The sequence below is a fragment of the Carettochelys insculpta genome, chromosome 4, assembly GCF_033958435.1.
Source record: "Carettochelys insculpta isolate YL-2023 chromosome 4, ASM3395843v1, whole genome shotgun sequence".
Taxonomy (NCBI): domain Eukaryota; kingdom Metazoa; phylum Chordata; order Testudines; family Carettochelyidae; genus Carettochelys; species Carettochelys insculpta.
Genome location: NC_134140.1, coordinates 71,320,965 through 71,897,680, shown reverse-complemented (window position 1 = coordinate 71,897,680; position 576,716 = coordinate 71,320,965). Strand labels below are relative to the sequence as shown.

At 43.9% G+C, this 576,716-nt stretch overlaps 1 protein-coding gene across 1 annotated transcript; it reads right to left on the bottom strand.

Annotated features, from left to right (window-relative positions):
• Nucleotides 1–153,446: 153,446 nt before the first annotated feature.
• On the bottom strand, nt 153,447–567,581 carry SPOCK3 (SPARC (osteonectin), cwcv and kazal like domains proteoglycan 3). The gene is made up of 11 exons (XM_074993065.1): nt 567,464–567,581; nt 567,151–567,330; nt 437,885–437,930; nt 368,478–368,592; nt 312,212–312,338; nt 272,365–272,479; nt 207,360–207,479; nt 175,712–175,933; nt 162,036–162,098; nt 159,139–159,276; nt 153,447–155,598 (listed from the first exon to the last, which is right to left on the bottom strand). The coding sequence occupies exons 2-11, from the start codon at nt 567,328–567,330 to the stop codon at nt 155,429–155,431; spliced, it is 1,296 nt and encodes a 431-aa protein (XP_074849166.1). The 5' UTR covers nt 567,464–567,581; the 3' UTR covers nt 153,447–155,428.
• Nucleotides 567,582–576,716: the final 9,135 nt, after the last annotated feature.

The window sequence follows — 576,716 nt, the reverse complement described above, 5'->3', positions numbered from 1 at the left end:
GAAATTTCACGGAAATGCCACTCCATGCAGCTTAGAGGGTTGAGTGGGAGGGCCCAGTGGCATTTTCTGACTGTCTTCAGCATTGCCCTTTCCACCCAAGGATCCACCCCTTCTGAGGGGCACAGAGCTTGGTCACCCGGTCTTTGCCACCAGGCCCATGGTAGCTGTCAGCCCTGATGTTTGCTTTCATCCAGTTTCCCAGGCAAACTAGATATCTCTGACTCAACAATTAGTCCCCTTTAGACTTCAAAACTCCCCCAAATGTTGTGTCACCTGCAAATTTTATCTGTGATGATTTCATTGATAAAAATGTTAAATAGCATAAGAGCAAGAGCCAGTCCTTCATGCCTCCACGGGGAATACACACACATAGTATTTATGTTATACTTAAGGTGACCACGTTGCTCTAAGCCAAATATGTGACACCAGCCTCCGGGGATCGGGGAGCTGCTGTCCTATGTCAGGGCTCCTTGGTGATGGGGGCAGCTACAGTCTCCCAGTGATGGGGAGCAGAGGATGGGGGTTCCACAACCTCCTTACAGCAGGCAGGAGTTCCTGGCAGCAAGTGCTGAAGTGCTAACAGCTACCCCACGGAGGAGCTTCCACGTAGCAGGAGCTGCCTCTTTGAGTCGTGGGATGCTGGGGAATGAAACATCTGCCCCTTGGAGGGGCTCCCTGGCAGTGGGAACTCTCTCCCCTAGGTGTGGGATGCCAGGGAATGAGGTAGGTGCCCCAAGGCAGAGCTTGCCAGAAGCGAGGGCTGCTGTTGTGGACTGCTGGGGACTGGGGTAACTGCCCCACAGAGAAGCTCCCCTGCAGCAGAAACTGCTGCCCCAAGGCTCAGGGCATCAGGGAACAGGGCAGCTGCCCCATGGAGGAGCTCTCTGGCAGTGGGGACTGCAGCCACAAGACACCAGGTGCCAAGGAACAGGAACCCTACAAAATACAGGACAATTTGCCCAATTGCCAGAAGTCAGGATGCCTGTCAGACAGCTTAAATAAGAGATTGTCCTGGTAAAAATGGGACAGATGGTGACCCTTGCTATGTTGGGGCTGGGAAGAGAATGTTGAGGCTTTGATTTGAGCCCCTCAGTAGGGGTATTAGGGAATCACTAGATGGTGATTCCACATTTACAATTACCTGTTGAAACCTATCAATTAGCCAGTTTTTAATTCATTTAGTGTGTGCTTTGATAATTTTATATTATTTAAATATTTGATAAAAATCTGTAAATGGCTTCCAGAAGTCTGTTGTATTAATATTATTACCTTTATCAAACAAATTTGTAATCTCATAAAAAGATATCAAGTTTGTTTGACAGGATTTATTTTTCCATAAACTCGTGTGTGTTTGCTTTAGTGGCCTTACCCTCCTTTAATTCCTTATTAATCAAGTCCCATATCGGTCACTCCACTATCTTGCCTGAGATTACTGTCAGGCTGTTGGAGCTATTCAGATCAGTCTGCTTAGTTTTTCTTAAAAAACAAAAATAGTACATTAGCTTTCTTCCAATGTTCTGAAACTTCTCCAGTGTTTCAAAGCATTTTGAAAAATCAATAGTCTAGCAAAACCCTTAGCCATCTCTTTTAAAAACCCTTGGATGTATTTATTTGGCCCTGCTGGTTTTATTCATTAGCCTCACTTTAACATTCTCCAGAGATATTAGCAGGATAAAATAATTGTTATATATTCAGACTCTCTCATCCTTTTTCCCTCAAATGCAGAAACAGAAATATTTGTTTTCTGCCTTTTGTGCTTTATTATTGATAATTCTACCACTTCCATTTACTGATGAACCAGTACGATTGTCAGGATTCTTTTTGGTCCTGCTATGTTTAACAATAACTCCTTATTGCCCTTAACTCTATGGGTGATAGATTTCTCCATGGCTTTGTTTACACAAGTGCCTTTTCCCAGCAAAACTGGGTTTTTGTCTGGAAAAACTGCAAAGCATCTACATGCAAAATGCTCTTTGTCAACACTTTGTCAACAGATAATGTTTATCCACAGATAACATCATTCCTCTACCCATTCAGATATAACGCCTCTCTCAGCAGTTTCCTGTTGGCAAAACAGTCACGTAGATGCTCCAGGGCCCTCTTGTTGACAGACTGGGTTTCCAATTCACTGGGCAGCCCTGTTTGCAGAGCTTGAGGTCAACCGTTCTGTTGAGAGAGGGCCGGGCAGTCTGGCTGCTCTCTGTCAACAATGCAGATTGCTCTTTCAATCTGCTTTTATATGTAGATGCAATCTCTCAACACAAGATTACCGGGAAATCCCTTCCGACAGTAGCTTCTGTTGACAGAGGCTTCAGCATGTAGATGTAGCCCATGTGTCCATTTGTTTCCCATATCAAAAAGTTCCACAATTCCCAGCTTCTGAGTTATATAAATAACTAACAGCTTTTCCTTTCTTTGATTATTATATACTATTTTTTAAAGTATATCACTACCTTCACTTTCACTGTAAACCAGTTCAGGTTTTTTAGCCACCACAACTATTTTCTTCAGTTTTGGGATTTGGACTGTTGGAGTATTTAGTAAGGTGTTCCTAAATGATTCCTCAGCACAATTCATTCAATTTTTCATTTTTGTACTTAATTATTCCTCCCAGATTTATGAAGTTGGCCTTATTAAATCACATCTATCTATCTATCTATGTGGTCCTATTGTGGACTTCATTTTGTGTATATTATCAAGTTCTTTCATGTGTACTTATCAATTGACCACATCATATCTAAACTACTATCATTTTTTAATTATTGTTCTCCTTTACTCTAACTATTAGGACAATATCAGTTAAAGAATTTCCCTGTGTTCACTGCAGCACTTTTAAGCTAGGAAATTGCCATATATAATGGCAAGGATGTTTTATTACTGAAAGCATGAGATGTCCATCATATGTCATTCAAATTGAAGTCCTCCAGGATTATGAAGTGTTTTTTTCTTGTACACATTATAGCTAGTTGCATGCAAAGGGTTCATCCTTCTCCTGGGTACGATTTATAGTCTGTAGTAAACCCCAACTAATTCCCCATCTTCTGATTTATCTATTAGGATCATTTCCCAGTGACTGAGAAATAGGTGAGGCCATTTTTGACATCATGAGTATCACTCTCCCTCCCCTTTCATCTCCTCAGTCCTTCCAAAATGGTTATCATCATGGATTTTAACATTCTAGTCATGTAGCTCATCCCACCAGGTTTTGGTAATACCAACAACATTGAACTGATGCTCATTCATGAGCAATTCCAATTCTCCTTGTTTGTTATCCAAGACCATAGCACTGGTGTGTAGGCAATTCTTCTCTTCATATCCGTTGGGTCCATGATTCATTTTGTTCTGAATGACTCAGTTTTGTGCTCAGTGTTCATAGCTTCCCTGTTTTTACCCTTACATTTTGTTATTAGTCCCCTCCCCACTCTGATACTATTTTAAGCAGGGTGCCCCTCAGGGCATTGTTCCCCCAGGTACTAAGGTGGAAGCTATCCAAACACAGCCAGGGCTGGTAGCAGTTGGGCCAGGACTGAGGCTGGGACTGCAGCCAACAGCCCAGCTGGACTATTGATAGGGGTGCTGGGAAGGGTAGAAGGACAGCCAATGTGGGGGAAAGGGTGACAGTCTTGGGGGAAGGTAGAAGGAGACCTCCCCTGGTCCAGCAAATGTCCTAACTTGGGAGGGTCAGGTCCCAAGGGTGCTGGACCAGGGAGATCCAACCTGTACATTACTGCAGTGATGGCCACCTTAGAGGACAAAGGAGTTTATAAGAGTATGACTACGAAAATAAAAAGAGGTAAAAAAATCAAGATCAAAGACCAATATTTACTACTTGACATGCTGAAGCAAAGTATTCCTTTACCTTTGCTTCAAGCTTGGAAAGAAGAATTAAAATTCAGGATTAACACTACCTACTTTTCTTTATTGAATTACAAGGTGAGGACTACGCAACGGGCCAAAAGCCAGGTTTGATTTTGTTTTCTAATCTGGTTAGTCTGTTTCTTCTCTTTCCTTAGGACATGAGAAAACTGCCATTATCACATGGCCTATTATCATGTAAAGTGATCTTTTTGTATTAACAAGGCTTTGATTCCTCTTCCATTTGCTCAGGGAAGGATTAAGATGCAATGTTACAGCTTGGTGCTTAATTAAAGGTCCCAAATAGGAAGGCAGAAAAAGGTGTAAGAATGGCTTGAGATGGGAGAAGAGGGATTCCATGCCTAGTAATCTCAGGGCTAAGGTGATGGCTCACAGTGTATTTCTTCTGTTTTCTTTTACAGGAAGGCAAGACCTATGTGTTTTCTCAGTTGTAAATATTGCCATCACAATACCCTGAGCAATGAAAGTTTTACGGGTGAACATAAACTGTCTTGAAGTGTTTGATATTTTCATTTGAACATTCTATCTTATGAAACGCCCTAACTGCTTACACAGCTATAATTGCCAGTCAGAAAATTCCAAACGGAATAAAGGAAATGCTGGGGATTTTACTTTTTTGTGATCTAAATTGCATGTACTCAAGGCATCCAAATCAATTAAAAGAATCCAATATTTAACATATTTATTTAGCAAATTAAACATTGGTGTAACAACCTTTACTTTAATTTTCATCCCTTTTCATTTTGGTGTTTTGCTGGTACAAACTCTATTCTTTTAGTTTCTTTTTATGTGAATTGAGTTTTCCCAGGGATTAATTTAATCCAGTGTTTTATATACACATACCTAATCAATGAAATTGTCATTTAATTTATGTAAAATGTATGCATGCTTTTGTTTCCAGGGCTTTCACATTTCAATATTCTACTTTCTGTAAACTAAATTTGTCAAGAAAGGGCCACCGATGGCACCTGAAGCCAAAGAGATTCCCTGTGTGATGGGGACTGCAGCACCGTTAACAGGATATTCAGAGCTCGTGTGCTACATCATCTATGAAGGAAGAAGCACTTTATTCCTTGATATGTGGTATTGCCAAGAGGTCCCAACAATATTGTATCCCATTCCGTGTGGTACTGTGCCAGGAGTAGGAGGTTAAATAAACAATCCAGACTATTTTATGGATGCACAGAGAGATTATGACCCTTGCCCTAGGAAACACTTGTGGCAGAGTGATAAAATAAACAGAGGTCTACTGAATCCCTAGCCTGTGCCTTATCTACAAGGCCATCCTTCCTGCTCACATCGGTGTTTGATGATAACATGAGCCCTCTGAGGGACCAAAACCTCTTTTCCATCAGGGAAGAAGAGGGATAGCAATAGTTCACTGGTTTCACATTGGCCTGTTAAACCCAGGGTACTGAGCTCTTGCCCTGAGGGGGCCATTTAGCTTCATCTACACTAGCAAGATTTTTTCAAAAGAAGAGGGCTCTTTCAAAAGATCCCATGGAGCGTCTACCCACAAAAAGCGTTCTTTCGAAAGTAAATTGAAAGAATGTGGTGCTCCTTTTGAAAGTTCTATGCCTTTCCCATTTCAGGAAGAGCACCCCCTTTTAAAAGAAAATGTGTGTAGAAGCTGTATAGGCCCTTTTTTTTCAACAGAGAAGTCCTCCTGGGGCCTGAATTTTCGATCCCTGGGATGTGCTTTAGAAAGAACATGGGCTGTGTGGACACTCTCTTTCGAAAGAGCAGATCACTCTTTTGATCTGCTTTTTTGCGTGTGCGGACACACTGTTTCGAAAGACATTTCGGAGGAGCTTCTTTAGAAAAATCTCTGTAGTATAGACATAGCCTTAGGAATCTGGGGCAAATAGGTTTAAAAAAAATCTGTTAGGTATAGTGAAAAGTCCTGCTGTGTGGGCCAGGGACTGGACTCAATGACCGCTGAAGGTCCCTTCCAGCTCTATGAGATAGGTATATCTCCATAAGTTCCCTCATGTCCATAAGAATCCATATTTAATCTTTGTGCATTGCTTATTCTTCTCACTTCAATCACCATGGAGCTAAATATGCCCACATTCCCAGCTCTCACATGGGTAATGTGGGCCATGTAGAAGGAAATATCACATACCAAATCTTAGCCCTTAGATATGGGCTGCCCCTAACATAGGTCACTTAACCACAAGCTCCTGATTTCATGGCACTGTAGTAGAACTTCCCCATTACAAACCCCTTGGGAATGGTGGTTGTTCATAACTCTGACCAAAATATGGTTGCGCTTTCAAAAGTTTATAACTTAATACAGCTTTAATATTTTACTACGCAAAGAAAAGTACTTAACCAGCTTAATTCAAATGAAACAAGTATAGAAACAGCTTCCTTACTTTGTCAAATTCTTCTTTTAAATTTTCGCTTTATTTTTAGTACTTTATAGCTACGTCTACACATGAAGCCTACATCGAAGTAGCTTATTTCGATGTAGCGACATTGAAATAGGCTATTTCGATGAATAACGTCTACACGTCGTCCAGGGCTGGCAACGTTGACGTTCAACATCGATGTTGCGCAGCACCACATCGAAATAGGTGCTGCGAGAGAACGTCTACACGCCAAAGTAGCACACATCGAAATAAGGGTGCCAGGCACAGCTGCAGACAGGGTCACAGGGCGGACTAGCGCTTCCGGGGCAACAGCTAGCAGCTCCCTTAAAGGGCCCCTCCCAGACACACTCAGCCTGCACAGCACGCGGTCTGCAGAGCCATAGGCACGCACACCTCAAGCAACGCAGTCATAATGGACCCCCAGCAGCAGCAGCAGCAGCCGCCAGAGGTCCACCCAGCCGCCCCTGCAGGAGCAGTGCTTGCCCTGCTCCATGTCATGCAGGAGGCAGCTGAGAACCTCCTTGCCACAGAGGAGGAGCTGCCCGCAGGGGAGGAGGACGCAACCCCCAACCCTGCAGCACCCCGCCCCCCCTCCGCCGCCTCATATGCCACCGGCTGTGGAGCTACCCCACCAGCACCGACTGGTGGGAGCGGCTGGTGCTTGGGGAGTGGGACAACGACCGCTGGCTCAGGAACTTTCGCATGAGCCGGCAGACATTTCTGGAGCTATGCCAGTGGCTCACCCCCGCACTGAGGCACCAGGACACCGCCATGCGGCATGCCCTCCCTGTGGAGAAATGGGTCGGCATCGCTGTCTGGAAGCTGGCCACTCCAGGCAGCTACCAATCCGTGGGGCAGCAGTTTGGCGTTGGCAAGGCCACCATCGGGGCTGTCCTCATGGAGGTAAGAGGACTCAAGGGGTGGGGGGAGGCAGCCCTGGCAGGGGAGGGGGACCCTGGCAGGGAAGGGCAGGGGAGAGGGGCCCTGGCAGGGGAGGGCCACACACACCCTGCTCACCCATGTGCTTCCCCTGCAGGTCGTCCGCGCCATCAACGCCCTGCTCCTCCACAGGCTCGTGAGGCTGGGGGACCCAGATGCCACCATCACAGGCTTTGCCACCCCAGTTGCTTCGGGGCTCTAGATGGGACTCACATCCCCATCCGCACCCCGCAACACAGTGGAGGACGCTACGTAAACCGGAAAGGCTACCACTCAGTGGTCCTCCAGGCCTTGATGGACAGCCGGGGCCATTTCCAGGCCATTTATGTGGGCTGGCCTGGCAGCACCCACGACGCCCGGGTATTCCGGAACTCGGGACTGTGCCGCCAGCTGGAGGCGGGGACCTACATCCCCCAGCGGGAGATCCCTGTGGGGGACACCACCTTGCCCCTCTGCATCATCGCAGATGCGGCATACCCCCTCCGGCCCTGGCTCATGCACGCGGACACGGGCCATCTGTTTGCCAGCCAGGAGCGCTTCAACCAGCGCCTGAACCACGCGCTCCAGGTGGTGGAGCGCACATTTGGGCGCCTCAAAGGGCGCTGGAGGTGTCTCCTCACCCGCCTGGATGCGGGCCCCACCAACATCCCCCAGATTGTGGGTGCGTGCAGCGCCCTACACAATCTGGTGGAGAGCGAGGGGGAGGCCTTCTTTCACAGCTGGGCTGTGGAGGCCGGCAGGGCCGCTGTGCAGCCACCCGCTGCCCCCAGTCGCCAGGTGGACCCCGAAGGGACCCGGGTCCGGGAGGCCCTGCGGGCCCACTTCAATGAGGCTGCGGGATGAATGCTGGTGGGCCCACCACTGCCCCCCGTATCCTCCACAACACTCCCTGCCCCTACGCCCACACCACGGAGCACCCAACAGCACCCCCCCACACTTTTCTTGTACAAATAAAAGCAGACACTTGTTTGTGAAATCAAACATGTTTACTTGAACTCTTCTTAATAACTATAGAACTTCTAACTAACTTATATATTATATGTATGTATATTAATATAAAAACAGGGATAACAAGGAAGGGGAGAACTATTTACATGCGGGGGAGGATCAGACAGTGAAAACGGGGGTCACAAATAAATAAATACAAACTATGTACAGGGCAAAAAAAAACATGGGGGGAATATCTACAAAGGGAGGGGGCCATGTCCTGGGTCCCACACCCCTACAGTCCAGCACTGGGGGTGGGCGGCCGGGATCCCCGCCTTGGCCGCAGCCCTGGCCGGGGCTGGCTGGGGGGCTGGGTGGACCGGAAGATATGGCTGGCAAGTGTCAGCTGGCCCCAGGTCCCCCTCGGTGGAATGGCCCTCGGTGGCGGGTGGCGGGGCGACAGCGGACGGCGCGGCAACTGGAGCAGCGGGTGGAGCACGCAGGGCAGGTGCAGCGGCAGCCAGCGTGGCATGGGGGGCCAGGTAATCCGCTATGCGGTTGAATGTCTGCATGTAGGCCCCCCATGCCTCCTGGCGCCAGGCCAGCACCTGCTCCTGCAGGTGGAGGCGGCGTTGCTCCACCCACAGCCACTGCTCCGCGAACTCCACCTGCCGGCAGTGGAGGGCCAGCAGCTGGGGGTCCATCGCCGGCTGCTGCTGCTGCTGGGTCCCCCGTCTTGCCCGGCATGGGGCCAGTTGTTGCTCCACCGAGGGGCTGGCCTGGAGCGATGGCCCCGGAGGGGATTCCAGGACCACTGACACCTCGCCGGCGCTCTCTGGTCCTTCCAATGGTGCAGCTGCGGAACACAGGAGGGGGGGAAGAAGAGTGGAGACAGGCGTTAGTGTTGGCCCCGAGCCGTGGCCCTTGTCCCCCCACCCCTCTGCTGCAGGTTCCCCATCCCCGTCCCCGGGAGATGCTGCTGTGATGGGGTTCAAGGGTCCCCCTGCACTGCACCCCGTCCCCTGGTGGGAGTGACTCTCACTTCACTCAGCAGGTGTGACAGGAGAGGTTTCTTAGGCAACAGATGCCCGGTTTCTCTCGGGAGTGACAGTACAGCAGTCAGAGACAGTCCTTCCAACCCGTCCTGGGGAGAAGACCCCGAGGGGTGCCCCTCTGGGGTGTAGCTTTCCCCCTCCTCAGGCTGGCTGCCTTCCAGCTCTCCCTTCCCCTAGCCTCTAACTGCGGCCCCCGATTCAAACCCAGCTCGGCTCCTCCCTCCTCTTTGTTCAGGGCAGAGGTGTAACCTGCCAGTTGTAGCCCCAGGATCATCCTTAGCCACTGGGAGCTATTCAGCTTGTTGCTCATATCTAGCCTGAGTCTCGCATTTCCACTCCCCCCACCTCCATCACATGCTGCTGCTGCTGCTGCTGCAGGGTGTCCCACCCCCTCCCCCCGGGGGCCCCTAGAGGTTCCGCTTCCCACTGCCCCGGGGATGGGGCATGGCACTGTCGTGCTGCGGGGGGCAGGGGCTGATGCACTCTTCTGAGGGACATGCCACTGCTGTCCTTGGGGCCATGGTCATCTGGGCATGTGGAGGGCCCTGGCCATATCTATTACCCCCGTCCCTCAACCCCGGGGGGGTACATACCTGAAGGTCCACTCCCACGGTCAGGGGACACCCGGGGGGCAGAAGCCCGGCTGCTGCTCCTCGATGGCAGGAGGAGGATCTGGAGGCCGGTGTCAGTGGAGGAGGAGTCCCCCTCCTCCTCCTCCTCCTCCGGTGCCCCAGTGGTGGGCTCTTGGGGGGGCCCCCGGGGTGCGGGGCTTGCCTCCGGGTCAGACTGCACCTCCGGGGCCTGCTGGGGCTCCTCAGCCGAGATGTCAAGTGTGGCCGGAGGGGAGGAGGTGTGCCGGGGGCCCAGGATGTCCCTGAGCTCCCTGTAAAAGGGGCAAGTGACAGGGGCGGCCCCAGACTGGCCGGCCACATCCCGGGCCTGGGCATAACCCTGCCGCAGCTCCTTCACTTTACTCCGGACATGGTCCGGAGTGCGGGCAGGGTGACCCCTGGCAGCCAGGCCCTTGGCCATCCGAGCAAACGCATCTGCGTTCCACCTCTTGCTCCCCATTACCTGGAGCACCTCCTCCTCGCTCCAGAGCCCCAGCAGGTCCCGAAGCTCGGCCTCCATCCAGGAGGGGTCCCTCTGCTGCTTTCCGGCATGGCTCCTGCTCTGGGAACCCTGGCTCCCCTTCGGGGGGGTTCCCTGAGGGAGCTGGGGGGGCTGCCGGGCAGCCATCGGGTCGGTTGGGGGGTGTGCATGGCTGAAGAAGAGCGTACAGGCAAGCCGCGTGTTATTGCTGCTGCCTGCACGCTCTCTCAGCTTCCTGCACAGAAAGGGAGGTGGTGGGGACCTTTAAGGGGCCGCTCCACGCGGCCACCATTGAGCTGAGGGGCTGGAGAGAGCGTCTCTCAACCCTTCAGCTAATGGCCGCCATGGAGGACCCCGCAATTTTGAAGTTGCTGGACACGCAACGACTACACGTTCCCTACTTCGACGTTGAACATCGAAGTAGGGTGCTATTCCCATCCCCTCATGGGGTTAGCGGTTTCAACGTCTCGCCGCCTAACATCGATGTTAACATCGAAATAGCGCCTAACGCGTATAGCCATGACGGGCGCTATTTCGAAGTTAGTGCCGCTACTTCGAAGTAGCGTGCACGTGTAGACACGGCTTATATCTAACACAGTACAGCCTTCACTTTTCTGTTTCTAATGCTGCCTGAATGGTTCCAAATGTGGCGTGTGGTTGACTGGTCAGTTTGTATCTCTGACATTGCTAACTCTTGAGTTTCTACAGTTCCTGTGTGATCACTGTATATATATATGTATATATCCTCCCAGTGCCACCCCTCCACGCACTCATTGTCAGCACCACACTCCTTCCAAAGGAAGATATAGGAATGGATGGAACAGGGGTCGGGAGGAGCAGGGCCAGGAGCGGAGGGGGCAGAAAGGGGTATGCGGCCAATGCTCCCCCGGAGCCCTCCTCACTTGTCACCACTGCTGCTGCTGCTGATAAAATTTTCTATCAGGAGCTGAAGCAAATTTTGGCAAAAGATGCTAAATAAAAGAAAAAAGGAGAGAGTCTCAAATGCCAAAACTCTCTAGTATCTTTGTAGATCACTACAGCTACCAATCACTCACCTTTGGGCAGGGAGCTGTCAGGTGAATGCCTTCCTGTTCACATCATGTACAGTCTGCCTTGATTCCCACCTCCTGATTGAACAGACAGGTATCTTTCCTAACATCAATGCCAATTAGAAACTGCTTTTGTGGAACTGACAATCCGATGGAACTGAAAATAAACTCCCAAAGTCCTTCAGGTGATGAAAAATGACCTAAATGAAAAGGAGAAAGCAAACAAGAAGGGATTTCAAGCAACTATTCATTATCCCTACAATTGTAGAAAGAGGATTATTTTCTCAGTGTGTAACTAATTCTCTTCTTTTCCTCCCATTAAATATGCTCTGACTAATTATGTCCCCTGTTCTCAACTTATCAAACTGAATTATATCAGCTATTTTTAGAGAAAAACATACTTAATTTACTTATGGAATTTAGAATATTAAAATGGTGAATTATGTCAGATCTTTAATTAAATCAAAAGCTTAGAAACCCGCTTTGAAGCAGATATAAGTTACCCAATGATGGCTGTTAAGTGCATTCATCCTCAGGGAAAAGGGCTGCAAACTTATGTACCCTTTGGATGGGAAATATTCAGACACATCGCTGATGTAAAATAGGTCATGATGCATCTGCATAGAGTTTTCTGTGCATGGTAATCTTATTTATGTGTCGATGCCTCTTTTGATGGTGGTTGTCCATCGCTGAAGAGGATGTTATTGTCACGGTTCTCCACTATGGCTACAAATATGATTTGAAGTCCAATCCCTGGTGCACTGGGTTGGCCACATTAAAGGCCTGTAACTATGATGTCTGACAAAGCAGCTCTGTGGCACTTTTTATGTGTGGCCTGGAGACCTTTTCATCAATCCTGCTCAAACCCATTGGCTGTTTTTTTATTTTTTTATCTATTTTTTTCTTGTTTTTCAAGAGCGATAGGATGATTTGCTATTCATGGCAGTTGAGCCACATGTTATAGTGCAGACAAGATTTAGGACACCTTTTCTAAACCCTCTCCTGAAAAGGAGTGGGAACTTGTTGAGTGAGAAAGCTGTTGCACAATGGCACTCCCACCTCTGGAATTTCATTATCTCATGCTCCTTTGTGGGATAGAGTCCATCTCAGGACCCTATCTCCCATAAAGCACTGTGGAAATAGAACTCCCATGATGCATAGAAGAAGCTCAGGAAGAGTGGTGATTCTGTATTTTGAAATTATCTCTCTCACTATAGCAATAGCACACGGCAAGCAGAATGCTTGCACCAGATACTTCCATTTACGAATTTGTGAAGGCAACTGAGCACTACATGTGTCCAATATAACTGCTCATAACAATAACAATTCATCACTGATTATTGCTTTTATGTTATCTTCTAAACTTGGAGGACATAGAAGGAAAACTGCTCCTACTATAGACACTGAAGATCTTTTCCTATCACCTTATGCAATGCTACTATCTGTATCATGTATAGGGATATACATTTACAATTTAAAGTCAAGTTGGATAGCATCAGGGTGTACAGATTCCAAGGGAGATTGCATGCTAATAATTCAGAACATATGATCTATGGTATGAAAGGAGAGTTAGCAGCTAATGAAAGTCTTATTATTTTCTTGACTGCTGATGCACCAACATATGTCTTCCTTTTCCTGTGTCATTTACAATGAAGAAACATAAAGCAAAGTGAGAAAGGGAATCTCTATAAAACAACAATCAATCACAGTCAAACAATTGTCATTTCTGGCCTATCTACTTTAGAGGGTCACTCCACATAGATGATATTTTTAGGAGTATTTTCCATTCATTAGTCATTCCTATAAGGCTCCCTGTGTTGGGAGTCAAGCAAAGGCTACCTGTCATATTCCTTCCACATCTGATTCACTGCAAGTCTAAATGGGTTTAAGGATAATGTTCTCGGGCAAAATCTGCTTCATCGCTCTCTGGCTGTAGACACACTAGCACTGAATTTTGAAAGGGGAAACCTCAAATAACAATTTTGAAATGCCACATTTTGATACTGAGTGACTACATGCACGCAATGTAGAAAGGTAACCCCGTCCTTTCAAAAGGGAGCGACTACACAGCGCAGAGCTTCCTTTTGACATAAAAGGGCAGGAAATGGTGTGGGAAGGGTAGACTGGCCAACAAGCCCTTCCTGGAGCATGGGCCAGCCACTCACTTAAGAGACCCCTCCCAAACACACTCCCCATACACATGCTGAGGGCTCAGGCTGCAGGCAGAACCCTGCAGAACCCTGCTCAGCCCAGACACCACACTGCAGCATGGACCTGCAGCAGCTCCAGGACAAGGATGTCCTGCAGGTCATGGCCAGCCTGATGGCCATACTTGCAGCTGTCCAGCTGCAGCTCTGTATGGCCCACCCCATGTCCAGCTTCCTGTGCTGGGCTGTTGGGAGGTCATCTACTCCAGTCCCCTGCCCCCAAGGCAGGACCAAGCACTGTCCCTAACATCTATTTGCCTCAGTCCCTAAATGGCCTCCTCAAGGATTGAACTCACAACCCTGGGTTTAGGAGGCCAATTCTCAAACCATTAAAACTATCCCTCCCCCACAGGCATCAGGGTGTGCATGAGGCAGGTGAAAGCAGCTGTGTTCCAGTTCTGGCCTTCCATGTCCATTGGGACTTCTTGATCCCCTAGATGGCCAGGAGGTCATGGACCTCAGGCTCCAGTCACAGGCTCCAGTGGCTGACTGGAGTCCTGGGAGCCCTGCTGCCCAGTACCCTGGGATCCCTGAGCTCCCAGGGGTCTTGGCTGCTGGCCATGGCTCCAACTTGGGGCTTTCAGGATGTTCAGAGGGATGCTGGAGGGTGTGCTGCTGCAGGCAAGTGGGCTTGGGGCTGCCAGCATACTCTCAGCTTCCTGCACAGGGTTTCTAGGTCCCTGCAGCATTAAGGCAGCTGGAGCAGGCAACCATAGAGTCCTGCTGGCACTGACTCTGTGCTCCAGGGGCCGGCCCCATGGAGGACTTGTTTTTTCAAAATAGAAGCTGGGGGAATGACTCTATGTTTCCTTTCAATATTAACATGGAAATGAGGCACTGTTCACAATATGAGAATGGAACAATGCTTTCAAAACGTCTGCCTTCTTATTTCAAAATTAATTCAAAAGGAGCAATTTGTGTGTCGTTTCTCTGTTTGCACATTTCAAAATCTCTCCTTTTGAAGTTAATTTTGAAAATAAGTCCTAGTGTGGCCACTGCCTTTGTGATTCTGTGTCCACTGTGCTTTACAGGAAATAAACCGTTGTATGTTTTCCACTTTTATAACCCGTTTTAGAAGTGTTCAGTTTTGTGTAATTATGGTTCTTTTTGGTTCCTTTGTCAATTATGGTTCATTTTAAAGTTCTATCTGAAACAGTCTTGTACCTCACAGCATTTCTTTCTTTCTTTCTCAATGTGACTTTATCTTCCCTCTTTATAGTTTTCCCTCCCAGAGATCTTCAAAATTAATCATGAGGTGAACGGGGTGACATGAAGGCTAAATAGTTCTGTAATGCTTACTGTTTCCAAGAGGAGTAATGTGTACAATGATTCACTTAAATCTATATTCCAAGTATTGTGATGTTCATCAACAGAGATTTAGACAGAACTTTGGAGGGTTTTGTTTATTCCCTCTCTATGATTAGATTTAGAATAATAGGTACTTGTGATTTGCTTCAGAAACACTGAAACACAGGCTTTGAATTTTTCCAACCTTTGAAGACCCTCAAGGAACTCAAGTGTCTCACCCTTGTGCTGAGGAAAAAACAAAGAGTGTTTACTTAGAAGCAGCTCATTGTATCTTTATCAGCAGATAGGAAGACATTATTAGTTAAGGAGCAGAGAAAAAAAGAACTATAACAAAGAAATCTAAAAGATGGGTCATATATAGTTTACAAACAGCAATTTTAACTTATGTTATTATGTAATATACTTTACAGGCCTGCATTCTCCTGTATTCATCTGAGCTCTCAGTTGCGGTTCAGTGTTCATTAAGCAGTAACACATAAAGGCTACATCTATATTAGCACAAAACTTCGAAATGGCCATTTGACTAATGGAAATGGAAGTTTACTAATGAAGCACTGAAATACATATTCAGCTCCTCATTAGAATGCCAGCAGCTGGCAGAATAAGGGGATTTCGAAGTTGCCATGGTCCTTTTGAAAAGGACCCCCGTCTGGATGAGCTCCGCAGCAGTGAGCTGTGTCAATTTCGAAGTGCCGCGGCTCCTGGCATTCTAATGAGCACTGAATATGTATGGCCATTTTGAAGTTTTGGGCTAGTGTAGATATGGCCATACTGTAACATATCTGCTGAAACAGGTAAATAAATATATGGTGAATGTTTGTATTTATCTATAGGCCTATTTTAGCACTTTGCAGTGCTGCATATATCTGTAGCATCTGAGCACCTTCCCTGTAAAAACAGTAACAATATTGAAGACACTAATGGTTTTCATGAAGATTCTGCTTCTCTTTGTTGGATGGTCATTTGAGGTATATGCTGAGAGGCGTTTGGGAATAAAATTGCTATTTGTATTGCGAACCTCACTTATTGTTGGAAGGCGTTCTCTAAGAGGAGGGTTTTGCAGCATTTTCTAAGGATGGTCCAAACTGTTCCATAGCAGATCCCATCAACAAGGAATTCTTTGTCCTCAACTCTCATAGGCTGTGTCTAGACTAGCCCTCAAGTTTGAAGGGGGCATGGTAATTAGGGTGTTGGGGGATTACTAATGAAGTGTTGCGGTGCATATACACCACTTCCTTAGGCTAAATCTCCCCCACGGGAACTTCACAGTGTGAAACTTTGTGCGCTTGTGTGCAGGCATGGGCCAGCCACAGGTACTTTGAAGTGCCTGCACTCCTTCGAAGTCCCTTTGCTCCTCAAAAACAATGGTGCTCTCTTATTTTCCTTGTGGGGCCTGTCTTGTAGCTGGTGGCTTCTGAGTATATGTCTGTCTCTGTCAATCTGTTTGTTCACTTCCTTAGATGGTTATTGTAGTTTGAGGAAACCTTGGTAAAGGTCTCGTAGGTGTTTGTCTCTGTCTGATGGATCGGAGCAAATGCAGTCGTACATTCGTGCCTGGCTGTATACAACGGATCGTGTAGTGTGCCTGGATGGAAGCTGGAGGCGTGTAGATAAGCATAGCGGTCCGTGGGTTTCTGGTATAGGATAGTGTTTATGTGACCATCACTTACTTTAGCTGTAGTGTCCAAGAAGTGGATTTTTTGTGTGGACTGGTCCAGGCTGAGGTTGATGGTGAGGTGAAAACTGTTGAAATCACGATGGGACTCTTCACGAGCCTCCTTCCCATGGGTCCAGATGATGAAGATGTCATCAGTGTAGTGCAGGTAAAGGACGGGCGATATGGGACAAGAGCTGAGGAAGCGTTGTTCCAGGTCAGCCAGAAAAATGTTGGCATATTGTGGGGCCATGCGGGTGCCCACAGCAGTGCCACTGATATGAAGGTATAAATTGTCCTCAAATCTGAAATAGTTTTGAATGAGGACAAAGTCACATCAGCAGGGGATACTCTTCCTAACAGCCTGAAGTCCATTTTCATGTGGGGTATTGATGTAAAAGGCCTCTAGGTCCATGGTGGCAGGATGGTGTTTTCAGGAAGGTCATCAATGGATTGTAGTTTCCTCAGGAAGTCAGTGGTGTTTCAAAGATAGCTGATAGTGCTGGTAGCGAGGATCTGAGTAAAGTGTCCACATATGCAGACAATCCTGTATTGAGAGTGCCAATGCCTGAGATGTTGTTTCAAAAAGAAGGGTTCTTTCAAAGATGGGGTTTATTTTCAAAAGAGCCACGTCCATACTGCTTTTTTTTCTTTTAAAAGAATCTCTTCCAAAAAGAGATTATGCAAATACAGTATGAGATATGTAAATCAGTGCTTCATTTGCATTTTAGATTTGCGTTCCTCTTTTGAAAGAGGAATCCAAGTGCAGATGCAGCTGCAATGGGGTTTACCAATTTCGAAATAGCACAGCCACTATTTCAAATGTATTGAAGTGTAGACAATAGCAAAGTCATTTTGAAATAGCTGTTTTCTCGAAACAATTTGGCTGTGTGACTGTAGCCAAGATGAGCAGAAAACGAGAATGAATTCAAATATATTCCCACTAATCTTGTGAGTAAACAACAGAAAATAGATTTAAAGAGAAATGCCAGATGAAAGCAGCTGCTTTAAGAGAAAGTCTGAAGGAAATTTTACAACAAAAAAGAGTTCATGTTTTTTGAAGAATGTGACAGTAATGCTCACGTAAGAACAGCACTGAAAACCAATGTTTTCTATTTATGAACACAGCAGGCACTGACACCAATAGCAAAACAACTTGCTTTATGCTGCCCAGTTATTACACCTCTCCCACAACATTGGAGTGGATGAATTGTTTCTGAGCTGATTTGGAGGCTGTATGGTTTTCATGCCATGTCTGCACTGAGGCTGCTGAAAAGCAACAAACTGTGAAAGCGGCTTTGTGTTATGGACACTTTTTAGTGAACGAGGTTAGGGTTTATGATGCTCATTTACTCATTGGCTGTGTCTACACATGCCCCTTCCTTTCGGAAGGGGCATGTTAATGAGGCACTTTGGAACAGGTTAACTAGGCACTAGTATGCATATTCAGCAGCTCATTAGCATAATGGTGGCCAGTCATGCTTTGAAAGTGCTGCTTTCGAAACGCAGACTGGCTGCATAGATGCGGGCACTTCGAAATAAACTCCACACTTCGAAAATCCCTTATTCCCAACTTGTTTTGGCTATGATTACGCTGGTGAGTTTTGTAGACAGAAATCATGGTGCATCTACATACAAAATGTATTTGTGTAGACACTCCACGGAGGCCTTTTTGTCAGAGTGGATCAAAAGATCAATCCGCTTTTATGTGTAGACACAAACTGTCAACAGAAGTTTTGTTGGAACATCTCTTCCAACAGTAACTTCTGTAGACTGATCATTGTTCTGTAAGCGCAGCCTTTGGGAATAAGGGAATTTCAAAGTGTGGTGCTTATTTCGAAGCACCCTCATCTATTCAGCCAGTCTGCACTTTGAAAGCAGCACTTTCAAAGCATGACTGGCTACAATTATGTGAATGAGGCGCTGAATATACTCGTTAACTTGTTCCAAAGTGCCTCATTAACATGCCCCTTCTGAAAGGGAGGGGCATGTGTAGATGCAGCCATTGTAAACTTAAAGGAAGAGACAAAGTATCAAATCCAGACCAGGTATAAACATGTACAACTGCCTCAGAAATAATCTTTAGCCAGCCTCCTGCATCTCAGTAGTACTTACCCATCTAGCTAAAAGAGGGTCAGTAATACTAATCTTTAGCTCACAAGTTTAACATTTCAGTAAAATAAATTTAAAAAACACCATGTGTTTGGGGAGGACTTTTTAACTTATTTTTTGCTAGTTTTGTTCTTCGTTATATATAAAATAATTCAGTTTGGATGGTTTCTTTCCTGGTCTTATTCAAACACAATAGTGTTATATGTGGGTTTTTGCCAGAGCAAAAAGGAATAGCTATTCATTTGTAAAATTAAGTTTGTAATGGATTAACAGAAAACATTTCTGTTACATATGACTATCGTACAATAGTTTTATTTTTTTAAACTAAAATCCTAAATTTTTTGAGTATGCATTGGAAGGAATGTGTTGATGCTGTGTCGTGGTGTGATGGAGTATCCATGCCAACATCTTACCTGAGGGACCAAGATGGCTTGAGATGGGGCTAATTAATTTAGTAGTTAATAAGCCTGGGGGAGAATTAGACTGGATAGTCCATCCCAATGGAAGATAAAGCTCAGATAAGCAGGTGTAGGCTGGCATGGTACAAAGTTAGGAAGCTGAGAACAGAGCTAGGAGAAATACTCCCTGTCAGCTTGAACCAGACCACGTGGATAGGCTAGAACACTGAGAACGGGAGAGGGAGTACAAAGGAGCACAGGGAAACCACAGTGGGATCTGAGAGTAAGCAGGCTGTGTTTGCTGGATAGTGGGTTTCTGTGATGAGAACTGAAGTAGTGGGTGGACCTGAATTCCCCTACCCACCATTAGGCAAAGTGTCATGGTCTTAAATTAGAGACGATAGACTGAAAGGTACTCAGAGAGTTGTTCTGAAGAGACTTTGCTACCCCAGAAGAGGATGCCTGTGCTGACTGACTTGTAGAAGACTAAGCCATGAAAAGAGTCACTGCACTGAGTCCCAGATAGCTGTGCTGAGTGCAAATTAAGGGAGGGAATGTCACAGAGTTAATCCCCAGAGTAATCAGAAGGAGGTGCCCCAGTCATGAGCAAACCTTTTCACCCTTGGTAGTAACACAGTCAAGGAATTTCCTGTCTGAAATAAAAAGGTTATCAATAGCAAAACGATGAAATGCCAAGTCTTTGTTGAATTTGTAATATCTGAAATATGTGGGGTAGCCCATAACAGGCAGCACACATTGCTGCCTGCTACTGACTAGTCTGTAGAAAAAGGCAGGAGTCTACTATAGCTGCTAACTAACTGAATTAATCTTTTTGTTTGAGAGTTATAGGCATGTGCTGTCATGGGCTCAGAACCCACTGTTGGCCCAAGTGGAGGCAAGGTATCTTCACCTCAGTTCACATTCTTTTTCTTCTGGTTTCTACTGTGACTAATTCTTTTTCTGCTTTAGCAAATGCCCTCTTTTCTTTTCTGACAGCATGTAAAGCTGCCTTTCCCGAGGGCAGTAGACAGAGGTGAAGCATAATGTACTGCTGACAGAGCGTTGAGCAACTGGAGAGCAGAGATGTAACACTGACATCTTGTCTTTAGTTCCGTTGTAATACACTGATGTCCACATTCGAGAGAGAATTTTTTAAAAAAATCTATACGTAAAGAAAAGCAACAACCCTGAAATGATATGTCTTTTTCACACCCAACAGACATTTTTTTCTGTGAGGAATAAGCAAGACGAGACCAGGCAAGCTACATTAAAGCACTTACAGAAACTCTATCAGAAAATTTTGGACATAGGAGTATTTCCTTTCTGTCACAACTAAGCTGGAAACATCGAAAAACAACAAGTTATCTGAAAAAAAAAAGGACTTGCTGGTTCTAAAAGAAATTAGGTTTTAAAAAAGGCTGTAGCTCCACGGGGTGCTGGTAGAACATGTTCTGTGTGAGGGCAGCTTTGTTCTGAACTAGCAGAAAAAGCTCATTGCCCCTAAGACAATTTTATTTGTATCCCAAAGGATCTCCAAGCTGCAAGTGAAGCAGAACTGTAGAAGTAATATGTTCTCTAGGGTTGCCAGTTTTGGTTGGATGCATTCCTGGAGACTAACACATGGAAATACTTCATTTAAATGAATTTTAATTCCTGCAGAGGGTGCCAGGACAAAAAATGGTGTGGCCAAAGCATCTAAGCAGGGCAATCTCTGCCTGGTATAATGGCCCTTTATAGTGAACAGTGTAGCACAGATTTTCCCCAAAATACAACAGACAAGAGTAATTTAAAGCTACATTTGCACCCATTCTTCCTTAGTTGTAGCACAATGGTACATAGACAAATACTCCTGTGGCTCAGGCAATGGAAGAGAATACAGGAAAAAAAAAGTTCTGTATAAAACCTAAAGAGCTAAATAGTCCTGAGACCCTGAGTGGCAACATTAACTATTATTAGGGTGCTAGCTCAAGGCCTCCCTCTGTTTGGGTTAGGATGCTTACTTGTAGCTGCAGTGTAAACATACCATATGTGAAGCAGCCAATACAGAGACAGGAAACAACCTTGTGCTTTTTCAATGGACTTCAGAGTCATTAATTCAGGAATCCTGTGTTCTGCTCCTGGTAGTGGAGGGGAGTATGCATTATGGATTATGATTGCACACTTCCTGCCTCTATCCAACTTTCTCTCTTAACATCTCCTCCTCCAGCCTGATCGCTTCTCTTTCAGTTTTCTTGCATCTCCCTGTTCCTTTTACCCTCAAAGTCTGTCAATGAGCTCCTGCATCTTTCAATTCAAGCTGCATCCTCCTTTTCCTTCCTGCTTTCTCAACACTAACAGGAAGAGCACAGAGGACAAAAGAGCTTCTCTGCTCTTAGTTCCAGTGGCTAGGATCATAGAATGGTCCATCAGCGTTTACTATGATAGTGCCAAGCAACCCGACTCCAAGAAGACTCGGTCCCGGCACTCCGGGGGCCGCTACTGGCCTCACACCGTCCACAGGCACCTCTTAACGGTTTCACGCCCTCTTGAACTGAAGAGGTCATGAAACAGTTAAGAGGTGCCCGTGGATGGTATGAGGCCGGTAGCGGCCCCTGGCGCGCCGGGACCGGGTCTTCTTGGAGTCGGGTTGCTTGGGAATGCAGCCCAAAGCAGGTGGTAAACTCCATCTCAGGCTAAATACTTGCACGAGACCGATAGTCAACAAGTACCGAAAGGGAAAGTTGAAAAGTACTATGATAGTGTAAGGGCCAGCCATTACGTATACTGTGCAAACACACAGAAGTGGAAGGTGTCTGCCCCAAACAGCTTTGCACTCTAAATAGGTAAGATGCACAACACAGCATGTGGGAAAGGGCTATACCACAAGTCAAATGAACAATGTCATGGCAGCAAATATCAAAGTAGTTCCAGAATCTAAGGGATGGTTAGGAGGGGATCAGTCAAATGGAAAGGGAAGGGATGAGGGAGACAGAGTAGGAGAAAAATGGGTGAGATGGGAACATGTGAGTAAAGTGAAAGTGAAGAAACTGGAAGGCAGCAGGAGAATTGGTACTGTTGTGCTTATAGTAAGCACACAGGATCTTTGTTCAGGGAGGAAGGCAACATGCCATGTTAACTGCAAATCAGCATATGAATTCATTCACACACACATCACAGCCGGCATCACAGACCAGTCGTACTGGAGCTTGTGCCAGCCTAGTGGCCAGTTAGGCTGGGCACAAGGCAGGGGTTAGATTCTGGCAGTTGCAATCTGATGCTCTAAAGTTGTCTTCACAGGATCTTCCCAAAACTCCCTGGCTACACACACAGTTTTTATAGTTGTAAGTCCCAGCTGTAGAGTGTGGGTTTTGCAACATCAGGCTGGAGTCTGATTGTTAATCGGCATTTGCCTCAAGGCTGCTTCCTTTTCCATGCTCCATCAGTACTTTGATGAATTACCTGGGAGTGACTGCAGCCAGTGTATCTCATTCACAGGTATATGCCTTTGCTTTAGGCTCATCAAATCTGCCCCTCATTGGCCACCCTGAATTTGACCGATGCCTGAGTTCACATCCCTTTGTTATCCATTCTGACCATCTGGTGCTGGCATCTTCTGTCTCTTATCTTCACACACTCCTCCCTGCACAAAGGACAGTTCATTTCAGAGAAAGCAATTTCTCTTACAAAGGAACAGACAGGATTCCTTGCAGATTTACTAAATTGAAAAACAATTTATTCCATAAACAATTTCTTACTAACTTACAATGCCTAATACAAAATATGTTTTAATACCTAACTACAGCTTTAGCTGCTATGAAAAAGCTTATGAAACAAAATCTATATAGATACATAAAGCAAAGCTATAAAATAAAGCCTGTAAAAGTACTACTATGTGTCAGGCCTGCAGCATAAACAGCCAATCAACACTGGGCAGCAAAACTCCCATGGGAGCTCTCTAAGGCTACGTCTACACGTGCAGCCAACATCGAAATAGCTTATTTCGATGTTGCGACATCGAAATAGTCTATTTCGATGAATAACGTCTACACGTCCTCCAGGGCCGGCAACGTCGATGTTCAACTTCGACGTTGCTCAGCCCAACATCGAAATAGGCGCAGCGAGGGAACGTCTACACGTCAAAGTAGCACACATCGAAATAGGGATGCCAGGCACAGCTGCAGACAGGGTCACAGGGCGGACTCAACAGCAAGCCGCTCCCTTAAAGGGCCCCTCCCAGACACAGTTGCACTAAACAACACAAGATCCACAGAGCTGACAACTGGTTGCAGACCCTGTGCCTGCAGCATAGATCCCCAGCTGCCGCAGAAGCAGCCAGAAGCCCTGGGCTAAGGGCTGCTGCCCACGGTGACCATAGAGCCCCGCAGGGGCTGGAGAGAGAGCATCTCTCAACCCCCCAGCTGATGGCCGCCATGGAGGACCCGGCAATTTCGACGTTGCGGGACGCGGATCGTCTACACGGTCCCTACTTCGACGTTGAACGTCGAAGTAGGGCGCTATTCCTATCTCCTCATGAGGTTAGCGACTTCGACGTCTCGCCGCCTAACGTCGAAGTTAACTTCGAAATAGCGCCCGACGCGTGTAGACGCGACGGGCGCTATTTCGAATTTGGTGCCGCTACTTCGAAGTAGCGTGCACGTGTAGACGCAGCTTAAATGTCCACGGGTTCAAAAGTCCCTACTTTGGCAGCATCTGTTCCTAATGGCTGGAGTCTTGGGCTAATTGCTCTCTGTGGTTTTCTCCCAATCCCACACAGCATTGTGTAGGAGAGGAATCACCTGGGGAGCATCACAATTCTTGGTCCAGGGACTTGCTGAGGAGTGGCAGAGCTCCAGCCGTCCCCTCTTTTACTTTCTCCACACTTCTACAACATTTCCTGCTTTACCTACTAGCTGGACTTTCTACTTAGCACGAGCAAACTCCAATTTTCAGAAGACTTCAACTCAGACAAATTGAAGAAGATTTTTCACTGGTACAAGCAAGAGACATCCCTGAAACCAAGGCAACAATCCCCTCCCACATCTCCTCTACCATATTTCAAATCCATTCCCCACACCACACTGGATCTAGACACTAGAGTTTCTCCCAGTAACAGCAATAAGAATTTTTTGACTGTGGATAAACCACATTTTGCCTTAGTTGTTCCAGTCTTAGTACATTGGAATCTGGTAATTAATTGTCTATTAGTAGAAGTGAAAAAGATAATGTTTCACTAATAGGTGGTAGCTTATGGGATCAATTGTATGAGCTGCTTTTCATCTAGTTAAGTGTGGTGTGTGCCCTCAATGCGTACTGACTTCCAGAGTCAGTCTGCAAGATATGCAGTTCTTAAGTGTGGAACCCTAATAACGTAGAAGCTTCAGCGGCCTATCTATCCCGTGTCTATGCTGCATTTAATGAATCTCTGAAATCTGAAGATCCTTCCGCATTATGTAGGTCACATGCACATCTTGAGAGAGAAATCATTAAACTACTCACATTTTGGTAACCATAGCACTGAGATACTGCACAGAAACAATGTGCACGTGCCATTTGATAATCTAATACATGAGAAGAATAAGTGTAATTCAAACTCTATTTATGACCGTTGCATTTAACAATATAAATATTAATCGTTCAGTATTTGCCTAACAGTTCATTCATGTATCTACCTAACTCAAATGCTTTGATTTCGCAGCAAAGAATTTCTCTCTCAACAGAGATCAGTTGTGTTAAAAATTAATTTAGAAATATAGTTAAAAATTTAAACATGTTTGTGCATTAGGTCTCAAATGATAGAAATGTTGTGCTAAAAACAATAAAAAGCAAAACATTCCACAGAACATGGGAAAAGAAGCCAAGATCCAACCCCAGCTCGGCCCTCACACACATATACCACCCCTACCACTGTCAGCTTAGCATCACCAAAAGTGTTTGAAAATATGGATAACTCAAGCAAATTTCGAACAGTCAAACTTTTATTTTTTCGTCCTGTTCTTGCTGCCTTTATTATGCACCATAACTTCATAGTGCGGCAAGAGAAGTACTGTTCTCCCATCATTTTTTCCTCAATAACGTAATATTATTTCTACAAGTTAAAAAAATAGTTCAGGTGAACAAGCACCCTGTTTCCCTGCGCCCTTTTTCCGTTTTTATACCGGAAACCAAAGTGCTGAATTGAAACCAGTTTCATGGCAGCTTACCCTGAACGACTTCCTGCTCAGTGGCATGCTGCATACCAGATAAAAGATCTGAACAATCTGAAGAAGTGAGTCTTACCCATGAAAGCTCATTACTTAACAAATAATTTCGTAGTCTGTCAGCCGATGGTCAGCTGTGGTTCTTTTGGTAGTGTACGTTCGAGTGTGGTTGCAGGAGGAATCAGGCTTTGCTTAGTGGTTACTTGTTATTTTATTCAAAGGTACTTTACTGAAATCTTATAGGTAACCTAACATGCATAGACATAGATTATTGAAGCGCGCAAATACATAGCAGGTACAATTCTCTTACTCCTGCATCATTCGACTCTGGCGTTGCCAGCATCTGTCACTCAATCCCTTGGGAGGAAGAGTACGAGGAGGGCGTCCCCTAAGCTCAGGAGGCAAAGGCCCATCCTGACCAGCAGGTTAGGCAATTGCAGCTCAGCTTGTGTCTGCTGCCATACCTTACTTTATACCCCACTGGTTACATACACCCTTCCTTATCTTAAGACACTAGCTGTATTCTGTAGCCTTGAAGGTGCCAGTTTCGAAAGGCGATTTATGGCTGAATTTACTTGGCCGAATTTACATATATTTTTTAAGGGATAACCAAATCACTTAGACAGGGCATTCCTTCCCTTATGGGTGTAATGCCTCTCCTGGAACGGTGTGTGGGCATATCAATTAACTGCTACAGCTCAAGAGCAGCCAGAGGCCCCCGTTCCTGGAACAACATGTTTGTCTCCTCTTATCTAGTTCTCTCTCTTTCTGTCTCTTCACAATGACCCAGCACATCTGTGCTGCAAGGTATGCTGGAGAAGAGGGGTGGGGAGGGTTATGCCTGGCTACATAGTCCTCAGAGATGACTTTCTAGATTAGCTCAAAATGGCCTATGGCAGGACAAAATATTTCGTCACGTTTATTTGGTTTGAAATGAGCTAGGACTATAAAGAGTTATGCCCATGGAAAATAATTTTTTACCTTTAATATTTCCTATATATCTGCCTGAATTTGCAGACAGGACCAGGCAAGATGGGAATGGGTAGCAAAAGCTTCCAACAGTCCTGGGCCACAATTCTCTAGCAGTGGAGTTTCCCCCAGAGCCACCCTGTTTTTGCCCAGTCCGTCTCAACCACAGTGTATGTCAGGAGACAACATGCCAAATCCTATCCCATTGTGTCTAGGTGACACTGCACAGTGAGAGGCGAGTTCACGCCAATGTGCCCTGATGGGGAAAAAAAATGTTTTTAGTTTGACTCCCAGCTGACTTTTAGATGAAAGCAGAAAACATTGATCCAGCTTTTTCATTGGCTGCAGAGAACACTGGCTAGCAAAGTGTTCACTTGAATTTTTGTACAGCCTTAAAATCCTTATTCACCATTGTGATGCATGAGACTTTTGAATGGATTTAAATTAATCCTGACATAGAAATTTACATACTTGTGCCCTCACATCTACCTGCTATAACTGAGACAGGAAGGAATACTTAAAAAATATTTATAAAGGCCTAACTTTATGGCTATGTCTACACTACACCTTAATTTTGGAAGAGCTGATTTCAAAGGCCAACTTCAAAATACTGGCCTTGAAATTGCACGTCCACCCATACAAAGTGGATCAAAATCACCATCCGCTATATTAAAATTGTGGCCTTGCACTTTAAAAGGAAGCATCTACACATCCATGGCCCCTATTTTGAAATAAGAGGCCAGGAAATGCCATGGATGGAGGTCACATGGCTGACAAGACAGACTGGGGCCTTCAGCCAGCCGCTCCTTTAAAAGGCCTCCCAACATGCACACCCTGCACATGCTTAGGGCTGCCAGGCTGTACGCAGCCCAGCCCACCCTTTGCACAGATCTGAGCTGCTGCGGATACCCTGATGGAGCCTCAGCAGCTCCCCGAGGGGTATTTCCCCAGGCTGTGGCCAGCCTGTGGCAGTGCTGCTGGTGGCCATCCTCCAGCAGCACTGCATGGCCAGCCACATAGGCCCCCTGCTGCAGGCCCTCTGTCAGGGGCAGTGGCTGTGCCCCACAGTGGTGATTTGGCAATGCTGGGACTTTCCCACTAGCACCTACTGGTGCGACTGCCTCGTGCTGGGGGACTGGGAAAATGACTGATGGCTGCACAACTTCCAGATGACCAGACAGAGCTTTGGGGAGCTCTGCCCCTGGCTCGCCCCAGCCCTCCAGCACCAGGACACCAGGATGAGACCTGCACTCCCCCTGCACAGGAGAGTAGCCGTAGCCCTGTGGAAGGTGGCCACCCTGGAGAGCCACCACTCCTTTAGACATCAGTGGACAAGGCCAGTCCTGATGGAAATAAGCCAAGCCAGGGTCATGTGCTCACTATGCGGGGAGGGAGGGTAACAAATTATAAAGGGAAACCGATGGCTTTTCAAGGGGATTTGTCTTTCTGCTCTTCACCCCTTTAGTAAAGATGATGAGATGCCACGGGTAAGTGAAAAACTGTGTTGAAGATACAAAAACAAACAAAAACAAAAACAAAAACCACAAAACCCCACAAAACACAAAAAACAAAACCGGCAGATGATACAAGGTGCATCATGACGAACAAAGACACACATTGCCAGCCAAACCAAACAAACAAAACTACTGGGGTGATCTTCCTCTTCTTGACAGCAGCTGCTCAATATTGACAGTTCATCTAAATTATGAGAGATAAGACCCTTCAGATTCAACTGGGTGGTCATTTATTAAGAAACATCTAATAAAAGCATATAGAGCAGACTTGTTAAGTACAGTGCAATCACTGAAGGATTTCAGAGGCTCACTCCAGAATGGGGACCAGTTCTCTGAAGCAAAAGTTGACTTTGCTGTGTTAATAGAGTCTCTGCAGATTTGATAAGGGGGCTCTTACATGCGACCCCAGTTGGATGTTGCCATATGGATACAAGAATTGTTAATGAGGAAGAGATCAAGCCTGGAGGAAGGAATCAGCCAAATATTTAGTACATGCAGTGACGACATTACCTGACTCGTTTTCTTATTTAGAGAAGATAATGAAAAGATATAAAATAAGGTGCGTATTTTTTCAGTTTGTCTTTTATTGTTAGCTGCCTATATACTACAGCAAAGATAAGTGTATGCTATTTTCTCATTATTTTAAGATAAGCTACACTTGATGCCCTACCCATTATACTGTGTATAGTATAAAATCATTTTACTTCATTATTTAAAGTTCTGCCTGGTCAATAGGTGATTTTGGAAACAAAGTTAACACAAGTCCACACTGTAGGTTATGTTCAGAATAAAGAAGGGATGACAAAGTAGACATGGTAACAAGATTAGCTTCTTCTGCGGGAATGCACATCAAACTCAGGAAAAAGCACAGCATTGCAACAAATGGGAAATATTGTAGTAAGGCACAGTAATTGAAACTGAAAATGAAATAAGTGGACATGAGCAGTAAATAAAAAAGGTTTATAGAATTTTTTATGAGACTGAAAAAAAATCTCCTGTGTAAAACCTTGGATTCAATGTTATGCTCTGTTGAACTTTGGAACTATGTTTCATTAAAGACAAAAAAAAATTCCAACCCCATATTAAAATAAGTTAAGATTGATTAGGTCAGACAGATACTTAGAAGGCAAGAAAGACTACCACAGCCTGAATTGTTCTCCTTTGTGGTACTGAATTATAATGTAAGCCAAAATTTTCACAAAATGTTGCCTACAGTTACCCTTACATGCATAGTTAACTTCTGAGAGACCTCCCTTAATATATTAGTTAGACATAGTAACTATCTAGTAACACATAACCTTCATGGTCTTTTATCATTTCCATCTATGCACAATGCTCATTAAATGCCACCAAATCAAATTTCTCTGGTGACTTACATTCGACACCCATTTCACAGATTTGTAAGTGACCACACAAGGCTCTTTGGCTCTATATAATCTTGTTGTGCCAGAAATGGAATGCAGTCTTTGGAGAAATAAGACTGTCATTGCAAAACTACGTGGTATGCTTCGTGTTCAGGAAATAACAGAATAAACTCTTTCATATCTAAGCTGCGTCTACACGTGCACGCTACTTCGAAGTAGCGGCAGTAACTTCGAAATAGCGCCCGTCACGTCTACACGTGTTGGGCGCTATTTCGAAGTTGAAATCGACGTTAGGCGGCGAGACGTCGAAGTCGCTAACCCCATGAGGGGATGGGAATAGCGCCCTACTTCGACATTCAACATCGAAGTAGGGACGTGTAGACGATCCGCGTCCCGCAACATCGAAATAGCGGGGTCCTCCATGGCGGCCATCAGCTGTGGGGTTGAGAGATACTCTCTCTCCAGCCCTTGCGGGGCTCTGTGGTCACCGTGGGCAGCAGCCCTTAGCCCAGGGCTTCTGGCTGCTGCTGCTGCAGCTGGGGGTCCGTGCTGCATATACAGGGTCTGCAACTAGTTGTTGGCTCTGTGTATCTTGCACTGTTTAATGAAAGTGTGTCTGGGAGGGGCCCTTTAAGGGAGCGACTTGCTGTTGAGTCCGCCCCGTGACCCTGTCTGCAGCTGTGCCTGGCTCCCTTATTTCGATGTGTGCTACTTTGGCGTGTAGACGTTCCCTCGCTGTGCCTATTTCGATGTTGGGCTGAGCAACGTCGAAGTTGAACATCGACGTTGCCAGCCCTGGAGGATGTGTAGACGTTATTAATCGAAATAGCCTATTTCGATGTCGCAACATCGAAATAAGCTATTTCGAAGTTGGGTGCACGTGTAGACGTAGCCCTAGTGTTCTATAATTCGGAACTCTCACATAATTGTCATTTTAACCATAAGTAAATTTGAGTTATGCTTTCCATAAGTACAGAATAGTGAAAGTAAATGTAAATAAATACAGCAAATACAGTATAAGTTTACAGTGCACAGTACTGCTGTTGTTGGTAAATAAAATACTCTGCATACATTTTTGTTTGTTAACATCTAATCTTGTTTTTCTCTGTGGTGAAAGGTTGGATATGAGTAAACAGTGTGCCCTTGTAGCCAAGAAGGTTAACAGCATACTAGGGTGCAGTAGGACGAGCATTTTGAGCAGATCTAGAGAAGTCGTTATTCCCCTCTATTTGGCACTGGTGAGGACACATCTTGAATATTGTGTCCAGTTTTGGGCCCCCCAGTATAAAAAAGATGTAGATTTGCTGGAGCAGGTTCAGCGGAGGGTAAGAAAAATGATTAAGGGGCTGGAACACAAGACTTATGAGGATAGGCTGAGGGATTTGGGCTTGTTAAGTTTACAGAAGAGAAGACTTAGGGGTGATTTAATAGCAGCCTTCAACTTCCTGAAGGGGAGCTCTAAAGAGGAGGGTGAGAAACTGTTCTCAGTAGTGTCAGATGGCAGAATAAGAGTAATGGTCTGAAGTTGAAGAGGGAGGGGTGTAGGGTAGATATTAGGAAAAACTACTTCACCAGGAGGGTGGTGAAGCACTGGAATGTGTTGCCTAGGGAGGGCGGTGGATTCTCCATCCCTTGAGGTTTTTAAGTCCCGGCTGGACAAGGTCCTGGCTGTGATGACTTAGTCGGGGTTGATCCTGCTTGAAGCAGGGGGCTGGACTAGATAACCTCCTGCGGTCCCTTCCAGCCCTATGATTCTGTGTGATTCTGTGATTCTTTAGTGTTATGCATTGCTAGGTATACCTCTCTATTATCCAGAATATTTGAATGTTCTGCAACCTCCCAGTCCCAGGGCTGCCGGATATGAAAGAGTTTACTGTTGTCCAAATACTGAAATTCATATATTCATCGTACTCAGTCTTGAAGTAGGTTTAGTGAAAAAAATCCAAACCCACACCTCCCTATAATTACAACAAGACCACTGACGAAATAAAGATTGAGGGAAAATTGAGTCAAGACTTCAGATTTATAGCTTACGTCTACATATTCGCTGAGTCTCAACAGCAATTTTTTTCTCCAAAAGAATTGGGAACACTGATTCCGACTCCCTTTTTCACACAAAAGTTCGGCAGCACAATGTGCAATGTCTGCTGACCGCAGTCAGGATTTTGTGGAAGAAAAGGATGGAAATGAAAAACAAGCAGATGATGGCACAATAATTTCTGTCAGGCAGGTGCTCACTTCTCTGTGCTGCTACAGCTGACACCACCATTTAGCATCAAGTGAAAACCAAATGCAGTGGTATGAAATCCTCTGTTTTCTTGGGGTTTCATCTCTTTTGTGAAAAGCACTAACTAAACTAGAGCTGGAAGACCAGATGAGGTACATTCTAAAGCATTGCTTGCGTAGTCAGGCTCACCACTGTGGGGGCAAAAGGGGCAGTTGTCCTGGGACCCAACATTTCAAAGGGGCCTGGAACTCAAGCTGCCATTGCTGCCAAAGCAGCAGCAGTGGTGGCCAGAGCTCTGGGCCCATTTGAAATGCTATGGCAGCACTATGCCACTGCTCTGTGCACGGCTACGAAGGAGCATGGCGGGGGTTCCAGAGCTGACTGCCGTAAGCCCTTGCTCCCAGGCCTGTGGTGGTTGTTAGCTCTGCTGTGCATAGTGTATCTATATGACTCCCATTTATGCTAATGGATTATGTAGCTTTGGAGCCATTGGCCTATAAGCATTCATTCAATATAAATGGGGCCTGAGCATGTGAAATACTATATGAGCATTGCTTGCATTTTAGCGAAGCATCTCCATGCTTTACCACTGAGACATAATGAATTATTCTGAGGATTAAAAAAAGCCTAAGGCTGGAAGATATATTTGCCCAAAGAAAACTAAGTTTTAAAAACGCGTCTGTAGAAAGATTAATAATTAAATTCCTAAATTACACACACACACAACCCTGCTTTAAGAGAACTTCATTCAAGTTGCAAAGTCAAGAATTCAGAAAATAAGACTAGCTAAAATAAAAGTTCTGGCCCAGGGAGCTTTTCTTGCTCTTGACAATTCTGACATGTCAAAGGAATGAATCAAGAATGACAGTCTTCACTGTAGAGCCTTAGATGGTCTTTTTATATACCATGGGCCAAAGCCATGGAGTGTTTTGAAGATAAGGACCTGAAAACTTCAGCTTGTTGGAACTCTATATTATGACGCAGTCTTATTACATGATTTTTTTTTTCACAACACCCTACTTCATTCAATGCATGGAATGGGTGGTGCTTAGAGAGTAGCTATTCAGTATTTTATTCTATTCAGTGGTCAATGCCTGGCTACACACCTTATTACTACATGCTAGTGAGACTCTCCTTTGAAGGCAGAAGTATTACATTTCCTCATAGGTTTCCATATGGGTCTTATCACTGTGGTATTTGAGTGCTTTACAAAACCTCTGGAAAGAGTGGGTGGGGACAGGTATGGAGCTGAGATCGAGAGAGATTAAGGGGAAAAGAATCCACTAGCTTGGGATGCTCCATATGAAATACCTTGTACTTTTTTTTAACATACAAGCCGCGTCTACACGTGGCGAGCGCTATTTCGAAGTTGACATCGACGTAAGGCGGAGAGACGTCGAAGTCGCTATCCTCATGAGGAGATGGGAATAGCACCCTACTTTGACGTTGAACGTCGAAGTAGGGCACATGTAGCCGATCCGCGCCCCGCAACATCGAAATAGCGGGGTCCGCCATGGCGGCCATCAGCTGAGGGGTTGAGAGACACTCTCTCCAGCCCCTGAGCTCGATGGTCACCACGTGCAGCGGCCCCTTAAAGCTCCCCGCCCCCTGCCTTCCTGTGCAGGAAGCTGAGAGAGCGTGCAGGCAGCAGCACAGCCACGCGGCCAGCCTGCACGCCTCCCTGCAGCCCAGAGACACCCCCCCCACTGCAATGGCCGCCCACCAGCCCCCCCAAGCACCCCCAGGGCACCCCCCCAAGGGGAGCCAGGGCTCCCAGCCTGGCAGCCAGCCACGGAAGAGGCAGTGGGGCCCCTCCTGGATGGAGGCTGAGCTCCGGGACCTGCTGGGGCTCTGGAGCGAGGAGGAGGTGCTCCAGGTAATGGGGAGCAAGAGGCGGAACATGGATGCGTTCGCTCGGCTGGCCGAGGGCCTGGCCGCCGGGGTCAACCTGCCCACACTCCTGACCACGTCAGGAGTAAGGTCAAGGAGCTGCGGCAGGGTTATGCCCGGGCCCGGGATGTGGCCATCCGATCTGGGGCCACCCCCGCCAATTGTCCCTTTTACAGGGAACTCAGGGAAATCCTGGGCCCCTGGCACACCTCCTCCCCGCCGGCCACTCTTGACACCTCGGCCGACGAGCCCCAGCAGGCCCCAGAGACGGAGTCCACCCCGGAGGCAAGCCCCGCACCCCAGTGGCCCCCCCAGGAGCCCACCCCTGGGATGCCGGAGAAGGAGGAGGAGGGGGAATCCTTCTGCAGTGACAGGGGACTCCGGCTCGCCATCTCGTCCCAGAGCTCCAGCAGGGCGTCTGCCTACAGGGTGTCCCCCGACCGTGGGAGCGGACCTTCAGGTATGTACCCCCCCCGGTGCACACCCCCAGGGTTGAGGGGCGGGGGCAAAATACATGACCAGGGCCCTCCACATGCCCAGATGACCATGGCCCCAAGGACAGCAGTGGCATGTCCCTCAGAAGAGTGCATCAGCCCCTGCCCCCCCAACATGACAGTGCCATGCCCCATCCCTGGGGATGGGGGGGAGCGGAACCTAGGGTCCCTCGGGGGAGGGGGTGGGACACCCAGCAGCAGCAGCAGCAGCATCTCCCAGGTACGGGGATGGGGAACCAGCAGCAGAGGGGTGTGGGGGACAAGGGCCACGGTTCAGGGCCCACACTAACGGCTGTCTCCACTCTTCTTCCCTCCCTGTGTTCCGCAGCTGTACCATCGGAGGGACCGGCGAGTGCCGGCGAGGTGTCAGTGGTCCCGGAGAGCCCACTGGGGCCATCACTGCAGGCCAGCTCCTCGGCGGAGCACCAACCAGCCCCAGGGCGGGGATGAGGGCGGACCCAGCACCACCCCCAGACGGCGACGGACCCCCAACTGCTGGCGATCCTCTGGCGGCAGCTGGAGGTCTCAGAGCAGCACCTGCGGGTGGACGAGCGGCGCTTCCATCTGCAGGAGCAGGCACTGGCCTGGCTCCAAGAGGCATGGGGGGCCTTTATGCACACATTTGAGTGTATCGTGAACTACCTGGCCCCCCATGCCAAGCCGGCAACCGCTCTGCCCGCCCTGCCTGCTCCACCTGCCGCTCCACCCGCTGCTCCACCCACCGTCCCACCGCTGTCCGCCACCAAGGGGCCTTCCGCTGAGGGGGACCTGGGGCCTGCTGACACCCACCGGCTGTATCTGATGGTCCACCTGGCCCCCAGCCAGCCCCAGCCAGGGCTGAGGCCGAGGCGAGGGTAGCGGCCGCCCACCCTCAGTGCTGGACATTAGGGGGTGTGGGGCCCAGGATGTGGCCCCCCTCCCCCTTTGTACATATCCCCTTTTATTTGTGTTGTAAATAGTTTGTATTAGACCCCTGTTATTTTATGATACCTGCCCCCCATGTAAATAGTTCTCCCCTTCCTTGTGTTCCATTGTTTTTTGGTTATCATATAATATATAATATTTATATTTGTTGTAATAATATAATAATAAGAATTCAGCGTTTTGTGGTTTCATGAACAACAGGTCTATTTTTATTTGCAAGAAAAGTGGTGGGGGGTGCTCTTGGGTGCTCTGTGGTGTGGGCGTAGGGGCAGGGAGTGTTGTGGAGGATGGGGGGGGTGCAGTGGGGGGGCCTGCCAGCGTTCACCCTGTGGCCTGGTTGAAACGGGCCCACAGGGCCTCCGGGACCCGGATCCCCTCGGGGTCCACCTGGCGACTGGGGGCAGCGGGTGGCTGCACGTCGGCCCTGCCAGCCTCCACAGCTCAGCCCTGAAAGAATGCCTCCCCCTTGCTCTCCACCAGGTTGTGGAGGGCGCTGCACGCCCCCACAATCTGGCGGATGTTGGTGGGGCCTGCATCAAGGCGGGTGAGGAGATGGCAGCCAAATGTGTGCTCAACCACCTGGCGTGCAGGGTTCAGGCATGTGTTGAAGCACTCCTGGCTGGCTGTGAGATGGCCCATGTAAGGGTGCATGAGCCAGGGCCGGAGGGGGTACGCCGCGTCTGCGACAACGCAGAGGGGCATGGTGGTGTCCCCCACAGGGATCTCCTGCTGGGGGATGTAGGTCCCCGCCTCCAGCCAGCGCCACAGGCCTGAATTCCAGAAACCCGGGCGTCGTGGGTGCTGCCAGGCCACCCAACATAAATGTCCAGGAAGTGGCCCCAGCTGTCCACCAAGGTCTGGAGGACCACCAAATAGTAGCCCTTCCTGTTCAGGAAGCGTCCTCCGCTGTGCTCCGGAGCTCGTATGGGGTATGGGATATGGGTCTCATCCAGAGCCCCGAAGCAATTTGGGAAGCCCAGGGTGGCAAACCCCATGATGGCGGCATCCGGGTCCACAAGCCGCACGAGCCTGTGGAGGAGCAGGGTGTTGATGGCATGGATGACCTGGAGGGGAAGGACATGGGAGAGCACCAATGAGGGGTGTGCAGGGTGTGTCTGGCCCTCCCCTCCCAGGGTTGCCTCCCCCTCCCCATGGGTCCTCTTACCTCCATGAGGACAGCCCCGACGGTGGCCTTGCTGACACCAAACTGCTGCCCCACGGATCGGTAGCTGTCTGGAGTCGCCAGCTTCCAGACAGCGATGCCGACCCGTTTCTCCATGCTGAGGGCACACCGCATGGCGGTGTCCTGGTGCCTCAGTGCAGAGGTGAGCCACTGGCAGAGCTCCAGAAATGTCTGCCGGCTCATACGAAAGTTCTGGAGCCAGCGGTTGTCATCCCACTCTCTGAGCACCAGCCGCTCCCACCGGTCAGTGCTCGTGGGGTAGCTCCACAGGCGGTGGCATGTGTGGTGGGGGCGGGCAGGGGGCAGCAGGGTCTGGGGTTGCTTCCTCCTCCCCTGGGGGCAGCTCCTCTTCCACGAAGAAAAGGTGATCAGCTGCCTCCTGCATGGCATTGAGCAGGGCGAGCACTGCTCCTGCAGGGGCGGCTGGGTGGACCTCCGTCTGCTGCTGCTGCTGGGGGTCCATAAGTGCTTCGCCGAGGTGTGCGTGCCTATGGCTCTGCAGACCGCGTGCTGTGCAGGCTGCGTGTGTCTGGGAGGGGTCCTTTAAGGGAGCGGCTAGCTGTTGCCCCGGAAGTGCTAGTCCACCCTGTGACCCTGTCTGCAGCTGCTCCTGGTACCCTTATTTCGATGTGTGCCGCTTTGGCATGTAGACACTCCCCCGCAGCACCTATTTCGATGTGGTGCTGCCCAACGTCAACGTTGAACATCAACAGCACCAGCCCTATTTCGATGTAGCATACACATGTAGACGTAGCCACACAGCATTATAGAAACAGATGCTTAGGGTTCAACCTGCATGCTGATTGTGACCAACTGATGCTGGAAGTGACAACAATTAGCATCGTTGTGAAGCACCCAAGATCTCAGAGCAAACAGTGACACAAACCCTCGCTGGTCTGGATTGTGCCTGAAAAGTGACACTTTTCTGTAATAGTGTACCATATTAGTCATTCCATTTTTGCCTGAGAAGAGTTTCAAGCTAATAGAGACATAATTTCTGGGGCTGTCCAGTTAAGACATTTTTAAATATTGGCTCAGTAATTGCTTTCTCCCAATCACTGAGAACTTCCCCAAGTGCTCCAAGACTCATTGAAAATCAATATTAACTATCCTGAGAGCTCACAAGCCAGCTCTGTTAAAACTATTGGAAATAAGTAATAAGTGGTTATTTTTAAAAGTCTAACTTTAAAAGCTGCAGTTCAACATTCTCTTTATATTTACTGTTGGTGTGGAAAGTATTTCATCATCTGGCTTTTTCCATTAAAACACGCCAGAAACATTTATTGAGCACTTTTTTCTCTTCTGCATTATTACTGACAATTCTACCTTTTGTTCCTACTATGTACAGAAGCCAGGCCTCAGAACATCAAGTCCCCAGCTTTAACAGCCAACTTATATAGACTATGGAGAGATCAATGCAGTAGAAAGGCTTTTGTTTTAGTTTTTTTGGGTTTTTTTTAAGTGAGTGCAAAGTCACAGATCAAAAGGCCGAATTTTCACTACTGTCAGACAAATGGTTTATCGTTCTATTACTTTAATTTCAATAAAAAGGAGACTGAAATAAGAGAAATCTACATAGGCCTGTTATAGCAGTGTTTCTTAAACAATGTTCTGTAGAACACCGGCGTTCCATGAACAACTTGCAGGTGTGCCATGAGCACTTGGAAGAAATACACTGATAGCCTATATAATGTTACTTCTTCATTTCTATGATACCTGATTAATTTACTTCATTTTGGTTTTGCCATATATGTTTTTGTTTGTTTGTTTGTTTGCTTGTTCTGAAAACAATGATTTTCAAGAACGTATTCTCAGGTGTTCTGCATAAAAAATATTATTGTTTCATGTTCCATGGTCTCAAATGTTTAAGAAATACTGTGTTAGAGGACCTTTTGCACAGAAAGCTAAAAGGAATGGTACATGTTAGTCAAAAATGACACCCCCTCCCAATCAGAACGCACGCAAGGTGAAAAAGGCAACTTCTATAGCCCATTTGCAACCAGAGATAAAAGGATCTTAGGAGCAAACCCATCAATGTAACTGCCTGGGGAAGCTGCCAAGATATAAATTAATTCATTAGAAAACAAATAGTTTAGATAGCTTCACATCCAGAACTGTCAGTTGAGCAGAATGTCAAAATAAGCTTAATTGAGCCCATCAACAGAATATAACAAATCTCTCTTCTTTGTTACAGTTCCATTTAGGGAACTGTTGTAAGTAGGTTAAAAAAATTGTCAGCTAGGATGATAGCTCTTCCAGATCTACGGCATAGGTATATATCTATTTAGTTATAAAATGTTCTCTCTCTCTCTCTCTAGCTCTGTAAGTTCTGAGTGTGGAAATTCCTGGGAATTTCTTGTTTCTCAACTGATAGATATAGCAGGAAGTAAATGTAAAACTACACACACAAAAACGTGATAATCTCAGGCATCATCCCAGATAGCAGGTGGACTCTATGTTTAAATTTATAGAGGGTGGGGCACTCTGTACAATCCACTACAGACTTTATAAGTAAGAAAGACGAAACAAGCCTCACTATTTATTTACACAAGGTTTTATTCCTAATGATTGATGAAACACAACAACTGGCCTCTGTGAAAACTTCACCAAATCCAGAATTCATGGGAAAGGTGTGTACTGTTCATTAGCTTTGTTTTGGAAACAAATTACAATAACCATAAATGTGGGCTGTGCAAAGTAAGTCCGGATCATTTAGGTGGCATGATGGATTAGCAACTAGAAAGTGATTTGGTCGAATGTTATTTTCCAGCTTCAGACTTTGCAATGACTTTGGCACCCTCCTAGACAGAGGCCGCAGTAGAGGAGAATCAAACTCCTTCACTGGAATTAAACCTGGTGACTGAACTCAAAAGTTCGGTGGGTTAATGCAGTGTCTCACCTAGGCTGTGGCCACACTAGCTCTCCTTTTGGAGGGGCTATGGTAATGTGGCACTTTGGGATATGCTAATGAGACTATCTATGAATATGCAGCACCTCATTAGCATAATGGCTGCCACATGCACTTTAAAACTGCTGGTTACAAAACACAGCCCTCTGGTTTTGGGAATAAGGGGCTTTCGAAACCAGGGGTTTGTTTCGAAAGCCCCCCCCCAGCTACACAGGTGGCTGTGTTTCAAAACGGGCAGTTTCGAAGCACGCACAGCCGACATTATGCTAATGAGAGATTGCATATTCCTGGAAGCACCTCATTAGCATATTCCAAAGTGCCACATTACCATAGACCCTCCAAAAGGAGAGGCTAGGGTGGCCACAGCCCTCATGTTCCTGTTGCTTTCAATATAGATTACGCAGCTCAATCTTCTACCTAGCTCAATCTTTTCATTTATTTAATAAAACCTAAAAAAAGTTTAATTCCCAAAATGCCAGCCACACATTTTCCTGTCCAATCCAGGTTTACGTGAGTAATGAATGACCTTTTAATGATCCTTTCCTGGCGGCACTTACTCTCGAGTCCAACATACCTCATTGTAAGGAATATTTTTCTTGATATTCCTTTACTTGTTCTCATTCTTATTTCAATATAGTCCCATTCGGACACCCATCCCTTAAACATTCCTTTCCCTCCTTATTCTTTATCGTTATGTCTACACTAGCCAAAAACTTCGAAATGGCCATTCAAATGGCCATTTCGAAGTTTACTAATAAAGCGCTGAAATACATATTCAGCACCTCATTAGCTTGTGGGCGGCCACGGCACTTCGAAATTGACGCGGCTCGCCACCGTGCAGCTCGTCCAGACGGGGCTCCTTTTCGAAAGGACCCTGCCTACTTCGAAGTCCCCTTATTCCTATGAGCAGATAGGAATAAGGGGACTTCAAAGTCGGCGGGGTCCTTTTGAAAAGGAGCCCCATCTGTACGAGCCGCGTGACGGTGAACCGTATCAATTTCAAAGTGCTGCGGCCACCCGCATTCTAATGAGGCGCTGAATATGTATTTCAGCGCTTTATTAGTAAACTTCGAAATGGCCATTTGCATGGCCATCTCAAAGTTTTGGCTAGTGTAGACATGGCCTATACTGTTCAATTCTGCAGTCGTCATTTGATCCACCCCACCCTTAATCAGAATCATAATCATGTTTAATTCTTAAAGCATTCCTTGACATGGAAATTAATACATTCCTTTTGGGTTATTTTTTCCTTAGGCACAAACTTGAGCAAGAGGTGGTGTATAAGGACGCAAGATTCAGGAAGCATCCCTGGAAGTGCTTGTCCTCCACTGATAAAATCTCTGAGGCATAAATGACTTCCTCTGATCATCTCTTGCTTAGCCAAGTATGGATACATACTTCTCCCTGCCTATTTACTTTAATGGGGTAAGGCAAGTGGAAACCTCTCCCAGCCTATCTATTTAAGGGTTGAGGCAAGTGGAAACAGCATTCACTTGCTCCCATGTGCCTGAACCCACTGCTTATATGAGGCATTCTAACATGTAAGTGATGGCTCTTGCTCCTGGACAGGCTTGTAGTCCAGTGTTTCCTGTAGGCTGAACACATAGGCGGCCACCCAGGAGAGATTCAGGTGCCACCCAGCTGACTAGCAGAACACCCACAATCACCCACTGCTGGCAGCTTGTATTTCCAGTGGATGTGCACATCTGAACATGCCTTGGTGCACATAACAGAATTTATTCCACCCAAGGATTGAAAAAATTAGAGGGAACACATTTGTAGTCCAAATCACAACCTAGCTCAATCTTCTTATTTAGTTAATAAAACCTTAAAAAAGTCTAATACCCAAAATCAGCAGCATGAATACTTTTTTCTACAAGTAGAAATTCAGTAATTTACATTTAGTAGCTAGTTACTTTTTCCTCTGCATCAGGGGTTCCCAAACTTTTTGGCATCACGCCCCCCCTTTTGATTTTTGAGAAACCCTCATGCCCCCCGCCTCTTCTCTAACATCATCCTACCCCCTTTTAACAAAAAATTCAATTCATAATTTAAAATAAACACAAAAGCTTGATATAAAAATGTTATTTAAAATTAAAACAACCCCAAATAGCTCTTTCTGGGCCCTGTGCAGGCCACCAGAGCTGACCGCTACAGCCATCAGACTGCCCGCCAGCTGCCTGAGCCCCACCCTGCTAGGACCAGATGCCCACCCACCAGCCACCCACCCCAGCTGTGGGCCAGCTGCCTGAGCTGCCCACCCAAGCCCCACACTGCCAGTGCCAGCCATCCGCCTGCAGTCCGAAGCTACCTGAGCCCCACACTGCTGGAGCCAGCCACCTGAGCCCCATGTTGCTGGGGCCAGCCACCTGCCTGCCAGCCTGAACCACCTGAACCCTGTGATGCCGGGGCCAGCTGCCCAAGCACTGCAAGTCCCACAAGGCAGCCAGCCACCCAAGCCCCATGAGCTGCCTGCCCGAGCCCCACCCATCCCACAAAGCCAGGTACCATGAGCCCCCCACCCCCCCGCCCCCCGTTCTTACCCCATGTCCCTCACCTGAGCCAGGCACCCCCAGCCTCTCACCTAATCCCATCCTCCTCCTCCCCCAGCCAACCCACACTCACCTTTGCAGGAGGCATCTAGCTCCACATGGGTCTTCACAGGCTGCCTGCTTTTTATAACAGTTTCACCAGGTCACCCATGTAAAATGGCAGGGGCTGAGAGCTGGAAGCAAAGGCCAGATCTTTCTTCAGATGGAGGGAATGATGGGGAGGGCTGGGTTGCCTTGTGTCCCCAGTTTTGGAAACCATTCTCTACATGTAGCATATCTAAAATGCCTATAGTAAGGCTATGGGATTTAAGTTATTTTATGCAGAACTGCTGTCCACTCTATCCACGTGCTCTCTCTCTCTCTCTCTCTCTCTCTTTTTCTGTCTAGGTTTTCATATTTTCCTTTCAACAACAAAGTCCTTGTTCAGCTCCTCAGGTTACACATTGGGTGCTATTTATATTTGGCTTATGCGAGTGTCAGTTATTGATATGCTGTCCTGTCATAAAACTGTATGCAACATCTGTAACTAAAAAACACTGTGTATGATGGATTCGGTGTTCACCAGCTTTTGGAAACTGGTCAGCTTCTGTATGTTCAAAGAGAGAATAAGGGGAATGAAGAGACCATCTTTCTCTGCACATCTAGAGAGAGAGAAAGAATCTATCTTTTATAAGTAAAATGTTATCTACACATGGATCAGCCTCAGACAGGAACTTAAAGAAAGGTTTCAAGCTGCACCCCAGCAGGAGCTTGATATATTTCACAGCGTTGACTGTATAATTTTTTCCTCACCTGCCACAACAGTATTTGTAAATGACACTGCCTTGTGACGGATGATGCAAAGGATAAACAGTGAACAGAGAATGGGAGATGAGATGAAAAGAAGCTCTGTTGGCATGTGCTGAGAAACAGTCCATCATTGTATCAGGGCTACTGCTTTGTGAGCTATATATCACTGTCATCTACCTCACAGCCAGGGATGAGTACTACACAATAAACTCATTAAAATGCAGTGTTCTGAATGTTCTATGTATTTTTAATCGACAATGGGCTTGTTCTTCTGTCAGCTTTGCTGAAATACTTGTCTCTGGTTTGTTGGATGCAATGTATCTGTGCCAAGGTAACCTATGCTGCAATTATGATGCTCATTATTATGTGAGCAGTAAATAAGAGGGAAATGTATTTGATAGCACAAATCAGCTTCCATACCATTTTGAGCTACACAATGTCTTTCCATTCCCTTTTTACAAAAGACAGGAACACTCTACTGGGTGTCATTTCTTTCTGAATATTCTAAAACAAAAACCTAGGTTCCTAAGACAGCAATCATAAACCAACCAAGGGAGGGTTTTAAGAAGTGTGCCACAACTTTAGTTGTCTCAGTGCCAACATTATAAACCTATTAAAATTCCCAAATTAATCACTCTTATCTCAAATATGTACATTAGAAAGAATTACTCATCGTAGCACTATTGCCCTGTCTGGGAAAACATGTTGTTTTCCTTTAGTATAATAACAGTTACGAGCATATTCCAGGTATAGAATAGAACCCTTTAATAACTATCAGATGCATTTCTTCAGACTGACTGTAGTAGCTTTGATTAAACAGAGCTGCTACCCCTTTCTACTAGAACAACTATTGAAACTTAGTCCTTAGGAGGTGGCATATCATTTCAGCGTACACAACATGAGTTGCATCCTGAAGCCCTTGTCAAAGCAAAATTCCCATGGACTTCAAAATTGTTTAACATTTCATGATCTGGCCTCATGTTAATACCTAGAAAATCATGTTAATACAACCAAGATAGCAGAGTGCTGTTCATTGAAATAGTGTGGAGACCATCTCAGCAGTGGCTAATTAATTTTACCATAATTCTTAGAAAACACCTTTATGCTCATTTTATTGTTAATTAGTCTCCCCCTTTCCATGCTTGTTTTGTTACCTGTTACAATTAAAAACTGTAATCTCTAAGGCAGAGAGTCCTTACTCTTCAGATTTTTATGGTGCTTAGCACTATGGGCTCTGATCAGGTCCTTTAGGCAATATTATAGTACAATTTATACACAGAAAAATACTTTTAATCCAGCAGATTTTCTGGAATTAAATTAAATATTCACCGAAAGTTCCCAACTGATAGGCACTGGACGTACTTGGAATTACATTTTAGAGAAGGCAAAGAATTGTATCTCACAATGCCTTGCTTGCTGGAGAAGGCCTATAAGAGTGGCTGCTTTAAAACTAATGTAAATAAGTGTAATAAAGCCTCAGCTTGTTCTCCAGTAAAGTTTATGCATTCAGTAGCTATCTGCCAGCACATCATCAGGCTGCTCTCCCTGAATCCTTCCAATTGGAAAGCTCAAACTGAATGTGAAGACTGTATCCAAACTTTGAAATGACATATAAGATTTTCTTATCAACCTCATAACTCAGTGTAGAACTGTGCAGTGTTGCAGGGCATCTTTTCATCCTGCTCAGGATTCCTTTGGCCCTGGTTAGCTCTATGGAACACCACATTTATCGTTTGTAACTGTACCCCCATATTAGTGCCATCCCCTCACCTTGCTCCATTGAAGGACTCAGCAAAAATTTCCATTCCTGTTAGTCACTGGAAAGCAAGGAAGTTCTGTCTCTGCTATGCTCATACTACAAAAGGCATTGTTTTCCTATTCACCAGCTGTTTCATAAAATATTAGAAGGAACTTCCAGAGGTTATCAAGCCCATTGAAGCCAATGGTAAAACATCTGTAATCTGTCATAAAGAAACCACTACAAGTCTACTATCTTTACAAATATTTCAAAAGGTAAGTGCGAGTTAGATGAATGGAAGCCAAGGCTGATACTTTTGATCCATTGCAGTCAATGGAAACTAGAGGTCACTGAGGTCACTAGAACCAGGATTTCACCACGGATATCTATTTGTCATCAGCGAATTTTGCTGTGCACCTTGTTGGTATGTTAACTTTTCTCTAACAATGATCTCACATTTTCCAGCAGGATTACTAAAGGATTATTTGGTAATCCATCTCCCACAGTTGTAACATTTGAAAGACCTAGAGTGTGGGTGGAGGGACAGAGTTCCTCAGGAAAAAGTTTCAGTTTCAGTTTTTCACTGAAGACACAAAGAAAGACCAATTTTAGCCAAAATCTTTTCATGTTGGGGTTTTTCAACAAAAGTCAAATTTTCTCTGGAAAGCAGATACAAGCTGTGGAAAAGTTCAGTGTTGAATACTCAATTTTTCTGATGAAAATCTGTTTCAGTGGCAAATTTGACCAGTTCTAATATCTGATTACAAATCACATGCAGTCATAAACAAGCAGACCCACTAAAGGTGACTAAAAATCACCTTGTACCCAACAATTCCTTCAACATCTGCCCCATAATATAATGTGATACAGTAAACCCTTGATTTAACAGACCCCAATTTAACGAACTTCAGAAATATCAGACGCTGTCCGCCAGCCCCACCCACTTAAATAAATGCTGGCAACTCACCAGGGCTGCCGGAGCTGTCACCACCACTGCAGCTGCTGGGGCTGGAAGACCCACTGCCGTGGCTGGGACCACTGGGGCTGAAGGAGCCACTGGGACCACCACAGCAGCTGGGGCCACTGAGACTGCAGGAGCAGCTGGGGCCAATGCCACAACTGGCTCTGCAGGAGATTCTGGGGCCGCCGGGGCTGGAGGGATGTAGTTTTCTTGTTTCAATCTCTGTAGTTGTGAAGATTTCCATTATAACCGGTATGTGTGGAGAACGTCTGGTTATCAGCTCTAGCTCTTTTATGGAGTGTAGGTGTCACATTCACTGTGCTGTTGAACGTTGATGATTTGCAGGTCTGTTGTACGCTGTGGGACAATACGACACCATCACAGCCATAAAGAGAGCACCACAGCCTTTCCCCACCATCCGCTACAGCAGCAGTCCTGCCAGAAGCCACCTTCTCCATGGCAGCAGCCCCAGCTCCCTTGTTGAGGGCCAGGCGCATTGGCTGGAGGGGGAAGTTACTGTTCCCTGCTCCTTCCCTGCTGAAGGTGTGGGAAGGGCTCTGGGCGAGCAGCTGCGCGTGAGTGAGTCAGTAAGCAGGAGACTCTGTTTTGGGTTGTGCTGTGCACGGTTGTGGGGGAGCATGTGGCTGAGGTGCACTGAGTGACCATGGCTGCCTCTGCCATCCTGCCCATCATCTCGGCCACTGCCAGCAGTACCATCAGCGCTAGTGGCAGTGTGGGGGGCCGGGGGGTTTAGTTCTGGGCAGATCCTCCTCTATTCCCCAGTCGCTCCAAATCACTCTGGGCAATGCCAGGTGAGCAGTGAACTTTGTTGTGACTCCTTGAGGACCACCTGCTGGCCAAGAACAAGGGAGAGTGCTCAGCCTCCTCCCAGTAGGATGGGTGCCTGAACCAGATAGCTGGCAGGCGTCCTGCCAGTTGGAGCCTGGGGCAAAGGCACACGTGCTCCAGGGAAATTTAGTTTCCATGGGAGTGCTCAGGCTTGGGTGAGCCGCTCAAGGCAAGCGAGCCCACAGGCTCTGATCTGTAAACAGCACAGAGTGCCCGTTGCTGAGCTCTCTCTCCCGAGCCAGCTGCGCTCCTACCAGGTCTTAAATGGAGAGCTCTCTAGTGCACCTTGTAAGGTAACTCCAGTCCTGCAGATTTAGATTTAATGGACTTATATCATTAACGGACACCTCTTCCCACATTAGTCTGTTAAATGAAGGGTTTCCTGTAATGTTTTATATATATTGCACATATATGGCACCAGTGATATATGGTCTTCAAGAATTTTTATTGAAAAACAAATTAAGGCTTTCTTATTAATACTTGATTTAATTTGAAATTAAAAACAAACTTTTCATAAGAGGTTTCAGCCACACATACTGAGACGCACATAATATGACATAAATGTTGCTTAACAAAATAACTTCCTCATTAAGGATCCACAGTGATACTTTAATTCAGACACAAAGGTTTGAGGACTTAGTTAGCTGGAAGCCTCAGAACTAACGATCACATTTGAGGAACTGGAAGGAGGATGAAATTAAGTTGTAACAGAATCCCTTGCTTTAATCCCAAAACCAATTCAATAAATGTGTTTATCTCATGTTGGTTTGAACTCAAGGTATTTATTTCCATTTCCATTTCTTTTCTCAGGACACATCATAAAGGAATGTTCTTAAAGAGCTCTGCTATTTAGCTTTGACATAGTTAGTAATGCAGGCTTCAACATCCCAGAAAGCATACCTAAAACAAACTCTTATCTCCTTTCAAACAAAATGATAAAACAGGAGTTCACTGGACGGTCAAAAGGCCTGCAGTCAAGAAAGACACCTGCAATCAAAAAAGAGGACAGCTTTGGCAAAAAGCCCATCTCGGTTCAATTGTAAAATGAGGCCACGAACTAGAAATAAAATCTACAACAGATGGGGGATAATGGAGAACTAGATCACTATCAGTATAAAAAAGGGTTCCAACATATGAATGGTGAAGTGAGTAAGTAATGGGGTGAATTAGTGGTTAAAAATTATCTGTTTGATGCTGGAATCACTAGGTGGGATTCTATGACCTGTGTAATACAGGAGGGCAGACTAGATTATCATAACATTTTCTATTCTGCTTTGAAGTCCATAACAATGTTGGGGTCAGTGTAACTTTACTAACAATAATTTAATGTAGTGAAGACAATAACTCTATCATAGCGATCTTCATTAGGAATTATCTCCTGAGACATGGCTCCATAACCATCTGAAGGAGTTTGCTGGGGACAGAAGGACATAGAAGATTGCTATAAGATAGGTCTTTCCCTTCAGAGTGCACTAACTGGACCAGGTAGAGAAGGGGTGGCCAACCTGTGCCTCTCGAACTGCTTGTGGCTCTTTGAGCCATTAAATGTGGCTCCTCCTCAGAGCTGTGTGCCAGCAGTGCTGTTCGCCACTCCATGCTCACACCCCAGCCCTTGGCAGGAGACATGTGTGGCGGCAGCTCTGGGGTGGCAGCAGATGTGGTTCTGGTGAGTCACTGGCATCGTTTGATTGGAGGCTGAGGGTGCCTGGCTCTGGGAGAGGGTTGAGGGATTGGGTTATAGCATGGGGGGGAGGTTGGGGTGCCTGGCTTTGTGGGAGGGCTGAGGGACTGGGTTAGAGTGGGGAGCTGGGGGCTCTGGAGGAGGGGAGAGTGATTGGATTAGAGCAGGAGGCTGGGGGTGCCTGGCTCTTGGGGAGAGAATGGGGCATTGAGCCGCATATTATATATTTATTTTTATCTATCAATGGAGCAATCAATTGATTGATCAATCGATATTATATCAATAGAGCCGGACTGATAAAATAAATATATAACACATGGATCTTTGCATGCTATCCGTTTCTCTTCTTCCCTAACTGGTTGGCCACCCCTGAAGTAGAAGTATGATATATGGTTCCATATATTTGAAGTAAATCCAGCTCTGCACCAAATCTGGAACCCCTATAGCTCATCCTAGCACAAAGATTATCTAGCCAGTTAAGACACAATTCTTTCTACATGGTTGTAGTAAAAATTAGTCACAAGCTAGATGGCCTCTACAATACAATAGACAATGAAGTAAACAAAACAATCCTTTTGTTCTTCAGCAAATAGTCCTCTGATCAGGACTCCTACCATCTCAACTGGATTGGACAGGAATTTGCTCTTCTGAGGGTATTTTCCCTCCACTCAGGAGGGAGGTATGCACGAGAACAATAAAGTCTGATAGTCTGTTCTGTGAAATCTTTGATGCCTTGAATCATGAAAGCGTGTTTCTCCAAGGAAACACCAAGTGACATTTTTCCGAATGAAGAACCTGTATGAAGAAATCTTTTTCTGCTTCTTCACACCATGACTAACTTCAGATGTGTTACAGTTAGTTTCCCTCTTAAAACAGTGTGCTCCCTACTTATATCTCTGGCCCTCCCCATGAGGTGAATTTCATTCTTCCTGACAAACACAAAATCAGTGACAATGTAAATAAAATGAAACAGCTCTTGCCTGTTGATGTCTGGAAAAGTATACTCTCCTTACACAATAGAGAACATTAAATAGTGAAAACCTCTCTTAATATTGCCAATAATCTCTCCTCTCAAGCCTCTCAGCTCCATCAAGTGTTGGCAATAAGCTGAATGTGATGCACCAGGGTTAGCCCTGCTAGGCTGCTGTTGCTTTGTTTACCTGCCTGTCTGCTGGTACAGCCTCTTGCAGCTTCTGTTAGCTGCAGATCATAGCTCCCAGCAATGGGAGCTGTGGGAAGTGGTAAGACTGAGACACCACTTTCCACAGTATCCATTGCCAGGAACAGTAATCTGTGGCCAAGAGGAGCTGTGAATGGCAGAATCTGCAGACCAGCAAGTAAATAAAGTGTCCAAGGTCTGCCAGGGTTAACCCTGGCAAGCCGCTTATTGTCCACCCCACGCTCATATCTTCCTTGAACTAAAACTACCACAATTAATAAACCTGAAATCTATTTAAACAAACATTAAATACATGTGCCTCTTTAGATTTTGAAAATCACATATTAATTCTGAAGGTCAAGTAGAAACCACAAGGATGCTGTGTGACCAAACCAACCAACCCAGCCAGAATAAAAATAAATCAAGAACTTTCATTATTATTTGTTTTACCATAGTGCACTAAAGGTCTAATCATAGATCAAGTCACCATTGTGCAAGACATTGGACTAACTGAAAATGATGACAGCCTCTGCCCCAAAGAGCATATCATCTGAGAGACACAAACATAGACAAACTGATGCAGGTGTACAAGGAAACGATAGTGTAACAATGAGACAGTATAATTCCAGCACACAAACAGCCTGACAGCTGTCAATCTTTTGGTACACAGCATTACAAAGGGAAATTCTGAGAAGGTTTTATTATTGCAAATCATCCCCCCTCTCCTTCAAGTTTTGAAGCTTTTTCTCACCTTGTGGAATATTTTCACCTCATGAACAAGCATTTACCCACAAGATTTTCTTACAAATATTTTTGCCTAGTTCTAATCATTGATTGACTCTTCTCAGTAACAAATACACAACAAAGCAAAAATTAAGGAGACTGAAATGTATTTCTCCCAAAAAACAGTAGCATGCTTTATTTGCTGATCGTTGACAGTGTGGTGAAGAGACATGAGGCTACACAAGCCCTCCTTCCAAGGACCACATCCACACACCAGAAGAGAAACAATTTACATGTTTTTATCTGAAGAAAATTGTGTTTAGAACAAGAGGGCAGATCTTTATCTGGCGTGAATGTTCATAGCTCCATTGAAATCCATGAAGGATCCACCCCACAAAGTGCATGTCCCAAAGAAGAAAATGTCATCAAGTAAAGGTTTAACCCTATTCAAGGCACAGGAATTGTCATATAGTCCAATGGCACCAAGATTTCACACACAGAGCACAAGCATAGCTAGCAAACCTGTACCGATACACAACTTTTAGCTACACCCATCCCCAACCCGTTTCTAGCATGCAGAATAAGTACTCACCTGAATCACTTACTCCAGGGGGCTCAGGGACCAATGTGGAGATGACTGGTATGGAGGGGCCCACTGTGAAGAGGACCAGTTCCAGATTGATGGTGAAGAGCTCTGGGCTGAATGGCACAATTTCCTCTGTCCTCTGCACATTGTCCCCTTCCTCCTCTCCATTGCCCTCTTCCTCTGGGACACCCAGCTTCACCAGGCTCACCCCAAACTCCATACCAGGGCCTCCAGAAGTGTTGTAGTTCAGACCAGGCTCTGTGGTGGGGTTGCACCCAATAAGCATGTGCAGCTGTTGATAACATCAGCAGGTCCATGGAGCCACCCAACCACTGGTTGGCTTCCCAGACTTTTTGACAGGCTTGCCAGAGCTCTTTCTTCTTCACCTGGCATTGCATAGAGTCCTGGGAGTAACCTCGGGCGGTCATCTCATGTGACATCTGCTCATAGATTGCCACATTTGTCCTGGCCACCCGAAATCTCTTCACCACCGATTGGTGTCTCCAAATGGCAATAAGATCCAGAATCTCCTGTGAGCCTGAGAAGTGCGAGGCAGATCACTACCCTGAGTGTTCATGATTGCAGTAGATGGCTACCGCTAAAATTGCTACCTATCAGAAGGGTGCTAAGGTGGCTTAAGTGTGTAACACTTGGTATTTAAGCCAGGTTAGCTCATGCCATGTTCATATTGTTATGCTTATGTTTGACAATTCAAGTGGAGACAGGTCCTCCCCTCTTGGGATTGGTGGATAGTTTAGGCCACCCCTTTCCATGACATTATTGAGAGTGAGCTTTCACACCATAGTACCTTCTGGCTTCTGAAAATCATTACAGGTGTCTAAATTTTCCCATGCATTGTATGGGAAGCCTGGGTGACTAATTCGTGACTGAATTTTACCAGATACCAGGGGTCCTGAAGTTAGACATGGCAGTGCTGAGCACTTCAATGCAAAGCCTGCCCTTGTGAATCTAGCCCATTCTGGCCCCGTGTCAGCTATATTCCTTTGCTACACGAAGATGGGTACAACATAGATCATGCTTATGAAAGAGAGGGGAAAAAGAAGGAAGAAAGTTCAAAAGAAATAATCATCAGGAACAGCAGTTCATTTGCATATGAGCTTTGCATTCTTCAACAAGTCAATTTTCCTTTGCCTTCTGGCAAATATTATTCAGTATCTTCCTCCTTATGTAGAAAACATTTCCATTGACTATTACATCTAGATAACAGCTGAAAATGGAGCATGGGTCCATAAATTAATAGGAAACACAAAATAAATCACTTTAATTCCATACTGCAACAATATGTTCTTTGCTACAAGATCACAAGGAGAGGAAGTAAATGCCACAGAATTGTTTGTCTTGGCTGCATGTGGTTGAAGTCATTTGCTTTCGTAATTTCATTATCTTTCCCTCCATAACAAGCCATTCAGTGGGCCATGCTGTTAATGAAATTGCATGGATAATTTTATTTATGAATGAGACATTAACGAAACATTAACAATTATTAAACTACAAGAAAGGTGTTGGAACATATTTGTCAAGTTTTTTTTTTATAAAAGATAAAAATGTTTTAAAAGACAGACAACTGCTTTTCTGATATCCTGGCCTTATGTTACGAAGAAAATTGTTTTACAACATATAATTTAAAAACACATTATTAATTATGAAAAAGCATGTTCTGAAAGCTAAGTCATTTCCTTGTGTGGTTTCAGTGACAACCCTGAACCTGCTTATGCACATAGACATAAAAATACACTTAGTAGCTATAATTACAGCTTTTATAAAGGTCTAATTAAAGAGCACATCAATCATATATAGTGTCTTCCTGGCTATGAACATTATACACCTGCTTGAAGAAAAGTCAACAGGAATGCCACACCCCTTGGGAGACAGCCTGCTCAGCGCTGCCCTGTGTTGCATGTGAGTGCAGCTGGCAGGCTCCTCTGTCTCTCACTCAGTGTGAGCTCATCTCTGTTATCCAGAATGTTTGATTATCTGGCAACTTCTCAGCCCTATGGATTCTAGATATCAAAGAGTTTACTATACCATCCAGATCAGGTGGGACAAATACCAGTGTTATATTGTTTGGAGTTACCAAGTTTGGAAAGAAATCACTTGAACACAGAGAGCTGCAGCAGTTGCAAGTTTTCCATTTATTCCATCACACGCTACACGCTAGAACCAACCAAAACTACCTGGGCTAACCTCTAATGATCCAACTCAGTTACTATGAAAACCACAAGATCTATCACTTCAACAATCCAATACAAAAGCTCTATTGTTCTAACAACCCAATACACAACATAGCCCCCGCACCACCACCACCACTGCCAAAGGAACATCTCCTTAATCGGACAAAGACTAAGCTAGAGAATGAGGGTAGGCTGCCTCAGTTTCTGGCTAACCCTGTGGATTTTTTTCCCCCATAACCAAGGGTTAGCGGACATTAAAGATCCATTGAGGAGGCCTTCTTTCACTAGGTGGATTAGCATGGCTGTTTGGTGTTCTTGCACCTGAAGGTGTTATGGGTGTAGGCCTGAATGTGGGCTCAGAACTCAAAGCATGAACAGATCAAGCCACTCAAGGAGTGGGGTCTTTGCCACAGGAGTTGATGGAGAAGAATCAAGAACAGGTGACTCAGTATCTCAGCAGCACAGGGGGTCCTCGTTATAAGTCACTTCACTATAAGTCATTGCACATACAAATTTTTAATTAATTCAGGAAAAGAGATTCATTATCAATTGCACTAGGACCAAAAGCCAGGAACATAGCAGAGCCTTGTGGTGGCCAGGTGGCAGGCACTGTAGTGCAGGGGCCCTGGAAGTGAGCTCTGAAGTCAGGGGGACTGGTGGGGAGCTGCGAGAAGCCAGGTGGAGTTGGCGGGGGGGGAGCTGGCAGGTATCTGGGGAATGGGTGGGAAACTGCCAAGAGCTAGTGGGAAGACAAAGGGAAAGGTAGAGAGCTGGGAGGGAACCAACAGGGAGCTGCTGGCGCAGGCAGGGAAGGGGCAGGGAGCCAGGATGGAGCTCACAGGGAGCAGCAGGGAGTAGTAGAGAGCCGAAGGGAGCAGGTAGGTATCTGCAGGGACAGGCAGGGAGCTGGCAGGGAGCTGGCAGGGAGAAGCAGGGAGCCCGCGGGTAGCTGCAGGGACAGGCAAGGAGCTGGCGGGTAGCTGTGGGGACAGGCAGGGAGCTGAGGAGCCGTGGGAAGCCAGTCAGAAGTATTGGGACCAGGCGAGGAGCTGGTGGGGAGCTGCGGTGACAGGCGGGGGGCTGGCAGGAAGGGGACCAGCAGGGAACTGTGGGAAGCTAGCTGGTGAGGAACTGCGGGGAGCTGGTGGAGACTGGCCAAGAACCGGTATGGACCAGCAGAGAGCTGTTGGGGAGCCATTGGAGACTGGTGGAGAGCTGGCTTATCTTTTTCTATTTATTTAATTACTTGTTATTTATTATTATTAATCTATTTATTCTATGTATTTATTTCTACACTATGTCTATTTATTTTTGTGGGTAAAAGTATATTATATGTATCACACGCGTGCACAGTATGTGCTGGGAATGTATCTCCTGCTAATTACATTATTCCTTATGGATATTAATTCCCTTTTATAAGTCAAGTATCGGAGGGGTAGCCATGTTAGTCTGGATCTGTAACAGCAACGAAGGGTCCTGTGGCACCTTATAGACTAACAGAAAAGTTTTGAGCATGAGCTTTCGTGAGCACAGACTCACGGATGAAGCTCATGCTCAAAACTTTTCTGTTAGTCTATAAGGTGCCACAGGACCCTTCGCTGCTTTTATAAGTCGTTTCATTATAAATTGCATTGTTTAGGAACATAACCTGGACTTATAACAAGGACCCCCTGTAGTGGTGAGGTCATCTCAAACAGAAATAGGTCCTGGGGGCAGACACAACTTGGCAACAGCTGGTCTACATGCCGTCACAATATGAGATCCTTGGCAGGCTGGACAGTCTGGGAAACAGGGCCCTTAACACTGTGTCTTTGAGAAGCTGGCAATTTTCCTTAATTGTTTTTCCTCTTAGACTTTCTTCCCATGGGATCTTATCTAACAACTCTCTGAGTTTGCTAAAGTCTGCCTTCTTGAAATCCATTGTCTTTATTTTGCTGTTCTCTCTCCCACCACTCCTTACAGTCATGAAATCTATAATTTCAGGAACACTTCACCTAAACTGCCTTCCACTTTGAAATTCTCAGCTAATCTCCATTTGCCAAAATCAAATCTAGTAGCTTTCTCCACCCTCTGAAATAATTTTTCTCTCTAATATGTTCCAAGAGTTTGCTAAATGATCTGTGCTCTACTGTCTTATTTTCCCAACAGATTGACAAGGTAGTTGAAGTCCTTTATCACCACCAAGTCCTGTGCTTTGGATGATTTTGTTAGTTTTTTGTTTTTATTTTTTTTAAGCCTCATCCACATCTTCTTCCAAGTTAGTGGTCTGTAGCAGACTCTTGCCATGACATCATCATAATCAAAAACAACAACCATACGCTCAGCACCACTTGGTGTCTTTCCCTGTCCAGTGCAGAGAGGCTTAGTTTCTATAGAGTAGCTCCCCATCAATCTACTATATCATCTACCCATTTTCCGTGGGGTCTGCCTCTCCTATTCGAACTGTCTATTATGCTGAATACCAGGGTTTTGAATTTTCAACCATTGTTCATTCTGCAAATATGCCCAAATGGCTGCAGCTTGCATTGTATAACCTTCTGCAGTAAGTTCTCTTTTGGCTGTATATTCCTAAATAATTCCTCATTGGTGACCGTCTGCATCCATTCTATTTGCAGGATCTTTCTATAACAGTTCCTCTCATATGCCCATATTCTTCTGTTTGAATCTTTTGTTATCACCTATGGCTCACATCTGTACAACATGCTACTGAATACACACATTTTCAAGATGTTCAGCTTCGTTCCTAAGCTAATTGCTCTCTTTTCTATATCTTATTCATCGCCTTCAAACTTGCTCTTGCTTTCTCTATTGTAGTTGCTATTTTCTTCTTACAGTTATGTTACTCCCCAGAAACATGAACTTCTCTGTGCTCTCTAGTTCAGTCCCGTCTACACTGATTTTCCTTGCTATTTCCTTATTTCCAAATACCATTTGTTTTTGTTTTGTCAATGTTCATAATCAGTCCATACTGCTTCTCTTCCTTGTTTTGCACCTGCACTGTTTTCACTGGCTTCTTCTCATGTTCCTTAATTGTAACTATATCACCCATAAACCTCAAGTGGTTAATTCTTATACCATGCACAGATATCCCTTCTACCTTTTCCTTGATCTTGTCCCTCTCTCTCTCTAGGTGAGTGATGAAGATACTCAGCAATATTGGATCTCCTTATCTTGCACATCTACTCATTCTAAACCAACTTCTCAACTCTCTGCACATTCTTTCAACTGCCCCTGCATTGTCATCGATATACTTCTACAACAGTATCAGTCTGCTATTCACTCCGTAAGACTCCAACACCGCACGTCACTTGCTGATCTATAGTGTCAAATGCCTTTTGAAAATCAACGAAGCAATTGTAGATGTTCTTGTCGTGCTTTCTCCACTATCAATATTAGTGTTAATCTCTATTGTATGGTACTTCTATCTTTCCTGAACCCTGGTTGCTTGTCCACTATATGTTCTTCGACCTGTGATCTTAGTCTCTCCATCCATGTAATCATCAGCACCTTGCCTAGATGACTAGTTAGGGCAATTGTTCTGTAGCTCTTGCACTACAGTGTACTTCCTTTCTTGTATATTGTCACTAGCTTGGATCTTGTCCATTCCTTAGGTGCCTTTCCTTCTTTTTATGCTATATTACGTTGTTGGTGTATTTCCTGAATCATACTTTCTCCACCATTTTTAATCCTCTCTCCCATAACATCTCCCTTGTTTTTAGACTTTTTTATGCTTTCTCAGAGACTTTCAACAAATCGGTCTCCATCTCATCCTCAGTCCAAGTGTATCTATTTTTAATATCTAAAGCAACCCAAGCAGCCTACTTGATGAAGCCAGTAACTATGGACAGAAAAACTAGGTATCCCCTCCTCCCAATTTCTTTTGCACTCAGTTGCTTCCAGAAGTAACTATTAGGCAGTTATCATCATCATCATCAACATCATCAACTGTGGGCTCAGTGCCCATTAGTGTCTGATGCCTCTCTCACTATTTCCTTCTATATTAGGCGGTTAGCCCTGGTCTTATCCCAAGTACAGAGTCACAAGCTCTGCAGGTGAGAAGAGAGGTCATGAATGGGCTTACTCAACTTTGCCACTTCATATAGTCCACAGGATCAGGTGTTAAGCTAGTATTTTTAAATCAATGTTTTGACATGAAGTTCCTACAACTGGTAAATATGGCAGGTCAATGGAACCAATAACTGTATTAGTTCAAGTCAGAAGTCTTATACTGATAACAGCTTTTCCATCAGTGTAGTAGCTGCATCACAGAGAAACAAATACAGATGTTTAATTATTTCCAATGGGCACCTTCCCATTCCATTCCCAATTGACCACAAACAACTGAGGCCTTAAAGCTAAAAATAAAATGTCTCAAATGTTTAGATCTTTTGAGCCTAAGTATCAATTCAGTCAGTAATTCTTTTTTACACTTTGAAGATTATGACTGTGTTACTTAACTGTACTGAGCCAGCGAGAAGCAGAGACCTCTTAACAAGGAGCCCATTTTAAGCAAATGAAGAAAATAAATGTTCCAGTTTTCACCTTAACATTACGTCAAATGTGTTTGATGATAACCTGTAACTTTCACTACCACAATCTTGTACCGAGGGCTCAAGAAGTGAAATATATTAAGTTCAGCATTGCGTCCTGCCTTCATACCCAGGCAATGAAACTGAGCAGTGTTTTAGTGAAACGTCTTAAGAAAATTTTAAATGGAGGCTAAAAGGTATTATGGGGAGAAGAGATTTTCCAGAAGTAGCACTACAATACTGTACTCTGTTGAGTTCTGGATGGCTTAATTGCTTAGGTTAAACTAGAAACTGAACAAAAACCTCCCAAAATGCAAGATGAATATTGTTAAGTGTTGGACAGAGGGGTGAGGGTTGCAATATAGCCAAACCTCTGAGTTAAAACAGTTTGGGAATGGAGGTGGGTCTTAACTTTGAACAAAACACCCTGGCCGTTGTTTCTAAAGTTTACAACTGAACTGCCTTACTAGAGCTTTGGAACTTTACCTGGAGAAGAAAAATGCTTCATTTAACCATCTCAATTTAAATGAAACAAAAATAGAAATAGTTCCCTTTCTTTGCCATAGTTTTTTTAAAAAAATTCCCTTAAATGTTATAATAGTTTATATTTAACACCATATTGTACGGTATGTTTTTCAGAGGGGTCTCTGCTGCTGTCTGTTTCCATAATTCCTGTTCCAAATGTTGTGTGTGGGTGACCAGTCAGTTTGTGAGATTCTAGTTTAATAAAGTTCACATGTAGTTCACTTTATACCTATGGGTCCCAAACAGCATCACAAATATTAATGAATTCACCCTTTGAGGCACATTAATTAATATTATATCCTAAGGAAACAGGGAGATCGCATGAGTCTCAGAAAAACAAGCCAACCAATATCCACACAGAAAGTCTGGATGACAGCCAGCAAAAGAGCAGAGAATTCCCAGCTCAGTTTTCTAGCCACCACCAGATCTTATTACCTGTTTCAGTTTTATTTTAATTTTTCAGCTGTCTTTCCACTTTGGACAAAGTGGTAATTCTATACAAAAATACTGTGATTGGCTAATCTTGCTTATTTCTGATTTAGGATAGTCTGTTAAAAGTTAGTGCAAAAACTTAAAAGCCGTGGCTGCACTAGCCCATCCTTTCGGAAGGGCAATGGTAATGTGGCACTTGGGAATTAGCTAATGAGGCACTGCCATGAATATGCATTGCCTCATCAGCATAATGACTGCCCCGCACACTTCGAAACTGCCCATTTCAAAACGCAGCCGCCGGTGTAGCTGGGGGCCTTTTGAAAAAATCCCCTGATTTCAAAAGTCCCTTCTTCCCAAAACCAGATGGTAAGAGGGGCTTTTGGAAGCAGGGGTCCTCAGATTGGATTAGATTAGCATCCAAACATATGACCGTTTACCAAACATTTTCATACTTCATTCACCGCTAACAGAGGTGAACAACATTTCACTCTGGGGAGAACTCCTATTATATTTCACTTCCAAACAGGTGGAACATTTTTCTTGAAATGGAACATACTGTACTTCAATTTGAATGATTCTGTACATGATGTCACATGCTGCAGTGTGTCCTTCAATATGTGCTTTATGAAGAAAGCAAAAAAAATTTCTCAGAATTCCTTTGAAAATAAATAAAAGCAGGAAATAACATACATGCAGTAAGATGCACGTGTCGCATACGAAATGTTAGAGATTTGTTGGAAAGGTGTGCATTTTTGTACCATTAATAATTACATGGCCAGGTCCTTCTCTTGATATAGCTTCTCAGGTGACCTCTTTCTTCAACATTAGTACTAAAGAAACCTTATTTCCTCCATATACCCTAAAGTTTTCATAGTTCTTTGACAATGCATTTAAAAACTGTTATTCCATTAAACTGAGTGTGTAGCTGTGATGTATTACTCTAAATCTGCAAACTAGAAACTTCATTTTGTGAACAACATATTGGCTGTTTCTACACATGCCACTTTCTCTGATAGTGGCATGCTAATAAACAGCCCAAATATGCTAATGAGGTTCAGATGTAAATTTCCCGTGCCTCATTAGCATAAGGTCACATGATTTAGAGTCCGGAAGAAGCTCTTCTGGACTCCAAAACAGTGTAGAAGCTCAGCCCTTCCATTCTTCCTGAAAATTGACAGCTTTCAAATCTACATTCAAATGCACATAAATAAGTAAATAATATTTCAGGGTGTGGAGAGAGAAAGCTAAAAATCTTTTAAAAATGTGTTTACTTTTTGAATTGGTAATGCAGTCAGATAGCCAGGTGATGAATGAAGTTTAAAAGCCTAAATAATTAGATTAGATTGATAGATACATGCAGTGAGTGCTTTCTTCTGTGTCATGGACAGCCCGCCAATATTGTTGAAGGTAATTTCTGTGGCATTCTATCTCACAAAACACCTTGCACCAGTGAAAATTGTGCCTTTGAAATCTCTTTCAGTGTCTGTCTGTTGCTGTATTTGAAGCAACTTTTTCTCTCTTTCCACATTTCACATAAGACGTTACTTAGAAACACAAAAGGCAGTAAAGAATTGGTGTATCATGGAAAAGAGTGCATAATGATTTCCCAATTCCAGATTTCAATAATGTAAACAAACTAGATGTTCATAGTAGCAGAGGTACACAATAGTGCAGAGAACCCTCACTTTCTAGTGTCCTTTAAACTTTCCAGCCAATTCCTCTCCAATTCTTTTTACTGATCATTTGAGAGATGTATGTTCTAGTGATAAGAACACTGTATCCAAGCCAAATAGTTCAGGGAGATCTATCATGAGAGTGTTGGTCCCAACTAGACTAGATGGTCCCAACAGTATTAACAAAAAACAAAGAAATGTGGTATCACTAGTGCACAATACATTTTCACATTGCCAGAAAAATTTGGATGAAGATTTTCGAAAGGAGCGCCTAGAGTTAGCCCCCTAAGTCCAGCTGAGAGCCAGAAGATCCAAGAACCTACTCAAGAAGCTTGCTAACTTCAGTGGCAGCTGCTGGCTGCTCTGCACCTTTCGTCAAGTCACTCATTTAGGTATCTAAGTGTGGACTAACTTTAGACTTAGGTTTAAAAATGTCTTCTTGGCCCATATTTCTCTTGCAAGTACCAAGAACCGTCTTCCCCAGTCATGGAGAGAGTGGTAAGGGGGGTTGATGCTCTTCTTGCAACAAAAGTAAGGTCCTAGATTTCTGAGAATGAGAACTTAAAGTCAAAATTCTGATCCCTAAGCAGCTCCTAATAAAGTTAACAGGGGCTGCTGAGTGAGTACTCTCTATACTCTTTTTTGACCTCTATTGAAATCAAATTTGCAGTGTTATACCCATCCGTGGTAGACATTAGGGCCATGTCTACACTGGTACATATTTTCTAAATAATCATGCTAATGGCCATTTTGAAGATTACTAATGAGGTGCTGAATTGAATATTCAGCACCTTATTAGCATTAGCATGCTTCCGGCCTCAGTGCTTTGAAAGCGCCGTTTTCAAACACCCGCAGCTCAGCATGGCTACACAGGGATCCTTTTTGAAAGGACCCCGCACATTTCCAAATCCCCTTATTCTTCTCAGCTGAAGGGAATAAGCAGATTTTGAAATGTGTGGGGTCCTTTCAAAAAGGATCCCCGTGTAGCTGCGCCGCACCATGGACATTCGAAAGCAGAACTGGAAGAAGCAACGCAGCTGGAAGTGTGCTAATGCTAATCAGGTGCTGAATATTCAATTCAGCACCTCATTAGTAGTCTTCAAAATGGCCATTAGCATGATTATTTAGAAGATTTGTACCAGAGTAGACACAGCCTTGGTGTTTGGTCTTGTGCATTACACCTTTTCAAGTGAGTTGTAATAACTGCCACTTTCAGAGGTGCTGAAACAATTTTTAGAGTGAGGGTGCATAGCTACATTCCCCCTCCCCACATTACCCCACCCACACCCTTCACCACCCTGGGCTGGGGCCACAGCTGTAGGCAGCTGCTACCCCTGGGCACAAGGCAAATAGTCGGGGGTCTGGGTCCTGCAGTGGAGCTGTTGGGAACCTAGGCAATAGTGGTGCCCCCAGCAAATGGGACCACAGGGGTGGCTGATGAGACCCCTGGAGGCAGCAGAGCCAGGACCTTCTAGAGCCGGCATCTGGGACCCCTGGTGAAGCAGGGCCCCAAGCATGGGCTGGCAGCCCAGTGTGAACACAAAATCTGGAGTGCTGCAAAACTCCACATCCCTATTTCTCACACGTAGGGCCTGACGGCAGAATAAAAACTTTGGAAGCTTACTACATGCATGGTGAACAACAAGAAGTCTTGTGGCATCTTATAGACAAACAGATATTTTGGAGCATAAGCTTTCGTGGGCAAAGACCCGCTTCATCAGATGCACTTCATCTGATGATGCGGGTCTTTGCCCACGAAAGCTTATGCTCCAAAATATCTGTTAGTCTATAAGGTGCCACAAGCCCTCTCGTTGTTCTTGAAGCTACAGACTAACATGGCTACCTCTCTGATACGTGCTTGGTGTTACTCTTAACTGATACCTACTATTGTGCCTTACTGTTTAAATATTTGCATTCCTATCATTACAGTCTCTTCTCTGCTACAGTTTAAATCTTCAAGAGCCAATTTCAGATTACAGTACATTTTACACTGTCAATGAAGTAGCATAGGATGATGACCTTTATTCATCATTTCCAGTACTCTATTAGTGGAGAATTTAGAATAGGATCAGCCAGTATTCTTTCTTTCCCGTATATGTTAATAATAACATGGACTACTGCACGCAGAATCAGCAGTGCCATTGAGAGTTTTCCTTTCACACTCAGCTAGCAAAACAAGGCTGCCATTTTCATATAGAAAAATACCTATGGGATAGAATATTGTTGGAAACAGATCAAGGGCAACACCAGTACACCTAATGTTTTTATTTGTTGCAGTACTGGATTGGAGACTTAATGGAGACTTAAAAGAATTATATTTGATACACACACACATTCAAACCCTTTCTAAAATAAAAACTTAGCATAAACGAATGCATAAGATACAAACAAATTGAGTGTCATTCAATTTTCTTCTGCTTTAGGGCAATATTGTTCTTGACCTTCAGGGGCTTGAAATTCATCTCAAGAAAAAAAAACTCTTGGTAATTTAAGACTGCATTAATCGGAACAGGAGAAAAGCCATTTTAACACAACTTTTCAGTTGTTGTAATCTATTGCATCTTACACAGAGAAATTTTTGGTGCCACTTACCACTTTTCTTCTCTTAAGCAATGACAGACACCAGTTTGCATTTTAAAATAAAGAGTCTCTTTGTGAAAATACTAGTTATGTGCATGTACAATCCAGAATAAGTGATGGTTTAAAGCACGTTTATCTCTGCAGAAGTTGAAAATCAGATTAGGACTACAGTGGAAAAGCGCCTTACTGCAGGAGTAAAAGGACTTTTTCAGTAGAGAGGCACAACTTAACATGAATACTGGAGAAACAGACAAAGGTGAAAGGAATGAGGGAGCGTCTGGGCTTGGGGAAAAAATGTATTTTGTGGGGTATGATGAACTATGCAGGACAGGGGAGATAAGAGCATCAGAACCACCTCTGCACAGAAGGGAGGGGTTGGAAGAGTATCTCAGGCTGCGCCAACCCTGTGGGTGGCAGGGATGCCTTTTGGGGAAGAGAAACTCACACAAGAGTGCTTGGACCTGACCCTAGGTGGGAAGGAGGATCTTGGACCAGCCTCACATGGGCAGGGAGAGCTCAGGCCGGTTGCACAGTGTGGGGGAATAAGAAGGACCTCTGGTCTGTGGGTGTCCCATTTTCCCTATGTGGAAAATATAGCCATTCTTTTATGAAGAGACCCTAAAATTACTAGGGGAGAAATGAGAGAATGAAAATCAGAGGAAAAGCTGTAAGGGGAAAGGGAGCTAAAACAGAAAGGTGGCAATAAAATGGCAATATGATAGCAAAGTGGTGAATAAAGCTTACAGTAGAGAGGGCAATCATAAGACTCAATTTTTGAAACCTATCTATATATAAAGCCAGTAATTTCTGCTTCATTTTAAGGATGAATCAGGATGCAAATCTGCTACCATCATATCCATAACATATGCAAATGGAGTATAGTAAATAGAGGAAAATTAGGGAGTGCTGGTCTAGTATACTCTGGTGAACGATCCAAAAATATTACCTGAGTTGTTTACAATAACAACCTGGCCCAGCTGTCCTGAGATATCTGAATTCACCAAACTCTAATCCATGGTTATCAGTCAATAGTGATATTGACTAAGAGAATAAATTCAATCTTATTTGTATTTTTCCAAAAGTATTGGATATTCACAACAATAGTGGGAAAGGAGAGATGAGAAAATCTGAAATCTTATCAGCAGGGGGAAAGTTGGGTAGATGGTGTAGCAAGGAGTCTGAATTAGAGGAGTCTTTGTAGGCCTGACTGAGAAAATAAAGTTTGTATCCATTAGACAAGTAGAGATGAATAAAGAGGGTTTTGGATGTTTATAGTTCTGAGCAACACAGAGAAGGTTGGTACCAACAAACTGTTCAAGGGGATAACAGGCTCAAAAATAAGATGTGAACTAAAGCTAAAAAAAGACTAGGCATGAAAAGCGTTTAGAAAAAATGTCTTGGCAGAAACGGTAACTCATGTCTGAAATGGACTGCAAAAGCCAGCAGGAGAAGCTGTAAGTAGAAATACAATTAAAAATAGGCACCTACTTAAAAGGAAAAATCGTTACAAGGTACAAAGGCTAAAGAGAAAGCTGGGTGGATATAGCTGGGGATGTAAGAAAATGTTACTATCAGACTAGGCATTCTTCCTCCAAACATTTACTTAACGCTCTAAGGGAAATATTTTTTCTCTGTTGTACGTAGCTCAGTGCCATTATCCATGGAAACAGCACACTTAACACAGCTCCTGCAAGTAGGTGTCCAATTTAACATTTCCTTGAAGAATGAAAATGATTTGCAATGTATTGCTGAAATAAATTGACCTTTGATCTGATGAAGTGGGTCTGTCCCACGAAAGCTCATCACCGAATAAATAATTTTGTTAGTCTTTAAAGTGCTATATTTTTACTACTTTTCTCCACAGATATTCTTCTCTGTAACACCAATAAGATAACTGATGATAAAGAATGGAGAAATGCCTGTATTTTTATGAACTTATGTGAGTCAGTTTACCCACTTGTATGGCTACTTACTTAAGCTATGTCTGCAGTGCATTTTTGGCATTAAAACTGTTGTTCAAATGTGTGAAGAAACCTACACCCTGAATAACAAAAGTTTTAATGATGAAAGGTGACAATCTCCCAGGAACAAAGCTTTCAGCCTGCATTGATGGTAGTTTTATTTTTGGTTCTGGGAAGTTGTCTCCTAGGGTGCATCTACACTAGCCAGCTACTTCGAAGTAGCTGGCACAACGTCAAAATAGCACATGGCATGTCTACATGCCCTGTGTGCTATTTCGACGTTGACATCAACATTCGGTGGGTAGACATTGAAATTGCTATTCCCATCCGAAGATGGGAATAGTGTCCTACTTCATTGCTGAACGTTGAAGTAGGGCATGTGTGGATGATCTGCATCCCGCTACGTTGAAATAGTGGGGTCCTCCATGGTGGCCATCAGCTGAGGGGTTGAGAGACGTTCTGTCCAGCCCTTTGGGGCTCTTTGGTCACCGTGCACAGCAGCCCTTATCCCAGGGCTTCCGGCTGCTGCTGCTGATGATGCAGCTGGGGGTCCATGCTGCATTCAAAGGGTCTGCAACCGGTTTTCGGCTCTGTGGATCTCGTGCTGTGCAGGCCGAGTGTGTCTGGGAGGGGCCCTTTAAGGGAGCAGCTTGGGGCTTTGCTGGCCCCTTTTTTCAATGGGGAGGACTTGTGTGTGTGGATGCTCTGCATTTCCTTCCAGGGTGGCTCCTTTTGAAGTTCTCTGTCGCTACTTCGACGTTGAACATCAACGGCACCAGCCCTGGAGGATGTGTAGATGATACGCGTTGAAGTAGCCTATTTCGATATTCTTACTTCGAAATAGGCTACTTCGACATAGTGTGCTAGTATAGATGTAGCCCTAGTGACAAACACCAGCTAAACCATGCCATTTACAGCACCATGTCTGCAGCGGCACTCTCATACTTTTGTAAACTGTACAGTGCATCAACTTAGTCTCACGTGCTTAACTCTTCTCCCGGGATGCTCTCTGAGTCAGGAAGTAAATGGTGATCATATATTCCAAGCCCAAAAATGTTCCATGGCCAAATTAGCTGGGGAAACATTGTTCTATTCCATAGGTAATATCAACCCAGAGGCAGTAGCTGGGTGGATGGAAAACTTTTTCTGTCAACCTAGTGCCGTTTACATGTGGACTTAGGTTTTCCAGGTGTGGATGACAGTCACATCTGGGTTGGTATGTATATTCGATCAAGAACTGCCAATATATGAGGTCTAGTCTATGCCAGGTTTGTTTAATTATGTCGTCCTGGGATGTGAAAAATCCACACATCAGAGCAGGGTAGTGAAGGTGACCTAAGTCCTCATGTAAACAGCACTAGGTTGATAGAAAAAGTTTTCCATTGACCCAGTGACTGCCCCTGGGGAGATATTACCTGTGGAATAGAACAGTGTTTCCCAAACTAATTTGGCCATGGAACATTTTTGGGCGTGGAAATATTGATGGAATACATACATGTTGGTCCAGGGGAAAGAGGAGGATCATATCAAAAAATTACCACACGTAACGCTCTAAGCTGTTTTAAGAGTTAGTTGTTTTATTTTTAATGTCCTTTTGATAGGAAGACTGTTGGCAACCCGATAATTAAGTATAAAAATTAAAAATTAAGTATAAACCCAAAATAAAACATAAATAGAACGGCCAAAAGAAGCATGGTTGGTGTCGTTCTCTTGTATAAAGATAGAAAGGACAGCGTTGTTCAAAAAAAGACTGCCTTACCTTAAAGGTTAAAAAACATTTTTATGAAAATGAAACACAAAACAAATTAGGCATGAAAACTGTTTTTAAATGTTGTGTTTTAATAAAGTTGTTGGTTTTACAGAAAACTACTGGAAAATAAAAGTAAGTAACATTTGACTGTTTACTTTAAAATGGGAAGAGTATTTCTGCATCTGTTTCAGCATGAGTCCCACTACAACAGCTATGTTATTATGAATGCTTTATAAATACTAACATACCTACAATCTAAATACTATTCAAATACCTTAGTATTTTTGATACACACATATTTTTGTATTTAATATTTTAGAAGGAAAAATATTACTAGCACCTACTGTTTTTCATGGAACACCTATTGACAGTTTGGGAACCACTGGACTAAAAAATGCCTTCAGTTGGCTTGGCTAGTGTTTATGCTGTAGCACTGTGGTTTTGCAGCATACTGGGGAAGCATTTCAAGTGTAGCTGAGCACTAAATGGAGCTGTCTTGGAAATACAATGGAAACTAACAAACAGTAAGACAATTAACTCTATGACTGCCACCCAAGAGAACTCTTTAGCATATGGATGAGCAACTTGGAGTGGCAGAGTCATGGGGCTCCCCCTTGAACAAAATGAAACCTGAGGGCATATCATTCAAAGGTTGCAAGCAGAGATGTGTGCCAGACTGAGCCATCATGGGGAGCTGGAAGCTTGGATTCCTCACCCAGAAAGGAGATAGGGTCAAGCCAGAGATAAAAGCAGATTACATTCAAGAGAGAACAACAGAGATAGAGGAGTCAGGGGAGGGAACGGCCTCCCACACTTTGGATATTTCAGGGATTTTGAGGATGCTTCTCTGACCTCTGCAGGTTCGTCCCTATTGGTTAGTATCAGTATAAATAATCTCTTTCACATTAACATCAAGAGGCCCCTTTTAGAGGTCACCAGCGCCACTGTGCTAGCATTGCACAAACCCACAGTGAGAGAGAGAACTCCTGTTAGGAGCTTACAATTGAAATAGACAAAAGGCAGCAGGGAAAAGAGGCATCCAGGGGAAAAGAGACTTGCCCAAAATCATTTCACCTCAGGACAATGCTGGAGAGAACAGAATCTAAGCCTCCAGATTCACAGGCCAGTGTCTCAGCAGCTGCCCTTCTGTCACAAATGTTTCTATTGTTCTTTTTTGGATTATGCAGCCTGAAGCTGATCTGGACATGGCTGTGTAGCATGTGTTATTCCTCTCAAGTACTGCTGGTTTTTGTAACGTGTTTAATTTGAAAAAGATTAAATAGTCATTTATGCCTGAATGCTGCTGGGCCTTCAGCACAATACCTGTGAAAGTTCAGCCTGATATTCTATTTACAAGCTTATGAAAACCAGTGGCTGTCAGTGTAATTCATATATAATCAATGTGAAGACTCCATGGGAACTATATTCAAACCAGTTTCAATCTGGTAACTCATTAAAGGCCAGAGAATAGCATGAAAGAAAGACTAAAAACACCTGCAGATATTGTGGCAGCAACAATATGAGCTGCTTATGTAGCTTTTCTAAAAAAAAAAAAAATCTTGAAGGGCAAATGAACCACAGCTATAGTTGCTTCTGCTTATAAAACCAACACATTTTTCCATAGCGTTGACCACCCACCAACTCCGTTTTTCTCATGCCTTCCCCATGCAAAGACGCATGCGTTTATATTACCTATGGAGATACACCTATCTCGTGGAACTGGACTGGACCTTCAGAGGTCAAGTCCAGCCCACTGCCCTCACAGCAGGACCTATCACCATCCATGACACATTTTTTGCAATCTATTTGCCCCAACTCCCTGAATGGTCCCCTCAAGCATGGAGCTCACAATGCTGGGTTTAGGAGGCCAATGCTCAAACCACTGTTATCCACCTTCCACATGGAAATAAATACACATGCAAACAACTATATAATCCATCTATATTCATTGCCTATTATTGTCACTGTCCTGCCTCCTTGGCCTACTTGTCAAACAGCACTTCTCGAGGTCTGGAGATCACCCCTTGAAGCTCAAAAGCTTGTAATTCCCACCAATGGAAGTTGGTCTATTAAAATATGTTACCTCACCCATATTCCCTCTGTCCACATAACGTTTGGCAAATTCTCAGAATCAGGGGTGAGGGAGTACCATAAATAAAAAGAAAATATGAATATTTAAAGTACTAAATGGAACTGAAGATAGTGCTATGGCATTATAAACTCTGCAGGACTCATCCTCAATTTGTCTGGCTACTAAGGGCCAGATCTAAGCCTTACTCATATTATTAGTTCCAGTGATGATTATACACCTTAGAAGAGTTTTGCTGAACTGGGCACCCAGGCTACATCTAGATGTCAGGGATTTGTCAGCAGAAGTTTGCGTCACCAGATATCATGTGGCAAAACTTCTGTCGACAGAACGTGTCCAGACTCCAAGGCGCATCAAAAGAGCGATCTGCTCTCTCAACAGAAAGTGGCCACGGAGCCCAGCAGCTCTCTCAACAGCCTCAGCCAGGGTTGCAGGTCACCTCTTCCTGACAGGAGCCAGTGCCGGAGCCCTGCGGAGATGGGTGCTTAAAGGCACCCCTCAGGACAGCCGGTCCCTGACTCTGCAGTGAGCTTGCCTACCCCTACAAAGCTCTCCAAGTGCCTGCTGTGCTTGCCTTGCCTTTGGGGATGACATAGCTGGTCCCTAGGTGCCAGGCCAGCAGAGCTCCCCCTAGTCTTGAGATGACCCCACACCAACATGCTGCAGCAGCTGCTGAGCTTTCTGCCCACTGTCCGCTTCCTCCCCAAGGGCGAGCCTGAGAGCTCCTGCAGAGACAGCACGTGGGCTGCAGGACTTTCACACCTGCACCCACCCCCTCAGGATGGTAGCGGGGGATATGCAGATGCCACTCAGCATCATGGGGGATGCAGTCTACCCCTTCCTGCCATGGCTGATGAAGCCCTGTGATGTCCAGCTGAACCCCAGCCAGGAACGATTCAGTGCCCGCCCGAACCTCACAAGGATGCTGGCTGAGTGCACCTTTGGACACCCAAGGCACAGGGCAGGTGCCTGCTCACCTGCTTCTACATGGAGAAGCACAATATCCTCCAGGTTGTCATACCCTGCACAACACTGTGGAGGGGAAGAGGGAGGCCTTCCTCCTGGGGTGGGGGGCAGGTGCCACCCACGAGGGGTGTGCCCATGAGCAGCTGGGCACAGACACCATCCGCCAGGCCCATCAGCATGTGCTATGGATCCACAAAGCCCTGAGGGAGAGCTTCTCCCAAGAACCCCAGAAACCTCCCCAAGCCCCACCCCAGCAGGGGCCTCAGGCCCACAGCCCTACCCCATCACCACCATGACCCCTTTCTTCACCTCCCATCCCTCCCCAACCCCAGTACAGTGAAGAAGGATGTGGGTGTGGTGAACAGAAGGATGTGGGTGTGTTTTAATGAACAGAAAAGAATGTGTGCAAAAGAAAAACTGTGCTGCACATAACTAGCTTTCACATGAAAGCGATGTGCAAAGATGGGATGGGCTTGGGAAAGGAGGTAGGGGTCCCAGAATATGAAGGGGGACGGGAGCCATAAACCCAAGGGGGAGCAGGACCCCAAGCAGCATCAGCCTCGGGATCTCTTCCCATCATGAGTTCAGGGTCCCCATCAGGGCTGGGCTGCAGCCAAGACCAGGGGAGATATGGGTGTAGAGAGGCTGTGGTGGGGACTGAGTGGGACGGAGAGGGCCCATGCCCATTGCCATCACCCCAGGGATCAGGTGGTGGTCCAGGACACTGTTTAGGAGGGCTGGTGTGGGTAGTTTGGTGGCAGTGACTACCGGCAGCTGGGACAGCATGTCCTGCTAGATGCTGGTGACAGCATCAAAGCAGGACATGAGCTGGTCCCACGCCTGCAACTGCCACTCTGTGTCAGCCCTGAGCTGGCAGTCCATGGGGCCCTGGATGGCCCACAGGGTGGCATTATGGTCCTGCATCAGCTCTTTGTGCAGTCACCACTGGCTCCTGCAGCTGTGGCCTTGGCCTGGTGGCAAGGTGGGTGTGACCCGGCCCTCAGACAGCACGGGTCCAGCTGTAAGGAAGACGAAGAGGAGAGACAGTGAGTCATTCATGCAATGCAACCCCTAAGACCCTGCCCCCCACCATTAGCATCAACCAACACCCTCCAGGCCAAGGGACAGGCATGTCCCAGGAGCAAAGCTATGTGTGGCCTGCACTGCGGGCCCTGCTCCACGGGGGCTCTACATTGCGTCTGGGACCGTGCTGATCAATGCACCCCCCTTGTTCCACCATGGTGAATGGGACCGAGGGGGAAGTCTGACCACAGAAGGGTCCCTTCATGGGTGGTGTGTGGGCCAGGAGCAACCTAGCTCTCCCTGAGGCCCACCAGTGCTTACAGCACTGCCCACAGGACCAGGTGCTGCTTCTCACCTACGGGTATGCCCATGTGCTGCTGGGTCCAGGTAGCGCACACTACTGTTGCACATGGTTCCATGTTCTGGGACCCTAGCATGGAGTCCTGCTCAAGCCAGCTGGCCGATGCTTTCAGCATGCCACGTCTTCGCACCTCGCATGCCCTGATATGTGTAATGCGTCATAGGAGGGACCCTCACCCAGCTCCAGCAATGCCCAGGAGGTGGTCTGGCTGCTGGGGACCAGGTCCAGGGTGATGACCAGGCTGTTGGCCTCCACCTCCACCTCCAGCTTCAGCTCCAGTTGGGGTTTGGGCTCAGTTGCCTCCTCCTCCTCCTCCTCCTCCTCCTCTCCTCGTCCTCCTCCTGTGTGGGTCTCCTGCTGAGGAGGGAGGGCCTCAAGCTGGTATAAAGGCTCAGATGTAGGGGTGTGATATGTCCCCTTCCCCAGGATGCTGTTCAGCTCCCTGTAGTAGGGGCATGTTGATGGTCCTGCTCTGGAGCATTGGACAGCATCTCAGGCCCACATTTACCCCTAGTGGAGCTCTTTTACCTTCACCGTGACCTACTCCAGGGTGTGGTGGGAGTGGCCCCAGTCAGCCAGAGTGATGGCCATTCTGCTGTATATTTCAACATTTCTGCAGTGGACTTTGTGGCCCTGGAGGGTTTCCTCTTCTACCCACAAGTCCAGGAGGGCCTGGATTTCTGCCTTGTTCCAGGAGGGGGCATGTTTGGTCCTGTGGTGTGCATTCTGGGACCCCTCAGTCTGCTCCCTTGTGGGCCCGGGGCCTCTGCCATTACTGCTGTCAGTGAAGGTATAACTGTGAGGGCGTGGGATATATCTGTGTGTAGCTCTGCTGACCGCATGCTCTCAGCTTCTTACCAGGGGTTTCCCAGAGCTCCCTGCAGCTTTAAGAAGAGCTGGAGGCGGGACCCATAGGGTGCTGATTGCTGTGGACAGGGTGACCTCTGGGGCAGCTGTGCACTACCCCAGAGAAATTTTCTGTCAACAGAAAGCCCCACAGAATGTCCAGACCGGTGTTTTGTTGACAGATCTTTGTCAACAGCAGCGTTCTTCCTCATGATGAGTAGGGTATGGCTGCAGACAAAAGCGCTGCATTCTGTCAACTTACTGTTTGACACAACATGCTTTGCCATCTGGGTGCTCTGTGGGTTTTGATGACAAAATCGGCCATTTTGTCAACAAAACCCTGCATTCTAGACACAACCTTAGAGAGAACAGCACGTATGCCTTCTCCTCCTATCACTCCTGCACAATGAAACAAGAATAATTCTCTGAGCCAAACTCAGTTATGCTAAAACACTCTTCTACATATTGAAGCTGAATTCTCCGAATGAATAGTCCTTCATGCCAAGGAGAAGTCTGGGAGATAAAGAATGACAAATGCAATTTTCCAAAGCTGAAACTCAGTTGAACAGTTTCTTGTTTAATATGAAGAATCCGTCACCCGCCACCACAAGACATTAGAACAGAATTTGTCAGTTGATCTGCACTGCTAAGTAAACTTTTCTTGCTTAAATGCAAACTACATAAAGTTATGAGTTAAAAAGCTTGATTCCAATTCAAATTATATTGGGTTAATGTTCTGCTTAGAACAGATTGTTATAAAGGTGCAGAGAGAAAAACAATCCACTGAAAAACCAGGTAAAATTAATTAAGCAGAATAAAAAATAAAGGAGAGAGAAAACCTAATTAAAATAAGAAGAGAACAAGCAGACTGTAAAACAGTTAAGGGAGAGGTAGGAAATAGGAACACAGGAAGAGAACAAAAAAGAAAAAAACCCAATGAAGTCATGGGAAATGCATCCATTCGTAGATACATCTGTGTATTACTTATTTCACAATGGAGATACATCTCTGTATTATTTTCATATGAGCTTATCTTATATTCATACAACCTATAAATGAAGTCTCTTCATACATAACCTTCATTTACTTATAACTTTATATTAATCTTTTGTTGTATATCTCAGTATTAATAAGTCCTTTTCCATAGAAACTTTTTTTATAGCTTAGTATTAAGTCTTTTGTATAAAGTAAGGTAAAGAAAACTTCTTTATACCAGATTAAATCTCTCCCCTTTTACTTAATCGATTGCACAGGTGTGAATGAGAGGCATGGAAGCAAACACCTTTGAATAGCTGCAAGAGTTGGAGAGGGGAATAGGACTGTAAAGACCTGTCAAGTGGGGAAGATTAGACATACTGATGACCTTGGGAGTCAAAAGCAAGCACCTTCTTTTGAAAGCAGATTCAAAAATCCGTCTTTGAAGATGAATGTGGGGCCATTGAAGCAGCACCTAGAAGAAGGCATCAGGGAGGACTAGCTGACAGAGCCAAGAGTGTCTAGGTTTTTGTATATCAGTGGGATAACTAACTGGCATAGACTGAATGAAGCTGCAGTAATGCAGCACTTTAAAGACTAACAAAATGATTTTTTTGGTGAGGAGCTAGAGTACGAACATGCTCCCTCTCTGTTACTGGTGTAGATTGGCATGACAGGAAGGTGTCTTGCAGGGGATCCCAGATCTCATCATGACTCTGGAACTCAAGATAAATTCACTGGTGTCCAGAAGTACTTCAGTTTCCACACCATAACAGGCAGAAGGATTCAGTACTAACTACATATGCAAGCATTGCCATGATCACCTTGGGCTTGTCCGCACTAGCTCCCTACTTCAAAGGGAGGATGGTAAGTAGGGTGTTGGGAGTTTATTAATGAGGTGCTGCGGTGCATATGCAGCACTTCATTAAATTAATCCCCTCCACCGTGGCAACTTCAAGGTGTTAAACTTCAAAGTGCCAGCTCGTGTCTAGCCGTGGCTCACCCCCCAGTACTTTGAAGTTTTGAGGAGTAAAGGGACTTGGAAGTACCTTGGGCACTTCAAATTACCGACAGGTGAGCCGCAGCTAGACACGAGCCAGTACTTCGAAGTTTAACACTTCGAAGTTGCCCCAGGGAGTAGAGGGGAATTTGCTTAATGAAGTGCTGCATATGCAGTGCAGCACCTCATTAATCAGCTCCCCACACCCTACTTACCATCCTCCGCATGAAGTAGAGAGGTAGTGTAGACACAGCCCTTATGTTTCAACCTAAGGTCCAAAAACACAAACTCCAGAAAAGACAGGAAATTAGTTGTTGCTGGCATGCATATTAGTGTTGGCTCTCACATCTAACATTGCAATTGAAAAAGGAGTTAATGTATTGTTATGCACAGTCTGATACAATAAAACACACACACACACACACACACACACACAAAAATTGTCAACATCGGAGCACTGATTCATTTCCACATAAGCCTGGCTTGCCCTCCCCTATCTAACTCACTTGACCACTGAAGTTAGGGGGGAGCAACTAGTTGGTAACAACAACACAGAGTGAGTGCCTGACTGTAACATTTCAGAGGCTCGTGATAAAGTAGTGATTGATATATGTTACCAATAAATGTGATATTTTGCTTTATCCCCCTGAAAAAGAGCCTGCATAGTGCTTTTAAGTACAACCAACTTACATCAACAAAGAATTTGACTCAAATGGTACATAATAAATCTACAGTGCACTTTTACCAGCCTATCTTCTGAGGATGAATGGAAAGATTCTTTTGTTCCTAAAAAATAGTACAAGGTTCTTGTTCTGTAGAAAGACGCTCTTTAAAAAATGAATTGACCTTGAAAAAACACAAGGTTTTGTGTTAGCAAGGCAAATTCTGGAACTCAAATGGGCCTTGCAGACACTGCAAAATAAATGTGTGGTTTGCAAAACCTTGACCTCCAGAAAATATTTATAACCATGTGTACAATCCATATGTTGTGCAGTGGCAACCCATCACTGTGATCTCTGCAAATGACTAAATTGCCCGTGTCCCTCCTGGAGAAAGCGGTGTCACTGGTTTAATACACTGTTTGAATGTGCTCAGAGATTGCCACCAGCATAGATGTGTGCAACTTTCTCAATGCCAACAGGCAGCATGCTCTTTACTCAACCAGGTTCTTAATGTTAAAATACCTTGACACTCCCTCCTACTCAAAGAGACTGTAAGAAGCAGGGTTTTGGATTTCCATCTCTAAACTACCTCAAGAAGCTACCAGATTCATTGAAAGAAGTGTCCTTTAAGAACTTTTGCCTTCTTATCTTTGCCAATGGAAATATCTCATATTATATTATTTTGATTTATAATAATGGTAGGATAAAAGAGCAGGGCTACTTCTCCCTGGAGAGCCTCCCAGAAGCAAACCATATACTGTGTCTAGGAGGCTGTGTCATAGAGTAAATTTTTAAATTAATAGAAGTACCAAAGGAATGCAATATTGTAGGACCTACCACTGCTAGCTAGCATTTTGGGCTGCAGAGACAATCATCTTCTAAGCAAGGTAAGGAAAGATTTCAAGTTCATGTTCCAAAGTATCCCTGCATAGGCTTCAAGAAATAGTCTGTTTAACAGCACCATGATGGTTTAATATTTCTCAGAAGAAAAAGACAGTATCTCGCCATGGTTTATGGGCTGGATTCTAACATTCTTATCCCTGTTAAAGTATATATTCTCGCTTAATCAGGCAAACAAGTCAATGTGCTTGCAAAGTAAGGTATCAGAATCTGTCCCTGTGTGCATAAAATCTTCTTGTGAATTTTGGATATTTTCCGAGAACCAATTTGAGCAGCATTTTTTTCCCAGTCCATCTGGCAATACCGAAGCAGCAAATTGTTTCCTAGTTATGTTCAACAGTAAAGAGCCTGTCATAGCTTCTTCTTTTGCTCCTTCTTCAAGTTTCTGACAACTGCTGCACATTCATGCTTGAGTTTTTCTTCTTCGACTCCCTCTTCACCTTTTCTGCCCATAACTAACGTAAATAATAACCTGACCAGTAGGCCGTCTACACACGCCACTTTTTCCAAAAGTAGCATGCTAATAAATGGCCTGAAAAATGCTTATGAGGTGCAGAAGTAAATTTATGACCTCTCATTAGCATATGGTCACATGATTTTGCGTCTGGAAGAAGCTCTTCCGGACTCCAAAACAATATGGAGAGTCATAGCCCCTGGGGCATCTCCCAGAAAGAAATTTTCAGGAAGAAGGGGCTTCTGGAAGGAGGATTTATTTCCAGGAGATTCCCCCAGACACCATGCCTCTAAATTCCGTTTTGGAGTCTGGAACAGGTGCCAGAAATTTACATCGGTGCTTCATTAGCAATTTTGGGCTGTTTATTAGCATGCCACTTTCAGAAAAAGTGGCATATGTGGAAACAGCTGTAGAGAGTGAGTCTGAGAGTTTCTTTTCCATTTGCACTAGTCTTAAGGAAGCCTTTAATGCTGAATGAAAAAGCTATTTTGTGTTTTACAAGTCTGATTTGCTTTCCTAAGTTACTGTCTGTCCCTCCATTGTCCTTTTTCGGGGGCTCCTTGGTCCTCCCCACCGCACACACACACACACTTACCTGTAGATGTCCATCAGGATCCCAACCTCAGTTCCCTCCTTTTCTTACTGTATATTTAAAATTGGAGATCTCCTACAGCTGGAAGGGACCTTGGGAGGTCATCTAGTCCAGTCCCCTGCCCTCTTGGCAGGACCAAGCACCATGCCTGACATCTCTAAGTGACCTCCTTAAAGATTGAACTCACAACCCCAGGCTTAGCAGGGGAATGCTCAAGCAACTGAGCTATCCCCCATCCCCCTAGGTTTTTCCTTATACAGCTCCTTGATTTAATCCACAGCTTCAGCTACCATCTCAGATTGTCAGGTCTTTTTATAAAGGACCGATTTTCGGTTTGTGTTTGTACAGCACCTGGCACAAAAGGGTTTTGGTCTGTATAACAGAAACTCCCAGGCAATATATCAGCACAGATAATTAATGTCACACTGATGACTTACATAGCTACCTCTCCATCATTGACTTCTTCAGTTTTCTGCATTTATGCATTTATTTCTTGAATGTTTAAACTTCAAACATGTCAAACTTTAAACTTTTCATTTGTGCTCCAAAACCCATTTTTCCTCCTTTGCCTTCTCACGCACTGCTTCACACTTGATAACGCCACCAATTTGTCTGCCATCTAGGCTGAAAACTACATTGTCACCTTTTGACTCTCTCTGGACATATTCTATCACTTTTCTTTTATCTCTCTAAACTACCTAACACTCTCCCAACTTCTAAATCCCTGATTGTCATTCACATTGACCTTCTTTATGGTATCTGTGCTCCTCTCCTTTCCATCCAACTTAAATACAATGTGTGTGAAAACACTACATATAGTTTTCCCACATTGGCTCATATAGAGCAGCTATCATCACTATCTGCCTTCTTATCAGAAATAAGAAGTTTACAAAAGATTAGCTATATTAGTCGAGAATAGTTGTTATATGTTTGCGAGATGTTCTTAATAACATAGATCCCTTACAAAGATTGAGATAAAAAGAATGGAAAGTGTGAATTTGTACTCCTTAGCAGAAATGATGATATGCCACAGCAGTAGATAATATGAAAATGTGATTGAGATGAAGTAAAAAGTCTGAGTGCAAGAAGAAAAAGCAGATAACATGTCTCTCTGTCTCCACTCCACTGTGATCTTCCTGACATTTCTGTTTTTATTAAATCCACTGCCACTGCAGTGTCAGAGCCAAAGCTATAGTGGAAGAAACAGTTCTTTTATTACTGAAGCACACAATATTAAATGGACGTCACATCTGTTAATGAAGATATGTGGGAATCATATAAAGCTTCACTGGGAATGGTCAAAGAGGTGATGGCTAAGCATTACACACTGTTACTATAGTTGACAAATTACTGAGGCTTCTCTCCCTCCTAATTCTTCAGCAGCTTAGGCAGCTCTCTATAAATAAATATGCTTCTTCTGAATTTTCTGGCAGCAATCCTAAACAGTGGATGGAGTCAAAATAACCTTTATAAAGCTTGTCATCTTAATCTTGCAACTCATATATAAATAAACTATTAAAATAAATATCCAAAAGTTATTGTTCTGCCAGAAAAAATCAGTTTCAGACTCCTTAGTTGGTGTACCTTAATCCAGTTAACTGACTGTACTATACTGTAAATGCATGTCCCTCAAGCAGATGGCACTCCAATTATTCCTATTTGCATAGCCTCTTTTCTAAAAAAGAGAAAGTTAATATGACACAATTTTCAGATATCAAAGCAATTTGTTGTAATACCCTTGAGTTAGAGAGTTAATTGTGGAGGACATTTTAACCCCTTCACCCACATCCCCAATACGGAAATTGTGAGCTATTCCTTAGGTCAGATTTTTATTGCCTTGTATTTCCTCATCATATCATTCAGCTGTGTTTTTATTATACTTACGCAACTTAGTGGCACAAATCCTAGTCACTCTCAACACATTTATGCTTTTGAGATTAGAAGAATGAAGATAGGAGACCCAACACTGAATTTTGTCTTCAGCTGGCACAAACTTTAATAAAAAGTTCCAATTCCGAAATCTCAAAATCAGTGCTGTACTTATTTTCTAGCTATCATAAATCAAAACGTGTTTGAGGAGGAAAATGTAGGCGTTCAGAAAAGCACTAGGCTCAAGGAGAGTTTCTAAGTAAATTTGTGAATGCCCAAAACCAAAATTTACTTTCTTAAAGAACATTTTTCTCGCACAGTCCCTGCAACCTATGGACACCAACACCCTGGTTTTGAGCTCTAAGCATAAAATTCTTTTCTACTCAGAGGCCACATACAGTCCATTAGGGGAAACTGATTGCAAGCATCTAGACATTTTGGTGATGTTGACCATCCATGGGCACTGCCCTCTGCAGGTACTAGTGGCTGCAGTTCTCCATTCCCAGACCTGTGGACATGTGAGAAGCAGCACCTGCACACTTACACCTGTTCAAAACAACTCAGGACTGATAGAAGAATACTCTATAGAGGATCTAGGAAAATACCTGCTGCAAAGGCCATAGTCATATTATCTAAGGCAAAACTGCAAAATGAATATGGATGATTACTGTATGATGCCATTCATTTGAGTGTGATCATGACAGAAGGTGGCAGCAGACTCCCTAACAGATATTACTCCTGCATCTGGGCACGAGCTGGTGCAATATGTATAACTCTTTAATATTAATGACTGGGGTGTGAAAGCCTCTTGATACAAATAACTAAGGATACTGGCCCATCTCCAGTCTCTGCACCAGTTTATATGGTCTACCATCTTCAGTAAAAGCAAGACGACCTACTCAGCTTTGACAAATGTTACTCATAGGGTCACATTTTGGACCACATAGTCATGTATATTATGAATACTGAAAACAGGAGAAAATTCACTCCTGTACTGCAGCCACTTTGCACCACCAGAAAGTGACCACAAAGCAGTGTCACAAACAGTGACACGCCTGTTCTCTCCTACAGACAACCTCCCCACCTCATGAGGATCCTTACTAACAGCCACAGTCTATACCCCAGGAACACCAGTCCTGGAACCTTTCCCTGCAACAAAGCCTGCTGCCAGCTTTGTCCACATATCTTCTCTGGAAATACCATCACTGGACCTAACCAGGTTACTCACAGAATCACAGGCACTTTCTCATGCTGCTCTACTAACGTCATATATGCCATCATGTGCCAACAATGCCCAGATGCTTTGTATATTGGACAGACTTCTAACTCCCTTAGACAAAGGGTCAACGGGCACAAAACAAACATCAAAACACTCCAGATCCACAAACCAGTTAGCCAACATTTTAACGGAATGGGGCATTCTGTCAATGACCTCAAGGTATGTGTGTTACTGAAAAATTATCACTCCGTTTTAGAGACAGGTGTGGACGAGCTGACATTTATATTCAAATTCGGCACACTAACACATGGTTTAAATCATGATGGGAACTTTCTGAGTCACTATAGGGGCTCGTCTGCATACCTGGCTCAATCTCATTCTTGATCTTCCCCCCCACCCCTCCACTCTCTGATTTGCTCACTTTGATTATCTTTTTCTGATTTGTCCTCCTTGCTTACTGTTTTTGGTTCTCAGTGTCTTAAATATTGAGTCTGTTCTGGTCTGGCTATGGTCTGAAGAAGTGGGTCTGTCCCACAAAAGCTCACCTAATATACTATTTTGCTAGTCTTTAAAGTGCTACTTGACTGCTTTTTGTTTTGATTGTGTATAGACTAGCACGGCTTACTCTCTGTTACTATGACAAACTTAGGTATTTTCTTCTGCAATACACATTAAATATAGTGGATTTGTAGTTATGACTGTTTTCCATCCAGCAGCTACTAAATATGAGTTGTTTCTGGGGAGTTTGAGAACCATCTTGTAAAGTTTTCTGGTTTCTTCTATACATTTGGCTTTCTCCCGGTGCAACAGGGAGATAGAAAATTCACATACTTGGTGTAGTTTGAGAAAGTCCAATCAATGGCAGCATTAAGAGATTTTATTGATCAAACTCTCTTAAAAGTTGAAATTGTTGCTAATAAAAAACAATTTTAAAGATGTCAGTTTTTTCCTAGTCTGAGGATCACAGGGGTACTGTGTACTTAGCATTCCCTTGTTGCAGGCAATTTCAAGGGAGAAGACTCTCCATGTGCTCTTGATTACAAGAGCTCTCTCAATAATTTTAGGCTGTCGGGTCTTTTACTAGTAGGATAGTTAAAAAACAAAACTTTTCACCTTTTCCACACTAGTAATTTTAGCAGTTTAGAAAAACACCTACATTGTGAGGACTCATGAAATGAGTAACACTAGCATGACTTACAGTAAACTCTGTCATATCCTACAAAATGTAACCTGTCCCATGCCCTTAGAAGGCTTGAGCTCACAACTCAGGGTTTACAAGGCCTACGTGCTAACCACCGAGCTATCCATCCCACCTAAGATGCAAGAATGAAAGATAGACACAGCGAGGCCGAGGGAGCCTATATTTCATTGAACCTATGGTAGGCAATGATATTAGCACTCAGTAGCCCATGGAGTGGGAAGGCACAATACCTCCCTGATGCATCCTAAAATGGAGCAGGGATGAACTGGGCTTAAAGCCTGATTTCAGTGACTGAGGATCCAATCATGTGATCCATGGAGCACCTTCAACTTCTACTAAATTCAATGGAAGCTGAAGATGAGCAGTAGCATCCTTCATCGCCTTACAGGATCAAGAGAATGGTTCCAAAAATCATAATAGGGAAGGAAACAGGCCAGTACATTAAATGAAACTAGAGGAAAGCATAACATAGAGAAATGTGGCAACTAAAAAATGTCTGGCACTTACCTCTGTGTATTGTTGTACTGCTGTCATATGTACAGATATTGATTGTCTTACTTAACATCCACAGCTGTTTAAATCTGAAGCTTCCTTTGCCAAAGGCTACTTCATGCTCGCTGTCTGACTTTGTAGAACTGCTACTCAACTGCCTCTGAAATGATCTTTCATTGATCAACCTAGCTTTGAAGTTTCCACAGAACCTAAGGAAAAATTTTAAAAGTTTGACTGTAGCGCAGTTCATAATGCTAGTGTTATGGGCACTGAACTGAGTGATGATTAAGTGCAGGAACTATATCTTTTAATGTGTATGCTAGATTTATAAACAGCAAGGTGCTCCACTGTTGATGATATGGAGCAGTGTTACACTACAAAGACTGAGGCAGTAGCTTATTTGACAACTGTTTCATAGGTCTCAAATCACTCTACAAACAGAAATGTCTCTAATTCCATTTGCTAATCATGGAATTCCAAACCTGTATCTACAATTAGATTAATATGTTTTTGCTACACATTGTCCTGTCTTACAATTGTGTGGAGGTGAGCTTTACCAGACTTCATTCTGTTTTGTGATCTCAGAATAAAACATTTCTGAAACATTTTCTCCAAGGACAAATAAGTGTATTGTGGTGTTGGATGACATTCACATCTTCTGCAGTGTGTTAGGTATTGGCACAGTTTATTGTCTCCTGTAAAAGAGATGTAGACCTGGCAAAGTTACACAAAATGTAATGTTAGAAAATAGTTAAACTACAGCTCTGTGTGCAGAAATTAAGGGCATTTTTTCCAATGCAATCAAAGGGAAATTAGCTGAAAAATACTTATTAATATTAAAACAAAAAAGCAGTCAAGTAGCACTTTAAAGACTAACAAAATAATTTATTAGGTGAGTTTTTGTGGGACAGACCCACTTCTTCAGACCATAGGCATACCAGAACAGACTCAATATTTAAAGCACAGAGAACCAAAAACAGTAATCAAGCAGGACAAATCAGAAAAAAATGATCAAAGTGAGCAAATCAGAGAGTAGAGGGACAGTGGTGAGGCTGAAGGTCAAGAATTAGATTAAGCCAAGTATGCAAATGAGCCCCTATAGTGACTCAGAAAATTCCCATCCCGGTTCAAACCACATGTTAATGTGCCGAATTTGAATATAAAAGACAGCTCGGCTGTCTCCCTTTCAATAGTGGTACGTAAATTTTTCTTCAGCAACACGCAAACTCTTAAGTCATTAACAGAATGGCCCACTCCATTAAAATGTTGACTAACCGCTTTGTGGATCTGGAGTGTTTTTATGTCTGTTTTGGTTCTCTGTGCCTTAAATATTGAATCTGTTCTGGTATGGCTATGGTCTGAAGAAGTGGGTCTGTCCCACAAAAGCTCATCACCTAATAAATTATTTTGTTAGTCTTTAAAGTGGTACTTGACTGCTTTTTTGTTTTGGTAGTATAGAGACTAGCACAGCTCCCTCTCTGTTATTAATGTTAAGTGGAAGTTGAGGTGCTAAATTTCTATGCATCACACCAAAGTTTTACCTCTAATGCATGTCCACAGTATAATGTAATCCCAGGATTTGAATTCAGCCTCAAACCTACTCCGCACCTTCCTGTCTACACACAAACTGCACTAGTGCAATGCTCATATCCAGCAGAGATTCTGAGCCTGGGTCAAGCTGGGACCCAGAGTTCAAGCTCTATTGCTTTGCAGGGTACCTGCAGCCCCAGTGGACTCATGCTTTGGTTGTTCACCAAGGCTACAGTTACATTATAGTGATCTGTTAACTGAAGTCACTGGCAGAAGAGATTTTCTGACAAAACTTCTGTTGACAGAGTGAGGCTTCACACAAAGCCAATCGAGAGAGTCGCTGGAGTACTAGGCTGCTCTCTCAACAAAACAGGCACCAGGAGTACAGCAGACAGGGCTGCCAATTGCTCTGGATGCCCCATGTGTCAAGAGAAGCCCTCCCACCCCAGACTGTCCACATGGCTTTTTTTTGTCAACAAAACCTGTCAACAAAAGGCACTCTTCCTCACCTGGGAGAGGCAGAGGGTTGTCGGCGGAAGTGCCAACTTTTGTCAGCATACTGTGGACAAAACACTTCTTGTGTGTGGATGTTCCACCAGTTTTTTGACAAAACTCACTAGTGTAGCTGTAGCCCAAACGAATCTCACAGTCTGTTGACAGGGCAGTTTCCCTCCACTGGCTTAGAAGGGGTTAAAAGCAGCCCTGGAAGAGGGAAGTTCCAAAATCCAACTGAGAGAGTGCTTGTGGCAGCCAATGAGAGCCATGAGGGCTGTGTAAAGAGAGATGGCTGGGAGGGAGAGCGACCTCCCTGTCCTGATTATATCTGAAGTCAAAGAAATCACACCTATTTATATGATTGTTAACTTTGCTGTTACAATACTGGTGTATATTACTATCATTCCCTGTTCCAATGCCCAAGCCAAAACTTTTGAACAGACCCTCATTACCTCTCATCTTTACTACTCTAACATCTTGACACTTGGGTTATACTCTTCTGTTTAAAATGTAGCATCACTGGTTAACTTCCTTTACTATTATTCCTGTCCTCAGCTCTGATGACACAAGTGAACACGGCTAAAAGGCATTTTATTTCTGGAAAGGCCCTCATTTTCATCTATCGCCACATTATAACTAGGAAATATACCATTTTCAATGAATAATTGTTGTAAATTGAAGGCAGATTAAAGTGAAATTCCTAACTCATATAATACCATCACTTAAAAGAACAATTTGCATGTAAAAATCAGTTGTCTAATGTTTGTTTATTTCTTGCTCAGTTTCCAAACAAACATATGCAATATGTAGAGGTATAAATCGATTTGGTGTCTTTCCCATTCTGCCAAATAAAAACTTCCTTGTGTTTAGAAACAGATACAGGACAATATTGAATCAAAACAAAACAATATAGCTTGGACCATAATTCTGTAGGGTTGACAGTTACTTATTTTGATAAATGGGTGAGCTGAAGAAGAACTATAACGTTCATTAAATCAGTAGCATCATCTTAGGTGTCAATAGCATAGTAAATCTTTTAAAAGAGCCCTTTAATACTGGCTTGTCCTAAATATTCTTTCTTGTCTTGAAAGAATGAACTTTTAGTTTTTCTACTTATTAGGCTATGTGATAACAGTGGAATTAACATGAGTCTGCTAACTATTTGCTAAGAGATAATAATGATTTAAGGCTCGTATGTTGAAAACAGCATTTTTTATGTGAAAGATCTTTAATCACTTGACCAAGGTCATTCCAAGGAGAATCAGTGCACACTAGGACCTTTTAAAAGCACTAGACTTAACTTATAAACAAAACAACCTTAAAGCAATTTCAGAAATTAATATCAAAGATTGTTTCAATTAAATGTCTAATGGAAAGGAAGCCTTAGCTAGAAAGAGTAGTTTTCTAGGGACTGACAAAGTATTACCCAGAGTAATACGTCATGTTGGACTTATTTTCCAGATTTATTTTATTTTCTGTCTCCATGATTTATTCTAGAGCTGGTTGAATTTTTTTTGGAAAGTTCAACATTTCAACAATTTTCACAAAAAAAGTCCACTATTTTTCAACCACCACCATTCTTTTTTTCTTTCTTTGCATTTTTAGGTCTTTAGCCAAAGCCTATTGAAGTCAAGGGAAAGGCACCCAGTTTACTTCAACTGGCTTTGAATTTAACCAAAATGTACAAGTCTAAAAATACAAAGCCAATTGAATCACAAGTGATAATGTTTCCCAGGTTTGAGAGTATGACCTCAATGATCCTGGATTTGTACCTTGCCAGGCATCTTGATGTCATCTCTGATTCCACAACTAAAACAAAAGCTTCATTCTCAGCCTAGACCACACCCACACTCCAGCTTTCAAAGCCAATTTTTCTACATGCTGGTGTAAATAAACTAAACTCTGAGTTTAGCCCACATCATGGAATGGATGTAACAACCTCTGTAAATATGAGAAAGATTATAATGGTGCAATAGTGCCACTGCAGTTAAGACTGCATCAAAACTGTTGTCTAAATATGGAGCATTCTAGATCCTCCAAAATTGATATGGTCAGTCAATTGGTTTGGAAGCTGGCACGCCTTTTGAGGGGCAGGGTAGGATTAGACCACTGCATTTGTAGTCATATCGGCCAGGGATTCTTGAGGTATAAGTTCTTAAAATACATTATTTTCATAAGGTTTCGGAGTGGGGGTTCTGAGCATAGAGGTGGAGCTGAAACTACTGGATGTGATTCAAAAATGACTTCAGGAGGTCAATTTTTGCCCAGGGACATGCACTAAATCTTTGAGGGATCCAAACAAGAATGGCGCTTAAGAATATGTCCAGTTCTTTGTTTGCATAGATGTACTGCCTGGAAGGACTATACTGATCATACACCTACACAGAAAAATTGTGAGAGTGTGTCTTTGTAGCCTTTTTAGAGTTGCCTAGATAGTTCAAGAGATTATGCCAATGCTTTGCTTTGGGAAATGCTCCACAATAGACATTGCTAATGTAAAACATCGTACATCTCTTCAGTACAGATTTAACAACATGTTACTCACTATTAGTTGCCTCTGATATAATATAAATATGTTTACTGCAAATACAAAAGAATAATCACCAGCTAGGCAAGCATATGTATCTTTACCAACCTCCCAGTCGCAGAAATGTGCAAGCTCTTCATAGATCTCCTCGTATCTCAAAAGCGAATAATCTCACCTATCAAACATCTCAAAGCAATCTACACGTGTCCTCAGCTCACAAGCACACATTTATCAGGCAGCCTGAACATGTCCTCTATTTCTGAGTATGGGTACAGCTAACCCTTAACACGCTGAATTTGGAGTGCATGCAAATCATTCCCTTTGGCTATTGCCAGCTCCAAAGGAAAATGGCAGGAGTAATTTTGTGTGCATATCCTTTCACAGTGCTAGATGAAATTTTGTAGATGAGAGCAAATGGTGTTTAAAAGGTGAAGAGCTTGTACATTTCTGTGCCTGTGAGGTTGGTAAAGCTACATATGTTAAAGGAGCATATGAGGAGCATACTGAAAACGAGTAGAGTTAAGGATGCATGGGGAACCTTTACGGTGCATGCTCTGTTTATCAGACGTTTGAGTATTGTTCATGCATTCTGCAAGGGGAACATATACTACCAAGAAACATTGTCTATATTAATATACACTCATCCCTCATTAAATGAGTACATGCTTAAACGAGGGACACATTTACTTACCTTAGTTCACTGTATGAGGGAACTCCCCCTGCTAATACAAGGCTAATCCCCTCCCCGCGGCTCCAACCTGCCCTAGTCTGACCCTCCGCCAGCCCCATGGCCACAGTCAATGGCAGCCTGAGCCCCACCCTGCTGGGCTCTCACAAGCTTGATTCTTGCTGCCAGCCCTGTGGCCCCAACCTGCAGCAGCCTTAAACCCCCTGCTGGCCCACAGACTCACCCCATGGCAGCATTAACCTCCACACGAGCCCCGTGGCAACCTTACCCCCACTCTACCAGCCCTGTGGCACCCTGACCTCCCCCCACTGCAGGCCCCCCCGCCGTCTCTGCAGCAGTCTTACCCCCCCAACAACCCTGCAGACTGGCCCCGCAGCAGTCTTATCCGCACCCTCCACCAGCCCTGTGGCAGCAGTCTTACCCACCCCCAGCAGACCACATACCCAGCCTTCAGCAGACTGAACCCCACCCACCCACCCCACAGACCCAACCAGCCACCAGGTTTTAACCCTCCCTCCCACTCATGGCCCCAAAGTGCCCCCAGCCTTTAACCTTTTCCAACTCCCAATCCAAGGTTCACTTACCATTCAAAAGCAGCACCACCTGCTGCCACTCCTTCGCCAAGCTCTAGGAACCAATCAGAGACTTTTACATGTATTTTAATGAGGATTTAGTGCCCCTCTTATGAGTTTTCACCTACAAGCACAAAGTTGGGAACCAATTGTGCTTGTAGAACGAGGGATGAGTGTAGTTTGTTAGCACTATTTTAGTTCCCATTTATACTGATTCATAGTTTACTGAGGCTCATGACACTGTAGTACTTGGACCTTCTCCACGTTGCTGAAGCTTGGACTGCAGATGGAACTAAACAGTATTTTAATAGTGTTTCTGAATTGTACCATAATCTTGTCAACTGATTTTTCAAAATTGTTGACCTTTAAAATCTCTTATGGAAATTGATGATAGTTGCACTTTTTCAGCACCTTTGACAATGACATTGCAGAACCTGTACAGGACTTTTGCACATTTGAAGCACATGATTGAAGCTACATAATGTTTAGATTGATCTTTTATCACGTGACTAGAGAGTTAAAACAAGTTTCAGAGACTACCATTCTTTACCAGGTCTCCCCTTATTCCCCGCCCCGCCCCCAAAAAAATTACAGAACAGATTAAACTACATCAACTGATCTGATTAAGGAGAGCAGAAATCTATCTTTTTTTTCTGAAAAGTGACATTTAACCTTTTGCCTATCGCAAATTAGAAAAAAATACTACAGTGACTTCCTCTGTGTTCCAAGACTAACATATAAACAGTGTTTGTGCCACTGAGTCTTTTTTTGTATAAGGAAATTTAAAATGTGAAGTAAAACACCAATCAGCAGTGTATTTATGCTTTTAGTAATTAGTGCTGCTAACTGAACTTAAGAGAAAGAGCTGTGGATTCAAAACTAAGAGCTTCATTGGCAGCTTATTCCCAAATTGAGATCAGTGGGGCTCACAGCCACCATGGGCCCTGGGGCAAGGTTGGAGGGAGGCCAAGCTTGGTGTCCTCAGAAGGGGCAGGACTAAGGACAGAAAGGGTGGGGCCTAGGACAGTCACCCCTTAGTGCCACCAAGACCGTTAGGCTGGCTCCTCCCCATCCACCAAAAAAGAGCTTCATGGAGTGGCAGAGCAGCACTGCCATGACACTTCAAAGGGACCTCAACCTCAACTGCCCCCTTTGACCCCCTTTGTCCCTATTGGCGATGGAGGCTATTCACTTTTCTCACTTGTTTGTAAACGGGCTTTGGAATAGTTTTAAAATATGAAATGACAAACCATGTTCTCGTTAAAATATACTCTACAGCTAGAGCCATAATGAATGTGAAACTCCTTCTTAGCTTTCTGTAAACATCCAGTATCAACTCTGCAATAACATAAATGACAAATGAACCCAGAGTTAACATATTTGGCTATAATTCCCGCCACTCTGTGCTGAGGATGAACAGCCACAGAGCATCAACAGATCTTGACAAAAGTCTCATTGGTACCAAAGGGGCTTCTATGAGCAGACCAAAGCCAAAAGGCCCACTTGTTCAAAAAAAAAAACAAACCCTGTCTGTATAATAAATAGTAAGAATTTGAGAGTCAAATTATTGCCTCCATTTTCATGGTTAGAGAGGACAAAAGCCCTTTAGATTTTCAACCAGAGGGTGCAAGAAGAGGATATACCACCTTCTGGCCCTGGCTGTCCTGGCCCTAGATTCCATGAGAGGCCCTCCATGAGCTGTTGAGTCAGGGAAAATGTTCACAGCCCAGGGAAATCCATGTTAAAGGTAATTCAGAATATGGGAACATTGACTTCTATTTATTCCTCTAAGCCATGGATTTTACTTCTGAGGAGAAAGGCAGTTCTAGGGTTAGACATCAGCACGAGATCAAGAGAGTTATGGCACTGCTGCTCAAGTTTAATATACACTGCCCTATCGAGGAGGGCAATATTGTGTTAATGTTAATGAACTATATGGGCTCAAAGAGCTAAAGATGTTAACATGACCCCCTCATTCTCCAACATTAAATGTTAAACAAGAGATACTATACAGAGACCTCTGACTGCTTAAGACCATGACAAATGCACAAATAACCATTTTTGTAACCTTTCTATTAAATATACAGAAAAATATAGAAAATATCTAAAGCACTTGAAAAGCAAAGGATTAAGTAAGACTTTTATTTTAACAATATCCCTCATTCCCTTTGCCTTTAGTTATAGAGGACCTGAGGTGGGAATAAACCCCCTTATTTGACAATCTCGTAGCTGGTGCTAAAGATGGTAATAACTGTCCTTTTTAGGGAAAAGAGAAAGAGTTATTTAAGATAGACTGGCACTGTTAAAGTCTGATCAAGTTTCCTAAATGACAAAACACATAAAAAGGAAGGAGAAAGGACAGCAAAGATAAAATGTAGCCTCTGCTTCTGGTGTTTGCTTGCATTTGCAGCCTCACTGCTGACAAAGCATAGTCACAGCACTTGGTCTTATCAGCCACTCAGACCTGGCAAATCTGTGAGGTAGCAAGCAGGTTCTGGCATTGGTTTTAGCTGACTTTCTGGTTACAGACTGGCAGCAGCATTGCAAAATATATATTCATGGCTGGCTAAAACACGCATTTATTAAATAGAAGGTAGAAGATAAGTCTCAAGAGAGAAGGAAGTGGGGAAAAAAACCAACAACAACAACTGCATGGTGCCGGGAGAACCGATAAAATCTCATGTCCCAGGTGGTATCAGGGAATCAGCCAGAGCCAGCAAAGATCAAGATGTCATCTGAGTCCTTCTCTTGACTCAAGCTTCCCAGGACATCTCTTAGGATCAGAATAATAAAGGCCAAACCATTCTACAACACAACAGATGGAGCTGATGGCTGCTGTGAGGATGAAGCTCACTCCTTCTCTTCTTTCAGCCGGCAGTGGTTGCATTTGTGTTCTGCTCCAAAGTGTCTCCTTTTAAGGACCTCAGAGTGGAGTGACTGGCAGAACAGGCCTAATTTCCTGTTACTTTGGCTGTCTACTAGGCCTAATTTCCAGCATACCAATTTTGGTTCTACACTCACACTTCTTTTCTTCACCAAATACTGTCCTTAAGGTAGATCAATGAGGTTTTTATTTAGACTAATGCAGCCTTCTGTTTCCCTTTTGAACCTTCTCCTGGCAGCCTTTGTTGTTATATGTGATTGGAACTTTTCTTAAACTTTTTTTCACTTTCTCACAACTGATCTCACAATTAAGGTAAATTTGTAAGCTCAATTATTGCAACAGGGGACTTGGGCTCCTGATGTGACATGGATTTGGATAGCAGTGGCATGTGGTTCTTGTAAAAGACTTAACAAAGGCAAGCCCACCCTCTATCCCAGGATAGACAACCTCCTTCCTTCTCTTCCTAAAATATTACAAAAGAAATTAATGGAAGTTTTCTCCACATAGACTATGACTTGGACCTGGGTTTTAAAAGTCATAACCTCTGCCAAAATAATAAATATAAAAAATATCAGAGAGGTAGCCATGTTAGTCTGTATTTTCGAGAACAAGAAGAAGTCCTGTGGCACCTTATAGATTAAAAGATATCTTAAGAGCATAAGATTTATTTGCCCATGAAAGCTTGTGCTCCAAAATATCTGTTAGTCCATAAGATGCCACAGGACTTCTTGTTGTTCTCAAATATAAAAAAGTGTTTTTAAAATCATTTATGGAGTGCATATTTGCTATTTTCCATATCTCCCATTGTTCTACCTCTTTGGAACAAGTAAAGAGACACTGGTAAAAAACTAGACATGACAAATGCGGCTGTATTTTACTTGTCACAACAAAGGTATACAATCTCAGCGAAGACCATCTAAAGTCATTTTTGTTTACAAAACAAACTCTTTGAAATACTTGGTTTTCAGAAGAGAGGTTTGTTTGTTTGGTTTTTTTTAAACAAAACCGCATTTTCCAAAATGGCATCTGAAACAAATAAACGAAATAGGCATGGGCAAGTGACAGAAACTGGGACATAAACATAACATGGGCAATTGTCCCTATCATAGCCTGTAGGAACACATAACCTTATAACAAAGCTGCATGCACAGTTTTAAACAGTGTTCATTTTAAATATTGATCCCTTAAGCCTGTGGTACACGCCTTGTATGGAAATCTGCTTTTAATTTACAAAGCATCCGTGTGTGTTAACTTGTAAGCCTACAGAGGTACAAATAGGTAAAGAAATATTGTTAAAGAAAGAAAAAAAAACTAATTCTCCTGAGAAAACTGCTGCATTCTGTCATCAGTTTCTCAGCATAACACCATGTAGTGTGGCTGCTCCATGAGTTTTGTCAACAAAACCCCAGTGCAGTGTAGACACAGCCTGTGATTCAATATATTAAACACTCAGGATGCCTTTACTAAATTATTAACCAACCATAGCAGATAAAATAATAATAGTGGGTTGGTCAGTTTGATGTGAGAATAATTAAATGCACTCACATTAATATGGCTGTTTTGGGTAATGTGATCTTTCATCTGGTTCCTGAGGTCTGAGTAGCTGTACACTAGCTTGTACCGCCAGATCTCAGAATTCATGCGCATAGGTAATACAAACCTCACTGCCTTCATTGATGCATTTGCACAATTCTTAACCAGTATTGCAGTCACCCCCATTTCTCCCATGACTCATTTAATATAAGCTTCATATCAGAATTATAACAGCCTTTTTGCTATAATTTGATTAGTGCTGCTTGTCAACATTTTTTATAGATACACTTTCGTGAGAAATGCAAACATATGGCAAGGGCAGACATGACAATTGGGATTGCCTGTAACTCATCAGTCCTCTGTTATAAACCAGTGAACATTATACCATTAAAACCCCCTATAATAACATAGTGACTCATCACACATTACTCTCAAGGACGCCATTTTTCTTTCTTTGGAAAATAAATAACACTTGTGTGTGTATAATTATTAAGGAGTTAAAAATAATAGTGCATTGTGTATTCTGGTCCTGATTGTCAGGTGGCCTATGGTCAGAAAAAAGGAGCAATGCCAGCTTTGGTCCTTCATATACAAACATGTTTTTAATAGAAGAAAATACAGAATTAGTAAGAGTCTCATGTGCTGATTATCACTGGTGTTTGTTTATTCTAACTGATAATTTACATGGAGAATACACAAAATAGTAACAAATTAGGGTGACCTCACTGCCCTATGGCAAATACAGGACACCGGCCTCTGGGGATGGGGGCAGGGCTGCTGTCCCACATCAGGGTTCCTTGGTGATGGGACTGCCACTCCAGGGTGAGGCACCAGGGATGGGGGCTCTGCAGTCTGCTATGGGGAGGCACCATGTATGAAGGGAAATGGAGGATGGGGGCTCCAGAACTCCCGGTGTGGGGATGTTCCAAAGTCTCCCAGCAGGGGAGGCCATGGAATGAAGCAGGAGCTGCCTCCCTGAGGTGTGGGAAGCCAGAGAACAAGGCAGCCAATTCTCTGGCAGCAGGAGCTGCTTCTCCTCAGTGTAGGGCACCAGGGAATGAGACAGCTGCCCCGCTGTGGAGTTTGCCGGTAGCAGGGGCTACCACCTTGGGGTGCCAGGGAATGGGGCAGCTTCCCCACAGAGGAGCTCCCCTGCCACAGGAGCTGCTGCCGCAAGGTGCAGAGCTCTGGGGAACAGTGGAGGAGTTCTCTGGCAGAAGAGGCTGTCACCCCAAGACACAGGGTGTCAGGGAACAGGAGCCCTGCAAAATACAGGACTATTTGCCTATTTACTTAAAAAGTTGAGACACCCGTGAGACAGCTTAAATAAGGGACTGTCCCAGTAAAAATGGGATGGATGGTCACCCTATAACAAGAGCTTTCCTGTTGGTTTAGCACAATATTCAGCCCTGGTTTCATTTTGTATATACGGCTGAATTTCAGCCTTTGACAGGAGAACGTAAGAATCTTTCTGAAACTCCATCACTATATTTTCTCCTGTTCACAAGATTGTACAAGATCAATACAAGTATCTGTAATACATATTTTGGGAAAGAATTATTCAGGCTGATCAGGGATTTACTGTCTGAAGAATGATTCAAGATTTGTTTCAGAAAGTGGTGAACAATAATTAACCATCAGACACTTTCACACTTTTTAAACGCTGAAGAACTAAAAATGAAAAAAATCTGAGGGTATGTCTAAACTACAAGATAAATTCAAATTTAAGGCAGTTACCTCAATATTACCATGTGACTGTCTTCATGGTAAATATCATTAGCTCGATTTAGGGAGCACTAACATTGATATCATAATATTGTCAGTACCTTCTTAGTGTAGCGTCAAGTTTGCATTTAAAAGTTCAACTAAAGGCCAGTGTGGAAACACCAAGTCTCAAAACAGAATTCATTAGCCTCCAGTACATAACCCACAATTCCCCTCACTGCTCCACTCTGGCTGCTGCTCTCCAGGGCTACGTGTACACGTGCACCCAACTTCGAAATAGCTTATTTCGATGTTGCGACATCGAAATAGGCTATTTCGATGAATAACGTCTACACGTCCTCCAGGGCTGGCAATGTCGATGTTCAACTTCGACGTTGCTCAGCCCAACATCGAAATAGGCACAGCGAGGGAACGTCTACACGGCAAAGTAGCACACATCGAAATAAGGGAGCCAGGCACAGCTGCAGACAGGGTCACGGGGCGGACTCAACAGCAAGTCGCTCCCTTAAAGGGCCCCTCCCAGACACACTTTCATTAAACAGTGCAAGATACACAGAGCCAACAACTAGTTGCAGACCCTGTATATGCAGCACGGACCCCCAGCTGCAGCAGCAGCAGCCAGAAGCCCTGGGCTAAGGGCTGCTGCCCACGGTGACCACAGAGCCCCGCAAGGGCTGGAGAGAGAGTATCTCTCAACCCCCCAGCTGATGGCCGCCATGGAGGACCCCGCTATTTCGATGTTGCGGGACGCGGATCGTCTACACGTCCCTACTTCGATGTTGAACGTCGAAGTAGGGCGCTATTCCCATCCCCTCATGGGGTTAGCGACTTCGACGTCTCGCCGCCTAACGTCGATTTCAACTTCGAAATAGCGCCCAACACGTGTAGACGTGACGGGCGCTATTTCGAAGTTACTGCCGCTACTTCGAAGTAGCGTGCACGTGTAGACGCAGCCCAGGTGCATGGAATGAGGTAAGAGGAAGACTGAATTTCACATTGGCACCAGGAAGCCTATGAGAGGCTGAGAAATGTCTCTCTCTTTGCTATTAGCACTGTGAGTGCATCTACCCATTACAAATATTGTCTGCAGGGAGCTCCTGGTCTATTTCTACAAGTGGGCTGTGTCTACACTACCTCCCTACTTCGAAGGGAGCGCGGTAAGTAGGGTGTCTGGAGACTATTAACGAAGTGCTGGCTGCATATGCAGCACTTCATTAAGCTAATTCTCCCTAGCGGCAACTTTGAAGTGTTAAACATCAAAGTGCCGGCTTATGTGTAACTGCAGCTAACCTGCTGGTATATTGGAGTGCCTAGACAACTTCGAAGTCCCTTTACTTGTGGCTAACCCGTCAGTACTTCAAGGTGCCTGGGCAACTTCGAAGTCCCTTTACTCCTCAAAATTTTGAGGAGTAAAGGGACTTTGAAGATGCCCAGGCACTTGGAAGCACCGGCAGGTTAGCCACGGCTACGCACAAGCTGGCACTTTGAAGATTAACACTTCAAAGTTGCCGCAGGGGAGAATTAGCTTAATGAAGTGCTGCATATGCACCGCAGCACTTCATTAATAATCTCCCAGCACCCTGCTTACCATCCTCCCTTCGAAGTAGGGAGCTAGTGTAGACAAGCCCTTGGTATTTTTTGTGTGCAGCCTGGTGCCAGCCGCTGCCCCACCACACCACGTGACAGCAAGGCTGTTGTGGGGGGGTGTGGGGTGGGGAGGGTTGTGCTTGCATAAGAGGCCAAGAAACTTCTCAGTGGTTTACATTTGTGTGCCTCCTCCCCCACCCGCACACACAGGCACCACACAATTGGGGTCTTTCCTGCACTCAGCCATGTCACGTGTGTAGCCCCCGACCCAATAAAAGGATGTGCCTGCAGTTCATAGCTGACCATGCTGCCATTCAGCACCATGTTCTGGCTTCCATGCAGTTAGGGTTCCAAGGGCACGTAAGAAATTTTGGGGCTTGCAGCCACTGGGGGGAAGTCTCCCCGGTGGCTAAGATTTTTGGGGGCTTGCTGCCACACAGGGGCACTACTTCAACTGGCCCCCCCCAAACCACACACATACTCCCTGCCCCAACAAGGACCCAGCGGGCTAGCTGCCACTGTGGGGAAGGCTCCCTAGGCAGCTAAGATTTTCAGGGAGTTGCTGCTATCCCTGGGGTTAGCAATTTCTGTGCAGTGAAGAAGGCAGACAAAAATCTTTTTTCCTAAACTTTTCTGTCCTCTTTCTTCTCACTAACAATCAGAGGCTATGTCTACATGGAGTCATGCTGCTGGCACAGTGATGCAAAGGAGGGCTTTCAAAAATGAGAATGGCTGCTGATTTGCATAGTCATGTGACTAATTTGCATAATCCCACAGGATTGCCCTGCTGGCAGAGGCTGCTGTCATCAGAAAACACACTGTGTTTAGGGCACTTTTTCTAGCCTGCTGCCCATGTGGGGTGAGTAGAGCAGATCCTGAATAGGGTCTGCTCAGTTGTGGATGCAGTAGCCAGACTGTTCTATCACTTCCATACATCCACCACCTATGTGCTGGTCGATGACAAAGCTTGCGGATTTCACAATCCTGCTCTTGTCGCCCACTGTTTGCCTGCATTAAAAGTTCTATGAGATAATGACATGTTGGCAATTTGCAGCTGCAGTGCCAGAGGAGTAATTTCTACCTTCAGATTTATAGGGCTACATACTCACCTTGTGTAAATGGGAATAACTCCACTAAAACCCTCAATTTCTATATACCACCATGCGTCTGGCTCATAGTAAATCTTGACATTGACAGGAAGATCAGAACATTACAGATAGAAGGCAGACCATTCGTAGGTGTACTGCAGCCCTGAGTGAAGAATATTGTGGTCATCTGTGCTCGTCTCCACTCAAAATCAATAATGTGTCTCTATCATCTTCACGTTCCATACGCTGCTTGCTGCCATGAGCTTCCCTCCCTCTTCCCTCAGCTTCATCATTTATCTTTGTTTTGCCCCATCTTCCACTTCTCTGGGCCTCCTAGTACTCAACCAGGAAACTTGACTTGTGGCCATCAAGCCTTCTCCTGCAGCCTTGTACCTTCAGGGTGGCGTATCTAAATAGAGCAAGAGTCATTTGGAATTCCTCTGCTGCCTTAACTTGTGCAGGGAACAGAGGCAGACTCTAACTGCCCCAGAGACCCAAGGCAACTTAACCACTTCCTAGTCCAGACACCAGGTTCTGCAAAAGGATCTTTTTCACCAGATGACTTCTAACTGCAGTGAAACTCCTTCCCCAGCCGTAACAACCACCTGAAATAAAGCACTGTAAGACACTGTCCCATTTTTTGTGTAAAATCATTTCTGACTAAGAATCACAAATGGCCCATTACGTTTACTCCATGAAAACAGATTTATTTTAATTTTACCTCAGATGTATAATCCATGGAGCTCAGCGTTCAGAACAGCAATCTGATTGGTTATTAGTCACCAGCAACTCTCCTGTACATCTCTATGTCCAAACTAGTTAAGCGCAAGCAATGTGTGGGGTAGAAGTACCCAAGGACTACTACCCAATAAGCAGACAGCAGCTGACATCTAGTTTAGCCCAAGTGAGTGCCCCGTAGGACACAGGCCCCTTATAACTGCATGGAATGACAGCACGTGTAACGTCATGTTTGCCTTCATATATTTATCAGGAATTTCCCAGTACCAATATGAAGGAAGAAGTGGTCAACAGACAGATGAATAAGAGAGGGTTTGAGGAGAGTTGAGGCAGGGTGTTGGGTTGGGTTGGGGAACTGGATATTTGTTTTAAAGGGCTGGGTCTACATGTGCCCCTTCCTTTCGAAAAGGGCATGTTAATGAGCAGGTTCAAAATATGCTAATGAGGTACTGCAATAAATATGCTGCGCCTCATTAGCATAATGGTGTCCGTGGCAATTTGAAAGTGCTGCTTTTCGAATCGCGCGCCGCCTGTGGAGACGGGACCTTCCGAAAGGACCCCCCCCGCCAGTTTTCAAAAGCCCTTCTTCCAATCACAGATAGGAAGAAGGGCTTTTGAAAACTGGGGAGGGGTCCTTTCGGAAGGTCCCGTCTCCACGGGTGGCGCGCGATTCAAAAAGCCGCAGTTTCGAATCACTGCAGCCGCATTATGCTAATGAGGCGCTGCATATTCATTGCAGAGCCTCATTAGCATATTTTGAACCTGCTCATTACCATGCCCCTTTCGAAAGGAAGGGGCACGTGCAGACCCAGCTAAGGTGAGCAAAACATATTCCAAAGAGCAGTACTCTTAATTTTGTTTTAAGAGGGTCACACTGCATTACAGTATGTGACTGGAACATGGAACGGAAGGAAGTACGCACTCTGATCATGTGAGGAGACTTGCCAGTGCTTCCTCTGGTGACAGAATTAAACGTGCCCTAATCCAAATGTTTACAATGGTAAGACTCAGGAAAATATACTGAGCAACATGAACAGCTGGACCTGACTAATACTTAACATGCCTACAGTAGACATTTGTGCTTAGCACAAAAAAGATTTGAATCTGTGCAAATGTCTATGATATCCCTAGCATGAACAGAAGAAAGTAGTATTTTTTTCCCCAGCCGGAAATCTAGCTAAATAGGCAATCACTGTATGAATCACTGTTGCTTTGCAGAAAATTATGTAAGTAGAGCTGGGAGGAATTGTATCTGTTTGCCTTTAAAGCACTCTTTGCTCTACTGTCCTGAAGCTATTAACCATGGCACCAAGTTTGCTCAACTCCTCCCCAGTTTCTAGCAGGCTAATAGAAATTCTTTTCCTTAAAAAAGGGCTTTAAGTAGTTGTTGAAATTATTGCTGTGTGGCTTTCAGTAGTTCTGTCAAAACTGCATAGATAAACAGTAGTTGATTTCTACCCATATGTATTTTCAGCATGTAGCATTTTTGTAGAGCATTAAAAATTATCTGCAGGCATTATCACTTGCTGGAGTCATTTGAACAGTAAGCACTTCCTCATTTTAATGCCATTAAAGGACTGAACTACTGCCTCAAAGTGATTGATGGTGCAATCTGTGCTTAGCACTAATGCAGCTGAGTTGGTTTTCTGACTGATACATAACAAAAGTGAGTTTATTTTAAACTTTTGGTATATAGTAAAGTAACATCTAACTTCTGCAGTAAAGTGAATCAGAGCTCTGGCTGGTAATTCAGTGCAAGCTTTAATTCATCTGTTCACTTTCAATAAGCCAGGCTGCACCAGTGATAAGTCTGTGAAATCTACTGACTTTTTTTGTGCCCACAGGAGGAAACTGTTCAATTAGCGGAAAGAAAGCATTTCTATTCCTTGATTAACTGAGCTCAAAGTTGTTAAGTTTCTGCCAAGACCTACCAATAGCTGTAGTGACATATGTTAAAGTATTATAAAGTGGAAGTCAATATGACATTGTTTCACTTAAATGTTCAACTTCTATTTGAAGGTACCCATGCACTACTTCTTTCTTCTTCAGATAGTGAGGTTTTGCTGTTTTTTAAAATCTTTTTTATGTTGTTACTATGATTTCAAAAGCAATTTTTGTAGGTAGGTTCTGGGGGGTTTTTTCTTGCTTTTTAATGGGGATGTTACGTTATGATTATTAAAGCACACAATATTTTTTCCAGGGACAGAGCTATAAATCATGTTTATTTAAAGTACAAAAAAGATAGCAGAAATCAGCATATGCATATATCCATAGTACACAACACCTCCCCCGTAAAAAAAGGGTTCTGCAGCTGGTGTTTATAGCTACGGATCTTTATTTGTTTCTCTCACCTACCTTTTATAGCAACAAATCTTCATGTAAGTCTATGGGTTGTGCTGTGTCATGCTTGGAGCATTAATTATGAGCTGGTTGTTTTCACAGTTCTCTGTCAGCAGCATTTTGTTTTCACAGCTATCCTCCATAGCCTTATCTCGTATCTTCTACTTGATTTAGGGTGGATGCCTTCTGCCTTTTAGGGTCATCAATTTCCAGTCTTCATCTGACCATCAGGATGACGGAGTGTCCTGTTCTGTCACTGTGTCTTTTGTAATTTGCTAGCTTCTTTTCCTTTATCTACTCATATTCAGCTCATATCTCAGTCCGCTAGAGAAGAGGACAGTGATTTCAAAAACAAACTTCTAACAGGACAGAACAAGTCAACCAAGGCAGAATAGAACAAAGCAATCCCCAACATTAATACATCAGTACTGAAAATTGATTAAGACAAATGTCTCATATAAGGACAAAATAATTTCATTCCCACATTAATTTTACCACACGGAGTAGAAAGGGGCTCATAAATGTTCAGTTCACATTGACAGGAAGTTATGGGTGGGGTTTTCAAAAACACATCTATGGTTGAACTTTGCTCCCATTGAAATCAGTGGTAAAACTCTCATTTGATTTTAATGGGAGCAGGTATAGGCCAATGTGTAACCACTTTGAAAACCTCAAGCTGTAGGTAACAGTGAGCCACAAACCACATCATGAGGAGCAGCTCTCATTTTATTCCATTTTCTGGACTCAACATCTGCCCATTTCTCCCTTCCTTCTCAAATACGGTAGGTTGGTTTTTTTTTGTTTGTTTGTTTTTTTGTGGGGTTTGTTGTTCTTTTTTAAATCAACCTACTGAGTCACTTGATGCATCAAGTTGTTTCTCTTTTTACTAGGATACTAAAATGTGTCCATGACAGAAATGAAACAGAGTGTATCATGAAGATGTACTTTCAGAGATGTACTCATGCTTTAGTTCTGAGCTCTCAAGTACTCAAGGTTCCATCGCTTTTGCTAACTAGAGTATTTATTTTTCCTAATGTTCACTGGTGAGAAAAGGTTAAATATCAGCCTTCACTGTAGCATTGGTCAAAAAGGGAGTTTCCCTTTCATGAAAAAGTTCATGATTTTGTTTTGTTCCAAATCAGGGCAAAAATGTGGGGGGAGACTGGGAGTAAAATTCAAAACTAATTCTGATTTAAACAGTGGGACTTTCCATTTCAATTTGTCCAACACATTTTATGTCCAAAACAATCCCTAATTTTGACCCTGAAGAGGAAACATTTTAATGGCATTTTAAGGAGGATTAAGCTCTGCAGCTGAAAAAACACAAAGCAACCCAAGAATAGGGCTGAAGGAGAAGAGGGTGAGATGACAGTTCTTTGGGGGTAGGGGGAGGAGGAGGAATGCCTAAGGTATTATGGGCACTTCATAATCTGTGGTGTCAAGACAGCTATATGTGGGTACCCATCACCACTGTGCCAGCAATTCTCTCATCAGAGAGTACCACTTCAGAGCAGCCTTGGGGTCTGCATCTGGACCATGGACTGGAGATATTACAGTCCTCCAAGTGAATCTGATTTTTTTCCTGGCCATTGACAACAATGCCTGCTGCTCTAGACTGCTTCCAGATAGAGAATCATAGGGTTGAAAGAGTCCTCAGGAGGTCATTGAGTCCACCCCCCTTCTCCCCCACCCCTCACTGACAGCAGAACCAATCCCAGCTAAATTATCCCAGGCAGGACTTTGTCAACCTGGGACTTAAACACCTCTAGGGAAGGAGATTCTGCCACCTCTCTAGGTAACCCACTCTGGAGCTTCACCACTCTCCTAGTGAAATAGCTTTCCCTACTTCTATTTATACCTCCAAAACTTGAGAACATTGCTCCTTGTTCTCCCACCTGTCACCACTGAGAACCTCTCTCCATCCTCTTTAGAGGGCCCCATCAAATAGCTGAAGGCTGCTATCAAATTGCCCCCTTGCTCTTCTCTTCTGTAGACTAAATAATCCCAAATCCCTCACATTCTCCTCATAAGTCATGTGTTCCAGCCCCCTGATAATTTTTGTTGCCCTCCACTGGACTCTCTCCAGTGCATCTACACACTTTTTTAACAGGTAGACCCAGAATTGGACAAAATATTCCAGATGCAGCCTCACCAGTCCTAAATAAAGGGGAGTAATCACTTCCCTAGATCTGCTGGCAATGCTCCTACTAACACAACCCAGTATGATGTGAGCCTTCTTGGCTACAAGGGCACACTGTTGGCCCCATCCAACTTCTCATCCACTGGAATGCCCAGGTCCTCTTTCGCAGAACTACTGCTTAGCCAGTCTGTTCTCTGTAGCATACTGAAGCACTAAGCAAGGCCAAAGGCATGTGTGAAACTAGTCACACACTGCCTTTTAGATGTTTACACCAGCATGTTATTACAAACCCGGCAGATAGTAACTGTGGTCTTAGACACCCTTCCAGGACATCACTGTTTGCCCCAACTGTTCTGAAAGATATACTGTTTTCCAAAGCCAGATATACAAGGCCTGATTTGTCAGCATTAGTCTTTAGGCTACTTTTTGCCCAGTGAGCTGTAAACCGTAGTTAGTTGCCTGACCACTGGTCCACATGTCAGAGATCAGGTGCATCCCCGCCCCCTCCTCCCACACACTTACTTCAGAGTTGCCTAGTCCACGTCCTAACACAATTTTCATAACAGTCCAGAGCTCTGGTACAGACAGCCTTTTTGTTTGGTCTACAGATTAATGTGAAACACTGCAAGCTGTAGAGGTGTAATTTCTTCACACGATGAGCTCCGGGTCCGTTTGAAATGCCACACATGGCTCTGAGAGATCTTGGGGGGTGTCCTAGGGTTGACTCCCCTAAGCCCTGTCCATTCTGCCCTTGGACCCATCCCTTAGCTGGGCCCCCACTTACCTTGTCCAGGGCCCCCAGTAGTTTTCAGTGTCCCTGATTGTGGCTGACCCCTTGGTCAGGTCACCTTTAGAACAGGTTTCACTCTCCTTTGGTATATTTAGGCAGCCAACCAGGACCATCTTGCAAAGTAAATTGTGACATGTTAGGATGTGATTCCAAAGTTCATTCTCACTCACTCACCTAAGAATAACAGGCTCAAATTTTAAAAGGATGTTAATTATTCTAACTAAATGTTTGAAATGAGCTTTTAAATATAGGTGTGAAACAAAATGGCAAGTGCTAATACTTGCATTCCTTAATTTCTTATTATACTAGCATCTGACGAAGCGGGACTTTGCCCACAAAAGTTTATGCTCCAAATATTCTGTTAGTCTGTAAGATGCCACAGGATTTCTCATTGTTTCCACTGGCAGATGAATAGCAGTGCACAAAATAGGGGCTTTAAGATGTATCTACACTAGAAACACTGTAGCTTCACTGCTTTAAGAACTGTAGTATAGGCATCACAGTGATGGAAGGGGTTTCGTCTCTTGTAGTAAAGCCACCACTCTGAGGCTGCTTCTACACTCTCACTTTCCAGTCACAGGTACCATGCTAATGAAGCAATTTGAAGCAGGCTAATGAGGTGCTAACATGCATATTCATGCAGCTGCCATTATGCGAATGAGGTGCTGTGTTTCAAAGTGCAGAGTTTGAACTGCAGATTGACAGCGTAGGTGGGGGCAGATTTCTAAATAAGTGGCCCACTTCAATATTCCCTGACTCCAATCTAGTTCTGTGGGAGTAAGGAAATGTCAAAGTGGGGCACTTATTTTGAAGCTGCCCACAGCTACACTGTCAATCTGCAATTCGAAGTCTGCACTTTGAAATTTGCACAGCCGCCACTATGCTAAAAAGGTGCTGAATATGCATTTTAGCACCTCAGCCTGCTTCGATTTGCCTCATTACCATACCACCTCCAATGGGAGAGTGACAGTGTAGAAGCAGCCTGAGAGATGGTAGCTAGTGGTGTCTACACAAAGGCGTAGGTGGGCTTAATTACCCTTCACAGGGTATGAAATTTTTCACTAGCTTGTACAATGTAGTTAAGCCAAGCTTGTGACGTAGATTGTCCCCAATCATTAGGTTGGTTGGTTGGTTTGTTTTTTGTGTGGTAAGCAGGAATCCTGGTGGGGATGGGGGTCAGGGGAGCCAGCTGAGTACTGGTTCCTCTTTTTTTACTCCAAAAAAAGTACTGGCCCAAAATAACATACCTATTTTCATGCTAAGATTGCAATTCATAATATTTCATTTCTGTTTTTACCCCTCAAGATTTTTTGAAATAAACAATACACAGGCATAGTGGCCTCAGTACTCTGATCTGGCTTGATGATGAACACCCCCATGAGAAAACGTTAATTCTACCAAATCAAAACATTTCATGAGAAAGGAAAAGGTCATGCCCCCAAAGGGGTCTTAATAAAAGAATTGGTACATGGAATCCTAAAGCCACAAATGTTGCTGGGGCAGGACTTTTAAATACAGACATGGAACCAGAGCTAATTTTTGCATCTCATAGACATTGCTAATCTAAGCCTTTCCAAAAGGTTTAAGTCTGCTTCAGAGGAAAAGTTGATGATCAAAACTGTTGTGTTGGTTTTTTTAAGAACAGATCTGCTCATTCCCACTTTTAACCAACTACAGTGTAAGCAAAGAGGCTAACACAATGCAATAGAACTCACTGCCATCACGTCACCACTGCCATTATGATAGAACCTCTGCTGCTTCCCAGCTGATATAACAGTGAAAGCAAATTTCTTATTTCTAACAGGGAAGCCCCATCAGGGAGCCATCTCTGCCACATGTAGCAAAAGTAATAAAAGGTGCCCAGGTAGAGCTTATAGTAATAAAGGAAGAAAAAGCACAGCTTAGAGTAGTACTATTATAAATAAAATTGTTAGTGGGTTTTGTCACATCAATAATGGGACAGAGAATTCATGAGTACAGAACTTAGCATCCCTGTCTCCCAGGTGGCATTTTTCTTTGGTAATTTTCTCATTGACATTACTTATGTTGTTTTTAAAAAAGGCAGTAATATATATACATTCTGTAAGTGTAACTGTGATTATCCTCAGCTGAGGAAAAAAGCTTCTGAACTCTCTTCCTGCTAATATGGAAATCTTAAGTACCCTATAATTTCTAGCAAATGTGGTACTTTCACATAGTTGTTGTATGCAACATGCAATATTAAAGGGTAATTCTACCCAAATTATTTACATAAGATAAGAATGTGTGAATAAGGTAATAAGCAAATAGTATATCTTGTAAATATGTGGTAATATCCAGAGGCACGAGACCACATACTAGGGTGGGTGGTATCTGCTCTACAGCCTTGGCTAAGAACCAGCTGACCTTTAGCTCATATAGTAGAGCACAGGCCTTGTGGCTGCAGGTTCAATCCATCCTTCTAACAACCTGCATCTGTTGGTGTTACAATGCCATTTCTTAATATCCTTCCAAGACTAGCAGGATAAATCCAATGACAAAACACCAAAGTAAAAATATGTCAACTTCAATGATACTGTATCTTCTCAATAAAGGAATCAATTTTTGTCAGACAGTGGGCTGGTGTTTCACACACAAAGCCATAAAAGGAGCCCTAGGGTTTTCTACATGGCATTTGGTAGCATGCCTCCCAGCATGGGTGTAGATAGATTGTGGTATGTGCAGCTCATGTTATCACTCTAAAAGATTCTATAGTCAACACTTTGAAGTTGTGGACTGGACTGGAGATCAGGTTATGAAATCTAGAGATGGACTTCAGAGTATGAGCCACAACTTCAATGTGTTATCTACACAGCTGTTTTTAAATTGCTAACATGAGTCCCACTAACTCAACCCAGACTAGTCCCTCCGCTCCAAAACTGATGTGTAGATATACTCTAAGGGCATAGATAGATTTGCACTAGCTTTGCCAGTACTGATACACTAAACATAGCAGGGTAGACATTACAGCATGGGATGCCCTAGTCCCCAAACCCACCCAAACCCTAGGTCCAAGCTCTGATAGCAAGCCCCCCATCCAAGCTACAAAACTCATACAGCTATTTTCAGCTCACTAATTTGAGCAGACATAGTGTGAATCTATCTACTCACTCTGGGAGGTACACTGCCAAATACACTGTAGACATTCCCTATGTTAAGTTAAAGCTTCCTAAAACACTAAAGTACATTGAAAAAGTAACTCTCCCAAGTCTTTTAATATCTCGTAGTGTAGAAGAATAAGAATGGTTAAGACCCAGAACACAGACAAGGTTCCAAGAATAGAGTACAGTACAAAAAACTATCAAATGGTGGTACAGGCAGGCCCAAGGAGCAGAGAGGGGCACTTGTGGTTACAAAAGAGAGAAATAGTGTATTGGTTATAGTGTAACGATGCTGTAAGTACCAGTACTGTGGATAAAATACCCAATACTAAGAACTCAATGTCCACAATCCAAAGCCTTACCACTGAGTGTGGTCAGCCTTGATTTGGACCCTAAACGCCTTATAGCAAATATACAATGTCTAAAAGAATCATTTCTTAATTTTTTGAATTCCACACATTCCTAGTTTCATTAAGAACCTTGATTCTTAGTTATGAGTGGTAGAAAGGAACATCTGAAGAAACAAATAAGCCAAATTCCAGATGGCAATGAATCATTAACAAAAATGAATCAGGAAAGCAGTGATATTTCTTCATTTTAATTCTAAAAAGAATTTACAGTTCTATGCACAGACATGACTAGTTGCCTTTTCCTGGTTACTCTGAATTACAGCCTTGGATGTACCCCTAACTCATTCCTGTCAATGCTTAAACCCCAGATACCATTTTTACTTGAAAATATTTTTAAATGTCAAAAGGACTTGCATCTTCAAAGAGTGACATTCACAACTAAGTATGAGAACTTTTGAAGGCCAAAACTGTAGTAATTAAATCTTACCTACAGCAAAAATGCAAATACTTCCATATAATGGTATGTGTTGGAAATTCTTCATAAGTCAGACCCCTATGCAGCATATGATAGCTCAGTGGATTAAACATCTGCCTTGTAAACCTAGGGTTGTATGCTCAGTCCTGGAGGGGGCTGTTTAGGAATTTGGGGCAAATAAGTGGTGCTGTGGGGGGGAATCTGTTGGGGTGTTGCTTGATTCTGCCAAGAGGGTAAGGGACTGGACTTGATGACTTCTCAAGATCTCTCCCAGCTCTATAAGATGTGTAACCATATGCAAAATATGTTCCCAAATGATAAATCCTCTCATCAAGGCTCCAAAACTCCAAGTTAGTCACAACTCATGTTACAAATGTTAACAAAAAGATGAAAAAATTTCACCTATAACCATGAATCAGTGTTTTACTTTAAAACTAATATAAAAAGACTAAATAGTAGAAGTCAGGCAGGATGTGCAGCAGAGACAGTTGCAATCAGATGTATGTGATGGCATTCTTGATATAGACTCTAACAAAAGGTCAACTTTGTGATACCAAATTGCTATTTACTACAACTATTCTTGTGACACCCCAAGGAAAACATACAGGCAAGTCTTCAATGGTGTGCATAAGTTCTCTGATAGAACTGCGACAAAGGATAGTCCAAACAACATCATGTTTTATAGATTTGTCCTAAAGGACAAGTTATCCCCTCAGATATCTCCTGACTCTCAATCATCATCAGACTGGGCACATCTCAGTGAAAAAAGGAAATGCTTCAACAATATGAACTCTCCATTCTTTCCTTATGCCTGCCTCTCTTAGGAGCTGGAACTAACCAGGTCCAGCCAATCAGCCCTGCCTGTCCCACTTGGGGATGAGCTAAGGGTGGTATTAGTAGACCCATCTGGGCAAAGACAAGCACATTCTTCCATTAAGAAGCTTTATCAGGCATAAAGCTTTAACAGGCAGGCTGAGTTTGTGGGAGTGTGTAGGTATTACTAGTATCAGAGACGTAGCCGTGTTAGTCTGTATCTTTGAGAACAGCAAGAAGTCCTGTGGCACCTTACACACTGACCCATGAAAGCTCATGCTCCAAAATATCTGTTAGTCTATAAGGTACCACAGGACTTCTTGTTGTTCTCGTAGGTAATATTAAAGAACCCTGACTCTTCAGGGAGGAATGGCCTGGCAGTATAGATTTGATAGGGTTTTGAGAATTTCATTTTGGGAATGATTGTTGTTATTTTAATAAATCCAGGCCCTAAGAGGGTTATAGCTGAACTAAAGGAGAGCTGGTGTTGCAGCTTTACTGAAAAAGATCAGTCAAGTAGGAAAATTAAGACAAGGCTACTTCTTGAGGGGTCTTTTATAGTCTGATAGCACTGAAGCATCCCTGCCTCAATTTCGCCACTCAGCAGTAGTTACCGCCTGTTCTAACACTTTGAATTCTTTATCATGAGCAATTGTGTGAAGTGATTTTTTCACTTCCCCAGCCTCTTAGCTCCATTTACACTCAGAAACTGCCTCATTTCTTGTCTTCCCCTTGACCTTTTCTGTCTGCTTTGTCCCCGTCTTACAAGAATTATCCTGAGGAAGAGCCTTCCTGGTTCTCTTGTGGAAATTCTTGGCTTTAAGACTAAAGACATGGAGAAGGAGAAGGGAACTGTGTAGCTGAGGTGCAAGAACTCCAGTGGACTTGTGCCTGAGAAGTGGCTGCCTTCATGCAGACTGCCTGCTCCAAGGCTGCTGGCATAGGGAAGTCAAAGAAGCCTTTCAGGAAGCTCATTGCTTTTTCTGATCCCTGGCATCTCTCCACCCTCCTGAGTTCCCATGGGAATGGGTGGTTGTTCACATCTAAAGGGCTGCCCACCAGCCTAAGGGGAGAAGCTACTGAACCTAGGGCTTACGTATATTTGGGGGACGACAAATGAGGGGAAAAAAGGAGAAAGTGAGGGTCACAGAGCCAAAAGCATAGAACCAGAGGGATAACTGCTGGATTCTGGAACAGGTGGATGTCAGCCTGCCTGTATCAGAGGCGAGGAGCCACTAAACCCAGGGTTCAACAAATTAGGAGACATGGGGAGTGAGGGTTACATGGCCACAAGCAGGGAGCTAGAGGGAATCCCTGCCACTGGGGAGGAAGCTTGCTTTAGCAGGGGATGTTTGTCGGGGGTGATCAGTTTGTGAAAAGAACTGTGGCAAGTTTTCTCAGAATGACAAGTTTACTCACCTATGCTTTCTTCCTAATTAGCTCAACACCACAGAATGCAGTAGGGCCCAAAGTGCCTGCCACCAAGAATGTGAAGCCTTCTGAATTGTTGCAACACTAAGTAAGTAAACATCAGTTACTGAAAGATAAACCTAGGGATTTTTTTCTTGAAAACCTAAAGCCCTGAAAAAGCAACACGACTTGATTACTCCAATTGGCAATGTCAATACAATTTCCCTTTAGCCATCCCCTTATTTGGTCTCACTACATATCAGACAACAGTGTAAAGTACAAAGCACTTCAGAACACAGACATGATTTTAAAAGTCACAGGGCTTGAAGCAGCTCCAAAAGTTAATAATAATGCATTTGGTCATACACCACTCTTTTATGCCACATTAATGATGTGCAGAGCTAGTTGGTCAAAATGATTTTTTTTTTTGATAAAGACGCCAGCCACATCAAAATCAAAATATTTAGAAAAATGTTGATTTTCACACCACTTAGTTCTCAAAAAACAAAACAAAGCATTATCAGAATGGAATATTCTGATTTTGCATTTTGAAATGACTTCTAAATGAATTTCATTTTTATATAAAACATTTTTTAAAAAGTTGAAATATGAACAAAGTATTTCAGTTATCAAAAAGAAATATTTACTCTCATCTTAAACATTTTTTTTCAGAATTTTGTTCTGTGGAAAGTTTGGAAATTTTGTTTTTTATTCTGTCTTGAAAGAAATATTCAAAGTTTAAAAGCCCATTAAATGGAAAATCAAATTTGCATACCGCTCTAGTAGTCTAGCTGATGAAGATTTAGACCAAATAATTTGAATCAGGAAGAATGACTATTTAACAATTCATCTTGAGGAGTCAACTGATATGGCTAATGCTGCCCAGCTTCAAGGTTTTTTTAAAGAAAGATTACTCTTGTATAACAGTATGCCAAGACAAATGTTAGGAGAATGCTTATTTAAGGCAATTCCAGGAGCAGTCAAAGGTGTTAATAGTCCGTGGTTGTGCTATAATGTAGTCTGCACAGACAGTGCCAGAGCAATGGAAGGTAACAATAATAATATGGCTTCATAGATCCAAATCACTATGCCAGTTGCTTCATGGTTTTGCTGTTCTACACACCATCACAATCTCGCCATCTAAAAACCATTGCCAGGTTTTCCATCAATTTGCTGCTGGGTAAAATTAAAGTTGTCCAGGGAAGTCTCAATGTTTTGCATTGTTTGCAAGAGGCTTTTCAACCATATTGAAGTGAGGTGGTTCTTGCAAAATAATCTGTTAACACAACTACTTAAATGAAGAGCCAAAATGAGAGATTTCTTGCCGACCTAGCTCCTCTGCCCTTCAATAATTCACCTGTATGGCCTATTTAGCCTACCTTGCTGACATCTGAAGCTAAATGACCCAGATTCTTCTCTCCAGGGATGGACTATTCATAACCAAGTAGAAATATTCAGAGAACTTAGAAATTGGTCTTTAGAACAAATAGAGAAATTGGATACTGAGGAAGATTTTTGCTTGGATCTGTTTGCAAGGAAAGCCCCATCATATACAGGAATGTCTCTGTATTTCAGACTATACATGAGAATGGGCTAGGCCTTCACTTATTCTCACTCACATACTCACTCACAGGCATTCTTCCAGCTCCTGACTCATGTCAAAAAAGTAGTGACTCCTCAGCTGCTCTGTAGGGGGAAGAACAGTGGCTGCCAGAATGACTAAGGGAAGAGAGACAAAAAGGAAAATCATTCAGCCAAACAATCTTCAGAGGGCCCCAAATTGGTTTTTAAGCAGCAACATCCAGGAGCATAGGGGCTACTTCAATCCCCAGAAAATCTTGGATTTGAAGAGAACAAGTAAAGTATGATTACTGTAGTTTCACCATTGTCACTTGATCTATTCCAGCCCACTGCATCTAGTCCAGCTTCAAGCAGGACAAAGTAATAACTAAACCATTCCTGACAGGTGACTGTCTAAACTGTTCTGTTAAAAAGCAAAGGGGTTAGAAAAGTAATGTGATAACATTTCTTGATATATAAAATACTACACAACTTCCACTTGTTCCCGAGTGCTTGGAAATGTTATTTATCTGACATGAGAACTTACGTTGCCCTTTACATAAACTTATGCAAGGGCAACTCTTTTCTAGAGGACCAAAGGAAAAAATAAATGGTTTATAAAACCGAGTCACTCAGTGCACAAGGATAATGATAATGCATTGGACAGTGTGTCAGTGAGTCACATAATACATCTTGGTTAAGTGGGACAATTGGAGAAACAGTTAAAAATGTTAGTGGGTTTTGTAGAGGCCCTGGGTAGCCTATTGAAAAGGAGAATTAAGTGGCAGGATTGAGAGAAAGAGACTGGGAGATTATTATTATTTACCAGTTGCCAAAAATGTACTTGAAGCCCCTTTAGAAAGACAAAGGGAGATAAATTTGTTGGTGTCCCTTGTTTGGCTACAATAAGCTCACTTGAATAAGTTTTATAAAGGCAGAGGGAGGAAAAAAAATCATTCTGTACAAAGCATATGAAAGTACCTGAAAAGACATACCTTTCCATCCAGATCCTTTAAATCTGCTTTGAAAGAATTGCTTCTGAAATATTCTGCTGGTCATAATATGTCTCACATGTTACACACTAATGTTAAACAAGGCTTTCAATATTTGGATATGCTTGAAGGTCATTTCTTCAGAACATTTATTTTAAATTATAAAAAGGGATAACATTCACTTGGTTTTGGTGGCATGAAGCAGTTGCCCAAGACACCAGATCCAAAAATAAATGCGTGCAATATCGCCACAGAGAGCCCTGTAAAGAATACATTTCAACATTATTATGGACATGCTGTCCTGCTCCTGTCAAGTTGAAAGCAGAGATGGGGAACAGTGAACGCATTTAGCAGCACATGAGCTGAGAAACACAGTGATAAGAAAATATACTGGTATCCATAAGAGATTTTAAAACCTTTAACTTCTTATGATTTCTTAAACTGGATCTCTCATTCCTAAAATATTTTGAAACAGTTTCCCCCGCAAAATTAATATGAAGATCTGGGATTTCTCCATTCAGTTGTTTGTTAGCCCCAAGACTGTTGCCTCCTCTCCCTTTTTACCGTGAGTATCATCATTATTTCCAACTGGAAGAGAAGCGGGCAAAAATAAGACATGGGGCTGTGTCTACACTAGCCCAAATCTTCAAAATACCCACGCAAATGGCCATTTCAAAGATTACTAATGAGGTGCTGAAATGCATATTCAGCACCTCATTAGCATGTCGCCAGCTGCGGCTCTTCACAATTGCTGCTTTTCGCTACCGCACAACTTGTCCATATGGGGGTCCTTTTGCTGACAGGAATAACAGGATTTCGAAGTTTCGGGGTCCTTTCGAAAAGGGGCCCTTCTGGATGAGCCACAGAGCAGCAAAAAGTGGCAATTTCGAAGAGCTGTGGCCGGTGGCGTGCTAGTGAGGTGCTGAATATGCATTTCAGTGCCTCATTAGTAATCTTCAAAATGTCCATTTGCATGGGCCACTAGATTTGGGTTAGTGTAGACATAGCCAGGATGACAGTTTTCAGACATGTTCATGAGTGGCCTGTATCTACTGTCTACCTTGGATATACTCCAGGTATACAATAGAGAGTTTATTTCCAATTTATCTGAATATCACTATTTTGCAGGCATAATATTGTTGCAGATATTGTAAAAAGCTAATCTTTAGAATAAGTCTTCTGGGGTGCACTCAGTATTAAAACTCACCCCCCAGCATCCTGGTGTGATGTGGCAGAGATCTTCATCAGACTGATTTGACTGCTTCATTTCCTCTTCCTTCCTCTCTCTTTTTGTAATCTGTTGCTTTCACTTCACTTTGTCATCCTACCCCAAATAATCACAAAGGACGCACTCAGTGTCAAGCTCCTTCCAATTACTCACCCTCAAAACTTCCCTGGCAGATATGCCTCTAACACTAATTTTAAAAAACAGTGCCTACAACTGATAGCAATTCTCCACTATACTCCTGAGCTACCGCAGATTGCTTCAATGGACGGGAAGAAAAGGAGGTTAAAAAATTGGTCATTTTTCAAATGGTAGTTCCAAGTTCACTTACAATGTAGAAAAGCATTTTCCAACATAGAAAATGAAAGACAGCGTGGCTGTGACTGGAATGAGTTAATAGTTAATTTAATTTATTGTGAGCCTTAAACAAATTACAGCTCTTGGTTAGATCAGTGCTTGCTTTTTCCAAAATGTCCTCATTCAACACCATTTATGTAGGCCACTAGAAATCTTCTTTGTGTGGGAGAATATAATGCAAATAACATATGGGAATGAACGTAGAGGTTCCCTAAGTTTGGTCCACAGAGCACTTGATAATACCTCTGCACTTAGTCTGTAGAGTACTAGGTGGCTGACGACATGATGTGGACTCACCTCTGTTTTCAACTGGTAAAGCACATTAAGGGATGTTAAATAATATATTGAATGCTTTTCTAATCTTTCTATGTGAACAAATATAATTGCCACAGGGCTAGTATTTGAATTTGCATGACAGTGGAGCTGGTACAAGAGCCAATTATTTTAGTAAGATGTGGTGCATACTTTGAAAAAGTTTGATTCTGTGCAGACAGGATAGCCTGATAACAACTCCCATCAATACAAAACATTCCTCAGAACTTTCATGATACAAAGTTTTCAAAGCTGTGAAACTCTGCATTACTTACTTGTCAAAACCCCACACAGGAAAAGGTGGTGCCAAGCCTGGACTTACCCCTCACAATTTTAACAGAATGCATTGGCATGGAAGGAATTTAGAAGAAAAGTTAAATTGTACACACATTCCTTTTCAACTTTGTTATTTACTTTTCACTTGCAAATTATTCGTTTTAATGAAATATGGTTACGCTGCAGGGTCTATTCTTTCTAGGACTGGGAGAATGTGCCACCTCCTAAGGGAAATAACAAACAAGTTTGTCTGTTATTAAGCATGGACAATGTAACCAACATTGTTGTCACTTCTACTTACCGCTAAAAACTTATTGGAAATTCTTCTGGAAATACCATCAGTTACCATGCAGAAATCTTTGAACTAAGGTCTTTGTAAGTAAAAAGCTCTCCTGTTCAACTTTGAAAAGAGTGGAAATAATTATGAGAAAAGGAAATCTTGGTAGGGTTGCACACCTTTCACCCTACTCAAACTATTCAGAGCACTGACTAAAATGACTTGTTCTTTTTTCGATGTAGGAAAATGTGTTGTTTTGGCAGAGATAATGGAAGACTAGAGACACTGGTGTATTAGAAGAGGGATTAAAAGAATGACTATGTATTGTTTTAATTTTGTAATGTTTAATGAATGCACTCCTTTTGTAGTGTACAGCTGGTGTCTCAGAAGACTTTTCTGTCTCAATATCTGAAATAAATAGTAAACAACAGAATTATCATTATGCAAAATCAAAATGATGAGACACATTCAGGAACATGAAAGTAGAACAACAAACCACTTTAAAAGCCTTTAATAGTTCAAACCTTCATATATGAAACTGGATACAAAATCAATTCTGTTTAAAAATAACATAAGCGATCTAGTAATTGAAGCAATCTTTACAATACAGCTTGTGCTGTGACAGAAGGAAATGCAAGGCATTTTTTATTTTGCTAGCAAATGGCTTCAAGGCAAAGGGAGCTTAGCCCTCTGAGACCTGCAATAACCTACAATGAGGGCATCAGCCATCATACAGAAAACATAACAGTGGTTTCCTCACTCACTCATAGAGGTTGCTGAACAGATGCCTTTAATATTAGAATTGTTTTATTCTTATAAGTCCATGGGGTAGCTTTGGTACACATGCCATCTATAAAGCAATGTCAAACACCATAGGAAAATGAGTAAAGTTACAAATGTCAACAAAAATTCAGATTAAGGAAGGATAATTACTGAAGTTACTTGTATAGACTGAGATATAACCGTATCTTCTAGCAATGCAATGTATACATCGTGCATTAATTTAAGTTACAATACAATTGTTCTGAAAGCAAACATGAAAAATCTATTCTGCAAACTCCATCTGCTTTGCTAGAAAGGTCAGCCTGCCAGATAAGCCACAAGTCACCATTTTTTGGTTGCCAGCTGTTTGACATGCAAAAAGCAAGAACACCAGTATTGTGAGAAATATCACTGTACGTAGCAAAAAGGAAGATGGTTATAAATATCTTAAAAGGTAAAAACATTTGGAGATGAACTAAGCTGTTCAAAGGCAAATCATGTAGAAACAAATGAGGGTTATTACCGATTTATCAACCCCAACAAAACAGCATTCACACACTTACATTAAAAGAGAAAACTAGTTCACATAGATAGACTATCTGCTTCATGAATACAGCTAAGCTCAACTAGTTAAACCTAATGAGAAACTTAATTTCCACCTCATGGTACATTAGGTACATCTTTAGCACTTCTGGTAAAAAACATATTTCCCATTTTAAGGAATGAGGTTTAGTCCAGGTCCCTCTAAATTCAATGGGAAGACTCCCCTTGATTTCAGTTTGTGCACATGCTTAGGAAAAGTATAGCTTTGTGAGCAAGTTCATCTAGAAATTGAATTAATCTCTCTCTTCTGGCACAGAAGACTTCTCTCTTTAGATGGGCCATCCTAGCAAATATTTTCTAGCTATACTCACATTGATTCTACACAGGTTACTTTCCTTTGTCCAGGAAGGAGCACATTTCATCCAAAACTCTTGTCTCTTTTAAAATCAAAGCTATATTTTGTGCAAGAAAAGGGTGTGACCGGACCCACCCCACCCCCAGCTTTATGAAATATAGGCTATGAATATAAATTTGCATAACTCAGAAATGCTTTGAACAGAAGTTGGCTTGTGACGTATCATTTTTAATGTTATAACCTGCTGGATTTATAAATCATATATTTGTGCATGTATCATTTTTGTAGTGGAAGTTAAACACATTGCCTTCATGTTCGCATTCCAAATGCTGGTCTCTGTGAAGACCTCAATAGGTGGTGGAGCTAGTCTCTCTCAGTAGTATGGCTTGGGAGGTGATAGCAGTACTTAGATTAATGGGTGTCAATCCACATTTGAGAAGCTCATCTGTGAACATGCAATCCAGCAGACAGGCAATGGCTTATTGCCTAATAAGGACTTGGACAGATAACCTTCTCATATGACAGTCTTCATCTCAGAGGATACTATTACACTAAAGCTGTGTCTACACTACAAAGTTTTGTTTACAGAAGAGGCCTTCTGTCAACAAAACTAGGGAGCACCCACACTACAAATGCATTCTGTTAAGAATCTCTTGACAGAACACAAACCTTTTTCACAGCAGAATTACAGCTTGCCCGTTTGAGGCACAGAGCCTCTGTCGACAGATTCTGTAGACAGAAAAGTAGTGTAGATGCTCTGTGGGGGGAGTGCCCTGTTGACAGAGAGGGCTTACAGTTCACCTGCAGAGCTTCCAGTTGGGAGCTCTGTCAGACAGCTGGGCTGTCTGGCCACTCTCTGATGACAGAGGGCGTCAACAAGTGGAGCCCTTATTAGGTGTGGACATGTTCTGTAGACAGAGATTCTGTTGGCAAAACTCTGACAATGATTGCTGTAGACAGAACTTTGTAGTGTAGGGCCAGCTTAAGATAACAGTGGAATTCCATCCACAGGTGAAAGGTATAATGGGAGCTTGGGGTTCCTCCATCTTTTGTCTCCAGACTTCTCCATATTTGTCTTGAGCCTGCCTTGGAGATTGCTTAACACACCCTAAAAAAATAGTAACAGAGAGAATGCTGTGCTAGTCTATATACTATCAAAACAAAAAAAGCAGTCATGTATCATTTTAAAGACTAATAAAATAATTTATTAGGTGATGAGCTTTCGTGGGACAGACTCACTTCTTCAGACCATAGCCATACCAGAACAGACTCAGTATTTAAGACACAGGCTCGGCTGGATGGCCCGGATGGGACGTTCATGATGGGGACCCTCTCGCTTGAGCCCTCGTCACAGCTGGTAGGGTCAAGTCGCCTTGCTGTCCGCAGTTGCCTGGAGCTGGCTGATGGTCCCGGGTGCTCCTCGCCCTCTGTCACCGTCTTTGGCTCAGTGTCAGCCACAGATGTGTTGAGGAGGATGATGGTTGGTCCAGCCACCTTTGGCCCCAGGAGGCAGTGGAGCTTCTTGTAGTAGGGGCAGTTTGTGCAGGCTGCCCCCGACCGCCCGGCTGCGTCCCAGGCCTGCAATACCCCTGCCGCAGTTCTTTGACCTTCGACCGGACCTGGTCCGGTGTGCGGGTGGGGTGGCCGTGGCCGAGCAGCCCCTTTGCCAGCCACTCAAAGGCGACCATATTGCGGTGACGGACCCCTGTTTGTTGGAGGACCTCCTCATCCTCCCAGAAGCAAAGGAGGTCTTGGACCTGAGCCTCTGTCCAGGAAGGGGCTCAATGCTTTGGGGCCTGGCCCGCCTCCTGGGATGACTCTCCGCTGTCTTTGGAAGGCCGCTGGGGTGGGTGGGGGTCCGGATGGCTGGCCATGGGTCCAGGTGGTGTGAGGGACTTGCTGGCCATCATGGTGGCTAGTGAACAGGAGAGCCGCATAGCCTCATTGCTGCCTGCACGCTCTCAGCTTCCTGCCTGAGGGTTTCTGGGAGCCTGCATCCTTAAGCGCAGCCGGACACTGGGGCTGTTTGTGTCGTGAGCGGTGCCACCTCCTGCCAGCTGATTACCGCCATGGAGAACTCCCGTTTTTGAAAGAGCGGGCCGTGGAGCATCTACACTTGATGTCTTTTGAAATTATCTTTTGAAGGAGGGTGCTCTTCCCATCCCAGGAATGGAGGACTGACTTTGAAAGAACATGAGAGTTATTTCAAAGTTACTTTCGAAAGAGCATGGTGTGTGTGTGTGTGGATGCTCAGCAGGTTCTTTTGAAAGAGCTTGGTCTTCCAATCTAGATTTCAAATGTACTTGCTAATGTAGATGCAGCCTTAGAGTGTAAACAGTATTTAACAGAATAGCTAGATTAAACCAAACTGAGAGGTATAAAAACAAGCATGGTCAGAAATAAAGGAAAGATACTCAAGAAATGAAATATTAGCAATACGGCTAATAAAAGGAGATGCAGCCTGGAAAACTCCCTGTTGATCTGCAGAAAAAACAATAGTCAAGTGGAGGAACATACATGCAAAAGCAGTAATGCACAATGACAAAGGGAAGTGGTAAATGGGCAGTTAAACCTGGGTTGCCATTGCATTGTGGTCAGAACTAAAGGTCAATGCAATTTTAGGTGAAGATGGAAAAGCATTATATCATGCAGCAGGGAAGTAATAACCCTATGTGTATGGTTCAAGTGCAACAGCACCCAGATTATTGTGTTCATATCTGGACCTGCTTTTATCAGGGAAACATATTGACAAATTGGAAGGAGTTTAGAGAAAAGTGACTTAAATGATCAATACAGTGTCGGGATGATTTATTTGGAAAGATTAAGAGAGCTAACTATACTAACTTGGCTTAATTAAATACAGGCAGTGAGACACATGATACTACGGTAAATACTTGAAAGGTTTAAACCACAAGGAGAGAGAGGACTAATTCAGACTAAAGCAAGGAGGAACAAATACTTTCCCCTTTATAACTTCATTTCCTTATTCTTAATTTTTTTCTGAAAAGCAGAAGGAAAAGTTATAAGTGTGAGCTGTGGTACGCCATAGAATATTACCCCAAAATAAATGATATTTCCATGAATTGGGACAGATGGACTGACTGAAAACAAAAATGTACAATAGGGAAAAATTCTGTATTCATGAGGGATATAAAGTAGGGCCTGTAGTTCTTAGACACCTCATAATTCCCTAGGAATAGATTTTACCCCCACCTTACTCATATCAGAACAGGTAATGTCCATTGTGACTAGTGATGTCCAAACCTGCTTTTAGGACTCTATCACTCTTTCTGTGGGGTTTGTTGTTATCAGAGCTCATTTGAGCATCAAACAATAGAATATTTTCATCTTTCTTTTTTCAACGTGTAGCACACTTAGTGATATACACTGTTTTGGTCTGCAACTTACAAAGTGTTGAATGAGCTACAAATAACTTTTACCCATTTGCAAGCATTATAACTATGGAATTGCTGTACCAAAACATTATTAAAATGTAATAAAAGAGCCTGTGTATATTACTTCAGTCCTATAGTTACAAAAGTGACACTACAAAGATCTACAGTGTTTACACAGCTGCTTTTCTTCACTATTAATATAAAAAATGCATACAAACTACAACTCCTCCTGCAATGCCTGTTAAACATGGCTAGAGAAAAAGTCTTTATTTCCTTTTCAAAAGGCTCACAACACACAGATGTAGCTCCTTCCAATTCCTTTGATTCAGCATCACCTGGAGACATGTTTATACACCCAAATGAACTTTCAGAAATAAAACAGCAGAATCTGTTTGAACGCTTGGATCCTCAGAAATCATAATAGTAACTTTTAAAATGTAGGTCACTGAATATTCTCTTTTCTATATGTTTCTTCTATACCCAACCAGTTGGATTTTGACAATCAGTACCTGCAAACTAATTTCACACACCCACATGCATTATCATAGTTTTTATCAACAGATAATAAAGGAAAGCAAGGCTGGAAAAAGATATAAAAGGCTATATATTCATTATACCCAGTTTGAAAGCATACAAAATAGCTTTGATAAATATGTATATAGTAGCACAATTACATCAAATCAGGTTCACAACTTTTTCTAAGTAAATACCCTCCCAGCAATTCTCCACTTTCCTCATAGTAGACTGACTTTGTTACACAGAATGACAAGACATTTTTTAGAGAATGTGCAACCTACCCAGATATTACACATCTAAAAACCACTGGACAAAAATGCTGTTAAAGGTCACAGAGAAGTAGCCGTGTCAGTCTGTATCTTCACAATATCAACCAAAAAAAAAACAAAACCAAGAAAAACAGTCCTGTAGCACTTTAAAGACTAACAACATAATTTATTAGGTGATGAGCTTTCATGGGACAGACCCACTTCTTCAGCTCTGCAAATTCCGATGAAAGTAAACTGACAAAATGAGAATTTAACAGAAAGACAGAAAAAAATTAAATGAAAACTGATGAATCAGTTACATAGAACATGGGGGGCAGAGAGGACGAAGAATATCACTTGCTGCAGGTGTCTTAAGTTAGGTGGCTTGCCTGAGATCACTATAAATATCAAAGATGGAGAAACTGTCCTCGTAATCTGTAAGGTAATTGCTATCTCTATTGAGACCTAGTTGCAAAGTGTTGAACTTGAGACTAAACTCCAGTTCAGATGTCTCCCTTTGTAATCTGGTCTGTCTGTTTTAGGATGCAGATTTTCAGGTCTTTAATGCTATGGCCTACCCCACTTAAATGCTCGCTCATAAGGTTATGTGTATTCAGATTCCTAATGTGTGCTTTGTGTCCATTCATTCTTTGGCAAAGTGATTGTCCAGTCTGTCCAACATACGCAGCAGAGGGACATTGCTGGCACATGATGACGTGTATAACGTGGTGGAGGTACAGGAATGTGAACCCCTAGTTGTGTAACAGATGTGGTTAGGTCCAGTGATAGTGTCTGCAGAGTAAATATGTGGACAGAGTTGGTAACAGGGCTTGTTACAGGGAAAAGTAGTATTTCTGGATAAGTATAAGAAGTTTAATAACAGAACATCACTTGTCATGACCCATATTCCCCAACTCAAACCCGTCCAGCACACTAATTACAATCTACCACCTATACTGGAACATGATGCTTCCCTTTCAGTGACCCTGGGTGAGAGGCCTGTGCTTTCCTCCAGACAGCTGCCCAACCCCAGGAAAAGTCTCACTAGCAATCACATGCCACACCATGGAAATACTAATCCTGGAAGCTTTCCTTGCATTAAACCCATTGCCAACACAATCTCTGTTATCCCAACCCTTCCCTTTCCCCACTTGATGCTGTTCAGTTACCAGTTACAGTCCCAAAGGAGTTTAATCACTAGCAAAAGGGAATTCTAAGGGACACTGAATATGAGTGTTGCTTTGGCCAACAGAATATACATGTCAGTTCAAGGTTACAGCCCCAGACAGATTCTGATTTCCTGCTTCTTACACAGGAATTTATTCCTTGGGTGCCAGTGAGGGATATGGCTAAGATAAGGAGAGCAGTAAAGCCACAACATTCCTTATGAGAAAAAACAAAAAAACCAAAAAACTTGCGTCAGATAGTCTCACCATATGACTGTTTATTCTGTTGCTCAGTAAAACTCTTCTCCTGCAGTTCGATCTGTGGAAGTGCACACTTGTGCCTGCGTGGCATAAAGCACTTCGACTAGCAAATCTGATCATGGAGTTGGGGCCCCAAGGAGCAGTTACAATGGCTAGATTCACAAAACGACTTGGGCACCTAAAGTGGCAGGTAAGTGCCTAAGTGCCACACTTAGATGCCACTAAGAGCCTCGAAAGCTCTATACAGCTGCCCATAATCATTTAGGCACCTAGGTTTTCACCAGGATTATGTACCAAAAAAATGCTAAATCCTGATCCTGCCAAGCCAAGCGACCTCCACACTTACACTTAAGCTCCAGCAGGACTCTCACAATAGGCATTCCCCTGCTTCTCTCTCCTGTAGGGCCAGATCTGAAAGACATGTAGAGCACACCTCCACTGCACAAAACTCAGCCAGGGCCACCCAGGTAACAAGAGTGCTCATGTGTCACCCAAACACCCAATAGGTGTGTGACTGCATAGGGCACTCACCTGGGACAGGGCAGACCCAAATTCATAAAAAAAATTTAGTCTGTTATTAAATATCCCCCATGGTGACTGTTGGAATAGAAAGTGTTTTATCATTATCCAAGATGAAAACACTGTCTGAATTTTCCCTCAAGTAGAGAACAGAAATATCGATTGAACACTTCTGTTATTTCCGTATTATTATTGACAATTCAGCCATTTTCATCTAGGGACCATTACTGAGATTCCTTTGGTTCTTTGCTTTAAGTACTTTGTAAACGTCAAATACATATGTATATAATGTAATATTTAATTATATAAATATATTTGTATGTCAACTGATCGTGGCTGTCTGCTGACCAGCAATTTCATCTGTATAATCTTTTTTCAATTCCAGGATTGTGAATTTAGGGGCATGTAATAAAGCGTCCTTAAACTGTTACCAATTACGAGTCACACTTTTCTTCATAAATTCCTTCCCCAAGCTGAGTTGACCCATAACTGTTTTCATATATTATAAGTAAAATAAATGGGTTTGGGCAATGTTCCCTCTAATCTTTTCCATCCAAGAGCAGAATAATTTTTAGTTGTACCAAGGCACATGCGTGAGTTTGCATCACTAATAGAAAATGCAGAACTTAGCTGTGGGTACTCTGCTAATCAGTTGGGTAGCATGTAAATTTCTCCTGAGTGGTTGCACAAGCACATAACTTACAGGGAACACTGATGGGGAGGAGGTGAAGCTGTTTATTGGTCATATCAAATATGTCATATGGGAAACTCAGACACCAAACTCTTTGATGACTTACTCACTGTGTAATCTTATTGGCCAACTCCACTTATTTAGCTGAAGTTGTGTCCCACTTGCTGAGAAAAAAATTAGCCTATTGAGATTTCAAAAGCCAGCTCTCTTCTGGGCAAGGATACCAATGAGACACAGAAGAATTTGGATAATTATCTTCCTTTTTTTAAGGGCGTCATCTTCTGACCTATACAGGAAAATGACGAGAGATATTTCTGATATTACCAATAGATAAAAATCCCAGAATTTCTGTCATTGGTCACAAGTCCTTTCCTGTGCTAAAAAAGAGGGGAGATGCTTTGCACACAACTTTAATGGATTATATCTTAATTCCTCATTGCCTTTAAACACCAAACCTCCAAACAACCCCTATCTACCAACACAATTCAATTTTGCATTCCGCTTTAGGTGTACACTCTAATAGGTTTCACCACAGAAAACTTCGCACAGACTACAGTTCTGCTTGACCTTATTTAAGTAGAATAACTGCTGCTCAACAGAAGCAAAGTATACATTCCATATCACTGACTTCAACAAACATTCCACTGCAGGATTACTGTTGTAGATTTTTGAAGCTAGTGCTATCAAATGTGGAAAACATGCCTCTTTTTCAAATACTCACGTGCACAAATTTCATTTCTTCTGTATTTCTCCCACCCCACCCCCAACCAAGAAGTCATTCATCGCTGATAGAGAAGAGAGGGTATGGCAGTGCAATAACCACATATATATTTCATTTATATTCAGCGGGAAATACAACAAAATCCAACCTCTCATGCAGACGTGCACACACACACACACACACACACACACGATTGTAAAAATTACTTCCCAGCTATCTTTATGTAAACAGGTTGATAAAAAGCGGAAATATGGTCAGTTATATTCGGTGCTTCTTTTCTAGAAAAAAAGATGGTAGAACTCAAGCCCAAAACCACTCTCTCCCCACCCACCCAAGGCACAACACCCCACCCGGCAGCTTAAGTGCCCCCTCAGTGGGGACCAAGCCACCTCCCTGGCTTAGCAACCCCCCTGGTGGGGCCTGAGATGCCCCCGGCAGAGCCTGAGACACTCCCTGGTGGCATAACCGCCCCCCCAGTGCCCACTCTCTGGCAGGGCCTGAGCTAGCTGCCCTGCCCTGCCCTGACTGCCTCCCCCCCAGCAGCTTAATACCCGCCTCCCACACAGCCCCAACACACATTACAGTGGCCTAACCATAAACCCCAACTCAACTTATCCAGGATTAGCACCAGGTGCTGATGCTGCTTGTTTGCTAGCCGCCTGCAGTTCCCCTCAGCCCTACAGCTCACCCAGGTGAAAGGGCAGGGGCAACTCGCAGTGCCCTGCCATGCTGAAGGACTCAGTTTGATTGGCTTAACGGCCAGCCTTTAAACCAATTAAGATGAGTCCTTCCTTCAGCAAGGCAGGGCACTCTGAGCGAGCCAGAAGTGAGTGGAGTGGTGGCAGCAGCAGAAGCCATGTAGTGGCTCCTTGAAGAGCCACAAACAGCTTGGAGTGTTTTAAAAATGCCAGAGCTGGCGCCAGCAAAAAAGGTGGGTGAACGCTGTTCCACTATGTTCTGCCAAAAAAGAAAGAAACAAAAAGCTCTTGATAGAATGTGTGTATCAGAAGCACTCTGCTATCGCTGCAGAAATAGGGCTGGAGGGGCATTCTGCATCCCATTGTAGCCCCAGGCTGGAAGAAGTCCAAGTCCCCTGGTGTGCAGGATCCAGAGACGATGTTCTCTATAGCCCAAGATTTGCTATGGTGAAGGGTGCTATGGAGAAGGTCTATTGGGTAAGTCAAAGGAAAATTAGACTATTTTAATCTAGTGACTGCCAATGGGTTTTCAACTTCAGATTCAATATTTACTTCTAATCTTAAGAGTCTATTTGACACTTTGTGATTCAACAATGTGTCTGGCTCACCTCCTTGTGCCACTCTGTCTTTGCGCAAAACTTTTCAGTGATGCAAAGTCACTCTCTACATCACACTCAATCTGTTACTACCCAACAGATAGCTTTAATGATAAAAAATACAATAAAAATGAGAAACTGACTATCTTCCTTAAACTCCCATGGACTTCAGAGCAAGCAGGAGCAGGCCCTTGATCTGAAATAATACTATAACAGGAGGACAGGCAGAACAAAGAGAATGCTGTACTTATTGCCCATGGACGGATGAGAACTTCTGCAATGTTCATTCTAGATGTTCTAGGTTCTTATGCTATCATTGCCATGTACAAAGAACACCCTTTTTAGCCAATGGATTTTGTACATGGGGTTCAATATACGATGGTCCATCTTTAGTCTGCCTAATATGTTACCTTCACAAAGCAACTAGGAGTTTAGATATATCTGTAACTACAATATTGATAGATTGTACTTGTAGGCACAGCCTGCATTCACTTGTTATTAACTGTCTGACATTTCCAAATTAACAAAGGGAATTGAGAAGAGAAACATTGTTAAAAGTTCTGTTTATACCAATTTCCCTATTTTTACTGCATTACAGTTATAAAAATGTGAGGAGCTATTACGTATATGGTTAAGGGATTAGCTAGACTCCTAATTTCTTATATTTGACAGGCAAATCAGCTTGCCTGCTGTGAAGTGTTAGTGATAAGATTCTCCTGTGTGTTCTGTCATTAATTTGTCATTTTTTTGACTGCAAGGCATCTGTAAGTCCCTTAGACCCAACAGGGGCTTTTCTTAGTACCATAAAAGAATTAAGAAATTAACTCTCCTACTGGTATAATGACAATTCATTGAGCTCCTCTGAAGGAGAGCGCAGGTTTAAGGATGGAATCAAAGCAAACAGGACTCATGGTGCTTAATCCACAGGCAAAAGAGCATGGATACTGCCAGCATCAATTAAGCAATGAGTTAAGATTAGCTTCAGATATGTGGCCAAGTCCTCAGGTACATACTCATTTTTTGTCTTTACTTTAGCTGTTAACAAGACAAAATTCCAACTGACATCAAAGGGAGTTGGCTTCAGCAAGGACTGTTTTATTGATGGAGCAAAAGTGTCAGGGTCTAATCTCCAGATAAAGGTTTGTAAAAGACTGAGTTGCTGGATCAGTTTGGTTACATGAGAATTCTTCCTTTAAAAGGAGAAATACTATAAGAAATCCAAATTATTTCATTTTTCTCATACTGCATGACAGTATGATATTTATGTACAACATGGTAATTGTTTTGCCTATATAGAACTTTCCCAGTTTGTCAGCCTCTCTTTGGTTATCACTTACAAATGTTTCTGTTTCCTCCAGAACTATTAAAGTTATTAATGGTCTGATTTTTTTTTTTTTTTTACCTTTACAGGGTTACTACCTAATAACATCACTTTGTCTGATGATTGACAAACTACAATACTTCCTTATAGTAAAACACTTTAAAAGATAGCAGGAAAAGAATTATGCACACTTTAACTCAAGGTGCATGCAGGAATAAAATTCATATCACAATAACTGAAATAATCTTCTCGTGTTTCTTGAGCTCCTTGGAGCTTTCAGGTGCAAAGCAGCAGGACCGAAGAAAAGGATTATTAGGTCCAGTTATCCAGAATGGGAGAGTGGCCCTCTGGGTGTCTATAGAACCACAAAAGGATAGTCCATAGGTAATATTAAAATTTTGGACACATTTTAGGAGCACTTCTGAATTAAAATACAAAATTTAATTCTATCCTTCCATTCCTAGACATGCTCACCTGTGAGTACAGGTTGAACCTCTCTAAACTGGCACCCTCAGGAACTGACGAGCGCTGACAAAGAATTTGCTGGATTGTGGGAGGTCAATATTGTCCAGCAGCATTACCTACACTTGCACTGCTTACTAGACTCTTAGAAGACACTTAGGGGTAAATTAGAGCTAAATAACAGTACAGAACTCTGACAGCCAGAATCAGTGAATGTCAATAAACTTTATGGTACCACAGGAAACTTAGCCACACCCATGACAGGTGATCATCCATCCGCCTAATTGAAATCATGCCAGATTACGGATACTGCTGGACAAGAGAGTGCCAGACTAGAGAGGTTCAACATGCACTGCACTGGTAAAGAACAAAATGGGAGATCCTGAAACGCTAATTTTTCATTTCAGAATATGATAGGGAGACAACTCTAGGTTGAGTTAATTTAGGATATGTGAGAAAAGTAAGGCAATTGTTAATCACAGTGGCAAGTCAGCATGGAGTAATAATGTACTAAGAAAAATAAATATCATAAGTCTGCTTCCTGGAATAAAAAAGTCCCATTAGCAGAGAATGCCATCATAGTGAATATGAGAAAAGTCCTTCTCTTGAATAAAATTCTATTGGGTAGAAACAACTTTTGATAAAACTATTACAAAGGAAAAGGAAAGCACACCTAAACAGAGAAAGAATGGACTAAACAATAAGGTAGATGTATTCAAGTTTGCAAGGCCAAATGAAATACTACTTAGAGTATGTAAGAAACTAGCTGAAGCAATCCTGGAACCATTCACAAGTATTCTTGAAAATTTCTAAGAAGTTGGCTGAGGTCCCAGAGATACTGGAGAATGGCAGTATCTAAATATAGGACCCACCATTAAAAGTAAGAGAGAGAAAGCCATGCATTAAAACGGGAAGCAAAGAAGATTCATGGAATTATAGACAACTCAGCCCAATGTAGGTAACTGGACAGATACTGGAACAAATTATTAAAATATCACTTAGCAACTAGAAAGAACGGTTTTGCATGGAATAGCCAGCATGAATTTGTCAAGAGTAAATCATGCCATATCAACTTAATTTTCCTTCTTTGAAATGGGTACTGGCCTAGTGGGTGGGAGAAAAGTTTATGTTGATTTTTTCTTGATTTTAATAAGATTTTTAACACAATTCCACATGATCAACAAGAAGTACTGTGGCACCTTATAGACTAACAGATATTTTAGAGCATAGGCTTTCGTGGGCAAAGACACGCTTCATCAGATCCCACGTGATACTCCCATGATAAATTACAGTTCAGAGGTTTCCCTCTCCATCTGATTTTTGAAATTTCTTTGTTTTAGGATTGCTACTTTTAAATCTGTTACTGAGTGCATTTGCAAACTTATTTGCAAATATGACTCGATCAACCAAGGATTATACAGAGACTGGGAGTGGCTCACCCCCTTACAAATGCAGCTTCTCTGCCCTGGGTGTTAAGATTTCCCCATTAGACTCTGACAATGGCTCATATCCCCCTGTTTGATCTGACTTGTTTTTTTCCTCTTTTGATACCTAGTATTGATAATGGGCCATTTCCACCCTGACTGAATAGACCTTGTTAGCTCTGGCCCTCCCTTTTACTGGGACCCCACTCTTTAAATACCCCTCTGGAAACCCTCCCCCCAACACACACTCATGCATCTGATGAAGCAGGTCTTTGCCCATGAAAGCTTATGCTCCAAAATATCTGTTAGTCTATAAGATGCCACAGGACGACTTCTTGTTCTCGAAGATACAGACTAACATGGCTACCTCTCTGCTATTTATCTATAGTGCTAATTAAGCTCTGCAACAGCCTTCTAAGGTAGACTGTGGAATCCCCATGATTGGAGGTTTTTGAAAACAGGTTGTACAAACACCTCTAAGGGATGGTCTATGTTTATTTGTTCCTGCCACAGCAAAGGAGGCTGGTCATGAAGGGACCTTGAGAAGCCATCCAGCTTTGCATTTCTATGCTTACACTTATCTGTTCACATTTGGCAAGTTAAACATCATGAATGATGCAGTGCAGAGTGCCACTTAAAAAAACAGAAAGAGCACCTCTTCCTTGCCCATAAACATTGCAGATTATAATGCTTCCATGATTTAGCCCAGTTCAGAGTAGGGATTATCTTTTTTTCGCTGTGGGAAAAAAATCTATTTTTTCACTCTGAAGATTTCACTTAAAACCCTCTTCTTCTTTTCATATTAGCAATCTTAAAATCACTACCTTATGAAAAAGATCAAGCTTATAAAGTTTAATCCCCAAAGGTGAAAACTATTAGGAGCATATGAAAATAGTGAGCTACGATATAAACTGTTTCACAACCTCAACGTTAGAAGTTGCTGCCTGCACCAACTCTAATATAATTCACCTATGTGCACTGTGAAACCTGAACAATATACAAATGGCATTTGGAGGCACTTGAACGATGTCATCAATACGACCTCAGGAGAATCCTAAAATATCTCTTAGGAGGATAGGCGCATGAACACTAGCATCCTCGAAAAGTTGACTATGACCAGCATTGAAGCCATTATCATTCATCAACAACTTTGTTGAACTGATCATGTTCGGATGTCTGATCAGCACCTCCCAAAACAGATTCTGTTTTCCAAATTGGAGAAGGGACAAACGAGAGTTGGGGGCCAGCGGAAGTGATAGAAGGACATGCTGATGGCACACATGAAAAAGTGCAGCATTGGTGTTGACACTTAGGAGAACCTTGCCCAAGATTGTCCCCAGTGGAGAACGGTAATCCATGAGGGGGTGGTGCAATTTGAGAGGTCCCACCACAGTGCAGACGAGGAGAGGCGGAGAAGAAGAAAAGAGTATCAAAAACTGCCCCATGCCCTTCCAACAGCTACCAACACCTGCCTCTTGTGTGATAAGATCTGTGGCTCCAGAATTGTGCTGATCAGCCATCAACTCACTCACAAATAGGAGGGTGACATGAAAATGTCCTACTCGTTATTGAGTGACTGTCAAGAAGACCACCTTATAAATAAGTCACTTTACTCAGCTGCGCAGTCCAACAGAAGTAACCTTACTCAGGCATGTCTGTACTCAGCCTCACAGTCTAGGTACATAAGTACGAGTAGCAAAGCATCACATTTCTGTAGTCTTTATAATCACCCAGTCTGTCATGTGCAGAGGGCTTTTCAAAATGCTCATTTTGATTTGGCCAGCATGAAGTACATAGATCATGTAGCACTTTAAAGACTAGCAAAATGATTTATTAGGTGATGAGCTTTCTTGGGCAGACCCACTTCTTCAGATGAATGCTTATCACCTACCAAATCATTTTGTTAGTTTTTAAAGTGCTACATGACTGCTGTTTTGTTTTGTTAGACTACAAACTAACACAGCTAGCTCTCTGTTACCATTCTACATAGATCATGTTCATTCTGGCATTATTAATATTCGTGTTGAATATCCATATACAGGATCTTATCGGCTGAATTAGAAGTACTGAGAAAATTCTGTTGTTTAATTCTCTGAGTAATTCTATGTTAAAATGGTGGCACAGACGTCAGCTGCCAGCCACATCACAAACATACCAATATACTCCATCTGTTGCTTCTACCCACACTTTCTGACCTTGTCTTTTTTATTTTTACAAGAAAATTATCTGAAAATAAAAAAAAGTTACTGTTGAAACTTGAAAAGTTTGAGTACAATACCTTGCTAGAACATAAGAATGGCCATACTGGGTCAGACCAAAGGTCCATCTAACTCAGTATTCTGTCTTCTGACAATGGCCAATGCCAGAACAGAATGCGTAATCATTGAGTGTTCCCTCTCCCGTCTTCCATTTCCAGCCTCTGACAAACAGAGGCTAGTGATACATTCCTACCCATCCTGGCTAATAGCCAGTAATGGACCTAACCTCCATGAATTTATCTAGCTCTTTTTTGAACCCTGTTAAAGTCTTGTTGTTCTTAACATCCTCTGGCAAGGAGTTCCACAGGTCTACTATGCACTGCATGAAGAAAAACTTCTTTTTGCTAGCTTTAAACCTGCTACCCATTAATTTTATTTGGTGACTCCTAGTTCTTACATTATAGAAACTTTTCCTTATTCACTTTTTCTATACCTGTCATAGTAGTAGGCATCCTTCGATCCCAAGGGATCATGGGTTTGCACCCCAGTTGGACTGATTTGAGCAGCGTCTTCTGTGGCAGTGCAATCCAATGCGGGAGTGGCAGTCCTTTCTGCATTGTGAGCAGCAGTAAGCAGATGTCGCTCTGGTATCACGGGCATGGATCTTCCTGAGGGCTCTCCTGTCTTCCGCTTCCTTCACCAAGGTAGTTTCATACATAACAAGAGCTTCCTTTACTCCCTGTTCCCAGGCGTGCCTGTCTGAGGCGAGTGAATGCCAGGTGTTCACACTGACAGAGAGAGCGCTGAGGTCACGCTTGCACGTGTCCTTGTAGCGCAATTTAGGTCACCCTTTCAGCCTCTTTCCAGACCCCAGTTCGCCGAAGAGGAGGTCCTTCGGTATTCGGCCATCCGTAATGCGTGACATATGGCCCAGCCAGCGCATACACCTCTTTTTGAGAAGGGTGAACATGGAGGCAGTGCCTGCCTTCTCTGGCACTGCACTGTTGGGGACCATGTCATGCCATGAGATACTGAGTATGCACCTAAGGCAGCGCATGTGGAATGTGTTGAGCCGCTGCTCTTGTTTTGAGCGCAAAGTCCATGTTTCACTGGCATACAGCAGTGTGCTCAAAACACAGGCTGTATTGACCTGCACCTTGGTGTGTACAGTGAGCTTATTGTTAGCCCATACTCTCTTTGTCAGCCTGGAGAACGTTGTGGCGGCTTTTCCAATGCGCTTGTTGATCTCTCTATCGAGTGACAAGTTGTTCGAGATCGTCGAGCCTAGGTACATGAACTCATGGACAACTTCCAGTTCGTAGTCTACCTCTTTGATCGATGGCTTGTTACCCACATTTTGGCCCATCACCTGGGTCTTCTTTAAGCTGATTGTGAGGCCAAATTCCATACATGTATCCGCAAAGCGAGTTATGAGTGACTGCAGGTCCTGCTGAGTGTGAGCAGCAATAGCTGCATCGTCAGCAAAAAGGAACTCCCTTAGACTCTTCGTAAGCACACTGGTCTTCGCTCTAAGCCTCGACAGTTTGAAGAGGTTGCTGTCCGTTCTCGTGCAGAGAGAGATGCTCTCTGTAGCAGTTCCGAAGGCACATTTGAGCAAAACTGCAAAGATGCCAAACAGTGTTGGAGCCAGCAGACACCCCTGCTTCACTCTGCTGAGAATCTCAAAGGGTTTGGATGTGGATCCGTCTTATACGATGGTCCCCTTCATGCCTTCATGGAAGGCCCTAATAATGCTGAGCAGAGTTGGGGGACAGCCGATCTTAGCCAAGCAGATGGAATGCTGGGAGGAACACTACTCACAGTTGTATGCCAGAGAGACCGTAGTTACAGAGAGAGCCCTGAATGCCATCGAGCCTCTGCCCACCATGAGTGAACTTGATGCTGAGCCCACCTTGGAGGAACTCAGCGATGTGCTAAAAGCACTCTCTTTTGGAAAATCCCCAGGGAAAGATGGTATTCCCTCAGAAATCCTCAAATGCGCCAACGATACCCTAGTTTCAGAGCTGCATGGAATACTTAGCCAATGCTGGAGAGAAGGCAGCGTACCGCAAGATATGAGGGATGCTAACATCGTTACTGTCTACAAGAACAAGGGTGACAAAAGCAATTGTAACAACTATTGTGGCATCTCCCTTCTCAATACCGTGGGGAAGCTATTTGCATGTGTTGTTATGAAGAGGCTCAATGTTCTTGCGGAGAGAGTCTACCCTGAGTCTCAGTGTGGGTTCAGAGCTGAACAGTCCACCATAGACATGGTTTTCTCTGTTAGGCAACTACAAGAAAAGTGCAGGGAGCAGAACAAACCTCTGTATATTGCCTTCATCGACCTGACCGAGGCATTTGACCTCGTCAGCAGAAAAGGTCTGTTTGCGATTCTGGCTAAAATCGGCTGTCCCCCAACTCTGCTCAACTATACCTGTCATAATTTTATCATATCTGTCTCACATTCTCCCCTTAGTCTCTTCTAAGATGAAAAGTCCCAGTCTGTTGAATCTCTCTTCACATGGAGCCCATTATTAGGGTTAGTTATTAGTACTTCCTACCTAGGAAGAACCTATTTAATTATAACAGACATAACTCACGAGAAGCACAGATGAGCTGGGTGGAAGTTCACTTTGCTTATCAGCATGTGTCTATTTTCTGAAGTAACTTTTTGCTTATGGGCAGAGTCTCTAATTCTCTTTCATTTGAGTCGGTATGGTAGGGGAAACTCCATATAAATCAGTGGTCTTACACCTTTCTGTGGGGAGAAAAAGCCCCCTCAAATAATATGCCAGATGTAATTGTACAGTAATCCTCAAGACATGCACTTTTTGAATGAATATATCTCATGTTTATATGAGAGGGGTTGTAGCAGGGGTGTCAGTGCCAACAGCCCTGTGGCTGGAAGCCAGCAGACCCAGTCACGGGGTCCCCAGCTGTGGGACAGGGAGCCCACAGCTGGAAGTGCCACAACTTTTCTAGCTTCCATTTTAGCAGTACATATTTCCTAAGATGTTCAATTTGACTAGGGCATTGTCTACTGTTCTTCAAGACAATGTTACCTCCTACCTAGACAGCTACTGAGGCTTTCTTTTCCAGAAGCTGCAGTGAAGGTCAATGTTGGCAAGACAAATGACTTACATATTTGAACTTTTATAACTATTTGACAAACTTCCACTTGACAAGATTCCACTGGAGAGATGACCTCCTAATGAAAACCTGTTTTAAATGCTTAGGAAAAAGCACATTCTACAGTGCTTGTAAGAAGAGTTACTGTTGGCATCAAATATAAGTTCCCAGAGAGTCTGAACTTTGGCCATCTGCTGTTTCTGAAATCATATGTGAATGATCTTGATAAATGGATGCCAAAAACAGATCTGCTGAGCATGAAAAAAAATGTAGGGAGCATTGAACAAAGATTATTCCAGCAAATTACCGATGGGTGTAATGACTTGTAAAATGAATGCAAGTCAAGAGGATCAGTAGTATTCTAGGGTAGAGTAGCTGATAATTGGGGGTGAACACTCACTGGTTCATGGAAACTCCTAACACAAGGAAGAATTACATTGTAAATTCTCGGCAGACAATAATATGAACGAGCAATATTAGAGCAGACAAGGTTTTCACATTGTGAAGTGGGGGAAACTTTTTTCTCTGATGAGACACAAGTGGAAGGTGGAGAACAGGATCATCCCATTTATTCCAACCTCAAAAAAAACTTGAAGCAGAGGAAGGCACTTTCACCACTTGATTTTGTGGTGTTTTTCTTCCACCAAGAAACGCCATGGTCAGGTGATGTAGCCACCTCCCTTAAACCAAGGCAGTTTGGAAAGAAGGAAGTTGCTCACTCTTCTGGTCCTTTGAATACACATATTTTGAGAGCTAGATTTAGATTCTCTAAACCAACTGGAAGGCCCCACATTGATGCCAGAAAGACAGCAAACTCAGAGAGAGCCAAAAAGTTCAGAGAGACCCTTGAGGAGAATCTGTGCAACAGCCCTGGGGGTGCCGATGTGACATCCATATGGCAGCATCTGAGGGATGCAATTTACAACACGGCCTTGTAGGCGTTTGGAAGAAGAGCTAGAAACACAAATGACTGGTTTGAAGCTAACTCCGATGAGATGATTCCAGCCATCGAAAAGAAGAGCGCTGCGCTCGTGGAGTACAAACACTCACCGAGCCCGAGCACCCTGCTAGCACTCAGAGCAGCCAGAAAAACAGTACAGCAGACAGCCAGGCACTAGGCCAACAACCACGGGCTCAAGCGATGCAGTAGCATCCAGACCAGTGCTGACTTTGGTAATCTCAGGGGAATGTATGAGGGCATCAAGAAGGCATTAGGACCCACCCAGAACAAGATGGCACCTCTGAAATCCAAATCTGGTAAAGTCATCACTGACAAAGCCAAACAGATGGAGCGCTGGGTCGAGCACTACTCCGAGCACTCATGCAAGAACATTGTGGTTGATACAGCCCTCAATGCCGTCGAGCTCCTACCAGTAATGAAAGAACTGGATCAGGAACCAGCTGTGGACGAACTGAAGAAAGCCATTGACAGCAGTGCAGTAGGAAAGGCCCCTGACCAGGATGGTAAACCACCAGAGGCAATCAAGTGTACCACGGACACCCTCCTGGAACCCCTACATGAGCTAGTGTGCCTGTGCTGGAGAGAGGGAGAGGTTCCACAGGATATGTACAATGCTAGCATCGTAACCTTTTCTAAGAACAAAGGAGACAGAAGTGACTGCAACAATTACCATGGAATCTCCCTCCTAAGCCTCGCTGGTAAACTGTTTGCTCGAGTCATCCTCAGCAGACTCCAGAAGGTTGCTGAGAAGGTGTATCCCAAATCACAGTGCGGATTCCGCACAGAGAGATCTACCATTAGACATGGTCTTCTCTCTGAGGCAGCTGCAGGAGAAATGCAGGGAGCAGAGGAAGCCACTCTATGTCTCCTTCATCAACCTGACCAAGGCCTTCGACTTGGTTGGCAGGGATGGACTGTTCAAACTGCTCCACAAGATAGGCTGTGCACCATGGTTACTCAAGATGATCCAGTCTTTCCATGAAGACATGAGACGAACCATCCAATATGACGGCACATTATCAGATGTTTTCAGCATCAGGAGCAGCATCAAACAAGGATGTGTCCTTGCTCCGACATTGTTCGGGATCTTCTTCGCACTCCTCCTGAAGCACGCCTTTGGATCTTCAACAGAGGGCATCTTTTCGCACACAAGATCCAATAGGAAACTGTTTAATCTTGCAAGGCTGAAAGCTAAACCTAAGGTGCAGGAAGTCCTCATCGGAGATATGCTGTTTGCAGATGACGATGCTGTAGTGTCATGCACAGAAGACCAGCTTCAGAAACTGCTGGATCAGTTCTCCAAAGCATGCAAGGACTTCAGGCTTTCCATCTGTCTAAAGAAGACTAACGTACTTGGTCAGGACATTGCTGAACCTCCATCAATCAGCACTAACAACCATACATTAGAGGTCGTCCACGAGTTCGTTTACCTCGGGTCCACCGTCACTGACACCCTGTCATTGGAGACTGAGCTAAATAGGAGCATTGGAAAAGCAGCCACAACTCTGTCCAGACACAGCAAGAGAGTGTGGAATAACATCAAGTTGTACACCAATAGCAAAATGCAAGTCTACAGAGCCTACATCCTCAGCACCCTCCTTTATGGCAGCGAGTCTTGGACCCTGTACGCCTGCTAGGGAAAGAGTTTGAACGTCTTTCACTTGCACTGCCTCAGGCGCATCCTTGGAATATCATGGAAGGACAGAGTGTCCAACACCGCTGTCCTTGAGCAAGCTGGAATCCCAACTATGCATACCCTCCTCAGGCAGCAGCGGCTCCACTGGCTTGGCCACATCCACAGGATGAATGATGGAAGGATTCCAAAAGACATCCTGTATGATGAGCTAGCCTCTGGCAAAAGACCTCCCGGACACCCCCAATTGTGCTGCAAAGATGTTTGCAAGAGGGACCTCAGGGAGGTAGACATCGAGCCGGACAGCTGGGAGGAGCTGGCAGACGATCGCAGCAGATGGAAGCAGGAACTACACAAGGGCCTTCAGAAGGGTGAGATGAGGATTAGACAGCTAGCAGAGGAGAAGCGAGCCCACAGAAAGCACAGTAAGGACCTGCCAGACACCCATTACACATGCAACAGAGGTAGCAAGGACTGTCACTCTTGTGTGGGTCTTCACAGTCACAGTCGACGCTGCAAATGATGATCCCAAATGGAACTACGAAGGGTGTGATCCATAGTCTACGTAGACTGAAGGATGCCGACTACTACTACTACGAGCTAGATTATAAGACAGATGAATACCATCCACGTTTGTTACCCCTTTGCTCTGCAGAAGACACAGAAAGAAGCAACAGAAAATCTGCTGTGCTCCTTGGTATAGCTGAGAAGATTGACAGATGTGCTGTGATGAAAAATGACTGAGGGACAGTAAGTGGCCAGAAGCACTCAAACCCATCACTATGCACCAGTCTTGACAGGAGAATCAGATTTCTGTAAACTTGGCTTGTAACGTGTTTTGTTTTGGATTTTTTTATGTTGTTGGCTCTTGAGTTTCAAAAAGACAAAAATGACACAGTATCTGGCCTAAAGATGTTTGAAAAAAATGCTAAAAAGCAGACAGAAAGCCTACACTTTGGCTACTGTGTCACAATTTGATCATGAGCCGTATGCCATGTTGCAGCTCTGAATTACAGAGCTCAAATGTTTGAAATTATTTATATAGTAATCTTATATAATTATCAAATTTTCCTTCCCTTTGATTGTTGCTGGATTTAGCTTCAACAGAACATGTTGATAAAGCATACATCATGTAAAAGATTTGTTGCTATAAACCCTATATATGCAGGGTTTCTGATATTAGACATCTTGGGCCCGATTTTCAGAGGTAACTACTCACCATGCAAACTGCAAATTATCACCCAGTTAGTTTACTGTATGTTGCTTTAAAAATTTATAGTGGATACATTTTGTGCAGACTAAAGGACTGGGTAGGAGAAAGGAAGTTACCACCTTGTGCAATAATGCTGTTTCTTCAAGCTGTGTGTTACCATGGATGCTCCACTCTGGGTGTCAGTGCGTCCTCGCACCAGCGCTTGGAGATTCTTTTAAAGCCATGATTTCCTGTGCTACGCATGCACAGTAGCGCACCTTGTGCTACCTGGCACACAAATGTCATGGGCCCCTCTGTTCTTGAGGAAGGTAGTGGTGGAAGACACAGCCCTGATAAAATGGGTGGTGACGGTACCTGGAAGGGTCTTTCCAGTGAAGAGCATAACAGGTGTGTACACGTGTGGAGATCCACTTGGACAGCCACTGAGATGAAACAGGATGGCTCGTGGACTGCTCCACAAGGGAGAAGCAGAGCCTAAGAGACTTGCGCCAAGGCTTCATGTGATCAGTGTAAAAAGCTAGTGCCTGACAAATGTCCAGGGTATGCCATGCTGCATGTGCAGGAGCAGAGTGTGGCTTTGGGAATAACACAGATAAGCGGACAGATTCGTTGATATGAAATGGAGCGGGAACCTTAGGGAGGAACTTAGATGAGGGTGAAGAGTAACCCTATCCCTTAGTAAACACTTTATAAGGAAGTTCAGTCATGGGAGCAGCAAGCTCCCCAGCTCTCCTGGTGCACAAGATGGCAACTGAAAACGGGACCTTCTTCAACAGATGGAGCCAGGAACATGTCACCAGCGGTTTAAAGGGCAGCTTCATTAGGCAGTTGAGTACATGGTTAAGGTCCCAGATATGGACTGGAAGGCATACTGACAGAAATGTGTTTTGCAGACCTGTCAAAAATAGTAGATGATGGGATGGGCAAGGAAGAAGTTCCCCTCCTCCTCTCACTGAAACACCATCAATGCTGTGGCATGCACCCTGATGGCACAGAGGGCCAGGCCTGAGTCATGCAGGTGCAGCAGGTAGGCCAGGAAGATAGGAAGGGTCACAGCTTGAGGTGGCGTAGGATGATTAGTGGCGAACCACTGAGATAACTGCGTCCACTTGCAGAGTTAGGACTTGGTGGATTCCCTCCTGCTGTTAACAAGAACCCTTCTACTCCCTCATAGCAAGTGAATTTGGCATCCTGAAACCATAAAGGAGCCATATGTGGAGGCACAGATCAGGATGAAGGGTGTGCCTGAAGTCCTGGGACAGAAGGTTGCAGCAAGGAGGAAAGAGATTCATATGGAGTCACCTTTGACCGATGGTTCAGGTAAGGATACCAAATTTCTCTCAACCATGACAGGGCTAGCAGGATGAGGTGAGCTCAATCCAGTCTGACCTTGACCAGAAGCTTGTGAATCAAGGGTAGGGAAGGAAATGAATAGAGAAGGGGCATGTCCCATTTAATGGAAAAAGTGTCCCAGAGGGAGTGCCTCCCAAGACCCACTCTGGAGCCGTACTGATGGTACTTTCTGTTGACTCAGACTGCAGACAGTTCTATGCATGGCTGGCCCCAAAGCTGTAACATATAGTTGAGGGCCACCAGGCTGATCACCCACTCATGGTGATTGCTGAACAAGTGACTGAGGGTATCCATTGTCACATGCAGTATATGTGCAGGGATATATGTAGCCACTGGAGTGATGTGGTGCTGAAGGCACCAGGTCCACAGTTTTATGGCTTCTGCACACAGGAATGGGGACTGAATCCTATCCTGATGGTTGATATAATACATGCATGTGGTGTTGTCTGTCAGGATGTTGACAGTTCCGCATGCATAGTACCCTAAGTGCCAGTAGATTTATGTGGAGCATTTGCTCAGTGAAGGACCATTTGACCTGATTCATAAGGCAATCCACATGGAACACCCCCGCCCCCGACGCATCCACAGTAAGGGTGAAAGATGGGGGACAGCTGGCAGAATGGCACCCCAGTGAGGACATTGTCCGGACATGTCCACCACGGGAGGGAAAAGAGAATGCATAGTGGGACAGCTACTGATTTGGACAGCAGGTCCCTGGCCAGGGCATAGCATGTGGGCAGCCAGGACTGGTGACACCACATGTGCAGTCTGGCCAGCTTGGCCACATCCATGGCAGTGGCCATGTGACCCAGCAGCTTCAGGAACACGTACACCATGACAGTGGAAGACACTCAAACCATGAGGATAAGGTTGCACAGGGCCCTGAATCTTTTTGACAGGAAGAGTGGCACTGGCAGTGGTAGTGTTTATGCGGGCCAATGAACTCTCGAGATTATGTGGGTTGAAGCATGGACTTCTCATAGTTTATGTGGAAGCTGAGGCTGAACAGGAGGCCTGTGGTGCTGACCCACACCATGCAGAGTGCCTCTGGAAATGAGACACTTTCTTATGAGACAATCATACAAACACAGGAAGATAATTAACCTGTGACTTCATAGGTGGGCAGCCAGAGTTTGACTCCCAGAGTTTTGAAGAACACCCTGGGGGCAGCTGAGAGCCCAAATGGAAGGACCCAGTATTGGTAGTGACAGGACCCCACTGTAAAATGAAGAAAATGCTTGTGCGCCAGGTAGATTATTATGTGGAAATAGGCAGTCTGTAGGTTGGGAGCCAAAAGCCAGTCTTCTTTGTCCAGTGCTGGGATAATGGTAGCATGAGTCACCATCTTGAAACATCGATAGCAGATGCATTTGTTGAGCCTCCAGAGGTTAAGGATGGTCCTTCACCTTTTCCTGCCCCCTATTCTTTTTCTGAGTTAGGAGGTATGTAGAGTAGAACCCCCTGAAACAGTGCTGGGACCAGCTCGATGGCACCTAGATGGAGGAGGTGCTGTACCTCTTGCTCAAGCAGATTTTTGTGAGAAGGGTCCCTGAAGAGTGACTTGATAGGGGCATAGGAAGTGGGGGGTAGACGTAAATGGTATGGAATACCCACCCACCCACTAGTTCTAGAACCCACATGTCCAAAGTAATGGTGGCCCCACAATGGAAAAAGAGGCAGAGATGGTGGTGAAACGGGTAGTGACCAGGCTGTGAGACTGCTGGAGTGGGAAGATCTCTCAGGCTCCCTTCCAAGTCCTCAGATTGCAGATAGCTGTATGCATGGCTGGCCCCAAAGCTGTAACGCAGGTTACAGGTCCACAGTTTTATGGCTTCTGCACACAGGGATGGGTCCACCTCAGAACTGCTGCTTAGGCTGTTGGGGGTGGGATGGCGCAGATTGGTGATGCTGCTGATGTTGAGGTTTGTGCTTCTGAGACCTGTGTGGTTGGCAGGGTTTGTAGCACTGTGGCTGCTGTTGGAATGCTCCTGTGGTCTCTGGTAAGGAGAGTATTGAGCCCAGTAATTGTTGAGCCTATTGCTTGGTTCCTTCTGGCCCTCACTGTGAGGCTGTAGAAGTGGGTGCAGGACTGAGTTTGGTTTCCTTCATCCAAGCATGTAATGCAGGCATGGCTTCCCTGCACGCTATGCATTGTTTGAAGCCTGGAGAGCTCAGCATGGCGATGGTGCAGTAACTAAACTCTAACATAAAACTTAACTCAAACTTTTGTTCTTGTTGTTGTTAAACTTTAATGGGAGAGAGAACTGGGGTAAGAATAGCTAAAAGTAGAACAATGACTGACTAACTAGCTCTTCTTTGTCTTTCAGTGAGATAGATAGCAAAACTCCATCTGCTGCCAAGTATGGTAGAGAAGGAAATGAGAGGCCTGTGCTGCACATGCCAGATAGCACAAGGAGGCACTCCTGCACCTGCATGGCACGGGAAACCATGACTATAGAAGAATCTCTGAGTGCTGGTGTATGGACACACTGACACTCAGAGTGGAGCACCAATGGGAACACAACTCAAAGGAGAAGTAATGTATTTATTGTGCAAAATGCTGATTTATGAAATACCTTCTCCACTACAACTGATAGTTTTAGCCATTTTATTAGATCCATAAATACACGGTTCCTAAAGAAGGGAGGGGGAAGAAATAATATGCAGCTTTTCTTGACCTAAAACTCAGCTTGTGATTCTGCTGATAAGGACAGTTCAATCAGGACACTGGAGATTAACAGTTCCCCCATATCTTATTCTTCTAACTGCTCTTCACAGATAGTGGCCCAATTTAGAATAGGCCCAGGTGGGAAATTAATTGATTCTATCCAAATTACAATGGGGGTTTGACAGGACTCCTTTTCTTAATTTGGATACCAGAGATGTTTTACCATTAAAAGAGGTTCAGTATTTTCGTCTTAAAATGATGAATAACTCTGTATTTGTCGGCTTCTCTGCAGACAATATTGTTTTACCGTCACAAATACCTTTGGGATTGAAGTGTGTTTCGTTTATACTGTTTATGGGAGAGCCTCTCAATGAATTATTCCAAAACTGAAGTAATTGTCTTAGAGATAGAAGCCGCATGGGCAAAATATAAAACAAGTTATCTCCCATATCTGAGCACCTAGTTGTTACAGAATGGTTTGTGGGATTAGAATATTCAAGTAACAACAGAAAAGCCTTTAAATTCAACACAAGCTAAGTAATATTTTATTTGGACTCATGGGAGTACTTTAATTGAATCAGTCATTTTAGAGTTTGAGGCCAAGCTATGCACTCGACTTTTGTAGGTTGGAATGATCCCACAGGACCAGCAATGATTTGAAACAAATTTCTGAGGAAGATTGTTAGTTTCCCAGATAATACCTCTCCTTAATGTTGCAACATGTATGAATTCAATTCTATACAAAAATGCAACATCATAGGATTAATTTGTAACTGCAGATCATCATATGAACCCACAGCATTTGCCAAGGTTCTGCTCAGCGAAACAGCTCAGCAGGAGTGTCTCATACACATTTCCTTTGTTTAGAGCAAATTCATAATTCTTTGTATTAACTAGATGGCTCAGATGCATACATTGTTAGATTTAAATTTAAAATATAAAATTCTTAAACAAGTGAATAATATAGAATAGTAAATAAGTCTAAAGTCAATAATATTGACAATATTATTGACTTAAACAAGTCAATACTATAGAATAGTACGTAAGCAACTGGTTAAGACAGCTATTTCTATTCTAAATAACTTACTTTAGTCTTTCCCTATGTTAAAGTGACTCATAAATATGCCAATTATTTACATAGTCTATGTAATAACAGTCTAAGGTTGGACTTTGCGATTCTTTATTTCAAATCCATTCAGACATCTTACTTAGAAAACTGATATACTGGCATTGGGAAATGTAATCGTTTCTGTCCATGCAATTTACAGGAGATGGAAGATAGAATTTTCTCACCACTCAATGTTCAGAAAAAGAAATAAATAGTAAAATAAGAACTGCAAGCTCTGCAAAATGAATAACCACTTGCCTTTCAAAAACTGAAAAAAACGCAAGGAGAAACTTTATCATCTGACACATGGCAAAATCTAAGGTTTTCTTTTTCTTTTTTTGAAAAATACCATGTTGTCTTTCAATAGATGTTTTTTAAACCTACATTTGTCCCAGAGATTACACAGAGGTCCCACGTGGAGAGATATATACTCAGTATATCATTTTACTTCAACTGACTGACATTGTTGCTGATAGCACCAAGCAGGAATCAGTTTTTAAGCTAAGATTGTTCTGCCTACTTGTTTAGAGAACATCAGATGCCTGAAGAGTGTCAGGCATAAGAGTGCCATAGGCCATTTTTCCATCTGACTTTTTCACAGAGAAAATCCAGAAACATCATTTTGATGTACATGTCCAGATAGAAAAATTTTATGCTGTTACAGGTTTTGGTGGATGAAGGTATTTTAGCTTACATAATTCACTGAAATCTTGGTAAAGTTCTTAGTATGTTGCTCTGTGGAAAGCCAATAGAGAAACCGCAAATGTACTATTTTATTAAGACGTAGAGTTTATGCAAACCTCACCTCTTTTCCCTACAAAAAAAATGAAAACAGTAAACATAAACCTCAGCCTAAGCTACCTCATTATCTGGGCTGATGCTGAAGTTTCCCATCAAGCCCATTTTTAAAAGCCTTTTCCTCTTCCACTGTAGCCTGGGTGGAGTGAATGAGCCAACCTACAACAATGACTTAGCACAATTTTACCAGCTTTACAGGTGGTTCTCACACCTTATTACAGGCAAAGATAACCAGAAGAGTTCTGCCATCGTTTTTACTACACTCAGAAAGTTATGAAATGAGCAATTAGGACAAATCCACAGAGTAAGGAATAGTTGGAAACTGCCTCTCAGATTTAGTTCAAATTGGAATTGTGCCTCTAAAGGTACTTCTGCACTTTGGCCATGTCTAAACTTAGAGAAATCTTCGAAATAGCCATGCTAATGACCATTTTGAAGGATACTAATGAGGTGCTGAAATGTATATTTAGCACCTTATTAGCATGCTGCCGGGCACAGCACTTCGAAATTGCTGTGGCTTGTTCAGATGGGGGTCCTTTTAGAAAGGACCCCGCCTACTTTGAAATCCCCTTATTCCTATCAGCAGAAGCATTTGCAGCAGATTTAGAAAAATTATTATTCCCCTCTATTCAGCACTGATGAGGTCTCATCTGGAGTACTGCATTCAGTTTTGGGTCCACCAGTATAGAAAGGATGTGGATGGATTGGTACAGGGCCAGTGGAGAGTAACAAAAATGATTGGGGCTTATTTAGTTTGCAGAAGAGTGAGGGGTGATTTGATAGAACCCTTCAGCTTCTTGAAGGGGAGCTCTAAATAGGGTGGAGAGAGGTTGTTCTCAGTAGTGATGGATGGCAGAACAAGGAGCAATAGTCTCAAGTTACAGAGGGAGTGGTGTAGGTTGGATATTAGGAAAAAAACTATATCACCAGGAGTGTGGTGAACCACTAAAATGCTTTACCTAGAGAGGTGGTAGAATCTCCATCCCTAGAGGTTTTTAAGTGCTGGCTTGACAAAGTCCTAGCTGGGATGATTTTGTTAGAGTTGATCCTGCTTCAGGCAGGGGGGCTTGACGAGATGACCTCCTAAAGTCCCTTCCATCCCTAGGATTCTCTGAGTCTATGATTACTGAGTGATTCACATTACTGAAAAGTCAGTAGAGGTGGTCATTATGGCTCACATCACATATAAGTGTGGCATATTTCTGGCTCTATTTCAACCCAACTTTTAAGAAACAATTAATACAATTTCTACACGCGGTATCTGTGGGAAAATAAAAATGTGTACATAAATGTAGAAAACTCTTATCTTCTAAAACCCCCACAAAGTAATTTCCTAAATATTTTCCATTCCATCTTCATTATCCATTAGGGAACTCTAAAAATTTAGCAAAGAAAAGATTAATCTTCCCTGTTTACTTATCACAAACCAAACATTTAATAATCCAACTATCTTTGCAGTCAGTCTTCCTCAGTCTTTGATAAGTAATCCAATTATTATAGCTAGTGCTAATAATAATGTCATCAGTGTTTTGAACAAAGCATATTGATAAGATTTAACTGAAATATCAGATTAAAAGCTAAAACAATGACTGGAGATAATATTCACTTGTTAGCTAGTGCTACCAGAGAAGAGAATATGCTGTTGTTGCTTCCACACAAGAAATATAGGTTGGCAGCCTCTCAAGATCACAAGTTTCTGCAATTAAAACATTTAATCTGGAACTCATCAAATTGGTGATTAGACAACCCGCAGGCAAAAACACTCTGATGTACAAAGCCACCTAAGCTTTGAGCCATCTGTGCACATACACCGTATGTGCCTAACCTTTGAAGCCTCTGGTTTCTGTACTTCTCATCTTATTCACGAACTTGCAGGAGCGGGGCAAAAAGAATCTTTTTTACCTCTTTTTTTAGTTGTATCACATCCATTTTGGTGGTATTCTGATGCAATACACCAATCAATCTGTGCAACTGTTTGCAGCAATTGTCACAAATCAAATCCATAGCTTTGTTTTCCACTGTGTTTGCCCATTGTCAAGATGATTGCTTGATGGCTCTGAGCTCCCACTGAGGAAAAAAAAAAAAAACCAGCAAAAAAGAGACAGTGCTAAGCAAATTCTAAAGCTGACAGCCCAGCTGCTGAGCTTGCCTTTCTGCCTGCCCTATCAAAATCAGCATTGGGAACATATTTTAGTGCAACTGTTAGGAAGGGAAAGAAAGGCAGAGGTGATCTCTGAGATGGCCAGAATTTGATGTTTTATTGCCAATAACAAATACTTTTGGCTGCACCTGCAAGCATTGGCTTAAAATCAGAAAACTGCATGCACTTTCAGTCTACCAAACAATTTGTTTCTGTCACTGTTACCCTTGACCTTCATCCCTTATTCCTCTGTGCATTCGTTACACCACTTTGTGTCTTGTCTTTAGATAGTAAACTCTGTTGCCCCCTACCCTAGGAGGTGCCAAAGACTATTTTCCACCGATAATAAAATACATTCTGTTGGCTAAAACATGGATTTGCAAACATGGATATTCATTGAGGAACCATTGCTTTTTGTCATGGAGAACAACTAGGCAGTGAAATAATTAGCTAGAAAGGTTTATATTTAGAGAAGCTGAATTGAATATGTTTGTTTATTCTAAGCAGTGTAGAGAAAATAATTATCCTGCGGATGAGATAACCAAGGAGTTTTTCTCTAGCCTGCTTTTCTATAGTCTGAAAAGTCAGGCTTTCTGCCCCAATTTCACTACATAAACTACAACTGAAAATGTGATTTTGTTTTCTTTGGTTTCCAAGTTCCTGATGCCAAAATCACGTTCCCTCTGTCAGTGTTCTCACCATGTAAGGTGAACGGGCTCCTTTTGTTCTTTTACAGCAGCCTTCATCTCTTCCTCTAACTCTGGCATGGATTTACTGGGTCTGTGCTGTATCTCCACCTTTGAAGAGTTGCCTGGGAATAACTCCATTGCTATCCCAAATTCCAAAGGCCCACACTTTCTCACAAGGCTTAGCCATGTGGCCTCAATGACTCCTAGATTAAAGTCTTTGAAGTCTAGCTCCCTCTTTTCTTCACCATGAACTCTTGCAGAATGTCCACTCAGTTCAGCCTCCAGCAGTGATTTCTCAGGGTCTTCAGGAAGCAATGGAAACTATGTATCTGCAGCGAAGCCGGCAGCCTTTCATAACAAGGTAGTACCAATGTCCTTTAATGAGCATGGTAAAGCCAAGCTTAAGTTAGAGTCTATTTTGGAAGAAGCAAAGGCCCCAAGATGTCATGCTCTCCTGAAACTCATCTGGTCTCCAATGGTTCCCTACATAACCCTAAGCCTCTGGCTACACTACACAGCAAACAGTGGTGCAGCTGCAGCACTGATCATGCAGATGCTGTAAGCCAACATGAGACACCTCTCCCATGGATATAATTAGTCCGCCCCTTCCCTCCATGAGTAGCGATAACAGTTCTCCCATCATGATCAGAGCACTGTCCAGATCAGTGCTAAGGCCAGTGTAACCTATGTTGCTTGAGGGGAAGGGGTGGTGGTGACTTACTCACACCCGAGTGACATAACTTATATTGCCTTAAACAGTAATGTGTACATAGCCTTACTTTGTGTTAGGCTAGGAGTATACACATTAATTGTCCATGTGGAACCTGATATGCATTAATGGTTGTTGAAGTGATATGGCATTGTTCCATTCTGGAGGACTAGATCAAAGCATATTACAAACGTTCACTGCAAGCTAGCATGGTAAACACAGTTAATCTGGGCAGGGTAGTACAGAGTATTCACACACCTCTTGCTATGAACTAATTGTTTGTTTACACAAATAGCAGGGTCTGTGAGTCTCCCAGCCACCTACCTACCTTGTCCTTTTGTTCTGCTCCTGTATATATGCTGTGTTCACCTGTATGCCTTCCTGAACTGCCAGTGATGAAGAAAGAGAAGTTACTCACCTGTAGTAACGATGGTTCTTTGAGATGTGTCCCCGTGGGTGCTCCACAATAGGTGTTGGGCTCACCGGGCGCCGCAGATCGGAAATCTTCCAGCAGTTTCTCCTGGATTGCGCATGCGTCAGCGTGCGCCGCCCCCCTGCGCGCCCCCAGTCGTGTGCGCGATCCGGTCCTCGCCAGTTCCTTGACCAACCGCCTCGGATGCTCCTGAAAAACACTAGACAGAGATCCGAAGCGGGGAGGATGGGCGGGTGGTGGAGCACCCACGGGGACACATCTCGAAGAACCATTGTTACTACAGGTGAGTAACTTCTCTTTCTTCTTTGAGTGGCCCCCGTGGGTGCTCCACAATAGGTGACTACCCAGCAGTAACCCAAGTAAGGAGGTGGGTAATCGGTTGATGTGCAGCTTGCCCCCAAGAGGACTCCTGTCAACAGACGGGTATCTTCTTCGAATACCCGAGGCAGGGCATAACGCTCGGCGAAGGTGTCGTAGGAAGACCAGGTCGCCGCTCTGCAGATGTCTTTTAATGTGATGCCCTTGGAGAAGGCTGTTGACACCTCCACCGCCCTGGTGGAGTGAGCCCTGGGTGGGGCCAGCAAAGGAGCAGTTTGAAGCTCGTAACACATTTTTATACAGGACACAATGTGCTTAGAGATTCTGTGTGAAGAGAGACCTTCTCCTTTTGACCTGGGAGAGAGAGAGACTAGGAGCCTGTCCGTTTTCTGGAAGGACTTAGTTCTGTCTATGTAGAAGGCCAACGCCCTCCTCACATCCAGGAGATGCAGGCGTGCCTCCGTGCCGGAGCTGTGAGGCTTTGGGTAAAATGAGGGTAAAACTATTGGCTTGTTAAGATTGGACTCCGAAGAGACTTTTGGAACAAAGGCTGGGTGCAGCCTTAAGGTTACCGCCTCCTTTGAGAATACTGTGCAGTGCAGCATTGCCATCACTGCCGCGAGCTGACTCACCCTGCGGGCTGACGTAGTAGCAAGGAGGAAGGTTGTTTTTTTTTTTGTTTTTTTTTTTTATCATAAGGAGACATATGGGAACTGTGGCTAATGGTTCAAAAGGTGGACCCGATAGCGTGCTGAGCACCAAGTCCAAATTCCACAATGGTGGAAGCGCTTTCCGAGGCGGGTACAGGTTTACCAGCCCCTTCTAGAACCTGGTAACAATAGGATGGGCGAATACCATGGGCCCTCCCTCTGTATGCCGAAAGGCTGATATAGCAGCGAGGTGGACCTTTAGCGAGGATAGAGAAAACCCGCCTCTCTTGAGGTCCAATAAGTATTCTAGTATTACAGGTATAGGAACGTCAAGGGGAGCTAACTGCTTGGCGGAACACCAGGCTGTGAATCAAGTCCGTTTTTGCTTGTAAGTCCTCCTGGTGGAGGTCCTTCGGCTACATTCCAGGACTTGTTGCACTCCCTCCGTACACATGCTCTTTAAAGAGCTGAGCCATGGATTAGCCATGCTTGTAGGTGCAGACCCTGAGGGTACGGGTGCACTAAGGACCCCTGAGCCAGCGTGAGTAAGTCCAGTGCCACCGGTAGAGGGAGCGGTGGGCGGTCCGACATGCACAAAAGCAAGGGAAGCCATTGCTGCCGATCCCAAGCGGGACTACGAGTATCATGCGAGCTCTCTCCCTTCTGGCTTTGTGCAAGACCTTGTGGCAAACAGATCGATCTGGGGAAACCCCCATGTACGAAAAATGTCCCGTAGCAGATCGGAGCAGATCTGCCATTCGTGCGTGATTGCAAAGCGCCTGGTCAGCTGATCTGCTTTCATGGTGTGAGCGCCCGGCAAGTACGAGGCTTTCAACGTTATGTTGTTGGCGATGCACCAATTCTACAATTGAACTGCTTCCACACATAGGGCACGGGATCGTGCTCCTCCTTGTCGATTGATGTAAAACATAGTGGAGGTATTGTCGGTATTGAATCCCGACTACTTTGCCACGTAGATAATCTGGAAAATGTTTGCAGGCGTTGAACACTGCTCTGAGCTCCGGCATGGTTATGTGCAGTGTCTGTTCCGCAGGGGACCATAGCCCTTGCGTTACCTTGTCGCCGATGTGAGCTCCCCATCCTATGTGGGAGGCGTCGGTAGTAAGAAAAAAATAGAAATTTGTGGTTGGTGAAAAAGCACCCCCACTAGCAGATTCTCGGGGTTTTTCCACCATGCCAGGGATCTGCGCACCTCTGTTGTGGGCAACACCACCCTGTGGACAGCGTGGGATGCCAGTTTGTAAAGGCTCACCAGCCAATGCTACAGGCTTGACATGTGCAACCTGGCATTCTGTACCACAAACATCGCTGCCACCGTATGGCCCAGCAGCTGTAGGCACGTTAAGACTGGCACCGTGGGGCTGTATGTAATGACTTGCACCAGCGAACTGATTGCGCGGAAGCGGGCGTTGGGTAGGTACACCCTTGCTGTGATAGAGTTTATGCATGCCCCTATGAACTCTATATGTTGTGTGGGTTCGGACTTTGACTTTGCGAGGTTGATGACTAGGCCCAGCGAAGAAACGTGTCTGCTGTGACGTGTATCATGCGTGAGACCTCTGCCTTCGAGGTCCCTTTTAGCAGGCAGTCACCCAGATATGGGAAAAATAAACACCCATTGTCTGTGCAGGTAGGCTGACACCACTGCCAGGGTTTTGGTAAAGACTCTGGGGGCCGAGGAGAGGCCAAACGGAAGAACCCTGTGCTGGAAGCGCTCCTGGCCGACCGTGAAGCGGAGGAAGCGTCTGTGTGCGGGGTGGATTGTTATATGAAAGTAAGCATCTCGTAAATCGAGTGCTGCAACCCAGTCTCCATCGTCCAGTGCCGTGAGTATCAAGGCAACTCTGATCATCCAAAACCGTTGCTTGCGCAAGTAACGGTTGAGGCCCCGAAGATCTAAGATGGCCTCCAGTGTCCTGTTTTGTTCTCTGGTAGGAAGTAGTGTGAATAAAAACCTTCCCCTGGAATTATTCCGGCACTCTTTCCACCGCCCTTATGAACATAAGGTGAGTCACCTTCTGCTTGAGCGTCGCCTCGTGGCAGCGTCCCTGAAGTGAGGCCTGGTGGGAGGCTTCGTCGGTGGAAGCGACTGGGAGGGGATTGCGTAACCCGTGGCTATGATCTCCAGCACCCATATTTCTGTGGTGATCTTTTGCCATTGGGAGTGGAACGGTCTGAGGCGATGATGGAACATGAGATGAGAGTGGCATTGAGCGAGGGTATTGATAGTGCAGCCCCCGACCTACCCATCAAACTTGTTGCCTTTAGGCCTGACCCGAGGGCGTACGGCTTTGTTAAGAATGTCGCCTAGGAGTTCTGTACTGTTGCCGTTATTGATAGCGCCCTTGGTTGTAGCCCCATTGATATTGAGCACGCTGTGGTTGTAAGCATAGCGTCTTTGCTGAGGGTAAAAGTTTTCCCTCCTGTATGGGGGAGTATAAATGCCCGAGGTTCTAAGTGTAGCTCTCGAGTCCTTACTGGGGTGAGGGACCGAGTCGGTTGAGTCCGCAAACAGCTTTTGTGTATCAAAGGGAAGGTCCATGATCTTCGCCTGTAGGTCCCTTGGGACATCCGACGTCTGGGGCCAGGATTCTCTACGCATGACCACTGCTGTATCCGTTGAACGTGCCGCTGTGTCCGCCACGTCCAGGGCAATCTGGACTCCCGTCCGCGATGCTGCGTAGCCCTCTTGAACCTTTGCCTTTAACACCGGCTTTTTATGTTCCGGAAGTGAATCCATGAGGGGAGTAAGCCCGGAGTAATTATCAAAATTATGGTTTGCTAGGTGTGCCCATAATTTGCCATTCTCAATAGCAGGATAGGAGAGGAATATACCTTCCTGCCAAACAGTGCTAGCTTCTTAGCATCTTTGTCTGATCCCCCGATTTGTACCAAGAAGCCTTTGACCTCTGCTGGGACGACCTGACCACCAAAGAATTTGGTTGTGGGTGACTGAAGAGGAACTCCATGCCCTTTGTCGGGACAAAGTACTTCTTATCCGCTCTCTTGTTCGTAGGCGGAACAGAGGCCGGAGTCTGCCATGTAGTAGTGGCTGACTCCAGAATGGCTTCGTCCAGTGGAATAGCAATTTTGGATGAAGCCGGGGATGTCAAATTTTTCAGGAGTTTGTGATGTTTCTCCTGCACCTCTGCCATTTGAATGTCTTGCCTGAAAGCCACCCTTCTAAACGGCTCCTGAAACTGTTTAAAGTCATCCGGGGGAGAGACATCCCCGGGGACCATGGCCTCATCTGGGGAGGATGAGGAGGAACCACTAAGGTAAACCTCCCTCGAACTCTCGGGTTCCTGCGGTCGATGATACACTTGCTCGCCGGAGGATCGTGAAGAAAAGTCTCAGGGTTGTAAAATTAACTCCCCTTTAGACAACTGTGTTTCCATCCCCGATCGGGAGTGCCCACGGGGGTATTGAGCGGCCGGGGGAGGGGGGGGACCTGCCCCTGGGTGTAGGCCTGTGGTTTGTCTGTGTCCAGCCTCATAAGGACGACCATGGCAGCACGGGCAAGGGTCCAGGGATGGAGACCTAGACCACTCGCAGGGTGTGTACCCCCGATGTCTGGGAGAGCGAGACCTCCGCGACAACACAGATAGAGGTGAAACTGGCTTGTGATAGTATGCCAGGGGATCCAATCCCAGAAATGGTGAAGGTGGCCCAAGCCATGGTGACATTGGTTGGAGAAATGGAGAAGAGTTTTTTCTTTTTTTTTTTCGGATGGGCTGGTGGAGACACAGGACTTTGGTGCGGCGTGTGTATCACAGGGGGAGGGCTTGGTGCTAACAGCAGTGCAGTCCTGTCCAGAGATGGACTGCGGTGCCAGGTTTTTGATGTTGCCTTGCCCCTTCGCTGCGGGGCCAGCACTGCCCGCTTCCGTGCCAGGGATCTCGGTCCCGCTGTCAGCGCTGCGCTCAGCACTGTCAGCTGCGGTGCCGCGCAGGTATCTCCCTCCGGTGCCTGCAGGCTCCGTGCCTGGCAGCCCTGCACCGCTGGTGCCGCGGGGGCTGTGGTGCCTGTGGCGGTGCCGCTGGTTCCGGTGCTTGCCTGGCTCACGTTCTAGGCGCCGCGTGTGCCGGCTGTTGAATAATCGGAGGCTCAGCCTCTGCCACGTGCGCTGCCGCGCTGCCGCTTGCCTGAGTATGCAGCTGGTGGCTGTGTGCTCCACTCGTCCTGCTCGCTGCAAACGCACGGCAAGGATCAAGCCAGGGAGAATTTCCTTTGTTTCTGCGCTGAGGGGGTGAGAGAGAAAAACTGCCCTCCTCTTATGCAACCCAGGGGGCCCTTCTGGGTGAGGCTTCTCCGGCAAGCCCGGCTGGAGAGCCTTATCAACAAGAGCATTTTACGCCTCATTGCTCTGTCCTTCCTGGCCCTGGCTGTGAGCTTAGCACAGTAAGAACGCGTCTGGGTAAGCTGTAATTCCCCCAGGTGTCGGATGCCTTCGCTATGCCCCACGGAGGCCGGCATAGCTTCACAGCATGACTCCCGCTTTTTAAAACCTGAAGAGGCCATTGCGGTAAGTCCTTTATTGTTAATAGGGTACTTAGCACTTAATTTGTGCCTTTCCACCCCAAATTGTGATCACCGGCCTGCGGGGCAGCGGGCAGCCTAAATGGCCTTCACGTCCGCTCTTCTCTTCTCTGCTCCTCTCTTTTTTCTTTTTTTTTTTGTCTTTGCTTTCTCTCTTTTTTTTTCTTTTTTGTTTAATAACCGAAACAACAAATTACACGTGGAAAAAAACCACTAAGTAATCTGACTCTGGACTTAGCCTGAGTGGATTCTGTCTGCAGCCGATGGCGGTTGAGAAGGAACTGGCGAGGACCGGATCACGCACATGGCTGGGGGCGCGCAGGGGGGCGGCGCGCGCTGGCGCATGTGCGATCCAGGAGAAACTGCTGGAAGATTTCCGATCTGCGGTGCCGGGCGAGCCCGACACCTATTGTGGAGCACCCATGGGGACCACTCGAAGAAGAAGTAATGTTTCAGTCATTAGCTGTCAGCACAGGGTCCTCCACACACGTGTTGATTCCATCCAGCATTTCTTATAAAAACACAAGAGGGCTCTGTGAGCCAATCTGCCCCATGTTTAATTCCCTGTTTTTGAGAGACGCAAATTTAACCCCAGCAACACATCAATAGATAGGAATTCAAAAGTCAGTGGGCAAATTGAGGCATCTATACAGCTCATAAAAATGTCAACCAAAAATTCCTGTATTTATCCCTTCTCCTACACTCTTTGTGTTCAGAAGCATTGCTCCTACCTGCTGCCTTCATCAGTTTTGCTTATTTATTATTTCCTGCTTTTTTTCAATGCCACTGGCACCTCTAAAATTCATGTACTCAAATCTTATGAGACCCCATGCTATAAGGAGATCAGCTGGTGCTAGTGAGGATAATATTCCCTCTCAATGCACCACACAGGCTCAATCTGAGTAGAGGAATGTGATCTCGTCTTCTTGGTGCATCCAACCATACATGAAAATTAATGGGCGTTTTGGAAGTATAAGGAATCAGTTTGGCCCCAAACCTTTACGCTACCACTTGTCAATTCTGTAGGTTAATTCTTACCAAATAGAAGCATAATTATACAATGGTACAGAGATAATTTCAGCAACTAGAACATCATTGAGATAAAATACTCTCCTATTTTAAAAAAGGTGCTCCTGAAGGGGTAAAAAAACGTGCGGCATAGCCAAAGAAATGTGTTGCTTATTGAGCATGCTTTACCTTATGATTTTAAAGCTGGGTTGGCCGCTATTGATCCATGCACTAAAAGACAAATTTAAATAATGTACTGCACTGGAATCTGATTATGACCATGGTAGTTTATTTTGAATTGTGTTCCTTCATCCCACCTCAACTTCATCATCTGGCTGTTCTAGAATAAATACAAGAAACAATGGCTGTGGTTTAATTAGGTCCCAACTGTATTTGTAAGTATTTGGAGGTACCTGACAGATGTAAGTGTACCCATGTAATTTCACAATCATTTCCTGACCTGCCCTTGGGGGCCAGGATGCTCCTGGCAGCCCTTGCCCTTCTCATTCCCCATCCTGGTCTCTAGTCTATCTGCAAAGGGGAGAGGGTATAAGAGAGGAGGTGTGTGACTACTAGCCTCAATAGTCCTAAGCCCCTCCTGATTTCCAAGCCTTTAAATACCACCTCTTTTAAATCATGTACTGAGCTATTTTACATGAGCCCTATATGCCTTCCCTTTGGTGTACCTGCCGGAGGTTTTCATAATAAGTTATGACATCATAGCCTAACTCCTGTTTCATATTTGCTTTTCCAGCCATGGGGCAGGTGACTTCCACCAAGATCTGCCTTAGCCAACCTGGTTCTCAGGGGAAAAAATCCTTCCCAGCCCTCCATGAAAGGAGCAATGAATGCAATACTCAGGGTAGACACTAAGCAAATATTTCACCACTTCAGTAGGCAAAAATGAAGTTTCTGCCCTTACTTGTTCAAATAAGAGAGGACTTCTCCTGCACCAACATGGACCCCCCACCCTTTTTCAGTCCCCTGGGGGGATGGGGAGCATCCCTATGCTGACCTGATCCACACCAGAAATTCACCCCCGGCTACCCAGCCCAAACCACCATATATATCTTCTAATAGGCCAGAGAAGGGCCTCCATCACAATGTACAGCAAACCCAAGAAGCAAACCGACTGATTGGCCTACTACCCTATTTTTATAAAATTCCCATGTAATCTTTTCCTTCAAAATATCTTCTATTTCAACTACAGACTTCAACATTTTTGACATTACATCACTGTGCTCAGGTTCCTGGAAGGGCATGACTCAGCCTCCCCATGTCAGCCTGGTCAGTAGCAGCACATCAGCTGCTGGCTCTCTAGCTGCTAAAGGAACACACATCTTTTCCAACAAAACACCCCTGGGGTTTAATGTGCAGTGAAAGTCATTGTATTTCTTTTTGCTGTCTCTTTAGCTAAATTAAGAATGGAAACGTGTATCAGGAGTGAATTGATGTTTGATGATTTGAGGTTTTCGAACATTCATTCAGCTGTTCTTCCTGGGAGCAATTCAGGATTATGTGGGATGTTTTTGGCAGGTTTTGCACCAAGAAAATAACCCTAAATAACCCGAACCTTCATTGTTGCCATCTTTGACTCAAATCATCCCTCTGTATTATCTCGGTAAAACAATGTCTCTCCTGGAAACGATCATTCAGAAGATTAAATTGTGTGCTGATTTCCTTTTCTCCTATTAAGCCCAATGCGGAATCCACAGGAAAGAATGCGTTTAGCCCACAGTGTTCTTTGCATTGCTTTAACTGTAGAATAGTTTTATACTATAATCCCATTAAAGTTAAATGGTTAAGTGCATTATGAATATGATATTATATGCTGAACTCTCCCAGCTATTTGAGCGGGCACACCAGCTACATGAAATGCATCTCTAATTTTTGTCAGATTCATTTGTCACATTAGGAAACAGAACAGTCAGTAGTTGCTGTATCAGACAATAATCACAACTGTTCAGACTTAGTTTCTTTATTCAAAATCACTTATATAGAGAGAAGTTTATTCCACCCACAAGAAGCCAGTTCTTGGTGAATTCAGCCACTACAGATTTGGTCAACTATTAACTATATTTATTGACAAAAATAACATGTCGATGCCTCTCATACTATGAAAAGGTATATAGGAAACAAATGAAACATTAGTTACCATATAATGAAGAGAAACGTAAAATGATTAATTTTAAATCTACAGCAAATGAAAGTACAAAAAAAATCTTTATGCGGTTTGTCTTGATACAAAAATTCTCTACTGAAATGTAATGAAATCCTAATGAACAACTACATAAAATAGCTGAATATTTGCATGATTGAGGGAATGTATCTGAAACTTGACAGCTTCCCATTTTTCAAAAGAAAGCTATACACAACTTCAAATAGGCTATAGTATTAAAAATCATTACAGTATACAGCTAAGGGTTGGTTACAAGAGTCTTTATTTTGCAAACTATACATGAACAGTAAAAAAGAAAATGCATTATACTTCTTAATATTACATAAGATAAACATTAAATTTATTATTTAAGTATGTAGAAAAAAAATGCAAAGAATAAGCTGATCTTCCTATCATCTAACCGCAGATGAAAATTAGGGAAACCAGTGATCAACTGCTGAAGTCGCTAAACCAGTAATGTAAAATTACATAGGTTGTTTCAGTTGTATTGTGGGCAAAAAGCCATAGGTCTGATATGCATGAAAGTATTGGAATTCAAAAATGTCTACATAATTAACATGCTAACCTAAATACAATGATTAAAGTAATTTTCTCTACAGTCAAATCTTAAGTGCTACTCTACACAATAATCATAATCTACTCCACGTGGTAATTATATAACAACAGAAAAAATTAAAATAACCCATTTTCTTCATCCCAGCAGCATTACCTATATTGGTATTAATTTGGTAATTGGGTGTGCTTAGCTATATCCTAACAGCCTATGTTGGTATGCATGCTAAAACCTTTCTATTTCTATGTTTGCAAGGCACCTTACAATACGTTCTCTAAATTTCTGCACTAACAACAAAAAAGGACATGAATTAAGAAGAAAGATGCAAAACTACTTTCTGAAATACAAAAACTAAAATATACGTTAGGGAAGGGTTAAATCTCCATGAGGCAAGATCCAGTAATCTCAAATACAAGTAGGCTGCATTTACACTGAGCTGTGCTTCTGGCAACTTGATGCAAATGAGCAGCCTAAAAAATGCAAACAACTGTCAATTTGCATATTCACATGGCTATTTTGCATATTCACGTCAGATCACCCTGCCAGCAGAGTCTGCTGCTGGCAGAAAACAAGCACTGTAGGTGTGGTTCTACCAGCAAAAACTCAGTTTGTTGGCAGTCCATTATGCCTGGAAAAAAATCAGGTATAAGGGGCTGCTGACAAAGGGTTTATTTGCTGTCAGAACCATGCCTACACTGCTTGTTTTCTGCCATCAGCAAGCCTCTGCTGGCAGGGCAATCTCATGCAAATAAGCTGTGTGAATGTGCAAATGAGTGGCCATTTGCATTTTTGAGAGCCTTCCTTTGCATCACGCTGCTGGCATCAGGGATCTGTGTAGATGTAGCAGTAATGTATAAATGTAATGTTTTATGCAATGTTTTAAATTTTTAAATATTTTAAGCTAATCTGATAAGAGATATAGAAATAAAAGGTGAAGTCATCATGCGTAAATAATAAAGTCTACATGAACTCGACATTAAAAGGAAAATGAAGAAAGAAAAATAAAATTTTAGACTTGTAGAATCAATACCTGTCAATGTTTACTGCTTTTGATAAAGATCCTTTCTAGAACCCAGACACTTTTTAATCAAAAATATAACTAAACGTAAACACAAAGGACGGTTTTACATTATTTTCTTCTGTGTGACAGTCATATAATACTGCTGCTGGTTAAAGGCTTGTGAGATGCTACTTGTGTGTTAAAACTTCTATCTTAGTAAGTTGTTGATTCAGATCATGCACAATTATTAAATCTGCTATATGGCCTAAATCATTGCTAAAGTTAAAACCGCTTTAACACATAACCTTGTTAATCTTTAATGAGGCCACACAAAAGTTCAAAAACAATGGTAAATATAATTTTCATGGAAGTTTTTAAAAGTTTGGTTGTCCTCATTAAGTTTTACACATTTATGTTTGTAGTAGCACACCACATTTCCTTCTTCAGGCTAGACTTCTAATGTGTTTTCTTCTGCTCCAAGGCATATGAAAACTCAAAAGCACATAATGATTTTTATTTAAACAAAGTCTATGACTCCAGCTGCAATATTTGAAATAATCATACAAAATATACATGTCATTTAGAATCCTTTTGATCTTGTAGAACAAAGGAATTTTCTATGTGATGTCACTTTTGAATTTCAGAAAGGTAGAATTCATTGACCTCTCATATTGTCAAATGTATCCATCATGATCGTCATCATCATCATCATCATCACCTTCATCCTCATCATCATCATCATCATCATCAATTTCGTCTTCATCATTCATTATATCATCCTCATCATCTGTCCATTCATGAAAATCACCACTGGCAAAATCACCTGAGATTTCTAAATCAATAGCTTTAAAAAAAATGGTAACAGTTACACTATAAAGATAGGAACACTGGGTTACAGAACTAAGTATCTTCAGGTCAACTGATTTAATTTAAATAATGAGGTAAATTAAAAAGTAATACCACATATATAAATAGTTCCTGAGGTACACAGACAACTACTTTTTCACACATCATAATTAACCAATAGAACTCTCTGCCACAAGGTGATGTTGAGGCCACAAACCCATTAAAATTAAGAAGGACTGGATATTTATCTGGTTATCAAGAATATCCAATATTCCCATTAATAATTATTATACCCTGGATGAACTATTAGGCCTCCAGTGTCATGGTTCAAGCCACTCTCTCAGGCTACATCTACACTATGAGATAAATTTGAATTCATTAATATTGATTTTGTAATTCTGGAATTTATAAATTCAAATTTGACCATCCTCACCTCCCACGTGCTCCTCACAAAGTCAACTCATTGTTGACACACTCATATTGGTAAACATCGACTGTTGCAGTAGTGCATTGCGGGAAGCTATCCCACAGTTCCCTCATCTCTGTAGCATTCTGGGTATGCTAACTGGTCTTTGAAATCATCTTCCCACATTGAATTTTCCTCATTCCCCTACCATCCTAAGCAAGGATCCATTTTTCCCACTGAAAGGAGGGAAAAGTAGGGCATCCATCACAGACAGCAAAAAAGTTTACAGAAATGTCTTCTGTAGCTGAATTCTCAACTGGCCATCCACTGTGTGTCCCCCCTCCCCTGATTGCACCCTATCCCTGAAAATAATACAGGGACCCTGACCGTATTCTAAAGTTAGAAGAAAGAGGATAGAAAAGCCTAGGAAAAAGCATTTTTGACTTTATTGCAAATAACGCAGGGACCCCAAAAAGCATGAAGAAAGAGAAGATACAAAGTTTTTCAGAAAAGAGAGCTGCTGATGGGGAGAGTGTTTGGCTTTCCAGTGCACTATAAGGGGCCCGGACTGTATTCTAAAGTTATAAGAAAGAGGATAGAAAAGTCTAGGGAAAAAAAAAAAGAATTGTGGGCTTCCCCCTTCATTATACAGATATTGCTAACATGGGTGCAATGATTGTGTTCTCAGCTGGCCAGCCACTTCATGTCCCACCTCCCATCATTGCATGTGATCCCTGAAAATAATACAGGGGCCCAGACTGTATTCTGAAGTTAGAAGAAAGAGGATAGAAAAGTCTATGAAAAAAGAATTTTTGACTTTCTCCTTCACTACACAGACATTGCCAACATGACTGCTGGCAGTGAAATATAATACATTGACCTTATAATGCAAACAGGAATCTCAACTAGCCACCCCGCCCCTTGTTTCTGAGGGGGTAAAAGCATGAAGACACACAGCAGATATTAGCAAAAAGATTTTACAACCGAAATATAAAACTAGCAGGTGTCTGCAAGGGACAGCAAGCTCCTGAAAATATTTTTGGCAGCAAGTGGGAGGGTGCTGTGGTCTGCAGCTGCTGAAGTAGCTGAAGAATCCCCCCCAGCTGTCTTAGACACCATGGGAGACTTCCCCCCCAATGGCAGCAAGCCCCACTGGTCCCATGCTATGGGCATGGTTGGGTTCAGTGGGGGACCAATTGAATTGGTCCTCCCCACGGATCTTAGCCTCCGGGGAGACTTCCACCTGGTGGCAGCAAACCCCTCCAGTATCTTGGCCCCCCGGGGAGACTCCCCGTGCCCAGTGGCAGAAAGCCTCAGTGGTCCCATGCTATGGGCATGGAGGGGTTCAGTGGGGGGGGCAGTTGAAGTCGTCATCCCCATGGATCTTAGCAGTCGGGGGAGACTCTTATGCAAGTACAACCCCCACAACAGTCTTGTTGCCATGTGGTGTGGCAGGGCAGCAGCTGGCACCAGGCAGTGCAGAAAAAAAAAAAACAAGCGTAGAGACAGAACCACAAACTCTGTGCAGGGGCTATTTGTAATGGTAGATGCGCTCACAGTGCTAATAGCAAAGACAGACATTTCTCAGGCTCTCACACAAACACAAGCCCACAGCCACAGGCTTCCTGGAACTGATATGAAATTCATAGTCATCCTGTTACCTAATTAACTGGTGAGCAGTGGCCCGAGCAGAGCAGTGAGGGGCATTGTGGGTTACATATGGGACCACTCCGCAGGCTAACAAATTCAATTTTAAGATTTGGCGATTCCACACTGGCCCTTAATCAAACTCCTGAATTCGAGCTTGAGGCTACACCTGTCAGGTAACTGTGATTTTGTAATCTTGATGTTCGTGCTCCCTAAACTGAGCTAAGGGTATTTACAGTGAAGACACTCACATGATAATATTGAGCTAATTGCCTTAAATTTGAATTCATCTTGTGTACATGCAGCCTCACTCTCACACTATTAGAAATTAGAATGGGGCTACAATGTGTGTGGGTGGTGTGGGAGGGAATTAAAATCACCATCTGCCTATGGTGGAGTTCATAGAATGCCTTCTGAAATATCTGGTACTGGTCTCTGTTAGAGGCAGGATACTGAACTAGATGGAAGAAAAGAGTTGCCATACAGGACCATACTCATGTTCCTTTTACTACATATATTGGCTCATTGTTCCAGTTCCAGGCTTTTTCTTAGTCTTAAATTTCAAGTGTAAAATTTCCATTTTGGCTTCAAATTGTGGGATGTCAATCTACATTCTAATCTTTTCCCTCCACATGTGGAATTATTCCATGCATGTACAGAATAAATTGTTACGTGCAATGAGATATGTGAATATGCATCATCAACAGAAACAAAATACTGAGCTGTGCACGCTCTGCTAATCAGCTGGTTGAAATTTGAATCGCTCCAGAGTGGCTGCACAAGCACACATCTTACAGGACACACTCTGACTGGGATTAGGGAGAGGTGATGTTCTTATATACCAATTTGGTAGCTGGAGTGGCTCCTGAGAAGCTTGTCATAAGTGAGTGGGGTCACTTGCTGGAAATTCAGGTCTCTGTTGACTAGGTAGCAAGCAGTAGGTTGGAAGAGGTAGTGGAGTAATTTGAGGGATTGCTGCTAAAAGCAAGACCCCCAATACATTTTTACAGAAAATATATTACTAGAACTCTAAAATTCTGATTACAGGCTTGGGACAAAAGGTCAGGGAGAACTGGGAAGGTGAGAAAGGAGATGTCGAAACACTGCACTTCAAGAATTTCTGCTAAGTCCCTGCCAACCAGACTGTAATCAAAGAATTGTTGAGTTGACTTCCATGGCATGTTGGGTATCCAATTTGATTTTATTGGGTACTCATGGGTCTGACATTGCTTTATTTTAAACTTTCTATCCAGAGCAGAATAAGCACTATCCAAATTACATGGTAGATAGGCTGTTTATAACGAACACCTAGATACATGCTATAGACATTAGTGAAATAAATACACTAGTGAAATACATGGACTTCCTAAATCTGTGTTATTTGGCCTTAATCCTGTTCTCATAGAAGACATTAGGAGTTTGACCACTGACTTCAAAAAGAAAAGAGAGTTCAGTTCAATAATGAGGAAGAATTCTTCCACTTACCACAGTCTGCAGCACCAATTGTTCTGGAGCCTGTCACCTCATTACCATATCTGTCCACACACCAGCACTGCCCTGCATTTCCATGGCATTGACTTGGTTTATAATACCCATCTTCATCACATAATGGGATGTACTGCCCTATGATACATAAAGATTAATTTTCAATATTAGCACTCAGCTGTACAGATTAAACCAATTTCCTACACTGAACCAGAAGTTAAATAAAAAAAGAAACCAGCTTTCTGTGTCTTATCTCCCATTGACTCAGTCTCTCTTACTGAAGTCAGCCAAGACCAATTTTCTACAATGCATTTGCCCTTTGCTCCTTATTTGGAAAAGGAAAGCAGATATCAAGTATATGAATCTCTGATTGATCTCAAGAATGGACATACTCCATCCATCAGTGATGATCCCCGTTCCCCTTTCAATCTCGTCATTAATTCTCCAACATCTGCTCCTTACTACACATCACAATCCCTAAATGTCATAGCCAAAATCTTGAACGCTATATGTAGACACACCTGCTACATAGGGAATAGCTCAGAGGTTTAAGTATTAAGTTCTGCTACCAGTGCTGCCATGCAGGGCTGACTTAACTCTTCTGGGGGCCCAGGATAGCAGATTTTGTGGACCTTCCCTAGGCTCCAGGATGGGGCCAAAACTGAGGCTGTCACTCTGTAGGAGAGGGCTGTGGATGGTGGACTGGGCAGGAGGAAGGTGGCAGAAGCCTGAGAAGGAAGGAGGATGTGGGAGGCACAGCTCCTGTTTAGCAGGGGGGAAAAAGTGGTTCCATGCCACCTTGTGCTTGCAGACACTATCCTGTGCTATTCCTGTTGGCTGTGATTGCTGGCTCAGGGTGATCAGCTTTGTGGCAGAGTTGCCTCCCTCTTCCCCTAAGAGGCAGGGCAACCCAGCTTGCAGGGGCTTTAGTGGCTGCATCCCAGAGCCTTAATCTGGGGAAGAGGGCTCCAGCCTTTCATAAGCCAGCCCTGCTGCTGTGGCTTCAGTGCTATTGTTACTCAAGCTAGGGAGATCAAAACTAGCTTGGGTAGGTCTACACACATTTTTTGGACTGCAGTATAGACAATCATTCAACCATTCTGATGATGCAAAATAAAATATAAATTTATCTCATTCTCCCAAAGACCATGTATCATGCCGTGCTAGGACGAGGGGAAAAAAGTAGTTTTGTGACTAAACTTAAACAGCTGTGACTTGAGATATGCTCACAGAGCAAATCTGTGAAGTGAGAGGATGCATTTTTATGCAGCAATTTTTCAGAGTAGACACACTCTTTAAAGTACAGGCATGGGGATTTCTGGCAGTAAATGAATTCATTTTAACAGACACTTTTTTGCTTTTTCTATATTGGCAGTTATACTATGTCTTACTACACAGTCTTAATTAATAGCAGTCGCAGCTTGCATGACATCTTGTCAGTGGAGCTTTACCATTGACTTCAGTGGGATCAAGCTTTCAACACTGATATCATCACACTGATTTGTATGGTACAATTGTGGTTGCAACTCTTCATATTTTTAATTTCACCCAGAACTGTAGTTTTTTGGTGAACTTGTATATGAACACTAAACAACATTAACATATTGATAAACCATTACATTTATTTGATAATTTAACATCTATTTACAAAATACCTATGCAAGTGAACCATTAAAATGAAAACAAGATATCTAGAGATTCTCAGAGGGGTAGCCGTGTTAGTGTGCAGCTTCACAAAAACCAAGCAGTCCTGTAGCACCTCAAAAACATTTATTTATTAGGTAATGAGCTTTCATGGGTAAGACCCACTTATTCAGATTCCAGATACTTGTAGAGAGCCTGACTGAAATTAAAAGGGTCCACGCAAGCACAATGAGATACAGAATAAGAGTCTTAATTTTTATACAAAAGACAAAAATTTTGGTCTTAAATAATCAGATGTTCTTTGAAGAACTATAAAAATAACAATTAAAATTATTGTAAGCACTACAAAGTCTATGTCTACAACAGCCCCCGCTTCCAAAGTGGGGATGCTAATGAGACACTTTGGGATATGCTAATGAGGCACTAAATGAATATGCAGTGCCTCATTAGCATAATGGAAGCCATGGCACTTAAAAAGTGCCACTTTTGACTGTGCACGGCTCAGCTGCATGGGATCCTTTTTGAAAGGACATCGCACACTTTGAAATCCCCTTATTCATATTTGGTTATAGGAATAAGGGGATTTTGAAGTGTGCGGGGTCCTTTCGAAAAGGACCCATGTAGATGAGCCTTGCGCGATTGAAAGTGGCACTTTTGAAGTGCCGCTGCCACCATTATTCTAATGAGGCACTCCATATTCACTGCAGTGCCTCATTAGCATACCCCAAAATGCCTCATTAGCATCTTCCTTTCAAAAAGAGGGGGTTAGTGAAGACATAGCCAAAATGTATAAGATAGTTTTAAGTTACTCTGAACAAAAACATCACCTCAATTTTGCTCACATACTTACTCCAGTTTTCATAAAAACAGATAATTCTAATTTTTTTATTTTATAGCCAAAGGAAAATATATGGAAATCAAACATTTTTGAGATAGTATGGAATTTTTCATAATGAAGATATCAATTATTTACACACATATCAGCAGAAATGTTAATTTAGAATTGTGTAAGACTTTTTTAGCCTAATTACTGTAAAAATGTACACTCTATCAGGGTAATAAAATAGATGTAATATCTTTCAATAGTTAAGATAATAAAACTAAGTTTAATAGTTTTCAAAAACTTCATAAATTTTGTTGTTGGGATTTAGTGTGGTCTATCTTTGCTGGATTAATATTGATTTTATGTAGCTTTTTCACTACAGTTATTTATGCTACCAATAAAACCTTCAAAAGAATGATCTATTGCTCACCTAGGAGTTTCTTTCCTCCTTGCTGCTTCTGAATATTGCTGAGTTCTGTCTGGCAAGGTGGATCTGAAATGATATAAAAACATTAAATAGATTATATCTGATCAATGGAGGCAAGTTGAATGAGTTTTTTATACTTTAGGTTCCTTTTAATTACCGTCCTTAACATATACATCGTCCCCTTAATAAATTTTGCATTCACATACTTGAACCAGCCAGACCTTTGCAATGCTATGCCTGAGACAGAATGTTTTTAACGCAGGTATCAAAGTCTGACACATAAAACAAGCCAACCTTAAAATAAAAAGATGGGTGCATTTGCTTCCATGATTAGTTAGAAAGTCACATAAGACACTGATAGATGAGGGAGTGTGTATGTGTCTGTGTGCATATGTACTCAGCAAATAGCATGTATATTACAGTGAAATTTTAGATAGTCCAAAACCGCTGTGCTCTTCTGAGATTACAAATATCTGACCCTTGTCAGGAAATCTAAATGTGAACATTTTTAATGAAGCCTTTTCTTAAGGGATTTTCAGATAAAATATATGTGAAATAAATCCAGCTGTATATTCATGGATGTAACATGTATATCATGTTATGACGAACGCTGTAAAAGTTTTTAATAACAAAACAACCAATGATATAGTTTATTGCTTAGATATTTTAACCACAATTAATAGTAATCAAATAAAATGCACCTTCATTAGCTGTGCATAAATATTAATCAGATAAAATACACTTTCATTAGCTGTAACTAAATTCCTTAGAATATCTCTTGAAACCAGTGTTGGGTATTGTGTAAGGCTGTCTCTCTACTGGACACAGCAATTGACCACTGATAAGTTGATTTTAGTTATGCAATTGGCATAGCTAAAATTGCATATCAGCGGTCGACTGCTAAGGCTGTCTACACAGCAGAAGGCTGACAGAAGCATCTCTCCCTTTGACCCTCCTTAATCCTCACCACTTGCAAGGAGTTCCGCAGTTGACTTTGACCACAGAAAGTGCTGTTACCTGCATGCACAAAACAAAACCATGGAAGATCAGCCATGAGTGAGTTAAACTTCAACACTAGTGTGGCTGTACATTGTAACTTCTGTGGAAGATAACAAAAGCTCCCATTAACCTTAACTGGACGTAAGGTTCGACTTTAACAACCACAAGCAGATGAGCAAAAAAGAATGTAAATTTTGGGTGCATATGTGCAGTGAAGGAAGAATTGTTCTAGAGCTAACTACTGGATTCATGTATATGTAATTCTATTAATATGTTCATTTAGAAGTAAAATTGAGTTGGGAGTGACCAACCTTCCTTTAATAAATATATATTTCCCAAGTGTTTTGGTATAGAAAAATGTCATATATATTATGGCAATGACAAAAATAAGCAAACAAACTTATTCTATGAACAGAGTAACAGAGTCACCATATTCTCTGTTACAAATTGTAGGATTTTAGTTCTAATATGGTAATTAAAGCCACTCCCATTTTGAAAACCCCTCTAGTCATATATAAGTTGAAGGACTGGAGCCTAGAGAATAACTGATATCTAAAATATAATTAGAGATGGCTCTGACCTGCAGAAAACATATTCAAAGTCATAAGTTCCCAAATTTCAGGGTTGTAGTTTGCTCAGGTCTTCAAAAATAATACTTTTTTGTGACTGTGAAACTTCTCACTCTAAAAAGTTAAGTTAGAGCACCACAGACACTTCCTTGAAAAAAAAAAGTGAAGGCATGAATGCACATATAGTACTACTCATAAGGAAAGTGAATGACGATTAGTGTGACTCTTTGAACACAACGTGTACCATATAAGAAATTACAGAGTCAGTACTGAGGAGCATTTTCTTTTCTGAATCAGTGTTACTCTTATGTGACACAAAGTCTGAGGAGTTTTTGGGACAGCTGATGCGGAATATGCTTTTAGACTACATAGTCTCCAAGGCAATATCCTACAAAAATCTAAACCACAGTCAATACTAACTTATTTAAATAACAGCGTATCGTGCTCACTTAGTGAGTATGTCATCTCATGTTTGGCATAGAAGATAGAGTTACAAGCAGGCATTTTGTATTATTCATGGGATCTGATTTAGTAGAAAAAATATAAACTGCAATCCAAAAGTGACCTCTTACATAGATCAGGCTGTATTTATCCTTGGACTTTATATTTCAAATTGCATTGTAAGTTGTTGTTTAAGAAGATACCTAAATATGAATTTAGAAGGGTTGTGGGGAAAATTCTAGCCCCACTGAGGTCATGGACTTCAGTGGATTATTTTTAGAATTAAGTCCCTAAAAACTGCATCATCTTCTAGAATGTCATTCACAGGGATCTTGGTAAAAGAATGTCCAAGGAATGTATTTTCTCTGAAATCCAACACTGAAATTCTCTGACTCTGAATGCTGGCTATCTAAACTCTGGACCATTTCTATCTTCACAGTAATACCAATTAACATTATCTTGTATTTTAAACTACAGCCATTTTAATGGTTTCTGGTTGTGATAAGTGTTTCTATGAGCAATGAAAGTGCTCAGCAAATAGGTGCCTTAGGAAAGCTTCTGGTCTGCATCACAATTCCTTGGCACCATCTATAGACACACGTAAGAGCCCTACAATCTGAGGAAGATGATGTAAGAAAGATGGGCATCAGTCTTTGGGCCAAGGCACAGATGGGCCAAAACACAGGGGCAAACAATAGGGCACTGTCAAAATTCAGGCACTGAAGTGCAACAGAAATATGGCAAAATACCCAGTACAAGTACTTCAGAAATAAAAAAGTACCTAGCCTGGAACCAGAGGTGTGACCAAGAAAAGATATGACAAGCGTTGAGAAGTGCTGGCACAGTACGGCATAGCTGCTACAGGGAACTATCTTGCTGCTCAAGAATGAACTGACTGGAATGTTTGGAAGACACCATTTACAACCAAGAAAGGATAGTGTGAAATAGCCAGACACAGCTAGTTCACTCTCCACCTTGTTATTACTTTTCTCCAGGGTAACACACCATCAAACATCCTACAGATTAGGCAATCTCACCAGACATGAATTAAGAAGTTGAGACCAAGCAGTGAGACTCCTGCATAAATGGTAGCTTTCATAGCTGTTTCTAAAATATATATGGGGTTGGAAGCCTTTGTGATAGATTACACAGGTTAAATTCTTGTAGTCACTTTGAACACAATCAACAGCTGTTACTAAGAACTATACAGTGTGTTTTGGAGTTGTAGTATTGCCCAGAAAAGAGCTACAATGGTAGCTGAATACAGAGACCAGGCTACATGACTTATAACTTCTTAGTAACAGAAACTTATTCAATGAACATTAGAAGGACACCATTAATCTTCTCTGCCCAATAATTATATCACCACTAACAATTAAAGATATATATATATATATACAGTTTGTGCAATTCAGCAATACATAAACAAATACCAATACAAGACTTAGCATAAAACTGAAATTGACTAATAGAGAAATCTGTTGCTTCTTCATGTTAACAGCGGACAAGAATTATGCATAATAGGGATAACAGATATCTGACAAAGAGAACAGCACCTTCCCAGTCCTATGTATGGGCTTGTCAAGGAGAAGACAAGACAGGTTTTGATGTTACTATTAATTTTGGGTAAGGTGCTTAGAGTCTTCTAAGTGTTCTTTAATGCTGAAGGCATTATATGCCTCGGACAGCAAAGATGCTGAAAACACTAGCAACCTAATCTTTTAAACTTGCACCTTGTGGCATCACAGGCAAGGGAAGGGGAAGAATGAGGGAGAAGGATGAAACCTTGTGATAGCTGACCTTTGCTGGATTTGCTGCTTGAAAAAAACAAAGCAACAGAAATGTAGCACTTTAAAGATTAACAAAATGATTTATTTGGTGATGAGCTTTCGTGGAACAGACCCATTTCATTGATCTGAATGCTGAAATCATTTTATTAGCCTTTAAAATGCTACATTTCTGCTGCTTTGTTTTGTTGGAGTACAGACTAACACGGCTACTGTTGCTGCTCAACATAATTTTTAACTATCACTTTTTTGTAACATTTACATCATATTTTGATTAGCAGTGTCATGAGCAGCTTTTAGTGTCTACGGATGTAGGTTATGTCTAGATTACATCATAAAGTCAATTTTAAGGCTTGATTTTACAATGTCACTGTGTTCACTGTGAATGCCATTAGGTTGATTTTAGGGAGTGCTAAGGTCAATATTATTACATCCAGAAAGCAAGCTGGCATAGCACCAACTTTGAATTTAAAAGGTCAGATTCACACTAGTGTGGAAACAGCAATTATTTACATTGAATTTATTGGCCTCTGGAGGTGACAACAATGCTCCATGGTTGTCCACCCTGGCTGCTTCCATCTCTGTTGCTCTCCAGGTGCACAGGAAATAGGTAACAGGAAGCTCACAAATTTGAATTCAGCACCAGCAAACTTGAGAAATTGAAGTGGGCACCTGAGCCCATTTTGAATTAATTTTTTTTATTATCAGCACAGCGATCGCATCTATGCATGAAAAAATAGCCCTAATGTGCGATGGTGGCTTCTTCCCTGCACAGGATATAACAGGAGAGTCTGAGATGTTTTCTTCTGTGTTGGCACCAGCCCCTGCCACACCACACCATGTGGCAGCTAGGCTCTGGGGGTTCATGCATGTATGAGAGGCCGAGAAACTTCTGAGGTTCACATTTGTACAGGGTCAACCCCCCAACCTCCACAGGCACCACAAAGTGGGGTCTACCCCCTGCCCAACCACAGCCTGGCCAGCCCCTGACCCAATAAAAGCACATGCCTATGGTGCAGTGCAGACCATGATGCCAGGCAGCACCATGTCCTGGCTTGCGCACAGTGAAGGCTCCAAAGGCAGGACAGATTATTGAGGGCTGCCAGTTACTAGAGGAAAGTCTCCCCCCGACCCGTGGCAAAAATTTTGGGGGCTGCCTATTGCCTGGGGGAAGTCTACCTACCCCACATGGCAAATATTTAGGGGGCTGGCTGTCATTAGCGGGGAAGTGATGCTATCAGGAACAGATTACAGCTTGTAATATCCAGCACCTGGGGGTGGGGGTGGGGCTGCCCCCACAGGTAGTGGTATTTGGGACTGGCCCCTCTACCAGAGAAAGCCCCTGAAGAGACCCTCTCAACTGGCCCTTCAACCACATCCCCTTATAGAAAGTGCTGGAGGTGGATACCACTAGCTGTAAACTGTTCCCATAATATTTTCATCCACAGGGAGAACATAAAAGTCACACTATTCTGGACAAGCAGAGGTGGTTTCAAGATGGGGCAAAGTGGTTGGGGGCCAGTTGTGATGGCACAGTGTCTTTCTGGTATGAAAGTCCCCTGCCTGGTGCTCTAGTTGGCTGATCAGGCAAAAATCGTACCTAAAGGCATTATTTCTACATCAGAAAAGCAGTTAAGCAACCAGTTTACATGGTTCAGTCATGTTCTGAAGCCAGCGTACTCGGTTTTCTTTCACCTGGGATTCCATACTTTTCCTTTTTTCCTTCTGAAAAAATAGCCCTCTGCTTTCTACTGGAGAGGAATGAGGGAAATGCAATGTGGAAAGATGACATCACATACCTACAAGCTCTTGCAGTGCATTTTTTCCCCTTATTGTACCAGCAAAAACCCCAGAATGCTCCCAAGCTGAGGAAACTGTGGGATAGGTGCCCACAATGCACTGCTGCAAAAGTTGATTTTTGGTGATTCAGCGTGGCAGCACTAACTTAATTTTGTGGGGAGGTGAGGATATTCAAAATCAAATTTATAAAACTCAGCATTGTAAAATCCCATTTAATAAAATCAAATTTATATCGTAGTATAGATGAAGCTGTAAAGCTGTAAAACTGGCTGTACCTATCCCCTGGAATAGTCCTGGGTGTATACTGACTGAAAGGTATGCTCCATCCATATTTACACCTGTGGCCCCCAAATCATGCGATATGATGCCCCATGAGAGCATGGAGGAATAGTGGGGCATGGCAGGGCCCAGCGCAGATGTCACAAGGTGGGTGGAGAGGGAGTACCGCCCAGCCTTGTTTTGCCACCAGCTCCACTCTAGCTGGCAGCAATGGTCCTGCTCTAAGTATCCACTCTCAGCCCACCTCCTGGCCCACTCTGTGTGTGTGTGTATGTGTGAGCATGTGTGTGCATGCAAACACATAAAGAGAAGTTACTCACCATAGTAACGATGGTTCTTCGAGATGCGCCCCCGTGGGTGCTCCACAATAGGTGTCGGGCTCGCCTGGCGCCGCAGATCGGAAACTTTCCAGCAATTTCTCCTGGATCGCGCATGCGCCAGCGCGCACCGCTCCCTTGTGTGTCCCTGGCCACGTGTGCAATCCAGTCCCCGCCAGTTCTTTGACCAACCACCTCGGATGCTCCTGAAAAACACTAAACAGAGATCCGAAGCGGGGAGGATGGGCAGGTGGTGGAGCACCCATGGGGACACATCTCGAAGAGTCATCGTTACTACGGTGAGTAACTTCTCTTTCTTCATTGAGTGTCCCCGTGGGTGATCCACAATAGGTGACTACCCAGAAGTAACCCAAGTAAGAAGGTGGGTAATTGGTTTATGTGCAGCTTGCCCCCGAAAGGACCGCTGTCGAGAGGTGGGTATGCTCTTGGAATACCCAATGTAGGGCATAATGCTTGGCGAAGGTGTCATAGGATGACCAGGTTGCCGCTCTACAGATGTCTTTTAACCCGATGCCCTTGAAAAAGGCTGTTGATGCCGCCACCGCCCTGGTGGAGTGAGCCCTAGGCGGGGCCAGCAAAGGAGTCTTTCGAAGTTCGTAGCACATTTTTATACAGGACACAAGGTGCTTCGAGATTCTCTGTGAAGAGAGACCCTCTCCTTTTGACCTGGGAGCGAAAGAGACTAGAAGTCTGTCTGTTTCCCGGAAGGACTTAGTTCTGTCTATGTAGAAGGCCAACGCCCTCCTCACGTCCAGGAGATGTAGGTGTGCCTCCTTGCTGGAGCTGTGAGGCTTTGGGTAAAACGAGGGTAAAACTATGGGTTCGTTAAGGTGGAACTCTGAAGAAACTTTCGGAACAAAGGCTGGGTGCAGCCGTAAAGTTACCGCCTCCTTTGAGAATACTGTGCAGGGCGGCGTTGCCATAACTGCTGCGAGCTCACTCACCCTGCGAGCTGACGTAATTGCAAGGAGGAAGGTTGTTTTTATCGTAAGGAGACGTAGGGGAACTGTGGCTAAGGGTTCAAATGGTGGGCCCGTTAGCACGCTGAGCACCAGGTCCAAGTTCCACGATGGTGGAAGCGGCTTCCGAGGGGGGTACAGGTTCACCAGCCCCTTCAGGAACCTGGTAACAATAGGATGGGCAAATACCGTGTGCCCCTCCTCTTCATGCCGAAAAGCAGATATAGCGGCGAGGTGGACCTTTAGCGAGGATAGGGAAAGCCCGCCCCTCTTGAGGTCCAATAAGTATTCTAGTATTACAGGTATAGGAACGTCAAGGGGAGCTAGCTGCTTGGCAGAACACCATGCAGTGAATCGAGTCCATTTCTGCTTGTAGGTCTTCCTGGTGGAAGTCCTTCGGCTACTCTCCAGGATTTGTTGTACTCCCTCCGTACATGTGCTTTCTAGGGAGCTGAGCCATGGATTAGTCATGCTTGTAGGCGCAGGCCTTGAGGGTGTGGGTGCACAATGGACCCCTGGGCCTGCGTGAGTAGGTCTGGCGCCACCGGAAGGGGGAGCGGTGGGCAGTCCGACATGCGCAGAAGCAAGGGGAACCGTTGCTGTCGATCCCACATTGGGACTACTAGAATCATGCGGGCTCTCTCCCTTCTGGCTTTCTGCAAGACCTTGTGGATGAGCACTGTGGGGGGAAACGCGTAAAGTAGGGGGCCCTTCCATGAAATCGTGAATGCGTCCCCCAGGGACCCCCGCCCCAATCCTGCCCTGGAGCAGTACTGGGGGCACTTCTTGTTGTGCTGAGTGGCAAACAGATCTATCTGAGGAAACCCCCAAGTGTGAAAGATCGGTCGTAGCAGATCGGAGCGGATCTGCCATTCATGCGTGAGTGCAAAGCGCCTGCTCAGCTGGTCTGCTTTCACGTTGTGAGCGCCCGGCAAGTAAGAGGCTTTCAACGTTATATTGTTGGCGATGCACCAGTTCCACAGCTGGACTGCTTTCGCACATAGGGCACGGGACTGAGCTCCTCCTTGTGGATTTATATAAAACATGGTGGAGGTACTGTCTGTATTGATCCCGACTACTTTGCCTTGTATGTGGTCTCGAAAGCATTTGCAGGCATTGAACACTGCTCTGAGCTCCAGTATATTTATGTGCAGTGACTGTTCCATAGGGGACCATAGTCCTTGCGTCATCTTATCGCCGACGTGTGCTCCCCATCCTATGTGGGAAGCGTCGGTAGTAAGAAAAATAGAGATTTGTGGTTGGTGGAAGGGTACCCCTGTTAGCATGTTCTTGGGGTTTACCCACCACTGCAGGGATCTGCGCACCTCTGTCGTGGGCGACACCATCCTGCGGACTGTGTGGGATGCCGGCTTGTAGACGTTCGCCAGCCAATGTTGCAGGCTGCGCATATGCAATCTGGCGTTCTGCACCACAAACGTTGCCGCCGCCATGTAGCCTAGCAGCTGCAAGCACGTTAAGACCGGCACCGTGGGGCTGTATGTAATGACTTGCACCAGCGAACTGATGGCACGAAAGCGGGCGTTGGGTAGATAGACCCTTGCTGTAATAGAGTTTATACGTGCCCCTATAAACTCTATGTCTTGTGTGGGGTCGGTCTTTGACTTCGAGAGGTTGATGACCAGGCCCAGCGAAGAAAACGTGTCTGCTGTTACGCGTATCATGCGTAGTACCTCTGCCTTCGAGGCCCCTTTCAATGGGCAGTCGTCCAGGTATGGGAATATAAATACCCCCTGTCTGTGCAGGTAGGCTGACACCACTGCCAGGGTTTTGGTAAAGACTTTGGGGGCCGAGGAGAGGCCGAATGGAAGAACCTTGTACTGGAAATGCTCCTTGCCGACCATAAAACGGAGGAAGCGTCTGTGTGCCGGGTGGATCATTATATGAAAATACGCATCTTGTAAGTTGAGGGCTGCAAACCAATCTCCATCGTCCAGTGCCGCGAGTATAGAGGCAACTGTGATCATCCGAAAACGCTGTTTGCGCAAGTACCGGTTGAGGCCCCGAAGATCTAAGATGGGCCTCCCTCCAGCCTCCTGTTTTCTTCTCTGTAAGGAAGTAGCGTGAATAAAAACGTTTCCCCTGGAATCGCTCCGGCACTCTTTCCACCACCCCTATGAACATAAGATGGTCCACCTCCTGTTTGAGTCTCGCCTCGTGGGAAGCGTCCCTGAGGTGGGGCCTGGGCGGAGGTTTCGGCAGTGGGAGTGACTGGAAGGGGATCGCGTAACCCGTGGCTATGATCTCTAGTACCCAGTTGTCTGCGGTGATCTTTTGCCATTGGGGGTGAAACGGTCGGAGGCAATGATGGAACATTAGCTGGGGTTGGCATTGCGCAATGGTAGTGATAGTGCAGCCCTCGACCTGCCCGTCAAACTTGTTGCCTTTGGGCCTGCCCCGAGGATGCGCGGCTTTGTTGAGAACATCGCCTGGGAGTTCTATACTGTTGCAGCTGTTGATGTCGCCCTTGGTCGTAGCCCCATTGGTACTGAGCACGCTGTGGTTGGTAGAGGTATTGTCTTTGCTGAGGGTAATACTTTTTCTTCCTATATGGAGGGGTATAAATGCCCAGGGTTCTAAGTGTAGCTCTGGAGTCCTTACTGGAGTGAAGGACTGAATCGGTTGAATCTGCAAACAACTTCTGCATGTCAAAGGGGAGATCAACAATCTTCGCCTGCAGATCCCTCGGGATACCCAATGTCTGAAGCCAGGATTCTCTGTGCATGACCACTGCTGTAGCTGTTGAGCGTGCCGCCGTGTCCGCCACGTCCAGGGCGATCTGGACTCCTGTCCTCGAAGCCGCGTAGCCCTCTTGCACAATCGCCTTCAACACCGGCTTCTTATCTTCCGGAAGCGAATCCATGAGAGAAGTAAGCCTGGAGTAATTGTCAAAATTATGGTTCGCTAGATGTGCTGCATAATTTACCATTCTCGACAGCAGGGTGGAGGAGGAATATACCTTCCTGCCAAACAGCTCTAGCTTCTTGGCATCTTTGTCTGAATCCCCCGATTTGTACTGCGAAGTCTTTGATCTCTGCTGAGACGATTCTACCACCAATGAATTTGGTTGTGGGTGACTAAAGAGGAACTCCACGCCCTTCACTGGGACGAAGTATTTCTTATCCGCTCTCTTGTTTATAGGTGGAGCGGAAGCCGGGGTCTGCCTTATGGTGGTGGCTGACTCCATGATGGCTTTATCGAGCGGGATAGCGATTTTGGATGAGGCCGGGGGTCTCAGATTTTTCAGGAGTTTGTGATGCTTCTCCTGTACCTCTGTTGTTTGGATGTCTTGCGTGAAAGCCACCCTTTTAAACAGCTCCTGAAACTGTTTGAGGTCATCCGGGGGAGCAACGTCCCCGGGGGCTGTAGCCTCGTCGGGGGAGGACAAGGAAGAACCACTAGGGTAAGCCTCCCTCGAACTCTCAGGTTCCTGAGGTCGATGGTACACCCGCTCACTAGAGGCTTGCGAAGGAAAGTCTTGGGGTTCCAAAATTAACTCCCCTTGAGACAGCTGTGTTTCCGTCCCTGGCCGGGAGTGTCCACGGGGGTATTGGACAGCCGGGGGGGGACCTGCCCCTAGGTGTATGCCTGGGGTGTCTTTGTCCAGCATGGTAAGAGCGACCATGGCAGCACAGGCACGGGTCCGGGGATGGAGACCTGGACCACTCTCGGGGTGCGTACCCCCGATGTCTGGGAGAGCGAGATCTCTGCGATAATTCAGACAGTGGTGAAACTGGTTTGTGATAGTACTCCAAGGGATCCAATCCCAGAAAGAGCGAAGGTGGCCCAAGCCATGGTGACGCTGGTTGGAGGAACGGAGAAGACGGCTCTGGATAGGCTGGAAGAGACCCAGATCTTCTGGGTGGCGTGCGCAGCATAAGGGGAGGGCTTGTTGACAGTAGCATTGCAGCCCTGTCCGGAGAGGGGCTGCAGTGCCGGGTTTTTGGCTCTCGCCTTTCCCCTCCCCTGTGGGGCTGGCACCGCCCCCTCCTGTGCTGGGGATCTCGGCCCCGCTGTCGGCGCCGCGCTCGGTACGCTCAGCTGCGGTGCCGCGCAGATAACATCCTCCGGTGCCTGCAGGCTGCGTGCCTGTTGGCCCTGCACCGCTGGTGCTGCAGGGGTCGGTGTCGCCTGTGGCGGTGCCGCTGGTTCCGGCGCTTGCCTGGCTGCCGCTCTGAGTGCTGCGTGTGCTGGCTGTTTAGTAATTGGAGGCTCAGCCTCTGCCACGTGTGCTGCTGTGCTGCCGCTTGTTTGGGTATGCGGCTGGGGGCTGTGCGCTACGCCTGTCCCGCTTGCTGTGACCGCCGGCAGGGATCGGGCTGGAGAGAGCTTCCTCCATTTCTGCACCGAGGGGGTGAGGGAAGCCCCTTCCTTTTATGGAGCCCAGGGGGTCCTTCCGGTTGAGGCCTCTCCGGCACATTGGGCTGGAGAGCCTTATCAAACAACAGCATTTTCAGCCGCATTTCTCTGTCTTTCCTGGCCCTGGCTGTGAGCTTAGCACAATGGGAACACTTCTGGGTAATGTGTGATTCCCCCAGGCACCTAATGCATTGACTCTGCACATCGGAGGCCAGCATAGCTTTGTGGCAGGACTCAGACTTTTTGAATCCTGAAGAGGACATCGCGGTGAGTCTTTTGAGCTGTTAATAGGGTACTTAGCACTAGATTTGTGCCTGTTCCCCTTTCGCGGACCCCAGCCCGCCGCGGCAGGAGGCCTACCGGCCTTCACGTCCCCGCTTCTTCTCCGCTCCTCTCTCTCTTTTTACTATATATATATTTATATATTTTTTTTGTTCTTTCTTCTTTTTCTTTTTTTGTTTTTGCAAGGAAAAAAACCAACAATTTACACGAAAATACTCTAAGCTGACTCTGGCCGTAGCCTGAGTGGATTCCGTCTGCAGCCGATGGCGGTTGAGAAGGAACTGGCGGGGACCGGATCGCGCACGTGGCCGGGGACGCGCAAGGGAGCGGCGTGCGCCGGCGCATGCGCGATCCAGGAGAAACTGCTGGAAAGTTTCCGATCTGCGGCGCCTGGCGAGCCCGACACCTATTGTGGAGCACCTACGGGGACACTCGAAGAACACTCTGTTACTGGTAAAGGAGGGTGTGAGAAGTACCATTTGGGCACCACTAATGTACATTGTACACAACTGACAGGAACAAATTGGTAAACGAGCAAACACTTGTTATAAATTTCACCTTACAGGTTGCAACATGGATGCACTTTTTCAGTCAGCTGAAAAACTAAGCATCTTGAGATTCACAATTAATTGCAAATAATTTGGGATGGAGGATACATCATTTTTTGCTTTCAGCAGCATAACACTACTTCCAAGAATGGAAATGATGTTCCAGTATAAAGCAAGAAAGACTAGGCGATAAAATCTTGACCATTTATGCTGGATAGTTATCATGCTATGAATGTTTTAAATCAGAAGGAAAGAAATTAGCCAAAATATAACCACACAAGTATGGCTGTATTTTTTGCTCAGATTTACAGTTGAGAGCTTAAAAGCCTGACTCTCCAACATGGTGATTCCAATTCCCAGTGAAGGCAGGATTAAGCCTTAATTATGAACATTACTGGGATTAAAGTGGAGGATTTTCATAGGCACAAATGACAATTATGCACATAAGGTTAAATGTTCAGAATTACCTCAGTGAGCAAGGATCAAAGTTCCACTGAAAGGCATTTTCAACTTACTTCGGACAGCAGTGAGGTGTCTTTCTGCCATTCGTTCCTTTGAAAACTTTCCCCAAATCATTTTGCAAACAAGAAACAGACATTTATAATTTCTGTCCCATTTCAGCTCAGAACCAGGGACTAGGCTTTTCATAAAATCTTATTAATTTTTTATTTTCTAACTTATAGAAAATGTCATTAGAGGTTAAATTGCAGTTTGAGGTTGATTTAATTTTCATTAGTGGACAATTCAGAAAGATACCGCTGCTAGATATTTTGAGCTACTGTTTTATTAACCAAAGAATTTCAAGAAGTTCTCAAGAGGTTAAGCTATGTTCTGAAAATCAGTGGATTTATGGGCAAATGAATTCAAAACAACATTATGCATAACACTGAATTTCTTTCAGTTATTTTAACAGGGTCACAAAACAGAACATTAAAATGCAATTGCACAGTAATAAAAACTTAATTTTATAATGTGGGTAAAACAGAGAGAAAATTAATGTTAATAATTTTGTTCTTTTATATTTTGGTCTCCCTCCTTCTTCTCTGAGGATATTGGTAAGAAATATGTTCCTATCAAAGCATTAATTGCTTTTTAGCATTACTTGAATCTCACCTAATTTTGACTTGACTTTTTGCTTTCTTATTCACTATACATTAACAGTAGCTCAAAACCGTGAAACAAATTCCTGGCACAGCACTTAACTTGTAGTTCACTATATGCTTTTTAACATATTCCAAAAACATAAAACAGTACAATAAAGGTCAGTCAAATGCATCTACAGCTTATTCTCATATTTTACCTTGCTGTCTCTGGAAGCAGTAGCACCACTCATTGTTAGATATCAAACTGTCCTTGTACGTGTCACAAGAATTGAAGAATGCCTTGGTGCACTGTTCATTCTTGTCAAGATAAATGCTTCCCAGCTCTGACTGGTCTAACAGCAGGTCATAGTTCGTATCAAGTCTGTTAAACATCCAGCCAAGGGAATCCTTGCAAATTGGCAAAATGCTGGTATCAAATCCTGAGAGGTAAAAATATAAAGTAATCAGGCAACAGTAAAGGATATAGCGGATGCTCAGCTCATCCAAGGAAAGAAAGCACCTTGACAGGTGTATGGCTTCACTGGAATAGACACAGTACATAAATAGTGAATGGTATTGATACTGTGTGTATAAATAATATGCAAACATCAATAACTTTATCCATTAAAAATTAACTCCCATCACACTCAGAGCATTAAATATGACACTTTCCCCAAAAACGTTATATAGGAAACACACGAACACACTACAGAACAATAAATGATCTAAAGTGATATTCAGGAAAGTAATTCTCTTACGGGATTTTAATGACATCATAAATCAGAGGGAATGGAGCTCAGGGTCTTGTGATGTTCACAGAACCGGGAAAAGGGAATAAATTTAGTGGAACTCATTGCAGCCCTCCTCATACACATGAAACCCTTTCAAAAGGTGATTCTCTTCCTTCTCACACTGGTAAAGTCATCATAACTTACTGATTGCATGTACTAACAATATTGCTCAACAACCCCATTGTTTTCACTCCTCCTTCCTGTAGCCCTGAGTGGCATACATCTCCTAACCGTCCCCCTGGCAGACAGTGCTACCTCGACAGAAATTTTTTTTCCATTGACCTAGCTACCGCCTCTTGAGGACGTGGATTTACCTACGCTGATGGGAGAATCCCTCTCACCAGTTTAAGTTATGTCTAGACTGAAATGCTACAGCAGGGCAGCTGCAGTGGCACAGGTGTGTCACTGTAGGTTTTTAAGTGTCGATAAACCCAAGTTGACAGGATCTCACCGAATACATACTGGAGTGCTGCAGGAACTGACTGAAGAGATCTCTGAGCCATTGCAACTATTTCTGAAAACTGATACTGTCTCACATGACCTTCGCATAAACAGACTAGGGAAATATATTCTAGATGAACCAAATGTAAGGTGGGTGCACAACTCAGATTATTTATTAGTGGTTAACACCACAGCTAGAAGAACATATGAAGTGGAGTATCTGTCTTGAGAATGGGTTCTATTCAATAGCTTCATAAATTATTTGGATAATGGCATAGAGAAATCACTTATATAAATCTGAGGATGATACTAGGCTGGGATAGGTTGCAAGTACTTTGGAGGATAGGAGAAATGGGCTGAAATTCAGTAGGGACAAATGCAAAATACTATGCTTTGGAATGAAGAAGCATAAAATGCACAAAATACAAAATGAGAAGATACTGCCAACAAGTAATGCAGAAAAAGATTCTGGTGAAAAGGCATTCAAGTGGATGACAAGCTAAATAAAAAGCAGTAGTGAATCAGTTCAAACTAAAATTTCATACAGAACAAATGAGGAAGTAAGCAGTTTTTCAGGAATAGCGTGCTGTGACACTTTTGTCTTTTTATTTGACTTTGTAAGCAAGTAATTTTAACTGAGGTGAAATTTGGGGGACACAAAACAAATCAGTAAGTGGCATACTTGTCTGGAAAGGTTGAGAAAAATTGATCTAGAAAATCTATGAGGAAGGATTTAAAAATGCATTTATTTAGTTTGGAGAAGAAACGACTGATGGAGGACGTGGTAACACTCTTTAAGTACATAGACTATTGCTATAAAGCCAAGGGTGATAAATTGTTCCTCGTAAGCACAGACAACAGGATAAGAAGAAATGGGCTTAAATTGCACCAAGGGAGGATTAGGCTGGACATTAGGAAAAACTTCCTGTCAGGATGGTTAAGCACTGGAACTTACTTCCTAGGGAGGTTGTGGAATCTCCACTGGACATTTTTAAGAACAGATGAAACAAACAACTACTAGGGACAGTCTAGATCAGGTGACAGCAACCTTTCTGAGGCAGAGTGCCAAAATTTGACCTTTTGACCTCTACATATGGTCCAAATACCAGTGACACTTTTTAAAGTCACTAAGGCTATATATATATACCTCAGTATCCTGAAATAGCTATTCCACGTCCTTGAAATGTGCCCATTATTTTGAAATATTTTGTGAAATAAAGGACCTGCTATTTCAGCATCCTTGAAGCCCTTGTTGCAGAGGAAAGGATGTTTCAAAATAGTACATTGTTCAGACAGCACCAAATGGTGAAATAGCTTATTTCACAATAAACTCAAAGTAAGATATGTAATTTGCATTGCACAAAGTGTGTATCTTATTTCAAGTTTAGGAGGCAGTGTAGAATGTAGCCTAACAGTCGTACTTACAACAGCTCCATTAAGAAAAAAAATAAAGATGCAGAGCTTTGCCATTTAGGTGGTGGTTGGTAGTATGGCAGCATTAGCCGGTCTTTTGTTAATCCACAGGCAGTATGGCTTTGAGCAACTCCTGGCTGCATGGGGGAGAAGAGGTGGGACTGAGCTCCTGCCTTGTGTACCGATGAAAATTTGCTCACATGCCAATCTTGGCACCGTGCCAGTGGTTGCTGACCCCCCCAGGTCTAGATAATATTGAGTCCTATAATTCTCTAAGAGGCGAGCAGAAAACACCAAGATTTTCTTGACTTCATGTAGCCTCTCTACACAAAACCACATCACACATCTTCTTAAAGTACACATAACATGCTTTCAGACGATATGGTACTCTCAAATAGCGCCATTGCTATAAAAACGGGAAAAGATAAACGTATTATGACGATCATTTCAAAATATTTTCTTTTATCATTTTAATTACTATCTACTCTTTAGAGACATAAAATTGGATTTCTTTGTAACCTGAAAGTATCATAAAACATAAACCAAACAAAAAGATAAATTAATTAGTAACAGAGATTAACCTAATTAATAAGAGATTTCTACAGATGTTACCGAAGTGTAATAGTGCGAGTGACGTTTCTTATCATCATCTTGTTACAACTGTGGCCTGTGTCAGACTGCATGGGTTAGCACAGTATTCACTGCCTTGGCATTTACACCATTCTGCACAAGGAAGATTGCACAACAACCTCTCCTGGTACATACAAAAGTAGGATCTTGAAGTTGAGGAACTGTGGCGTCCTTGAAGAATACAGGACATAATTTATCCACACTGTTTCATACATTTTGCAATGGTGACCCAATACTTTGTTTACCTGGGTGTGTGAAAACATCAAAAGCTGTGTCATACATATTTGACGTACTTTTCAAAATGGTCCTCATACAGAGGGAGTCTGATGAGAGACTTGTCCTCTTAGACAGCTTGATTGAGGCACAAGCAATTCAAGCCTCTGTGGGTCTCCTTTTTTTCTCCCCTCTGGTTATACAGACAGATGGCCAACTTTCTTGCTTGTCTGTCAGTGTCTGGCAAGATCTCTGAAGTGATAAGCTCCCTGGCTTTTGGCAGCATTAAACTCAGATTTTTCCCCCCAACACCTAATCAGGATGATACAACGTTAAATCTTGTTAATGAATATACAACAGGAATTAAATTACAAAAGTCAGAAAGGGTAAATCACAAATTGCATGCATAGATAAGAAACGATGTTTGTTTTTTGTTCTTGGAAGTGGTATTTGTTCTAATCCACATGTTATCTCTGTGTTCCATTTTTGGAAAGTATGAACAGCACAGACCAAAGCATTGCTATGGTTCCTTTTATGTGCCAATATGGCTTCTGGTGTCAATACAGAAGCATTCTTGCACCTACTTTCTCCAGAGTACTGTACAAATCTTGGGATTTGTAGCATATTTCTTGGTAATGGACTTTGCTACTTCATCATTGGAAAAGCCTCCAGCAAGAGGATGTGCTTCTGTTCAGGGGCCTTCTACATATTTGCAGAGGAATTTTACAAGTGACTACTCATTTAGAGCTTGTCTACACTTGCCCCCAGCTTCAAACGGGGAGTGTTAATCGGGGTGATGGGAGATTACTAATGACGAACTGTGGTGAACATGCAGCACTTCATCCTCCCCCGCAGCAAGTTCGAGGTGTCAAACTTTGAAACGCCAGCATGCATGTAGCCCCTAGGCACTTCAAAGTGCCTGCGCTGCTTCGACGTGCCTTTACTCCTCAGTTTGATGCTTCGAGGTTGCCACAGGGGAGAATTAGCCAAATTAAGTGCTGCATATTCACTGCACCACTTCATTAGTAATCTCCTGTCGCCCTAATTAACATTCCTGCTTCGAAATGGGGAGCAAGTGTAGACCCAGCCTTAGGGTTTTTTTCCCCTAGAGTCACAGGATGATCATGTGCTATGTCTTTGCATCCAACATTAGTTTCTGTCTGGCTTGGTCTTTCTGCAATTTTCACAGAATTCCTGTTTTCAGTCAAAACATTTTATTACAGAATTAACCTAGTCAAATATTTTTTAGGACCTGCCTCAAATACTCAGCAGCCAATTCATCAAATTTGTGGAATTTGTTCCAAACATAATTTGTCTTACAGCTATGGCATCTCTGATATGCACGTGGTTTCTCTGTTGCATATTGTTAGCTCAAAGCATCTTTCAGCTTAAGTTTCCAGCTGATGTCTTAACTGTGCTGTTTGTTCTTCTCACTATAAGAGGGATTTAGGCTAAATCTATACTAGGGAAATAAGTTGATTTCAGATATGCAATTCTAGCTACAGCATTTGCGTAGCTAGAATCAACGTATCAGAATCAATTTATTTTCCCTAATACAGACCTAGTTTCTAAACTCTCCCGCTGACCTCCCTTACTCCACACTATGTCGACTGCCAACCCCACAGAGATCAGACACGCAATTGAACTCCGAAAGATTGACTCAGTCAGGGTTGATCTTCACAGAAGTATAGACATGCCCCCAGATAACTAGTAACAGAGAGGTAGCCATGTTAGCCTGTATCCTAACAAAACAAACCACAAAAGCCGTCATGTAGCACTTAAAAGACTAACAAAATAATTTATTAGATGACTAAGAACAGATGCCACTGAAATATCTCTGCATCTCTCTAAGGGCTCTAAGAAAAAAAATTCTTCTGGACTGACAGCTGCTGTGATTGTTCCTCTCCATCCAAACTTAAATGGGATCTTTGTCATACCACCAATTATTTTGATACCATATACTTTGACTGAACTGAAAAAGCTACATGTCCCATCAGAATCAGGTGAACCTCTCACAAATTTCTCCATTTGTTCTGTGAAAACTGCAGTTTTCAGTAGAGACTCTTATACATCTGAGGCTGCATGCAGATAATAGATACGCTGATAAGCACCTCTGGATATGACTTAGGATCAAATGGGTTCATTATATTGATAATGACATGTCTGGCAAGAGCTATAATATGCTCTTCATCCCTCCTTACTTCTGGTTGCTTGTGGACCATTTCATGTGAGACCACTTTCTTCTCTCATAGCTTTTGTAAATTCATAATATGAAGTGGTGTGTTGCCATCTCTAACAGTAAAAAATGATCAGTGCATAAGAGTGACTGTATTGAAGAGCTAGTCTTTAGAGTATTATAATGGGTAGTATTACATACATAGTCAGTTACTAACTAAGCCCTTCCAGCAATTAGAATAGAAATATGTACAAAAGCTTACAAATGGAAGCAGCATTACATTAAGACTTCACATACTTTAATAGCTACCTACTGTACGCATGCAATCTACGACTACCTGTGCACAAATTTTGGTGAGAGACTGATCTGGTCAGCACATTTCAAATGAAAACAAGAAAAAACTTTCTCATTTGAGAGATGTGGATGAGATGTGACTGTAGTGGGCAGATGTAAAATAATTAAAATATTGTAGTTTAAGATGACTTATCAAGTGCCAGAAAGATTCTACAAATATTGCTTGATCAAAATTAGTTGTGACCCTGGCCATTTAGTGTAGCTTTCCTATTTTATTAGGTTTTTGAAGACTAATAGTTACTTCATATTTTTCTTGCAGTAAGTATTTCAGTTAAGGATGGACTCCTAGTAACATTAAGATTTTTAACTTATTTAGAACCTTAAAGTACTAATCCCTCAAGGCACACATCCCAAGACATGAATATCTCACCACTACTTGAGATGCCTCATGAGTTCTGAGCCTGAAATCCTTCTTAAACCCTTGAATTTGTTTGTTAAAGATTTTCTGTCCACTGGCATGAATAAGAATGTTTCTAATCCTGGCTTTGTGTCTGTACAAGAGATTTCTTCTGCCCAACATAACTTTTGGAAGTCAGCCTGAGAGCAGCCCCACCAAACCTAAGACAGCGGCTGAGGGAAGAGACTCAGGCTTTCCTAAATAAGGAGGTTAGGAGAGGAGTAATCATGTGGCTCTGTAAAATGTGAGACCAGATGGGAAGGCAACATCAAAGCCAACAGTAATCCACCCCAAAAGTTGTTAAAGAAGAATCTTGAGGTCAGTTGAAATGACAGGGGAGAAGAGTGATTTTAGTGTGAAGGAGGCCTGTGAGACAGTCTGTTGAAGGATGGATCACTTCAATACTTAAGTCTTTCAGATTAGTATTTGAAAAAAATACTAGAAGGGCTCAAATTCAAAGCATCACTAATTTCTAATCTCCATTCAGTGGAATACAGATGTATATAAACTACAAACCTGTTGCACTTTCTTGACAAACCAAGAGGAAATAAATTGCTTAGATGAACTTTACTGGATTTCTGCTATCCTCCTTTCCATTCTCTCCCAAAGATGCAAACACACAAAACATACTGAAAGACACACCGTTACAGGTCTCAAGATTGTATAAATTACTAAATTGCAGATGAATGTGTGCTACACTCCCAGTCTCAAAAGACCTCTTCTCTCCTTCTTTCTTACTTTTCACACCAATTTACCAGCTGATAGCATCAGATTCTTGTTCTTCCCAGTTTTGTCATTTTGTTTTTTAAGTTTGAAGCATTTAAACACAAAAATATGCCTTTCCTGGTGATTTCTCAGTGAATAGATGGCAACAGAGTTTAGAAAGAGACTGTTTTTTATTCATCCTTGAACTGGTCATTGTAAAGTTATAAGAGCAGATATCATTAAAAGTATTTGAATGAGTAATAAAAAAAGTACATAAGGGCTCCAAGAAATATGTTCATTAAATTTCTGTAATTTAAGAGATAATAGACTTACAGTTGAATATTGAAATATGCCATTTGAAACAATACTTTATCATGCAGTGATTTTGGAACTACTAATAGCATTCAGGCTATTTCAAAATTAGGCAATTTTTAATCAGAAAATTGATGTGCCCATTTCCAAACTCAGAGATAAGACTGAGCAGAACTTCAGGTGATATAATGTAACATATATTACAAGAAGACTTGGCAAATGTAATTCTTCCAGTGAGGGCCACTTTCTCCCACCTGTTAATTATACCGAATAGTACCGTATAACACTGTTAGTTAACTGGTTCTGTGGGGTAGCTCTTGTTACTCTGATTCCCTTCTCTAGATAGGTCAGTCCAGGTCCAATGGCAGGCTCCTGGATTATGATGGGTCATTCAGGAGAGGTAATTTCCCTTTTGCTAGGTGTGGGGCTTTTTTGAGAACCTGAATAGGCTTGGCAGGTGGTTTCTGTTCTGTAGTGTTTTTTTTTTAAACGTGAATGATTGGCTTATGATACTGGTGTTTTTTCTTTCTGTAATTATTCTGGATTCAGTATTTAGTCTATGGCAGGACCCAGTCCCTACAGCTTGTAATAGAATAATTTCATGTCGTTAAATTGAAACAAATGAAATAATAAAGTATGAAAATGAAATGTAGTCTATAAGGGAAAAATGATATTCTTAACTTGCATCTGTTATACCCTCTGCATCTAAGAAATGCAGCAACATACTTGAAGGCTAACCTTCCACTAGAATGTTGAGTCCGGGTAAGTCAGGCCAGACAGTCAACAGTAACAAAATACTTTGGGGAGCAACTGAGTGTTGAATGGTGAAAATTGCCTAGATTGGCTATCAATTAGACACCAATTTAAGAAACTAAAAACATAAATACTATACACAAGATAGTGTAGGCATGTATAAAGGGAAAAAATGGGTTTGCAAAAAAAATGAAAAATAATAACAAAAAAACTTACTGAACAAAAACGGATTGATCGTATGACCAAAACTTTTAATTTCTAAAAACTCTTATGTTAAATACCATTTCCTTGAGCCCTTCCACAAGCGGGATTTTCTTCTCTTTATCTCAAACAAAACAAAGGCCATTTATTGCTAAAATTCATTTAATGTATATGAAGCACAAAGTGTGGAGATGATCAGATTATTGGTTTGTGTCTATTTAATGGTTCAAGAATTTTTTACTGGTGCCTACTAGGTCTCTGCTAGGATAAGAGATTGCACATTTATTGTTTTGCAAAATGTGTGTGTGTTTGTTTCTGATATTACAAAATTGCTTTGCCAAACCTGTGTTCCTTGATTTAACTGCCACATTAATTAAATCAGCAAAAGAAGTAATGAGGTAAAAATGTCCTCTTGATATGATAAGGTTCCACTACAATGATGGCATCAGTGAATATGTGACCTCCATTTTATTGTCCAGTGTAGATTGACTTCAATGTTATGAGACTACATGGATCAGTAGACTGTCTGCCCACCTGGGGAGCAGGAGTGACCATTCAGATCTGCCTAAGGAAAAATGAAAACCTAGATGTAGATCAGATGGTATATTTTCCTCTCTAAAACATACTCAGTCCAGATATGAACCAGCAATACTGATGCTGATTTCTCCAATTTTAATTTAAGCAAAGAAGGTTTTCTTTACAACTACTGTCCCGAAACATGTTCTTCCTCTCACCTCTTGCTGTGGCTAGTTGGCACTTCACCAAATTAGCACATGCGCACAGTCATTAAAAAAGTTTATTTATTTGTTCATTCCTTCCCTCTACCTTGTCACCAGGTGGGATATCGTAGAATTCTACAGCTTGCCAAGAACATTTTACAGTTCATGATGACTGGCATTTTCTCATACAGTAAGCTCATCAGTGAAGGTTTTTCTTAAGGTGATATCTCCATATAATATTTCTCTTTTATACAGAACAAGTGTCAGATCTGAGAAGTTCAAAAATGAAGCGAGGATATGCAATGATGATTCTCCAAATATCTGTTTGCTCAGTATAGATCTGTATGACACCGAACAAATAAGGAGGATGGGGTAAAATAATATTTTAATTTGTGTCCACACAATCTCAATTTCATCTCTTCCTACAGAAGGTACTATGGGATTTTCACAGTACTTAAAGGAGAGTGTAAAGGAGAGTAGGACAGTTATATTTATCAAACCTGAAATAGTAGTTCCTGTTTTGGGAGGGTGGCTGTAACACACCAGGGTACAATTCAGATTGTGGCTAGCAGTGTCACTCATGCCCTGACGTGGAACGACTTTCATAATGCTTTACTAATGTAGCCTTCAGCCTGGACTTCTCACAAACATCTACCAGAATGAAAGTCACTCTCAGCTACATCTGTGTTTACTGCATCCAGCGAGCAACACCTGGGCTCTTCACAGCCTTAGTTACACTGCATGGTGACCCCATCACAGTCCCAGTCTCAGGCATTACTCCAGGTCACTGGAAAATGCACGTTCACATTAAGTCTGTTATTTTTTAATACAAATAAAATACACAGTTAAGTTTAAACACCCTAGATCATATAAAACAATTTCATTAAATACAAAGAGATTGTATTTGAGTACAGGTAGTAAGACATGAAAGTCAGAAATGGATACAAATGCCTAATTTAACAAACTGTGTTAAATTCAAAACTATTTTCTCACCACATTCTTTTGTCTTATTTCACTTAACTCTTTAGGTCAGGATTCCATGAATGATTCTTTTGTCACTTCAGGTGCCATGAATGTTATAGGAAAGAGATGTTTTGGGGCCAGGCCGGGCTGGGGCCGGGGCCGGGGCGGGGGGTTATCCCTCTTTTTTATAGTTTGTCACCCTCTTGGCAAAAAAAAAAAAAAAAGCCACCTGAGTACCAGGAAACAAAGTTTAAGGGGAAATGTACCCAGCTTCTTTTTCCTCACCTATTTGATCTTTTGCTTTCCTTCCTGCTTGATGATTCTGTTTACTTCTTAAATTGTAATTGAGCAGAGCACCCATTCTTTGAAACAGACTTAGTACATAAACTTTGTAAAGTGCATGGAACATGGAAAACAACTTGTATGCATCAAATTCCCAATCCAGCTGATCTGCTGTATTCAGTAACCAGATCCTTAATTCAGCTTTCTTCTCTACCTCCTCAACAGTTAATATATCCAAATCGCATAGTTCCAAAGAGAATCTTGCTAAAATGGTAGTTTCCACTATGAGTGTGATTTAATTGCAGTATTAAAAAGCTTTAAACAATAAGCTACCCCACTGCCTTGTGGGTTATCCTGGGAAGGAGAAAGTCTAAGGGAGTAAACCCTGACAGAAAATCTGGAGTGGAGTCCGAAGGCGGTTCAGTGTCAACTTCTGGCACTGTCCCAGCAACTCCTGCAGCTGAGCTGGTACCAGATGTGGAGGTTATCCTCTCCTTTGGACTATATCAGTAAAGCCGAGAGGGGGACACTGGTGTCTGGGCAGCCCAGAGTCTCCATAATAAGTGCCCAGACCCGCGCCCGGAGAGGTACTCCGGCATTGCTGAACAGCATTGCGTCAACACGGGAGGCAACAAATACCGGTTATAAGCTCTTGCTCAATTGGTGTAGAGAACAAGCGCCAGGGGTTGCCTTCGATGGTGGGAGAGATCCTCGCATCTCACTGGACAGTCACCGCCCGCCTCAAGCTGGGCAGCCCCCAGCCAATAGGGTACTGTTCTGCAACAGTTCACCTGCCTCACTGGGTGCGTGAGACTTAAGGTTCCTGAACCTGACAAGTGACTGAAATTTGGGCACCAGGCAAACCAATAAGAAAATCAACAAGAAATGAGAAACATCAACAATTTAAGCTTGCTTGCTGGAATGTGCGGACCATGCTGACTGGCTCGACTGAAGATCTTCAGGCCATCAGTGACACCCGAAAGACCGCTGTCATCAAAGAGGAACTGAAGAGGCTTCGAGTTGATATCGCTGCACTGCAAGAGACGCGGCTCGCAGATTCGGGATCTCTAAAGGAAAAAGACTACACCTTTTTCTGGCAGAGTAAAGCCCAAGAAGAACCCAGAGAACATGGTGTTGGCTTTGCTGTCAGAAACACCCTTCTACAAATGGTGGAATTAGTCATTGGCAGATCAAAAAGACTTCTTCGGATCACGCTTCAAACTTGCGCCGGTCCCGTCCACATGATCAGCGCTTATGCTCCAACCCTGTACGCCACACCAGAAGTAAAAGACAAGTTCTATGACATGCTTAGTGCTGCTGTAGTGCAAATACCTGCTTGTGAACAACTGTACATCTTGGGTGACTTCAATGCAAGAGTTGGAGCTGATTGGGCCTCATGGCCTTCCTGCTTAGGACACTTCGGTGTGGGAGAAATGAATGGTAATGGACAGCGTCTCCTTGAACTGTAAACGTACCACAATCTGTGCATCACAAACACATTCTTCCACACGAAGCCACAGCACAGAGCGTCGTGGAGACACCCACGCTTGAAGCACTGGCATCAACTAGACGTGGTCATCACTAGGCGTAATAACCTCAAAAACGTCCTTCTGACACGCAGCTATCATAGTGCTGACTGTGATACAGATCACTTGCTAGTTTGCTCCAAGCTCAAGCTGAGACCCAAGAAGCTGTACTGCTCTAAACCTGCTGGAAGGCCCCGCACTGACGCCAGAAAGACGGCAAACTTGGAGAAAGCTGAAAAGTTCAGAGAGACTCTCCAGGAAAATCTGCGCAGCGGCCCTTGGGGCGCTGATGTGACATCCAAATGGCAACATCTGAGGGATACAGTTTACAACACGTCCTTGTCGGTGTTTGGAAGAAGAGCTAGAAACATGAACGACTGGTTCGAAGCTAACTCCGTTGAGATGATTCCAGTCATTGAAAAGAAGCACGCTGCACTCCTGGAGTACAAACGTTCACCGAGCCAGACTACCCAGCAAGCACTTAGAGCGGCCAGAAGAACAGTACAGCAGACAGCTAGGCGCTGTGCCAACAACAACTGGCTCCAGCTATGCAGCAGCATCCTGACCTGTACTGACTTTGGTAATCTCAGAGGAATGTACGAGGGTATGAAGAAGGCATTAGGACTCACCCAGAACAAGATGGAACCTCTGAAATCCAAATCTGGTGAAGTCATCGCTGACAAAGCCAAACAGATGGAGCGCTGGGTTGAGCACTACTCCGAGCTGTACTCATGTGAGAACGTTGTGGTTGACGCAGCCCTCGATGCTGTCGAGCTCCTACCAGTAATGGACGAACTGGATCAAGAACCGACTGTGAATGAACTGAAGAGAGCCATTGACAGCACTGCAGCAGGAAAGGCCCCTGGTGAGGATGGTATACCACCAGAGGTAATCAAGTGTGCCGCAGACACACTCCTGGAACCCCTACATGAGCTACTGTGCCTGTGCTGGAAAGAGAGTGAGGTTCCACAGGATATGCGTGACGCTAACATTGTAATGTTGTATAAGAACAAAGGAGACAGAAGCGACTGCAACAACTACCGTTGAATCTCCCTCCTAAGCGTCACTGGTAAACTGTTCGCTCGCGTCATCCTTGGCAGACTCCAGAAGATTGCTGAGAGGGTGTATCCTGAATTGGAGTGCAGATTCTGCGCAGAGAGGTCTACTGTTGCCATGGTCTTCTCTCTAAGGCAGCTGCAGGAGAAGTGCAGGGAGCAGAGGAAGCCACTCTACATAGCCTTCATCGACCTGACCAAGGCCTTTGACTTGGTCAGCAGGGATGGTCTGTTCAAACTGCTCCACAAGATAGGCTGTCCTCCACAGTTACTCAAGATGATCCAGTCATTCCACGAAAACATGAGAGGAACCATCCAATATGATGGCGCATTATAGAGAAGTTACTCACCTGTAGTAACGATGGTTCTTCGAGATGTGTCCCCGTGGGTGCTCCACAATAGGTGTCGGGCTCACCCGGAGCCGCAGATAGGAATTCTTCCAGCAGTTTCCACTGGATTGCACATGCACCGACGTGCGCCGCTCCCTTGCACGCCCCCGGCCATGTGCGCGATCCGGTCCCCGCCAGTTCCTTGACCAACCACCTCGGATGCTCCTGAAAAACACCAGACAGAGATTCCGAAGTGGGGAGGATGGGCCGGTGGTGGAGCACTCACGGAGACACATCTCGAAGATCCATCGTTACTACAGGTGAGTAACTTCTCTTTCTTCTTCGAGTGGTCCCCGTGGGTGCTCCAAAATAGGCGACTACCCAACAGTAACCCAAATAAGGAGGTGGGTAATCGATTCATGTGTAGCTTGCCCCCGAGAGGACTGCTGTCGACAGACGGGTATCCTCCTCGAATACCCGATGTAGGGCATAATGCGTGGCGAAGGTGTCGTAGGATGACCAGGTCGCCGCTCTACAGATGTCTTTTAACGCGATGCCCTTGAAGGGGGCTGTTGACGCCGCCACCGCCCTGGTGGAATGAGCCCTAGGTGGGGCCAGCAAAGGGGTCTTTTGAAGCTCATAACACATTTTTATACAGGACACGATGTGCTTTGAAATTCTCTGTGAAGAGAGGCCTTCCCCTTTTGACTTGGGAGCAAGAGATACTAGAAGCCTGTCCATTTTCCGGAAGGACTTAGTTCTGTCTATGTAGAAGGCCAACGCCCTTCTCACGTCTAGGAGATGTAGGTGCGCCTCCTTACTGGAGCTGTGAGGCTTCGGGTAAAACGATGGTAAAACTATTGGTTCATTAAGATGGAACTCCGAAGAAACTTTTGGAACGAAGGCTGGGTGTAACCGTAGGGTTACCGCCTCCTTTGAGAATACTGTGCAGGGCGGCGTTGCCATCACTGCTGCGAGCTCGCTCACCCTGCAGGCTGATGTAATCGCAAGGAGGAAGGTTGTTTTAATCGTAAGCAGTTGGAGGGGTACCATGGCTAATGGTTCGAAGGGTGGTCCCAATAGCGTGCTGAGTACCAAGTCCAAACTCCACGACGGCGGAAGCGGTTTTCGAGGGGGGTAAAGGTTTACCAGCCCCTTCAAGAACCTTGTGATGATAGGGTGGGCGAATACAGTGGGCCCTTCCTCTGTATGCCGAAAAGCTGATATAGCAGCGAGGTGGACCTTTAGCGAGGATAGAGAAAGCCCGTCCCGTTTGAGGTCCAATAGGTATTCTAGTATTACGGTTATAGGAATGTCAAGGGGAGCTAACTGCTTGGCGGAACACCAGGCTGTAAATTGAGTCCATTTCTGTTTATAAGTCCTCCTGGTGGAGGTCCTTCGGCTACACTCTAGGACTTGTCTTACTCCCTCCGTACACGTGCTCTCTAAGGCGCTGAACCATGGATTAACCATGCTTGTAGGCGCAGACCCTGAGGGTGCGGGTGCACTATGGACCCCTGAGCCTGCGTGACTAAGTCCGGCACCACCGGTAGGGGAAGTGGTGGACAACCCGACATGCACAGAAGCAAGGGAAAACATTGTTGCCGGTCCCAAGTCGGGACTATGGTATCATGCGAGCTCTCTCCCTTCTGGCTTTCTGCAGAACCTTGTGGATAAGTGTTGTGGGGGGAAATGCGTAGAGCAGAGGGCCCTTCCATGAAATCATGAATGTGTCCCCCAGGGACCCCCGCCCTATTCCTGCTCTGGAGCAGTACTGGGGGCACTTCTTGTTGTACTGGGTGGCAAACAAATCGACTTGGGGAAACCCCCATGTACGAAATATGCGCCGTAGCAGGTTGGAGCGGATCTGCCATTCGTGCGTGAGTGCGAAATGCCTGCTCAGCTGATCTGCCTTCACTTTGTGAGCGCCCGGCAAGTACGAGGCTTTCAACGTTATATTGTTGGCGATGCACTAGTTCCACAATCGGACTGCTTCTGCACATAATGCACGGGATCGTGCCCCTCCTTGTCGATTGATGTAGAACATAGTGGAGGTATTGTCGGTATTGATCCCGACTACTTTGCCGTGCAGGTAATCTTGAAAATGTCTGCACGCGTTGAACACTGCTCTGAGCTCCAGTATGTTTATGTGCAGTGTCTGTTCCGCAGGGGACCATAGCCCTTGCGTCACCTTGCTGCCAATGTGCGCTCCCCATCCTATGTGGGAGGCGTCAGTAGTAAGAGAGATAGAAATTTGTGGTTGGTGAAAAGGCACCCCCACTAGCAGATTCTTGGGATTCTCCCACCACGCTAGGTATCTGCGCACCTCTGTCGTGGGCGACACTACCTTGTGGACAGTGTGGGATGCCGGTTTGTAAACACTCGCCAGCCAATGCTGCAGGCTTCACATGTGTAACCTGGCATTCTGTACCACAAAGGTCGCTGCCGCCATGTGCCCCAACAGCTGCAGGCACGTTAGGAACGGCACCGTGGGGCTGTATGTCATGACTTGCACCAGTGAGTTGATGGCGCGGATGCGGGCGTCGGGTAGGTACACCCTTGCTGTGATAGAGTTTATGCATACCCTTATCAACTCTATATCTTGTGTGGGTTCGGTCTTTGACTTTGCGAGGTTGATAACTAGGCCCAGCAAAGTAAACGTGTCTGCAGTGACGTGTATCATGCGTAAGACCTCTGCCTTTGAGGCCCCTTTCAGCAGACAGTCATCCAGATATGGGAAAATAAACACCCCCTGCCTGTGCAGGTAGGCTGATACCACTGCCAGGGTTTTGGTAAAGACTCTGGGAGCCGAGGATAGGCCAAACGGAAGAACCCTGCACTGGAAATGTTCCCTGCTGACCGTGAAACGGAGGAAGCGTCTGTGTGCTGGGTGGATTGTTATATGAAAGTAAGCATCTTGTAAGTCGAGGGCTGCAAACCAGTCTCCATCGTCCAGTGCCGTAAGTATGGAGGCAACTATGATCATCCAAAAGCATTGCTTGCGCAAGTAACGGTTGAGGCCCCGTAGATCCAAGATCTGCCTCCAGCCTCCTGTTTTCTTCTCTGTTAGGAAGTAGCGTGAATAAAAACCTTTCCCCTGGAATTGCTCCGGCACTCTTTCCACCGCCCCTAGGAACATAAGGTGATCCACCTCCTGCTTGATCCTCGCCTCGTGGGCAGCGTCCCTGAGATGAGGCCTGGTGGGAGGCTTCGTCGGTGGAACTGACTGGAAAGGGATCGTGTAACCCGTGGCTATAATCTCTAGCACCCATTTGTCTGTGGTGATCTTTTGCCATTGGGAGTGGAACGGTTTGAGGCGATGGTGTTGATAGTGCAGCCCCCGACATACCTGTCAAACTTGTTGTCTCTGGGCCTGCCCCGAGGGTGTACGGCTTTATTGAGAACGTCGCCTGGGAGTCCTGTACTGCTGCTGCTCTTGATGGCGCCCTTGGTTGTAGCTGTAGCCAGACAAAGTCTCCCCCTTACAAGCCAGCTTGCTTGCTGCCCCACCCCCCACTGAGGAGCACACAGGGCATGGAAACGGCATGACAGCACAGTCTTTGATGCCCTCATTGAGGCCCAGATATGCTAGCTTATCGTGACCCTGAGAAACAGAAGTACAGATAGAAGGCTAACAGGCCAAACTGTCAACAAGGGGGGAGGGACCCTCAAGAAATCACCCCAGCTGGCATTGATGGATTTGATGACCACACAACCATCCCAGAAGGGGAAGTCCCCCGCCCACACAAAAAGAATGTCCTGTACTCTCAAATTGCTTATCTCCTGTCTTACAAGTGCAAATTAAGAAAGAAATACCTTTGTAACAAACTGGCGTCACAAAGACAGACCAGTATGATCTGGCACCTTAGATAAGAAAGAGAATACGTAACCCAAAAAGGGGTATAAAAGATGGGTCCAGCAGAACTCTAACTTTGCATGCATTCCACCAACTACCTGCTGGTCGGGTCAGGTGATTGCCTCTCGAGGTCTGCAACTGTGGACGCCCAACCTCGTATTCGTCTTTCTGTGGAATTGAGTGACCGATCCGACTTGGCTACGCTGGTATCGAGAGACGCAGAGAGGGTAAAATATACCCATGCTAGGTCTCTGATTTTTTTTTGTGCACACCTAAAGAATTAGAGCTCTAACTAGATGTTGTTGTATCAAGATATCATTGTGTTAGATGGTAACAGATATCTTTGTATTGGATTGTAACGTAACTTGTTAACACCTGTACTTTGCTAGCATATAAGAAGTAAACAATAGCCTTTTGTAACCACACGCTTATAACTGTAGCTTAATAAACTTGTAACTAGTTAAGCTCTGAGCCTGACTCGAAGCTCGCGGCGCCTTGCGTGCTGTTAACCCTTTTGTCACTGCAACACAGCTGGCACAACAAAAAGAACTTTAACCGTTTGGTTACTACAGCCTGGCCGTAGGAGTGCTAGCAGCTCCCTGCTCTAACAGTAAAAAAACTGGGTTGTTTAGGACCCAGGGGAGTACCTCACCACACATTACCCAGCCACCAGCTAACAGTAGCCTCGCTGATATTGAGCACGCTGTGGTTGGTAAGCGTAGCGTCTGCTGAGGATAAAATTTCTTCTTCTTGTATGGGGGAGTACAAATACCCGAGGTTCTAAGTGTGGCCCTCGAGTCTTTGCTGGAGTGGAGGACCAAGTCGGTTGAGTCTGCAAACAGCTTTTGTTTATCAAAGGGAAGATCCACGATCTTCGCCTGCAGGTCCCTGGGGATACCAGAAGTCTGGAGCCAGGATTCCCTATGCATTACCACTGCTGTAGCTGTTGAACGTGCCGCTGTGTCTGCTACGTCCAGGGCAATCTGGACTCCCATCCGCGACGCTGCATAGCCCACTTGAACAATCGCCTTTAACACCGGCTTCTTGTCTTCTGGGAGTGAATCCATGAGGGGAGTAAGTCTGGAGTAATTGTCAAAGTTGTGGTTTGATAGATGTGCCGCGTAATTTGCCACTCTCAATAATAGGGTAGAGGAGGAATATACCTTCCTGCCAAACAGCTCTAGCTTCTTAGCATCTTTATCCGACCCCCCCGATTCGTACTGAGATGCCTTTGACCTCTGCTGGGACGATTCGACCACCAAAGAATTGGGTTGCAGGTGACTAAAGAGGAACTCCATGCCCTTGGCTGGGACGAAGTACTTCTTATCCGCTCTCTTGTTCGTAGGCGGAATAGAGGCCAGGGTCTGCCATATGTTAGTGGCTGACTCCATAATGGCTTCATCCAGCGGGATAGCAATTTTAGATGAAGCCGGGGGTCTCAAATTTATCAGGAGTTTATGATGCTTCTCCTGCACCTCTGCTATTTGAATGTCCTGCGTGAAAGCTACTCTTTTGAACAGCTCCTGCAATTGTTTAAGGTCATCCAGGGGGGAGACATCCCTGGGGGCCATGGCCTCATCTGGGGAGGATGAGGAGGAACCACTGGGGTAAACCTCCCTCAAATCCTCTGGCTCCCGAGGTCAATGATATACTTGCTCCCTGGAGGATTGTGAAGGAAAGTCTCGGGATTCTGGACCTAACTCCCCCTGAGACAACTGTGTTCCCATCCCAGAGCAAGAGTGTATACGGTGGTATTGATGAGAAGCAGGGGAGGACCTGCCCCTGGATCTAGACCTGCGGTGTCTGTGTTCAGCATGATGAGGACGACCATAGGAGCATGGGCAAGGGCCCGGTAATGGAGACCTGGACCACAATCGGGGAGTGCACCCATGATGTCTGGGAGAGCGGGACCTCCGCGACGACATAGATAGTGATGAAGCTGATTTGTGATAGTACTCAAGGGGATCCATGCCCAGAAATGGTGAAGGTGGCTCAAGCCACGGCAAAATTGGTTGGAGGAATGGAGAGGGAGGTCCTAGATAAGCTGGTGGAGTTACAACCTGTCGGTGCAGCGTGTGTATCTCGGGGGGGGGGGTGGGGGGGGTGCTAGGTGATAAGGGCAGCGTGGCCCTGCCTGGAGATGGACTGAGGTGCCGAGTTTTTGCTTTTGCCTTGCCCCTCCCCTGCGAGGTGGGCGCCACCCCTTCCCGTGCCGGGGATATTGGCCCCGTTGTCGGCGCCGCGCTCAGCACAGTCAGCTGCGGTGCCACGCGGGTAGCTTCCTCCGGCATCAGTAGGCTCCGTGCTGGGTGCCCCTGCGCCGTCGGCGCCGCGGGGGCCAGTGCTGCCTGCGTCGGCGCTGCCAATTCCGGTGCTTGCCTCGCTGGCGCTCGCAGCACCTTGCGTGCTTTCTGTTGTGTAATTGGAGGCTCAGCCTCTGCCACGTGCGCTGCTGTGCTGCCGCTTTCATGAGCTTGTGGCTGGGGGCTCTGCATTCTGCTCGTCCTGCCCACTGGGCCCACCGGCAAGGATCGAGCTGGGGAGAGTTTCCTCCTCTTCTGCACCGAGGGGGTCAAGGAGGCTGCCTTCCTTTTACGCAACCCAGAGGGCCCTTCTGTGCGAGGCTTCTCCGGCTGTTCCAGCTGGAGAGCCTTATCAAAGAAGATCATTTTGAGCCTCATCTCTCTGTCTTTCCTGGCCCTGGCTGTAAGCTTAGTGCAGTGGGAACACTTCTGGGTAACATGTGACTCTCCCAGGCAGCGAATGCATTCACTATGCCCATCGGAGGCCGGCATAGCTTTGCGGCATGACTCACACTTCTTAAACCCCGAGGAGGCCATCATGGTGAGTCTTTACTGTTAATAGGGTACCTAGACGTTAATCAGTGCTTTCTAACCCAAAATAACAAACACCGGCCTGCAGGGCAGCGGACGGCTTAACTAGCCTTCTTGTCCACCCCTCTCTCCTTCGTTCCTCTTCTTTCTGCTAGTTAATATTCTCTTTCTTTCTCTTTTTTTTTTGATAGTGACAAAACAAACAAACGACACGTAAAAACAACTATCTTATCTGTCTCTGGCTTTAGCCTGAGTTGATTCCATCTGCAGCCGATGGCGGTTGAGAAGGAACTGGCAGGGACCGGATCGCACACATGGCCCGGGCATGCAAGGGAGCGGCGCGTGCCGGCACACGCACGATCCAATAGAAACTGCTGGAAGAATTCCGATCTGTGGCACCGGGCGAGCCCGACACCTATTGTGGAGCACCAATGGGGACCACTCAAAGAAGAACGGATGCTTTCAGAATCAGGAGCGGCGTCAAACAAGGATGTGTGCTTGCTCTGACATTGTTCGGGATCTTCTTTGCACTCCTCCTGAAGCATGCATTTGGATCTTCAACAGAGGGCATCTTGCTGCACACAAGATCTGATGGGAAACTGTTTAACCTTGCAAGGCTGAAAGCTAAGTCTAAGGTGCGGGAAGTCCTCATCAGAGACATGCTGTTCACAGACGATGCTGCTGTAGTGTCTCACACAGAAGACCAGCTTCAAAAACTGCTGGATCAGTTCTCCAAAGCGTGCAAGGACTTTGGGCTTACCATCAGCCTAAAGAAGACAAACGTAATCAGTCAGGATGTTGCTGAATCCCCATCAATCAGCATTGACAACTATACGTTAGAGGTCATCCACGAGTTTGTGTACCTCGGGTCCACCATCACTGACACCCTGTCATTGGACACTGAGCTAAATAGGAGGATTGGAAAAGCGGCCACAACTCTGTCCAGACACAGCAAGAGAGTGTGGAATAACAACAAGCTGTACACTCACACCAAAATGCAAGTCTACAGAGCCTGCATCCTCAGCACCCTCCTTTATGGCAGCGAGACTTGGACCCTGTATGCCCGCCAGGAAAAGAGGCTGAACGTCTTCCACTTGCGCTGCCTCAGGCGCATCCTTGGAATATCATGGAAGGACAGAGTGACCAACACCGCCGTTCTCAAGCAAGCTGGAATCCCAACCATGCACACCCTCCTCAGGCAGCGTTGGCTCCGCTGGCTTGGCCACGTCCACAGGATGAATGATGGAAGGATTCCAAAAGACATCCAGTATGGTGAGCTAGCCTCTGGCAAAAGACCTCCCGGACGCCCCCAGTTGCGCTACAAAGATGTCTGCAAGAGAGACCTCAGAGAGGTAGACATCGAGCTGGACACCTAGGAAGAACTAGCAGACGACCACAGCAGATGGAGGCAGGGGTTACACAAGGGCTTCAGAAGGGCGAGATGAGGATCAGACAGCTAGCAGAGGAGAAGCGAGCCCACAGAAAGCACACTAAGGACTTGCCAGACACCCACCACATCTGCAAGAGATGCAGCAAGGACTGTCACTCTCATGTGGGTCTTCATAGTCACAGTAGATGCTGTAAATGAAGTCCTCAATTGAAACTATAAAGGGCATGATCCATAGTCTATGCAGACTGAAGGATGCCTACTACTACTACTAAAGCAGAGTGTCAAAATAGATCCCTGAAATTGTCATAATTTTATGTAACTTTTTCTTAATTGGTCATTTCTTTTTTTCAAGGCCAGATGGAATCTTCTGAAATTCCAATGCAATATCTATCTACTTTAGTTCTGGTGAAGTGGGCACATGGTTTTTTGTGTGTGTAGCCTAATTTTTTGTGTGTATAGCCTAATTTCTTCAAAATGATGACCAAATTAGCACATATGAATTTAATGTCTTTCATATCACTGAGAGATCCACCATGACTTCTTTAGCTTGCAATCAATCGACGTCTAACACTAAAAGACCTTCAGCAGGACTTCTTCAATCAACTGGAGTATTTTCGGGGTCACATTTCTTTGACTCTGTTTGCTGGACACTAATTTCCATTACTTCCTATCAAAATAAATGACTACATAAAAGAATAAGCAGCCTATAAAACTATTTTAATAAACCAGTAAACTCCTATTTCATCTCATTGTTCCTCCGCTCTCCATCTGTAAACTGTAAAGATACTTCCATCTATGTTCTCTATTACAGACTGTGAACTCCACAACACTTAGCAGAATAGGCCTTTTAACTACAACCTGAATACAAAATAGCTATTGAGACACCCCCTCTTTTCTTTCTGGGCACCAATTCGATTCTGGAGAAGATACAATGTACACAAGTTAAATCCCTTAAATATTAGAAATATTTGGTTTACTCTATTAAGGAGCATCACATTTTAAATGTAAGCTAGAACTAAACAAAACTTCATCAGCACAGATTAAATAGCAATGATCTGGGTTTCTCACACTTCTATAGCTTGACAGCATATTGAACTAATTAGTTCCTGACAGTTTGGCAGCTACGTGTTTCTCAGTTTATTAAATTCCTTTTTGTTTTATGAATATCATTTGATATTATAGCCTTCACTAAAGATTAGAACTTCAATTTTTTACTGAAAAACTATGTCTGAGAAGCTGAAACAGGGCAATCAACCTTGAATAGCTCTACCCTGCTTGGACTGGCAGAGTCACTACTTTTTATGTCTTTGCCCAATAAATGCCCATGCAGGAGGACCTTGCATGGAAAATCTCCAGCAGAAGAGAAGAAACAGAAAAAGAGCCACAGACTGCTCTTAAAAGTGATAGGCACTACAGAAGGTAAAGCCACTGCTAGAAACAGATGACACAGCTGGAACAGTGGGGTGGTGTATATGGGTCAAGGTGAGGAAGAAGGAGCTTTATCTTTCCTCAGAGACACTGACTATCCCAAGAGCGGTGATGTCTCTGCGGGGAGGGGCGGGGGGGGGGACGACTGTGCATTTATCATTTCAAATAAATAAGTATTGTCTGTGCTATCTAATGGTAAAAAGACAGATTAAGAAACTTATTTGCCAAACCTGTGTTCCTGTCACATCATCCCTGAAGGGTTAAATTATAATCTCTCTCTCTCTCTCTCTCTCTCTCTCTCTCTCTCTCTCTCTATATATATATATATATATGAATGGTAGAACTCTGAGGAAGCACAGAAGTGACTGAGAAGGCATAGGAACTCAGCACTGGCCTTGAGGGTCTAAGACATCTGGGTTGCAGAATTCCACTTCCCCATCTTACCATGGAAAGGTTTCACATGGGAGTCTGCAGTACAGGGCATTCTGTAAAGGCTCAGAGCTAAAGACAATGTTTGGACTCTGCCCAGACCTAGATGACTTGGAAACATAGGAGGTCAAAGGGTTAGTCCACTTAATACAATCTGCTCATGGTCTGCTAGGAATACTCAGTCTGGACTGAGACATCTTCAACTCAACCCTGAATTTAACCTTTGAAGAAGCAGAGTAGGTGACAAAGCAAAAGGTTTTCTTAACAGGGCTTATTATGTTCAGTGGATCTTACTCTTCATGTCTCTGTGCACAAGGAGGGGAACGCATAGCACCCAGAGCCAATTTACCGTGCAAATTACAGAAACCTTGCCAATCACTTCAGGAATCGTAATGACTTTCTCTCCCCTCAAATGAACAAGGTTTAAAGGAGCATATCAGAAAAAACTGCAGTCATCTTAATAAAGTTATATTTGAAATATTTCAGTTACATCCAAGCCACAAATAAAAGAACCAACTGGGGGTCAGCCTCACTTACCACGCACTGTCATCAAAATGAAGAAAAAACCCATATTTGAATGTTAAGATACATAAAGTAATTTTAATTCAGTCCCAAAATACCATAAACAAGATGACCCCACTGCAGACATTTCCTGCTTAGCAAGTAAAATAAAGGAGAGCAACACATGTAATAGTGTATGGCTTTCTGAAAAAGACTGTAGAAATAGTCAGTTTTTAGAGACACTATGGCTACGTCTACACATGAAGCCTACATCGAAATAGCTTATTTCGATGTAGCAACATCGAAATAGGCTATTTCGATGAATAACATCTACACGTCCTCCAGGGCTGGCAACGTCGATGTTCAACTTCGACGTTGCGCGGCACCACATCGAAATAGGCGCTGCGAGGGTACGTCTACACGCCAAAGTAGCACACATCGAAATAAGGGTGCCAGGCACAGCTGCAGACAGGGTCACAGGGCGGACTCAACAGCAAGCCGCTCCCTTAAAGGGCCCCTCCCAGACACAGTTGCACTAAACAACACAAAATACACAGAGCTGACAACTGGTTGCAGACCCTGTGCCTGCAGCATGGATCCCCAGCTGCAGCAGCAGCAGCCAGAAGCCCTGGGCTAAGGGCTGCTGCCCACAGTGACCATAGAGCCCCGCAGGGGCTCGAGAGAGAGTGTCTCTCAACCCCTCAGCTGATGATCGCCATGGCGGACCCCGCTATTTCGAAGTTGCAGGACGCGCAACGACTACACGGTCCCTACTTCGACGTTCAACGTTGAAGTAGGGCGCTATTCCTATCCCCTCATGGGGTTAGCGACTTTGAAGTCTCGCCGCCTAACGTCGAAGTTAACTTCGAAATAGTGCCCGGCGCGTGTAGCCGTGACGGGCGTTATTTCGAAGTTAGTGCCGCTACTTCGAAGTAGCGTGCACGTGTAGACACGGCTTATATGAGGTAATTAAGGAATAAAAGGAACACATGTTGCCTCATAAGTTATTTGTGAAGAGAAATTGTGAAAGATTGCATATGTATTGACTGTCTTATTCCTAAATCAAACCTAACAGATGTAAAAGCTTACACCTCATCTACATGGAACTGAACGAACAGGATATCCTTACTTTTAAAACCAATCCAGATTCACAAGTACAAGTTGAGCAGTTGACCATGTTTCTAATCACTTCTGTACGCTACAATTTACTTCAATATAACTTAGGTTGCTCTGGCACACGCATAATCTATGACATAGGTACCAATCTAAGTACAAGTGTAGGCAGAACAAAAGAGCTTCTCTTGCTTACACAGCTATCTTCTCTTGTGGGGACAGGCATTATTAAACCAATGGGACAGCTCTCTCCCACTGGCTGGGAGCATCTTAACTAGAAGCACTACAGCGGGCAGCTGCAGGGGTTTAACTGTGCTGCTGTAAATGACAGTCTTGACACAGCCTAAAGTCACTAAAATCTTAAGACAGCTCAGTCATGATGGCTTCCTGTTTGCTTAAAGGTTCAAGGCATTAATCATGTTATTTATAATGCTGTGTGGTTTGGGACTCAGTTTCTTGAGACACTGCCTTTCGCCTTTTACCTACAACTGCGCTTAACATCTACTGAGTGGCTACTTTTGTCACACCTAGGACCTGTATTCTTGCTTATACTAGTGGTGCTTGAACTAGTTCACGGAGTTTTACTCTCCAGAACCATTAGCAGGTTTGCACAGGCTTCTCAATCTTGGACCCTCACTAACTCAACCAGCTTCCTGCAACAGTGCACCAGAGTCAGTATATGTGCATTTGGTTAAGTATATTTCTTGTTAAATAGAGACCCATATTTTACCATTTTCTTGTTTTAATTAATGCAGTAACTAGATTTCATAACAATGTGCACCAGTTAAACTGAAAAAATGTACAAAACATTTATATTAGTTTTTTATATTATTTAATGTAATAAATTACTTTAAGTGTAACAAAAATACAGAAATAGAGCTTTTCCTTATTTTTAAACAATTCCCTCCAGACCATCCCTGAGAAGCAATTTTTTCCTCACATTGTGAGAATGTTTCCCCAACAAGACAGGCTCATCTTTAAATAATTTTGTTTGTATATTAGTATTGTTATTATTATTATGCTAGCATGAAAATTAACACAGAAATATAGCATGTCAAATTAAATGAAAATAAACAGAATTTCATGGAAGAGAAAAGTGTTTGGAATGTAAGAATGATAATATGATTCCAAGGCCAGAAGGGACCAAATTGATCATCTGGTCTGACCTTTTTCATTCACTTTCCATAAAATATTCTCAAAATAATTCCTAGAGAGTATCTTCTAGAAAAAAGAATACAACCTTGGTTTAAAGATGGTCAGTGATGTAAAATCTGCCACCACAAGGCATGAGTAGTCCAATGCTTAATTATTCTCACTGTTAAAAATGTACATCTTATTTCCAGTATGACTTTGCCAACCTTCAACATCTGATCATTGGATTATGTTATACCAGCGGTCAGCTACCTTTCAAAGACAGAGCTGAAATTTGACCTTTTGACCTCTATGTACAGTCCGAGTGCTGCTGACACTTTTTAAAGTCACTAATAGTCCTCCTTATAATGCCTTCATTAATAAAGATGCAGAGCTTTACCGTTTAGGTGGTGGTTGGCAGCATTAGCTGGTCTTTTTTTTTGTCAATGCCCAGGTGGCATGAGTTGGATCAACTTTCCAGCTGCACGCGTGAGGAGGGGCAGGGCTGCATTCCTGCTTTGAATGCTGATGAAAATTGGCTTGCATGTCTCTTGTGGCAACCATGCCATGGGTTGCTGTTATACCATTTTTGCTACACTGAAGAAACCACTACTTTATATTTTACAACTGAAAGGTGCTTATATGTTGTAATCAAGATACCTCTTCAACCTTTTCTTTGTTAAATTAACTAGACTGAGCTTCTTGGGTCCACCACTATAAGGTATGTTTTCTAATCCTTATTCACTCTTGTGATTGTTCTCTGAACCCTCTCTAATTATTAAACATCCTTCTGGAAAGGTGGGCAGTAGAACTAAACATTGTGTCCCACTGGTAATTGCACACGTGCCAAATATGGAGATTAAATAATCTCTCTTACGTCTAATCAAGATTCCTCATTTATGCATCCAAGGATCGCTTTGGCTACTCTGGCCACAGTGTCACATTGGGAGCTCATGTTGAACTGATTGTTCATCTCAAATCATTTTCATAGTCACCAGTTCCCAAGGTAGGATCTCCTATTGTATAAATAATGCTTATGTAAATGTATACATCCACATTTCACAATATTAAAATGCATAGTTTATCAAGTGATGTGGATTACTGTGTTAGTGACCTGTCCTACTCCGCCCAATTTTTTGTGTCATCTACAAAATTTATCAGTGATTATTTTATATTTTATACTGTTAGGTTATTAAAAAAATGTTAAATAGTGTGGGGTGAAGAACTAACCCTTGGAAGACCACATTAAAAGCATACCCATTTCAATGATGGTACCCTATTTAAATTGTCTGTTGAGCTCGATCAGTTTTTAATCCATTTCAAGTGTTCCATGTTTTAAGGTTATATCTTTTCTTTTTTCAAACAAAATACAACAGTAAATCAAATGTTTTATAGAAGTCTAACCATACTACACCAGCACTATTACTTTCATCAATCACACTTCTAATCTTAACAAATAACAACCAGTCATGTAGCACCTTAGAGACGAACACATTTATTAGATCATGAGCTTTCGTGGGTAGGACCCACTTCTAAGATATCAACTTTATGTGGTAAGATCTATTTTCTATAAGCCCATGTTGATTGGCATTAATCACAGTGTACTACTTCAATTCTTTATTAATCAAGCCCTGTATCAGTCACACCAATCAATCTCAGACTGACAGGCTTGTAATTACCCACGTTATTCCATTTACCCTTTTAAAATAGTGGCGCATTTGTGCTCCTCTAGTCTTCCGGAACATCTGCATTGTTCCAAGACTTATTGAAAAATCAACATTAATGATCTAGTGAGCTTTTCAGTCAGCTTTCTAAATACTGGAAGCAAGTGGAGCATACCTGATATAAAAAGTTGTCCATTTTGACGGCAGCTGTGAACATCTTCCTGAGATACTAGTAGAATATAAAGTGTTGTTCTATATGACATGACTACATCATGAGTTTCTCCATCAAATACAGAACAGAAATGACTGCCTTTTATGTATTACTAGTAATTTTACCATTTCCATCTAATTATGGTCCAAAGACATTGTTAGGATTCTTTGTGTTCCCAATATGCTAAAGAAACATCTTCCTTATTCTCCTTAAATTTACTGGCCAGAGATTTCTCCTTGTGAATCTCTTACCAATCTTTTACATTTTCTTGCTAATTATTTACATTAATCCCTGTCAGCTTCTCATTTCTATAACTTCACTTTCCTTCTAAACAAGGTTGTTTTTTTTTAAACCAGAACAGCTTTTTTTCCTCAGTTGTAGGATTGTGGCTTTACAGTCTTTGAGTGAAGTGCTTTTAAACAATCTCCAACCATCCAAACTACCTAGCTCCCTGTATTCATACAAGATGGATCAACATTCCATAAAGCCCAAACCCTATGCCACTTACCTAGGCAGTAGTTAACTTCCATGATGATCACCTCTCCTTTCATAATATGATGTATCACAGAGGAGATCACATGGACAAGCCATTTACTATCTGCAAGATATTCTGCGAGTCTCCTTAGTGCTAAGAAAAGTCATCACCAATTGATCTCTTTTTTAAGTTGACTGTAAAAACCTGTTCAGTCTTAGAATGGTGTCTTGTGTCTTGGTTCTGGAAATGCAACAGACTGGTCTGTTTTCCATATTTCCCTTGCAGAAGGTTAGCTGTCTTCCTTGAATGTCTGGAAGACTTGTTATGGACAAAATTCATTTTCTTACAGATTAAAACAACCAGACACCTACAGCTATGTCTCATGTATCTTTCTGTTCCCCTGGGCCAACTGTATCTTGAGAAATATTTTGTACAGGTTACACACTGATGACCAGGTGTCAGCTGATATTTCAGTGAAATTTCTCCTGGTCCCTTTTTCTCTGGGGGTTTTAGCCTACCTATTCTTGTCTATCTCCAGCTGCGTAGAATGACATCATGACCTCTTGCCTCTGGCAGTTATGAACTCCTTCTCCACCTCTCTTTTCAGCTCTTTAGTGTCCAGCTCCTTTTCCCTTGAACCCAGAGTAGGCATGCTTCCTGAATCACACACTCTAGGAACTCTGAAGTGTTTCATTGTACTGCTCCAATCCAAGAACCTCCTTCAGCGCACCCATCAACTTGCACTACATGCAGAAAAAGTCACGTCAAGAAGGAAAGAGAACGTGGTGCATTCATTTCAGTTCACCTCCACTGTTTAATCTCTGGCCATCTTGAAGCTACATGTAGAACTGAACTTGAAGGGAAAGCATCTCACACTCCTCTAATCTACTTCCAAATCTCTTCTGTTACTGGATCTAAATTACTCTTACAAGGCGACTTTTTGTATCAAGTATAGGCCCTAATTTGAGGATCCTTTGATCCCTGTCAGAGTTCCTTTCATAAGGCAGATGCCTGTGTACAGTACACTGGCTCTGAAGGACTACAAATCCAGCGGTGAAGTGGTGTGCACCCTCTGGAGCTGGACTTAGCTTCCTGGTTTTGAGGCCATGGAGTCAATGTCAGGGAAAGAAGCTGAAACCAAAAGCTACACATCTTTTTTGGGGGTTGGGTGAGGAATGTATGTGATGGAGCCCTCTGTTGAGTTGTTGAGGTTGAAGATGTGATCAGGGTTAAAACTGCTCTACAGATGACAACTTGGTCGCATTAGGCTAAACTCATTGACTCCTTCTCGCAACCTGGGCACGGAGAGCAGAAGCTGGATACTGTCATTGAGCTGAAGGTTTGAATCTGATTTCAAATATTTGAGGTAAAGAGTGACTAGCCCTGGGCTATGCTTTCTGGTTTGAAGCAAAACTGCTAAGTCTTGGTACAGCTACAGTATGTCTAAGACATAAAGATGAGGAATTTATTGTGTGGTCGGAATTGGTGTTATCGAATAGTAACAGTTGCTTTTACCAACTAGCACTGTGCATTGTATACTGGTTGCCATACAAAACTGTCTCATTTGGAATGCCTTTCACAGACATGCAGATTGCTGTCCTGAACTTCATCTTGCCCATTGCTCCAATGGAAGAGAGGGCCCAAGACTACATGGTTAAGGGAGAATGCACACTCTGAGTTAGGTTACAGGTATATGTTCTTGATTAGGTTTACACTGCTCCTGAAAGCCACGGCCATTGGCTGCTAAACCATTGCAGTGCCACCCGCTGATTTGCTGCAATTATAACAGTTTCACTAATTTCTCTGTTGCATTTTTCAATGTATGTTTTTAGGCAACCTCAGGTAAAATTGTGCTGGATCTATTTTGAATGTTAATTGCCTATATAAGATCCATTAGTTGTATTCTTTGGCCCTGGAGGCAAATGAGATGCAGCCACAAGTGTATATGTGAACACTGATACAAGTAAAAGGACTCTACAGCTTCTCTTTAGCATCTACTGTGACACCAACTAGTGGTGAAGGACTACATACAAGCAGGCTTCTATGAACCACGGCTTTCCAATGATAGAGTAGATTGCTAAATGGCTTTTGCAGCAGAGCAGTTACTCAGAATTCACTGTTAGTCTTCCTCCCACCCCTCACCCTTCTTATAGGGCAACTAATTATCATGGTCTAGTAAAGCATTTCTACCATATTGCTACTATCAATCAAACCTGTGGCTAAGTAATAGGTTTGTGAGTGACAACTTCCATATAATTATCTCATCAGCCCCTGTTCTGCAAAACAATATTTCAATCATAGAACATAGAACAATCATAGAACTATAGAGCTGGAAGAGACCTAAAAAAGCCATCAAGTCCAGCCCCTTGCCCTAGGCAGGACCAAACCCATCAGATCAGCCCAGCCAGGGCTTTGTCGAGGCGAGACAAACACCTCCAGGGATGGAGATTCCACTACTTCCCTGGATAGACCATTCCAATGCTTCACCTCCCTCCTAGTGGAAAAAATTTTTCCTAATATTCAACCTGGACCTTCCCAACCGCAACTTGAGACCATTGTTCCATGTTCTGCCATCCGTGATCACCGTGAACAGCCTCTCTCCAGCCTCTTTGCAACCTCCCTTCAGTAAGTTGAAGGCTGTTATCAAGTCTGCCATCATTCTTCTCTTCTGCAGACTAAACAGTCCCAAATCCCTCAACTTTTCTTCATAGGTCATACGCTCCAGCCCCCTAATTATTTTGGTTGCCCTCCACTGGACCCTCTCCAGTGTATCCACATTCTTCCTATAACTGGGGGCCCAGACCTTGACACAGTACTCCAGATGCGGCCTCACCAAAGCCGAATAAAGAGGAACAATCACTTCTCTGGATCTACTGGCAATGCTCCTCTTGATGCAACCTAATATGCCATTAGCTTTCTTGGCTACAATGGCACACTGTGGACTCATGTCCAGCTTCTCGTCGACTACAACTCCCAGGTCCTTTTCTGCAGAACTACTACTGAGCCAGTCGGACCCCAGGCTGTAACAATGCTTGGGATTCTTCTGGCCCAAGTGCAGGACTCTGCACTTGTCCTTACTGAACCTCATCAGATTTCTTGCAGCACAGTCTTCCAATTTGTCTAAGTCACTCTGGACCCTATCCCTACCCTCCAGTGTATCTACCTCTCCCTCTAGCTTAGTGTCATCCACAAACTTGATGAGGGTGCAATCCAACCCCTCATCCAGGTCATTGATAAATATGTTGAACAGAACAGAACAGGACCCAGAACCGAACCTTGGGGCACTCCACTAGAAACCGACCGCCATGCTGACATTGAGCCGTTGATCACTACCCGCTGGGTAAAAACTTGAAGTGAACTTTGGATATCAATACTCAAGCATGGTTTTGCATCCTGAGAAGAATCTCAATGAGGAACACAACTTTTCAAATCATAGATTACTGTTTCTATACAGGTCGCTATATAAAGTCAATTTTCAGATTTACAAGAATAATGGATGTCGCAATAATGGGAAAATGAAAGTGTGGAAATGTAGCAAAGAAAATATCAAATATCAAAAGAAGAGATCTCTTACTGCTTCTTTCAGGTCTTTGTACAATTCTAGTCTTCTTGTTTTGGATTCCACTTTCATGAAGTGCCTTGAACCAGTCTCTTAGTCTGTTCGCAACCTCCCTGAATTCCAGGTCACTGCACACTGAAATGAAAGATACAAGGCTCATGATTAATTTGTGTTTGGACTGTATGATGAATGCAATCTTTCAACTCATACTAAAATTGAAAACTAAAACAAATACATAATGCAGCATGTGGTCTGTGGTTTCATTTTCTGTCCTAATTTCAATGTTCAATAAATTCAATAAAAGTTTTTTTTTAAAGTATAAATCATTTTAAAAAGTAAATTTCTAATACACTTTGCATTTATCCAGTTCTAGTCATCCAGATAATACCAGAATTAATCCTTTCCAAACTATAATGTAGCCACACATCTCTAAACAAAGGAATCACTCCATTCACTATGTAAACATATTTATTTCTGGGCTAGTATTCACAGCTATTCAACTTTATTCACTTTAGAGCAGGAAGTGAGGAACAACATCAAATTGAACAGACTGCGGGTGAGAAGTGAGGGAGGCATAACATGGAAATAAACCACTTACATCTTGGAGACTAGTGTCATGGGATCCTAGCGACCATAACTGACTAAGAACTTGGCTTTCACATCATATGCCAAAGAAAACACCTCCAATAGCTCAGCTCAGCATTCTCTAAGCAGTTTTATTTAGTACTGATTTAATAAGTAGCAGCTATCAACTAAACAAGCACCATGATCATTTCCCAACTAGGAACCCAAATCTATTTATCTTGGGAGAGTGACAAGCTCATACTGCAAAGTGGTATAAGCCCGAGTCAAAGCAGAAATCACTTGTTAAATATAAGCCCCTACTGTTACCTGTTATATTATGTTGCAGTCGAAGACACTGGCTGGTAAACTCTTGTGCACAGTTTATTTACATGAATGACAGCCTGGAAATTTTATTTTTGACTTAGAGTGAAGCATGTCACTGTTTCCATGAAGACTCTAAACAGGAAAATATCTGCATTTTTTATTCATCTTTGCTCAGACTTCAGTTCTCATGGATGACTTTTGTGTTGTATTTGTGCACATATTTGCATATATTAAAAACCAACAGGCACATCTTATAAAATCACATTTCTTCCCCTCATGTAACCTACACAAAGTCAGAATTCTTCATCTCAAATGATTCAATATGCAAAAAGCAGCAATTCTGGTAATGGCCTATGGCTGAGTAAAACAAGATCAAAATGAGCCTGACCATTCCAAAAGGGTGAAAATGGGCTACTGAAGCAAATTTCCAATTCATAAATGAATCTTTTAGTTAAGATCTGCTTTGGCCAAACCTACACCTGACAACAATTCTATGCAAGTAATTAAACATGTATTTGGAAGACAACACAGAATGTTAATTTATCTTCCACTAGTTGGGAAAGATTGTAATTAGCTTCTGTTCCCCCAATGGCTGGGTGGCAGGTGGTTATCATTTGGAAAAAGAAATTGGGGAGAAGGGGGATGAGTTTAAAACTAAGTATTTTCATGGTGCCTGTCACTAATTTTTGGGGAGACAAATGCTGATGTATAGTGGCTCTGGCTTTGTTAAAGTTTGTGAAAAAACAAAAGCAGTGATGTAGCACTTTAAAGACTAACAAAATAATTTATTATGTGATGAGCTTTCATGGCGCAGACCCACTTCTTCAGATCTGGAGATAGTGCTGTACTGGAAATAGCGTTGAAAGTGAATTGGCATGACGATTATATAACACAGAAGCCGTGTCTACACGTGCACGCTACTTCGAAGTAGCGGCACTAACTTCGAAATAGCGCCCGTCATGGCTACACGTGTTGGGCGCTATTTCAATGTTAACATCGACGTTAGGCAGCGAGACGTCGAAGCCGCTAAACCCATGAGGGGATGGGAATAGCGCCCTACTTCGACATTCAACGTCAAAGTTGGGAACGTGTAGTCGTTGCGCGTCCCGCAACTTCGAAATTGCGGGGTCCTCCATGGCGGCCATCAGCTGAGGGGTTGACAGACGCTCTCTCCAGTCCCTCAGCTCAACGGTGGCCGTGTGGAGCGGCCCCTTAATGGTCCCCACCTCCTCCCTTTCTGCGCAGGAAGCAGCAACAACACACAGCTCGCCTGCACACTCCTCCGCAGCCACCCACACCCCCACCGAACGCGATGCCCACCCGGAAGCCCCCCCAGCGCCCTGAGGGAACCCCCCCGAAGGCGAGCCAGGGTTCCCAGGGCAGGAGCCAGGCCAGGAAGCGGCAGCGGGGCCCCTCCTGGACGGAGGCCAAGCTTCGTGACCTGCTGGGGCTCTGGAGCGAGGAGGAGGTGCTCCAGGTAATGGAGAGCAAGAGGCGGAACGCGGATGCGTTCACTCGGCTGGCCGAGGGCCTGGCCGCCCGGGGTCACCCTGCGCGCACTCCGGACCATGTCCGGAGTAAAGTGAAGGAGCTGCGGCAGGGTTACGCCCAGGCCCGAGATGCGGCCGGCCGATCTGGGGCCGCCCCCGTCACTTGCCCCTTTTACAGGGAGCTCAGGGACATCCTGGGCCCCCGGCACACCTCCTCCCCTCCGGCCACGCTTGACACCTCGGCTGAGGAGCCCCAGCAGGCCCCGGAGCCGGAGTCCGCCCCGGAGGCAAGCCCCACACCTGGGGGCTCCCCCGGAGCACCAGAGCAGGAGAAGGAGAAGGGGGACTCCTCCTCCACCTCCTCCTGCCATCGAGGAGCAGCAGCCGGGCATCCGCCCCCCCGGTGTCCCCAACCGTGGGAGTGGACTAAAGGTATGTACCCCCCCTCGGTGTACACCCCTGGGGTTGAGGGGCGGGGGTAATAGATATGTGGCCAGGGCCCTCCACATGCCCAGATGACCATGGCCCCAAGGACAGCAGTGGCATGTCCCTCACAGGAGTGCATCAGCCCCTGCCCCCCACAGCACGACAGTGCCATGCCCCATCCCCGGGGCAGGGGGGAGCGGAACCTCTAGGGTCCCCCGGGAGGAGGGGGTGGGACACCCAGCAGCAGCAGCAGCAGCAGCAGCAGCAGCAACATGTGATGGAGTGGGGGGAGTGCAAACGCGAGTCTCAGGCTAGATATGAGCAACAAGCTGAATAGCTCCCAGTGGCTAAGGATGATCCTGGGGCTACAACTGGCAGGTTACACCTCTGCCCTGAACAAAGAGGAGGGAGGAGCCGAGCTGGGTTTGAATCGGGGGTGGCAGTTAGAGGCTAGGGGAAGGGAGAGCTGGAAGGCAGCCAGCCTGAGGAGGGGGAAAGCTACACCCCAGAGGGGCACCCCTTGGGGTCTTCTCCCCAGGACAGGTTGGAAGGACCGTCTCTGACTGCTGTACTGTCACTTCTGGGAGAAACTGGGCATCTGTTGCCTAAGAAACCTCTCCTGTCAGACCCTGCTGAGTGAAGTGAGAGTCACTCCCACCGGGGGACGGGGTGCAGTGCAGGGGGACCCTTGAACCCCATCACAGCAGCATCTCCCGGGGACGGGGATGGGGAACCTGCAGCACAGGGGTGGGGGGACAAGGGCCCCGGCTCAGGGCCCACATTAACACCTGTCTCCACTCTTCTTCCCCCCCTCCTGTGTTCCGCAGCTGCACCATCAGAAGGACCGGAGAGTGCCGGTGAGGCGTCAGTGGTCCCGGAATCCCCTCCGGGGCCATCGCTCCAGGCCAGCCCCTCGGCGGAGGACTGACTGGCCCCATGGCGGGCAAAACGGTGGACCCAGCACCAGCCTCCAGCGACGGACCCCCAGCTGCTTGCCCTCCACCGCCGGCAGGTGGAGGTCGCGGAGCAGTGCCTGCGGGTGGAACGCCGCCGCCTCCACCTCCAGGAGCGGGCGCTGGCCTGGCGCCAAGAGGCATGGGGGGCCTACATGGAAACATTCAACCGCATAGCGGACTACCTCGCCCGCCCTGACTGCTCCACCCACCGCGCCACCCGCTGCTCCGCTCGTCGCCGTGCCGTCGCCCCGCCACTCGCCACCGAGGGCCGTTCCACCGAGGGAGACCTGGGGCCAGCTGACACTCGCCGGACGTATCTGCCGGTCCGCCCGGCCCCCAGCCAGCCCCGGCCAGGGCTGCAGCCGAGGCGGGCCTCCCGACCGCCCACCCCCAGTGCTGGACTATAGGGGCGTGGGGCCCAGGATGTGCCCCCCCCTTGTATATAGTTGGTATTTATTTATTTGTGCCCCGTTTGCCCAGTCCCCCGCCCATGTAAATAGTTCTCCCCTTCCTTGTTATCCCTGTTTTTTTTTTTGTTAATATGTACGTACACTTTTCATATTTATGTTAGTTAGAAGTTCCTGTATATAGTTTGTATTAGTTAGTTATAGAACAGAGTTGAAAGTAAACCAGTTTGATTTCACAAACAAGTGTTTACTTTTATTTGTGCAGGAAAACTGTGTGTGTGGGGGGGTGCTGTTGGGTGCTCCGTGGTGTGGGCATAGGGGCAGGGAGTGTTGTGGAGGATGGGGGGGGCGCAGTGGGGGACCTGGCAGTGTTCACCCCACGGCCTCGTTGAAGTGGGCCCACAGGGCCTCCCGGACCCGGGTCCCTTCGGGGTCCACCTGGAGACTGGGGGCAGCGGGTGGCTGCACGTCGGCCCTGCCGGCCTCCACAGCCCAGCCCTGAAAAAAGGCCTCCCCCTTGCTCTCCACCAGATTGTGTAGGGTGCTGCACGCACCCACAATCTGGGGTATGTTGGTGGGGCCTGCATCCAGGCAGGTGAGGAGACATCTCCAGCGCCCTTTGAGGCGGCCAAATAAGCGCTCCACCACCTGGTGCGTGTGGTTGAGGCGCTGGTTGAAGCGCTCCTGGCTGGCAGAGATGGCCCGTGTACGGGTGCATGAGCCAAGGCTGGAGGGGGTATGCCACATCTGCGATGACGCAGAGGGGCATGGTGGTGTCCCCCACAGGAATCTCCCACTGGGGGATGTAGGTCCCCGCCTCCAGCCAGCGGCACAGGCTCGAGTTCCGGAAAACCCGGGCATCGTGGGTGCTGCCAGGCCAGCCCACATAAATGTCCTGGAAACGGCCCCGGCTGTCCATCAAGGCCTGGAGGACCATTGAGTGGTAGCCCTTCCGGTTTATGTAGCGTCCTCCACTGTGCACCGGGGAGCGGATGGGGATGCGAGTCCCATCCAGAGCCCCGAAGCAGTTGGGGAAGCCCAGGGTGGCAAAGCCCGCGATGGTGGCATCCCGGTCCCCCAGCCTCACGAGCCTGTGGAGCAGCATGGTGTTGATGGCGCGCATGACCTGCAGGGGAAGCGCATGGGAGAGCACCAGTGAGGGGTGAGCAGGGTGTGTGTGGCCCTCCCCTGCCCTGCCCGGGCCCCCCTGCCCTGCCAGGGCTGCCCTCCCCCGCCCCCCGTGGGTCCTCTTACCTCCATGAGGACAGCCCCGATGGTGGCCTTGCCGACGCCAAACTGCTGTCCCATGGATTGATAGCTGTCTAGAGTGGCCAGCTTCCAGACAGCGATGCCGACCCATTTCTCCACAGGGAGGGCACGCCGCATGGCAGTGTCCTGGTGCCTGCGTGCGGGGGTGAGCCACTGGCATAGCTCCATAAATGTCTGCCGCCTCATTCTAAAGTTCCTGAGCCAGCGGTCGTCGTCCCACTCCCCAAGCACCAGCCGCTCCCACCAGTCGGTGCTGGTGGGGTAGCTCCACAGCCGCCGGTGTGTGAGGCGGGGGTGGGGCTCGGGGTGCTGCAGGGTTGGGGGTTGAGTCCTCCTCCCCTGCGGGCCGCTCCTCCTCCTGTGTGGCAAGTAGGTGCTCAGCTGCCTCCCACATGGCATCGAGCAGGGCGAGCACTGCTCCTGCAGGGGTGGCTGGGTGGACCTCTGGCTGCTTCTGCTGCTGCTGCTGCTGCTGGGGGTCCATGACTGCGTCGCCTGAGGTCTGCGTGCCTATGGCTCTGCAGACCGCGTGCTGTGCAGGCTGTGTGTGTCTGGGAGGGGCCCTTTAAGGGAGTGGCCAGCTGTTGCCCCGGAAGCGCTAGCCCGCCCTGTGACCCTGTCTGCAGCTGTGCCTGGCACCCCTATTTCGATGTGTGCTACTTTGGCGTCTAGACGATCCCTCGCTGCGCCTATTTCGATGTGGTGCTGCACAACGTCGATGTTGAAGATCGACGTTGCCAGCCCTGGAGGACGTGTAGACGTTATTCATCGAAATAGCCTATTTCGATGTCGCCACATCGAAATAGGCTACTTCAGTGTAGGCTTCACGTGTAGACGTAGCTAGAGATACAAAAAAAAATTAAATGAAAACTGACAAATCAGGTACATAGGTCATAAGGAGGGGGATGATGAAGGATGGGAAGAGCGGGAAGAAAATTACTTACTGTAAGTGTCTATTAAGTCAAGCGACTTGCCTGAAATCACTACAAATACCAAAATAGGTAAGATGTCTTCGTAATGTGTAAGGTAATTGCTATCTCTATTGCAGCCAAGAAGCAAATCACAGAATTTGAGTATAAACTCTAGTTCAGATGTTTCCCTTTGTAATCTGGTGTTAAAGTCTGTTTCAATGGTGCGGGCCATACTGTTAAAAACCTGAGAATATGCATCTTAAAACAATGAGACTTTAAAACCAGATTACATAAGGAAACATATGAACTAGAGTTTATGTTCAAATTCGATACTTTATTTCTTGGCCTCAACAGAAAAAGCAATTACCTTACACATTTACAAAAGACAGCTTCCCCATTTTGATATTTGCAGTGATCTCAGGCAACTAACTTAACAGACACAGAAAGTAATTTCCTTACCCCTTCTGTCCTATGTACCTGATTTGTCTGTTTTCATTTCAATTTTTTTTGTTTGTATCTCTCTGGGTGCATATACACTAGCTGGCTACTTTGAAGTAGCTGGCACAACGTCAAAATAATGTGCGTCGCATCTACACGTGCCGTGTGCTACTTCGACATTGAAATCGACGTTAGGTGGCAAGATGTCAAAATCGCTATTCCTATCTGAAGATGGGACTAGCGTCCTATGTCGACGTTAAACGTTGACGTAGGTCACAGGTAGACAATCCGCATCCCCCTACTTCCAAATTGCGGGACCCTCCATGGCAGCAATCAACAGAGGTTGAGACGTGCTGTCCAGCCCCTGCAGGGCTCTATGATCGCCATGTGCCGCAGCCCTTAAAGCACCATGCAGACGGATTTCCTGTGGCAGGAAGCTGAGAGCGGGCAGGCAGCAGCACATGCACGTGCTAGCCCTGCACACTCTCCAGAGGCCCTGAACCACCCATGCTGCACCCATGCCATCCAGCCAACTCCCCGAGCACCCCCAGGGCTCCCACCTGAGGGGACCGAGGGCCCCCTGGCAGCCAAACAGGGGGATAAAAAGTGGCGGGGCCCCTCCTGGTTGGAGGTCAAGCTCCGAGACCTGCTCGGGCTCTGGGGTGAGGAGGAGGTGCTCCACGTGATGGGGACCAAGCGGTGGAACACGGAAGCATTCGCCTGACTAGCTGAGGGCCTGGCTGCCCGGGGTCACCATGCCCGCACTCTGGATCATGTCCGCAGCAAGGTGAAGGAGTTGTGGCAGGGTTATGCCTGGGTCCAGGACTCAGACAGCTGGTCTGGGGCCACCCCCGCCGCTTGCCCCTATTACAGGGAGCTCAGTGCCATCCTGGACCCCTGGGACACCTCCTCCCCGCAGACCACACTTGACACTGCAGCCGAGGAGTCCCAGCAGGCCTTGGAGCCAGAGTCCAGCCCGGAGGCCAGCCCTGCACCCTGGGGCTCACCTGAGGAGCCAGCCCTCAGGACAGTGGAGGAGGGGTCTCCTAACAGACCTCCCCTCCCAGAGCACCAGCCAGGTGCCCGCACACCGGAGTTCCCCCGACCTCGGCAGTGGACGGTCACATACGTACCTCACAGGGCACACACCTCTAGGCCATGGACACTAGACACAACCAGGGGTCCCCAACCTGCAATTGCCCAGCCACAGCATGGTCCCAGGATGGTATCACGGCCATCAACACCCATCAGCACCCTGCCCATGGACAGCACTGTGCCCTAATGCTGTGGGGTGGGGGGGACCATGCAATGGGGCCACCCAACAGGGACACCACACCCATGGATGGGGGACGGAGCTCTCAAGAGGGAACGGGGGGCATGGGCCACAGGGGCATGGGCCACGGGCCAGGACACAGTACTAACAGCCTTCCCCCTGTCTGTCCCTCTCAGCAGCTGCATCATCTGAGGCCCCAGGCAGCGAGGCATCATCTGTGGTTCCCAAGAGCCCATAGGAGGTCAGGGACCGCCACTGTCCTGGGACACCACCAAGGCCAGGACAGGCACACCACTGCTGGACCCAGGGGATGGCCCCCGTGGACCTTCAGCTCCTGGCAGCTCTCTGGCAGCAGGCGGAGGTGGCCAAGGAGAGGCTGCGATTCAACAGGGAGGAGTCCACCTGGCGCTGGCTGGGGTGGCAGGAGTTCATGGGGGTCTTCCAGGACATCGCAGGGTTGCTCCTGGAGGCCGTTGCCTGGCTCTTGCCACCTCGCTGCCCCACTTGCTTTGCCTGCCGCCCCACCTGCCAGCCCCCCGCAAGACTGGAGACCACTGGGGCTGAAGACTGGCTGGTAGAGGCATCCTGGCCATACCTGCCGGTCCTCTGGGCTCCCAGCCTGCCACGCCAGGGCCCGTGGGCAAGGAGGAAGGTCACAACCCGTACCGACCAGGTATGCGCTCCTCTATCCCCACCCCAGATTGATGGGGTGATGGCTGAGCCATCCGCTGGCCCCCCATTTGTATATTGGTTCCAGTTTTTGTTGTGCACGTACCAGACAGTTTTACCAGATTCAATAATTGACAGTTTTATTTTCCAAAGAACCTGAGACGTGTGCTTGTTGGGGGGATAGTGTGCAGGTGGTGGGGGTGGTGTGTGGGATGCCCACCGGGGATGGCCAGGGAAGTGCTCATGGGTACCCCTGATCAAAATGGGCCTGCAGGGCCCTGCGGACCCGTACTCCCTCGCAGCAGGCCTGGCAACTGGGTGCAGTTGCTAGTTGGGGGAAGCCCACGCTGGCGTTGATGAAGCCTCCCCCTTGCTTTCGACAATGTTGTGGAGCATTCAGCATGCACCCACAACCTGGGGGATGTTCTGGAGGCCAACATCCAGGCAGGCAAGGAGACACTTCCACCGGCCCTTCAGGCAGCCGAAAAACGTCCTCTACACCACCTGGCAGGCATGGTTCAGTTAACCATTGAACTGCTCCTGGCTGGCGGTGAGGTGGCCGGTGTATGGGCACATGAACCAGGGCTGTAGGGGGCAGGCCACATCCGCCATGAGGCAGAGGGGCACGGTGGTGTCCCCCAGATGGACCTCCCTCTGGGGGTCGTAGGTCCCTGCCTCCAGCTGGCGACACAGACCTGAGTTCCAGAAGATGTGGGCATTGTGTGTACAGCCGGGCTAGCCCACATACACATCCTGGAAGTGGCCTCAGCTGTTCGCCATGGCCTGAAAGACCACAGAGTCATAGCCCTTACAGTTTATGTATCTTCCCCCACTGCGGTCCGGGGCACAGATGGGGATGTGGGTCCTGTCTAGGGCCCTGAAGCAGTTCGGGAAACCCATGGCAGCAAATCCAGTGATGGCTGCGTCCAGGTCCCCACCTACGGGGAGGGGACACAAGAGCCCATGAGGGTGTGCAGGGTGCCCCAAGCCCCTCCCGGGTGGCCCTCCACCCCTTCTCTCCCAGGGCACCCCCTCTCTCTTCAGCCACACACCCGACCCCACACCTGGCCTCCTCCCTCCCTGGCACCCCTCCCACCCCAGCCCCACACCTGGGCCCCCTTCTGTGGCCCCCCCCGCCCCCATTGGACACCTGCCCAGGCCTCCTTACCTCCATGACAATGGCCCCAATTGTGGCCTTTCCCACTGCAAACTGGTGTCCCATGGAGCAGTAGCTGTCTGGAGTGGCCAGCTTCCAGACGGCTATTGCGACCCTCTTCTCCACAGGGAGGGTGCGCCACATTCGGGTGTCCTGGTGCCTCAGTGTGGTGGTGAGCCACTGGCAGAGCTCCAGGAAGGTTTGCTGGCGCATGTAGAAATTCTGCAGCCACATGTCCTTGTCCCACTCCCCCATGACCAGCTACTCCCACCACTTGGAGCTGGTGGGGTAGCTCCAGAGGTGGTGGAGCACCCGGTGGGGGCTGAACAGGGAAGCCCGGTGGTTGGGGCATCCCCATCTGCCCCCAGGGAGGGCCCCCCTCCCAGGAGCTGCACAGCAGCCTCCCATGCAGTACCTAGCAGGGCACTTACTCCCCAAGTGACAGCCTGGAAGGCTTCCAGGTGCTGCTGCTGCTGCTGCTGGGGGATCCATGGCTGCTGTGAATCGGTCTGCGAGAGTGTGACTAGTGCTCTGCAGACCTCGTGCTATGCAGGCTGGGTGTGTCTGGGAGGGGCCGTTTAAAGGAGCGGCTTGCCGTTGCCCTGGAAGGTCTAGTCCAGCCTGTGACCCCATCCGCAGGCTTTCCTGGCCCCTTATTTTGAGAGGGAGCGCTTGTGTGTGTGGATGCTCTGCTTTTCTTTCTGGGGCAGCTCCTTTCAATGGTCCCCATTGCTACTTCGACATTGAAAATCAACGGCACCAGCCCCAGAGGATGTGTGGATGATACGTGTCTAAGTAGCCTATTTTGATGTTGTTACTTTGAAATATGCCACTTCGACCTAGTGTAGACATAGCTTCTGTTATATAATCATTGTGCCAATTCACTTTCAGCACTATCTCCAGATCTGCATAAGTGGGTTTGCCCCAAGAAAACTCCTCACCTAATAAATTGTTAGTCTTTAAAGTGCTACAAGACTGCTTTTTTGTTTTGTTAAGACACAGATACCTCTGTTAATGTTTGTGGTGTCTTTTCATCATTTGGTCTCCCACATTCCTTTGAAAGTCCTGATGTTGCATTTTTTCCTGAGTCTAGCACTTCTTTGCACTGTTTTTTCACAAGCTGTTACATTAAGAATAGTGATTAAATCTTGGTGTCCATAGCAAGGTGCACACAGCAACCACGGTGCTTGTCAATCTCCATAGATCCTGAGGGATTCCAGAAAAGCAGCCATGGAGAGCTTCTGTGTTTGATCAGCTCCTATTCCAAAGTTGTAGGGTTTTGTGGACTTACATCTTATTTAGTGCAGAGGAAATAAAAGAATCCAGCATCTCCTTGGCTCTCAGCTCCAAAATGGAACTAAAACTGAGCACCCTCATTCTGTTTTATGTACAGCTGCTCACTGGCAGTGTGCAGAAGTGGAAGTACAACATTCATTTGGGCTCTGTAAATGGCTGTGAACTTATCAGACTGATCTAGTCCTGATCCTCCTCCCCGCACCCCATCTTTTGCCTATGTTATAACTTTAATACTAGTACATTTTGGAAGGGCTACTAAACTTTATTTGAAGTATTAAAATAATTTCACTATCAAATATCTTGGAAAACAAACTAATAAGGAGGGCAGGTTATCCCACAACTTCCTATTGTGGGGTTCTTACACCTTTCTCTGAAACACAGTACTGTATATTTTGAGGGAGAGGAGCACAATTCATATTTTTCTATACCTCAAATTTCTTCCAGCACATACACAGATACAAAAAGATGCCTTTTAAAAAAAAATTATGGGAAGGGTTGAAATACATTCCAGCTGCATCTACACTGCATTCCACTTTGGGAATCAGAATGCAAATGAGGACAATCTAAAATGCAAATTAAGTGCTGATTTGTAAATCTTCATTTGCATAATCTTGTGCAATCACACTTACGGAAGAGGCTTATCCAAAAGCAAAAACAGCCATGTAGACAGGGTTCCTGAACACCTCCACTCTCCCTCCTGTTTTTGAAAGAACCCTTCCTCCTAAAACAGCACAGGAAAGGTTCTTCAAAAACTTTTTTCTTCCCCCAAAAGAAACTCATCTACATCCCAGGTTTTGCTTTCAGATAAGCCGCTTTCAGAAGCGCAATCTTGCAAGATTATGCAAATGAAGCACAAGATTTGTAAATCAATCCTTCATTTTCATTTTCAATCACCCTCATTTGCATTCCACTTCCAAAAATAGAATGCACTGTAGATGCAGCACCATGTATGATCTTACATTAAGCCCATTTTTACTATATTAATTACTGAACTTTTTGAAACTTTGCTGTTCCACACAAACTTTAAATGATGAGTTGAATCCGAAACAGAAAAAGAATTTAAAAAACCATAATTTTTGTTATTGTGAATTTTAATTAGTTAGATTAGTGCAGAATGGAACAGATAATCATCTTCAAAAATCAAGGCAATGCAAAATAACCTGATTACACACTGTCATTTGCCTATTTTATGCCCCAAAGCTACAGTGATGGAATCAGCTCTCAAGCACTGCAGGTAATTACATTTAGTATATTGTCAATTTAAATACACTGTGTATATTTGGTTCAAGATATTTCTAATATATTAAGTAACAGCAGACGTCTGTAACATATGAAAATTATACGATACAGCAGAATCTCACTTCACAAATCTAGGCAATTAAGTTACATAGAAAACTGTGTACTCTTCATTTTTCAGGAAAGAGAGCTGTAACAAGATTTTCTAGTTCAGTACTAAAACAACAGTATTTTAAGTAAATAGCTTAATTATTAGCATATACGCATGCAATTTAATTAAGAGAACTAGATGGAAAAATCAAAATTTTTCCAATGGAAAATTTCGAATGAAGAATTTTGATTGTCCAAAGACACTTTCAAAATTATTCACTCTTTTTTTTTTCCTTTTTAAACTTTCCTTTTGGAAAATTTCAGTTTCAATCAACTCACTATCTCCCGGGTGTGGCACACATGCAAGTTGGTAACAAAGTTATCTGAATATTCAGTTGTTTTAAGCAAGTTACTTTAACAGAATTTAAAGAAAAGAACATCAAAATCCATTACTGAAAATTTAAACAGATATAATGCATTTACTGGAACTTGATGTCCTTCATGGTGGAAAAGTGACAGAATAGCAAATAATGGTATGAAAACACACAGAGGAATATTATAGGTAAAGGAAACTAGTTGATTACAGTTGTGGAAAACACGTATGATTTTACACTCTTCAGACAAACTGACTAGCTTGCAGGAGGAAACACTGTACACCTTGTTCTAGGAACATACAGTTTTTCATATTTAAGTGTGATAAAAAAACATTTTTGTCTACATCCTTATATGGCACCATAAGATCTGATTATCTCTTTACAGATATACATAAAGGCTACATATACACAACAGAATTCTTTCAACAGAAGCTCTTCTGGAAGATCTCTTCTGAAAGAATTTCTTTTGGAAGAGTGAGTCCACACACAAAAAAAGCAGATCAAAAGAGTGATCTGCTCTTTCAAAAGAGAGTGTCCAAACAGCCCTCGTTTTTTCAAAAGAATGGGACAGGGATGGAGAAAAGTCAGGCCCCATGAGGACTGTTCTTTTGGGAAAAAAAAAAAAAAAAAAAAAGGGCCTGTGGAGCGTCTACACACCTTTTCATTCTAAAGAAGCTTTCGAAAGGGAGAGTGCTTCCTGAAACAGAAAAGGAAGACTGAATTTGAAAAGAGTGCCTCATTCTTTCAATTTCTTTTTGAAAGAATACTTTTTGTGTGTAGACGCTCTGTGGGATTTTTCAAAAGAACCCCCTTCTTTCGAAAAATCTTTCAAAAGAACTTGCTAGTATAGACACAGCTGGTGTGTCAAGTTTCAGACCACAAAGGTGGTTGGAATTCCAGAGAGACAGATGCTACAAATGGCTGGGCAAAAGTTAAAGATATTTCAGATCAGATGGTTACTTAGTCACTAACCTAATCACAAGGAGCATGATCTACCAGAAACTAAGGCCAGATCAACACTAGGAGATAAAAAATTAATTTTACATATCTAAAATCCATTTTTGCAACCATCTCCACAGTAGAAGGTCAAAAGGAGAAACTCTCCTGTTGACTTTCCTTACTCCTAGCAACTGCCAGGACTTCTGAGTCAATGGTAGTGCCATGACAGCTGATCTAGTAGGCATGTTAAATTGAACCCTCGAAGACTGACCACCAGTGCATCAACCTTCTGATAAATATAAATGTGCCTGAAATTAGTGTAGGAGCTGATCTGACTGCGGCTTGCTTTCTGACTTATTACATATGGTTTAAATGTCTGAAAAAACGTAGCACAGTCGACCAGTTATCTCAAAGTATGTGCCTTAACTGGGTATAGGTGTCGTAACTACTTTCCCATTCTGTTCCTGCTATTTCATGTTGGTGAAGTTAAAAAAAAAAAAAAAAAAGATTAAGCTACAATCTATTTTTACCAAAAGGGTATTTTTTAAGATATATTCCAAGGGTTAGATCCAAAACGGAGATAAATTGGCACAGGACAATAGTATTATACCACTTTACACCAATTCAGAATCTACAAATAAATATGGGTACAATTCTTTGAACAAGAAACAATACTTGAAACAAATTGCTAAAACACTCTGTTGCATAATGCTAAATACTGAAATTAGATAAACCAAAGCTCTCCTCACTGAGAAGACGGATAACAATCCACTACAAAAATGGCTGGAGTGATGAATTTACTTACTCAGAATCTCATGTTTACTGCACAATGGATGGTTCCAGAAACTGAACCAGGTGTCTACATTGGAGATTTACAGCTACATGACCTGAGCCTATAATCCTGAGTTAGTTGACACAAACCAGATGTGGGAATTTAATTGCATTGTAGACATACCATAGATTTCTGTACACTAATGGCTATGTAAAGGGAACTAATTTTATCCTTGTGAGTCTAAATAAATATAAATAATTAAGGGAAACAAGGTAAATATAAAGGGCAATCTGAAGCAACATACACACCTAAGAAACTAGAAAAAAGGTTATAGAACAGACTCCCTGTAGACTTTCAGATTAACCTGTGATCTGGCTTACAAATCCTAGGTTTTTACTTCCATTGAGGACTGATCTGAGTGCCTCTGATTCTCTAAGAGTAGATCATAAATGAAAGAGAATGTGATTGTTCATGGGATTGGTTGCATGAGAAAAAATAATATGGAGATATGCGTCTCACAGAACTGGAAAGGACCTTGCAGGTCATTGAGTCCAGTCCCCTGCCCTCTTGGCAGGAGCAAGCACCCTCCCACAAGTTTTTTTTTTTTTTTTTTTTATAATCTATTTGCCTCATACTCCTAAATGGCTTCCTCAAGACTGTACTCACAACCCCAGGTTCAGCAGGCCAATCCTCAATGTCTACCACCTGAAGTTTTCTTTTTTTTTTTTTTTAAATCATGTCCAGTCCTCTGCACTCGCAGCGGGACCTATCACCATCCCTGACAGATTTTCTTTAAGTCTATTTGTCCCAGATCCCTAAATGGCCTCCTCAAGGATGGAGCTCTGGGTTTAGTAGACCAATGCTTAAACCACTGAGCTCTCTCTCCCCCATCTCCAATATCTCATATCCCTCATATTCCCATTCTCATCAATGCACTAGGTCTTGAATCACCCATAAACTATCAAAAGTCTCCATGCTTGATGAAGGTAAGCAGTGCATCATGGCAGTCCTGGCTGTGCATATGGGATATCTAGTATGACTTAGCACAGGGCTCACCAACCAAGCTATCAAAAAAAGTCCTCTTTTTTTTTTTTTTTTGAATTTGGGGGGGAAATAAAAATCAATAAATCAAGAGTCACAATGCACATGAATACAAGATGGCCCTTAATAAACATCAGACCTTACTTTTTGTTACCCCTATTTTAAGAACAGCACTGGCAACGATTTGTAATGTGATGCATGTTTAATGCAGGACATTCACAAACATTTTACTTACTCTAGTTCCTCACACTTTACATGTATATGTTTGTACTGCTATCTTTCTGACTGCCACAGCTTCTCTTTCTCGCTCTCTCTCTGGAGGATGCTAGATGTTAAATACCGTAAGCATATATGTTGTGTCTACACTAGAGAGTTTTTGTCAACAGAAAGGGCCTTATGTCGACATAAGTCAGGGAGCAACGACACACACACAAAGCGTTCTGCCAACAGAACTCTGCTTTTGCCTCGACAGCATTACCCCTTGAAAATTTGAGGAATAATGCTTCTGTCAACAGAAGAGCAGTGTGGACACTGCTGGCAACAGAGAGGGCTTCTGGTTCACCAAGCAGCCCTGTTTGCAGAGCTTCTGGTCAGCTGTTCTGTACATGGAGGGCAGGGCAGTCTGGCTGCTCTCTGTTGACAGCGGCCACAAGGAAACAAAACCACAACTCTTATAATGTACTATGGCCACATTTCTGTGTCAGAATATTTGTTTTTGGCCAAAATATTTTCTGTTTTGGGTACATAATTTTTTTTTTTTTTTATGAAAAAATCATTTTAAGCAAGTACATGTAAAAAAATGCTTAGTTGAAAATGCAATTTCCATAGAAAATTTTTGACCTGCACTTCTCTTTTCTAAGTGCCTAATACAAAGAACACTGGAAAATAAGTGAAACAATCCCATGAGTTTTTCCAATGAGTTTCACATCAGGCTCTAAGCCCTTAAGGTGCACACACATATATGCAGCTTCCTTAACTCGGGATAGTAATAGCAGGTGTTACAAAACTGAATGCAAACTACTGCACATGTTCCAAATGTAATTGTCAAACTCTAATACCTTGGTCATATGTTAGCTGGTGGCCGGATAATGTGCGGTGAGGTACCAACTATGCCCTTGTTACCATCCGAGTCTTAAACTGCAAGAGCAGGGAGCTCGTACCTGCAAGCAGCCAGGACAGGCTGACGGATTCCCCTGGGTCCTGAACAACCCAGTTTTTTTTCTGTTAGAGCAGGGAGCTCCTAGCACTCTCACCTACGGCCAGGCTGTGGTAACCAAACGGTTAAAGTTCTTTTTATTGTGCTGGCTGTGTTGCAGTGACAAAAGGGTAACAGCAGTCAGGCTTAGATCTTAACTGGTTACAAGTTTATTAAGCTACAGTTATAAGCGTCTGGTTACAAAAGGCTATTGTCGACTTCTTATATGCTAGCAAAGTACAGGTGTTAACAGGTTACGTTACAATCCAATACAAAGATATCTGTTACCATCTAACACAATGATATCTTGATACGACGACATCTAGTTACAGAGCTCTAATTCTTTAACTGTGCACAAAAAGAAAGGAGACCTTGCATGGGTATATCTTACCCTCTCTGCGTCTCTCGATACCAGCGTAGCCAAGTCGGATCGGTCACTCAATTCCGCGGAAAGACGAATACGAGGTTGGGTGTGTCCCCAATTGCGGACCTCGGGAGGCAATCACCTCACCCGACCAGCAGGTAGTTCGTGGAATGCACTCAAAGTTAGAGTTCTGCTGGGCCCACCTTTTATACCCCTTTTAGGTTACGTATTCTCTTTCTTATCTAAGGTGCCAGATCGTACTGGTCTGTCTTTTGTGACACCAGTTTGTTACAAGGGCAATTCTTACTTAATTTGCACTTGTAAGACAGGAGATAAGCAATTTAGGAGTACAGGACATTCTTTTTGTGTGGGCGGAGACTTCCTCTTCTGGGATGGCTGTGTGGTCATCATATCCATCAATGCCAGCTGGGGTGATTTCCTGAGGTCCCCCCCCCTTTTGTTGACAGTTTGGCCTGTTAGACTTTTATCTGTACTTTCTGTTTCTCAGGGTCACGATGAGCTAGCACATCTGGGCCTCAATGAGAGGCATCAAAGACTGTGCTGTCAGCAGCCATTTCCGTGCCCTGTGTGCTTGTGAGGCTCCTCAGTGGGGGCGGGGGCAGCAAGCAAGCTGGCTTGTAAGGGGGAGACTTTGTCTGGCTACATCATATTAAAACCAATTTTTCTATTTCTCCACTATATTTCAGTTCTATTTCCTGTTATTCAGGGATGCACAAAAACAGTTTCAATGCTATTGTTGAAATAGGATAAGTATTTTTTTTCCAACTGTGCCTCACAAACAGATGAACAAATTCTGCGTAAACTTGCGAAAAATGTCCACATTTAGTCAGAGGTTAGATTTACACAATTTTAACCTAACAGCTGAGTCTGAGACAGTCCAAAGTAACCAACATTAAAATTAGGTAATCTTAAATATACTGTAGACTCTCTTATATCCAGCAGCCCCAGGACTGCAAGGGTTGCTGGATATTCAAATATTCTGAATAATGGAGAGGTAGACCTCGCAATGCATAACACTAAAGCAAACAAGATTAGATATTAAGAAACAAACACAAATGTATGCAGAGTACTTCATTCACCAACAACAGGAGTATTATACACTGTAAGCTTATACTGTATTTATTTGTATTTACTTCCAGTGTACTGTACTTATGGAAAAAGTAACTAAAATTTACTCATGGTTAAAATATTGGTTGTTTGGAAGTTCTGGATAATAGAATTCTGGATACGAAAGAGTTCACCATATATATGTTATGATTGCCACTAAAACCATTTCTACCAAATTAAAAATGCACAAGAAAACCCTGACAGATGCCAATATAAAACCTAAAACACCTCCTGCAGCAAAATTTTGCAATACTTTGAATGTACTTTTTTAGTGTTGGGTTTTCCATGTCTTTCTCCAATGCATCACCTGACACAGATCTCTCCACTTGACAGAACTGTTAGCAAATATCACAAGCAACCACTCTTTTCACATCCTAAACATTAATTAGGCAATGTATAAAGCTGTATATTGTGCTTTGGTGAGTCTATTATTTTTGTGTGCTGAAGCTACATGCTTGATCAAGGGTATGTTATTTGCTGAGTAATCTTGCTAACATGTCTCTGTATTCTGGAATATGCTTGGGTACTTTGCTTACAAAAGAATTTTTTCTGAAGAGACATGTTACTGAAATTACACCAGTCTGCACTGATTTAAAATGGGTCTAGATGAGGTAATTCAGGTCTACCCAGACTATTATTTCACCTGATAGACTGGCAGATGAATCTTTAATGGCAAAAGACAGACAGTGAAGGTTGCAGAAGGTTAGACAGTAATCAAAAAATGCATATTATATCAGCTGAATCCATTCAGGAACCTGCCAAGAAGTGTTTCTACTCTTGTCTAATACCAAATGCAAGGCATTTCTGCTATTACAATCAATTCTAGTAGTCATTAAGAGAATTAGTGAGGGTTGAAATAAAGTCATCAGCTTAAAGGTTATTTTATTCTTCTATCATCTGAAGTAAGAAAAACTGACTGGCTTTGCAAAACCAACATACATAGTTACAGAACTAATGAAGGAGTTTGAAAACTAGACTATATGGTCTATAAATATCTTTACAATGAATGTTATATAAATGTTATGCAAAGCCAACTGCTCAATTTGTTTTTACATACATAAAACGGTACAATTTGTGTTGGCATTTGAATATAATTTACTGATTGGAAGCAGACTATCCAAACATGCCAATCGGTGTATCTTCCTCTGCCACTATTTCAAGTCTGGAGTGTATACTGACAGAGTGGAACAGAAATGGTGATACTGAAAATTATAAAGAGAACAGAGCATACATTTCTGAAACAATGTTATGGATTACATTTTCTTCCCTATTAAAAACAGTTTACTCTTTGTGAAGTAATATGCAGTAAATTGCTTATATGACTATAGACTACAAGAACTATGAATTTACCATACTAAAATATACGAACATTGAAATAATGGTTTTATGTAGTAACTTTTATGAATGAAGGTCTTCAGACTCCAGAAATCCAAGGGAAGTGACTATCATAAAGTAGCCTAATTGGGTAGTAAAGTAATATCTTTACTAGCTCACAAAATGGAATCTGTCCTTGAAGGGAAAAGGCAGCAGAACTCAGGAGGCAGAGGCTGGGTCTCTGCTGTCTTCAAAAATACTGAACACTTAACTTCCATCAGGACACACCAAGAGAAGATGATAAGATGATTCAGTTTAGTGTTTACTTCAAAAAGACAAGATCACTGGCAATTGCAATGAACATCAGAAGGGACAATCCTCAAAAAGTCCATTTTAACTTGATACATAAAATGACATTATATAGAGCACAAGATAACAGAAGAGTGGTGATACAAATACTAATATACAATAAGTACTTTACCCTTAATTGGGTAATTATCCCTACATAAAAGGGCAAGAAGTCAGGTCACACGGAGATTAAAATCCTGTGGTGCTGCTTCTGCTGCTTTTAAACACGATACCTCTGAAGGCCAATGATTGGAATGGGATATAGTGCAGCACCCATGCAATGTAAGGCTGCGATCCTGAAAAGATATGGACATATGGTCAACCTCAAGCTGGTGAGTGACCCCACTGAAATTAAGCATTCCTGTCAGTATTCCAGATGGTAAATGTGGTGACTATTTAGTTCACCATACCTACACTAAGAGAGAAAAATACTTCCATCAATAAACAGCAAAATTTATGAAGAAATAACAGTGATTAAAATGTATAAGAGTTAAAACCCAGTGCTTCTGACTTCTCAAGTATGTTTGTTACAGACTAGTGAATGATGAGTAAAGTAGCACAATTTTTTTATTTAAAAGTATTTACTGTGTATATTGTACTAAATGAGGTTGTCTATTTGTATTTGTAAAGCTTTAACTGTCTGAATCTCAGTCATAAAATAATTGCCTAACCCTCTTATTATTTCAAACACCTGAAAATTTAAAATGATCAAAAATTAGATGTTTCTTACACAATTTTATACAACTGTGGAAACACAAGGACAAAATATAAACTGCTTAAAAATAAACATTATCATCAAAAATAGTCCACATTGGTCTTCAATTAGAAGTTAAAGTAAAATTCAAATGCATTGTAACAGATATTTCCCTTTAAATTAAACCATGGATAAATTAATTCTGCATTACAAAGAATTATTTCTACTTTTGTATTATGTCTGTTCTCAGTTAAGAGGGTAATATCAATCACACAATGAATATGCTGGTTAATGACAAACTTGGCAAAAGTACAAAAACTTTTATACAGGAAAATGAAAAGTAAGGCAATTGTTTCACATTTTGTTCATAGTCACATTTGTTTAATTAGAATAAAAAAAGTTCAAATTTAGAAAAGTTCACACTTACAATATCATTACTGTATTTTTATAATCCTACTAAACATATTGGCCATCTGTTACCTTTAAAATCTAAAGTTTCTGGAGGATACCTTAAAATTAACAGAAAAAGCATTTTGATTTCCTCACTATTTAACTAAATATAATGGATTTGCTACTTCAGTTATTCTGTGTTATGAGATAATTAATATAAATATTGCAGATATCATATCAGGAAACTACAGCTGCTTGTTCTTACCGCTTGAAATTAATGTTCCATACAGGCATTCTGCTCTTGATCAATGTATCATAAAATTTAAAATGATTTAAATTAAATTACATATTCATTAAAATAAATCTGATCTTACTGTGTCCACACAATTGTTAAGACTACTGAGTCATATATCAGGAGGGTGAATGCAGCCATCTCTAGAATAAACTATAATGCACAAATCGTAGCATGCAGAATTTTATGCCAAGATTTCTATTCAATTAACATGCAAGTGTGCTAAATCTATTTGGTATGTGTATTTTTTAAAATAGGACAATGTTAATTTCCTAATTTATCATCTGAAAGATGAAAATACTGTAGTGTATATGCTGTCTTTTACTGCTGAAAGTTTTATTCTCCTCTCTCTCATTTCCTACATGACCACTGAAATTGATTTCAGACATACTGAGGGTCATTATCAGCAAGTTAACAGAAATTTTTCCCACAACAAGCCTATTTTTTTTCCAAACTTTATTTTTTAACAATACAGGTTGCACCTCTCTAATCCAGACTCTCTCACCTGGCAATCTCTGTAATTTGGCATGATTTTAGTTAGCTGGATGACCACCTGTCATGGGTGTGGCCAAGTTTTCCATGCTCCCAAAAGTTTGTTCCAGCCACCAGTCCTGGCTCTCAGTGTTCTGTGCTGTTATTGAGCTGTAATTTACTCCTGCATGGCTTCTAAGGGCGCAGTAAGCTGTGGAAGCTAGGTGAATGGTAATGCTGTTTGACCATATTGACTTCCTGTGGCCCACCAAATTCTCTTGTTCAGCATTCATCAGGTCCTGAGAGTGTAGACGAGAGAGGTTCAACCTATATTACTCTTCAAAGCACGTTAGTGAAATTTCTAGCAAATCACCCAAATTAAACCTAAAGGTTAGGTCTACACAGAGATGTCCTGCTGGCAGCTTCATGCTAATGAGCAGTCTCTCAATTGCAAATGGGTGCTCATTAGCATATTCCCATGGCTCATCAGCATAGGTGCACGAGATCTTGCTGCCGGCATAGGGTGCTACCAGCAGTAAACAGAATGCATAGCTGTGCCTCTGCCACAAAAACCCCCTCTGTCGCCATCCCCTTATACCACCCTCCCCCTGTTTTTCCAGCATGAGTGGTAGGCCTGCAGCATGTAAAAGGATGAGATCATGAGGGGGGCAAAAAGGAGTTACCTGTATTATTGTTGATGACCTTAAAATAGCATTTTTAAGATTTAAGTTGAAGCAACAGAAATAAAGAAAACGCGGTTACGTGGGCACAAAGCACTGTAAATACATGGTTAAAAAGGCTTAGCTTGGTAGCTAGGGAAATTAAAAATTACTAAAATAAGAGAACCTTACGCTTTGAGGAAAACAGTCTTTCAAAGACATATGCTGTGGCTGCTTGTTAAGACCAGGGTGCAGAGCTCTGATAGTAAGGATTCCAGCACTTATCCCCTACATTCACAAGCCTCAGTGAAATATAGATTTTCATTTGAAAAAAAAAAAATCCATGCTCCCTCACAGTCAGCACTTTGAAATGATGTTTTGACTACAGTGTGAAGAATATTCATCTTAATATTATGCCCTGAGGCATAAGGGACTGGCGACAGAGGGGGGTTTAGCCGGCAGAGGCACGTCCACACACCTTCTGTAGTGCTGGCAACCCCTCTGCTGGCACCGAACTCTCACATGGCTGTGGCAATGAGCTTCGGGAGTATGCAGATGGGCAGCCATTTGCAATCCTGAGAAGCTCACTTGGCATAGCCCTGCCAGCAGCAGCGCTGGGCAGAGCTCCACGTAGCCTCAGCCCTTGGCTTTTATGCTGTGCCCACTGGTGTGACGTTGGAGTACTTTGTTATTACACACGAATAATGTAGTAATAGTAATAATAATAATAATAATAATAATTTTTCAACTCAGGTAAAAGATGGCATTCTATCCATAATTTTAAGAAAAGGTGTTTACTTAGTGGAGGCTGAGTATTCTACTTTTAAATATTTTTGTTCTGTGTAACTCAAACCAGCATGCTAAATTTAATATTTAAAACTTAGAATTCTGCTGCAATTCTTGAAAATTAAAAACAAATTATTTTGAGATATGCTACATATATGTTTTTGCATATTGATTATGCTAAACATTTCTATGGATGAAGAGTATTCTAATGAAAGCACAAAAAGCTGACTATTCAGAATCCAAGGAACTTAACTTTTGCTTGTCTGATTTTTGATTTGCAATTTTAATCATGGAGTTTTAAAATCTCCGACTTTAAAATTACTAATTTAATTTCTAAGGAACTTCTAAAAACAACCACATATAAATATTTTCATGAAAATAAAATCCAATGTTCTCCAATAGTCTTTTTGTCCAATAACTGTGATAACTGCATGTGTGCTTTCTAATTTGCATAAATACTCATTCCCATGTGCAGAAATGGTTGAAAATCCAATTATTATATACACACTTCTACAGGGTTCTTGAAAACATTTGGCAAAATATAATCTTTAGAATAAATGATCTACCTCCGTCTGTGTTACTGATGGCAAGCTTAGGGAGACCTCTTATTCATGTGAGTGCACTACTGAAGTAGAACAGACTAGTCACATGAGAAAGTATCAGAGCTCTGCAACCTGGTCCTGACAAGTAGCCACAGCATTTGTCTTGGACAGTCAGACCACATTTTCCATAATTTTGTCATACTACTTAGAACCCAGCCAGTGACTTTAAAGAAAATGGAATGCATCCCTTGTTTCTTGCGGCCTAAACTATCGTGTTGTGTCACTGAAGAGGTGGAAGGGAGTGCTAGACACTGCTTAACACATGGATGATTAAAGAGTTCTACTGACACGCTCCAACAGGAGTTCCAAGTCAGTCTTCCACAATTAGAAAACAAGTTTATTTCCCACTTTCATATTTCTATACAAGCAGACATATTTTATATAGTCAACACAAAGATTACATTTGTCATCCCTATCCCTCATAGCCACTTTTTGATCTTTTAATAAAAATAAGACTATAATTTAGTGGGAAAAGAGATTATGGGACATAGTTTATAAAAACAAAAAGCAGTCAAGTAGCACTTTAAAGACTAGCAAAATAGTTTATTAGGTGAGCTTTCGTGGGACAGACCCACTTCTTCAGACCATAGCCAGACCAGAACAGACTCAATATTTAAGACACAGAGAACCAAAAACAGTAAGCAAGGAGGACAAATCAGAAAAAGATAATCAAGGTGAGCAAATCAGAGAGTGGAGGGTTGGGGGGGAAGGTCAAGAATTAGATTGAGCCAAGTATGCAGACGAGCCCCTATAGTGACTCAGAAAGTTCCCATCACGATTTAAACCATGTGTTAATGTGCCAAATTTGAATATAAAAGTCAGCTCCTTCACTTCTCTTTCCAAAAGGGTGCGATAATTCCTCTTCAGTAACACACATGCCTTGAGGTCATTGACAGAATGCCCCATTCCATTAAAATGTTGATTAACTGGTTTGTGGATCTGGAGTGTTTTGATGTCTGTTTTGTGCCCGTTGACCCTTTGTCTAAGGGAGTTAGAAGTCTGTCCAATATACAAAGCATCTGGGCATTGTTGGCACATGATGGCGTATATGATGTTAGTAGAGGAGCATGAGAAAGTGCTCGTGATTCTGAGAGTAACCTGGTTAGGTCCAGTGATGGTATTAGCAGAGAAGATGTGGACAAAGCTGGCAGCGGGCTTTGTTGCAGGGAAAGGTTCCAGGACTCGTGTTCCTGGGGTATAGACTGTGGCTGTTAGTGAGGATCCTCATGAGGTTGGGAGGTTGTCTGTAGGAGAGAACAGGCATGTCACCCAGGCCCTTCTGGAGTGTAGCATCCTGATTAAGAATAGGCTGTAGGTCTTTAATAATTCGTTGCAGTGGTCTGAGTTGGGGGCTGTAGGTGATGACCAGTGGTGTTCTGTTTGTGGCTTTTTTGGGCCGATCTTGGAGATGCTGGTCTCTGGGTATTCGTCTGGCCCTGTCGATTTGTTTCTTTACTTCTCCTGGTGGGTAATTCAGGTTTATGGGTCCAAATCATAAAGATATCATCAATGTATCTTAAGTAGTGGAGTGGTAATAGGGGACAAGAGCTGAGGAATCATTGTTCCAGGTCAGCCATAAATATATTAGTATATTGTGGGGCCATGTGGGTGCCCATAGCAGTTCCACTAATCTGGAGGTATAAATTGACCTCTTTAACTCAGACACACCATCTGAGCCACAGCCTGGATTATTCTGTTTAATTCCCAAAATCCACAAACCTGGAAACCCTGGACGACCTATCATTTCAGGTATTGGCACCCTTACCACCGGACTATCCAGTTACCCGGACTCCCTCCTCAAACCCTATGCCACCAATGCTCCCAGCTATATCCGAGATACCACCAACTTCCTGAGGAAATTACAAAACATCGGAAAAGTTCCTGATAACGCCATCCTTGCCACAATGGATGTAGAGGCTCTCTACACTAATATTCCACATAAAGACGGATTACAAGCAATCAGGAACACCGTCCCTGATGCCACCACACCCAATCTGGTGTCTGACCTCTGCAACTTTGTTCTCACACACAATCATTTCTGTTTTGGGGACAATTTATACCTCCAGATTAGTGGAACTGCTATGGGCACCCACATGGCCCCACAATATGCTCATCTATTTATGGCTGACCTGGAACAACGATTCCTCAGCTCTTGTCCCCTATTATCACTCCTCCACTTAAGATACATTGATGACATCTTTATGATTTGGACCCATGGTACAGAGGCTCTAGAAGAATTCCACAGAGACTTTAATAATCTACACCCAACCATCAACTTATGCCTCGATTACAACATGCAAGAGATACATTTCCTGGACACTACAGTACTAATCAAGGATGGCCTGATCAGTACCACACTGTACCGAAAAGCTACTGATCGCTATACTTATCTACACCCTTCTAGTTTCCATCCTGCACACATGACTAGATCCATTGTTTACAGTCAAGCTCTTAGGTACAATCGCATTTGCTCTGATCCAACTGACAGAGACCAAAAACTACAAGAACTTTACCAAATATTCATAAACCTGAATTACCCACCAGGAGAAGTAAAGAAACAAATCGACAGGGCCAGACACATACCCAGAAACCAGCTACTCCAAGATTGGCCCAAAAAAGCCAAGAACAGAACACCACTGGTCATCACCTACAGCCCCCAACTCAGACCACTGCAACGAATTATTAAAGACCTACAACCTATTCTTAATCAGGATGCTACACTCCAGAAGGGCCTGGGTGACATGCCTGTTCTCTCCTACAAACAACCTCCCAATCTCATGAGGATCCTCACTAACAGCCACAGTCTATACCCCAGGAACACCAGTCCTGGAACCTTTCCCTGCAACAAAGCCCGCTGCCAGCTTTGTCCACATATCTTCTCTGGAAATACCATCACTGGACTTAACCAGGTTACTCACAGAATCACGGGCACTTTCTCATGCTCCTCTACTAACATCATATATGCCATCATGTGCCAACAATGTCCAGATGCTTTGTATATTGCACAGACTTCTAACTCCCTTAGACAAAGGGTCAACGGGCACAAAACAGACATCAAAACACTCCAGATCCACAAACCAGTTAATCAACATTTTAATGGAATGGGGCATTCTGTCAATGACCTAAAGGTATGTGTGTTACTGAAGAAGAATTATCGCACCGTTCTAGAAAGAGAAGCAGCCAAGCTGGCTTTTATATTCCAATTTGGCACATTAACACATGGTTTAAATCATGATGGGAACTTTCTGAGTCACTATAGGGGCTCGTCTGCATACTTGGCTCAATCTAATTCTTGACCTTCCCCCCCAACCCTCCACTCTCTGATTTGCTCACCTTGATTATCTTTTTCTGATTTGTCCTCCTTGCTTACTGTTTTTGGTTCTCTGTGTCTTAAATATTGAGTCTGTTCTGGTCTGGCTATGGTCTGAAGAAGTGGGTCTGTCCCACGAAAGCTCACCTAATAAACTATTTTGCTACTCTTTAAAGTGCTACTTCACTGCTTTTTGTTTTGATAGTGTATAGACTAGCACGGCTTACTCTCTGTTAGTATTCAACATGCAAGGCACATAGTTTATAAAAGTGTTTCTTAAACTGTGTTCCTTGGAACACTGGCATTCTGTGAACAACTTGCAAGTGTACTGTGAGCGTTTAATAATAAAAAATTTTACAATTCGATACAGTGCACTGTGAGCATTCAGTAATACAAAGTTTTACAATTAATAACTATTTTACAGTGATAACTACTGGAAAATACTGAAACTTTTATACCTGCATCTTGTGATGTCATGCTCTGCCAAATATCTTTGTTTCACTCAGTCCCAGTCTCCCTCTCATACTTCTCTACGGAGTCCACACAGTCTGCCTTTAGATTTAACCCACTTCTCTACTGGGGTACTAACATCTTTGCATTAAAACCTTGCCAATGTCGTTTCCCTAAATGCTAGGTTGAGGTGCTCACACCTCAGGTAGTGCACACAATACCTCCTCGAGTCTAGTGTATCAAGAGAGTCACAGAACCACTATGCTGGCATTCCCTCAAGACCTCTTCCATGCAGTTCGCAGGAACTCAGTTTGACTCCAGGCTTATTACTCAAGTTCTTTATTTGGGATATAGCAGAGCTATACTGAGTTGATCACACTCGAGTGCAGGGATGAGTACAGAGCAAACCACACATTCAAAGTTACACCACAATCTTTTTTCACTATATTTACACACTGGCTGTGTCTACACATTTCAGATCTTCTGGAAGCCCTCTTCAGGAAGATCATCTTCCAGAAGAGAGCGTCTACATGGAAAGCACCATTCAAAAGAGCTGCCCAGTCTTCCAGAAGATCATGTCCACACATGCACAGACACTCTCTTGGAAGAACAGGGCAGAAAATGCCTCAGACGGGGTCACATGGCCAGAGAGCCCTTCCGGGGCACTAGCCACGCTGCCTGTTAAAGGGCCCCTCCTCAAGACCCCCTCTCTGCACAAGCTGCTGAGGCCCATCGTGCTGTCCACAGCACAGCTCGCCATCTCGCTGCTCCTGCAACAGCCCACATGCCGGGCATGGACCCCGAGGTGCGGTAGCAGCACAGGCTCAGCCAGACAAGGTTGCTGGGGAGCCTCTTGGCCACCCTCCTTGGCCTGCTGTGAAAACACAGCACGAGCACCGAGGGCCCTGATCCACTCCTGCCCCTGCTGGGCCCCTGACAGCCCAACCCCCACGTGTGGACTCATGACACCAACAGCAACTGGTGGGTCCAGGTGGCGATGGCCCAGTGGGACGACAAACAATAGAAGCAGAACCTGTGCATGCTTAAGGGCACGTTTCATGAAATCTGTGCCTGGCTGGCTCCCCTGCTTTGCCGCCAGGACACGGGGATGCAGCCAGCCCTCCTGGTAGAGAAACACCTAGTCATTACAATCTGGAAGTTGGCCACCCTGGATAGCTACCACTCTGTGCGGCAGCAATTCAGGTGGGCAAGTCCAGCATCGGGGCTGTGGTACTTGAGGTAAGTAACACGCTGGCCCCAGCCCAGCTTGGGAAGCAGGGAGAGGGGTGTCAGGAAACAGGGACTCCAGGGACCCACAGGGAGCACCCAAACCCAGGGGCCAGGGAAGCCTGCTACAGGGAACTCTGATGACCCACCCATACACAGGCTCACTCCTGGAGGGGCACCCTGCCGGGGTGGGGGGGATCTGTAGGAAGGGAGAGATGGAGGAAGGGTGAGGTGGGCTGAGAACTGGACCAGGGTACCCCTGGGCACACCCATGAGAGTGCTCACTCTCTGTCCCCTGCAGGTCATGAGGGTCATCAACAACATGCTCATGTGGTGGCTCACGCACCGTGGGGACCTCGATGCGGTCATGGCGGGCTTCGCCAAGCTTGGGTAATCCCAGTTCTTTGGGAAAACAGAAGGCAGCAATATCTCCATCGGGTCCCCGGACCACTGCACCGGCCTATACATGAACCGCAAGGGGTACCATTTGATTGTGCTCCAGGTGGTGGTGGACGCTCGGGACTGGTTCACCAACATCTATGTGGGTTGGTCCAGCCAGGCAGACGAACCCCACGTCTTTAGGAACTCCCAGATGGAAGCGGGCACAAACATTGCTCAATGGGAACTCATCGTTGGTGATGTTGTCATCCCACTGTGCCTTGTCGCTGACCTGGAGTATACCCTGCAGCTGTGGCTGCTGCGCCTGTACACAGGACACCTGACCCCATCCCAGGAGCTCTTCAGTGCCCAGCTGGGACATGCCTGGAACCCCATGGAGTGTGCCCTTGAGTGTCTGAAGGGGAGATTCAGATGCCCCCTCACACGCCTTGACGTGGAGGTGGAGAACATCCTGCAGATCGTGGCTGCCTGCTGCACTCTCCACAACCTCATCAAGGTATGTGAAGGGACACAGCACCAGGGCTGGATGGCCCTGCTGCTGCAGAGATATGAGCATGGCCCCCAACCTCACCAGGAAGCCCTCCGGAAGGCCTTCTCCCACAGAGACCTCTGAGCCGGGCCCCCAACACAGCCCTGCCTCCGCCCTTCAATAAACAGGGACACAGGAGTTGCCAGACAAACTGTACGAAACTGCAAAGATACCAATGACTGAATGTAGGGGAGAAACGTTGTCAAACAAACTTTGCCTTACAGAAAGGAACTGGTGCCAATTATTTACAAGGGGGCATCTGGGGAGCCAGGGCATAGCAACCTGGGTGGGGAAGGGGATGGGAGGGGACCCTACTCAAGGGATGGGGGAGAAGGCCATAGGCCCCAGTGTTCACAGCTGCCTCTCCCACCCCAGGTGCCAATGGGGTGGGGAGCACAGGGATAGAGTGGTGGGAAGCCTGTAGCACAATCTTGGCGGGGGATCCACAGTGCTGCTGTGGGAAGCCCCCAAGGAAGGACAGCAGCTAGGGCCTCAGGGGCGGGGATGGCTTGGGCCTCAGAGGCAGCAGAAAGGGAAGGGGGATGCAGCGGGGGCAGCAGAAGGGGCAGTGGGGGTGCACTGGGGCACCCTGAGGGCCCAACACAGCTGGTGGAGCAGCCCCACCACCTCTCCCCGTGTGTCCCAGTGTCACTATAGTTCCTCCACCTCCAGGGCCAGGTGCCACTCCACAACATCGTTTTGGTAGTGGAGGGCAGCAGTGTACACCACTGCCTCCTCCACCAGGCTCTAACAACTCCGTAGCGCAGGCCCATTGCCCTGGTGGCATGGTGGCCTGGACAGCCCCTCACCTTGGGGGTGCTGCCTCCTGTGAAGGGCCACACCCGGGAACGGGCCACTGGGCAAGGGGGGTGCAGTCGGGCACAGAAGGCTCCCTGCCTGGGGAGCAGGTAGGCTGGGCATGGCTATGCACCCTGAGTTCCCCCCAGCGTGGACCTGTGTGTGCTGGGGCTCCCTGGGACAGCGTGCAGGGTGAACTGCAGCTTGCCTGTGGCCCTAAGGTGCACTTTGGTGTGGGGCATCAGGGGGGCATGTTAGGGGGACTTGCGTGTGCCCCCACTGGGGGTGCACCGTGCCATGCACTTACCTGGGGTGACCTTGTATCGGTTCAGTGCTGCCCGGCTGGAGGTTGCCTGACTGCTCAATGCCGAAGGCACAGCGATGACCGGGAACCCCTCAGGGTAGGGTCCCACGAGGATCCGTGAGGTTGGCTGCTGGGCTCACTCTCTTCCCCAGCTTCTGTGGACAAGCCCCCGTCCTCCCCCTCTGATGTTGCAGGGGTCTCTATGGTAGCTGTGTTCATGAGGTGGAGGGGCTGGGAGTTGTCATCCCCCACCAGTATGTCCCAGCACTCCCTGTAGTAGGGACATCTTGCTGTGGTGGTGGCTGCTGTCCCTGGCCCACACATAGTCCTGCCACTGTTCTTTGATTTTGCACCGGACATAGTATGCAGTCCAGGCAGGGTGGTCACGGGCAGCCAGGGCTGTGGTGAGGCAGGTGCAGGGGGGAGCGTTCCTGCAGTGCTGCGAGGTGGCCCTGAGGACCTCTTCCTCACTCCAGAGTGCAAGGAGGTCCTGCGGCTCTTGCTCGGTCCAGGCTGCGGCCTTCCTCTTCCTTAACCACTCCTCTTCTGGGCTTCCCTCACTGGATTCCTCACAGGTGCCCAGGGGGGAGCTGGATGCTTGCCATCAGGGTGCCAGGCTTTGCAGCAGGGGTGGCAGGAGTCTGGGTGCCGCCATGGTGAACGGCTTCTTCCAGAAGAAGTGGTCTGAGAGTGTCCATATGTGCCTTCTTCCAGAAGAAGGCGCTATTCCTGTTACAGAATCAGCATGAGGAATCCAAAAGAAGAAGTGGTGAATTGCATGGGTGGACGGTCCACAGATCTTCCGAAAAGCCAGTGTTCTTCCAGAAGATCTTACATGTGCAGACATGTTTTGCTCTGTCCAGGCACTATAATTGTCTGACATACTCTCTACCTCATGTTTACATTCTAGACTTATTTTTTCCATTGTTACCTTATCTATCCACTGTAAATGGTTCCCTGCCTGTTTTGAGTTTCCAGCCATTCAATCCATATACCTTTTTAAACCTGTCTCCAAAGAAATGAGGCCTTATCCATGTCAAATTACTCACGTCAAGCCAAACATACATGAACAACTTCAGCTATGCAGAAAAATATCAAAGGGATTGCTGTGTTAGTCTGTGTCTCCAAAAACAACAAGAATGCCTGCAGCACCTTATAAACTAAATGGATATTTTGAAGCACAAGCTTTCGTGAGCAAAGACCTGCTGCATCATAAAAAACACTCCTCTGACAGCATAGTTGTATCTATGCTGGTGAAACCCCAGTGTGATTTTTTTCCAACTCCTGTCAAAGTTTAGTTATGCTGTCTAAACTTGGTTGTGAACACTAACCCTACAGCCACACTACTGTGGAAAATTTAGCGGCTCAGGGTTGATCTTCTGGGATATCATTTTGTGCATGTGCGAAACGGTGCTCTCCGGGGTCAAAGTCAACACTGGAACTCCTCTCAAGAGGTGTAGAATAAGGAAGGTCAATCGGCAAAATGCTCCCATCAACTCTCCTCTGTGTGTACAGATAGTAAAGGTGCTAAAATTGCATATTGGCAGCTAACTGCTATGTTTAGTGTAGACATAGCCTAAACCTAAACATTTCCTATGCAGAGTCTATGAAAATTCATTACAGGATATAGCATGCCTGTTTAAGATGTGTCATTAGTTTTCACTACACGCAGTTTTGAGTCACGTAAAGATTAAACAAATTTTTGTGCCTAGTTATTTTACCTTCACATTTATAAAGAGCTTTTCAAGAAAAAACGTGGACAATGAAAGATACCAAGCAGTAATTTTTTCAGTCATAAAATTTGCTTGTTAATCATAAAGCTTGAAAGATATTTGAACTAACAGGATGTGTTGATTATCAGCTTCATTGCATTCAACTGAAAAGAACTGTCAAATGTCATCAAGTATGAGCCTCTATTCTACTGCATTAGTCTTGCAACAACTATTACCCTTAATAACAACATGACTATTCAATGCTGCTTGCAAGATTCATGAAACTGAGACTGATTAAACTATCAATGATGACATCAGCATTTTGTCAGGAAGAATTGGAAAATAATCTGTCAGTAGCCGACGCGTGAGTAAAAAAAATGTTTCATCTTTTTTAATATCTGAGTATATTCTGATGTTGCTTGTGAAGATAGCCCAGAAAGGCCAGCAGAGAATATTCAGTGGGGAATGGTTTCTCCATTTTTCATTTATTTGTAAGGTATAGACTATTTTTTGTTCTCTTTCTTTCAAAATGTTTTAAGTAATTTGCTAGTTATTCAGAAATCTCTATATTTCAGCGAGTTGACATTTCATGAATGTTTCTGCTTCAGTCTTCTGTGGCCTTTGTTTTTAAAAACAGTTTCTAGTCTTGGAGAGATAATATTAAGTATACAGAAATGCAGACATAACATGTGGATAATTTTCGTAATTAAATATAAAAGGTACATTAATCTTAATTCTTTGCCAATTATGTCCTTAAAATAAAAAGATTACAATCATGGTTTCATTGTTACGCAAGCTAGGTTTGTAGCATATTTACTGATTCAATGAAATTAATAAATGTTAGCAAAAATTTTACATAGATTTCTGGGTTTCAAGGTGTGTAAGTTTCTCCATAAGGAGAACAGCTCACTCTTTTTTTTTTTTTGTTAAATATGGAGAAAACCAAGTGCTATTTCAACTGCTAAGAGTTTTGCTATTGAGCTCAATAGGACCAAAGTTTTACTCGACGAGAGAAGGACTTCTTATTACAGGGCCACTCTCCCTCAAAACATATTCCTCCACAAATCTGCAGGATTTGTGATATGCAACTAAAGGCCACATTTTTTAGCTTTACCATTATTTAATATTGGAGGATCTACTATTTACAGATAACTTTGAATTGTATTTTATTTCAACAAACGTTGTGACCTGGCTTTATATCCAGTTGCTATGGCTATATTTTCTCTCTCTATCTTGCAGAGTTGCATCAGCAATATTTATTTGCTAATACAGGTTATAGATTATTATTGTTTAACAGCGTGATTAATCATGCGATTAATTGCATTTAATTTTTTTTAACTGGTATACAGCCCTACTTATTAGTAAAAGGCAGCTAATATGAGGCTCTGTGGCTCCCACTGCAAAACTAGTCAAGCTGGGGGTATGGGGCCTGGCTCTGCTGCTCGCTGCTGTAATTGCTTTGGAAGTGCTGGGGGATGCGTCTGTGAGATACAGGATGCCTGGCTGCACCTTTAGGGCTGTGTGCGATGAATGGGGAGACACCATTTCTGGGCAATCCTGCCATCCTAAGAGCCAGGACTGGTGACCATAAACTAACTGTATAGAACCACACAAAACTTGGCCACACCCACAATAAGTGGTTGTTCAGCTAAGTAAAATCATAATCGATTACAGAGATTGCCAGACAAGATAAATTCAACCTATATGAGAGCAAAGACTGCTATTTTGGATTATGTCTCGCATATATTAATTTGCCATACGATATGTCAAGCTACTGATACAGAAAATGGCTTGTTTAGCCTCAGTGTATATTGCAATATTGTTTTAGTGAAACACAAATTTCCTTGTTAGTCTCTAGTATATACAGTATTGTTGTAATTGTGTTGGTCTATCAGAGAGACAAGGTGGCTGAAGTAATACAGTATGTTGTACGCAGATTAAGTTGCCTCACATAAAATGACATATATATGCATACAGTACTAAAGCAAATAATATATAGCTTGCCTTTTATTTTTAAAACAGTCACTTATCAGTGTCTTCTATCTTTATACTTTCAAAACGTCATGGTCACTATTAAATGCTGTGAAAATAGAATAAATACTTGTACTTTAGAAAAAAGATTATAGATTATTATTAAATTACAATGGCAGAGAAAATAGATACCTTGCTGGAAGCTGCAAATATTTGACTGAATTAAAAACCATCTACTTTTGTTTTTATTTAACATGTTTTTGGCCGTAAAGGAGAATATACTGGTAATCAAAACTGTTTAAGATTGAGGTTTCGTGATTTATAATTAACTTGGTTGTTTTCTGTCGGATTTAAGAATTGAGATATTTTATCAAGCACCTACCATTGTAACTATTGCATAACAGGATGTGCAATACATGTCCAAACGGTAATCTTGCAACAATGAAATCAATGAAAGATTTGTCTGACTTCAAAAGGGGCAGGACCAGAGCCCTAGAAGTGCCCATTTCCAACAGCTAAGCAACCAGATTACAACCAACTGAAAGGTCAATAACACAACCATCCAGAGACTTATCAATACATGGAGAAAAACCACACACATCTCCTATTGATTCTTACGAGAAGACGAGATTTGACAAATGTTAAGGCCAAAATTCATTCACAAAGTTATACATTTTAAGGCCAGAAGGATTATGATGATCTTTTTATCTGACCTTCTGTATAACATACACATAGAATTTGGTAATGTAATAGCCCCAGTAAGTCCTTAATGTTGGTTCAGTAAAACATTGTTTTAAAGAAAGCATACAAGTTTAATATTTCCATGACTTTAAAAATACATAACTCCTCCAAGTTATCTGTGGTGCTCATAACCCAACCTCTCCCCTTAAATTCTGTATCCTGACATTAGGCATGACAATGTGCAAATGAAATAGCCCAGAAACTCATTAAATTCCAAACTAATTATATTGTCCAAGTTAAGAAAAATGCAAAAAAGTAGTATTACATATTGAACATTTAAAATCTTATATATTTCCCCATACTTTAGCATAGGTTATTTTTATACCACCATAACATAGCTAATTTAGGATTACCACCATGCAAAGGTATCAATGCTTAATATATACTAGCTGTAGTAGAGACAGCACAGAGGAAACAGTTGGACGATGAGCAGGCACCTCCGTTATAAAATGGACCATGACATTGGACCTGAGAGGCAAAAGGGTTCTTGACTGAAACCACCAACAACTGAAGCATGTTGGTTAATTTATCTCCTACTCAACAGATCTAAGAGTTTGAAGAGGAAGACACTATTATGGTGTATCTATCCTAGAAGACCAACCAGGTTCCAGCCTTGATCAGGTGAATCCAGTAAGAACTCCACTTCTTCTGCTCTAAATTCCATGGCAGAAGCATTTACATCTATTGCTGGCACATACATGAGACCAATAAGATCAATCTGAGACCTGCGATACTTTCTTAGGCCACTCAGTGGGAGGGGGCGGGGGAAGAGAACCACACACACACATACCTAGTTGTTGAACAATGGGGACATACAGGTGAAGGATTAGAACAAGAAACACAGGTGCCTGGGTCAGTAGCTAAGGGACCCTCAAGGAAATCCTCACCCTCTCTAGTCCAAGCTGAAGTCCTTCCTGCCCTTAAAATGCTCACTCAACAGGCATGACAGTTGTAAGACCAATGGACAGATTAATTTATGATGCACCTGGAGTGGTTAGTGAAGAACCAATACTCTTGGACAACGGTATTGTGCCAGCCACAGCAGGCTTCCTCAGACCCTTGGGAGATGATTATAAACTGAACCTCTCACATCTGGCACCTTTGCGACCTGACCGGTGCTGTCTGGCTAACTAAAATCATGCTGGATTACAGATGTTGCCAGATGAGAAAGTGCTGGACTAGACAGGCTCAAACCCTAGTGAAATCAGCATCATATAGAGCATAATTTGTCCAGACAGCAAATCCTGGGCTGGGGGAAGGTTGTAAGCAGGGTCTGAGTGAGTTCCTCATGCTATCTAGTGACACACAGGGAGAATAGAAGTTCAAACGCGTGTTTGCATGAAGTGGAGATGCCCAGGGGGGTGGGGCATATATGATGCACCCCCCAATGTTGTAGAAGGCACAAGGACTAATAGCTGGCGGGCAGGGCTAGATGACTTGTCTAACTGCCCAGGCCCCCATGTTTAGGGGGCCTTGAAGAGCCCAGGGGACCTGACACTGGCACCGGGTTCCTGCCCCACCTGCACTCACTAGGCTGCAGCAGGAACTGGAGCAACTCCTTCCCAGCCCACTCTGTGCCCCCAGCTGAGTTGTGCTGCTTTCCACTGCCAGGGAGTGTGTGGTGCCATTTCAACATCCTCCTCCAAAGCCCCTTCCAAGTGACACAGCCTGGGAATTAGTGAGCGGGCCTCTCACAGCATGCAGGGATTGCGACCCTCACACCCATCAGCAGTGGGGGCTGGGGAGAAAGGAGAGTGGGAAAATATCAGATGTCAATAAAAACAAAAATTATGTCTCCAAAAAAAGCAGCTCTTTCCTCTCCCTGGCCACACTCCCCCTTCAAAGGCCTAAAAAAATCTTCTCTCTTCTGATGCAAAGGAGATGTGTATGACTTTTCACCCCACCCTCTAATGCCAAACCTGGTCCCCTAAAGAGTAGCTCTAAGCTACCCTCAAGTTCTGCTTTAATGCCCAGGATCACATCTTCCTTCCTGAAAAGGCTCATTGAACAGTGTGTCTGAACTTGCAGAAGAAACTCGAGTATCAGCGGTTTCTCCCTCCTGGATCTTTGGATTTTTTTTTTTTTCCCTGAGACACCTCTAGTTATCGCTCCAGATTCTGTTCCAGATCTGCTCTGGACAGATTCATTAGCAGATCCTATTGTGCTACACAGATGGTCTGGACTTTTCTCCGGTCCATTGCTGGGGAAAATAATGCCATGCACAGCTTCTCAGTGTGCTTCAGGATTAGAGGTTGCATAATGCTTTAGTTTTGGAACAGGACTGTATAAGTCATCTGTCTGCTTCACAAAGACCAACACAGCCTGTGGAGGCTCGTATAGAATGCTGAAGTCCAACCTCTCCCCTTAAATTCTGTAGAAATTTGGAATCAAGCCTGGAATTCATGTGTTTGGCACATCTTTAGTTTTACTTCTTTATGTCACTGTACCTGCTGTTTTTATCTGATGAGTGACATCACAGCAAACCTTCAATTATAAATATTAATTTAAATAAAACAAACTGAAATAATTTGGTAATAACTGACATCCTAACCTAAAAGTTCTATCATCCTAACACTAGTAGGATCATATGGATCTCAATGGGGAATTACAGAGGAAGACGTTACTCAAGGGGCGTGTCTACACCACAGCTCTGTTTCGAAAGAACATCTTTCAAAAGAGAACATCGAAAGATGGCCTTTCGAAACGGAGTGTCCACACATGCCAACAGGGTCTGAAGGTTCAGTCTGTTTTTAGGAAAGGCCCCCTGTGCACTTTTGAGAGAGAGCATCCACACACCCTGGGGTGCTCTTTTGAAAGAACAGGGGCAGGAAGCACCAGGGGCAGGGTCGCATGGTGGACAAGCCCTTCCGGGACTGCCGCCCGCTGTCACTTTAAAGTCCCCCCCGACATGCCCCTGTCAGCACATGGTGAGGGCTAGCAACCTGCCCCCAGGCACGTGGCGAGAGAGAGCAGAGGAGGCATTCTGGGCCCCCATGGACCCCGAGCAGCAACCTCCCTCCATCACAGCCATGGCCAGTGCACTGGCTGCGGTCCTGGGTGCTGTGCTCCAGCAGCTCTGGGTGGCCACCCCAATAGCCACCCTCCTGGAGGCCATCCTCAGGGTGCAACATCCCCAGCCAGTTCTCTGGGTCATCCACCGCCTGTGGAGCTCTCCCAAAAGCAGCGACTGGTGGGAGTGGCTGGTGCTGGAGGAATAGGGAGGGGACAAGGGCAGGGATGGACAGGCAAGCTGCAGCCTACCCTACACTCACAAGTGCACCGCTGACACCCTACAGGTCATCCGTGCCATCAACTAGGTGCTCCTGAGGCAGCTGGTCCACGCTGGCAACCTGGACGACACCATCTAGGGCTTTGAGAAGCTGGGCTTCCCAATCTGCTTCAGGGCCCTGGACGGCACCCACATCACCATCTGGGCCGCGGAGCACAGCCGTGGCACCTATGTGAATTGCAAGGGCTACCACTCGGTGGTCCTGCAGGCACTCACAGACACCAACGGCTGGTTCCAGGACATCTGCGTGGGCTGATCCAGCAGCACCCAGGATGTGAGGGTATTCCGGAACTCGGGACTGGGATGTTGCATGGCTGACCCTTTAAACCTTCATCCCCAGCGGGAGCTCCCTATCGGGGACACTGCAATGCCACCCTGCATCGTGGTGGAAGCAGCCTACCCCCTGCAGGCCTGGCTGATGTGGCCATACACTGGGCACACCCAGACGAGCCAGAACCTTTTTAATGAGCAGCTGAACCGGGCCTGGAACATAGTGGACTGGGCATTCAGTTGCCTCAAGCGGCATTTTAGATGCCTGCACACCAGGCAGGAGGTGGGCCTCCCCAACGTCCCAGCAGTGGTTGGGGCCTGCTGCACCCTGCATAACCTGGCAGAGGCAAAACATGAGCCCTTTATGGAGGGGTGGGCCACTGAAGCGGGGCATGAGTATGAACAGCCCCCCCACTGCCCCATGCTACCAGGCCCCGCAAAAGGGGCTGCAGGTATGGGATGCCCTGCACCAGGCCTTCGAGTGGAGGCCACGGTGACCCCTGCACCACACACACACAGGGGACACAGTGTAAAGCATAACAGACTATTTACTAGATAACAAACATGTGCCCCTCCATTTTGGGGGGAATTATATACGTGGGGGGGACAGCAACCGGGGGGAACTATATACAGGCAGGAGGGCGGGAGTGAGACTGGGAGGCCCTTCAGGGACCACATCCAGAGTTTCCCATCTGGGTTATGGGAGTGCTGGCTCTCCTCCGTCTCCCTCGGTGCCACTGCGGCTTGGCGGCTGATGGTGCTGTCCAGGCCACAAGGTGCTGAGTGCCACACATCAGCTCTGTGAGGCTGGGGCAGCGGGACCATCTGGCCTGCCCATGTCCTGGGCTGACGGCTCTGTGAGTGGGCTGCGGCTACCCTGGGTGGGATTGCGCACCGCCTACCCAGCCCCACGGCCACCAGCAGGCACAGCACATACCTGTTGGTCCCCCCAGGAGCTCAGGCAAGGCGTGGTCGGAGGGGGCCAGGCTGGATGGGCTGGACGGGACTTGAGCGAGGGGGCCCTCAACATCCAAGCCCTTGTCATTGCTGCTGCCCAGGATTCTGGATGGGTGCCTGCGAGTGGTCGGTGGCCACAGGCAGTCATGCCCTTTGGTACCTGTCTCCTCCAGCTCCGTCTCTGTCGGGGGGTCTGCTGTGTCCAGCAGCACAGCCAGGAGTCCTGCCTCCTTGGGCCCAAGGAGGCGGTCCAGTTGTTTAAAGTAGGGGCAAGCTGGTGGGCACTGCCCCTGGCCTCGCAGCTGTGTCCCAGGCCCAGCAGTAGCCTTGTCGGAGCTCCTTCATTTTGGACCTTACCTGGTCCAGGGTCTGGGTGAGGTGACCCCAGCCAGCAAGGCCCTTGGTGAGGTGCTCAAATGCTGCTGCATTCCAGCACTGGACCCCCATCTGGTACAGTGTCTCCTCATCTGCCCAGATGGGGAGGAGGTACTGCAGCTCAACGTCGGTCCAGAGGGGGGCCTAGCACTTGGAGGGGGTGGGTTCCCTCCTGAGAGGGCTCCCCAGTTTCTTTGGGGGGCCCCGCCTGTAGGTGGGGGTCAGCGGCGCTGGCCATGGTGCTGAACAGGGAGATGGGACGACTGGAGTGTCATCACAGGGAATGTATTGCACAGCAGCGTGGGCTCCCTGCTGCCTGCACACACTCAGCTTCCTGCCTTGGGGTTTCTGGGAGCCTACATCCCTAAACATGGCCAGATGCTGGGGCCATAGAGCTCCGCTTGTGTTGGGACTGGAGCCGCCACCTGATTGCAGCCATATAGAACTCTCTTGCGAAAGAGCGAGCCGCGGAGCGTCTGCACTTGCTGTCTTTTGAAATAATCTTTCCAAGGAGGGTGCTCTACCCATCCTGGGAATGGAGGACTGACTTCGAAAGAACAGGGGAGTTCTTTCCAAGTTAATTTTGAAAGAGCACTGTGTGAGTGCAGACGCTCCACGGAATTTTTTGAAAGAACCTGGTCTTCCAATCTGGATTTCGAATGTACCTGCTAGTGTAGACACACCCAAAATGATTAACAAGGTGACAGAAACTGGCCTTAAAATAATAATAAAAAAAAATGCTTCCATTAATATGTGACACAGTTACAGGGAACATCCAAATACTTTTTTTTTTTTTTAAATCACAGCTGCTAAATCAAAGCCAATACAGGTTGAACTCCTCTAGTCCTGCACCCTCAGAAGCTGACTGATGCTGAAAGAGAGAGTTTGTTGGACCACAGGAGGTCACTATTGTTAGCAGCACCACCAACACTTCCACTGCTTACTGGGCTCTTAGAAGACATTGGCTGTGTCTACACGAGCCCCAAACTTCTAAATGGCCACGCAAATGGCCATTTCGAAGTTTACTAATGAAGCGCTGAAATGCCCATTCAGCGCTTCATTAGCATGCGGGCGGCCGCGGCACTTCGAAATTGACGCGGCTTGCCGCCGCGCGTCTCGTCCTGACGGGTCTCCTTTTCGAAAGGACCCTGCCTACTTCGAAGTCCCCTATATGGGAATAAGGGGACTTTGAAGTAGGCAGGGTCTTTTCGAAAAGGAGACCCGTCGGGATGAGACGCGCGGCGGTGAGGCGCGTCAATTTCGAAGTGCCGCGGCCGCCCGCATGCTAATGAAGTGCTGAATGTGCATTTCAGCGCTTCATTAGTAAACTTCAAAATGGCCATTTGCGTGGCCATTTCGAAGTTTGGGGCTCGTGTAGATGTAGCCATTTAGGGGTAAATTACAGCTAAACACCATCATAGAACACAGAGCTAAGACTTGTCCACACCCATAATAAGAGGTTGTCCAGCTAACTAAAATCATGTCAGATTATGGATGTTGCCGGACAACAGAGTGCTGAATGAGAGAGGTTCAATCTGTATTATTATTCAGAAACAGCACATCAAACCAGCCTGTTTCAGCCAATCACAGCAAAACGCTTTTAACTTACTCCACTGATCAGATCAACAAAAACATGATATGGCCAGATGAGACTAACCCAACTAATCCAAAGAAAAGAGCAGAAATCATTCTACCTATCTTTCCACCTTATATGTTCTGCAGGAGGTTCAGCCCCTTGACCTCCACAGTTGGTAAAAAGTAATACAGTACTTTACCAAGCACCAGAAAGAATGAAAACCTACAAAAGCTAACAAATCAATACATGCTACCAATACCCTTGAGAACACCACCCATGTCCAGCCTCATTTTCCTAAATAATTACCAAACTGAAAAAGTTCCTGACTTCAGTTAAAATATACAACATGATCCAATGAAACAGAGAGCTAGACAAATTCAGACTGGCAGACCATGGCGAAACACAGATCATTAGTAGATTTGATGGATGACCTTATGGCCAATGAGAAGCATAAACTTCTAAACCCATATTTTTGGCTGTAATCAACCTTTTGCTTATTTGGAGAAAAAAATGCAAAAATAGCAGACTGTGTGACACTTACAACTGTTTATTGTCCCAAAGGAGCTAAAGGGGCACAATTCTTCCTGCACAGAATGCTAGGTCTGGAAGGGACCTAAGGAAGTCAGCTAGTCCAGGCCCCTGCCTAAACTAGCATCAACCCCAATTAAATCATCCCAGCCAGTACTTTGTCAAGTCGGGACTTAAAAACCTCTAGGGATGGAGATTTCACACCTCTCTAAGTAATGTATTCCAGTGCTTCAACACCTTCCTGGTGACAGTTTTTCCTAATATCCCACCTACACTTCTCCTTCTGTAGAAGTTGTGACAAGCCTCATGCTACAATGCCACTCAACTTTATGGTCTTGATCCAAACTCCCTGGAAGTCAATGGAGACACTCCAGCTGATATGCATGAATTTGGACAGATCTCATATTTTCTTTTCAGAGGATGTAGTCAGGGCAGTAGTGGAAAAATATACATGGTTTATTCTGTTTTTTTGGCAAATCAACTATTATACAGACTCTCATAAGCATGAGCTCTGTTGCTCAAATTTCTCAAAGACAAAAATGTTATTGAAAAAAGGGACCCTGTGCCATTCCTTTGAAGCCTTGTTCCATTGTACATTTCCATTCCTTTATCTGCTTCAAAGGAAAGGAACACAGAGTAATTCTAGTTTATTTGTCTTTCTGAGCTTCTGCAGTTTCTCCTCAATTCAGCATGCATTTTGCTATCTATATGCTGTTTTCTTCCCCTTGGCTGTGAAATATAGTATCTTTAGAAATAAAGCAACTGAATGAAAAAAGAATGATGAGTGACCGCTGGGGTATCCTATAAAATGTAGTCCTCTTAAATTGTTCAAATGGGATGATCAACTTCTTCAAATGTTGACCTTAAAAGAAAATCTGGAAAAATCCTGATTCCTGTGAGACAGCAAACTGGATTATAAAGCTGCCCAAAACTTTCATCTCCTCCTAAATTTAGATAAGGAGATAATCCCGATGAAAAGGCAATATTTGTGCATAAATATTTTTATGAGTTAGCCCCCTGAAAGATGGGTTAACATTTATCTTTGTTTACAGACTTCAAGCTAACCCTGTAATGAGCAGAGTGCCACAAAGGTCTCAAGAACATTAGTGGAATTATTAATTTGACATTATTAACAGAATAAACAACGCAGAAGCTTTTTGACAAGATACATTACTCACGGTAAATCAGTGAAGGATTTCTTTTCTCAGTTGCCTTGCATTTAAGATTATATATCTCTAATCATACATATAGTTTTTTTTCCCCATCCGAAAAATTTTTCAACACTAGCAATCTGAATATAAATCTGAATTCAGAACTATTCATTTTAGGAGATAGTTATGTGTTACAGCTGACTTGTTTTCATGTAGCAGTCAGCCAATAATAAAGGTGCTGCCATGTTAATGAGGCAGAACATATAATTGGATATAACTGAGCAACTGTTGAAGCTTGCCTGCAAAGTGGCTATAGCACTTGATTGTGCAGTATCAGCAGGAACAGCAGTTAAAATGGATGCCATGGATAATTTCATGAACCTAGGTACTTACAGATAGGAAGCTGGAATTTTTGACATGCAGACTTTAACGTTTTATTTACTGGATTTATGTCAAGCTAGGGAAGTCTGTGGCTGGGATATAAAATCCAGATATTATGAAAAAAGAATTACATTAATATTGTGTTCCAAGAAACATACAAATAGCACCACAGATGGCTAGTGATATGGAATCATTTACAACCAAGCCACAAAATATTTATTAAATTATTCCATTCTTGCACATGTACATATCACACATCATCGCAGCAGGGAAAGTAGTGGATGTGCAAAAGAACATTATCTGAAATTTATTTCTCAGCAAAATGTTCTTTAAATGGCACCCAAGGTTCACAGGCAGCAAGACCCACCTTTCAATACCTCACTGGATAAACACTAGCCACATAAGGAGCATCTTAAGGACATCAAAAAAACCCGTCATCATTCACTCATGTAAATGGATGGGGGAACTTAATGCAACCAGTGATAGCGAGAGACATTCATTGCTGGGTAGTTCCTCCCCACCTTGGAGTCTCTGGAATCCATTGGCCAGTTGGGAGAGTTACTGATTATCCAGCATTCTCCAACTCCCATGATGTAAACTGAAGCATGGGCTATGCAGAGCATCTTTCAGCTCCATACCGGCTTTGACCATATTACACACTATTCCAGTGCCAGCCAGGGTGCACAAGGTGACAGCTAAGGATTTTGCAGCTCCTCTCTGTGGAGCATACTGGCTGCCAGTAGGTCACTCACTGCTCTGCTGTGGGGTCAGACCCCTGTCGTGAAATATGGGGGGTCTGCCCACTACTGGAGCAGAACTGCCTTCAGGAATGGATTTAAAGTTGGGTTCCCACCCTTCTCCTCCCGCTACCTGCTGAAGGGGGTGGGGAGGCTAGCAGTGTAGTCCAAAGGGTAAACTGACCAGTTTCCAGAGGTAAAACATCTGAGATTTTGCTGATGCTTCTTGGGCTTGTAAGATAGCTCACAAGGGCCACAAAGTCTCAGCATAAGAGCTCTAATCTTCTGCACCCTCTGTCCTCGAGAGGGCAGGTGGCACAGAGAGCTGTATGATTCAGAAAAGTCAGCTAAGTCCCAAGAAACAGGCTGAGGAGAGCCTACCACAAGTTACTTGTTATCTATTTGGAACCCTGTCCACCTTGTATCACAACTAGCCTGATGTAGGAGAATATGGGTGATGAGTGGGTAGAGCTTGCCCTCAGTGTTTAAATTTAATAAAAGTTGCAGCCCCTTGGTTAAAAAGCCTCACTTGCTTCTGTATCTCAATCAGTGTGACACTACCTAAGACGCAATATGTCCAAAGCAGAGTAACTTGGATTAGGTACAGCTTCCCACAGAAGTTTGAAATCTCCCACTCCCTCCCATCTCAAGGTCTACTGAAAGACAAGTAGTACCCATTTCCATCTTCAAAGGTATCAGAAAAAGAGGTTAACTGAACTTGTTACTTCATAAACAAATACATTATTCCATATATTCCACAGATTTCAATTGGACTAGAAATTTTTTTGCTATAGGGCTGTGAGGGAAAAGAAAAAAAAACCTCACATGCCTCTCTTCTAAAAATGGCCAAAACAGACAGACTGACAATTACATTTTGTGTAACAGTCAAACATGTATTTTGCTCGTGAAGGAAATAAAAATATGTTGCCGTGCTAATGACAACAATGTCATTGGTGTGCGCTAGAAACTTATGTCAACATCATTATGTTCCTCAGAGGTGGGGATTCTCCTTGAGGGATGATGATGGCAATCACTTGTTGCAGAGTGTGATTGTCTTCTATGGGAGTTGTGGATCCTCAGGTGGTTGATAAGGCACAAGTTTATTACAGCGAGGACATATATTTCTAGGTACGGCAGGAGATTGTTGACCATGATTGAAAGCCAGTCTCTCCTTCCACATGCATCTCTTGTCCTTCTTAGCTTTTGGGCCAGAAGCTCAAAATGCACGGGACCATTGTGTATTACTTCCCTCCATTCTGAGTGATCCCGGGTGAGTGTTTCCCAGTTGTCAATGTCCATACTGCACTTCCTTAATAAGTTATCCTTCAGCAAGTCCTTGATGCTTCCCTTGGTTTCCTACATTATGGCACCCTTCTTTCAGCTGAGGTAACAGGACCTGTTTGGGGAGGCAATGGTCTGGAATCTAGGCAACATGACCAGTCCAGCAGAGCTGTTGGCAGATGATCATTGCCTAAATACTGGTGATCTTTTCCTCTTCCAGACTACTAATGTTAGTGCACCCATCATCCCATTTGATCTTCAAGATCATGTGGAGGACATGTTGGTGATGCCTATCAATGACTTTTAAGTGATGTCTGTAGGTTGTCCAGGTTTCAGACCCATACAACAATGTTGGAGAATAATGACTTGATAAAAAAGAACCTTGGTGTTTGTTTAAATGTTGTGATCTTCAAAGCCCTGTGTCACAAACAAGCAAAGGCTGCACTGGCATGGCTTCACATGGTGTTGATTTCTGCATCTATATTTGCCTTGGATGACAGATGACTTCCAAGGCAGAGGACATGGTGGATGTTCTCCAGGACTTCTTCATTGATTTTAATACATGGAGCATGTGGTGCCTCGTTTGGAGAGGCTAATAGAGCATTTTGGTCTTCTTGATTTTGAGTGTGAGGCCAAAAGCTATGTAAGTTCGTTTTGTTTCCCCAAACTTGGAAGATGCCTGTGCATATTTTCTTTTTAAAGAGGGGAGACTAATACACAATCATCACCATATGGTCCTTGATAGATAGAGGGCTTGAAATAAATGGCAAGGACTTCATGACGATTGGAAATCCTCTACCAGCTGAAGCCTTCATCCTCCTTCACAGGTATTACAACATTACACAACAGTTTCAACTCCACTGTACTCTCTTTGTATCTTCTGTCTACTTTGCCACTGAGGACTTCTCGGACCACACACGGAGCCTTGCCCTTGACCATTCTGCCATGGGTGACCCTAAGAAAGTGAACAGGTGATTCCAGGCAGCATCACTGGAACACACAAGCCTCTCCATCACTACACAAGGTCCTCTTGAGGGATTCAGTTATGCCAGGAGTGACACAGCTGCAAACTCCCAAGGAGGCAAAGTATCTATACTGATGGAAGAATTTTCTCCATCTGTGTACAGAGTGTATTCACTAAGCACTATAGTGGCACTGCTGCACCATTAAGTGAGATGGATGAGCCCTATATGTGCATATTTCCTCAAAGAACTAAGGCAATTAAAAAAAAAAAGAGGCAGAGAAAACCAAAGCATAGTAGAGCTGCTCATCAGAAAAAGTAGAAAAGCTGGTATAATGGAGGCAGCATTAGCTTGGAAAAAATTCGATATTGTATATTGAAACCTACAAAGACAGCCAGCAAGAAGGCTGCATATTTATGTACACACTCATACAGGCCCTGATCATACAAACATTTATGAATGTGAAGAGAACCTTTGATTTAATTTATGTGAATAAAGGTAACCATGTGTACACCTTTTAAAACTGGGAGCTTCAAACAAAAAAAGGGAGACTTGGGGGAGGGTAGTGCTGAAGTCTACAAAACCACTTTACCATTTTCTTTGTCTCAAACTTTTAATAGTTTTTATGAAAAAATTGCATTGGTGTACTCAACAGTACACATTTTTTCCCCCACCAGTGATATGGTAAATGAACACCTGTTTTTATTCAGCAATGCTCATAAGCAGTTCTCTAGAATCAGATTTACATTTTGAACTTTGCGTGTCCCTGTCTCCATGAAATTCTACAGATTTTGTCTTCAAGTACTCAAAGAAAGAGCCAGTTGGATGATTAAGCAAGCTGGGAGCCTTTTCCTTGTATAAGGTGGCTTTGGCACACATTGTTAAAAATGGTCAATATACCTTAGCTTGATGGGAAAACTAGCTTTGAATATGGAGGCTTGCTTAATAAGACACATTTTTTAAATTTACAAAAATAAGTCAGAAATGGACAGTATGTCCCCAGCAAATTATTCTGTAAGTGCTGACTTGAAATAATTAGCAATCATTCTTTTTGTGTGATAATTTTAATGTGGTAGTAATAAAAAAAATTAGCAACAACTATTGTATACTCCCGAATGGCTTTAAAAGTATTAAATCTCTGAACTTCCATCACTTTCCCAACCACTGAACCTATATGAAACCAAAAATAGCACTACCACACTGGAAGGCAACAAATGAAGAGCACATGAAAAATTAGTTAGGCAGAATTTAATTTAAACACTACACTGAAATTTAGCCAAATAAGACATGCCACACAATCTTTAACTAGAAGAGGATAAGATTTGGTTTTTTATCTCAACAAAGAAAAAACAGTGACATTCTGTGAACTGGTCCATTATCAACTCAAACTTTACTAAATCACCATTATTACTTTCTGCAAAATAGGGCTGTAGTTAGAGTACTGGTTTGACTCAGGGTGCCCTGCTTACAAGACCTGGCATGATCTCAGCACAAAATGACATGCCTGGAATTCATGGTACATTGAATCTTCATTTGGCCTTGTAAATAGTTTTTAGTTCTGATCAAGTCTTTTTTCATATAGTCATCTTTAAAAAAAATAAAATAAAATAAAACATGCCTATCAGATTCCATACAAGAGATCTGAAATTTCATCCACATAAAGCAATGGTACCCACGCCTATATGTAGGTGCAAGGCAATGGAGGGGAGAACAGATTTGTGGAGGTGAAATCTGTTCATAGGTGGGGTCTGTGGTACAGAAGAGTGCTACAATTTCCCAGTACTCCAGTCCATGGCCACAGCCCCAGCATGTGTTGGATGTGAGGTGCTCTTTGATAACTTAAATCCCATTGGCTTGCCCTCATTTATCAACTTTGCCTTAATGTGCAAGTATGCAAGCTAGTAGAGACCCCTTTCTTCTCATCCACTGGCTGTGAAAGCTTATCAAAAACAGCCACCGCAGTTCTGGAGGCAGGTTGGGAGTGTGTGTGTGGGAAGGGAAGACAGAAGTGTCATGGCCCAGAAGGGGTGGGGCCGTGAGCAGTCAGCCCTTATTGCTGCCCAGAATGTAGTGCTAGGTAGCCCCACCCGCTGAGCCCTCAGAGCCTCCTGGAGTGGTGCTGAGACACTCGTGGCAATTCAAAAGGGGTCCACTGCTGCAGCCAGGAGCTCTGAAATCTTTTGAAGCACCAAGCCTTAGTGCAATTGCCCCTCTTCTTCCCCTTCCCCACTTTCCCTTTGCCATAGGCAGACCTGATTAGAAGCCTTAATATGGAGACTAAGTAGTTTGACAGATCTTTCACTACCATTCTGTTTCTGGTTTAATTTCACCAAAAGGATACGTATGCAAAAATGAATAACCTTACTTCAGTGCTTTTCAAGATATGTTACAGACCCTTTATATTATTATTGTGCTTACAGATCTAAATGAGATTAATAAAGAAAACTTATGAAATTAAGGAAATAAACAATAAAAATGTCTCCATTAAAATTCCACTATTCCACAAATAAAGAAGCAAACATCAATATTTTCCATGCATAAGAGATGGTATTCTTATATAAATATAATAATAAAATCTTACTGCATTAGCATTTTCCCTATATATCACATCACATTCCTACTGTAACAGTAGTAATCAGTTTTAGATTACAAATCAACATTACTGAGATGATTACTTCACTACTCTGGTAAAAATGAATCTTATTATAAAAACACTAAAGCAATACAATTTTATTTTAACAATAGAAGTGTATATTACAGAATTATCATGCAGAAAATGGACTATGAAGCACTTATACCTCAAAGAGATTGTTTTTCCAATATTATGATCCAATATCAATGCATAAGAATTTGAAATGAAGACAAAGACCAGTATTTCAATAGTTCAAAACCATAAATGAGTTAGTAAAGACAAAAAAATGTTTTTGTCTATATGAGAACAATTGAACTAGAAATGTGAAGCTGAACTTTTTACATTTCAAAAGATAATATTTTGCATGAAAATGATGCAAAACAAAAATATGAAAATGGGTATTTACTGCTAACTTAATTTTCACTCAAAACAGAATTAGATTAATAATACTAAATTACACTTCCATAACTCTTCATTTTATCATCTCATAATACTCTATGACTACATCATATCCCGCTGTTGGAGAAGAAATGAGGGTGATCAAAAATGCAAAAGAAGAGCTGATTTACAAATCTGGCACTTCATTTTGAAAGAAGCGTTCCTATTTTGTTTCAGAAAGAAGGGCTCTTTCAAAACTGGGGTTTGTTTTCAAAGGAACCCTGTCTACTCAGCTGTTTTTGCTTTCAAAAAGCCTCTTCTGTAAGTGTGATCATGTGAGTTTATGCAAATGAATAATGAAATTTGTAAATCAGAACTTCGTTTACATTTTTGTTCGCCATCATTTGCATTCTGCTTCCAAAAGCAGAACACAGTGTAGATGTAATCTACCAGTATTAATGGACTAAGTTTCGTCATCTCTGTGCAGACATGGAAACTGAGTCACAGGCAGCACAAGGTCTGATCCTTTTTCCACTGCAAACAGTAGCAAGATTTCCACTGACTTCAGTATATAGGATCAGGTTTCAAGGGAGCTGAGTAAGCCGATGTAGCTAGCCTTATGGCCCATCCAGGAAAAGACATCCTGTTCTGTGACACCCACAAGACCATCTATTTCCATCCATTGCAAAATTAACTACTTTACTGCTTTTAATCAATATCATTTGGTATGAGGCATCTTATGGTAATAAACTAAAAAACTGAAATGCAGATACAAAGAGCAATATGCAAGTACGAACTTTATATTCGGACATCCCCAGGTAATCAAGGATGATGGATAATAAAATGTGCTAGTTATTAGAACTGGGGCTGGCAGTCAGTACTGCTCTATCCCTCCTGCCCATCTGGACAGTGGGGAACTGAACCCATGGCAGCCAGCCCCAGCTGTGACACCAGCCCCATGACAGCCAGCCCAGTGGCAAATAGCCCCCCGCCACAACACTGGTGTCATTGCAGACACCCCAGACAGGCCACTGGCCCATGGCCAGCAGCTCTGGCTGGGCATGCTGGTTAACCAAATGTGCTGGTTATCTGAATGTCAGATAACCAGGCTTTTACTGTAATAAACTGACTAATACAAGATCTGATTCAGCTAATCGTGTTTGGAAGGCTTTCAATAAGCAAACCTGACTTACTATGGGTAATTTTGAAAATGTTCACTCTCATGTATTGAGTCTCTTCCCTTAAGAAGTTGACATCTGAAATGGGAATAGTTTCTCCATTGTGAAAATAAGCATGCCTCTCCCTAATGGTTTTGTTGCTAATTTAATAAAGCCTACTTTTTGAAAAAGCCAGTACCCTTTTCTATTATTATAGGTGTGTCAGTCAGTAATACATCATCAGTTTTGGAATTCCTATTTTGTGAAATATGTTCTGAATTCATGTTAATTCATATGAGTAGATTTATGAACATAAACCAAGACACATTGTAAGGTATGAGCCTGCTTATTTAGGGATTCATTTTTCTGGATTTGAAGCCTTAACCTTGAATATAGAATGAACATCCAAACATTTCAGGTTACAGTCTAGCCCACTTTCTTAAATAAATGGCTTCACTCGGCCACCCCACAGTTAATCACTGATGTTATCAGGTCTGACTGGTCTAGTATATTTCCTCAGGGATATGGAATTCATTCTTTGTGTTAATTTTATAGCAAGAATAAAATGTACTGGTTGTCCTTGAAAGGCAATAATGCAAAGTAACTGTGATTATTGCAAATGTTACTTTTGACCCTTGAATTGTACATTTGTGATTTTAAAGAGTGCAAAAAGGATTCACACCTGTAAGATAGAGCAAGGATTTTACCTCATGTAGTACAAGGACAGTGCTCTGTTCATAAAATTGGAAGAGGATTTCTCAGAATGCTGTTATGCAATTTTTAAGAATACTAATTACCTGTATTTGTTTTTCAAGTAGTGATGTATACAGAACACAAGAAAACCTGGTTGTTAATCTGACTGTATTTGTGTTCACTTGAAGTTGTCCCATCTCTCATTACCTAGGTAACCTAAAATAACGGTGCTCCTGGAACTCATTTGCTAAAACTGTGATAAACAGATAGATAGGCAATATTCAGCACATTATGATGTTCCCCTTGCCAGGCTTCTTACGTTCATATGCAATTAATGCCCTCCAAAAGCTTGCAACAGATGAAGGCATTTTAAATCTGATACTTTGCATTTTGGCTTCACAATTTTTACTCTTTAAAACATGATGACAGTGGTAGCAGTTGTCTAGGCTACACATCCCTTCTTCACAGGTATAAATGAATAAAGCCTTCCTGCACGCGCACACACACTTTTTTCTCTCTTTGGAAAGTCTCTTACAATCCAAACGTGAGTTGATCCCTTGCCAGCAATCTTAACGGGGAGTCCTTCAAAACATTCCCAGAAACAAACAGTGTTTTTTGGTGGATACTGAACATGGAAGCTCTGTTCATTAATTAAAAGAACATGGTTTGTCCATAAAAGGAACAAAAGTAGTCATCCAGTCAGCCAGTTAAATCTTACAACTAGTGGGGATGGCAATATAGTTAATGTGGCAAACCTCCTGAACAAGAATACTCTAGACTCTTTCCGTACCGTCTCCTGACAGAGTAGAACTCAAAGTCTGAGGATCTGGTGTCACTGCCAGTTACAGAAAGGATCTTGTTACACAGGTTGTAATTCTGTGCATACCCCATCTGCATGCCCCTCCCTACTCCACAGCGCAATACATCCACATCTGATATGAAGTCTCTCTGACTTGAATGCTATAATGGAAAACTCTATCCATTCTTGAAATACTTGATCCAAACAGGAAAGGAAATAACATCAGCCTACTGCAGCTTTGCAAAGTAATTGATATTTGGTACATCTAATATAAACGTGTTCAGGAAGTGAGACTGAAGTCACTCATAGATACAAAGGGATCATTAAATTTATGGGTTCATTCCATTTAGAATGGCTCAAATTTCATTATTTCCCCCAAAGGGAGAATGAGCTTCTCCCTACAAGATTTCTCATGCTATCTCCTCTGCCTACTTCTATCTGCCTTCAGAGATTTCTTTGAATGTTTGTTTGCAGAATACTAGATGCTGTTACCTTGCACTTATCTTCTTACCCTCCTGTCACACAGTGCTCTCTTGAAGGTCCGATGACGGAGCTCGGTTGGGGAGGGCACACAATTACCTCGGCGCCTTACGATTCAAAGGGGCCCATGGCTCCTGGCTCCCACCACCACTACTGCTCCAATGGCAGTGGCTGGAGCCCCAGGTAGTGCACTCTGGATGGTGCTGGGCCAAAAGAGAGTGGGGGGGTTGTTCAGGTGACACTCAGGGCCAGCTGACCAGCTCTGTCCCTTCTGCTAGAAGTTCTGTCCCGCTCCTGCACCTTGCCCAGAGGCCTGGAGAGGCAGTTGGCTCACCTGTTCCCCTGCCTCAAGTCTATATTTCTGCAATATCTATCAATCCAGAGGTTTATTTCATGTCAGATTTATAAGCTTTCAGCAATGGTTTTTTCCTGCTCTGGAAGTTGTCAGCTGGTTAGAATCAGAAATACTAAACATCTGCTTGCCTCAGGAAAATGCAGGGAAAAAACCTCCACAGATTTTGCATTTTTAAAGAGAATCTATAGTTTTTACATTTTGGCTGGCTGTCATTTTAAAAATTATAAATATTTCAGCAAAACAGCATATTCAACTGGTACCTGTACACATTGTGGGGTTATGGAAACTAAATTTTAGGGTTCCATCTTAATTACTAATAATGTGGATTTTTGTGTGTTTTTAAATCAGATTATTTAAAAAAAAAATCACAGAAACCTAGAGTCCATCATTATAAATATGGAAGTGTTCTGTAAAGGATATCAAACTAAAACAAAACAAAACAAAATCAAAGTCTGAGTCACATGAACAGGACCAACCTATATTACATAAGCTACGTCTACACTGGGATGCTACATTGAAATAGCTTATTTCGATGTAGCGAAATCAAAATAAGCTATTTCGACAAATAGCATCTACACATCCTCCAGGGCTGGTGCCATCGACGCTGGACAGCACTACATCGAAATAGGCACTGCTAGGGAGTGTCTACACACCAAAACGGCCCAAATCGAAATAAGGGTGCCAGAAACAGCTGCAGACAAGGTCACAGGGCGGACTAGCACTTCCGGAGCAACAGCGAGCCGCTCCCTTAAATGGCCTCTCCCAGACACACACAGCCTGCACAGCACGCGGTCTCCAGAGCCACAGGCACGCACACCCTGTGAAGCACCATGGACCCCCAGCAGCAGCAGCAGCTGTCGCTGCCGCCGCAGGCCCACACGCCCGCCCCTGGAGGAGCAGTGGCTGCCCTGCTCAGTGCCATGCAGGAGGCAGCTGACCATCTTTTATTTGAGGAAGATGAGCTGTCCTCGGGGGATGAGGAAGCAGCCCCAGACCTTGCTGCCCTCCCAGCGCCCCCGCTGCACATGCTGCCGGCTGTGGAGATACCCCATGAGCACGGACTGGTGGGAGCAGCTGGTGCTCGGCGAGTGGGACAACGACCACAGGCTCCGGAACTTCTGAATGAGCTGGCAGACATTCCTGGAGCTCTGCCAGTGGCTCACCCCTGCCTTATGGCACCAGGACACCCCCATGCGACGTGCCCTCACTGTAGAGAAACGGGTTGGCATCGCTGTCTGGAAGCTGGCCACTCCAGACAGCTACTCATCCGTAGAGCAGCAGTTCAGCATGGGCAAGGCCACCGTTGGGGCTGTCCTCATGGAGGTAAGAGGACCCAGGGGGAGGTGGGGGAGCCCTGGGGGGAGCGGGGGAGCCCAGGGGGAGGTCCAGACACACCCTGCACACCCCTCACTGGTGTTCTCTCATGTCCTTCCCCTGCAGGTCGTCCGCGCAATCAATGCCCTGCTCCTCCTCATGTGGCTTGGGGACCCGGATGCTGCCATCGCGGGGTTTGCCAGCCTGGGCTTCCCAAATTGCTTTGGGGCTCTGGATGGGACCCATATCCCATGCCCCGGAGCACAGCGGAGGACGCTTCTTCAATAGGAAGGGATACCATTACGTGGTCCTCCAGGCCTTGGTGGACAGCCGGGGTCGCCTCTTGGACATTTATGTTGGCTGGTCTGGCAGCACCCACGACGCCCGGGTGTTCAGAAATTCGGGCGTGTGCCGCCGGCTGGAGGCGGGGACCTACATCCCCCAGTGGGAGATCCCTGTGGGACACCACCATGCCCCTCTGCGTCGTCGCAGACGCGGCATACCCCCTCCGACCCTGGCTCATGCACCCTTACATGGGCCATGTCAAAGACAGACAGGAGAGGTTCAACACACGTTTGAACCACGCGTGCCAGGTGGTCGAGCGCACTTTCAGCCACCTCAAAGGGCGCTGGAGGTGTCTCCTCACCCGCCTGGATGCAGGCCTCACCAACATCCCCCAGGTGGTGGGTGTGTGCAGCACACTCCACAACTCCACAACCTGGTGGAGAGCAAGGGAGAGGCCTTCTTCCAGGGCTGAGCTGTGGAGGCTGGCAGGGCCGACGTCCAGCCACCCGCTGTCCCCAGTTGCCAGGTCGACCCTGAGGGGATCCGGGTCCGGGAGGCCCTGCGGGCCCATTTTGACCAGGCTGTGGGGTGAATGCTGTCAGGGTCAGCTGCGGGTGAGCCACCCACTGCACCCCCCCATCCTCCACAACACTCCCTGCCCCCAACGCCCACACCACAGAGAACCTGAGAGCACACCGCCCCCCACACACTTCTGTGCAATAAATGGAATTTTTTTTTAAACAAAATCATGCAACCTTGTATTAATTATTAACAGAAGAAGAAGGGGGGAACTATGTACATGGGGGGGCAGGTACAAAACAGGGGTAGAACAAAAAACTATTTACAAAGATGGGGGGAATATGTCCAAAGGAGGCAGCCTTGGGGGGCAACGTCCTCGGCCATGCACCCCTGTTGTCCTGCACCTGGTGTTGGGGGGCACGACCCACGTCTCGGCCGGAGGCCCGGTCGAGGCTGCGTGGGGGCCGGGAGAACTGGCAGATAGGGCTGGGTGGCATCCGGAGGCCCATGGTCCCCCTTGGTGGCAGGCCCCAGGATGGCTGATGGTGGATGGATGGCGGGTGGAGCGGCGGGGGGGCCAAGTGCCGCGCGATGTCCTCGAAGGTGCGCATGAAGGCCCCCCAAGCCTCCTGGCGCCAGGGCAGCGCTCGCTCCCGGAGATGGAGCTGCCACTCTTCCACCTGCAGGCGCCACTCGGACACCTCCAGCTGATGCCGGAGGGTGGCGAGCAGCTGGGGGTCCGTGGACGCCCGCAGATGGCTCCGCCACTGTCAGGCTCGTCCTGGGGCTGGTCCATGCTCCACCGAGGGGCTGGCCTGGTGGGATGGCCACGGTGGGCTCTCCGGGACCACAGACACCGTGCCGATGCTCTCCGGGCCCTCCGATGGTGCAGCTGCGGAACAGAGGGGGGAAGAAGAGTGGAGACAGCCGTTAGTCTGGGCCCTGACCCGTGGCCCTTGTCCCCACCACCCCTCTGCTGCTGGTCCCCCATCTCCGTCCTCCGGAGATGCTGCTGCTGCTGATGATGATGGGTGTCCAACCCCCACCCCCCCAGGAGATCCTAGGTTCTGCTCCCCCCATCCCCAGGGATGGGGCATGGCGCTGTCCTGCTGGGGGGCAGGGGCTGATGGACTCTTCTGACGGACATGCCGCTGCTGTCCTTGGGGCCATGGTCATCTGGGTGTGTGGGGGGCCATGGACATGTCTCTCGTCCCCGCCCCTTAACCCCAGGGGTGTGCACCAGGGAGGTACATACCTGACAGTCCGCTCCCACGGTCAGGGGACACCCATCGGGCGGACGCCCTGCTGGAGCTGCAGGAGGGGAGGGCGATTTGGAGCCCCCTGTCACTGGAGGCCCCCCTCCTCCTCCTCCGGTGTCCCACGGGTGGGCTCCTGGGCAGACTCCGTCTCTGGGGCCTGCTGGGGCTCGTCGGCTGATGTGTCAAGGGTGGCTGGGGGGGAGGTGGTGTACCGGTGGCCCAGGATGACCCTGAGCTCCCTGTAAAAGGGGCAAGCGGCGGGAGCGACCCCAGATTGGCTGGCCGTGTCCTAGGCCTGGGCGTAACCCTGCCACAGCTCCTTTACCTTACTCCTGACGTGGTCAGGAGTGCGGGGAGGGTGACCCCGGGCAGCCAGGCCCTTGGCCAGCCAAGAGAACGCATCCACGTTCTGCCTCTTGCTCCCCATTACCTGGAGCACCTCCTCCTCACCCCAGAGCCCCAGCAGGTCCCCAGTCTCGGCCTCCGTCCAGGAGGGGCCCCGCTGCCTCTTCCCCCACTGGCTGGCAGGCTGGGAGCCCTGGGTCCCCTTGGGGGGGTGCCCTGTGGGCGCTTGGGGGGCTGGCTGGATGCCATGGGGTGCAGGGTGGTGGGTTGGGGCTGCTGAGGGACGTGCAGGCTAGGCACGTGGCTGTGCTGCTGCCTGCATGAGCTCTCAGCTTCCTGCACAGGAAATAAGGGGGCGGGGAGATTTAACAGGCTGCTGCACGCAGCAACCATAGAGCTCAGGGGCTGGAGAGAGCGTCTCTCAACCCCTCTGCTGATGGCCGCCATGGAGGACCCCGCTATTTCGATGTTGTGGGACGCAGCTCGTCTACACGTGCCCTACTTCGACGTTCAACGTCGAAGTAGGGCGCTATTCCCATCTCCTGATCAGGATAGCGACTTTGATGTCTCGCTGCCTTACGTCGATTTCAACTTCGAAATAGCGCTTGGCACGTGTAGACGTGGCGGGCGCTATTTCGAAGTTGGCATGGCTACTTCGAAATAGCCAGCTAGTGTAGACGCGGCGATAGTGAGGTAAAGTCTGCAGAAATCCAATATAGTTATAACCTCAAAGCTCTTTAAAACTCTATTCCAGTCCATTTAATCACTTCTCTTTTTGCATCACCTCCACCCCAGTAAAAATATGTAATTGTCATCAGCAACTTCTCAGGTCTCCATTCGAAGATAGCGCACATTTACTTATTACACGTACAAACACATCCTTAAATTATACATATGTAAAAAGCAACTGTATTTAAAGTTGGACATAATTAATTTTCCCCTCATCATTTAGATATTGTGTGCTTTCATAGACTGTAAGCTTCTGAGGTAGGACAGCAAATAAGAGTCCCAATCTGCAGCATAACTATAAAATAAAGCTATCAGTAAATAAATCATAAGCACAAATTTGTTTTTGCTTGCCCATACCCGCCACTCCCACACACTTGACCTGCATTTCTACTGTTTGTTTATTGCTATTTGCTTAGGGGAAAAGCAGTTGGCTTTCATGTCCCTTTTTAGAAATTAATTCCATGAACCTAATGCCATAGCTCTTCAGTCCTGTGCTTGTCTACAGTGGTATCTGACATATCAGAGATATAGATTGTTGATTTTATACTCTATCCAACTCACAAAAGAAAGTTTAACCTTTTTGGTGCTTTCGAAATGTATTAATTTCTTTATTTTATTCCTGCCTTCCTTCAAAACAGAAGTGGCTTAGTCAGTATGTACCCCAGTACTCAAATCCAATAAGAACATCTCCTGACACTTATATTTTACTTAGGAGCCATGTCTCTGTATAAATACACATTTAGTTTCCTTCTTTAGATTTTATCCAGATAGCAGTAACAGTCAGTTTGGGGATCAAAAATGTATTAAAAATACAGCTCACTTCACTTTATGTTTTCAGTATTCCTTTTCAGTTCTGCATATTATCAACTGTCCACATATGGCAATTTGTAAAAATAAACAAGGAAACCACAACAAATTGTATAGGTTATGTGGCAGAAGGCTAGAGAGTGGGTCAGACATTTTCAGAGGTAATTCCACCATAATTAGACCTGTCACATTAGTTGAATAATCACCTAAATACAAAGCCCTGGTTTCTATACTTTTTAAAACCCCTTTTTATCTTCTTTTCAAATAAGCTAAGTGAAATAACCATAAAATGATACAGTTTGAAAAAATAAGCAAGTGTTAAAAGTGCAAACTTTTCAGCCTCACAGAGGTTCTTGGTCAATCAGGAAGAAAGATATTGATGTTTCTTCAAGTATCACACCCCATTTTGGCTTGTGGGGGCAACATCTTAGCTGTGGGCTGGCTGGAATTGCTAAAGTAAGCCACCAGGCTCCTGCATACCAGGGAATGGCTTTGGATTGTCAGATGGAGTGCTCTCTCACTACCAGACTGCTGTCTGGAGCCCAAGATTGTCTTTGAGTGATTAAGGCCAGCTTTTCAGGTAGTAGTCCACTTGAATCCACCCTTTCTGCAAATAACGGTTTATCCAAGCAATGATACAGGCTTGCTGAATTCACACTCCTGGATTAGTAGGTTAGGAATACCGCCAAAAAATGAAACAGCCCTTACTATATGCAGGTGGAGGTAGATTTCTTTACTCACTATTATTAAAAATGCTTCAGGATTGGAGGGTTGGACTGCCCAAGAAGATTTCTTTTCATTAATTACAAGTATGGCCATCTTCAATTTCATACTCCAGGTGGTGACCCAGGGAAGAATTTGCTATGGTCAGCCCCCATTTATTACTAAGGGAAAATTAAGAGATGGGGGTTTTCTTGAACACCAGACTATTCCCTTATCAGTCCAGTAGCGTTTCCCTGAAGTGGACAAGATTTGATCCTAGAACTGTATTAGCAGCTGAATGTAAAGGATTGCGGGCATCAGGTCTGCGATTTTCACTTGGGCAAGTAGTATTCATTAGATAGACAGAATTCAAGAACAGGCGCTTCGTCAGAGACCATTCAGACATAACTAGACCTCTACAACTGTAGTTCCTGAGTAATTTTATCTTAATGCAAAGCAACAAAAACCTTGAGTATTCAGGTGGATGTTGAGCGTTTGGAGGAATTTACTCAATTCCACCTCAATGTATGGGCGAGCCCTCTCAGCATGTAATACTACAATCTATTGTGACTTGGCTATTGGAGAGGCAGTCCCTACCAGGGCTACTGAGGGATTCAGCAAAGAAGGACATGGACAGAATTTTCAAATACAGGGATCTGCAAAAGACAGAGGAGATTGAACAAAATGTCAGGAATAAGGCCATACAGCTGCATCTGTTCAGTATTCCTGACAAGCTAAAAAGTCAGTGAGGCTACCTGGCAAACTGCTATGCCTGATTGGTTGCGGAATCTAGCAGAGTAGTTCCAAGCCCAGCAGAAACAGCAGCTCATTGGCTGTCAATAAACATGGCCGCATATTCTCTGCATCTCAGTTCCAGTCTCTAGTTTTGCTGCTTCTCTGCTCCAGCCCAGACCTTGTCCTGCCACCAGCTTTGCTAATGCTGCTCCTGACTCCCAGTAATTAAGTTCTGACATTGGGATACAGCACTAGGTATGACAACCTCCCCACCTTGTATCCCCAATACAAGATGAGAACTCGGTATTACAAGAGCGTACGGGAGGGAGGTGGAAATTATCCAGGGAAAGCAACACAGACAAGTCTAGTGTTGAGGTTAGAACCCTATAAACACTTACATACATTTAGAAAAAGCAAGCCAAAAAGTAAATGAATTTTGTAAAAGGCAAAATCTATTTTAACATCCAGTACTTGGAGGACGTAGGAAGCTAAGGGCTTGAAAATTTATCTCTGAAGTAAATGAGAGTTTTGCCACTGACGATAACAGGTTCAGGTTTGGAGCCAAAGTGAGTGTGGCGCAATGAAAGAATATAGTCAAATTCATAAGCATGTATGGGTAAGTCTACACTAAAAATGTAAGTCAGCCTGTATTAAGTCAAATTACCGTGATGGTGGATGTCAATGCTATCCTCTATGGATCAATGGCACTTGCTCTCACCAGAAATGCTTCCCCTGTCCTATTAAAAGCAGCTAAACTAAAAGCCTGGGTCTCTCTGCTCTCCAGCATCTCTCTACCAGGAGTGTGGTTCTCCCATGGGCTCCTGGGTTCTTGGTTGCTGCTATCCACTCCTGTTCCCCATTGCAAGCATGGGAAGTTGTCCAGGGCTCCTCCCCTCCCTGTTCCCTGCTAGAAATCAGGGGGAGCTGTCTTGTCAGTTTTTCTGGTCACCCAGATGAAAAACTGAGAAGGCTGTCCAGTTCCCTCTGGGGAGGTTGGGGCCACCAGCCCCAGTCGGGTATAGGGCCTATTTTCTTCCTGCTGTGAGTAGGGTCCAGCTCTCCAGGGGAGCAGGGTGCAAGGTGGCTTCTGCTGTATAATCAACTGGTAGCTGAGGTAAAAGATGTATTGCCCTAACTAACACAAACATTGTGCATCTAAAGGATGTGAAGATACTGTGTTGATGTAGGAGGAGACTTACTTCAGTAGGAGGAAGGCTGTCATGTAGACTGACATAATTTGGTCAATATAAGCTGTCTCATGTAAACCTAGCTTTGTAATGTAGACCTGTCTGATGAACTCCAGGCAATATAATTAGGCTGCAGCAGATCACATTCTCAGTGGTGAGAAAAACGCACCTAACAGGTTTTCAGCGTGCATTGCCAGGTGACTATTCATAGACTGGAGAGTACAAATGAATTTGTCCTGGACACAGAAAAGAGAACCTATTCAAACAGGCATATACTGTCTTTTAAGACCAATGGAGGAAAAGTAGGGCAGTAACAGCATCAAGAAGTGTTAGAAGGGCACTAAAAGAGAAAAGAATCAGTTAGAGAGACACAGAAGGGCTTTAATACAACAGCATTTTCACCATCATCTCTACTATTCCACTATTAACTTCATTAATTGTACTGTTTATATTTTAATCTCAATTTGGCTGAACAGGAAAATTAATTAAATGAAGTCAAACTAGCTAGTTGCTACAAACTGCACATTACATCACTAAATTATTGTAGAAGCACATGGAGCTTGGTGAACTATGTATTACTACTAAACTTCCAGATGCTTTCTTGAACTTAAAAAACAAAAACAAAATGTTTTTAAGCCCATCAGAAGCAAAATGCCTGTAAAACAGAAAGCCTGCCAGGGCGGGTAATGCATGGTGTCGTTTGCCTCTGTTTGCCAGAGGCTGGAGATGGACAGCAGGAGAGAGATTGCTTGATTGTTACCTGTTCAGTCACTCCCTCTGGGGCACCTGGCACTGGCCACCTCATGTATGGCTGTTCTTATGAACTTATTTTTTTATTCATGCCAAAATTTCTCTGATTCTTTCCCTAAACTATTTTGTAGTCCAGCTATATACAATGTGAACATATTTATGTTCTCGAGTCTCCCTCTTCTAGTTTTTTGAAAACTGCAGAAGCACGACAAAACACTCCCAACTATTTCAACATGATCCCTAGATTACTTTTTGGCGAGCAGAGATGAGCTTTGTTAATCAACCTCCCTCACTCTTTTCATGCACACAGACTGCATCGACACTTGCATTCCTCTTCGAGAGAGGTATGCAAATGAATGAAATTGAAAATGCAAATGAGGTTCAGATTTACAAATATGGCACCTTATTTGTATATTCTTTCAAAAGAAAAGCAGTGTAGACACAGCTCTTTCGAAAGTAAACCCCCATCTTTGAAAGAACCCTTCTTCCCATAAAAAAGAGGGAAGAAGGCTTCTTTCGAAAATGGGGTGTACTGTCGAAAGAGCTGTGTCTACACTGCTTTTCTTCTTTCGAAATAATATGCAAAATGAGGCACCAGATACGTAAATCTGCACCTCATTTGCATTTTTCATTCCCCTCATTTGCATGCCTCTTTCGAAAGAGGCATGCAAGTGTAGATGCAGCCACAGTATACGACTGCTGGAGCATTATAAACTTTAATGTAAATGACAGTTGAAATACTAGTGATGATACTCCACCCACGGTTACATTTCTCATGCCTCCAGGCCCTTGGCACTGAAAAGAAATGACATTCACTTTTTTATGTACTGGTGATCTGCAGCTGTAAGAAAACCTTTTACTCTGTTTGTCCTGCCAATCTGGCAGGACAGGATTAGTTTAAGTTCTCATTGCCATTTCACTCTACTCAACTGATCACAAATTATATTTTTTTAAGAGCAGTTCACTCCTACGAGTACTAATTAAAAAAACAGTTCCAACTTGCTGAAACTTCTAACTTGTACCCAGAATTCATTCTCAGTATTTAGTATTCAGCAATTTCACTATTAATAGTAGGCGCTGATTGAAAAATTCACTCATCCAGGAAAAGTAGGAATTTAGAACAGATGAATGGTTTGAAGGGGAAGTAAGGAGCAGAGGGCTGAGCGCTTGTGTTAATTTATTTTCAGCACACACCCTGGATATCAGAGAGATAGTTGAGTTAGTCCATATCTTCCAAAACAACAAGCAGTCCTGTGGCACCTTATAGACTAACAGATATTTTGGAACATAAGCTTTCATTAAACCTTCCTCTGGACCCGCACTTCATAAGATGCATGGGGGTGGTGGTCCAGAGGATGGTTTAATGAGGGAGTCTCAGTCAAGGGGAGGGCCAGAGTTGACTAGGTCTGTTCAGACACGGAGGATGTGGGCCATTATCAGAATTAACTGATAATGGGTCACATTAACTGCTGATGATGGGCCACATCCTCAGTGACTGAACAAACCTCCTCAACTCTGCCCCCCCCGACTGAGACTCTCTCTGAACCCCTCCACCCCAATGCATCCGATGAAGCAGGTCTTTATCCTTGAAAGCTTCTGCTCTAAAACATCTGTTAGTCTATAAGGCGCCACAGGACTTCTTGCTGGCCTTGGAATTAGGAATGACAGGGCACTGCTGTACTCCCATGGCTTATGATAGCCATCATAAATTTGTTTGCAGTTCAAATAGCTCTTATCACTCCCTCTGTACAAGCTGTTCCAGTACCCTAATTGTAAAAAAGATGGGGGCCAGAAGCAGAGATACCATAGGCTGAAGTGAAAATGGCCTCCCAGGATGAAGACTCTCAGTTGATTCTCTAACTTCATGCTTACAGCTGGGCAAGCGGCAGGTGGGTAGCCAGACAGGATTCTCTCTCTTTCACCCATGGGGGCATCTCTGGTCTGGTTTATACTCAGAAATAGTCCCGATTCAGCAGCTAGTGATTGATAGAGCTGAACCATGCAGGGACTTGAACCACTTAAGCTAACTGAGATTCCCCCACCCCCCACTTTGGCAGCTTTAACCTGAGCTACTTGGGTGAATAGATGTTGCAGATTTTTTTTCAAAGTAGAACTGTAAATTAATATAATTAGAAATCACTGATGCCTTATGGGAGCGCAGCAGTTTACACAACAAACAATATTTACATAACAGTGGGTTTACTGCAGTATTCCTGTATCTCCACTGAGGAAAAATGACATTTATGCACAAAGAAGGTCTTTAAATGCAGAGGAAAGAAAAATGAAGTGCTAGAATCCAGCTGTGCTGCACTGGGCACACTTAGGAGGTGTGCGCACAAAGATGGATTTAAAGCACTTTTATGAGCCCTCTCAATTTTAAAGTCATCTATCTAGCAGCCACTAGAGCAAACTCTTGCTGTTTCAGGATTTACACTGGCTTCCTACAGACACACTGGGCTGTTCTAGCCCCCAGGACACAGTAAAATCTAGAAGTGGTTGGCCAGAAATCTTTTCTATCGAGCGTGCCTAGGGGCTGAGAAGCAGCACAAAGCAGCCAAATTCTCTGCTGACCCAAATTTCACAAAAATGTTATGCACTTGGTTCACAAAGCCATCACTGTCCCCCCATTCATTTCTCAACACACAAGCTTAGCTTTTCCATGATACCCTGCAGTTGTGAGTGCATAATAACAATACAACTGCTACAATTTATAATACTCATGGACACTTTTTTTAAAAAATTAAGTTACTTTGCACCCTGGATCCTTTGGTTTGGAGCAAGGACTGTTTTTCTGTGTGTTTTATACAGTGAAAAGCATGTTGTGTTCAACAATAATACAAATATATATATTTTTTAAAAACACAAAAGTTAGCACTGAAAAACTGTGCTGTCTTCTACTCAATCGGGTATTTCAATTACGGTATTTACCTACTGTAAGAGACAAAAAAGCCACCCCTCAGTTTTCTTTAGAATATTCACCATTTACTCACAGCTGTGCTCTTCCATTAAATAAATCATATTCCTCTCTTAAAATGCTCCATTAAAAATAGAATATGGGTTGCCTTTACTTACCCCTCTGATCATTTCTGCCTATACTTGTGGGGTTATCTGAAGGGCAAGGGCACCGTCCTTCACACTTCACAGAAATCTGCTTTCCTGAGACACATGCTTGATATTCTAGTTTGCACTGCAATAAGAGAATGATGAGCATTAATGTAAATGTTTTATAATGTAAATTCCAGCTCATTAAGTATTTTGAAAGAGGTTTTGTTTAGTCATTCTCCATTTCTTGTTCTTTGTGGATGTAAATGCTAGGGAAATAGCTGTACAGTCTACAATACATTTGCACTTCAGAGTTTGAATTAAAGACAGAACCAAGCTGTAATACTCTAACTTCTAATTTCAAGTGGCAGTGGTCTCAGTCTAATCTCTATTAATAATACCTTTGTTTAATTACTAGATTCAGTGACACGTACACTTTCATGTAGAACACTCATGAAGACACTGCGGGCCAAAGATGTGACTCACTGTATTATAGCTACACAGGGGAGAAGAGAAATAAGCCCCCTGCTCCTTTGTGCAGCCCTATTAGGGCTCACTAAATTCACAGTTCCAGGCATAGGAAACCAAGATTAAGAGTGCTACTAATGGTATAAAATTGTCACTGTCCAGATTGTCTGTTACTTGTCTTACCGCCTAAAACACTCAGGTACAGGTATGCCAAAAATTCTACTTTATGTTAAGGTACTGAATATATAGTGAACTACACACTGAACATCTCTTATCTGGGGCATTCTGATTCCGCAACATCCTCGCTTCAGCAGTGAACTTTTGCTGGACTAGGGAGTCCCAGCCGCAGAGATTCCTAGAGTCTGTAGGCTCAGCCAGTGTGGCAAGTAATGGGAAGGGCGGGAAGTCCCGGTAGCTGGGAGCACAAAGTCACTGCCACAGAAAATGCAGTGGCCAGGAGCATGGAGCCACACTTCTTGGGACAAGGAGCAAGGAGGGTGAGGGCAAGGGCAAGGAGCCCCAGAATGGCCTGATTTCCCCTAGCCTGGCGAACTCCCTCGTATAGAAAGGCTCAGATCCTGAGGCTGCCAGACCAGGGAGGTCTAACCTGTACTGACACCAACTGGCAACAATGTGTTCACTATTTAGAAAATTATTACTAAAAAGCATTTACAGTTCTATAAGAATAGTTGACTTCCATTGTGTTCCTTGCCATACAGAATAATACACGTGGGTACACAGAACATACTGAGTCTACCTGCTTTGTTATTAATGATTAATGTTATTAATGATCAATAAGATAAGAATCTATCTACCGGCAGAGGTAGGAATCTATTTATAGGGTGCGTCTACACTTGCATTCTGCTTTCCAAAGGTATGATAATGAGGTAAATAAAAATGCAAATGAGGTATACATTTGCATATTTGGCACCTCATTTGCATGCTCTAATTTCAAAAGAGCTTCTTTCAAAAGCAGAAAGCCAGCATTGACACTGCTCTTCCGAAAGTAAACCCCATCTTCGAAAGACTCCTTCGCATTTAATAAAGGGAAGAAGGATTCTTTTGAAGGTGGGTTTACTTTCGAAAGAGCAGCATCTGCACCGGCTTTCTTCTTTCAAAAGAAGGTCTTTTGAAATTAGACTATGCAAATGAGGTGTCAAACATGCAAATCTACACCCCATTTGCATACCTCTTTTGAAAGAGGAATGCAAGTGAAGACGCACCCATAGTTTTTAACAACTTATCCATTTTTATTATTAACGTAAGAATAACCTACTCTAAATAAAGTCTCGACCCCCCCCTACCAACAACAAAAGAAGAAGAACTCTATGTGGACTCCCCCTGAGGGTCGTAGTGAAAGTCTGGACTTCTACGTACAGTGCTTCCGCAACCGTGCTCAGTCTGACATTATACACAAACAATGCCAAATGAGACATAATCTCAACTATGCTGAACGTTATGCTGTCCAGAGTCTCAAAAATAACCAAGACATCATAATCAAACCAGCTGACAAAGGGGGTGCTGTTGTCATCCTGAATAGGTCAGACTATGAACAGGAGGCAGCCAGACAACTCTCCAACACCACATTTTACAGACCTCTCTCCGCTGATCCCACTTTGGAATTCCAAGGGAAATTACAACTACTACTGAAGGAACTCCTTGCTGCTACTGGGGACCTCATTAACTCAGACACACCATCTGAGCCGCAGCCTGGATTATTCTATTTACTTCCCAAAATCCACAAACCTGGAAACCCTGGACGCCCTATCATTTCAGGTATTGGCACCCTTACCACCGGACTATCCAGTTACGTGGACTCCCTCCTCAAACCCTATGCCACCAACGTTCCCAGCTATATCCGAGATACCAACTTCCTGAGGAAATTACAGAACATCGGAAAAGTTCCTAATAACACCATCCTTGCCACAATGGATGTAGAGTCTCTCTACACTAATATTCCACATAAAGACGGATTACAAGCAATCAGGAACACCATCCCTGATGCCACCACAGCCAGTCTGGTGTCTGGCCTCTGTAACTTTGTTCTCACACACAATCATTTCCGTTTTGGGGACAATTTATACCTCCAGATTAGTGGAACTGCTATGGGCACCCGCATGGCCCCACAATATGCTAATATATTTATGGCTGACCTGGAACAACGATTCCTCAGCTCTCATCCCCTATTACCACTCCTCTACTTAAGATATACTGATGACATCTTTATGATTTGGACCCATGGTACAGAGGCTCTAGAAGAATTCCACAGAGACTTTAATAATCTACACCCCACCATCAACTTATGCCTCGATTACAACATGCAAGAGATACATTTCCTGGACACTACAGTACTAATCAAGGATGGTCTGATCAGTACCACACTGTACCGAAAACCTACTGATAGCTATACTTATCTACACCCTTCTAGTTTCCATCCTGCACACATGACTAGATCCATTGTTTACAGTCAAGCTCTTAGGTACAATCGCATTTGCTCTGATCCAACTGACAGAGACCAAAAACTACAAGAACTTTACCAAATATTCATAAACCTGAATTACCCACCAGGAGAAGTACAAAAACAAATCGACAGGGCCAGACGCATACCCAGAGACCAGCTACTCCAAGATCAGCCCAAAAAAGCCAAGAACAGAATACCACTGGTCATCACCTACAGACCCCAACTCAGACCACTCCAACGAATTATTAAAGACATACAACCTATTCTTAATCAGGATGCTACACTCCAGAAGGCCCTGGGTGACATGCCTGTTCTCTCCTATAGACAACCTCCCAACCTCATGAGGACCCTTACTAACAGCCACAGTCTATACCCCAGGAACACGAGTCCTGGAACCTTTCCCTGCAACAAAGCCCGCTGCCAGCTTTGTCCACATATCTTCTCTGGAAATACCATCACTGGACCTAACCAGGTTACTCACAGAATCACGGGCACTTTCTCATGCTCCTCTACTAACATCATATATGCCATCATGTGCCAACAATGCCCAGATGCTTTGTATATTGGACAGACTCCTAACTCCCTTACACAAAGGGTCAACGGGCACAAAACAGACATCAAAATACTCCAGATCCACAAACCAGTTAATCAACATTTTAATGGAATGGGGCATTCTGTCAATGACCTAAAGGTATGTGTGTTACTGAAGAGACATTATCGCACCGTTTTAGAGAGAGAAGTGGACGACCTGACTTTTATATTCAAATTTGGCATATTAACACATGGTTTAAATCGTGATGGGAACTTTCTGAGTCACTATAAGGGCTCGTCTGCATACTTGGCTCAATCTAATTCTTGACCTTCCCCCCTACCCCTCCACTCTCTGATTTGCTCACCTTGATTATCTTTTTCTGATTTGTCCTCCTTGCTTACTGTTTTTGGTTCTCTGTGTCTTAAATATTGAGTCTGTTCTGGTCTGGCTATGGTCTGAAGAAGTGGGTCTGTCCCACGAAAGCTCACCTAATAAACTATTTTGCTACTCTTTAAAGTGCTACTTGACTGCTTTTTGTTTAAATAAAGTCAGTATGTCATGTACAATACAATCCTATGTATGCTACATTTCAGTTAGGCTCTAGCTTCTATCACAAAACTATACTGAAAATTGCTTAGTTCTGAATTTGTACGCTATGTGCATAAAAATTGAGAGGAATCATGCACCTTCTGATATTAACAATAATAAAATAAATGCAGTTTTTAAAAATGAAAAAAACATACACACCTTGTATGTGTGTAAAAATAAAATTACAATTATCATTCTAATCGAAATGTTCAACCCTTCCATATAGCTAGAGAAAAATAAGGCCACATCAATCCTATGGACCTATTCAAATAAAGGTCCTTTCTTGATTTTGCCCTACAGGACCATCTATAGGATGGTTTCCAGATTGAGATTAGGAAAAAATATGTAGTCATCTAGTAAGGTGCTTTGGGGGGCTGAGAAAAGAAGGAAAAAAGAACGGGATTCGACTTTCTCTTGAAAGCTACCTTTAACACATGAGGTAAGAACATGACAATTTGGGGGAAGTACTGACATTTGTTGGAACATAAGCTTGCCGGAACACCAGCAGCTCAGTCTTGTTTCCAGACACACCTCATTTAAGGTTAATTTTTTTTAAAGCAATTCAGCATAAACTGTCTTTTCAATTCTGTCACATAATTGCGCCCAGAGCAGCTCTGAATAATTTTGCACAGGTTTTGCCACTATTTCTGGACACATTCTCTCTCAGCTTTCTGAGCCACAGCTTTATCCACTTTAAACGTGAGTGCTTGGTTGATTGTTGAAGTAGACTTAAGAAAATTTGCTTCATCTTTCCTATAAGTGGGAGAATCAGAAGTTCAGATACTGCAAACAAGTCACAATGTTGTTTTTCTTTGTTGTTCCAAAAAGTATCTTTGACAGCAGCCAGTGTCTTATTTCTAAAAAATTCTCATGAGATTTCGGAATCAGGTTGATCACTTTTAAAAACCAAACTAAAGTGCACACCACCCAAAGCCACTGGAGCTTCTCAACGGGAGATAAATTTAATTAAATTGATTAACCAACGTCTGGCATTTGTCATTTCATCATTCTATGTATTTGGTGATAAATCCATGAAAGAGCCATCTGCTACCATTTTAAGGACTGTGGAAGCCATCTTGTATAAAAGCCATTTCACATCCCTTACTTCTGCACACACACAAGAGCCTGTCCTTTCCTTGACCTGTTTGGGAATGGCATGGAGGATGAGCTCTATGGAATGCATTAATGAACTGTTTGGAGTTGGGGATCCAGCTCCCTTGTACCTGTTTTTCCTTGCTGATAATGGTTTCTCTTTGGAAAGTGATTTATGATTCTCTAATTGCCTCTGACACTGGGCTTGTTTGTGTAAGGGTATAAAATACTAGGGTTAACTGCATCAAGTAGCCTTGCTGGACCTGGTTTTACTACTTATTGAATTCAATAAAGCTGAATGTTAGCTGCCTGAACACAGAGAAGTCGTGCTTCAACAGGACCATATTCTTTCTTACATGTGCTTCAACAGGGCCACATTCTCACCCTCTGTAGTCATGGGCAATTAGAGTACAAACTAGTACATAACATTTCCAGTATCCACTCATGAACTAATATTGCAGAGTTGTAAACAACTAGTGAGGCATAGGGTGGAAAATCAAGCCCTACATCTCCAGTAGGCTACAGGAAGTATGGTGTCTTCATAAAGCAAAATAAATAAATAAAAGTCAATGTGCCTCCTGGTGTTCCCTCTACACTGACATTCTGAAGAGGATTTAAATACTTGTCCAACTCTCTCTTTCATGCTTTATAAGTGAGCTACAAACAGAAATGCTGCAAGAACAGCCCATTTAGACCCAAAAAGGTCAGTTCTTCTCTTCAACTGCAAACACTTATCTTTGGACAATACAAAATAGAAGTACAATACTTGAAAAACTCCTATGGGAAGGTTGATATGATGGAAAGTTTGAGGATAGATTGAAATAAGAAGGGACACACTGGAGAGAAAATGGGGATGCCAGAGAAACACTTCCCCTTAGTGGAAAAAAAAAATCAACATTTTGGCTATATTTACTATTGTATGGTTTAATTTGACAGTGTTGTAAGCTTGTTTTGTTTTATCCATGGAAAAACACTGAATTTTCAAAGTACAATTCATAAAACTTTAAGGACCCACTGCTTGACTTCATAACATTCCTTATTTCTTATGCTGGTTTTACAGTTTAACATCACCTGTCCCTCTTCTGTTTCTTATACAATTCTTATTCTCTTCTGCTGTGAAATGAAACTGTTCATTTCATTCTCTTTTTCACCCTTTCATCCTCATTCCATCTAAGCTGAACCACTTGGCAATTACACCACATCCTTAGCTCCATTTTTTTAAAACAGTTTGCATTTTATACATTTGTTTTTGAAATAGAAGGGTAGACATATCTGTCTTCATAGTCATTATACAACACTTGAAATTCCCACTTTCATATAGACTTATGGTTACTGTTGTGTCACTACCTCTTACAGTATATTTCAATGTGAAATGTTGCTAGCTTTCTGTGATGTCATGGTCCTCCTAGACAAATTTCAACTTGTATTCCAACATTTTGCTTATTTAAGTTCCTTGTATAGCTTGAAATAGAAACAACACTCTTTACTTCTCATTCTAAACCGTTGCATAGTGCACTGGGGAGCTACAATTAAAAATCTCTGAGAAAACGGTCCATGAATTCATGCCATATTCAGATATAAATCAGTTTTACTGTTCTTACAGTCTATAGGTATGGGAATAGTCACATTTTTTCCCCACAATTATTACAATAGATATTATTTTGACTGTGGAACTGACAGCCTCTGTGGGCCTAACAGCAAGGTGTGGGAGAACCCCACTCCATGCTCTGGAAGGGAAGGACCCTCAAGTGGAAAGGACAGAGCATTGCTCTAAAATCCTTAGCACAGTGCTGGGCTCTTCCTCCCCATCCCTCAAAGCTGCATGGACTAGCACGTTCACAGCATTTCAAAGTGGCTCAGAGCTTTGGGTCACCACCACCACCACTGCTGCAGTAGTAGCAGTGGCAGCTGGCTGATCCAGGCCCTTTTGAAATGCTGGCATGCTGTGCAATTTTCCCCTTGCTCCCCTTCACCTTCCTCCCACATTTGGCCGACCTCCATTTTTGTACATATGAATTCTGTATTTATCATTCTTGTTATAATGTTAAAAGAACAATAAACTAAAAAAAAACAAAAAAACAGATTTTTTTTTAAAGATTCTGCCGTGCTCTACTCCAGAAGCAAGCTGCTAAAATAATATTGAGGTTGATTGCACAGTCAAGAACTCAAATTTAGGGCATGGTAAAATCACATTGCCTGTTAATTTTGTCCCTGTGTGTATATGCATTATGAAGCAGCCCTATTACAGTATCCCATATTATTTTTCCAAATAACTCCTTTCATACTGTTCACTAAATACAGACTGTGATCTTGATGTGAATTCAGATCTTATAAAAACTTCACTGTATTAAGGCATACAGGGACTCCTACAACATTAATATTAGCACATTAATGAGATTTTTTAGACTACTGATAACTGCGTGTTTCATGTTTGAAAGGTAGCTGTCATCTTGAATTGTAATGTATTTAGGTAATGAAAGTATTTTACAGTCCAGTAAGTTATTATGTGGAAATATATTTTAAAATTCAACAAGACGCTCTGAATAGTCCTAATAAGAAAATGCACTGGTGAGTAATTTAATTCAGCTTCACCTAATAGTTACTAGTGCATATGTTCCAAATGTTAAATTGGATTACATATGTCTGTATAGCAGAATTATTTGCCAAAGTGAATAATCTTTAGTCAGAACTACTGACTACTCATACAGATTATGAATCCAATGCTTGTCAATGACAAAACAGGTGCAGAGGAAAAGACTCTCGTCCCCAGCCCCAGCTCTGATTTTCAGGCACAGCTCCTCAGATGTAATTAAACTTTCTGGTAGCTGGAGCTGGGGAATGGGAGACTCCCTAAATCTGTCCCTCCAAAATGTCTCAGATTACTTTTTCTTGCTCTCTCTCCCCTTCCATTGTCCTCTGGACTACCACCACCTCCAGCTCTCAGCAATATAAGCAATTACATAAAGGGGGCTCTATCAAAACAAAAAAGCAGTCATGTAGCACTTTGAAGACTAAAAGAATAATTTATTAGGTGATGAGCTTTCATAGGACAGACCCACTTCTTCAAGATCAAAGAAGATTCTGTTAGTCTTTGAAGTGCTACATGCCCGCTTTTTTGTTTTCATAGAATACCAACTAATACGGCTATCTCTCTGTCATTATTCAACATAAAGGGGGTTGTGTGAGTAGGGAGGCTCGGGAACTTCCCCCTAGCCACACACAACTACTTTCCCCAGAAGAAAAACCTTATGCCTATCTCTATCATGGCTCCTTTCTCCAAGCTCCTGCGACCCTCATACTGCAGGAAGAAGTCCGATATGAAAGATCTACTAGGATCCGTCATAAAAGGGTGGCTCTCTGGAGAATCATAGGAAGGTCTGTTAGTCTACTTCTTTAGTAGAGTTACAAACTCTTCTTTGCCCCTCATGCCTTTTACCAGTAAAAATCCCCTCCACAGCTCCTGTATTTGCTCAATAGAAGCCTTGTTCTTATCCCCCGTTTTCATCAACAGGTGATTGCAAATAGGGGAGAGTTTTGAGAAGGTTGCTCTCCAGGTGAAGGAGGAGCAGACCACAGGACCTCGGGGTAACTGGCTGTCTGGAGTGTGTGTATTTGTGCTTGGGGGTTACTTGTGACTGTGTACTGAGCTTGTTTGCTGTTTGTGTGTGTTTTGAGAGACATGTGCTGAGCTGTTCGTTTGAAAGACCGTGTGCTGAGGCTGCCAGTTAGGGTTTGAGATCTAGAGCTCTCTGCTCAGTGGTTGAGCTGTAGCCAGGGGAAGGCCAGAGCCTATAAAGCCTGCTAGTAGGTGACCAGGGGAGCTTGTGAACAGGTGATTGCAAACAGGAGGGAGTTCTGAGACAGAAATTTACAGGAGGCATTGAGAAAGGAGATAGTTCCATTTTTGCATTGTCTAGAACTTTTATATAAAAAAAACTATATCCCAAACAACCACGTTGAGTTGGCCTGATTGTTTACATTTTGATTTCTGAGTGCAGGTGATTTCAGTTTCAGGTACAGTGGCAGTTGAGACTGAGTGCCTGGGAGGGTTGGAATCTTTTTGATTCCTTGTTCTCTTGATTGCCTTTGATCAGCCTCAGGATCAGCCTTTCTGTGTGTGACTAATGAGGGGGAGGCCTGATTGAGGTCTGCAGGCTTTAAAAGCCAGAGTCAGAGTGATGAGGGGAGCAAAGCACACAGGGGGCTGCAGACAGGTCAGTTTTAAGAGGGAGTTTGACAGAGGGGTTCCACTATAGTTAGGAAGACCCACAACATGTGTGCCAGCACTGCTTCTGTCTCCTCCACCTACACCTGTATTCAGACCTCCTGACCAGGGATGCCTCCACCTAGACCCTGGTGTGGTTTGGCAGGGACTGTGACTTACATTTCTCGCCTACTAAAGTCCAGGCTGGAGAGACCATCCAATATCTAAGGTATTTTCTGATAAAAGCTCTCAGGAAGCAGGTGGTGGAGCTACAGGAAGAGGTAGCTAGGTTTAGGAGTATTAGACTCCATGAGCAATTTCTGGACAGCATTCACGCGGAGACAGCTGAGGTTAAGATAGCCATCCCACCACAAAAGAGTCCTGACACACTATCAGTGGAGGTGGAGATGGCTCTGTGCTCTATGCCTGCTCCCAATCCTCCCACTGTGGTACTGGGAAACCATTACACTGTTCTGGATATGGGAGACACAGGAGATAAAGAATCACCCCCCTACAGGTGAATCAGAGAAGTCTTGTACCCCCCAAGGCTGTGAGGTCAGCTGCCACCACTATGAGAAAAAAAAAAACGTAGGGTACTGCTGGTTGGAGACTCTCTTCTGAGGGGGACGGAGGCACCCATCTAATGCCCTGACATGTCACCCTACGAGGTATGCTGCCTGTCAGGAGCCTGTATACAAGACGTTATGGAGGCATGGTCGAGGATTATCTGCCCTACTGAATACTACCCCAAGCTACCCATCCATGTGGGTAGGAATTATATTGCAAGGCGTAAACTCGAGCAGATCAAGTGTAACTACAAGCCTCTGAGAGCATGGGTGAAGGAGCTGGGAATGAGGTGGTATTCTCCTCAATCCTTCCTGTCCAGGGTAGGGCTCCAGGCAGAGACAGGTGCATTGTGGAGGTGAATGCCTGTCTGCGAGGATGCTGAATTGGCTTCCTCCATCACGGGATGCTGTTCCACAAAGGACTGCTAAGCAGGGATGGAATTCACATTTTGAAGAATGGGAAGAATGTATTTGGATCAAGACTGGCTAACCTAGTGAGGAGGGCTTTAAACAATGGGGACAGGTGACCAAAGCCCACAGGTAAGTAAAAAAACTGGAGACCTGGGAGTTGGGTTGGAAATGGGAATCATGGGCTATAATAGCAGACAAAAAAGAGGGACCAGGCAGAACTGCGGGGTAAAAAGCAAATCAGTATCTTAGATGACTATATACAAATGCAATAAGCAGGAAGAACTTGAAATCATAATAAATAAACACAACTATGACAATTAGAGAAACTTGGAATAATACACATGATTGGAATACTGGTATTGAAGGGTATAACTTTCTCAGGAAGAATAGCCATGATATACAGGGAGGAGGTGCTGCCTTATATATCAAACATGTGCACACCTGGACTGAGGTGGAGATGGATTCAGGAGACAGACATGTTCAGAGTCTCTGAGTTAAGTTAAAAGGAGTAAAAAGCAAGGGTGATGTTGCGATAAAGGTTCACTACAGACTACCCAGCCAGATAGACGAGGTGGATGAGACTCTCACTATAAACAATTAATAAAATTATCCAAAACACAGGACTTGGTGGTGATGGGGGACTTCAACTATCTAGTCATATGTTAGGAAGCTAACACATTGAGGCACAGAACATCCAGAAAGTTTTTGGACTGCATGGATGACAATTTTTTCTTTCAGAAGGCGGAAAAAGCTACTGGGAGGAAGCAGTTCTACATCTGATTTTAACAAATATGGAGGAACTCATTGACAATTTGAAAGCGGAAGGTAGCTTGAGAGAAAGTGACCATGACATCACAGAGTTCATGATTCCAAGCACTAGTGAAATGGAGAACAGCAAAATAAAGAAATGAATTTCAGGAAGGCAAATTTTGGTAAACTCAGAGAGCTGGTAGGTAAGCTCCCATGGGAAGCAAGATTAAGAGGAAAAAACAACTGAGGAAAGTTTTCACTTTTTCAAAGAGATGTTATTAAAGGCCCAAAAGCAAACTATACCGCTGCATAGGAAAGCTGGAAAGTATGGTAAAAGACCGCCTTGACTTAGCCAGGAGATCTTGCATGATCTCAAAATCAAAAAGGAGTTGTATAAAATGTGGAAAGTATGAGAAATTATAAAAGATGTATATAAGCAAGCAATGTGTGTATGCAGGGGCAAGGTTAGAAAGGCCAAGGTACAGAACGAACTCAAATTAGCTAGAGGCATAAAGGGTAACAAGAAGTCATTCTATAAATATATTAGAAGCAAGATGAAGATCAAGGACAGGGTAGGCTCACTATTCAGTGAGGAGGGAGAAACAATATCAGGAAACTTTGTTTCGGTCCTCAGCAAGAAGGATGAGGCAGAAATGCCTAACATAATGCATGCTAGTGGGAAGGGGTAGGGTTAGAGCAGTGGTTCCCAAGCTTTTCAGCATCAAGCCCCCTTTTTGATTTTTGAGAAACTCTCATGCCCCTACCCATCTTTTTTTACCAGGGGCCAGCCACCCCAGCTGCCTGCCTGAGCCCCTCCCCTCCCCTCCCCCAAAGCCAGGCACCACCAGCCTCTCATCTAACTCCATCCTCCTCCTCCCCACCAACCCACACTCACTCACCTTTGCAGGAGTCACCTAGCTCCATTTGGGCCTTCGCTGGCTGCCTGCTTTTTATAATGGCTGTGCCAGGTCACCCATGTGAAATGGCAGGGGCTGAGAGCCAGAAGCAAGGGCCGGCTTTTTCTTCGGGTGTGAGGAATGACTGGGTGGGGGGCTGGGTTGCCTCACGCTCCGCCTGGAATTTCTTCATGCCCCCCCCAAGGGGGCACACCCCCCAGTTTGGGAAACCATGGTTTAGAGGATAAAATACACTAAGAACAAATTAAAAATTACTTAGAAAAATTAGATGTCTTCAAGTCACCAGGGCCTGATGAATTACACCCTAGAATACTTAAGGAACTCATAGACCAGGTTTCTGAGCCTTTAGCTACTGTTGAAATGTCCTGAAGTCGGAAGAGACTCCACAAGACTGGAAAAGGGCAAACACAGTGCCCATCTACAAAAAGGGAAAAAAGAACAACCCAGGAAACTACAGACCAATCAGTTTAACTTCCGTGCCTGGAAAGACAGAGCAAATAATTAAGGAATTCATCTACAAACATCTGGATGAAAATTAAGTTATAGGTAACAGCCAGCATGGATTTGTAAAGAACAAATCATGCCAGACAAATCTGATAGCTTTTTTTGACAGAATAATAAGTCTTATGGATAAGGGAGAGCTGGTGGATGTGGTATACCTAGACTTTAGCAAGGGATTTAACATGGTCTCACATGAGCTTATCAATAAACTAAGCAAATACAACTTAGATGGGGCCACTATAAGGTGGGTGCATAACTGGCTGGATAACACTTCTGAGAAAGTAGTTATTAAAACTATGTATTAAAATTAAACAACAGCCTCCAAAAGTCTTAAAAAAAGTGTTTTAGATTATGACCAGCATCATCTGATTTTTTTTTTAAATTTTACATGAACCAGTAATGAGTAGATTCCACACTCAATTCAATAAAGCCATGTCTACAATAAGCAGTCGCAGAACTGCAAATGGCTGCTCATTAGCATAGCCACATGAGATTTCACTCTCGCCAGAGGGTGGTGCAGGCAGTCAACATGTCGTGTGGACGTGCCTCTGCTGGCTAATGCGCGCTCTGTCGGGATAAGGGACTGGTGACAGAGGAGGGTTTAGCCGGCAGAGGCATGTCCACATGACATGTTTACTGCCAGCACCGCCCTCTGCCAAGAGTGAAATTTCGGGCACCTATGCCAATTAGCTGTGGAAGTATGCTAATGAGCAGCCATTTTCAATTATGAGACTGAGCATAGAGCTCCTGGGAGAGCAGCTCTGCGTAGGTGTGGCCTAAATGTATAGTCAAACCTATTTCAGATTACCATAGTGTAAAAAACAAAACCAATAACAAAACATCTGAAGGAATACAAGTAATGTTTTGACCCAGAAAGAAAAGGCCATGTGCCTCAGCAACAGACCCTCAGCAATCAAAAACCTTTCGTGCTTGAAAGAACTGATGATACATTGCTTAGAAAAGCTATGAACCAGAGAAAGCAATTTACAAGGCACATTGAAAATCTGTATAAACAATTCTCTTCCTGTTCTTGGGAAAATAATTCTCCCATATAACTCTTGGTCTTGCCAGCTTTTTTCAGCACAGTATAGTGCACTGATTTAAAAAGGGACTGTGAATCAGGTCACCTAGTTTCTAGTCACGTTTATTGTGTCACCTTAAGGAAACCACTTAACTGTTTAGATCAGATTTTCGAAAGTATTTAGGCACCTAAAGATGCAGGTACCTGCCTAGTGGAACTTTTCAAAGTAAATCATTTGTTAAAAGGAGGTTTTTTAATGTTATATTCAGAATGTTTCCCTTTTAAAAATAACTTGCATTAGAAATACTTACTACAAAGCAAGTTGCTTTAAAGTAGCAATAAAGGCATAATAAAAGGCAAAATAATTCAAAGTAAATATTCCCATTTTATGCTTCCTTCCTCCCAAGCATAGCCACATTAATACTTTTATCTTGTAATTGTCTAAATATACTCAAAAGATTGGTGTGCTTAGTGCATGTGTGATTATGTATTTTGCTGTGTGTCACAAAGAAAGAACTATATTAAAGGTTATTATGAAGGTTGAAAGTCAAGTCAATCTGGCCTTTTTCTCCTCTGCACTGAAATGACTGATGGCACAAAAGAGAGAGGTTCTCTGTTATAAGTCTCAGATCCCCAGCCCTGACACAGCACATCACACAGCAGCTCAGAGATGCAATCTCACATCAAGTCTTGCCCAGTTCCAAAGCCGGTAAATACTCAGTCTCACACAGTCTGAGGGAATTCATCTACTAAAATCTAAGTAGTATCTGCACAGAGTGCACACAAATTGAGATTTTCAAATAGATAACTTGACCAAATTTCAGTGAACTGCCACAGGGATTACAAAAAGTACATGCCAGACAAAGACTAACCAAATCCCAGATTTCACAACCCTACTCAAAAGCACAGGGCCACTAAAATGTTCCAAAGAAAAGGCCATTAGAATATTTTAACATGGACAAAACCAAGGTGACTTTCCCTTCTCTCATTCTTGGAAATGCATGGACTGTTTTGGTTGAAATTTTCCAAAAAACAGTCAAGGTAGATGGCATGTATAATTTCTGTCTAAACAAGTGAAATTACAAGCAACTGTCTTATAAGTGGGAAGTGTCAGACATCCTAGATAGTAAGTGGTGCTTCTAAATGCTCTCTTCCCTCTTTTGTCTCCTCACCCCAATAACGGGGGTGGGCAAGGGAGAGGGAGGGAGGGGGGAGAGAGAGTTGTATGTGTGCATTCAGCTTCTCAAAACATTCAGCTTTCATTAAATATTCTATTCAGGACCTATTAAAATGCTTTATACTTCCACTTTTTGGTGTAATATTCTTTTTCACTGATTGCATTACTAATTAATCAAGTTCAATTTACCTAATTATCCCAAGGTTGAAATATTTATAAAGTTATAAGTGAACTAAAATATCACATAAAGGGCATGCTCATTAGCCTTTAATTATGGAAAAGTAATGTAAATAACATATACAGACAAGCCTAGTTAATCCACGCTTAGTTCTCTCAGTGTCTAAGTGTCAAAAGTATTTAACCTATACCATATAGTAATCAAAAAAGGAAATTTGCAAACTGATTCATAGTCAGGTCAAATACTGGTCAACACATGATCTGTTAAATCCAAACACATTCGTTTAGTTTCAGAACCTAGAATTCACCTAGATACATAGAGTGACATAGTATTAGTTCATGGTTCTCTGGTCTTTTTCCTTTGTTCTTTTTCTAATTCTAAAAACCTACAGCAAAGTTTACTTTAATTCAATCTACTATATTATTAGTTTAAATATACATGGTTCTAGATGCATAAGAGTCCCCCAGTTCTGTTGGAAGGGAGCGTTCCTTTGCCGAATATACCATTATTTAATGGTTTTCATCCTGCTGGTGTAGAATCATAGAACACTAAGACCAGAAGGGACCTTGAGAGGCCATCGAGTCCAGCCCTCTGCCCCAATGGCAGGACCAAGTACTGTCTAAACCATCCCTGACAGATATCTATCTAACCTGTTCTTAAATATCTCCAGCAATGGGGATTCCACAACCTCCCTTGGCAATTTATTCCACTGTTTGACCATCCTGACAGTCAAGAAGTTTTTCCTAATGTCCAACCTAAACCTTCCTTGCTGCAGTTTAAGTCCATTGCCTCTTGTTCTATCCTCAGAGGCCAAGAAGAACAAGTTTTCTCCCTCCTCCTTATGACACCCTTTTAGATACCTGAAAACCACTATCATGTCTCCCCTCAATCTTCTCTTTTCCAAACTAACGTCAAGGTAAACCACACTACTCCTTCTCCCCTATCCACAAGGCTCGTTATCCTATCAAAGAAAGCTATCAGATTAGTTGACATGATTTGTTCTTTACAAATCCTTGCTGGCTGTTCCGTATCATCTTACCGCCTTCCAAGTGCTTACGCATGATTTCTTTAATTACTTGCTCCATTATCTTTCCTGGCACAAGTTAAGCTGACTTGCCTGTAGTTTCCTGGGTTATTCTCATTCCCGTTTTTATAGATTGGCATACATTTGCCCTTTTCCAGTCTTCTTCCAGAGTTTTATAATAATATCCTGTAATCTATACATGGGAGAATACATGAATATAGTGTAATGATTAAACAACTGTAATTCTGCTAGCCACCTGGTTAGCAGGAAGGAACTGTCTGGTGTCTCAGTCAGTTGGTAGAGATGCATCAGGCAAACTGTTTGCATCTGTATCTGACGGCAAGGCAGAAAGAGATCAGAAAGATCCCCATGATTCAATATGATCACACTGCAGCTCCAAGAACTAAAAATAGGTTGTGGTGTGAAGGAGAGAGAGAGTACACTAGCCCAAAACTTTGAAATGGCCATTTTGAAGTTTACTAATGAAGCTCTGAAATACACATTCAGCGCCTCATTAGAAGGCTGGCAGCTGCGGCACTTTGAAATTGACACGGCTCCCTGCCACATAGCTTGTCCAGACAGGGCTCCTTTTTGAAAGGACCCCTGCCACTTCAAAATCTACTTTGTCCTACCTGCTGTTTCAAAAAGGAGCCCCGTCTGGATGAGCTGTACAGTGGCGAGCCGCATCATTTTCGAAGTGCCGCAGCTGCCGGCACTCTAAAGAGGCACTGAATATGCATTTCAGTGCTTCATTAGTAAACTTCGAAATGGCCATTTGCATGGCCATTTCGAAGTTTTGGGCTAGTGTAGAAGTAGCTATAATAAATAAAGATTTGCATTAACAAAAGTTGGTGTAAGAATTAGATTGCACACCTTATAAAGGCAATTATATCCCTCTGCCTATGTGATTCAATTATGTAGTCCTATGGGGTGTGAAAGAGTGAATGGGCCAGGAACGTGAGTGTTTAAAAGAGAAAAAAAAAAAACTTACAGGTTGCCTCGTGTCCAGATGGCCAAAGTGGGAGTTAAAGGTTTGAGAGCACCAAGACGCTATCCAGGGAGCCCTGGTAAAAGGGAGACTGGTGCAGGACAGAGAGATGGCCTTGGAGTTAAAGGTCAAGCACCTCTGACTAAAACAGATACCATGACTGGAAACAGCCCCACAGAAGAAGCACCGACATGCTGACAATGAAAAGCAACTTCCAGATAAACAAATGTTACATGAACTGATTCTACCTGATTTAAGAGGTAAGAAAGCACTGAATGGAACTGACTATAACTGAATGGAGGAAAACTTCTGTAACAGATGAGGTACCAGTTCGAACTGGCAGAAACCCTGCTCCTCGTTTCTTCACACTGAATCGCCTGGCCAGTGACCAGATGTGAGTAACAGACTGCTAACTATAACCTCGACAATCATAGAATGCTAGGAATGGAAGGGACCTTGAGAGGTCATTGAGTCCAGCCCCTGCCCTCATGGCAGTACCAAGTACTGTCTAGACCATCCCTGACAGACATTTATCTAACCTGTTCTTAAATATCTCCAGAGATGGAGATTTCATAACCTCCCTTGGCAACTTATTCCAGTGTTTGACCACTCTGACATTTAGGAACTTTTTCCTAATGTCCAACCTAAACCTCCCTTGCTGGAGTTTAAAGTCAAGGCAGTTTTGATGTGTGTGTGAGAGAATGTGTGGATATACTGCTCTATATGCATATGCTAGAATAATGTTACCTTGCCAATAAATGTGGTGTTTTGCCTTATCCCCCGAAGACAATCCCATCTGATTATTTAAGGTATAACACTGGGAATGAAATCCCCTACTAGTGACAAAGTCATGATCACAGCAAAGGTGTGCACCTACGACCATGAACAAGGACATGAGCCTGGAATGCTGCAGATGAAACCTGTGCCCCAGTTGAGTGCACCTGCACTTTCAGTGTTGGGGGACGCCAACCAGGTCATAGCAGGCATGGATACATGAAGTGATCCTGTTTGAAATTCTCTGGGCAAAGACCAGCTGACCTTCATTCACTCAGTCACGGAGATGACAACTGTATAGATTTCTGAAATGGTCTAGGAGCCACTGCATATCCAATGAATGAAGGCACCTCTCATTAGAAGAGTGGAGTCTGGGACAGAGAACAGGTAGGAAAATGTCCTGGCCCAAATGGAAGGCTGACACCTCATTTAGAAGAAATGCTGGATGTGGACAGAGCAGAACCTTGTCTTATGGAAGACTATATAAGGTAGTGCCAAAGTCGAGGCTTAAACTTCAGAAACTCATCTAGGTGATGTTACTGTCATGAGAAAGGCTACCTCCGGGACAAATACAACCAAGAACATTCTACTAATGTTTCAAATGGGGGGTGGGGAAAGGGACTGTAAGTTTAGACAGGACCGAGTTCAAGTCCCATAGAGGTATCAGGGGGAAAGACATATTCCAGACCCTTAAGGAACCCGCCTTCATGTCATGGAAGAAGACCACGTGGCCCTGAATTTGGGGATGGAAGGTGGAAATGGCTTCAAGGTGCATCTGGAGGGAAGACTGCAACAACCGCTGGTCTTTCAAATAAAGGAGGTAATCTGGGATTTATTGGGTTGAGGCTTTTGTCAGGGAGATGCCATGGTCTGTCCCCCATTGTGCATTTAGCTAAGCAGCTTTGTCGGGTTCAGGGTTTCCTGCTCTCAAGGAGGACCTGGCAAATGCCCTCTGAGCAAGCCTGTTCCTCTGAGTTCAGCCATTCAGCATCCATATCATGAGATGCAGAGATGCGAGACTGAGAGGGTGAAGGGGACAGCTGTGGTCCTGGGCCAGGAGGTCTGGGCAGAGTGGCCACAGAGTGGCCACTGCCAGGCTCAACAGGATTCTGAACCAATGTTGCTGAGGCCACACCTGAACTATAATGATGACTGTAACCTTCTCCTTTTTGATTTTCAGTAAAACTTTGATGATGAGCAGAAACGGAGAAAACACAGAGCCCAACTGAGGACAAGGGGAAAGTGACCAAGAAGGAGCTCACACCCTTGCACCCTCTGGAGCAGAATAGGGGACAGTGGTTCTGTCAGGTAGTGAACAAATCCACACAGGGAGTAACTCACCTCTGGAAGACTATGTGGGCAACTTCTACATGCAGTGCCCACTCGTGATCAGAAGAGAAGTCTCAGCTCAAGTGGTCTGCAAGAGAGTTCAGGACACCTGGAAGGTCATAAGCCTCCAAGTTGATATCATGCACAACACAGAAATCCCAGAATGCGAGGCCCTCCTGGCAGAGGATTGTGGAACAGACTCCGCCATGCCTGTTGATACAAAACTTCGAAACCACATTGTCCATGAGGACTCTGACTAGCTTGCCTGTTAGGTGTGGGAAGAAGGCCTTGCATGTGAGACATACTGCACTGAGTTCTGGGAACCATACATCGTCAGTGCTGGCATCCCCCAAGATGGGCTGCCCAAATGAGGTTAGATACGTCCAATATCAGTTAATAGCAGGAAAGGGGATCTGAATGGGACTTCAAGGAGTACATCCCTGGGCATTGTCTACCATTGAAGGGAGGTAAATATGGGTAAGAACCTTGTCTAGATGGTTCCTGGCCTGAGAGAAAACTGACACCAGCCACATCCGCAGAGGGTGCATGTGGAGTTTATGTCATGCCAGAAACCGTAAGTACATCACCACGTGCCCCAAGAGGCGCAGATCTATTCTAACCATTATTACCAGGAACCAGGAGATGTTTCCCATTAGATCTGTCAAAGCCTGGAATGTGTCCTTGGGGAGGGACTTTTCATTACCAGCAGGCCTAGGATGCTGCACACAGACAGAAGGGTGGTATGATTCTGCAACAGGGACCTGGAGCTGCCCTTGACCAGCCAGCCATTAATGTACAAAAAATATTTGGACACCACGACACCTGAGGTAAACTGCTGTCATTGACATGTACTTTTGGAAACCCATAGTGCTGCCAAGAGGCCAAACAGGCAGACCACAAATTCGCAGTGTTCCTGACCTACCATGAAGTGGAGGAAGAACCTGTGTCCCTCATAATGGACATGTGAATGTATGCCCACCGAAGGTCGAGAGTGATGTAAAATTTTCCAGGATCTGGATGGGGGGAGAAGGTGACTGAGGAAAGGGGAAGTTATTTTGCAACTTCAGCCATGGTAGATGCCTGTTGAGGTCTCACAAGTGGAGGATGGGTCTGAGCCCCCCTTTCATTTTGGGGATCAGAATGTATTTTGAGTCCTGGAATTCTACTGGAACCACCTTCACAGCTCCTGAACAATGGAGTTGGTGCTCCTCTTGGTCAAGAATATGTTCAAGAGATGGGTCTATGAAGAGGGACGGGAATGGGGAGGGAAGACAGAAGAGTAATTACATGGTGTAGCCCTGGAAGATGACATTGAGGACTCACCAGTCTGAGGTAATGGACACCCATGCTAGGAAAAAAAAAATCATAGAGGTGGTTGGAGAAGGGAATGGAGCCTGGATCTATCATGCAGGTGGGAAGATTGTCTCTAAGTGTTCCATTAAAATGGGTGTTGGACAACACCTGCTGCAGGGCTGACTGAGGTTGCCAGGGGGAGCACTTCTTATATGGTTTCAATGACTTAGGTAAAGGCTCCTGGCAGAGTTTGACTCCAGTGGGTGGGAACAAAAGCTGAGGATTTTCAATGTTGCTCAAGAGTACTTCAGACCATGGAAGTTTAACATCTGTCTGAGACACAAACAGGGCCCTGTCATCAAAAGAAAACTCTGGTCCTCAGTTGAGAGGCCAGACAGAAGAGCCACAATGCTCTGGAGAACACATAGGCCATAGTCTGAGCAGCCACATTTGCTGCATCTGAGGCCACTTGAAGAGCAGCTCTGGATGCTGCCATACGCTCCCCCAGATGTGCTTTAAAGTCCTTTCTATCTGCCTCTGGGAGGGAGGGTTCCAACTTGGGACATATTCTGACACAGTTTGAAGACACACCTCCCAAAGAGTGCTTAGTAGTTTGCCACACAGCTGGAAATCGGAGGGCAAATTTTTCAACAGAAGAGATCTAGTGTCACGGAGCCTTTATTTTTAGGGATCACCACAGTCTCCTAGAGATGCTCTCTGTGATTTACAGCCTCCAGCACCAAAGAGTTGGGGGCTGAGTGAAAGTAAAGGTACTTGTGACCTTTGGATGGGACAAAATATTTGCATTCTGCCTGCTTAAAGACAGGGGTCAGCAAGAATGGAGTTTGCCACTGGACCTGGGATATGCATGGTGATATGCACTGTAGCTGGTGTTGCAGGTGAAAGTACATTGAACAGGGTATCAGACAGTTTCTCTAGCTCTTCTGCCCTTAAGTTGAGGTTCGAGGCCACCAACTTCGGCAATTTTTGGTGGATGTTGGTGTCCTCCTGCAGGACATGAGGGAGAGGGGCCCGGATTGTTTCATCTGAGGATGAACGCAGAAGAAGGTCCCGAGGAGCTGAAGGAAACCCCAAGGCTCTGCACAGCTTTGAGAGGTGGGCGGCTGTCTGATAGTCTGAGACCTTTGCTACCAACTGGGTCATGTGAAATGGGCGAGCATGGTTTCAAGTGGTACTGTTAAACTGGCCATGGGCCCCAGTGCCATTGCACCAGCTGAGATGTCAACAGTATTGGAAATCCCACCAGGTCTGGCACTGGCAGGGAGTCCCGCACTGAAGATGGGCTAGAGCCCATGTGCTCAACACTCAGCAACCAAGAGACCTGGATAATGAGGACCTGGACTTTCTCCAAGCCCAACTACTGCTGGATCACCTGAAGGAAGATCTGTAGTGGCCTGTGATCTACACATAGAGCTGCTTGAGTGGTGCTGGGAGCTTGACCTGGAACCTGAAGCAGAGTGTGAGTGGTGCCCATATCTTCATGATAGCCAGGAAGAGGGGCACCCTTGGAGGAACCTGCACTGCTCATAGGGGGAGGCATCCGGTGATGATGAGGACTTATAGATCATTATTACTGATCCACTCATTTGGAGTACAGAGTACACATGACTCTGAGGGTCTGTACTCCCATGCTGTTGAGTTATGAACATGCTGTTCTGAACCCTTGCATCGTGGGACTCAGCCCAATACCCTGAGGGAGTTAGTGGGTCCTGCCTCTCTCTGGCAACCTCCATACAATTGTGGGATAGTGAGCAGTGCATGGACCCTTCTCTCTGCAGAGTTCAGTGCCAACACTGAGGGTAGCCTAACACACAGAGTGCAGGTATTCCATAGAACATGGAGTCACAGAGTCTCTTAATGCCAGTACTGGTAAAGACTATCTCCTGCGTAGCCTGCAGTGCCTCCAGTTTGGAGGGCACCTGAATGTGGCTTAGCGATCTGAATTTTGGAGAGAGGGGGGCAGAATAGACTGGGGTGCTCCACTTTGTCTGATTTAGGCCCCTCAAGTTCAATAGAGACTGAGATCCACACAAGGGGAGTCTGCACTTGTCCACCCCCTTGTCCCCATTTTCCCCCCAAGGTGGGGCCAAGTGGCCTCTCGCTGTCCTCCTCAGCTTCATCGGAACCAGGGAGGGGAGTGGTGCCAACTGATACACGGTGCTGCCAGAGCACTACTCACTGAGCCCTTGGAGTGCCTCTGATTGCTGTGCTGATGCTGAAGTTAGGGCTGACTCCATGAGGTGCACACAAAGTTGAATGTTCCAGTCCCTTATAGTCCTAAGCTTAGAGGATTTGCAGATGTTGTACCTGTTACTGATCTGTGCTTCAACGAGGCAACACAGGCATCTCCTCTGAGGGTCACTGACTGGCATGGATTGTTTGCATGAATCATAAGGTTTAAACCCCAATGATTGGGGTGTGCCCCAATCCAGGTGGAAGTCCCTAAGAGTACTGAGCTAGAATTCACATGCCAATTTGACACCATCCAGAATGGGTATGAACAGAAACTGGGAATGGCTCTACTTACTGTAAGTAATTTTCCACTTTAGGTACTCTCATCTTCTTATCCATATTCACTCTGATTGAATTAGCTCCGATGTAACACTCCCAGCTCTGTATCTCTACCACCTGTTGCTTTTCCTTTTACTTCATGAATCTGATGAAGGGAGTTGTAACTTAGGAAAGCTTATGCCATAATACAACTGTTAGTCTTTAAGGTGCCACTGGACTCCTTGGTTTTGCTGAAACAGACTAATATCATTACCTCTGAAACCCTTTCCCTAAAAGAAATCTGCTAAAGTTAGAAAGGATCCTTCTTATAAAAATGAATCAATGTATTACAGGAATCCTATGCCAGCTGGAGGTACGGGGACCTCTGAGGAAGAGAGCTCACAACCACAGTTTTCTTTGAGCTATGTGAGCCTCAGAGTTTTACTTAAACATCTACACAGTCCAGCACTGGGTGTATGATTGTAGTGTAGACATATCTTGTGATAGGTTAACTAGTTCTCAGGAAAAATAGTGTTTTAAATTACTGGCACTGTGTTTGATGTAGACACTTGAAATTTTGCAGTACATGATCTCAAATCCTCGCTAAGTTCTGATGTGACCTACATGAACTGTGCACAAGAATATTTTGCTTAGAAGTTACTTTGTTCTGTTTGATTTCTAAACTAAATGCAAGCTCTAATAAATTTTAATTTGAATAATTACATGTTCTCAAGTCACTTTTACCTTGCTTGCTGTTCTGTAACTTTCCAGATGCTTAATATTACATTGTCACAGAAAAACAAAAACCAGATAGCTGAATAATGTTAAAAATGTCTTCTTTTATGCATGCTATACCTTGTTTCAACACCATTCCTGATGGGAAAAACTGAATTGATCACTGGAGAAATTAAAGATTTATCAAAGAGAGCAGCAAATGAAAACCCACAGAAATTTTAGCTCTCTATAAAGCTATGAAACACAACAGAGACAGACTCAGAGTAACAGAACTTAATTTAGAGGTCTATTCCTTCTTGATGAGCATACATTTAACTCTCATTAATGCTCAGAAGAGTCAAGGAGGAACATCAAAGAAAAAGCTGGGCTCTTTGGTTCAGTACACTTGAAAGTGATGTTTAGTTTAAATCAACACAAAAAATAAATGTTAAACCAGCATTAAGAAAATTGCAGAAAATAGCAGAAGACAGACAATTCAAAAGAGATTGTTCATCTGTTTTAAGGCACATTTTAGGCACAAATTGTAGCCTGCAGGATAAATTCCAGAAAGTGACCCATTTAAATACCCAAGCACAACTGTTGTGCACAGCACACAGGTGAGAGTGAACAAAACACAATCCCCTTAAAGAGCCAAATCACCCAATGGTATGCAGAATCCCATGCAGAATGGCCAGACGTCTACACACCAGCTTAGGAAATGAATGTGCTTTCATTTCTGCATAACAACTTCACCAGACTGGAAAGGCTGGTAATGAGACAGAAGTGCAAAGCCCTCATATGAGGGTGTGGGTATCCAACTGCCTCTGAAATATTAGTGTATGTTCAAGGTAGAAAGAAAATGTGCATCTAAATTTAGCATCCCAATATGAAAGTGAAGGAAGAAAATAATATTTATAACTATATTTCTTCTAATAAACTTTTTTTCTAGGTTAATACCTGCCAGGTCTTACTCTGACCCTGTCACTGAAGCCCTGATTCAGACAAGTCTATGTTTAAATGCTTTGCTAGACCAAAGGCCTAAATAATTTTCTTTACATTGTCACCCATTCTACCCCCATCCTTTCTCCCATAGTCATCAGAATCCCCAATTGCTATTTGCCTCCAAGCATCAGAGGAACTCTCTCTTGACTCCCATCTTGTTCTTTTCTTGTACCTTCTTTCTTTTTGCTTACATGTAAAGACTTGTGTTCCCTTCTTTGGAAAAAAAATCAACCCTACCTGTTTATCCAATTATCTTTATGTCCTTCTTCCTACTTATTCACACTATTGAACTCATGGTCATTAAGGAACGCCTCCCTTTTAAGTCTGAGTCAGACTTCTATTATGACTGATATCCCTGAAGTCCTTGACAGATAATCATTATCACCTCCAATGTTTTCTTCAGCCACTCCTCTATTGCCTTCTTGGGTTCTGCATTCTCTGTTCTCCACATAGCTCACTGATTTGAGAATGCCTTTGCTCTCTCTTTGTCCTCCAACATCCATTTTTCTATTAACTTAGAGTCTGTTCATGTTCCCTTCCATGCCCTTATCTGTTCCCATATAATTGTGCTAATTGAAGCAATTATATTTAGTCATGATTACTGCTTTGCCTGCATCTAGTCAAGAGCTTTCCAGGAGTCTTTTCTCTGTTTTTAAGGTCTGCTGGAAATACCAAGTGTCAAATACTAACATCCTTAAAAAGCAATGATCAAAGTTCATGGACAGGTCATGTTACCAGAATGAGTGATGACAGTGTCCTGAAGGGAGTCTTCAACAGTGAATTGAAACTTAACACACACAGAGACGGTGATCAAAGTAAATACATACTTAAGCAGAACCTCAAATCTTGTGGCATATATAGTTAATGTCAGAGACACCACCAACAGACCTGAGTGCAGAGCAACTACCAGTAAAGACCAAGCAGTTTAAAATGTACTGAAATTAAACTAATTGAAAAGGGGCCAAGCATGATGCAAAGGCTTCAGTGGGATCCTATCCATTCATATGTGACTTCTGTTAGTGACCTTGCTCCTCACCGATAACCCTGTGCAGCCACAAAAGAACATGAGATGTCATGACATCATCATCTGATACCATGGACAGCCACGCAGTTAACAGAAGTTATTACATTTAGCTTTTCCTAGTGCAAGGTTTTTTCCAGGACTCAGTAGTTCTAATGACAATTTTTGATATTAATGAGTATCTGATGAAACCCCATTTCTTTCTACAATCTTCCACTGGTGAGAAATTTGGTGCAATTTGAGAATTTAAGAAATGAACATTATCTGTTAATATCTTTAAGTAACATTTGTTTTATTGTAGTGAAAATCCTCTTTCATAGTTGCCACTCAAATAAAAGTTTCCCTGAGATGACTGTTAAAACAGCTGAGCCCTGTATAAATCAATAAACAATACAGCATCAGTGAACCACTGCTGATCAGTGCTCAGATATGGAAAAGAGTTACAAAAATTTTCCTTTTTTCTGCATATCCTATTTTCTTATTGCTTTCCCAATGCGATTAAAAGTTCTTTTTCTGAAGAAAATCTATTATTATTTCTTTCACAAAGTCACTAACACATATGGCAATACAGCAGGGCCAAGGAGCAGCAAGAGAGTGCTGAAAGAGGAGATATACAGTAATCCCTCAAAATGTGCAATGTGTTAATGTAAGTTGTGCGTAACTCAAAACCCCACTCCCCCCAGCCCTGGCTCCACTCCCCCACTCTGCATGGCCCAGGTTCAACATCCCCCCCACAACGCGTTGTGCAGCCCAGACTAAACTGTGCCCCCGCTGCAGCCGCGACCCAGCCCAGGCTTCAGCCCCCTGTTCCACTCCCACAGCCCCAACCTACCGCCAGTCTTAACTCTCCACAACTGCCCCTCCCCCCCAATCCCAGGACTTTCCTTGCAAAAAGAGATCCAGATGCCCCGGCTGCTTCCTTAGCTGTACAATGTGAGTTCCACCGGGGCAAAATCCGCTCCCTGACTTAACGTGAAATTCAAGTTATGCGAGAGTGTGTGGGAATACAAACCTTGCATAATTCGAGGGACTACTGTACAAGCCCAAGGATAATTAATGTGTGGTCCCCTATAGACTACAGAAGGTTAATTGGCTGTAGGTGTTCCAATTAAGGCCCTATCTGGAACGGAATTAAAAAAAAAAAAAAGTCCTGCTTCAGGCAGGCAGAGTGGAGTGAGGAAGGAGAGAGGACTGGAGTTTGGAGGTGTGTTGTTGACAACTGGAAGACCAGAGAAGTGGAGAAAGACTCCACCCCAGAAGTGCAGAGAGACTATCCTGTTTCTCCCCAAGCGTCCAGGGGGAGAAAAAGTAAGACATATGTAGATGTGAAAGAGGCTGGGGCTCAGATCAAGGAGAAAACCCAGAACCCATCCCCATGTCCCTTCTGTGCCATCTACCTGGGCTATTGGAAGGCCTCCCAGTGTCCCAAGAGCAGAACCAAGAAGTGGCATCCCAGCCCTCTCCCCATCACCCCACACCAACAAAAGTGTGACAAACACCATACCAAGACCAGCCATTTTGTCACGATGAAAACCCTGCTTTTAGATGGTGTAACATTTTCATAGAGAGAAAACATCCATACATTTGAATAAATGAATGAAATTACTGAGCTATTTAGAGTTTTCTCTGGCTGATCAAATATTTTGCCTTAAAGCATTTTTTCCCCAAAAGAAAGAAATCTGGATTCCAGTACCATCCTTACTAGCCTAGCTAAGTTAACGCCTTACTCTAAACTAAACAATGTCTGGCTGCTCTATACAATGGTAAAATTATAACAGAAACTAATGCCAAGAATATCATGGTGTAGTGAGGCAAAGTGGTCACCCCACTCTCTGGAAGGGGAGCAACCCTTCCGGGAGCCATTTTGTACTGAGCCTGACCCCTCCCAATCACTTGGCTGGAAGTCAGGAGGCGCGGCCGGACTCTAAAAGCCCAGGCTGAGGACTCAGTCTGGGCTGACCTTCCAGAGGATGGTTCTGTGCCCCCAGCCTGGAAGGCTGAGGACCGCCTGAGAGAAGCTGAGGCCTGGATTGGGCCTCCTGGTTCCCTGCCAGTCCTGACATCTTGAGGACCCCAGTGGAACCTGCCTGCCACAGACGACCAGCTGGATCATGAGGATCAACCTGCGTACCAGCCTCAGCTTGAGCCCTGAGCCAGCTGAGCCAATATGCTGTGCAGGACAGGATCAGGCCACCCGGACCCGGAACCCTGTGAGCACTGAGAAGCCGGCAAGACATTGGGTACGTGCCAGCAGGGGAGACTGGAAGTGGCCCAGGGGGTAAGAGACCATTAAAGGGAATCAGATCTGCCTGTTGTGATGTGGATTTCCCACGGACCTTCGCAGCCGACCGTGCTGTTGCGACTAGAGAGCCTGGGCTGGGACGCAGTCAAGTGGGTGGGCTCGCATCCTCCCTATCACCCATCTGCTGGTGGCAGTCTCCTCCCCCTCCATCCAGCACAGGTGAAGCATCTGTGCCTTTCCTGAACCGTGAAATGAGTTGGTTGCTCTGCCCTGAGCTAGGTCTGGGACTCTCCTGAGTGAGGAGACAACCTGTGTTTTTTTTACCACCCCCTCTTGCATCAGTGCCAGGGCTCACTTGACTGTTGGTTTGTCACCCCACCCTGAGCTAGGGCCTGGGCTCTTTTGGGCATTTACTGCCCAGCTCTGAGCTGGAGCCTGGGCTTGCTTCTGTCAGACATGAGCTAATTTCCCCAAATTGAGACTGTGTGCCGCCTCACCCTGAACCAGGGCTTGAGACCCTCCCGAGACTGCGTGTTGTGTTGCCCTGCCCTGAGCTTGGGCCAGAGCACATCAAGAGCATGTGGGCACTGCCCTGACCTATGGCTAGGCACTGACTTGGGCTAATTTCCCCAGGGCCTGCCTGAAGTAAGGCCGGGCCCCTGAACTGTCACCTCTCACCCACCTGAGGCAAGGTGGGAATCAAAACCTATTGACTTGAGGGTTGTTGTAGTATCCGTGGCAGTGGGGCAGAGTGGCTGTCTGTTGACCTGGAAGGGGAGGAACCCTTCCAGGAGCCTAAACTGGCCACACGTGGTCACGGAAGCTAAGATTTTGTACCCTACAATAGCTTCAGTTACTTTAGAAAAACTTGACAAGAGCAGCTCAGGGAACAGAAACCACTCACCATAATCAATCCTTTTGCATTGTGGATCCAAATAAAGTAGTTTATCTAGTGACTGAGACCCTACAATGAATAATCAGGGTATGTTATGGCTTGACCTTAGTACCCATCAACCTCCTGTTTGGAAATCTCTTGGACTTCACAACATAGCTAGGATTATCTGGTAAAGAGGTAGAATCTGGCACCAGAAACTACAATGAAACAATCCAAAAAAGCATCTCTAAGGGAGCTTGAGATTTTACAGCCTGCTCCTTTGCCAGTGCAAAGGGCTAGTAAATAAATAATAGAGGAAGATGGTCTCAGAAAAGAAGGAGCTGATCACAAGTAATGAATCCGTAATTATAAATATAATAGACAGATACCATAGAATGAATGTTTGAAAGCCCCAATTGCTTTTCGTCTGCCCATAATGCAAAACCCCACATCCTATCAGTTTCAAATTATTAGGGTATATCCTAGGGATCAGTAGGCAGAATTACATTGATTTTTGGGAAACGTGGACAACTAAAGGCAGAAATGGAGCTCACTATATTTGATTAGAAGACCCAGCAGCTTCAACAACCTCCACAATAGACCCAATGTCAAAAACAAACAAACAAAAAAAGAAAGTGGATGACAGGCAGCAATAGCTTCCCAAATAACAATACTCCCATCTGGCATTGTCCATCTTCCCAGTACTATTTAAAGTGTTGACACCCTGAATGATTTATCTCCCAGACAGAAAGAAAAGGAAAAAAAAGAAGAAGAAGAAGAAGAAGAATCATTAGGAGATGGATGCATGCAGCCCGCAGCACAGTGGGGACAGAGAGCTGCTGGTTTGGAGAGAGAGAGAAATGTGCTGAGACATATGGAATCACTGATGGAGGGGAGCAAGGGGTATCTTCATGGGGAAAAGAGGCAATGAAATGGTACACAGAGAATGGGGGACAATGGTATAGAGGAAGGAGGACATAGTGGACACTACAGAGCTACTACATACAGTAGACAAAATGGGGAACAGGGAAATGATGGGCTACAGAAATCCTCTGATGATGGGAATATGGGCCCAGGAGGTGGGAGAGGCTCTAATGTGGAAAGACGGCTATTCTTCAGGAACTTAAGCTAAGTTCCCTAAGAAAATGGTATTAATATAGTGATAAAAGTAATGGTGTCCAACCTATATTTTGGCCATACTTGTGGCCCTTGAGGGTCTAAAACATGACCCTCAGATGTGACCGTGTTAAGAAGAAAGTTTTAATTTGACTGTCTATGTTTCAAAGCTACAAAAAGACATAAACTTTACAAAAGTCTTTGGCTAAGATTAGTAAGCACATAATGCTGGCCTTTTCTTAGTCCATAATTATAATTTATACTCGCAGGGGCCACCCCTTTGGGGTGGCTACATCCAAAGTTCTTATTTGCACAGGTAGCACTGGTTGTTTCCAATATGTAAGCTAATGCATATCTTGTTGGTTTTCAAATAAAATTTGATTGATTTGTCCCATATACAAACACTACACTAATCTTTCCTACAAGCACTCATATCTGTACCACTTCTGCATACTGGACATTAGGGTAAGCATATTCTTAGACCTAGCCTGTATGTTTCACCTTGGTGTCCTATGGAAACACTGCCAACCTGCGTATATCTTGAAGTTTCCAGGGATGCCTACCCAACTGACAGCCACATATAATTGGCCATGAGTAAAAACTGGTATAGGTAAACATATTCCATGTTTCTCTAGTGCTGGTGTGCATGGGGGAGCTCCACATCTGTGCCTCCTGCTGAGTGTCATGTGTAAATCATCTGTATGGGCATTAGCGCCCCCATGAGTCAGGGACACCATGATTTTGGCAGGAAGGGGCTGTGTGAGAAAAATCCCCTCAGACACATGAAGCTTTAAACTGTCATTGCTTGCCCGTTGGCAGCACTCTAACAGTTCTTTTTAACCGGTAGCTCCCCCGGGAATTTGAATTGTTCCACGTGCTCATCCATATTCATGAATCAGGGGTGTCCAGATTTGCATAGGGGCAATCTGATTGGGTAAGCCTGGATGGTTTCCAGAACTTTCCACCAGAGGGTGGACCTAGTTGAGGACTTGACCTGTATGGTAATGGTCTCATGAGTCATGAAGACCTTCTATGTAAGCAGGGCTCGCAGCCCATTCTACTCAGCCCTGGATGGGAAGGCACGGCTCATAAGAGCGTCCACCAAGTCCCTAGGTCAGCCCTTTGGGCGAAGATTGAAGACTCAAGGGGCAATAGTGTCACCTTCCAGCGAGGCGCAAGACTGTCACCACCCAGCGTCCCTGAGGCAGCGTCTTCAGCAGCAAGGCAGTGTCTCTGTGGGGGAACTTGCCACGGGTTGAACTGGCCTGCGTTCGTGCAGGTACTGCATCCCTGGCGCAGTAAACTCCAGGGCCTGCCAAGAGCAGCCTAATACCGGACCTGACACGTTTTCCAGACAAGTATCCTATCTCACCGGCAGGCCGGCGCTTTGTGCAGAGCCTACAGACAAAGCATCACCGCTTCAGCCAGTAGCTAAGGGACCCCTAGTGGGGGAGCATGGCCGATCCCCCTGCCCGATCCCCCTGCTGCATGCCTGCCTGGCAGGGCAGGTGCAGCACCCCGAGGACCAACCTTAGGCCAGGCCTTGCTGGCCTCTGGCTGAACTTTAGTCCAAAAGAGACATTTACTAAGACTATTTATAATTATAATCTGGAACTGTTATTACTTTAATTGATCTGCTTTCATAGCTAGTGTCTTTTAATGTTAGTTAAATAGTTGAATTGTTAGTAATAGGTAGGATTGTTAGTAACAAGATTGTTAAATTATTTTAGCAGTTAATTATAGATAATAATTGTTAGTCATTAATAATTAGTTTGAGGGGAATTGTTAGTAACCTGTTAGCAACTTGTTGGAGAAATACATACCAAGGTGAAGGTGTGGCCTCCCTTTTTCCTCATTTTCCTACTTGGCTCGACAGAGAGGTAAACCCTCCATCGGCCTTTTTTAAAATTATTTGGATTGGAGTAGCGACCCGATCCTGGTAAGGGTAAGGGGAGTAGCGCCTTCTCCCTCCTTTAATTCAAAATACATACATATATATATACACACATATAGTTATTACTTTCCTTTAAACTAACCTCTGTGCCAAACCTACCTGAGACCTTGTCACAACCTTGTGTTAAATATGATCATCTTTCTCTTAATTCAAGTAAGTGCATATTAGAACAAGAACTTGCAATAATATTCCTGTTCCTTCCCTGAATATTAATAAATTAATTGTTTGTGTTTCATAAAATTCTGCTGCCTACGTCATTGTTCTCCTCAGCCCTAGTCTTCCAAAGGGGGGTGACGGTCTGGGTCCGTATCTCCTGGAGGCTCACCCCGACAAAGGCCGCGGGAGCAGGTTCCAGAACCTAAAAGGTGATGAGGGGTTGCTCTTTAGCATCTTCCCACCACCTGTCGGGGCCCAGCATTGCTGTCAATTTCTCGGTGTTGCTGGAGAGTCCCTGGGCACCGAGGTGCAGAGCCAGGGCAAGGTTTTGTGGGAGCTGCTTCCCTGCCCTCTTCTCTCTGTGTCCTGGGAGGGAGGGGGGAGGTTACCAAGGAAAGGAAGAAAAACTGCAGGGCTGAGGCGGCAGCTCTTGGAAAGGAATCACACTCCCATCCTGCTCCTCCCTCAAGCAGCTCCCATGCTGTGCCAACCCAGAACTACTGGGACCCCCTCTCACAGCCTCCCCGCCCATCCTCCCCTTTATAACCTTGCCCATCCCCCCAACTTCTGCCCTGCAGTTCCTCTCCCTTTCCCCTCTGCTCCCCCCATCCCCTGCCACTCCCATCAGTTGTCCCACCAGAGGCACGCAGCCAGTGAGGAGCTGGGGCAGGCACACCGGGAGCAGCAGCTCTCTCAGGAGAGTTAAGTTGCTCCCGTAGAAAGCATATTAGACGTGGATACATTCTGTCAACAGAAGTTCTGTCAGGATATATGTCCTGACAGTAACTTCTGTCAACAAAATTCTGCAGTGTAGACCCAGCCTCAGTCTGCTTTTAACTCCTTTTCTACCAGTGGAGGGCAGCCACCCAATTAAACCCAGAAAAATGTTGAGAGAGGATCCTCCGAATGAGAAGTTGACTTGACTTACTCTTCCCCACTGTTTTGTCACACATCTCTTTCCAGGCTATTTTGGCGTGTTCCCAAATTTGTTCCACAGTAGCATCTTTTGGGATGAGGTTTGTCAAAAGTGCTTATCTGTTGGACGGCTCCACCTGAAACACAGCTCTTGATTCTATATCCTTTAGCTGCTCCATGCTGAATCTCAATTCTGAGTTGGTCACTTTTGTGGTGTACCTTTTGAGTTTGAACTTTGGTTTTATCGTGACCTACTGCTAGTCTAAACCTACATCTGCTCCACTTCTAGCACTGATGTCCTGCATCGATCTTCTGAAAGAACTGCTGATACAGATGGGATCAATCTAGTTTTCTGACTGATGGTCCGGTGAAACCCCGATGACCTTATGGATCCTTTTGTATGGGAAAAACACCACCACCTATCACTAATCTCTTGAAGGAACCAAAATCACTGAAGCGTTCTTAATTTGCATTCATATTGCATATGCCTTCTTTTCCCATGGTCTCTTCTCTACCTGTATTTATGCTTCCAATTTTTGCATTGAAGTCACTCATCAGAATCAAGACATCTTTCTTTGCTTTCTGATTCACAGCACTTTGTAGTTTCACGTACAAGTCTGTTCTACATTTCTTAGCTGCTTCAATGGTTGATGCATAACATTGCATACCTAGTACCTTCTGCACTTTGGTATAGAATCTGGCTGTGATAATGCATGATGATTCTGCTGTTCACTCCATTAAAGCACCAGATGTCTCTCTAGATAACCTCAAGCCCTCACCTTTGTGTGTGGTGTGCCATCTTCTTCATGTCCTGCGTAGATGAGGGTTTCACCTGTTGCCTGGTGTAGCTGGCCAGATTGCCCACGTTGTCTCACACAAGGCCACAACTGCAAGCTAGTACTGTTTCATCTCCACTGCAATCTGTACATATTCCCTGCTTGATACATGGTCCAAACATTCCACGTACCAAACTGAGTGGTTCTCCTGTGTGAGAGAAGGGTCATCTGTGGTGCAGCTTCCTTTCAACTTTCCCCACCACACTTCACACTCAATCCAAGCAGATTGCCAACTCCTCTCAAGTCTTGCGTAGTTGTATGTTTCCTTGTAGATGTTTCTGTTAAGTTTTATTTTGTTTTTTCAATCGATAGGCTTGTTAACCCTAAGCCATTGCCTTTTACCTTTGGAAGAGGTAATTCAAATTTGTCTAGTCTCCATCCTTTGACCTGTCCAGTTTGGGTAACCCTTCCTGGAGCCGCTGGCTCCTGCTGCCATAGCTCTCTGGGTAATTGAGACACAAGCCACTTCTCCACAACAAGGAATGGACCATGGAGTGGAATGAAAAGCTGAAGGACATATTAAGTTGGCCAACAGGAGAGAACAAATGAAACCAAAAGAGGAAGAGATATTAAGAAGAAAAGGTGGCTGATGGTGTCAAAAGCAGCTGACACACTGAGATGGAATGAGTCCTTACACAGAAATATGAGAGCACCTTTCTCCTTTTAGAACAATGTCTGGACAGATTTAATATAATCTTTTTGGGGTGTCTGACTGAAGATCAGTACTTAAGTTCCAGATACAGCTAAATGTACTGGGGGGAGAAAAATCAACTTCATTTTACACTTTTGAGACCAATGATCAGGGAACAGCACAATGTGAGAAACTGTTAAGAACATTATACTGCTAAAGTTCCTTCATGCTCTCCTAACCATCACGATCTGGACAGACATCTTTCATACTAGGAAGATTGTTTCCTGATAGGACATTATTAATAGCCAGTCAACCAAATTTCCAGAGTGCATATGTGTCACTGTGCAAAATGTAACCTTTATTGCACCATCCAACACATATCACTGTCAGAGTAAAAGTTTGGAAGAGATCAGAAACTATTCACCAGCTTCATACAGAAAAGAGATCTCAGATCCCTATAGGTCTTTAAAAATGGAATAGAGGAGCAGGAACTGAGGCAGCTAGGGAAGGGGAAAAAAAGGTAAAAATGTGAAAGATCAGTACTGAGACAATTTTGGATGGCTATATTGTATTGTTGGATCTCTAGGTTTAGTTATCACATTTCTAATTTGTCCTTTCAGGGTTAATCAAACACTCAGCACCAAGCAAGGCCTAAAATTGCAGTATAATCCACTGGGTACACAAACGGTTGGCTGGCAGACAAGGAGGTTCACACATTAGTTTGGGATTGAGGATATTGATGTAATCACAATCAAGGTAATATTAGTCAAGAAGAGCTATAAATAGGGAAGATCTCAGTTTCTGTGATGGAATTAATCTGTTTCCTGAAAGGATATCACAGTTACATGATCTCATGGATGGCAGTTTCCATACCTACTAAATTGAACGAGGATGGTATTAATAAAAGCTGTGCCATAGCATTAAAGCTTGATATTTGTCCATAGCTCATTTACTGCTGTAGCTGCTCCAATGCTGTTTCATAAACAAAGTCAGAGTGCCAGGATGCAAAGAATTATTCTAATTAAGAATATTGTGACCAGGGTGTGCTCAGTCAGGAATATGTCAATTTATTTCTATTTACTGTTAACAAATAAACAGATCATATATTTAAACTTTCTGATAGCTAACCCCTTTGTAAGGTATCAGTTTGGAATAATATGAATCAAATAATTCTGCAGGTTCTGGAGACTGAATACATACACAGTAGACCCCCAAGTGCCACGCCACCCTGGCTGTCTGCCCCAGCCAGCTCCCCGAGCTGGGAGAACCGGTTGGGCAGAGAGCTGCTGCATTGCAGCTTCTCCCAGCTGGGAGAGTTCGGTGGGCAGAGAGCTGCTGTGGCGTGGGCAGACAGATGCAGTGGCGCAGTTTCTCCTGGAGAAACTGCATTGCAACAACTCTCCACCTGCCAGGCTCCCCCAGCTGTGGAGTCCAGAGAGCAGACAACTGCTGAGGTGGGGCTTCTCCCCTGCTTCTCCCATCTGGAGGGATGAAGTGCTTCTGATGTGCATTTTACTCACACTAATGCAAGTTAAATGCAAATTGAAATTGCACATACTGGGGGATTACTGTACAGATTTAATTTACAATATTTTCTGAATTAGAAAGGAAATGCCAAACATGTTTCTGAAAATATCACTTGAAACTGATTCAGTAGATGAGAAATTAATCAATTTCAAATTTTATCATAGGACACACCATAAAGATTAAACAGCTCTACTACTATATTTCTAAGGACTTCCTCAAGCTTTTTTCCTACTCCCAACATTAAGGCATGTGGAGGGCTTTATAACATAACTAAACCCAATTCTAAGATATATATTGGCATGTGATAAAAATAGCATTGGTCTTACAACAGAAATCAAAAACTTTGGGAAATGAAGTTAAACATGCAGAAAGTTAGATCCATGTAAATTTAATAATACAACTGATTGAGATTTTCACATCATCAGGAACAACATAGTACACGTTCACAACTATTCTATATTAATTTACTGACACAACATTTCTGATGAACACAGCTCATAATATCAGATGGTTGAATAAATCATACACACACAACTGCTGATTATCTATTTGTAAAGTAGCTACAGTCCATTCCTATCAGGCATTCTGTAAAACTTTTCAATTTCCTTTCCCTTTGATCTCTCCAGTCAGCCCAAACCAGTTAGGACCCCATATATTTTTGAAAAATAGTACATTATTCTCAAATTCATCTCCTAATTTTAAGGGACCAAGTTTGTTTGCCTATAACCATGATGTTATCATAGGAATGTCTCAGAATAAAAATGTTTATGGCTCAATGTTCTATGAATAGAGTCCTTTCATCTCTAAGAGTAAATGAAGACATAGCATCAACCAGATACACTTTTCACAGATAGAATTTTTTTTCCTATATAGGTGAAAAAGACTTGAGAGCCTTGTGGATACTGTCACGAGCCACAAAGCTGATTTGCAGCTTAGTGCCCTGGCTATATTGGAATGAAACCAAAAAAGCTAGCAGCGAGCTTTGAAAATAAAATCATTTGTTTCTGTAGCACTTCTTAAAAAAATACTGAAATTATTGTTATTCTGTAACTGTTAGTTTTACATTCTGTAACAGCTGAAACAAATGTTTAGTACTATATTACTATGTATGAATGAAATCCAAGGCACTACATACACATTCAAGATAAGTGCTTAACATATAGGTAAAAAAATCTGTTTTATAATTCTTTTAAAGAAAGTTGTAATACTTCATAAACAATCCCTTATATTTTGGCAAGGCAAGTGTCTATATATCAAATTGATTGGAGAGTAACTGGTCTACTTTCTTTACCCAAGCTGAGAGAAATGCAGAAGGTAAAACATGGCCAACAATGAAAAGTAACCTTTGTATAACCAAAAATTTTTAATTAAAACAAGAACAGATTGCTTATGCAGGTAAGAAAACTACAGTGTCCCTTTAAATTGATTGTTTTCCTGTATAGCCACTGATGCTGATTCTCATTAGTCAACGTTTCACTATATTTTTCTTCTTTTAATATTTCCTTCATTATGTAAAAAGCATTTGACTTTCCTACCTTTTCTTTACATTGACTGCATATTAATAATTACAGGCCAGATACTCCTGCTGCATAGCATATTAGCTTGATTCTGTTCTCCCAATTAAATCACTGCTTGATAACTGACAAAATCAGGCTCTATATATTCTTTGTTTTGAAGATAATCTTTTAATCTTTTTTTCCACTGTGGCTCATCTACCAGTTATGACCTCACCTAAGTTTTCAGAAAGTGAAAGTAAGTTTTAAGGTTTTTAACAATTATGCAGTTCAAACAGCAAACATGACATGGATTTAATCAGAGCATGGAATGGTAATCCCATAGCACTGTCCACTGGGAAATTATACCAATGAACTCTGCAGTTCTAGAACACCAATATCTTCTATTAACTTGTGTTCAGAACATATATTTGCAGCAATTATTGGCAACTATACTCCCAATAAAAAAAAGTAACTATATTGTAGAACAATACCAAGATCTCACTGAAGTTTAACAAAAATCAAAATATTTTTTGCCTGAAGTAAATGAATCAAAATATTCACCTTTTATGTCAATTTCAAGAGTGATTGCTCCACCTGGATTGGACCTTTATTGTGGTACACAAGCATCAGAAATTAGAGAATGGTGAAAGCACATCATCTTTCAAAACATGTAAGAGTATTTGTAAACAGCTATGGATCTCCTGGGCTATGTTTACACTCGGGAGTTTTTTCAAAAAACTGTGGGTCTTTTGTAAAAACCAGTGAAGCATCTACACAAAATGCGTTCTTCCAATATTAAATCAGAAGAACATAACACTTTCTCCAGCAGCCCTCTTCTTCCCCCGGATGAGGAAGACTGCCTTTTTCTGACAGTTTCTCTGGGGAAAACAATATGTAAATGCTCCAGAGCCACCCTCCCCACCTTTTTTTCCCCCAAAAGAGCAGTCCTCCATTGTACCGGATTTTTTGATCTGTGGTGTTTCGTGGCATTTTATTTTGAAAGAGCAGATCGATTTTTTGATCCGCTTTTCTAATGTGTGGTCACAATCTTTTGGAAGCAGTTTTTTCAGAAGAGATCTTCCAGAAGAACTTCTTTTGAAGGACCGCTGTTGTGTACCTCTGCTCTTTTTTTTTTTTTTTTTTAAAACACATTTTGCTGACAAAGGACTAGAGTTTTGCTCAGAGTCCTGTATAAGGAGTGGCACACATTTAGGTCACCTAAGTAAAAGTTCTGGGAGTAACTATGAAAAACAATCTCTCTCCTCTTATTAGCAATTTGCTGACAGGAGCAGACAGAATGGTCTCTGCGGGGGTGGGAAGGAACGGTTCAATCTTTCCTCCCAAAAATCTCAGAAGAATATATGTCCAGCATCAGACTGTTTTGTTATGCTCTGCAGTACAGGCTTCCGTGTTGTCACCACTTTTTTTCAGTTTATGAGCTGTCAGGATAGTCAGTGAAAAGGTACTGTGCTCTCAAAGCTGGATGAGGAAATATAAACTCGAGTTTTATCAGCATACTGAAGCGCTTTCAATATGGTAATTACACTCAAATGTGTGTCCTCATCCAGCTTCACAAATAGTCAAGGGTCTTACTCTGTGTGTGTGAGATACTTGGAGACATTGACAGTAAGGTTGTTGTGAGAACATCCTTGTAAGACTAAGGTTGTTTGTGGTGCACTGCAGGAAGCAATTAGAGGAGCTGGTTAAATTTATACTAGGCAACAGCGAGAAAGAGTATGCCTAACATTTTCAATAGCATTTGTAACTTGAGGACCTGGCAAAATTTCTAGCTGCCTTTTCCCATACATGCCTAATCTATTGGTTGCAAACTTTACTTCTGGATGCAAACATGGCTATTATAATCCACCCCATTGTGACTTGAAAATTAGACTACTGTTAACATGCCATACCTTAAACCCATTAGGAAACTACATACAAGGGAGACTGAAGCAGCTTGCTTATTAGTAGTAGTATCTCACAGGAAGCATGACACCTTTGCCCAAGAATTTTCAATGGGTGTCTTCTGGTGGCTCATGGGTAGAGTTAAAGTGATGGTCTTTCTTCCTAACAGCCTTAGACATACCTATGGATGAATTTTCTCTCCTCATCCACAGCTGCCACATTCACACTTAGCAGAAGAGCTTGGGCTACAGTTCCTTGATTTAAGAGAGTGAACTCCTAGCAAGGTGTTCTACCTCGCCTTTGCCATTTACCCTCTACAGGTCTGAAACAGCTTGAATTTTTATTCTTCAGGGTATGCTGCACAATTAATTTTTGACCTGGCATTTGTGAAGGCTTAGCTAGGAGGAGAGGGACAAGAAGTAGGATTTCGTCTGGAATCTGAGGCAGGGGAATACAGTACCATTTTATTTATTCATTTCTTGCCAACTATTTGTTTTATGCTGGGTGAAATTTGTTGGGGTTCTATTTCTAGTGTCACAGTGTGTTGGATTTTTTTTTTCCCCAAATGGGTGACAGCCCAGGACAGGGCTTTATGCTGTTTAAAGTGAAGTAACTCCCTTTTTATTCAACCTAAGAATACCGGAAAGGTTTTGGAAATCTTAACTGCCTTCAGCAACAAATGAATGATTCTTTATTTTATTCTTACCTGAGAAGAATATGTGTGACCATCTGATCCACAAACAGGATGGGTATAAACTCCTGGACACTCCTTGCAGTTTGATGGAATGAGACCACCTCTCCATTGCTTATGGCCTAAACCAGCCTCTTTCATACTGTAAGTATATTAAAAAGCATGTCACCTCATAAGCAACAGTATTTGTAAAAAGATACATTCACACTATAATTATCAATTACTGTACATCAGATTTCAGTAGGTGTGAACATATTTCTTATATTGTCTCTCTCACATTTATGCACCACTCACCACTGAAATCTGAACACCTCTATCAACTCTTTATAAGCAAGCAAAATGTAAGTGAGAAATAAGATATATTAACATGTGCATTGTTTTAGTGACAAAAACAAATCTAGTTTGAATGGAGCCGGCATTAATACTTGTGTTTAAAGAGCTGCAAAAATAAGATGTTAGAATAAAAAAAATGCCTAAAACAGAAAGCATAACGGACATTCAGAATACTATTTACTTTGTTTCCTTTTGTCTTTTTGTTATTAACCTCCTCTGTAATACAAATTCTCCAACTTTTACTCAAAAAAATTTCAAATGTGAAGATGAGGTACAACAAATCTTGGTAATTCATTGTAGTAAAGAGCAACCAAGATGGTTCTGCTCATCACAGGCGGTTCATGAATCAAAGTTGGAGATTTATTTGGCAAAGATGATTCAGAGAAACTAAACTGCAAAAAGAAAATCCATTTTTATTGGCATCCTTCAATTTACTAAGAAAAGTGTGTGCAGTGACACACCCATGTATCCGATGCTGAACTACTCACAGTCAAAACACAATGGCCCCAATTCTCATTTATGTTATGGCTCCTCAAAACCACTTTGGCAGTAAAAACGGGATTTGAAAGTGGGTAAAATATAATTTATGTGCAAAACTGTGTGCATAAATATTGCACACGTAAATTATGAACTTGAATGTAGGTCTTAATGTGAAGGAAATCACACCGTTTTCACATAAAAATTATTAATTACTACTGCCAAAGTCAATGAGAGCATAAATTATCTGGAGAATAAATGTTTTGTGCAAGTTATACTCACCCAGGAGATTGGTTAGAGCTAGACATACAAACAAGGTGCAAATTTGCAACTATTACAAAGCTTGAGCTTTTTTGAATCTCAGTATCTATTCTCATATAAATTGTATAATTCTCCTTTAATATCTGAACATTTGTCCCATAGTTTTGCAGAACAGTGAGACTAAATAAAAAAAGTAAAGAAAAAATACCTAAACCAATATTATCCACCAAAATTATAAAAAAAAAAAAATTAAATTCTACCAAACCTAAATATCAATCCAGAGTCCTAATTTTAGCACACAACAGATGAAGAAGCATTTTAAAGAAAAATTTCACATACACAAATATAAAAGCTTGATTACGCTTATTCCTAATAAGCAGCATAATATTTATTACAAAAAAGAAGTTACAATATTTTTACTCCTGGCTATAGGAACATATTGTGAACATTTACTAGAGTGCAGAAACAACAAAATCAGTTTACAATATATGAATATTAATTACTCAGTCTGCCATATCTTTATTTCTTTTATTATTATTATAATAGAATTAGAACGGAAAAAAATCCAGAATCACTATGATGTGCACATGCTGAAGCGTGTAACTTGCATAACTGTACTGCTGTAATTCTTGCAGGCCTCATTCTATTTGATTTTCCCACCCTTACTTGTCATGTAAAAGACAAATAGTAAGGTGTCCTTCTAGGTCTTCTGTGAAGCAGCCAATATGCTCATCGCTATAATCCAATAAAAATAGCATACAATGCACAAACCCCCTCCTCTCTTCCAGGTATACTCTTCGCTGGAAATAAGAAAAGTAACATGAAGTATAAATGTGTAAACATCATGGGCTGCATTTCCAGTTTAATTTTACCTGAAACATTTATGATTACATCACTTTGCATACACAAAATCATGTGTGTTCATGTAGACTGAGGACAGCGAGGCACATAATTAGCTAATCAGCCCAATTATTTAATCATGCAAATACCTCTTTGCATATATCAATGTAGTTTTCTATATGCACGAATATCTTACCCACAAATACCATGGACACAGCTAAAATGGCTCAAACTGTGCATCTGTTCTAAGCAATCCTTAAAGATTCTAACAAGCCTTAAGACACACACACACACGACAAAAACAAACACCAGGCTGCACAAAGAAGACAGCATATTTGAGTAGCAATAAATCTATATTTAAGAGTCATTGATTCACATATCAGCAGAAGGAGATTTTTCAGAGTACATTTATCTGAAGTAAATGGGACTGCTTCATTGTTGGTATGTGGATTTTAAACGTGATTCAACGGACTTGTACAATTTCCGCATCATCAAGATGACAGTAATAACGTTAATAGTCATCCAAGGCACTGCTTTTTAAAGGTTTTCTGATTGTGTGCCAGCATGGGGCTTTGAAGGGACTTCTAACTGGACAGTATCATTAACATAATTGGACGACAGACTAGTATAGCACTCATCAGACTGTTTTCCCTGGAGCAGATTTGGATTTTCTTTGGAGTGTTCTTTGTGTCCGGTACTTCCTTGAAGCTTCAAGAAAGAATGCAATATCAATGCCACTATATTGCTGAGATATTTCTTTTAAGTGACAAAATCAAGCAAACAAGTTCTGTTTCAAACTTTCTGCTGTACTATGTTGGCTTGCCACATTACTTAGGGTAAATTAACAAAGCTTAAGAAAACACTGTGGCAAAGAATAATCAAACCCAAAAGAAACAAACAAAGCAATGCTAGTTTTGGAAATGATCACTTAAGATGGATAATCACAGACATCAACTCACATTACATTTTAGCAGTGCTTTTTTTTTGTTAAAAAATAAAGTGAGGAGCAGATGCTCAGATGAATCCCAACTCCTACACCCCAGCCAATCCCAAGCTTGGGCTGAAGAGGTCCCAGTACTCAGTACTGGCAAGTATCAGCAACAAAAAAAGCACTTTCACATTTTAATTTTGCATAGCACAGAAAAAGATAATCAGAACATGGAGCATGTGGGATTGTACAAGTGTGCTTTGCGGCTTTTTAATAACTTCGAACAACAAGCACTCAACAGTTCAATTTTGAAATATTATACCTAAGCCATCACTTTCATCAAACATTCTCAACATACATAGCTGGTTTCCCGAAGTTATTTGTGTGTGTTTAAAAGGGAGAATATTATTTTCTTATCTGAACTAAAGATGGGAAAATGAGGATACATATGGGGAGAAAATGTTCTTTAAGATGGCAAGTATATAAAATCCTATTGTCTGTTTCTGCTAATATGCTGCATTAACAACATATTAACATTTAGGGAAATTTCCCTTCAGGCATCAGCTTTACCAAGCTCATGGAGTTTTACCCATTTACTACACGAGCAAATAATCTGTAGCATTTACAGAGGAAAGCCCAGAACATTTCACAATGAATCTTTCAACAACTGGTAAACTTCAAACACCACTATGAGCTTTTTCCTCCTTTCCAGAGTGAATCTTCTCAACCTCACAGGGATGTGCAGAAAGCCCCAAATACAGGTAAAACAGCTGTTCTTTTGTTTTGTGGTGGTTCTGACAAAGGAAGAAGCTGCAAAGAGAGACTCTGATGTACCTAGGTTGTCATGGCACCTATGTGTTCGGGAAAAAAAGATGGCAGAAGGGGTGCGGAAACCAAAAGGTCTGACTAATGAGCCATGAAATCCATGTAACCAGCACATTGAGCCATGATAATACATTGAAGTACAAGCCGTAGTAGAGCCATTCATATACCACCCACACTGCCTGCAGACTAGGACAATAATTCAACCTCCACAGCCCCTGCACTGGAATCTTGTCCACAGCGTGTTTAGCTCTCTGTAAATAACCAGAGATTTAGTTTGAATGTATATATAATAGACCAAATCCAGCCAAAACTTCATATTGTAACCATGCATTTTTTGCTTTTGTTTTACTTAGTGTCAGTCATATCTGAGTTGAGTTCTATGGTCTTAATGTGTTGTCACATTTTGTCATGCTGATGTTAGCTATTGCAACAGGTATTTTTTTGTAGATGTAGAAACATTAGGAACGCACAGTCATCCTGCTTACAAAATCTGATGGATGTGTTGAGACTCAACCTGTGGAAAGAAGCCATCAGAAAACAAGAAGTTGGCAAAAGTAACTCAAATGGAATTTTGCTCTTGTCCAAAGGTACTGAACATGAACTTATCATGGACGCACTTTTCCGACAAAAGTACAAAGTTCAATACATTTTGGAGACCTCCACATTCCAAGCACTGGCATCTTGACTATGTCATAATTTGTGCCAAGATCATAGCAGCATACTTCTGACAAGTGCTGATGATCACAGCCTCACTCAATCCACAACAAAAATTAAGATTGCTCTCAAATAGAGGCTGCAAAAGAAGCAAGGCAGGCGCAAGCCAAAGGTTCAAGATCTGAAGGACCCTCTTTAAGCATGACTACTTCCAAGCAGACTTAGAAGAAAAGCTCTGTTAGAGTTTCCAGAAGAAACGGCCATCTGAAAGCAGTAATCACCAATGGCGGTGAGGAAATCATAGAATACAAAACCAGAAAACATTAGAACTGCTTTGATGAGAATGATGTTGAAATTGAGGAACTCGTCAATGAGAAAAAAATGGCATTTCAAGCTTTACAGAATGACAAACCGTAGTACAAACAGAGTACCACACCAAGGTGAGGTCAGAAGTCCAGTGTAACAACAGGAAACTCAAGAACAAATAAATGGTTGACCGAGAAAGTGCAAAAACTCTAACATCTCATGGACATCCACAACACGTGGTTTCTTTTAGTGCCATTAAGGCTGTCTAAGGACCAGCTTGTCATGGCATGAATTCCCTCAGCTCTAAGGATGGATCCACACTTCTGAAGGACAATGAAGCCATCAATTTTTGCTGGAAAAACCATTATGAAGATCTTAACCACAACTCCCATGATTGCAGGTGAAGTCTGGAAAAAGGAGGAGATACACAGTGAAATGGAGGGATGCTCTGACTCGTATCCTCTTTAAGAAAGTCTATCATCCAAGTCAGATATTGATGCAGAAATCCAATATCATGTGCACTATACTAGTGCAGCTTTTCTTCATTTACAGCACAGAATTTTTGAATATCATGCCATTCGAACAGATGCCAAGCCTCTTGTTTATCAAGCTGTTTTTCTGCCAACATTGTTTTATGGGTCTGAAACCTGGACAACCTACAGGTATCACTTGAAAGTCCTTGAGAGGCATCACCAATACTGCCTCTGCAAGATGTTGAAGATCAAATGCGAAGACAAACACACCCATATTAGCATATCTGGAAGAGGCAAACAGCACAAGTATTGAGGCAGTGTTCATCTGTCAAGAACTTTGCTGAACTGGTCATGTTGTCTGGATGCCAGATCACTGGCTCCCCAAATAGGTTCTGAAAGAAGGGTACTGTAACACAGGAGCCCAATGGAAGTATTGTAAGAATTTGCTGAAGGATAACTTAATGTGCAATATGAACATTGACACTTGGGAGGCACTCCCCAGGATTGCTCGAAATGGAGAAATAATATACGATGGCCCTCTGCATTTTGAACTTGCCCACCAACAAGCTGAGGAGGAAAAGAGGCACAGGAGGAAGGAGAGACAGGCTTTCAGTCATGGTCAACAGCATCCTGCAGTACCTGAAAACATCATATCTCATTGTAATAGAATTTGTTTCTAAGGCCTAGACTTATCAGCCACCTGAGGATCCACAGCTCCCATGGAAGATGATCATACTTGGGAACAAGTGATCACCATCACTCACATCACAACCTGAACTTCCAGGATATAGCTACAAGTACTAGAGTGGCACTGCTGTAGCTCTGCAGCTGAACTGTATCTGTATAGACACTATTACAGTAATGGAAGGTGATTTTTCAACATTATCATTAACCCACCCTCCCAAATAGGTAACAGGTAAGGTGATGGAAGAATTATTTGGTCAACCTTTCAGAAACTACACCGGAGCTTAGCCTGACCTGTGTCAGGCATACAAGGTACAGAATTTTTCTGAGCCCTGAGTGATGCAGATAGATTGAACTCTAAGTTGTAGGTGCAGGCCAGTCTCTAGATGGGGTGGGGGAAGTAGGGGATGAGATATAAGCAAGCTGTTCAAAAACTATCTTGGCCTGCCATTTTCACTTTTCTTAAAGCTCTTTCAGGTTATTTTTGTTGTTTTTACTGCAGATCTGTATTGCTCTATGGAAGACACTGAATTAGAATTCTGTTAAAATAGAAGCATCTTAGGCCTAGTCTGCATCTAAAATTTTGGCCAGACTAGCTATGTCACTTCGGGCTGTGAACTACTGCACATTGTGGGTGCTGTATTCAGGCTGACCTAACTCCTACTGGTGTCATGGATGGGGAACTGGACATCATGCCTAGTGGAAATGGCTGGAGGGGCTGCCAACTTTCACACACTGTAAATAAGTGCTTGACTTTCACAATAAACCAAAAATTAAGATAATCCAATTTCAAAACAAGGCTAAAAAGGCCAAAACCTAAAAGAACCTCAATATTGTGATTACATCACCCCAGCATGCAACTTGAATTATCACACTGTGATGGGCCTGCTGTGCACCTTCGTCCTCCTCGCTCCTGCTTGCCGGGAGCCAATCAAAAAAGGTACAAGTCACAACAGGTCTCAAGTCAAAAGCCAGGAAAATGAAAGAGAAGAGTCTGTCATAGCAGTCAGCTAGGGGCTCACCTATTTGTACAACTTCCTGTCACCTATACTCTAGGCTTAAGTGTGCCTGGACCAATAAGGAACACCAAGAAGCTGCCAATCAGGCCCTATTGTGTGGTACCATTGTGTGGTATTCAGGCCCACAAAACCCATAGCCCACTTGTCACTGCTTTGTCTGGACTGAGAGGGAGCAGACATCCCAGGTTCTTACCCCTATGATTCCTCAGAGATAGCCATTGGCATAGCATAGCAGTTGCCACATTAAGTGCATCAATTTGCCTCTTCATTAATTTCCAGAACATTTTTTAAAACAGCAATTTCTTTTGCACTAATGCTGTAGGTACACTATACTTGGTACAGTGCTGCAAGAGTTCTTCTTAATCTCTGCAGTAAATTCACCCACTTGAGACACCACAGCTATGACAATCGAAGATTCCCTTCCCACTTTCAAAAATGGTTGTCTTAGTTATAGGCCAACTGACTGAGAAAAGTGCAGTTTAATGGCCAACAACACTAAGGTTTAACGGTATATCCTGGACGATGCAGACATTAAGCAAGCTTTTGTCTCATGCCAAAGGCAAGATTTCGCTTTCAGAGGATGGACAGATAATTCACATCTGTATGCCCTAGTTGGGCAGGCTGAACAATTCACTTTGGGTTCTGTAGCTCTTTCATTCTCATTCTGCTCCCCCATCCCCTCCGGAAACTGGAGCCTAACAACATCTTGGCGGTGGTGAAACCCAGTAAGCTATTCAGCAGGTCCTGCTGTCCTAGCCCTTTGAAATTTAAAGGCAGTTTTGCTTTCCTTGCAATGTACACCCAGACTGCATCATATGCTTGTAAATTCTGTGATTCACAAGATCCTTTGCCATCCCTCCTTTGCTTGGGAAATAATAACACCTTAGAAATTATTTGTCACTCTTTTCTACCACATAATATGCATGGTTTTACAAAAGAAAAGATGGATCAATTTAAGTGGGCCATTAGTAAACACTTTTTTTCTTGCATAGAGTAGCACTGAGAGAGACTATTTCGAGCCAGTGTAAAAAAACAAAACAAAACAAAAACTAGAACAACTGCAAGTTTAACCAAACTACAAAGACATTAAACTAATAGATAATTAATAAGACGAATTCTTCATTCCATGGCACTCTGGTTCACAGGTACAAACCATGGTTATACGAAGTAGAATCTCAGATTTACAAATACCTTCAGGAACGATGTTCATATCTCTGAAACTTTCGTAATTCTCAGCAAAATGTTGCAGTTGTTGTTTCAGGAGTTTACAAGGGAAAATTGCTTTAATTCAACTCAAACTTTCTTTGCAGAAGAAAAATGCTGCTTTCCTCCCTTTTTTAGTAGTTGCTGTTTAACAGAGTACTGTATTGTATTTGCCTTTTTAAAAAAAAAAAAAGAAAAAAAAGAAGAAGAGGTGGGGGCCTCTGCGGCTGCCTGATTGTGTACTTCCAATTCCAAATGAGCTGTGCAGTTGCCTGGTCAGTTCACACGGCTGGTGATCTGAACTGAGATTTTACAGCACCTGCAGCTAGATTGTCCCTTCACAAAAGTATGGCATCCAGAGGTGGATGTGTTGATTTCCGTGGTTAAAAACAAAGGGATTCATTCCCACACTTGTTGACTCCCTGGGAATCATTGAACAGAGACATTTTCTGCACAGTCGATGCTGGCTCCTTGCTGTTGATCCCTAGCAGCTTGAATACAGCAGTTGTGGGATCATGAACTCCCAACTGGACTAGCAACTCACGGAGAAAAGCCCATGACAGCAAGCTCTTTTCTGAATGTTTTCTGTATGAAAAATGAGCACCTCCACACATCACTTTCCTACCCATTCTACTCCCTTCCATAGATCTTGGCCCAGAGAGAACTTGACAGAGTTTGCAAGGGAAGGGAGAAAACTGTGGCTCAAGGACAGTTGAGTGTCTCTCCTGTGTGGAAGAGAGATCTATATAAGAAAGAGCCCTTCATGTCCTGATACACAGGTATGCAATCTGGCTCAAACACTTCTCAGGGAGGAAACTAGGACTCCTTATGTTTCATGGAGAACAATCCCAGCTTCGACTGGCGGGTTGAATAGATGGCCTATAATTTTCATCTGTAATTTCTCTAAAAAATGGCTTTTCCAGGATATTGCCTTCCAACATACTTTGTATTATTAGGCAGCTCACTTTTTCATCACCCTTCATAAACGATTGAAGAAGAGGGCTGTCGCTAGGACATAAATCATGCTTAAATCATTGAAAAATATCATCAGTCCAAAAGGATAGCAATAAATAAAACATTCTTCATAGGTAGTAGTAAGAGATGCATATGACACATTTACTAAAATTTTCAGTTATGATGACACTGTCTTACACAGAGTTTACAGCACACTTCTATTTGCTGAATTTAATGTTCTTTCAAAATGTTGCAATGCACAAACAGGAACATTGATACCATTCACAAACTGTACACTACTGTAAATCACATGAGGTTGAGCACAGTGTGAGTCATTTCTAGACCACAGTAACTTACCATCCTACCATGATCACATACTAAGAGTGGACAATTTAAACACTCATACAGCATATTTAATCTATCACACAGCATTTGCTGGTAATTCCTAAGCAGCTTGCCTTTCTCTGAAGATATTTATGTAAAAAATCAAAACAAAAATAAAACAATGAGGTGAATAGAGGCAGCATGATAAAAATAAACAGGTCAAGATTCATTACTGGATTTCATATCTTCATATCATGCAACAGGATATGCAAGACAGTACATCTTCGCACCAAAAATTCCACATTTCCTGAGGCATTACAGTCTAGCTATGGTATTTATAAGGTGCCAAATCACTGGTCCATCTGAAGCCATACTGGGTACATCTTGTTATCTTTTATGACATATTCACTGATACCTCAGCATGCCTAAGACTGAGTTACCTCTGAACCCTGTTTAAGCTTCATGAATAATCCCTGAGAATCTGATGAGGCTAAATGGTATTCAGAGTTCTGAAGGAATTTAAATATGAAATTGCAGACTTTTGTGGCATGTAACTGACCACTTATATCAGTTTACCAGCTGACTGGAAAACCAAAAGTGTAACACCAATTTTCCAAAAAAGGTTCTATAAGCAATCCTGCTAATTAAAAGACCAGTTGCCTAATTTCAGTACCAGGCAAGTTGTTTGAAACTATAATAAAAAACAAAATAAACCACATACATGAACACCATGGCTGTGTCTACACATGCCCACTAATAAGGCGCTGACATGAATATGTAGTGCCTCATTAGCATAATGGTGGCCACACATGATTCAAAAGTGCCACTTTCGGAATGCATGCTGCCCATGTAGATGGGAGGCTTTTTGAAGGGACCTCCCAGATTTCGAAAGCCCTTTCTTCCTATTTGGTTTTAGGAAGTATCTTAAATATCATATGCTGTTCAGGTTGCCCACTCTGTGAAAAGAGGCAGCAGAAAAGGAAAATGTACAGAGAAGGCCAACAAAATTATTTGGGGTATAGGACAGCTTCCACATAGAGAGAGATTAAGAACAGTCTGGAACTGTTCAGTTTAGAAAGAAAATGACAAAGGCCATGTCAACACTACTGAGCTCTCTCATGCAGCCACTCTGCACTGACAGGAGAGCTCTCATGTAGACATAATTAACCTAAGCTCAATAAGCTCTACCACTGACACAGCACTGTGCATATGAGTGCTTATGCCACCAAACGTATGTCACTCAGGAATGAAGGGTGGGGTTCTCATCCCTCAGTGAGGTAGGTGGTAGTAGGGTATTGTAGACAGTCAGAGGACATGTTAGAGGTCTATAAAATTATGAACGGCAGGGACTAAATGAATCAGGTACTGTTATTTACCCTGTCACACAGCACATCTAAGAAGTGCCAGTGAAATTAATAGGCAGCACACTTAAATCAAACACAAGGAAGTACTTCTCACAACGCACAGTCAACCTGTGATGCTGGCTGCTATGGAGTGTTATGATGCCGGAAGAATATCATGTTCAAAAGAGAAATTAGATAACGTTCACAGACAATAGGTCCCTCAATGGCCAAGACATTCAGAGATACAACACAGCACTCAGGATGTCCCTAAGTCTCTGACTGTCACAAGTGGATACTGGATGATGGGGCTGGATCACTTCACAGATCTAGCAGTGGCCACCGTTTAAAGACAGGAGACTAGGCTAGATGCACTATTGGTCTGATATAGTAATGTCACTGCCTAGCCAGGAGTACTCTCATTGCCAGTGGTTTCAGATAGCTGTGACTCCTGATTCTCCCTCAGCCAACAATAGCTCCTGCTTTAGCCCGTGTCAGTTTCCACGTAACTGGCCCCTGCTGCTGCCTCCATATGCTCCCGGCTCAGACAGTTACTGTCATATTACTTGTTTGATAAATATCGAGGCAATTAAGCAGCAAGCAATATTTGCTTGTAGATATACAGATTTTCTTTATTTCTCAAGCTCCACATGTCATCACATGTCATTTTCACTGGGAATATCTGGTCATAATAAAATATCAAGTAGTAGTAGTAGGCATCCTTCAATCCCGAGGGATCATGGGTTTGCGCCCCAGTTGGACTGATTTGAGCAGCGTCTTCTCGCCTGTGCAATCCAATGCAGGAGTGGCAGTCCTTTCTGCACTGTGAGCAGCAGTAAGCAGATGTCGCCCTGCTCTCACAGGCACGGATCTTCCTGAGGGCTCTCCTGTCTTCCGCTTCCTTCACAAAGGTAGTTTCATACATAGCAAGAGCTTCCTTCACTCCCTGTTTCCAGGCTTGCCTGTCTGAGGCGAGTGAATGCCAGGTGTTCAGACTGATAGAGAGAGCGCTGAGGTCACGCTTGCACGTGTCCTTGTAGCGCAATTTAGGTCACACTTTCGGCCTCTTTCCAGACCCCAGTTCACCAAAAGAGGAGGTCCTTCGGTATTCGGCCATCCGTAACGCGTGACACATGGCCCAGCCAGCGCATATGCCACTTTTTGAGAAGGGTGAACATGGAGGCGGTGCCTGCCTTCTCAGGCACTGCACTGTTGGGGAGTGTGTCGTGCCATGAGATACCGAGTATGCACCTAAGGCAGCGCATGTGGAATGTGTTGAGCCGCTGCTCTTGTTTTGAGCGCAAAGTCCATGTTTCACTGGTGTACAGCAGTGTGCTCAAAACACAGGCTGTGTAGACCTGCACCTTGGTGTGTACAGTGAGCTTATTGTTAGCCCATACTCTCTTCATCAGCCTGGAGAACGTTGTGGCAGCTTTTCCAACGCGCTCGTTGATCTCGCTATCAAGTGACAAGTTGTCCAAGATCGTCGAGCCTAGGTACACGAACTCATGGATGACTTCCAGTTCGTAGTCTAGCACATTGATAGATGGCTCATTACCCACCTTTTGGCCCATCACCTGGGTCTTCTTTAAGCTGATTGTGAGGCCAAATTCCATACATGCATCTGCAAAGCGAGTTGAGTGTGAGCAGAAATAGCTGCATTGTCAGCAAAAAGGAACTCCCTTAGACTCTTCCTAAGCACGCTGGTCTTCGCTCTAAGCCTCGACAGTTTGAAGAGGTTGCCATCCGTTCTCGTGCGGAGAGAGATGCCCTCTGTAGCAGTTCCGAAGGCATATTTGAACAAAACTGCAAAGAAGATGCCAAACAGTATTGGAGCCAGCACACACCCCTGCTTCACTCCGCTGAGAATCTCAAAGGATTCAGATGCAGATCCGTCATATACGATGGTCACCTTGATGCCTTCATGGAAGGCCCTAATAATGCTGAGCAGAGTTGGCGGACAGCCGATCTTAGCCAGAATTGTGAACAGACCTTTTCTGCTGATGAGGTCAAATGCCTTGGTCAGGTTGATGAAGGCAATATACAGAGGTTTGTTCTGCCCCCTGCACTTTTCTTGTAGTTGCCTAACAGAGAAAACCATGTCTAGGGTGGACTGTTCAGCTCTGAACCCACACTGAGACTCAGGGTAGACTCTCTCTGCAAGAACATTGAGCCTCTTCAGAGCAACACATGCAAATAGCTTCCCCACGGTACTGAGAAGGGAGATACTGCAATAGTTGTTACAATCACTTTTGTCACCCTTGTTCTTGTAGACAGTTAATGTTAGCATCCCTCATATCTTGCGGTACGCTGCCTTCTCTCCAGCATTGACAGAGTATTCCATGCAGCTCTGAAACTAGGGTACTGTTGGCGCATTTGAGGATTTCTGAGGGAATACCGTCTTTCCTTGGGGCTTTTCCAGAAGAGAGTGCTTTTATCGTGTCGCTGAGTTCCTCCAAGGTGGGCAGAGGCTCGATGGCATTCAGGGCTCTCTCTGTAACTATGGTCTCTCTGGCGTACAACTGTGAGTAGTGTTCCACCCAGCATTCCATCTGCTTGGTTCTGTCCTTCAAGACCTCGCCTGTGGCCGACTTAAGTGAGGCAGTCTTTCTTTGTGATGGACCAATGGCCTGCTTGATCCCATCGTACGTTCCTCGCATGTTACCAGCATCCGCAGCCTGCTGCATCTTGGAGCAGAGTTGGAGCCAGTAATCGTTGACACACCACCGAGCAACCTGCTGCACTTGACTCTGAGCAGACCGGAGCGCCTGCAGGTTCACCTCACGAGGAGAGGACCTGTATGCAGCCAGTGCCTCTCTTCTTCTCAATCAGGGGCATCAGTACTTCAGTATGGGCTTCAAATCAATCAGCAGACTTGACTGTCTTCTTCCCAAAGGTAGATATCGCAGTATTATAGATAGCGTCCCGTAGTTGTTCCCATCTCTTGCTGATATCAGTGTCGTCCAGGCGGGGCAAGGCCTCTTCAAGTGCTTGGACAAACTCGCATACTTCTGAACGGTCACGAGTCTTGCCAGTGTTAATGTGCAGCCTCCCTTTCTTTTTGGAGTGAAAGAATCTTCGTGGCTGGATATGCACCTTACTACACACGAGCAAACGGTCAGTGTCACAGTCTGCGCTGTGGTAGCTATGTGTCACCCTGACATTACCTAAACGGCTGCATTTGGTGAGGACGAGGTCAAGCTGGTGCCAATGTTTCAATCTTGGGTGTTGCCACAAAACTTTGTGCTGGGGTTTGACATTGAGGAAGGTATTGGTTACGCAGAAGTCATGTTGGGAGCAGAGTTCAAGGAGGTGCTGTCCATTTTCATTCATCTTCTCTGTTCCAAACTGTCCGAGACAGGATGGCCAGCCATGGTGGTCACTGTCAACTCTGTCGTTGAAGTCGCCAAGGATGAATAGTGGCTCATGGGAAGGTACCTCACTGATGGCAATGCTAAGTTCATCATAGAACTTGTCCTTAAGTTCCTGGGCAGAAGTTAAAGTAGGCGCATAGACGCTGAAGATGTTGACCATGCCCACTGGTGTTTGAAGCTGGATTTTCAGCACTCTCTCAGTACCCACATTTGGTGGTATGACTGAGCCAACTAGGCTGTTTCTGATTGCAAAGCCAACACTGTGTTCCCTGGTCTCTTCTGGAGGCTTCCCATGCCAGAAAAAGGAAAAGTCCTTCTCCCTGAGACATCCAGAGGATGATAGCCTTGTTTCCTGGAGGGCCACAATGTCCATCCGCAGTCTCCTCAGCTCGTTGTTAATAATTGCTGTCTTCCGGGGGTTACTAATGCTCTGTAGGTCTTCTGTAAGGCCTGGAGTCATGGTCCTTACATTCCATGTGCCCAACCTGAAGGCTGGATTATTTTGTTGCTTGTTTGTTTTGGCTGGTGTAAGGTCAACGATCCACCTGTTGGTGATTCCCTAAGCCCCACACACCCAGTGGAGCAAGTGGACCGTGGCGAGGCAGCACCTACTTGGCTGGGGGCTGCCCAGCTTGAGGCAGGTGGTAGCTGCCCAATGAGATCCGAAGACCCCTCCCACCATCCGAAGCAACCCCTGGCACCTCACTCTACGCCAATTGAGTGCAGGGGCTTAATACAGGTAACTGCTGCTTCCCGTGTTGTGTCACCACTCAGAAAGCGATGCTGGAGTGTCCTCTCCAGGGCGCAGGCCTGGGCAAGTAAGTTTGAAGAAACAGCTGATGCCCAGCAGCAGGTTTCCCCTCTCCACGCCACTGATGTAATCCAAGGGAAAGACAGAAGCCAGTACAGCTTGGCACCAATGTTGTTGCAGGGGCTGCCAGAGTGAGATTGAGCACAACCTCAAACTGCCTTAGGGGCTCCATCTCTGGATTTTTCCTTGGGGTTTACTCCCGAAGCCTTTCCCATGACTAGGTATCACCGCAAGGCAGTGGAAGTTTAAATCAGAGTTTCCTTTTCCTAGGTGGGTGGCCTTCCCAGGCTGACGAGCCCCATCTGCCTGAAGCAAGTGGTTTTAAGGCACCAGTCACCCGCCTTCGCCCCTTCTCCTGTTAGTGCAAGCAGTTTTGTCGGGCTTAGAAACTAAGCCACATGTGAAGGCCAGGAGCTGGACTTCGGTTGTCAGAGGCTATTGGAGACGCACGCCATGGGAACATTTTATAGATAGTGGAAGCTTATCCCCACTACCACCCGGCTATGACAACCCTTGAAACCAAAATATCAAGGCATGTCTGAATAAGACATTTTGGCTTGCTATTAAGTACAAAGTACACAGTTATTGTTTCTGGGTAAAGTCCTGAGCTTACTGAAATTAGTAACAAAACTCAAATTGACTTAAGTGGGGCTAGGATTTCACCCTGTAAATTTAGTCGTCACATAGCACAACTTAAGTGACAGAATAATGCATTTCTTCACCTATAATGGGATGTTTTATTAACAATTTGCTAGCATTTTTTAAAATAAACTGTTAGAATTGTTTAGCAGAGTTATTTAGAGTCCTTGAGCCACATGATATCACAAATATATCAGTGGACACTTGGCTTCCTTAGAATTTAAGCTTTCCTTTTATTAAAAAAATGAACTTTTTACAGTACCTTACAAGATATGACTTCCATATAACATTAATGAGCACAACAAAAATTGGGTTTTTGTTGACAAAACTTGCCAATCATCTACACAGTTAAAGCGCTCTGTCAAGAGTTTGTTGACAAAAAACTTAGCTGTTCCCTAGGCAGTGTTATACATCTCCCTGATCCAGGAATAATGCCTCTGTCAACAGTGTTTTGTTGACAGAGTGCCCATGTAGACACTTCCGTCAACAAAGGGGGCTTCCAGTTCCCTGGGCAGCACTGTTTGCACAGCTTCCAGTCAGCCACTCTGTCAGGAGAGGGCAGAGCAGTCTGGCTGCTCTCTGTCAACAGAGCAACTTGCTCTTTCGATCTGCTTTTGTGTATAGACACTATCTGTCCCCAGTGGTACTGCCGAAGTTTCTCTGTTGACAGTGACTTCTGTCAACAGAGGCTGCCTGTGTAGACGTGACCCCAATTAATATGTTTATTTAAAGTTAGAGGTGGTAAAGAACAGTTCAGTCTACAGTTGAAAACCACAACCACTTGTTGCAGTCTTTCTCTAGAAGAAAAAACTGTTGAAAGCAATCAGAAAGAGTTGAGTGCCCAGAAGTGGGATAAATAAGTCAAGAAGATCCTGGCATTTCAGGTTATCTGGTTAAAGAAAGTTACAGAAGATTCCATTCTGCATTTCTAAAGCAGGTACTTGACTTTCAACAGCTACGGAAAATATTCTCAAGTCATTACAAAAAAAAATGCAGTCCTGTAGCACCCTAAAGAATAACAGATTTATTTATTCAATAGTGCGCTTTCCCATACCTACAAGTACTAAAAAACTTTAGAGAGAAGATGTGTAATTTCAGACTAAGGTCCCAGGGAGTGGGAGCCCTCTCAAAGTTCCAAGCATCACCATGAAAGTTCAAAAAATATTTTCTCTCTTCTGTCTTACCAACAAATATTCAAAATTTATGAGTATAAACTGCTGTCCACCCATGGAAAGGATTAAATTTATTTCACAGTTCATTGCAGTAGATTGAAAATCGTACAAATAATAATAATAAATACAGCGTAGAGCCATGTTTTTACCAGAAATGAAACTAGATGAGGCCAAAAGTCATCTGGAATGGATATGATCATTGTGCCTTTCTGAAAGCCAAGATTCAAGGGGAAATTAGCTCACTTTCTTTAAATATACAATCACGACATGAATGACACATATTTCAAGTTAATTAGCATGACTGATATTTGTGCTTCTCTAGAAATACCTACATTTGAGAAAATAATTTTATTTGTGAGAGTGAGGGAAAAGTTAACACTGCTATCACTTAGTAGATTCATACATACACTGCAGTGTGCATGTGGCCATTACATAATTTACTAAAACCATTACCAGCAATAGAAACCATTAAGAACTCTGTTTCAGAGAACCATAGATCAGACATGCCTGGCTTTGGGGTCTTAATAATCTATTTTGCCATGTAAAGTGCTTTGTACAATAACAAAGTCTTAAAACATGCAATCACATACACAGAGCATGTGCACATAGTGATTAAAATACTATGTATGTCTTCGTGCAAATTAAGTCTTCCCTCCTACTTCTGGTAATTTACCTCAGTGCCTCATTTTTTTCCCCACCATATGACGACAGCTTTACTTTAGCACTAACTGAATTCAGATTTTTCTTGTTATATCAAATATTCTAGTGCTAAACACACAGATGTAGTCTGGAAAACAATTTTTCCCCTTAAAATCTGTTTGGTAATTAAGAAATTCCTTTGCTACATAACACCTCTGCAGCAATGAAATTCCATTTTATCCTCAGGGCATTTCCCACTGTACAAAATGAAAAAGAGCCTGTGGGGAAGGAAAAAGAGACACACAGAGAGCCTTAAATTTACACCTGTCCAGGAGGAAGAGTGTAAGACAGTAATAATGAACTGAATAGTTTTTAAACACTAAAATAAGCTATTTATGAAAGTAATAGCATCTCACAAATCGTGTCAAACTTCTAAAATAAATGTCAGCCTAAAATGGGATGATCCTTTATACCTTATTTCACCAGAAGTTGATGCTTCTACGTGATACACTACATCAGAATTACACAAATGCAGTTTGCGATTCTATAACATATTGCCATATTACACTGTAATCACTAACAGTCTGTTTGCTTCAAAAAGCTTATTTAGCTCATAGACTCTTATTCATTTCACTTTAATGGGCAATAATTTCCTTGGAAGTTGTGGGAGAAGAAATATAATGATGACAACTTGTAAAAGCTGTCTCAACCAAGACTATCCTAAGGATGGGTAAGTGACGACAAAGAACCGTTTTATTATTTAGTATGTGATAAGCGATGCTTTCCTTTAGAAGAGAAAGGAATTGGCTGAACAAGTAATATATTTAAATAGGCTATGGTAGGGGCCTCAAACTCCCAGCATTCCAGACAGTTCTGGCTAGAGTGATTGTGCAATTTGGCCCAGGACTCCTGGTGGGATGGAAGAGGGGACTGGCCCCGCCTCTTCCCACCATGACCGAGTCCTCCCCTCCCCATGGCACTTTGTCACCTGATAACATTTCTTTGGAGCTCACTGGGGTCTTGGTGCTGTGCAGTGGCAGCAATGATCAGCAGAGCTAATGTGCTCCATTTCCTCCACAGATCTTGCTTCCACGAGGAGCGTGGGCATGGGGAGGGTGGCACAAACACATTTTTGGACTTCATGGATGACATTTTTTTATTTCAAAAGGTGGAAAAAGCTACTGGGGGGGAAGCAGTTCTAGATCTGATTTTAACAAATAGGGAGGAACTTAATGAGAATGTAAAAGTGGAAGGTAACATGGGAGAAAGTGACCATGAAATCATAGAGTTCAAATTCTAAGAAATAGTGAAAGGGAGAATAGCAAAACAGAGACAAGAGACAATGGATTTCAGGAAAGCAAATTTTGGTAAACTCATGAGAGCTTCTAGGTAAGGTCCCATGGGAAGCATGACTAAGAGAAAAAACAACTGAGGAGAGTTGGCAGTTTTTCAAAGGGACATTATTAAGTGCCCAAAAGCAAGCTATACCGCCACATAGGAAAGATACAAAGTATGGTAAAAGGCCACCTTGGCTGAGCCAGGAGATCTTGCATGATCTCAAAATCAAAAAGGAGTTGTATGAAAAGTAGAAATTAGGAGAAATTACAAAAAATGAATATCAGCAAACAACACATGTACCAGGGCAAGATTAGAAAGGCCAAGGCACAGAAGGAGCTCAAACTAACCAGAGACAAAGGGTAACAAGAATATATTATAAGCAAGACAAAGACCAAGGACAGGGTAGGCCCACTACTCAGTGAAGAGGGAGAAACAATACCCTTACCACCAGACTATCCAGTTATGTGGATTCCCTCCTCAAACCCTATGCCATCAACACTCCCAGCTACCTCTGAGATACTACCGACTCCCTGAGGAAATTACGAAACATTGGAAAAGCTCCTGACAACACCATCCTTGCCCCCATGGACGTAGACGCTCGTACACTAATATTCCACACAAAGACAGATTACAAGCAATCAGGAATACCATCCCTGATGTTACCACAGCCAATCTGGTGTCTGACCTCTGTAACTTTGTTCTCACACACAATTACTTCCAATCTGGGGACAATTTATACCTCCAGATTAGTGGAACTGCTATGGGCACTTGCAAGGCCCCACAATATGCTAGTATATGTATGGCTGACCTTGAATGATTCCTCAGCTCTCATCCCCTATTACCCCTCTTCTACTTACGATACATTGACATCTTTATTATTTGGACCCATGGTATAAAGACTCTAGAAGAATTCCACTTTAACAATCTGCACCCAACCATCAACTTATGCCTTGACTACATGCGAGAGATAGATTTCCTGGACACTACAGTACAATCAAGGATGGCCTGATCGGTACCACACACTACTGGAAACCCACTGATTGCTATACTTACCTACACACTTCTAGCTTCCATTCTGCACACACAACTAGATCCATTGTTTACACTCAAGCCCTGAGGTACAATTGCATTTGCTCTGATCCTACTGACAGAGACCGAAAACTACAACATCTTTACCAAATATTCCTAAACCTGAATTACCCACCAGGAGAAATAAAAAAAACAAATGGACAGGGCCAGACGAATACCCAGAGACCAGCTACTCCAAGATAGGCCCCAAAAAGCCAATAACACAACACCACTGGTCATTACCTACAGCCCCCAACTCAAACCACTGCTACGCATTATTAAAGACATACAACCTATCCTTAATCAGGATGCCACACTCCAGAAGGCCCTAGGTGACAGGCCTGTTCTCTCCTACAGACAACCTCCCACCCCTATGAGGATTCTCACAAACCACCACAATCTATACCGCAGGAACACCAATCCCAGAACTTTTCCTTGCAAAAGCCCATTGATAACTTTGTCCACATATCTATTCTGGAGATACCATCACTGGCCCTAACCAGGTTATTCGCAGAATCACGGGCACATTCTCATGTTCCTCAACTAAAGTCATATATGCCATCTTGTGACAACCATGCCCAGATGCTTTGTATATTGAACAGACTTCAAACTCTTAGACAAAGAGTTAATGGGCACAGAACAGACATAACACTCCTGATTCACAAACCTGCCAGCCAGCACTTTAATGGAATGGGCCATTCTGTTAATGACCTGCAAATCGACGTTTTACTGAAGAGGAATTTTCACAACGGTTTGAAAGGAGAGGCTGCTGAACTCTCTTTTATATTCAAATTTGACACATTAACACGTGATTTGAACCGGGATGGGAATTTTCTAACTCATTATAGGGGCTCTTTTGCATACTTGGCTTTATCGAATTCTTGACTCCCCCACCCCACTTCTCTGCTCTCTAATTTGCTCATAGTGATAATATTTTTGTGATTTGTCAACCTTGATTACTATTTTTGGTTCTCTGTGCCTTGAATATTGAGTCTGTTCTGGTATGGCTATGATCTGAAGAAGTGGGACTGTCCCACAAGAGCTCATCATATAATAAATTATTTTGTTCATCTTTAAAGTGCTGCCTGACTGCTCTTTTGTTTGGAAAAATATCAGGAAACTTGGCAATGGCAGAGGTGTTTAATGATTTCTTTGCTTCGGTTTTCAACAAGAAGGATGATGCACAAATGCACAACATAATGCATGTGAGTGGGAAGGGGATAGGTTTAGAGGATCAAATACACAAAGAACAAGTAAAAATTTAAAATGAGATTTTAAAAAACAAGTCAAAATTACTTAGAAAAAATTAGATGTCTACAAGTCACCACGGCCTGATAAAATGCAACCTAGCATACTCCAAGAACTGATAGAGGAGGTATTGGACCTTTCAGCTATCATCTTTGAAAGGTCCTGAAAGTCTGGAGAGATTCCAGAAGAATGGCAAAGGGTAAACATAATGTCCTTCTATAAAAAGAGAAAAAAGAACATCCTAGGAAACTACAGACCAGAAAGTTTAACTTCTGTGCTGGGAAAGATAATGGAGCAAAGAATTAAGGAATTCATCTGCAAACATCTGGAAGAAAACAAGGTAGTAGACAACAGCTGGCACGGATTTGTAAAGAAGATATCATGCCAGACCAATCTGATAGCTTTTTTCGACAGCATAACAAGTCTTGTGGATAAGGAGGAAGCGGTTGATGTGGCATGCCTAGACTTTAATAAGGCATTTGACACAGTCTTGCACAATCTTATCAATAAACTAAGCAAATACAAGTTAAATGAGGCCAATATTAGGTGGGTGCATAACTGGGTGGATGAACATTCTCAGAGAGTGGTTATTAACGGTTCGCTGGAAGGGCAGAACAAGTGGGGTTCCGCAGGGATCTGTTTGGGGATTGGTTCTATTCAATACCTTCATCAACGATTTAGATATTAGCATAGAGAATATGCTTATTAAGTTTGTAGATGATACCAAGCTGGGAGCAATTGCAACTGCTTTGAAAGATAGCCTCATAATTCAAAATGAAATCAGCTTCATACACGTAGCATGGGAAGCGACTGTCTAGCAAGGAGTACTGTGGAAAGGGTCAACAGTGTGATGCTGTAGCAAAAAAAGCAAACATGATTCTGGGATGCATTAACAGGAGCGTTGAGAACAATGCACTAGAAGTCATTCTTCCACTCCACTCAGCACTCATTAGGCTTCCGTTGAAGTATTGTATCCAGTTCTGGGCAACGCATTTCAAGAAAGATGTGGAGAAATTGGAGAAGGTCCAGAAAAGAACAACAGGAATGATTAAAGGTCTGGAGAACATGAGCTATGACGGCAGACTGAAAAAAATGGGGCTTGTTTAGTGTAGAAAAGAGAAGACTTAGTGGGGACATAACAGCGGTTTTCAAGTACCTCAAAGAGGTACAAGGGGGATGGAGAAAAAAATTGTTCTCCTTGGCCTCTGAGGATAGGACAAGCAGCAATGGGCTTAAACTGCAGCAAAGGAGGTTTAGATTAGACATTAAGAAAAACTTCCTAACTGTCAGGCTGGTTAAATACTGGAATAAGTTACCTAGGGAGGTTGTAGAATCTCAACTGCTGGAGATATTTGAGAGCATGTTAGAGAGACACCTATCAGGGATGGCCAAGAGGGTGTTTGGTCCTCCCAAAAGGGCAGGGAACTGGACTCAATGACACTTGAAGTGCCTTCCAGTTCTAGTGTTCTACGATTTTATGACAGCAGAGCACCCCTGCTTCCCCCATCCCCACCCCCACTGATCCCTGAAGCCATGTGCTTGGGGGAGAGGGTGACAAAGGAGAAGAGAACCCAGTGATAGTGGGAAGAGGCAGAGCTTGAGCACAGGTAACAAATACCCCTCCACCTCTACCAAGAATACTGGCCCAGATTGCACAATCACTCCAATCCAGGAGATTGAGAGCCCTGGCCTATACGATGAATATTACTAATGGAGAAATACCAGCATTGTCATTCTGAAAATTAGTCATCATATCCCTTCAGTTATACTTAGGGTAAGATCTGTGCTTTAGATTAAAAAAAAAAACAGTAACATGTATGCCTGAAATATCGTATGCTGCCACCTCAGCTGATGTAGGTCAAACCCATGATAAAAATCAAACCCATGATAAAATCAAGATGGCTCAAAATACTGAAACAAATAGGAACCAGAATCATATAATCAGAGGACAGGAAGGGACCTTGAAAAAGGCATCTAATCCAGTCCCTTGCAATCCTAGCAGAAGCAAGCACTAAGCATCCCTAGCAGTAACAGAGAGAAAGCCGTGCTAGTCTATACACTATCAAAACAAAAAGCAGTTAAGTAGTACTTTAAAGACTAGCAAAATAGTTTATTAGGTTAGCTTTCGTGGGACAGACCCACTTCTTCAGACCATAGCCAGACCAGAACAGACTCGATATTTAAGACACAGAGAACCAAAAACAGTAAGCAAGGAGGACAAATCAGAAAAAGATAATCAAGGTGAGCAAATCAGAGAGTGGAGGGGTGGGGGGGAAGGTCAAGAATTAGATTGAGCCAAGTATGCAGACGAGCCCCTATAGTGACTCAGAAAGTTCCCATCATGATTTAAACCATGTGTTAATGTGCCAAATTGGAATATAAAAGCCAGCTCGGCTGCTTCTCTTTCCAGAACGGTGCGATAATTCTTCTTCAGTAACACACATACCTTTAGGTCATTGACAGAATGCCCCATTCCATTAAAATGGTGATTAACTGGTTTGTGGATCTGGAGTGTTTTGATGTCTGTTTTGTGCCCGTTGACCCTTTGTCTAAGGGAGTTAGAAGTCTGTCCAAGATACAAAGCATCTGGGCATTGTTGGCACATGATGGCATATATGATGTTAGTAGAGGAGCATGAGAAAGTGCCCGTGATTCTGAGAGTAACCTGGTTAAGTCCAGTGATGGTATTTCCAGAGAAGATATGTGGACAAAGCTGGCAGCGGGCTTTGTTGCAGGGAAAGGTTCCAGGACTGGTGTTCCTGGGGTATAGACTGTGGCTGTTAGTGAGGATCCTCATGAGGTTGGGAGGTTGTCTGTAGGAGAGAACAGGCATGTCACCTAAGGCCTTCTGGAGTGTAGCATCCTGATTAAGGATAGGTTGTATGTCTTTAATAATTCGTTGCAGTGGTCTGAGTTGGGGGCTGTAGGTGATGACCAGTGGTGTTCTGTTCTTGCCTTTTTTGGGCTGATCTTGGAGTAGCTGGTCTCTGGGTATGCGTCTGGCCCTGTCGATTTGTTTTTGTACTTCTCGTGGTGGGTAATTCAGGTTTATGAATATTTGGTAAAGTTCTTGTAGTTTTTGGTCTCTGTCAGTTGGATCAGAGCAAACGCGATTATACCTAAGAGCTTGACTGTAAACAATGGATCTAGTCACGTGTGCAGGATGGAAACTAGAAGGGTGTAGATAAGTATAGCTATCAGTAGGTTTTCGGTACAGTGTGGTACTGATCAGGCCATCCTTGATTAGTACTGTAGTGTCCAAGAAATGTATATCTTGCATGTTGTAATCAAGGCATAAGTTGATGGTGGGGTGTAGATTGTTAAAGTCTCTGTGGAATTCTTCTAGAGCCTCTGTACCATGGGTCCAAATCATAAAGATGTCATCAATGTATCTTAAGTAGAGGAGTGGTAATAGGGGACGAGAGCTGAGGAATCGTTGTTCCAGGTCAGCCATAAATATATTAGCATATTGTGGGGCCATGTAGGTGCCCATAGCAGTTCCACTAATCTGGAGGTATAAATTGTCCCCAAAACGGAAATGATTGTGTGTGAGAACAAAGTTACAGAGGTCAGACACCAGATTGGCTGTGGTAGCATCAGGGATGGTATTCCTGATTGCTTGTAATCTGTCTTTATGTGGAATATTAGTGCACAGAGCCTCTAGCAGTTGTTTGTCTAATCTGCTCCTAAAAGTCTCCAAAGATGGGAGATACTACAACCTCCCAAAACCATTTATTCCAGTGGTTAACCACCCTGACAACTCACAAGTTTTTTTTTGTTATATCCAACCTAAACTTCCCTTGTGCAATTAAAACCTGTTTAATTTCCTCAGAAGTTAAGGACAATAATTTTCCTCCTTCCTCCTTGCCACAACCTTTTATTAACGGTTATTACATCATTTCTCAGTCTTTTATTTTCTGTGCTAAACAGATCTTTTTCAAAATCTTGAATGTTTTCTAGACCTTTAGTCATTTTTGTTACTCTTCTGTGGACTTTTTCCCAGTTTACCCAGATCTTTCCTGAAATGTGGTGCCCAGAAGAGTGGGACAAAATACTCTAGTTGATACGTAATCAGAGAAGAGTGCTGTATAATTGAGTTAATAACTGTATATTGTTAACCCTCTTAGGTAGAAAAGAGGAAGTTAATCACCTTGTGCAACAACGATGGCTCTTTGAGAGGTGTGTCCCTGTGTGTTCGCCACTCTGGGTGTTGGTGTGTCCTTGCATGAGTGCTTGGAGGCTCTTCCATAAGCATGGTTTCCCACACTGCACATGTGGAGAAGTGTCTCCTCCTGCTCTCTGGTGCACACACAGCATGCACTCCTCTGTTCCTTCTCTACCTGACAAATAGAGCAGGATGCTCCAAAGCAGGGGAAGCGCGGGGTGGGGAGTGGATAACCGATGGGGACATCTCAAAGAACCATAGTTACTGCACAGTGTGAATAACTTCCTCTTCTTCTTCGAGTACTGTCCCCATGGGTACTCCACTATGGGTGACTACAAAGCAGTAGTCACAGAAAGGAGGTGGGTTTGGAGCTCAGTCATTAACACAGTAGACAACACAGCTTGGCCCACTTGGATAGAAGATGTGGTGGTAGACGAGAAAACAGTGTCAAGCAAACATGTTCCTGGAAGACCACATGGCCACCTTACAAATGTCCGTAAGAGATATGTTCTTGAGGAAGGTGGTAAGTGGAAGACACAGCCCAGGCTGAAGAAGAACATAAGAATGGCCATACTGGATCAGACCAAAGATCCATCTAGCCCAGTATCCTGTCTGCCGACAGTAGCCAATGCCAGGTGGCCCAGAGGAGGTGAACCGAAGACAATGATCAAGCGATTTGTCTCCTGCCATCCATCTCCCGCCTTCGACAAAAGGCTAGGGGCACCATACCTTACCCCTTGCTCATAGCCATCTATGGACCTAACCTCCAAATATTTATTGAGCTCTTTTTTAAACTCTTTAGAGTCTTGGCCTTCACAGCGTCCTCCAGCAAGGAGTTCCACAGGTTGACTGCGTGCTGTGTGAAGAAAAATTCTCTTTTATTAGTTTTGAACCTGCTACCCACTAATTTCATTTGGTGTCCTCTAGTTCTTATTTTATGGGAACAAGTAAATAACTTTTCTGTATTCACTTTCTCCACACCATTCATTATTTTATATACCTCTATCATATCGCCCCCCAGTCTCCTCTTTTACAGACTGAAAAATCCCAGTCTCTCTAGCCTCTCCTCATATGGGACCTGTTCCAAACCCTTAATCAATTTAGTTGCCCTTTTCTGAACCTTTTCTAATGCCAATATACCTTTTTTCAGGTGAGGAGACCACATCTGCACGCAGTACTCAAGATGTGGGCGTACCATAGTCTTGTATAGGGGAAGTAAGATATTCTTCGTCTGATTTTCTATCCCTTTTTTAATTATTCCTTACATCCTATTTGCTTTACTGACTGCCGCTGCACACTGCGTGGATGTTTTCAGAGAATTAACCACTATAATTCCAAGATCCCTTTCCTGATTGGTTGTAGCTAAATTTGCCCCCATTATATTGTATGTATAATTGGGGTTATTTTTCCCAATGTGCATTACCTTACACTTACCCACATAAAATTTCATTTGCCATTTTGCTGCCCAATCACTCAGTTTGCTGAGATCTTTTTGAAGTTCTTTACAGTCTGCTTTGGTTTTGACTATCCTGAACAGTTTGGTGTCATCTGCAAACTTTGCCACCTCACTGCTTACCCCTTTCTCTAGATCATTGATGAATAAGTTGAACAAGATTGGTCCCAGGACTGACCCTTGGGGAATGCCTCTCGTTACCCCCTTCCATTGTGAAAATTTACCATTTATTCCTACCCTCTGTTTCCTGACTTTTAACCAGTTCCCAATCCATGAAAGGATCTTTCCTCCTATCCCATGACCACCTAATTTACATAAGAGCCTTTGGCGAGGGACTGTGTCAAAGGCTTTCTGGAAATCTAAGTATATCATGTCTACTGGATCCCCATCTGCATGCTTGTAACCCCTTTAAAGGGCTCTAATAGATTAGTAAGACACGACTTCCCTTTACAGAAACCATGTTGACTTTTGCTCAACAAATCATGTTCTTCTACCATCTGACAATTTTACTCTTTACTATTGTTCCTACTGATTTGCCCGGTACTGACATTAGACTTACCAGTCTATAATTGCTAGGGTCTCCTTTAGAGCCCTTTTTAAATATTGGTGTTATATTAGCTGTCTTCCAGTCATTGGGTACCAAAGCTGATTTAAAGGATAGGTTACAAACCACTGTTAATAGTTCCGCAATTTCACATTTGAGTTCTTTCAGAACCCTTGGGTGAATACCATCTGGTCCCGGAGACTTGTGACTGTTTAGCTTATCAATTAGTTCCAAAACCTGTTCTAATGATACTTCAGTCTGGGACAGTTGCTCAGACTTGTCCCCTATAAAGGACAGCTCAGATTTAGGAATCTCTCTAACATCCTCAGCTGTGAAGACTGAAGCAAAGAAATCATTTAGTTTTTCCACAATGGCATTATCTTCCTTGATTGCTCCTTTTAGGTCTCTATCGTCCAGGGGTCCCACTGCTTTTTTAGCAGGCTTCCTGCTTCTAATGTACTTTAAAAACATTTTACTATTGTTTTTTGAATTTATGGCTAACTGTTCCTCAAAATCTTTTTTGGCTTTTCTTATTACATTTTTACATTTAATTTGGCAGTGTTTATGTTCCTTTCTATTTTGATCACTAGGATTTGACTTCCACTTTTTAAAAGATGCCTTTTTATCTCTCACTGCCTCTTTTACATGGTTGTTAAGCCATGGTGGCTCTTTTTCAGGTCTCTTACTGTGTTTTTTAATTTGGGGTATACATTTAAGTTGGGCCTCTAATATGGTATCTTTGAAAAGTTTCCACGCAGCTTGCAGGGATTTTACTCTACCTTTTAATTTCTGCTTAACTAACCTCCTCATTTTTGCATTATTCCCCTTTTTGAAATTAAATACCAGAGTGTTGGACTGTTGCGGTGTTCTTCCCAAAACAGGAATATTAAATGTTATTGTGTTATGGCCACTATTTCCAAGCGGTCCTGTAATAGTTACCTCTTGGACCAGATCCTGTGTTCCACTCAGTACTAAATCAAGAATTGCCTTTCCCCTTGTGGGTTCCTGTACCAGCTGCTCCAAGAAGCGGTCATTTAAGGCATCAAGACATTTTCTCTCTGAATCCCTTTCTGGGGTGACATGTACCCAGTCAATATGGGGATAATTGAAATCCACCATTATCAGTGAGATTTTTATTTTGATAGCCTCTCTAATCTCCCTTAGCATTTCAGCATCCCTATCACTGTCCTGGTCGGGTGGTCGATAATATATCTCAAGTGCTATATTCCCATCAGAGGAAGGAACTGCTATCCATAGCGATTCTATGGAACATTTTGATTCATTTAGGATTTTTATTTCATTTGATTCTACATTATCTTTCACATACATGAGCCATGACAGAACCCATCAGCTCTCTATGATGAAGTGAATAACAGGTGTGGACATAGGAGGTAACCAACTTGGAAAGTTGTTAGGAAGATGCAGGAAGGTCTTTGGACCACTCCGCGAAGGACAGGAAAAGCCTGGGAGACTTGCACCATGGTTTCATGTGGTTGATGTAGAAGGCCAATGCCCAGCAGACACCAACTTGTGCCACATCACAAGTGCTGGGTCAAAATGTGGCTTTGGAAAAATATAGGTAAGTGAACAGGCTAATTAACGTGAAATGGTGAGAGAACCCTGGGTAGAAACTTGAGGCTGTAAAGTAACCATCTTTTTCAAGACCATGTAGTGAGGCTTGGCCATTAAGGTAGCAAGCTCCCCAGTGCATGCGACCTATGTGATCACCACCAAGAATGAAACCTTCATAGGCAGATACAGCTATGAGCACATTGCCAAGGGCTTGAAGGGTGGTCTCCTAAGGCAAGTGAAGCACATGGTTAAGGTCCCAGATGGGGACCAGGTTAGGGGGTGGACAAATGGAAAGATGTTTTGAAGGCCTGTTAAAAAACTTTTTGTGATTGGATGGGCCAGGAATGAAAATCAATCTTCAGGCTGGTGAAAAGCTGCTTGGGCCATGGCATGTACCTGGATCGTGCTGAGACTGAAGCCCATCTCACATAGGTACAGTAGGTAGTCTAAACTGATGGGCAAAAGCATGGTATGAGGCATCAAATGATCAGTGTCCAACCAGTAAGAAAACTGCCACCATGTACAAAGTTAAGATTTGCGTGTAGATTCCCATCTACTGTTGATAAGGATTCTCTGTATGACCTCAGAGCTTGTTTCAGCATTGTGGACCCATGAAGAAGCCATGTGTGGAGATGCAGTTTGAGGGAATCGGGATGCAGCAAGTGACTGAAGACCCAAGACAGAGGGGTCATGGTGAGAGCAAAAACAGATAAGACGCCGCTATTTACATCTGAAAGAGGTAAGGGCACCAAGGTTGTCTGGCCCATGCTGGGACTAGGATGAAGTGGTCTTGGCTGACTTTGAGCAACTCCTTGTAGAGTACTGGAATAGGAGGGAATGTGTACAATAGTGGCATGTTCCACATGATCATAAAGGCATCCCCAAGGAAGTGTCTCCCAAGCTCTGCTCTGGAACAGTACCAGTAGCACTTCCTGTTGGTCCTGGTGGCAAACAGATCAATGTAAGGGTAGCCCCACAGTTGAGACACCTGGTAGAATGCAATTGTTTCAGTTTCCCATTCATGATGGTTGGTGAACAAGCAGCTGAGAGTATCAATCATGACACTTTGTGCTCTGGAAGGTATGTGGCTATGAGACTGACCTGGTGTCGAATGCACCATGTTCACAGTCTTACGGCTTCTGTGCTGTGAGATGGTGAATAAACTCCACCTTGGTAGTTAATGTAATACATGCCGATGGAGTTGTCAGTAAGGACATTGACTGACTTGCCAGCTAGGAACCACTGGAAATGTTTGCAGGAGCAACGGATCACTCAAAATTCCAACAGGTTGATGTGAAGCATTTGTTTGGTGAATGGTCATCTGCCCTGGACTGCATGACAAGCAAGGTGCGCTCACCAACTGAGAAGAGAGGTGTCCGGGATGAGCGTGACCAATGGTGGTGGTGGATGAAAGGGCACACTGATGAGGACATTGCCTGGGAATGTCCACCACTGAAGAGAAGCAAGGACATGAGGAGGAATGGCTACAGTCTTGGAGAGTGGGTCCCTGGCCGGAGCATAACATGAGGTCAACCAGGACTGGAGACAGTTCATGTGAAGCCTGGCTAGCTTGATCACCTGAGAGGTGGTGGCTTTATGGCCCAGCTGTGCTAGGCAGATGCACGCCGTAGGGTTGGGTGATAGGCATGCTGCTTGAATGAGATTGCACAGGGTGCCAAACCATTGGACAGGCAGGGTAGCCGTATCGGTGATGGTGTGTGTGCGCTCCTATGAACTCCAGAGCTGGAGTGGGATGGATCATAGATTTTTCGTAACTGATATGGAAGCCCAGGCTGAGCAGGAGGCATGTGGTGATGTGTACCATGTGTCACACACTGGGGAGCGACAGTCCCTTTATGAGGCAGTTGTCCAGGTAGGGAAAAATAATGACCCCCTGACGAGAAAGGTAAGCAGCTACCACCACCAGAATTTTTGGAGAACATGTGTAGTACTGTTGAAAGAGCAAATGGGAGGACCCACTATTGGTAGTGGAAGCTTTCCACAGTGAAGCAGAGGAAGGATCGGCGAGCTGGACAGATGGTGATATGAAAATATACATCCTGTAGGTCAAGAGCTGAGAGCCAGTCGTTCTTGTCCAGAGACAGAATAACGGTAGCAAGGGTCACCATCCTGAAGTGTTTGTACAGGATGTACTTGTTGAACTATCTGAGGTTCAAAATAGGTCTCCATCTTCCACTTTTCTTCTGGATGGGGAAGTAAGTGGAGACGAGCCCCTGCCCTGTAATTCCTCAGGGATGAACTCAATTGCCCTCAAAGGAGGTGTTAAGTTCCCGGTTGAGGAGATTTTTGTGAGAAGAGAGTCCCTGAAGAGGAACAGGGTAGAGGGGCAAGTACGGGGCTTAGAAATGAAGGGGATGGAGTAGTCCCGTGCCACCAACTCCAACACCCATTTGTCTGTGATGTTGACCTTCTACTGGCATGGAAAGGGGCAGAGACAGTGGTGAAACAGTTGTGTGTCTGTGAAGCCCTGTTGAGAACATTGGATCAGACTATCAACCATACCATCAAAATTGCCATTTGGAAGGTTGAGGGTGGGGCACCAAGGGTTGCTGGCTCTGGTGTGGTCTGCCAGAGCATCAGCACTACAGTTTGAATTTGTGACACTGCTCGAAGCAAGACTGTTGGTGGGACTGCTGGAAATGGTCCTGAGGGTGCTGGTAATGCGAGGATCGAGCCTGCTTAACTGGAGGTGTATACATTCCAAGGGCATGCAGCATAGTTCTAGAGATCTTTATTGAATGAAGGACATCATTCACCTTGTCCAATGGCAAGTCTTCAACCTTTTGCTTCAGTTCTTTAGGCATTCACGAGGGGATGAGCCACAATGTGCAACACATGACGACCGCTGATGCGGTGACACATGCCATTGTGTTGGCTATGTCTGTGCCCGATTTCATGGCTATGATAGCAATCGTGTGGCCCTCCTTGACGATACTGTAATCATAATCTGCCAGCATGGCTGTCTAGTTCAGGGCACATAATGTCCCAATTCTTGCTAGCCTTATCTTGTGGGGTTGAGTGGAATGAGCGGGTCTTATTGCAGACCACATCCAGTACCACCGCATTAAGGTGTGGATGAGTAAATAAAAATCCAGCATCCTTGGATACTATAAAGTACTTTTTATCTGCCCACTTGCTGGTAGGGGTGACAGATGCTGGGGTTTGCCACACCACCACAGCCAGAACAATGATGGCCTCATCCATGGGCAATGCCACCTTAGGGGATGACGGAGGCAGTCTCATACATGGAAGCCAGTATTGCTTCACTGGGACGTCTTGTGTGTCTTTGTCCAGTGACTGTGCCACCCAGCAAAAAAGGTCTTGGAAATACCCGGTGTCATCTGTTGCGGGGGGAGACAGGGTAAGCACCACATCATCCGGTGAGGAAGATGTCTTTGATTAGGTGTTTTTAAAAAAAAATATCAAGAAAGTATATTCACATGGGACAGAAATCAGGTCCAGGTTTAAAGACTCAGGACTTAGTTTACCTGGATTAATGTTCTGTTTACATTCTATAGCTCTTGCTAGTGGAAGGACTCAGAAATCTCTGAGTTTGCACATAAAATATGTGAACGCGATCTTTTTTCACTGGCAAACTGCTCATTCACTTGGGGCTTGATCCTTCAAAGTGCAGAGTTGCCTAGACTCGCCCTCTCAATAAGAGCTGGAGTGCTGACTGCAGCATACGAATGTAGATATTATTATTTATTTGTATTACTGCAATGCGTAGAGGCCTCAAGTGACAACAAGGTCCCATTGTACTAGGCAAGGCAGAAACACACTCAGAGGTGGTCTCTGCCACCAACAGCTTATCACCTCAGGCCCTGAACCTGCACTGCAGAACCCATGTAAACTCACCTATTTTAACATAAAATTAGGTTTATAGCTAGGCTCTTACATAAACTTTTCACATGCACATTAGGCTAACAATTCTGCATTAGACTACTGAAGATATATGGGTATGACCATTGCAATGTGCATGCTAGCAAAGACTCCTTTTCCCATTCAGTATCCTAGTAAAGTCAGTTGGACTCTGCACAAGCTGATGACAGAACCTTAATAGTACATTTATTTCCACAAACATTATTTGAAAAATATACTGTGTATTTCTTAGTTTCTACTGAATTCTGACACAAATATCGTAATTTTTCCAGAACAGATGGAGAATCACAACTGGCAAATGACTTTGAAGAAATTCTTCAAGAGTCTGGAAGGTCTTCAAGACCGAAAAAAAAAAAATCAAGTAGCATGTTGCTACTAAATTAGGGATAGCGATCGCTCACTGCAGAGTATGATCATCTTCCATGGGAGTTGTGGTGCAAGGATCTGCCTTATCAGTCACCTGAGGATTCACAAATTCTATTACTGTGAGGACAGATGCTTCCAGGTTTTCAGGAGGCTACTGGCCATGTCCTCTGTCCTCCTGTGCCTCTTGGCCTCCTCAGCTTGTAGGTGGGCAAGTTCAAAACGTCACAAATGACTTTTCTCCATTTTGAGTAATCCTGGGCAAATGTCTCTCTAGCATCAGTGTCAATATTGCACTTCTTTAAATTATCCTTCAGCAAGGCTTTATAATGCTTTCGTTGGCCTCCTATGTTAAGTTAACATTCATTCAGCTGAGATAATGGGAGGCAATGGTCTCGCACCTGGACAACATGACCAGTCCAGCAGAGTTGCTGATGGATAATCATTGTGTTGATACTGGTGGTCTTTGCCTCTTCCAGAATACTCCTGTTGGTGTGTCTGTCTTACCATTTGATCTTTGAGATCCTGCAGAGGCAGTACTGGTGATGCCTCTCAAGGGCTGTGTCTGCACTAGCTCCCTACTTTGAAGGGAGCATGGTAAGTAGGGTGTTGGGAGTTCATTAATGAAGTGTTGTGGTGCATATGCAGCATTTCATGAAGCAAATTCCCCTCTGTGGCAACTTCGAAGTGTTAAACTTCAAAGTGCCGGCTCACATCTAGCTGTGGCTCACCCGCTGGCACTTTGAAGTACCGGTGGGTGAGCCATGGCTAGACACGAGCCAGCACTTCAAAGCTGCCGTGGGGAGGAATGTGCTTAATGAAGTGCTGCATGTGCACCACGGCACTTCATTAATAAACTCCCAACACCCTGCTTACCATGCTTCCTTCAAAGTAGGGAGCTAGTGTAGACAAGCCCAATGACTTTCAAGTGATGCCCGTAGGTTGTCCGTATTTCAGACCCATAAAAATACTGGGAGAATAAAAGTTTGATAAACAAGAAGCTTGCACTCTGTTCGAACATTGTGATCTGCAAAAACCCTGTGCCATAAACAAGCCAAGGATGCACTGGCAAAGCTCAGATAACATTGGATTTCTGCATTAATATCTACCTTGGATGAGAGGTGACTTCCAAGGTATGGGAAATGGTCTCCATTCTCTAATACTTCACCACTGATTTTAATAGATGGAGTGTGTGCTACATCATTTGGAGAGGGATAATGGATTAGTTTGGTCTTCTTGATGTTGAATGTGAGACCAAAGATATGTCTCAGCATTGGCAAAATCATTCAGTACAGTAGCCCCTTGAGTTATGCTAAGGTTGAGTTCCTACTCACCCTCATGTAACTTGAATTTCACATAAGTCGGTGGAGGAGGGGAGGCTTTCTTCCCCATCAGAATGCATGTTCTGCAGCTGGGGAAGGAGCAGGAGCACCTCTAGCTCCTTTTGAAATGTAAGTCCTGGGGTTGTGTGGGGGCAGCTGGGGAGAGTTAAGCCTTATGGTAGGCTGGGGCCATGGAAGGGGGTCAGGGGGTTGAGCCTGGGATGGGCTAGTGTTGCAGGGAGGGGGTGTGTGGGGAGCTGAGCCAGAGCCAATCAGTGGAGGGAGTGGGAGGGGATGAACTGGAGCTGTGTGTGTGTGTGTGTGTGTGTGTGTGTGTGTGTGTGTGTGTGTGTGTGTGTGTGTGTGTGTGTGTGTGTGTGTGTGTGTGTGTGTGTGTGTGTGGTGTTGAGCTGTAGCTGAGCTGCATGGGAGGGGTGAGATGGAACCAGGCCATGAGGGGTTTACCCAGAGTGGGCCGCTGGAGGGGGGATGTTGAGCCAGAGTCAGGCACAGGTTTGAACTGGGTTGCGTGAGGTCGAGAGGGGTACAGCCAGGGCTGGGGAGAGCTGGATTTGAGTTGTGCTTATCTTGCATCAATGCAAGTTAAGTGCAACTTGAAATCGTGCATTTTGAGGGTTTACTGTATAGTTTAAAGGTCTTTTTCAGACCGGACAAAACCCGCATTTTCATACTGAAGCTCTGCAAGAGATGTGGTGGAAATCCTGCTGTCAGCTTTCTGCCTGCTGAGCCTGAACAGCTTTCTATCCATTCTATTTCCCAGGAATTATATAAATAATGATGACATTAAAAACTGCAGACAGGGTTGGAATGATGGCAGAGCAAGCCTGTTTGACTCCTGTTTGTACTTGGGAGCCAGCAGTACTCAGAACAGTCATTTTTATGTTGTCATGGAGCCATGTTAGAACACAGTTATATTTATCAGGACATCCAATCTTCAAAAGTGCAATGCAGACTGCACAATGGGTCACTGAATCAAAGATTTACTTAAATCAATGGAAGCCAGGTACAGTGGTTGGCTTTGCTCCCTGCCCTTTTCTTGCCGCTGCCATTCTGTGAATAACAAATTCACAGTTCTGCAACCTGGTTGCAAACCATTCTCTGACTCTCAAAATTTCTTCCAACAAGGATAGAAGGTGAATTTCAAGGATCCATGCCACAACTTTGACTGCAGAGGCAAAGAGAGAGGTACCACAATACTTTCCACAGTTTTCTTTCTCCTCCTTCTTTAAAAGGGTGACAATCAGGCTGTCCCTCATTTCACTGGGTATCTCCTCTTTTATCCAAATTTTAAGGAAGACCAGTTATAGCTGCTGACCTAGCTCTGGGTCATCATCTTTAAAGATTTCAGCAGGGAATCCCATCTGGACTTGCTGCTCTGTTGTTCTTGATGACATTTTGTACCTCATGCAAACTGGGAGGCTCTCCAAGCTCATCCCTAGGAGGTGGTTGGGGGATTCGTTCAAGAACTTTATCTGCAACCATGGAATTATGGTTAAGAAGATCTTCAAAGTGTTCTTTCCAGAGGAAATTAATGGCTTCATTGTCTTCAGAAGTGTGGTTTCATCCTTAGAGCAGACAAAGTTAATATAAATCAATTAAATGATATTTACAAAAGGTGCATTGTTGTCGGGAGGATAATATTAAAACTGCAGTTTTGATGAATGGCACTAGAATCAAAGGATAAGATGAGAGCTCAGAACAAGAAAGGAAGAGTATGAAAATGCCAAAGCTAATTGGATACATGAATAAACAGCATTTAAAATTTGCTGGTTTCTCTGACATTTCCAGATAATTCTACAGTTTTGTTTGCTCTTTCACTACATCTGAAATTCCTTATTTACGGTTGGTATGGTCTGCAAACATAACCAAAACAATATGTTCTCAATTCCTCTGTGCACATCTATTTCAATTGTGATTCTTTTCCTGAACACATAATATACACACTCCAGTATACACATGCTCTGAATAGGCCTTCTCTTTCTGTTTTCTTATTGGACAATATTAAAGAGTTCTTCATGACAGAACAAGAAGAAATGCAGATCCAATACAACACCTACAGTGTCAATGTGGCACAGACTGATAAAGTGTTAGCTAACGGAGTCATAATATTTGAAATCTTTTACTGTATTTGAGTTTTTAATAAGGTCTGTCATTACATTTGACATTTCAGAAAAAGTAAATATACAACATATCCTTGTGCACTATATTAACAATGCAGGCCCCTCTGGACTCTCTCTGAAAGTGCATAATTTAAAGCAGATTTCTGTGTCTTATTTTATGGGAATGGTTATTTTCCTCTTTCCACCTCTACTCCCCTTTGGCTGGGTGTACACTCAACACAGAAGATCGAACGCTTAGTTTCTATCTTCTGGGGTGTCGTTTCACGGTGCAGTCCAGGGTCAATGTCGACCCCAGAATTCCTTGCAAGCCATAAGGATTAAGGAATGCTAACAGGAGGAACGATTCTGTCAGCATTCTGCAGTGAGGACAGGGGCAAATATCGATGGCTGCAAAATCCATTTTTCGTATACAATTGGCAATACTAAAATTGCATAGCAGCCATCGATATTCAAGGTAAGTGTAGACCCAGCCTTTGTTTCTATTTATTATTATACTTTTTCCAGAGTCACAGTTTATCACATCCAAATGTTGGAAGTGCTGGGGAGGGAACGGCAACAATTTATAATATTATACACTGTAAACTTTATTTGAAATCAGCGTCTAATGAACCACACTATAAAATATTTTCCATTGACACGACATTACAGCAAACTTCAAGCATTCAGCATTTATGTAAATGCCATACATAAAAAAAAAAAATCTTGAACTAGCTGCAGAACTCCAAATAGGAGAATTTATAATTATCTCCCTCTAGTGACTAAATCTAGCAATATCAAGCTATGCTTCACACTATTATACAATTGTATCCATCTGTTTGGATAACTGCTCCAAACTGCTCCTTTGCAAGGATTTTAAAAGAAGGTTTAACAGCCTTGAATGAATCAGGATTTCTTCTGAGCTGAGATATGTCATGGTACCCTCTACTCTAGTCATTCTTTCGAAGACCACCCTCACTCCAGAATGCACGATGACAAATTTGTTTATAACGCTTAATAAATTTTTTAGTCACATTGCCCTTACTGTCCTTTAGCCATTCCTACCTCCTTTATTCCCCACTGCACTCCAGTTCCCTGGTGATGTTCTCTGAAACTTGACAACTCAACTTTTTCATTTGACAGTTTTGATTAATCATTTTCCTGTACCTCTGCAAGGACTGGAGCTGTTTTTGGTGATATTGCAATAACCATTTATATTAATATGCTATATTATCAGAGACTAGGCCTTATGTGTATTTATACTGTTACCAACAACAACTGCATTCAAGACTCTTCATCATATGGAGATTGCAAATAATATTTGCGAAGACAAAACTGAGGATCTTCAACACAAATGTGAAGTGTGCGCTCTTGTATGGATGCGAGACCTGACATACTTAAAAGTCTTCAAAATCACAAGCTACAGACATTCATAACAAATGCCTGAGGTACATCCTTCGCATTAAATGGCAAGACTTTGTCAGATACGGAGGATCTTTGGAACAGAGCAAGACAAGAACCACTTGTCGTTCAAATCAAGATAAGAAAGGGGGGATGGCTAAGCCAGTGTTTCAGAAAACCATCATGCAGCATGGTCCATCAAGCTCTCACATGGAACCTGCAAGGAAAACGTAAAAGAGGAAAACCTGTGACAACATCAAAAAGATCTACTGAGACTGAAAGACAACAACTGGGGTACTCCTGGAGTCAGCTAGAACTTTTGACTTGAGACTGAATGAAATGGCGGAAACTTATAGATAACCTATGCTCCACTCAGACTACCAGGGTTTAAGTTAAGTAAATTGTTACCATACAAATGGGAAACCTATAATTTTAATTAGCAACACTGGGCCTGATTCTAGTTTCAGACTGCTCTAAAATTGGGAGTAAATAAAAGTCCAGAGTCAGAACAGAATGAATGAATGAATGAATGAATGTATGAGAAGTGGACCATTTAAACCTTCTTTCCACTATCTGGTACTGAAGAAGAGTAAGTCTTGAAATGGTCAAGCTGTCTTGGCATCTCCACTGCTGGCATTTCTTGGCCTGCATTCAGCAACCAGAACCTATCCTAACTTGCTAAAATAATTTTCAAATGATAGAATAATCTCATTGCTTTAATTATAAGCTCTCAGATATAATGTATATTCAACCAAAGGTTACCTTCTGCTGTTTGCTCACTAAGGATTGGAAATATCTTCCCTGTTTTAATTAAAAATTAAATAGTATTAACCAGAGATGCCTTAGCTTAATGAGATTAATGCTAGCCTATGTTGCAGACAAGTTATGAGGTTTTCAGATACCTGTAGAAAAGGTGTCAGGGAAGCACTTGCAAGCTGCTTTGATTTTCTGAATTTCCAAGAGAATGATATATGTCAGCACAGTCTGCATGTTTTGGCACTGATTAATAGCTGTGTTTTTATGAAAATGACACTTCTTGCAGACAGACAATCTAACTAGCTCTCGCCATCTCTAATATTCTTAATCTTTACCTAAAATGGAAGGAAAACAGTCACATATCACTTCCTTTTTAGCTATAACCTCCTAGAGAAAGAGAAAACAAAAACAAAACAAAACATAGCCTTCAACCCAGAATATTATTTTTGCTGATTTCCTGAATGGAGGCTGGTGACACCTGAAAATAAGTAGGGAAATCCAGCACAAAAGTTTTTTCTCAGAGCCAATTTACAGTAGCAGATAAAGATCACGTCGTATTGCCTCAAAAATGGGAAGTCAAAGCATACCCACAAGAGCTTCCACTAGATTTTATTGAATTCTTTGTATCTCTGCTACAGTGGCCTTTATAGATCAAACAACACTCTCAAAAGATTTTTTGGCTCTTACAGATGACCTGCTGCTCTCTTCCAATTCAGTTTATATTCCCCCCTCTTCCCACTTGCTTATATCAGACATACAGGTAATCTTATAAGGCATTATTTTATCTGAACTTGGTCAGATAGATGGTTGATAGATAGATGGTTGTAGTTCTGAAGGCTCTATAGTAATAGTTTGTTCTTTGTGTGATATCATGTGGCACTATTACTATGTTGTTAGAGGAATGTAAACGTTTCAATTATCGATTACAATCAACTCACTATAAGGATTAAAACTCTGGGTCAAAAGTCAGTTGCCAATTTAAATTTACATTTGCCTTCACTTACCAGATGTAGGGGTTTTAGCTTGCAAGAAGGAGAGGTTACATGAAATTTTAATATACAATGAAGCACCACAATTTCATTTTTTCAGGTAAACAGTCTTACAGCTTGTAGGAACTCTAACTGAGGACAAGTAGAAGTCCTGTAGCACCTTATAGAGTAACTGATATTTTGGAGCATAATCTTTCGTGGGCAAAGGGCCGCTTCATCAGATATGAGTGGGGGAGGGGGTCAGAGGAGGATTTAAAGAGGGGGGGTCTCAGTAAACGGGACGGCCAGAGCCGACAAGATCTATTCAGTCAGGGTGGAAATGGCCCATTATCAGTAGTATATATCAAGAGAGGAGGAAACAAGTCAGATCATTCGGGGGGGATGTGGCCCATTGTCAGATTCTAATGTGGAGGTGTGAACATCAAGAGCAGAGAAACTCCTTTTGTAAGGGGCCAACCACTCCCAGTCTCCATTTTAATCCTTGGTTGATGGAGTCAAATTTGTAAATGAATTGCAGCTCAGAGATTTCTCTCTCCATTTTATTTTTGAAATTTTTTAGCTGTAGGACTGCTACTTTTAAATCTGTTACTGAGTGTCCAGGGAGATTGAAGTGTTCTCCTACAGGTTTTTGTATGTTACCACTCCTAATGTCTGATTGATGTGCATTTATTCTTTCACATAAAGACTGTCCAGTTTGGCCAATGTAAATTGCAGTGGGGCATTGCTGGCACATGATGACATATATTATATTACTAGATGTGCAGGTGAAAGAGCCCTTGATGATGTTAGGTCCTGTGACACTATCTCTGGTGAAGATGTGTCAGCTCTAGCCCACCCCTTTACTGAGACCCTCCTCTTTAAATCCTCCTCTGAACCCCTCTCCACTCATGCATCTGATGAAGTGGGCCTTTGTCCATGAAAACTTATGCTCCAAAATAGCTGTTAGTCTGTAAGGTGCCACAGGACTTCTAGCTGTTTTGGAAGATACAGACTAACATGGCTCTCTCTCTGATACTTGAAGACAATTAGATTTGATTTTTCTGGAACGGTGAACAGAATACAAAAAAATGCACAGATAGCCAGAACTAACATCAGTATAAAAGTGCATAAAAAGGAGGAAAACAAATCTGAATTACCCTCACCTTAGATTACAGCAAATGAAGCAATTTTTAAATTATTTTTTATGCTGGACTGCTTACTTTTTGAACATGATTGAGCTTGGACAATGAAAGTAGATTTATCTAGTTTGTTTATGGACAATTTCTAAATTTCAGATACATATGTGGCTGTTTCTGGGCATCAGCTCCAGGAGGGCAATATTTAAGCCCAAAGAAAATGATTCTAATAAAATGTACACATAATTATGAACCATATTTTAAAACTTGCAAAAATAAACAACACAGAGACCCCTACTGCTTAATTAATATAAACTACCTAAGCATATTGCTTTAAAATGCTTCAGAACTCACACTTGCATGATCAAGGTTATATTTTACGCACATCTGACTCTAACATTCCCATTGTTTTACCTGACTTGAATAAAACAAATGGGAAGACACTCATATACCATCATAAAAAGATCCATTAGACAGACATCAACATAAAGGAAATACTGAACAGCAAAAGATAAAAACTGCTGCACCAAATTGTCCCAAGGATGTTTGTCCGCCTAGTTCAATATACTATACATTGGCCAACACTAGACACTTCACAGGGAAGCGCACACAAACCCATTGAGGCCAATCATGGAATAACCCACCCAGTAACACAGGCTTCTTCCTAACACATAAGTTGGCGGTTAGCTGATGCCTGAAGAGTGATTGTTTGCATCATTCCTATTTTATTTCCTATATCATGTAACTGTGCTCTGATTATCCATGCAACACATCCACTGAGCCTCAGTAAGCTTTTAACCTTAGTCATATTGTGGTAGCACTGAGTTCACAAAGAAATCAAATGATGCTTATGTATAATTTTCCATGTAACTGTTTTAAATCTGCAGCCTCTCAAGTAAGAGACCAAGAGGACAATGAAGTGAGTAAGTGGAAGTGGCCTATTTGCTTTATGGATACAGCTTCCATCTTTTTTCTAAATTAAGTAGCCCCAATCTTTCACTGTTCATCCAGAAATCTTTCCATGTCTCAGTGCATTTCTTATTCTTCTCTGAACCCCTTCAACCATTTACCTATTGCTGAGAACTTATGGAAAATAGGTATGAAGTCCCAAGATACTGGAGAATGGGAAATGTAGTGCTTATCTTTCGAAAAAGGGAACAAAGTCCAGTCAGTCTAAATCTGACAGCTAGAAAGATTCTACAACAAATTATTAAACAGTTTGTAAGCACCCCAAGGATAATAGGGTTCTAAGTAGCAGACATGGATTTGTTGAAAACAAATCATGTCACACCAATTTAATTTTCTTCTTTCAGACTACACCTTGACCACCTAGTTATTTCAATATAACAAGTTATTTCAAAGTAATTCAGCTGTTATCTACAGTACAAACATGCTATTTCGAAAAAATTTCAAAATAGCTGGTATGTTATTCCAAAATTGTTAACCTTCAGAGGCTATGTCTACACTAAAAAGATCTTTCGAAAGAAGCCGTTCCAGAATATCTCTTCCAAAATAATTTATTTTGAAAGAGTGCGCCCACACACAAAAAAGTGGATCTAAACAGTGATCTGCTCTTTTGATAGAGTGTCCACACAGCCCCCGCACACACCCCCCGGCTCTTTCAAAAGAACGGGCCAAGGATCGAAAAATCAGGCCCCAAGAAGACTGATCTTTCAAAAGAAGGGCCCCATGGAGAGTCTACATGTGTTTTCTTTTGTAGGAAGCTCTCAATAGGGGCATTCCTCCTGAAACAGGAAAGGAAAAGCAATTTCCAAAGGAGCACAGCATCTGCATTCTTTCAATTTACTTTCCAAAACGTTTGTGTGTAGACACTCCACGAGATCGTTCAAAAGAACCCCCTTCTTTTGAAAAATCTTTCGAAAGAACTTGCTAGTGCAAACGCAGCCTAGGTATCTGTATATGCCTGCTTTAGCCTTCAAGTTATGCAAGAAAAAGACTGATCCTAGCACTCAAAGTAAGCAATGGAAATGATACTGGATTCAACCCTGCATGTGAAATGCTACTGCACTCCAGAAGTTTGGTACAGTAGTTGTGAGAGAGAGAGAGAGAGAGAGAGATTTTCATAGTTTCCATTTTGCATACTTGAAAATTCAAATATAAACAAAATACTGCCATACAAACAGAAATGAAAAAAAGCAAAAATCTAAAATCATCCATGCTTAGTGCCAGATGACAAATTATTCATGCTAAAAGAAAATATGCTGCACCCTCAAACTTAGGGCTCAAGCTATGTAGACCCCAGAAAGAAAAATAATGTAATCAACTAAAACACATTATGGCTACGTCTACACGTGAAGCCAACATCGAAATAGCTTATTTCGATGTAGCAACATCGAAATAGGCTATTTCGATGAATAACGTCTACACGTCCTCCAGCGCTGGCAACGTCGATGTTCAACTTCAACGTTGCACGGCACCACATCGAAATAGGTGCTGCGAGGGTACGTCTACACGCCAAAGTAGCACACATCGAAATAAGGGTGCCAGGCACAGCTGCAGACAGGATCACAGGGCGGACTCAACAGCAAGCCGCTCCCTTAAAGGGCCCCTCCCAGACACAGTTGCACTAAACAACACAAGATACACAGAGCTGACAACTGGTTGCAGACCCTGTGCCTGCAGCATGGATCCCCAGCTGCCGCAGAAGCAGCCAGAAGCCCTGGGCTAAGGGCTGCTGCACAAGGTGACCATACAGCCCCGCAGGGGCTGGAGAGAGAGCATCTCTCAACCCCCCAGCTGATGGCCGCCATGGAGGACCCAGCAATTTCGACGTTGCGGGACGCGGATCGTCTACACGGTCCCTACTTCGACGTTGAACGTCGAAGTAGGGCGCTATTCCGATCCCCTCATGAGGTTAGCGACTTCGACGTCTCGCCGCCTAACATTGAAGTTAACTTCGAAATAGTGCCCAACGCGTGTAGCCGCGACGGGCGCTATTTCGAAGTTAGTGCCGCTACTTCGAAGTAGCATGCACGTGTAGACACAGCTTATGAGTGGTATATGACTGCAATATAAATACTTGGTTGCTAGCATTTGCTCTATTTTTAACACGATAGAGGGTCACCAGATTCCAGAGCTAACCTTTCAAAAGCCTGAATGCCCTACCAGAGAGCACAACTGGAAATTAGTTGGACAGGATCTATTTTCTAAGCACAACACCCCTACTCAATTTTCCACAATGGACAGTCTGCTAAAGAGGACCTTGTAAGTGAAAAAAAAACGCGATAAAGATCAGTATAGCAATACTGAAACTAATTATATGGGAATGCACACACAACAGGCAAAATGCATTAGGCTTGACACTAGTCAGTTCCAGGAGCTCCCATTTTAATGGGAACAAAATCCACATGGTAAATTAAACAAATAAATAAACCCCCAATCTCTTAATCCATCCCACCAGGACTATTTGAGCAACATCTATAGAATGGGTGAATACTCTTTTAAAAATATTTAAAAATATAAAGTTAGCACACCAAATTATAGACTAATTGTGAGAAATCATTCACGGCAGGCATTCTATTGTTGCTACTGTATTTTATTACAGAGATATAAATAACTGATATTGGCAGCATAATACAACAAAATAGAAAAGTATGAGACAGATCTGAAGACCATAGGCCCTGAATTTACATTTACCTGGCTAAGTCTTAGAAGGATCAGAGGCATAAACTGGTCTTTTATTTTTGGTTTATGTATATTTCCTGATGAAGGAAATTTTAATATTACTATCAGAAATTTCTATTACTGCAGTGCCTAGAAGCCTGAGTCATGGACTGCCTTAGGTACAGTACATATTCGGGGGAGGAAAAGACTGTGAATGCCATAAAGAGTTTACAATATGCATAATAGCTGTTACTATTTGATGAGTTTTTTTGGAAATCAGTGAATAAAAACAATCGATTTGGATAATCAAAGCTGAATTTTATGATTATGGGCCATAATCATGTCCCAGAAGTTAAGATTCTAATTAAAAAAAAAAAAGCTCTTGTCCTGAACTCAAATTTTAGAACAATCACAGCCTACTTTTGATTTCTGAACTAGCACAATGTAAAATTCTGAAGTCTGCTGTCCTGTAATCTGGAATATTAAAATAAAAACACAAAAGTACTCTTCAAGTCATGTTGTCGTATCTCCCTAATTAGAAGTGTACCTCACTCCCTCTCTATTACGTTTTGTTATAAGAGCCTAAAAGTCAAATCGGAAAAAACTCTGTTTCTGAGATATGCATGGCTGTTTTCTTCCCTTTCTTCCTCTTACTGAAAACAGAGAGGAAGCCGTGCTAGTCTATACACTATCAAAACAAAAAGCAGTCAAGTAGCACTTTAAAGACTAGCAAAATAGTTTATTAGGTGAGCTTTCTTGGGACAGACTCACTTCTATGGTCTCAAGAAGTGAGTCTGTCCCAAGAAAGCTCACCTAATAAACTATTTTGCTAGTCTTTAAAGTGCTACTTGACTGCTTTTTGTTTTGTTACTGAAAACAGTTTCCCACATGCGATCCCGTTTGCAAAGTTTCACCAAGCAGAACACATTCCATGGGTAAGTAATAACCTAATAAATAATATGGATTATAATGGAAATGCTGCTACAACAATATTTATTCTCTCAAACTGCATGCATCTCTTCCATTAATGTGGTGGAAGTTACTTACGAACATAACGAGAGAATGGACTCCCTTAGGGGTCCTATTCTCTTCTAGATGTGCATCCATAACTCCCACTAACTTTAATGGAAGAAATGTGAACTGAGGGAATATTAGACTCTGTTATGCACTTGGATACCAGTACCAATGATACAGCGTATCATTCAATAAGCTTTTTCTGCCATAAGGTAAAAAGGCTAGCAATTAAGAAGCTGAATGTTTGATATTAACTGCAGCATAATATTAAAACCTCTAAAATATTCACATTTTTTTTACCTCTCCATTTCTGACATCATAAAAGCAAAGACCGTTACTTGACGAGCTGAATTAAACTATGGATAAGCAAATTTTTCAGTTGTTGGACTACGAGAATTACCTCAGTTCTATAATTTACACAATGACAGGACCAATCAAAGCCATATAATGTTATCATTGTGAAGAAAGTAGGGTTCCTCATTAACCTATTACAAAATAATTACTGTAAATTCAGCCTACGTGCAGCATCACTTCCTTTGCAAACAAACATAGATAATAAAACAAGCTTGAAACAGTTCCAAGCTGGCAGACTGGCTGAACAAATTATGCAGAGCAACAGAAAGCCTTCAGTAGCTTCAATAGAGCTTGGAGCATAAGAATGATTGAGTGTTTCTTTACACTATTACAGATCACAGTAATGAATCAGAGTAAAATTCCCAATAAGGGACTTAACTGCACCAGCTGGCCTTCTTTACAGAGCAATGCTACAATGTGAAATGACGACATTCTAAATAGGAGTGTTTGCAACTTTTCTACAATCTGCCTAAAGCAAGTCCATTGTTGCTTGGTGGGGAGTTTTGTTTTGTTTTTTAAGAAAAGCATAATAAACTGTTGTACTTAAAAATATGTGGAGAAGTGGGGATGAAAAAAGAAGTATTTTTAATTGGCTAGAAAGTGAGTCTGATCCAAGTAACAATGCAGTCATTGGGGAAATCTCTACAATTGAATTTAACGGGAGCCTGAGCCATCCTGCTTTGAATCTTTGAGATTGTAACTACAGAATTATTCAACCGAAGTGCAGTTGTTTAAAAACAAATTATTTTCTATAAAGAAGTGTGAGTTAAATAAAATAAAATAAAAGCCACCCTCTTTGGAAAAAATATGTCCATGCAGGAGGCACTGGAGGAGGAATCAGCTGCTCACAAAGGAATCTGTATCTATGACCAAGAAATCTGAGCCTATTTCCTGTTCAAAGAAGTTGAATCTCTTGTAAGCAGCTATTAAACTTAAAAAAAAAAAAAAATCAATAAATAGCAACTAGACTTTCTTAAGGAACACTGTCATGGATTGTACATCAACTTTGCAACATCGGTATTACTGGCATGTTAGTCTAAAGAGGGGACCTCCAGATAATAAAACTAAAATCCATTTTTGCAATATGATACCATGCTCTACATCCTGGCATGGGTGCTATAAATAACCTATGGATGGAGGCTAGGATTTTCAGAGTTTTAATCTCCAAGCAAATGCAGACCAGTTTGTACATTGAAAAATATTGACTTGCATACAATCTTTGTGCTTCACTACACAGACAATGTGTTTATAAAATACACAGCAATAATATGGATGTTCATGTTTTAAATGTCTTGGGAAGAAAATGTTATTGGGCTTCTCATGTGCTAATCAATGGTTTGTTAGCCCTAAACATACATGCAGGAATAGCTATGGCATAGCACATGGGTCAGCACCCCCCAGAATGGGTGCCAAGCATGGCGCACAAGCCAATTTTCACTCATACGCAAGGCGGAAGCTTAGTCCCACTCCTCCTCCTCACCTATGAACCTGGGAGCTTGCTCAAAGCCACACTGTCTGCAGATTAACAAAAGACCAGCTAATGCTACCAACCACCATTGGAATGGTAAAGCTCTTCATCTTTATTTATTAATGAAGCTGTTTTAAGTAGGAGTATTATTGACTTTTTTTTTTTGTACTACCAGCACTCGGACCGTACATAGAGGTCAAAAAGTCAAGTTTCAGCACTCCGCCTCAGAAAGTTTGCAGACCCTTGGCATAGCATATTTACATTTATATGGCAATATGTATCCACCTTTTAATGTTTTAAGTTATGCCAAAACATTTTCTGTGCACCTGCCCATACACACAGTGTTAACACTACTGCTCACCCTCTGCTTCAGTTCTATATATCTGATTTGCCAGTTTTTATTTTAATTTTTTTTTGGACCTGTGTGTTATATAACAGTTGGTCTGTACTGGAAAGGCCATGTCTCCAGATCTGAAGAAGTGGGTCCGCCCCAAGAAAGTTCATTATCTAATAAATCATTTTGTTAGTCTTTAAAGTGCTATATGACTGCTGATTTGCTTTGTTAGAATACAGACTAGCATGACTACCTCTCTGTTACCAAGGGCCCAAAAGCAAGCTATCCCGCTGTGTAAGAAAGACAGAAAATATGGCAAAAGACCGCCTTGGCTTAACCAGGAGATCTTGCATGATCTCAAAATAAAAAAGGAATCATATCAAAAATGGAAACAAGGACAAATTACAAAGGATGAATATAAGCAAACAACACAAGAATGCAGGAGCAAGATTAGAAGGGCTAAGGCACAAAATGAGCTCAAACTAGCTGCAGGCATAAAGGGAAACAAGAAGGCTTTTCATAAATATATTAGAAACAAGAGGAAGACCAGGGACAGAGTAGGGCCATTGCTCAGTGAGGAGGGAGAAACAGTAACAGGGAACTTGGAAATGGCAGAGATGCTTAATGACTTCTTTGTTTCGGTATTCACTGAGAAGTCTGACGAAGGAATGCCCAACACACTGAATGCTAGTGGGAAAGGGGTAGGGTTAGAAGTTGAAATAAAAAAAGAACAAGTTAAAAATCACTTAGGAAAACTAGATGTCTGCAAGTCACCAGGGCCTGATGAAATGCATCCTAGAATACTCAAGGAGCTGACAGAAGAGGTATCTGAGCCTTTATGTATCATCTTTGGAAAATCATGGGAGACAGGAGAGATTCCAGAAGACTGGAAAAGGGCAAATATAGTGCCCATCGATAAAAAGGGGAATAAGAATAACCCAGGAAACTACAGGCCAGTCAGCTTAACTTCAGTGCCAGGAAAGATAATAGAGCAGGTAATTAAAGAAATCATCTGCAAGCACTTGGAAGGTGGTAAGGTAATAGGAAACAGCCAGCATGGGTTTGTAAAGAACAAATCATGTCAAACTAATCTGATAGCTTTCTTTGATAGGATAACGGGCCTTGTGGATAGGGGAGAAGCAGTAGATGTGGTATACCTAGACGTTAGTAAAGCATTTGATACGGTCTTGCATGATATTCTTATAAAAAACCAGGCAAATACAATTTAGATGAAGCTACTATAAGGTGAGTGCATAACTGGCTGGATAACCGTACCCAGAGAGTAGTTCCTAATGGTTCTCAGTCCTGCTGGAAAAGTATAACAAGTGGGGTTCCGCAGGGGTCTGTGTTAGAACCGGTTCTGTTCAATATCTTCATCAATGATTTAGATATTGGCATAGAAAGTGAGCTTATTAAGTTTGCAGATGATACCAAGCTGGGAGGGGTTGCAACTGCTTTGGAGGATAGGGTCATCATTCAAAATGATCTGGATAAATTGGAGAAATGGTCTGAGGTAGACAGGATGAAGTTTAATAAGGACAAATGCAAAGTGCTCGACTTGGGAAGGAACAATCAGTTTCACACATACAGAATGGGGAGATACTGTCTAGGAATGACTACAGCCGAAAGGGATCTAGGGGTTATATTGGCCATAAGCTAAATATGAATCGAGAGTGTGATGCTGTTGCAAAAAAAGGAAACATGATTCTGGGATGCATTAACAGGTGTGTTCTGAACAAGACACAAGAAGTCATTCTTCCGCTCTACTCTGCGATGGTTAGGCCTCAGCTGGAGTATTGTGTCCAGTTCTGGGCACTGCAGTTGAAGAAAGATGTGGAGAAATCAGAGAGGATCCAGAAAAGAGCGACAAGAATGATTAAAGGTCTAGAGAATGTGACCTATGAAGGAAGGCTGAAAGAACTGGGCTTGTTTAGTTTGGAAAAGACAAGATTGAGGGGAGACATGATAGTGGTTTTCAGGTATCTAAAAGGGTGTCATAAGGAGGAGGGAGAAAGCTTGTTCTTCTTGGCCTCTGAGGACAGAACGAGAGAGGTTTAGGTTGGACATTAAGAAAAAGTTCCGAACTGTCAGGGCGGTCAAACACTGGAATAAATTGCCTAGGGAGGGTGTGGAATCTCCGTCGCTGGAGATATTTAAGAACAGGTTAGACAGATGTCTCTCAAGGATGGTTTAGACAGTACTTGGTCCTGCCATTAGGGCAGGGGGCTGGTGTTCTATAATTCTATGATAATGCAATTTTGTACCTAAGAAATGTGTTATTTCTATTAATAGAGAAAAACAGCAGTAAGAGATACAAGATTAATTTAAATTTAACAAAAAACACTTCTTATAGATAAGATTGAGATGTAATGAGATGTAACAGCAAAGGCAATGAAATTCAGGATCCCATACTCACTACAGAATTACACCCCAGTCATCTTTCAAACTGTATTCCTTCAGACACCACCATCCTTATTTTTAGCCCACTTCTGACATTTGGAACCTTGTAAAGTCTATCACACAGCTCCATACCTTCCTGACTCCTCCCCATATATATGCGCCATGACACTTTATTTCAAAGCACAGCCCTTGAGAGACCCTGGGTATAGTGCCACTTAAAGGCACATGGGGGGACCACTCTAAGCCCTATTATCTATTCAATTTCTCCTTTGACTTCCTCATGACTGGGTCAATAGATATCCACTCTCCTGCAGACCGATTACTGTATACAAGAAGCATCGTCTCAGGCTCTTAAATGCAGAATATGACATTTAAACCACCTTGAATTAAACTGCAACAGCTTAGAAACCTAAAGAAAGATGTATTCCACTTCTGATAAAATATTACTCTCTCATTACTACTCTTTCACAATTTAGACAACAAACTCTTGCCACAACTCTGTATTCAGCTTCTTGTTTTCCACAAAACAAAAGCCTCAGATTTAACCTCCATTAACACCATCTTTTGTTTTGTGTATGTTGAATGAATAATTAAGCAATGGATAGTGAAATACAGTGTACACACTTTTAAAAAACAACACCCAAGCAATAATCAGGTTCTTAAGCATCAGTCTTTAAAATAGAGGATGAGATAAAATGAGACCAAAAAGTGCCTATGTGATTTTGGAGCCTAAGTTCCATTGGCCGTGTCTACACAAGCCCCAAACTTCAAAATGGCTACGCAAATGGCCATTTCGAAGTTTACTAATGAAGCGCTGAAATGCATATTCAGTGCTTCATCAGCATGAGGGCGACCGCGGCACTTCAAAATTGACGTGGCTTGCTGCCGTGTGTCTCGTCCAGACGGGGCTCCTTTTCGAAAGGACCCTGCCTACTTCGAAGTCCCCTTATTCCCATCTGCTCATTGGAATAAGGGGACTTCGAAGTAGGCGGGGTCCTTTCGAAAAGGAGCCCCATCTGGACGAGACACGCGGCAGCAAGCTGCGTCAATTTCAAAGTGCCGCGGCCGTCCACATGCTAATGAAGCGCTGAATATGCATTTCAGCGCTTCATTAGTAAACTTCAAAATGGCCATTTGCGTGGCCATTTCGAAGTTTGGGGCTCGTGTAGACGTAGCCATTAAATGATCCTTTGATCCTTTTCGAAAAGTTGACCTGTAAGTGCTCTTGAAAACTTCATTTATTTAAGTCAATTCCTACACACATTGTTTACCGAACACAAGCATGAGCATAAACATTTCTCACCTACTAAGTAGTCAAACTCATTCATATGGGGTCAATAATTAATTACACATCAGCTTCTTCACCAAGCAGTGAGTGCCTCAGGGTAGTCATAGAGTGTTGCTACTCGAGGGAGTGTATCAGGTAGAACCATTATTACAGTACTGTAGTACCAGGAATTTATTTTAGGTTTTTTTTTGTTTTGTTTTTTTGTTTTTTTTTTTAAAACAGCACCTGATAGATGATCACCTCAGAGCTGAAAAGGAATGTTCCTTCATTCTGTAATTCTGCACATATCACTGGATTCTCAGATGTTACACTACTAAAAAACATTTTCCCTTTTCCATTTTTCTGAAGCACTGACAGGAGGCAAAATTGTGACACGTAATAAACTACAGCTTAACAAAATCTATCAAGAAACTGTATCCTGCCCTGCAAAAAAGGATGGATTATATTATAGATTTTGCAATCTTTAATAAATGTGATATTCTTGGCGTGTTTTGTTAAACTAATTTGCTCATGTAACCATGTGACAACCTAAAAAATACTGCATCAAACTCACAGGGGGAGTATTACAACACTTAGGTCAGGCATTACATTCAGAAATTGTCCCTGAGCATCCAGGAAAAGTTTTGTCCAATTAGTTATGCATTTACTGGTTTGAATTCATGAAATAACCAGGGTGTTAACATTTTCTAAGCAATTGTTAATTAGCAACTGTTAACAGCACATAACAGAAAGGGATATAGTTTACAAGAGCCAGAGAGAACTGATCCTCGCAGTAATTATGATGTTAGAGACACCTGGTTTTGAAGTTAATCATACAAGTATACTAGAGCTGCTAAAAGCTTCACTTTCAGTATGCTTTGCACAGACATCTTATTTTAACATTATACATACACAGGTTGAACCTCTCCAGTCCCCTACTCTCTCATCTGGCAATGTCCATACTTTGGGATGATTTTAGTTAGCCAGACAAACACTTTTCATAGGTGTAACCAAGTTTCCATGTGATCCCATGACGTTTGTTGACAGCCACCAGTCCTACCTCTCAGTGTTCTGTGCTATTATTCAGCTGTAATTTACTCCTAAATGTCTTCTAAGAGCCCCACAAGCAGTGCAAGTATTGGTAATACTGCTAGACAACATTGACCTCTGGATGTTCAACAAATACTCTTGTTTGGCACTACTCAGGTCCCAGGGGCACCGGACTAAAGAGGTTCAATCTGTGTAGAGCAACTCATAACTTGGCACTTTGCCAGTTCCTTGCAGTCACTCGTAAAAACTTAAAATGGTCTTTACAATGGACAGGGTTTTAACTGAATGTGACCTCATTTGTAAACTGTCTCCTGTAACAGAACAGATATGAGATTAAAAACAATAGCAAAATTGTCAAAGTAGGGGAACATGCTGTTAATTAAGATGTTTTTCTTTCTCTATTGCCTACAAGCCTGCCGTTAATGTTCTTACTTTGATTATCATGCATTTTGGCTCCAATCTAGAAAAGAATTTAAGTATGTGATAAGCCCACGGAAACCAATGGCACTGCTTGTGCTTAAAATTATGTATACGCTTAGAACTCTTCAGATTTCTTTTGGTGACGTCAGCTCAGAATGTCCCCACTCCACATGTAAAATGTTAATTGCTAAATCTGTTTTATCTGTCTCTGAAGCCTTCCTAACCACAGAACAAGGGACCACTACATACAATAAAAATAGAAAATAAAAGATGTTCTACAAAGCAAATGATGACAGGTAGATCAGGCCTATATGTAAATTATGTTTCTATGAGTAATGCACATATGACCCCTAGAATGGCAACTATTTAACAAAAACAAAAGAAAAAGAATGACATGATTTTTTCATTAATGCAACTAATGGTGATGTACATAGTGTAAGTACATTTTTAAGAAGCAAATCAGCCCTTGTGTGTGTCATATCAATTTATCACAAGAACAAGGCTGCTAGAAAATTATGAGTAATTGAGTAAGATTGCTAAAATGAGCAATGAATGCTTGCATTTATTACAGAAGAAATAAATATTGGTCAAATCAGTTTTGGAACTCTTGCCTCAAACAAAGCAAATCTTTTAATAACATTTTTACATAGTATTTGACCCTGTTTCCAATTAACAACATTATAAGAATGAAAGTGCATACAGTAAACCCTTGAACTGTGCAATTGTGAGTTCCGTTCAACTCACATTAATATGAGTCAAGCGCAACTCAAACTCCCGCTTTCCCCCAGACCTGGTTCAACCCCCACCATCACCCCACATGGCCCCCATCTGCCCTTCCCCCCATGCGGCTCTGGCTTAACACTCCCGCAGGGCTGCATGGCCTCGTCTCAACTCCACCTCCCCATGCCCCCTTGCAGCCCTAACCCACCCCAGGCTTAACACCCCTCCCCCCCACCATGGGCCCCCATCCAACGTCAGGCTTAACTCTCCCCACTGCCCCCACCCAGCTCCAGGACTTACCTTTGAAAAGGAGCTCCAGGTGCTCCTGCTGCTCCCCCAGCTGTAGAACATACGTTCCGCAGGGGAAAAAAGCTGCCCCCCACCAACTTACGTGAATTTTGTGTTTTGCGAGTGTGCATGAGAACAGAACCCTCACAAAATTCAAGGGACTACTGCACTGTAATAATATGGGTTACAGGAGATTATTAGGTTCCTATGTTTTATGTCAGAAAATACAAACTCTGAAAGAACTAAAAAGTTTTTACTTCTGAGAAGTAGAAGATATTTAAAATATTTTAGATGCCACAATCTCAATTTTCATTCACTAATCAACAAAATCAATAATTAACCTTAATGTCTTCTCCCACTCCTCCATCAAGGATCTGTTGCACAGTGCTGCACTGAAGTCTCATATTACTACAAAGTGAACCTCTCTAGTCTGGCACTGTCATGAAAGAATTGGGTTAACCCTAACAGAGGGCTCTCAGCATGGGTTTGTCAGGTGAGCCAATGGGAGGAAGAGAAACTTTTTTGAACTGAGAACAACTACAGTCTGAGGGGTCTTTGTCTGTGTGGCTGCAGAGGAGAACAGAGAGAAATGGTTACTGGATTTGTTCCAGATGCTTAGGAGTAAGTATCGTGGCTGTCTCATAATCAGTGGTAGATATACAATTATCAGAGAAATGTGTAGTTACATGTGCTGAGGTTCTGGTTATTCTGAATTTGGTGCGGATTATTTTTTTTCAGTGGCTCTGATTAATGACTTGATTCTTTCCCCTGAATTCTGTAACTTCTAAACTGACTCCCAGGGAAGTAATTCTCTGTGCTGCAACCAGTATGAATGAGTTATTTTCTCTTGTTCTGTGAATAAATCATTTTTTAGTTTTAGCAAATGATCTGGTTCCTGTCTCCTGAGAAGGGTCTGTGTATATTCATGCCTTAGACTGTAATAGCTGTAAAGCCAGCTATTAGATTACAGCCCTTTTTCCTAAGCTCTCTCCTAAGGAAAAGATAAGAGGTGGGGGCTTACCCCATGGGAAGGCATCCCCAGGCGTGTCTTCCTGGGTTAAAGGGTTTTTTTAAAAAACTTGCATGGTGGCAGCTTCTCTACCCACCCACCCCCACTTCCCTAGGGACAGGGAATCTGTGATGTTGAGCACATCTTTAAGCAAAGCAGGCAGGGTATTTTTAAGATTTAGTGGGTCACCACTTTCTGCATGCAGAGTGTCAGAATGGGGAGATAGCCCTGACAGGCCCCCTCAGGTTATGACCAGTGCCAAACAAAAGAATTTAACCAACCATGGGACATCAGTATTTTCTAGCATCATTACTAAAGTTTCCACAGCTTACTGGACTCTTAGAAGAAGTTTAGGGGTAAATTACCGCTGAAGAGTAGCACAGCCAGAACTGGTGGCCATAAACAAACTTTACTGGACCATCGGAAACTTGGCCACACTCAGGATATCCCCACAATTATTTTGTCCTTTTGCATTTAGCCTTGATGTTTTCCCCTAGTGTTCAAACACAACTGAAAATTAGCAAAGATGAACTTATTTGACAATAACTCTTTCAATTTCTAAAATCCTTCTACCAAAATCTAATTACAGACAATCATTGGTTAAATAATACTTTTGTTAAATAATCGTGACTGCAAAATTTAAAACATTGCTTCCCCTCACACCAAAAAAATATTATCATGTTTCTTTGAGCAGCTACATGTGTGTATATTTTAGCACAACTAGACATCAGGAAACTAAAAACATTCCTTAACAAATAGAGCTTTATAGTTGTTCTATCTCCTTAGATACAGTTTTCCGCCAGCCAAGAAATACTTATCTTATTGGTTGAACTTCTTCCATCATTATGGCCCCAACTCACTTTAGCACATTTAGTTTTGAGCAAGCTGTTAAGGCCAATTAAGGTCAATCGGAGTTAATCACACAAGCAAATGTTTTTCTAAATCAGGGCTTATATGCAGAAGTTCACACTTACAAAAGATATTTTAACATTTCATAGCTAAAACCAGTGCCTTTTTTGTAAAAAGAGATGCCAGTTGTCAGCCAGCTTTCTAACCCCTCCCTCCAGCCAATCCCATGGCTGGGGCTACCAAGGTGTCAGTAAGTACTGGCACAAAAAAAAAACCACCACTGGCTAAAATGTTAAATATTTTCCCAAAAGAGAAGCGTAAGTGGGAAAATAGTTCATGTTCTGTCCCACATTTGCTCACAGTGTGTAACTGATGGTACAACCTCAAAATATGTGGTTGAATATTATATCTAAGCATAAAAAGAACACCAAATAAATGTTGGTGTTTACCTTGTCCAAGCATATAAGTCAGACAAATGTATGCACCGTAGTATAGCAATGTAGTCTTTGCAAGGGAAGAACTTCTAAATCTTTTCAGAATACTCAAATTAAAAAGATGAAAATACAGCAGGGGAAGATTACCTCCTGGGATAATTGTTTTTGATGCAATTGGAGTAAGTACCACATCCTTGAATGTAACAGTAGTTATAATCAGAAGTTTACCCTATGCCCTTCCCATAACGCACTATGTACAAATATGCAACAATCAGAGTAATTAGTGTATAATTATTAAAATAATCTTCATTGCAGTTTTCCTCCCAGTAGTACATTGTAGATCAACCCATTGTAAATGCTATAGTTTACAGGTTGTAGTCCTTATTTGTGAAGATAAACTGATCAATAACATAAATCAACAACATAACTTTAAACTTTACCTGTGTGTAAGTCTCCGGTGACTAATGCAAATAGCAGTCTGTTGGTCTTGAGCAATGCATACCTTATGGCGACTACATTTCATCTTTAAGCATGGATCTTTAGCAGGGTCTAAAGCTAAAAACAATTGCAGAAAAATATTTCAAAACCTTAGTAAATATCCTGCAGTAAATTGTCTATTTAATCTACTCATTTGTACAGCACCCAGAACAATGGAGACTTGATTTTCAACTGGGGCTCCTAGGCACTACCATCATATACATCATAAAACAACAACAAATGTTTAAAGAGAATCATTCTTTCTTATCTACTTTCCTACTTGTTCTCATTTAATTTATGATACTTGCCATTATAATACAGATAATTTATCATATTGTATCAAGCTGCAACTCTGTTTCAACATTTCCAGTAGCAGAAGGAAGCACATCACAGCACAGTCAATGATGTAGAAACTTGGGCTGTGCAAATTTTTCAACTTTCATTTAAAAAAGCAAGCAGATTTTTTAAGAAATTTTACCAAAATGTGTAAAACATGCTTAATATCACAACATATTCACACAAAGTCCTAAATATCTTCCTCTTCTCCATACCTTACCAGCACATACAAAATCATATGCTATATAGATCTATGAGGTCTTGCAGATGCCAGTATCAACTGTTAAGATGACTTTTAAAACAAGTAACTTCAAGCGAAATTGAAGACAGCTGGTAAATCACATTAGAAGACACCTCCCAAGCAATATATATGACACCACACAAGCCCACAACACAAATGAATTATGAAATGGTGAAGCAGCCCTGACTACAATTCAGAGGAATATAGAAGTTCAGGCCTCATCTTCTCTTTTTACTGTGTGGGATAGAGAGATTGGGAATGTTAGCTGCTTTATTGGAACCCAGTATGCTCCTGGATTGATATTTTATTAGCAGGGGAAAAGTTGCATCTCAGTGAGTCACTAGGGCACTAACATTGCAAGTGAGAAATTGGTCCCTCAAGTTTAAAAATTCATAAAGACAAATGGAAAAAAAAAAGGAATTCTCAGTGTTGATGTTCCTTAATGTGATTGATTTCTTAAAGTTAAATTCATAATAGATGAACAGTTTAATGTGTTCCTCATTGTTCACTCTTACATGTTATACTATTTTATCTTTTAATATGTGAATTTTCATTTTAATACACAGTGACATCAAAATGACAAACTAAGATGACTACATTATTTTTTATTTCTTAATTTAAATCTTCAGATAGTGTGGAATGAACACAAAAATTATTCAAAGTATGTTCATGTGGCTTTATTTCTATGGTGCGTACTAAAGCATTCAAAAATATAATCAACGTGGAATAAATCATTTTATTGTCAAGCTCTCCAAACTGAACGGCCATGTAGAAATCCATTGAGGAAATCATTTGGAGTGAAAACCATGTGTCATAATTATTAAAATAAAACATACTGATGCAAAAATAAAACATTTAAAATTTACCTGCATTAATTCACATGTAACTACTATTACATGGGATCAACTAATTTTCCAATAACTTTCTGACAGCATTCATGGCAAACCAGCTCAGACATTAAAAATGGAAATTACTAAAAAGTCAAGGTTTGCTTTAAGTGGCTACCTCAAAGAAAAGTAAAAAGCCATCTAAGAACAAGTCCTCACTGGCAAGTTACTGTACTGCAAATCAGCCCAGAGTGCAGTAACTCCTGAGGTGTACACACTGACAAGACACTGAATGAGAACTGTAGCCACAGCTGCTGCGCTCTAGGTTGTTGCACTCCTCGAGGAGAACCAGTACGGACGCTCTGGTACACTATAATGCTGTGACAGGCCTCTGCCGCATATCGTTCTTGTCTCTCCCATCACTGATTTGAACTCTAATGCCCCCTTCCCACCCCCCGCACTCAAGCCTCAGACCCACCCTTTGCATTCCTTTGGAATTTACCAAGTCCTCTTCCTGTTTATGAAGACATGCGTGGTGTGCCCTCAGCACATCTTTCCAAGTGACCATGCCTGCTGCATACTCCAGAAGGTCCCCTACCTGGATCTATGCCAGCATGCTGGACCTCATCAGCATTTGGGGTAATGAGACATTCCAGCAGAAACACCTACTATAAGGCAATGGAGGCAACAGGCATCCTGATGTTGCACCCATGACCTGATGGTTCTACCAAAAACTGGACAAAATACTTGAGGGCAACTGCACCACCACACACTGAAGACACCTATGGATACCTCATGGAGCATCACGGAGTAGACCGAGCCACAACTAGGAAATCTTGGAAAGTGGGTGCCCAGAAGGAAGGACACTTATGTCCAAGCTGTAAGGCTGAAATCCTAGTTCATGTGAGGGTGAAAGCTAAGACACAGATTAATTGCCCACTTCAGATAGACAATTCTGTTTATCTTCACAGTGCCTTTTAATATACAGTCATACCCCGAGATACACCCATTCGGGTTATGAGAATTCAAGTTTACAAGGAGTTTGATTTAAAACCCCTACCTTGTCTTACGAGACATTTCCTCGAATTTACGAGGACCAATTTCAATTTCATGCACCTCAGCGTGACGCGGACGCCCTGCAGCGAAAGAAAGGCTGCGGCTCCAGGGAACGGCTGCCCGCAGTTGCATCCAGCCTGGTGCGTCTCTCCGCAGCGCCCGGCGGTGGTTTCCTGGAGCCCTCGGCCCAGCCTCTACCTGTGGCTGATCTGTGTCTCCACCTTGGCTCTGCAGCAGTGGCACGCCCCGGCCCAGCCGGTGGCCGCGGGCTCCCAGGTGCTCCCGCGAGACGTGGCTGCTGGGCATGCAGCCCATCCTGGCCCCACCCCTGCCACTCGCTCCTCGGGCAGCTGGGGGCCCACCGCTGCCTGCCATGCGCAGCTGTGCCTCAGGCACCGCTTGCTGCCTGTGGTGTTCCTTTGCATTTAGCACCTTGGCCGCTGCTGGTGGGCCTCTCGGCTGCTGCTGGTGGGGCCTCTCTGCCGCGCTGCCCCACAAGAGCGAGGCACCGCCCCTTGCCAACTGGGGGCCTCCTGTGCCTGCCTAGATCCCCACATGGCCAGCCCCTGACACAGCCCCCTCCCCACTTAACCTAAGCTGCGCTCAGGCTGGGCTGCCTCCCCGTGCCCTGCTCTGCCCTGGCCGCCCCCTTGCACCAGCCCTGCTTCTGCAGCTGCGGGCATCCACCCGGCTTTGCACCCCCCTCCCAGGAGCTCTTCAATTTCCATTCCCCTGTCTCTGCAGGTAAACAGACATATTGTAGAGTAATTAATGAAGGGAGAATGCCTTGTTAGGTTGTGTTATGATAACTAATGTTAACTATTGAAGTAACTGTGTTCATTTTAATGGGATTTGGTGTTGTTTTAGTGTAAATGGGTGTAAATTTTGGGGCTCAGGAACACATAAAATTTTTTCCCATTGAAATTAATGGTAATTACATTTTCAACTTACAAGAATTCGCCCTAAGAGGAGTTTTTCAGGAATGAATTACCCTCAGAAGGTGGGGGAATACTGTAGTTGATTTTATAAACACTGCATGCTGTCACCATGGTTTAGGGCTACCTGCACAAGTGGATATCCTGCACCGATCATTGAGGGTGGCTTTGCACTGAGATGCAAGATAATTAGGCCTAGAACTGGTTTAACCAGCACAGGGAGAGCTGTCCTACTTTAAGTGTGGCCCTTACCTGTCTCACAACAACTGGCGTCTTATGCCAGTTCCTAAATGTCTGCTATGATTACCGAAAAAGGAAGCAGTAATTTCTTGTGCGTGATCTCCATAACAATAGACACGTTTATGAAATTTCACCATATGTGTATGTTTAAAATATGTTTCCAAAGAATTTAGGCATACCAAAAGGATTTTATACATTACTAAGGTACTAATTTTAGTGGCAGATTCCCTTAAAACTAGTTCTCAAATAGTCAGAAGTAAAAAACATGAAACTCATTTGCCCCGCTATCTAGAAGACATGTCCCATTAAGGGCTCTCTTCAACTGGGAGGTGAAAAGGTATGGATGTACAAAAAGAACAGAAAGACTTTCAGAGCAAGCTCTGGTATTGTAGTAAATTAAAATTAAAATGTGTATTTTAGATGCAGATGTTTTTTTGAAAAACTTATTTTTTGTTAAAAAAAGCTGTATGCCTGAAGGTCCAAGCATTTAAAACTAAGCCTGCATATACAAATTGTACAGCTAAAAATCTGGGCGTGAATTTTAGATGTGATTTTATAAATGTGGGCAACAAAGTAATTAAATATTTAAAGCAAATTTTAAGCTAAGGTCTTGTAGAATAATACACAACTGTTTTTGTCACTAAATATAGGGCTGGCACATGCCTGTTAAATGGCTTCATTACCACTTTATGGCTATTTCACATGCAGTGTTATGTTAAGTTAGAAGATGGAAGCTTTTTCATTTTTAAGTTAACAGACCCAGTGCAAAGGAAGAGGCACCAGACTGCAAGCTGCAGCAGTCTGCTATAGGAGCCTTCAGAAAACATCAGAGCTAGATGGGAAGCAGGGTAGATTGAGCACTAAGACCCAGGGGAGCCACTGCCTCCCCTTGTCTCTTCTCCCCACCATCCATAATAAGGAAACTGGAATGAGTTCCAGCTGGAAAAACTCAACAGAGGCTTCAACTCAAACATCTACGATGGAAGTAGAATTTCTGAGTAGCAGCAATCAGCCGCCACATAAGAATGTTGACTGTAGAATTGAATACAGACTTGTGTAGAGAGAAAATTAAGTGGGACTTTCCATTCCCTGTCTAGGAACGTTCAAAGAAGGTAACGGTTCCAAATCCATGGGTCCATACAGGTACATCAGAACCATGTTTAGACTGAGGGTGCTAAGAATATTTTTTCAGCTGAGGTAAGGTACATAAGTTAAAGTGAAAGGAAGAGACTGACACTGGAGGGTGGGGGTGGGGAGGAGGGAAGAATGCATTATACCTTTTGTTTCTGGAAATCTGCAGGAAGTATCAAACCAGAAAAAAATGTCTGCAAGTTTATTGACCTATGAATGATCAGATGAAACCAGAAAAACAGTATTCAAGGACAGGAACAGCAAAAAGGTAGAACTGAAAGCATTAGAAAGAGGATGCAAGTCTCTAAAAAGCAACCAGGGACCTAGCCAAGTAAGTGATTATGGAATGAAGCACTAAACTCTGATGTACTGTGGGGAAAAAGCTTGTCCAAATCCTGTTATAAAAATTCCAAATTTCAGGGAAACAGGCTTCCATTGTTCAGAGGTTGCAAGAGTTGCACAAGGAACAAAAGTTAGCCGAGTTCTCAAACTAACAAGCTACTTCAGGTTGAAGGAGAATACTGAGAACACAGTGCCAAAACCACCACCACGGCCTCAGTGTCCATTAGTGTTTGATGCCTCTCTCACTATTTTCTTCCATCTTTCCTTGTCCAGTGCAGAGCGGCTTAGTTTCTGTAGACTAGCTCCACACCAATCTACTACATCATCTACCCATTCTCTGTGGGGTCTGCCTCTCCTATTCAAACCATCCATTATGCTGAATACCAGGGTCTTGATTTTTCATTCGTCATTCATTCTGCAAATATGTCCGAATAGCTGTAACTTCCATTGTATAACCTTCCGCAGTAGGTTCTCTTTCATCTGTATCTTCCTATAAAATTAATCATTGGTGATCTTCTGCATCCATCCTATTCTCAGGATCTTTCCATAACAACTCCTCTCGAACACTAATACAGTAAACCCTCACAAGTGATTTTGAGTTGCACCTAACTCGCATTAATACAAGTTAAGCGCAACTCAAAATCCCACCCACCCCAGCCCTGGCTCAACCGCCCTGACCCGCACAGCCCCAGCTCAACCCCTGCCCAGCCTTGCTCACCACCTGCGCATGGCTCCAGCTCACCCCACACCAAGGGGGCCACTCCTCCCAGCTGCAGCTAAGCCCTGGGTAAGCAGCAGCCATGGGTGCTCCCAGCCGCAGAACTCTGGGGAAGGGGCAGCCATGGGCACTCACCACCCAGAGCCCCAAGGAAGCAGCAGCAGTGGGCATTTGCCACCCAGAGACCCGGGGTGGTGGAAGCTGGAGGCACTTGCCACCCAAAGCTCCAGGGAGGTAAAAGCTGAGGGCACTCCTAGTCCCAGTTCAAACCCCTTGCATGGCTCTGGATCAACTTACCCCCGCAGCCTAACCCCAAAGCTTAAATCCCCTACCACAGTCTCAGCACACTGCCAAGCTTAACCCTCCCCAACTGCCCCCCCCCCCCCGCAACGCCAGGACAGACCTTTCAAAAGGAGCTCCAGGGCCTCCTGCTGCTTCCCTGGCTGCAGAACATGCGTTCCACTGGGGAAGAAAGTTGCCCCCATTTTACATGAAATTTGGGTTACGTGAGGGTGTGTGGGAACATAACACTCATGTAAATCAAGGGTCTACTGTATTCTTCTCTTCAAATCTTTTCTTATCACCCACGTCTCACATCCATAAAACATGCTGCTGAATACACGTTTTTCAAGACGCTCGGCTTCATTCCTAAACTAATCACTTTGCTTTTTCCAGATCTTATTGATCACCTTCAAACTCGCTTTTGCTATTCTAGTCGCTATTTCCTTCTTACAGTCTAGTCATATGCTATGTTGCTCCCCAGATATGTGAACTTCTGTACGTTCTCTAGTTCAATCCCATCTATACTGATCTTCCTTCCTATTTCATTACTTCAAAACACCATTGTTTTTGTTTTAGCAAGTGTTCATAATCAGTCCATACTGCTTCCCTTCCACATTTAGCACATGCACCATTTTTGCTAGCTCCTCCTCATCTTCCTCGATGATAACTATATCATCTGCAAACGTCAACTTTTTACTCCTTATCCCATGCATGGATATCCTTCCTACCTCTTCCTTGATCTTGTCCATCACTCTTTCTAGATGCATGACGACAAGTATCAGAGAGGTAGCCCTGTTAGTCTGTATCTTTGAGAACAAGTAGTAGTCCTGTGGCACCTTATAGACTAACAGATATTTTGGAGCATAAGTTTTCGTGGGCAAAGACCCTCTTTCTCATCGCATCTGATGAAGCGGGTCTTTGCCCATGAAAGCTGATGCTCCAAAATATCTGTTAGTTTATAAGGTGCCACAGGAATTCTAGATGCATGATGAAGATGCTCAGTTATATCAGATTGCCTTGTCTTGTACCTCTACTAGTTCTAAACCAACTTCCCAACTCTTCGCATGTTCTCACCGTTGCCTCTAGGTTGTCACTGATATCCCTCAACAACTGTCTCAGTCTGCTATCCACTCCATACGACTCCAACACCACCCAAGTCACTTTCTGATCTATACTGTCAAATGTTTTCTGAAAATCAACACAGCAAGTGTAAATGTTCTTGTTCTTTCATCAAGCTTTCTCCGCTACCAATCTTAGTGCCAACATCTACTATACGGTGTTGAAATATCCTCACCTGAGGTGATTGATATGTCCCTGGCCATGGGCTGTGGTGTCTGTGTGTTTCTCCCCGCATCTTAACCAAAAGCCTTAGGAACTAAGCATTTTAACATCTATGTTTTTTAATTCATGATTTTGTTCCCTATCAGGCCCATAGAAGCACTTTATAAAAATCTACTGTAAAAAATCCCCTTTGAAAACACCATATAGAACTGTCTAGAATGAAGTAAACAAGAATGACAGTTAGAAAATGACGGTGTAAATATTTATGAGGGGCAGTTAATATGTATAAGTTACAGTTTGAAATCCTAATAGTTAGTTGGTTAGTTTTGGATACCTACTAAATATGTAACACATAGCTTTCCTCGGTTGCTGTGGCAACCAAAATGCAACATGGACTTCAAACAGGTCCTCATAGGCCCTATAAAGTTAGGAGCTTGAGGCCGTTGCTCTCTCTCCTTCTGGGGACCTGGACCTGGACTGAGCTGAAATCACTAAAGAGCTGAAGAAGAAAGAAGAAAAGAAGATGACCAGCTTCGTGTCAGTCATCATACCCCAGCCACCGAGGGACGTCGAAGACCCAAAGAGGACGCCTTCAGGAACTCGGACTTTGCGCCCATAGTCATCGAGGGACAAAGAAGAGCTCCTCATTGCAGCCATTTTGAAGGCTCCGGTTTTTCCCGCAGGGTTTGTTCCGGCAGGTGACGCCGCTTGACGAGCGTGCACCCTGTGACAGGGACAAACCGCAGCAGCGGTCCTGCCCTTCTCCTCTTCGACCATTGCCGTGGCTGGTGGGGAGAACTAAGGCCGTTCTGAAATCACTACAAATTTGCTTGCTTATTTGCAAATTTGTTACAGGAGGTTTTTGTACCCCAAGTTGGTTCTTTTCCTCCTGGTTCTTTTCTTTAATCCTCTTTCCTGTCAGGCCTAGTGCGGCGCTGTAAAAACGCACCTGTGCAGCCATACTTTCCTAGCTCCTGAAAGAAGCAATTGCAGGCCCAGTGCCTGGAAACAGAGCTAAGGAAGGAGAGGTAACAATCAAATGTACTTGTAATGACCTGGTTAATGTGTGTATTTTACACGTGCTGTTGCATCTTTGCTTGCTTCTGGATGTGCTAACTAATAGCAGCAACGCATTATAGGTGGTAGGCTGGGACTGCCCCAGTTCTGCTAATACAATCCGAACTGTGTAACCCTTTGTTTCTACTAGCCCATGTAAAGCACACGGGGCACTATTTATAGCCAGCCCAAGATACCTTCAACCCTCATAGCATTCTAGAAGCATAATTAACTTTGCCAGTAAGAGGCAAGGATTAATTTGACTGGCCCATAATAGGGATGGATATTGTATTTGGAAACTACCGTGAAAGGGGTTTCTTACCTTGGGCCAGCCGTTAACTGGCAGTCCAATCTAGGGAGTCATTGTAAGAGGTGACCCCAAACCTCAGGAATCGTCGTAAGAGGCGATCCTTAAGGGAGTCATCGTAAGAGGCGACCCCAAACCTCGGGAACTGTCGTAACAGGCGGTCCCATTCCATCTGCTCCCCCCTGTTCGAGAGGCAGGTTGAGCGCCCGGATCATCGTAAGAGGTGATTCCGGAATTAGGGTTGAGAGCCTCGTGGCTCTCCCCCCTGCCTGTGAGGGAATAACTCCCTGCAGCAGGTTACTTCTTATTCTTTGCCGTTAACTGGCACCTCTATAAAAGAGGACTGTGTAATATTGTGCTTTAACTACTTTCCCCTTACAGCACTCAGCGAAGACGTCATGGGATTCCTGGGATTCGCTGTAAGTAGTGGGACATTTTGAGGGTGCTGCTCATTGCAGCTTTATATAATTCAAGGGCTGGTGTCATAAATAGACAAACTCTGTGCTAAAAAACTAGTAGAGGAAAGGGAAAACCTATAGTCTGTCAATTTAGGTTTATCCTCATGTGTAATTCCTCTCCCCTTAATAAATTCCTCTTGTGGTTGTACCTTTAAAGGGATTCATTCGTTCTTTCAGGGCAGACAGTGTTCAGCACCATTCCTGCGGATCCTACCACAACCCTGTAAACCCCATTGTGAGCAACCACCGTGTACACCGCGCTGGGTTGCAGGATAAAATCCAGTGAGACACTCTACCAGCATCTCTAAGGGTGTAGTTAGGTGTCTCGGGGGCAAAAAAAATCAAGAAAAATTTAAAATTTGTGTCGTGCCTCAGTTTCCCCAAGTGCACACACATTGCTTAACAGCATTGCCCTCCACGATATATGGTACGTCTATCTTTCCTGAACCCTGGTTGCTCGTGCGCTAGATGTACTTCTATCTGTGATCTTAGTCTCTCTGTCAGTATCATCATCAGCACCTTGCCTAGATAACTCAACAAGGTAATCATTCTGCAGTTCTTGCACTCCAATGCATTTCCTTTCTTGTGTATTGTCACTAGTAAGGATCTTGTCCATTCCTTAGGTGCCTTCCCTTCTTTCCATGCTATATTACATAGTTGGTGTACTCCTAAATCATACCTTCTCTGCTATATTTAATCTTCTCTCCCATGATCTTATTTCCAGGCTCTTCCTCCTTCAAAATATTGGTCTCCATGCTTGGTGGAGATCTCTTTCAGTTCTTCAATCAGTCTCTCTGGGACACTCGGGTCCAACTGTGCTTTGTATAGGTTGGTGCAATATCTCATCCATTGCTGCACAATTTTCTTCTTGTTCATTCTCATCTTTGATCACCATCTCTTCAGTGGCCACTTCCTATAAATATTCCTGATCCTCTTCTCCTCCTCCCTGGTCTTACATTCGCCATAATACCACTCAATACCTTTTCACTCCTCCTCTAACCATTTCACCTTATCCTTTCTGGCCGCATTCCTTACCTCATTGGGTTTCACCCTTATTGCTATTCCACCCTCTCAGAAACATTCCTTCTGATCTTCAGCGCTCTCTTCTCTTGGACCAACTTCAGTGTCTCCTGTGTAATTCACTTCTTAGTGATCTTCTCTTCTTCCAGAACAATTGTCTCTTCTATCGCCATGGCTTCGGCTCCCTTATCTAGGTCTTTCCCTGTGGCCGCATTCCTAATCTTCTCTTCAAGAGCTGTTCTGTATGCATTCCCTATTTCTTCCTTGCCTAAACTCACCATGTGTCTTTTTTTTTTTCTAAACTGTATCTTACACTCTCTCTTTAGTTTCATCTTGATGTCTGCAATCACTAAACTGTGGCCTCCGTCCACTCTTTGGGAAATTTGGCACTGTGGACTGATGTTACCCATCTTCTTATCAAAATCATACCTATAATGTTCTTGGACTTCCTGTCATTTGATCACCATCTTCACTTCCTACAGTCCTTTTGTTGGAATTTCGTGTTGCAGATCATCTCGTGACATGTAACAAACTCTAGTGGTTTCTCACCTAGTTCATTTCTTTCTCCGCATCCAAACCTTCCCATGACTTTCTTCCAGACTTCATTATCTGTTCCAATCTTCACATTCCAATCTCCTCTGATGACCAACACATCTCTCTTTGGTATCTCTTCCAGCGTCTTTGTCAAGTCTTCATAGAAAACTCAATCTCTTCCTCTGTACTGTCCAACGTGGATGGATACACCTGAATGAGAGAGATGTTGAATGGCTTTGATTCGAATCTCACTACCATCATTCTTGCTCTCACTGGTTTGTATCTTAACAATGCTCCTCTAGCTCTTTTGCTAAGAAGGAATCTGATTCCTGCCTGATGTTTCGTTTCATTCTCTGACCAAATGACTTTGCAACTGTGCTGTCCAATGCATCTCTCCCAGTCCAAATATATCGCATTGGTATCTCTCCATCTGCTTCTGAAGCAGCTCTAATTTTCCAGGCACTCATAGTGTTCAGACATTCCACTTTCCAACTGATAGTAAGTCTTAGATGTAATTTTATTTTGGTAGCCAACTTATCAACCCAACGCCAATCACTCGATTGGTGTCATGGACCTCGTTTATCTGGGCAACATCCAAGCCGGTATATTTTATCATTTAGTCATACTGGCATCAGATTTCATTTGTATTGTTGTTTCATGGTCAGTGCATTGTCACTCATCTGACCAATCCTCCTCCTTTATCCAGCTTTGGGACTGGCATAGAACTACCAGAGGCTTCATGGCGGAGTTATCTGATCTACTGGAAGTCTGTTAGTTTAGGCTTTTAGTCATCAGCACATTATCAATGTAGGACAGTCTCTTAAGAGCTAACAGAGTTAGCGGCACAGCTCTTTGAAGAATATTGCTGGATAGCCTCTTCTCCAAAAGAGACCATTTTTCCTGCTCTGGATTAAAATTAGACTGGACCCTGAGCACTGACACACAATAAGAACCAGTTAGTGTATTTACAGGTTTTTGCCTATTCAGAGAAAGAGAATAGGCACATAGGCTGGAGAATTCTAGAATGTACCTGAAACAAAAGGGACAGAATCTTGATTAAAAAATTAGGATAACTTAGACAGACTTACTGATGTGGTTCTCTGGAAAAGTGAATGGATTTTGTGATGCTCTGAAATGACAAAAAATGATTCTGCACCTATTTTTTTCTATTCATTTTTACGTGGGTTATGGAGTCGTCATATTGCAGGTGTGCAAATACTCACAAAAGTGTAACACACACAGAGCCGTGACTACTAGGCAAGTAAATAGAATGGACACTAACTTTCCTAACTCAGAGGAGAATGGAATCAGAGGATTTTCTGAGGGAAGTGGGAAAAGACAACAAAGGCAAAGTTCCCTCAAATGTGACTAAGGTAAGAAAGTGTCCACAGCTAATCATTGCCAAAACAATTCTGTTAAAAAGTACTGAATAAGTGTGTTTCTTTCTATTGAGGTCCTGGTGTAAATAATTTCCTTATTTGCCCACCATAGAGTATGCCTTATATGGAGAAAGCGTGGTGAAAAATCTACCCAATTAGCTCTTGAAGCAAGCCACATTAAAAACATATGAAAAGAAGGATCAAGGGATTCCATTCTGCCTTGAGAACAAGAAAATCTGAGTGTGGTAGGAGCAATACATGTTCATAAATTTTAAAAATGTATCTGTGCGTTACAGACAAACCTGGCACTTTTGGGACCAACTCTAGCTGCTTCTGCTTTTTACACATTGATGGAGATCTCCAAGTTCAAATGTACTCTTATGTCCATATTTTATACTATATTATGAAGTAAACAGTACATCCAATACCCACATGAGTGTGCCAAATCATATCACCTAAAACATGCTCTGAGGCTTGAACCAGGCCCTGAATTTTGAACATTCTTCTTGGTAGATAACCTCAGTCCAAGCACTTGTCTAGCCACAAAGAACCACCTGAAGAATTTACTTCATTAGAGCTGTATTTCACAGCAAGGGCAACACTATATATAAATCACTGAACGTGAAACCCAATTACCTGAAATGTCAAATCTCTCTTCATATTGCCAGCATAGTAGCTCAGCAAGCTAGGGGGCAAATACTGCAAATGCTTCTGGAAACTATAATTCTAGTAGCAGAAAAGTTGATTTCTCTTTTCAGCAAATAAAAGTAAGACACTACACAAGCTCTTTTGCTTGTTTCACATGGCACAGATACCATGATTTAAAAAAAAGCACAATAACAGAAATCTTCATCAGTTATTTAGCAGTTATTTCATTCTGACCCTTTCACAGAGGCAAGACAAAGTAAACAGACTATCCATGGCAGATGTATGTTAAAACTGTTCTTTAAAAGATCAATTAATAGGGATTTTGGGATTAGAAGTAGAGAATAAATAGATCCATTGAAAGGGTCAGGACATACAGGCTATGTCTACACGTGCAGCCAACATCGAAATTGCTTATTTCGATGTTGCGACATCTAAATAGCCTATTTCGATGAATAACGTCTACACGTCCTCCAGGGCCGGCAACGTCGATGTTCAACTTCGACGTTGCTCAGCCCAACATCGAAATAGGCGCAGCGAGGGAACGTCTACACGCCCAAGTAGCACACATCGAAATAGGGATGCCAGGCACAGCTGCAGACAGGGTCAACGGGCGGACTAGCGCTTCCGGGGCAACAGCTAGCTGCTCCCTTAAAGGGCCCCTCCCACATACACTCAGCCTGCACAGCACGTGGTCTGAGGAGCCATATAGGCACACAGACCCCGGGCGACGCAGTCATGGACCCCCAGCAGCAGCAGCAGCTAGAGGTCCACCCAGCCCTCCCGGCAGGAGCAGGGCTTGCCCTGGCTCATGCCATGTGGGAGGCAGTTGAGCATCTTCTTGCCCCAGGGGAGGAGATGCCCCCAGGGCAGCAGGGCTCAGCCCCTACCCCTGCAGCACCCCGCTCCACCCCCCGCCTCACACGCCGGCGGCTGTGGAGCTACCCCACCAGCACCGACTGGTGGGAGCGGCTGGTGCTTGGGGAGTGGGACGACGACCAGTGGCTCAGGAACTTCAGGATGACCCGCCAGACATTCCTGGAGCTGTGCCAGTGGCTCACCCCCGCACTCAGGCACCGGGACACTGCCATGCGGCGTGCCCTCCCTGTGGAGAAATAGGTCGGCATCGCTGTCTGGAAGCTGGCCACTCCGGACAGCTACCGATCCGTGGGCCAGCAGTTTGGTGTCGGAAAGGCCACCGTCGGGGCTGTCTTCATGGAGGTAAGAGAACCCACAGGTGGAGGCCAGGGCAGGGCAGGGCACGGGGGCCAGGGCAGGGCACGGGGGCCAGGGCAGGGCAAAGCAGGGGGACCAGGGCAGGGCAGGGTAGGGCAGGGCAGGGCAGGGGGGCCAGGGCAGGGATGGGCCACGCACACCCTGCTCACCCCTCATTGGGGCTGTCCCATGTGCTTTCTCTGCAGGTCGTGCGTGCCATCAACGCCATGCTCCTGCACAGGCTCGTGAGGCTGGGGGACCCACATGCCACTGTCGCCGCCTTTGCCACCCTGGGCTTCCCCAACTGCTTCAGGGCTCTGGATGGGACTCACATCCCCATCCGCGCCCCGCACCACAGCGGAGGCCGATACCTCAATCGGAAGGGCTACCATTCAGTCGTCCTGCAGGCCTTGGTGGACAGCCGGGGACGGTTCCAGGACATTTACGTGGGTTTTCCGGAACTCGGGCCTGTCCCTCTGGGGGACACCACCATGCCCTTCTGCCTCATCGCAGATGCGGCCTACCCCCTCCGGCCGTGGCTCATGCGCCCCTACACGGGCCACCTCTCCGCCAGCCAGGAGCGCTTCAACGACCGCCTGAACCGTGCGCGCCAGGTGGTGGAGCGCTCATTTGGCCGCCTCAAGGGACGCTGGCGATGTCTCCTGACCCGCCTGGATGCCAGCCCCAACAACATCCCCCAGATTGTGGGTGCCTGCTGCGCCCTGCACAACCTCGTGGAGAGCAAGGGGGAGAGCTTTCTTCAGGGCTGGGCCGCGGAGGCCGCCAGGGCACACGTGCAGCCACCTGCTGCCCCCAGTCGGCAGGTGGACCCAGAGGGGACCCGGGTCCGGGAGGCCCTGCGGGCCCACTTCGACCAACAGGCCGCGGGGTGAACTCTGGCCAGGCCCCCTACTGCCCGCCCCTTCCTCCCCCACACTCCTGCCCCAACGCCCACACCATGGAGCACCCCACCGCGCCCCCCCACTTGTCCAGGAGAAATGACAGCACGAACTTGTGGGTGAACGTAAACGTTTTTTTTGGCTTAACGAATTTTTTTTTTTAAATAAATAAATATCTGACACAGAAACCAAAAAGAAGGAGGGACAAACGTTCAAGCAAATCAAGATGGGCACAAGTAAAACAATACAACCACAAAGCAAATAAAAAAGTGTGCACCATCAACAAAAAAGCAAAGCAGGGAGGAGAACGGGGCGAACTATTTACAGAGGGGGGACGGGGCAAACAGGGGCACCAAAATAAAGCAGTCCAACAAAAGTATGTCCAACAAGGGTGGGGGGGCACGTCCCAGGCCCCTCGCCCCTACAGCCCAGCACTGGGCGTGCCCAGCCGGGAGCTCCGCCGGGCCTGTAGTCTGGTCCGCGGCTGGGTGGGAGCGGGCTGAACCGGAAGGTACCGGCGCCGGCGAGTCTCGGGTGGCTCCAGGGGTCCCTCGGCGCGGTGGCCCTCGCGGGGAGGTGGTGGGGTAACGGCGGACGGCCCGGCGACGGCTGGAGCAGCTGGTGGTGGGGCTGCAGGAGCGGGCAGGGCAGGCGGTGGCTCGGCCGGCGCGGCATGGGGGGCCAGGTAGTCAACCAGCCGCTTGAATGTCTGCATATAGGCCCCCCATGCCTCCTTGCGCCAGGCCAGCACCTGCTCCAGCTGCCGGAGGAGGATGGCCAGCAGCTGGGGGTCCGTTGCCGCCGCCGGTAGCAGGCGCGGGGTCCGCCGTCTTGCCCTCCGTGGGGCCGGTCGTTCCTCCGCCGAGGGGCTGCCCTGGAATGAGGGTCCCGGAGGGCTCTCCGGGACAACCGAGGCCTCACCAGCGCTCTCTTCCGGTCCTTCGGATGGTGCAGGTGTAGGACACAGGAGAGGAGGGGGGAAAGAATGGAGACAGGCGTTAGTGTGGGCCCCGAGCCGTGGCCTTTGTCCCCCCCGCCCTGTGCTGCAGGTTCCCCATCCCCGTCCCCGGGAGATGCTGCTGTGATGGATGGGGTTCAGGGGTCCCCCTGCCCTGCACCCTGTCCCCTGGTGGGAGCGACTCTCACTTCACCCCGCAGGGTCTGAGAGCAGGAGAGCTTTCTTAGGCCACAGATGGCCAGTTTCTGGCAGGAGTGACAGCACCAGCTGTCGGAAGAGACAGTCCTTCCAACCCGTCGTGGGGAGAAGACCCCAAGGGGGGCCCCTCTGGGATGCAGCTTTCCCCCTCCTCTGGCTGGCTGCCTACCAGCTCTCCCTTCCCCTAGCCTCTACCTGTGGCCCCCGCCCTCGCCCCCCAATTCCAAGCCAGCTCCGGCTCCTCCCTCCTGTTTGCTCAGGGCAGAGGTGTCACCTGCCAGCTGTAGCGCCAGGATCCTCCTTTGGCCCTGGGAGCTCCTCGGCTCTGGTGGCTCATATGTAGCCTGAGTCTCCCTTTGGCACTCCCCCCACTCCATCACATGCTGCTGCTGCGGGGTGTCCCACCCCTCCGCCCGGGGGCCCCTTGAGGTTCCGCTCCCCCCTGGCCCGGGGATGAGGCATGGCACTGTCATGCACGGTGGGGGGGGGCAGGGGCTGATGGCTGCAGTGCTGTGAGGGCCATGGCCATGTGAGCGTGTGGGGGGCCCTGGACACATCTCTGTTACCCCCGCCCCTCAAGCCCCGGGGTGTCCACCAGAGAGGGGTACCTACCTGTGGGTCCGCTCCCACGGTCCGGAGATCCCCGGGGGTCGGAGGCCCTGCTGTTGCTCCGGGATGGCAGGAGGAGGATCTGCAGGCTGGATTCTGTGGAGGAGGAGCCCCCCTCTTCCTCCTCCTCCTCCTCCTGCCGCTATGTCCCGGGGATGGCCTCCAGGGGGGGCCCCCGGGGTGCGGGGCTTGCCTCCGGGTCGGACTCCGGCTGCAGGGCCTGCTGGGGCTCGTCAGCTGAGGTGTCAAGGGTGGCCGGAGGAGAGGAGGTGTGCCGGGAGCCCAGGATGTCCCTGAGCGCCCTGTAAAAGGGGCAAGTGACGGGGGCGGCCCCAGATCGGCTGGCCACATCCCGGGCCCGGGCATAACCCTGCCGCAGCTCCTTGACCTTACTGCGGACATGGTCAGGAGTGCAGGCAGGGTGACCCCGGGCAGCCAGGCCGTCGGCCAGCCGAGCGAACGCATCCGCGTTCCGCCTCTTGCTCCCCATTACCTGGAGCACCTCCTCCTCGCTCCAGAGCCCTAGCAGGTCCCGCAGCTCAGCCTCCATCCAGGAGGGGCCCCGCTGCCACTTCCCAGACTGGCTGGTCCTCTGGCTGCTCTGGCTCCCCTTGGGGGGGGGTCCCCTGGGGGCGCTGGGGGGGCTGCTGGGCAGCCATAGCCGGTGTCAGGGGCTGAGGGCTGTGCAGGCTCGCCGCGTGTGCAGGCAGGAGCCTGCACGTTGCCTCAGCTTCCTGCAGTCAGGGCGGGGGAGGGGACCTTTAAGGGGCCGCTCCACGCGGCCACCAGTGAGCTGAGGGGCTGGAGAGAGCGTCTCTCAACCCCCCAGCTGATGGCCGCCATGGAGGACCCAGCAATTTCGACGTTGCGGGACGCGGATCGTCTACACTTTCCCTACTTCGACGTTGAACGTCGAAGTAGGGCGCTATTCCTATCTCCTCATGAGGTTAGCGACTTCGACGTCTCGCCGCCTAACGTCGAAGTTAACTTCGAAATAGCGCCCGATGCGTGTAGCCGCGACGGGCGCTATTTCAAAGTTAGTGCCGCTACTTCGAAGTAGCGTGCACGTGTAGACGCAGCTACAGTGGATAAGCCAGTACAGGATGAGGAAGTGAGTGTACTAACAAACCCAAGAGAGCAGGTCAGTAGATGGAAGGAACACTGAAGAGCTACTGAAGCACCCTACCCATATGGGACCTCTGGAGTTACCACCTGCAACTTCACCTCCACAAATTAACAGCAACAGACATACAAAAGAAGAAATTAGAAAAGCCACTGCCCACCTGAAAAGCAGGAAAGTGCCAGGCCCAGACAACTTCCTCAAACGAAGCAATCAAGGCAGATATTAAGACATCAGTAAACATGATGTATAATTGTATTTGGAAAAATTTAGGATACTGAGGAGATCGCACAAGACTGGAAACATGCCTACCTTATCAAGCTTCCAAAGAAAGGCAACCTGAAAGAATGCATGAGCTTGATGGGCATCACATTACTGTCTATTCCTGGAAAAGAGTTCAATAGGATTCTCTGGGAGACAGTGGAGACAGAAATTGACAGACAACTCAGGGAACAACAGGCCAGCTTCTGAAAGGAGAAATCTTGTATTGACCAAATTGCAATGCTCAGAATGATCACAGAACAGCTGCCTGAGTGGAACTCTCCCCTTACGCATAACCTTCATAGACATTGTAAAAGCCTTGGACAGCACTGATAGACACTTTGCAGAAACTGCTGCAACACCATAGCATCACATCCAAAATTATTAACCTGATCAATTCATTTTATGAACCTTTGACATGCAAATTTGTTTACAATCCTGTCTTGACAGAATCCTTCCGTGTACTCTCAGGAGTATGACAAGATTGTCTAGTGTCACTTTCACCTGTTCTTGACCACAGTAGACTGGATTATGAGCAGAACAGCACATGGCCATCAACAGGGCATTCAGTGGACAATTCCAAACAGCTAGAGGACATTTTGCAGACGATGTCACCCTTCTTTCGCACAGACATGAAAGCGTGGTAGAACAGGTCACAACAGTACATAAAACTGCCTCAGTGAGTTGGCTGAGCATTAACAAAGAAAAGACCAAGACAATAAGGATCAACCAGTCCAAAACCACCACCATACTGGGAGGGATGGCCTAGAAGATGTGGAGCAGTTCACCTACTTGAATATTATGGGCAGCAGTGGAGGAAAAGACAGGATACCAGTGCCAGAATAGGAAAAGCAACAACTGCATTCGTGGTTCTTCATCCCATATGGAGATCACAAATTATATATGCAAAATCAAAACTGTGGATCTTCAACACGAATGTGAAAAGTGTGCTTTTGTATGTATGCAAGACCTGGCACACTAAAAAGTCTTCAAATCATAAGCTATTGAAATTCATAAACAGATGCCTGAAGTACATCCTTTGCATTAAATGCCATGTCTTGGTCACAAAGGAGGGGCTTTGGAATAGAGCAGACAAGAACCACTTGACGTTCCAATCAAGATAAGAAATGGGGGATGGCTAGGCCATACTCAAAAAAAACATCATTCAGAATATTCTATCCAGCTCTCAAACGGAATCTACAAGGAAAATGCAAAAGAAGATGACCTCAGAAAACATGGAGAAGATCTACTGAGATTGAAGGATGACAACTGGGATACACCTGGGGTCAGTTAGAAGTGTCGTCCAGAGAAAGAGTGGAAGAGACCTGTACATGACCTGTGCCCTACTCAGAGTACAAGAGTTTAAGACAAGTAAGTCAACAGGGATTTTACAACCTCCCTTTGACACCTCATTCAGTGCTTAAATACTCTTAGAGTGTCTTTCATCTCTTTAAATCAGTGTCCCCCAAACTTAAAACATTCATGTATCTCTTCCAGCACTTTAGTCTTATCAGCATAGCCACCTCTCCCAGTGTTTCCCAGTGCTTATCTCCTAAAGTTTAGTAATTTATTTTTGCTGTGTGCCCCTTGAAATCCTTTTGCATACCACACCTACAGAAGGACAATGCAATTTTACAATGGGAACCATAATTGTTAAAGTAATGCAACATTTTGGAAAGAAAAAGAGTATTATATTGAAAGGTGTCAGCCCTTTTTCTGAGCTGTCAGCCAGTTATCCCCTGCTATACACTTAAAGTTAATCATCTGAGGCTGCATCCACACTACTAGATATAAACAAATTTTAATAAATTCCATTTTAATGCTGGGTTTTATAAATTCAAATCACCAAACTTCAATTCTTGTGGAGGTGCATTGTGAGACCTGTAGCATTCTGGGTATTTTTGCTGGTGCAGCATGGGAAAAATGACCTGCAAGTGTTTGTGATGTCATCTTCCTACACTGCCTTGCCCTCATTCCCCTCCCATGGAAACCAAGAGGGCATTTTCCTGGGAGGAAGGAAGGAAGGAAAAGTAGTGCACCACCAAAGACTGCCAAATTAACTGAAATAGAGAAGTTACTCACCGTAGTAACGATGGTTCTTCAAGATGTGTCCCCGTGGGTGCTCCACGATAGGTGTCGGGCTCGCCCCGGCACCGCAGGTCAGATCTTTCCAGCAGTTTCTGCCAGACCGCGCATGCGCCGGCGCGTGACTCTCCCGGCCACATGCGCAATCCGGTCCCCGCCGGTTCCTTGACCAACCGCCTCGGATGCTCCTGAAAAATACTAAACAGAGATCCGAAGAGGGGAGGATGGGCGGGTGGTGGAGCACCCACGGGGACACATCTCAAAGAACCATCATTACTACGGTGAGTAACTTCTCTTTCTTCCTCGAGTGTCCCCGTGGGTGCTCCACGATAGGTGACTACCCAGCAGTAACCCAAGATAGGAGGTGGGTAATCAGTTTACGTGCAGCTTGTCCCCGAGAGGACCGCTGTCGAGAGATGGGTATCCTCTTGGAATACCCTGTGAAGGGCATAATGCTTGGCGAAGGTGTCATAGGATGACCAGGTCGCCGCTCTGCAAATGTCTTTTAGCGCAATGCCCTTGAAAAAGGCTGTTGATGCTGCCACTGCCCTAGTGGAGTGAGCCCTAGGCGGGGCCAGTAAAGGAGTCTAAGTTCGTAGCACATTTTTATCCAGGATATGATGTGCTTCAAGATTCTCTGCGAAGAGAGACCTTCTCCTTTTGATTTGGGAGCGAGAGAGACTAGGAGTCTATCCATTTTCCGGAAGGACTTAGTCCTGTCTATATAGAAAGCCAGTGCCCTCCTCACATCCAGGAGGTGTAGGCGCGCCTCTTTGTTGGAGTTATGAGGCTTTGGATAAAACGAGGGTAAAACTATAGGTTCATTAATATGAAACTCTGAAGAAACTTTGGGAACAAAGGCTGGATGCAGCCGTAAGGTTACCGCCTCCTTGGAAAATACTGTGCAGGGTGGCGTTGCCATAACTGCCGCAAGCTCGCTCACCCTGCGAGCTGACATGATTGCAAGAAGGAAGGTCGTCTTTATCGTAAGGAGACGGAGGGAAACCGTGGCTAAGGGTTCAAACGGTGGTCCCGTTAGCGCATTAAGCACCAGGTCCAAGCTCCACGAAGGTGGAAGCGGTTTCCGAGGGGGGTATAGGTTTACCAGCCCTTTGAGGAACCTGGTAACCATGGGATGGGCAAACACCATGTGCCCTTCCTCTTCATGTCTGAAAGCCGATATAGCGGCAAGGTGGACCTTCAACGAGGATAGGGAGAGTCCGCCTCTCTTGAGGTCCAGTAAATACTCTAGTATTACAGGTATAGGCGCAGCAAGGGGGTGCTAATTGCTTGCTAGAACACCATGCAGTGAATCGAGTCCATTTTTGCTTATAGGTCTTCCTGGTGGAAGTCCTCCTTCTACTTTCTAGGACTTGTTGCACTCCCTCCGTACACGTGTTCTCTAGGGAGCTGAGCCATGGATTAACCATGCTTGGAGTCACAGGCCTCGGGGGTGTGGATGCACTATGGACCCCGGGGCTTGCGTGAGCAGATCCGGCGCCACCGGGAGGGGCATTGGTGGATGGTCCGACATGCGCAGGTGTAAGGGGAACCATTGCTGTCGATCCCACGTTGGGACTACTAGGATCATTCAGGCTCTCTCTCTCCTGGCTTTCTGCAAGACTTTGTGGATAAGCACTGTGGGAGGAAATGCGTAGAGCAGGGGGCCCCTCCAGGAGATCGCGAATGCGTCCCCCAGGGACCCCCATCCCAGTCCTGCCCTGGAGCAGTATTGTGGACACTTCTTGTTGTGTTGAGTGGCAAACAGGTCTATCTGGGGAAATCCCCATGCGTGAAAAAAATCGGTCGTAGCTGATCGGAACGGATCTGCCACTCGTGTGTGAGTGCAAAGCGCTTGCTCAGCTGGTCTGCCTTCACATTGTGAGCGCCTGGTAAATACGAGGCTTTCAAGGTTATATTGTTGGCGATGCACCAGTTCCACAACCGGACTGCTTCCGCACATAAGGCAGGGGACCGAGCTCCTCCTTGCCAATTTACATAAAACATGGTGGAGGTATTGTCTGTACTGATCCCGACTACTTTGCCTTGTATATGGTCTCGAAAGTGTTTGCGGGTGTTGAACACTGCTCTGAGCTCCAGTATATTTATGTGCAGTGACTGTTCTGTGGAGGACCACAGTCCTTGAGTCACCTTTTCACCCATGTGTGCTCCCCACCCTACGTGGGAGGCGTCGGTAGTGAGAAAAACAGATATTTGTGGTTGGTGAAAGGGCACCCCTGTTAGCATGTTCTTGGGGTTCACCCACCATTGCAGGGATCTGCGCACCTCTGTCGTGGGCGACACCACCCTGTGGACGGTGTGTGCTGCTGGTTTGTAGACACTCGCCAGCCAGTGCTGCATGCTGCGCATACGCAATCGGGCGTTCTGTACCACAAACGTTGCTGCTGCCATGTGGCCCAGCAGCTGTAAGCATGTCAGAACCGGCACCGTAGGGCTGAAGGTGATGACTTGCACAAGGGAACCAATGGCACAAAAGCGGGCATCTGGTAGATAAACCCTTGCTGTGATGGAATTTATACGTGCCCCTATGAAGTCTATGTCCTGTGCGGGGTCTATCTTTGATTTTGCCAGATTGATGACCAGGCCCAGCGAAGAGAACGTGTCTGCTGTGACGCTTATCATGCGAAGTACCTCCTCCTTCGAGGCCCCTTTCAGTAGGCAGTCGTCCAGATATGGGAATATAAACACCCCGTCTGTGCAGGTAGGCTGACACCACTGCCAAGGTCTTAGTGAAGACTCCAGGGGCCAAGGAGAGGCCGAACAGCAGAACCTTGTACTGAAAATGTTCTTTGCCTACCATAAACTGGAGAAAACGCCTGTGAGCTAGGTGAACAGTTATGTGGAAATACGCGTCTTGTAAGTCAAGGGCTGCGAACCAATCTCCATCGTCCAGTGCCGTAAGTATAGAGGTGACTGTGATCATCCGAAAGCGTTGCTTGCGCAAGTACCGGTTGAGGCCTCGAAGATCTAGGATGGGCCTCCAGCCTCCTGTCTTTTTCTCTGTGAGGAAGTATCTTGAGTAGAACCCTTTCCCTCGGAGTTGCTCCGGCACTCTTTCCACTGCCCCTATAAGCATAAAAGATTCTCTACCTCCTGCTTGAGTCTCGCTTCATGGGAGGCGTCCTTTAGGTGGGGTCTGGGTGGAGGTCGTGGCGGTGGGAGTGACTGGAAGGGAATCGCGTAACCCGTGGCTATGATCTCCAGTACCCATTTGTCTGTGGTGATCTTTTGCCACTGGTCGTAGAATGGTCGGAGGCGATGGTGGAATAGTAGCTTCGGATGACATTGCGCGATGGTAGTGATAGTGCAGCCCTCGATCTGTGTGTCAAACTCGTGGCCTTTGGCCCTGCCCCGAGGATGCACGGCTCTGTTGAGAACGTCGCCTGGGAGTTCTGTTCTGTTGGTGCTGTTGATGTCGCCCTGGCTCGTAGCCCCTGTGGTTCTGGGGACGCTGTGGTTGATACTGGTATCGTCTTTGTTGGGGGTAATACTTTTTCCTTCTGTATGGAGGGATGTAAATCCCCAAGGTCCTGAGAGTAGCTCTTGAGTCTTTACTGGAATGAAGGACCAAGTCGGTTGATTCAGCAAACAGCTTCTGTGTGTCAAAGGGGAGATCAACGATCTTCGCCTCCAGATCCCTCGGGATACCCGATGTCTGGAGCCAGGACTCCCTGCGCATGACCACTGCCATAGCTGTTGAGCGTGCTGCCGTATCCGCTACGTCTAGGGCGATCTGAAATCCTGTCCTCGAGGCTGCGTAGCCTTCCTGCACGATGGCCTTGAGCACCGGCTTCTTGTCCTCTGGAAGAGAGTCCATGAGGGAAGTCAACCTGGAGTAGTTGTCGAAATTATGGTTCGCTAGATGCGCTGCGTAATTCGCCATTCTCAACAGTACGGTAGAGGAGGAGTAGACCTTTCTGCCGAACAACTCTAGTTTCTTGGCATCTTTGTCCGTTCCCCCTGTCTTGTACTGAGAAGTTTTCGACTTCTGTTGAGACGATTCCACCACCAGAGAATTTGGTTGCGGGTGGCTGAACAGGAACTCCATGCCCTTTGCCGGGATGAAGTACTTCTTATCTCTGTCCTCTTGTTTATAGGCGGAGTGGACGCAGGGGTCTGCCATATTGTGGTGGCGGACTCCATGATTGCTTCACCAAGCGGAATAGCTATTTTGGAAGAGGCTGGAGGTCTCAGGTTTTTAAGGAGCTTATGGTGTTTCTCCTGCACCTCTGCTGTTTGGATGCCTTGCGTGAAGGCCACCCTTTTAAACAGCTCTTGGAACTGTTTGAGATCGTCCGGAGGATGGACGTCCCCTAGGGCTGTGGCCTCATCAGGGGAAGATAGCGAGGAACCACTAGGGTAAGCCTCTCTGGACCCCTCTGGGTCCTGTTGACGGTGATACAGCCTCTCGCTAGATACTTGCGAGGGAAAATCTCGGGGTTCCAGAATCAACTCCCCCTGAGATATCTGCGTTTCCGTCCCCGTCCGCGATTGCCCTCGGGGATGTTGAACCATCTGGGGGGATCTGTCCCTGGGAGTATGCCTATGGTGTCTATGCCCCGCGTGATAGAGGCGACCATGGCAACACGGGCACTGTTCCGGAGATGGAGACCTGGACCACTCTGGAGAAGCATACCCCCTGCGTCTGGGGGAGCGAGATCGTCTGGGTGATTGAGATAATGGAGAGACTGATTTGTGGCAGTACTCCAGGGGTTCAAAGCCCAGGAAGGGCGATGGTGGTCCGAGCCATGGCGATGCTGGCTATAGGAACGGGGATGGGGGCTCAGGGTATACTGGAGGTGACCCCTGCCGCCTCGGCGGAGTCCGCAGCATAAGTGGAGGGCTTAGAGCAAGCAGCCCTGCAGCCCTGTCTGGAGAAGGGCTGCGGTGCTGGGTTTTCTGTGCTGCCTTTCCCCTCCCCTGTGGGGCTGGCTCCGCCCCTTTCCGCATCAGGGATCTCGGCCCCGCTGTCTGCGCTGCGCTCGGCACGCTCCGCTGCGGTGCCGCACGGGTGGTCTCCCCCGGTGCCTGCAGGCCGCGTGCCTGCGAGCTCTGCACCGCCGGTTCCCCGGGGGTCGGTGCCGCTAGCTGCGGTGCCGCCGGTTCCGGCACTTGCCTGGCTGCCGCCCTGCCCGCGGTGCAGGGCAGCTGTTTGATTATCAGAGGCTCAGCCTCTGCCACGTGCGTCTCCGCGCCGCCGCCGCTCAGCTGTGACTGCAGCTGGGGGCTATGCGCTCCACTCGCTGTGGCTGCCGGCAGGGATCGGGTTGGTGAAGGCTTCCTCCGTTTTTGCGCTGATGGGGTTAGGGAAGCAGTTTTCCTTTTATGGGCCCCTGTGGGTCCCTCCTGTTGAGGCCGCTCCGGCGCGTCTGGCTGGAGGGCCTTGTCAAAGAGCAGCATTTTCAGCTGCATCTCTCTGTCCTTCCTTGCTCTGGCTGTGAGCTTTGCGCAGAAGGGGCATTTCTGGGTGACATGAGATTCCCCGAGGCACCTAATGCACTGACTGTGCCCATCGGAGGCCGGCATCGCTTCACGACATGACTCTCACTTTTTGAATCCTGAAGAGGACATTGTGGTGAGTCTTTGAGTTGTTAATAGGGTACTTAGCACCTTCTCTGTGCCTGTTCCCCTCTCGGACTTAGCCTGCCGCGGCAGGAGGCCTAATGGCCTTACGTCCCCAGGCCTCCGCTGCTCCGCTTGCTACTAAGGCTGTAAAACTTTACTTTTTACTCTCTTTTCTTTTTTTTGAAAACAACAACAAGCTAACTTAAGCTAAAAGACTGAAAAAGAAATTCTAAACACTTAAAAAACATTAAATACGCTAACTCTGGCCGTAGCTTGAGTGGATTCCGTCTGCAGCCGATGGCGGTTAAAGAGGAACTGGCAGGGACTGGATTGCCCACGTGGCTGGGAGTGCGCAAGGGAGCGGCGCACGCCGGCGCATGCGTGGTCCAGCAGAAACTACTAGAAAGATCCGACCTGCGGCGCTGGGGTGAGCCCAACACCTATTGTGGAGCACCCACAGGGACACTCGAGGAAGAACTCTTGCTTCTGTAAATGATTTGCTTCTTATAAGTGGCAGACGGTATAGCACAGTGGTTAGAGCGTTGGCCTGCTAAACCTATGGTTGAGCGCCCAGTCCCTGATGGGGCCATTTAGGGATCTGGGGCAAAATAAATTTAAAAAAAACTTCTGTCTGTGATGGTGATAGGTCCTGCTGTGAGTGCAGGAGACTAGAGGCAATGACCTCTCATGGTCCCTTCAAGTTCTTTGACACACATATACCTCCATATTAAACTGTAGCTGTGACTGAATTACAACAAGTAGCAGGTGTCTGCAATGAGCAGCAAGGTCTGTAGTCTTCTCAACTGGCCCTCCACCCACTCTTTTAGGGGACCAAAACATGAAGAAAGAGGATAGGAAATGTTAGAAAAATTATTTTGTGCTTCCCAATTGAAACATTACCAAAATGCGATGGCACTGAAGTATCTCACAAATACCATTCTCATCTGGCCCTCCACCCACTCTTCCATGCTTGAAGGGATACAAAGTTAGAAGAAAGACAACAGAACAGGCAGAAAGACAGAAATGTTGAAGAAAGTGCAAACCATAACTAAAGCCAACTTCTCCCCAGTGACAGCTAGCCCTCAGCAGCCAGGAGGTTTGGGGTTTTTGAAGTCGAGGGCCAGTTGAAGAGATACCTCCGACACCATGATCAAAGATTTTAGAAAAAGCATCAGGGTCTGACATGTGCAGCAAGCCCCCAGAAAGATTTTTGGCCTGGGGTCTCTTGCTCCAGAGCAAATTGAAATGTTCTCCTGCCACCAAAAAATGGATTTTTTTTTTTACAGACAAGATAATGTAGAGAAAGAAGATAGTGCTGATTTTGAAAGAGAGGTTTTCTGTGCCCTGGCAGGGACAATGAAAGCCTCAAGAGACAACAGAGGGTTTTTGGCTTCCTGGTCCACTACATGTTTTCTGTACCCCGTCAGGGACAATGAAAAGTCTCAGGAAGGAGGGGAAGGGGTTTTTGGCTTCCTGGTCTACTACACTCCTATGCTCCCAGACGGACAATGGAAATTACAAAGACAGAAAAGATAGTGACAGTTTTGAAAGAGGATTTTTGGCTTCCCACTTCATTGCATTTGCTCCCTTCAGTGCCCAAGCAGGAACAACGAAAAGCCTCAGGAGGCACTGAAAAGGGTTTTTGGCTTTCTAGTGCATTACTTGTCTTCTGTGCCCTGGTAGGGATAATAGAAAACATGAAGAAAGAGTAGATAGTGCAGTTTTTGAAAGAGAATTTTAGGCAAAGTTGCAGAAAGTGCAAACTATAACAACTAAAGCCAACTTCCACTTGGCGAGAGCTAGCCCTCAGTTACCAGGGTGACTTCCCCTGGGCGGCTGCAAGGCCCCCAAATATCTTAGCCACCGAGGGAGACCTCTTCCAGGCATCTGCAAGGCACCCGAATACCTTATCTGCTGAGGGAGACTTTCTCTGTAAGCCCCTCACCGTGCACAATTCGCCTGGCAGCATGTTCAGCATGCCCTTTTATTGGCTTGGGGACAAGTCATGTAATGTGGCTGGGCACAGGAAAGTTCCAGAATGCATGGTGCTTCTTGGGGGGTGGGGGGGCTGCACCAACTGCAGACAGCTGAAAATAAGTTTCTCAGTCTCTCAGACAAGCATAACCTCCACCCACAGCCTAGCTGCCACATTGTGTGGTGGGGCAGTGGCTGGCACCAGGCAGCACAGGAGGAGAAAAAAAAAAACAAAAACAACAGCTAGCAGAAGCAGACACAGAACCATGAAATATCTTCTGAGGATAAACTATAATGGGTAGATGAGCTCACAGTGAGGATAGCAAAGAAAGAAAAACATTTTGCAGCCTCTCATACAAGCATGACCCTAAAGCCATGGGCTTCCTGGTGCTGAATTGAAACAGTCTTCATGTTACCTAATTCCTGTGCGTCTGGAGAGTAGTGGAGATGGAAGAGGCCAGAATGGAGCACTCTGGGACACATACAGGAAACCTCTAATGAATTTGATTTAAAGACATGGCACTTCCACACTACCCTTCATTCGGACATTTAGATTCAAACTGAACAGTACTCCCACCCGATTTTGATAAGATATCAATATTAAATCAATTTTAATGCTCCCTAATCGAGCTAATGGTATATACAGTGAAGACAGTCATGTGGTGCAATTGAGCTAACTGCCTTAAATGCAAATTTATCCCATAGTGTAGACGCAGCATGAGACATATTACACTGTCATTAAACTATGGATTCAATGAATGCCACCAAACTCAGCATGATAAAATTTCTCCTCCCTCAATAATTCAGACAATGACAAAAGAACTGATCATCCATTTTCTGACCATCATAATCTAGTTCAGGCAACTAATGCATTGTTAGACATTCCCATCTGTAATTCTACTCAGTTATGTATTGAAACTCGTCAGTGCTATTTAATAAAGCAGTACAGCTTTAGCACTGATCTGTCAAATATTTAATTCCACATCATATTTCACATCTACGGTGTTGCTCCACTGTGATTTTGTAAAAGGAATATGGCCAATCATTGTAAACTTTTGAGAACAAATCTTATCAGTATACAAGTTGAACCTCCCTGGCCCAGCTCCCTGGGGACCTCACTGGTGCCAAACAAGAGAAGTTGCCAGATGACAGGAGATTAATATTGTCTAACACATGACCAACACCTCCACTGTTTACTGGGCTGTTAGAAGATATTGAGGGGTAAATTACAGCTAAATAACAAAACAGAACATTGAGAGCCAGCACTATTTGAAACTTGATCACACCCATAAGTAGTATAAGTATAAGCATTTGGCTAACTAAAACTATGTTGAATCATCGAGTTTGCCGGATAAGAGCGTGCCAGTCTAGAGAGGTTCAACCTGTACAGGCAAATACTGACATACATTTTTAACTGTCTATTCTGCTAACTCAGAGCAAACTCCGAAAATCAAGAGGAATACCCTATTGGCTTATGTATCATCACCAATGAAATCTATAACTGGAACTTAATTTTGATTAAAAATGTACCAATAAGTTTTAATATACCTATTCTAGTTCAGTAGTGCTATTAGTAGTAAAAGACTGAAGGGAAACAGGTTTGTTTGTTTGTTTGTGTTTGATTGTTTCTTTCTTTTGGAAAAGCAAACAGGTGTGACTGACTGACACTGGAAACAAATCTACCAAGATTTTTATAACACTAACATTCCTGAGTAGGACTCCATTTAAAAAAAAAAAAAACCCTACCTTTATAAATGCATTTTTTAAACACACACAGCATAAATACAAATCAGTTTAGTTGCAGGGATTAGTTACCAAAACACCAAAACAAAGACACAAAATATTTCCAAATACCTTAAATTTCCTTGTGAAGAAGCTAAAAATCTACCAGATTAAGTACTTAAGCACTAAACTGCCCATGTTTCTTGTCTCTTTATGGACAGCAGGACAAAAACACTAGATTAATTCCACTGGAAGACAATCAAATTAAAAGGGAGGCCAAAGGTAGTTTATAGCTCATGCACAGATAAATTTGAGAGGTTTATTTAATAACACAGCTTAGATTAAGGTTGTATCTAAAGAAAATGGAAATATGAAATGTTGCTAGAAGAAAGACACAAGAGACAATCAGAAGTCTAAACATTATAAAAACGTGTCTTGCTCTGTTTCTGTTTTGTTTATCACATTGCACAGCACCAATATTAAATGCAAATAATACACATCTTACCCTGTAACAGCTTATATTTGAAATTTAAAGTTAATTTATATATTCTTCTCTTTTGTACACATTACTCTGTTACACACTCTTTTGTTTGTTTTTGTTTTTTGAATATCCTGGAATTCACTCAAACCAAAAGCGTGTGCTGTGTTACACACTGGAGCTGAATTTTGCAGTTCTGCTTCCCATGCCCCAATACCCTGGTCTCTAACATACATCGGCCTTTCACAGTCCTGACCAATTGATAAGCTTACATAAAAAAGGCACAAAGTGGATTTTAAATTTTAACAGAAGTTTTCTGGGAGCACTGAGAGGTGTTGACAGTTGAATAAGAGATAACGGAGTATTTAACTACTCAGGCCTCTTCTACAGACTTTTGCCAGCATAGCTTTGTCACTTGGGAGTGCAATGGGGGGAAAAAAAAATACCACTCAACATACCTATGCTTACAAAACTCCCCATGTACTTGCACCTTGCAGTGGTGAATGTCCTTTTTCCTGGCATAGTTTATATTATTCAGAAAGGTGGCTCACTTCACTACGGTACCTAAAGAGCTCTTTTTGCCAGAACAAACAACTAGCAGGTTTTGCTGGCATAATATTAGTAAAGCTGTTGCAATGTGGGTTACACCTTATGAAGGATAGGAAGATTGTTTACTGGATACCAAAAACTGAAATGGAAACATTTGATGTTGGTGAAGGAATATAACTCCCTCTCTCTTTCCATAATGACAAACCAGTTTTGTTTTGTTTTTTAAACACATATGCTAAAATGAGGAGGAATAAAAGGATTAATGCTTACACTGAAAACATCATCAGTATTAATATTCTACTGAGATGACCAAAACAGTTTACGCTTCTCTAAAAGCTCATTTTCTGCAGCTTCAAATAGAAATCAACTGTACTAGGTTGACATTTTTGGATTTTTTTTTAAAACCATAAAAGCCAGAAGCTGTGCCAAACCCAAAGAGAATGAAAACTTAGAGAGCACAACTGCATGGCTGTTAAAAATGGATGTTGGCTTTTCAGTGCTAGGAGAAGGCTCTAGATCCAGACAATATGTTTTATAAAACTTGCAAGAACAAATTTATTTACATTTATATTTATCTAGACTGTATCAGTTGACTTTTCAGGGCATGAGTACAAGACAACGAGCTTCTAAAACTGCTCAATCTCAGCTATATTCTATATTAAGTATTGATAAGGCTATAGACTCTAGTTATGGACTTACATTACCACCTTCCTTCGAAGGAAGGATAGTAATGAGGCTGTTCGGCGTTTACTAATGAAGTGCTGCCGTAAGTCCCCTTACTCTTCAAATGCCCCAGCACTTTGAAGTACTGGTGGGTGTGCCACGGCTAGACGCATGCCGGTACTTCAAAGTTTAAAACTTTGGAGTTGCCACGGGGAGGAATTTGCTTAATGAAGTGCTGCCTATGCACGGCAGCACTTCATTAGTAAACTCTGAACAGCCTCATTACCATCCTTCCTTTGAAGGAAGGTGGATGTGTAGACACAGCCATAGAGTTTCAAAATAACATACAAGTATATAAAAAACGTTTGCATTACGTGTACATATCGCAGCCATAGAAAGAAACATTGCATAAAAATATGGAGATATCTTCAGATCAGGTTGATATTTGATCTGAAATAGTTGAACAGTCTAAAACAAAAATTTGTGGCTACCTTTCCTTGATAAGAAGGCATAGAAAATAATTAGGAGTACCTGACATTAAATAAAATAAATAAATTTGCATCTGTGAACATCATATACTAGGGAAAATTAATATATTGCAAAATTGTTTAATTTATTACTAATGGCTCCACATCCATTTTTGTCATCATTCACACTTGACAGGGTAACACAGCAGGGTCACCCATCCTCTCTCCCTGTAATTCAGTTTTGTTATAGAACTCTTGGAGTTTGGTATTAGCCAGAATACTGTGATTTAGGATATAATGGAGAATCAAGACTAGTAAAGACTTAATATAGGAATAAACTTTACACAAGGTCTGTGGCTGAAACAATATTTTGAAAGCTGCCCAGTGCAACTCAACACATTGCCATTGACTCGTAGTCACAGAACAAGATCAAGCATGAAATTTCCAGACTTCACTCTTACAAAAGCCATTTCTCCAAATGTTCGGCATGATTCAGGGATGGGCAAAATAAGAAAGAATTACACTTTGCCTAACATTCCAATAGAAAGCTCAAATTCTGGAAGTTCATTCATATTTTAATTCCCCTACTTTCCACAGTGAGATCTCCTCAGCATTCAGAAAGCTGCCCAGTACACCAACGTGCTATCACAGGACAAGATCAGGCATGAAGTTTCCAGACTCTACTCTTACATAAGCTGTTTCTACAAATCTTTGGCATGATTCAGGGATGGGCAAAATAAGAAGTAGCTATACTTTGCCTAAAATTCAAATTGAAAGATTTGCTGGAAATGCTTCTTCTAATGTGCCCCAATATGTCATTAGCCTTCTTGGTTACAAGGGCACGCTGTTGATTCATATCCAGCCTCTCATTCACCACAACCCCCAGGTTCTTTTCTGCTATAATGCTACTTAGCCAGTTGGTCCCCAGTCTGTAACAAAGCTTGGGATTCGTCCATCCCAAGTGCAGGGCTCTGAACTTATCAATGCTGAAACTCAGCAGATTTCTTTTGGACTAATCCTCCAATTTATCTAGGTCACTCTGGCCCCTAACCCTACCCTCCAATCTATCTACCTGGTGCCCTACCTTAGTGTCATCTGTAAATTTCCTGAGGGTGCAGCACATCCCCTCATCCAGGTCATTAATAAAGATACTGAACACTACCGGCCCTAGAACCAATCCTTGGGGCACCCCACTTTTAACTGACCAGAAACCAGACATTGAGACATTGATCACTACCTGTTGGGCCCAACTGTCTAGCTAGCTTTCTACCCCTCTTACAGTCCATGTATCTAATCCATACTTCCTTAGCTTAAAGGCAAGGATGTTGTGGGACACTACATCAAAAGCTTTGCTGAAATCCAGATATATCAAATCCATTGATTTCCCCATGTCCACAGAGTCAGTTAGCTGATCATAGAAGCTAATCAGATTGATCAAGAGTAATTAACATGGATTCACCAAGGCATGACCACTTTCCTGTCTTCCAAGTGCTTCAAAATGGATTCCTTGAAGATCCCCTCCATGATGTTTCGAGGGACTGAGGTGAGGCTGACCAGTCTATAGTTCCCTGCTTATCTTCCTTTCCTTTTTTAAAGATGGACACTGCATTTGCCTTTTTCCAACCATCCAGGACCTCTCCCAATCTCCACGAGTTTTCAAAAATAACAGACAAAAAGCTCTGCAATGATGGCATCTGCCAATTCCCTCAGTACCCTTGGATGAATTAAATCTGGACCCATGGATATGTGTGCATCGAGATTTTCTAAATAGCTCTTAACCTGTTCTTTCCCCAACAATGGGTGCCCATGTCATTACCATATTGCATTGCCTAGTGCCATAGTCGGGAGCTGACCTTGTCCACAAAGACAGAGGCAAAAAAATGTATTGTGTACTTCAGCATTTCCTACATCTGTCACCAAATTACCTCCCTCATCCAGGAATGGGTCCACACCATATTTGATAACCCTCTGATTGTTAACATGCCTGTAGAGACCCTTCTTGTTACCCTTTACGTCCCGTGCTCGCTGTACTTCCACCTGTGCTTTCGCTTCCCTGATTACTCCCCAACATTCTCCAGCCATATATTTATACTCCTCCTCAGTCATCTGTCCAAGTTTCCAATTCTTATACACATCCTTTTTCAGTTTAAGCTCACCAAGGATTTTCCTGGTAAGTCAAGAAGATTGCCTACCATATTTGCTTTTCTTACTGCACATCAGAATGGTTGGTTCCCAGGCCTTCAATAAGATTTCTTTAAAGTACTGCCAGTTCTCCTGAAATTCTTTCCCCTTCATTTCTGTTTCCCAAGGGATCCTGCCCTTCCATTCTCTTGCAAGTTCCCTCTTCTGAAATCAAGTGTCTGCTCCTCTTTCTTCCTTTTGTCACAATCCTGACATCTACCATCTCATGATCACTGCAGCCCAAGTTGCCACCTACTCCTATTTCTCCTACTAGTTCTTCCCTGTTTCTGAGCAGCAAGTCAAGCTGAGCATGACCTCCTGTTCAGTTCCTTCAGCACCTGTACCAGGAAGTTATCCCCAATGTTCTCCAAAAACTTCCTGTATTGGCTGTGTGCTGCTGTATTGGTCTCCCAACAAATATCCAGGTGATTAAAGTCTTCCATGAGAACCAAGGTCTGCGATTTGGAAGCTTGTCTTAGATGTCTGAAGAAATCCTCGTCTACCTCACCTACCTGATCTGGCGATCTATAGCAGACGCCAACCACATCATCACATTTATTGCTTCCACCCCTAAGCTTAACCCAAAGACTCTCAGCTGGCTTTTCTCCTTCCAGATATTGGAGCCCTGAGCAATCATACTGCTCTCTCTCACACATCACAACTCCTCCTTTTCTCCCCTGCCTGTCCTTCCTGAACAGTTTTACCCTTCCATGGCAGCGCTCCAGTTATGCAAGTCATCCCACTAAGTCTCTGTTATTCCAATAACCTCATGTTCTTTTGACTGTGCCAGGGCCTCCAATTCTTCCAGTTTGTTTCCCAGGCTTCTTGCATTTGTGAACAAACACCTTGGATAAATTAGCTGATTGGCCTACTTTCTCCTTCCAAACCAGGGTCCTCCTCTATTGTGATTTCCTCCTTCCCCATTTATGTCAGGGCTTGTGTCACCATCCCCCGACAAACATAGTTTAAAGCACTCCTCACTTGGTTTGCAATCCTACTCACAAACATGCTTTCTTCTCTTTGTTAAGTGGATCCCATCTCTTCCTAGCAAATCCTTGTTCCCAAAGCATAATGCCCTGGTTGAAGAAACCAAATCCCTCTCTCTGACATCACCTGCACAACCAGGCATTTACTTCCGCAATTCAAAGATCTCTGCCAGGACCCCTTCCTTCAACAGGGAGGATGGACTTGTGTTCCGTATTCCTTGATCTTTCCCAGAGTTACATAATCTGCAGTGATCTCCTCAAGGTTGTTCATTGCTGTGTCATTAGTTCCAACATGGAAAAGTAGGAAGGGATAATAATGGGCAGGTTGGATGATTCTGGTAGTCTCTGTCACATCCTTGAATCTAGCTCCCAGTAAGCTGCAAACTTCCTGAGATTCCACAACTGGACACTAGATGGATGACTCCATCCCTCTTAGGAGAGAGTCCCTGACCACCACCGCCTGTCTTCTCTCGAGGGTGGTGGTCATAGAATTCACATCCCTTGGACTACACATCCCATGCCTTCCAGTCAGTGGGATCTTCTTCTGATTCCTTTCCTGAGAGGTCTCTGCCACATCATTCTGCACTGTACCACCCACGCAGAGAGCCTAAAAGCAGTTGCTCACCTCCACCGGAATTGGAGATACCTCGGTTGGCTTTCTTCTCCTGGAGGTTACATGCTTCCAGTTTTGTTTTTTTTTCTTGGTTTGTTCTGCCCTCACTGGTTGCTCCACCTATGGCGCCTGCAGGGCTAAATGCTGCCTTCTGTCCAGGAAGTCTTCACCTTCTCTGATGGACCAGAGGGTTGATATTTGCATCCCAAATCCTCTAATCTTTTCTTCCACGAAGGTGACCAGCTTGCACACGGTACATACGAAATCCCTTCTGCCTACTGGGAGGAAGACAAACTTAGCACATGCTGTGCATGTCACAGCAGCTGACTTGTCAGTAGACTTGTCACTACCCATTTTTCCCCTTCTTCAGAGAATTCCCTCAGATGATATTAGGACCACCTTGAAGGGCAGAAGAGAAATAAAAGTATAAAAAAGACCAAATAATATGGGGTTTCCCCTATGTGGTCTCACAGGCAAATTCCCTGTTAGCAGCCCCCTGTGTACAGCTCCCAGCTGGGCTCACTCCTGCTGGTCACTTAGCCTCTGGCTTTTCAAGCTCTCTCTCTTTTGGTCCATCCTACCTCCAGGTGAGTCACAGAGGGAGGGTCTCTCTCTCTCTCTCTCTCTCTCTCTCTCACACACACACACACACACACACACACACACACTAACAGCCACAGTAACTGAGCTCAATCAGTAACTGAAGTTCAGTTTCAAATTCATACAGACAATCAGCCTAGCAAACTGAAATTCATATTCAAACAAAAACAATCAGCCTAGCAATCAAACTAACCCACAAGTAACTGAGATCAAGCAGTAAATGAAATTCAAATTCAAACAAACATCCCAGAAAACAACCACACTCAATAGTAACAGAGAGGTAGCCAGGTTAGTCTGTATTCTAACAAAAGAAAACAGCAGTCAGGTAGCACTTTAAAGAATAACACAATGATTCCCTGGTTCAGTGGGGGTTTAACTTCTCTCCCTATCAGTCTCATGTGGACTGACCCCATTCAGTTATTTCCCAGTTTTGTTTGGCCACGGAACCATTTTAAACTCAAAAAGATTTTTGCAGAACCCCATTCCTGTGTTTTATCTCCCTCAGCCACTAATACACCCATCTCCAGCAGAACAAAGGCTGGCATGGAGGTGTTCCGCTGGCAGGTATGTGGCCACTTGAGTAGCAGCGCGATTGCAGGACTCTCTGAGGCTCCCGGCCCTGTCATCGCTGAAATAATGGAACTGAAATTAGTTGGTTTAACAGCTGTATACCTCCCATCACCCAGCCGGCTATTAAACGAATTAAATTTAGTTCTACTATTCCAGCAGTGGCAAGGAAGGAAGCCACGGAGGAGTTAGCTATTGTAAACAAATTTTCTCACGGAACCCTTTTTTCCCACTTCACAGAACCTTGGGGTTCTGCAGAACACCATTTGGGAAACACCGCTCTCTTGAGTTCTCCGGCCCTTCTCTGGACCTTGCTTTGACTTCTGCTATGCCTTTTATATGCATACAAAATAAAAAAACTGGGGACATTATGGTTGAGTCAACATTAGCAAGTACTTTCAAAAGAAAGGGGCTCTTTCAAATGATCCCATGGAGTGTCTACACACAAAAAGCATTCTTTTGAAAGTTCTTTAGAAAAGGACAGTTAACTGTTCTGTAATGGGTGTTCGAGATGTGTTGCTTATGTCCATTCCAAGTTTGGTGTACACGGGCACATGCCCAGTCACTGGAAGCTTTTTGCCCTAGCCAGTAGCCATAGGGTTGGTGCGGTGTCCCTTGGAGTGGTACTGCCCGACACCCCCCAGACTCAGTTCCTTCTTGCCAGCTACTCTGACAGTGGGAAAGGCGAGAGGGTTTTGGAATGGACACGATCAACACATCTCAAAGAACACCAGTGACAGAAGAGGTAATTGACTTTTCTTCTTTGAGTGATTGCTCATATCCATTCCAAGTTGAGCGAATACAAGCCAATGCCTAGGAAGCGGGGTCGGAGCCCTGAACGGACTGCAGGACAGCCCTGCCCACTGCAGTGTCTTCCTGTGCATGCTGCATCAAAGCGCAGTATGCTGTAAATGTGTGAATTGAGGACCAGGTGGCTGCCCTACAGATGTCCTGGAAAGACACCTGCGCCAAATACACCACACACAATGCCTGTACTCTTGTGGAGTGTGCCCTAACCGGAGGGAGAGGAACCCCCAAGAGTTTGTAGCTCTCTTTGATGCACATCAATATCCAGGAGGAAATCCGCTGGGAGGAGACCGGAAGGCCCTTCATCCTATTAGCAACTGCCACAAAGACTTGCTGCATTCTTCCACAGGGCCTAATGCTACCCATATAGAAGGCCAGCACCCTTCTAACATCCAAGGTATGAAAACATTGCTCCATCAGGGAGGAATGGGGCTTTGGGTAAAATGCCGGTAGGGAAACTCTTGGTTAACATGAAATGCGGAGACCACCTGAGGCAAAAACGCAGGGTGGGGTCTCAGCCTAACCTTATCACTGTGAACCACTGTTTACAAGGGGTCCACTGAAAGTGCCCTCAACTCAGATACTCTCCTGGCTGCGGCGATTGCCACCAAAAATGCTGTTTTGTAACTCAGAAACAGCACGAAAAAGATAGCCAAGGGTTCAAAGGGGGCCTCCATAAGCTTGGCTAACACCAAATTGAGATCCCATGGGGGCAGTGGTGCCCGGACCTTGGGCTTGGTTCTTTCTAAACCTTTCAGAAACCTTTAGATTATGGGGTCTGAGAACACAGAAGACGTTTCGTGACCTGGGTGAAAGGCTGAAACAGCAGCTGTGTGCACCCTAATTGAGGAGAGGGACAAGCCCTCCTTTACCAGATCCCATAGGTAATCTAAAATCAACAGGATGGGGGCTTGTGAGGGAGATAACCCTCTGAGAGACACCCACACTGAAAACCTTTTCCACTTAGCCAAATAAGTCACCCTTGTGGAGGGTCTTCTACTATTTAACAACACTTTCTTTATGGGATCCAAACAGGCCACCTCCCGGTCCCTCAGCCACAGAGCATCCACACTGAGCTGCAGCAACTGGAGACTGGGATGTTGCAGTCTCCCCTTTGCTGCATCACCAGGTCTGGCCAGATCAGCAACGTCATTGGCTTGCAGACTGAACGGTGCGGAAGGTCGAGTACTACTGCTGACAGGCCCACGCCGGTGCCACCAAGCTGATCAATACCCTTCCTGAGCGAATTTTGAGGAAGACTCTGTGAACTAGCGGAATCAGAGTGAATGCATACATCAGCCTGCCCGATCAGGGGACACTGAAGGCATCTGCCCAGGACCTCAGGCTCTGATTGCACTAGGATCAAAATGTCCCACATTTCGCATCGAGGTGGGAGGTGAACAGGTCCACCTGGGGATACCCCCACTTCTGGAAAATAGAATGAACGACTTCCCGAAGGAGAGACCACTCGTGACCCGTAAAGGACCCGCTGAGTTGGTCTGCCAGTGAATTGTGCACACCTGGCAGGTAAAGGACCTGAAGCATGATGTTCTGCTGTATGCAGAAATCCCAGAGCATCATGGCCTTGTGGCACACAGGAGAGGAGTGTTACAAATTGGACAGCAATCATGCAAGTTTCCTTCCCCCAAGCAAATCAAAGAGGCTGAATGGCGGTCACTTTGGTGCACGTTTGCCACATTTTGAACAATTTTTAAGGCCTCGGGAGCCAGGTATTCCCTAACTCTGAAGCGTTGAGGGGGGATGGAAAGCCCCAACTTGGCTACAAATTAAAACACTAACTATCAAGTACTAAAACTATTCACATTTCTTCAAGAGCTATTTACGCTACAATAGGCTACTAACTAAAGAATTGAGAAAGAAAGCAAGAGCTCCAATGACCATCAGTGCAGTGATAAGGAACTGAGAAGGGGGCAGCAGGGGGGAGATGGTGCATATATTGGTCACCATATCGGCGCCACTTTGGGGGTGCTGCACTGACCCTATGGCTACTGGCTAGGGCAAAAAGCTTCCAGCAACAGGGCATGCACCTGCACACACCCAACTTGGAATGGACATGAGCAATCACTTGAAGAAGAATCACTCTTCCTTTCCCATTTCAGGAAGAGCGCCACCTTTCGAAAGCTTTTTTAAAAAAAAACATGCAGATGATCTGCAGGCCCTTTTTTGAAACAGCAGTTGTCCTGGGCCCTGATTTTTGATCCCTGGCCTGTTCTTTCAAAAGAATGGGTGCAGTGTGGATGCTCTCTTTTGAAAGAGCAGATTATTCTTTAGATCCGTGCTTTTGTGCATGGATGCACTCTTTCAAAAGAGGCTCTTTCAGAAGAGATCTTCCAGACGAGCTTCATTTGAAAGATTTCTATAGTATAGACGTAGGCTCTGGTACCCCAATTTATTCAATTACAGAACATTTTCAGCATATATTTTTCTCTCAAACGCAACACAATGCCTTATCCACTTTTAAATCTACTACCATGCACTTAGCAGCACTCATAGTGAACTGCCCATAATTATATCTGCATCTTAGTCCTGAGAGACTTCAACTATTTCAATCCATGCACTGATCCATGCTACTCAATCTCATAGCTTTGTTAGGACCCTTTGGAGTTCTCACAGTATTCCCTAGTCTTTGCAAAACTGAATTTGTGTCACTAACAAAATTTGTCACCCTACTTGTCATCTCAATTCACAAGTCTATTAATAAGCTTGGAATCTCTGAATCCTAGAAATATAGGACTAGAATGTGCTGTTGTGAGATTTCTAATCGCATTCCCCGCACTAAAACAGGACTAAGTATTATCTGAATTATCCCTGACAGGACATTGTCTAACCAATTCTTGAAAACCATCTATGCCAGATTCCCAAAAACTCCCTAGCTAATCTGTTCTGGTATTAAAAGATTCTATTTACATTTTACAAATATTACTTCAACATTAATTTTACAAATTAATATTGAAATAAACAAAACAATCACAATTTATTCAGCTGTTCCTTCTACGCTTACATCATACAAATTGATGGTTTAATACCAACATTTAAAATTTATATTTGGAATTTACTACATTCCACTCTCCAAATGATGAATGTGAGTTTGTGAGATTTTGATAGTAGTTTTGAAGATGGAAGATCCCAGAAGACATCCTGTGTGGTGAGCTAGCCTCTGGCAAAAGCCCTCCCGGGCGCCCCCAATTGCGCTACAAAGATGTTTGCAAGAGAGACCTCAGGGAAGTAGACATCAAGCCAGACAGCTGGGAGGAGCTGGCAGACCGCAGCAGATGGAGGCAGGAACTATACAGGGGCCTTCAGAAGGGTGAGCTGAGGATCAGACAGCTAGCAAAGGAGAAGCGAGCCCACAGAAAGCACAGCAACGACCTGCCAGATACCCATTACATATGCAACAGATGCAGCAAGGACTGTCACTCTCGCGTGGGTCTTCACAGTCACAGCCGACGCTGCAAATGAGGATGACAAACGGAAGTACGAAGGGCGCATTCCATAGTCTACGTAGACTGAAGGATGCTACTAACTAACTACTAATTTCATCCAGGGTGAAAAAGAGTATGACTCCATGCCATATCAGCAGAAAGTCACCAAGGGACGCACGATGAAGGAATTTTGTTTTGTACTGACCTGTGCAACATTCATCTGTTATATACAGTGAAGTAAACACCTCTGTATTTGGAAAGAGTATGGGATCAGTAACAAGCAAGAAGACATTATTTCTCTTTTGGGGGAAGAGTTGGTGTGTATCACTGATTTACAACCAATGATCATTTCAACGTTGCTCTCTTAACACATTAACAAGCCTAAAAGCCTGTGACCTTCAGTCCTTTCTTTCCTGTCATCAAGCTCATTCTATGACCAGAGCTCCAGTCTGTCATTCCATGGTGGGTAATGATGGTCATTTTCAAGACATACCCTAATTTTAGGGAACAGTAAGCAGGAGTGCCCTCGCCTAATATTGTGGCCAAACACCACCTTATTCCAGCAGCTGCAAAGGCCATGGCTGTATCTTGGGGAAACAGACGGCTCCAAAAGCAAACAGAAAAGAGAAAAAATTAATAAGTCAAGTACAGAAAGAAAAAGGAAAAGAGCAATTTCAGGGGGATGCCTGAAGAACTGGAGAATGGCTGTTTAATTTACTGTGGATATATATACAAAAAGAAAGAACAAGTTTGTACTTTCTCCACATGTTGAAAAAAGTGATCAGTTTTTGTTTGAGCACAGGGAAGAGGCTATTACCCTTATTACATGGTTTCAGAATTGAACATAAAAACCTGTTTATTGTGATTATGACACATAAAAATCACATCCAGTTACTTAGTGTATCTGATAATATTTTTTAAAAACAGTTCAACGCACACAACATCAACAAAACTGAGAAGTGAGACAAAGCGGGTCTTTGCTCACAAAAGCTTATGCTCCAATAAATATGTTAGTCTATAAAAATACCACAGGACTTTCTCTCTTTTTTTTTTTTTTTTTTTTTTTTTTGCAGATTCAGACTAACATAACTACTCCTCCAATACAAAATCGGCAACAATTCCAAACTGGATAATTTTTTCCACCAAATCTGTATTCCCCACTCTTTTCAGCTAGCTGTACAACTCGAGAACAAGAAGTCGTCCTGTGGCACTGCATACACTAACAGATATTTTGGAGCATAAGCTTTCGTGGGCAAAGACTCGCTTCATTAAGTACATGGGGAGGGGGAGGTTCAGAAGGGTATTTAAAGAGTGGGGTCCCAGTAAAAGAGAGGACCAGTCTGGGACCCCACTCTTTAAATACCCCTCTGAACCTCCCCCTCCCCATGTACTTAATGAAGCGGGTCTTTGCCCACGAAAGCTTATGCTCCAAAATATCTGTTAGTGTATGCAGTGCCACAGGACTTCTTCTTGTTCTCAAAGATACAAACTAACACAGCTACCTCTCTGATACTTTAGACCTTGAGGGAGTCTGCAATCCCTGTCTATTCTGTAGCAAAGGTGGAAGTTGTTTCACAGCTGAGAACAACTCATGAGGTGTACTCCATCACCAGCTGACTCCCAAATCAAATGAGGAACAGTGCACTGCCCATATTAGAGAGGGAGTAATCCAAAATTTTGAGATCACATTGTTTGCTTCTTCCCAAAACCAAATGGGGAGAAGGAGCTTTTGAAATCAGGGGTCTTTTAGAAAGGCCCCTGGCTACCCAGGCTGCTTGCACTTAGAAAGTGGCATTTTCAAAGCACTCACAGCTGCCGTTATGCTAATGAGGTGCTGCACATTCATGAAAGTGCCTCATTAGCATCTGCTGAAATCCCTCATTACCATGCCCCTTCCGAAACGAGGGACTAGTGTGGCCGCACCTCAGTAAACTTCAGAAGCCATAGGCACTGGAAGTAAAGGTGCAGGGGGCATTGCAGCACCGCCAGGTTTTACACCTGGCTTCCCCATGCCCAGGGACCAGTCCCGCCACCAAGCCCAGGTCCAAGTCTCCAGACAGCCCTTGGGAGTCCCACCACCTGTCCTGCCAGCTTTCCCCCACTCCCAGGTCCCACCATCCACCCTTTAGGTTCTGCTACTGGCCAACTCTCCCACACTGGGGGCGGTGAGGGGTGCAAACATGGGGAAGGGGTGCAGCTCAGCATCCCCATCAAAAAAAATAGATTAGTGGTACTCTCAGTATTATGACATGAGGAGAGGCAGTCCTTTCAATCAGGTAGGTACATGAGCCATAGAATGTTAGAGATAATACCACAGGTTTCATGTGCAAATCAAGCTAGTGACAATCTCACATTTTTTCATTATTTGAATAAGTAAGTGTACATAATACTAGATTACACTGTAGTAATTATTGATGAACTGCTGTCTCTTTAAAACGTTTGAAAAGACCTCCCTATAATCTACCATATTATACCTAGCTAAAAATATAATTGATACAAGGCAAAAATTGGAGTGCTGGTTATATTTTTTAGGAAAGATTTTTAACATTTGTTGTGAAGTTTTACAATTTCTTTTGTGTTATTTGATTATATGTTAAAGGATTTTTAAAGAGGACTAATCAGTCTATTTTTCACCTTGTAAAATTTTTCACATGTGGAAGATTGTCTCTCAATACCCAAACAGAATGAAACAGATAATCCACATATTGTTGAAAATCCTTTAACCTATTGCAAGCATTTTTTTCAACTGAGCCAGAATTTCAATCAGAACATTTTGACCTCTGTGCTTACTTGCCAGACATCTTCAGTAGTTATTAACTGGCTGTCAATTTCCCATCAGACATAACAGCCACCACAAAAACTACCTTGGGCATTTATCACAAGTGACTGAGAAGCAGGTTCAAATTAAAAGGAAATGGGTGTTGCTGCTTTTGTTTTATCTAATTACAAGAAAACGTACACCAAACAGAAGGGATAATTGAGTATTTCCTCCCACCTTTCTCTGTTCCACCTGATTACTTTCTTATTCTCAAACACGGATGAACTGCCTACAAACACAGGCATAAAAGACAGTCAATTTATTGCAAACATATTTTCTATAAAAGGATGTAATAGTGTTATGATCCCAACCGTCAAAAAATAGTTATGCTACCCTTGAAACACCACAATTCATCTGACAGAAACAAAGAAATAAGTGTCCAGTTACTGATTACATGGCAGTAACTATCTGCTGGGCTTCTTCCCAGAACCATTTCTTGTCTTGCTCTATTGGCTCAAAGTACCATCATTTTTAGTAATAGTTTCAGAAGAAGGCTGCTCTTCTCAATTAGGTCTTTCAAATATTAATCAGCAACTTAGCACCCTGCAGCCATTACATGAGCAATGAGGTGATTGTGTGCAAATGGGCATGCACGCCCATCTGTGCCTGCTCCATTTCATATTCACTGCTCTTGCATGATCCACTTTGCAACAATCAGTGTCGAGGAAATGTATCTCTTGCATGTTGTAACCGAGACATAAGTTGATGGTGGGGTGTAGATTGTTAAAGTCTCTGTGGAATTCTTCTAGAGCCTCTGTACCATGGGTCCAAATCATAAAGATGTCATCAATGTATCTTAAGTAGAGGAGTGGTAATAGGGGACGAGAGCTGAGGAATCGTTGTTCCAGGTCAGCCATAAATATATTAGCATATTGTGGGGCCATGCGGGTGCCCATAGCAGTTCCACTAATCTGGAGGTATAAATTGTCCCCAAAACGGAAATGATTGTGTGTGAGAACAAAGTTACAGAGGTCAGACACCAGACTGGCTGTGGTGGCATCAGGAATGGTGTTCCTGATTGCTTGTAATCCGTCTTTATGTGGAATATTCGTATACAGAGCCTCTACATCCATTGTGGCAAGGATGGCGTTATCAGGATACCACCGACTTCCTGAGGAAATTACAAAACATCGGAAAAGTTCCTGACGCTACAGTACTAATCAAGGATGGCCTGATCAGTACCACACTGTACCGAAAACCTACTGATCGCTATACTTATCTACACCCTTCTAGTTTCCATCCTGCACACATGACTAGATCCATTGTTTACAGTCAAGCTCTTAGGTACAATCGCATTTGCTCTGATCCAACTGACAGAGACCAAAAACTACAAGAACTTTACCAAATATTCATAAACCTGAATTACCCACCAGGAGAAGTACAAAAACAAATCGACAGGGCCAGACGCATACCCAGAGACCAGCTACTCCAAGATCAGCCCAAAAAAGCCAAGAACAGAACACCACTGGTCATCACCTACAGCCCCCAACTCAGACCACTGCAACAAATTATTAAAGACCTACAACCTATTCTTAATCAGGATGCTACACTCCAGAAGGCCCTGGGTGACATGCCTGTTCTCTCCTACAGACAACCTCCCGACCTCATGAGGATCCTTACTAACAGCCACAGCCTACACCCCAGGAACACCAGTCCTGGAACCTTTCCCTGCAACAAAGCCCGCTGCCAGCTTTGTCCACATATCTTCTCTGGAAATACCATCACTGGACCTAACCAGGTTACTCACAGAATCACGGGCACTTTCTCATGCTCCTCTACTATCATATATGCCATCATGTGCCAACAATGCCCAGATGGCTTTGTATATTGGACAGACTTCTAACTCCCTTAGACAAAGGGTCAACGGGCACAAAACAGACATCAAAACACTCCAGATCCACAAACCAGTTAGTCAACGTTTTAATGGAATGGGGCATTCTGTCAATGACCTCAAGGTATGTGTGTTACTGAAGAGACATTATCGCACCGTTTTAGAGAGAGAAGTGGACAAGCTGACTTTTATATTCAAATTTGGCACATTAACACATGGTTTAAATCGTGATGGGAACTTTGAGTCACTATAGGGGCTCGTCTACATACTTGGCTCATTCTAATTCTTGACCTTCCCCACCACCCCTCCACTCTCTGATTTGCTCACCTTGATTATCTTTTTCTGATTTGTCCTCCTTGCTTACTGGTTTTGGTTCTCTGTGTCTTAAATATTGAGTCTGTTCTGGTCTGGCTATGGTCTGAAGAAGTGGGTCTGTCCCACGAAAGCTCACCTAATAAACTATTTTGCTAGTCTTTAAAGTGCTACTTGACTGCTTTTTGTTTTGATAGTGTATAGACTAGCACGGCTTACTCTCTGTTGCTATATTTAACTGTGTAATCTTGGACAAAAGCAATATGAAAGAATAGGGGCTGAAGATTAAATGGACAAAGCAAACCAATACACAGTGAAATGTGTTTTCATTTCTTTTGAACAGTGATCAGTTTCTACATCCAATGAGCAAGTTAAATAAGAAGCAAAGACAAAAGATCTTTTATTACTACAGCTAGAAGTCATGCTTTTAACTAAGGTGTAAATTATTTTGTCCATCCTTTCTTTCACCAATCAGCTGTAAACTAAAACAAAGCCTGAAAATATTACATAATTAGGGAACATTAACACATGGAGTGCACTGCATATACACTGGAAAACAATTTCAGTGTAACACAAAATCACCTGGTTAATACACTTGAGATAAAACTGATCTGAAGAGTTTAGCTCTCAGACTAACCACACACTCCCCAAAATAGCCAAAATATCTGAAATCCCATGCTGCAGCAGAGTCCATGGCACGTTTATTTTTCAGGTTAGTGGAGCCTTTGCATATCTCTTGCTCAGACAAACCATAAATGAAGAGTCAAAAGACCTAACGGGGAGAGTATTCAATAAGGTGTACAAGGAAAGAGACATCTGAAAATCCCTGCATCATGAAATACGGCAACTGAAGAGAGGAAAACAATATGCCTCCATTTTTAAATATTTAAAGATACTTCATTGGTTTCTGTGCCAAATAAAGCTTCAATGGATTCAAATAGAGTTTTGGTCGGTTTTTTTTTAAATCATGTGTCCCCTATGGTCTGAAATTATTAATTTAAAACATGCCCCATCAAAATTCACCTATACAGAGGAAGCTTATAGGAACTGGAATTGCTGGTTTCTGCACCCAGGAAAGCTTTTTCACACCTAGAGAAAACAAGCTACTTACACCCAGAAAGTAGACACTTTTGAAATTTGCATGGGTCAATGCAAATGGAGCCTGATCCCAGGCATTTGTACACTTTGAGTTTAGTAGTTGAACCCACTACCATCCCAACCACCCATGACCTAAAGCAGGAATAAGAGCTTTAAGACAGAAAATTGTTTACAGTATGTTCCAGCAGAAGAGGAGAGTGGTAGATAGGCAGAATTCATGCCGAGGTATTGGAAAGTTGCATGGTGTGCATTAACCATTATTTTAAGTTACTGAATGCAGACTGTTTCAAAATTAAGGCTGCTGCGCCAGGACACCTCATGTATAGACTATGCAAAGATTGGTTTTTATATTAGCCTCATAATTATAGAAGCTTGTCCCCTGAATATTAATGTAATTTTGTTTATAAATCCTTTTTATTATCTGCATGGTTACCGTAGCATAACAGTAATTATATTTTGACTGACAATGAATTGTTGCAAATTTGAGTTATTGGACTAGTGCCTCTTCATTATTAAATATTTAAATAAAAGGTTGCATAAATAACACACAGCACGTAAGCAGTAAGCTATACTTAACACAGTAAAATAAAACAGAAGAAATACCTAGGCAAAAGGTGTTTACAAGACAAAGACAGAGGACATCCTTTTCACACATCAGCAAAGGATACACGCACAGAGCAACAGACTAGACATGCTATTATCCAAACATAGTATAACCATAAAAACTCATCACATGTTCCTAAGGAATGTGTTTCACTTTGTCTGCCATTATACAAAATCTTAAATGTGGTTCTTCTCAAGGAACTGGGAAAAAGAGAAACTACTGGACTTAATGACTAACATATTTTGGAGCACAGGCTTTTGTAGGCAAAGACCTGCTTCATCAGACGCATCTGACGAAGCAGGTCTTTACCCACGAAAACTTATGCTCCAAATTATCTGTTAGTCTATAAGGTGCCAAAGGACTTCTTGTTCTCAAAGATACAGACTAACACGGCTACCTCTCTGATACTGGACTTCATATTTATTATGCCTCACTAATTTCCATCTCTAATGCAGTCAAAGATGCTTTTATTGCCAGTCTTACAATCTCAGCTCCTGACCCAAAAAGTCAAACTGGATTGTTCATACATCACCACAAAAAATAGAATTTCTGCTAGGTACATTAGAACTTCAGTTACACCACTGCAAGCCCACGGTCCTCTGTGTTCTAAGTAACAGATACGGAGTGAGTCTCTGACTTGAACAGAAGAACAGAGCTTAACAGTTTGGAAATTAACACATTCTGGTGATGATGTACAAGAACTCATCTCATTCTCTTTTAGCTGTGTGTGTACTAGCCTCTCAGGATAAAGGTGTTTTTGATGCAGATAGGACTGTGAATGCACACAATGGATAGGCTTACTGAGTATAAAGGTAGCATTTTTAGATAAACCTCAACCTAAAGTTTCACCTTTAAAAAATAAGAGGGAAATAGGAAAAAAAAGGCAAGTTATATTTCCTTTCTTCTTTTGAACCACCAGATTTTTTTCTTCCTTACTTCTGCTGAGTCTTAACCGCAGAAATGAAAAATGTGTATGTTTGTTTTTTATTAAATTCCCTTTGCTTTCCTGTTGATTATTTCTTTTCTCTCCTGGAAAAGAGATGAGGAAATGTGTAGATCTCAGATTTCCTGTTCTTCATGAGCAGCACTGTGTAAGTCATTTATTAGATACAGACAATGAGCTCAACAGAATGTTCAGTGCTCCTTTAAAAGAAACTATATGACAGACATGACCCCAATTCAGTCCAAAACAAAGGCATTTGAGGAAATGCAGGCCAGAGTGAAGGAACCACACAACTGTAGACTGGAGGGAGCAGCCAGAACTATGTTTAAGAACTGTTCAGGAAGTAAATCCTGCCTGTCAATTTTCGAAAAATATTCTGACCCTGAGAGGTAGTAAAATTTGGGAGATTATTATAATTATTTCATGCATGTTTCAAAACCCAAAATCAACTAGCTACTTAGGTAATACAATGTATTTTTTATTGGGAGGGAGATGTCTCTTTGTGGAAATGGAGAGACTGCAAATAACTCATCAGGAAGGCTGATGAGTAAATCTTATGAAAAGAACAGGAAAACTACCAACCTATTTTTGCTTTCTTAGCATTTATAAACATTTGTTTTTCACAGTTTAATTAGTTATTTTTGAAAATGAAAAATTTCAGTTGATAATTTCATTTTGAATCAATACCATCCAATTAAAAATACACACAAACCATAATGCAAACCCAGTCTTGCTGCTTATTTAAATATTCCCACCAAACACAAGTAGTACTGAACATGCAAAAAGGTGGTTCAGCTGTTCAAAAAATTTTAACAAGTGTCAGGGAAAGAAGAAAAGAAAGTACAGGTTGTACTTCCTGCATTTTAAGTAAGAGTGAATACGGAAATATTGTTCATTTGATGAAGCAAGTTTTACCCATTGAAGTTTATGTCCTAATAAATCCATTTTAGGTGCAACAGGGCTCGTCATTGTTTTTATGCAATGAATGTTAACTTATGATTAGTGGAAGTGGGGATATTTTGTTCTATTTTTAGTTGGTTTCTAATATTGTAGGTTGAAATATGTTAGAAAGAAATCCTTGCTTTTATCCCCTATAATCTTTTCCTTCTTCCTTCCCAACAGCTCATGTGGCAGCCTTGAGGTAGGGAACAACTCTCTATCTGGGATGCAGGGGAGACAGCATGAAACAGTAGGATTAGGGAGGACAAAAGGAACAGAGAGAGAAATGAACGAGTACAGGATCACTCTGGAGAGACAGCAGATAGCCATGACTGCAGAGAGATGCAAGGTCCAACCAATGCTGCAGAAGGAGTTTCAAGCATCCAAAGCCAGGGCCCCAATTCAACATAGCAACCACTTCTCTCAGTGCCTACATCTAGAATGAACCAAAGTACAAGTGATTTAGGAGTAATTTACTACTGATGAATAAGCTGTAGCTTTGAATCACTGGCTGCATACTTGAGGTCATACTGAGGTCAAAATTACATTACAAAATAATATTAAGATCAGTAGTTTCACTAGTTTCTGGTAAATATTTATTGTGACATGACTGTTACTTCTCAATAGATTTTAAATTTAATACCGATAACTGATGTAGGCTTTGATCACTATCATATATATTATAGTTATTTTATTTTCTGTACTTTCCTAATCAAAGAAAACTGGAGTTTAGTTACAACTATAAGTCTCAACTCTGTACTTCAGCTTTAACTTTAAACTTACACTTCATCTTTTAAATTACATATATTGCACATTTTCATCACAAGATGCTAGAAACTGTCCTAGAAATGAGGATGTAACCAGGAGCTCCCCTGCAACTTCTTTCCAACTTCAGTCACAGACTACAACCACTCCTTCACCACACTTTACTGTAAGATATATTTATAATCACTAGTCCGCTTCCTCACCTGCTTCTAGAGAAAGAGGGAAGCAGCAGTAGGTGCTCACATCAGTCCTGTCTACTTCCTTACCATATATAGTCCTAGGTATTGGGGATACTTCCAGCCAATTAGCCCCTCAGCAGTATCACCAATCAGTTAATCAGCCTCATCTCTCAAATACCTGCCTTTCAATCACAGCTCAATTAATATAAACTGACGGGGATGTGAGCAACAGGGTGCTGGATTAGATCCTGAGACAGAACATGCCTTTTATAGAGGCATTTTTACAATGTTCTAGTTCAACAGTAAAAGCTAATACAGAAAACCTTTGAGTTATGTAGTGGTTGCCTTCCTGCAGCTCCCACGTAAATCAAATTTTCGCACAAGTCATAGGAGAGATGGGAACCAGGCTTCAGCCTGGCTCCCAGCTCCCCTGGGCTTGCAAGAGCCAGGAGACAGACCAGCCTACCAGAGTGGCAGGGAGCTGGGAACCATGAGGTTGCTACTTGGGTCCTGGTTCTCCACCACTTACAAGAACTGGGAAGCTGACCAGTGGGAACTAGGCAGGCTAAGAGCCCCTTCGCCCCCTCTTCATCCAACCATGAAGCTATCAGATAGCCATGTGGCTTGGGAAAGGGAGGGAAGAAGGCTCCAGCTGCAGGGCTACAGAGTCTCCCAGCCCCTGGCCAGGTTCTCCACTGCTGGCTCTGCCTGCTGGATGTTGCCCAGCCAGCTTCCAGCTGTGGGGGTCCCCTCCAAAGCACTTCCTCCCCACATACCTCTCATGCAGTTTGAATGTGTGTATCTCGGGGAATTATTATAATGGTTTATTTATAATTATTTTATTCAAATGTAATATACCAGAATATTAGGTTCATCACGACACAAAGTTAACAAAGAAGGTTAGGATAAAGGTGAAGGGAGGGAAATAAATTTATCTAGAGTCAAGATTTACACCAGTGAAAAACAAAAACAACACACTACATCTAAAAAACGAGATCAAATTGCTTGGAATTTTTCAGATGTACCTCTTCTATGCAATGCCAGTCATTTGTTAGATCAGAAGCTATTGTCATCTATGATCCAGCCATCAATATTTGGTGGGAATCAGCTTCATTTTACAAGATTTTTAATGACCATTTTCTGCACATTGGAACCACCCTGCCTTGTTACAGGCAACCTCCAGTTATCTGGAATATACCCAAGAAGTAAAAGTAACAAGGGCTTCAATTCACCACCCATTACCAATCAGGTACTTTGCCCCACTACACGCCATATATTCTGGATACTGGGGCACTCCCACTGATGTAGCACCAAAGTAGTACATTTAAAGGAGGAATCAGAATATTCAAGTATGTCTTTGGGTGAAAAAGCCATAGCCTCTTATCTACAAGTGCTTTTGAACATCAAATACAAGTGCCTTCCTTTGGACTGGGAACAGTTGTGTATTTAATCTCTACTCCAAGCAACTCTCAATTTATCATCCCCTGGAAGAGTTTTTTTGAGACAGAAAACTGCAAAAGGGTCTCAATGGCTGAGCAAATCCATGAAGCTTCTTCCTAAACAAGAGTTCTAGAGTTCCCAATGCATCTGGTCTAAACACATTCATAAGGAAATGTCATAACCAGAGATATTTCTATGCTACAGTGCAGGGCTAACCAAAGAGTTGCTTAAGATCTACAAATGTTCAAATTTATATTTGTCAATCAGATGCAATAAAGCCAGAACCCCTTTCACCATTCAATCCTTCTATGTTAAGGTTTTGCCACTGATTAAGAATAGGATTACTTCCTAGGATCACCAGTACAGGGAAAGAAGAGTGGAAAAAATTTCTAGCCAAGTTTCCCATGCTTGCCTAACAGCCATAACTGGAGGCACTTTGGAATGGAACCATCAAATCTATAACAACTCACACCTATAGTGTCTGAAAGAAAGAGAGGGAATACCAAACCATATTCACTCTTAACCAAAGGTATAGTCTGTATGGTCATATCTACCAGCAACATTGATGCCTGGCTTAATAAAAAGGACAGAATCTTCCCAAGTTGGGAAAATGAAATCAAACCAGAGAAAGAGGGAACAGTATTTCTTTGGAGTTGGATGGTGAGGTTTAGGGGACAATGTTTGGGAATTCCCTGTGAGCCACTTCAGAGCTCAAACAACCTGCACCACCTTGCTGGTAACACCCTCTGGTGTCCATCAATGACATCGTAAAACTAGAAATGTATATACATATATTAGATGTATCAAAGCAAACACTGCACTTCTATTTTCAGTCTTAAATAAACGGATCCTCATAAGACTCACTTATTAGTTTCTGAACCCCCACCCTTCCCACATTCCCACAGGCCCAGCAAAGTCTGTTTACATTATGTAGTCAGGTCTGGAAATTTATTCATAAATTACTAGTGTTGAAGGATCTGACTAGGGGCTGTGCACAGCCTGACCTGTCACTCACAAACAGGGAAGAACTAGTAGGAGAAATAGAAGTGGGTGGCAACCTGGGCTGCAGCAATCATGAGATGATAGATTTCAGGATTCTGACAAAAGGAAGGGAGGTGAGCAGTAAAATACAGACCCTTGATTTCAGAAGACTTTGACTCTCTGACAGACCTGATTGGCAGGATCCACCTGGGAAGCTAATATGAAGGGGAAAGGCGATCACGAGAGCTGGCAGTATTTTAAAGAAGTCTTATTGAAAGCACAGGAACAAATCATCTTGATACACAGTAAGAAAAGCAAACATTGTAGGCAACCAGATTGGCTTACAAGGGAAATCTTTGCCTAGCTTAAACTCTAACAGGATGCATATAAAAAGTGAACACTTGGACAGATGAGTAAGGAGGAGTATAAACATACGGCTGGAGAATGCCGAGGGTAATCAGGAAAGCAAAAGCACAACTGGAATTGCAGTTACCAAGGAATGTGAAGGGCAACAAGAAGGGTTTCCACAGGCATGTTAGCAATAAGAGGGTGATCAAGTAGGGTGTGGGGCCATTACTGGGTGAGGGAGGTGACGTGGGGACAGATAATGTAAGAAAGGCTGAAGTACTCAATCCTTTTTTTGCCTCAGACTTCACGGACAAGCTCAAACGCCCCTCTCCCACCCCAACTAGGGCACTAGGCAATTCAGTATGAGAAGGAGGTGGGCAGCCCTCAATGTGGAAAGAACAGGTTAATAGCTATTTAGAAAAGCTAGACACAAACAAATCCAAAGGTCTGGATTTAATGCATTGAAGAGCACTGAGGGAACTGGCAAATATAATTGCAGAGCCTTTAGCTATTATCTTTGAAAACTTGTGGAAATTGGGAGAGGACCCAGACCATAGGGAAAAGGCAAATGTAGCGCCCATCTTTAAAAAAGGAAAGAAGGACAATCCAGAGAACCACAGACCAGTCAGCCTTACCTCAGACTCTGGACAAAAATCATGGAGGGGAGCCTGAAGGAATCCATTTTGAAGCACTTGGAAAAAAGGGAAGTGATCAAGAGTAGTCCATATGGATTCACCAAGGGCAAGTCATGCCTGACCAACCAGATTAGCTTCTATGTTGAGGTAACTAGCTCTGTGGACATGAGAAAGTCAAGGGATGTGATATAGCTTGACTTTAGCAAAGCTGTTGATACAGTCTCCCACAATATTCTTGCCCATAAGATAAGGAAGTATGAACTGGATACATGGACTGTAAGATGGACAGAAAGCTGGCTTGATAGATGAGCCCAATGGGTAGTGGTCAATGGCTCAATGTCTAGCTGGTGATCGGTTTCAAGTGGAGTGCCCCAAGGATCAGTTCTAGGGCCAGTACTGCTCAACATCTTTATTAATGATCTGGATGAAGGGATGGATTGCACCCTCAGCAGATTTGCAGATGACACTAAGCTAGGGGGCCAGGTAGATACATTGTAGGGTAGAGATAGGGGCCAGAGTGACCTAGACAAATTGGAGGATTGGGCCAAACGAAATTTCATGAGGAGTGATTTGAGAGCAGCATTCAACTTCCTGAAAGGGGGCTCTAAAAAGGATGGAGAGAGACTGTTCCCTGTGATGACAGATGGCAGAACAAGGAGCAATGGTCTGGAGTTACAGAGGGAGAGGTGTAGTTTGGATATTAGGAAAACCTGTTTCACCAGGAAGGTGGAGAAGCACTAGAATGCATTACTGAGAGAGGTGGTGGAATCTCCATCCTTAATTATTTTAAGTCCTGGCTTGACATAGTCATGGCTGGAATAACATAGGTGGGGCTGATCTTGCTTTAGGCAGGGGGTTGGACTAGATGACCTCCTGAGGTCCCTTCCAGCCCTAAAATTCCATGATTCTACTCCTAACATCCATGGTAAAACAAAGTATAATAAAGACCAAAAAAAAAAAAAAGTGACTAAACGTAAGTGGTTGAAATTGCTTCAAATCTATTTCAGCTGAAAACCTGGGTAAATGAATGTTTACTACAATCTGACATTCTTAAGAGTCAATCATAATGCATCGGAGTGCTCTGGGAAAGCATTATAACACACCGACACAATAATACCTTCAGGATGTTCACCCTCTATGGAAATGTCATTTCATATCTTATTCATTAGATGAAAATACTTCATTGTTGCTCCAAGGTATTTCTACTGAGAAAAGAAGAGCAGCCTCTGCGCTTCAGAAACTACTCAAGTGACTTTGTACATTCATTTTTATTCAACAGTCACACTATCTAAACTCTGCCCAGTCTTTACTCTAAAAATAAGATTACACTGAAAGTACATTGTTCATTAAGTTTGTTCATGGTGCACAATAGAACAGGTGCAAGTTTTTTGTTTTGTTTTTTTTTTATATTTTCTGTACTTGGTAGAGGGTATCATATACCTCATATACATTTTTATCAGTGTGACTTTAGCCTTGACAACTCCTTATTTATAATATTAATGTTTAATCCAAATGCAAAATAATTATGGTAGAACAGTAAGGTACTGAAATAGTCAACTATTTTTTCCCAAAAATCACAAAAACAAACATATTTCTAAAAACAAATAGGAATGAAAAAGCCTGTCTTTAGCAGAAACTAAATGTTTTCGAACAGCTGCCAGTATTTGTTCCAGAAACATGCCATCATCATCTCCCCTGTGCTTCTCATTTTAAAAACAGGATTTCTCTATACCCAAGATGGACGACATATGGCCTGTGGGCTAGATTCCAGCAGACCAAGCCTCCAGATCCAGACCACAAACTGGCCCACTGGCACCATCAGGCACACATCAGAAACTGTTTAAAGCTGAGTAGTGATGCTCCACACTGCTTTTAGCAGCCTCCTGCTCCATGTAAGCTCTCTGCTCCGGACCCTTGGAGGAGGGCCAAGGCGACGAACACAGCCTCTCAGCTCCCACTGGCTGGTTTCTAGCCAATAGAGGCTCACATTTTTGCTGAGGAGTGGGAGAAACTTCCCTCTCCACTCAGCATCAGCGAGCCACATGGAGCAGGCTTGACGGATCTGAGGTCACAGCAGGCCGGAAGCCTGCCTTTGATGTTCCTCTGTGGTTTGTTTGTTTTTTTTTGATACCGTCAGAAATCTTCCTATGTAGGCAATTATGTCGTATTCAATACCCTAGCACTGAGGGAGCAACCTACCACCTGGGGGCTGCATCCGGCACATCAGCTGTTGCAATCCGGTCCTCAAGCTCCAGCAGGAAGTGGGCTCTGGAACTTGCCCTGCTCTGTGCAGCTCCCAGATACAGTATCCAAATCCATATCTGTGCAGAGCTCTACTCACACACCTATTTATGGAGGCTTCTCAGTATACTCTCGTGACCTTCCATTTGAACTCTTTTTCCTGAAAATTTAGTATCCTTTGAGGGACTGGATCACTCAGTATTCACAGGAAATCTGGGTCACAGATCTGAATGTAACCCCGATCTTTGGATAATGGCGTTTTAATAGTCTGTCTTAATAAGATGGTTGAGTCAGTCCAGATCCTTTGAGTACACAGATGAGTACACAGCCAGGTCCCTCCTCCCTCCCCCGCAAAAAATGAAAAAAACAAAACAAAACAAAAAAAACAAACAAACATTAACTCCCACCCCCTGACGCACACACTTCTTTTCTGCCTTGTTAGCCAAACACTGAAAAAACAGGGAAATGAAACAATCTACGTTTTCCACACCCAGCCCTTCAGAAAGAGGTTTAGTCACATTTAATGCAGCAGTGTCCAATAAGAATTCAAAGACTGACACTTTTGTGCTTGTCACCCTTCCATATTCAGAACATATTATTAGATAATAATTTATCTAAACAAACGTCTCCCCCTATCCCTCACAGCCAGGCACTCCCAGCCCCTCCTCTAAATAACTCCCCCTCCCCCAGAAACAGGCACCTCCCATCCCAACCCCTGTTCTAATTCAATGCTGATGACTCACCAGAACTAATGGAGCCACCAGAGATGCCACTGGGGCCACTGCCCCCACCAAGTGGTAGGGCATGTGCGCAGGGCAGGCAGACAGCAGTCCCCATGTGCAGCTCTCAGGAGGATCTGCATTTAAAGGCTCCAAGAGCTGCATACAGCTCAAGAGATGTGGGTTGGCCACTCCCGTATTTGCTACAAAGCAGTGTCCTATTCACCAAGCGTGACAACTGGTGAACGTATTGGACTCTGCGAATTTAATGCATCAAAATTTTACATCACACTGTCATAGTATCAGAGTATTTTATGAAATGATAAATTTCAAGGTGTGATCAACAGCATATAATATTCACTAGTTCTCTCCTTTCTCTACCTCTACTAGGTGTAGGCCCTCTGTCGAATCACATCTGAAAATAATATGCCTGTGATAGACCCTACAGTCTTTTGCTGCATCTCTTTGTTCTCTATGTTTAAGAGACAGTGGTTGTGTCTACACTAGCCTCCCCCTTTCGAAAGGGGGATGCTAATGAGACACATTGGGATATCCTAATGAGGTGCTGCAATGAATATGCAGTGCCTCATTAGCATAATGGTGGCCATGGCACTTCGAAAGTGCCGCTTTCGATCACGCACAGCTCGTCCACATGGGGTCCAAATAGGAATAAAGGGGATTTCGAAGTGTGCGGGATCCTTTCGAAAAGGACCCCATGCGTATGAGCCATGCACAATTGAAAGCAGCCGCAAAGTGTTGCAGCCACCATTATGCTAATGAGGCACTGCATATCCATTGCAGTACCTCATTAGCCTACCCCAATGTGTCTCATTTGCACCCCCCTTTCAAAAGGTGGGATGGTGTAGACACAGCCCTAATGGCAAAAAGGCTGTGCTGTTACTGATGCTGTGCTTGTTCTACTGATACATATAGGATCCATAAGAGACCACAACTTTTGAAAACTTTTAATCAAAAGAAATCTTTATGCCTTGAGTAGCTGTTCCAACACAACACAAGACTAAAGAGACAAATGCTGTCACATTTCACATGTGAATTCAAATGTTTAAAAAAAAAAAAAAAAAAAAAAAAAAAAAGAGTAAATCAAATTCATTTTCTTCTACACAAGACACCAATCTCCAGAATTCACAAAGTCAAAGAAAAGTTCATTCATACAACACACATGCTTGGGATTTGCTACGAAACTTGATCTTTACCTTTCTGTTACTCCTGGAGCTATTCACTAATATTGTCACCTTCACTCTACAGAAAAAAATAGCCTATAAATAGCTAGTTAATTGCTAGTATCTGCATGATAACAATATGAGAGTACAGAAAACCTTTCTAGTTACACCTTAAGAAAAAACACTGCATCTGTCAACAGGCTCCTGGACCCAATATCAATGAAAATTCAGATTGAGCGTTTACTACCAATGTTAATTATCTGACAAGGAATGTTACAAGATTCAGTTTCCCTATGGCAAAGTGCTGTATTGGCTGGTGAAAATCCCTCCTCAATCTGTATACAATAAATGAATTGTATGTAAGCAAGTTTCTCTTTACTAATCTGGTAAAACAAGTGTTGGTGCACTATTAATTAGAAAAAGGCTGTGTCTACACTACAAATTAAATTCAAAGTTAACTTCCAAGTAAGGGGCTACTTCGAAGTAATATGCAAAGCGTCTACACATGCTTTTCCTTACTTGGAAGTTAACATCAAAGTAAGGGAGGCTAACTTTGAAGTCACTACTCCATTTCTGGGAATGGAGTAGTGGCTTACTTCAAACCTGTAACTTCAAAGTTAGTGTGTGTAGACGCTCTGCACTCCTTACTTCGAAGTAAGGAGTCGTCCAAGGAGAGGGGCCCCCCCAGAGGATGGTGACAGTCTGGCCAGCCCAGGCAGGGCTCTATGGTCCCTGCTGGCTGCCTTAAAGGAAGCAGCTCCCTGGCAACCCCAAGCAGGAAGCTGAGAGTGTGCCACAAGCAGGGGCAGCACGGGCTCTACCCCGGACTGCCCCAACTTGAAGCACCGACCAGCCTCTGCAGCATACCCACCATGGCTGCACGAGAGGACCCCCCCTCCCCCTCTGGGGGGCTCCAGAGGAGGGGTCCCAGGAATCACAGGGCACAGATAAAGGTGGCACCAAGAGGGGACCCCCCCAGGCAAAGACAGAGCTTAAGGACCTCCTCACTCTGTGGGGGGAGGAGGAGGTCCTGCGGCAAGTGAGAACCCACCAGCACAATGCCGAGGCATTTGACCAGCTGGCCAGCAGTCTCGCCACCTGTGGACACCCTGACTGGCCTGGTACCAGCACCCAAAGTAAAGGAGCTGCGCCAGGCATATATCAAGGCCCATGATGCTGCCAGCCGGTCAGTGGCATGGCCTGTCCACTGCTCCCACTACCAGGAACTGCACAGGCTCCTGGGGCTGAGGGAGGTGGCCTGCCCAGAGAATGTGGCGGACACGTCCATTCTGCCTCCCTGCAGACAGCAGCCCCTCCAGCACCACCACCCCCTTGCATGGAGACTGTCCAGCGGAGACCGAGGACAATGACAGGGGCACTCCAGCTATGGGACCCCTGTCATCGCCCTCCCCTCTGGAACACCGAGCTGGCCATCATTGAGCCAGGCCTCGCCCGAGCCCCAGGAGGTCACAGCCAGTACGTTCAGGGTGATTTGGACATCGCAAGGGATGGGGATGGGGCCCCTCCCAGAATAGCCCCACAGTCCACGCACCTGAGGATGGGGGAAGATGGGCTGATCCTTGCCAAGCGGGAACCCCTGGGCATCTGGGATCCCATGGGCCATCAGGCAGCAGGGAGGTGGGGTAGGGGGCAAGGGAGCAGGAGATCCAACCGCCCGAGAGTTGGAAGCCAGCACCCACAGTCCATCCCCTCCTGTCTCCACAGGTCCCTCGCCAGCCGGCCATCCCTGCAGTCCTGAGCAGGCTGCGGTTGCGGAAGGCCAGGAGACTGCCCCATCACCCCAGCCCACATCCCCCCACGGCCATGGATGGGCCCCTTGGAGATGACGGTGCAGGGATGAGGAGGCAGCCACCAATCGGGCGGTCATGTGGGAGCTCACCGGCATGCTGCGGGAATGGCTGGAGGTGGAGCAGGACGTGGGGGTGAGGCTGGCCAACAGCATGGATGCCATGCTCCAGGCCTTGGCTGGCCGCCTCACCCAGACTCCTGCCCCTCACCAGCCTGTCCCGTGGCCACCCTTCCAGCCATGGCCACCCCTCCAGCCGCCGCCCGACGAGTGGCTTGAGCTGGCCCGGTGGCTGCTGATGGAGGCGGGCACACCTGGCCTAGCCCCAGTGGCCCCTCCTGTCTACCGCGTGGGGGCAGAGCTCGCGGCACCCCCACCCTAGCCCTCCCTCCCCGTGGTCCCAGCCCCGTCATAGCCCCACAGGGGCAATGGGGGCAGCTGTGGCCAACATAGCTCCTGGCCCCCCGCACCTTAAACCAACTGACCCAGCTCCCATCCCTGCACCCCTCTCCGGTCCAGTCCCCCACCCAAGCCCCCTCCCAGTTCGGTCCCCCATCCTAGTGCCCCTCTCCAGTCCACCTGAGCTGCCGCCTCCCCACTGCCAACCAGTGCACACGAAGGTTTCCACATTCCATTCAGTATTGTACGTTAGTTTATTTCCCCCATTAAAGCTTCCCGTTCCCACCCTAGCCCGTGTAGGTGGTGCTTCCTGGGGGTGCAGGAGGGATGCAGGGTGGTGTGGTGGGTGGCTGGAGGTCAGGACTGGCCCTGTGTGAAGGCCTGACACAGGGCATCCCAGACCCTGACCCCATCCTGCTGTGCCTCATGGCACAGGGCAGCGGGCAGCTGCTCATAGCCGGCCCCTTGGTCCACAGCCCAGCCCTGCATGAAGGGCTCCTGGCAGCCCTCCACGAAGTTGTAAAGGGCACAGCAGGCAGTAATGACCATGGGAGCATTCGGGAGGCTGACATCCAGCCCAGTGAGGAGGCTCTGAAACCTCCCCTTCAGCCTCCTGAACACCCGCTCGACTGTGCCCCTCGAATGGTTGATGCAACCGTTAAAGATGTCCTGGGCCAGCATGGTGTGGCCAGTATAAGGCCGCATGAGCCACGGGTGCAGTGGGTATTTGGCATCGGCCACAATGCGGGGGACATGGTGATGTCCCCAAGTGGGAGCTCCCATGGGCGACATATGTGCCCTCCTGCATCCGGCGTCCCAGCCACAAATTCTGGAACACGCAGGCATCGTGGGGTCTGCCCAGCCACCCCACACACATCCAGGAAATGGCCCCTCGCGTCCACCAGGGCCTGGAGTACCACTGAGTGGTATCTCTTCCTGTTTATGTAGGCGTCCCCACTGTGGTCCGGAGCCCGAATGGCAATATACGTCCTGTCCAGGGCTCAAACAGTTGGGGGAAGCCCAGGTCCGCAAACCCAGAAAGGGCAGCACCCAGGTCCCCCAGGGTCACGACAAGTCACAGGAGCACTGTGTTGATGGCTTGGATGACCTGTAGGGGGAAGGGCGGGGACGTCCATGACCACCGGACCGGTGGCCCCAGGGCCCCCTGTCCCCTGCCTGGTCGCCCCCTCCCTGGGATATAGTCCATGGTGGGGGCTGGCGGCCATACCTCCTTCAGCACTGGTCCGACGCTGGCCTTGCCTATGCCAAATTGGTGGCTGATGGATCTGTGGCTATCAGGGGTGGCCAGCTGCCATAGTGCGATGGCCACCCTCTTCTACACAGGGAGCGTTGGCTGCATACGGGTGTCCCAGTGCTGGAGGACTAGGGCAAGTCAGTGGCAAAGGTCCTTGAATGTCTGCCAGGTCATCCTGAAATTCCTGAGCCACCGCTCGTCTTCCCAGTCCTCCAGCACCAGCCGGTCCCACTATTCGGTGATGGTGTCATATGCCCACCGGCTCCAGCTGGGGGGCAGCATGAGGGTTGTAAGGGCCTCAAGTCTGGGTCCCATGAGAGCAAGCTGCCCGCATTGCTGGTGCTGCATGGCGAGCAGAGTGGCCAGCAGGCTGACCAGGATCGTGAGGGCATCGTCCTCATCTGGGAGGAGCTGGCATGGTCTCCAGCTGCTCCCTTCTGTATGTGCCGCTTCTGTCTTCAGCCTGTCAGCCTTGAACAGGTGCGGGCTGTGGGTGTTGGGAGGGGCCCTTTAAGGGGTTGGCTGGCTGGAAGCCCAGAAAGGCTTGTCAGCCATGCGACCCCATGCCTGCATCATTTCCTGTCTCCTTACTTCGAAGTAGGGAGTAGTTGCGTGTGGACGTTTAACTTCAAAGTAGGGGAAAGCCTACTTCGAAGTAAAGGGCTGTGCATTTTGTGTGCGGACATTCTACTTCGAAGTTGTACTAAGCAACTAAGTAGTAAGCAACTTCAAAGTTATTTTGTAGTGTAGACAAAGCCACAGTGTGGTCTCAATCTTTCAGCCACAGTACCATGTGAATAAAAGGATTACCGTAAGCAGGTAACTTGCATGACATACTGGTGAAGATGCGATTCCCCTTTTAATGTAAATTTTCAATTCAGTAACATATGGTAGCAGCAAAGATGCACAGTTACAGCAATTAAAATATTCACTAAACAGCATTAGGATAACATGATTTTAATTCAGGGGCTAGTACAGTTTGCTCTTTGTAGATTGTCTAGACATATTGCAGTTCTGAGACAAACAAGTTTTAATAAAATCATTTAAAACGAGATTCTGAGCAAGCAATTGTGAAACTGAACAAACAGCCAAAGAATGGACATACTGGATCAAAACAGAGGTCCCTCTAATCTAGTATCCCATGTTCTGACAGTGGCCAACTCCAAGTACTGCAGAGTGAATGAACAGAACAGGCAATCATCCAACGATCTATCTCCTATCACCCATTCCCACCTTCTGACAGAGGTTAAGGACACCATCCCTGCCCATGTTGGCTAATAATCATTGATGGATCTAGCCTCTGTCAATATAGTTAGCTCCTTCTTGAACCCTGTTGAAGTCTTGGCCTTTACAACATCCTGTGTCAAAATGTTCCATAGATTGCCTGTCTGTTGTGTAAATGCTTCCTTTTATTTGTTTTAAATCTGCTGCCTATTATTGCCATGTGGTGACTCCCTGTTGTGTTAAGAGTTGGAATAAACAACACTTTTTCTAGTTTCTCCTTACCAGTCATGATTTAATATACCTCTATCATGTTCCTGCTTAGTTGTCTTTTTCAAGCTGAAAAGTCCATGTCTTATTAATCTTTCCTCGCGTAAAAGCTGTTCTATAGGCCTAATAATTTTTGTTTTCTGTCCTTTCCTTTTCTGTTCTCTTTTCAAATTTATCTTTTTCTTTTTAAAATAGAGCTACCACATCCTCATTCAGTATTCAAGATGTCGGCATTCCAATGTACAAAGAACTGTACACATATCAAGCGTAAAATACCTGAAGGAGAAGTTTTGAAGACCTTGAAATATTACTGCTGTTTTCAAAGCACTGTGGATTGACTGACATACTCAGTTTGTTCCCCTTCTCATCAATACTTTCAAAACACTGGGGCTGGGTCTACACGAGCCCCTTCCTTTCAAAAGGGGCATGTTAAGGAGCAGGTTCAAAAGATGCTAATGACGCACTGCCATGAATATGCAGCACCTCATTAGCACAATGGGAGCCACAGCAATTCAAAAGTGCGGCTTTTGAATCGCGTGCTGCCCGTGGAGATGGGACCCTTCTGAAAGGACCCCCCTGTTTTCAAAAACCCATTCTTCCTAACTGGTGTTAGGAAGAAGGGGCTTTCGAAAACTGGGGACCTTCTGAAAGGACCCCCCGTCTCCACGGGCGGCGTTTGATTTGAAAGTTGCGCTTTAGAATCACTGTGGCCACCATTATGCTAATGAGCCACTGTATATTCATAGCAGCACCTCATTAGCGTCTTTCAAACCCGCTCATTAACATGCCCCTTCCAAAAGGAAGGGGCTCGTGTAGACACAGAGTGGGTGATCAGCAATTGTGATTCCCTTTGCAAGCAGAATAACAATGCTGACATCTTTAAGAACACAGAGTTACATTCTAAGTTGTGGTAGGATTTCATTAGAATTTATGTTGATATTGAATGAATGGTGCCCTTTTTAATTTGAGCACATGCTACTAAGACATCCAAACTCCACAATCAGAAACGTGAAAAAAATGGTAGAAAAAGTTAATGATAATGTCAAGGATAACCTGTACTATTAAAATTAAATAAAAGAAAAAATGTTTCTTTGGAAGAAAGAAAAAGGATCTGCTCTTTCGTATCCTTTGTTTTAGGAGAACAGGAGTCAGAAACTACATTTAAGGAACCAGACAGTGGTCCTGCCTTATTCCATCCAGCAGGCTCTCTCAGGTGCAATTGGCTGGTCAGGTACACATGTGATAATTAGAGTATCCACTTTGCTTATGTTTACTCTAGGAGAAGCAGAAGCACCAGTAGCCTTGGTACAATAGACTCTTTTGTATCTAGCAGCCCAGGGACCAGGAGGTTGCTGGATATTCAAATATCTTGGATAACAGAGAGGTATAATTAGCAATGAATAACACTAAAGAAAAACAAGATGAGATATTAATAAAAATGTATGCAGAGTACTTTACTTATCAAAAGTAGTATTGCACACTGTACTTGCTGTATTTATTCGTGTTTACTTTCACTATATCTTACTTATGGAAAATGTAACTAAAATTTACTTCTGGTTAAAATACTGGTTATTTGAGAGTTCTGAATAATAGAATGTCAGATGTGAAAAAGAGTTCATTTACTGTATTGCAATATCCCAAAAGTAGCACACCTCTGCATTTATGTTGATCTTCAAGGCTGTGATATGAACCATGATACCTCCCAGGAAGTCTTGCAACTGATCCTCAGGATAACAGTGTTCACACTGCATCAACATAGTCTGGGCCTTTTTCTGTGTGGTCATGCTTAGCCTGTGCTCTGTTTTGGATGCTCTCCCACAACTGGAACTCTTCGGCTCTAGGCATGTGCTTAGTTTTCAAAACAGAAAGACTAACCTTAACACATGCTGATACCGCAAAACTGCATTAATACAGAAGAGGCAGTTAAGGTTGTGGCTGACTCCTAATCCAACAAAGCCAAGTAAATGACTTCTGTCATTCTTTCCATCTCACATCTCTGTTCACTTAAATATTGAGTCTGTTCTGGTCTGGCTGTGGTCTGAAGAAGTGGGTCTGTCCCACGAAAGCTCACCTAATAAACTATTTTGCTAGTCTTTAAAGTGCTACTTGACTGCTTTTTGTTTTGACACTGTTCACTCCATGTGTTCTGAAAATACCTCTTTAAGGCTTCTCACTACAGCAAAGAATTAGGGGACTAATAGCTTGACTAAAAATTGCCTTTACTTTTTGACAAACTCTGGGAATAAGGCTTTTAAAAAAAAAAAAAAAAAAACACAGTAGATCCCTGACTTATGCAGAGGTTGCATTCCTGCACATCCACACGTAAGTCAAATTTTACATTACTCAAGGGAGCCAGAAAACTGACCAGTGCAGCACATCTGGTCTATTTCCTGTGAGCAGCAAGGAGCTGGGACCCAGGCTCCAGCTCCCCACTGCTCACAGGAGTGGGGAAACTGATCAGTGATGCAGTGCTGGTCAGTTTCCTGGCTTGCCTGAGTGGTGGGCAGCCTGAAGCCAGACACCAGCTCCCCACCACCCAGAGTCATGCAATTTGAGTGAATGTATCTCAGGGTTCTAGTGTACTGTTAATCTAAATCCCATTCCAAATAAAACAAATACACAGCAAGTCACATTCCAGAGACTTGACTGACTTAAGAAAAAGTGGTTCCAGGACCGAAAAAAAGACCATAATGCAAAGAAGGCAAAATAGAATCCCAGAAGGTACTGATCACGCTTCTTTGGAAATTCAGAAATCTGTTCTGTGACCATGAGTATGAAGAACCCAAAAAAATGCCCATTAAACTCAGGTTCTCCCAATATTGTAAAATTCATCAACCCAGAAATTAATTTAGATGAAAAAATTATTCAAAATATGTGCCCATTTGAAAAACATTTTAGACAGACATAACAGTGAAGACAGCACAATTCCTTCAGCATTTCCCTATAAAAAACACACTGATTGTGCCTCAGTTTCAACTCAGTTACAAACGCATGCAACTCATTCATTCATTCAACAAAAACAACTCCCTTCTTCTCCAGCAGATGACCAAATTGTGCTACTCCCCCTTTAAGGTCTAAGTAAAATGGAAGTCTTACAGCATGCCTAAAAGTCTCATGAACTTTGGCTACACTCATCCCTCATTTAACAAGTACTCTATTTACGAGTACTTGCTCAAATGACGGATGCATATATTTAACACTGTTCACTATCCAAGTGAACTTCTCCCACTCATATGAGCCAGCTGCAGGGTCCCTGGCCAGGGATTGGGGAGACCACAGCACCGCGGCTGAAGCTCAGCCAGCAGCAGGGTCCCTGGCTGGGGCGCAGGGAGATCCTCAGTCCCACCCAACCCGATCCCAACACTCCCCCTGCAGCAACTCCCCACGCACCTCCCCCCACCCTGCCCGGTCCCAACATTCCCCCAGCGCACAGGTCCCCACACACCCCCTAGCCCACTCCCAACACCCACCCCGTCCCCTTCCGTATCTCCCTACCCGCTGCACACTGCCCCCCAGGTACCTCTGCTGCAGCAGGAGGAGCAAGACATCACCTCCTCCATAGGCGACGCCTGCAGGTTTTAACCCTCCCTTCCACTCATGGCCCCAAACTGCCCCCCAACCTTTAACCCTCTCCAACCCCCACACAACCCGAGGTTCATTTACTTTTCCAAAGCAGTGCCACCTGCTGCCACTCCTTTGCTGACTTTGGAGCATTAGGAACCAGACACTTTTACATGTATTTTAATGGTAATTTAATGTCCTTCTTACAAGTTTTTGCGTATGAGCAAAAAAGTTGGGAACCAATTGTGCTCGTATAGCGAGGGATGAGTGTACTTTGGAGTATGTTGGGGAGCCTTTTCCAAACACGCAAAAAAAAATGTTTCAAAAACAACATATTCTGTTATCAGCCCTCTGTCTTTTAACTCAAACATGGCCAGGCTCAAGGGATGCCAATTATCACAACTGTGTTGGCGTGTCATTAGGACAGACGGTCTCACAAGCAGGCCCATCTCAAGCCACTTAGTATTATATAGGACAAAATCAGCACATTAAACCATCAGGCATTCAGCACAGATCACAGAATATTGATTGTACAAGCTCACACCAAGTAGCACAGCTTCATAAGCAGAACTTTAGTCTGCCAGAATTTCATGCTATATGATGTATATGATTTGAGCACAAAATGCAGTCACCATTAAAGACCTACTCAGATAAAATGGGGGCAAAAGTCTTGAGAAACTCCAGGTAGGGGTTTAAATTAATTACTATGAGGAGCAAGGGGTAAGCCAATCAGCAGCCACCTCTTCCCCGACTGCCCAATGGGTGGCACAGCTTTCATAGACAGATTCCAAATGAAAGTGGCCTTCTGTCTGGCACCTTCCAGACCTAATCAACTCTCCCAAGTGTAGCAAAGAATGTCATCTGATTTTAACAAAACAAACCAAACTCGTTTTTTTTATATAGTGACTCTTACTAATGACTTAAGATTTTTCTTTGTATTTCTAACACAGAATCATTTTTGGAATTTCTATTTCAGATATTATCCTGAGCTGAAACTATCATGCAAAGTCAGAGAACCTAGAAAAATATTTTCCCCAACTCAGTCAAAATTCAGTTTGCCTTGAGTTTACAGTACGTGTACTGTGTCTTAAAAAGAGTGTGGGGGGATTAGAATCAAGAAATGAAATGTAACTGACAACTGTATAATAAAATTCCTACTGCGATTTAATAAAAAATAACTGATAGTTACAGAAAATGTGAAACTACAAAAGGCTATGTCTACACTACAGAGATCTGTCAACAGAAGTTACTGTCTGAAGATATCTTCCAACAAAACTTCTGTCAACACACTGAGGCCACACATGAAAGCGGATGAAGCACAGCAGACAGGGTGCCCCCCTGCAACATCCACACAGCTTTCCCCGTCAATAGGTTTAGTCAAGAAAGAGGGGAGAGGCAGAAAGCTGTTAACAGTATGTGTTTTTGGTGTTGACGCTCTGCAAGTTTTGCCAACAAAACTGGGATTATGTCGACAAAACTCTCTACTGTGGACATAGCTGATGTCTGTTGTGTGTGTACATATCACACTATTTTTACTGCATGCGCTATGTACTTTCTCCTAGAAACACATTAATATCCCCTCATCCACATTCTACCTCAATTCTTGTATATAGCCCTCTTCCTCTTTCAGATTCCTCATTCCATTGCAACCCTCCCATCTTCCACCCATCTCAAAAACGCTTTAGATGATCTCTTCTCGCAAAAGTCTGGCCACAGAGCCTTAGCCACCACTCCCACAATAAACCCATAACCTCTGCTGAGTTACTGAACATCTCAAATCATGATTTAAAGAGAACTCACCTTTTACACTAGTTTAAATCTACAACTGACACATGCTTCACAGGAAAGTGCACAATCCCAGGGTCTCTGACAATCAGACCCATGAAAAATTCCTTCCCAACCTTAAATATGGTGATCCGTTAGACCCATGTGGACAAAACCCACCAGCCTGCCACTCAGGAGAGAATACATATGGTTGTGTTTCAGCTTCAATTTTCTTAACTACAAAATGATTTTATCATAAAAATATCAACTGAAATTAAACTACACAAATATACATTATGGAGGAAGCAGTGTTACTACTGTAAATACAGGAAAGAAGTCCCACTTTCTGAAGTTCTCTGTTTTAGCAATCAGAAATCAAAGTTCTAGTCAGTTTCACTCTCCTACTAAGAAGCTTTGGAGCAAAATACAAGAAATGGATTACACAGACAATAGAAAATGCAGTTGTATAGCCTCTGCTTTCAAGCAGGGAAAGGAGAAAATCTCCAATGGTTGGACTATTTTATTTGCCGTTTTACACTCAAGTTCTCAATCTGCACTGAAGCATTCCCACAACTCCTCCTCATCCATGCTCATCCATCTCTCTAATGACTCTTCTTGCAAACTCTCCTACCACACAGGCTTTCTATAGTACAGTTTTCTAGACAAGCTTCTCATGGAAACCTTTGATGACAGATAACAGTAATGATGCATCAAGAGGTTAACTGATTTTCCAAGTATGTAAAAGTGTCAAAACTTTTTTACCCAACAATCTTCACAAACCTCTCTCTCTCACACACACACACACACACACACAGAGCACATCTCAGTGGTTGCACCAAGCCTTCAATTTGGTGTTCTCACCAAGAGCCCAGAAAGATGTCAGTAAGCAAGCCCCTAGCAAGATCTACTGAGCATAATTAAAGAGTACCAATATTGATTCTCAGTTGCCTACAACTCAGCCAAATATGAATGGATTTTCACAAGGACAGATGAAGCATCTAACCGTAGAGCTGTCCTTCTTCCAGATTCCCATGGGGGGGGGACACTGAAGCATTTGACCTCTAACCTTGAAACATTCTTATGGTGAGAAGTGTTAAACTTTGATAAGTTACTACTGCTTTCCTGGTCCTTCTCCCAAAATAAATATTTAAAATAATTATGTATAGAGAGACTGCAAGGCTACATTTCTAGTTACTATATTTAAATCTCAAATAGTAATATGAAGAAGACTTCACTTATACATTCAAATCATTTACAACATTCATATATTTTAATAGGATATTTTCTTACCTTGATCAAATGGTTTACCCGGACTCCATGTACGGAAATAATCATCCTGGAAGAGGAAAAACAGCCTACTTTTAACATGACATAAGAAATCAATACATGCATACAAAAACTGAAAGGAATGCAAAATGCAGAAGATATATATACAAACCTCTACTTCCTGCAAGGGGCAAGCAATAAAAAACAAACAAGAAAATAGTTATCAACCAGAATACACTAATTCAATACAATTCAGATGTCATTTCAAGCACTAACTAAAACAGAATGTTGTACACTATTAAGAAAAACAAAAAAAAAGATTGTTAACAGCCACGTGCAGGTTTCATTACTGCTACAGGCTGTACCTCTCAAAATCTGGGTCTCTCTGTCCGAGACCCGTAGCTAGGGTGAAATACTTAAGTTAGGAGACCAGCAGCCAAGAGTCACAGTCAGTGACAAGTCAGCCAGCAGTAGCTGAGAAGCTTTCACCCAGAAGCAAAGGGGCCGAGGCTAGTGAGTTGGTGGCCTGCGCCAGTCCCAGAAGTGGCCAGGGTGTGGAGAAGGTGACCAAGGGACCAAGACGACCAAGTCTTCATTTTTGATGACTTATGTCCTGGCGTAGAAGAAGCCGAAGCCAGTGGTACCAACAGTGCCAGAGATGCTGAATGCTGGCAGCTAGGCTCTGAAAGTGCCCATTTCAGTGGTGCTGGGGGCATTGGGGCAACCTTTTTGACTGACACGGCTTGTGAAGACTGTACCAGAGGCCAGAAACATGCCAGAAGAATGCCCGCCTTAGCAGCTGGGATGCCGACTGAGGTAGAGGAACATGTAGAGTCTGTACCCTTGGTCTCCCATGCTGTTGTTGCAGCAGATGACTGTCCCAGGGCTCATGGCCGCAAGGAATTTTTGTAGGGACAAGTTTTGAGCCTATTTGCATATTCCGACCTGGCCCTCGCTGTGAGGCTGGAGCAATGAGTGAAGGATTGATTTTGGCAATCTTCACCCAGGTACTTAATGCATGACACATGGCCGGAAGCAGGCATGGTTTTCCTGCACACTGGGCATCGTCTGGAGATCAAGGAGCCTGGCATGGTGATGACACATTAAACCAAATCTTAACTCTAAATCTAACCTTTCCAAAAAAAATAAAATAAAATAAAAATAAACTACTTTTAATGGGAAATGTAACTTGTAAAAGAACAGCTAGAACTATAACTAAACTAACTCCTCTTTGTTTCAATGAAAGAGAAAGAGGACTGACACTCCATTTGCTGCAGAGGATGGTAGAGAAGGAACCGAGGGGCCTGTGCTGTGAGCATGCCAGTAGCATTAAGAGGTGATACTGCACACGCATGCAGTGGGAAACCACAGCTATAGAACAATCTCTGAGCACTGGCTTGAGGAAGCGCCAAAACCCACAGCGGAGCACCCACAGGGACGTTACTTGGGAGAACCAGCATCTTTCTACATAATCTCCTCATAAGAAAAACCAACCAAGAAAACATGAGCTGAACTACTGTACTTTTGGGACCATAATATTAATAAGTAAAACTTTGCCATTTGTCATTAGTATGCAAGAGTATGTGTGTGCAAGCACAAAACTTAATTCTCATGAATGAATAGTGCTGGACACAATAGTCAGAGAGAAAAGTTGCATCCTTTCTGTAGGCAAAAGCAGAATAAATGATAATCCCCAGCAAGGTACCTTACACTTTATCAAGGTAGCCAACCTCACCTCAGGATCAAGTAGGTAATACATTATAGTCACTGACCTAATGTGTAAGGATTCTGCACCCTATTCAGCTTTCCCTGAAATATGTGCTCTCCAGTTATTGAAAACATTTACCTTTGGTATCCCACAGTGATGTAATCTTAATATATTTTGCTTAAAACTATATTTAAAAAATGTGTTGAGACTACAGCACTAACACTGCTTCAGGTATTTGTAATGCCTTGTATTTTTTAGACATCCTGAAAATACTACTACTACAGGAACCATCAACTGATGTTTATTGAATCAGATACTATTTCTTCCAGTCTTAGAAGTAGAATAATAAATGCCAGATCCCCTAAACACATAACACAGTGCCCCCTGTTTTTTTTTTTTTTTATCATTACCACTACACTACAACAAACCTTCTGGTCCCAGATTCACACTGTTGCTCACAGGTATAAATTTCTTTTTAGCTTTTCAATGGTTTACATTTTTCTTTTATATTCATGAAACTAAACCAAAAATATTATGCTGCTCCCAGCTCTTGTTCACTACTGGGAAATCTAAAAATCTTGTGGCTTCCACATCTTTCACTGCAGGCCACTGCACATTCTTGAATGATGAAACAAAGGTCACATTCTTGTTTGTCACATGCCAAAATGAGTAAATTCCATTTCAGTGCCCCAAAAGTTAAAAAAAAAAAAAAAAAAAAAAAAAAAACTTTTTTCAAAAGGTTCCTAAAGAATGTCAGTTGTTGTGAAAATATAAAGGGAATGGAAGATGATGTCTAGGAGATGAGCAAAACGAAATCCCGTATTTTATTTAATATTGTCTTTTCCTATTCGAAGCGGCCATTGTATTTTTTTCCCATTTTTCTGTTCTCTGTTATTTAGTGTTTGTAGCTATAAAATGAACCATGGGCCTCAGCATTCAGGTCCTTACTCCTGAGTCTCACAGCATAGAGATGAATAGAAAACTACTAGATAGAGGAAAAAGGTAATACATAGACGCAAATTTTGAAAAGGGAGGTGACTGAAAAATACAAAATGTGCAGCAAGTGTTTTGGAGCTAGACAGATTCCTTTGAAGGACTCTCTCGCACTCTCTGGGTGTCAGATGTTAAACTGCAGGCATACATCCAGAAGCATCTCTGGAGAAAGGTGTGAGGGATCAGACATGTAATTACTGAACCAGATGAAGGAATGTACCAGATCCTTTTCTACTTTAGGTTCCTCAGTAGTTCTGGAGGAGGTACCCAGGGAAAGGTCTGAAGATACAGACCTGAGTACTGAGTACTTTGGCACAGAAATAGGAAAGGCTTATGTCTGAGCACAGCCTATTTCCTGTGGTTCTTGAATTCTGATCAAGTATCACAAATTAATGTTTACCAGGTTTCCTGTAGTCAAAAGGAGACTACATTTTTAAAAAACAGCACAAAAGTTGTACTACCAAAATATAAATGCATCCACTGATCAAGCCAGAAGTGTTCATATGCAAAATAGAAATCTGAACATTCACACTGAGTAAACGTGTGCAGTTCATACAAGAACAATTACCATTTTTGATTTCAAGATGCAGCTGGCTGCAATAGGCAAATGGATGAATTCACATCTTTCACTATTACTGCACTGCCACTGGGTTTTGAAAATCTGAAGTCTTTTACCATGCCTAGCTTAGCCATGTGGTCAAAAATCAACAATATTTCCCCAGAGATAACAATGTTAAACATGAGCTGCATTGGAGTCTCCAGTCAGTGAGGCTCATCAAAGCTATTGTGATGTTGGTTGCTCCATTGTTACACGGTGTGAAGCATAAGCTGCTTTATAAAGAGAGTTCTCTGGCAATAACATGGGGGCCACCCTCCCACACACATTCAATCTAATGCAGCTGTCTCTTATCACCCCCAATTTGGGCAAATCACAACCCCCCACCCCATATAACAGAAAATCTCCATCATCTTTTACCTTAACTCTACAATGTACATCCATCAGTTCAGACAGACTAGTCATTCCACTCCATCACCCTACCGTACCAAATTCACACAGGCATGTTACATTACACTGAGGTACCTCATGTGGAAGCATGGTCATACACTGAATATCGGCTCTTGTAGTTCAGTGAGATATAAAATGGTTTTTCTGCCGGTCCCAAACTGGTTTGAACCAGCCTGTCATGTAAGTTGGAGATGTAGGACTCAAAAATACTTTATAAAAATACTATTTCCTACTTTACTCAATTTTATGCTAATTTGCTACCACTATTTGTGCAGTTTTGCAATTTACATTTGCAGTTTTGTAAAAGCTTTTATAATTAGAAACTCAAGCGCCTCATGAAAAATTTAAACTATTACATTCAGTTCAATCATTTGCACAGCAATCAGTGGCACTGGCTTGAAGATAGGATGATGGCTCCAAATGTGGAATAAGCAACAGGTTTGCAGGGTTATCAAACAAAAAGATACTGTTTCATGTGTATTTGTTACAAAGAGTGAAAAAGAAAACAACTACTTTGCACATTTTTCATGCACCTTCAGCAAACTCTTTAAAATATCTGTATCCACTTTTAAGACCAGTTCTGCTTTATCTAAAAAAGGGGTTTCCAGGATGGATTACAAAACCTTCCAAGGGCAAAAGTCAGTTTTTTAAATGACTCCAACCTATTATATATTACAGGAGAGTGTCACTCCAATTTTGTTGAAAAAGAGACCTAAAGTAAATCTCAGTATTACAGATACATTATGAGCATACAGGGAACGATGCCAAGACACACACAAAAAGTTCCACTTAATATACTGAAAGCTCCCACTGCTTTATCTTATAAAAATCTACTATTTTAAAATATGAGCTCATAAAGAAAATTATGTTACATAAAAACACTTTAGCATACAAATATGAATGTGTCAATGTTTTAAAAAAGAACTATTCAGTTATTTAATTTTCATGGAAAAAACAGCCTTATACACTGTCCAAAGAGACATTCTATCCAAAGACGCAAATTATAATTATGGTATCTTACTCACAGGTTGGCCAACTGGCAACCAGTCAATCATTTTACAGATAATCAGGAAGCCATGCTCACAAGTAAACTTTATGAAACGTTACAAGTAAAATGCTGAGGGTATTGCATATTCACAATTAAAATACACAGAAAGTTTTAATTATTCTTTCATTTAATGAGGCCACTGGGATAATCTTGGCTGTAATGTAACCCATATACAGCTGAACTTCAGAGTTTCAAACACCAGAGTTAAGAACAGACTATTCAACTGCACACCACGTTTAGAACCAAAACTACACAATAAGGCAGTAGCAAAATTGTTATTTAGCTGTAATTCACTCCTAAATGTGTCTTCTAAGAACCCACTGAGCAGTAGAAGCATTTGGTAATGTGCTAGAAAATACTGACCTCCCATCATCCAGCAAATTCTCTCGCCTGGCACCAGTCAGGCCTCTAGGGTGCCGGACAAGAGAGGTTCAACCTGTACTATAAATAAAAGCAAAAATTTTAAAAAAAGAACCACACAGGCAAGAAATTGTTTCTGTGCTTAATTTCATTTAAGATAGTTAAAAGCAGCATGTTCTTTAGCATAGTGATTTTCCAAAGCTGTATTAAGTCTATGTTCACTCGTAAATTTGTGAAAGAAAAACATTTTGTTCAGTTATGGACATTGCAGAGTTACGAACATCTTCCATTTCCATGTTCATAACTCTGAGGTTCCACTGTACCAAGAACACTGTACTGCTTCTAGACCTCTCTCAAAGTTCTGATACAGTCACTACTACAGAAAAGTACCTTCGTGTTTAAAGCAGAAATGAAAATAGGCAGCAGTGACAACTGGAGCCTCGGGCCCTCCAAATCAACACCGGAATTCCAGGGGCCAACTTGAGGAATCTAAATACCCAGCCTGTGCTTTATGCCAGAGTGATACTCTCCTTCACCTTCACCTGCTCCACACACCCACACACACCCCTTTGCCCAGACCCCCAGTTGTCGCCAGCCACTTAACGGTAAGTCCCAATATTAAACCACAGGTGAAAGTAAAGTAAGCTTGGATAGGGCTAACTGGAGGCAAGTCCATCCAGGAAAAAAAAATGTGTAGCTAATCCCAGAGGAAACAGCTGGAGGGTCTGGCAAAGATTGTATCAAAAGTGCTAATTGCAGGAACACAAATATATAAACACAGATATGCAATCCAGGTATATTAGCATCTACCGTTGGGCACCCGCAAAAAGGCTTTAAGAAAAAACTGTAGTCTTCCTAAGCTTTTTTTTTTTTTTTAAATCCATCTTTAATCACAGATGTTATATTCTTTTTCCCCTTATGGAATCTGTCCATCTCAGTGTACAAAATCAACTCTAAAGCTACTCATGTCTTCCAAATTTAAGCTCTTTGGGACACCGATTAACAAAAATTCTTATAGTGCTAAAAGCAAGATTAAATAGTTTCATGAATGCAATATTCTTCAGCAAGTTTAAATACAAGGCTGAAATTTTACATAACTACTATACTGTTCCAAAATCTAAGCCCCAATCTTATGTTGGCATCTTGGCTAATAAACACTTTCAGACAACCGGGGCCTAAAACAGCAGGGTGTATCACCATGATACTTTTGTACTTCATTTTTCACACTTTCCTTTTCTATTGTATAAAATGCAATCATTTTCTTTTCACAGGAATTTAAACTCATGCTGCATACTAATTAGACAAGACAGCTTCCAAATATATACACAACTGAATAATACGCCTGAACCTGTGCAGCCTCCAGGCATCTATAATTTGTTCGCCGACAAATTACACTGATATTCTTCAGATACTCTTCATACACTCTCCCTCTATTTCTCTCAGTTCACTGTATCATATACAAAGTTTATATAGGGATAATTCTTCCTAGCTCTTCCAAAGAGCACATAATACATATTTGAGCACTGAAAAATACAACCAGTATCCATCTAATTAGTTACGCAGTATGTCTTTACTATGTACTATAGAACAAAACTGAGGGGAAAAAAATCTTACATAAAGCAAGACTAATAAGTTTATTCTTTTATTCTTGTTTGGTAAAGAACCACATGATATGTTAGTTAGTTGAAGTCTACTATGCCTGCTGGCGTGTATGGCAACAACGAGGTCCTCCACTTCTCTCTGTCTTTGGCCATTTTCTCCAATGTGTCCCAGTTGTAGTTCATTCTCTTAGTGTCTGCCTCAACAGTACGCACCATGTTGTCTTGGGCCTCCCACATTTCCATCGCCCTTCAGGTGTCCAATGAAGTGCTATCTTTACAATGGCATCTACCTCCCTTCTCATCATGTGCCTATCCATCTCCAGCATCTTCTCATGATGATAGTAGTCATATCCTCCTGGTGGCATCGCAGCAGCAGATCATGGTTGCAGACTGTCTTCAACCAAAAGATGAGAAGTATCTTGTGAAGGCTAGTGGTATGAAAGGAACAGAGCTTGGCAAGGTCACACTCTGTCATCTGCCAGCACTCTGAGAAATATAGTCATGTTCATATGACACAGCTCTGGTACAGCTTAAGCTTGGTGTGGATACTGTACTATGTAAATAGGAGAAATGAGAAAAAATACCCTGTGTGTCACACCTGGAAAATGCAGCCATAGCCAAGAAATGAAATGTGGAATATATTCTGAGGAAGATATTCCATGAGTCAGCACTATTCAGATGCACGCTAGACAGAGATCATGTTCTGGGCAGGACATAGCCCAGTGAGAACTATGAGATAAAGAAAACTCATTTTGGTTAAATTATTCAATAATGCTAGTTAGATCTTTCACTTAAAAGTTTGATATAGTAGCATTTATGTTAGCAAATGAGAGGCAAATGTGTCAGAGGTATTTCCAATAGAAATAGGGAAACAGCAATGCCATTGTACAAAGCACTTGTAGGAACTCATCTTGGGGAAAAAAAACCAAAACTTAGTTCATGAGGAATTCAAACTGGAATAGGCATAGAAAACAGTTAATATAGGGAATGAAGAGCAGAGAAGACAAAAAGAACTTGGCTAGGGTTAGAGAAAAATGAAGCCTTGGCAAGGACATGCCTTTTTTAATAAATACTCTGGGGGGGTTGAGGGGAGGGAATAACAACAGGAACAGCTATTTAATTAAAGAAAAATGATGGCAAAGAACAGATAGGTATAAATTAATCATGAATATAGTTAGACATTTGAAATTTGATGGTTTTTAAACCATTAGAGTAGCGATATTCTGGAAAAATTCTCTCAATAGGAGTTTCAGTGGCAAATCTCAATATGTTATTAAAAGGAGCCTGAAAAAAAACAACAGATTATATTATGGTGTTCCTTCCAATAATGGAGTTCAGTGATCAAGGAAGTCCCTTCCAATCCAATTTTCCTCTTTCCAAGTCAACAGAGGCTGGTATGAAATACCTCAGGAGGCTCACAAGAAACTAAAGACTAACTATGGTTACACAGATGCAAAACACCAGCAGCAGTATGCGAATGAATGGTCTTGAAAATGCAAATGGCTGCTCATTTTCATATTTGCTCAGTGGCAGATGCCGCTGCTGGCACAATAAAAACTGTGTAAATGTGGGTCTGATTTTTTCCAGGCATAAGAGGCCACCAACAAAGATGGGGTCGCCAGCAGAACCACATTTACACAGCATTTTTGAGTTGGCAGCAGCCTATGCCACCAAGCGAATATGAAAATAAGTGACCATTTGCATTTTCAAGACCACCTATATGCATACTGCTGATGGCGGTTCATGTCCGTGTAAGCATAGTCAATGGCCACGTCTACACTATCCCAAAACTTCGAAATGGCTGATAGGAATACAGGGATTTCGAAGATGGAGCCTTGTCTGGATAAGCTGCATGGTGGCAAGCTGCAGCAATTTCGAAGTGCCACGGCTGCTGGCATTCTAATGAGGTGCAGAATATGTATTTTAGCGCTTCATTAGTAAATTTCAAAATGGCCATTAGCAATACCCTTTTCGAGTTTTGGGATAGTGTAGACACAACCCATGTGTTTGATTTCTTCAGAAACGAGACTTAAAAAAAAAAAAAACCTAGTCATAATACATTCATGAACTAGAAATCTAAATACAGTGTGTTGCAAATTTGAATCCCTGGCTTAATAATGGAACAAAAATATGCAGATTAAACAATCTAGATGTGATTGCCTTTTCCTGGTGTAATGCAAAGGGCATTTTTCTTCCCATTTCTTATGTCAACATACTTCTTTACCAAACAGGAATAAAAAAGGACCAAAATTTACTATTCTTGTCTTACATATAAGTTAAACCTCTCTAGTCTGGCATTCCCTTGTCCAGCAACATCCTGGAAAAAAAAATTTAGGAAAAAGAAGGGTGCTTTTGAAAGGGGAGGGGGCTCCCTTTCAAAAGGAAACCCACCTGCACAACTGCTTTGGTTTCCAAAAATAGCTCTTCTAGAATCCAAATCATGCCAGAATATGCAAATGATTTGCGATATTTAAATTCACACCTCATTTGCATTTCAGATCAGCTGCCTTTGCATGCCCCTTCCAAAAGGGAGGGGCCATGCAGAAGCATCTAAAAGGAAAAAATCCTTTAGACTAGGAAAATATTCAAGCTAAATATGAGCATCTAAGAAAAAGACTGTTAGATGTCAATTTCTATAGAAATCAACTTGCTCTATAATACGTTATTCAGCCCTGCCCATTAGCTATCATAGGCATATTTCCTCTTGATAACACACATTAACATATAGGCTCCATTCCTGCATAAATTTAGAATAAATCAGCTCCCTTAAGGAAAAGAAATGAACCAATTAGCCCCACCCTCACAGATTAAATTGGAATTTATACTCAAACCAAGGCCATTTCTCAATTCACTTCTTCAGACAAGTATTTGCCAGCTGACTTGTGTACCATACCTCAAAAGGTGACAACACCTAGGCTCAACGTTACCTCCACAAATAGTAAATTTCACAGTCTGGGTCCCTCCTCTTAGGTTGCCCTGCTATCTCTTGCAACAATTATTATTAGTTCTTGGCTCATTCTTCCAACTCCCAGATCTTTAGTGAACACAACTGAACTCATAATGTTCTTCATGTTCTCATTTCTGAACTTTTTATGCCTTCGTGCATCTTCTGGTTGGCTTCCAAGCCTTGCTCTGTATCTGTTAAAGTTGTTTATTACAAAAATCAGTACACCTTATGTGTGGGACATTTTAGCATGACTGGGGCTTTACAAACATTCAGACATTTACTTCTTGATACTTTTCTGCCATTATGTTAAGTTTCTATAGTACCTCTTACTCCTCACTTGGGGAAAGTCATATCTGTTTATGACCTTTGCCTGCATTCTTCGCAGAATACTGAAGTAAAGAATTTTGTGTTTTAATTATCTTTCTCATCTGTTAATACTTATTAGCTGCGTCTACACGTGCACGCTACTTCGAAGTAGCGGCACCAACTTCGAAATAGCGCCCGTCGCATCTACACGCGTCGGGAGCTATTTCGAAGTTAACTTTGACGTTAGGCGGCGAGACGTCGAAGTCGCTAACCTCATGAGGAGATAGGAATAGTGCCCTACTTCGACATTCAACGTCGAAGTAGGGACCGTGTAGACGATCCGCGTCCCGCAACGTCGAAATTGCCGGGTCCTCCATGGTGGCCATCAGCTGGGGGGTTGAGAGATGCTCTCTCTCCAGCCCCTGCGGGGCTCTATGGTCACCGTGGGCAGCAGCCCTTAGCCCAGGGCTTCTGGCTGCTTCTGCGGCAGCTGGGGATCTATGCTGCAGGCACAGGGTCTGCAACCAGTTGTCAGCTCTGTGTATCTTGTGTTGTTTAGTGCAACTGTGTCTGGGAGGGGCCCTTTAAGGGAGCGGTTGGCTGTTGAGTCCGCCCTGTGACCCTGTCTGCAGCTGTGCCTGGCATCCCTATTTCGATGTGTGCTACTTCGACATGTAGACGTTCCCTCGCTGTGCCTATTTCGATGTTGGGCTGAGCAACGTCGAAGTTGAACATCGACGTTGCTGGCCCTGGAGGACGTGTAGACGTTATTCATCAAAATAGCCTATTTCGATGTCGCAACATCTAAATAAGCTATTTCGATGTTGGCTGCACGTGTAGACGTAGCCATTGTGACCCTAATCTCAGAGATTAAGAGAAAAGAGGCTTGACAATGTTGTAAAAAGGGAGCACATATCCAAAATTTAGGATAAAATGCATTAAGGAATTTTGGAGTTATTCTCATCCTACACATAAACCTAGGAAATTTGGACTCAAGTTAAATTTAAAGGAATCCAAACATGTGAATGTATGGAAATATTATAGTTCAGGAACACAAGCCACCTTATCCCTGTGCTGTACAGACATGAAATGAATATACTATGATTACATTATTTATCACTCCAAAATAAACTTTTTTTTTCTTTTTAAAAAAGTATAAATGCAATGTTTCCTCCTCCCCTTTCCACTGTATTACTATGGTATAGAGTCCGGGTTCTTTAAGTACCCTGGCTTTGCATTTCCATTCCTTAACATTCATGGGATTTCCTTTAACTGGGACACGTAATGCTGAGTTTGGTTTGGGATAACCACAATACGCCAGTAATGTATTTACCCTAAATCACTGACATGTACCCTTAACTTCAGTTGGAACTCTTAACTCCAGACCACCACTCCCTCAACCTTCTCCCTCCCCTCACCAATCTCCTGTCCTCAAATTCAACCTATATCTTCCACTTCCCTACATTTCATACACACATTCCAAATATCCCCTCCGCATGCAACCCTGCCTTCTCCTGTACATGCCCAGCATTTCAGTTTTCACCTGCCCCTTTCATCTGACATGCAAACACTGCCTTCTTTTCTCTGCCTATACAGATGGGTGCATATGTGCACACATACATACATCTTCCTTCTCCTAACCTTTCTACTGAGTACCTCTGGTGTAATGAGCAGTTTCAAAAGTAAAATGTTCAGGATTAGTGGTAATTTTTTTTTGCCACTTTCACAGTTAAAAGTTTGTCAACACAGGCTGCCATATACAAATATTCTCCTTCAGAAAAAGAATGCCTCTCTTTCAAAGTGGTGACCATCTCCCTTCCTTCTAATGAGAATAAAGCCAGCAGTCATCTTTAAGTGCAGCCTATATCCTCAATCCAATGGAGACCAATGGGAGGTGGCAGCTACTTGAAAGATAGTAACTGTGCATGCAATCCTCTGCATACTAACACAGAGGACCCTGAAGACCCTGAAGGCATAACTTTTCACTTATGAAGTTAGAGGAGAACTCTAATTAAAAAAAACCTTCAAAAACAGTGTACGCACATGATTTCAGTGGATTTTAACTACAAAGAAATTTAAAGCACCTCCATTATACTTTTAACATAGTTCAGGATAATGAAGCAATATGACACGATGAAATTAAGTCAAGTCATGCTAGTGAAGCAATTTACTGTAATTTTGTAGAAAATTCGTTGTGTATTCAAATGAGTTAGTGCAGTAATTTTGAGGAGGATATGATAATTTGCAACAAAGTCATTGAATTTCTGCCTAAATGCAGAAGACAACTCAGGTGTTAACCGTAGAACCACAAGTGGTGCTCTATATACTTAATTTCTCCACTAGAAAGAGATGCATCAAGATTAAAGAGTTACCAACTGCTCCCTTGAGTGATGCAACCACTTACATCTGATCAGATAAAAAGGGACCGTTATCTAGGAGGAATTCTGGGAAAGGTTCCTACAATTGGGAGCTTGAGAAGTCCTAGGCGTACACAAACAAAGCATGTTGTGTGGAAGTTGGAAGACATCTATAACTTTTCAAGATTGGAGAGTTTTTGCCCTTTCTAAAATATATATTCAGTCCAATTCATTGTGTTGCTGTTATTCTTTCACCTCTTAGCCTGTGTCATTATATTCTTCCCCCCAACCCCTCATCATTGTTTGCTTTCATTCATTAAAAACTTTTACTACAGGACCCTTGAATATACATGTATTGCCTTAGAGGACTTCCATTTTCCCTTCTGCATTATTGTGACATAACACTAAATTATGCTGAATTTTCTTTCAGTGACATTCATTTTCCACCTTTTGCAGCCTTTCAGACCTGTTAGTCCTGACAATAAATGCTAGTAGGCAAGTACTGTGTCTTAGACAATTCCTTGCTTTCTATTTTATTTGCAAAATTCTTACTTGCCTGTTTGGGCAAGTACTCGGGCCAAGCACAGAACAAGCATAGGGCTCACAATAGTGCTCTAGGAGTGGAGCAGACAGTGCTTTGACGTTGTAGCTTTGGCTCTGAAGCCCCCCCTTCCTCTCTGTTTCAGAAGCTGATCTGAAACTTCAAAGCCCGTTCTAGAGTACGAGCACAAGTACCTGCTAGCTGGAGGCTGTCAACCTCAGATAAGAGGCTCACAAGTTGTGTAGACATACAAACAAGCTCCACAGTGGCTGCTTTCTACTACTATGCAATGGCAAGAGCAGGATTTGTGCACTGTTATGTTCCCCCTACACTGTCAAGAAAGGCAGTGCTGGGGAAAGGAGACAGAAGAGGAGCCATTCCTGAAGAATAAACTAACTGTATGCCCTACTACACTTTTGCCACTAAACTTAATACCACATTCTTCATAACTTCCATGATTATATATCCAACAGTATTTATTCTAAGGTCACTTATAACCTTGAATTTATTGGATCAAACCTGCAGTCTTTAAGGTTCTGGTCCAAAGCCTGCTAAACAACACATTTTCATAAGGTATGGATCAGGCCCTAAATGACAGGCTTCATTCACTGCTTCTAGTGAAGATCAAGCTGTTTGTGTAGATCAAATGCTAGGTTTGAACACAGCGTATTTCAATTTTTTTCAAGCATCTGACAAACTTTTTCTGGCTATTTGCTATTTTTATTAATTATATTTGAATCAAAAAGTCTATACTGTATTTAATGAAATTCTGAGTTTGCCCTATTTCCCCTAATTTTAATCTACTGTTAATACTTAATACCTTAAACCAATCAGATTCTGATCTTGTCAATACCCTTTGCAAATAGTGACCAGAAAAAAAAAGTGCTGCAGGAAACTATAAAGATGATTCAGTAGGTGGGTATTCAAGCAATGCCCCGGGACAATATTAGGAAACACTGATGCTGTTATTTCTCTGGTACAGCACGTAATGCTAAGGTCATCACTATTTCGCCTAAAATTTTGTTATCTGTAATTATAAAGCAACACTCCTTTTATAGTGAGAAGAGCCCCACCAACCTCTGTCCTCTGAGTAAATTCCAGTTAGATGGTGTGGCAGGTGGCTCCATACATCCCAGCCTGTGGGCTCTGCACTGCTGGCCACAGCTCCTGACCAGCATATGCTACAGTCGTTGCTTGGGACAGAGTCTTTGCAAGGAGATCCTCTGGACCTCCTACAGCCATGTAGGAGTCCCAGAAAATCTGCCACCTACTTCTGTGAGCAATGCAGGGCTGGAACAGGCAGGGAGCCTGCCTCGCCCTGCTGCACTTCTCGAATTATAGCAGCTGACCTCTTGGGCTGACTTCAGGAGCCTCCAGGAAACTGAGACTGATTCCAAGAGACTACCAGCCCACTTCCATAAAGACAAACTTACCAGAGAAAGCAAGACAGTTATAAAATTAATATGTAAAGCTTCAAGACGATAGCCGAAGAGCCCCAGAACCACCTAAGCCTAGCACCCTTGAAATGACACTGACATCTTACAAAGAGACAAAAGACATACCCACAAAAGAAAAGAGAAATCAAACATACAGAAAGATGATTTTTGATATTGAGGAGTCTGCAAGCTCTGCATTGAAGCAGAACCCAAATATGAAGCCATATTGATTTGTGAAAAAACAAACTAAATAAAATAACTTACGACTTATGAGTCGACTTTACTGATACGCATACTGCTTTCTTAAAAAGTGAGACAGTCAAAAACTAAGAACAGCCTTCATGAAACTTGTTTTGTGGAGTTTCCTTTGTCAGTTTTTCTGTGACACCTTTCTGCAGCAACAACCACCGTAAGGTCAGACCACTCTCACCTAACACTCAGGAGACTACTGTCCTGCCAAGGGGAACATTTTATTGAGCAAATGTTTAAAACAAATTGAAAGCAATGGCAGGTTCGACATTACAGTGGAGCCAGGGGAGAAGGGTGGGTTAAAGGGGAAAAAGAAGCAAGCAAAGTTGAAAGGCGACAGATGTAACGCGCCTTGTCCCAGACGTTGGTGGGGGATATTTTGAGACTCAGTCCATAAATGTGTTCGGGGACGGCACTCAGAAAGCAAAACAGAATCTTAGTCTCTAGCACAGTTTATAAGTGCCTGGATGGAGTGCACCCCACAATGGAATCCAGCCTACATACTCTTGGATCCAGTGGCCCACCTCAAACAAAAGGAAGCACAGTCCATCAGGTAAAAGAAACTAATGCTTCCCGATCTAATCCCTTTTTGGCCATTGTGTCTAACTGCATCATCCCTCAGAGATAGCTTGTCCCGGATGTAAGTGGGGAATATTTAAAACTCAGAACAGTAAATGTCCTCTTGGGCATCACCCACATAGCAAAACCAAGTCTTATTCTTCAAAAAAGTCCACAGGATGATGGGTAGAGCCTGCTCTGAGATGGGATCCCATCTTGTGTCCTCTTTGGTCCAGTGCTCTTCCTGAAATAGCAAACAGGAAATATAGTCCATCCAGTAACAGAAGCCAATTCTTCCCCTGACCCTGATGCTCATAGTCCATTTGCGTTGTCCCTCTGTCATCCATCACGGATAGTTATGTCCCAAAGCATAGTCCACCACGAGAGGGTGCAGGGGATTTCCCCATGTTCTGCCCTCATTCATCGCCTGCTGTGGCGCTTCCATTATTGGCAATATATCTCCATCGGGGAGGCTGTGTGCGCACTGTCCTCAGTCCCGTCCCTTGTTAGCCATCTCAGTCAAAGTCAATCATCAGCATCCCTCAAGCCTTCTGAACCCAGAAATACCCCGGACTGGAACTGTAGCAAACCACCACCACCCTAGACAGTATTAAAGCAACTCAGAATGCATACATCCCCTGAATGTCTAGGGCTCCACTATTATGCAAAGCCGAATACATAGCTAAATAAGTGGTGTCAGCCTTTCCAAAAGCATTTTTGTTGCCTTTAAATATTTTCTAAAACCATTACTTTACAAATGCATTTATTTTTCTATTCCCTATATCAAAGACGTTACACAACTGATATTTTTGTGGAATACAAAATCCACATATTTCTTATATTTGATTCTGTGAACAATACAAAAACAAAAGTACTGATTCTAGACATTTCTTCAATAGAGAAAAATACATTAAATATGAAAACTAATAAGCATAAATATTCTGATCAAATACTGTTAAGGACAGAACATATGCAGGGTGGGGTTTTTATGGGGGGCAGTGAGGAGGCTAGGAAACCTCTGTCTTTGTCAAGTGATATGGCTGGTTGATCATATTGATTTCATCTGAAAAGCAGTTAGAAAGAATCAGTGTGAAAAGGTCACTGTCAGATGAACAGCTGCAAATTTTAGACCAATTGCCTTGATAATGGAAAATACTCAAGTCAGTAACACACAAAAATGATCTGTTGAGAAAGAATACCCTCCGTCTTTAAATTCCCAGTAGCACCCCCTCAAACTAGACCATTTATTGACTTGTCAGCTAACCTCTTACCTAATAGTCCTTTGTCTGCACCACATCTTACCTCCTATTTTTCCAATTCCTTTTTACAAGTGTCCTCTTCTGCAGATATACATTCTTAATTATAAAAGTATTGCAATTTATGTTCTCTTACTAAAAGAAGCATTATTCCTGTGTTTAATTATGGAAAGGTAAATATATAGGTGTTATCCCCATTAGTTTAATTTCCTAATTTTTAAAAAGCAGACAGAAGGGTGCATAGACAGGAATTACTGGTCATTCACATCTTCACATTTCTCAGCTAGATTTGTGGATGATAGGTGACAGCGACTAGATGATAATCAAAAGACCCTAGCTCTTATATAGCACTTTACATTAGTGTATCTCAAATGTGTAACGTGCATCATTATTCCCATTTTAAAGATAGGAAACAGAAGCAAAGAGAGGTGAAGAGACTTGACCAAGGTGACCAAGCAGTCCAGCTGCAAAACTAGGAACTCTCTCAGTTCACAGGTCTTTCAACTGGGTCCTCAGTGCTCCTCCCATTCTCATATATTTTGTGGAACAGAGATAATGAATGCTGAAGTGTTTGCAACATATGGTTCCCGATTACAGGGACAATGAAAAATCTGTCACATTCTGCACCAAAAACATTGGAGACACAAGGTAAGTGCAGTGGTACCTTTTATAAAACAAAAATATATACTGTAAAAGAATAAGAGCTATTACCTCACTCACCCTGGCTCTCTAATATCCTTCAACTAAATCAACCATACCACTACAGCATCCAAAATATTGATATAGTTTTATTACATGGCTGTTAAAATACCTTTTAACATGAGACAAAAGGCTGATGTGTTTCTGTTTCTCTTTCTGCCAAGCCCTTCTCAGTGCCACATAGTTCCCTGAATCAGCTATTCCAGACTCCCCTTCCACTGCACTAAGAAAAACATTCCCCCGCCCCGGAGACTGTATCTAGAGAACATCTTTTTCAAGCAGAACTAAAATCAGTGCTTTATCAAACCTCCTTCCCCAGTAAAGCATACAAAGTTCAAGGCCAGGTGATTTACTGTACCTTAGAAAAGCTGAATTTCATATGCAAAGCTGGTCTTTACCTTTTTAGCAGAGAGTTATCCCTTTGCTATAATCATGTATTTTTTCTGGAGGATCTGTAGTTATTCCTCATGTCCAAATTACTATTCATATTGACTATTTTTTCTAATTTAATTTCATTATAGCTTTCAAGAAATATTTTCTCTTACTATGCTAGTAAAACTAGTTCAGAAATAGAGCAACAATATACATATTTTGTATTCCATCTCCAGACCGAACAGAGTTAAGCTCCTCTATCACCAGTACCTTGTTGAGCAAGTAAAACTTCCAAGAGGCAGGCTTACCTTCACAACTTCCTCGAAAAATATTTGCACAGACAGTACATTAACCCAAGCTTTAATGGCTTCCCTGCAAGTCTGCCCACATAATATAGCTTGTCTTTTCAAATGATCTTCCATAACATACTTTGTGTGGTAAAATTGTATTAAAAGTGTAAGCTAATAAGAAAACAAATTGGAATTATAATAGGTAAGGGGGCAGGGTTAAGTCTCCCTGTACTACAACGGATGCTCAGTATTTAGATTAATAACTCCACATTACATGTTGTCCTGAATTTAAGGAGCATATATACTGCAGAATAAGATTCAGTTAATTGCATCCACGTTGTGTGTGCATTTAGCCACCATGAATTAATGATTACAGAACACCACATTACTAAAAGTTAACTCCAAGGCAGGCTTTCAGAAGCAAGGCCATATCTGACAGTTACTGCTAATCAAGAGGAGATAAAAGAAAAAAAAATTGAAAGCCTTGTGGTTGGAAAACCAGAGTCTAATCACCCCGGATATTAAGAAAAAAAATTATTTAAAGTTAGAAAAGTGACGATTTAGTAGGAGGTCATTCTTACCTATGGCCGTGTCTACACATGCAGCTTTTGTCGACAAAACTCACCAAGCATCTACATGGCTAAAGCGCTCTGTTGAGAGTTTGTCGACAAAACACAGCTGTTCAGTCAGCAACATCATCCCTGTTACCGATCAGGAATAGCCGCGCTGTCGATGGTGTTTTGTCCACAGACAGCCTGTGTAGACAGTTCTGCCAACGGAGAGGGCTTCCAGTTCCCTCAGCAGCCATGTTTGCAGAGCTTCCAGTCAGCTGTTCTGCCGAGAGAGGGCAGGGCAGTGTGGCTGCTCTCTGGCAACAGAGTGGATTGCTCTTTCATACTGTCGACAAAGATACTGCCAAAAGAGGCTGCCCATGTCAATGGAGCCCATGTGTTTTGTAGAGCTTATTATAAAAAAGATTTAGCTAATACAGTGTACTTGTGAGCAGTTCTCTGAAGCCACACAGAGAAGCTTTTCCTGACACATTCTCCTCAGGGATGAGCAACTGGCCACTGCAAACCTGCTGTTAATTACCACTCCAGATGTTAGAGAATCCCAGATATTTACCCAACCTATTGCTTATGTCTGTGTGTGCTTAAATCTAAAAGATATGCAGTTTTAGATAAAGCTCACAAACTTGCATGAATCCTAGACTGAATTGTTGTGTTCCTACTGGTATATTCCTGACATCTGCTGGAATGCAAGAGTTAAGCTGCACCTGCTGTGGATTTTGAGAACCCCAGGTAACACGAATAAAATGCACAAACAACCAAGAAAATATTGTGCAGCTTCTGTTACCTATAGCTTTTACTCCTTACCAGAAATGAAGGTGCATTTTTTCTGCCTCTTTTTTATCATAAACTCCCTGCAATTTCTTGGGATAGATATTTTGCAATATAATTCAGAGAGGAACAAAAAAAAAATGCACACACCACAACAAAAACCAGTGTGGTGCATTGTAGGATGGTTTCAGAAAGGCTGCAACAGCTGATATAATCAATATAGCATCTACACTAACACAGCAGCAACCTAACTATATTGATTTAAGTGTAAGGAATGTGCCAGCAGGAGCTCAATACTGCTGAAGGATTTGGGGAATGTTTCCTTTAGAGATCATTTGCATGAAAATGCAAAGGTGTACATAGGTAATGCCTTGCAAACAAATCTGATGGGTAGTAGACGAAGCAATGATGTTCACCTATTGTAAACCACATGTTGTAATATCACAATTTATGCTAATCACCCAGTGTAAGAATTGTGGAGTCTCACCAATGCTTGAAGTTGTTGTGGGGGTACAGTGCGGTCTTCATCACTGTGTAAGATACGGATTGCACAGGGCTCCCCCCATCTGAGCATTGTGAAGTAAAACGAGTGAGGGATAGTGGTTGAACCAGCTGGTTGGGAGCCTTTTGGCCATACAGCTGTAAGGCTAGTTTGACTAGCTCTCTCCCCCACCCCCCACCGCATGCACGCACGCACGCACGCAGACACCTGTTCAAAGACAGATCTAAAGCTGAGACCTACAGTTATTTTGTTAGAATCCACCTTGGTGAATATTGAGATGCTGTGACTAGGCGTAGTGTTAAAGCCACTATGAGCAGAAATCACTGGCAGCTGAAGCCACCGAGAGCTGGAATCATAGAGTTTTGCCTACAGCAAAACTCACAGTACAGTGGTCAAGTGGCTGGCAGGAGCAGGCAGCCGGTAAGAGAAGCAGCAGGTGGCCAGTGGGGCAGCTGGCAGGAGCAAGCAGAACACAGGAACAGCACAAAAGTGGCATTGCCTCAGGCTCAATGGGAGGGAACGCAACAGGGTGACGTGTCAAGCCCTGCATCGGCTGGACAGAACTGTAAGGGAGGCATTTAAAGGAGGGGTATGGAGAAAGCTTGGGTATGTGAATGGGACCCTTATAGTGTCACACTGGTGAGCCTGAGAGGCAAAGGACACTGCTCAATCCATCCGATCTGCGATAGTTACTTGAGGGTGGGTTATGAACTCTGGGTGTGGCATTTTCCCAAGCTAATGCCATGTGACTTCTCCACCTCTGTCATTAAAAGTTTATTTTCTATATTCAGACTCTCTACTTGTGAGTGGGGAAGCACTGCCTCTCTGAAGCACCAAGAGGTGTGTGAATTTCCTAGACTACTGGGGCGGGGGGCTCAAGCTCACTGCATGTGAGATGGATGAAAAGGAACCCCTAGATATTGAACCTAGCCCTGATTGCTGCAGACTGCTTCCAGAAGAAGGGTTATATAAACACTGTACCTCTCCTAGAGGTGGAGTTAAATTGGATTACTGGGTGAGTTACATGGGTGAAGGCTGCCTTCTATAGTAGTAACTTACAGAGCTGAGCCAGCGTACACTGTTTTACATAACCCTACCTCTGTAGAATTAGGCTGGACTTGAATTGTATGTGTACCTGTGTTTCACTAACCAGCATAGCCTTACGGCTTTGTCCATGTGGGACAAAAAAGAGTCTTCTTGAAAACAGAACTACATTTATGTGAATTAAGCACCTTTTAGATCAGGGATGGACGATTTTTTTTTTGGGGGGGGGGGGGAGGGCACTCCATGAATTTTCGTAAGTCCTTAGGGGCAGGTTCTGGGCCACTGGAAGGGGCCTGGCCTCAGGCAGAATGGGTGACTTTGGGGCCTAGAGTGCGTGTGAGTGAGTGAGTGAGTGAAAGACTGTGGCACAGAAACAGAGAGCATATTGTCACACAGACTGCATGTGTGGTTGAGACACAGTGTGTGCACATACTTCAGGCTGAAGCAGCTCTGTTGTGTGTGTCCACCCTCCCTGCCCCGTACTCTGCAGAGATGGGGAACAGGGGCAGGGGGACAGCCTGACTTCAGCACTCTCCTCTTTCCCCCACCTCTCCACCTCCCCCACATAGATAGTAGGAGGGTCAACTCAGCAGCAGGACAGAGCAAGGTGGAGGGGAAATGTGCTGCCAGAGCTCTCTGCCATTCAGCTGAGTGCACTGGAGAAAGATGCTGGGTGCGCTCAATCTGGTCTACAGGCATATATTTTGCCAACCCTGCTCTAGAGGGTGCTAGCAGGGTGCTCACAGGGCAAGAAGAGCACAACAAAATCAGTGAAGTTTAGCTTAAATAACTGGTTACATTATTTAATAGTGTTTCATAGCCCCGCCTTCTCATAGCACCCCAATTCCAAAAGATGACGTGAATTCTTGCACTTCTGAAAATCTGACCAGAAGTGTAGAGCCATGTAAGATTTACATGTTTGATGTAGACTGTTACAGCCTCATAAAACTGGATTAAGTCTGTATGTATTGGTGTGAGAGAGTCCTCTTGTGAAAGAGTAACATGTCCCATTAAGCTAAATATATTTATCAATAAAAGTGCAATTTTCCTTGCACAAACATAAAAAGACATACCGAGCATTCAGTGCATGTGACATTCGTGTAATCACAAGGGCCCTGCTAAGTCTCATACCATCACATTGTATACAGTGAACTCTCTTTGCTGAAGGCTCACTTCTTGTCAATGAGAAAAATGAAAAAGATGGAATTGTCTCAAACTAGAGAGCAGTAAATTGCTCCAGTGGTGTCTCCAAAAGGGAAAAAAATGTGAATATACTACAAATAAGGTACAGTTTTATAGACACTGAAAGCACGTGTGATGCAGTGTACCTTGAAGTGCTGCCTATAAATATTACCTTATAAATATAGCACCCATCTGTCAATGAAACACAAATGCCATTTTTTGGGGGAGGTGTGGGGTGGGATGGGACAGGAAGGGAAGAGACCATGAAAACCTTGAAAGAAGGACTTGATTACCCAACTGGCTATGACAACAAAACAGATAGTGTCTTGAGACCTCTTAAACAGTACCTCTACAAATTGTAAAGCAGCATATAATATTACAAAAAAAATCTCATTCTTCCCAATACAACAGATGTTCTTTCAGTAGTTAACAGACATTGCTTAAAATAGCCACAAAAGTGAGAACAGTGTCTTTGTGGCATAACAGCCTTATGCCATGTGATTACATGACTGAGACCGTCGGCACTCACTCAACATTTACTTTGAAATACCACTAGTTTGTCTCCATGAATCAATTTTAACTGATTCTTCAGCTTTTAGTATTTGTGAGCTATGCTGCTGATGGTTCTACTGAATTAAAAGATTTTGTGAAGCTATGCCAGAGACCCATCAATAGAAATCATATTCAGGATGTTTTAGAAATCATCCAAGGATTTCCACATGGCAGTATGTCGTTCCAATAGAATCTGGATAGACAATGCCAAAGAAATGACAGATAAAATGCTAACGGCTTAGTTAAAATGATACAAAATTTCACACCTAACACCTCAAGGCTTCACTTTTTCCACTGAGTGTCAAGCAGCTGCTGTGAAGAGAAGGCACGAGAATCTAAAGCAGGTTCTGAATAGGTGGTGAAAATAGTTAACTGAAAGAAAGACCATCCTTCTGAATTTTGCATTGCTCTGTATGGCATGGATTTCCAGTAACTCTTTCTTCCCGTGAAGTGAGAGGTCTTTGCAACAGACAACACAATCTCAAATTTTCTAATTAAGAATAGTGAAAGATTCATCTGAAGGATCACCAATCTGTCTTTCAATAATGTATCTTGGTTGGTACGCTTAGCTTACTTTGGACAACTGTATAATTAAGCTTGTCTTCAAGGATATGATACATCTACAGGACGCAAGGGTTCATCAGCAAAATTCAAAATTTGTATTCTCAAGCACAAAAGAGGCAGAGTTACTTGCAGCAGACTTACCCCAATGAGAGTTCTTCTGGAACTCCCAAATCACAACAGAACCTAACACACAGTAGCAGGGCAATTTTCCTGATAATCCATAAAAGTGGTGAGTCCCTTCATCCAAAAGGCTGTTAATTTGCACCTAACCCTTAGAGGACAGAAAGAAAGACTTTTCCTGTGACAAGATGCTGCAACTTGCCTTTGCTAACCGGACACTGCTGATGCTTCTCCTCATCGGTGGTGGGAAGCACAACTTCAGCCTTCAGCTTTTTTTTTTTTTTTTTTTTAAATTCTGCAGCTCAGTCCCCACCCCCACCCCCACCCCATCCTACACCCAAATCAGGATAAAACAATATAAACAGATTATTGACATCACATGCAATCTAAAAGGGTCTAACAATTATACATTTTCCCAATTCAATTTTATGCAGCCATTATATGGAACGTGCAATAACAGGAGTATTTTAATGTTTTATCTTTTTGAATTTTCATAGTTATTTCTTGTACATTTGTGATAAGAAAATTGAACACATAATATTACGCATTTTCACGTAAAACTGGGGGAGAGGTAGATCACTACATGCAGTAGTTAGGCAAAGCTGCAGTAGATCATTGCTATTAAAAAGAGGTTTGTAATAAAATGTATTATGAAACAGTGCATCCTTTTCAGTACATACGCATATGTAGCAAATATAAATATACTTATGGGCTGGATTTTCAAATATTTAACATCTTCTATATAAACGATATAGTTTCCATATAGGTCTCATGTAAGATTTCAGAATTATACCTACAGTTAACTAAAAACACACAAAAAGAACAATGAAAACACTTTACTGTAACCAAGCATATTTCTTTTAGGTATTCTTTCCTCCTGTATATTGGTCGCAGTCTAACAAAGCACTTTTTTTTTTTTTAAACTAAGCACAAAATCAATGGGATTGCTTGCAGGAGAACTACTCACATGCCTAAAGTATACATTTTAAGTACTTTGCTTGATGGTAGGGGTCTATAAACTTGTATTCCTAGAAAGTAATAAAATCGTTTTACAGTAAAAGCTTTACTATCTGACATCCCCAGGGAACCAGGTATGCCAGATAACAAAAACATGCTGGTTAGTAGAGCTGGGGCCAGCAACTGGCCCCACTCTAGCGCCAAACCCTGGCTGGGCAGGGGGCAGTCAACCCCGGCCCCCAGGACACTGACCAATTAAATGCGTGGTTATCCAAATGTCGGCTAACCAGGCTTTTACTATACCAATATCCAGGATTTATGTTTAAATTTACTGTAAACACAAAGTATAATAGCTTAAGTTTGATGTGTCATCTGGTGCACTTCAAATATTCCAGGTGGTGGCATAATGACTATTAGAATCCAAGCCCATTGGTACTAATGTGTCATCTCTGGATGAATATTAAAGATTTCATAGTGTTTCCCAAGAAATACTACAGCCTGGGTATCGTAAGATAAATATTCTCATTTTCCCAATTGCATAGCACCACCCAACAATTGATCAGTAGGCTGTTCTCTAGGACTGGCCAGATTTCAGTAGTGACATATATAACATACAGAAGTAACTGCTCTGGGTCAATTAAAGAGACTATATACTTAATATTGCATATTAGCATAATTATGAATAGTTTTTAAATACCAGCAGCATTAATATAGTACTGATGATCCAAAAAGCAAAGACAATCAACATGAAATATATTGAAATATGTAATAATTAATATTCTAATTCGTCTCAAATGACTAGTGTCAAATTTTAAATACAATGTATGCAATAATAGTGACATAACTATTAAACACCACATTTGTTTTGGTCGAAAGGTAAACTAGAAAAGTAAATTTTTCCAGATAGTTTAAAAATGGCTGATATCAGGTTTGACTGAGGAGACGAATGCCATAATATTGCTTTCATTGTGCTCTGCTACACAATGGCTGTGTCTACACTAGTTCCCTACTTCAAAAGGGAGCATGGTAAGCAGGGTGTCTGGAGATTAACAATGAAGTGCTGAGGTGAGTACAGGAAGGGGACCTAGGTGAGACAGTGTTCAACAGAGACACCAACTCCTCCTCACTGTACAGAGATGGTGTGGGCATGGTCTTGCTTGACGGATATAGCCTGTCCAGTGATGGAGAGACATCACTACCAAACAAAGTGGAAGGTGCTGCAGTTGCCCTTAACTGGTCTCAGGAGGTAAAAGGGTATGAGAGATGTACAGGCAGCAGGCTACAGACCTATCTTCTCATGCAGCAGGATAAGCGCACACACTGATGGGGTCAAGCGTGTGGCTCTGTTCAACCTGCTATTTTTGCCAGTGGCAGAGTGCAGTGTCTGTGCCAGCAAAGCCACAGCTTTAGATTTTTGAGTCACATTTGACTTAGGCTTGCCAGCTTGTTTGGATCTTATGAACAGCGCTTTCAATTCTTGGGGTGTGGTAGGAGACAGCAGCCCCAGGGGAATCCCCTGGGAACCCCACAGGGGAATCATGGGGTCGCCCTCTCTTGGGTGAAGGATATTCCCTGTCAGCATCTGCATTCACTCTCTTCAGTGGTTTAGAGGATGCACAAGTAGCTAGAGTAGCAGCAGCAGCTACTTTATCTATACAGTGATGTCAGATGATGAAGACATGATGCAGAAAAACACAGAAGCAGTAAAGCACTGAGGCAAAATAACTACCGTTCTGTGTAAATGATGAAACAAAATAGAGCTCAAGAACACCCCCTGTGCTGAGCAACCCCCTACCACCACCCACCCACACACACAAACCCTCTTTGGGCAAATAAAAGACTCTAGCCTGGTAAAGATAGGCAGGTGAGAGCAGTAAAGTATATGCAGGAGCAGCTGCAACAAGCCTGAAGTAAAGAGGGGGTGAGGACTGAGGGGACCAGTCTAAGGCAGTCTCTTCTGGTAAAGGAAAGAAAATTAAAAAAAACCCTTGTGTATGGCACTGCTCATCATTTGAGAGGCAGGCACCCATGTAATAGCCCTGTGGTCAGCTGTTGTAGGCTTGGGCTTCTCAGAACTTCACTGCTTGTGTTAGGAATGCTGGCCAGATCCTGAGAACCTCAGGGAGGTAATGAACACTGCCCGATAAGCACGTATCCAGAGCCATAGCAGGAGAATGGAGCTGGCTTAGAAAGAGCTGTTACTCACATGTGTAGTCAGGATGGTTCTTTGAGATGCATCCCCATGGGTACTCCATGTCAGGTGTCAGGCTCACTCTGATGCCACAGTTCAGAGATTTTCAAGCCATAGTTAGCCAGACCATATGCAGGAGCATGCCAGGCTCTTCACACGTTTCTGGTCATGTGCGCGTCCCAATCCAAGCCAGTTCCTCAAAAACTGCCCCAGAAGCATCTGAAAAACTAAGCAGAACTCCAAACTGGGGAGGAATGGGTGGGTAGTGGAGCACCCGCAGGGACACGTATTGAAGAACCATAGTTACTACGCAAGTGAGTAACTTCTCTTTCTTCTCTGAGTGGTCCCCATGGGTGCTCCATGTCAGGTGACTATACAGCAGTGACCCCCGGAAGCATGGAGGCAGGTACCGGAGTCATGCGTTGTCCGCCACAGAAAGCGCCGCTGCCAGAAGGTATGTATCACATAGGCCGTGTCTACACTAGCCCCAAACTTTGAAAGGGCCACGCAAATGGCCATTTTGAAGTTTACTAATGAAGCGCTGAAATGCATATTCAGCACTTCATTAGCATGCGGGCAGCCGCGGCGCTTTGAAATTGACACAGCTCGCCACCGCGCGGCTCGTCCTGACGGGGCTCCTTTTCCCATCTGCTCATGGGAATACGGGGACCTCAAAGTAGGCAGGGTCCTTTCAAAAAGGAGCCACGCGGCGGCGAGCCGCATCAATTTCGAAGCGCCGCGGCCGCCCGCATGCTAATGAAGCACTGAATATGCATTTCAGCGCTTCATTAGTAAACTTCGAAATGGCCATTTGCGTGGCTATTTCGAAGTTTGGGGCTAGTGTAGACGTAGCCATAATGTTTAGCAAAAGTGTCATAAGATGACCACATTGCTGCTCTGCAAATGCCCTTCAAGGAGACTCCTCTGAAGAAGGCTGTTGAAGTCGCCACTGCCCTGGAAGAATGAGCTTTGTGCAGAGCTGATAAGATAGTTTTACATAATGAATAATACATCTTACAGCAAGATGTAATAATAGTCGAGATCCTTTGATTTCTGTGCAAGGGAAACGAGTAATCTGTCCATTTTATGGAATGGGTTTGTTCTGTCTATACGAAAGAACATAGCCCTCCCCACATCACATGTATGGAGCCTTATTTCTCTATTTGAAGAGTATGGCTTAGGATACAAAGGATGGTAATATTATTGGTTTGTTTATGTGGAATTCTGAGGAGCCCTTGGGAAGGAACGCAGGATGTAAAGGTAATCTCACCGTATCCTTAGAGAAAGTTGTATAATGTAGAACTGCCAGTACTGCAGCCAACTTTCTGACTGTATGGGCAGATGTTATAGCAAGAAGAAATCCTGTCTTTAAGGTAAGTAAACGAAGCAACACAGTGACTGTAGGTTCGAAAGCTGGTCTAGACAGCACCAGGTCCAAGCTCCATTGAGGTGATATTGGTTTAAGAGGAGGATAAGTTCATGAGCCTTTTAGGAACTGGGTCATGATAGGATGGGAGAAAATCATTGACCCTTCTATGTTGTGTCTGAAAACTGATATGGCTGCTGCGTGGACCTTTAAGGATGGCAGAGCGAGTCCTCCTTGTTTAAGGTCCAATAAATAATCTAGAATTGTAAGTATGGGTGCCTCCAGTGGTGTAATTGTGTGGAGGAGCACTAGGACATAAACCGTTTCCAATTGTAGACGTAAGGCTTTTGTGCCAATGCTCGTCTGCTACATATCAGTACTTCCTTGACCTGCTCAGAGCATAGGTTCTTCGAGGTGTTGAACCGAGCATCAACCGTACCATAAGACATAATGTTCGTGGTTAAGGGTGGGTCAAGAGTTCCTCAGTTCTGTGTAAGGTGGTCTGGGACGATAGGGAGGGGGCGTGGAGGGCAAAACGATATTCGCTGTAGCAGTGGGATCCAGTGCAGACGGTCCCATGTGGGTGCTATGAGTATCAGATTGGCCTTCTCTAGCCTCTTCTTTTGTAGAACTTTGTGAATAAGAACTGGTGGGGGAAAGGCAAAGAGTAGGGGTTCTTTCCATGGTATGAGAAAGGCATCCCCTAGCAAGTCTGGGCCAAGACCCACCTTGGAACAAAAACGAGGGCATTTTCTGCTGTTGTAGGTCACAAATAGGTCTATTTGAGAAAAGCCCCAATTGTGGAAGATGCGGCAAAGAATATCCGGATGGATCTCCCACTTGTGATCCGGTGCAAATTGCCTGCTAAGCAGATCTTCCATGACATTGCTGATGCCGGGTAAGCATGAGGTTCTCAAGATTATACCATTTGCCATGCACCAGTTCGAGACTTGGCCCCACCTTGTCAGTTGATACTGTATATTGTGGTAATGTTGTCAGTATTGATGCCAACCACTGCACCATGAATGTGCAGTAGGAAGTGTTTGCATGAGCTGAACAGCACTCTTAGCTCCAGCATGTTTATATGTAGAGCCATCGCCTATTGTGACCAGCGTCCTTGCATTGATTTGTCCTCCATGTGTGCTTCCCAGCCTATGCTGGAAGCATCTTATAAAAATGGAGGTCTGGGGTTGGTGAAAGGGAACCCCTGATAGTAGATTTTTGAGGTTCCTCCTCCACCACAAGGATTTTTGAACCTCTCTGCTTGGCAACACCCTCTTGTGAACATTGTGTTCCACTGGCATATATATTGATGCTAGCCAATGTTGGAGACTGAAAATGAAGCCTAGTATTTTGACCCACAGATGTGGTGGCAGCCAAGTGACCCAAAAGCTGAAGGCAAATTATCACCTGTGTTGTAGGACTGTGCATCAGGATTTATATTAGCAACTGCATCACATGACAATGAAGTGCAGGTAAACACACTTTTGCTGCAATAGAACTGAGGGGAACCCCTATAAATTCTATGTCCTGTGTGGGCTTAGTAGTTGGATTTCTGAAACTTGATTAGGCCCAGAGACTGAAACATCTTCATGGCAATGCTCATCATACAGAGGACATCCACATGTGAGCAGCCGTTTAAAATTGAATCAATCATCAAGGTATGGAAAGATGAAAACATCTAGACAGTGTGAGTAAGCTGCTACTACTGAGGGCGTCTTTGTGAAGACTCTGGGCGCCGATGACAGGCCAAAGGACAGGACTTCATACTGAAAATGATCCGTGCCCAGTGTGAAGTGGAGAAAATGTCTGTGGGCAGAGTGAATAGTCATATGAAAGTAGGAGTCCCGTAGGTCAAGGGCTGCAAATCAGTCCCCTATCATCCAGTGCAGTAACTATAGAAGTAATGGTGACCATCTTGAAACATTATTTGAAAAGATTATGATTGAGAGCCCATAAGTCTCGGATCAGTCTCCACCTCCCATTTTCTTCTCTGTAAGGACGTAGCAGGAACAGAATCATTTTCCCTTCAATTCAATCAGGTACCCTCTTGACAGCTCCTACGGAGAGGAAGTGGTCCACCTCATGTTTCAATGTCTCATGAGAGGGGTCCCCGAAGAGGGAATGGGTGGGTGGGGGGAGTAGTTGGCAGAAGGGTGTGGAATGGAATGGTATAGCCCACAGAAATCATCTCCAGCACCCATTTGTCTGTGGTGATGGTCTGTCACTGCTGGTAAAATAGTCTGAGGCGGTGCTGGAACACATGGTGCACTGGCTGTTTGCACTGGGCAATGTGTGGTGTTGTTGTCCTTGACATAGTAGTCAAACCTGCTGCCTCGTTGTTTGCCTATGGTGCAGGGTTATGGCCTTGCATGTTACGCCACCTCAGCAGTCTTTGTTGTTGTTGATGCCCTGATTCATAGCTACATTGGTGATATTGCAGCTGCTGAGGTTGGTAATTGTAGCGGTACTGACATGGGTAGTAGCTCTTCCTCCTGTATGGGGGAGGCATACGTACCCAGTGTTCAAAGTATTTGAGTCTTTACTAGAGTGTAAAATTGTATCTGTAGACTTGACAAACAATCTTCTTCCACCTTTGTTGGCAATTCTTTAGGGACGCCAGGCTTTTGTAACCAGGAAACTCTCCTCATTACGACCATGGTTGCAGTAGATCATGCAGCTGTGTCTGCAATGTCTTGAGCAACTTGGACTCACGTATGTGAGGCAGTATATACTTCCTAGACTATCAATTTTAATATGAGTTTCTTGTCATCAGGGAACTACTCCATTAGGCACGTCAATTTCATATAATTATCAAAGTTATGGTTGGAAAGGTATGTGGCATAATTTATCATTCATAACACCACGAGATAGAGGATGACCAGACCTTTTATCCAAATAGACTGAGTCTTGCAGCATCCTTGTCTGACATCTTAGATTTACATTGTGGTGTCTTCGATCTTTGTTGTAAAAACTCCACCACAAAACAAAAAAGTTGGGTTGGGGGTGGTTGAACAGAAGTTCCATACCCTTCAGTGGAATGAAATAGTTTGTCAATTCTCTTATTTGTTGGTGTGATGGAGGCACAATTATTATCCATGGCCTCTGTAATGACATCTAATGGAATGCCTATCCTGGAAAACGTCAGAGGCCTTAGATACTTATCTTGGATAATGTTGTAGGCCTTAGATTTTTAAGGAGTCTATGCTGCTTTTCTTGTACCTCTGCAACTTGCATATCCTGTGTCTGTGTGATCCTTTTAAAGAGCTCCTGAAATGGTCCAAGATCGTCAGGAGGGGATGTGTCGCCCAGGATGACAGCCTCATCCAGGGATAATGAGGAAACATCTGTTTGACTGGCCTCCGTTTGCTCTTCCACAATTTCTTCTGGCTGCTCCCTGTGGGCTCTGGGGAAGCAAGGAGCATTGGTTCTAGGCTCTCTCTTGACAAGGAGTACCTGTGCCTCTTTGGAGGTGGAGACACAGAATATCTATAAGGGACATGACTCTGGGGATCTGTCCCTAGATCTATGAAAATAGCATTCTCTATGGCAGCCTTCACAATGATATGGATGCAAATAATAATAAAAATGTGATCCCGGTGAGGAAGATTGGGAACACGAGTATCTCCTGTAGGTGTGGTGGTGGAAAAAGTAAGGTAGGTGAAACTTACTCAATGACAGAAGATGAGACAGGGATATCTAGGAAGAGTAATCACACAACTGTCCTGGTTGTTGTGAGGTACGAGAAGGAGGCCTGCGGAAGGGACACGGAGGTGTATTTGACCATTCTAGTACAACTAGTTCTAGAGGAGAATTAGGGGATAGCAGCGAGGACATGATAACCAAGTCAGGAGAAGGACTACACTGGCAAGTTTTAGTCTGCGCCTTTCCAGGTTGTTGGGTTGTGTGGCTGCCCAAAGTTGAAGTGTACAGTGCCGATAGAACTGGTGCCAATATAGCCGGTACCACACACAGTGCCATATACCTCAGCGCGAGTCTGTCTGTGCCATTTGTTTCAAAGTTGTTGGCACCATCCTCAGTTCCTATCTTCTCGGTGCAGGTTCCCCCAGTACCGAAATCTTTGGTAATGTGGGCTTATGCGTCAGGTCTTCCAGTGCTGACGTTGTTTTCAGTGCCTGCGACTATTTTCTCAACACCACAGTTTCCGGAGCCGATCGTTTTGAGGCATACGAATTCCTCTGTTCCAAGGCATGCCTGGGTGCCTGGGGTATACTTGCTGATTTCTGCTCCGTAGGCCATTTGTCCCATTTAGATGTAGGGGGATCACGACTTTTAGCCTCACACATCTTGCTCATAGGAAACACTGGCAAAGATCGTGTGGGAGAGGATCTCTTTTTCTCATGGCCAGAGGGAGTGAAAGAAGCTGCTTTGTGCTTCTGAGGCAGTGACAGACCCTCAGAGGGTGTCAGCTCAGAAGTCATAGGCTCAAGAGCTTTACTGAATAAAATCATCTTTAGCCTCATCTCCCTATCGTTCCTGGCTCTTGCAGTCAGCTTGGAGTAGTGGGGACATTTATGAGGTATATGGGCCTCCCCCAGGCAGTGAAGGCATTTGCTGTGCCCATGAGAAGCCGGCATGGCTTCACGGCATGAATCACACTTTTTAAAGCTTGCCGCAGGCCTTATTATTCATGTTAAAAAATAATTTAAAAAAAAAAAAAAAAGCAGTATTTAACAGTACTTAGCAGTTGTAAACAATCATTAACAGGCATTCCTAAGCAACTCATTGATAACTTAAATTCATTAAAAACTCCTCCTTTTCTCCCTTGCTTATTTTTTAAAAACCATAAACTTAAAATGCTGAAAAAGGTCAGAAACTATTTACAGACGATTTTGACGTTTTGTTTCAGGCATGCGTTGGAGCACAAATGAAGTCCATCTGCACCTGCTGGAGGTCGAGAGGAACTGGCTTGGGCCAGATTGTGCCCATGACTAAAAGCGTGCAAAGATCCTGGCATGCTCCCGCACATGCACAGTCCAGTTAACTACAGCTTGGAAAAAAATCTCTGAACTGCAGCGCCGGGGCATGCCAGACGCCTGACACAGAGCACCCACGGGGACCACTCAAAGAAGAATTGAGGGATCGCCCTTTAGTTATTCAAAGAGGATTCCCTGATAGCTGCTGAATGCGTTCTTCTCTGTTTGCAGGAGACAGAGCAAGCAGCTGGAGGCAGGCAGCACCACCTTGCCCAACATTGCCGCAAGCGATAGTGGCGGTGGGGATGCAGGGTGGCCAGGATCTGATGCTGGTCTGAGAGAGCACTTGACGGAAAACAGTTTGATGAAAAGACCCCAGGCTCTCCTAGCCCCAACCGTCAGCTGCCAAGTGACAGTAAACTGCACTGCACTTTGCCATCAATACAAGCAGAGAGAGAATGAGGGCAGCTGGCAATCATAAAGAAAAGTGTTTGAGGGGGGAAAAAAAACTGCAGTACTGTGTAAAACACAGACAAAATAGGGCTCACTTAAAAAACACCCCTTGTGCTCAGTGACACCCGCCCCCCAGAGAATAAAAAGGACCGAGCTTAGTAAAATACAGAGGCAAGAGCGGTAAAATATGTGCAGCAGGAGCTGCTATAAGTCTGAGGTAACAGGAAAAAAGCAGGGGAGGGGAGGAGTTTGCGGGGACCAGTGTGAAGTGGTCCCCTGAGATAGAGGGAAAATAATGGCTGAAAGGAATGGGGGATATAAATGTACCCCTGCGCTGTGAACCATGGTGAACAGCTACTACTCCTTTGTCAGGATGGGGAGATTTCTGTAGGTGCCATGTCTTACACACCTGTGCTTCTCTGTTTTGTGGTGTCGCTTGTCTTGTCACAGATGCAACACTGGTAGGAGCGGCCAGCGGAGGCATATGTAGCTGTTCCGAAGCTGATGCCTCAACAGTGCCAACTGACATAGCTCTTTTGGTCTCTGCCTCAGTTCTTCTGACCAAGGTGGACCTGCGCTTCATCTCAGCACCAGATCCTGACAGCACTGGGGAACATGAAGCTCTGGGCGGCGCAGAAGGAAAGCACGCCAGTGAAACCCTTGAGGCTTATGAGGCTTTCCAGGATGATGAAACTGCCCAACCCTCTGGTTTGTCCCCGCACAATAGAGACTCTTCCCATAGCACCACCTTGAGCCACACTTTGCCGTCCTTCCTCACTCTTGCTGACGTGTTCTGGCAGCGAGGGCACATGTTCGTTGAGTGAGATTCTTCGAGGCATTTTACATAGGAGGCATGCCTGTCAGAAACGGGCACAGAGTCTTCACATGACTCACACTGCTTCATTACAGGGGAGAACCCAGCATGTTGAAAGAAGAAAAAAGCCACTACTGCAGCACCATGGCAGCTACTGCCCCCACCCCCGCCTTCATAAATAGGGTAAAAAGTAAAAAGGTAGAACTATTAAATCTATGAGGTAAAGCTAACTATGAATTTCTAATTCTTTTTTCAGCGACAAGAAAAGCTGCTCTGAAGTCCATCTTCAGCCTGGGGTGGTTGAAAAGGAACTGGACATGGGTGCGTCACACATGCACTCCACCAGAGAAGCAGCAGCTTAAGACGCTCAGCGCGCAGATGTACTGCTCTGAAAAGCTTTCTGATCTGCATCACTGGGACACAAGACCTGGGTGGAGCACCTGCAGGGACCACTTGAAGGAGAAGCCCCCTTATATAACTATCTAGGCCACCTCCTACAGGTGTTTGTCAAACCTGTTCTAAAAAATCCTCAACAATGGAGATCCCCCATCCTCCCTAGGTTGTTTGTTCTAGGGTTTAAGCTACCCTCACAGTTAGAAGTTTTTCCTAATGTCCAACCTAAATCTCCTTTGATGCAATTTATGCCCATTATCGCTTGTCGTATTCTAAATGGTTAAGGAAAACAATTTACCCCCTTATACATTTGATGACTTATGTCCCCCTTCAGTCTTGCTGTCTTCACAGCAACTAAACCCACTCTTTCTTCATAGCTCTTATTTTCTTGACAAAATCACTTTCGCTGCCCTCCTCTGGGCTTTCTACAGTTTCTCCACATCCGTCCTGAAGTGGAGTATTAGACACAGTAATCCAGCTGAGACCTTATTGATGCGGATCCTGCACCAAGCACAAACTTGACTGTGCTTCTGAGTCCTTAAACTTACACAGATTGAGGTGGCTTACTGATAACAAATCAACATGAGTTTCTCTTTTCAAACTGTTTTTATTTTAGAAGTTAATACTTTGCCTATATTAACAGATTACACCAGTGAGGAAGTAATGCTAACACAGGATAAACAAAAATGTTCTAATGAACAATATAGACTTGCCATGTCTTTTGGTCTCCTACATCTCTGATTCTTCAACCTGTTTCCAGTCAGCTGTTTGAAAACCATAACACACTAACATTTGTAGGCACTTTCAAGTATGTGTTGACAAATATTTGTGCAGTACAAAAATCATAGTCAAACCATAAATGTGTGCACAGCATTACAGCCAAAAAATACAAATTTAAGTCTCTTCATGCGTATTAAGAAGAATTTGTGCAAGTGCTAGCTTTATGTATGGACTAGTTGCACAATCAGTTTAAAAAACAAACAAGTGTAACTTCTTCCTCTTGTATAAAGCTTAGCGACAGGAAATGCAGCACACCTGACAATGGCTCAAATATCTGATTTTTATTAAATACTTTGAAGTAAAAATATAAGCAAGAAAAAACAAACAGCACTGAACATAGCACCTCGAAGTAAAATGGCAGTCTCAGCATAATTCAGATTAGACGCTTACAAAAGAAAATCGGCCAATGTTTTGGTTTTACATGAAAGATGCTCCGATATCACAGTGATGGATGGCAGTAAGAAATATTGAGATACATATTTTCCTCACTAATATTAGTCTGTCTCTTTCCAGAGAGTCTAAATCATTTCTGTGGGGATTTCTTGGTGTTTACATATTTCATTCAAGAACTTCAGCAGTAAATAGACTCCTACTGTGATTTCTCTGTTCAGGTATGCCTTGATTATCCTTGCAGCACAGCAGCAGGACAGGCCAGACGGCACAAGCTACCTGCTACCCTGCAATTACACTGGCATCCTCTCAATTCACTTATGCCTGAAGTCCCAGCACACCAAACATGACCGTCTCCAGAATATCAGGTAAAGGGGGATTACTTCCTTTAACTCTTCATTTCCAACTACTTTAAACCAAAAATATTTAAGCTTTCACATGACAAAAGTACAGCTGAAGAAACAGGAGCTCATTAGCTTATTCTTTTCTTCTCCGGTCAAAAAGATTACCAGAAGGAGAATGGAAGCTTTGAACCTAGGTCCTCTATGGTCATATATGACTTTTGCTAACTGATCTGCTTTGTGCTGAAGGAGAACAAACTGTTTCATTCCAATCTCAACGCCTTGGTTTACAAGGAAAATAGAAAACCTACTTGCTCCACTTCAAAAATCCTCAGTCTCAGCTCTCCCTCTTTGTTACCAAAAGCAGTATTGTTTATTGAAGAAGAAATGCAGTGTGGGATAATCCTTCACATTAGTTTTACAACTGCATGCTTTTTATTTAGTTGGTAGAAACTGCCTCTAAATGGGTCAATAAGATACATTAAAGTTTATCACAGAATTATATCATCTGTCGTTGGCAATTTGGCACAGAAATCTTCAACAAATTTTCTTTTTGTTAACCACCTGCTTCAGAAACATTATGTCATTTATTCTGTATTTGTACAGTGAAAACACTGAAGCTCTCATGTTTTGGGATGCGTACTTACTGCAATTTTCAGATATAAAGCCTGTCAATATTTTTATCAGGAGTTATGAGAAAAATCCAGTTACTCTCTTGTGCCCTTGCAAGCAAACCAAACCATAATTATTTGGCATTTACATAAGCTCCATTTTACTTTATTATTTTATTACTTGTATTACCAAAACAAGCAAGATTGCCAGTCATGGCTTAGGACCTTACTGAGCTAAAATACTGTACAAAATCGAAGACCACAGCCCCTGCCGTAAAATCTTACAATCTAAGAGACAGCTGATGAATACAGAAAGACTGAGAAAAAACAATGAGACAATACTGATCCATGCAATAGGCAGTAGCCTCAGGACAACAGCGAAGCTGTTAATGTGAAGTTTTCTGAAGACATCACAGCAAAAGAGAGAGTATCAAAAGAGTCCTGAAGGAGGATAACGTGTTTGCCTGTATTTATATGAAAGAAAGTACAATGGTGCTTGTTTTAAAATTTAAATAATGGGTGATAGATATTGACATCAAAGGAAATTAAATGTGCGATGAGAGTTTGGTCAAGAGAATTTTAGGTGTAAGAAAAGCTGTATCTTAGAAATATCAAAAATAAATTTGTGAGCCTTAGACATCAACCCAGAACTCTGTTACATCCAAGCGCCTTATGTCTACATGAAGATGACACCTAGATTACCACCAAGTGAGAGGCAGCATGGTGGTTTTGTCCACAGTGTTTGAGAAAGGAGGTAACAAGGAGGATCTGACAGGGATAAAGAGAATTTCTGTTTATACATATTGAGCTTGAGCACATAGATCCGTGAGATGGCTGAAATTTAAGTTTGAACAGAAGTATACCGTTCTGGAGTAGCAAAGTAGATCTCTGAATCACCAGCATAGAGATGATAGCTAAACTTGCATTAATACATGAGGTTGTAGAGAACAAGGATCAGGATTTAACACTTAAGCTACGTCTACACGTGAAGCCTACATCGAAGTAGCCTATTTCGATGTGGAGACATCGAAATAGGCTATTTCGATGAACATCTACACGTCCTCCAGGGCTGGCAACGTCGATGTTCAACATCAACGTTGCGCAGCACCACATCGAAATAGGTGCAGCGAGGGAACATCTACACGCCAAATTAGCACACATCGAAATAAGGGTGCCAGGCACAGCTGCAGACAGGGTCACAGGGCAGACTCAACAGCAAGCCACTCCCTTAAAGGGCCCCTCCCAGACACAGTTGCGCTAAACAGCACAAGATCCACAGAGCCAACAACTGGTTGCAGACCCTGTGCATGCAGCACGGACCCCCAGCTGCAGCAGCAGCAGCCAGAAGCCCTGGGCTAAGGGCTGCTGCACACGGTGACCACAGATCCCCGCAGGGGCTGGAGAGAGAGCATCTCTCAACCCCTCAGCTGATAGCCACCATGGAGGACCCCACAATTTCGATGTTGCGGGACACGCAACGACTACACGTTCCCTACTTCGACGTTGAACGCCGAAGTAGGGCGCTATTCCCATCCCCTCATGGGGTTAGTGACTTCGACGTCCCGCCGCCTAACGTCGATGTTAACATTGAAATAGCGCCCAACACGTGTAGCCGTGACGGGCGCTATTTTGAAGTTAGTGCCGCTACTTCGAAGTAGCTTGCACGTGTAGACATGGCTTTAAAGACCTCAGCCTGTACCAAGCCAAACACCACGAAAAATCCCTTTAATCCTTTAATGTATAGCTATTAAAAAAGGGAAACCAGCAAAAGCACTGGAATTATTTTAAAAAAAATGAAAGCCTTTCATTTAACAGTTCTCTCGTTTAATCTTCCCGGACAGGGCTTTTCCAAGGAAAAGTGCCTTGATTAACAGACTCTTATATGGTAATGCAGATGGCAATAGCTGTCTGAGAGAAAAGAGACGTCAGTTTAGATGACCTGAATCTGTGCTTGCTTTTGTTGTTGTTGAAGGCTGATCCTGTTTCTTCCCACATGGTGTTTGGGATGCAGCTGGACCTGGCAGAACTACAGCAAAGAGACAACAAAACAGTCTGATTTTTAGTATAAAGTGGATAGGTCTAATTTGAAGACTAGAAAAAAGCAGTAGTAACAAGCTAGAATCCCATGGACACAGAGGAAAAAGCAATTATTACAGAAGCTATAAAAGTCTGAATAGGAAATTACTCCAAGATTTCAAATTTTATTTTATCTCATATAACACCCAGGTTCTTCAAAAGAGAAGCACTGGATGAAGCCAACTGGTACATTTTCCCCTCAATCTTAACAAAACAAAGAAGATCATTACAAAAATTTTAATTATAATGCATTTGTTCAGTGAAAAGATGTTCTTTAGAATGTTCAAAGCTTTAAAGGGGTCTATTCACACTAAAATTACATTTCAGCATTTTGGGCTCAAAGCCTTCTGAAGGCTTTCACAGCTAGACTGCTACGGAACCCAATTCTCATTCCAAGTAACAAAAGTCCTCCTGATCTGCTATCACGGAACTTGCAGTGAGCTTTATTGTAATTCCTTAAAGTAAAATGGCCAAACTTTCTCACTTCACTTGTTTAAAAACAGAAAAGTAGTCATGTAGCACTTTAAAGACTCAAAAATAATTTATTAGGTGATTAGCCTTCATGGGACAGACCTATTTCTTCAGATCTGGAAATTTTCATATCTGAAGAAGTGGGTCTGTCCCACGGAAGGTCATCTCCTAATACATATTTAGTTTTTGAAGTGCTACATGATTGTTTTTTTTTGTTTTGTGAAGATACAGACTAACACGGCTACCTCTTTTTGACAATTCTCACTTGTTGACGTGCTTATGCAAGTGAGTATGCTTTGACAGAATGCTGACAACAGAAGGTCAACGATGTGGTAACTGATAACTGTGACATGTCAACGTTAAAATAAAGAGAAACCAGTTTTCTCTCTCAATCAGTTCATTATCAGAATTGACATTTCATGGTTTACTTATATTTGCACAAGTGGAAAGAGTGAACATACTCAGTCTCTGCCATTTATTAAGCAGTTGTGTAAGCCCAATAGAATGGCTGAGGAAACAATCATCCTACGCTTCAGGCACTAGACAAACTTTCACTCTAGTCTAATTGATTTAAAGGTTTTATAAAAGATGTAAGTATCTGGTCTCAGTTTCTCATAGAGCACCCCACGAACATTTTGGCAGTTAAAAGGATAACCAATACAATACATGGCAATCTGCTGTTTATGAGCTGGAGAACAGCATAAGTTTTGCGATAGTTTGTCATCTGAAGAAGGTAGAAACCTAGAAAACGTTCATTTATCTTTTTTACAATTACGTCCATTCCTAATGCTTACAGTTATTTCCCAGTATTACTGAGAGGACAAAAGTCTTCTCTCCTAAAGTAGTACCATCTCCCAAAAGATGTTTCATCAGCTCCAAATAAAGACAAAAAGGTGTACTAAAAAAATAAAAGTGTTTAGTGTTCACGCTACAATCATCATATTAGTACAACTCTTTCCATCTTCATAAACAATACCACAAAAGAAAAAAAAATATCACACAAAATGCATTAAGTTTCAGGTTTAATTACAACATCCAGAAAAAGTCAAAATACATGTTCAAATTCATGAAATGGTCAAAAGACTAACACACTGACCAGAAAACGGTGAAGTCATAATGGGTTTAACTGAATTTCATAGCACAATTCCAGGCTCATTTTTACCTAGTGAAATGAAACAATGTTTGCACAGAACACTGTTCAATTAAATTTTGGAGTTCTGCACGTCATTATTTTGATGGTATATACACTTTCAAATTAAAATATCCGTATTTCTACACATATTAAGCAGAAGCTTTTGTATTTTCCTGTATCAGAGGGGCAGCCATGTTAGTCTTTATCTGCAAAAAGAACAAACAATCCAGTGGCACCTTATAGGCTAACAGATTTATCAGAGCACCAGCTTTTGTGGGAAAAATCCCATTTAGTCAGATGCAACATAGGCAAAATACACTTCCTTAGCAAAACAGAATCCCTTATCTGGATCCCTTAACAGAACACTCCACTGGTGAGTAAATGCAGCACTCAGCACTACAAAGTACTATTCTTTTCTTCTATTCCATTGACAAACAAATTTCTTACTAGTCAAAATTCATCCCATTTCTCTCTGCCAATTGAGCTCATTTAAAACTGTTGGAATTAATGCATATTGCATAGCAAAAAAAAAAGTCAAATCAAGACTTCAAGTATCAGAGGGGTAGCCGTGTTAGTCTGGATCTGTAACAGCAACGAAGCGTCCTGTGGCACCTTATAGACCTATGTTTGTGCTCACGAAAGCTCATGCTCAAAACTTTTCTGTAAATCAAGACTTGTGAGTCAAACCCCTCTTTGCCTGTTGATGCAGTACAGTATAACTGTTTGCTTAGGAAGACCTGCCGCACCTTGTCTCTCAAGGAGGGGCAAGAACACCTAGCAGATCACATGTATCTCTCAGTTCTCAGATGCTGAGATGAATTGCTAAAGTGTGTCATAAACAGAAGCCCTGGCTGGTACGCTCACTAAAGTGGGGGCCTCAACCCTGAGGCATCAGAGACTGGGGTCAGTGATGGGGGTGGTCCAGCCACCAAGTCAGCAATAAAATGACATGGGTTAGCATCCAAACTGCTCTGTTCAAGAACTGCCTGTTGGGAATATAGACAGAGACCAGGCATGACTGCAGAGGCCACAGATACAATAGAGTATGTTTCACCAGTAAATATACAAGGCCACTTGCCCCGTGACAGGGAGACAAGTGTGGGCTGTAAAGAGCAGGTAGCAGTAGTAGTAGCAGTAAAAGCATCCTTCAGTCTACATAGACTATGGATCCCACCCTTCGTAGTTCTATTTGGGATCATCATTTGCAGTGTCGACTGTGACTGTGAAGGCCCACATAAGAGTGTGACAGTCCTTGCTGCATCTGTTGCATGTGTAATGGGTGTCTGGCAGGTCTTTACTGTGCTTTCTGTGGACTCGATTCTCCTCTGCTAGCTGTCTGATCCTCATCTCACCCTTCTGAAGGCCCTTTTGTAGTTCCTGCCTCCATCTGCTGCGATCGTCTGCCAGCTCATCCCAACTGTCCAGCTCAATGTCTGTCTACCTCCCTGAGGTCCCTCTTGCAAACATCTTTGTAGTGCAACTGGGGGCGTCCCGGAGGTCTTTTGCCAGAGACTAGCTCGCCACACAGGATGTCTTCTGGGATCCTTCCATCATTCATCCTGTGGACGTGGCCAAGCCAGCGGAGCTGCCGCTGCCTGAGGAGGGTGTGCATGGTTGGGATTCCAGCTTGCTCAAGGACGGCGGTGTTGGACACTCTGTCCTTCCATGATATTCCAGCGATGCGCCTGAGGCAGTGCAAGTGGAAGACGTTCTGCCTCTTTTCCTGGCGGGCGTATAGGGTCCAAGACTCGCTGCCGTAAAGAAGGGTGCTGAGAATGCAGGCTCTGTAGACTTGTATTTTGGTGTGGGTGTACAACTTCATCTTATTCCACACTCTCTCGCTGAGTCTGGACAGAGCTGTGGCTGCTTTTCTGATCCTCTTATTTAGCTCAGACTCCCATGACAGGGTGTCAGTGATGGTGGACCCGAGGTAAACGAACTCGTGGACGACTGCTAACTAATAGCTGCCAATGCTGATTGATGGAGGGTCAGCAACATCCTGACCAAGTACATTTGTCTTCTTTAGGCTGATGGAAAGCCCAAAGTCCTTGCATGCTTTGAAGAACTGATCCAGCAGTTTCTGAAGCTGGTCTTCTGTGTGTGACACTACAGCAGCGTCATTTGCAAACAGCAAATCTCTGATGAGGACTTCCCGCACCATAGATTTAGCTTTCAGCCTTGCAAGATTAACCAGTTTCCCATCAGATCTTGTGTGCAAAAAGATGCCCTCTGTTCAAGATCCAAAGGCGTGCTTCAGGACGAGTGTGAAGAAGATCCCGACAATGTCAGAGCAAGGACTCATCCTTGTTTGATGCTGCTCCTGACGCTGAAAACATTCGATAAATGTGCCGTCATATTGGCCGGTTCCTCTCATGTCCTTGTGGAAAAAGACTGGATCATCTTGAGTAACCGTAGTGGACAGCCTATCTTGGGGAGCAGTTTGAACAGTCCATCCCTGCCGACCAAGTCGAAGGCCTTGATCAGGTCGATGAAGGCAATATAGAGTGGCTTCCTCTGCTCCCCGCATTTCTCTTGCAGCTGCCTCAGAGAGAAGAAGACCATGTCAAATGGCAGATCTCTCTGCGCGGAATCCGCACTGTGATTCGGGATACACCCTCTCAGCAATCTTCCGGAGTCTGCCGAGGATGACGCGAGCGAACAGTTTACCACTGATGCTTAGGAGGGAGATTCCACAGTAACTGTTGCAGTCGCTTCTGTCTCATTTCTTCTTAGAAAAGGTTACGATGTTAGCGTAACGCATATCCTGTGAAACCTCACCCTCTTTCCAGCACAGGCACAGTAGCTCATGTAGGAGTTCCAGGAGAGTGCCTATGGCACACTTTATTACCTCTGCTGGTATACCATCCTGGCCAGGGGCCTTTTCTACTGCAATGCTGTCGATGGCTTTCTTCAGTTCGTCCACAGTTGGTTCCTGATCCAGTTCGTCCATTACTGGTAGGAGCTCGATGGCATCGAGGGCTGTATCAGCCATAATGTTCTCGCATGAGTACAGCTCAGAGTAGTGCTCGACCCAGTGCTCCATCTGTTTGGCTTTGTCAGCGATGACTTCACCAGATTTGGATTTCAGAGGTGCCATCTTGTTCTGCCTTCTTGATGCCCTCGTACATTCCCCTGAGATTACCGAAGTCAGCACTGGTCTGGATGCTGCTGCATAGCTCAAGCCAGTAGTTGTTGGCACAGCGCCTGGCTGTCTGCTGATTTGTTTCTCTGGCTGCTCTCAGTGCTTGCAGGGTACTCTGGCTCAGTGAGCATTTGTACTCCAGGGCTACGTCTACATGAGCCCCAAACTTCGAAATGGCCACGCAAATGGCCATTTTGAAGTTTACTAATGAAGCACTGAAATGCATATTCAGAGCTTCATTAGCATGCGGGCAGCCGCGGTGCTTCAAAATTGACGCGGCTTGCCGCCGCGCGTCTCGTCCAGACGGGGCTCCTTTTTGAAAGGACCCCACCTACTTCGAAGTCCCCTTATTCCCATCAGCTGATATGATCCATCAGCTGATGGGAATAAGGGGACTTCGAAGTAGGCGGGGTCCTTTCGAAAAGGAGCTCCGTCTGGACGAGACGCGCGGCGGAAAGCCGCGTCAATTTCGAAGCGCCGCGGCCGCCCGCATGCTAATAAAGCGCTGAATATGCATTTCAGTGCTTCATTAGTAAACTTCAAAATGGCCATTTGCGTGACCATTTTGAAGTTTGGGGCTCATGTAGACACGGCCCAGGAGTGCAGTGCACTTCTTTTCGATGACTGGAATCATCTCATCTGAGTTAGCTTTGAACCAGTCATTTGTGTTTCTGGCTCTTCTTCCGAACGCTGACAAGGCTGTGTTGTAAACTGTATCCCTCAGATGCTGCCATCTGGATGTCACATCGGCACCCCCGGGGCTGCTGCGCAGATTCTCCTCAAGGGTGTCTGAAATTTTCAGCTCTCTCTGAGTTTGCCGTCTTTCTGGCATCAATGTGGGGCCTTCCAGTTGGTTTAGAGTGGTACAACTTCTTGGGAATCACCTTGAATTTGGAGCAAGTGATCTGTATGGCAGTCCGCACTATGATAGTTGCATGTCAGAAGGACGTTTCTGAGGTTATCATGTCTAGCAATGACCACATCTAGTTGATGCCAGTGTTTCGAGCGTGGGCGTCTCCATGACACTCTGTGCTGTGGCTTGGTTTGGAAAAATGTGTTTGTGATGCAGATTGTGGTATGGGCAAAGTTCGAGAAGATGCTGTCCGTTTTCATTCATTTTTCCCCACACCAAAGTGGCCTAAGCAGGAAGGCCATGAGTCATGATCAGCTCCAACTCTTGCATTGAAGTCACCCAAAATGTACAGTTGTTCGCAAGCAGGTATTTGCACTACGGCAGCACTAAGCACATCACAGAACTTGTCTTTTACTTTCGGTGCAGTGTACAGGGTTGGAGCGTAAGCGCTGATCAGGTGGACAAGACCGGCGCAAGTTTGAAGTATGACTTGAAGGAGTCTTTCTGATCCGCCCATGTCTAATCCCCCCATTTGTAGAAGGGTGTTTCTGATGGCAAAGCCAACACCATGCTCCCTGGGTTCATCTTGGGCTTTACCCCGCCAGAAAAAGGTGTAGTCCTTTTCCTTTATCCAAATCTGCGAGTCGCGTCTCTTGCAGAACAGCAATGTCAACTTGGAGCCTCTTCAGTTCCTCATTGATGACAGCGGTCTTTCGGGTGTTGCTGATGGCCTGAACATCTTCAGTCAAACCGGTCAGCATGGTCCGCACATTCCAGCAAGCAAGCTTCAAACTTTGATGGCTTCCTTTTCTTGTTGATTTTCTTATTGGTTTGCCTGGTGCTCAAATTTCAATTACTTGTCAGGTTTGGGAACCTTAAGCCTCACGCACCCAGTGAGGCAGGTGAACTGTGGCGGGACAGTACCCTTCTGGCTGGGGGCTGCCCAGCTTGAGGCGGGCGGTGACCGTCCAGTGAGATGCAATGATCTCTCCCACCATCGAAGGCAACCCCTGGCGCTCGTTCTCTACACCAATCAAGCAAGAGCTTATAACCAGTATCCGTTACCTCCCGTGTTGGTTCAATGTTGTTAAGTGATGCTGCAGTACCCCTCCAGACGCGAGCCTGGGCAATTTTTTGGGCCCCTGGGCTGCCCAGATGCCAGTGTTCCCCTCTTGGCTTTACTGATGTAGTCCAAAAGAGGATAACCTGCTGCTGAGCTGGTACCAGACGTAGAGAAGTTGCCAGGTCAGTGCCAGCAGTTGGCACAGAACCGCCTTAGGACTCCCCTCTGGATTTTCTGTCAGGGTTTACTCCCTTAGCCTTGCTCCTTCCCAGGATAACCCACAAGGCAGTGGGGCAAGGAGTAGGTCGTGTCTTAAATAGCAGATAGCATCTATCATTACCTGAAACTGCACTTCTGGAAGGAAAGTACCCACCCATGTGTAGTCAAGGACAACCCCGAGTAATTCTGTTTGTTGTTCTGGTGGTACCATCGACTTCTCCGTTCACATCAACTGACCCACATTGCTGCAGGTGGAGAAGGCCAGCTCAAGATCTCTGTGGTATTTAGTCCAGAGATTTACCATTCATAAGCTAGTCAGTCACTGAGGTATAGAAACAGGTAGAGCTCTGGATGTCCGAGATATGCAGCCATAGGCGCCATGGATTTTGTGAACACCCTAGAGGCCAAAGACAGGCCAAAGGGTAGCACCATGAACTGGAAATGGCAACCTCCTGCTCCATTTTGTGGTAATCACATGTAGCCTGGGAATAAGTTGAGAGTGGCACAGCAGTCTGCCAAACCCAAAAATGGGATGACAGAGGTCAGGGAGACCACGTGAAACTTCAACTTCATGAGAAACTCGAGGATGTATAGGTCCAGGATGGATCTGAGGCCCTCCTTTGCTTTTGGGATTAGAATACCTTTCCTTTCCTTCATGGCCCCCAAACCAGAAGGCATTTGATCTCCTGAAAAAGGGTCCATGAAGAGGGACCGGAAAGTGAGCAGAAGGAGAAGGGCAGGGAGGAACAGCCAAAACACTAAGGTATAACCCCAAGATATTATGTCCAGGATCCAATGGTGTGACATAAGCAGAGAGACTGGTGTGGAAAGATGTGGTCAAGCAAAAGTAGTGGATCTAAGGAACTGTCTAAGGCATCATTCTCAATGCCAGATTAAAGACATTCAAGTGTATTTAGACTGTGAGCTTTTTGGGGCCAAGGTAGTCATCTTGTTCTACATGTGTAGATCACATAACACAATGATCCCAGTCCATGCCTGGGGTTCCTAGGTACCACATTCATTTAAATCATTATCTTAATTTCACTGTAGTGCCTGCCACATAAGCATGACCAATCTTTCAGAATGCTTTCCAAACAGGAAGCAGAATTGCATCTAGGACTTATATTTGGATTTAATAATAATAATAATAATAATAAAACAGACTTGTATGTTGCAGAAGCTGACATAAGAGGTATGAAGAATAAATTTTTCTTTGCTTCTATAGCCCTGAAGAGTTCTACAGAGTTCAGGAGATGGAAAGAGATTCAGTAAAAAAAGGTATCTTTTTGCATTCTCAGCTGAATAGACTCTGTCATCTGTCTGAAGATCAAGTAATCTTTCCCAAAGCCTCCTGTATTCCACGCTAGACAGAGGTCTAACTTACTTTTTCCCCTCCACTTTTCAAATGAGCTCATTTTCATTCCCTGCTCCCCTGGATAATCTCAGAATTAGTTTTGAAAGTACAGAAGTGGTCCTTACTTCCACATGTAAATAGATATCATCCAGAAGAACCAGCACTTCATTAACCTGCACTTACATAGCACAAAAATAGTGAAATCTGCTATATACCCTGTCCTATTTGTAATAATTTGTTTGTTAGTCCAATTTCCATTGAAGAATAAGAGAAGCTTTAAGCTTACACACAGGTCTTCTTAAAGCCTGCCATTTTCATGAAAGGAACACACAATTCTAAGGAAACTGAAGAGTAAATCAAAAATGGTTTTGCAGAAGGTAACTTGCATACGTCGTAGAACTGGAAGGGCCCTCGAGAGATCATTGACTACAATCCTCTGCACTCACAGCAGGACTTATCACCATTGCTGACTTTTTTTTTTTTTTTTTAAATTCTAACCTGCCCCAGATCCTTGAAAGGCCCCATCAAACATTAAACGTGCAATCCTAAGTTTACAAGACCAATGTTTTAAGAAGATTTATTAAAAATAGAATTTTTTTCTTTAACTCTGTGATGTTTATTCCCCCCCGTTAAAGGCACCTTACTGATGTGGGATGAAAAATCCCACACATTTGGCTGGAAGTTTTGTTACAAGATTAAAAAAAAAAAAAAAAAAAAAAAAAAAAAAAAATCTTGCTGCCACTCCTCTACATTTCTATATTTGACAACACCTTGCATATATAGTAGGGCCACAACATTTGCAAGGGTTCCGTGTCGAGAACCCTTATGAATGTTGAATTTCACAAAGACAGCGAATAGCCCAGAGCCCTGGGGAAGTGGCGGAGCCCCAGGCAAGTGGTGTCAACTGCCAGCACACTCAGCCCCAGAGCCCTGGGGAAGTGGCAGCAGCTGCCGGCACTTCTAGCCCCATAGAAGTGGGGCCGCTCGCAAATAATTGAATTTGCAAATGTGGCAATTGCGAATGTCATGACCTTGCTGTAGTCATTTTCATTGTATCTTTGGGCAGTTCATATATTATTTAATCATCAAACACAAAGTTGAAAAAAAAATCAGGACAAAAAAGATCAGAAATCAGATTTTCGAAAAAGAGACCTACAGCATCCCTTTAAAATGATTTACGAAAGTGTATCATTAATTTGGTTTCATTTTTAAAAATATTACATTAAAATGTTATACAAAAGACAAATTTTGTGTCCTTTCCAAAACTTGTCCAGCAGTTGCTCTTTGAACTGAGGATTGCATAATTTAACCAGCTCTTAAAATGCACTATTGAGCATAAGGTGGCAGAATTTGGATCCTTGTAAATAAATCAGCTCTTCAATTTTTTTCTTATGTTTTTGACAATTCTTCAGTTTGACTCAGGCTAGATCTATACTACAAGGTAAATTCAGATTTGTAACGCTGGGTTTTATAAATTTGAATTCCAGTATCCTCACCTCCCTGCAAATTCAAGTTAACACTTCCTCACTAAATTACCAAAAAAATTGACTGTTGCATTGTGGGAACCCTATCCCACAGTTCCTTCAGCCCTGTAGCATTCCATGTTTTTTCACTGGAGCAGTATGGGGAAAAAAAAATGTGTCCCACAAGCAGTTGTGGGAATGTGAGGTCATCTTCCCACATCACCTTGCCCTCATTCCCCTCCCACAGAAAGCACAATACCATTTTTTCAGAACAAAAGAAGGAAAAGTAGGGAGTCCCAGGAGAAACACCACCAAATAGGCTGGCTTCAGAAGGTGACTGAACCATGTAAACTGGTTGCTCAGCTGCTTTTCCCCACAGAAAGAACACCATTAGGTTCAACTTTTGCCTGCTCAGCCAACTAGCATGCCAGGAAGGGGACAGTCATATTCACATACCAGAATGACTCTCTGCTCTGTGATCACCCAGGTGACTGCCATCTCAACTAGCCCCTCAGCCACCTCCCCCATTCAAAACCACCCCTGCCAGGGCAGAATGGTATGACTTATGTGATCTGCTGACTAGTGTGCCAGGCAGTGGGCAGTCATACTGCACTAGGATCACTCAGGTGACTGTGCCATCTCAACTGGCCACCTAGCCTGGGTGAAAATATTATGGAAACAGATTACAGCTTGTGATATCTACCCTCCCCACCCACCACATTCTAAGAGGGGATGTGGTTGATGGGCCAGTTTACAGGGTCTCTCCGGATGCTTTCTCCAGTGGGAGGGGGCCAGCCCTGCAAGCCTCCGCAGATCCAAGTATCAGAAGCTGTAATCTGTTCCTCTTCAAAAGGCTCATAGAGGAGAGATCTGAGCCACTAGCTATCATCTTTAAAAAGTCTCCCCCCCCCCCGCCATTGACAGCCAGCCCCCGAAATCTTTCCTGTCTTTGGAACCTTCACATGCTGCAGTCTGGCAGTGTGGTCTGCACTCCACTGCAAGCATGTGATTTTATTGGGTTGCATGGGGGCTAGCCACGTGATGTGGTTGTGCAGGGGGACAGATTCCAACTGCATGGCACCTCTGTGGAAGGGGGGTGCTGTCCCTGTACAAATGTGAACCTCAGAACAGAAGTTTCTCAGCCTCTCATAAAAGCATGATGCCCCCACCCAAAAAGCCTAGTCGCCACATGTTGCAGTAGGGCAGAGGCTATTGACCTCAGACTATTTCTCCAGTTTGTCCAGATCATTCTAAATTTTGACCCTATCCTCCAAAGCAGTTGCAACCACTCCTAGCTTGGTTTCATCTGCAGACTTAACAAGCGTACTTTCTATGCCAATATCTAAATCATTGATGAAGACAGTGAACAGAACAGAACTGGTCCCAAAACAGACGCCTGTGGAACCCCACTTGTTATACCTTTCCAGCAGGATTGAGAACCATTAATAACTAACTAGTCTCCGAGTATGGTTATCCAGCCAGGACAGCTCATAAGCATTACACAGTGTATAATTTCTAGTACCCAATTGGTCATGCAGCATTTTATTGTTGGAAGAGTGGGATAATACAATAGATGCAGATGTATGGATGATGATATGGAGAAATAGGCAAACAGGAATGCAGAGTTGTTGGCTGGCCTGGATGCATTGCTTACAGTGGACAGCTGTTTCTGGAGACATGAAACCAGCACACACTGATGGGACCACATCATTTTAGAGGTATGGGACAACAAGCAGTGGCTGCAGAACTTCTGCAAGTGCAAGGCCACTTTCATGGAACTTTGTGACTTGCTGTCCCTCACCATGAAGGGACAGCAGTGGAGAGAGTCACAAACAATGGGGTCAAAAGCTGGAGCCAGGCAGTAGTAAGAGCTGCCTAGTGAGCCCAGGCACCAAACCCCAGACCCTTGACTTACTAAGGTGGGGTGCTGTGGGGGGAGGGGATCATGGGCTAAGGGCTGCTCTCAGGCACTTCAGAGCAGCCTGGGCAACCTTGGTGGCTCTTACGCCTGCCCAGCTGTGGCTTCCAAAACTGGAAAGGGGATGGGGACTCAGAACAGGCAGGGCTCTTTTATGTGTCCTACTTTTGCCTTTGGAAGAAGCAATTGCCTTAAATGTCAGTCGCTAACTTCATAGCCCCATTATCTGTGCGTGCGTGCGTGCGTGCGTGCGCACACACACACACACCCTGCAAAGTGCACCATTTTGCAGATATTATCCCATTGCAGAGCTGTTCAGGAATTTCTGTTCAAGAATTAGACTATGTTCAAGTTGCATTACAAATGAAATTTCAAATCACACTTCAAAGTTATTCCAGTACATTTCTGACTCAGCATCGCTCTGAAGTGGCTACGCCCTATTTGTCATTGGGCTGCTGTGAATACTTTTTTGCATTTTTAGGAGGGCCAGTAGAGAATCTAAAAAGAAAACTGCATCTACATTTTATAAAGAGGAGTGCGTACAGAAGAGTTTAAAAATATTTATTAATGTCCCAGATTCCAGTTATTTGGTTAGAAGTGGGTGAGGATGGATACAAGGTAACAGGAATATGTGCAAAAGCAGAGGAGTCCACCAAGGGGTATGGCAGAGAACAATGTGCAAGGGAAGATGGACAAAGGTGAGCCCATGAAGAGGTGATATGAAGCAGTCCTTCTTAGTTTTACAATGAATGTTGGAGGGGGAGAACCCCTGGGAAGTCAGAAGGAGGCAGTGTATAAAGAATGGGCAGAACACTGGCAAGGTACAAAATGGGGCTCAAAATGTTTCTGGAGTCCAGAGGAGAGACATGGAAGGTATGGGCAAAGGACCTATGACACAAGTAAAAACAGATCAAGTTTTAACATAATTATTTCATACCTATGAGGATTATTTATTCAAGCTGTAATTTTCCTGCAATAGGTTCCACTGAAACCCTTTTCCCACCCTCACTCTTTCCTAATAAAGAATGTTTGGTTACTGACACTCCATAGTCTTCAAGGAATCTAGGTAAAAATAAAACCACTGTTGAGCAGCATCTAGCCTAAGGCAAACGTAAGTGGAGACCAAATCCTTCCCTCTCCACATCCCACCAAAGGCTGCAAGGCTACTGTACAGAAGTTACCACAACCAAATGATCAAAATAAGTTGCAGAAAGAGCCATAGAGGAGAGGTGGGGAGGCAAAGCTATGGAAGAAGGAGATGCAAACATTTGCAGAAGCCAGTACCTCACTGAATCCAGTCTTTGCAAGCGACTGTACAAGCACCTCAGCTAGAGCATGGCTCAATGCCACAGAGCTCCACCGTGCCTGTCTCCTACTTCTTCTGATCTTCACAAGTGTTCCGGATGGTGAAGTCTTAACAGATGTTCCGGATGGTGAAGTCTTAACACATAAGTTAAGGTAAGTTGGGGTGGGGCTGGGATCACTGTTTTGGTTTAAGTATCAGAGGGGTACCCGAGTTAATCTGTACCTTCAAAAACAAGAAGTCCTGTGGCACCTTATAGACTAACATATTTTGGAGCATAAGCTTTCATGGGCGTCTGACAAAGCAGGTCTTTGCCCACAAAAGCTAATGCTCCAAGGTATCCGTTAGTCTATAACATGCCACAGAACTTCTTGTTTTGCTTTACTGCTAGGTTCCCTCCTCTGATCCTGAAAAGGAGTCAGTCATCCTCCTCCTAACCTCAGCAAAAGCTCTGCCTATGGCGCAGCACAGAAAAAGTTCCAAAAATGCCTGATGGGTCAGGGTGCTTTCTTTCCACAGCCAGCCAAGAGATACTACATGGGGGTGAGGGGGAAATGCCCTGCAGCTCCCAGTCCTTGCAAGCTCCCCAGCAGCGCAATTGTCCCTGCAGCCAGTCTCACCTGAACTCCTTTGGACACTAGAAGACACATTGACTTCATACAACATTGTCACTTGGTATAGGTGCCTTCTTCTCCTGCCTTTGTTATGACTGGGTTATTGCTGCACCCTCCCTGTGATCTTGGGCTCCCATCTCCTGCTGTCTCTCACCCACTTATCCCTCAGTTTTTGCTATTCTTGCCTCCCTTCTCTTGGGATCCCCTATTTTTTAATCCTTCCTGCTACTGCTGCCTCTACCTCTGCCCCTTCACCCTTTTCCTGTTGCTCCCTCACACTCTTTGCTGCTGCCTATCATCAATACATCTCCTCCTACCACCAATAGCCACTGTCTTCTCTCCTCCTGACTTGTTCAGAAAGGGTGATGGTGCTTGGGAATGCGGTGGGGGAGGGCTAAGCTGAGATCTAATGAGAGAGAATTGGTCCAGCTGCTGTAGCTGTTGATGGATCTGGCCTACAGGAAGGTTAATTTCTCTAAGTACAGTCCCCAAACCTCAGGTAGACAGGTGAGGCTGCTTGCAAGGACTGACCCTGCGTATTCAGCAGGGAGTTGACGGGTGGAAGTACAGAGGAAGAAAGGATTACAAGAGATCAGCTAGCCAGCTGCCATGGGGAGTTGGGGCTATTACAGTGTCTGCAAGCACTGAGATGCTGCTGCCTCAGCTAGGAGCACACATGGAGTTAGGCAACAGGCAAGACCATGTTACAGGGCTTGCGGTCAAGCAAACCCCTACACCACACACTATGCCACACCTGTCCAACAGGATTTTCCCTTGGGTCTCCAGCATGGGGGTGGGGGAAACACAGGGGGAAAACTTATAGCCCTGCTTCCTAAAAGCATTCAGGGGTTTTCATCCTGGCCTGGCCTTTGCCCACAAAAGCTTATGCCCCAATAAATCTGGTAGTCTATGAAGTGCCACAGGACTCCTCATTGTTTTGCAAATACACATTACCATGGCTACCCCTCTGATACTGCTCATACTATATGTACGTTAATCTCCCCGCTCATTCATCACAGATGTTACATGTCCTCCCCCAGAAAAAAGGTCAGCATATGAGAAAGAGCTAATATTGTGGTAACCTTCTATAGGCAACATCCTAACTTCTGCCTCACAAGCCCCTCCTTTACAGCAGGGACTGGATTCTGCCAATGTCTTGCCTTCATCTGCCTCATGAGACTCAGGGCTTCCCTCCCCCCTTGCAGCAGAGCACACTGGAGCATGGCAAGATACATGCTGCCTCTGCCCTGTTGAGGGGGTGGAAAGGGGCTCCGAGTGCTGCCATTCCCCCTCCACACCCAACTGGGCGAATGGCAGCACAGGGAAGCTCTGTCCCTGTGCTTATTTGCAGGCTCCACACCCTGTTATTCCCACTGGGCAGGAATCACAGAGAATAGGAGCAGTTCATGCAGGGAAGTGTGGCTACCCAGGAGCTGTACCAGGTAAGTGTCCCAATCCCCAGCCTCCTCCTGCACCCTACCTCCCACCCTGACCCCTCACTGCCTACATGCTATCTCTTGTCCGGACTCAACACCTCCTACCCCATTTGTCCCCTTCTCATACACAGATCCCCCCACCATTTTCAACCCCACAAAAATCTACTAGTTGCAAGCCCCTGGGAGAGTTAATCCAACCTTTGGGTTAAGACCTCAACCATAGCTTTCTCTTGTTGGGCTGGAGCTCTGAGCTCAAGGGGAGTCAGATAAGAGTTTTACATCTCAACTGGGGGCCAGTGAGGATTGGGAGCGCTTTCTTTTGCTTTTCACATGTGTGGCCCCCAACTGATTTTTCTGTGGGTCAGTGGCTCCTTTAACAAGGTATCCAGGCAAAGTTTAAAAACTGAAGTAGGTAACTACTATGCCATTTTACTGGCCATGAATGACTTGCATGTGGTATTAAGTCAGAGTCTTTATCCAAGAATATGTAAAAAAAATCTTATTTTTGCTTGAAATCGACTTCACATTGCAATCTGGACTACAATACTTGGCTGCAACTCCTTGCCTTGCATATTTTTAATTTGTGCCCAATGCCCCCATTCCCCTTGCCAAGGATAGACACTTTGCTTAGCAACTTTTATAATACTTTAATATAAAATAATTTTGTAAGTCCAACAAATGAACATATAACCTGTGCCATTCCTGAAAATGCAGCAAAGATAATAACCAGGTGCTAAAGGCAAATCCCAAACTTTCTGTACATTAAAAAGTGGAAATGGAAATTTTAATGCCAGATTAGTGCATCCAGTATCCTGTTTCCAACAGAGCCAGATTCAGGAGGAAGACCGAAAGAAACCCTGTACTGAACAATTATGGAATAGCCTGCCTACACAGGAAAATTCTGCCTAATACTTCGAAGGCAGCATCTGACTTATGCCTCAAAACATGAAGGTTTGTATTCTATACAGTAAACCCTCGAGATACATGCAATCAAGTTGCGCATCTTGGGTTAACATGACTACCGCTCCTGTCAGGGTTGGCTGCCATCCCCCACAGACGGCTGCTTGCAATACCCGTCAAGCAGCTGTCTGCATGCCAGGTGGGCACACAGCTGTTTGTGGTGCTGCTTCTCAAAAACCACAAACGCAAGCAGCTCTACGCCCCGCAGCTGGGAGAAGCCAGGCGACAGACGGCTGGACTCCCCTCACTTCCCCCAGCTGCCCACTCCCCCAGTCCTCCCCCACTTACACGAAATTCAGTTTATGCTGAGATTGCCCAGGGTGCAACCGCCTCGTTAAAAAAAAAAAATCGATGGATTACTGTATCTGGTGTAACTTGGTTGTTTTCTAGCCTTAAAATGAATAGCCAACCATTTCTTGAATCCTATTAAAATTGACTTTATGCATATGGCTGAGTACTTTTACCATCCTCAACCTCTGGTTCTGTAAGTTACAAGGAGGGGAAGAGCAAAAGTGATAATATGGGCCCAAACATATCTCAAATCCAAACTAAATTAAGGACTAGATCCATTGTTTGTGACTCTCTCCACTGCTTTTACCTGACTTCTCCTCTCTTGAGGTTCACAACTCCACATTAACTGCTGATAATGGACCACATCCTCCCTGACTGAACAGATGTTTTCAACTCTGGCCCTCCCCTTGACTGAGACTCCCTTTTTAAACCCTTCTCTGGACCCCCTCCACACACCCCCGCATCTGACAAAGCAGGTCTTTGCCCACAAAAGCTTATGCTCCAAAATATCTGTTAGTCTATAACGTGCCACAGGATTTCTTGTTGCTCTTACTATGGAATTTTAAACATGAATTGATTATATTTCTCTGGAGTTACTGCAGCTTTAAAACCAGTGTATCCCCATTCATTTCAATAGTTATTTTTGATTTTGCATCAGGTTAGCAAGAATGAGGTCCACTTACTTTAAAATCAGATGTGTCTGTTGTTACAATGTTAAGTTTGTTCCTGAAATATTAATTTGAATGAAAAATAAAGAATGAATAATGGACATCACAGTAAAAGTAAGATGTTAACATGCACATTCACAAGTTGTGCTAGACCAAAGCAATCTGGGGACTTCTTCCTCTAGAAGCCCTTAAACCCTAAAACCCCATTCATGTACAATCAGATATACCAGTTGTGTCATTCATCCAATGAGCGATTTAAACCCACTGCAGAAAGAGAGATGAAAAGCTGAATTTTTATAACTAATGATTTGATTGCATTAGCTAATTTCTGAAGACAATTACGTTGTGTCTGTAGAGCACTCATCACAATCACTCATTCAAATGCTGTCCATAAATTACGCAAAATAATTGCAGAAAAGGCTCAGGGTGGGGAAGAGTTAGAACATAAAAACACTTTTTTAAATATTTAAGACAGCTTGTTTAGTCAGAAGATATGTGGCTTTGTTTACAAGAACTGGAAAAGTATCTTCTGACAAACACAAACCACGAAGTATAACGTATAGACCATCATGAACAGCAGGGACTCAGATTATCAGAAGCATAACTGCGGCTGGCTGAGTCCAGATTAAATTACAACAGTCACAATAAACTCTTAAGTGCTGTTGAGAGGAGAAAAAGAGGAAGATGACTGGATATCTGTCTGCATAATGGGTGGCTTATCTTTCTACAGAAGTTGAAAAGATATAGCCTTTAACTATCTCTGGAATAGCATATGTTGGCTATCTGATTTGTCCTTTGGAATTGGATAACATGCAACTCATGCTACTGCTAATAACTACCCACTACTTTTTAGTTACTGGACCGGGGCACCCTTCCCTCCTGCCAATGTTCAGGGGCAGCTCCCTCTACCTCCCTGGCCCTAATGTACCCCTTTGATGGGGTGCATGCTGCTCCCAAAAGTCCACACAAGTAGCAGATGATACTGGAGGAGACTTCTACAGTCACTGACACCACACATCTATAGGACACACCTTTAGCACATTCTTATAATCAGCTTAATTCACAAGGGAAAGAAAATTACCACTTCACTGCTCTATGCAATGAACATTTGGGGCATAACATGTTTCTGCTTTCAGATACAAACTTAAGCATGTATTTTAAAAGGGGGGGGGCAATCCCCAAGACAATGATACACCCATCTGTATTTTCTCCCAATGACCTTTGGGTTAAGAGTTATGGATAAAGAAATGCCTGTGAAAATAAAGCAGAATTTAAAAAAAAAAAAATATATATATATATATAAAAATCGCTACTAGAATAGCAAATCAGACATTATCATAGGTCTCTGCAATGCAAATTTCTGGTTAGCTTTTCAAGTTATTTTACTGTTTCTAATTGAAATACAGGGTATTCTTCATAGAATATTACACTACAAAGTAACCTTCATGATGATCCCATACTATAAAAATCAAACACGTACTAGCATGCAGCAAAATGCTGAAGCAAAAATCCTTGACTTTAGCGGTGAAAATGTTCAAAACTTACATCTACAAACCAGCAAACACAGAAATATAAATTGTTATTTTACACTGCCTTAGCCACAAAATATTTTTTTCCTCATTTAACACAGTCAAATGTTTTACTTTGGACTGTCAGGATCAGGTTTCTATGCCAAGGAATCTCATTCTATACCTCATAGTGCTAAATGAATCTAGTCCAGTGTAACTACCAAGTCACATGAATAACAGACCAAAACATAAAACTGTTTCCACATTTAGTTTTTGTTTTTTAAAGTACAGACTAAAAACAAAAAGGTGACGTTATGCAGGTAATTTTATGCCTTACTTTGGACAGGTTTGTTGAACAAATGTGAGTAGTTCCAAAAGTTAAAAACAGAGGCTGCATATACACTACAAGATAAAAAAAAGTAATTTATTTATATCAATTTTCTAATTCTGGAATTTGTAAATTTGATTAACCATCCTCACTTCTACCATGCTCCCTACAGAGTCAAGCCATTGCTGCCACACAAAAATTGACAAATATCGAATATAGCAGTAGTGCACTGTGGGATGCAATCCCACAATTTCCTCATCCCCAAAGCTTTCCGGGTATGTTCACTGGTCTTGTGTATTTTCTTCATTCTCCTCCCGATCCTTGAAAATAAGTTGACCCCTGAAAAGAATGCAGAGACCCTAAAAATTAAAAGAAAGAATTTTTGGTTCCCCCCCAACCCACAACATTACATTGCCAACATAGGTGCAGCGACTTTATTCTCAACTGTCCATCCACTTGTCCCACTTCCCAACATGTGTGCATTGATCCCTGAAAGGAGTGCAGGGGCCCCAACTGTTTATTAAAGTCAGAATGAAGAGGACAAGGAAGTGCAAGAAAAGAATTTTTGATTTCCCCCTTCACTATATTGGTGTTGGGGAGAGTCTGTGTGTTTCCCATGCATTATAAGGCTTTGGTGCAATGACGGTGTTCTCAACTGGCCATCCATTGAATATCCCACCTCCCACAATTGCATGCATTTGATCCCTGAAAGTATTATAGGAATCAGGACTGTATTTGACAGTGGGAAAATAGAGGATAAAAACATGTAGGAAAAAGATATTTTGGTTTCCCACTGCATCAGCGAGCGCCAATATGTGGCGGAGGGCTGCGGAAGTTCAGGGCCAGTTGAAGTGGTCCTTCCCCGTAGCAGCAAGCCCTTTAGCCGCCAGGGAAGACCTTTTCCCGGGCGGCAGGAAGCCCTAGTATGGACCGGGGGGTGGGGAGGGATTCAGTGGAGGACCAGTTGAGGTGATTGGTCCTTCCTCGTAGCAGCAACAAGCCCTTAATGGGCCAAGCGGAGTGGGGTTCAGTGGAGGACCAGTTGAAGTGATTGGTCCTTCCCCAGCAGCAGCAAGCCCGAGCCACCAGAGGAGACTGTTCCTCAGTGGCAGCAAGGCACAGTATAGGCAAACGGGGGAAGGGGTTAGTAGTTGGAGGGCTAGTTGAGGTGGTCCTTTCCCACAGTGGCAGCAAACTCCCCAGTGTCTTAACTGCCAGGGGAGACTTTCCCAGAGCGGCAGCAAAGCCCAGAATATCTTTCCCACCCTTGGAGCCCTAAACAAATGGCTGGCAGCACCGAACGGCAGGTACATCCTTTTTTTGGGTTGGGGGCTACCCACATGATGTGGCTGAGGGCAGGAAAGACCCAGACTGTGTGGTACCTGTGGGTGGGGGGTTAAGGGGGTTCGTACACAAATATAAAGCACTGAGAAGAAGTTTCTCGGCATATTATGCAAGCACAACCCCCAGCACAGCCGTGTTGACACTTGGTAAAGGAGGGCAAGGCCTGGTGCCAGGCAGTGCAGAAAAAAATAGCAAGTGTACAGAGAGTCATGAACTCCCTGCAGGAGCTATTTCAATGGGTAGAGGCACTCACAGCTCTAATAGCATAGAAAGAAAGAAAACCATTTCTCAGGCTGTTGTACTAACATGAGCCCACAGCTAAAGGCTCACTGCTTCCACTTCGAAATTCATGCTCTTCCTGTTAGTAGAGAGCAGTGGCCAGAGTGGAGCACTGAGAGGGGCATTACGGGTTACATACGGGACACCTCTGGAGGCTAATAAATTCGCTTTTAAGACGTGGAGCTCCCACACTTGTCTTTAATCGAACTTCTGAATTTGAGCTTGACTCTATACCCATTAGGTAACTGCGTTTTTGTAATCTCAAGGTTAGTGCACCCAAAAAAAAAAAAAAAAAAATCAAGCTAATGGTCTTTACAGTGAAGAGAGTCACGTGGTGTTTTTTGAAAAAAAAAGCTAACAATTAAATTTGAATTTGCCTCATAGTGTAAATGCAGCCAGACTGTGAAAGCTCCTCAATAACCCTCCTCACCTATACAACCTCATTCAGAATGAATTTCTCCAAGTTTTATTTTATGAACACACACACACACACACACACACACACACACACACACAGAGGAGGACAAAGGGCCAGATATTCATGTGTTCTCAGGAAATCCCAATTTACTCTTACATACATGCACATGTGCACAAGTTCTCTGACATTTGTAATCAGTGACTCTAAAGGTCAATGCCTGCCTATACACACACAAATTTTCAACCAAATTTTCAAAAAGCATGGGTATGCTCTTGCCAGTACTACTCAGAAGTTGCCTAGATGTCTAGCAAGCAGAGTGAACTACGTAGCTGGGAGAAAATGGCATCCCAAAGCTGTTTGAGACTAGAGGGCACACTGAAATCAAATGAACTATTATGTAACATCCGATAGAGACTTTGCAGGTCCTCCCAATTTGTACGAAGAGGAGCTCACCAGCACGTGTTCTATCAGTTTCAACTCAGACGAAAGGGAATAAAAAAAGCCTGATGAGAAGAAACTTACTTAGTATAGTTACACAGAATTAACAGCAATATTTGTTATCAAGCTATAACATGAGGCTCAGGTGCACAAGACTAGTATAGTAAACCCTTGATTTTGCAGACCCCGATTTATCGGGCTTCAGGAACAATGGACCTCCACCAGACAGCCCACACCCCCGTTATTCCCGAAGCCTGCTTAACAGGGGTCTGTAAAGTCCTAAAGCTTGCCTTCCACCCCACCCCTCATAAAAGTGAGGGACTTACTGGGGCGCTGCTTCCAGACACCACAGTCCAATCCTCCATGGTGGCCTGGACCACCACTGCCTGGAGCCACCACACGCTCCTCCCAGCAGGAGTGGGGCACATATGCCAGCAGATGGCACTCCCATATGCACCCCACCCCTGCTGGGAGGAGCGTGTGGTGGCTCCAGCAGTGGCTCTTCCAGCCAAGCAGAGGGGTCTGGCAGCTCCAGCCATATTTTGGGGCTCCAGACGCACATGGCAGTGGTCTGGTGAGTCGCCAGTCTATTTGGGAGTAGGGACTGGGGCTTAGGTAGCCTGGTAGAGGTGGGTGTGCAGTAAATCCTTGTATTGCATGGACTTCTGGGTTTAATGGACACCTCTCCCCCGCATTAGTCCATTAAATCAAGGGTTTACTGTATACGCAGCATCCTACAAGTTATTCATTTAAGTCAAAACGCTACACTGGCTGGCCAGTATTCAGAGAGAGCCAGAGTCTTGAAAAGAGATGGCATCTAATATGCTAGCGTAAGACCCTCATCTCAGCAAAGTGAACAGTCATGGGAAAATAGCAAAAGTCATCTTGTTAAGGAACTGGTTAAATCATCAGAAAGACTATGAATAAGTGGACAGCTTTCACAGAGGAAAGAGGTAAATGGCAGAGTCTCCTAAGGATCACTCATGGGGCTGCTACTCTTCAACATATTCATTAATCTTTGAAAAATGCAAGAACACCAAATGACAGTTTGCTGAAGATATAAAATTAATCATAATAGTTGAGGCCAAAGATTACGGAGATCCTTTTGTAGCACTTCCCAATCTGGTTGGCTGAGCAAAATGATTGAGGAGATTCAATGCTGATGACTGCAAAGTAATCCACGTGACAAAACAGAATTTCAACTATACATACAAAATGAGGCTGGGGCAGGGGGCTAAATTAGCTGTAACTACTTAAAGACATTTGAATCATTATGGCCAGTTCTCTGCAAAACATCCTCAAAAACAGTAGCAATTAAAAAAAAATCCAGACCAAACAGCTTCCAAAGATTCTGTTAGGAAAGGGATAAATTTAAAAAAAATGGCAATGCTACTCTGAAGTCCATGGTATGCCCATACCTTTAAGATTGAGATGGGCTGACCAGAACTTCATGCAAAAATGGTATTTACATCTTCCAGTTTTAAAGAGCAACAATGTATTAAGGCTACAGAACAGCTTGTAAGACAGCTAGTGGCCGTGTCTACACAAGCCCAAAACTTTGAAATGGCCATATTCCTATGAGCAGATGGGAATAAGGGGACTTCAAAGTTGCTGGAGTCCTTTCAAAAAGGAGCCCTGTCTGGACGAGCTGCGTCAATTTCGAAGTGTGGCGGCTGCCCACATGCTAATGAGGCGCTGAATATGTATTTCAGCGCTTCATTAGTAAACTTCGAAACAGCCGTTTGCATGGCCATTTTGAAGTTTTTGGCTAGTGCAGACACGGCCAGTGCGTGGAATATTAGAGAGATCTCTAAAGTCATGAACGGCGCAGACAAAGGGGGAAAAAAAGTTATTTTGTTATGGGATGGGGTAAATTACGAGGGATTGCCCAATGAATATATTAGGCAGCAAATGTAAAAAAAAAAAAACAAATAAGGAAGTACTTCTTTACACAATGCAGAGTCAGCCTGTGGAACCCATTGCCATGGGCTGCTGTGAAACTCCCATTATAACTGGGCTCAAAAATAGAATTTAATCAAATTCACAGAGGAGATATTCAAAGGCAATTAACCAAAACAGTCGAGGACGCAATTCCCCGCATTAGGCATTCCTAAGGCTCCAACTGACAATCTCCGACAAGACAAAAAGGGATGTATTGTTCAAAATTGCTGTGTTCAGTTCATTCCCACTGAAGCATCTTGCATCAGCCATTGTCAGAGACAGTATATTTGGCTAGACGAACCACTGGTCTGACCATTAAGAATGGCTACAGTGGTTCTGACCAAAGGTCCATTTAGACCAACTTCTAGCAAAAGCAGCTAGGGATACCATTTCTGCCCATCCTGGTTAACAGCCACTGATAAATTCATGAAGGATAGGACTTTAAAAAATAAAAATAAAAATAAAAAAAAAACCACACACAAAGTCCAAGACTATTAACAACATCCTCTGGAACGGAGCTCCACAGGCTGACTGTGTGTGTTGTGTGAAGTACTTTCTTTTATTTATTTTCAGCTTGCAGACTAATTTCATTTGGTGACTGCTGGTTCTTTTGTTATGGTAAGGAATAAATAACTCTTCATTCACGTTTCCACACCAGTCATGATTTTATACATCTGTATCATATCTGTCCCCCCCCACCCCCAGCTTAATCATCTCATTTCCAAGTCAAGTCCCCATCTTATTAATCTCTCCTCATATGGCAGCCATTCCCTACCCCAATCATTTTTATTGCTCTTTTCTGAACTTTTTTTCCCCCCCACAATACCAAAAAAAACACATTTTTGGGACAAGGTAGGCTACATCTGCCCAGAGTATTCAAGACCAGATATAGCATGTTTAAGTATTTAGCATGTGCCAAGCTGGGAGGAAAATCCACAATCCTGCTGCCCATGAGGTGGCCACATGGAAAGCGCTGGCATGCCTAAGAGTTCTGTGATGATCAAAGTGCACAAGGGAACTTTCAGTACATAGCAGCAGGGTACATACAGTTGAAATAAAAGGTGGCAAGACAGAAATAAAATATGGTCTGTCAAAATGCTCTTTTATCCCTTCCACTCAAGTAAGAGGTGACTTGTTTTGTGGCCTAAATCTAGTCGATCCCAACAAATCATCACTATTGAAGGCCAATAAGAAAGATAAAGTGGAGAAGAGGAAAAAGAAAAAGAATCTCTTTTCACCAATAGTCACCATATTTGGTGACAAAGAGAAGTTACTCACTTGTAGTAATGATGGTTCCTTGAGATGTGTCCCCGTGGGTGCTCCACAGTAGGTGTCGGGCTTGCCCCGGCGCCGCAGATCAGAATTCTTCTAGCAGTTTCCTCTGGATCGCGCATGCGCCGATGCGTGCCGCTCCCTCGCGCACCCTCGGTCATGTGCGTGATCCGGTCCCCACCAGTTCCTTGACCAACCGCCCCAGATGCTCCTGAAAAACACCGGACAGAGATCCGAAGCGGGGAGGATGGGCGGGTAGTGGAGCACCCACAGGGACACATCTTGAAGAACCATCGTTATTACAAGTAAGTAACTTATCTTTCTTCTTCGAGTGGTCCCCGTGGCTGCTCCACAGTAGGTGACTACCCAGCAGTAACCCCAAGTAAGGAGGTGGGTACTCGATTCATGTGCAGCTTGCCCTTGAGAGGACTGCTGTCGACAGATGGGTATCCTCATCGAACACCCGATACAGGGCATAATGCTTGGCAAAGGTGTCGTAGGATGACCAAGTCGTCGCTATGCAAATGTCTTTCAACGCGATTCCCTTGAAGAAGGCCGTTGATGCCACCACCGCTCTGGTGGAGTGAGCCCTGGGTGGGGCTAGCAAAGGGGTCTTTCGAAGCTCGTGGCACAGTTTTATACAGGACACAATGTGATTTGAAATTCTCTGGGAAGAGAGGCCTTCCCCTTTCGACCTGGGAGCGAGAGACACCAGAAGCCTGTACGTTTTCCGGAAGGGCTTAGTTCTGTCTATGTAAAAGGCCAAAGCCCTCCTCACGTCTAGGAGATGCAGGCGCGCCTCCTTGCTGGAGTTGTGAGGCTTCGGGTAAAACGAGGGTAATACTATTGGTTCGTTAATGTGGAACTCCGAGGAAACTTTCGGAATGAAGGCTGGGTGTAACCGTAAGATCACCGCCTCCTTTGAGAATACTGTGCAGGGTGGTGTTGCCATCACTGCTGCGAGCTCACTCACCCCGCGGGCTGACGTAAATCGCAAGAAGGAAGGTCGTTTTCATGGTAAGTAGTCAGAGGGATACCGTGGTTAATGGTTCAAAGGGTGGTCCCGATAGCGTGTGGAGTACCAAGACCAAACTCCATGACGGTGGTAGCGGCTTTTGAGGAAGGTACAGGTTTACCAGCCCCTTCAAGAACATTGTGACGACAGGATGGGCGAATATGGTGGGCCCTTCCTCTTTGTGCCGAACAGCTGACATAGCTGCGAGGTGGACCTTTAGCGAGGATAGAGAGAGCCCAACTCATTTGAGGTCCAGCAGATATTCCAGAATTACAGTTGTAGGGACGTCAAGAGGAGCTAACTGCTTGGAAGAGCACCAGGCGGTAAATCGTGTCTATTTCTGTTCGTAAGTCCTCCTGGTGGAGGCCCTTCGGCTACACTCTAAGACTTGTCTTACTCCCTCTGTACACGTGCTCTCTACGGCACTGAGCCATGGATTAACCATGCTTGTAGGCAGAGTCCCTAAGGGTGCAGGTGCACTATGGACCCCTGAGCCTGCATGAGTAGGTCCAGCGCTAGTGGTAGGGGAAGTGGTCGATGATCCGACAGGCGCAGAAGCAGGGGAAACCATTGTTGTCGGTCCCAGGTTGGAACTATGAGTATCATGCGAGCTCTCTCCCTTCTGGCTTTCTGCAGAACCTCATGGATAAATGTTGTGGGGGGAAACGCGTAGAGTAGAGGGCCCTTCCATGAGATCATGAAGGTGTCCCACAGGGACCCCCCGCCCTATTCCTGCTCTGGAGCAGTACTGAGGGCATTTCTTGTTGCGTTGGGTGGCAAACAAATCGACTTGGGGAAACCCCAGGTGCGAAATATGCGTCGGAGCAGATCGGAGCGGATCTGCCACTCGTGCATGAGTGCAAAGCGCCTGCTCAGTTGATCTGCCTTCACGTTGTGGGCGCCCGGCAAGTACGAGGCTTTCAATGTTATGTTGTTGGCAATGCACCAGTTCCACAATCGGACTGCTTCTGCGCATAGCACACAGGACCGTGCCCCTCCTTGTCGATTGATGTAAAACATGGTGGAGGCATTGTTGGTATTGATCCCAACTACCCTGCCGTGCAGGTATTTCCAAAAATGTCTGCACATATTGAACACTGCTCTGAGCTCCAGTATGTTCCTGTGCAGTGTCTGTTCCACGGGGGACCATAGCCCTTGCGTCACCATGCTGCCAATGGGCGCTCCCCATCCTATGTGGGAGGCGTCGGTTGTAAGAAAAATGAAAATTTGTGGTTGGTGAAAGGGTACTCCCACTAGCAGGTTCTTGGGATCTGCCCACCACGCTAGCGACTTCCGTACCTCCGTCGTGGGCGATACTACCCTGTGGATGGTATGGGCTGCCGGTCTGTAAACGCTCGCCAGCCAATGCTGCAGGCTTCACATGTGTAACCTGGCATTCTGTACCACAAACGTGGCGGCCGCCATGTGCCCCAACAGTTGCAGGCATGTTAGGATCGGCACCGCGGGGCTGTACATCATGACTTGCACCAAGGATTTGATGGTGCGGAAGCAGGCGTCGGGCAGGTATACTCTTGATGAGATAGAGTTTATGCACGCCCCTATGAACTCTATATCTTGCGTGGGTTCGGTCTTTGACTTTGCAAGGTTGATAACTAGGCCCAGCGAAGTAAACGTGTTCGTGGTGATGCGTATCATGCGTAGGACCTCTGCCTTTGAGGCCCCTTTCAGTAGGCAGTCGTCCAGGTATGGAAAAATAAACACACCCTGCCTGTGCAGGTAAGCTGATACCACTGCCAGGGTTTTGGTAAAGACTCTGGGTGCCGAGGATAGGCCGAACGGAAGAACCCTGTATTGGAAATGCTCCCCGCCTACCATGAAGCGGAGGAAGCATCTGTGTGCCGGGTGGATTGTTATATGAAAGTGAGCGTCTTGTAAGTCGAGGGCTGCAAACTAGTCTCCATCGTCCAGTGCCGTAAGTATGGAGGCAACTGTGATCATCTGGAAGCACTGCTTGTGCAAGTATCAGTTGAGGCCCCGTAGGTCCAAAATCGGCCTCCAGCCTCCTGTTTTCTTCTCTGTTAGGAAGTATCATGAGTAAAAACCTTTTCCTTGGAATTGTTCCGGTACTCTTTCCACCGCCCCTATGAACATGATGTGATCTACCTCCTGCTTCAGCCTCGCCTCGTGAGAAGGGTCCCTGAGAAGAGGCTGGGTGGGAGGTTTCATCGGTGGTAGTGACTGGAAGGGGATCGTGTAACCCATGGCTATAATTTCCAGCACCCATTTGTCTGTTGTGATGTTTTGCCATTGGGAGCAGAATGGTTTGAGGCGATGATGGAACATGAGGTGAGAGTGGCATTGAGCGATGGTGTTGACAGTGCAGTCCTCGACATACCCATCAAACTTGCTGCCTCTGAGCTTGCCCCGAGGTTGTGCGACTTTGTTGAGAACGTCGCCTGGGGGCCCTGTATTGTTGCTGCTGTTGATGGTGCCCTTGGTCATAGCCTCGCTGATATTGTGCGTGTTGTGGTTGGTAAGCGTAGCGCCTTTGCTGAGGATAGAATTTCTTTTTCTTGTACGGAGGAGTGTAGATACCCAAGGTCTTTAGTGTGGCCCTCGAATCTTTGCTAGAGTGGAGGACCGAGTCAGTTGATTCTGCAAACAGCTTTTGCTTGTCGAAGGAAAGATCCACGATCTTCGCCTGTAGATCTCTGGGGATACCAGACGTCTGGAGCCAGGATTCCCTACGCGTTACCACTGCTGCGGCTGTTGAGCGTGCTGCTGTGTCCGCCACATCCAGGGCAATCTGAACTCCCGTTCGCGAGGCCGCGTAGCCCTCCTGGACGATCGCCTTTAACACTGGCTTCTTGACCTCCGGGAGGGAATCCCTGAGAGAGGTAAGTCTAGAGTAATTGTCAAAGTTATGGTTTGATAGATGTGCCGCGTAGTTTGCCATTCTCAGTAATAAGGTAGAGGAGGAGTAGCCCTTTCTGCCGAACAGCTCTAATTTCTTAGCATCTTTATCTGACCCCCCTGATTTGTACTGAGGCATCTTTGACCTCTGCTGGGACGATTCAACCACCAAAGAATTGGGCTGTGGGTGGCTAAACAGGAATTCCATGCCCTTGGCTGGGATGAAGTATTTCTTATCCGCCCTTTTATTCGTAGTCGGAATAGAGGCCGGAGTCTGCCATATGTTAGTGGCTGACTCCATAATGGCTTCATCCAGTGGGATAGCAATTTTAGATGAAACTGGGGGTCTCAAATTTTTCAGGAATTTATGATGCTTCTCCTGCACCTCTGCTATTTGAATGTCCTGCGTGTATGCTACTCTTTTGAACAGCTCTTGGAATTGTTTAAGGTCATCCAGAGGGGAAATGTCCCCAGGGACAACTGCCTCATCTGGGGAGGATGAGGAGAAGCCGCTAGGATAAACCTCCCCCAAGTCCTCTGGCTCCTGAGTTCGCTGGTATGTTTGCTCCTTCGTGGGCTGTGAAGGAAAGTCTCGGAACTCTGGACCTAATTTCCCCTGGGACAGCTGCATTCCTCTCCCAGAGCGAGAGTGTACACAGGGGTATTGGCGAGGAGTGGGTGGGGATCTGCCCCTGGATCTAGACCTCTGATGTCAGTGTTCAGTATGATGAGGACGGCCATAACAACATGGACAAGGGCCCGGTGATGGAGACCTTGACCACGATCGGAGTGTGTACCTATGATGTCTGGAAGAGCGGGATCTCCGTGACAACACTGATAATGGTAAATCTGGTTTGTGATAGTACTCATAGGGATCTATGCCCAAAAAGGGTGAAGGTGGCCTGAGCCAAGGCGAAGGTGGTTGGAGGAACGGAGAGGGAGGTCCAAAACAGGCCGGGTGGAGTTGCCGCCCAGCAACACGGCGTGTGTCCCTCGGGGGGTGGGGGGGAGGAGCTGGGTGATAATGGCATCGCAGCCATGTCGGGAGATGGACTGAGCTGCCGGGTTTTGGCTGTAGCTTTCCCCCGCCCTGCAGGGTGGGCACCGCCCCCTCTCATGCTGAGGATCTCGGCCCTGCTGTCGGTGCCGCACTCAGTGCCGTCATAAGCGGTGCCGCGCAGGTTGCTTCCTCCGGCGCCGCTGGGCCCCATGCTGGGTGCCCCTGCACCATCGGTGCCGTGAGAGCCAGTGCCGCATGAGGCTGCACCGCCAATTCCGGCGCTTGCCACGCTGGCGCCCGCAGCAACCTCGGTGCCGACTGCTGAATAGTTGGAGGCCCGGCCCCAGCCACGTGTGCGACCGCGCTGCCGCTTTCATCAGCCTGCGGTTCAGGGCTCTGCATTCCACTTGTCCTGCTTGCTGAAACCGCCAGCAAGGATCGAGCTGGGGAGAGTTTCTTTTTCTTTTGCACAGAGGGGGTCAAAGAAGTCACCTTCCTTTTGTGCGACCCAGAGGGCCCTTCTGTGTGAGGCTTCTCCGGTGGCTCAGGCTGAAGGGCCTTATCAAACAAGATCATTTTGAGCCTCATCTCTCTGTCCTTCCTGGCCCTGGCTGTAAGCTTAGCACAGTGCGAACACTTCTGGGTAACATGGGACTCCCCCAGGCAATGAATGCACTTACTATGCCCATCAGAGGCCGGCATAGCCTCCTGGCATGACTCACACTTCTTAAACCCCAAGGAAGACATCGCGGTGAGTCTTTACTGTTAATAGGGTACTTAGCCGCTAATCAGTGCGTTCCACAACACAAAACATTTACAGCCTTCAGGGTAGCGAACAGCTTAACCAGCCTTCTTTGTCCACTCCTCTTCCCTCCGTTCCTCTTCTCTCTTACTATTTTTTTTTTCCACTTTCTTGCTGCTTTTTTGTGTGTGTGTGTGTGTGTGTGTGTGTGTGTGTGTGTGTGTGTGTGTGTGTGTGTGTGTGTGTAGTAGTAAAAACGAGCTAACAAATAGAATTAACTAGCTTATCTGTCTCAGGCGTTAGAGCCGGCGCGGATTCCGTCTGCAGCCGTTGGCAGTTGAGAAGGAACTGGCGGGGACTGGATCGCGCACATGACCGAGGGCGCACGAGGGAGCGGCGCGCATCGGCGCAGGCGCGATCCAGAGGAAACTGCTAGAAGAATTCCGATCTGTGGCGCCAGGGCGAGCCCAACACCTACTGGAGCACTCACGAGGACCACTCAAAGAAGAATTTCAATTCTGTGAAGATGACAATCACAAAATAAATTAATCCTATTAGTACTTTGACCAATGTCTAGAGAGTGAAAAAGCTAACCAAAATGCCTAAGAGGACTATTTAGTCTCCTCCTTGGTGCCAAAAATCCACCATTTCTTACTAAAATTTATTCTCCTTGATTTTCCAAGTGCTAAATCTTTTTAAGTCCCCAAAACCTTGCCATTCTTGTAGTTTTTTCAATTTTCTCTTTGTTCATTATAAAGGAGAGAGAGTCCTCTATACACATTTTCTCTCTCAAAGATCTTTGAAACTAGCTTATCAGGATACAGTAGTTTTTCCACAGTTAAAATGGCAACCAGGTTCCAACTCTACGTGCTATTTTTGAGCTCCCTATAACTTCAGCCAGTAAAATTCAGTCTGAAATGTTTCAGTGAATGCTAAGGAGAAAAATTACCTTGTTTTGCCATATGTTTGTGCTTCCCCTACCTAATTTCAAAGAGTTACCTACTGTGTGCACGAATTTTATTTTTAATTGCTTTATGAGCCTTGTCATGTCTTCTACAGGGCAGGAAATCACCAGATCCCCACCAGATGACTAGGCATTACATATTCTATATATTTAGTAAGCAATTTTTGGACCCTATTTTGTTGGTCTGGTTCTTACTGTTTCTTGTGTTCAGAACAAAAGACCTAAAGGTGTAATCTCCCTTCAGATTTTTCAGTGAAAACTTCTCAAAAAACTCATGTATAAAAAAGAGAGCAAACTGTTATCACATTAACAATGGTTCTTAACTGTGATAGTGCAGGTAGGTATATATAGTTTGCCTTATGGTGGCAAATGCCAGCTTAGGCCGTCTCTCCATATAGGAGAAATAAAACGGTGGAAGACACTATTTAAGTATCTTTAGTGCAGTGTAGCCACATGAGTTGTGATGCTTCAGTATCCATATTTGTCCTTTAAAAAAATAAATCAATCAATGAATCACACCATTGCGCACTTATAAGGGTCTCTTGGAATATATCCCACAGACCACTCAAGCAGAAATTTCCCCCACGGGTTTAGGAGCCCATAAGAATTTTAATATCACCTGCATAATCTCCTAAAAACATTCTTTTCTTCCAGAAGAGGATGCTGAGTGATAAAGGGAGAGAAACTCTCAATAACCAGTTCTGCTTCCTAAACATTTCCTCAAAATAGAAAACAGACTGAACACAACTCCAAAGAGTTTTACTGGAGTTTCTCTAAAGTAGTTGCGAGACACCACCTGAGGAGAGTAAATTGTCGGAAGACACAATTACCAGCACCTAATGGAGTTTTTTGGTGAAATGGCTGTGCTCCACTACATCACAGTAGCTGGCTTGTTAGTGAAATGCTTGAGAACATTCATTAGTGGCCTGCCATTTTAAGTCACTTTGTCTGAATTAAGCCCCAGTGGTTAATTAACTGCTAAATGAGGAAGGAGCCTTTCCTACACCTCCATAAGGAGTGATTTGATGATCCAGTATCAAACAAAAGAAAGTGCTATGCCAGCTTCTGCAAAACCACCACCAACCAAGGACCTTATGACACTGCACTGCTGCCCAATAACTTTCTAGGGTGATAGCATACTGCAGTACACATGTGACTAAGGGGGACAACAAATTCCCAAACTTGTCAAGTAGCTGTTAATGAAATGTATTTGGCTATTCTGTAATCTTGAAGAAACCACCCAGTGGTACTAGAATGGTGAGAAAAGCCTTGGCAGATCATCTCAGGAGGTCGTAAAGATGCAAGGTAAACACTACAGAGTGGTCAGAAAAAGTGCCTATCAAAATTTTCAAGAGCTGGCAATTGGGAGCTATGTTTTATGTAGCAGATTTAAATATTTGCCTGCTCTATTTTTCCTCCATGTACGTGAAAGCCAAGGACAGTGACTTCTATGCCCAACTAAAGCAAGGAAGCGGCATGGCATGTCACCTACTGCGACATGACTTTTGTTAGGCTTGTGTACAGTCAGCACCCTGCTGAAGTTAGAAATATGGTGGTAGTGAAATTCTTGTGCATTGCACACATGTCAAATATTCAATTTTGACTTGTACATATGCAAACCCTGTTTCAGGTTAGTCTCAAACAGCAAAATGTGGTTTTATATATGAAAATATGAAAGGGGTAAAAAGTTTTAAGGTTAATAAAATTTCTCATTAGCATTGCAAATTTGTTCCACAATCCTGTAAAAAGCATTCAAACCCTGGAGAATAGCTAAGAGGATCTCCCAATTCAGCTTCCCCTTGCTGTGACCAGACACTCAGAGAACTAGTGTTCTTTTCAGTCTCTTCATTAGCTCGCCTTCTCATGTAGGTAGGCCTGGCCTGACATAAGTAATTAAGCAAACATGGAGGCCTCATTCTCTGGAAAACAGAAGTAGAAAGGTAGATAAATCATCAGGCTAAAAAGAGAATAACTAAATGGGTCAGAAAGCTGAGCCAGCTAAGATAAGAGGAAGAACACAAAAAAATTGCTACAAATAAGTTTAAAGTGAAAGAACAAGGTAAAAAGAAGACTGAGCATAAACACATGGACAGATCATGTTGCACAGAAAGTGGTTCCTGTAGAGTAACCAAGCCAATCACTGAGTCTGGTCAAAGTAAAAAATATCTGAGTGACAAATTCTGAAGTCAAACTGAATTTTTGGAAGTCCAAGAAAAAGCCACCCTTCAGCAATACATGTGAATTCATAAAGGGAGAGTACTGGAACCAACAGAGCTGCAGATTCCAGTTGGACCTCCTGCAATACTTACAGGACCAGTTTGGTCCAGAATGGTCAAAGTCTGGAAACACAGAAGTACGAGGGATTTAAAAAGCTATATCTTTTGTCTCGGGAGTAGCAGGTGGTAGTTATCCAAAAATACTAGAATGAGACACAAGAACCTTTGTGAGAATTATTTATATGGTTAGGTTTGTCTACGTTACCTTCAAGAATACAGCAAATCTTCACTTTGCGGGGACTTGTCTTATGGATTTTCCATATTAACGCGAGTTGAGTCTGGCAGGACCCCTACTTTATTGTACCCCACCTCTCCACTTACCCCATGCTCAGGGGCTCCTTAGGAGGCAGCTCCTCCCTTGTGGTTGCCCAGTGCTGCAATGCCAGGGGCAGGCACAGCTGGAGCAGCCCCAGGGCCAAGCCCACTGCAGCTGGGGCGTGGTAGTGGTGCCATGGCTGCTCCACATGGCCAGTGGCTGGAGCAGGAGGTGCCCTGACCCTCCCCTAACGTGGCCCCCGCCTGCCCACAGGTGGAGCTGGAGCTGCTGGCTTCCCCCACCCAGGGAAATTCTAGGGATCTCCCCAAGCCTTTCCCCAATTTATGTGAAATTTGATTTCCACAGAGGTTGCCCAGGGTGCAACGTCCACATAAATCGAGGGTTTACTGTATATGCATATTTATTGTGATACCAAAATATTAGCAAAGCAGCTAGCAAGTGTCCTTAACCTTATGTGCACAATGAGAAAACAGCAGTTGTTAGAAAACCTGAGTGTAGGCCCAGGACACTGAAGACTGAATACCCAGGCATAAACCAGACAAAAGGACTAAACCCATTATCCACCCTTGTTTAGTGCTGATGTTATAGGGAAGAATTCTGATGAGCCACTGCACTTCTTCACTCCAGTCATCAAGCACTATTACAGCAATCACCACCCCTGGGCAGCCAAAATTTATGAAATATAGTTTCCATAGGCCCTCATGATTCATGCTGAAGACCTTGGCCTGGCCAGCCTACAACATATATGGGTCCTTGTTTCATTCACCAGTTTTCACTTTTAAGTCAGGCTGCAATCATCATGGCCATGGTGACAACCACCAGAAAAGCCACAATGCAATTCTGGATGCACTTACTCCACTGGGCCTGATGACAATCCACACAATGATCTTCCCTGCTATAGACAATGACTGACACAGCTAGATGTACGAGGGACAGAAAGCATATGTGAACTATGAAAGCATTCTTATGCTCCGATGGCATGGTACCCTGTTCCCAAATAGTACTGAACAGGCTGGTAAGTTTCCTGACAGTATTGTTGATTTGAACTGTAAAGTCAGAGTTTTGGAGGCTATTTATCCAACAGCTGCTTGAGGACCTGAGTAACCTCATTTAGGAAAAAAGGTCCACCAACTCCTCCTCCAGGACAGGACATTGCAAAAATATTAAGTAACTTTTAAACATTAGCTTATGAGTCTACCAAGTGTTCTTCCTATGCAAAAAACTTTAACTCCTTGCTAATGCAATTCAAAAAGGGTAGAACTTGAGAAAAAACAGTGACATTCAGCTTGAGTGCGCATACATGCGCACATCTTCTCCATTCTTTCTAGCTCATTTTCTGCATCTATAGTGTGGCTTAAGATGGAGAACGATGCATTTGGATTTTCTGGAACCAGATTTAAATATTTGTCATCTAGACAATACCACAGAAGTTTGGTTAGTGAATCATTTTAGACTACCACATTTCAGTCCACTATTAAGAAATGTCTGGTTCTTTTCAGCCTGCGAGAGGTAAAATACCGCCTACAGTGAGGATCTTAATGAGACAGCAAAGACATCTTCCTCTATCAAATTCCCAAGGTTGTCTTTACATTTATAGCATTTTGCCTCCCAGCTCTATTTGGCTCTCAGCCTATGTCTAGATTGCAGGCTTCTTCAGCAGACCTGCCACGTTGGGAGCCTTCCGCTGAAAATCCCGGTCTTCCCTTGTTCCACAACGAAGAAGGGATGTGTCAGCAGAAGGGGGTTTGCTGACATTTAGCCCTGTACAACCTGACCAAATGTCGTGAAAGCCTCTTCGACAGAACTGTCAGCAAAGATACGCGAATTGCAGAGTGCAGTTTGCATATCTTTTGCCAATAGTTCCATACAGTTTAGACACAGCCTAAGACTGAGGATATAGTTCAGGCAGAACAGAGTGTCTTCCTATTGTGTTTCAAGAAATCATCTGAACATGCTCTGCACTCCCTTCTGGATGTTTCCGGGCCTCAGAGTCCCCATCTCTGCTCTCTAGAGAGAGATTTTGTTTGAATTTTTTCTACACTGTTTGCCTTCTCTTTGAACTTAAAATCCAATAGTTTATTTTTCACATATCTGCAAGTTGCACAGGGGTTTCTTGTATCTAGAAATTATCTCCAAAGCAGCAACCCTAAATTAAGTGTTTTGTCCAAATAACTGAATAAACCTAAGTGCCATACGTAAAAGATGACCAATTCTACGTTTCATTCATTTTGCACTTACCTATATTTTTGGTTTAAATTTTTAAATCTTGGCTCTCAGAACACACATTTTAAGTTATTTCCATTTCTTTAACTAGAAATGGAATTTGCTTTTTTTTTTTTAAATCCAGCCTCTTTTACTGGATTAACAATCAACTATTCTGTTCACAAGCCAGTTGACATACAAACTTGGTTTTGGTACTTTTTTTTTTTTTTTTTTTTTTTAAAAAGATGGGTTAACTCACACCTGTGCAGATTTTCCTGTCAGAACAGTAGTACAAAGTTATACCCACTCGACTGCAAGATAGCACACTTATGACGAAGAATAAAAACTACACGGAAGCAAAATGATCTACCTTCTCAAACCAGGGATTCCCAACCTATGGGTCATAATTAGATTTAAGGGTCACCAGCAGCAATTAAAAAAAGCCATTTGCAGCTCCTTAACACTCCCACATCCAACAACTCTTATCAATAGAGAAGAAATTATGCACTATAAGACAGCTTCTCCACCTCCGATATTCACAGCGATCCCAGGCAAGCTACTTAATAGACTCTTGAAGTAATTAATTTTCAACCCTCTCCACCCTTCCCTCCTGTTCTATGTATCTGATTTCTCAGTTTTCACTTTTTTTGTTCGTCTCCCCCCACCCCCCACCAGCCAATCTAGGGGGAGGTGGGGAGCAGTTTTGGGATGAGGGTCTTTCCCCCCAACTCAGATCAATTATAAATAATAAAATAATAATTAACATAGTGTTATTATTAATAATGCATCTTCCCTTTTCCCATGAAATAACTACTATAAATATATAAACATGAGGGGCACAATTTTTATATTCTTGCCTCAGGAGCAAAATTAGGTAGTTACAATACTGTTCCCACCCTCCCCTATTTTTGAATTGCCTTGGGTCACCAAGTCTTCTTGTATCAGAGAGGTAGACGTGTTAGTCTGTAGTTTCAAGAACAAGTAGTCTTGTGGCGCCTTATAGACTAACATATTTTGGAGCATAAGCTTTCGTGGACAAAGACCTGCTTCATCAGATGCATGAGTAGGGGAGTTGTTTCAGAGGGGTATTTAAAGAGTGGGGTCCCAATAAGAGGGAGCGCCAGAGCTGACAAGGTCTATTCAGCAAGGTGGAAATGGCCCAGTATCAAAAGAGGAAAAAATAAGTAAGTCAGATCAGACAGGGGGATATGAGCATTTGTCAGAGTCTAATGGGGAGCTATTAGCACCCAGAGCAGAGAAACTGCCTTTGTAAGCTGTGAGCCACTCCCAGTCTGTTTAATCCACGGTTAATGGAGTCAAATTTGCAAATAAATTGCAGCTCAGAGATTTCTCCCCCCCATTTGATTTTTAATTTTTTTTTTTTGTTTCAGAACTGTCACCCTTAAATCTGCCACTGAGTGTCCAAGGAGATTGAAGTGTTCCCCGACAGGCTTCTGTACATTACCTTTCCTGATGTCTGATTTATGTCCATTTATTCTTTTACGGAGAGACTGTCCAGTTTGGCCAATGTAAATTGCAGTGGGACATTGCTGGCACATGATGGCATATATAGTATTAGTAGATGTGCACGTAAAAGGAGCCCCTGATGGTATAGTTGGTGTTAGGTCCTGTGATGATGTCACTGGTGTAGATATGTGAGCAGAGTTGGCAGAGAGGACTGTCGCAGGTGCTGGTTCCAGGCCTAGAGTCACTGGTGTGTGATTTGTAGTGGCTGGTGAGGATTTGTTTAAGGTTGGCAGGCTGCCTATAGGTGAGGACAGACCTACCTCCCAAGGTCTGTGAGCGTGAAAGATCATTGTTCCGGATGGGTTACAGATCACTGATGGAGAGGCCTTCGGTGGGGGCTGTATATGATGGTCAGTGGTATTCTATTGGTTTTCCTTGCAAGGCCTGTCTTGTAGCAGGTGGCTTCTGGGTACCTGTCTGGCTTTATCGATCTGTTTCCTCACTTCCTTAGGTGGGTATTGTAGTTTGAGGAAAGCTTGGTAAAGGTCTTGTAGATGTTTGTCTCTGTCTGATGGATCAGACCAAATACGGTTGTACCTTAGTGCCTGGCTGTAAACAATGGATCAAGTAGTATGCCCTGGATGGAAGCTGGAGGCATGTAGATAAGCATAGCAGTTCGTGGGTTTTCAGTATAGGGTGGTATTTATGTGACCAGCTGCTTTACCTGTACAGTAGTCTCCAGGAAGTGAATTTCTTGTGTGGACTGGTCCAGCCTAAGGTTGATGGCGGGGTGGAAACTGTTGAAATCACGGTGGAACTCATCAAGAGCCTCCTTCCCACGGGTCCACACGATGAAGATGTCATCAATGTAGCGCAGGTAGAGATGGGGCACTAGGGGACAAGAACTGAGAAAGTGTTGTTCCAGGTCAGCCATAAAAATGTTGGCATACCGTGGGGCCATGCGGGTGCCCATTGCAGTGCCACTGATTTGAAGGTATAATTTGTCCCCAAATCTGAAATAGTTATGGGTGAGAACAAAGTCAAAGCTCCACCACCATTTGTGCCTCGGTCTCATCAGGAATAATGTTCCTGACAGCTTGGAGTCCATCTTCATGTGGGATATTGGTGTAAAGGGCCTCCACATCCATGGTGGCCCGGATGGTGTTTTCAGGAAGGTCATCAATGGATTGTAGTTTCCTGAGGAAGTCGGTGGTATCTTGAAGAAAGCTGGGGGTGCTGGTAGCATAGGGTCTAATTAGAGAGTCCACATATCCAGACAATCCTGTGGTGAGGTTGCCAATGCCTGAAATGATGGGGTGCCCAGGACTCCCAGGTTTATGGATATGGGGTAGCAGGTAGAATAAACCTGGTTTGGGTTCAAGGGGTGTGTCTGTGTAAATCTGTTCCTGTGTTTTTATAGGGACGGTCTTGAGCAGATGCTGTAGTTTGTGTATTCCTCAGTGGGATCCTCAGACAGAGGCCTGTAGAATGTGGTATTGCAGAGCTGCCTGGCAGCCTCCTTTTGGTAGCCTGTCCTATTCATGACGACAACAGTGCCTCCCTTGTCGGCCTCCTGGATGACAATGTCAGAGTTGTTTCTGAGGCTGTTGATGGTGTTGCATTCTGCATGGCTGAGGTTATGGGGTAAGTGATGCTGCTTTTCCACAATTTCTGCCTGTGCACACCAGCGGAAGCATTCTATGTATAGTTCCAGTTTGTCACTGCAACCATCGGGGAGTCCATGAGGAATTTTTTCTTGTACCGTAGGTGGGAGGACACCTGTGGGTGAGTGCACTGTTCAGTGTCATACTGGAAGTATTCCTTGAGTCGTAGACGGCGGAAGGTTTCCAGATCACTACAGAACTGTATCAAGTTTGTGGGGGCGGTAGGGCAGAAAGAGTCCTCGAGAAAGGGCAGATTCTTCTGCCGGGCTGAGCTTGTAGTTGGATAGATTGACAATATTGCGGGTGAGATTGGGGTACCACTATTATAGCCCTATGTGGAAAGGGGGGGCATTTAAATAGTTTACAGTCCTTTTTCTTCTGTAGAGATAAGACATGTGCGTTTTAAGTATGTGTTGTAAATCTCCTGTCTTGTTCTAGTGAAGTCCAGCCATATGGAGGTTTGTGTGGAAGATTGTTCATTTATGAGGGTCTCCAGACTTGAGAGCTCTCTTTTGATGTTGCCCTGTTTGTTGTACAGGATGCTGATTAGGTGGTTCCTCAGTTTCATAGAAAGCGTGTGGCACAATCTCTCACTGTAATCTGTGTAGTATGTTGATTTCAGTGGCTTTTTCACCTTCAGTCCTTTTGGTATGATGTCATTCTGTTTGCATTTGGAAAGGAAGACGATACCTGCTGTATCTGTGCAAGTTTTTTCTGATGCATCTGATGAAGCAGGTCTTTGCCCCATGAAAGCTTATGCTCTAAAAGTATCTGTTAGTCTATAAAGGTGCCACAAAGACTTCTTGTTGTTCTCAAAGCTACAGACTAACATGGCTACCTCTCTGATACTTGTCACCATGCAAGGCCCTGCATTTAGCCGCAATGAGTGGAAATCCATCAACCTCATGAAAAAACTTGCACAGATACAGACAGACATTATCTTCAAACTCCAGGTGTGGAGACATGCTGAAGCTGGGAACCACTGCAACAAAAAGTGCTCAAACTGAGGGGTGTTCCCCCAAGAGGGTATAGAGGGGCACAGCGAGCCAAGATTTGCCTCCTCTGGGGGAGAAGGGGGGAGTATTACCCAGTTTTGCCCTGCACCCACCCTTGATCTCAGTTCCCAGCTTCAGCCATGTGTGGAGCCATGCTAAATACACATTTACTGGCTATTATCACAGACTATCTGCAGAGCCACTGCCACCAGAAGCCCTAGTCCCTTTCCTGCCAGCTACAATCCTGGCTCTGCTCCCAGCCTCAACCACTTGTCCATGTTCCCTCCCACCGCTGCTTTGTCAAGGTTTATGGGTGAGGAGGAGAAGGGAGAAGATCCTCAGAAGTTCAGGATTCACTCTTACATTTGTATTGAATTAGGTGTTGAAAATGAAATTTGCTTTCATTTTGTAGTCCTCGGAGACTATTATGTATATATTACACACACACAAAACTTCATTTAGATTACATCTACATTTCTTACCTAAAACAGTTACCTTTCAAACCATGTCAAATTAATACAAACATCAACTGAGAAAGATCCAGAGAAGTTAGACAATTAAATTCCAGTCAGTTTTATGTTTCATCTTTTGCATCATATAAACATTATATTGCAACTGAAGGTAAGCCAAAAAGAAAAAAAGGAATGAGATTCCCAAGTAATTTCACACTCAAGATAGCTGATTTATTGTATTCTTTACATACTCACCTTTTTAGGAATTAATACCTCTGCAATATTTTTAAAAGGTCTACAGCAAAGTACAAAAAAACCCTGTCAAGCTGCTCTGAAGTGTTACGTTATTATAGAACCTACTCAAAACTAGCTCAGATTAGGCTATTAACATTCATTACGCTTTCTACAGACCTTTCTTCTGCAATGGAGGGGGGCATTACTAAAGGCAGAAGCACCTATCCCAAGCCAACTGAAATAAAGGGAAAAAGCTTCCACTCAGGCTACACCTACACTTAATAAACATTTCGCAACGTCATATCCCCTCTCTACCTTACATCGAACCCAGTAGCCCATGGTGATGTTGCACCACTTATGGTAAAACGGGGGAGGGGAACAACAAAAAAAGTGGGGATGCTGGAGTGGGCGAGATCAACTCCACTCTCCCAACCATGCCATCAAAACTGAGGCTTGGGCACCTATGGGCCCTTTAGGTGGCCTTGAGGTTGTTGGCCTGAACTGCGCCTGCCTGTCCTGTTTCACCTTCTATTGCCATCTCTTTCTGGCTGCTGAAACTGTCTTTGCTGAGGACGGGAGTTAACATGCCTGCATTGGTTGGCAGGTGTATGGAGGTCCAAGGAGCGGAGGGTGGCCCTATAGTCTTTTAGACTTTGCAGTCTTTTATCTGTCTCATTGGAAACTAGGGTAGGGCCATCAAAGGGGAGGTCCTGGACTGTCTGCTGGACCTTGTGAGGCAGGCTAGAAACCTGCAACCAAGCCCCCCTGCACATTGCCACTCCAGAGGCCATAACCCTCATGTCAGCATCCACAGCATCCAATGCTGCCTGCAGGGACCCCTTGAAATCAGTTTGTTCTCCACCACCATGGCTGTGAAGTCCTGCTTGGCTTTGGGTGGCACCATCTCAGAGAGCCTAGATAAGGTGCTGACTATATTATAAGCATATCTGCTAATCAGAACCTGCTGGTTAGCAATTTTTAATTGCAACCCTCTCATTAAGTAGACCTTCCTCCCATAGAGGTCCAAGCGTTTTGTTTCTCTTTTTCAGGGAAGGACCCTGGAACCCTTGGCGCTCTCTATGGTTAGCAGTGTCCACTACCAGTGAGTCAGGTGGAGGGGAGGGGGCTGCGTGAACAAATGTTCATTGCCCTGGGATGGGACAAAGTACCATTTCTCATTCCTACAGGACATAGAAAGGGCGGAAAAAGGTATCTGCCAAACTGTTTTAGCCATAGTGGCAATTGTTTTGATTATGGGCAGAGCCACCCTGGTCAGACCTGTGGAGCACAAAATGCCCGTGAGAGGGTCCATTTCATCCCAGACCTCCTCTGCTTGCACCCCTAAGTTTTGGGCCACTCTCCTAAGGAGCTGTTGAAAAGCCCTGCCATCCTCCAATACAGGTGAGGCTGATAAGCCCACCACCATCTGATCCATGGAGGAAGAGGAGGGGACTGGTAAGGCCACTGCTCTTCGACTTCAGCAAGCAATGCCTCTCACGACTCCTCCTCTTCATCAGCACTGGAGATTGACTCCTATGGCAGCAAGAAGACGACGGTGCCTGCACCTGCTCTCGGTGCCATGAGTCCTTAAGCAGCACCGTGGTTCACGGTGCCAGTGCACTCTGCACAGAAGAGGCTCCACTCTCACCGGAGACTCTTGAGGATTAAGATGCGCCTCCAGTAAGAGGACTTTAAGGCATTGGGCCCCATCTTTCAAAGTTCTGGACTTAAAGGCCTTACAAATTGGACAGCTATCATGCAAGTGTCCTTCCCCCAAGCAAATCGAACTGGCTGAATGGGGTGGGTCACTTTTGGGCGTACGTTTGCAGCATTTTGGACAAGTCTTAAAGCCTTGGGAGCCAGGCATTCCCCAGCCCTGAGGCACAGAGGGGGACAGAAAGCCCCGCCTCAACCATTAGTTAAAACAATAAGACTAACTATCAAGCAGTAAAACTATTTACACTACAATACACTACTAGCCAAAGATTTGAGCTGAGAAAGCAAGAGTGCCAAAGACCAGCAGTGCAGCGAGAAGGAACTGAGCAGGGGGATGGGGGGGAAGGAGTGGGTGTCGGGCAGTGCATACATTGGTTGACATTTTGGCGCCACTCCTGGGGACCCGCACTGACCCTATGGCTACTGGCTAGGGCAAAAAGCTTCCAGCAAGTGGGTGTGCCCCAACACACACCCAACTTGGAATGGACATGAGCAGCCACTTGAAGAAAAATCAGGGGTGACACAGGGGTAGGGTTCATAAGGATGGTCTACAAGGAGTGATAGTCTTCAAACTCCAGGTGTGGATGATCTTATTCCCAAATAAGTGAGTGTCTTACTCCAGAATAGCTTAACCCTCTTTGGAAATGATCTGAGTGAATTTGATTCCACTTTATCTTTCTTCACTTGTTTCTGCATGGCAAAATCATGCAGAAGAAACCCTATTCTTATCCTGTCATTACCGCTTTGACTGGCTCCCATTTTAATGCCTAAAGATCCTCCTCAAACAATTCTATTACAACTATGCTCACAGACTTAACCACCCTGAAATTTTCTCATAATCACTTCCATTAAGGAACAGGGATAAAAATGTACAACTCTGACTACACGTAAAACAAGAACAAACGTAAGAAGCTGAATAAATTTAGACAAATCTGCACACTTCAGGGACAAATTCCTACATTTACTCTTCAGAGAACATGAGCTGAAACAAGGTTTGTCTTGTTTTTTGTTATTATAAAAGGATACTTTGCACATGCATCTGTGTCTCCCAAAAGTATATACGGGAACAAACAGAATGGTGACACCAATGGAACAGACTTCCACTACATCTAACATACACATATGCATAAATTGTTTTTCCACCAAAGGCATGTGCAACATATGACATCAAACTTCCATTCAGGTTCCTCACACCCAAAGGACAATCTATTTTAGGATACCACCTTTCCCCATTTATCATTTCCATATCCACTTCTCCCATATTCAACCCATCTTCCTCCTCCTTTGCATTCCCAGTCAATCCCTTCCTAGACAGTTTTTCTCTATCTACCAGTTGAGATACACTAGAGCTTAAAATATGCCCAAAGAGTTTCCTCCTACACTGTGAAATACATGGACTGGTAACCTATGATTCAGGTCTCTCACCACCATTTCCGTTATCCCAAAAGTGGAGCAGAGAAGCTCCTTTTGCTTCTGAAACGACAGTGAAGACACTTAGATGTCAGGGATTTGACAAGTGAGCCTCTAGAGAAGGGCACTATTACACAGTGTGTGGCAGCAGAGTGACTAGCTCAATATTCTTGTGAATAGGCAACTTGAGTTCTATTTGTTATAATCCACAGTTATTCTTAATTAAGCTACTGTATTCTTTTACATTTCTATAAATAAAATTTCACAGTTTTTTATACTCTAGCACCTCATACATCCACCCTCACACCCTTCTCCTATCCTCCATTTTTAAATATGTTCAGTCATCCAATAAGGAAGAAACTAGAAAACATCCAAAAATACAGCAAGCTCTTTCATATCCGGCAGCTTCAGTACGGGGAAGTTGATGGATATTCAATATTCTGGATAATAGCACTGTGTAACACTGAAGAAAAACAAGATTAGATATTAAGAAAACAAAAACGTATGCAAAGTACTTTATTTACCAACAGTAGTACTGCACACTGTAAACTTATACTGTATTTGTATTTACTTTCACTATATTGCACTTATGGAAAATGTAACTAAAATTTACTTAAGGTTAAAACACTGGTTATTAGATAGCTGTGGATGATAGACTGCCAGATATGATAGAGTTTACTGTACTTGGCCTGAACAGTTTTGACAAGTGATTAATGATTTTTGGACACCTCAAAAAAGGTTTGAAAACCAAGATTGCAAAAATCCATTGAAAAAGGATCCATCAGGACTGGTTCACAAACATCTTTTTTAAATAAGTATTGATCTGAACTAGTAGTTCAATAAGATCTAACTACTGATGTTATGCCTGCAGAGACAGGAAAACTGACTCCATGATCCTACCCTCTTGATGTTCCACCTCAAAACTAAGTCAACACCAGGAGTAAGTTCCTGCAAGCTTTGGGGAGACAACACATGTTGGAATCAGACAAGTGCTGCAGTAACATTCAAGGCCTCCATCAATACTTACTCCCATGTTTCTTCTTATTTCTTGAAATATGGTGATAAAGTTTTCTAGAGTTGGGTGTTTTAACATTGCTGGTTTTGGTCTTTTTGAGGTGGCAGGGGTGGAGGCTGACTCGAGGCACTAGTTCTGAGCAAAACAGAATTACACAGGGAAGCTCTACTCCTACATTAAAAATGTTTTACTATATTAAAGTGTGCTATTAATCTCAGCCTGTTTTAAACAGAGATCTCTTCATAGCCAGAACCATATGGAATTCTCTCTACATACTAGTAGTAGGTAATCCATCATGTCCGACAATGACGTCTTGAGCTTGCACAGGCTCATCGATTGTGGACTTGCATGTGGCTGAGGAGTCCAAGCTTTGAATGGCATGGACATTCACGGTGGGGACAACGGAAATGTCCTGGCTCTATTGGTGTGGCTGCTGCTGTTGCTTTCTTCCTCTTACGAGCATCAATGAGGCATACATGTCGCTGCGTTTCAAAGCTGTTATACGCGTGTCATACGAGAGCACGCCAACCTGTTCGGTCTTTTGCATGCTGCTCTAGTTGAGCTGGTTTTAAACCAGCATGAGCAATGTTGGCCTTCATGTAGTCTTTATATCTCTTGCAAGGCCTACCTTGATTCCTTTTGCCCTGGGAGAGTTCACCGTAGAGGAGTTGCTTAGGGATTCTCGACTCCTCCATTCGTATGACGTGCCCTGTCCAGCAAACCTGGGCTTTCAGAATCATGGCTTCGATGCTTGTGGTTCCTGCTCCGCCCAGGACTTCTAGGTTTGTAACTCCATCCTGCCATCGAATGTGCAGTATCGACCTCAGTCTGCGTGTGTGGAAGCACTCCAGCAGTTTTATATGTTTTCTGTACAATATCCAGGTTTCACAGCCATACAGGAGGCTGGTCAGGACTACAGCCTTGTACACTCTGTCAGTTTAGTGGACTGTCGGATATTGTGCTGATTCAATACTCGCGCTCTCAGATGTCCTAGTGCCCAGCTGGCCTGGCATATTCTGGCATTGATTTCTTTGTCAAGGGAGCCATCATTGGCTATCACACTGCCAAGACACTTGAACTATTCTAGTGTTTTTAACTCTGTTCCTTCAAGAAAGATTGAAGCGGGGAGAGCAGATGATCCTGGAGCAGGTTGAAACCATACCTCAGTCTTTCCTAGGCTGATGGTCAAACTAAAGAGGTGAGTGGCTTCAGCAAACTTTTTGACGATGATCTGAAGATCAGATTCCTTGTGTGTCATAAGTGCACAGTTGTCAGCAAAAAGGGCTTCAAGGATGAGCCTCTCAAGCATCTTGGTTTTAGCATTCAGATGACAAAGGTCGAAAAGTGACCCATCAAGTCTGTATTTTATGTAGACTCCATGGTCCAGGTCCCTAACTGCATGGCTGAGGACGCACGTGAAAGAGGTTGAACAACACTGGGGCAAGCAAGCACCCTTGCTTCACACCATTGGATATCTCAAATGGATCTGAGGACTCACCATTTGAAAGAACAAACCCAATCATGTTATCATGGAACAGGCGTATGAGGTTAATGAATCTTCTCAGCCAGCCAAGTTTTGACAGTATAATCCACAGGGCTTCTCTGTTGATGGTGTCAAATGCCTTGGTCAGGTCTATGAAGACAGCGTACAGATCCAAGTTCTGGCTCTACGCACTTCTCCTGGACCTGATGAACAGTAAAGATCTACATACTGCAAGCACAGCTGAAGCACAGTTTCCACAAACATTCATGCCTTTTGAAAAATCTTGGCTGAAAATCCTACTTTGCATTTATTTGCAAAACAATAACTACCATGACAGGAGAGCGCACGTGCGCATGCACACACACGCACACCCCCTTTAAAAATACAGTAAATTCTTTCACATCCAGCAGCCCCAGGACCCAGAGGTTGCTGCATATTCAAATATTCTGGATAATAGGTATACCTACCAAAGAATAAACACTACAGAAAAACAAGATTAGATATTAAAAAATAAAAAAGTGTATGCAGAGTACTTCATGTACCAACAATAGTAGTACTGTACACTGCAAACATATTGGATTTCCTGCATTTATTTGTATTTACTATCACTATATTTTACTGAAGAAAAATATAACTAAAGTTTACTTATGGTTAAAATGATGGCTATTTGAGACTTCTGGGTGATAGAATGACGTATATGAAAGTTTAATATACCTACTATAAAAAAAGGTTAATAGTCACAAGTGGAGCAATACTTTTTTGCGCTGACAAAAATAACCACTACTAAAAATCTTAGAGGGACACAATTCCAACCTTCTTTCTACTCTTCCTAAAAAGCCACAGAAAAAATGCACACTAAAATTATGTATCATCATAAATAATTAATTATATGCCCCCCCACCCCTCATATCTCATAAGAGTCCTACTTTCCAAACACAATCTATAATACATTCTGCTGCAATAGGAAAAAATACTCTTACTAGCTTGGACTAAAAAACTTTGTATGTAGAAAGTAACTCAGTAAATTACACTAAAATATAAATTCCAAAGCACCCCTTTTCTCATGCTTTATATCCACCACTGAAACTGGAGAAACAGTTCAATTAAGACTGACACATCAGTCTTTCTGATTTACATCCTAAAAGAGAAAGATATCACTGGCTCTCTCTGGCAACCTGTAGTCACACAGGATTATGTCTCTGAATACAGGTAATAGGATTAGGCCCTAAATCACCTTCGGGGAAAAAAAATAAAGCTTATTACACTCTTGTTATCAACTGACATAAAACATAGCATTCTGGTCTTATATACTTGCATATCTCATTTTAAAAAAAGTTTTAAAAACTGCCATTAAAATTAACATACCATTTTACAATACCTAAGAAAAATGAAATTTTAGACAAAAAGGCTTTTTCTTTTGATTGCTTATTTGACAGCACTTTCAGTATTTCTCCAATACAGCTATCCATTTTCCTTCCTGTTTGCAGTTTTCAAACATTGCTATAGAAGAGGGGAGGAGAAAGAAGGGAAAAGGGGAAAAAAAAAAGTGTACGATTGTAAATAGGTACACACAGGTGAACCCAGGGGGCATGAATGACATCTGAAAAGAAAGGTTACTCACCGTAGTAACGGTGGTTCTTCGAGATGTGTCCCCGTGGGTGCTCCACATTAGGTGTCGGGCTCGCCTGGCGCCGCAATCGGATCTTCCAAGCAGTTTCTGCTGGACCGCGCATGCGCCGGTGCGCGCCGCTCCCTTGCGCGCTCCTGGCCACGTGCGCGATCCAGTCCCCGCCAGTTCCTTGGCCAACTGCCTCAGATGCTCCTGCAAAACACTAAACAGAGATCCGAAGCGGGGAGCATGGGCGGGTAGTAGAGCACCCACGGGGACACATCTCGAAGAACCACCATTACTACAGTGAGTAACCTTTCTTTCTTCTTCTTCGAGTGTCCCCGTGGGTGCTCCACATTAGGTGACTACCCAGCAGTAACCCAAGATAGGAGGTGGGTAATCGGATTATGTGCAGCTTGTCCCCGAGAGGACCGCTGTCGAGAGATGGGTATCCTCTTGGAATACCCTGTGAAGGGCGTAATGTTTGGCGAAGATGTCATAGGATGACCAGGTCGCCGCTCTGCAAATGTCTTTTAGTGCAACGCCCTTGAAAAAGGCTGTTGATGCCGCCACCGCCCTAGTGGAATGAGCCCTGGGCGTGGCCAGTAAAGGAGTCTCTTTGAGTTCGTAGCACATTTTTATGCAGGATACGATGTGCTTCGAGATTCTCTGCGAAGAGAGACCTTCTCCTTTCGATTTGGGAGCAAGAGAGACTAGGAGTCTATCCGTTTTCCGGGAGGACTTGGTCCTGTCTATATAGAAGGCTAGCGCCCTCCTCACATCCAGGAGGTGTAGGCGTGCCTCTTTGTTAGAGTTACGAGGCTTTGGATAAAACGAGGGTAAAACAATAGGTTCGTTAATATGAAACTCAGAAGAAACTTTAGGAACAAAGGCTGGATGCAGCCGTATGGTTACCGCCGCCTTGAAAAAACAGTGCAGGGTGGCGTTGCCATAACTGCCGCAAGCTCGCTCACCCTGCGAGATGATGTGATTGCTAGAAGAAAGGTCGTCTTTCTCGTAAGAAGGCAGAGGGAAACCATGGCCAAAGGCTCGAACGGTGGCCCCGTTAGCACATTAAGCACCAGGTCCAAGTTCCACGAAGGTGGAAGCGGCTTCCGAGGGGGATATAGGTTTACCAACCCTTTGAGGAACCTGGTAACCATGGGATGGGCGAACACCGTGTGCCCTTCCTCTTCGTGTCTGAACGCCGAAATGGCGGCAAGGTGGACCTTTAACGAGGATAGTGAGAGTCCTCCTCTCTTGAGGTCCAGTAGATACTCTAATATGACAGGTATAGGCACCGAAAGGGGGGCTAGCTGTTTGGTAGAACACCATGCCGTGAAGCGAGTCCATTTCTGCTTGTAGGTCTTCCTGGTGGAAGCCCTCCTGCTACTTTCTAGGACTTGTTGCACTTCCTCCGTACATGTGCTCTCTAGGGAGCTGAGCCATGGATTAACCACGCTTGTAGTCGCAGGCCTTGGGGGTGCAGATGCACTATGGACCCCTGGGCTTGCGTGAGCAGATCCGGCGCCACCGGAAGGGGCATCGGTGGACGGTCCAACATGCGCAGGAGTAGGGGGAACCATTGCTGTCGATCCCACGTTGGGACTATCAGGATCATTTGGGCTCCTTCCCTCCTGGCTTTCTGCAAGACTCTGTGGATCAGCACTGTGGGAGGAAAAGCGTAAAGCAGGGGGCCCCTCCAGGAGATCGCGAATGCATCCCCCAGGGACCCCCATCCCAGTCCTGCCCTGGAGCAGAATCGTGGGCACTTCTTGTTGTGTTGAGTAGCAAACAGGTCTATCTGGGGAAAGCCCCATGCGTGAGAAATCAGTCGTAGCAGATCGGGACGGATCTGCCACTCGTGCGTGAGTGCGAAACGCCTGCTCAGCTGGTCTGCCTTCACATTGTGAGCGCCTGGTAAGTACGAGGTTTTCAAGGTTATATTGCTGGCGATGCACCAGTTCCACAATCGGACTGCTTCTGCACATAAGGCAGGGGACCGAGCTCCTCCTTGCCGATTTATATAAAACATGGTGGAGGTATTGTCTGTACTGATCCCGACTACTTTGCCTTGTATATGGTCTCGAAAAAGTGTCTGCAGGCATTGAACACTGCTCTGAACTCCAGTATATTTATGTGCAGTGACTGCTCCGTGGAGGACCACAGCCCTTGCGTCACCTCTTCGCCCATGTGTGCTCTCCACCCTATGGAGGGAGGCATCTGTAGCAAGAAAAACCGATATTTGTGGTTGGTGGAAAGTGACCCCTGTTAGCAAGTTCTTGGGGTTTACCCACCATTGCAGGGATTTGCGCACGTCTGTTGTGGGCGACACCACCCTGTGAACGGTATGTGCTGCCAGTTTGCATACGCTTGCCAGCCAGTGCTGCATGCTGCGCATGTGTAACCTGGCGTTCTGTACTACGAACGTCGCTGCTGCCATGTGGCCCAGCAGCTGTAAGCACGTCAGAACCGGCACCGTAGGGCTGAAGGTGATGACTTGCACGAGGGAGCCGATGGCCCGAAAGTGAGTCTCTGGTAGATACACTCTCGCTGTAATAGAATTTATGCATGCCCCTATGAACTCTATCTTTGATTTTGCCAGATTGGTAACCAGGCCGAGCGAAGAGAACGTGACTGCTGTGACGCGTATCATGCGTAGTACCTCCTCCTTCGAGGCCCCTTTGCGTAGGCAGTCGTCCAGATACGGGAATATAAATACCCCCTGTCTGTGCAGGTAGGCTGACACCACTGCCAAGGTCTTGGTGAAGATTCTGGGGGCCGAGGAGAGGCCAAACGGTAGGACCTTGTATTGAAAATGTTCTTTGCCTACCATAAACCGGAGTAATCGTCGGTGAGCCGGATGGATAGTTATGTGAAAATACGCATCTTGTAAGTCGAGGGCTGCGAACCAATCTCCATCGTCTAGTGCCGTAAGGATGGAGGTGATTGTGCTCATCCGAAAGCGTTGCTTGCGCAGGTACCGGTTGAGGCCTCAAAGATCTAAGATGGGCCTCCAGCCTCCTGTCTTTTTCTCCGTGAGGAAGTACCTCAAGTAGAACCCTCTCCCTTGCAGTTGCTCCAGCACTCTTTCCACTGCCCCTATGAGCATGAGATGGTCTACCTCCTGCTTGAGCCTATCTACACGGGAGACCTCCTGGAGGTGGGGCCTGGGAGGAGGTCGTGGCGGTGGAAGCGACTGGAAGGGGATGGCGTACCCCATGGCTATGATCTCCAGCACCCATTTGTCTGTGGTGATCCTTTGCCACTGGTCGTAGAATGGTCGGAGGCGATGGTGGAATAACCGCTTCGGATTACCTTGTGCGATGGTAGTGATGGCGCAGCCCTGGATCTGTGTGTCAAACTTGTGGCCTTTGGCCCTGCCCCGAGGATGCACGGCTCTGTTGGGAACGTCGCCTGGGAGTTCTGTACTGCTGGTGCTGTTGATGTCACCCTTGCTCGTAACCCCTGTGGTACTGGGGACGCTGTTGCTGGTAGTGGTACCGTCTTTGTTGAGGGTAGTACTTCTTTCTGTATGGAGGGGTGTAAATCCCCAGGGTCCTAAGTGTGGCTCTTGAGTCTTTACTGGAATGAAGGACCGAGTCAGTTCATTCAGCAAACAGCTTCTGCGAGTCGAAGGGAAGATCGACTATCTTTGCCTGCAGATCCCTCAGTATACCCGAAGTCTGGAGCCAGGACTCCCTTTGCATCACCACTGCCGTAGCTGGGGAGCATGCTGCTGTGTCCGCAACATCCAGGGTGATCTGAGCTCCCGTCCTCGAGGCCGCGTAGCCTTCTTGCACGATGGCCTTGAGCACCGGTTTCTTGTCCTCTGGAAGCGAGTCCATGAGGGAGGTTAACCTAGTGTAGTTGTTGAAATTATGGTTCGCTAAATGCGCTGCGTAATTTGCCATTCGCAACAGTAGGGTGGAGGAGGAGTAGACCTTTCTGCCGAACAGCTCTAGCTTCTTGGCATCTTTGTCTGTTCCCCCTGTCTTGAATTGAGATGTCTGATTTTTGTTGCAACGACTCCACCACCAAGGAATTTGGTTGTGGGTGGCTGAACAAGAATTCCATGCCCTTCGCTGGCACGAAGTATGTCTTATCCGCTCTCTTGTGGACAGGCGGAATAGTCGCGGGGGTCTGCCGTATCATAGTGGCGGACTCCCAGATTGCTTCATCAAGCAGTATTGCTATTTTGGAGGAGGCCGGAGGTCTCAGATTTTTGAGGAGCTTATGGTGTTTCTCTTGCACCTCTGCTGTCTGGATGCCTTGCGTGAAGGCCACCCTCTTAAACAGCTCTTGAAACTGTTTGAGATTGTCCGGAGGATGGACGTCCCCCGGGGCCGTAGCCTCGTCCAGGGAGGAGAGTGAGGAACCACTAGGATACGCCTCTCTGGACCCTTCCGGTTCCTGTTGGTGATGGTATGTCCGCTCGCTGGAAGCTTGCAAGGGAAACTCTCGGGGTTCCATAACCAGTTCCCCCTGAGATACTTGAGTCTCTGTCCCCGTTCGTGATCGCCCTCGGGGATACGGGACCGTCTGTGGGGATCTTTCCCTGGTAGACTGCCGGTGGTGTCTATGCCCCGCGTGATAGGGGCATAGTGGCAGCATGGGCACTGTTCTTGGGAAGGTGACCTGGACCACTCCCTTGGTGCATACCCTCTGTGTCTGTGGGAGCGAGATTGTCGAGAGACCTGGGACACTGGAGAGAGCGATTTGTGATAGTACTCCAGCGGCTCAAACCCCAGGAAGGGTGAAGGTGGTCCCAGCCAGGGCGAGGCTGGTTGTAAAAACAGAGACGGGGGCTCCGGGTAGGCTAGGGGGGACCCCTGCCTTCTAGTTGGAGTCTGCAGCATGAGCGGAGGGCTGAGAGAGAGCAACTCTACAGCCCTGTCTGGAGAGGGGCTGCGGTGCCTTGTTTTGTGTGCAGCCTTCCCCCTCCCTTGAGGGGGTAGCTCTGCCCCCTGACATGTAGGGGATCTCGGCCCCGTCTGCGCCGCACTCGGCACGCTTATGGGTGGTGCCGCATGGGCGGTGTCCTCCGGTGCCTGCAGGCTGCGTGCCTGCGCGCTCTGCACTGCTGGTTCCCCGGGGGTCGGTGCCGCTGCCTGCGGTGTCACCGGTACCAGAGCTTGTTCAGCCGCCACCCTGCCTGCGGTGAGGGGCGGCTGTTTGATTATCGGAGGCTGAGCCACCTCCACGTGGCTCTCCGTGCCGCCGCTGATCAGCTGTTGCTGCGGCTGGGGGCTGTGCGCTCCTCCCGTCCTGCTCGCTGTTGCTGACGGCGGGGATCGGGCTGGGGAGACTTTCCTCCGTTTTTGCGCTGATGGGGTGAGGGAGGCAGCTTTCCTTTTATGGGCCCCGGAGGGTCCCTCCTGCTGCGGCCGCTCCGGCATGTCTGGCTGGAGGGCCTTGTTGAAGAGCAGCATTTTAAGCCGCATCTCCCTGTCCTTCCTTGCTGTGGCTGTTAATTTTGCACAGAAGGAGCATTTCTGCGTGACATGGGACTCCCCAAGGCACCTTATGCAGTGACTGTGCCCATCAGACGCTAGCATTGCCTCTCGGCAAGACTCACATTTCTTGAATCCTGAAGAGGACATTGTTGGTGAGTCTTTTAATTGTTAACGGGGTACTTAGCACCTTCTCTGTGCTGTTTTCCCCCTCTCGGATAGCCTGCCGCGGCTGGAGGGCTAATGGCCCTAGGCTCCTGGCCTCCGGTGCTCCGCTTGTTACTAGGACTGGACTGAATGCCGTCCCGCTTGTTATTTCTTGTTATTTTCAAAAAAAAAAAAACAAAAAAAACAAAAAAAAAAAAAAAACACAACTGGCTAACTGAACAACAGACTAAGAACTTGAAAACTTTAAAGAAAAACAATTAAAACCATTGAATACGCTAACTTGGCCGTAGCCTAGTCGGATTCCATCTGCAGCCGACGGCAGTTAAGAGGAACTGGCGGGGACTGGATCGCACACGTGGCCAGGAGCGCGCAAGGGAACGGCGCGCACCGGCACATGCACGGTCCGGCAGAAACTGCTTGGAAGATCAGATCTGCGGCGCCGGGCGAGCCCGACACCTAATGTGGAGCACCCACGGGGACACTCAAAGAAGAACTACTTTTAAGAAAAACCTTTGGCTGGCTTCAGGCATACAGCATCCCTTTTATTTGATTGACGTAGAGACCAAGAAGTGCTACTACTTGAACTTACAATTTAACATACACTTGTGAAATTAAAATACAGAGAATTATTGGTTATGGTCTGTTTACCTGCCTCTTTGGTGAGTGGACAAGATATTTTCTTATTCAACTACCAACACACTAAAAACAAAAAAAGTACATGGTTCCTCATGACACTGCACTGTAATATCACTTTACTTTCATGATTAAACCTTAACCCTGCACATAATGGGAAACAGCTAAGAAATCTACGAAAAACAAACTTCAGTATTGCTACAAAGCTGTTAGAAACCCACTGCATACAATTGAGTTATCAGCAGCAATCAATTGTCTAGTTTTCAACCTGCATTTTTCATCATGGATTTTATAGGATTTCTTCAAAGTCTGTTTTTATACACTAGAGGCGACTTGCACTCCCAGGACACAGCTCCATCTGGAATCCAGTAAATAACCTTTGAGAGCTTTCAATGTTCAAACAGTCTGAGGTGACTTCCCTCCAGGAGGTGATGTGTAACACTTATAACAACAAGCCCATGAGCATGCAAGTTTTCAGGAGGTCCCTTCAAATGCTACTTTGTTTTCTACAAAAGATAAGATTTCTATGAAAACAAACTGGCCAGTTAAGTCAAACTTAACAGTACAAATAATCTAGCCTGTTCATTCAGTTTTATTTTCTGAAGCCTACAGTGAAATACTTTATGTAGTCTAGAGGACAGCATGTTTCCTGACTAAAGCCTTATTCATCCCAGTTTTCTTCCTTCAGCATGTTCCACTAAAAGGTTGCCGTCTCCCCCGCACAGCCTCTTTTCTGCAGAACTCCTGGGTAACACCACAATTGTTTTCCTCTATATTACTGAATCAGCAGCATGGAAATACTAAGTTATTGAAGTATTGCAGTCTTCTACTAGACAAATATTTTCATAATGTGTTAGTACACAAGCACCTACACAACAGCCAGCCATGGGTCTTCAACAGGATTAATGACTGGGGAAGAGCCTCTCCCCTGCCCCCCAACTGATACACAAAACATCTGAACGTAAAGCTTTCTTTTTAGAAGTAGTTAAGGGAAGCAAGTAAACTTCTTTTATTCACTTACACGAAAAGGGTCAATGGGATTTAAAAGTCAGTAATGCACACATGCCTTGATTATGCAACAAACCCATTTGCCCGATGAGGTAGGCAACTACCTGTTTGCCAACGGGAGGAATCTGCAAAAACTCTGCTTGCAACTGAATACAGTAAGGTCTCAGAGTATGTGAAGCCCAAATATGCAACCCCGCTCTTACGTGGCTGACCCCGATTCCTTCAGTAACCACTTGAAATGGGCACTTTCCAGTTGTGCTTAAATCGCTCCTCCTGGCCCTAGTTCAATCCCCCAGCTCCGCACGGCCCTGGCTTAGCCCCCTGCTGGCCTCAGTTCCACTCATCACACACACAGCTCCTGCTCGCCCCCCGACTCTGGCTCTAGCTCACCACCCCCCCAGGTGTGACTCCAGCTCAACATCCCTGGCTCACCAACCCCCACCTGTGGCTCTAGTTCAAACTGCCCCCCCTCACCCCCATGTGCGACCACAGTTCAAACCCCCATGGCCCAGCTCATCACTCAAGCAGAGCTCTGGCTCACCTCTACCCCCTCACCCCCTTGCAGCCCTACCCACCCCAGGCTCAGCCGCCCCCCCCTCCATGTAGGCCACAGTGATATCAATAGCAGGGAAATACACAGGTAGATGATAGAGGAATCAAGAATTCAAAGTAGGGCAACATGATTCATCCAAGCAACATAATTAACTCCCAGCACCATTGTTTTAGCATTTTCTTTGAGACAAATCTGACTGATAAATGTAAGCATGCTAATGTAATACCCTTAGTATTCCAGAAGGCATTTAACTTGCCACATAAGTAGTTTTCAATTCATTTAATGTGAGCTAAATTTTATTAAAAACTAGAATAATTTGCTAACTGATAAGGTCTCAACATGCAATTGTGAGAAGTGAATTATAGAGGCTTGTGTTGTGCATTTGTACCTGGGTTTTTCAGGGATAAGTTCATGGCACTATGCTAGGTGGCTTTAAAACCCTACCTAACTTTCTTCCAGCTCATAAAACATTAAATTGGAGATATGGTAAATAAGAAAGACAACATGTTAGCGATACAGTGATCTAAATCATTTGCTCAACTGAGTACATCCATATGATTTTTGAAATAGCTTAGTTTAAGTCTGAAAGCAAAGAACCATAGATAGAGGATGGGGGACTCTACTCTGAAAAGTGGTGATGGAGAGACTGCATCTACACTACGAGACATTTGATTTTTACTGCATTCCATTTTTTAATCTTGTTCTTATGAATTCAAAGTTAAGTGTTCACAAATCTTCTTGAAATTCAACCCACTGTTTTTCCATGTTGAGTTTCCACGTCCCCATTGCCCTATGAAAGTTTGACAGCAGGAGCAGTGCATTGTGGGTATCCACCCCACAGTGCCTTAGCCCCAGGTGCTTGTGAGTGTTTCATATTAGAATTCAAATACAATCAAAAATTCATGAGCTGCCTGTGACCTTCTTCCTGTGCACCTGGATGGAAAGCAGCAGAGAAGGAAGTGGCCATACATAGAGGGTCACCGCATTGCTTTGTGTGATACATACAGGATGCTTCTGGAAACTAATAAATACAAATTAAAGACCTGGTGTTCCACAATAGTCTTTATTTGAAATTTTAAATCTGAAATTGATGCAATACCCATCTGGCAATATCAACCTTTTGTTATCACTATTAGGGCTCACGAATTCAAGCTAATGGTATTTACAGTGAAGACAATGAGGTTTTAATATCAAGTTAACTCCTTTAAATTTGATGGTGTCTCGAAGTGTAGAGGAAGCCTAAAAGATTAGGGGATTGTGGGGGATTATCTACTGAGCATGAGCCTCCAGCTACAGGTTGTGGCCAGATATCATCCCTGTATACACAAGGCAAGGGAATCTGAAGTAGGTGTAAGAGGAGGTTATTTTACTGTTGTTTGAAATGGAGGCAACTGCTGCTGGAACAACATGTCCCTTTAGGGTGTCCAAAATTCAGGAAGGTTTTGGGACAGATAGAGGGGGCTCAGAGAAAAGCCACAGAATGACTGAATGGTTAGTAAACGTACCTTATAATGGTAGAATCAAGACAGTACTATACAATTAGCTTAACAAAGAAAAGATTCAGGGATGACTTCATGATGATCTGTAACAGGGTGCCTTGAGCTTGGGTTAGGGAGCCTGGGGTAAGAGAACCGTGATCATGTGAGCCCACTTGGAAGTGACCTTGGGTTCCAACATAAAACAACAGGAAGTTCCAGAGGGTGGAGGCACTGAAAAGCTACATGAGACTATCAAACGCAAAAGACCTGACAACTATCTAGAGAAGACCAGGAGAGGAGCTGAAACTGAAGACAGACTGTTTATTTTGAGTTCTTTCAGACACAGTTTCTGCTAACACCTAAATGAAGGCAGACTTAAAAAAGACTTTGGACTGAGAAGGCAATTGGCAAACTGTGTTCTTAAAGTGGCCCTGGTGAAAAGGAAAAAGTGTGGCAGCAGTCACAGTACTACAAAGTCTAAGAACCTCTTTGGGGAGCAACTATTTAATAGAGGTATAATCAATAAAGCAGAGAAAGTTATAGTAGGGTCCAATGGCTCACAGTTTGAAGCTAAGCAAATTTCACACAGCCCCCAATGAGCGTAAATAAACCATCAGAGTAAAGATGAATTCTCCATCAACAACTATTTTTAAATTAATCCTGGAATTTTTCCCCTCACCCCCCAAAGATGATGTGCTCTAGGAAATATTTGTGGAAAGCTCTATGACCTGTATCATACAGGTCAGTGGCCCCTTCTGGTCTCGGAGTCTATGAAGAGAAGTAGCCATTTAGGAATCCACCCACACATTTGCAGATGCAAACATCTGATTTGTTTGTTCATGTGCAAGCAAACATGAACGTACACTGTCTGAACTTTCAAAAATTTTGGCAATAGGGCATGGTAACAGGGAGCTTATTTTCCTATATTTAGAAAGAAAAAAAAAGTCAAAATGTCATATGTCATAGCACTGTCTGTATAAACAGCAGTGGCAGTACTAAACAAATAAAAGAAAATGGATTCAAGTCACTAGAGATATTTCCTGCTGTTCCATCAGGAAAAATATTTTCTCTTTGTATTGTGCTTAAAATGTAAGCTAACCTGTCAGAAAGATTAATTGTAACTCCAGCTTTTTGAAGTAGCAGTGTTTTATTTTCTGTACTATCTGAGTTATGTTTTCATTGTATCAACAACTATGAGTCTTCCAAAAATAAAGTTCTAAGTGGCTGATATTACATATTTTTCCTGCAATGATTTAGGTTTTATTTCAGAAAAAGACTTAAGCACTTAAATTTTACACATCACCATTAGAACACTTGGGATCCATTGAATATTTCTTTGCTTGCTGACATAACATGCTTGCTTGAATTGAGAAAAGTTGCCAAATTCTTTTGAAAAAAAAAAAAAAAAGAACTTTAAACAATTGTTTCAAGTCAAGTCAAAGAGTATGATAAAAAACCCATGCACTGTGGCTGTTTCTACACTGAACAGCCAAAAATATGCTAATGAGGAGTGGGTGCAAATTCCCAGCACCTCATTAGCATAACGTCATGTGATTTGGAGTCCAGAAGACATTCTTCCAGACTCCAAAACAACTTGTAGCAGCACAGCCCCTGGGGGGGGGCGGTCTTCCAGAAGCAAGTCCCCCTTCCGGAGGCCCCTTCTTCCTGAAAATTTGGGCGGAAAAAAAGGGGCCTCCAGAAGAAGGACTTCCTTCCGGAAGAGCCCCCTGGAGGGCCGCGCTTCTACACGTTGTTTTGGAGTCTGGAAGAACGTCTTCTGGACTCCAAATCACGTGACCTTATACTAATGAAGCACTGGAAATTTGCACCCATGCCTCATTAGCATATTTCAGAATGTTCATTAGCATGCCACTTTCGGAGGAAAGTGGCACGTGTAGAAACAGCCTTTATGTCTACTATAGTAACGCATTGTCCTTTCTTCCACCAAACTAAAAAAGGCCCTTTCGGCTCAATCATCTTTGGAATGAACCACTGCCTACAATTCTGAATTCATGTTTTACTATTGCTTTTAAAAGTTATTTCAAGTTCACACTTATGTCTTAATATTTAGGCACTGCCTTTTGACAATGCCTCAACTTAAAATTTAAATGGAACATGTAGTTTGTATATAATCTAAAGGATATCATGCCTTAGAAAAATTACATTCCATAGGTATATCTATTAAATATTTGTACAAGTTTCATGTGTAATAAATTCATTAGCCAACCAATCCCAGAGAAACATACTACTGTTCAATGAATGCACTAAATTTAAAAATTTCCCAACACCAATTTTTTAAATTTAGAGAACATGTTAGGGAAGCTTATTAATTATCCAATGTAAGTAAAGTTCTCAGATGATAAGGAAGCAAATTAAAAAGAAAAGTTCTGCCTAACATAGTAGCAGCAGCAGATGATCACATCCCTGCCCCATTCACCCCATCCATGGCGGGAGCAGCAGTCTGTTCCACTCCACCATGCCACCTCCCAGTGTGCTGCAAAGAAGCTAGATGCAGCGGGCTGGGAGGACAATGCAGCAGAGCAGGCTGCCACTCCTGTTGCCTGCACAGTGAGTGTGGGAGGGAAGGAGACCCTCCTTGTGCTGCTGCAGCTGCCACTGTGCACAAACCCCAGCCACAGGTAATTCCCCTGGCCCCTGCCCCAACTAAGCCCACTCCTTCCCCCAGCTCAACCACAGAACAGCTAGGCAGCAGCCACAGGAACCCAAAAGTGCACGGTCTGGGGTGGCCACACCACCTCACCCTGTGGATTAGATGACTGGGGAACATCACAGGTAACCCATAACGATGAAATACAGAGGCAACAGAAAGGTGTGGGAACAGTGAGATAGGATTTGAAGATGAGGATTAAGTGGCAGAGATATGGACTAAAACTAACTCAGTGCAGCATCTCAAATGTGCAAGGCTCAAGTTCTTGTGTACAAGGAATGAAGAAAAACAAGGAAGTTTTCTTTGAAGCAGTACTATGTTGGATAGGCTTAAGCGGTACAACTACAGTAGGCCAGAAAGAAAGAGGTTGCAGTACTCATGAGAGAAGCACTCAGAGTCTATACCAAAGATTTTAGCAGCTCAGACAAAGTCTAGGACAACTTGCACATCTTCTACAGAAAGCGCTAGCAACAGGTTGTAATCTGCTGTATGTGTATACTCCTTTTGTGTGTATGTATGATTCTTGTATGTGACATTGGAAATAAAGTGTAAACTCGTTTAATAAAGTAGGTCTTCTAGTGAAAGCCATTAGTGATTCTTATGGAACTTAATGACTTGGTGCTGAGGATAGCGATCTGTAAATAGTCTTTTCTTTTTCTGTGCAAGCCTGGATTGTGGTTGGTACTACAAAGATATGCAGCCATGCTACCTGGTGTTGCAATCCATTTTAAGTTTTATACTTTTCTATGGGGGTTGTGAGAATTAAACAAAGGCTTCCTGCCCTGGTGAAATTCTATATAAAGAATAGGAATCAAACAGTGATATAGTCTTCAGCTAGCTTCACAAACTTTGCTCCACCTTGAAATGATCCATTAAAAACACCTGGAAACGAAGATGTCCAAGGTCTGGGGTGGAGAGAAATTGCTAGGCCCAAGTCAGAAAAAAAATTATCAGCTTCACTGGCCTGAGAAGAAATATACTTTAAATAAGACTTAGGATGAGAAATTATAATATGTAACAACTTCTTACAGTATTAGGCTTAGCCAGTGTGCTTTATTTTAGCTTAGTGACTTACTGTGATCTGTCTGTTATCGCTTGCGACCATTTAAATCCTACTTGTTATAATTAATAAAATCTGTTTGATAATAAACAAGTGTAAATAACTGTTCACCGGGGGGGGCACACAACAGGTGTGCATTTTCTTTTTTATTGATAAAGCAGCAAATATCTTATCAACTTTCTCTGTTTAAGTCATATTCACTTGGGAGGCTGGTCCCATTAGGGCTGTGCACCAAGGTGCTGTATCAAGTCCTAATGACAGAGCCTTTCCAGAGCTGAGCTGATCAGTGTCTGTCACACTGGTAAGGGGCTGTTCCCCAGCAAAGATACAGAGTTGTAGCGAGATCAGACCTTCTGGATCAGCTGGGTATCCTGTCACCCAGTCCCGAGGGCCAATATGCAGGCTCAGTGGTACAATCAGCCCACCAGCTAACAGTCTCCAGGGGACATCTGTGACTCAACCCATCACACCCACACACTCCTTTCAACAAAGATCATGTACCTGTAGTAGGTATGGAATGAAGTACTGGCAAGGTTATAGATGATTTTCCCCCTCCCTTTCCTTTCACTACTGCTCTGCAAAGCCAATAATTAAAATCTGCTGTAGCCACAGGCTATACAAAGTAAAATTCATTTTTCCCTAGGATTAACACTTAGGGGCCTTAATGTCTCCCCAAAGTTGGAATAGGACACAGTTTAAGTTTCCTTCACTGTAAAGATGCATTGGGAATTGGTTCTCAAATTAGGTATGCTGCCCAACAGCCACTTTAACTATGTACTTAACTTTCCAAAGGTTTTCTGAAACCTCTTTGTAGCAATACCACAGGTTTGTGAACACAACCCTAAAGCGTACTATTTCAAGAACGAACTGTCATTGGTCACTCTTACATGGACAGATAATTTAATTCCCAAATTGATTCTCTCCTCAGACTATTGCACTATTTGCCACAAGACTGGAAGATAGGACTGACAAGGCTGGAAAGATCACAGGAATAAGGGGGACGTCCACATATAAGGCTTAGTCTCAACAAATGATTTAAATGGGGACTACTCACAAGTTTACTTAGCTAGAGGCTATCTAAATGATTTGTTGGCCTGGAGATGGGTTCTCAGCACCCACCAAGGCTAGGAGTACCAAGCAGCCAAACATCTCACAACCAAAAATCCCATTACAATATGGTACTCACTGTCCACTATAGCTACCAATCAGACTGCATAAAAATGAAACATGCATGAAGACATCAAACCAATAGATCCTTTACTTCACCATAACCAACATTTTGAACTCCTACTGCCCTGACATGAGCCCCATCTCCTCCAGTATTAAAAACTGCATGAAAACATGGGACAGAAATGGGGGGGGAGAGAATCTACACCATCTAAAACAGTGGTGTGCAGCCTGTGGTAGCCCACTGATACTCCACCAGCAGCCCATAGACCCCTGGCTGCCTTGTTTCCCCCAGACACCTCTTGGGCACCGGAGCACCACCCTGTCTATTCCTCCCCATGATTTGAGCTTTAGGAGGAAGGGGACAAGCACTAATCAGCAGAGTCACAGCACTCCTAAAGTTCTGGGAAGAAGGCGGATAAGCAGAAATGTGGGACTCCTGTGCACAAGGTGCAAGGGGTTGGGGGAGGGGCAGAAAAAGAGGTCTGCGGAGCCGCAGGAGGAACTCCGGTGAGATGCAGGTAACTCCTGATATTTGGTTGCCCATTGCTGATTATCATTTAAACACATCAACATACATATTGAGCTGGTTTTCATTACCTAAATCAAAAATAGCCATTGCTTCCCAATTCTTCCCCCCTGGAAACAAGAAACTGGAACAATTTAAGAAAAGTATATGCATTTTAATTTTTCTGAACAAGCATCTAGAGTAGGTAAACATTCAGGAGACAAGAATTCTGGGCCCCTGCATGCCTCTGGGTGAATATGCTCTTAAAACATGTACATATGAAACAGAACACTAGAAATGTATGAACCACTGTACTGTTTTTTCCTATGCAAACAGAAAAGTGCAATAAAATTGTTTTTAAAAGGCCCTTGAGTTACTCCAAAGCCCATTCCCTTCAGCACAGACTTAATTACTATGAATAGTAGAACAAAGAAAGGAGGAAAATTAAACCATTTGAGAGAGACAGCAAAGTACAGTACTTAGCTAAAATTGAGTCCTTTCTTTCATACTTGTATAATCCATTTTTATCTTTTATACATAGGTTTTGAAAAAATAAATTTAAGACTAGGATGAAATACCCTCGTTCTAAGAGACTTTGATAACTTTTTTTCTTAGAAGGTTAATATCACCAACTGCGGATTCTCCAGGGCCAGAAGTCCACTTGGCATAGGAGAGATGGGAATAATACCAGGAAAACGGTTACAAACTCCCTGATTCTGTGGGCTAGCTCCCCAGCCCCAAAACAAATTTGGAGCCATTCCTCAGATGATTAATTCGCACCACAGACAGAGTGCATACTTGAGTCTCTATGCCAGAGGTGATTTGATAAAGTGGAGTCTCCAGGTCACTCCTGACTACACTAGAACATGCGCATCTGATGAAGCGGGTCTTTGCCCACAAAAGCTTATGCTTCAATAAATCTGTAAGTCTATAAGGTGCCATAGGACTTCTCACTGTTTTTGCAAATACAGTCTAAAATATTTGCTTACATGGGAATTGTAAATGGTGCTGACTCCAGGAGCAAGCCAATGCCAACATTTCCAAGTCCTGCTGCAAATCACAAATGTAGCATAGCTCTTACCACTGATGTCTTTTTTAATTAATAAATAAATAAAAGGAAAAGTGCCAGACTACTGTAAACCCTCAAAATCTGTGCAATCAAGTCACACGTCTCAGGTTAATGCAACTGCTGCTCCTGGCAGGAGCAGGAAACCATTCCTGTCAGGGACAGCAGCCTCACTCTTACCCCAACAGGAACGGTTTCCTGCTCCTGTCAGGGGTGGCAACCGCAAGTCAAGCTGCCATCGCTGACAGAACACACCTTGTGGCACCCTTTCTCCCAGTTGGGAGAAAACATGTCCAAGCCTTTCTGCACACTGGGCTCCCCAGCTAGGAGAGCCAGTGCTGCAAGCAGCAGTCTGTGTGCCGAGCCCCCAGCAGGACATAGGTGTTTCTGGCACAGTTTCTCAGAAACCACGGCACAAGCAGCTGTGCGACCCCAAGCTGGGAGAAGCTGATGGGGGGCTGTGTGGCTGCCCCCCCCCCACATCCCCAGCTGCCCACTCCCCCAACATATGTGAAATTCGATTTACGCAGAGGTTGCCCAGGATGCAACCTCCATGCAAACTGAGGGATTACTGTACACCATAACATGAGGGTCAGGTCATTATTAAGTCTCTCTATTTTCACACTACATTTAGTGACAGTTAAGTTTGCATCAGCACATACCGTATCTACCTAAAACGCTGGAAAAAAAAATTCAAGTAACCCAGAATAACACTGGCAAGTGCCTTTCCACCTTTGTACACACCATTCTATGTCAGAAGGATTTACTTTTCTTCTTGAACTCATATCAAAACAACATGTATCCCTTCTTCAGGTTTTTTTGTGCTGTCCTGCCTTGAATCAATGACAGTAAGATCAATCCATTTGTGGAGAAGTACAAAAAGTCTCTTTAGGTTTTCCTCACATTAGATATTTGAGTTCTATTTCTCATTGCACATGCATGTTCTCTGCCACAGTGTGCATAAGGGGAAGGTTTAGCAATTCTTCCTTAACTGCCTTCTAAGTTTTGTGTTCATAGCCTTATATCAGCAAAGAGAATAAAGTGTGTGACAATATAAATAGCAGTAAGACCTTCAACCTCACTCCAGACCATTTTCTGACATATAATAGGGCCAGAGTAAACGGCTCTTAAGAGATCCTGTTGCAGCTCTGGGCAGATACCCTTAACAGCACTGCAGAAAGCTACCTGCTGTTGACCTTCCTGCAAGTCCTGGCATTGCAGGTGGGAGAGGGGCTAGGCATGAACAGATCTATTGAATAAGGAAGGATGGCCTTTTGTTTAGGGCACTGGCCTGAGAGATATGCAACACCCTCCTGCCCGCCCCACACTCAGATTCAATTCCTTGTGTGAACTTGGGGAACACCACTAACCTCTATGTGTTTCTTTATCTTCCAGGGGTGCCATGTGACTGAATAGATTAAGACTGAAGTGCTCAGATACCATAACAAGGCCATAGATGGATTTGACAGAAGTAGGGCACAGAGATCCCGGCTTTTCATGAACAGGCTCCCAAGCTATCTAAATTACTCTAGGGCCCTGGAGCAGCCAAGAGTAGGAAAGTGCAAAAGAGACCCATTCCAACTGCTGCATCTAAGCCACACATACAGGCTTCATCTATTGTAGAGGGTTTTTCAACTAAACAGGCCTTTAGTCAACAAAATTCACAGAGTGCCCACACCAGCAATGCATTCTGTTGACATGCTGTCGACAGAACTTGGCAATTTTGTAGGCAGTCTCCTGCCTCTCCCCCACAAGGCAGAACTCCTTTCTTGACAGAATCTATTGATAAAAATGCCACATGGATGCTCCAGATGGAAGCCCTGTCTCTTGACAGAGGGCCCAAGACACCATCAGGCCTGTCTGCTGTGCTTCCAGTCGGCTGCTCTGTTGAAAGGGCTAGGCAGTCTGGCCACTCTCTATCAACAGAGTGGATCGCTTTTTCAATCCGCCTGTGTGTGTGTGGACGTGATCTGTTAACAGAGGTTTCGTCAGACAATCTCTTCCACCAGTCACTTCAGTCAGCAGATCGCTGTAGTGTAGACGTAGCCATACAGTGTTGCACCTCATCTCACTCCAAACTCTCCTCTTTTCCTTTCAGGGAACGTTACCTTACCAAATACCTCTGTAGACTCTGCAATGGAATCAGCAGTGGCTTTCACACGGCACTTTGTCAAATCCAGTATTTTAGTGCCTACATTTTCCATTATATCAGAATTTATAAATGGTACGTGGGGGTGGGGGAGTGGAAGTACACAGAACACGGGACCTAAGGGTGGGGGGGGGGGAAAATCTTTTGACCATTTATATTATTCTGTCTACAAGGCAAAAACTAAAAACAGCACTCCAACATTTCATTCTGTAATTTGCTGTTTCAGTGAGATACTTAAAATAAAGATTTTCAACTGAAATCTGTAACACAGTTTTCCTTATGATAGCATTTCCACTCCAACATAATGAATACAAAAGTCACTGTCAAATTATTTTCAGTGTTAGACATTAGGCCAGATTCTGATATCTACTGCACCAGCGTAAAAATGAAAAGCTGCTCCACTGAAGTCAAGGGAATTGCATATTAAATCTGAATTAACAGATTAGAAACTGGTCCATTATGTAACTCGGCATTTATAGCCAGGATGCTACACAGGTAATTCAAATCAGCCCACACAGAACCCCCCTCAGGGGATGGTGTACCAAGATATTTTTAAACTACTGCTTGCATCACCATTTTATGTGAGAACCTAGCGGGCTCTAAGGAGATACCAATAATCAGAGTGAAGCTCAAGTGGCATCCAGTGTTAGAAGAACTCTGAGCTATGTAGTCTTAGTCACACTTCCTTGTGATGTTTTATTTTTGTAAAATGACAAGATTTGGCCACAGAACAAGATATACAGAGTGTTAATCTGCACACTGCGCAACATGAAATCTGGTGTGACAACTGGGGCTGGAGTGGGGGAGGGAAGAAGAGGGAATAAAGAGGAGGACAAATCAGAAAAGGCACAGCAAAGAATAAATAATGCTGCAGCACACCAGGAGATCTTTACTATAAATGGTAAGGTACATCTCATTGGTGCTGCCTTTTTCCTCTCCTAGGTATACAAACTTAAGACACTTAAGTAAAATCAAAATTAGATAAACTAAAAAACTAAATATTTCTACAGTATTCTGGGTGATTTTGTTTAACAGCAGTCATTAAAAAGGATAGCAGGAAGAATTTTAATGGGGGCAGTGCACAGTCAGCTCAATGTATAGGGGCTGCTACTAGTACAGTTACTATCAGGACCTCATCAGTTCCAGACTGGGGTATTTGCTGGACTACGGAGATCAATGCCAGCCCCTCTGCTGCCCTGGTGCAGGGCTCCACTCCAGTGGCAACAGAGCAGCTGGCATTAAACAGAGCAGAGGGATGAGGAGGGCCAAAGGGCAGCCGTGGAGGACCACAGGTGGCAGGGCCCCACTTCCAGCTATGGGGCTCCCCGGTCACCCTGACTCTTTCCCCGAACGTTCCCCTCCTCAATCCACTGTTACAGGGCTCAGGGACAGAAGCTAGGGGAAGGCAGAAGATGAGTTACTGATGGGGGCTCCTTGCTCTTTTCCCCGTGAGTGCTCCAGCCCCAGAGCACCCACGGATACTGGATCACGGATATTGCCAGATGAGAGATGTCCAGATTATAGAGGTCCAAACTGTACTCAAAAATCTGATGAGATATGATGTTGACCTCTTAAGATAACAAAACCTCAACCGAGGGCAACTGAAGCTTCATCATATTTAGAGCAAATTAAGGGAGGAAATTATTGGCTGCTAAGTCTGACTTCTGACATTGCAGTATCTCATCAATTGTCTACATAAGGAACTGGGGGAAGAAAAAGCCAAGCACTGTTTACACAATACTGCTTAAAATCGAAGTGTTGTACTGCATCCTGATACTTGAGCTATACCAAAGTTAGGCAACGTATCAATTCCCATGCTGGATAGTGCACCTAATCCAGTACTTAGTTTTAAAACAGCAGTCGGTACCAAGTGAGGAATGTGCAAGTAAACCACAAACGGGCCCTCAACATCAGGTCTTCCCTTCATCCCCAGTGATAACTAAAGTAAGCCATGGAACTTTCAATTTAATCTCTGATTATATGATCACTGAGGACGTTCTGGATATTTAGTTGTTAAACCTTTTTGAATAATGCTAAAATTTCTGGCCTCAGGTGGATCGTGCAGCAGAGACTTCCAGTCTGTATGTGCCAGAAAGCAGTTTTAATTTTATTTGTGAATTTTCCATGAACTGAGGGGGGGGGCAGTGACATCTCCCAGGATGCCCCCATTGGGCAGGTCTCAAAAGCAAGCCCATGATGTATCACAGAATATTAAAAGCCAGTCAAGGCCCAGCACTCAGGGACCCCCCAGTTATAGACCACAGGAGACAAAGCAGAGACTCCAGCAGTTGAAAATTAATGGTGAACACACTAACATTGCTATTCAGTTGCGGGGAGTGCAGAGGAGGTTTTCATTCAGTCAACCTGATTCATAAACATTTCAGACTTCTCTGACAGGAAGAAATAAAAAAGGGGAGTTACCAAAAGCTAACACCCTACTCAATAAAATGCTGATTTTGCAGAAACCACTTATTAAAAAACCCCACAAACACAAAAATCCCCAACCAGTACTAGACCCTGAAGGCAAAATACCTTTTAGTATAGGAAAGCAAACAGCAGCTTCTATACATAATAAAATATTTTGTAGAAGGGGCCATTAAATATCCCCTAAGAAATACCTATGGGAGGGGAGGAGGGAAAGCATGATCTTACTTTTGTTCTTACATTCTGGTTTGCTTTACTTCCTTTTCCTAATGCGCACAAAAACATTTTTCAAAACTACATTTTTTGTTCAAATGCAGGTTCTCTCAAGTAGACAAATCACCAAGATTATGATGCGGCTCCCAATGATGTCAATGAAAAAAAGACTTCTACTGACTTCAGCCGGACAAGCGCAGAACACAGCAAGAAATAGGTCTGACAGCAAGTGATGGGAATGGTCACGCTGAAGCGAGAAATAAAGTAGAGGTTTTTCCAACTTCTCTTAAATTCAGTGAATCTTTATTTCATATTCTAGCATGTGCTGTAGAAAGTCTGAGTCACTTCTTTTAAAAGAAAGGCTCTTCCACTGTAGTCCCAACATAAAATTTGCCATTTCATAATAAATGTTTCCTGCCACCTCCCCATTACTTAAAGAGGTTTTGAAAAAATAATGTTACAATAATTCAGCAATAGGAAAATATTTTTTTTTCAGTCAAGCATTTCTCTTAACAGACTGCAAGCATAAAATAGTAAGCCACAACATATTTTGTTTCTTCCTCCATGCTTAACTCTTTGGCAAGTTTCTTGGTCCAATAAGCAAGTCCGCCTGGCTGAAGTACCTACATGAAGCAAATGAGAGACCAGTTGCCAATTTTGAAAATGCAACTCTTTTTTGGTTTCACATTTACTTCCATTTTACCCAAACTATAAGTGCATGAGATGTAATTTAGATTGATCATCTTCGCCATCCTCTCACCATCCACTCACCACCCTTTTTAGGGCTTTTTTCTTTTGGTCTGACACACGCTCTGAAGTTAAGTCCCAAAAACTGCCCCAGAGGATGTCTCTTACCTCAGACTCTGATGTGAGCAAAATGGTTCCTTCACAGAGTCCTTAGAAAGTGACCTGCTCTGGGGTTCTACCTGCCACTGCCCTGAGCCAATACCCATGAAGACTTCCTCGAGTCAGTTCTTCTAAAACAACTGCTTCCTCTCTCTTGCAAGGAGCCAGTTACTTGAGATTCACTCCCCACACCACATTTCTTGTTGGCTCATTTAGCAAGCTTGCTACAAGATTCCTTCAAGCAGCTCCCTCACTCCCATTGCTTATATATTTATAGAAGATTTCATGTTTGGCAGTACATGTTTGGAAAAAAAAAAAAAAAAGAGAGAGAATATCAAAAGGAAAAAAAGCTCTCTAGAATTTTATGAATGCTGAGTATGCTCAATACTTAAGTCAAAAGTTATGGCCAAAAATTCCACCTGGTCTTCCAAGCAACAGAGGCAGGCTAACTTTCAGAAGAGTCTGAGCACTAATGACGCACTACATATTAAATACAATTTATAAATCATCTTAATGCTTGGGGTATTGTTAACCTCTCTTATTTAGGCAATGAACACATTAAATACTTCTTCTGTAACGTCAAGATCTGAAGTGAAATACTGTATTGAAATAGTCTCCTGAAAGGTCTAAACACATAGAAAACTGCATGCCAGATGGTTTTTGTACTATATATTTAAGAAGACAGATTTCAGAGCTGGAAGGGACCTTGAGAGGTCATCAAGTGCAGTGCTCTGCCCTCCATACAGGACCAAAATACCTGCCCTGAGAGACTTTTTCTTTTAAATTCACTCCAGATTCCTAAATGGCCTCCTCCAGGATGGAGCTCACAACTCTGGGTTTACAAGACCAATACTCATACCACTGAGCTATTCCTCCTCCTATAAGTTTAGTATTTCTTCTTGCCACATGCCACACCTTGGGGACTGAACATATTGTTGCTCCTAGCATTACCTACTCAAGATGGAAACCTAGAATTGCCAATATAGTCTAAACTTCATTGAACAGTTAATCCATATTACTCTTCTTATGCACACAGAAAAATGTTCAAGGCACTTCTTTTCCAATCAATGGGATTTCATGGATTTGGTAGCATACGAGCTTTGTTAACATTAGAGTTGTGCATTCTCTGCAGTCATTTCAAGCAGTTAATTCCTTCGCTACTTTGCAGGACATGGGCTAAAAACCACTGCAGCTGCCACCACGTGTGTGGCTCAGGTCTGCGTTCAGTTTCAGACATACCTGAAATGAATCTAAGAATGAGAGGCCCAAAACCTAAGTTTCTGGGTCAATTATTCAGAGGCTACTCACCTCTACTCAGTAATAGCTTGAATTTTAGGCATGTTGAGGAGTCATTATTTCCTGTTCTTAAGCATTAGGGCTATGGCTACACTACACTCCCCTTTTAGAAGAAGGGGCATGCAAATGTGACACTGATTTACATAGTGTACGTCATTTGCATAATGGTAGCCACTCACTGCTCATGGGGGGAGGGGAACAAGCAAGTTTTCTCCCTCCTCCTCCCGACACCCTTTTAGATACCTGAAAACTGCGATCATGTCTCCCCTCAATCTTCTCTTCTCCAAACTAAACAAGCCTAATTCTTTCAGCCTTTCTTTTTAGGTCACATTCTCTAGACCCTTAATCATTCTTGTCGCTCTTTTCTGGACTCTCTCTAATTTCTCCACATCATTCTTCAACTGCGGTGCCCAGAACTGGGCACAACACTCCATCTGAGGCCTAACCAGCGCAGAGTAGAGTGGAAGAATGACTTCTCATGTGTCGTTCACAACACACCTGTTATTGCATCCCAGAATCATGTTTGCTTTTTTTGCAACAGCATCACACTCTTCACTCATATTTAGCTTGTCGTCCACTGTAACCCCTAGATCCCTTTCTGCTGTAGTCATTCCTAGACAGTCTCCCCCAATTCTGTATGTGTGAAACTAACTGTTCCTTCCCAAGTGAAGCGCTTTGCATTTGTCCTAATTAAACTTCATCCTGTTTACCTCAGACCATTTCTCCAATTTATCCAGATCGTTTTGAATTAGGACCCTATCCTCCAAATTAGTTGCAACCCCTCCCCCCGTTAGTTGGTATCATCTGCAAACTTAATAAGCATACTTTCTATGCCAATATCTAAATCATTGATGAAGATATTGAACAGAACCGGTCCTAACACAGACCCCTGCAGAACCCCACTTGTTATAGTTTTCCAGCAGGATTGAGAACCATTAAAAACTACTCTCTGGGTACAGTTATCCAGCAAGTTATGCACCCACCTTATAGTAGCCTCATCCAAATTGCATTTGCCTAGTTTTTTTATAAGAATATCATGCGAGACTGTATCAAATGCTTTACTAAAGTCTAGGTATACCATATGTAACACTTCTCCCCTATCAAAGAAAGCCATCAGATTAGTTTGACATGATTTGTTCTTTACAAATCCATGCTGGCTGTTCCCTATCACCTTACCACCTTCCAAGTGCTTGCAGATGATTCCTTTAATTACCTGCTCCATTATCTTTCCCAGCACTGAAGTTAAGATGACTGGCCTGTAGTTTCCTGGTATTCTATATTAGGATTTCCAATAAATAATCAATAATAATAAATGAATCCTGTAGCTTCATTCATTCTTCCTCAACTATAAAACTCTTACAGTTTCTGCTGTTACCACAGCAGATTACTGTATCAAAGCTATTTATACAATACTATAATGAGCACAGATGGCAGGAGTCAATCCCAATCAGATTTAAGGAGTAAAAACATGACAAAAGGTGAATATCCATATCCACTAAATAACCAAGATCAAGTAAAATAGAGATTATTGTTCAGAGAAAGGAGATAAAGACAAGATGAAGCAGAGTTATCTGCTTTACCTTAGATTGCAAAGGCAATCTAAAGAAAGCATATTACAGTTTACTTAACTCCTAAAACATCAGACACATGAAGGGCTTCAAAGCTTATGCTTTATAAGAGAGTTGTTTAAAACAAATTTGAGATCAATACAGACAGTGAAGAAAAAAAAAAATGCACAGAAACAAAAACTGAAAGACGACCCAAGATGGTCTTCAGTTTGGGGGTGCAACAATCATACAAATTAAAATATTTGTGTGCATCTAACAGTGTGCAAGAAAATACAAATCCTAAATAGATACCGGACTTGATCTTTCAAGTTTAAATGTTTCATCTCCATTAAAAATAGCTGACAGTTTTATATATTTACTTTCTAGAATCTAAAGCACAACATCATACGATACTGTAGTTATAAAATTGTCACAGATTTCAAAAGTAGCAATGGCCATATTTCACATTAGTAGGTTCATTTTAAAATTATTCCTGAAATGCACTTTAGTATTACTATTATAAAAAGGGCATAAAAGTACAAGTTTTATGCAATTGCCAGGTAGAATTGCTGAGCAAAGGTCTCACAGGTATTTGAGGTTGGACAATGCAATTTTGTCTGAAGTAGCTTTATGCATGGACATACAGTTAGTTCTTCCCACCATCAACAGTTTCCTGAAACTACATATTCAGTTGATTTCAAAGACACCTCTGGAGTCAACTTAGGCACAAGCTGGCTCCCCAACATTTTTGAAACACTTAGTACTTAAATTTAAGCAGTAAACAAAAACAAACCACACAAATCTCTTCCTGACCTCCTACCAGTTCTATTCCTACTGGAACGAAATCTAGGCATCATATAAAGTAGCGAGTTTCATACTATTCTTCAAACTTCACATAAGTGAAATGCAGCGTTGCATCTGCAGCATTGCATACATTTTGCATGGCCTGCCTGTACACCGAGATCAAAAAAGGAAGAGAGGACACAATTGTCCATAGCACATATGTATTAAAAAAGCAGAGGGAAGATGCAGGAGAGTCAGGGAAGACCTACCCACTGTTAATGCAACAAGAAAGGGAACAGTAGCTGGGAGCACAAAGATGATGCAATGAATCCCTCCTGTAGGACAAGTGACATCTGAAAACACACAAGTCATTCAGCAGATCTAAAGAAAGAGTAAGTATTCACACAGATTGGATCCTCATGACTTTAGCAGGACGCTGTCTAAATAAACTGTAGCAGTTTCCCAGACTTTTCTTATGGATTTAAGCAAAATTTAAAATTAAGAGACTGATTTAAATTGACAAATTGAAAATGTATATAACTATTGCAACTACCAGTAATTTCACACCTGCCTTCATAAAAAGCTAGCATTATAATGGATAATTAAAGACTCGAAAATATGCTTCAATATAATTAAGATGGGGCCACCCAAGATGACAAACTACATTGAAGAGTCCTAGGATCACATATTTCAGGCCAATCCCTTCAAGAGTGGAACTCTCAAAACAAAATGCAGGGAAGGAGGAGAATGTTCTAAATTGTGGCATAACTCAAGGTCAACCATTAATATTCATATTCTGATTTTGGGCAAAACACACTGGATCTCACCTATATTGCAGAGACCTGATTTAATACTACCCCTCTGTAGCCTAGCAAAACAAAAAGGACAAGAGAAGGGTTATTGACAGTATTATTGGCAGTACTGCTGCACTTCAAACTTAGGAATCCAAATATTACAGCTTAGAAACAAAAGCCTTTCAATCAGCACTGTTAGCAATGCAAAAGGGAAAGGACTTCTCCTCTAGGAGGGAAAAAAAAAAAAAAGCAGCCACTCAGGACCATCTCAGGTGCACTAAAGAGATCCAATACTCAACACTGTCCCAGAGGCCCCACTTCACCATTCCCGACAAGTTTCAGCTTCCATATGCACAACCTCAAGGATCTATCTACCCTCATTTTATTATTTTAGGTACAAACTTCACCACCCTGTTCATCTCCTCTCCAAGCCCAGATGAAGAAAAAAAAAAAAAAAAAAGTCACCTGATTTTTAACACTGATGCTTCCCTTCCACTTTCAGCTGGCTATGAAATTTTTGCCAGTTCCTTCTACATGTAACCCTTCAGCTAGGGTTGAGTTGGGAGCAACAAGAACCAGGTTCAGTATCTAGAGGTTCCTCTTAATGATACAATCCAGGATCAGCTTGAAACCCCTCAGTGATCTGCAAACATTAGCCAGCACTCCAGGCACCTCTAAGGTGCAATACTCCCTCTCTTGCAGGTACTGACAGAGTCTAGAAAGAAAAACTTTCTAATAAAGAGAAACCCAACATGAATTTAGGAAAACCACAACCATGATTTGAAAGCACATGACCAAGAGCAAACACCCAAGAATATGCTGGGCAGCGTTCTTCGCCTCAATTTCTCACCTTGCAGTGTGAAAGTCTGACAGCTTCAGGTTGTATAAGTCTTTTGCCTCTCCCTTCACTGCACCCCAGTCATAGTTGCTATCCTTGGTCAGTGAAGGCCCCGAAGTCAGAAGTGAGTTCACATCCCAGCTGGGCGAGGAGGGAGAGAAGAGGGCAGGGAATGTAGTAAGCAATGCCTCAGCTACGATGGCCTGTGCTGCAACTAGGACACAGTTGCCATCATCAACCCTGCTGTTGCTGACGTAATTCCCATTAGTCACAGAGAGGTAGCTGTTTTAGTCTGTATCCTCACAAAACACAAAAGCAGTCCTGCAGCACTTTAAAGAATTCCCAAATCTGCAGAAGTAGGTCTGCCCCATGAAAGCTCATCACCTAATAAATCATTTGGTTAGTCTCTACAGTGGTATAACACTGCTTTTTCATAATTGCTGTTGTCCAGTCCGACACCACTGGCAGCTACTTCTTTACTACAGCGTAGTTGCTTTCTGAGGGCCCAAAACTTAGCCATGAACACTATCCCAACATTAGGTCTACAGCTCAGCCCTTGATCAGTAATGTCAACTCTAGGGATCACTGAATAAGTACTTATTTGAACCAAATGATAGGTCTTTAAACAGTGAAGAGGGGAGTGTCAAATGGAGTATGATTCCTTAATCAGAGCCCACAATGCTGGTTAGGAATACCCAACCACAACCCTCTCTCTCATCTCTTCACTTGTTTTGGCATTTCTAAAACCCCAGTTTAGGAAGTGAGATTCAGTCTAGGAGGGCAATTTACAGTTCTGCAGTCCATTACTCTCACAAAAAGAGAAACAGCATTTCGTTACTCCTACAACTCAATACTAAAATAATTTGTAACCAAACACCAGCCAAAGTTGAGGACTTTGACAAAGCAGCTGAATCCACTGAATAGCTATGCAGAGTTGGTGTACTTATGGAATCACAGCCTGATGTTAGAGCCTCTAACCCCATCCCCAATCACAAGGGATCCTAGCAATCAGTTTGCAAAGGACAAATGCAGAATTTGTGTTTTCACATTTTGTGAAAAAATAAAAGGGTATTCAGGGAACTCCGATTATCTGACCTACCTGGGATTAGGGCCTGATCAGCTAATCAAAAATTCCAATAATAAGGCTGAGTCTTGCACGTTGTCCAACCACACACACACACACACACACTCTATGGCTAAGGAAATTAAAGGGCAACATTTTATTTTAAATTGCAGAAGATATAGCTTATGTATTTTTAAACTGGAACTTTCTGTGGTGGTATGATGAAAATCTAGGATCTTTGCTCATCACTGGATGTCAGGGGAGAGCTCAGGCAGACCTTACTTACATAGAGGAACACCTGTGCATGAACCAATCGCTTCTAGACAGGAATGATGTAATACATCCGCAACAGAGTTAGAAGCGAGTGTTTCCCCATGAAAGAGGAAAGAAGGGTAAATTTCAATGTTGCAACGCTCCTATTCATGGAGGTGTTAACAACTACAGATCAGATTTGAGAATTACCCTTCCTTACAGTGTTTTACATCAAAAGGATATTATAGATGTTCCGACCACAGCGTCCTAGTTAAGGTGAAGTGCATCTGTGTACTCTAAATAGGCCCTAGTGAATTCAGGGCTATGAAAAACGCATTATGGACTGTAAAAATCTTGTTTCTCCCTGCGAGATTTAGTCTTTGTGCTCTCCCACCATACAGATTTCACATGGGAGTATAGATCACTGTCATCCCCCGCCCCACCGGAGGTCCTGAGGCAAAAGGGAGTTGGGGGGGTACAAGGTTATTTTAGTTGGCTGCAGTGTTGTCATTCTTACTTCTGCACTGCCTTCAGAGCTGCGGAACCAGAAAGCGGCACCAGTTGTCCAGGCAACCTCTCACCAGCAGCACTAAGGGTGGCAATATCATATCATGGCTAGGATCCCATTTTTGAAATTAGAGCTGTTGCCAGCAACAGTGTAGAAATAAGGATGGCATCCTAGCCAGCAGCCACCATTCTCAAGCTGCCCAGCTTTGAAGGCAGTGCTGCTGCCACCAGCAGCAGCAGGGTTATCATTATATATTATGATTAATTATCAAATTTTTAAAACCTTATAACCATGAAATTGACCTAAATGGACCATGAATTTCACAGGGCCCTAACTGAACATTTTTTCGTGACAGAGGATCCAATCATGTCAGCGCCACAAAGCATCTCAAGGACGGAACACACATCGTATCCACCTGGAACTCTAGGCAGGTTTTAGATAGAGCACTGGAGATAACGCACTTACAACAATGAAGTGGCATACTGAATTATCAGAACTGGATTGCACCTCAGCTTTAAATATTGAGTAAAAGGAAGTTACTGCTCTGAGGATACCTTTCCATTACATACACATGCACCTGCAGCATCCATTCTGAGAGCCCCAGTTCAGTTACAGTACACAGCTAGCATTTCCATTGAAGTCACAATTGGGTTTCTGAAACCCAAGGAAAGAGAAGGATCTAAAGCCCTTCTACAACCAAAGCATAAAATGACTACATTGCTATTTTTAGCCTCATAATGCAGGGCCTGGGAGGCCAAGTCAGTTGATTAAGGCTCGGAGAGTTGCTGTCACAGGGCATTTTTCCCCAAAGTACTCATATTCTTCAAGTTCCCTCTAACCATACCTTGGAGTCTGATTTGTGTGTTCAAAGAGGCCGTGCCTACACTTACAAAAAAGACACAACACTTTGAAATGGCCATGCTAATGGCCAAATCAAAGAATACTAATGAGGCACTGAAATGAATATTCAGCACCTCATTAGCATGCCAGTGGCTGCGGCACTTCAAAAGTGCTGCAGTTCGCTCACCCACAGCTCATCTACACAGGGGTCCTTTTCAGAAGTGTTGAAAAATCCTCATTCTGAGGTGATTAATGTGTCCCCGGCCATGGGCTGCGGTGTCTGTGTGGCTCTCCCGCATCTTAACCAAATAGCCTCAGAAACCAAGCATTTTAAAAAGAAAATCTGCATTGTTAAGCAGTAGTGATTTTATTCTCCATCAAAGCACATTAAAATTAAACCAAAAATAGAAAAATTTACTTCAGAAAAGTGTTTTAAAATACTGTATAAGGGAATTCAATATAAAGTATATAGGATGACCGTTAGAAAAGGTCAGTTATAAATATTCATGAGCCTTATTAATATTAATGAGTTAGAGTTTAAAATTCCATACGCTGATAGGTAGGTTTAGGATGCCTAATAAACAAACATTAGGGAATGTTACCTGGTTACCGGGGCAACCAGGATGCGGACCTGGCACGTTTAGGTTTTCAACCAGGTCCGCAGTAGCTCTATATATTTGAGAGCGGACCCCGGGGCCAGTTAGTTGCAGTGAGGCAGCGGACCGGACCGGTCGAAGAAAAAGGACTGCGTTAAAGAGCTGAAAATCACTAGAAGACCGAAGAACTGAAGGTGACAAGCAGCGTGTCAATCATCGCTCGCTAGCCGCCGTGGGACGCAGAAGACCAGAAGCGGACCCGCAGAAGAGTTCCAGCCTGTCACTAGTGCTGAAGGCTCTGGTGATTTTATCCGGAGGGTTTGTCCTGGCAGGGGTCGCCACCTCACAAGCGCGCACCCTGTACGGGGACAAACCGCAGCAGCGGTCCTGCCCTTCCCCCTACCGACCATAGCCTGTGGCCGGTGGAGGGAACTAAGGCCGTCTATCTCAGGAGGTTTTTTTTGTTGTACCACGTTGGTCCTTTTTTCCTCCTGTTTTTTTCTCTTTTCTCTCATATTTCTATCCGACCTGTCGCGGCGCCATAAATGCGCGCCTGTGCTGGTCATACTTCCTCAGCTCGTGTCAAGAGATCTGTGGGCCCAGCGCCCGGATACAGAGCGGGAAAGGAGAGGTATAAGAGATTGGTTTAGAACTAGAAGTAATTAAGTTAGTATACAAATATGAGCAAGTGGATGTGTATATTGTATTGTTTTTGTTGTATCTTTGCCTGTTGTTACATGTGTTAAGTGTTATGTAGAATATTGTAGTGTAGAAGTAGAGTTAAAGAGACAGTACATATTTGTTTAGTGGACTGGGACTGCCCCAGATTCCATACATTGCGTCTTATATTGTGGAACCCGAACTCACTAGATTTAATTTGTAAAGCACAGGAGGCTAGATTTTAAAAACTAGCCAGGGAACCCACGTATAATACAGAAGACTAGTATAGGATATAATGATATTGCATTGGATTTGTATTATATTTATGGGCACATTGTTATGTTAAATTAAACAGAGCTCTTTATATTACTTTAAGATCTGCTCCCCTCTCTTCCAAGGGAGGTTGAGCGACCAGAGATAACCCGTTAAAAGGGCAAACTCTGGTATAAAATTCATTTATACAATTTAACCCTTTAAGGGTAATTAGGTTCTGCAGTAAAGGGCTACCAATAACGGGGTGGTCAAAATAGGCAGTACCATCTTAGGGGAAAACCTTTAAATAGGAAAACCCCATCTTAGAGTAAATAGGGCTCTGCCATAGACGGGCAACCCAACAATATAGGGGATAACCTTTAAATAGGAAAACCCCAAATAAATATAACCAGAGGGCTTTAAGCCCCTAAAAATATTGAAATCTGCTCCTCTTATCGGAAAAAGGGTCGAGCGATTGGTAAAACCCTAGTGGGTAAGCTCCAGAGTAATATTGTAATAAGTTCAAGCTCTATATTTTTGATTTTTGTTCCTTTTTCAGCACGCAACGAAGAGCGTAATGTCAGCCCTGGGACTCACTGTAAGTAGCAGGGGTTAAGTAGAGTTGCTGCCTGTTGCAGCTAAATAACACAGTTTGAAGGCTTTGTTCTTTAAAACATAAAACCCTGTGCTAATCTAGTGTAGTGAGGGAATAATTTAGTCTGTAGTTTTTAAGATTAATCAGTTGTTCTTAAGTTTGGTTTCCTTCAAATAAATTAGTTTTAAGTTTTTAACCTTAAAACGCCTGGACCTTCTTTCAGGGGAGATATCTGCTTTTGCAGCACCTGACCACACACCCTTTAAACCCCATTGTGATTGGCCGCCACGTACATCGGCCAGAGTAGCGGGGTAAAACTCTGGGGGCATTCCTTTTACACTCTCTGTAGCTTGGTTGGGTGCCCAGGACGCGACTTTAATTTGGAAATTTCTATTTTTCTAAGTTTTTGGTTCGTGCCTCAGTTTCCCCAGGTGTGTGGCACTGCCATCCAGTGTTCCATCCTTCCGTTAAGAAGGACCCTGCAAACATCGAAATCCCCTTCTGCCTATCAGCTGATAGGCAGCATCTCACCAGCAGCACTAAGGGTGGTAATAGGAATAAGCTGATAGGAATAAGGAGATTTCAATATTTGCAAGGTCTTTTTGAGATGGACCCCCCTGTAGATGAGCTGCAGACAAGTGAATCATGGCACTTTTGAAGTGCCATGGCCAGCGGCATGCTAATGAGACGCTGAATATTCATTTCAGTGCCTCATTAGTATTCTTCGATTTGGCCATTAGCATGGCCATTTCAAAGTTTTCCGTAAGTGTAGATACAGACAAAGAAGAATGACACCTATTATTCCATGGCGATCACCAGTCAGATCATTGTTGTGGGTGACCATTACTACTAATCCTGGTCAGGTTCTATGACTGTGACTAGTCTTGATGTAATAGCCAAAACAGTTACATAGGACTTAGTTTCTGGAATATGGCAATGCAAAAGAGCACACAAGTGCCATGAATTTTTCCAAAGATGGTTGCACAGAGTAAGAGTTTTCCAAGGCATACATAAAATAATAAAGTAAACCTAAATTACAATGTCTATGGGAACAAAGTCTTGTGGCACCTTATAGACTAACAGATATTTTGGAGCATAAGCTTTTGTGGGCATGGATCTTATTTTAGTATTGCAAATCAGAAGGGACTTTTGGAACCACCCCAGGTCTCTCACGAAATGCACTTTATGGTAGATTATAAACATACTAAAACATTCAGAATGAAGCCCTGCATTTTAATATACTGTTCTTTGATTACTGAGGAAAAGCTTCTACTGTAAAACAAAACAGCACTGACAAGAAAGAATACTTCACTTTGTTTGTGACATCTATAATGGTTGCTGTTGCTCTTCTCAGACACTCAAATTCTTCAGTAAATCATTATATAGTTTGAAAGGACATGTTGGCTATTATTGGTTAAATAATGTATGAACTGAAATGCTGGATTCGATCTAGGGACAAAAAAAGAGGGGGCAGGGAGGTGATGCTCCCAGAGCTAAATATTTTCGTTGGTCACTTTTAAGGCAAAGCACAACCAGCAACACTATTACACAAACAACAAGGAAAGCATTGATAGAACATCACTACTGTACTCGTGTATCAGGCCTACCATCCCTCCAGAGTTGGCATGTCAAATTCCAAGCTTACTGAGGGTCACACAAATGAAAGCTGACAGAAGTACATTTTGTTTGGTGGCCCTGAAAACTATTGGAAAATCATAATTATTTATTAGATATGTTTTAGGTATATTTTAAAATATTTTTCAGGTCTTGTTTGAATGAAATAAAAACATTTTAATTGAGAATTTAATACTTAAAATGACAAAACAATAAAATTCTTAATAGCTGATCAAATTTGATGTACATATATAATTTTTAATTCAAATGTAAATTTAAGGCACTTATTTTATATGTTAGGTAAGTTTTTTGTTGAAACAACAAGTATAGGCAGTGTTTAATCAAACAGAACAAGCTTCTGTGAACAATTTTTGTATAATTGAGATTTTGCATGAACAATTATTTGTGCTATTGCAAAAATGAACATATTTATTGATATAAATTAATAAAATACATTGTGATTTTATTAAGGAATAAAAACAAAATATGAAAGCACTTTTTTTCTATTCAGCACTCAGAAGCAAAATACAACAGTAGCATATGAATAAAATAGAATAGCATGAAGTTTTCAAATTAAAATGAGCAGCATTTCAGTCCCAAGTATTCTTTCCAGAAAGCTGACACCACTTTTGTGATACCAGTTTTTAAGTATTTTTATAGCACAAAAAATTATAGAAAAGATGCACCTACAAGTGAGGGAAGAAAGAAATACAAAACGCGACGATAAAAGCAGATGAAGGAGAAAAGCCAAATCATCTCGGAGAAAGAAGGGGCAGATGGTTTTGCAGTGAACATGCAAAGCCAGGTGTCAGGATGCCTGTGTTCTATGGCTAGCTCTGCACTCTCCGGGCTGCCAGTTTCACAATCTCTTAACATGAGGATAGCCCACCACACAGGAAAGTCATGAATAAACAAGATTTGTGGCTGGAAGGAACATCAAGAGTAAAAGAAGCAGTTTTTGGAGGGGAATGGAAATTTACAGATTCACTCAATGAATCACTGAATGAAAATTAGGTCTGAGAGAAACTGACCACCACCAACTGGAGGGTGGAACGCCCCCAATGTTATGTCACTAAGGTTGTGGCCACATTTGGCCAAAACGGCCATCATAGAAGAATACTAATGAGGCACCTCCCCCAGGCCTCTTGAGGCTTGCACTGAACCCCCTCCATGCACCAATCCCAGGCCCCTTAAGGCTTGCACTGCCCCTCAAGCACTACCCCCAGGACCCAAGAGGCATGCACTGCACCCTCTGTACCCCTTCCCCATATTAATCTGCCTTGTGCTTCTTAGCTGCCCCTTGTTTCACCCTCCCACAACTCCATGCTACAGCTCCCTACCTGCTACTACCCCAGGCAGGCACAGCTCTCCTCCTCCACTCCACATATTATTCTGCCTCACACTCCTCGGATGCCCCTTGCTCTACCCCCATTGCTCCCTACCTGCAGCTGCCCCAGGCAGGTGCCCCCTCTGCCTCATCAAATAGGGGTTTCACCATCTGTCTCCTTAGAGTGGTCACACCCCCTTCTCTGGCATACACAAGTGGTGGTGTAGGGACAAACAGCAATACTGCCTCCTCAGTCTGTCTGGTGCACTCATTTTAAAACCCTCTTGGCACCTTGAGGTTTTAATAATATGCATGCACCAGATGTGAACAGCTCAAGGAGCCAGGATTGGCTTTTGTCCCCAACCCCTGCCACTTTTGCATGCCAGAGAAGGGTGTGCTGGGATTTTAATATGCATGCGCCAGACCCAGACAGCCCAAGGATGAGGGATTGGTGTTTGTCCTGTCCTCTGCCGCTCGTGCGTGTCAGAGAAGGGCATGTGATCTGGAGGGCTACACTTAGGTATTTTAGTTTAGTCATGTGCCATCTTTAAAAAAAAAAAAAAAAAAAAAAAAAAGGCGAGTTTGACATGGCTCCTCCAAAGGCTCTGACAAATTGCCACTCAGTTTGGTGCTGGTGGGGCAGCAGTTCGGACCTTCAGCTCTACTCTGTGAGAAACTAGTCTCAGACTGATAGCCTCTCAAACGCTTTCTCCCCTTTTAATTCCTCCCTGCAAATGTACACACTCTAGTAATAAAAGTAATCATTAACAAAGTTCTGAATCAGTAATCTTTCTTCCCAATTTAATTTTAATAAAACAAAAAATGTGATGTAATTAGCTTTGCGAGAGATAGCGCAATTACTAAGTATCAGTGTGGAGGGAAATGGGTGCTAGTAAACCTTCTGGAAACACTGGGCTGTTAAATGTTACCACTTTTAAAATGCTAGTGCCAATATAATACAGTTAATTTCCAAATGCAGCTTGTTTTAATGCAATACTAGAAATGGTGTATGACAGGCACTATTGAAACCTGACACTTAACAGCTAGCATGGCTTAAGAGGGGCTGGGGTGGGAGGAGAAATAAATCTAGGTATATATAACCTCTCATACCGAACAGGAACTTTTCTGAAGTTCACTGTATCTTCCTAGGTTTTGCTTGGCCAGATTAATGGTACTGTGCATTGGAGCAGGTCCAACAGAAGGCAACAAAAATGACCAGGAGAGGGCTAGGGGGAGATAGGGGTGTGACTAGAGCACGTGACCTAGGAGAAAATGCTCAGGGATTTAAAGGCAGACTTCAACTTCCTTAAGGAGGTGCTTTAAAGAGGATGGAGAGAGAGACTGTTCTCAGTAGTGACTGATGGCAGAACAAGTGACAGAGAGAAAGGTGTACATTGGATATTGGGAAAAACTATTTCACCAGGAGGGTGACAAAGCACTGGAACATGTTACCTAGAGAGGTGGTGGAATCTCCATACCTAGAGGTTTTTAAGTCCCAGTTTGACAAAGTCGTGGCTAGGATGATTTAGTTAGGGTTGATCCTGCTTTAGGCGGGGGGCTGGACTTGACCTCCTGAGGTCCCTTCCAGCCCTAGGATTCTATGATATTTATTGCTAAGTATGGAATATGAAATTCAGGTAACATGGTTTATGCTATTATAAATAGGAGATTATGCTATTACCACAGCCCTGTACACTTTGTTTCATGAGGCAGAAGGGATGTCTCAGCAAAGGGGCTTTCCCCAACATTTGGCCCCATGAGAGCAGGTCAAATATCAGGAAAGTCTCTCCCAACAGAGTTGTTGGCAAGAGATACACAGATGTAGTTTGCATATCTTTTGCCAACAGTTCTCAGCAATCTAGACAGAGCCGTATAGAGCAAAGTAGCCTGAGAACACTCTACTTAATTCCTGGGTCTGCAGCTAGCTAGCAAGGAAACTGAGGAGACATAACTGGTGCCTTAAAAACACACCTTTACTTCTCTTTCCTTCACAAGCTACATTAACACAGTTCAGATACAGTCCTGTGTATGATCCACAATACACAACACTCTTCTGGTTCTCACAAGAAAGAGTACACCTTGGCTATGGTTACCACCAACAAAACTGGTGGAACCATCCACACACAAAAGGTGGTTTGTCGATAGTCTTGTCGGCAAGACTGAACACTTTTGCTGGCAGTGTTCTCCCTGTCAGCCATAAGGCATAACACTGCTGTTGACAGGTTCTGTTGACAAAAAAAGCTGTGTGGATGTTCAGGGGGTGAGGGCTTCTCTCAGCAGAGGGCATCCAGAACAATGGGCAGCCCTGTCTGCTGTGTTTCCAGACGCTGTTTTGTTGAGAGAACAGTCTGGCAGCTCTGTCCACAGAGTGGAGCGCTCTTCTGATTGGCTTTTGTGTGTGGCCAAGGCAGAGTCAACTACAGTACTCCTCCACACAAAAGAGAGTATTAACATTGTATCCTAAATTTTTGCACAAAACCAGTTCCACCCCCGGGAGTTCTACACACAAACCAATGCTAGCATACAGTAGCCCTCAACATACATGCAGCTTTCCAGCACTTTATACAGAAAAATGCCTCTTACCCAGACCAGTTGCTTAATTCAGTACATATTTGTCACATGCACAAAAAACACTAACACCCCCACCCCACGGACTACAGTGAAAACACATTCCAAGTAAAAGGGGAAAAATCAGTTTTTCCATACAAAGCAGTAAAGAGTTTGTTAGCCAATATTATGACTGTTATTGAATGCTTAAACTCTTTCCCCAAAATGCTGGACATTTTAAAGTGTCGGGATGGATAAATTTTTTTTGGTTTTGTTTTTTTAAAAAGCCATTTTGCTTTAACAAAAGTACAGAAATTTTCATTTAAGTAGTAACAGCTACAATGAAACCTGGCCACAAACAAAATACATATACACTTACAGTTTCAAAAAAAAAAGGAATTAATGGATCTTGTCTGTCCAACTTAACTACTAGCTCTCGCTTCTTCAGAGCTCGGGGCGTTCAACTTCTGTTTCCCAGCAAATGAAAAAGTAACACGGGCAAGGAAAGACAAATGCTGGATAGGATTGGTTTTGATCTCTGCTTATGTGGTGGTGGACCTTGGCCAAACACAGGAGAGGAGTTAGTTAAGACATTGTTTTAAGAGATCATCAATAACCGTGGGCTCAGCGCCCGTTGGTTTCTGATGCCTCTATCACTACTTCCTTCCATCTTTCCCTGTCCAGCATGGAATGACTTTGGTGCAGAGCTAGTCTACAGAAGCTATCTACTATATCACAGAGACACAATATATAGAATAGGAGGAAGGCAGAATAGAAAGAAGCAGTAGAGTGGACTTGAAAAAAAAAGACATTATTCAGGACACCCAGACCTTCCTAGATTCCCCACACACCATTGACACAGAAAAACAGGCACGGTTTTAGAGTACCAGACACTATATCAGGAAATATTTTGAAGAAATTCATTCCCCGCATACAAAAGGAAAACACGTTAAGCATAAGAAGATGCTAGAGGGCTTACTTGTAAGAATGAAACATCGTAAGGAAAACCGCATATCTGGGGAAATTGACATGGATGGCAATGTGGCTGTGGATCAACTGGTTAGTAATTATCCACTTTGCAATGCATCATTCTTCAAGACCTCTCTTTAGGTCTTTTATAGAATCATAGAAGAGTAGGACTGGAAGGGACCTCGAGAGGCCATCAAGTCCAGCCCCCTGCCCTCATGGCAGGACCAAGCACTTTCTAGACCATCCCTGAAAGCCATCTATCTAACCTCTTCTTAAATAGCTCCAGTGATGGAGATTCTACCACCTCCCTTGGCAATTCGTTCCAGCGTTTGATCACCCTGACAGGAACTTTTTCCTAATGTCCAACCTGAACCTCCCCTGCTGCAATTTAAGTCCATTGCCTCTTGTTCTTCCTTGCCTCTGAGGATAGAACAAGTTCCCTCCCGCTGCTTTATGACACCCTTTTAGATACCTGAAAACTGCTATCATGTCCCCCCTCAATCTTCTCTTTTCCAAACTAAACAAGCCCAGTTCTTCCAGCCTTTCTTCATAGGTCATGTTCTCTAGACCTTTGATCATTCTCGTTGCTCCTCTGGACCCTCTCCAATTTCTCCACATCCTTCCTGAACTGCGGTGCCCAGAACTGGACACAATACTCCAGCTGAGGCCTAACCAGCACAGAGTAGAGCGGGAGAATGACTTCTCGTGTCTTGTTCACAACACACCTGTTAATGCATCCTAGAATCATGTTTGCTTTTTTTGCAAACAGCATCACACTGTTGACTCATATTTAGCTTGTGGTCTACTATAACCCCTAGATCCCTTTCTGCTGTACTCATTCCTAGGCAGTCCTTTCCCATTCTTTAGTACAAGTATGGTTCGACAAGTATATTTCCAAGCTGTTTGCTAGGTTGTATATTGCTAAAAAAAGTTCACTTAACTAAACAATCCATCAGGATATCAGTTAACTAGGTTTAGAATCTATCATTCAAGTACAGAATACAGGAAGCGACCGTAAGAGAAATCAAAAGTTGCCAGTTGCCACTGTCATTTTATTTCATATTACATATGCATAGTTTGGGACTGCACAGGGGGCACATACACATTCTCCCCTCCCGCACCTTCACCATGCCACTTGCAATACGTTTGGGGAAAATCTCATCCCTCCCCATAGCAGCACAGCCTGAGCGCAGCATGAACTTCCTTCCTTCAAAATCAAGCGTATTGTAACAGTTATTTTGATTTTTTGGGCTGAAGAAGTGAGTCTATCCCACGAAAGCTCACCACCTAATAAATTATTTTGTTAGTCTAAAAGTGCAACTAGATTGCCTTTTCGTTTTGATAGTTATTTTGATGGTGTGATTTAAAAAAAAAAAAAAAAAAAAAATCAATGGGTATTTTTGTGATTTAAATCACAATTCAGATCATTCTACCCTGCTAAAACATACTAAGTTAAAATCATTCTTAAATCACTTTATAAACAATCTTTCTGAGCTAACGTGAATTCTTTCATTGCAATCTTCAAAGCTTTTAAACTGAGCCAATGAGGCAGAAGTCAGCTACTACCTTCCATATTAATCAACCTTGTTATTTCATTAATTAAGCCACTAATATTTCCCCCATTCACACAATTTCTATCTTGCCCACACAACTGGCTTTTTCCCCTAGTTTGTGGGAAATAGGTTTCTTGCTGACTAATGAAAGAAGTTATAAAACAGGCCTCACAAAGCTGTATTTCCAATTTTAATTGCTTACTTGCATGTTTATGTATTTCTGCTGTTCTGTCTTAAGGCAGGAGGCATCATTGTTGTAAGGCTGCCACCACCGGCAGGCTTGTTTACCTCTCCCGGTGTTGTTAGCCCTATTAAATAGAATGAAATTACTGGTGTATTTGGCCCCACGTTGCAGAAAGACTGCAGTTTCTTGACCAGACTTTGCCACAAGAAGCTCCGCCACCAAGGTGGGAGGGCAGAAAGCCAACAGCAGCCTTGCCAGCCCCCCAGCAAGGAGGTGCTGGTCCATTTTGTGGCCTGGGGGCAAATTTGTCTTGCCCACCTGGGCTTCTGCCTCCCTGGGGCAAACAAACCCAAGCCTATAGGGAAATGACCATCCTCTCATCCCTCATCCTCAGCAGCACCAGGGGCTGCACGTTTTAGTGGGATGCACATGCCCCCCACCACTGCACCAGTGGCTACCAGCCCAGTGGCATGTGGGGGCTCAGTCGGGAGCTGCACGCGGAGTGGGGGGGGGAAAAAATGCACACCAGGCGCCGAGTGGACGGCTCAACAGAGGAACACATGCTGCAGCTCTAGAATGACCCGCAGTTCCTTTTCTGCAAGCTCTGTAAAGTAGCAATAACCGATCCTTACGCCAAGAGAGTCAAGTTCACAAGTCATCTGAACACACTGTGTTAACTATACAACATTTCACAAATTCACTGACAGATTTTACATGGATACCTAAAAATTTATGGTACAAGTTGAACCTCTCTAATTCAACACACAATCATCCAGCAACATCCATAATCCAACATTATTTCAGTTAGCTGGACAACCACTTATCATGGGTGGGGCCAAGTTTCTCAAAGCCCCATAAAGTTTGCTTACAGATACCAGTCCTGGCTCTAAGTGTTCTGTGCTGTTACTTAGCCGTAAATTTACCCCTCAAGAACTTCTAAGAGCTCAGTAAAGAGCAGAAGTGTTAGTAATACTGCTAGATAATTCTGACCTCTGATTGGCCAGCAAATTCTCTCATCCAGCACTGGTCAGGTCCAGAGGGTGCCAGACAAGAGAGGTTCAACAAGCAGTAGTTCATGGCTGCTTGAAATAAGTTGTGCCTTTTTTGGTGCAAACTTTTGTGCAAGTGGATAAATTCAAAGTTATTGATTTGCTCCAATTATATTAGAAAGATTACTGCAAAACCACCACCAGTTTAAAGAAAATATTTTGCAGTGAAGTATTACTATTATAACAACTTCTTAATGAGTTAGAATAATTAGGCTTCCACACAAGTTAACAACAAGCCCTTATTCCATATGAGAAACAAGATACAACTCTTCACTGAAATATCAACTGCATAAAACCATGAGAGAATGTTAAAAAGGAATAAGTCAGCATTTAAAAAAATATCTGCATTCAGTGCTCACTCTGAGTAGTCACTTTTAAAACCCCTGGGATACTTACCTGTCACAGAGTAAATTATCTGGCTAATATCCAGTATTACATTACATACCAATGGGCACCCAAGAGACAGACATTAGACAGCACTTAGCATTCTCTAGCCTGTGGGGAAGATTTCTTACAGAAAGGAAGGATACTGTCTGTTAAAAAATTTAATTTGCAAGATATTTGGCTTGTGCAAAACAGAACTTCATCCGATAATATTTACACAGCACTGTATGTTTCTTAAAGTACCGAAACACAACACAGAACTACTTGTTTAAAGACATTAAGATTTAGAGGTGTTTGACATAATGCAAAATACAGATTTTTTTTAAATGCAGTATACCCTGTGGAAGTGAATCTTCCCAAAAAATGTAGAAGTAAATCTGATTTCTTATTCATGCAACACTAAGTCCTCAAATTCATATCTATTCTTCACATTATACATTTAAAAGGTACAATAATCAGAAGTGTATTGAATGTGGCTCCTTTTTAGAAAACAAAGTAATTTCGCCAGAACCACCTGAGTCAACAACAGAGGAGAAGAAAACTGAATACTGGAGAATTAAACTAATTCAGTAAGGGATAAACTGAAATCCACTCAGTGTGATACAAAAGCTAGAAGATGTACAATGTCATAATTCCTGGAATTGACTGACTGAAAACAAACACCAGAGTATGCCAAAGATAATGGGATATGTTCATTTAAACTAACAGTAAAGCTTTAAAAAATAAAAGAGAATATCCACTAGCTTCCATTAAATTTGTCGTGAGAACTGAAGAGAGATCTCAGAGATCACTGCAACTATTACACTCCTATGTTTGAGCAAGAATTAGCTTCAGTGTTGAGGTACTAGTCCCACATGATGGAAATACCTTAAGATATACATTTACACAGTAGAATCCATCTTTGACTCATCTGCCATAAAAAGTGTTTAGCAAAAATAGAAATGATCAGACATATGTTTGTCATTCAGCTAATTTGTCTAATGAGAAGTTTTTGGTGTTGCAAAATTAATTTCAAAATTGACAAGCTAAGTTACACACACACACACACACAATATTTTTAAACAGGAATTAGTATTTTTGCAGTCTAGTAAACCCTGTCAGGAAACAGAGAAAAGCAATCCATATTTGGCAGCATTGTTAACCTCATTTCAGGGGGAGAAAAGCCACTAGACTCATTAGCCAGAAATTACTGCCCTTCCATTTTACCCATGGAACAATTTGTCAAGAGTATCATGATTGCACTTGAGCGAATTTGTAAAGATGAACCTGATTTGTCCTCATTCCCTGCACTGGCAACTGCCTTTTCTTCTGCTTCACTTTGCTCCTTTGATGCCTTGTGAATTTCATGTTTGGGCTACAGAGGTCACTGGAGGCCAAACTCTAGCAGAGGGCATCTGTCTCCCATTCTAACGGGGGAAAACAGCTGGCCAGCTGGACTATGCCCGTGGGGAAACGTGCTTAACTAGCTGTGGTTTAGCGCACACCTGACAGGCTAAGCACTGAAAACGGACCATGGCAGTTTATTATACGGACCTCTCAAACCAGCTGCAAAGCAGGGCAGACATGTCCCGAGCAACGGTGCAGGAGCAGGTAGCTACCAGATCCAGAGCCCCTCTCACTTGAGCGAGCCTTTGCAAAAACCACAGCCCGAGTGAACCCCTCGGCGATCGCCTCCCACCAGCCCCGCGGCTCAAGCCCTAAGGGCCGGGGGAGGCGGCGCCCTTTAAAAGTTAACACACCCAGGACGAGCAGCCCGGCAGCCCCCTCCCCCGTGGGGCCGACATCCCCCCGCGCCGCCCGCTCCCGCTTCGAGCCCTCCCCAGGCTCGGGAGCGAGCGGATCGATCGAACGCCCCTCCTCGCACCCCGCTCGGGGTCACACACACCCCCGCGCCGCTGTGGGGCGGGCACCTCAGCCCAGGAAAGTTGAGGGCCCCCCACTCGCCGCGGTGGCCACGCACTGCAGGCCAGCCCGCAGGGGGCAGCGGCGCACAGCCGCGCGGCGGGGCTGCAAGGAAGCCACGCTAAAGGGCTGCGAACTTCTTGCGCAGAGAAGGGCGCGCGGGCCCCAGGCGGACGGCGGGGAACGAACTTACGTCTCGGAATTTGTTCCACTGCCCGACCTCCTTGTCATACTGGGAGACGGTGGTGAGCCACTGTTTATCATCCAGAAAATTGCCGCTGTCCGACCTGCCCCCGGCCGCCGCTGCCGCCGCCAGAGCCTGGCTGCACCAGGCGGCTGCACACACGCACACGAAGGCGGCCGCCCTCCGCATCTGTGCGAGAGAAGACACAAAGCGGGGGGTAGGGGGTCACAAACCACAAGCCACAGCCCAGTGCTGCTCGGGGGGGAGGGGCTCACGCCCCGCACGGCTGCAGCCGCGGCAACGCTGCCGAGACCCCCCTCACCCTGCTGCAAAAGCCCCGCACCGGGCTCCCCGCTCCGAGTGGAAATGCAGCTCGACGCTGCCAACTCCGGCTCTTTCTGGAGCTGCTGCACGCGCCGCCGTCTCGAGGCGTCCACTCAGCGCCCGGCGCGCGTTCCACCCCGCCCTCCTCGCGGCCCGGCCCTGCCCCCCGCTCCGCGCGCGGCTCCCAGCCGAGCCCCGCACACGCCGCTGGACCGGCGGCCGGTGGTGCAGCGGTGGGGAGCGCGCGCGGATCCCCCTGGCGCCGCTGCGGGGGAGGGATGGGAGGATCGTTTCCCTGAGGGCTTGGGTTGGTTTGTTTGCCCCAGGAAGGCTGGAGCCCAGGTGGGCAGGACAACTTCGCCCCCGGGCCACAAAATAGACCAGCACCTCCTAGCTGGGGGACTGGCGAGGCTGCTGTTGGCTTTCCGCCCTCCCACCTCGGCGGCGGAGCCTCTTGCGGGAAAGTCTGGTCAAGAAACTACGGGGGCTTTCCGCAACACGTGGGCCGAATACGCCAGTAACCGCATCCCGTTTAATAGGGCTAATCCCGCGGGGAAAGCTAAGCAAGCCTGCCAGGGCTGGCAGCCTTACTGCCTCAGAGCCAGGCTTGCAAAGGGACAGAGGCCCTTAGGTAATCATCCGACGTTTTTAGGAGCTTTTATCTGCATCTTTGGGCATGTAACTGTCTTTGTAAATCCGGTCCTAGAAACCCCTTTTTTCAGAAGTGGCTTAGGCACCAAGGTTGCTGGATCAGGCTGCCTAAAGATGTAGGCAGACACCTAGTTTGATTTTCAAAAGCACCTAGCTCCCTTTGGGAAACGAACACTAGGTGTTTGGCTGCATCTTTAGTTAACAAGTCTGTCTTCTAAGTGCCTCAAGCTCATTCCTAAACCTATAAATGATTTTTAAAAGTTTGCCCTAAAGCATGTTGAAATCCATAGGAATAAACTACAGTATACTGGATCATTCAGTCCAGTACTCCACCCCCAATGATTGTCAGCACCAGATGCTATGACCAAGTGGGGATTTTAGTTACATTGTTATGTTGCATGTGATTTCTGCTGTCCTATAGTAAACCCACGTGTGCACCTTAGTATTCCTGCATTGAGAAGGTTGGAGTGTTTCATGTGTGACAGCTTTCCTAACGCTATGACCTTTGCAACCTGAGCAGGGGAGGGGATGTGGCTAGGTAACACCTTTTGCTCAGTAAACCAGACAAAGGCCAGAGAAGGGGGCTGGAAAATGATGTAGGGCATGGGAGTTAGCCTGGGCTGGCTTGATGTGCAGGGAAAGGGGCATAGTTCTAGCTCCCTTCTCCACAAGCTGCATTGTACTGACTGCTTTCTGTCCTGACAAGTCCCTCTCATCCAATAAACTTGTTCTGCCTGCTGGCTGAGAGTTGCATCTAACTTCAGATATGGGTGCAGGGCCCAGAGACTTCCCACACTTCAGTGACAGATGCTTAAGGGAAAAGTATAAGAAAGGACACATACAGCCAATGTTGAGATAATCTGGTCACTTGCCACTTTTGAATATTTAAGCCTAGCCCCTAATGTGACATTATGCACACATGGACTGTCTCTGAGAACACAATCAATTTTATAAATGTTTTGGTAGCTGTATGGGTTAGCTCTGTTAGTGCTATAGCTCATGATGAGGGAGAAAATTACAGGAGTTTACTCCAGGAACTCAGCTCTGAAGGATGGGAAGGGAGAATTAATGTAGCTACAGTAAACTCTTGTTTAACCAGTATCCGAGTAAGTGGCACACTCAAAGCAGCACAATAACTCACAGCCAAGTAGCTCTGGGTAGGAGCTGGGAGTACACAGCACAGAGGGACACAAGGCAGCACTGAGTGGGTTGGTCCATCCCCCGCACCCCTCTGCCTGGGCAGGGCATTGCTTTTGCACTCTGTACACAAACTCCAGCCCTGATGCTGCTTCTCCATGCTCACACCCTGTCTCTGCTGAGCAAAGGAGAAGCACCAGGGCAGGGCTGGGGTTTGTTTATGGAGTGCAAGAGCAATGCCCAACCTCTTGGGAGGACCAGCACACTCAGTGCTGCCCTGCATTCCTTCCATGCGCAATGAGAGAGCAGCTGGCAGGCTCTTCTGTTCTCCCACCCACTATGAGCTACCTCTCTGTCCTGTGGATGCTGGATGTCAAAGAATTTACTGTAGTTTAAAGAAGCCACACCCAGCTGGGGCAGGGGGCAGTTTAAATGTCTACAGAAGGATAAACATTTAGCTGAGAACTGTGTAAGATGACCATCCTGCAGGAAGGAAGGAAGTCACTGTACCTCAATCCAAAAATTGACATGAGAGTGTCACCAAGGAGGATAGAACCTCCAGGACTTGTTTTGAAGTACTTGGTCCTTGGAGCGCTCCATGTGGAAGACTGACAGTCTAGCAAATTTGAATCTGCATGTAAGTGGTCTATTGTTTTTAAAGTATGTTTTTTTATCTGTAATGCTTGTTCTGAATAAATAATTTTGTTTATGAAAGTTGTCTGGTCATTGGTTAACTTGTTATTGCCCTCTGAGCTAGAGCACAGCTGTAAGTGCTGCACTAAACTCAGACCAGTTGCAATCGTCACAATGAATTCCATCTTAAATCCTCAATCTAATGGGAGAGAGTCATAGGACTCTACCCCAAGACGGGACAGCTAAGCTTGAAGACTAAGTAGGATGACCTACAAAATGGTTAGCAGTGCAATTATCTTTGGAACTGTGACACAACTCTTGGAGATTATAAAATCCCATGTTCAGGATTTAGCCATCCCTTCCAAAAGCAATTTATTACCGCTAATTAATTATAACTGTTTTTGTTATGCAACTAAGCCTAGATCCTCTTTGAAATTTGTTAAATTCTTGATCTTATTAACATCCTCTGGCAAAAGTCCCAAATATAAAGTGTATATTTTATATATAAGCACATACTTATAAATATATACTTATATATACATAAATATTTTCTTTTTGCATTTTGAATTTGCCACTTTTCCATGTCATTAGCACATTTTACTCTTGCATGAAGACATAAGTGTCAGGGATTTTTTTCATCCCTTGGGCGTTATCGTCCCCGTGAGTCAGGGGAAACAAGCCTTTGGCCATAAAACATCAATGCAGGCACGTGAAAAATCTGAAGTATCAAAGGCTGCCATTTAGCAGCTCCCCCAACGGTCACTCTGAGTCAGTTGGTTTCCCCGGTGACCTGAACTCATGAATTATTCATGATGAATGGTTCAAAATCATGGCCTCTCATTGGATAAACACCTGGGTTTCCAGAATTTTCTGAGGGTGAGAGGACCTGACTGAAAACAGGTGAATAGAACTCTTGTATTATAATCAGATCATGAATTATTCATAAGCACACTGTATATAAGCAGGAGCCACCCGCAGTTGGGGGGCCCTTGGGAGTACAGCAAGGATCTGTGCCCCTGCACAGGGAGGTTTGGCTGCGAAAGCGGCATCCACCAGTCCCTTAGGCCAGCTCTTAAGAGTAAAGAGCCTGAGCTGAAATGACTAGCGGCGCCGCTTAACATCGTGGCACTAAAGAGCTGAAATCACAGCGGCGCTTGCCACACCTCGGCAGCGCTTGCCAGTGCTGATTAAATCATCACAGTGCCTGGCCTACCTGAGTGGCCCAACTGGTGCAGAAGCGGTGCCAGCGCACCAGCGCCACACCAGCCCCAAGCAAAGCATTGCGTCGAGGAGCGGCAAGCGGGTCCCTCAGCCAAACCGCCAGGTGGAGAACTGGCCCCCACTCCAGTGGGGGTACTGCATACCTGGAGGTGTAACCAGGGGCCCGCCAACGCGTGACATCATCAACGCTCCCCAACACCGACGCTTGCTACGCCTACAGTGACATCTCATCTGGAAGTGACTTCTTTCACTGGACTGACAACAAAACACAAACTTGATCATCAGGCCCGTGGCATAGCCCGGAGCCATATTACCAACTTTGACACTACACCTATATTTAAAGACATATACGTCACTTTGGGTACCGGGACCCCTAGTAGGGGGACCGGGGTCATTCCCCTGCTGTGCTCTCTTCTGGGTCAAGGGGAGGGCAGTGCCCCGGGGCCTGACTTTAGGGCTGGGCCTGAAAAACCCACATCTAAATGAGAAAAATAACCTAATTTGGTACACTTAATTAATAATTTATCTTTATTTCCTTATAATAGTTATCGTAGTAGTTAATATGTGAGTGTTTTAAGTTTAGACCTGGTATTACATAATAGGATTGTTTTGGTGAAGGCTTTGCCTCCCATCATCCAAACTTACCTTTCAATTTGCCTTTCCCTTTCCTATCCTTCAAGCTTCAAGCACAGTCTGTGGGGCAATAGTATCCCAGTCTGTAGGTTGGCCTTGAGAGCAAATCCGGTGAGGGCTCCAAGGTTCTTCCGTTTAGGCCGGAGTAGCAACCCGGTTGGGGATAGTGGGCGGGGAGTAGCGCCCCTGCCTCGTCCCAAAGAAGCATATAGATAAATATTCGCAGGTAGGGACTAGCAACCCTTGCCCGCACCTCTACGGAGGCAGCCATAAAGGCTTAAATACATCTACCTTTTTCCTCAGATCTTACCTAGCTATAATTAACTATTTTGCCTTCCAGCTTAATAAAGATCATAATTCAGGTCATCACCATGGAACGCTTAATAATAGTAAGTCTTTAAAGCTTTAGTTGACATAGGATTGGTTTTATTTATTAGTTGTCGTTCTTTGTTATATCACTAAATAAACTGTTACTCTGTTTTACCTTTTAATCAGTGCCCACTCAGTCTTCGTTCTCCACGCCGGCCACTGCCTGCCGGGGGGCGGGGCTAAGAACGATCTAGGTGGCGGTCACATGCACTACCCCTGTTTCTCTCACTGGTGGGGGGTGGGGTGGGTCTGCAACACACTCCCTCCTTGAGGGCGGGTCTCAAAGGATCAGGACAAATACCAAGGGGAGCCTCGTTATCCAGTTACGCTGGCTGGGCGGCCCAGAGCAGGTCGCGAGAGGTTACCAATTGCCCGCGACAGTAAGGACATAACAGAAGCTCCTAGTCTACTTTCTCTGTACTAGTTGCTATTTATATTCCTTTATCAGGTCCCCTCTTATTCAACCACTTTCTCAGACAGACTGAAAAGAGGATGTTTGTTTATCAAATTAAAGTTTTGCCATCTCCCTAATCATTGTTGTTGCCCTTTATTAGTTGCAGTACTATGTCCAATGGACCCTAATAATTATGCTGGGCCCCTCTGCACTAGGCACTGAAAATATAACAAAACAGGAGTCTCTGCTTAGAATTCTCAGCCCCCATCAGGCAAACACCTACACATATCAAAACAAAAAGCAGTCAAGTAGCACTTTAAAGACTAGCAAAATAATTTATTAGGTGAGCTTTTGTGGGACAGACCCACTTCTTCAGGGCATAGCCATACCAGCACCTATGGTCTGAAGAAGTGGGTCTGTCCCACGGAAGCTCACCTAATAAATTGTTTTGCTAGTCTTTAAAGTGCTACTTGACTGCTTTTTGTTTTGATAGTATATAGACTAGCACGGCTCCCTCTCTGTTACTACCTACACATATGCTTAACTTTACTGGAACTAGCACTTCTCTAAACCCCTTCTAAATCTATACATTTTTATGTGACTAGTGCCGGACTTGATATTCCAGAAAACAATGAACAAAATGTTTCATATAATGGCATTATAGTACTTTCTGAATTATTCTCCAGTCTGTTCCTCAACATTTTTTTTCTTTTTTCACTAATGCCACATCCTCAACAAAAGTCTTCATTGAACTGTCCAAAAGATTGGTCCTTTTTGTGACCTGATTCACTTAAATTAGAACTTGGAAGGTACATAAAGTTCATTTCCCCCACTCCAATGCGCATTACTGAACATTGTCATGTTTTGCATTCATCTTCTTTGGTTAATTCCTCAGAAGTACCTCACAGTGTTCTCTGGACTTGACTAACCTGCATAAATTGTGTTACCGTGAAAGTTCATCCCTATACTGTTCTTTTCTGTTTCCAGACAGTGAATAAGCCCATTAAATGACACTTTTTCTAATGAAACCCTGAAGCTGTTAACCTTTCTTCCATTATGAAAACTGTCTGGTTTTTTTAGGCTTCAGACTCAGAACTCAACTTAAGTCCACTGAAAGACTCTCGAACCTTTCAAGCGCAAACTGCGCATTTATGGTTTAGATGTAAAAATTGGGTGAAAATGAAACCAAAATGGACTTGTTGAAGCTAAAATAAAATTAACAGAGATAGAGCTCTGAAAACCAAACTTCAAAACACGGAAGAGATCTCATAAGCTAAAATCACTAAGTTTTATATAGCTCTGCACAGTATTCTTTTTCAGATCCTAATATTGCACGACGGAAGTCAATTGGAGTTTAGGAACTGATTTCAGTGGGCATAGAATCAGGCCCTAACAGATCACTTTTGTCTGAGGGTGAATCTACACTTACCTGATGATAAACCCTGACATGGTCGATGTACCAGAATTCTATTTTGTCATATATGTTAAGACACAGCAAAATTGATCTCTCTGGGTTAGGCTGTCGACCCTGGTACTCCATCCTATTGCATGGAGCAAGGGCTGTTGGCAATACCCTGAAGAGCCCCGCTCTATACTAAGTAAAAAAATAGATTCTGATACATTGATTCTAGTTATGTTAATACAGAGCTATAATTGCTTACAATAAACCCTCAATTTAATGGACTAATGGGGAAAGGGTGTCCGTTAATTCTCAAAATCTGTTATATCCAAGTGGTTATACTGTATGATGATGCACTGACCTTCCCAGCCTATCACTCCTGTTCCCTGCCCCCACTTTCCTTCTGCCCCATTCTTCCTCTCACACCTCCATCTCACTCTCCCAATTACCAGAAGAGGAGCTGAATGCCAGCCTGGCTCCTTCCACCTCCTGCAGCTCTCAGCGCTGTGGCTCCTCCAGTACCTGGCTCCGAGCCACTCGTGCAAAGGTAGAGCATGGCTGCCCCCAGCTTGCCAGCAGGCAGCAGCCTCTGAAACCATGGCTGCTGCTCAGCGGCACTGCAAGCAGTGGTGGCCGGGTGCTGACATGCTCCATGCATGTGGGACTGAGGGAGGAGAGCTCCTGCTGCAGGCCCCACACCCCATCCAGGCTCCTCTGGGTCCCAGTGGTCCCAGCCACTGTAGTGGCTCCTCCAGCCCTGATGGTCCCAGCTGCTCCGGCAGCTCCTCCAGCACCAGCGGTGGCTCTGGTGAGTCTCGGACATTTATTGGGGGGGGAAGCGGTGGGGGCTGGCAGACAGCACCCGTTATTTTTGAAGTTTGTTATATACAGGGTTCATTAAATCAAGGGTTTGCTGTATTGGAAATAGACTCTCTACCCTATTGTAGATCAAGCATCATTGGTACCTATGCAGCCAATCTTGAAAGATGTTCTATTGTTAGTAATCCCATTGCAAACTTGCAACCTGCGGGGACAGAAAGACTTTATAGTGAGGTTAAAGAAGGATCACTGAAATGGAATAGTCCTGTTATAGCCAGTTGTGCTTACCAGACTCAGTCTCTTTTATGGTCTTATATTTATAAAGGGCCAAGGTTTATTTTATTGGCAAAAAAAAAAAAAATACCAAACTTAAAAAAAAAAAGATTCATCTACTCAGTGTATTTTGAAATCTCATTTCCAGGTAACTTCTTTTGTTTTTAGTAAAGCTGTACTTCACATTTTAAGTCTTCATAATATTCAGTACTTTAACTGTAAATTATTTCATAATTAGAGATGTGGAATAAAATTGCCTGGAATTTGTTTAAGGGGAAAACAATTCTTCAGAAAGGGACCCCTGGAGTGATTTGGGCTTTATAAAAGTTTCTATGTTTTTTTTTCCCCTAAAAAGTGAGCTTCCACACCTGCCTGCAGTTGCTACAGACAGACTAAATGATCAATTATCTGTAATTTTGCTTGAACCAAGATTCTTGAAGCTTTTAATAATTTTTAATATATTCCTCAATTTTAAGCACTCTGATCTCCACATGATTGGCTTAAGAGGTCTCATTTTGATCAAGGACTTTATACAAATTGGTAATTATATTTATTCAAGAACACAAAAACTATATAAAGATACATAATAAAAGGTAGAAACTAAAGATGCTACCTTTTTCACAGCAATGTCCCTCCTTTATTGAGCATCTATATGAAGAATCATGCTTTTTACATTTAAAATAAAAAGTTTAATAGAAAAAATAACACAATCTTTCTGTTGTGTATTTGTACTGTTCGTGGCATGACTCGGCCCTAATACCTGACTTGGGCTGTAGTCACTACTGAGTGTTGATTTCTGTTTAAAGGTAGACTGTTGTAAATTCTCTAAAATTCACATTCCCCTTAGAGGCTATGTCTACACTAGCCAAAAACTTCGAAATGGCCATGCAAATGGCCATTTCGAAGTTTACTAATGAAGCGCTGAAATACATATTCAGCACCTCATTAGCATGCAGGTGGCTGTGGCACTTCGAAATTGACGCGTCTCGCCGCCACACAGCTCGTCCAGACGGGGCTCCTTTTCAAAAGGACCCTGGCTACTTCAAAGTCCCCTTATTCCTACGAGCAGATGGGAATAAGGGGACTTCGAAATTGACATGGCTCGCCGCCATGCGGCTCGTCCAGATGGGGCTCCTTTTTGAAAGGACCCCGCCTATTTCGAAGTGCCGCGGCTGCTCGCATGCTAATGAGGAACTGAATATGTATTACAGCGCTTCATTAGTAAACTTCGAAATGGCCATTTGCATGGCCATTTCAAAGTTTTTGGCTAGTGTAGGCATGGCCAGAATGTCTTTACATTTGCTGTGCCTTGTGGGGAATATTAGTGGCCCAAATATAGGGTTATTTTAGTAAGGAGTTCCCAAGACACAGACCCCAAAGGTAGTGTTTTACAGAATCATCTATTTTAACTATTTTTGCGCACACCAGACGTGAAAACTATGATTCTGATCCTACCAAAATGTTGTCTGCCCAGTAGGATGTAGCTAAGTGGGCATGGCACACTCTGTCCCTTGGGGGATTGTTCCAGATAAGAAATTATTCAGGATTAAATTAGTAACCATAGGAATGGACCAAAGAGAATGACAAGCATTGCCAATAGCACAGAGGATATGTCCACTCTGAAATCAGAAGTAATTCTAGCTTGTGTCAGTAATCTCAGGCTCACTTTCACAAAACCAGTTCACTAAAATAGCAGTGTAACTACAATGGCACAAGTTGAAG

What these genes read in the sequence shown, in the direction of transcription:
- SPOCK3 (XM_074993065.1), bottom strand. Translation starts at nt 567,330, where the DNA reads ATGCGGAGGGCGGCCGCCTTCGTGTGCGTGTGTGCAGCCGCCTGGTGC. An exon ending in ACAAAGACCTGAAAGAAGCA is followed by an intron (nt 175,934 to 207,359) that starts GTAAGAGATCTC and finishes TTTACCTCTCAG; the next exon opens with GATTTGATACCAGCATTTTG. An exon ending in AGGAGGAAAGAAACTCCTAG is followed by an intron (nt 159,277 to 162,035) that starts GTGAGCAATAGA and finishes TATGTATCATAG; the next exon opens with GGCAGTACATCCCATTATGT.